This window comes from Globicephala melas, chromosome 19 (genome assembly GCF_963455315.2).
Source record: "Globicephala melas chromosome 19, mGloMel1.2, whole genome shotgun sequence".
NCBI classification, from domain to species: domain Eukaryota; kingdom Metazoa; phylum Chordata; class Mammalia; order Artiodactyla; family Delphinidae; genus Globicephala; species Globicephala melas.
In genome coordinates this window covers 46,399,955-46,971,452 of record NC_083332.1, presented here as the reverse complement: position 1 = coordinate 46,971,452, position 571,498 = coordinate 46,399,955, and the positions used below count along the sequence as shown (strand labels likewise).

Genomic DNA, 571,498 nt, shown 5'->3' with positions numbered 1-571,498 from the left:
TACCAATAATTCTTTCCACTGCCAAGAGCCTTAGTTATTTCTGTTCTGTAGGATATGCTATGCTCTTTGCCCTGTTTTTCCAAACAGACTTTTTCTTGTACACATCCTGTTCTTTATCCGCTGTATTGGGGGTACTGGGGGTAGATAACTTATCATTTAACCACAGGTCACTGAACCACAGGAGCTACCTCTAGATTTCAAGGAAAGAGATTTCACAGGATGTAGTTATATGAACCTTTGGGTTCTTTCCATTTGAGTTGCATGAACTTTGATGTGTTTTATGGGCATTCGGGAAAGTGTTTCTGCGGAAGATGGGCATGAATGGGTGTTGAGTGGGCACCCAAAGGGGTGGACTGTAGTTGACATTTGTCAGTTGCTACCGGGCATCCGTGTCCTCCTCTCCCACCTTAACAGCATCTAGATTTTCCTCTGGATAACTGCACCCCCATGCAGCCTATGGACTTTGTGGGCTGTTCCAGCCGTGAGCTCTAATGACTTGAGTCAGTCAGCTCCTTTCATTTCCCTGATTACAGTTGTTCCTTCAGGGGTGGACATAGTGTCCTGGGATGGTCCCATCAGGTATATTTCAGGAATCCTACTTGGAATGATGGTATGAAACACTCTCTACCACTGACATAAATGAGGGAACATGGGGCTCCAAACTTGGCCGGCAGGCATCCTACGACTCCAGGGGGAACAGGCTTTAGGACAAGGTCAACATTGTGGTTGACAGAGTGGAGGGGAAGAAGAGCTCTGGCCCTTCTTTATACTCTTGAGCACTTGAACCAACCAGCCACGTGGCCTGCCTTACCTCTGGACTGTTCCCGGTGAGCCAGTAAGGCCCCCTCACTGAAGCATGCTTGAGTTGACTTCCGTTGGGTGTAGGAAATACATACTTCCTCCACTCCATACTTCGTTTTGCCAAGCTCCATCATCTCAGATGTGGACTTGCTGAGCCTCTGTCCTAAGCTTCCAGGAGGGTGGTTTCCTTCACAGTAGGGTTTAGTGGCCTCAGCCAGGGCCTACACCTGAGACTCCTCTCTGTGCCCAGCTTCCCTCATATATTAAGTACATTCCTATGAAACACATGATCCTTGATTCTTTTGGAGCACTCAAGGCTCATTTGACTGTCTCTTGCCTCTTCCTCCACATTTAGCTCATTTCCCACCACTAGCCTTGCCCATTATGCCACAGTAATACTAAACGGCTCCGTCCAAACCCCATACAATTTTATATGCCTTTGCTGACACTGTTTTTTTTTTTCCTGCCAAGAATGCCCAATCCTCTCCACCTTCTTTGCTTCTCATCTATTTATCCTTTTAGACCTGTGTTCTCCAGTATGGTAGCCGCAAGTCACACATAGCTACCGAGTTCTTGAAATGTGGCTAGTGGAAGTGAAAAACTGAATTTTTAATTTTATGCTATTTAAATTAATTTAAATTAAAAAAGAATATATGGAACAATATAAAATATGTTTCTATTAAACACACCTTTATTGCTTTGATAGGACTACATTTTACTTTAACTGTTGAGAAGTTGGTGTCCAAATTGAGATGTTCTGTAACTATAAAATACACACTGGATTTCAAAGACTTTGTACAATAAAAAGAATGTAGGGCTTCCCCGGTGGCACAGTGGTTGAGAGTCCGCCTGCTGATGCAGGGGACATGGGTTCGTGCCCTGGGCCGGGAAGATCCCACATGCCGCGAGTGGCTGGGCCCTTGAGCCATGGCCGCTGAGCCTGCGCGTCCGGAGCCTGTGCTCCGCAACGGGGGAGGTCACAACAGTGAGAGGCCCGCGTACCGCAGGAAAAAAGAAAAAAAGAAAAAAAAAGAAAAAGAATGTAAAATATCTCGTTAATAATTTTTATATTGATTAGGTAGTGAAATAGCAATATCTTGGATATATTGGTTTTAATAATATATGTTAAGATGATTTTCTCCTGTATATTTTCACTTTTTAAATGTGGTTACTGGAAAATTTTAAATTACATACATGGCTGGTAGTATACTTCTACTGGGACAGCACTGGACTAGACCCTACCAGGTTTCGTCTTCTTGAGAAACCCTTCCCTAGTCACCCAGGCTAGGTGCAGTGGCTTCCTGGCTTCTCATGACACCCTCTTACATAGTACTTATGTCATTAACCAATACGGTCTCTTCATGTGTCTGTCTCCCTCCCATCTATCCCCAGACTATAAGTTTCTCAAGGGCAGGGACCATGTATTATTTTCCAGGGCCTGCACAGTGCCTGGCACATAGCAGGTACTCAGTAAATACTTGTGAAATAAATTAATGAGTGGCTAACCACATCAAGTTCATGATATCACAGGTATTTCAAAGTGAACTTTCACGTACAACTACTTTCTAGATTGATATGCTATCTTAGGGCTTCCTGTAGGTCCCGTCTTTTGGCTGAGTCTCTTGGTTACTGTGTGCAGTGCCCAACCTGGGGGGCTGTACAGAGCAGCCCTAGAGGCTAACCTTTCAGCCTTTCCTAGAACCCTGATCCTGAGAGGGTACCAGATGGGTGCAGAGCAGGAATGGGCAGACGAGGATGAGCTCCAAGAGGAATGGAGGGAAAAAAAGAGGAAGTGAGGAATGCAGGAAGCAAGCCTTGTCCCTCTGCCTTCTGTGGCAAAGTGAGCTGAGCATTGCTGCCAAGCAAACAGTGGTGTCGAAGGCCGGGGAGGAGAAGCAGGGCTGGCTGTGGTATGCCACTGGGTGGAGTTAAAATTTATAACAAGGGAGAGGCAACTGAAGAAAAGAAAGATTCTTTTAAAAATTCTGCTGAAGCCTAATTAGAAAAAAATTCCATTCCCTCATGCTAAGTTTTAAGAGACTTCCCTTTCAGAATTATTTTCAGTCTGGTGGTAACAGGCAGGAAGAGTGTCAGATGTTCACCAAGCTATAAAGCGGATACTCCCCACCCCCTAAACACAGAACCTGCCCATATTGCTTTTCTGACTTGGGTTATGAGGATACAGGATATGAAGTTGTCAAGGCATAGATCTTTCCAGATAGGAATGTCCCTTGTGGTAGATTGAAAACAGAATGGCTGAAGTATTTTGCAGCTGTTCCCACCAAAGAAGTGGAGTAGATTTTGCCAGGCCTTGAATCTGGGTTATACCCATGGGACATTAGACAGCCTGATGCAACCAGAGGCTTGAAAAGTGCTTGAACACTGAGGCTTGCCCTCTTTTGCTCTTTTTGGAACCCAGCCACCATGTGAAGAAGTCTAGGCTAACCTGCTAGATACTGGGGACATGTAGCTGGTTACCCCTGTGGATACCCCCTATATGCTAGACATGTATGTGACACCACCAGGGACCACCAGGCCTCAGAAAATCCTCCAGCTGACTGCACCATACAAGCAAAACTGGGCAAATCCAGCAGAAGAACTTCCCAGCTGAGCCCAGCCCAAATTGCCACCCCCCAGAATGGTGGGCTACTAAATGATTGTTGTTTGAGGCCTCTAAGTTTTGGGGTGTTCTTTCATGTGGCAAAAGCAAACTAATATATTCTGACAAAGAGGTGTGGAAATCCATAGAGAAATAGCCACCTTACTTACACCCTATTATAACAGAGTGATTCAGAGTACGGGCTTTGGAGACAGGCAGATGTGGTTCCAACACTCGCATGATGTGCTCTCGGGCCTCTTTGGTAAAAATGACAGTACCTACTTCATAGGGTTGTAATGAGAACTGTGTCACCCAGCGTGGCACATTGGAATTAAGATAATTTGGGGATAGTTTATAGAGGAACAATTGTATTTACAAAGGTGTGGTCAAGGTTCAGGGACCCACAAGGGAGAGTGCAGTGCCCTGGGGCCATGTTATCACCGCAGGTGTGAAGAGACAAGGAGGTGACCAAGAGCTGGAGACACAGCAGGCAGGATCAAGAGGGCCACCTGGCAGCAGCCATGACCTTGAGTTGAGAGACGAAGCTGCTCCGCAGTGACACGTCTGAGAAGGAGCTGGAGGAATAAAAACTCTGACCCACACTTTTTACTCCTTATTTCCTGCCAGTGTTCCTTGTTGGCCAAATCCAGCTGGGAGCCACTGGACATACAGATCAGCCTCCTGTGGCAAAAAGTAAGGTGACGAAGGAGGGAGAGTAGATCTGGGGCGAATAATGTGCATCAAAGAACTGAGCATGTACCTGACACCCAGTAATTATGATGAATTATCATTCATCTATAAACAAGGTCTGTAAGAGGCAGAAAAGGAAATAAGTATCTTTTGCTAGGGTGACCTAGAGAATGTTCATGGACAAGATATGCTTTGGAGGGATTGGGAAAATAATAACAAAATGATAAGAGCAAATATTTATTTGGAATTTACTATGTGCAGGTACCATTCTTTACACCTTATGTATGTTAATTTATTTAATCTTCATAACTATCTTATGGGGTAAGTACTATTATTATCCCTATTACACAGGTGAGAAATTGAGGCAGAGAGAAGTTAGATAACCCAACTGAGGTCACACAGCTAATAAGTAAGGGAGCCAGGATTTGAACCCATTTCAAAGGCAGTGTGGGGCGTGACTATTTTTTTTTTTTTTTAGGCACAGAGCTAGAAAACTCTTATAGAGGAAGTAGGATGTTATCCAGATGGAATAGAGTGCGGGGTTTCTGCCAGAGGATAGCAAGAGACAGTCTGGAGAGAGCGAGGTAAGGACCAGACTACTGGAGACCAGAATGATAGGCTGAGGAATTTGCCTTTATTCTGATGAGCAATGGGAAGCCACTGAGGATTTCTGAGAAGAGAAAGGCAATCACAGCAGAGTGCAAGGAAGATAAATCTTTGTGCGGCATGAAATTAACAAAGCAGGGAACAACGGGAAGCCAGGCAACCAGCTAGAAGATACTGCAGTAGTCCAAGCACCAGGAGATGAGGGCTTGAATAAGATGACAACATCGAGATGAAGGGCAGGATGTTGGAACTGCACGCAAGGGAAGGCTCAGCAGAACGAGGGGACTGAGGAGCTGGGTGTGTCAAGTGGTGGGGGTGCTGGAGAAAGAGAAACAGGACAGGAGGTTTGGGACCCAGGTGAAAGGGTCGTGATGGTATCAGATGGACCACTCAGCCACACTTAGTGTACAAGTTGAGAAAAAAGTGTACGTCATCCAGTCTTGTGTTTTTTCTAGTTATAACACAAATGCCATGAAGTTGTACCAACCCCTAATCAATTGCAAAATAACAACTGGTTTTGCAATATCAGCTCCTGGCAGATTCACTGGTGAGGCCGGAATAAGGATGGGGAGGAATTCAAGGACTGCCCCCTGTAGTGGTAAGAGACCAGGGTTGCAGGATATTGTGAGATTCGTTCTGGGGAAGCTGGAAGGATGCTTGGTTGCCCGGCGACAATGCTGTCCCCACGGCAGCCCAGGGTTTCCTGCAGTCCCAGATGTATCTTATTAAAAGGAAAGAGGTGGCATTTTCAATGTCCCAAGTCTTGGTAACTTGTTTATAAGTGGCACTTACAACATACAAGGGAATGGGGAAAGTGGGGAGAGGAAGAAAGTTCTCCTAGGGTCTCGAGCACATGAGGAGTTGATCTTGACTCTATGATTTCAGCTCGTCTAACAGACACGGTGTGCAGAGCCTCCTTGAAATCCACCTGAAATGAATTAGCCTAAAGTAAAAGTAGGTGTTTATCTCAAGTCTTTGCCTCGAATAGCTGACTACCTGTTGGAAGAAGGTTCTGATCGATGCAGACCAGAGCAGCCGTGCGTGAGCTGTTACACAGCGGTTAGTATTGATCAGAGCTAAAGGCTGCCGATAGGAATGTGGAGTGAACTGACAGGCAGAGAAGAGGGAAGGAGGAGGCAGTCTTCGCTGGTGGCAGCCGTACAGAGGAAAGCCGATAAAAAGTCAATTCCACTTAACTGAATGGCTGCTAACTAAATATTTTTGGGGCTACAGCCTTCCCAGGTAGCAGCTGGAGCATCTCTGTTCCAGAACTGAGATATCAAGCAAGAGCTGGGCATCGACAGGTGAGATCACAGGGCCCTGGTGATGGATGGGGGAAGAAGAGAGGCCCCCGAACAGAGGGATGGGTGGCCCTGGTCTTGACTGAGCTGACTGGGTGCACTGGAGGACAGCCACGGACCACGGAATGCTGCTGATGGGAAGGAAAGGGACAAGAGCCAGTCTGGGATTTGTGACACAGTCTCTGATTAATTAGTTCATTTAAAACCTTGATTCTTTTCTCTGCACTTAAGGAGTATTGAAACTAACTGCTGCAGAAAGAGAGAGTTGACCAAAGGCTGGTCCGTTCACAGAGAGAGGCAGAATGGTGCAATGCTGAGCTGCTAAGAGACTGGCTTTGGGAGATTCGGTGCTCACTGATAACTTGTTTTCTGAACTTGCACGTGCTCAGGATTGCGCTTCTCTTTCTTGAATTAGGTATGACTATGTAACTTGTTTGGGCCAATGAAATGTGTGTCCCTTCTGGGTGGACATTTAATTGCTAGTGAATAACTTTCCTGCTCTTCGCTTGCCACTGTGATCATAGGTGATTGTGTTCATATGGATAAGAGCAAACCCCCTGGAATGTTAAGCTAACACATGGATAGTTGTCCAAAACTGCACTGGATTTTGTGTGAGTGAGGAATGAACTTCGATTACGTCATGCTGCTGAACTTTTGGGCCTGTTTGTTACCCAGCATAACCAAACCCTTTCTGACTGGTACAGGGGGATTTTGGTTTTTAGAATCCTGTGTCTACCAGTTGCTAGTAGTTGTGTGATTTGGCCCATTGCTTAATCCACCCATATCTTGGACTATGTATATAAAGCATATAAAAATAGTAACAACAACAATAAAAATTATGATGTATTGAATGCTTACGAGGTATAAGCATGGCATAGGCTCTGCTTATATTAATTCGTGTAATTCTCAAAGCAGCCCTGCAGTAGGATCTATTATTATCCTCATTTTACAAATGTGGAACCCAAAGCTCAGAGAGGTTAAAAGACTTTCCCATGGTCACACAGCTTGTAAATGACAGGCTAGAATTCAAGCCTAGGCAGATCACTCCACAACACTTTTTCTTAACCATTTTCCTACCTACCATTTTCCTGGACCTCAGCTTAGTCGCTTAATATATAACAGGTCTCCCAGTATAGGCTCGGGAATAAATTTACCAGTTGGCTCACACTCAAGCATTCTGTATGGGAGGAGAAGAGAAAAATGTGGCTAGTATTTCTTTCGCTCTCTCACTAGTCTGTCTACACCATGCCTTCCCACAAGTCTCTGTGAGGTCTGAGCCTGTCTGGAATAACCTTCTCCATTTTTTCCCTCAATCTTGGGTTTTTCTAAGGCTCCAGATCAATTCCCTACTCATTCATGATACAAACAAAGAAACTCCTTATCAGTGGAAGAGACTGAATGGACTTCTGTCAAAGGATGCCATTCTGAGGAGTTTCTCATGTATAAAATGGGGGTAATAACCCCCATCTCACTGGGTTGTTATACCATTTTTTCATCTGTTTTTTAACATCATATTCTAGGTTCTAGACACTGTGTTATGTGATTTTATATGTGTGTGTTTGTACACACACACATAAAAGATCTATCTGTTTATCTATCTATCTACCTACCTATCTATCTATCTACTTACCTACCTACCTACTTAACGATCTATCTTTTAATCTTCACAGCAATCCTAGGAGATAGATAACATGTCCATTTTACAGATGAGAAAACTGAGGCTCAGAGAATTTAAATACTTTCCCAGAAGTCACTCAGCTAGAATGAAGGATGGGGAGCTAGTTCAAATTATAATCCCAAAGCCTGGTCTTTTTTCTGTTAAACTCTAGTACCTTTCTCCCTCTTGCGTAGTTAAAATAGAATAAGAAGTTAAGATTCTCTTAGAGTACAGGGCCTGGCACATAATAGCAACTCAAGAATTGGTAGCACGAATTACGGTTCATTCATAAACATTTATTTATTTATTTGTTATTTTACTTTCCTTTATTTTTTTGCTGTGTGGCTTGTGCAATCTTAGTTCCCTGACCAGGGATTGAACCCAGGCCATGGAAGTGAAAGCAATGAGTCCTAACCACTGGACCACCAGGGAACTCCACATAAACATTTATTGAGCAGCTTCTATGCACTAGGTAGTGTGCTCCAAGAAATTCCTAAAGGAATTTTTCAAGGAATTTGAAAACAAACATATGAGGAAATCATTTCTTGTCCCTACTGCCTTTCAAGACACTCTTGGGCTGCCCATAGCGCCAACTCCTTAGAAAGCACCAGAGGGGATCCCAGGCCAAACGAGTGATGGGATACAGGGAGTGGCAGCAGCCCTCATCATGCTGGTGTGCTTTCTGAGTGGGTCTGGGTCCATAACCTGCCTGCAGGCCATCCGGGTAGCTGTGTAGGGGTGCGTGGAGTCCCTGGAGAGCAGAGCAGTGCAGAGCAGCTAAGACCCTGCTGCCTGCTGGGCACCTGCCATTCAGCATCGCAGTCATGCCTCACAACAACCTTTGGGATGGCGATGAGAGTTGCCTCATGTCCAAAACAGGACCGAGTTTACCCACGACACCACCCTGCCCTTTCTTTTTTTTTTTGCGGTACGCGGGCCTCTCACTGTTGTGGCCTCTCCCGTTGCGGAGCACAGGCTCCGGACGCGCAGGCTCAGCGGCCATGGCTCACGGGCCCAGCCGCTCTATGGCATGTGGGATCTTCCCGGACCGGGGCACGAACCCGTGTCCCCTGCGTCGGCAGGCGGACTCTCAACCACTGCGCCACCAGGGAAGCCCTCACACTGCCCTTTCTTTATGACCTTAGGTGAGGAGAAAAGGATGGTGACGGAATTCTCTTTGATCATAGTTAGAATTTACCTGGATTGAAGTGTAGATTCCAGCCAGCCCCAGGGGGAGGAGAAAGAGTGCTCATATTTCATCAGCTGAACCACCATGAGATCCCCAGGAACAAGGGGCCTGACACTACATACCTCCTGCCTTTGTGCCGGGGATCATGCCAGGCTATCTCCTTATACCTTCCCCACATCCTCCCATCAATCACTGACCCCATATGATTGACGAGAAACTGTCTCAAAGAGGTTAAGCGGTGCCTAGGATTGGTCCTTATTTTCTCCGTGCCCTTATGACAACATTTAATAATTTTTCTGAGTAACTGGCCCTTCTAAGTACCTTAATTAGGGAGGTCATCTTTGCTCTCTGCTTGTCAAACGTTAGTTACTTGAGAAATGCCTTCCATTTATTGATATATCAATGTATTGGTGTGTGTGTGTGTGTGTGTGTGTGTGTGTGTGTTCATGTGTGCATGCGTGCCACCTCTATGCTTGGGTTCCTCTCAACCAATATTTTGGGTATATGCCGAGGGGAGTGTGCTCAAGCTATTTTGAGTTTCTGTACTTAACTCCTAGCAACTTTAATAAACTTCATTCCTTTAGGTAGTAGACTTAATATTTTAAGTATGGTTTTAATTACCATCCTTCTCATGTTGAAGGAAAAACTGGGAAAAGGTGGGGGGAAAATCTAACCTATGCGCATTGCCAGTGATTTCACTCTTTGTGAGAACGAAGGCCAGAATTCCAGAACAGAGAGGCTAGAGTCTCTCTAAATTGTTTCTTCAGGCATGGGCACATCATGCTTAAATCATTTTGAATTTCGCTGGGTTCTATTCTTCCAGCACAGGCTGTAAACATTTATCTTTGGGCTTTCCCAGAAATGTGTCTTATGGAAGGGATTAGCTGTTGCGCATTTAAAGTTCCGAAGGTGAACTCCTCTAACCTACCCCACGTAATTAAAGTGGAAAATTTCTGGTGGAGAGAAAAAAAAAACATCAGGGAAAATACCATGTTTGGGAAGAGAGCTGGACTCCTACGGTCTCAAGAGATGGCTCTGCATTCTCGGGCACTTAATTATAACCCATCTCGCTGGGCGCTCTAGTTCTTCCCTCTGCTCTGTCTTATCTCTGTGTTGAGATGATCAGCAGCTTGAGGGCGTGGCACTGGAGTGGGGAGAGCGGTTGGTTTTATGGTATAATATTTAAAAATGACTCAATTTTTAATGTGGAGTATACAAGGAAGAAAAGATCAAGTAACAAAACAGAGCAATAGTTTAATTTTTTCCGATAAATCCTGTCGGTATAAAACAAAATCAATGTGTGGAGCTGGGTTTGAAAACTCCAATAATACAGAAAAAACCAAAATGAACATGAAAACCCCCACTCTCCTCACCCGCGTTTGGTTCTGCTCTACAATAACTATCACCGTTAACATTTTCTTGTGATTCCTTCCTTCAATTTAAAAAATATATTCATCGGGGCTTCCCTGGTGGCGCAGTGGTTGAGAGTCTGCCTGCCGATGCAGGGGACACGGGTTCATGCCCCGGTCCGGGAGGATCCCACATGCCGCGGAGCGGCTGGGCCCCGTGAGCCATGGCCGCTGAGCCTGCGCGTCCGGAGCCTGTGCTCCGCAGCGGGAGAGGCCACAACAGTGAGAGACCCGCGTACCGAAAAAAAAAAAAAAAAAAATATATATATATATATATATATATATATATATATATATATACACATCATATAATTTTAGCAGCACCCAGAAAGCCCTCGTTTCTACCTATTGTCTGTCCTCTTTGCTATAATGGCTGATAGTTCATCATTACAGATTCACTGCTTTCCATGTGTATGCTTAAGGTACTTCGTTTTTTTAAATTTTATTTTTATATTTCATTTTATTTTTTTTTGCAGTACGCGGGTCTCTCACTGTTGTGGCCTCTCCCGTTGCGGAGCACAGGCTCTGGACGCGCAGGCTCAGCGGCCATGGCTCACGGGCCCAGCCGCTCTATGGCATGTGGGATCTTCCTGGACCGGGGCACAAACCCGTGTCCCCTGCATCGGCAGGCGGACTCTCAACCACTGCGCCACCAGGGAAGCCCTGGAGCAAAATTTGAACCAAGGAAGAGGCAGTCAGGTGCTCTGAGTGGAAGGCAGACTGCTCCTGGGCTAATCAACCTTGGTTTTACATGAAAAGAACCTGGGGTGCTTTAAGATGTTCAGAGTACTGAATCCCACCCACAGAGATTCTGGATGTCCTGGTGTAGGGTATGGTCTGAGCACCCCCTTGATTCTAATATGTAGCCAAGGATGAGAATTACTGGTCTGCTCAGAGTAGCTCTCGGTAAAAGCATCAGGTGTGGCAAATTTACTGTGGGGGTCCCTGTACTCCAACTTCTGTTTTCTCTGTCTCACTGTCTCCAGGACCCTTTCCTATATCTCATCCTGCTGGAACCTGCTTTCAAAGTGTTCCCCAACAAGGTATTAGTCGATAAAAACTTCAGGGTTTAGACCTTCCAGAAGTACATGCATTTTCATATGGGATACTTAAAGTCAAAATGACCTGGAGTAATCTAGCTATAGAGGGGTGAGAAGGTGGCTGAGATGCATTTGAGCCAACAGCTTTCTAGTCATCATCACTGTAGTAATAGTCAATACGTATTATGAGCAAAACACTGTTCTAAGTATTCTCTCTCCATATATAAATACATATCTTCACTCACTGAATCCTCCCAATAGCCTTATGAGACAGGTGGCTTACATTGGATAAACAAGACACAAGAGGGTTGAGTAATATATACAAGGTCCTACAGCCAAGAAATGGTAGAGCCAAGATTTGAACTCAGGAAGTCTGACTCCAGGTACCATCCTTTAACCACTCACTGCTCAAATGACCTCAATGGTCCCTACCAAGGGCAGAATGGAGTCTGAGGCCTAGTTTTGTTTCTCCAACAGGAGATGCTGGGGAGCTTCCCCTTATTTTTCCCTTTCAAAGTCCCTGAGGCAGTACCCTCTATGGGAGATTTTCATTGTTCCTAAATGTCGCCTTTCCTGTGAGAGGGTAATACTTCTCCTGCTTCGTCAACATCAGGCTTGGCCATGTGACTTGTTTTGGCCACCAATAAAATGTGAGAGGAAGTGATGTATGCTACTTCCGAGCAGAAGCCTTAAAAGTCATCATGTTGTTTCTTTTCTCCCTTCTAGCAGGATATTGTTTTGAAGCAAGGGAGGAGCTGCTCCTTCAGACCAGGACTCAGCATAAAGACAAAGTGGAGCAAAGATACAACCATGTAATTTAGATGAAATGGAGCAAGGCGAAACAGAGGGATTACTTTCATGTAATTTTGTACATGAAAAATGTATCTTCATTTTAAGTCACTAAGGCTTGGGGATTGTTTGTTTGTTAATGCAGCATTAACAAACATTGTTTGTTTGTTAATGCAGCATTACCTAGTAAAAACTGACTGATATACCTGCTGAATATCAATATTTTTAAGCTCAAGTGCCAGAAATGCTATAAGGATGATATCCTTAAATAAGCAATAAAATACATTATAATTTTTCCAAGAAATATTGCAAATAGGCTCAAAACAGATTTCCACCTTCCACGAATACTTTTTATGCATTGACCCATCCCCATCTCAGAATGCTAAGAGATCTGAAGCATTCGCCTAGCTCAGTACATCCAGAATTCATTCACCAGCCCAATACTTACAAAGAGAATCAGAAAGAAAGGATGAAGTAGATTGAGTTATTTTAGGTTTGAGGGCACTGGATAGCATGGGAGAGAAAAAGTGTCTATTTTCCTTTATAGATGGGAATTAGCGGCAAGACTTGATGAAACTGTCCCTTAGCTGAGACAGAGAATGAAAGAATCCTTAGTATAAATTCTGTGTTCCGTGCTTCAGAATCTGTTGCTCCTTTTAACTCCCAACTTCTTGCTTCGGTCTCATACAGTTTACAAACTTATGGCCCATGAGCTGAATGTGGCATGTTGAATCTTTTATTTGGTTTGTATGTTGTGTGGGTATTTATATCAGATTGATTGCCAACACTCAAAATTTGAGATATTTCAAGTAAAAAAATTGATATTTCCAGCTTCTCTTGAAAAATCAAAAATTCTGGTTACATTGGGCCTGGGAACCATTGGCTAGAGTTAAGCAGCAGCTGCCCTTAAGGCTGGGCGTGTTCTCCATAGTCCCCACCTCTCTTTATTGCCTTATACTATTCCCACTTCACTTATTTGTATTCTTTGCTTAATCCATGCAGCCACAGGAGTTTGCTTCTCTGGGGGTCAACTTCCTTCTTTTTCTTCTCTTCCCTTCTCTCCCCTTCCCTCCCCTCCTCTCCTTTTCTTTTTCTTTTCTTTTCTTTCTTACTTCTTCCACAGTAAGGAAGGAGATCTCTGGGAGCCCGTTTTTTGCCGCCCTGAGGACACTACTCTCTGCCTTGTTCTTAGAACCTGAAGTGACCCAAATTTGACAGTCCAGCTGTTTGGGTCCCAAAGAGAGTCACCTAAACTATCTAAGACCATTCTGGGGGTGGAGGGAATAGATGCTTCCCTCTGGAAATCCTGACTATGCTTATTCAATGGATTCTATAATATTTACTGATTTGCATACTTGTGTAGCTTGAAGGTCTTGAAGAAGCATAAACCTCCTGCCCACTAGATAATTCTGTTGCTTAACAAACCATAACAGCTCTGATTACATGCAGAATACTAGCAGTAAATGGTTTGAAAATGATTTTACTATTTTCTGTTATGGAAAACTCACTTGTAGGAACATTACGGAACTGTTTTGAAATATCTTTAGCCTTCCAAATGTAAAATCACTAGACTTTGCTATTTTAGCAATTCCACGTTTAAAATATCAGAGTTAATGAGACCTGCATCTGCTTTATTGACACCTACACTGGAGAAAGTCATCCAACACCGTATGGATGAAGTAGTCAGTGGGTGGGCATTTCCAATCCTCTGGCACGCCCTTTTCTTTTTCTGCACCAAATTTGTTGCTAGACCAACTTCTCACTGACTAAAACTTCACACCAAGGCTCAAGGATTATACACCTAGGACTAGGACTGTGCAGATTGTGGTATGGACTGTGGGCATCAAGATGTACACTGGGTTCCCAGTAATAAAGTCATTCTGAGAGCTCTCACGCCAGCACTCAGCTAGCAGTAACCGTCTCCTGCATGCCTTCTAAGGACATTAAGACTGGACATTTTATTTTGTTTCCGTTTTAGTTTATTTGAAGGTTTTATGATGTCTCAGTTGATTGACTTCCAAATAAACACGCTGCTTTTAAAAATGGCAAGTTGTTTTTATTTATTTCTTTTAGGTGCCCAGTGGCTTCAGGGTATATTAGGCAGCTTTGAATTATAATTAAAATAATAACTGTGGACCTAAAACAATAATAGACATTGAATTATGTGAACACCAAATTAGGATGTTCAGAAAATCTGTCTGAAGAAAACCAGGGTAAGCATGGAATTTTAAAAAGTTATCTTTGTGGCAATGTGACCAAAGGAAATTTCTAACAACAGCCTTGTTATTATTTTTTTGCCTTGTTTTGCCTTCCTACAAGGCTACTCAAATTTTTATTTTTTGTGTTTGCTGGACTTGGGGTGCGTGTAGGGGGTATCCAGTTCTTTCGGTGACCTTGTCATGATTTTACAGACAAGAGAAAATAATAAAACCTGCTTGTCATCTGAGAAAATCATTGTATTCTAATGATTTCTTGAAAATTTCTCAAGTCCACGGGCACAAGCAGTAGAAGCTGGCATTGTGCTTCACTGAATGCCAAATCCTCAGAGCGCTTCTGAGTTCCTCTAAGACACACACATCTGCCTTCCTCCATCTGTCATCTTAGCTCATCTTCCTCTCCCAACTGTTCTTAAATTAAATGACTACGTCTAAAGGGAGATTTTCTCGGGAAAGCTTATGAGAATTTGTCCAAAGGCAAATTAAAACATTGCAAGGTAATCACCCAACTCAACTCACTGCTTGGTGGGTCTCAGTGCCTTTTCTTACCCAAAGGAGTTCATCAACCTTTGGGCCCCATATGGAGGAAAGCAGGAAGAAAGGGAAGTCAAGGGAAAATGGAATCCACTGGCTGATGGTCAGAGCGTCAGGAAATGAAGAGTGTGGCAGACAGGGCTGTATCATGTGCAATGGATCCAAAGGCCAGGGCAAGAGGCACAGGAGGTAAGAAGTAAAAGCAAGCAAGCATCTAGTTCTAGACCCTCCTGGCATGACGCTTAATCTCAGGGGTATGAAAAGTCACCTTCTCTCACCCCCACGTCCCCAGAGATGAATGGATAAGAGTTCCTGCAATCATCACGGGCCACTAGGATTGACAGGACTCTTCAGCTTGGCTGGTCATGGCCCTTTTATTCCCTCGATGCTCCACGTGAATTCTTTCTTAACATTGGGTTGAAGGGGACAGCTTTCCCAGAAATTACAACTGTGGGAATTTATCCTAAGGAGACAACTGGAAAGATTCATCAAGCACAAGGATGTTCATTAGAGTATTGTTTAAGATAACATTACTATCCATCCGTAGGGGATTAGTTAAATGACTGACAGTACATCCAACACTGGAATGCAACACAGTCATTCAAAAGGAACATGCAAATCTGTAATGCACTGGTGTGTTATGTGTTTGGACAACATGTATAATATGATACCACTAACATAAAATAAGACAAATATATGTATATGTCTGAAGACCAGGCATCTGATAGGATGCCTTTCAGGTTAACAGTGTTTGCTTCTGGGTGGTAGAGTTTTGGGTGATCTTAATTTTCTTTCTGCTTTGATCAACTGCTTGCACTTTAAAAAGAGATTATATATATATTTTTATAATCAGAAAAAAGCTTAACGTTAGGTGTATATTTGAGAGAAAAAAAGAGAGCAGCCTTGGTTAATGGCATGTGAGTATCTGTGCTGCTCCGCTAGTGTCTCCCAACGCCCCCAAAAGTCACAAGGAACTGAATCCGGAGAAAGAGGTTTGGCTGGGTCATGATGGGAACAGAGAGTTGGCTGCCACAGTGACGCTCTAACTCTTTATTCCCAGGCTGCTACAGTCTAATCTGATCATCACTTCCATTGGAACTTTATGCTCCCCACTAAACACTCAAAGTGCTTCTTCAGATCAATGCTTTCAGTTCATCCTCAGGTGACCTCTGTAAGGCAGAAGTGGGCAAGGAACATGAAGTTTCCTAATCTGGGGACCTGAGCCACTAGTGCCTACGGGACTCGAGGGAAACCATGGCACTGTTGAGATCAGCGTTCTGGTCCTTGGTCTCTCCATTGAGTGCTTCTTTGCCTAACCCATAGTGCCTCACCTTTAGCAATGAAAGGTAAAATGTTTGAAAGAATCTTTTTAGTAACTCAGGAGATGGAACGGAAACTTTCTGCCCTTTTGTGCATTGAGATGTTCAAGAACTGGATTATATCTGATGAGAGTGCCAGTTGGGAGAAATGTTTTTGGACCTTGGAAGGCTATCAGCGGTCCTGATTCATTCTGATGTTGCAGAGGAGGCTTCCTCCTGGACGTTTGGAGCCTGGGATAACGGTCTTATCCTACTATGAACCACTGCAAACAAGGCAAGGGTTAACTTGCCTGGGTCTCAACCTTTTTGTACATAAAACAAAGGGGGAGAGTGGCATCAGTCTTACCTGCCCCTAGGCATTCTTTGAAGGATCAAGCGATGTAACAGATATGAACGTCCTCATCTCTTTGACTTCTCTCTGACCTTCTCTAGAAGAGTTGGTTGCCCCCACCCCTTGCCATGTTCTTGTAATAGACTACCAGTTATTCTATAGGTCTTGATATCTCTGCCTCCCCAGCAAGGCTCTGAAGAACAAAGTCAAGAATGATTCTGATTCAATACAACCCCATCCCAAGACCTAGCACAGCGCTTAGCACGCGGTAGTTTTCAATTAACGTTTGTTGACCAGGTGAGTGGTACGAAAGTTTGAAACGCTCCTCCAGTGGGAAGCATTAGAAATTGCCACTGTGAAACAGGTGGAACTGTCCTCTTACTGAACAACACACAATTTACTATCCATTTTTTTAAAAGCCCCACACCTTCTCTCCAAGACTGTTAGAGCACGTGGAATAACAATAACAACTCCTGACACGTGAGTGATGATTTGTGTCAGGCACCGCACGAAGCCCACTAGGTGAACTTCATCATCTCCTTCTACCGCCCGCACTTTAAGGTAGGTTCTGTTATCAGTTTTCCAGATAGTGATGCTGAAGCTCAGAGCATAGTTTGCTTGGAACCCAGAGAGAATCAGTCTGGAATCCATTTTCAAGCCCGAGCTCTTGACCACTTTTCCTTACTGTGTCTGAAACCAATTTGAACCAAAGATCAGGCTGGTTTAGTACCTGCTCATTTTCATTTTAACTTGGGATTTCTGTAGAGTTAGCCTCTTTCAAATGCTCTTGCAACCAGTCTGTATTCAGCAGGTAAAACTGAACAAGGCCACAGGGAAGGCTTAGACGGGCTGTGTTTCGTCCCCTTGCCTTCTGACAACAACAGTCCACCTTCAGAGCCTCAGCTCAAATGTGGTCCTTTCCTTTGTTCCTTAAATGTCCCCATTTTCTTTTACTTCCCTCTCAGTTTCCTCTTAACCAGCTGAGTGACAGAAACTCAATGCTGACCACTTCATTAGTCGACGACCTTGTCCCTCTGGCCTCCTGCCCCGCTGGCTCTCCTGGGCAGGTTGCCTTACGTCATAAGTCCTTGCTAAGGGTCAGGACCTTGGAGCCATCAGCACTGGGCATGTTGTTTTAATATATATCTAGAGAAATCAGGCCTGTCGGATCACATTAGGCCCTATTTGTGGATCGTACGCCAATCCCCACAGTGGAGATGAACTGTTACCTTTGAAATACAATCATGGCTGGTTAGCAGTGAGTACAGAGCATGGATTATATTCCATCAGGGAGGCCCTTCTAATCTGTCTCTCCCCTCATTGGCAGGGCTGCCCTTCTTCCTGTACAGAGAATATCCTCATAAACAGCAGTGTTGGAAAGGAGCAAGGCTAAGAGATACAGCATGTTTCTAAAACCAGATGTGTTAATGAGCACACGAGGGTCAGTGTGGTATGTGATAACTCAGTGTCGCGGGAGCCCAAGGTAAATGGGTGAGTTGTTGGTATGGCGCTAAAATTGCAAAGTTAGCAGCCACCATCGGTTGAGGGATTACCTTGTGGCAGGCATCGGGTTAAGCATTTTATATGCATTAGCCCGTTTGGTCCTCATAGAAACCTGGAGGTCAATACTACCATTAAACCCATTTTATGGATGAAGAAATTGAGGTTCAGAAAAGTCCAGTGCTTTGCCCAAATTCACAAAGCAATTAAGTGATGGGGGGTAGGGGGCAGATTCCAAAGCTGCTTCCAACCACAAGGCCACCATGATTTTGCCATGATAGTATGTGGTCTCTTTGGAGTGGGATTTTAGGTGGTGTTTCAAGAGAACCATAATGAAATTCCCCTTTCTATTTAGGGAGGGGCCCCAAATATCTCACTTGACCCAACAGAAGATTTGTTTTAAAACGGAGTCTGGGACTAAGCCAACCTCCCTTTTTTTTTCTTTCTTCTCTGGGATTGGTTTTAAACTCATTCCTACATCCCGTGGGAGTCTGGCTGGACAGATCCCTTGACAGGGGCTAGAAATAGCTCTCAAAGCCTATTTTTAAGGAAAATGTGATGTCAAAAAATGAGGCAGGAATGGACACCAAGAAGAGAAAAGAATACACCAGAATGGAGTTAAGGAGTGCTTAACCAGGAAATGCTCAGAGACAGGAAGAGTAGCAAGGCTGACAAAAAGATGAAAATTGGCAAAGATGCACTGGGGGGATGGAAGTGCTTTCCTACTTGGGCAGTGTATTTCTGTCATATTCCTGTGTTCTGCCCTTAGGAAGCTCAGCCAGGGAAGGTAAGTGCCATGGTTCTGCTACAAACCCACTTTTCTATCTAGAAAAACAGGGCCTGACAAAACACATGCAGAATCGCCTGCTTGCCTCTTTCCTGGAACCTCAAGGCACAATGCAGAGGTGTCTAGTAACACTGCAATTTCCTTTGAACTGTTTGGTTTTGTTTGGTACCGTTGTCTGGAAGGTTAGTCTTTTTGACTGCGTTAACTCACCTGGTATAACATTTTCTTTCACTGAGAATCAAGAAGGCTGGAACTCACCTCTCTGACTCGGGCAAAGCTGGACATCATCCAATCATGCGCGGCTAGACTTCTGGAGGCTGTAAACGATATCTTCCGAGCTAAGGAAGAGAAGAAAGAACAAAAACACTGTTGGGGAGACAACTGGTGAACGTTTGTAGGCCAACTGGTGAATGAGAGACAGGATGAACCCATCCTTGTTCACTTATTTTTCTTGGGTAAAATTTGCATTTAAGGGGGGCGTTTATTAAAGTCGCCCCCACCTAGGCCACTATCACCAGCAAATGTTCCAGCTACCTGTGTTCATTCCATGTTGACAGAGCTGGAGAAAAGCACATTCTTTAACTGGAAAAGGAGTCTTTACAAATGCAACTCAGGGCGGCCGACCTCAAGACAGCATCTGATATTAATTAGAAATTATACAATGCTCTAAGTTGAACTAAAGAAATTTTGGTAGAAGGATCAGACAAGAATGAGGAAAATCGAAAGTGAAATCCTGTGCTGATTGAAAGAGACTGCAGCTCCCGCATCTCTCACCAGCCACCACGTAACTACCTGTCTATCCCAGGGAAAGTGTTCCAATGGTGTTAACTACTGAACACTTGCCTCTCTTTCCATTCCCCTTTCCCTGTGTAGCTGCGGTGAGTTGGCTGCCGAGATGTAGCCCTGAACCTATCCATCAAGTCTAGGGAAGAGAGAGTTAGAAAGGCAAACATTATCTGGGATCAATATCTTTACAAATCCGAAGGAAACCCCAGCTCCCGAAGGGTTAAGCCAGGGAAGGAAAAGCCATCAGGCTGTTTAGTGAGTTAATGTCTTTATTGATGGGGGAGGCCTTTAAGTCCTAACAGGAAAAGTGGGGAAAGCGGCAGATTGTTTGGCCGGGGAGAAAGGAGGAGGGAAGAACATTATCTCTATATATGCACCATGCTCTCATTCCCCCTGCATTTAAACCCCTGAAATCCATGTAATGCACAAGACTTTCTGTAACCTTGAATACTATTCAGTACAAGGTGTTTTTCTTGCTCTTATCCCCCTCCCAAAGTGGAATCCACATCTTCCCCTAACAATTTTGCTATAATGCACATCTCAGACTAATGCTTGCATTGAAGAGCACGTCTTAATTTAACAACTGTGTTATAAAGCACATCTCAAGCTAACTTTCCTAGGATGATCCATATTTCAACCTAACTACCCTGGCATAACACTTCAATCTAATTCCCCTACTACAAAGTACATTGCAATCTAACACCCTCATATAAGGTACATCTCAGTCCATTATTTTGTATTTTGTAAGCCATATTTTGGTATGTCTTTTCCATTAAGGAGCAGAACTGTCTGGAGACAACAGCTATCCCTATGCTGAAAGCTTCCGTGGTTCTTACATCGTCCTTTGGTGACAGGCTGCTGATGGATATGCTTCTGAACTTTCACCTTTGCCATCTTGGGTTCAACTCTGGCTTGTTTCTGTACTTGAAGGCTTAAGCCTCCTGTTGGGAACAGGGGTGACCAGGGAGCCCTTCCTGGCCCTGATGGACCTTCTCTCATGCTAACCAGCAGGGCGGGCCACCTCAAATGATCAGAGTCTACCTCAGGAGAGGGACGTCTGAGGCCAATGTCAGGGTCAGGGGTCAGGGTGTAGCTGTTGGCTAACAGAGTGTGAGCTAACACTGTTGTCAAATTGCTGGGCTGAACGACAATGCCTGCCTCCTGCTGATGACCTTACCCCAGGGGAGGGGGCTATTGGCTTTATTGGAAATCTGCCAGTCTCAGAGGTGATGGAAGTGGCCGATCACGGCTAAAGACTGTTTGATTGTAGATGGAGAGCCAGTTCTGTGGTTGGTCCCCAACTGAAAGGTTTGCAGAGCTGCTTATTGATGGCTGAGTTTTCCACATATGATGGATTTCTCTTCTGTTTCACAAGCAGCTGTGTTACCGTTCAGTTGTGGAGGTGGGCTACAGTGGCTCGCAGACAAGGGATTTTCCGGAATCGAGAGCCATGACAGGCGATGCTGTCACTGACTTCTGGGACGGCACCAACCTCCTATTGCTGGTTGAATGGGTCTGATTGGTTCTTGAGAGGAAACCAATCCAGAATGAATTGACAATAGATGTAAGAGGTCCTTCTGTCCCACGGCATTTTGGTGAACATGAAAGAAGACGACGAACATGTGTTCTAGAAGACATTTAGTATTCCAACCATCAACATCTCAGCCTCAAATTTTCAATCTATCCCACGCAAGAGGAAGACATTAGATTTACCTACTGGTGGCATATAACCAAGCTAGTAGTGCCATTAAATATTTGAGGAAAAGGAGTTACTGAGGACTCCTGAAGTGTAGTATGAGTTCAAGAGAGACAAGTACAGGAGGCAGAGAACAAAGTTTAGAGATAAAAAATGATCTTTATAAAACACATATGGATCATGGAGGATCACCAGCTAATACAAACCCCCATTGCAGCCTGCTAAGATAGACAGCAAAAGACTAGAAAGCATAAATGGGAGGACAGCTTATTGAAATTGCAAGGTTATTCTCCTCTTGCGTGATACCTTGGGAAAACTCATATAGATATGGCAGCACGAGTCTTTAAGTCTCTAACAGAGATGGTAAAGCATGTGGGGGGAGCAAAGTGAGGTTATGAAGTGAACTTGAAGGGTTTTTCCTAGAGAAGAATCAACTGAGGGTGACTTATCAATAACCTTCCAGTCTATTACATGACAGGACAAGCAATGTGACTTTAATCCAGGTCAACATGGTATAATCGCATAGAGTGAGACTCTGGCTTGACTCTCGTTACTATTTTCACATCTTCAAGTCTCAGTTTTCTTCTTTGTTGAGGGGAATCCTGCTCTTCACCCTCCACAGTTACAAGGAGGATTAATTCAGGTGTAGAACCATTAGCAGAGTACCTGACACAAGTTCACATTCAATACATGTTAGTTTTCTTTCCCTTAAACTGTGGCATGGGCTTTCTGATAACGGGCATTAATAAATATGGGGAACTTGGACAATAAACCTTCCCCTTATGAGTTAGCAAGACAACCGGTATTTAGAAAGTTTAGGTTCACTTGACCACAGGAGGATGACCTAGATCAGAGGTTAGCAAATTATGGCCTACTGCCTACTTTTATAAATAAAGTTTTATTGGAACACAGCCATGCTCATTCATTTACACATTGTCCATGGCTGTTTTTGTACTACAGTAGTAGAACTGCGTTGTTGTAACAGAAATGGTGTAGCCTGCAAAGCCTAAAATATTTACCATCTGGCTCTTTACAGAAAATGTTTGCTGGCCCCAAACCTCTGACACTGGAACACTCTTTCTCCCTTTTGTACGAAAACAAAACGCCATGTTGAAATCCAATATGCCAAGCAGGTTCAAGCAGCAGATATTTCCCGAGGGAGCTAAACTCATCCCTGCTTGACACAAATACTTTATTGTTGGTGGAGCTTCTGAAGGTCCCAAGGTTCCATGGACCAGTTTGAAAACTACAGACTGGAAAAATCCCAGGATATTTTTTAGGGTCCTGGAAACTCAGTGATCTCTTCAGAGATTAGAGAATGGCATAGTAAAAATAATAATAATAATTTTTTAAACTAAATATGTGATGTTGGGCAGGTTACTTAACTTCTCTATGCCTCAACTTCCTCATTTAAAAAATGAGGAGGGCGTCCCTGGTGGCGCAGTGCTTAAGAATCCACCTGCCAATGCAGGGGACACGGGTTCAAGCCCAGGTCCAGGCAGATCCCACATGCCACGGAGCAGCTAAGTCCGTGCACCACAACTACTGAGCCTGCGCTCTAGAGCCCGCGAGCCACAACTACTGAAGTCTGCGTGCCTAGAGCCCGTGCTCTGCAAAAAGAGAAGCCACCGCAATGAGAAGCCTACGTACCCAACGATGAGTAGCCCCTGCTCGACGCAACTAAAGAAAGCCCGCACGCAGCAACAAAGACCCAACGCAACCAAATAAATTAACTAATTAATTAAAAAAAGGATATTTGCCTCACAATTTGTTGTCAGGATTAAATGAGATAATATATTTAAAGGACTTGAAATAGGGCCTGGCTCATAGCTAGTGGTCAGCAAATGTTAATTACTATTGCAATTGTTCTTAATATTGGGGGCCTTCATTTGCACCGTGGAGTCTATCTGCATATTGCTCTAAATAACCCTAGCGACATATTCTGCCTATTAGTTAATTCAGTTGTTCGCTCGCTCAACACGTATTTTGTGTGCTGAAGTCATCATCGGTAAATGAACTCCAGTCCGTCCAATGCCAGCTGCACTCCCAGTCTCCTCTTGCTCGGTCTCTTTTGGCAACTCACATTGGTATTTATTGCTCCACATCTTCAACGGAGTTCCACAGTGACACCACCACTCAAAACAACTTCCTACTCCTCCACCTCCGATGGCTCCACAATTAATTCTTCAACTAGCAGTTTGGTTTCAATGCCTACGAAGTAATTAGACCTTAAAGGCTCTTTACTGGGATTTTATCTTGTCAGCGAATGTGAAAGAAACAATAATTATTATTTAATATTTATCGAGTGTCTTCAGTGTGATATGTAGATTCACGGAGGTAACCTGCCTCATTGTTGAAGACGACAGCACAGTACAGTCAAGTGTGTCTTAGCAAGGAGTCGGACAGTTCTAGAGACCCGAAACAGGAGGCCTGAGTTCTCAAATCCTGCTGTTTGTCACGCTGCTCTATCAAGTGGCACATCCTGGGGGCTGAGAGCTTCCTAATTTGTTATCCCTGGGTGCATCCTCTAAAGTCTGATTCCAAAATGGTGAATTCCAGAGATGACATCCAGTGATTTCTGTACCAAGCAGAGGGAGCTCTTTGAGGGGGGAGGTAGGTTTTCCATCACTATCAAGAGAATAATGGAATGGACACAACTATGGATGCCATAGGATGAAGATTTGGGACTCTAACTTTATCCTTTATCCCCAGAGATTATGTCAGGGTGCCCAGACCGAAGTGCAGAGCTGCCTGCTGGGGTGGCAGGTGGACAATATCATCTACTGGCTGCTAAGGATGTCCTCCATGCAGCTGGGGGCTAGTGTGGTCCAGAGACCACCCTTACCAGAAGAGTGACCTTCAGCAAGTTGCTTGATCACCCTGAGCCTCAGTTTCTCCATCAGCAAATGGAAATAACAGTAGCTACCTCACAGGATTGCTTGGCAGATCAAATAAAATAAATATACAGTAACCGGTAGTTGCTGTAGTTATCATTAATATTATTATAATAGAAAAGAAATAGAACCCATAGATACTGTTTTGGGGCAGCTTACAGAATAGCATGGGTATAAACATAAAAACACAACTTGGAAAATATTAATATATTTATCTAATTAATGTAAATTAAAATATTATTTGAAAGCTAAAGGTATCAGGGTGACTCATGGACATGGTTTGCTCTCATGATTTGATGTACATCGATTGTAAACTCCTGAATGACAAGGGTTGCATCCAGTTATCTCTCTATCCCCAGCAATTTGTATCTGTTGAACTGAACTGAACTGGATTTCTTTGTAAGTTCAGTAGAATCCTACCAAAAATAATCACTGGAATGATTAAAGGGTGCACAGATGGGAGATGTGAGGGCCACTCAATTCAGTAAAGTACTAAAATCAACATCACTAAAACAAAAACAGAACCCAAACTCTTATAAAGAATGGGCAAAGAGAATGGAATATTATTTGGCAATAAAAAGGAATGAGGGGAGGACTTCCCGGTCACGCAGTGGTTAAGAATCCGTCTGCCAATGCAGGGGACAGGGATTCAAGCCCTGGTCTGGGAAGGTCCCACATGCCACGGAACAACTAAGCTCATGTGCCACAACTACTGAGCCTGTGCTCTAGAGCCCGTGAGCCGCAACTACCGAGCCCGCGTGTCAGAACTACTGAAGACCACGCGCCTAGAGCCTGTGCTCCACAGCAAGAGAAGCCACCGCAATGAGAAGCCCGCGCACCACAACGAAGAGTAGCCCCTGCTCTTCTCAACTAGAGAAAGCCCGCGTGCAGCAAGTGACCCAACATGGCCAAAAAAGAAAATAAATACATAAATTAATTTTTTTTAAAAAAAAGGAATGAGGGAATGCTACAATGCATGGATAAATCTTGAAAACATGCTAAATGAAAGAAGCCACTCACAAAAGACCACATATTGAATGATTCCATTTATATGAAACGTCCACAACATGAAAATTCAGAGAGACAGGAAGTAGATTAGTGGTTGACAAGGGCTGAGGGGGTTTGGAGAAAAAAGGGAGTATGAGTGACTGCCAGAGGGTGTGGGGGGCTCTCCTTGGTGTGGGGGTGATGAGAATGTTTTAAAATTGAATGTGACGATGGTGGCGCAACTTGTGAATATACCCCTAACCATTAAATTGTACACTTTGAGTGAATTGCTTGGTATGTAAATTGTATCTCAGTAAAGCTGTTAAGAAATTTTAAAAAGAATGGGCAAACATATTGAGATATCTTTGGAATACTGGAAATGTAGGTATATCCCCTAAGCTTATTCAATTATACATTTTAGGATCTAAAAGTTTACAGACAACGAAGTTTACAGACTTTTCAAGAGAGAACATAAAATACAAAACTCTTATTTTTGTTTAAGATGCATATAAAGTTCAGACACACACTATATATACTATTTTCTATGTATAATATATAGATATATGATCAGCTTATTAAGGTATAATTAATATATAAGAAATCATGAAATTCACCCACTTTAAGTATATGAATTTTTTTACAATAAAAAGAAGTATTTCATAAAAAGAGAAGCATACGCAGTAATATGTACATCCTAACGGGATTATTAAATCAATTTAATTTGCTCATTTTTGGTGTATCTATATTTTCTAAAATTTCTATAATGAGTTTATATTACTTTGGAAAGAGGTAAATGTTATTCAAATAAAGTATACAGCAAAAAGTGGTGAAGGGCATAGAGTCAGTTAACTGGGGCAGCCATCTTAGGGGGGAATGGAGGGTGTGTGGACTGGAAAGTTTTCTGGATGGGAAAGAAATGTCACATGTGGAATATGGCAAGTGGCTGATGTAACAGGGGGTCTTAAGAGGGATGAGCCTGGTGAAATGGTCAGAGGCTCGTTGGAAGAAGGCCTTGAAGAACTATGTGAAGGCTCTGAGTCTGGTATAATTGGTTCTGAGTGGTCAATTGAGTCCTAGAAGGTTATCCCAGCCACCCTACCTCCTGGCCCAAGTGACTGAGGGATACTGAAGGAAATCCACAAGAGACAGACTTTCTGGGGCTCAGGAACAGGAATGGGGTAGCTCCTTCTGAGCAAAGGTTTCCAATGTGTCGCGTTAGTACTGGTGATTTTGGAAGCTACAGTGATCAAAGGGACCGTGCCCTCTTTCTGGAATTGTTCCCCACACCGTGTCCCCATATAATCAAGAACAGGAATAGGAGCCGCAGCAATGTACAAGGTAGGCTAAAGGGGAAAGCTAAAAGCCAGGAGATCAGCCAAGAGTCTCAGGGCCCAGCAGGAATGGCAAATGGCTTTCAACATGTGTCCCAAATTGGATCCATAGCAGGTAGTTTTGTGATGAGAAGGATATAGCGCCTGCCTCCTGGCTCAGTGGAAAAGGATGTTGTGATTGATTAGTGATGTCTGCCTTGGGTATAGGAGTGGAAAGTGACAGTATCCATGCCATGTTTTTTTCCATCCCTGGAAGAGGGGTGCTTCTTGGATTCAGCCTAGCCTCATTTTATAAGTCCCCAAGAAATCAAAACAAGTCTTAAGTGTCGAGGTCTGACAAAATAGACTTGGAGGTCTAAACTGAATTCCTTTGAATTCCCATGAAAATATTCTAATCCCCATGTGCTCCTTGAATCAAATCCAGGAAGAATTTCCTTGCTAACACTGGTCTTGCCTGGGGCCTACCCAAAGCAATGTAAACTTTCTATATCCAGCGCTATACCAGTTAATAGGCTGAAGAATGCAAAAATGGAAAGGACGGGTAGGAAGGGGCTGGAATCTGTTAGTGAGTACCCTTTCTGTGAGTGATGGATGCAGGTTGCTACCTCGGAGAGACAGCCTTCTCTCACTCCAATGGGAGATATTTTTAGTACATCCTGGGCACGAAATAACTGTTCATATGTTCCGAGTGATGATGAATTCATTCAAACAACAAGTCAAGACCCTGGATATCACTCAACTCCAGTCAGTCATAACAGCTGACAAATATAAAATATAACACACACCCTGTTGGTCTTGCTTCTCCTTTTCTTCAATATGCATATTCAAGAATCTCATTTCATTCCTGGCTGTCAGAGACGGTGACAGTTGTAGGGGTTTTCTAGCTTTATCAAGGGAGATTATTTTTTAACCTAAATTATTTTCCATTGTAAACGTTTAAATCCATATTAAGTCCAGATTAATGCAGGAAGCAGCTTCAAAGGATGTTGACTGGGGGAAAAATAATAATAAATGAAACTGCGAAGGAGGGAACCCATCACAAGGAATATTTCCAGTCTAGAAAAGAAAGTTGTTTGGATTTAAAAGATATCTAAAGAAAATATGTTTCCCAAGGATTGCTGGTCTTTTTTATAAACACTGAAACTTTGTATACAAACTAGGGCCTAGAGTACTTTTTTTTTCATGACTGGAATTAATAATGCAGATAAACCCTAAATAAATCAGGATTAGTGTTAACCACATCTTGAGGTTTAGGATGTTATAGGAAAATGAAAAGAGAGGAAAAAACATTGGTCGCATTAAAAAAAAAACTGGGCTACTGGGTGAGGTGAAGGGGGCTGAGGGAGGGGACCTGGGAAATACAGAGAAGGGAGGACCAGCTGAGCTGAGCAACCAAAGACCCTCTAATCACCACAGCTCTGGAGATGTGTTCAAAGGCTCTTTCCTGACCGCAGGCTGTGCAAGATCACAACCGAAATGCAGTTGCCTGGAAGGGGGAGGGGTGTCTGGGAGTTTTGGATGGCGCTGCTATCAGGCTTTGTTAAGAGGAGGTCAGCTGGACCATCAGATTTCAGCATCTCCTCAGGAAGCAGGTTCCACTTTCTGGTTGTTAGGGAGTGATCGTTCCCCCTTCTCCCACACCCCGCTTGCCAAACCAGCAAGGAAATGAACAGATCAAGTGTGGCTGTTTGTTCCAACCTGGGAAAACAATCAGCACCACCGTTTCTCCCGGAGCTCTGAACTTGGGCATAGGGATCGTTTTTAGACAAATAACTGCACCTTGGGACGAATTTTAATGAAACCATTTAGATTTTTTGACGTTTCTGCCTTGGGGGGGGGGGTCACTGAAAATGACCCCGACCCATTGATTCCAGACTCTGCTCCCTCCTTTCCCTTACATGAGCCCTAAAGGCTGTAGATGTAGAAGACTGAGTCCTTTTCCTCTGGCCATCATTACAGGCTTCATTCCTAGTAAATACCTCTGAATTCTGGGTAAAGAAAGAAGTATTCTTGGGCTGCCCTGGTGGCGCAGTGGTTGAGAGTCCGCCTGCCGATGCAGGGGACACGGGTTCGTGCCCCGGTCCGGGAAGATCCCACATGCCGCGGAGCGGCTGGGCCTGTGAGCCATGGCTGCTGAGCCTGCGCGTCCGGAGCCTGTGCTCCGCAACGGGAGAGGGCACAACAGTGAGAGGCCCGCGTACCGCAAAAAAAAAAAAAAAGAAAAGAAAAAAGAAAGAAAGTACTCTTAACCCCAAATCACATGGTTGCAGAGATTTCAGCCTTCAATGAAGAGTTAGAATTGAGGCAGTCATTGCAAGAGTGGGAACCTGCTCCACACCTTTTGGCCCAAATTAACTCAGAATGGTCCAGCTTTCTCACTTCCCTTTGGCGCTGCTGCTGCGCTGTGGCCAGTTGGATTTCGTATCCACGTGACACGACTCCCTGCTGCGCCTGCTTCAGCCTGCCTCTCTTCGGTAAATGCACAGACCTCACTTTGGTCCTAATCTTCAAGCAACCAGGCTGTTCTGAGGTTTTTCAGAATTTGGGGAGTTTTGAGAGATCACGTCTCCCATCTGTTTCCTGTTCCGTTTTTCACCACTTCCTCTTCTCTCTCCTGCACCACGGACCGGGCACACACAGCCCCTGGACAGTCTCTCCATGTCTGTGAAATAACAAGAAGAGTCTGTACAGACGATTTTATTCTCCTCCAAGGTTTGCCATTCAATCTCCCCCAAGACACACTAAAATGGAAAGAAATGAATGACATGGGGGTGGGCGGCTCCTTTCTCAGCCCTGGATGTAGTTGTTACGTAATCTCTATGGTCATTTGCGGTGACTTCGCCGTAGGTTGAGTACAGAAAAAGCAAATACATTTTTCGGACCTCTTGATAGTTACCACGGTAATTTGAGATTTTGGTAAACAGGAATATGTTCTGGGGAAAAGCTGTAGGTCAGATACAAAACGTTCAACCTTCAGAAAACATTGTAATACTAAAGACAGGTGAAGAATGGAAGAAATATGGTTAGTGAAAGTCTTTTTAAAAAAAAAAAACTAAAAGGAAAGCTTGTGGAAATGAAGAAGGATGAATAGAATTCCAGCATAAAAGTAAAGAAGGACTTCCTTCTTCAGTCGGCACATATACCCTCAAAACAGTTCCACTTGCTCCAAAGCAAAAACAGCACACATTTAAGGGTAAATAATCCTTGGGCTTTAGGTTTTAGTGGTCAATACAAAGGATGTTATTCCTACATGAAACTGGGAGCATCTCCTAGACACAAGGACTCTGGTTTCCAAAGAGGAAGCTGGGTGAAAATAAAGTTTTTACCCTAATCTCTCAACCTTCCATGTAAACAGAACTGCCAGTGGTGACAAGATGCAGCCCATTTCAAATGGATGCCAGTGATAGAATGAAACACACACATATTTCAGATACATGTTGTTATGCCATCATACAGAGTATACATACGTACACAAACATTTCTTTATTTATTTGTAACTTTCTTTCCTGGAATGCAAAAGTCAGGTTCATTTTATGAACTACTTGATACGTAGGTGAGTAGATCCCACTTAAAGAAGTGATTTGGCTATACCTATTTACATTACATAAATTGGTACAGTCACCATGGAGAACAGTATGGGGGTTCCTTAAAAAATAGTATGGAGAATAGTATGGGGGTTCCTTAAAAAACTAACAATAGAATTACCATATGACCCAGCAATCCCACTCCTGGGCATATATCAGGAAAAGATGAAAACTCTAATTCAAAAAGATACATGCACCCCAATGTTCATAGCAGCATTATTTACAATTGCCAAGACATGGAAGCAACGTAAATGTCTACTGACAGATGAAGGGATAAAGAAGATGTGGTACGGGCTTCCCAGGTGGTGCACTGGTTAAGAATCCATCTGCCAATGCAGGGGACACGGGTTCGAGCCCTGGTCTGGGAAGATCCCACATGCCGCGGAGCAACTAAGCCTGTGCGCCACAACTACTGAGCCTGTGCTCTAGAGCCCATGACCCGAGCCACAACTACTGAAGCCCATGCGCCTAGAGCCTGTGCTCTGCAACAAGAGAAGCCACTGCAATGAGAAGCCCATGCACCACAACAAAGGGTAGCCCCCGCTTGCCACAACTAGAGAAAGCCTGCACGCAGCAAAAAAGACCCAACAGAGCCAAAATTTAATTCATTAATTCATTAATTATAAAAGATGTGGTACATATTAATATATACAACGGAATATTACTCAGCCATAAAAAGAATGAAATAATGCCATTTACAGCAACATGAATGGAACTAGAGATTATCATACTAAGTGAAGTAAGTCAGACAAGGACAAATATCATGATATCACTTATATGTGGAATCTAAAAAAATGATACAAATGAACTTATTTACAAAACAGAAATAGACTCACAGACATAGAAAACAAACATGGTTACCAAAGGGGAAAGAGTGGGGAGGGATAAATTAGGAGTTTGGGATTAGCAGATACAAACTACTGTATATAAAATAGATAAACAACAAGGACCTACTGTTAGCACAGGGAACTATATTCAGTATCTCGTAATAACCTACAATGGAAAGGAATAGATTTGTATATATTACATACCTATATCTGAATATATATATATACACATACATACCTATATCTGAATATATGTACATATATGAATATATACATATGTATCAGAATTACTTTTCTGTACACCTGAAACTAACACAATATTGTAAATCGACTATACTTCAGTAAAAAAATATGAAAAAAAAAGTGATTTGGGACACTAAAAGAAAACCATTTTTTCTTTTTCAAAGATGATCATTAGAGACAATGAACTAGATTGCAAAGCATACTGGAACAGATTTTCAGAGAACTGCTACCATGAGTCCATCATTATTTCAAGCTGCTATCTCCCCAGTTGGCAGGGCTCTCTTGAAGGAAGCCTTTGCTCAGGGCCCAGCCTTCCCAGCAGCTCTGTTTCTAAAGCATGGCCAGGAGTGCCTGACTCTAAAGTCTAGCCTTTCACAGGCAGGAGGACAAGTCATGGATAGGCCGCTTTAGAAGCCCCTAAGGTGCTGCAACACCCATTCCCTTTCCTCTCCCAACAGATGGTGCAGAAATAGCTCTAAGTTTGGGTTAATGGCACCTGCTAAGTCCTGGATTTCCCGTGCCAATTCTTACTTAAAATGCCCTCTGCCATTGTCAAAGCTTGCGTCAGCCGAGCTCTCAGACATGGACTTTTGTTCTGGAAAGGACAGCCTCTATGGCCAAATCAGACATCAGGGCTCATCACAGGTTAACTTCATTCTTGCTTGATGATAAATATGGAGAAATTGACCTGGGTGATTTAGGGAAGTTTAGTAAAGAAATGGCCAGTTAGCAATAGAAATTTTATCAGGAAGAGGTAACAATTATACCACTTTCCTGCTCTCTCTTAAAAAAGGAGTCAATTCACCATTCTTCAGCAGTAGTAGTTCATTATTTCCAGTTTCACATAATTGAAAATTAGAAAGTTCTTAAAGTTTGAACAGTGGTAATTAAATATGAATTGGATGTGACACTTGTAATTTTAAATGCTTGAATTCTGAGAGGAAAAACTGTGTAATGTTGTTGGCCAAATGGCCCTAGTCATTAAGATTCCTACGGCATTATTTAGTTAGTTGGCTTTTTATAACACCATGAGGTTTGCTGTGGGATGAAGAAGAAGCCACTGGCCTCACAAGGAGGAGAAGCATTTTAGAGAAGAACCCCGAGTGAGAGAAGCAGCCCCGAAGTTTCTACTAATAGTTCGCTTTAGCATTTCTGGACTCATTGAGATCAAGGAACTGAGAGATGAGTCGAGGAAAATGAACAGAAATAACTGTTTTTGTGAGGCCAATGGAAACCACGTTCAGATCCAGGAAAAGAAAAATGAGACAGGAAAGGGAGGGTCACATTTTTTAAGGAAATCATGCAGTATTTTAGTAATCTTTTGTTGATGAAAAAAATAGCGCATTAATTATGTCCTAAGAATGGGGCGTGGCTGGTCTTCGGTGTTTCCAAGGCTGAGCCTGCAGTCCAAGCATTTACCACTGGAATGGAAACTTGGGCTTCTCCTCTCTGACAGGGTCCTGGTCGTACACCGCCGAGCACCTCCGCAGAGGCAGAAATCTGTCCCACGCAGGAGTTCAGGAGAGAGGAGGCTATCTTACAAGACAAGTGATGACAGCCAAATAGTTTAGGGTCTTTATAAGACTGGTAGTGTTCGGCCAATGCAAAGTAATGAAATTGGATATGCCAACAAAGATATCTTTCTCTCTCCTTCCTCCTGTCTTTCTCACTTCCTCTCTTTCTTTCTTCCTTCCTTCTTTTCTTCCTTTCTTCCTTCCTTCATTCTTTTCTTCTCTCTCTCTCCTCCTTTTGAAGACTTTTTTCATCAGTAATATATATTTATTAATTTCTTTCACAGTAGTTCAAACATTCACGTTCAGACAAGTATAGTGTAAGCCCAACACCAACCCTTAGCCTTCCAGATCCTTTCGGCAGAATTAAGTAGAAAATTGCCACTTCCTTTAGAGGTGCAGGATATATTAGCCATACGTCGCTGTGGTAGTAAAAATGGTCACACACACACCCCCGCCCCACCTCCTTTTCCCTGTGCTCTTGAGCAGTGCCTCACAGGTGTGGTTTGGCTGTGTGGCTTTCTTTGACCAAAGGAACAATAGCAAATGTGACATAGCAGAGGCTTGAAAAATGCTTGTGCATTAGGGCTGGTTCTCTTGCTGCCCTTTGAAACCCTGAGGCCACCATGAGAAGAAGCCGGGCTAGCCTGTTGAAGGGTGAGAACACCACTTCAGTTGACAGTGAGCCTCCTGCCAGCCACGAGAGTGAGGCCATTCTCGTTTGTCCATTTCAGTGAAACCAGCTCCAACCAACTGCATTGTCTGGCCAACCCACAGAATTGTGGGAAATGGTTGACTGTTTGAAGCTACTAAATTTTGGGGTGGTTTGTCATATGGCAAAAGCCGTGTAACAAACGAAAACCAAGCTCGTTATGTTTCTCCTTAAAGCTCTATTATTAGACATCTGTCCTTAAATGTAAGGCATTCTTTGGATATACGATTGTTAACTGCTCCCCAATGCCAACCCTCCCTTTCAGGTTACGTATCTTATTAAGTTTTCCTGAGTTGTCATTGTGGTCATTTGTAAAGGTTGCTTCTAATGTGCTTGTGGACTCGTTTCACGGGAAGCACTGTTCCTTATCCTAGTGATGAGGGGCAAGGTCCTAAGGGTGAGAACTCCAACAGGGCTCAGCGCACGTGGTTTGCCACCCCTCCTCTTCCTTAGCCCACAGGCATTTTTCCTACTCTCTGAGGCTGGTTAAATCCTTACAGGCTCCGGACGCGCAGGCTCAGCGGCCGTGGCTCACGGGCCCAGCCGCTCCACAGCACGCGGGATCCTCCCGGACCGGGGCATGAACCCGTGTCCCCTGCATTGGCAGGCGGACTCTCAACCACTGCGCCACCAGGGAAGCCCCCTTACTTCTATCTTCATGTCCCTTATTATTGTTATGGTCACCTCACTCCCTAATGGGCTCCTTCAAGTTGGCACCTCTCTTACCACGAGTGCACAAAAGAAAGGATATTAATATTGCTTTTCCCTTCTAAGTAAAGTAGGTATTAAGTAAAATGGGAATTCTGTCATGGCATGCTTATTCTTTTGGGGGGACCGTGCTTGTTCTGGTGTGGGGGGCCAATCCTAGCCCCTCCAAATGGTTCTCTCATCCCTAGGCTCCCTCCTGTTCCAATCCCTTCTGGATTCTACCTCCATCGTGCTACTGCTCCATTATTTATGTGTCATTTCATTCCAAAAATGCTCCCAGTGACTTATTATCGGATTAACCCTTTCACAGCACTGACCTCAGAATGCCACTCTCTGTTCAAAAGTTCTAAGTGGGTACCCAGTCCCAGTCCCTTGGCCAAACCTTTAGGGCCTTCCAGAATTTGCCCTCACTCTACTTTACCAACTGGGCCTCTTGTTATTCCACGTATAAACACACTATAGCCAACTGCTCTGAGACAAGTCTCCCTCATTGTCTGTTCCAGATTCTTATGTCTTCCTCTTTACAGTCACTGTTACCTTTTAAGGTTAGGCCTGAGGGACCCCTCTCCTCCGTGACGTTCTCCACCACCGGGGCCGATCGAGCGGTTCAGCTCTTCTGAGCTCTTCCAGCTCTTTGAGTGTCCGTCACTCACCGGTTATTGATGACACCCAGTGTGTACAGTCAGTTATCATGCTTGTGTCTTCTAAGCCTTCCAGACTTGACTATGTGTTCCTTGCAGGAGACACTACATGTCTACGTATCCCCTGAAGTGCCTAGACAGTGCTATGCTTAAGGCTGCTGCTTAATATACAGCCAGAAATGCATTGGTTTCCAAACTTTGAGATCAGTATTTCACAAAGTGTTGCTCCTGCATTCTTGCACAGAGTAACTTTGGGTGCTTGTTAAATACTCCGTCTCCTGGGCTCCTCAGACCTATTGAATTTGCCTTTCTGGGCTAAGGCCCAGGAATCTGCATAGTCAACAAACTTCCCCAGGGGATTTTTATGTTCATAAAAATTTGAGGCTCCTCTTTTTTCTTTATTTTATTTTTTTTTGGCCATGCTCTGCAGCATGCAGGATCTTAGTTCCCCGACCAGGGATCTGACCCTGAAGTGGAAGTGCAGAGTCTCAACCACTGGACCACCAGGGAAGTCCCTGAGACTCCTTCTTTTACTGCAGGTCCTCAAGGGAGAAAATGCAATCCATATATGTACGGCCTGGTGGACCTCTAAACTTCTTTATGTAAAACTTAGGGATCCTGAGCTTATTTAAACTTCTAGATTCCAGAACTGAGATTTTCTGGGGGTGGTGTGCCCTTGGAGAGAAGGGATTGAAAAGGCATGATGATAAGATGATGATATGATTTATATTGGGCAAAATCGCATTGTTCTTATGACATAAACTACAGAAAACTGGAGCATGACCAAATCATCTTGGTTGGTGTGCTGTGCAAAAAACTGCTGAGCTATAAGGTTTGTGACTCTAGGACCTTATTTCTCCTATGTTCCTATGTCCAAGGTAATGTGCGGCACACAGCAGACCCTCAACACATAGTTCTTGACGTTGAGTAATTCTTATAACTAACTGGCATTTATAAATGAAGGTTATGTATATATGCCCTTGATAAGTTCACTTAAACACTGTGGATGACGGGAGTTCCCTGGTGGCTTAGTGTTTACGATTCTGTGCTTTCACTGCTGTGGCCCGGGTTCAATCCCTGGTCAGAGAACTGAGTTCCCAAAAGCCGCGTGTGGTGTGGCCAAAGAAAAAGAAAAGAAAAAAAACCACACTATGGATGTACGAACTTCACTAATAACTAAGCCATTTTTAAAGTGTATCCCTACAACTTGCCTGGCGGTCCAGTGGTTAAGACTCCACGCTTCCAATGCAGTGGCTGTGGGTTCAATTCCTGGTCGGGGAACTAAGATCCCACATGCCGTGTGGTGTGGCTGAAATATATATATTTTGGTGTCAAATGCTTAAACTATAAACTTCTAGTTCATATCAAGGGAAAAGACGGTATATACTACGGATTATTTTTTGATAAGGATAAGTTAATTTACTTTTTTTAAGGAAATGCCTTTAAAAAATTAACAGCTTTATTGAGATATAATTTATATACCATAAAACTTATCCTTTTAAAGTGTCCTCAGTATTTCACAGAGTTGTACAACAGTAACCACTGTCTATTTTTAGAACATTTTCATCATCCCCCAAAGAAGCTCCATTCCTATTAACAGTCACTCCTCACCCTTCTCTACTCTGCACACCGCCCTCCCACCAGCTCCTGGCAACCACCAATCTACTTTCTGTCTCTATGTATTTGACTGTTCTAGACACCTCATATAAATGGAATCATAAAATATGCGGTCTTTGTGACTTGCTTCTTTCATTTAGCATAATGTTGTCAAGGTTCATCCACGTTGGAGCATGTGTCAGTACTTCACTGCTTTTTGTGGCTGAATAATATTCCATTGAGTGGATGGACCACATTGTGTGTATCCATTCAACAGTGGATGGATGTTGGGGTCATTTCCACTCTTTGGCTATTATAAATAATGCTGCTCTGAACATCTGTGTGCAAGTTTCCATGTGGACATAGGTTTTCATTTCTCTTACGTATGTGCTTCATAGTGGAATTCCTTGGTCATATCTTTAAAGAATTATCTTTTATTTCTTTGACTTGACTGCTGCTACTACTGCTATTACTGGATGTTCATAATTACTGGACACTTATTGTGTCCTGAGCCCTATACTCAGTTCTTCATATACCTGTACTCATTTAATCCTCACAAAATTCCTGTTTCACAGAAGGAAACATTGAGGCTTAAAGAGGTTAAGCAACATACTCAAAGGCTCATAGATTTGAATTAGGTATCACTCTAAGCCCTGCTGCCCTAAACCACTATTGTACTTGCCCCTGGAGTGTCATATTTCCACAAATAAAAATATTTATTTTCAGATGAATCTAAGTGGGAAACAACAGTGAAGTTATTCTAAACTCAAGAATAATAATAAGAATTGCCTCTAAAGAATGTCTTTGAGTTCATTTGTAACTGTGTCCTTAGGAAAGACTCAGGCTACCCATGTTCCTGGCCTTCTACGGCATTACTTATGCACAGAGCTCAGATTCCAGGAACATGTGGTCTTCAGGTATTTTCCATAGGTTTTCCCTCAGGATTTGACAGTGATCAGTGGACAACGTTTCCCCTACATTCGTGTATTTGACGTGCAGATGGCCACCTCTCATTCTGTTAGGACTACGTGTCTTTTCTCCTGATTTAACTCTTCAGGGCATTTGGCCTGGCTTGGTTACCTAAGTTCATCTATTCACAAGAAATATATAATTTTCCCATGTGATAGTTTAATCTAACATGTATGTACTAAACCAGGTGCTGGGCTCAGAGAAGTGGGCAATAGGGCATTACAAACACCTAACAAAGACTCTTGTCCTTGAGTGATTCAAGTATACATATACAGTATTTATTCCTTTTCAAATTCTTGTTCCATTTAGGTTGTTATATAATGTTGAACAGGGTTTCCTGTGCTATACAGTAGGTCCTTGTTGGTTATCCTTTGATTAATTTTTACACCAACCTTTCCATTTTCTGAGTCTCCATGTCCTTAACTAACACCTGGCTGTGAGAGGTTGAGTCATGGGTTGACTATCAGTTTTGATGTAAGGTTGTACTTAAATGCTGCCAAGTGAAGTACAACCTGAAGACATAAATGTGCTCATCCCTCATCCCCTTGAGAGCTTGAACATCTTAGGTCTTTGAAGGCCCAGTTCATCTCAAACCAAAAACAGCTAGGGAGTAGTTGATACTCCTTAGAAAATCTGGAGTAGAGCCAACACTTACTGAGGGCTTGCCATGCGCCAAGCGCTCTCATTAACCTTTATGTGTTTAATCCTCACAGTGACCCCAAGAAGGAGGTACTATTATTCCCTATTATACAGATGAGGCAAATGAGTCATGAGGGTTAAGTTAACGTGCTTGAGGTCAGATAGCTAATAAATGGCAGAGCTGGGATTTGAACCCAGGCGGTCAGGCTTCGGGGCTTACTACGTTCTTATTCACTGTACTATAACATACCGCCACTCACCAACAAGCGTGGGGGTGTGTAATTTTGAATCATGCTCCAGAAGATAAACCAAAAACTGCTCTGCATAAACTTCAGGGAAAATGACCGTTCTCTTCAACAGGGCTACGGTCAGATTTAGAAAGCTGTGAGCACAGGCCTCAAAAGTTCCTAACAGGTTCTCATGCCTACAGGTATGTCCGAGGGAAGACAGGAAGCACAGGAGAAACGTATGGTCCGTGATGGAATTGCCTCAGCCTGGAGGCAAAGTGTGACAGCATCTCAGAGGAAAAATGGGGATAAGTTCTTATTTGGGAACCGAGGTGAGAAAAGGCGCAAGTGCAGAAAGGTTTCAATAGGCCTCCAAGAACGACTGCACAACTACGCCACAGCCCCTGCATTCTTCACTTACCACACTCAGCCCCGCTGAAATCAGCTACGTGCAACTCAGCCTGGCGCCCAGTCTAAACCCACATGCGTCCTGGCCTGGCTTTTGCTTCTTTCTGGAGTTGTTAGGGAAGAATCAGATATTGATAAAATAAAATGGCAGACTTGGGTCCACGGAAAATGCAATCAGACATGGTTAGAAAGCAGAACGCGCCCACCTCTCTCAGAGCAGTCTGGGTCAGTCCCGTTAATTTCAAGTCACTGGACTGGACTCAGTGAGTGGCAACCCACTAGAGTCTTTTCTCTCCACTCCTCATGACCAAAGTAAGAGCTCAGCTCTGGGGCAGGGCTTTGCATTTCATTACCTCTCTTGGGCAAATCTTATGAACTGAGCCCCCTAGACAGTAAGGTTTGAGAATAGAAAGAACTGCCTAAGATATCAAGGAAAAAGTGAAAGCCATTTAAGAGAACAGGACATTTCCCAACAATGACATGTACAGTAGAGTCGAAGGTAATTATATTTTGCACCAGATTGGGGATAATAAAGAAGAGTATAGTACAATTCAGAATGCCTGGAAGACATTAAGGCTGTGGGCCTGGTAACAGGCTTATGTAATTTAATGAGCAGAAATATAAGTTATAAAACAAGGAAGATAAACTAAGAAACAGGAATATTCCTGAAGGGCTTGGGATGGGCTTTTGAACGATGAGGTAGATATTGCCCCAAATAGAGGGCTGTATGGAGCCTGGTAAATTATTCTCACTCTTGTGCAGCAAATATCAAGGCTTTATCTCAACACTGCACTCAGTTTGAGCTACTTATTGTAAAATAAAAATGGACATATTAAAATGGTCAGAAGCCCACTCTAGAAGTCAGCACAACATGCAGATTTACAGGGATTCCAAAGTTATGAACAGCCTTGACTGTAGTCCTCCAAAAGGAAAAGATTCAGAGTCGGAGACAAATCAGAAGGTAGCTGGGAATGATTGTAATGACATTTTCCCCAGTGACAGTATAAAGTATAAAGAACTTGACCCTGGCAATGACTTGGAGAACATTTTTTGATACTTTAAAGAAGTTATATAAGGACAGAGCCACCAAGAAGGCAATCAACTCAGTGAAACCAATGAACAGAAAGATCTGGAACTGGGCAAGAGCTTTGGAGCAAATTCGCCAGGAGGGAAGCTGGAAGGTGGCCTGGTGCCCGACTTTTAGGGTTAATCTCCTGCATGCTCACTCCGATTTGGGGGAAACTCAAGGAGGATGTTTTCTCTTTCAAACATTTGAAAAAGCTATTTTCAGCTGTTTTTAGGAAGGGAGGAACAAGAGAATTCCTCTCTGAAACCACAAGAAACCTTCATGAATATGGCCAGAAATTGAAAGTAAATTTGTTATTATGCCGCTTACGTGATTCAGGCCTTTTCAGAGTCACCTGACGACCCTTCAGACAGGGAAAATCTGGACACAATAAAAGTCCCCTTAGAATGAAGTACCTCCGAATGTTGCCTACCTTAGTGTAACTGATGAAGCAATGCAACGCACAGCACTCCCATCATGGTTTTAGCATTTAAAATATAACACTGAATTAGATCAGTCTGAGAAATTAGCTCCAAACTATAGCCACAGTCGCTTGCCCATTGGAAGAATTTCTAGTAGCTGTTCTGTTCTCTGCCTTATAAAGACTCAGCTATGAGGGTCCAGGACTGCTGTAAGGGGAATGTTTTGTTGTTGTTCTTATTGCTAAATTGGGGAAAAGAAAAACTGGTTTTGTAACCGTACTGGCCTTATGAATTACCTGATAAACAACTCTGAGTAGTAAGATTGGAAATTCTCTTAAAAATTTTTGCACATTATTTGGTTACAGTCTCCATATGGCAAAAAAGGCGAGGAGAGAAAACCTTCCATTCCACGTCTCCACCCGCCCCCCCAACCACATATTTAATCCATGCGCTTATGTCAAACTTAATTACAGGACTTTTGGCATAAAATAACAGTCCACATCCTCAGAGAGAAGAACTTAAGCAGTTAATATGTGCGATTGAGCGAAATTGCTTTGCTGAATGTTTATGAGTAAAACCCAAGACCAGTGAAATGTGCTGATATTTTAACCCTTTCAATGCTGAACTTGTGCCAAGAGGCTGCGGAATTGGAAAAAAATACTAATTTCTCCTGAGCTGCTGTATATCGTATTTCCTGAAACTGAGAGCGTTAGGTAAGACAATTTTACGGCGCTTTCACAAATAGGTTTGTGGAAGAAAAACCAGAAAGCTAGAACAATGATGGAACTTGTCCTCATCTCAGGTAACTGCAGGAATTCAACAGAGGAGCACCAAGTTTAAACCCATGTCCATTTCTGCAGAAAATCTTCTAGAACATCACAGCTCCCTACAAGAGGCAATTATTTTTGCCTTCAGGTTTTTTCCAACCCCCTTGAAGCTTTTCAGACATTTCCCTTTTGCATTCATCCCCTGTTTAATGTGAATGGTTTTCAAATGTAGAGATTTTCCGACCCTAAAACCACTTTCTGTTTCCCACTGCCATCGTTGATGAAATACACTACCTCTGTTTAAACTTTCTTTTGTCTAAATCGTTCACGGTAAGACTTGCCTCTTTTAGACTAGAGAAACCTCTTAAAATAAAATCATCTGCTTAGTTTTCTTCTTTATCCAATGTCCTTTCTTAAGCCAGTGAGATTTGGAGCTACTTCTGACTTCATACTTCTTCTCATTACCTTTGTTTCAGAACACGGCCCTATTACCTACCACCTGCACAGTAAATGCCAGCCTTTTAACATTCTCTTTTCTGAAGCTTCTCTGCACTTAAATGTTCCGCAGAGCCTGAATTCTCTCCAAACCCAATTCCCCCACCCCTAAACTTTTTTTAAAAATTAATTAATTAATTTGTTTGTTTTTGTCTGTGTTGGGTCTTCGTTGCTGTGCGCAGGTTTCCTCTAGTTGCGGTGAACGTGGGCTACTCTTCATTGCGGTGCGCGGGCTTCTCATTGCGGTGGCTTCTTTTGTTGCGGAGCACGGGCTCTAGGCACGTGGGCTCAGTAGTTGTGGCTCGCGGGCTCTAGAGCGCAGGCTCAGTAGTTGTGGCGCATGGGCTTTGTTGCTCCGCAGCATGTGGGATCTTCCCGGGCTCGAACCCGTGTCCCCTGCATTGGCAGGTGCATTCTTAACCACTGAGCCACCAGGGAAGCCTCACACCCCTAGACTTTTAGGGGCGTAACCAACACATGTCCCAAGGATGACAGGATGCAACTGCATCATCTTTGCCTACAAAACATTCTGTGGGCTGCTAAAAGAGCTCCAGGTTTTAGCAATGCCGCCCACCATTTTGCCTCACACCTCCTCTCCCTCTAAAGCCTCTTTCTCATCCCACTTTCATGACTCCTTGGCGCATTTGTAGCTTTTCATTTCATTGGCTTGCATCTGTGCTTGCTATTTCAAAATGCCCCTGGAAGTGCATCTGCTGCCTTATCTGCTTCTCCAAACTTCATTTGGGTTATATTTTACACTTATTTTCAGAGCTCTTGTTTGGTTTGGCACATTAGAATCCCAGCCTTGAGATGGGTACAACAATGTTATGGTGTTGAAATTAGAGGATATTTGTGAAAGTACCTGGCACAGTGCCTGATCCATAGAAGACATCCTATAAAAGTTAATTCATGGGTTCATTGATTCCTTTGTTCGTTCATTGGATACTGAGCACTTAATGCATAAAACACTACATGGTAATAATACTTTGAATCATGCTAGCTGCTGGGGATTCAGATATGAGAGACCCTACATTTGCTAAAATAGTTCCAGAGAGGTGAATGCCATGCTCTGATTACTTTCTACATTTCAAGCCCTGCACTAGGAACTTCACACACAACTAACAACCTAGAAGTGAGAGATTATTACCTCTTGCATTATTTTTGATGCAGATTATCAATATGTAGGTTTGAAGGTCATACCTCCAGAACTCTTCTAGTCTCGAAGTGAAATATTTGAGTAATGCATAAAAGTGATGCCCAATATGGTGGAGACTCGTGGACTCTATATAAATGGACTTCTTTGCCTACTTCCTATTCATCATTCAGGTCCTAGATTAACGTTGCTTTATTAGGGGGGCTTTCCCTGACTCACCCAAATAGAAATTAGTCCTCCTTGTACTTTCTCCTACACTGTGCACTTTCCCTTTGTAGGTACTCACTACAATCTGTAGTTATGGATTTATTGCGGGATTATCCCTTTCGTGTCTGTCTCCCTCGGGACGCTGTAGGTAAGCTCCAGGAAGGCAGGGACCTTATCCCTTTTGTTCAATACTCTATACACAATCTCTAGCACAGTGCCTGGCATGTAGTAAGTGTTCAATAACATTTGGTGAGTGATTATTAATGTCATAATAACACTGATTACAAAAGTGCAGACAGTCCACGCACTGTTTATTTTTCACTTTGGAATCAGCCGCCTAACTTTTTGAGGCATCTTTCCCTTACTCGTGACTTCTATATGGCATATTATTGAACCATTTGGCGGCTCCAATGGCTGGCTGTGGAGAAGGGGACAGAAGCAGTTGGTTGCTTTTACCCCCAGGACAAAAGCTGATGGCAATGGGAGAAGAAAGGCTGAGCTAGGAAAGGTCAAATATCAGACAAGTCCGGGAGGTGGGGAAAGCTGGACTTGGGAAGAGAGTGACCTTGGTGTCTTCCTGTCCTTACTTCCCGTCTCCCCAGGAAGTGTCAGTCAGAGATTTTCAGGAAAGGGTGTTGTCATGGTAACCTGAATTGGCTCTTCCCCTCCTGGCTGTATGGGGACAAGTGCCCTCGTGTGCCCCGGCTGTCCCCATGCTGGGGGGAAGGCAGTCACTTTGAGGTTTCAGATGCATCATGGAAAATCCAGAGCAGACAAGGTCTGCCACGACAGACCCAACTGCAGCACGTGGCAAGGATTCAAGCCCAGGATGCAGTAGAGTCGGTTCTTGAACTAATTAAAATTTAATCCACTAACGCTATTTTCTCGACAATTTGGGAACCCTCTCTTGACTTTTGCAAGTTCCAAAGAGCCTCTAAAATAGAGGACGCTATATTTTTTGCACCTTTCTCTCTGTGTATTAGATTTCAGACCCAAAAGAGCACTTCGGAAAGAGGGACTCTAGATAAAGTAATCGTAGAATTTATTATCCAAACTGGGACAGCTTGGAGAGTGGAAAGCACTATTAATAATCGCACTGGGACAACAGCTATCAGCTGGGCTGTCCTGGGCAAAATGGGATGTGCGGTCAAGAAAACTCTAGGGTCAAGAACAGATTAAATGCATTCCCGGGGTTGAAAATCCTGGCAGTCAGGGCTATGTCTGTGTGACCCCCCGCCTCAGAGAGTGTCTGGTATACAGTAGGTGCTCAAACTTATTAATCGAATGAGTAGATCCGAAGTTGTCCTCGGTGTGCTTTCTGAACAGAAATTGATATGGGGTCCACGAACCTCGGTCAAATAGACCCAGCAGTGACACTACAAGGCGTGGTCTGTGCTCTCCCCAAAGTAGGCAGGTACCAATGCATAAGTAGATGTGTATTCTGTGTTTACCCATCCCTAACTGTTAGCAGTTAATTGCCTTCTGTTGACACACCCTGGGGGGAAATGGGAAGCAGTTCTCGACATCTGCATGTGTGCACTGTCTGCCTACTTACTTTGCTAACACGCATGCATGGGTCCCCATTTCCTAAAATCCATGCGACTGTGCCCTGATTTTATAATATATACGTAACGGGCGCCATACTTTGGGGTCTGCTCCGCAAAAATGGGCTTCTCAGGATTCCCTTCTGCGTCAGCCAGAGATGCCGGTCGGTCGCAGCCTGGGGCCTGCCCAGACTTGCTTGGCCACTCTTGTTCCCACCCCTCCTCCACCAGCCTGCCTGGTTCTTCAGGGAGAGTGCAATGGTCCACTGACCTCTGGGGAGCAAAAGGGCATGTTCAGCTTTCTTAAAGGTTATGGACACTCTGAATGACAGCAGAGCCCATGCTTCCAATGGCAAGGCCAGCAGTCCTGGAGAACAGGGGCGAGGCCTGGACGTGCCTCCTGGTCCGCTTTTAGCCTTGCCCTGGAACTGACCAGAATCGATGCCCTCCTTCCTCAAGGCCTGCCGAGCGCTTCGTCTTCTTCCCATGTCTTGGGAGAGATCCGTCTCCTCTGACAAACTCAAGATTCCAGGCCGAACTTTCCCATGCCACCGTCCCTCAAAATAGCCCAAGCTGAGCTGTATTTATAGCCGTGTGAGACTCTAATGGGCCAATTTGTTTGAATTTCCACTGCTTTTGTGTTGAACATACCCCTCACCCGTGGACGGTCTCTTTAGGCTTTTATTGATGGGGTGTGTTAGGGTAGAGGGGGCCATGTTCAAGATGGTAGCTGTATAGAGCACGGGGGCTGTTTTGCATATTTACTGTTCTTTCAAGCCAGTTTTTGGAGAGAGAGAAAGAGACAGAGAAAGAGGTTTCTGTAAGTAGCCCGGACAATGAGAACAAGCCCGGCTGTATGCCAAGCACGGGATCCCGGCCAAAACACATATCATTAGCTTGGACCAGCTATAAGCAAGGAAATGAGAAACATATGTTGGAGAGCAAGGTTAGGAGTGAGAGACTATGGGTCAGTGACAGTCACCCTAAAACTTTTCCCTTGTTCTTCAGCTGTGGCCTGGCGGTGTCAAATGTCATTTCGACTGCCTTGATTTCTCATGGTGGGGCTGCCTGAATTTTGTTTGGTTTGGTTTTTTTTTCTTCCTCCCCCTGCCGTTTCCTGATGGGAGTTCTTTTGGGGAGGGAAAAAGGCAGCAGGCGGGGAAGGGCTGGTGTGATAGTTTTTCTCAGTTCTGGGAAAATCACAACCTTGTTTCCCGTGATGCTCTTGGAAATTCCTCACTTTCTCTGAAATTACGGTGTCTCTCGGTTTGGGATTTGGACTCGGTTCGTGAGGGAAGAAAGAGGGGAGGGCTTTGAAAGCATTTCTTGCTGTTTCTTTCTTAAATATAATTAGACGTGCCTCATTACCTCACACTGAAGGACTTTTGTACTTTTTCCGAGCTGCGTTTCCTGAGATCTTCGATGGGCCGCGGCTTGTCGTATCCTCTGTCATTTTATCATCTTAGCAGCTATTTTTTCCCCCCCGACACGTCTGTCCTCTCCTCTGGCTCTCCCTGAGCTATCTGGACTTGATTTGCTGGTCTGGAGGCCACACCCGGGGAGTCTGATGGGGCCCCGTGCTGGGTGACAGGCCTGTATTCCTTCAGCCCTTCCTGGCTTCCCTGGCCTCCACCGCATTCGTTTTCCTTAAAGTTTTCCCCGGACAGTTTGCTAACAAGGCTGTGCTCTCTTCCATTCCAGGGTCAAGACCCCTGTTCTCTATAAAACCCAGATGAAGAACTGTATCACATGAAACTCAGAGGCGGTCTCTGGAGAACCAACTGTGGCTACTGTTCTGAAGCCAAGGACGGTTCCAGGCGGCCGCCTGGAAAACTCACCAGGCTCTGACGCCCAGTTTTGGCTACAGTCACAAGACAGCCATGGGTACGCCCCACCCATCCTGCTAAGGAACTGTCATGCAAGTGGGTGCGTGGGGCTGGTGCAGTGAGCTGGGGGGAAAGGGTCCCCCGTAAACCCTCCCGGCCATTCTTTCTAACACTTGGGGAATGGTGTTGCGGTGGAAACCATTTCAAGTAATTAAAACATTTGGTCCCTGTTTATCCTTTGCTTCCTTCTTCAGGCCTTGTTCTGAAAATAAACTTTGCTCTGAGTTTCCGGGCTCCTAAAATTCCCAAGTGTGTGAGTGGCCTTGGGCAGAGCTAATGATTGGCTTGAGGTTAGCTGGTCCTGCTTTCCCCAGGTGAGCTGTCTTCACATCTTAGTTTTCTCCTTCTTCTTTTTTTTTTTTTTTCCTCTCTCTCTCTTTTTCTGGGTAGCAGGTCTCTCTCCTCTGCATAGAGACAAGCCTTACTTGCTGACTGTTCCTGAGTGCTCAGCGGATCAGTGGTGTGTGTGTATGTGTGTGTCCATTTGACAAAAAAACAAGAGAGGAATTAGGGCGGCCAAACCACAACATGCAGGCAAAGGGTATTTAAGTCAGATTGACAGTGAGTCGGGATCCTGGTTAGGTGCCTGAAAATCTCCCAATTTCCAAGTCTCTCTTTCTCAGCTCTCTCTCCCTCTCTCAAATGTCAACACAGCAAGAACATGCCTCGAAGCTACGACTTCCCACCATCTCCTCTACCACCTGCCTGGCCCAACCACATCCATGCTTGCCTGGAACCCGAAGCCCTTCTAAATGGTCCCTCTGTTTCCTCTTTTGCCCTGTTTCAGTCCACTCATCAATGAACAGCCAGAGGGATCATTGGAAAACCCAAATCAGATGAATCCCATTGCCCTGCTGAGAACCCTACTGGGTGGGCCCTGCCCACTTCTCCAACTTGATACTGAGCCATCTCTCTTTGGTCCTTCATGCTCCAGACACGCTAGCCTCATTTTCCTCACCAATAAAGTAGGAACAACAACAATGTCTACTCAAAGGGTTGGGAGGAGTAAATGCTTTAACACACAAAGCACCTAAACCAGGGTCTGACTGTGACAGGGGCTCAGTAAATGGAAGTGCCGCTCCATTTACCTCTTTGAATTTGCCAAGAACGTCCCTGCTTTGAGGGCTTCACAGACACCCACCATTCATGTTTTTATATCTGTAAGGCTGTTTCTTTCTTAGCCTTCAGGTTTAAGTTTAAATGTCAACTCCCCTAGAGATCTTCTCTAACCAGTCTATTCAAATAGGTTCCCATCCTTTTAACCCCTCACCCTATTATTTTCTCCTGTAATAGCCTATTTGTTTCCCTCACACCACTTTTTCCCACTTGTCATTACATATTATTTGTTTACCTGTGGGCAGGGTTAGGTCTGTACATCCTGATCTAGGACAAGAAACATTTGCTGAATCAATGAGTAAAGGAATGAATCAAACTCCTAACATTTCCTCTTCTGATACCAGAGCCACCCTCAAGCCACCTTGTCTCCTGGGCCACACTCCTCTCCAATTCCTATATTTATTTATTTATTCTCTCATCCTTTTGCCAGTATTGACCCTGGGCTCTTGGCGACAGAAACTCTCTGAATCCTGCAGGGGCTGCCACATCCCTCCACCACCACTCCATTCTCTTCTCTTGCCTGTGGGCCAGTTTCTCCAATGAAAGGCTCACACTTTCATTTATATGTAAATAATAAATAATAGAATATGCAATGCCCAGAGTGAGTTCTATGACTAATAACTCCTCATCGGCCAAGTTAGAAGGGTTTGGGGATGAATTAACTCATCGTCTACCATTAGGAGATCAATGTCTATGCAATTACTCCATGAATACCCAAGATCAGGTATCTTACCGCCCCACCTGAAAGCCTAAAGTGATAGTAGGAAACGATAGTCCCCATTTTTGATCCTTCTCACCACTCATTATGGGTGTCCATTGTATTATATAGAAACTGTGTAACGTGAGCTAAGACGCAGTAACCTGACCTGTCCTCGTGAATCTCACTTTCTCTCTCATAGCCAAGAACACTAAGAGGAAAATGTCCTCGCCCAAAGTTTTTATTGTTTATTGACTGATAGCCTGTCCTTTTTGGTTGTTGTTCTTAAGCCTCCGTGCACTTTACTGATTACTTCTCTGGAAATCTTTTTACTTTACCATTCACCAGATAGCTGCCACCTTTGGGAAAGAAGGTGGCAGTGTGATGGAATGTAGGCTTGATACAAACTGAGCTTCCAGAAGAGTCTTCATATTGAAGCGCTGGTGCAGCCCCACCCTGCAACCTAATGCGCTACGAAGGCAATGATGTAATCATAAGAAATAGCACAAGGCTGCCATCAGAGGCATTCTTTTCATCCAACAGAATAAGCCTGAGGACAACTGTCTTCATCATTTCATTCCTGGCCCCACCTGCATTTGCACCATTGGTGTGACTCAGTCGTGGAAACACGTCTACCACCACATTTGAGAGACTCTGTTCCCTTAATGTGACCTGAAGGTGAAATCTGTATATCCCCCAGACTAAACTATTCAGTGATTTGAGTTGTTGAGAAAAGTCCAAATAGTTATTAATTCCCTTAAGAAGAAGAAAATAAAGATCTCTTCCATTATACGCAAAAGAGATTCCACTGGTTTATATTGTGTTGGCCGAAAAGTTCATTCGGTTTTTCCGTAACACCTTACAGAAAAGCCCGAATGAACTTTTTGGGCAACCCAACATATATGTTTGGATGGGTAGCAGATAAAATGATTTTACTGAAATGAATTTTCTAGAATTTCATAGTGGGAACTTTGGGAACGAAAAAGAATGCTGATGGTAAAGAGAAAGAAGAAAATGTTTCTTTAGTGTGATATATATCATTATAACGGCACCTTAAATTCAGAGATTACCTCTATTTGAAAGAATATGAAACATTATGTACACAGTATTGTAAACCTCAAGAATACAAGTATCCTTACTTTAAAGATGGGAAGAATGGATTCATAGATGAGTCTTCCCCCAGATACAGAACTTTGGAGGAAAGCCAACACGGCTATATTGCCATTCCAGAGCCCTCTGTGTTTCCACAGATCTCAGGCTAGACCAAACAATTTTTTTTTTTGGTATTAGACTTGAATCAAAGAGGCAGCCAGGTTGTAGTTAACTCAACAAATAAATGTTGATTAAGTGTCTACTATGTATAAAGAATACGAAAGGCACAGGCCTTGTTCTCAAGGAATTTGTAACTTAGTGAAGGAGACAGACGTATAAACTAAATGTAATATAAAGCACTATTAAATTAAAGCCCTGAGAAAGGAGTATTGGCAGCTAGCTGTGGAGACATCATAGGGATGGAGCTGCTCCGGTTGGGGGCTGCTTATAACAATCAGAAAGAGAAAGAGCCATTGGTAGAATCAGGCCACTTCCCTAGTAGGCACCAGGGAACCCTTCTGACTGGTGGAGATTTCCTCTTTGTTCTGAGCTGAAACCTACCTGTCTGTAGGTAGATATCTGTAGGTATCCACCATGTGCTTCTAGCTGTATCCTCTAAAGCAATGTAAATTATTGTAATCCCTCTCGTATGTACCTGCCCTCACAATTCTAAATCTGGATGACATTTCTCTCCCCTTTCCCAGCGTGCCTTCCTTCCCAAAGACTCCTTTGCCTTCTATTTCTGATTAAACGTACCAATTTCTTCAACTCTTTCACCTAGGGCATGATTCCCAAATCTTTCACTATCTGGGCATTCTTCTCTTTACACTTTCTACTTTATTCATGTCCATCCTTAAAATTGGCATTGAAAACTGAACACAGTACTTTAGATATGTGTTGACCAGTGGGTCGCTTTCTTCCCTTGTTATCCATCCATCCATCCATCCATCCATCCATCTATCCAAATGACACTTAAATAAGCTTCTGTGATAGGAGACACTGTTATAGTTACTACAGGGGATAAAAAGATGAAAAACTTCAATGAAAGTCAAGTCTAGTGAGATGATGACTGGAGGAAACCATATTCCTACCAACACAGCCTAAGCTTTCATTAGTACTTTGGCAGCCGTGGATCACACAGTTAGCATCTACTGAGTTTGTGGACCCCTAAATTTCTAACAAAGTCTCGCAAAACTTACTCTTAAACAGATTGCCCTTGTTCAGTGCATTGGCATTTGATTTTGGGAACTGAAGTTCAGAATGTTCCATTGATTCTGGCCTTTGAACTTTCAGCCCGTTATTTCAGTTTATTGAGATCTTTTGGGAATCTAGACCCTGTCCTCCAAACATCAAGCCTTTCCTTTTAGTTCTAGTCCACCTACGAACACCAGTAGCTTAGTCCGGAACCCTGGAGCATATCAAGCCAGCTTTGAATCCATCCAGCTCTATGACTAGCAAGGCCTCATTTCTTTATCTTGGCTATCAAGGAGATCATTTTTGGTCAAATGTGATATTGAAATCAAAATACAGTGGGCCCAAGGAATTTTTTTTTTTTTTTACCAATTTACTAGTATAAATACTAAATAAATAAATGCATTAATAAAAAGTAGAACTGAATACCAGGCCTTTTCCAACCCCATGTTTACAGAGCGATCAATCCACTAATGTGGAAATTGGCAGCTCCAGAAGGTTTGGGATAGAGGATCTCCCTGTTCAACTCAGAGATACTAAATCAGCGGATTAAGTCTCCAAACTGTCTCTGGGCCTAGAGAGGATAACAGTGTTCTTTATAAGCATCTTGAATTTCTACTTTAAAAATGAAATCCACTGGGTCCTATTAGTCTGTGGTTTGTCTGCTCTGGTTTTTGCAAACTTGAGATGGGCTTGCATCGTGATTGGTTACAATATTCTGCTCTTTGGAAGGGGGAACCCACTGACCCCTGACTGCAGCCGGTCATACAGAGAGTGTCAGAGGCGGACCAATTACCTAAGAGGATGGAGAAAAATCAAACAGAGGCCGGGCACAATGAGGGGAAAAAACACACAGCAGGCCCAGCTTTAGTTCCACTGCTTGAATTACCACTGTGTCAATAGAAGGTGATAAATCAAGGGAGATATTTACTGATTAAAATTACATACTCCTACGGGAAACTGTATAAACAGATTGAAGAACAAAGCCTTCAGGGACTGAGCTAGCTGAATCCATCCAGGCTTTGGCCAGTCGTTTCTGGCTCCAGCCAACTCTTGGACCCAGGGGTCATCGAGAGAGCAAGTTGCTCCATGAAATCAGACTTGCTATGCACAGATCCAAATATTTGTAGGGAAGATTTAAAGCCACGTTGGGAAGAGATTCAGGACCCAGATCCATTCACAAGGGATCCTCTTATTTCATTCTTCTTTTTTTTTTTTTGCTTTTACTCTCAAGTCTGGTCTAGACTCACTAGAAGGATCCAGATCACCTGGTCTCTGTGCCCTGCCTGCCAGCGGAGGTCATGAGGCCACAGATGCTGAAGGGACGGCATAGGAGTCATGAGTGGGCATGAAGCCCACTCCCACAGGGAGACTGGGGGTGGCAACTGTTGCTAATAAGCTTTTTTTTTTTTTTAACATTTATTTATTTATTTGGCTGCACCAGGTCTTAGTTGCAGCATGCGGGTTTTAGTTCCTTGACCAGGGATGGAACCTGGGCCCCCTGCATTAGGAGCATGGAGTCTTAACCACTGGACCACCAGGGAAGTCCCAGCCAATAAAATTTTTCTGCCAACCCACCCCATCCACCCTTTTGGGCATATTCATATTGGTGTTGCCAGGGCAACAAGAGCTCTGGTCTGCCATCCTGGTCTCCCCAGGCGCATTGCATGGTCAGTGTCATCCTGCTTCTTTATACGGGGATCTTCTTTAGTGAGAGAAGTGCTTATGGGAATGTCTGGAGCAATTTGTGTAAGGAGGGCCTAAAGCGAGGTTGCAGTTTCGTTTTCAGAGCCATCTCTTTATGCCAGCTCTTCCTGTGGGAGTGAGACCGTCACCCCAAACCCCTCTGTTCTGATGGGGGCAGCACAGGTTTCCACCTGATGGATGGGGAAGCCCTCAGGGGGCTGCTGAAATCACCACTGGCTGCGTTATCTATGAGCAGTGTCGGGGTGAAATTCTGCCCTACTAACCCAAGTTCCATTTCTTTCCTTTTGTGCCCTTGGCTGTGAATATGCAATTATCACTCAAAGGGAATTGGGCAAAACTGCTCTGGGATAAGTAGGCTTTGATGATTGGGGAGGAGGGAGGTGATCATCTATACGAGGTCAATATGTCACAGAAGTGTGTTGGAGGCATAATTCCTATTAGGGCCACCATGCATGGTTGGGTGTTTTGTGGGTTTTGTAAACGTGCCTGGCTGAGGGGACAATTGGGGGCTGAAACCAGCTGATGTTCTATCTGCCAAGCTGTCTCGCAGAGTGCCCGGACACAGGGCGGTGTCCAGATGGAAGGGCAGGTAAATTTATCTTCATACACGGGAAAAGTTGGTCCTTCAGGCATGCAGTCCATGGGCTTTTGTCTACCCAGTGTGGCCACCTTTTCCTAACTACAGCATTTAGGAGTTCATACTTTGCCTTTTAAAAGGCAGCGGGGGCTAATAAAACGCCTGTATAATTACCCTGGCTCACTCTCTTGTTCTTTCCCAACTGGGTTACTGTAAAGTGAGGTGAGCGCCCCTTCGTTTTTTTCCTCCCTGAAGGGATTTGTCAAGCATTCCCTGTCCGCGTGAACTCTATTCCTGGGGTGTCACTGAGCCCTTCTCTTTCTACCGGCCTCCAGAGATGGTTGGTGTTACAGCTCAGACATCACACACCGTTCTTAACTTCTGGAAAACTCTGAGACGTCCTTTTATTTTCTTTGAAAAGGAAGTTATGTTTATAGCCGCTGCGCTTGACTGCTCTGCCCCTTGGAGCCTCCTCTGAATGGTTTCCAGTGTGTTCGCTTATCTCCAAATGGAAGTACGTTTTGGAGATGGGGAGAAATTAATAACGATTTCCCAAGCTGAGGAGGTGAAGTCGGCTGTCGCAAGCCATGGGGGCGCTCTGATCTCGTTCTTCTGCTCGGCTTGAAGAAAAATCTCTCTTTGCCCTGGAATACCATGGCCTGGAGGCCTTTAAATTAAAAACAGTTGTGAAACTGGCAGCAATTTAGAACTTATGCCAGTGCATGAATCCGTAAAGAGCAGGGCCTCAGGGATGCAGGTCATGTGTCTATAAAGAGGCCTGCTTTGTATCCTTGGTTGTCACTAAGGCAAGCCTTTGGCCTACCACTTCTTTTCTCTCACAGGGGGAATGCTGGCTCCTTGGGGTTGTTTCCCACCCTTCCTTCTGACTTAACCTCCCGCCTGGTCCCCGTCCTGGGGTTCTAGGGTTTGCCCCGTGCATGGGGGTGCCGTCAGGGCCTGGTGTTTCTCAATGTCTCCCAGGTCAGGGACAGAAGCGTCCAGACAGTGGTTGATGCCTCCCAAGAACACAGGGTGACCAGGAGACAGCATGGCAAGGGCTAGAGAAGACAATGTAGCTACAGAGGAAGCCCCCGCGGACAACGTGAATCCAAGCCTGCAAAACCAAACACCGTTTTATGGAAGATATTTTTGTTAACTCCCAGAGAAGGTAGCGGAAATGCCAGACAATAAAATAGCAAGTTGAGGATGGGCCAGTAAAATCCCTCCTTAGTGTTTACGGCCTGACTGCTTTGAAGCCAGGAGGTGAGCTTGGTCAGAGGAAGGGGTGTGAGCCTCGAGGGTGGTGGACAGACAGAACCTTAACTCTTTTCCCCACAAAAATCTTCCCACTGACACTTTCTCTAGCATTTTGCCTCCTCCAGTGCGGTGTTCTTGTGCAGAGGGTCCCAGAACATCCTAAGTTATATGGCATCATTAATTAAAAAGTGAAATCCACCTATAAGGACAAAGAAGCCCAAGGACGCGATATCAGTTAATCCTATTTGGCAGAAAAAGAATTCACACTTAAATCTGAAAACATAATTATTTCCTTAAGTCACATTCAGAGTTGTATTCAGCAGGTTATGCTGACAGTCATTGACTGACTGTCTCATATGTGTGGTAGCAGGGAATAGTTTGGTGGGGTCAGACATTACATACAAAGATAAGGGATCTGCATTGTTTCTTGTAGAGAATTGATTTTCTTTTTTTTTTTTAACATCTTTTGCTTTACAATGGTGTGTTAGTTTCTGCTGTATAACAAAGTGACTCAGCTATACGTATACATATATCCCCATATATCCTCCCTCTTGTGTCTCCCTCCCACCCTCCCTATCCCACCCCTCTAGGTGGTCACAAAGCACTGAGCTGATCTCCCTGTGCTACGCGGCTGCAAAAATATGGAACGCTTCACGAATTTGCGTGTCATCCTTGCTTCAAGTAGCAGGGGCCATGATAAGCTTCTCTGTATCGTTGCAGTTTTAGTATACGTGCTGCCGAAGCGAGCAAGAGAATTGATGTTTTAAGGCAAAGGGATGCCTGAGCAGAGCTGTGCTTTAGAAGAGCCATAGTAGAATAATTTTGAAGATACAGGTAATAGCTAATGTCTCTTGAACACTTACTGTGTGCCAGAAACCGGGTTATTTTATTACATGCATTCTCTTCTTAAATCTCCATACAACCTATGAAGTAGGTACTACTCTTGTCCTCATTTTACAGCTAGGCAGCCTGAAGCTCAGGGAGGTCCAAGGTCACACAGCTTGCAAGTGGTGGAGCAAGGATGAGACCCAAGTCTCAACAACTGCAGAGCGCACACTCCTAACTACTATAGATCAGGCCTAGTGTGTACATTGCTCATTGCATCAAGTGTCCAGGAAAACTTGTTTCCTTCGTGTAGAAGAAGGGGCAAACCTCTAGATTTGGGATTTTGAGATACAGATATCAGGGGTGCCAGATTTAGCAAATAAAAATACAGAACGCTTAGTTAAATTTGAAAAGTAGCTGTAACAAGCTTTTGTAACTTATTAAAGGTAGCTGAATACAGGACATTTAAGGCACCCTGCATAAAGATGCAGGACAAAAGTCACTACATGCTGGACACGGCCTGTACACAGAGGACGCTTAGCAGCCCCACCAGGTGTGCACCCTGGGTCTGTCACGCCACTTCTCTGCCATCTTGGGCAAACCCACCTCTCTTCACCTCATTCTTCTCAGCTGAAAAATGTGGATAATAATATCTAAGTGAGATGATATAAAATGCCTGGTAGAGTGCCAGGCATAGAGTAGGTGCTCAGTAAATGCTTTGTTGGTGAACTGGGCAACTGCCTAGTTTCCAGAGAAAGTTTTTTTTTTTTTTTTTCCATTCAGAAGAACACTTAACTCTTACTGAGTATTTTATTCATCAAAGACTTGGCCTTTTCTTCATGAAAAATATATCTTTTAATGGGGGTCATTTCTTGATGTTTCGTGTAGCCTGTATTTAAAAACATTAGCCATTTCCTCTAATAGGAAAGTTGCTACACAAGTGAAAAAAAAAATAAGGCAACAGAAACAATGCCCATTATATTATCTTCAAGCCTTTATTATGTAGGTATTAAATTTGAACTCAGAGGTCGTCACACTCTGAAAGTGTTTCCATCTGGAGCGCTCCATTCTCCATTCTGTCGGTTCAATTAAGCCTGAGAATTTAAATTATCTCCCTAACTCTAAAAATATGTATAGATACTTCTGAAAGTGGAAACGATTCCAGGGCTTAGAAGAAATGCTGTGGAGTGAATGTGCTCACAGCTCTCAGGCCAGGAGGGTTGACCCTTCCAGATCTTTGAAAGGTTGTGGAAAGACCGTAAAAATCAAATCAAATCAAGTCAAAATAGACAGCCTTTCTCTCAAGAAGAGCGTTTGGAAAAGAGGTGGAGGGATGGAAGACTCGTGTGTGAAAAAAACATACACACTCAGTGGGAAACATGTTTGTCTAAAAACATTAAATTAAAAACTCTGAGTGACAGCATTTCTTCCTTTCTTTCTCTCATTTCCAGTTCATTCTTATCAGAATTCTGTCAGCTCTCAAACTGACATTTTCCTGTTCTGATCTTTCCTCAGATAGTAAAGAGGGATTTTTATTTTTTTTATTTTTTTATGGGGCTGATGCAAACAGCAGATCCATCTACAGAGAAACGTCAAGGACGGTTTGGAGTCCTAAACCCTGACCCTCCTGCCCTCTCCTAACTAGCTATTGACATTGAACTTAAAAAAAGCGGCAATGCTGAGATGAGATAATGCTTTAAAGTGGAAGAGAACAGGGCTACAGGGAGGAAGTGGGGGGGGGGGGGGTTGGCAAGTGAATTTGCTGCTGGACCAAGCGTCAAACTTCAGGCTTTGAAAAGTTCAGTTTTGCTTCAAGTATCCGGGAAAGAAAATGGGCCTCATCCTTGAGAACAGGTATGGGGTTAGAGAGTCTCTTTGGAGGAAACTCTTATTCCAGGAAGTGTAATGTGGTCCCGTTTTCAAGATCTTTGGGGTCGATGAGCTGTCACATTGTTTTTTTTTTTTTTTTTTTTTTAAATTTTATTTATTTCATTTATTTATTTTTGGCTGTGTTGGGTCTTTGTTGCTGCACGCGGGCTTTCTCTAGTTGCGGCGAGCGGGGGCTCTTCATTGTGGTACATGGGCTTCTCATTGCGGTGGCTTCCCTTGTTGTGGAGCACGGGCTCTAGGTGTGCAGGCTTCAGTAGTTGTGGCGCACAGCCTCAATAGTTGTGGCACGAGGGCTCAGTAGTTGTGGCGCACGGGCTTAGTTGCTCCGTGGCATGTGGGATCTTCCTGGACCAGGGCTCGAGCCTGTGTCCCCTGCATTGGCAGGCGGATTCTTAACCATTGCGTCACCAGGGAAGTCCTTGTCACACCGTTTTTGCACTGGACCCGTGAATGACTCCCTTTGCTCGTGTCCTGTAACAGAGTTGGGCTTTACAATGCACGCGTTTGGAATTTTTGATGTGAATATCTAAAGGGACTTTCTCCATCGTCTCAAAACGGAGAAGTAGAAAGAACACGGCTTGCATTCGATTCTGATCCCTTTGTTCTCTGGATTCTATTAGCTTTGGCTTCTGTTTACCCTCATTTAAAGAGTCTTCTTCCACCTGAAATTGTGAATGTGACCTGCTTCCTCCCTAGCTGGGAACAGAGATAAAAAGAGAAATGATTTCTCAGAAAAAACTTGACTGTGCTATTGTGAGCCATCTGTTCTTATTTTCCTATCACTGGGTCCTGAATGTTCTAGAATAAAGCCCTGGCATCTCTGAAAATGTTTCCTCCATTTCACCACTGGTTAGAAATGCGGTTCCGTGAACCCATGACCGACGCAGAATAAAATTTGTGAGAGAGAAGCTTGGATTCCTTGGGGGTAGGGTTTATTTCATTTTAAAATGAGTCCTGGTACACCTGGATTCTCTCTTCTCACCTTACGGCAATTTATTTACAGAGAGCCTGGTGCCTTGATACTTCCGAAAGGCAGGGTGTTACTCTGCTCACACAGAAAGAAGTGAGGAGTTCTCTAAATGTCTCCACTTTCTAGAAGCTGCTGGTGTCTTCTGGGCCGAGCCCTGGGGAATCCAAACCCTTTCCAGGCATGCCAAAGGCCAGCGAGCAGCACGGAGGACTCTAATCACATGATCATTGTTCACGGCCATGGGCAGACACCACTATCTCTGTCTCCTTTATGTTCATTGCTTGAGACACTTGAAATTAGGCCTGACACAGCGCTAACAAATGTACTACAGGGAATGAGCCTGCACTGGGCCCTAGGGAATGATCTAGAAGGCTTAATAGGTCTTTTCCATCTTTAATTTCCACAGTTCTAAATATGCTGGCTGCTTAGAAAGCAGTAGATTGATTTCCGGGCAGACCGGTTGGTTTTGAAAGCACTTAGTGGAGAGGATTTGGCTTTAGGTGGCCATACCCCTTGACCTTGACTTCAGTTTGGGCCTGGATTCTGAGAGCAGCCCTCAAGTAGCTCCTTTCACCTCCCTTCGGCGGAGAGCGAGTGGGCAAGGGGTGGTCCTAGGCTGCCCCCTGAGCTCATTAACCAGCCGCTATCATCCCTGTGCACTGGGGACTATGTCTTGTCTCTCCGGTTATGTATAAGCAGATCAGGGCACGGAAGCGGTGTTAGCTTGGCTCACCACTGCCGCACACCCCTCTGAAATAAGCCGAGCGTTCAGGTTGGATGGCCAGCCTTCCTTGGAGGAAGCCTTCTTGTGTCTTCTGAAGACGTGGTGAGTGCCACGATCACTCCTTGTCTAAGGTCAAGGGAACAAGTCTCACCTTAAAGAATGTATTGATAGCTTTCAAAGCGGGAAGCTGCTGAGATGCGCGGTAGCGTGACTTCATATCACGACGCAGCTGGTGGACTCATTTTGGAAGTGGCCGGTTGGGAGGGAAACTTGCTATTTTTCTTTTGGTAATTGTTCCCATTGGTTTACCCTACCCCCATCCTCACCATGACGCAAGGAAGCAATTACAGGCAATAAAACAGACACAGCTAAGTCTAGGGAGAGGGGAGGGCCCTCGGAGGTTCCAAATTTTCTTTGAGCTCACACACAGATTGCCTTTTTCTGGACACGGGAAATAGGAACAATCTCAGCTTTTCCATCCATAAGACAGGGATCTTAATTATTGCTTGCATCACAGGAAACGTTGTAAGGACTAACTAGCTAACATTTTTACCGTGATATGGAGATAAATATATATGAAGCGCACAGGATCTTTCATTATGGCTAAAAGTGCTCTTAAGAAGGAAACCCAGGCATTCACTCCCTTTGCATTTTCCATTTCAGGGTGAAATATACAGCTGGAAAAGCTACTTGTGACTGACAAAATGCTGGGACTAATCTCATGCTTTGAACTATTTCATCCAGAATTAAGGAGCCAGTTCCCAATTATTCCAACCTCAAGGTCACTCACTGAACCAGTACTTCAGGTAGAGGAGGATTACGTATGGGTGAGAGAAGAGAGGAGGCATGAGGACCACAGGGCAGAGGAAGGGAAGGGAGAAAGAGAAAGAACAGAGGAGTGAAGAGGGCTTGCATTACTTTTCTTGTAAAGTATCTGAATTTGAAATAATCATGGGTCAGGCTTGGTCATGCAGAAACGTGCCAACTCCTAGAGTCCTCCTCTTTGGTGTGCCACCCCCTACAGGAAGGAAGCAAATCCTGGAAAGGATCTTGCCTGCCTTGTGCCTGTCTGGTGGCTCTACCCAGCCTAGAGGTCACATTGAGAGGCATGGAAGAGGCAAGTACCTCTTCTTCCACCAGGCGTTTCATCAGGATTCTGTAAGCTTCAGATGTAACCCCTCTTAAAAATCTGAAAATGAAACGAGACACATTTCTGAGGTTGTCAGCAGGTAGATCCACTGGCTTGTGGTAAGTAATCTCTCTGGGAGGAAGTCTTGGCTCTGATGTCTGTGTTGAACGTTCCGTGGCTCCCCCCGGCCGCCCCAGCGCAGGTCTATTCTCTGGGCGAGGAGGTGGTGATGATATTGCTTCTAACGACCAGACTGAAGCGTAGCCTCAGGCTGTCTTGCAAAGCCCCCTCCAAACAGCCTCTAATTAATTTTTATCCTGCCATCCCAATGAGTCCCGGGAGTGCTGCAACCCAACCAAAAACCCTCATCAAGTCATTTGGAGAAAGCTTTGACGTAACACTTGCCGATTTCAGATCTCTGAAAGAGAAACTGTGGCAGAAGAAACCCCCAACCCTCCCCTACACTCCTCCACCCTACTTGTTTCTTTTCTTTTCTTGTTTTCTTTTCAGTTTCTCGTCTTTTCTTTTACAGTGGCCATAAGTCAGACCTTTCTCTGGCTCCCTCCAGCCCATAGTTCTTTCAGCGAGAACCCTTGAGATATACATTTCTCCTGCTGATGGAGGAGAAACCCTAATTCTCTGGGGCCTGGGGCTGGTTCTCCCTCTGGGCTGCCCCGGGGATCCCAGCCACCTTTGGAGGGGAGGCTTACAGCCTCTCTGGCTTGCAGGGCGGCCAGGTCTCCTCTGGGCTGCGAAAACAGTCTTCAGTAGACATAATGCTGGAAACTGAGGGAAGGTTCCACAAAGAGGAATTTTACCCACTGAGCACATTAAAGACACGGCCTTCTACCCTCCCCCTTTGGAAGCGCTGCTGGCGGCAGCTCGGTGGCGCTGGCCGGCTGTCCATGCCGGGGGTCTGTGCAAAACTCCCGAAGGCCCCTGTTCAGGTGGCCTGTTTCAGGGATCAGAGACAGAAGGGCCCCTTCCGCCCTGGCACCGGCACGTGAGCCTCACTTGTTGCCTTCTATCCGGCTCAGAGTCCTTCCCAATCACCTTCTCCCACCAGCCTTTCAAAGCCCTCCCGGCCCCTCTGTTCATTCAGGATGCTTCTCCTGGGAACTCGGAATGAATGAAAATTTAGGAAGAGCGGCTGTTTGAAATGATGCATTCAGAGGTGCTGAAACCCAAACCACCCGCCGTCTGGGCTTCCTGGGTTTTCAGGACAAAAAGGTTGAGTGACTGTTCCCTTCCTGAGGTCTCAACAGAGGACAGTGATCTGGTGCCAGCGGCTCTGGTGTTAATTTCATGATCCCTGGGTGCCAGAGAAATTTCCTCAGGACCCGCTTGACTCGACAGCCCCTGAGAAATGGGGCCATTGTTTCTAATGAGCTTCAGCAGTCTGACTCCTTTAAAAGAGTTAATCACAGAATCACAGGCCTAGAAAGGACTTCTCCGGCGGCTCCTCTGTGCCAGGTCCAAGTGGGTGAGAGCCGATCCTATTTTTGAAGATGCCCATGGAGCCCCACTCCAGTGACGAATCACTCGTAATTGTCCTCTTTAATTTTGACCCCATGCGCTAGTGTTTGAAACAGATTTCCGTCTGTGCAGTCCTCGGAAAAGGTAAAAAGCCTTGCTCATCATGCAAATGGGGCTGTCCATTTCCTACTCCTCTGCTCTTTCCTGCCTCCCTGGATGGTGGCATGGCCCAGCGGTGAAGAGCAAACACTGGGGAATCGGACATGCCTGGGTATGATGTCTGGGTTTTATAACTGACAAGCTGTGCTACTACGTCTCAGTTTCCCTGTGTGTGAAACTGAAGAAATAATAGTCACCTCACTGGGTTGTTTTCAGGATTAAATGAGATAGTGAAAGTCACGTGGTTGCCTTGGGTCAGGGTAGGGCTTACTCTGCGGCCACAGATAAAAAGGCTCCCACTGGAGCGGAGTTGAGTGCATGTGGATTCTTGCCTGTCTGGTTGTTCTGTTGAAGATGCCAAGGGATACCTATGGGCCAGGCAACAGAGAGCCATGGAAAGAGAACCGGACTGCGGGTCTGGAGACCTGGGCCCTAGACACCGCTCTGCTGTAGCTTAGGCCGTGACCACTCTGGGCCTCAGTTTTCCTGTCTGTGAGATGATCTCCACCTGTCTTCCTGGCAGGGCAGTGGGGAGGGGAGAGACGCGGCTATGGCTTGTCAACTGGAAAGTGGTCTTCAAACGTGAGGCGCTAAGGGCCCCGAAGGTGGATGACTGACTCCTCGGGCCCGTAGGCCTGCCTGCTGCCCTCGGAGGCCTCTCTGGCACCGAGCAGTGCCCTGGCATTTTGCTAGCCTTGCCCTGAATTGCTAGTGTCCTGGGAACCTGGAGGGGGATGAGGGAAGTTGAAGTTGATTTCCTTACTTCTTCGTGCTCACATTTCCTTAGACTCTCAGTCCTGTTTTGTTTTGAAAGGGACAGCCCCTGTCTGGGAGGACCCCTCAGTCAGGAGGCCGCATGCAGAGTGGCTAAGCATCGGTTAAGCCCAGGGGCTACAGGGCCAGACCCGGGCTCTGTCTTAACTCTGCCACTTTCCCAACTTGTGTCCATGGGCAAGCTGCCTACCTGTCTGTGTTTCAGCATTCTCCGCTATAAAATGGGGATAAGAGTAGTTTCCACCTGATAAGGTGAAATGACTACACAGAATGTGCTCACAACAGTGCTCTGGGACGTGGAAAACAGTAAATATTAACGGTATTATCATTAATTGAAATTTCCTAGTCCATGCAGTGATGAAGCCTGACCAGGAGATTCCTGACTCAGTCACGGAACACCTCACTCAGAGAAGACACTCAAGTCCAGTGGGTTCTTAAGCTGCTGGGGTAGGGGGGCACATGGCTTGTTGGAGGAAATGATAAATGTTGTGGACTCCCTCCGCAGAAAAGTTAATATGAGTCCCAAATTTCACATATGTTTTTCCGAGGATTTCAACACAACCAAACCACGGAATTACTGGGGTCCACAGACCCTCGGTTAGAAACTTCTGTTTTATCGCCTTCTTGTTTATGAGCTTATCAGGATTATCCAAGTATAGCTTTGTATGCAGTGAGGATGTTTATCTGATTCAAAAATTAAATTATGGGTAACATCAACTGGAGAACCAGAAAGAAAATAAAATGCATGATATAACTGAACTGGAGCTAGACTTTATACAATCTCTTTCTTGAGCAGTGTGCTTTTGACGTATGCTGTTGCAATTTTTGTCCAAGCCCGCACTGCTCTGAGAGAGCCTTGGAGACATTCTCTCTCTCCTTCTTTCCCACCCTTTGGCAGCTGCAAAGAGCCAAGGGTCACTGTGTTAAGAATTTCCAGTTCTGGAGAAATGGAACGTCAAAGTTGTGAACCTCTTAGTTAACAATGAAAGTTTCCTTATTTCAAGTGAGATAAAGAACTCTCTTATGTATGGTGTTTATAGGCTAGAGTTTGGAAGAACTTAAATTAAAAAACAAATAATAGCAAATACGTCCTTCGATATGATTATACCCTGGACGGCTCCGTTGTAATTTGCTAGGAATTAAGGGTTGGACCCACAAGAGTTTAATTTTCAGATTCAACAGAAGCATATTTCAAGTCTCCCCAAATACCTTCTTAAAAAACACCACTCTTGGCATGGTTTTGATTTATTTTTCTACTTCTGTACCATTGGCTTTGCAAAATTAATTTGCTGCATAGAAATATCTTAAATCACTTTCCCGCTAAACCATGGTTGCTGTAGGGGAAGAAAAGGGGGAATCCTCTGTTTTCACTATTAAGGCATGATAACCCACAGAAAGAAACTGACTGAAAGCTACACACAAAAATAAAAGTAATATCAACATTTTTCTTTCTTAGAGAAAGAAAGGCCTGATAAGGAAGAGAAATGCAAACTGCAAAATATATTTCAGTTTCTCCACAGATATGTACAGTGAAATGGGCTAGAGACAGAGCAAAAGGCTGGGTGAAAGTAACAGTCCAGAATAATATGAAATGCTGAAGAAAATACGAGACCATGACTGAACAGGGTGGGAGGGAAATGGTGGATGAAGAAGGGATGTATTTGGGTAAGACAGCTGCACAAATGGTGGGGGCAGGGAAGAGAAAGCCATAGTAATCACTAGTTACCTTCTTTGCACATGTATATCTTTCTATCTCCCCCATTGCCAGACACATGCCTCTGCATATTAGATACTCAATAAATAAAGAGAGACAAAGAGAACACGTAAAAAACCCAGAAGCTTTGAAATTAATTTTGACTTAGATGTGCACTTTATCCAGGCTATGAATTTACCATTATTATCAATTGCTATCTGTTTCCCTTGCAATACTGATTTTTTTTGGTGTGTGTATATGTTTGCGTGTATGTGGTTTAAATGCTGTTCACAGATCATCAATTGCTTGCATCCTAGCCTTCAGAAGCTCTACGCCAAATGAGATAACTAGAGTTTCCTACTTATGATGGTGGGGCGGGTAGCACTATCCTTAGGACTAAAATAGGAGTAAGTGGAATCGTATCACTATGAGGTTGGGGCCTCCTGTGGATCTGGGTCAGCAGTCTCCCATTCTGATTCTAGGGACTGTGGTACAGCCTGGTGATAACGTATCTGTAGATTATAGACAACTGCTTAAATTTCTTCTTTGGAGAATAGTTTCTGAATTGGGGATTGAAAACATAAAGAGATGAGAAGCAAAGGAAGAGAGAGATTAATGTTTTAGTCAACACTCAACAGAATATCAATCCTGCCAAGTAAAAAAGTATTGACATGGTTTGAGAGACTCAGGATTAAGCAGAACATCTGAAATGTCATACTGTGCAGCTATTGAATGAAAATGTTCTATATTTGGTTAATTGGCCTACACACCCCTTATAATTATCTCTAGCCCCAAATAATGGATTGATACACTTAGGTGGCCCTTAAAAAATGTCATTCACCAGAAAGAGGCTTAGAGAGGACTCTACCCCATTGTTTCAGTGGTGCTTGAAATAACTGCAAAGGGTCACACGTCATGAACGGTAGGCACTGAGCAACATTCCTTGCATAAACAGGGAGCCAAGAGCTCCTGGATGGTAGGCTCTCTGGAGAGCAATGGAGCCTGGACACTGGTATTAATATGGTGACCCCTAGTGTTTCATCGTGGTAGCACCACTTGGAATCATACCAGCACCCTGGCCTATGTGGGGCTTCTTCATAATCTTCCGATTGAGGGAGTTATTGCCCATCATAATTGTTTACGTCTTTAAAACCACCATGTTAAACAAAACCCTCTTCAACTTTAATGCATTTTCCTGCACAGTATCCATTTCCAACCCCTGCCGGATAGAGTTGTCTTGACATTGTTTTTTCTTAGAATGTGTGGCCTCCTGTCTAAGCATTGCAAAGATCAAGACATATCAATTCATTACTGTGGTTGCAGTGTCATAAACAGTGGATAATGGCATCAACGGATGAATTGTTGGAGGAGGTGGGTATTGCTCTGCTCATGGTGTGGAACATGGCCAGCAGGGATTTACTAGGAGTACAGCACGCAGTGGGCAGACGAGCAAGCTGGGTGTGGTGAGTGGCACAAGTACTTGTCTGTTGAATTTTTCACCTTGGCACTCTCATCCAGACATGGCAGAATATTATGGATACAAAGAAAGCAATCTGATTCTGTATGTTCATGTAAGGAGAAGAGGAAAGTCAAACAACCCAAGCTACCTACATTGCTTCCTTATTATTTATCAGAAAGTGTTTCTCTGGACCTGATTTGTACAGATTTCTATTAAATGTGATATATGTCTTCATTTCCCATGCTACATAATAATAGGTAGACACAGCCTGAAAATAAAAAATAATAATTAAAACTAGTTCAGGGGACGGGTGGGTAAAGGGTGAAGGGGATCGATCATGATGGATGGTAACTAGACTTACGGTGATCACCACTTTGGGGTATATACACATGTTGAATTATAATGCTGTATAACTGACATTTATATTAAAAAATTAGCTCATTAGTTATCAGGAAACATACCCGACATATCATAAATGGTCTGGGAATAGGCTGGCGGTTGGTTCACATCTCAATCCTTTTCACTCGATGGTTACTGCCCTGTTTCATCAGATATAAAAGATTCTGCTTGTCAGTGTTCCAAGTGTACTTGGGTGTCAGTAAAGGGAAAGGAGATAAGTAGAATATTTTATTTGGTGTTTTAAGACTCGAGTCACAATTCACCAAGACTACAAGTCTTTTAATTGTACAAACACTCATGGCTATTTTTTTCTCTTCCAGGCGGGTATCTTTTCAACTCCCATAGCTAGAGTGACACCAGCTGACCCAAAATAGAGCTTGAGGACCAGTGTTCATTGTTCCATTGATAAACAAAGGACAGAAGCTACATAAACATACACACACGCACACACACACACACACACACACACACAGACAGCAAAGGTAATCCTGTCATTTCAATCAGTTCCTGGGTAACATCTTCATGGTTCCCTTTTTCTTGATCTAGACCTTGGGATTCAGTTGGTGCCTGGCTCATCTTTCTCTACAGATAGCTTCATTTATATACCAGATGGATATGTAAGGAGCAAGGGGCATTATCACCTTGGAAAGGGCAGAGATAAAAGGGGACCTTCATCTGTCAGCAGGAGGGAAACACGTTCTCCCAAGCAAAGTTGACTGCATCGGATCCCTCCCACTACCTACTTCTTTGTGATACTCAAATATGCCACAATATCTTTTTTTATAAAAATCAGTTCTACCATCTCAAAACAAATCATCGATATCAAAAATATCAACATGATTTCCTTTCAAATTTAAAAAGAAAGAAAGAAAAAGAAGCAGCAGATTTAATTATCAGCTCAGGGACTCTTAACCATATGAATGTTCCTTAGACTACAGAGCTCCAGCCTCCAGGCCATGTGTATCCAGAGTCATCTGTGAATGGGTGGGAATCCTTGGGAACTGATGTTCAGATTCAACCACACCATCACATTCTTGGGAAACACTGCTAACGTCCAGTCAGAAAGGATGAGGATGTTTTGTGGAGGCAATATGGATGGTCCGTTATAGAATGCAGGAAATGGGGTACACTTGGGTATCCAGGGGACAGAAAAATTATGGTGGGGCAGACACACGAAATGATGATGAAAACGCCGTATTTATTGCTTAACTGCAATAATAAAATGCATGGTTGTCTAAAATAAAACCGTTGTACCAACAAGAAGTCCACAGTCCACTGCGTTTAGTGGCGTGTTGGAGTGACCCTCTTGCCATCTATGCCAATAGACTCTTGTTTCCAAGGAAGCCTGTTTTATAGATACACATCAGAACATCTTCTTTTACCTTTTGACAAAATGAAACTGTGTCCTTGGGAGTTTCCCACCCATTGCTCTCTTGGCTACTTCACTCCAGTACTATTTCATTACTTATTGATTTTTCAATGCCTCTCTGCATGGCTGTAATTTACACAAGTCCTTATGGCCCTTAGCAATTCTTAACACCTCAAGGTAAGATCACCGACTCCACTAGAGAGAGACAGTCGGCTACTGTCTTTTCTGGAATGAGGAAAAATTGGTGAAACACATCGCTAAAACAAGTACCTTTGGGAGGCCTTGGTGGATGAAAAGGTAGCTTCACAAGAGTTCAGATGCACAATGAGAGCATGAACAATGCTAACTCCAAAGTGAATGTTGTCACATTCTTGATGTGCTGCTGAATTCTATGCAAATTTTATTTCAGAAATGAGGTAAAGAGTGTTCTGTAGATTGGCAGTACTTAGTTAAAAGAAAAAAAAAGGTCTTTGAAATAACCCTAAAGTTGATAAATGTGTATCTATTATGATTTTTAAAAAAGAAGAATCACTGCTCTTGTCAATTTGTGAAACAGATGTTTGCCTTTTATTGTAATCAATGTTCCACATGGAGGAGATGGAAATGAAAGGACATGTGTGCATGATGGAAAAAATAGAATAGAATAATAAATAACTTTGTGAGAGGTTTTGTTTGAGTAAAACACACCAGTGTTAAAAAGAGAAATAAACAAAAAAAAATTGTATTTTTTTCCCGGACAGGTAGAACTTAGGCTCATAGTAATAAATCAGATCAAATTGGTAGAATTTCTAGTCCCACATTTGGACTTTATCATTTGGCTTTTTAAAAGTTTATAATTAAAACTTAATCAGCTATATTATTACATATTTCTAGGGAATACTTTTTATTTTACCTGTAAAATTCCTTCATGAATTTCTACTTCATATATTTAGAGTTATGGTGAGAATGTGATTATAAATTTCAAGGAAAAATTTAATATTATTAACTAATCATACAAAAAACGGTGTGATATATTTTCACCCAAATATAGAGTTGAATTCTCTCTTCGTTTCTTTTACAAAGTGATATTAAATAAAAACATCCCCTGAGGGAGTATATCTTAGACTGGTCTTGTAGGGAAGCCATCGTCTGAAAAAACCTGATAAGTGTCAGACCATTTACACAGCATCATGTACTTTACCTAGCTATGTGACCCGAAAGCCATTTCTAGATTGTTCCAAAACAATGAACTAATCAACCTAACCAATACATAGAATTATAGAATTTTTTTTTTTTTTTTAGCTTAAAGTGAGCTTAGGAATCAACTGGGTCAATTATAGTTTAATTTTTTGAAGTCAGTGAAAATACTCCGATCAAAGGAGCTATTTGGCATTTAAAGATTAAAAAACCCCAAATACTTGATGACATATTTTACTTTTCAATTGTCTATTGCCACTTACATTATTATTATTACTTTTTGGCTTTATGTCCTTCACTCGACTGTACCACCTGTTTTTCCAGTACACTAGAATTTACTGAGGCAATTGTAATGGACAATAGTTGTTGTTTGCTCTCTTCCCTTTCTGTTGGAACATGTACTCTAAATTTCTTTGCGGCGGGAGGTACCTTACTCTGTTCTCAGTCCATTTGGTTTGGGTAGGGCTGACCCAACCCCAGGTTCAGGGTTGACCCAAGCCTGGCAGTTGGATACCATACCACTGTCCACAATGATGGACCCAAGTTGAGACAATGAGAGCCCAATCCAGGACTTTGCTGGAGCCTTTGGCAGTGAGAGGCTCTCTCCCCTCGGAGTGGTAATGTTGGTAGATGTGAGCCTGGAGCTGCCAGGGACTACCACATGCAAATAGTCCCCCTGGAAATGAGGCAAACAGAACCTAGGTGGGTGTGGGAGCAGGGAGAGAAGGGAAGTGAGATCGATATTACTGTTTGAGCTGGTGAATTGGCTGATCCTGAAGCTACCTACCCCAGGCATTTTGGCATATGAAGTAATACATTCCTATTTTTACTTGAGCTAATGTGAGTTTAGTTCCAGTTAGTTTCAACCTAAAAAGCCTTATTAATTAGGGCAATTTTGTCTATGAACAATATGCATACTTCAAATGGATTTCTTTTTGCTCTGAAATAGGAACGTGTAGGCAGGTTCACTGAATTCAAAGGGGTTTAATGATTTTGTTGTCCATTTGAGAAGAAAATGTTGCTAAAACATCTTAGACTTGACCCTGCAAACTGCCTTGGTCTGAGAAAGACTCTTCTAGAGTAAGAGAAGAGTGTAAAAAAATCCTTAAAAATCATAAGAAAGAGGAAGATTTGCTACTTTTGCTTTGTTTTGTTTTAGGGAGTACTGAATTATACAAAATCTCCTCAAATGTACTGTGTTTCATTGACATCTACGACAGCAAACAAAGAGCTAGGTGCAAACTAGGCATTTTTGGGGCTAAATTTATTAGAAAAAAGTTCTGACAGTTATTAACGCTTACTATATATATTAAAAAAAGTGAAAGGCACTTATGGCATGCCAGTACTTCTGAGGAATTTAATGCAATCTAAAAATGATCAGGCTGTTCTCTGAAGACTGACAAAATTCCAAGAAAACACCAAGAACATAAATCAATGGGAAGAGCCTCCTTTTTCTGTGGTTCACATGATCATCTTTGAAAAAAAAATTTGAATGCAAAGATTTAAGCTCACTATTATTCATTCTACGGCTGCTGTAGCCCATCACTCACTCCTTACCTCAGGATGATGTGTAAGAACGCAAACCGTGTTAGAATACATAGACGTGGCCCAAATCTGGGAGAGACCCAATATTTCTGAGCCCTTGAAATTCTCTGGAGTAAGTACTGTTAAAAGAATGCCTTCAGGGACTTCCCTGGTGGCACAGTGCTTAAGACTCTGCATTCCCAATGCAGTGGGTCCAGGTTCGATCCCTGGTCAGGGAACTAGATCCCACATGCATGCCGCAAACTAAAAAAGATCCCGCATCTGCAACGAAGATCCCACGTGCCACAACTAAGACTTGGTGAGGCCAAATAAATTAATTAATTAAAAAAAAAAAGAATGCTTTCATTTTGAACCAACTATCTCTTAGGCATTTATTTCCTAACCATCTTTTTCTGATGCTGTTGGCTGAAATGGGAGGCCAGTCAAAAGCCACATGGAAGAGAGATCTGAAGAAAATATAAACATTACTCAGGGCAAATGGCTCAAAGAGTTTCTGTACTAAGGCAGCCCAGCCATATGGCCAAGTTGGCCCAGAATCAAAATCAAAGTCATAAGACCATTGGTATGGCAGGGGAGGGTGTTAGGGCTGCTGGAATCAGAATGACTATACTGTACCACTGAGAACTGGGCCAGCCACATGGTGCTGAGGGAGCCAGACAGGAATTCCACAGGAGGAAGGTGGGCTTTGCCCCATTTTACCTTTCCAGACTCACCTCTCTTCCAGCTATGCCACCTGTTGGCCTTCTTTCACGTTAATTTCCTTTTTGCATCTCTGTGCTTGTGATTATGCTGGTCCTTCTGTCTGGAATTGTTGCCTCCTTTGCTCCCCTCCTGCCCCGTTTAAAGACCTAACCATCCTGCCTACCTTACTCCGCTTTCGTTCCCAGCCCGCCTGCATGTTCTGAACTGCCTGGGGTGCCGTAAAGCTCCAGCCCTTTTCTTGCTTCCGTGTCTTGACCTAGCTTCTTTCTCTTTTTCTTTCTTCTTTTCTGTCCTCTTCTTGACCTCCTCAAACTATCGTTCAAAACTTGCCTCAAGCATCACCTCTTCCTGAAAGCTCTCCCTGATCTCTCATTCCAGTTCAGAAGGCTCTCCCCTGGGCTCTTCTAGCGCCTCCTAGAGCCTACTTTATGAGCACTTACTCCACTCTCCAATAGCCATTGGCCTACACCTGTATCTCTTCCGTGGAATGACCGAGACAGCTGAGATCATGCAGCCACTGACTTGGCGGTCCTATCACTTAGAGCCTGGTGCTTGGTGGGAAGGGCGGAGAGACGGTTGGAAGGAAGGAAGGATAACTGAACCCTTAATCCTTCCCATATCCTGCTGCACTTACACACATACATAATGTTAAAAAAATTCCCCCGTTTGACTTCCCTAATGAACAGGCCCCACCCTCTCCTTCAACAGAGTATAAGGTCTTTGAGGTGAGGATTCAAAGCTTCTTCATTTTTGTATCCCTCAAGATGCCTTGTCCACAGGGTGTGCACATTTGTTTCTGTTCCATAAACATTTATGGAAAGTTAAGTAGTATCACTAGGCCATAAAACTATGAATGCCATTCGGAAAAATCTCATACTGGACCAGAGAATCTTTCTAGCTTTGGACATTAAGAATGCTGATCCAGCAGACATAACTAGTCGGGTGGGATGGGAGCAGGGTAATACTTATATCAACAATACTAGCTGACACTTACTGAGCACTTACTATAGGACACGTGCTATTCTAAGAGCCTTATGTGTATAAAACCGCCACTCAATAATGCTCCATGGTACGTGAGCACGACCCCTGCTGGAAGCAGTGACAGCTGTGCGTCTGTAACTCGGGAGAGAGCTGGATCTGGCGAGCTTCAGCCTCGTCTATGAAAGCTGAGATTATGCGGATTGTCCCGAGAGTCAGCAGAGAGATTCATCAATTGCTCTCTGCCCACACTTGAGTATTTTAAGCCAAAATTATTTCAAATTCTGTTAAACTGTAATTTTGCAACTTGAATGGAAAAGATTCCTTTCTGAATTCCAAGATGTTTACAGTAAATAAACAGCAGGAAAGAAAGACAACCGTGGTGATGTTCTCTACTGTATAGTATCCTAATAATAATGAGTTACCACATAGCATCATAATAATAATGAGTGTAGATCCTGTACTAGGAGTTCTATACAGAGACAACCCCCACCCCTGGCAAGGCTGTGGTGTGGATTAATAACAGGAAGGAGTATAAATAGCTAGTCCCAGAAAACACTTAGACAGGGACCTGTTTCTACTCCAACACTACCAACAACCCCCGAAGGATAAGCATCAGTTCCCTCACTTTCAGAAAGATGACAGTGTTTCAAGAGATGGTAGGCAACTCCAAAGTCACACCATTAATAAACGGATGAGGACTTCCCTGGTGGTGCAGTGGTTAAGAATCCACCTGCCAATGCAGGCGACACAGGTTCGAGCCCTGGTGCAGGAAGATCCCACATGCCGCGGAGCAACTAAGCCCGTGAGCCACAACTACTGAGCCTGCGCTCTAGAGCCCACGAGCCACAACTACTGAAGCCCGTGCGCCTAGAGCCCGTGCTCTGCAATAAGAGAAGCCACCGCAATGAGAAGCCTGCGCCCTGCAACGAAGAGTAGCCCCCGCTCGCCGCAACTAGAGAAAGCCTGCACAGCAACCAAGACCCAACGCAGCCAAAAATAAATAAATAAAATAAATACTTTGAACCAATTTCTATTTAAAAATAAATAAATAAATAAATGGCTGAGTCAGAATGAGAATCTAGGTTTGAGTCTGTGTTAATCATTAACTTACAAGAGAGCTTAATCTTACTACTACTAAATTGTTTTATGACCCCTGGAAAGTGATTTCCTCTCCGCATTTATTGTGGGGGAAGAAATGAATAAATGGAGTAATGGATTTGGGCCTGGTAGAGATTCTGAGTCCTAGGACTCGAGGTGACCCTGATCAATGGTCTGGACCATACTCCCGACTTGAGGGCTGAGTCCCAGAATGTAGGTGTCTAATGAAATTTCAGAGGCCTTTCAAGAAAGGGTATATCTGACCCACCTTGTGATCTCACAGGGTTGTTACCAGGAATAACTAATAAAAAAGCCTAAGATGTGTCCAAGTGCCACAGTGACAGATGTGACTATACATAAATTAGTCTTGCAGAAAGCTACTTGCCTGGGGTCATCGTAAATTTCCGATGGTGCAACACAAGACTGATTGTATTTACTTTTGCTCTCTGTCAGGTAGAGAAGTGTGATAGGCCAGTAAAACAATTTAGTTGGCTGGTAAATTATCTGCAAGGCTGATTAAAAATAGGAAGCAAGCAATTGGTAAATTGTCAATGCACAGAAAAGAATACTCAATAACTAGATCCAGATATCAAATTAATTTAACACAGGGGCACCATTTCAGGAGGATGTTTCACTGAACATTGAACTCTTCTGATATTGTTTGGACTGAAATTACTCTGTGTGTGTGTGTGTGTGTGTGTGTGTGTATGTGAGAGAATGAAGCAGATGTGTAACACGGTGCTCATCTTGGCTCTCAATTCAAGATTAGGAAAGCAGTAAAGATAATACACAAGGGACAGCCATCCTTAGTGCTCATCATTCTAAAAGAGATCATTTGGTGGAAATTAGAAAGAAAACATCAGCCACGTAATAAATTACTCTGAGTATCCCAAGAATTGGAAGCTCCCTGCTATTGTTCCCTCTTCTCATAAATGATGTGCCTAGATTATACCATCACTCTAACATGATTACGTATGCAAATGATGCAGACAGTTATACAATTTACAATTTGGCTGAAATTGTTAGAGAACTGGCAAATGGACTTTGACAAATCACAATTTGAGGCTTTAAAAATGAACTTTTATCACAGAGCAAGAAAACAATGGATATTCAGCTGTGCTTATGTAAATTCTTCGAGCGACGTACAATAGAGACGCAACTGATGTATGCTCAACGACATTTAAAAACTAGCATCAACTCTTCCTTGTGGTTGGAAAATGGATGACTCAAAGATTGCTCTGGTCGAATAAAATATTGGATTAATAGGGAATTATCATCTATACCCCACATGGATTACCAATTTTAAAAGAATTAGACCACAACAAAATACATTTAATTTAATATTTCTTTGATGAGTCAGAGGCCACTTCGAGATCTTGCTCTGCCCTCAGGTCATCATTATGAACCACTATTGATACTGGTGAGGCCTGGGAGATAGTTAATAAAGAGATCTGGTCAACAGAACACAGGGAGTCTGCTGTTTTTAGACATTTATGTCAGGGTGTTTCCCTTTCAATTTTGATCCCTTTATATCCCTAGGGAAGCTTACAGTTCACTATTGCCTTTCCTGTCAAGGCCATAGCTTGGTTACATCATAAATAGGGTTTCTCAAGGTTTTTCATTCAAAGATTCTTATTGGCATCTGGAGTCCTCTCCTTTACTATCATATATTCAGTATTTTTTTCTATTAAATATATTTACAACAATTTTTCTCCCCAATCTCCTTCTTTCCTCCCTACATGTGGCCGCAACCTCAAAATACAAACAAACAGAACACTTAGAAAGGATCTATTTGTGCAGAATTATAAAAAGAGAACTAAACACCACCTTTGTCTTTAGATATGTTGATACACATCCACAGAGAAAGGATGTTCAGTCATTCAAGAGACTTCAAGCCAGAGGAAAGAGCCAGCAAGGTACTAGACGATATGCACTAGTTTCCCAGTTAAATAAGACCCATTTCAAGTTTACTCTTCTGTTACTGCCCTTTTTTGAAGTATAAATGATAGGGCCTCAAGTTAGACTGAAGTGGGGTTATTGACCAGTGCAGGGTCTAATGAGAAGGTTACTTGTGGTTTCAACATTTTATGTTTCTGGCCAGAGATATTTCTAACAGTGGCATTTGATTGGCATTAGTTCATTTGGTTAGCAAATAGGTAATAATGAATCCGAAAGAATGAATTCGGAATCCTGCAGACCAGTTGGCTTTGCCCATTTTCTAACTACAGACTAGGGATATGAAAGATTGATTCTAGCGCTAGTCAGCCATCTTGAAAATAAAAGCGACTCACTGAAGAGGCACAGTCGGTGGCCAGCAAAGAATATTTGGAAAACCAATTTCTACAGCATTAAAGATCAAAATCATGCAAATTAAAATAAGATAACATTTTTCCTGTTAAGTTCATTTGGAAAACATAGGAGAGCAGAGGGGAGAGGAGGGGAGGGGAGGAGGGGAGAGGGGAGGATGAGTAAGAGACAAAGGGAGAAAACCCAGTTGTGGCATGGATAAATAAAACAGCCACTCCAACATGGCAGATGGAAATGCAAATTAGCACAACTTTTTGGAAAACAGTTTGGCAATAAAGAGCCAAATGTATGTTCAAGCTTTTTGGCCCAGTAGTTCTACTTCTAGGAATCTAGCCTACAGAATTAGGGAAGCTGCCCTTTTCTTCTAGAACATTCTCTCTACTATGCCCTATGCTTTAACACTATTAGTGGCATACTTGTGTGAAGAGCCTCTGAGTTGAAATGGGATGATTCCATTTTTGAGAAATGAGGTGAAAAGACCTCCAGTAGAGAAAAAGATGTTCACAGCAGCCTTATGTGTGCTTGTGAAAAAGTGCAAACAATAGAAAAAATAATGGAATTGTTAATAACTCATGTTATATCCATATGATAAAATATTCTGTAAACCAACTATGACAAGTTTTCCACTGATACAAAAAATGTTCATCATATGAAAAAAAGAATATAAAACTGTGTAAACGATATGATATCAAGTGTGTAAAACATTATGTGTAAATACTGAAAAACACAAAAATCATAAGCATGATTATTTTGGGTGGTGACGTAGAGTACTTTAATTCTTTACAATTTTCTATATTTTCAAAGATTAAAAAAGTTAGCATGTTAATTTTTCTAATCAGAAAACATATTTACTTTTTTAAATGAAGAGATTAAAATAAAGTGGGAAATGTTTATATAATAGTGTTAAAAGTAGGATTCAAGATAGAAAAATACAGTACGTTCTTATTTAGGTAAAAATATGCCTAGAAAACTGAGTGAAAGTAATATGTTGGTAAGAAAGCTCCACAGGAAGCTACCTCTGGATGACGAATTATGAATGCCCATTCTAGTACTTTTCTGTACTTCTACTAGGTCATGTATTACTTTTATAATCAAAGTTAATGAATAAAATACTTAGAAAAGAAAAAGTTATTTTACAAAAGGAACCTGGATAAGAGCGTGCAGACAAAGCAGTGAACTCTTTTACCAGCATTGCCCAAACAACTCTGAAATGCCAAAGCAACTGTAACCCATCTGGTAGATTAATAATAATATCTTTTTACTAGTTTTACTACAGGAAATAACCATTTTTGTGGGCAAATAACAGTAACATGCTGGCAATTTCATATGATTCAACCCTGTATTAGGAACAGCACAACTGCTTACTTGTAAAGTTAATTACCAGAGTGTCTATTTTTATTTTTACTTCTGTCTGTTAGTATTGTTCAGAGAAAGCCCGAAATCTTATGAAGTAGCGATTCTCAAACTTTTTTGGTCTCAGGGCCTAATTACACTCTTAAAAATTATTAAGGATGCTAAAGAGCTTTTGTCTGTCTAGGTTATATCTATGGATATATTAGAGATTGAAAAAGAGAAATTTAAAAAATATGTTTTAATTCATGTAAAAAATAAAATAAGAAACGCATTATACATTAAGTAACATCTTTTTATAAAAATAATTATATTTCCCAAACCAAAATAATTTAATGAGAAGAGTGCCACTGTGTTACATTTTTGTAAATCTCTAATGTCTAGTTTAAGAGAAGACAGCTGGATTCTCAGATTTGCCTCTATATTTAATCTGCTGCAATATAATATGTTGTGTAGCCTCTGGAAAACTCCACTGTATACTTGTGAGAGAGTGAGAGTGAAAAATAATGTCTTTGCATTCATATGTAAATTATTTGACCTCAGAGACCACAGGAAACCCAGGGGTTCTCAGACCACACTTTGAGAAATGTTGCTTTAGAGCTATGATTCATGTCCTTTTCAGGGTCATGGTTCTTCCAAGAACCATGCATGTTCTCCCTTCTCCAAGAAAGGAGCATGCACACACATGTGCGCGCACACACACACACACACACACACACACAGTAGTTTGTAAACAACTTTGGGGATTCCCTAATACTCTGAAGTCTATGGGCACCCCAGATTAAGAATACTTGGCCTGGGGGCTTCCCTGGTGGCGCAGTGGTTGAGAGTCCGCCTGCCGATGCAGGGGACACGGGTCTGTGCCCCGGTCCGGGAAGATCCCACATGCCGCGGAGCGGCTGGGCCCGTGAGCCGTGGCCGCTGAGCCTGCGCGTCCGGAGCCTGTGCTCCGCAATGGGAGCGGCCACAGTGGTGAGAGGCCCGCGTACCGCGAAAAAAAAAAAAAAAAATACTTGGCCTGAAAGGAAGGTAAGAATTATTCCAGCTACTTTTGCTTTTTGCTTTTTAAATGCCCCGGTTCAGGACCATGCTCAGTTAAGTACGTGATAAATACTGTTTCACAAGAAGAAATAAAATTTTCTCAGTGAAGTTAGAGAAGTATCTAAAATCACCCAAAGACTGAATGAAATTAAATAGTAAACAGCTAGTGGATCTGGTTAGCTGTGCTCTAACAATGAATCAGCAAAATGCCTCCCCATACAAATGGGAAGAAATAACTGCAAACTCCATCTTTCACTGCCCCCCCCACCCGGCCCAACTTATCTTTTTCAAGAACTTAATTGGTTGCAATTCAAAGACACGTTGAAAAAAATATAAATATATATATTTGGGAAGGGGGGGTAAAAAAATCCATTAAAAATTTTAATTGCATTGAGTTGCTCATCAAGGGTGTGTGAATAATGCCAGGAAAAGATACTTTCCTGAAAATCAATAAGTTGAAAGTGCTGTTTTAGGGTTGCTGTAGTTGTTGCTTGTGTTTCAGAGTTCTTCCTGTTGACCTGAATTCAAAAACAAGGTATTGATTTATACAGTACCTTCCGTAAATAAATGTACATTCTTTTGGCTAACCCTAATAACCTGCAGCATGCAGAACGAGATTTCAGCTCAGCTCAGTGGACTTGAGCCCACAGTGTCACAATCCTTTCTAAGAGTCACGAAGCTACGCTTATGTGGGGTGTGCGGGAACAGCAGAGATGGCAGACAAGAGAGTTATGAAAAGAAGGAAGTGGTAGGAATATCTGGGCTTCTTTTTCAGAAAGATTTTTTTTCAAATATTTTTTTGGTTTCCTGAACGGTTAGGAAGCAAAGGTAACAAGACAATAGCCCTCCAGTGATTGAATGATGATTCACCCAATTCTTAGGGATCTACTCAGCTTTCCTCTTGTGAATGAATGATAAATACAAGCAGAAAGATATCTCTTTCGTTGACTGTTGGGTTCATTCTAGAGAAATAGAGGATGAAGCTTAGATTCGAAGTCCACATAAGGGCAGTCTTGAGGCTTGATTCTGGTCTGTCTCACAATGCCATTATTTATCAGCCAAAAATGTTGGTTGTTGGGGACCATATTGCATTAAAAAAGCAACAACCCAGTTTTCTTACTTTTTTATTATGTAAGTTTCAGATGTACAGCATTGTAATTTGACATCTGTCTACTCTACACAGTGATTACACAAATCTAGTTACCATTCATCACCATACATTTGCCCTCCTTCACTCATTTTTCCCAGCCCCCCATCCCCCTTGCCCTCTGGTAACCACTAATCTGATCTCTGTATCTGTAAGTTTATTTTTGTTTAATTTTCTTTGTTCATTTCTCTTGTTTAAGATTCCACATACAAGTGAAATCATACTGCATTTGTCTTTCTCCATTTGACCTATTTCACTTAGCATAATACCTTCAAGGTCCACCCATGTTGTTGCAAAGATCAGGACTTCTTTATGGCTGAGTAGTATTCTATTGTGTCTATACTTCATCTTCTTTACCCACTTATCCACTCATGGACACTTCGGTTGTTTCCATATCTTGGCTATTGTAAATAATGCTGCAGCGAACACAGGGGTACATATAATCTTTTCAAATCAGTGTATCTGTGTTCTTTGGATAAACAACCCAGTTTTCTTTAAAAATCTTTTTCTACCAATTGCAATTGACTTGCCCCTTGATGGGGCAGGTAAATATGAAAGCAAGCTTAAACAAGGGGTGGGAGAGTAGAGTTTCTGGGCGTTCAGCTTCTTTCTGGACTCTTCTTGAGGTTCAATGACACTTAAGGACAATATAGAAATGAGCAGAAATCAGACAGTAGGAGTCAAACTACAAAGAAGGGGACATTTCCCTGTATCTGTGATAAAGGCATCATGTTGGATGCAAGGAGGCTGCCTCATGAATGAACCACCTGGCGACCCCCCTTTAGTGCCCATAGAGCAGGATCTGGCAAAAGTCTATGCATTTAAATTTAAATTACAAAGAATCATTTTTTTAAACAATCAAGTTTTCTATTATTTTTCTCAATTATTATTATTTTGATTATATATATATATATAATTCCTTCCAAGCATGTTTTTCAGGCTACCATGATTCTCCCGTAGTGGTCCAGGGCAGCATTTTGTGAACAAGGCCCACTTAAGAATTGGGGAATTGGGGTGGTGAGGAAGGGGGCAGTAACTGGGTGGTGGGATCTGGGCCCGACATCTGGCTTCAATCAGAGAAGTTCTGTTTGATCTGCTTTTATATATTGAAGCTATGAGTTAGATTTTATTAGCAAAAGAAATCTGCTGCTAAAAACAATGACAGTGAAAGGTTGGAAGTCACTGGTCTGGGGAAACTATGTTTGGACTGAAATGGAACCTGAACGTTAATAATTCTTCCACAGGAATTCAACAGGTGACTTCTCTTTATAAAAAAACTTTCAAGTCATCCATGTTCATTATAGAAAAAGGATGGAGAAAACAGACAAAGGAACAAAAAGCCGCCTACAAGCCCATTATCCTGACAGCTGTACACATCTGGTGACTATTCTCTAAGCCTGTCTCTCTCCCTCTCTCTCTCTCTCTCTAGATCAATCTATCTATCTACCTCCTTTTTTAAAAAATGAAAATGAGATCAAACTCTACATCCTGTTTTGTCACTTGACTTTTTTTTACGTAATATATCACGAACATTTCTCTTCACCAGCAAATATACCTCTACGTCAAACCTTGTAAAGGCTCCCCAGATGTTAGCATATGGACTTTATCCACTTCGGTTATGCATCTAGTCTATCCAAGGCATTCGTTCTGATATTGTAAACAACCCTGCTGTGAACATCCTGAGAGCTATAGAGAGCAGAAGCTCCAGTCCGGTGTGCCACGGCACATGGCACATAGAGCAAATGGGCTCCAGTGTGGGCAGTATGGAGCCACTCAGCCCACTGGCTGCTCTGTCCCCACCCCTATGCCTGCGGCTATGAGCTACCTCCAGGGTTTACCTCAATATACTCTATAAATGGGCTTTTCTCTGTGACCCGCGACTCTAAAATTCTTAGAAAGCATCAAATAGAGAGTAGGAGTTACAAACAAGCCCTCTCCAGCCAAACTAGCTGGCCTTGAACCTCAGTGCCGCCACTGACGAGGTGGGGGGGATCTTGGGGAAGTGACTTTCTGTATCCCCCAATTCCCTCATTTCTTAAGTGGATGTAATGATAATACCGAGCTCATAGTTATTGTGTTATTGAAATAAGTTAATACATGTAAACACTTAGAACAATGTCAAACAGATGGAAAGCAATCAAAATGTCAATGAACCTTGTATATATACCTGCACACTTTGACTACTTCAAAGCTGGAATGTTTCTGATCAGAGAGACAGAATGTTACACTTGGGGTCTGGAAGCTCTAGTTCTCTGTACGGCCTAGGACAAAGCTTCCCAAGCAGTATGATGAGATGGCGATTTGTTTGCCCTCAAGACAGTACGGCAATGCCTGAGGGATCAGAGAGCCCCTGAGCTGGTAGCACCCAAGCTTTGACTGTCCCAGGGTGCTGAACAAATAGGATCATTTTTGTTGTGTGCAAAGACTCGAGAAAGGATGGGAAGCATGGCCACGAGCTTCATGTTTGTTTCCGAATTCACTGTAAGACACCCTGCCTCTGCTCTGCAAATTTTGCTTTCTCCCTCTTTTCTCTCAACTCTAAGGACCAATTATTTGACAAACAATCACACTTAACCAGACTCTCAGCCTGACCTGTGTGTGCAAGGAGAAAGAGACTGTTTTTCAATAGTAGTTTTCTGATGTAACTTCAATAGCATATTGCAATATAATATGATAATTACCACCTTTTAGAGAAAGGAAAACAAGTTAATAATCCTTTACCTACGTATCATGTGACTCTTTTGTTTTCTAATACTTGGCTAGTCTCTACACTTTGGGGACATTCAAGGGGTAAATACGTGATACTGAGAGTTGTATCCTGCTAAAACCTGAAGGTATATTTAAAACCTTGCTGACATTTTTGTGAGCAACCATTTTTCTGTCTTTAATTTTGGTCGCTCTTTCTCCTAGTCTTTAGGTTTCGAAGTTTATAGTCCTCTCCTTTGTGGGCCTGGGTCCCATTTTTCCTCTCGTTGAGCACAGATACGTGTATCAAATTCTGGCTGAAAACCAGCTGTCTTCTCGGCTTTCAGAAGATGGCTCTCCTATTCCTTCCATAAGCTCCTTTAGCCTTTGTTCTTTGGTCCAATCTGTAAGCCATCTGCATCCTTTATTATTAAGAACATATTTACTGAGATTTCACAACTGTTTAATAGATATGTATCTTATTACATGTTTGATACACCTCATTAAACATACTATTCAATTGGTATTTATTTAACATTCAGTAAACACTGAGACCCTTTAGCCTCGATGGGGGCGGCGGGGGGGAAGGGGGAGGACCCCAGCCCGGCATCAATGCTTTCCTTTGTCCTGTAGGAGCTGCTCCTGCCGCAGTCTAGTTCTTCATCTTTAACCCTTCAACACTCCAGCTCAAATGGACTTGGGCAAAGAATCAAAGTCAGCTTTGAAGCCGAAACTGCAGCTCGCAGCTCAAGCTACCACAGGGGCTACCAGTCTGGAAGCTGTCCACATTCCCCTGGTGCCCTCTCGACAGCAACGCTGACTGTGAGCTACGGGCTACCCTGTCTTTCCAGATCTGCAAGTGTGACTGTGATTTTTTTCAAAGTGACTTATGGTGTGGCCATCAATACAACTCAACAGGGGGAGGATGCCAAAAACCTCGCAGCTGCTCTCCCAAACCAGACCAGATGCATCGGGAGCCCTATGAAACGAACCAGAAGTAGATCAGGATGTTTTCTGAGTCCATCGGGCTGCTTTGGCCTTCACTTGCCTAATCTCCAAGACCCTTGGTTCCCGGCACAGACCTCTCCTCACATATCCCAGCTCCTTGAGTTCACTTCTCATACACTCAACATTCCTTAGTTGTTTTAGAAAAAAAAAAAAAAAAAAATACACCTGAGTACTGCATAGGGGGGCAGCCAAAGATAGAAAATGTGACCCAACACAAGAGTCTTTCTTGAAATGGAACTTTTCTGGCATGACTTTCTCATCCCTGCCAGCTTCACTTTCTGCTAAAGCAGAGCTTTAGACAAACATTACTCCATTTAAATATTTGAGGCTTTTTTTTTTTTTCAGGGTTTCCAGGACTCACATAGGAAGAAATTCAAAGAAGTTGCAGCAACTCCTCTGTGAGAAAAGTTTTCCTTTAAGAAGGCCACACGTCTTAGCCGAACAACTGACTACAAACTGTGGGACTGAAATGCTTTCTGAGGGGGGGGCGGGAGGCAATTTAGTTCTTAGGTCTTTGCCATAAATAACGGATTAAAAAGCTTAGCTGATGCTATAAATTAAAAATGTGAAACTAATTATACCAGCGCCATAAAAGCATAACAATCAATTCATAACCCAAGTATGGGATGTGACAGCATCTACTGTGTGCGACAGCTCAAGAGAAGCAGAGGGGACCCAGTAATCCTACAAGAATCTGTCCTCCAGTCCAGAACCACAGGCCCACTTCCATGTTGCAGAGTGAAACAGTAGTAGCTTTCTTGTTCTCTCTACCCGTTTTTCATGACAACAGTTTCATCCTTCTCTTCCCCGTCTCCACCCCTTCCATGCAGGCCCATTACTCAAAAGAAAGGCTCACCCATACCAACAAGCACAGCTGCAGTTTTGCCAATTCAAACCAGATGGGTCTGGAAGGCAGCTGCAGCGAGACTATAATTCAACCAGGAATTCCTAAATGTTTCAACCAAGCATTTAATCATGTTCTAGCTGGAGTTTTCTCCCTGTTCTGATTAGATGGGGGAGACCAACTTGGTTGGACTATGCAGGTTCAGAAAAGTTCCGTGTCGCTCAATGGATTGTTTCCTTCTGTTTCACATAGACCATACTCCACATAAGCTGCCTGTGGTCTCTCCATAGGTGCAGTGGAACGGATCACTGTTCACAGTTCTTCATGCCTTCTCTGTATCTGGATTGTACACCTACACCCTTTGCCTTGTGACTGTGAGGTCCCTTCCACTAAAAGTGGAGTGTATTTGCTCATTGAATTAGTGTGTGACTCAACCATGTGAATTTATCTGACTGATGGAATGTGAGTGTGTGTATGTGTGCGCGTGCGCACATGGGTGCTAGCCCTCGATTGAGGCCCAAGAGGCACTGCATTTTTCTGTTCCCACTCTTATGCTCTGTTGATGTGCTACAAGAACAATACGCCCTAGATAGTGACTGGTCTCAGAATGACAAAACACTCGGTGCATGTGTCTGACTTGAATGCATCTTACAACCTGGAGCCAAGCTCAGCTGATCCCAGACAAGCAGAGTGGAGACAAAGCTGACCTATAGACATACAAGGGAAACATAGATGTTTGCTGTTTTCAGACACTATGTTTTGGGAAAGGTTTGTAACACAGCAGTATAGTGGAAATAGCTGACTGATACACTGCCACCTGAGTTATCTTTCTAAAACTGCCATGTTATTATGTTAGCTTCTTGCTTCATGGCTCCTTGCCATGTATAGGGTAAATTCAAACTCTTTGCCATGGCACTCAGAGCCTCTCCCAATCCAGCTTTGGCCTGAGGGTCAGTCTTTCTGCAAAGCCTTCCCAAACTGAATTGGTTCCCCTCCTTTGGGTTTCCAGAGCCGTCCCATGATCTGCTACAACCATAGTCGCCACACTGGATATCACTAGTATTACATCTATGTCCCTGGAAAGACTGTGAAACTTCAGAGTCAAGAGTCAGTCTGTTCATCTTTGTAGTCTCAGCACTAGCTTATGGCAAACAAATTGAAATTTTACTTTTACTTAGTAATGATTACAGCCCGCCTGCCTTTGACAGAAAACATTGACAGACCATTTGCTTACAACAGACTCAAATGTCATCTGAACATTTTCTAAAAAGTAACTTCGACTCCACAGTTTCCTAGGTCAGGAGTCTAGGTTTACACAATGATCTGAGTTTCAGTAGGAGGTAGATAGTGGTGCAAATATCACTGAAGGTCATAAAGATATGTTCTGAAAGCAAGGCCATGGCCTACTTAAGTTCTCCCCTTGGGATTCCAGCCTGATCCTTGCTCTAATGTTGACCCATGGCCATTGCCCAAATAGAGGGAGCTGAAACCGGGCTGCAGTTTGATTTTCCCAGTTGATTTGGTTGCAGTTTTGACTGTAATAATGTTGCTGTTTTCCCCGGGCTGACTGTTGCAGATGAGTCAGATGGAGCAGGGCTGTAGCCCTGGGATAGATCGATGTTATCGATCCTCAAGGATCCATGTCATTTCCAGGGGATTTGCTAAAGAAGCTACTTATGTTCCTTTTTCATTTTCCCCGACTCATTACCAGCTGCTGCTTCCTTCATACAACTCAGCAACACCTGGAGGAGTGGAACACGACCGTCCAGTTGGGGTTCAGACACCTTCCTTCAAAATTAAACACAAGACAACATGCGACCCACCAAAACCTGAGCCACATGAGGAAGTCAGGTCACACTGGCCCACAGGGGTTTGATATTTTTTGTTTTGTTTTAAAAAGGGCAGCCTGGCCCTACACTAAGCAATTGATCCCCCAGCTTAACTTTTAAATTAAGACCATTGTAAATTTGGGAACTTGAGAGGACATAGAGAGGACACCCATAATACTTTGCAAATGTCAAGTGCCTCTTGGCGTTGGTTACTTTTCAGAGGTAGCTAGGTTACAATGTACCGTGGTAATGAAAAAACCCCGTCAGGCCCACTCTACAGGGTTTTAGTCAATATACATAATATTATTGGGCTTTGCAAGGATTAAAGGTTGTTTCTCTCACAGCCTCACAATAGGACTATTTTTCCTACTGAAGGCACAAAAGAAGCCTCCCTGTTTACAGAGGAGCCCAGGACATTTTGGGGCCCCAAAGCATCCTGACATCGCTTTATATACTTCCCCCTGCTGGTGGCTTTGTAGTTAACCTAAAAAAAAAAAATCCAATTTCTTTTAACCTATAGATGCCAGAACTTAAAAAAAAAGAACTGATTGGTGATTTATATTGTCCATGAGTCATTTCTAGAGTACAGAAGTGACTGTTGCCTCCAGTTTTATTCTGGGAGTGAAAGCTTTTATGTCACTCCATCCTCTCCACCAATTCTCATGTCTTTTCAATTATCCTATATTTAGTATAGTTTTGGAATCACTCATCCTGCAAAATGGGGTGCCCAGAACGGAGCATAATAAAAGGTGTGGCCTTACTGAGATTTATATACGTTAGGAGGCCAGAGACAGCTCACTAGAAAATTCTGTAATGTGTCATAACCATGACTAAATAAGAAAAAGGAAACTGCTCAGTATGCTTTGGCCCACTCGATTAAAAGGAATTCCAATCTGAAAACCTCACAACGGAGAGGCAGTGATTAACCTGTCCAAGGAAACTTTTTGGACAAGGATCACGGAGAATAATCCTGGGCTGGATCCAGGGCATTTCCCAACTAATACTTTTAAGCATCTCTACAACACCCAGAACCTTCTTAGAATTAGTTTGATTTTTTAAAAAATTGTGCTAAAAACACATAACATAAACTTTATCATTTTAACCTTCTACAGTGTACAGTCAGTGGCATTAAGTTATTCACAATGTTGTGCAACCATCACTACTAAGTCCAGCACTTTTTCACCATCACAAACAGAAACCCTGTACCTATTTGCAGTCACTCCCCATTCCCGCCTCACTCCAGCTCCTGGCAACCAAAAATCTGTTTTCTATCTATCTGTGGATTTGCCTATTCCGGATATTTCATATAAATGGAATCACCCAATACGTGGCCCTTCATGTCTGGCTTCTTCTACTTAGCATAACGTCATCAAGTTTCATTCATACTGTAGCTACAGCGGTCCCCAACCTTTTTGGCACTAGGGACCAGTTTCGTGGAAGGCAATTTTTCCATGGACGGGGTGGCGGGAGGGGGCTGGATGAGGCAGTAATGTGAGCGATGGGGAGAGACGGGGAGCGGCAGATGAAGCTTTGCTCGCTTGCCTGCCGTGGGGCCCGGTTCCTAACAGGTCCATGGCCCGGGGGTTGGGGGCCCCTGCTGTAGCATGTATCAGCACTTCACTATCTTTTCTGGTTGAATAATATTCCATCGTACAGATGTACCACATTCTGTTTATGCGTTCATCTGGTGATGGACATTTGGCTTCTTAGATCTGATTTTTGCTTCTCTTCGTGGTAACAGAAATTCAGAGAAACAACATACGGATCTACTGTTGTTGCAGTTGTTTTTAACAAGTCAGCTTGTTAACATTTTACTCTCAGTCACCCGTCAACATGTACTGGCACTAGAGGCACTCAGTCAAGACTGCTTGATGAGTTCATGTCCTTGAAAGAATTCTGCAAAATAATTAGTACAGGTGGTCTATGGATGTGTCAACCAGGAAGATATCAGGTGAAATCTGCTGGCTAGGGCAGAACAGGTACCCAAGATGTGCCCTGTTGGACTGTGAGACCATTTGTCTGAAGGATATTGTAATTTCCTGTCATTGTTTGGACAAATGGTTGGTGGTAAGAGATCCTGAACTAAAGGGAATGGCCCATAAGACAGAGAGTAGAGAGGGCTGTGCTGGCTTCTCCTGGACTGGCCCTATCCAGAGTTCAGGTGGATGAGAGCTTGAAGGCTGCCTTTCCTGGTCAGTAGGGTCTCAGGAAACCGGGTAAGAGTTCCTCTGCAAAACATATTTGGGGGAAAGCTATGTGAACTGTAAACCATAAAAAAAAAAAAAAAAAAAAAAGGAATGGGTTTCACTGACAAGTAAGTCTGAGAAATATGGTCAGAGGTTAGGTTAAAGGAAGTCAAATAGATCTCGGTGTACAGGTCTTGGCAGAGAGTTTTAATACACGCATGTGCATTCTGAAACCCCAAGAGGCCAGACGCAGTATGCAGTATTCTCTAAAATTCATTGACTGTGGAATCCCTGTGCACTGTAAAGGATGTGCGCTGTGCTCCGCCTGCCAAACTAAGGGTCTGTGGGGCTGTGTTCAGCCAGAGGACTTGCGTTCTTGTTTGTCTTCCAAGAAAGGTCTCCCTTTTCTAACCTTCCTAAGTGTGCTCTGTAGGTAGCAGAGTCCCTGAACCCTTTTTGGTAGAGCACTGGGGATGGATGTGTGTGTGTGTGTGTGTGTGTGTGTGTGTGTGTGTGTGTGTGTGTGTGTGTGTGTGTGTGTGTGTGTGTGTGTGTGTGTGTGTGTGTGAGGGAGATGTATGCAGGGAACAAACAATTCTAGGGAATTGCTGGGCATATCCTAAATAGGGCAAGGCTGTAGCCCTGGGAAAGACCAGTTACTAAGAACAAGGCAATTTCTGTAGACTGAATGCTTGTGTTCTCCACAAACTCACATGTTGAAACCTACCCCCAGTGATGATATTAGGAGATGGGGCCTTTGGGAGGTATCAGGTCATAAGAGTAGAGTCCTTATGAATGGGATTAGAGCCTTCATGAAAGAGATCTTGGAGACCTCACTTCTCCTTTCCACCATGTGAGAACACAGTGAGAAGAGGGCCAGCTATGAATAAGAAAGTTGGCCCTGACCAGACCCCAAATCTACTGGCACCTTGATCTGAGACTTTCCAGCCTCCAGAATTGAGAAAAATAAACTCCTGTCGTTTATAAGCCACTTAGTGTATGGTATTTCTCTTATAGCAGCCTGAACAGGGAAAGACAGTAATCCAAGGGTTGATGCCTAGAGCCACTTCACCTTGGAATTCATTAGGGATGAGCAGTCTCGGGAAGCATGGCAGAACCCTATTGTTGTAATTGAGCCCCTATCTCTGAGGTCCTAAACTTGATTTAATTCTGACCTCCCTGAAGACTGAACTTGAGGCTGTGCTTTCTTCTTTGGTCAGGAGGAAGGTCTTAGGAAGTCCAGGATGAACGTCTGGGAGACCAGAGGAAGGGAAGGAGCTGACAGAAAGCCCAAGGCTGAGGTACATCCTCTAAAAGCCCCAGAAGTCAGAGAGGAAGCCATCAGTGGGATGCACAGTCCAGAAAGTCTTCAGGGAAAAGTTGAGCTGGGCATTGAATCGGACACAGCTATTAACTCTCACCTCTGTGCTTCCTCCCCTCAGAGGTCATTGATGTTCAAAATGAAAAGAATATTGGAGCACTAAGGGATTATGAGATTCCTTTTGAATCAACTCGGGATGATTAACTTATTTTTTATATTGCCTAGTTTCATGTATTTATATTCGAATTCTCTGAAAACTGGTACTCCATGTGGGATAGTTCTAAGAAGATTTGACTAATCACAACATCCCAAACCATGGCCATGATCATAATGGAAAACAGGGTTTACTAGATAAACATGCTTCTAGGATTACAAAATTGGTGGCATTAAAGCCAAATGGCTCATAAATAAAAGTAATTCTGTACGTCAGGTTGCTGTCTATTTCTTGCCTTGTAATAAATATATATATACACATTGTATATCATGTGTTATTTTTTTCTGCCCATAAAAGATATGTGACCATTGTAGAAAATTTGGAAAAGAAAAAAACACAAAGAAAATAAAAACAACCACTGTAATACCTTTGTTCACGGTTACAATTTTGGTGTATACATTTTATACACCTTTATATATAAGTATGTATTTTATTTTTATAGATTGTTTACATATGACTATACATTTTATTTTAAAAATTTCATTTTAATAGATTTTAAAATAAAATTGGGATGTCTTATCTATGCTATTTTTAATTTAAAAAAAATCACTTATTAATGTATTATATATATTTTCCATGTCTTTAAATATCACTTCACAACATGGCTGCACAGTGTACCATTATATGGACAAGCTATATTTTATTTAATATACCCCCATTGTTGGATATTTAGGTTGCTTTAAATTCTTCTCTTATACATAACTCAGTGATGAACCTCTTTTTTCCCACATCTCTGATTGTTTCCCAGAAGCCTCTCACATCTTTTTCTTATACTTCTATAACACTATAAACCCTACAGTCATCACTGCTGGTTATAATTATTTTCCAAAGATGAACAAGATACTTACCAGGTGTGAATAATCTCTCCTCATGTGAATGTCATATACGAAGATCAGTAACACAAAATGGCATGTTGAAAATACTCGGCTTTAAAGTATTACTTCCCCATGGGACTTCCCTGGTGGCGCAGTGGTTAAGAATCCGCCTGCCAATGCAGGGCACATGGGTTCGAGCCCTGGTCCAGGAATATCTCATATGCCATGGAGCAACTAAGCCCGTGAGCCACAACTACTGAGCCCACGCTCTAGAGCCCACAAGCCACAACTACTGAACCTGCGTGCCTATAGCCTGTGCTCCACAACAAGAGAAGCCACGGCAATGAGAAGCCCACACACCAGCAAAGAGTAGCCCCTGCTCACTGCAACTAGAGAAAGCCCACGCGCAGCAACGAAGACCCAACACAGCCAAAAATAAATAAATAAATTTAAAGTATTACTTTCCCTTACAACATAAGAAAATGCAAAATAAAAAGTGGATTTAGCAGCACAATATGTATATAAAATACTCAGAAAATTTTCTTGTTCGAATCAGTCACATACTGAGCTTCTAGATCACTTCTCTGTGGTTCTGTCAAGTTTCTTGACATGGGACTTTCCCAGGACAGAGTCATGAGGAGCCGGCTGACCTCACCTAAGCAAGACGAGCCCAGTCAAAAAAGCAATATTCTTTTTTTTTTTTTTTTTTTTGCGGTACGCGGGCCTCTCACTGTTGTGGCCTCTCCCGTTGTGGAGCACAGGCTCTGGACGTGCAGGCTCAGCGGCCATGGCTCGCGGGCCCAGCTGCTCCGCGACATGTGGGATCTTCCCGGACCAGGGCACGAACCCGTGTCCCCTGCGTCAGCAGGCGGACTCTCAACCACTGCGCCACCAGGGAAGCCCAAAAAAGCAATATTCTTAAAGTGCTATTTCTAAGTACCTTGCACCATATCTCTAGGTGTGACCTGTGCAGAAAGAGCCTGTGCAGAACTGTGGCAAACAGAGTCTTATTTACAGGAAAAAGGACTCCATGTTGGCAGACTGATGAAAAGGCTGCACCAACCCCCTAGAATTGTTTGCTTAAAAGAGGTCTCTCAGGTGTCTTGCTTGATGTAAACCTGTGAGTGGAAGCTCAACTGTTTCACTCAAATAGACAAAAACAGCAAGGCACAGAAAACACAAAATCAAGACGGTGAGTTGCTTCACATGAGCATAACAACCTATGACTTCCAGAATCTTCTGCTTGAAAAATGAATAGTAGAGTGGCTGAATTGTAGAATTCTCAAACTTAGAGATATCCCTCAAAGCTTAAGCTGGCTTTCCTAAACTTCAGTCATTTGATTATCATCTTCATGATTCTGTCCTATTCCTACAACACCTCCACTGTGACTAAATATTTTTCTCTCAACGGACTCACAATTTTATTGAAAGAGATTTAGCCTCATCCTAAGAGACAATATGTATGAAATCATGAGATTACGTGCTTATTATATTTTTATAGGTACATAAATGTTAAAAAAAAATTGTTAGTATACCTCCAAACATGATTTTCCACATCCCACACGTGAGGACATACTGGTTTAAGGAAAGCTCTTTCAGGACAAATGCAGAAAGTGCGACTGTCTATAATAGAGAGTAAACATTTGAGACCTGTTTCTCTGAAACTCTTATAGACTATAAATGAAGCGAGTTTTAAGAAGATTTAAATAAATGTCTAGAGGTCAGAGCCACAATGAGCTGTTCAATTAGCGGTATTAAAGACACTAACTTGACTCTCTGACGGCAGATGGACCCATTAACACTGTCCAACGTCACATAATCCTAGAACAAACTAAATATTGGCCAACATGGTTCTCTGTTCTGACCCAAAGTTACATTCTTTGTCTCTGGGCTCACCTTTCTGTTTATGAAACTTCACTAACTAGCTGAACTGACAGTCACTCTCCATGCCTTCTGGAAATCCTGCTGACTGAGGCCCATGCACTCAGTGTGGTCCCAGGTAATAATCTACACCCTGGAGCACCTGAGCAGTCCTGGCCCCACCAGCTGAGCTATACCCTTCCTAAGAGTTAGTTGTGTTTGTCCCCAAGCCTCTTTATGGAGGTTGTTCTTGTTCATGAAATTCATAACTGAATTAAATAAAGTATAAACCAGAGATACATGCGTGCAAAAAGAGTTGTTTCTATGACAGCTAAACTAACTCTGTGAAAACATTCAGCTGAGTTGCTGAAAATTGCCGTGTGGGTAGGAGAAGTGTTAACTGAAGGATTCTGCACTCTAAGCGCCTCTTGGGTGCCTTAAATTCTCCCCTTACTTCAAAGATCGGAAGCTGTGGACAAGCAATATGGCGCTGGTTCACGCAAAAAGATGTATGTTGTTTTAAGTTTAAGATGCTTAAAGTACATGTGATCATATATACATTTATGTTTCCCTGCTTTAGACAAATTTTAAAATTAACCAACCAACTCCTGTTCCATTAGAGCCTTCCTAAGGGCATACACGACAGCTGTTCTCACTGCTGGGCCTGAAATACTGTACGTCGTACGTGTCTCAGCCTTGGCCTGTCTCATGAGATGTGAACTCTCCAAGGACAGGGCCTCTATCTTAACCATCTTTGCTGATTATATGTAGCTAAGGCCTTGCAGCTACTGATCAATATTCTTAGAACTGAATACAGTGTCTTTGTTCTCGTTAATTTGAATTCCTTCAAGTTGACTGTACTTCCCACCTTGATCCTGAGTCATTTTTCCTTATGGCCAAATAACTCAGTGCGCCTGAGCTGTCCAATCTTCCAGGATTGGCTAGTAGGGGGAAAGCAGAGGAGGGGACTTCTGGCAGCCTGAGAATGACTGAGGTATGGCTTGGCCAATTAAGTACTTCATACTAGAATATTCCATGAATGCTATAGGATGGTGAAGTAATTCATCACATATATTTAAAGTTGAATTTACTGATATTTTATGGTATTGGATATTATTTCTATTAACATTTTATGCTGAAATTACAGAATGATTCGTGAGTACTGAATTTTTGATTGCTTTTACACTTGCTGGGACACTATTAAACTTGATTTACGTTAATAGCACTGTAAAAAGATATTAACAATGAAATTTCCAAAAGCACTTAGCATCTCATAATTGGAGTTAAATGACAAAAAAAAATGAGGGGATAATAAAGTAAAGAGAAAAGGAGAGAGAAAGTTTTGACAATATTCTTTTTAACCTGTGGTTCTTAATAAGATTTTTGCAGGATTGTTTTAGGTTAGGAAAGAATCAAATCTCCGACCGAGAGAGATGATGCTGATTTATTGGAGGAGTTTTATAATACAGAAAAAAGACCTAGCTCCAGGTAGAGAGTACAGAATTTGCTACTTCTGGGAGAGAAAATTTCCTGATTTCCAGAATAAGGAGGACATTTCAATTAGCAACTTTTTCTTCTGTCTATGGTAACTAGAAGACATTCTAATTTTTTTTAATAAAAAAATTAATTTAGTCATGGCTGCTGAAATTAGGAGAGGTAGACATTTAAAACAAAGCCAAAACAATCATAATAATAACAATTAATATAACAAGTTTCTTTGAGCCCTCGTTACGTGTAGGTTCTATGCTAAGCAATTTAAATATACAATATCATTTAATCTTGACAGCATTCCTATACATTAAGCACTATTATCTCCACTTTACAGCTAAGGAAAGTGAGATTGAGAGAAGTTAAATGACTTTAACAAGTGGTGGTGCCAGGATTTGAACCCAGGAAGTCTGATTCCTGAGCAGGTCCTTAACCACTGCACTCTTGTGAGCGTAACTAAGTTATAAGCAGCTGGTTAGTGTCAAAGCCACATTCATTGGCTCTGGGTGCTTTTGCCTTCATGGGCTTCTTTCTCCCTGAAAAATTATTCAAACTTCTATTTTCTAATTGCATTGGCATTAGAATATATTAATACATATTAAAAATTTTTGGACCAAAAAATTCACCTTTTTGATGATTTTAAAAGAAATTAAAAGACTTTCGTGGCCCCCTCAAAGTGTGGTGGGCCCTAGGCACTGCGTCTACGGTTATCTCGCGAAGTCAGCCGTGGTTAGCATGACAAAAAAGCCAGGACTAGGACGTGAGATCATGGAATCTTATCTCAGATTACAGCCAAGTCCACAAAGCTATGGCGATGGAACGAATGGAAATAACATGAGAAGAGGAATGAGGAGGTTTTCATCTCCCTTTTTTCTTGGAGGACACATGGCTTGGGTCCTTGCCGGTTCTTTGAGGATGGCAACTTCGGAACTGATGAGGTCTTTATGGGCTTTACCTTAATCAATATACTACGGCTTAGTTAAAAAAAAAAAAAATGACAAAAAGAAAAACAAACTTGGATCCTTAATGGACAGTACTGCCTACAGATTAATAAATATTAGAGATGACCAGTGTTGTCAGAGACATGATCGACTGCTCTATTAGGATTCTGACCTGGGCCCCCATTTGGGAAGTGATTCCCTAGAAACACAGAAAAAATTCAGCCAAACCCCACAGTACTCATAGCAACAAACTATAGTTTCTGTCCCCAGTGCAAATGAGATTCATCCACTGACGTTTCTTCCCAACCCAGTCATGCTTCATGTTCTTAAGAGCTAATAAACTAGGGGTCACTCTGAGAAGGTGTTGACTCTCAAGTGTTGGCCCCAACTTGAATATATTCTGAACAAAAGTAATGAGGAAACCAGAAAAATCTATTTTTCGTTCCCAAACTGCTACTCGACTCCCAGCCTGGATACAAGAAAGATTCAAACATGTCTGACCACATTACCATGTAAGGGTTTAGTATCTGTTTTGCTTTATGATAAAAGTAATCTCAGGTTAGCTCTAGCTGAATTGGATCACTTTCATGAGGTCTCTCAGTGGTAGATTTAACAACCTGAATGAGATTTATGTGTAGACTTTATGTGAAATTCCCCTCTTTTAAAGCCATGGTAAGTAAGAAAAATGTACCAAGAATCCGGGATAAAATATCTTCCTTGTAGTTTTTAACACATTTAAAACTGTATGATTTTACTGACTTACTTTTTTAGTTGACAAGACTCTTTTAAACTAGAGAACAGATAACCAAGTACATAGCATGTACAGACTTCATTTGGAAACTGGGCATTAGTTACCTTAAAAATGATTGAGAATGTTAATCTGGGATTCTGTTAAGATCATAGCTAACAAAAGGCACAAAGTAAAAAGGTAGCTGATAAGCAAATGATAGATGATTGAATGGCTAGATACACGAATAGATTAATGAATAGATAGAAAAACAGACAGATGGATAATACAGATGAATGAATTAATAGAGACACAAATGGATAGACAAGTAGATGACAGATAATAGAAAGATATTCATAGATCAATACATGGTTAGAAAATGGATAGCTAGATGCACATGGATGAATAGATGACTGGGAAATAGAATAAATAGTTGATATATAAATGAATATAGAGAGATGAATGGAGAGATAGATGCTAGAGATTGATGAATGTAAGGATAAATTTGGAATGAAATTGTAGATAGATGCAAGGGTACAACGATATCACAGTTGTACCCAACTGGAATGGAATAACAATGAAGATAATGTCATTTCTCTCCATGGAGCTACTTTAAATAGTTTAACTCTTTTGGGGGAAGTATAGGCTGGAGGCAGGAAATTAGTCAGTGTCTAAGAGCTCTGAAGTTTCATAATAAATGTGTCAGTGATAGGGAGGAAATGCACAGGTGTTCCATGCTTTAGCCACTTCTGAATCCTCTGTAATGCTCGCTTGGCCTCTTTGATACACACTAGAACAATGGGAGATGCGCAGAGTGGAGGGTGCACAAGGCAGCCTTCGTGCATCCTTGGTGATACACAAAAGTCATCGCTTTTTGCCTCTTCTTTAATTCTGATATTCATATATACCTTTCCTGGTAGATCTACTCGGGAAGGCTTGGCGCTGTAATTAATCTACGTCACAGGAAGATGTACTATTGGCAGAATTTAAGAGTGCGTTTGAGCTGCTGTGATGAGTAGGGGCACCTCAGCCTGTGTGATATAAATTCCTCTGCTAATTGGATTGCTGGAGCTAATCAGAAGCCAGAAAGGGAATAAAAAAATCCGTCTTCCCGCTGCTGCTGCTGGCTGATAAAGCAGACCGCTCCTTTCAGGACGGGGGGTGCTGGAACTGAGTCCTCATGTGGAGGTCTTACTCTAGATGGCTATCTCAAAGGAGGTGCATCCCTTCTGTTGCCAGGCCAGGAGGAGACAGCTAGAGCAGTGAGAGAAGAGAGTAGAATGATCCCAAAGAGATTTTACTACCGAATCACAGAAACAGAGTAAGTGGGGGAGAGGTGAAAGGATAGGAAATCGAAGACGGGGGGACCATCCAATGGCCTGAGAGAGCTAGAAGCTTTTTCTGACATAAGGTGCTACTTCCTGGGACCCGTGAGCATGCCTGCCATCCACGTGGGGGCATAACTTCAGGAGGCCTCATCTCTGCAGCCAGGACTCCAAGCACTCAGGAGAAAGTCACTCAAAGCTTGCGTTTAGGTTGACACTCCTGTACCCACTTTTCTGAAGGTGAAAAAGCCAAGGGGAGGATGAATTCCATTCAATACTAGGGCAAGTGCAGTTCAGGAGACTCCGTTGAGCTGCTCAGGCTGTAGGGAAGAGGGGAAAAAAGACCAAGGTCTGAAATGTCTCGCCTGCTGGAAACATTCCATCTGCTCCCATACTTTCTAGGTTTTGGATGAGGCAGAAAAAGCAAGTTTGTGTTCAGCGTCCTGTGTACCTTTTCCACCAAAGATAAATAGTGCATTCCAGCTGGAAGAGTGACACGTGTATACCATACAGGGCACTGGTTAGACCTTGGTGGTCTTTATATCTTCTTTGCTTTACTAAGGCACTACCACTTCTCCATAGAGGAAAACGTATCCCTAATATTTGGTTCTACCAAGCTGAATTCCCTGCAGTTATCTTTCAATCCCTCTCTTCGCCTCTCCTCTATTCTTTTCTCTCTGTGATTACCACTTCTTTGCCGGTATTTCTTCTGGAGCCCTCTACATACGCTAAATCCTTAGCCATGATGAGTGCAGCGAGCTCCTCTTGCACACAACAAAGACTTCTATTTCTTTTTTTTTTTTTTTATCTTTTGGGCGACACGATAAAAAATAACCCTGTATTTATGCAAATTGCAAAGTAGCGTGTGATAATGAAAACAAAACAGTGCTGGCCCGCAGCCAAGGCATGGCACTGACGGGGGCTCCCGACCATTCGGCTCTTGATTCTTCGGGGGAAGCAGCTGTAGAGAAAGGGGAATACAGAACACCGGCGTCACCCGCGCACTCACACGCGCGCACCCTCGTTCGCACGCATTCCGGTACCGTCACCTCGGAGCCAGCCAGCCTTGGGATCCAAATCCAGTTCGGCTGCCTGCCGCCACCAGCACTTCAGCGTCGTCCCCCACAAGCCTCCCTGCCCCGTGCTCCTGATTCCCTTTCAGGAATTTACAAACATTTTCCACAGATCAATATCTGTATTGATTATTCATTGTGAGGGAGTCGTGTGTCTTTGGTGATCCGGCTCGCAGAGGTAGCAGCCAAAGCCTGCTGCAGGGGAAAGAAACAGCAGAAGGCGAGAGGGACCCAGCTCTTGCTGGGTCTGCGGCTGTCGGCAACACAGAAAGGAAGAGAAAAAGAGGAACGTGCTGGGAAACGAAGGAATGGATGAGGGTGGAGGAGAAAGAGGGAGCAACAGCAAGAAAAACCAAGCGCTGGCTGCACATCTGGTTGCAGGGCTCCTGGTGGCTTGGAGGAAAGCCCCATCTTGGGTCTGCTGTTCCGTGCATCCTGCCCTGGACTCCCTCTGCTCGGGGAGCCAGAAGTGACTCACAGTTTTGGTATCTCCTACGTAAGAGCTTTGGGGGGATTCCTTGGCTTGCTGACAGGAAAGGAAGAAAGCAGCAGCCGGGAGGTAAAACACGATTACTTCCAACCGCCTGGCGGAGGACATGCAGTCTCTTGGCTTGCCTGGAACAGCTCGCAGCTCTCTGATGGCACGCGGAGGGAGAGTAATTAAAAAGGCCAGCATCACTTACTAAGTGAGTAAATACAAAGCCGTTCCAAACGTGCTCTCCGGCTAATGAGAAGCTGTAATTTCTTAGACTTCAAGGCAAAACAAGACAGTGATGGGGCTCAGTGGACTGTGTGTTTGTGTGGAGATGGGGTGGGGGTGGGGGCGGGGGTGGAGATAAATCGACTAATTGTTGGCCATGTTTAAAAAAGGGATTACTGGAAAAGACAGTGAAATGATGACAGGAAAACATCTTGGACCAGAGCCAAAAAAAAAAAAAAAAAATCCGGTCAAATCAAGTCTGCAGCTCAGAGAAAACACCCATCACTCCTGTTGGAGGCTCCCACAGGAACTGCCCAGTGTTCCTCAGCCGACAATGGAATATTATGTGGGCACCAGGGAACAGAGCCAGGGATCACAAGAACATCCAGAGGAAAGAGCCATGGCATGCCAGGTGACACAGTTATGTCATACTTTGAGAAAACAAAACAAAACAAAATAATAAAGACCAACCTGTCCTTTTCTTTTAGTGGGAGCCCCTGCTTGCTCAAAATAGCTTCTGTCTATTGAAAGCAACCTCCAAGTGTGCCTTCTGGTAACAGGAGCTGCTGATTCTCTGTTTGTCACCAGGAAGCTGCTGCAATATTACAGAAAGATGCTGGGAAAAGGAGGTTGAGGAAATTCAGTTTTCCCTTGACCGGGCTTCTGGCAAAACATGCCAGGTGATTGTCTTTGACATCTGGACCATCATGTGGGAGTTAGTTTGGGATTCGTCTTCTGTTGTCACCCAGCTGTGACTTGGTGAGTCCAAAGCCAACCATGATGAATTAAGACTCTTAACACAGGGTTCCAAACACACACGACAAAGTGGGGACCCCAAAGAATAAAATGAGCTGGATCTTCCTTCTTTCTGGGCGTTCAGTTAACTGAGCTGTCTTGTTCCCCTACAGATGAGTGGAGTTGGGTTTTTTTGTTTTCTTGTTTTTTGTTAGGATTTCCAGGACTGGAAGGTCAACAGAAAGACATGCTCCTTCTCACAGGGGATTTACTCTTCATGTTGCTTCCTTATTTCAGACACCCCAGTACATTGCAAGTTTCCTGAGCAGGAGAAATATATCCTGCAGAAGTGTGCCTTGGAGACTCAAAGGAGGAGGAATTAAGCCAGTTGTGGATGGCTCGGGCATCTTAAACTGCATTTCTTCAGCATTCATAGAGACCTGTGTCTATAGGGTCTGTGTGTGTGTGTGTGTGTGTGTGTGTGTGTGTGTGTGTGTGTGCACGTGCACGCGTGTGTTTGCTTGCATGTATATGGCTCTGTGTCTGTGTGTCTCTCGCAGAGGGAGGAAGAGAGTGAAGTCGGAGCAGACGGAATGTTTGGGCATTTATGTAATTCATGCATTGAATGTTCAATGCTGCAAGGCAGACAGCCATCCATCCCTGGACTCTGCCACTCTGGAGGGCCTGTACAGACCTGATCTGAATGTTAAATGCAGAAGATGAAATTAGCATACTAACCAAGGATGTCAACCCCTCCTTGCAATCAGTAAATGGCCGTCTCCTCTCTTTAAAGCCGGCATCGCTACGCGCGAGCCACTTAACCATGTCCTCTGGCAGGTCCTTTTTTGTGTTTGTTTTTTTGTTTTTGTTTTTTGATGAAAGACTGGAAATTCATTAATGAGGAGGGAAGGAATGGCTTCAAGGGGCTGTAATGAAAACAAACGATCCTCTTTAAATCTCATGTCGGCCAAAGCTGGGGGTGGGGGTGGGTTGCTTTCTGTTCTGGCGCTGGAGAATAGGAAATTCCACAGCCAACAGACCCCTTGATGAGAGCGCAAGAATGCATTGCCTGGGAATTTCTTCTATGTGGCAAAGAACAGCCATGGCCAGTATGTCTGTGTTAATAAAACTTAGAATGAGCTTTATCTTCCGAACTGTAAAGTGTGGTCTACCAGATGTCTTTCCATGCCGTCACAGGTTATCAAAGTTTCTTGACCTTGTGAGGCTAGGGAGAGCCTTCTGGAATCTTTTGGCCAGTTGCCTCAGCTTTTGAAGTAATACAGATTTTTCTTTTGGGCTATGCTTTGGCCTTTCCCAAAGGAAGTAGTTGCTTTTATTTTAATCTCTATCATACAAAGAAGTACACAAAGGAAGAAATTTAACTTCCACTCCTGTAGAGCCCCATACTAAGGCAGACAGAATGCTGCCTAAGAGCTAAGAATCAGGCTCCACCCCAGGTATTTGGGCTTCCTTTTTCTTTATCTTAGCCACTGTATCATTAGAAACAAACTTCTCCCCTTCCATTGTGTTGTACTGGTTTGACTTTAAGCCAGGGGTCACACACTCTGAACTCTCCAGGGATCTGTGGGTACCAGCCTGAGGAGGCAATAGGGAGGAGTGGGGCTTGGGATGAACTTCAGACACAGCCACTCACTTTTATTTACGGGAATAAAGGCCCTGCCTTGTGCCGCCTGACCTTTCAATGTTCCAAGAGGTAATAGAAATTGGTATGTTTAAATATAAAAAATATCAATTTTGAAATATTGGCTCAAAGTGTTATTTTAAAAAAATTCTACAGGTCAAATAAAGCATATTTGTGGGGACAGCCTTGGCCTATAGCATGACAGTTTGCAGTCTTCATTTTAGTCTAAAATAACTACCACAGGTGTTTTTGTTAATTTTGTAATTTTTTAAACACTCAGTCTTTCTGTGAAATATTTTAATTAAAAAATATAGATATTAGCAACTGCATGGCAAATATCATGGGAGTGTGTGTTTTGTTGGACCAAGAGGGAAGTGCTAATTCAAAACAATCAGGCGGGGAAGGAAATAGATATCTGCATGGCCTGCTGGTCTGCTGGTCACTGGCATCTTAGCAGGCAGTGTCTAATGTTAGCTTTATCTAAGGTAGTGATTGAGCCACAAAGATTTTTCACAAAGGTTATAACTGGGAGGATTAACTATCTAGAAAGGAATACGTTTGAATATTTTTCATGTGTATCTCCATCAATTTTTAAGACAATTAGTGATTAGTAGTAATTTAACATCAAAAAAATTTAAAAACATTTTTCTTCTTATTTATCAACAGAACTCTTCATCGCAACTGAGTAGGAAAAAAAGATAGAAATCCCCAGGAAAGAGAGATCCTGCCTTTAGTTTGGAAGAAAGCTTTTCCACGGCACCTGAAATAACTTCAACAGGAAAAAGCACCTCAGCAAATGGTGAAGGGCAGCAAGAGAGCCCATCTCCTCACACAACCGTACAGGGCTTTCCAATTTCCAGGGTGCTCTTCACACATATTATCCTGTCTAATTCGCACTACAACCAGGCAAGATAGTTAGTATTTAGCTGATTTCATAGATGAGGATCCTAGGCTCAGAGAGGTGATGAAATTGCCTGAGGTTGAAAGCTACTAAGAGGCATTCACGGGTCCTCTGAGTCTTCATCTGATGCCATTTTATTATCTGTCATAGGTCTCATAAAAAAAAAATCCTCTTCAGAACCCCTGACCCAATGCTTCCCGTATTCTTGATCCCCTATCATTCCCCCACCTCACTCCCTCACTATGAGATTTGCATCTTGTAGTCTGTGTAATTTGTAGTCATGTGCAATTTGAAAATGCTCCCTGTACCCCGACAGCAATTAAGAACCACTGCTAAGTTCCAACTGGCAGTGGCAGGAACCCTCCTTAACTTTCCACTCTCTGCTATTTGCTCCTATCTCTTTCCTTCCCCTGAAAATCTAGTTTAGCCAAAGGCTCGTCTACATGTGCCACGTCTTTACTGCTTCACCCCCTTTTGCATCTCTACACAGAGCACTCTGTTTTCATTTCTACTTCCCCATTTAACTGCTCAGGTCATTAATGCCCAATTAAACTGTGCTTTCCTTCCTGGCATGGTTGGATTCCACTGACCACTCCCTCCTCCATGGCACTCTTATCCTCTGTCACTTCTGACACTATTCTATGCTAGATTTTCTCCTTCATTGATGGTGGTGTCACCTCAGACATCCTTCTTTTTAGTCCCTTAAATACTAGTGCTCCCAAAGAGGGTTTCTGTGGCTCTCTTCTAGTCTCAACTGTACATACTTAGCTTTGTGCAAGTGTAAGCCCCTGGCTTCAGTAGTCATATGAATCAGTCATCAAATTATAACCTCCAGCCCAAACCACTTTCCTGAACTCAGCCCCAGATATCTGGCTGTATGCTGACCTCTCCTTGGGTTGGTCCATGGCATCCCCGACTCAGTACACCCTGAACTGAATTCATCATCATTCCCAAATCTGTTCCTCCTCTGCATCCCTTTTCTCTCTCCCCCGGCCCCACCCCATTGTCAACTGCTCTTCAAGTTCTTTCAATTCTACTCTCCTAACTGCTTTCTAACCTCTCTCTTTCACTACATTCCTACTGCTCCTCTCTTGGCTTATTTCCCCAGTGGCTTTTCTAACACAGTGCATTCTCTGTACTACTTCTAATTAATCTAGAGAAAGTGCAAATGGGATTATTTTGCTGACTTCAGTGAAATCCTTCAGTGGATTCCACTTTCCTAATTTGGCCTTCAAGGCTCCTCATGATCTGGGTCTTTCCTCTCCCAAGCCTTCTCTCTTGAACCTCTTCCATCTCCTGCTCTATGCTCTAGGTCATTCAATACCTACCCATAGCTCTTTCATGCCTCTAGGGTTTCACATGGTGTTCCCGCCTCCTGGAATGTTCAACTCTACTTTTTTCATCTGGCCAATTCCTTCTTCACCTTCAAGACTCTGTTCCAGGAAGAAGCATTATCCACCCTCCCAAGTCTCTCACTTTGTGTCATGTGCTGCCACAAGCCCCCTACCCTGCCTCCCTCTCTCATGGCATTTACCCCAGTTTTACAACAGTGAGTTTCTCCTATTTGACTGTGAGACACTTAAAACCTGTATTCCCAGCACCCAGAACAGGTCCTGGTGTACACTGTGTGCTTAATAAATTAATATTACTATTTTTATTCTCAGTATCATAAATAATATTTTTTTAGCTGTACGATTACAGGTCCCCCAAATAATCAAACTGAGGGAAATACAGCAACCACTTCCCATAGTGAAAAAAGGATTTCCTATGGTGTAATTCTCACTTACATCAGTTTTTTGACTTTTGTCAGGTAAGAAATGAACACTGGGGTGGTCTTTAGGTGTTTGTGGATGTGGTAGAAACTTTGGAGTTAATTAGAAGCTCTGGCCAAAGCTGAACTTCCTTTGCAGAGTTCCTGGGAGGAAACACTAAATTAACAGTTCAAGGTTACTATTAGAAAAATAGCCTGTTTCCTTTAGGCTATACCTCCGAGAGCTTGTTCTCTTCCCTGCCATTTCTAAGATGTTTCCACTTTCCTTTTGACCTGGCTGCACCTGCCACCTTAACCCTGGTCTTTGCAACAAAGGTAATCTTACCTAACCCTAACCCAGAGGTCAGAGACTGCTAAACGCGTCTTTTGCATATCTTCCAGCAGCAGCACATTCTGGAGCACTCAATTAATACCGGTTGAGTTGAATGGTGAGAAAAGATGTGCACCACAGAAGGAGGAATGAGGATGGTTTTGTAAGCCCCCATCTCCCATGAAGCAGAAAATGGCATGAAATCACTAGTACCATAGCCTCCGGGCAGTCCCCAGAAATATCTCAAGACATCGCCAGGAATTCCTAAATTTGCAAAGACAGTTGGTTCTTATTATTCTTGGTACTTATGTTCTATAAAGTCACCAAAGAATTTGAATTAGCAAAAACTGAACCATTGCTCCTAGGGGAAATACGGGGTTAGGTTCCTTTGAGCTTCTGGTCACAGTATTTTTGTCAACTGGTCAATACATAACCTTGTTTTATGTGTGTTATTGTTTAAAGACACCTTATTTAATATGTATTGTTAAATCATTAGCATTGAACTCATGTTCAATAGCACTGAAACTCATGCCTGATTGAAGCTGATCTAGTACATGCGTTTTCTCTCTAAGGCACATCACAGCCTTTTTGAGCTTAAGAACACAAGTCAGCACTTCGGTACTCTGCTTGGAAGCCATTTTAAACAGTGAACCAAAAGCACAATAAGTGAAAAACAGGACACTGAATAGACAGTGAAAAGAACACTAGTTTACAGCAGAGTTGAAACAAGGTGGAGTGTTACCTCATTCAGCCTTAGCTGGGATGTGCATATTAGATGACTCAAAATTTTGCCTCTCTGTACATGTCCACCAATTACTATGAAAGTGCTGCAAGTATTGATTTAGGATTTACAAATAAATTTAAGTGAGTAGGTGAATTTGCAAATACAGAATCTGTGAATAATGCAATTGACTGTACTACTAATATATATTGATGAAACAGAAGAGTTTTGCTTATTTGCAAATAGAGATTAGGATGACCTTGTTCACAGCACAGTTCTGACTTTGGAGTCCATTCTTTAATTTGTGCAAAACTTCTTTCTGGCAAAGGGTCACCTCACCTTCACTTTCTTGGAACCCTTCATATAAGTAATTGCCACTTGCTAGAAGTTGTCTGATTGTTGCAGTTGGGGTGGTGCATTTTTCTCAAAGGAACAAAATTGGTTTGCTGTGATGAGATGCAAAGCCTGGGAGAGCATTTAAACTCTGTCACCAGCTAGGAGAAGTCTCCCACTGCCACCTCCCGATGTTTATTATGGCCTCAGCAAAATTAACATTGACTCATGTTAGGCATCTCTGTCCATATGAAGAGGATTTTACATGACTGTCTCTCTTTTTTTAAATTTTTATTATTTTATTTTTATTTATTTATTTTTGGCTGCACTGGGTCTTTGTTGCTGTGCGTGGGCTTTTCTCTAGTTGCCGCGAGTGGGGGCTACTCTTCGCTGCGGAGCGCGGGCTCTAGGCGTATGGGCTTCAGTGGCTGTGGCACAAGGGCTCAGTAGTTGTGGCTCGCGGGCTCTGGAGCACAGGCTCAATAGTTGTGGCACATGGGCTTAGTTGCTCTGTGGCATGTAGGATCTTCCTGGACCAGGGCTCGAAACCGTGTCCCCTGCATTGGCAGGCAGATTCTTAATCACTGCACCACCAGGGAAGTCCTTACATGACTGTCTTATAAAGCTATTCTTTTGAGCTAAATCTTGGCCTCTCTGGGTCATATCTTCACTTACATTTCATACTGCAAGCAACTGCTTAGAAATTTGTTTTTGCTGTTTTCTTATTGATCCCCATCTTGGTGCAAAGAATGGATGCAGAACTCTATGCTAAAACTATGCTACTCTTTCACACAAGCCAAAGACACAGACATGCATTTGAGAAGCCAGGAAAGGGGATAAATTAAGAATTCAGAGTATAAAGAAAAGAGAAGCATGGCAAAATTTCAGATAATGGGAGTGGTAAGAGAAGGGTCTGGAACTTCTTACTATGTCTTACAAGGAGTAAGTGTGGAGTCGGTTCCACAGCAGGATTGGAATCTCTGTTATTTATTATTATGATCCTAACAAGATTGGGTAATGGTGCTGAGAACTGTTCCCTCTTCTGTGAAGTAAAGAGCATGATACCAACCTTCAGAAGTGTCTGTGAGGATTAAATGAGGTCATGTATGTAAAGTGCTGAACTCAAAGTCCAGCAGAAAACACTATGAAAATAGAAGGTGGTAATTGTTGCTTTTGTTACAGTTTTCTAGCTTCCTAACTAACCATCTGCTCTGACCTCTGGGTAATGCATATTCATGGTGTCATAGAAGACTGGAGTTGAAAAACCTTTCTAGGTCAACCACCTCATTGTGTAGAGGAGAAAATCGGCTGAGTACGATTCAACCAGTAGAGCATCACATAGCTAGTTGGGACAGAATCAAAAGGAGAACCCAGCTCTCTGGAGCTCAGTTCACAACTATGCAGTCAAGTCCTGCGTGCCCAGATCTCCCTTCTAGAACTTCTTTCCACAACTATCAACTGTCTACCACACCCACCTTTCTCACCCCAATAGCCCAGAAACCATTGCTCTGTGGATTACTATCTTCTTTGGCAGAAAGTCTCAGTGCTTGCTGTGCATTAGCCAAGTAGAGTATTTTAGAGCAGGAACTATTGAGCAGGATTTCTTCATTTTTTTTTTTTACCACAAATATAAATAGTTATCAAGGAATAACATTCACTGCATATCAGTGTAAGACGGAGCAAAAAGGATCATAGACGCTACAGAGGAATGCTCTTTTTAAAAAGGATCAAGTATTTCTGCAGATCTACGCAGTAATTTGCAAGATGCTCTCTCGGAAAAGTCCACAGGGAAACGCTGCTGGATGTATAACCCCCAAAGCGTATAACTGATCATGCAATGATGGGACAAGAGAACTGTGCTGGACAAACTGTATGGGGCTGGTTAATTTCCACCAAGCCTGTCTTACTGAGTGGTGGCTCAAAGTGGGCTGTTCCAGGAGCCAGCAACCTTTCCATTGGTGTGGGGTGGGAGGTGAGACAGGGCAGTCCAGGGGAAGCCCTTGCAGGAACTGGCTGGCACCATGAAACGATGGGGATTTTGTGGCATTCAAGAGGGAAGTTGTATGCAGCAGGACAGCAGCATTAGCAAGACAAGGCATGATGTATGCATGAGTTTAAAGGTGAAGCTGCGGTCAGAGTGTGGAGTGTGTGGTCAAACGAGAGAGGGGTCTACTACTGTTGAGTTCAGCTAAGGGAGCTGGTGCCCCAAATAGCTACAGAAGCACCAAGCTGGAGTCAGCATCAGAGCACAGGCTGGGCCCACCTCTGCTCAGCTGAGTTGCGCTACCCAAGCAGGTAGCAAGATTTAGAAGTGGTGAGGCAGGCCTGGTGAGAATTGGTGGATCCTCACCTATTTCATCACCTAAGAGATAAATCTTTGCTACAAATTGCTGAGATTTATCCTTGAGCCAATAATAACATTCCTTAGTGGGTAGGGAAGGTCTGTGGGGCAGATCCTCCTATTTTTCCATGGCTGTGTCCCACTCAGTCTTATTCCTCACTCATTTGTGTTCCCATTCTACTCATATCCAATTGAACTGATGAGCCACAAAAGCTGATATAAGATGTAACTTCATCAGAATATCTTCCTTGCAAAAGATCTGGAACTGTATTTAATCTGCCAAGGTAATAGGTTTAAGTGAAACACAGCTGACATATCCGGTCCACAAAGCTATTATATTTGCATTTTATATTGAACATGCCTGTAATATTCTCTTTGGTAGATGGAATTGACATTTCCATATGATGGTAAATGCTACATGGTGAATAGCTTTCATCAGGGTTCTGCTTCAGCAATTCCATCATTCTATAGGCATAGAAAAAGATCACAATGGATACACAGAAGCATCTAACACAATGTGCTTTTCGGGTACAGTCTGTTCAGTGGTTTAATCTGGATTTATGCAACATCTCACTCATCCAGAATCCAACTGTTAGCAACTACCTTACTTATCTGGAACTAGTTAAAAAGAAAAGCCCTCTAGGAGCCAGAAAAGTTGCCGCTGAAGTGGCATGCACGGAAGCGCAGGATGTTAGAGTCCCTTAAGCACTCAGTCTCAGCTGGATGTGAAGCCCCCTCCCTTCAAGTACCAGGTTTGAATGCTACGCTCATGGCCAGGAGCTCTTAGAAGTAACTGCACCATGCAAGGCTGCCCTCCCTTGAAAGAAAGGGTGATGAGGAAGGGTATGGGCTCTTAGATCTTTTTCTGTGTGGGTCACTCATGAAGGCTACCTTGGATGTGTTGGTCCCTGTGGGGAATGGGAAGTGGTACCATTGGTCCAATAAAAGTTGGTGCTTCTGGATCTGCAATACTTCTTGGTTTCTGGGAACTCCCCATTATTAAGTTGCCTCTTCTTTAGAGGGTACATGAGAATATCTGAACTGATAAGTGAAGGACCCCAAAGAATACCGGGAAACATTGTCTGTCCATGAACAGAGCTTACAATTTTTTTTTTTTTTTTTTTTTTTTTGTGCGGCACGCGGGCCTCTCACTGTTGTGGCCTCTCTCGTTGTGGAGCACAGGCTCCAGACGCGCAGGCTCAGCGGCCATGGCTCACGGGCCCAGCCGCTCCGTGGCACGTGGGATCTTCCCGGACCGGGGCATGAACCCGTGTCCCCTGCATCGGCAGGCGGACTCTCAACCACTGCGCCACCAGGGAAGCCCTAGAGCTCTACAATTTAAGAGCAGTATCCCACAGGGATTCCCACACTTCTGGGATGGAGAGCTGTGGAAAGCTGTGCTGGGAATATTTTTGAGTGGTAGATGAAGGAATCTTCTAGAAAAGTATTCATCCCAAGGAGAGGGTCAGGCACATAAAGTTTGACTCAAGAATGACACGGTCATCAAAGGGGTGGGTAGATGACCCTATGATCTGGGACATGGGATACCTCCAACTGTGAAGATGAGCCTTCTCTCCTCCTTCTTGCAGGCCAAAGCCCGGGACACAGGGCTAAGTTCTGGTGACAAGTGAAAGGTTCAAGAATGACTTTCACACGACGCCTTTTTGAGTGATGGGACACGGTAGCTAGGAGCATTTGGGATCAAGGTGATTAAGTGTGGAATAAAAGTGAAGGAAAGGGATTCTCCGTTGGCAGTGTGGTTGTTTCCAGGTGATGGCAACGGCAAAGGGTAGAAATGGGAAGGTAGACCTGGGAAATTTCAACCTGAAGTAGGTCCGAGTGCTCATGGTCTTATCAGCTCCAGTTTCAGGAGGTTCCCCTAGTGACTGGCACAGTGATGTGGGACATCGCCAGCTTGGGCAGCAGGGAGAAACTGGCAGACAGCAATGCCACCAGCTTTGGGAATGACAGGAAATAGTACTTTTGCAGGGACAGCAGCCATGTGCCCTCATGACAGCCTGGACAGTGGCAGGACGAGGCACACCCATAAGGAGACATACGTGGCAGAGGACTCAGAGACCAGTGGAGGTTCAGAGGACTTATGTGAGCACATGTGGCATCCCCCTCCCTGGTTACTTCCCACCTGGGGGAAATTGTGAGTGAGTATGGAGGTCCTACAATTGTAGGTAGAGGTCAAAGCCACCCACATCAACATGACCCTTGGTCCACACTGGTGTGACCTGGAGTAACTGGTTAGCTCAGGGATCTATCCCTGGAAACCTTGGGAAGAAAGGATGGGTGTCAGGAGCACGACACTGTGGGTAGTCAAACGCTACTTGTGTGGACATGATAACCGATATAGAAGCTTCTGTCTCCACTTCCCCCGGAGCCAACAGCACTTGCCGCTTTGTTCCCTAATTGTTGATTTACTCATCTGTCTCCTGCGAGCTGTAAGCTCCTTGAGGGAAGGGAGTATATTTAATTCACCTTTAGATTCCTATTCTCAGCACTGTGTCAGGTAAGCAGCACGCACTTCACCAATGTTTGTTGGATGAATAGATAAATATGTGAATAGATCAAGAGATGTCACAAATGAAATGACCGTCTGAGATGAGGTTATGTCAATAAGCAAGGATGTGTTCAAGGCCATTGCAGAGAAAGAGGTGGAAGACCCCATTCAGAACTCTCCCGGGGCAGAGGCAAGTTCGGGGGAATAGGTACAGTCCAAAGCTGGCCCCTACATGGGCTCTTTCAGAACCTTCTGGATTACACCCTCCTGATTGTAGCCTTTAGTGATGATCTCAGTGTTCTAAAACAGGTCCCCAGAGCTCTGCAATGAGCAGGCAGGTGGTAGTCTCATACCCCAACTACTCTGAGGTCTTGAAAATTGAAAAAGTGAAAGGGTAAGAAGAGCAAGGTCCTGCAAGGTGAGAACTTAGGACAGATGAACTTGTCCTGCTTCTTTAGATCCGTGGACTTCAAGAGGGTTGGATCCTTGGGGTTGGAACATGATTGGAGATACTTCAGGCAGCTGAAGGCTGGCAGACACTGTGACTGTGGCACGGGGGTCACTCTCCTGTCTCCTCCAAGAGTATAGTGAGAAGGCCCACGTCCCTGTGAGCAGTCCTATGCTTCCCAGCCAAGGTTCTTGGTGATGGTCCTGGTAAGCAGGGCACCTTGGCCAGGGGGCCTTCCCAGGCTGACAGGTTGTCATTTGTCTCTTGATTCCAAGCCCCAGAGTTGTGACATTCAAAGAGAGAGCTGGTCCACAGTGGTCCATGGAGTGCCCAGAAGTAAAGCGCCCTGAATATGAGGCCCTGCTGGCAGCATCCAGTCCTCATTGGGGCCTGGCTCCCTCCTCGTGGCCAGGGTCTTGGAGGAAAGGGCATGGCCAGTGGTGGGCTCCTAAGTCAGAGGTGAATCTGTGTTCCCTAGCAGCATCTCCCCATCGAGGTTGGAGCTGTGAGCACAGGGCCGAGGACAAGAAGTCTGGAGGTAAATGCCTTGGAAATAGAGTCAGGGATGACTGGGTCCATATGGAACCAGCTGGGCCATTGCCACCCACTGAGCCCTGAGGTACATGGGGGTGGGCAGTGAGCAAGCTTTAGGAAGCAGCTTGATTACGACTTTTATGGAAGGGGGGGGGGTCTTTCCCATCTGAGCAGATCTCTTAATTAATCCACACTTACTGTTTTTTTAAAAAAATATTTTATTGAAGTATAGTTGATTTACAATGTTGTACTAATTATACATACTGTTAATACTACCTTATTTATGTAAGAGAGTGAGGGCAAGACCAAGTGAGCAAGAAAGACAGAGAGAGAGAGACAGAGACAGAGAGAATGAATGAGCACGTGGGCCATAACAACATCTTTCCTTTTAAATGCTTGTATTTAAAGCAACTCTATATATTATTCAGGCATGACATCCTTAAAATAAACAACAATTTGAGGTAAACTTTCCCTCTCTAGCAACTAACTTCAGTTCCTAGATAATTAATTTTTACACAAACTAGTAATTCTAAAATGGCTCCTTTGTTCTTGACTGGTTGAGAAACTGAGTGTTATAAATGTTTTGAAGATACAATATTTAGCGTTTTCAGAGTGGAAGATATATCCCTTTATGCTAAATTGATGTACATGCATATTTGTTTCAAGTATTCTAGGCACAAACTGTGTGCGTGTGCGTGTTATGTGTGTATATTTAATATACGTGTGTGTATGTGTGTTTTTGTGTGTGTGCGTACTATGTATATAATGTGTCTCTGTGTACATTTGTATGCGTGGAGTGTGTGTGTGTGTTTTTCATGGGTTGAGGGAGGCTATAATATGTATCAGTATTCTGTGCTGAGCATGCACTAGAATGAAGTATCAGCTTTTCTAGAAAAAGATGTTGCATTCCATCCTTATGTTGAAATGATGTTTTTTTTTTAAATTGAAAAAACACGTTTCTATTCCAAAAGACTGAGTAGGATGATACTTTAAAAATAATTCACCATTTAAATTTAAGACCCTGAAAAAAGTTGCATCCGTGGTCCAAATCTATTCTCTGGCCCAGAGCCCAAAGCATTTTCATTAGATTGAGAGTTGCATACAATTTCATTCACTTTAAGCTTTTGCTGCTCAGAATTCTGTTCTTCAGAGACAAGCTAACAAGTGTCGATGGCCATGTTGGCCTCAATAATAGGTCTCCTTTCTTTGAATGATCTATTTCAGTTGCATTATTACTGTTTAAAGATGGCCTTGTGCTTACAGACACATTTTCAGTGAACGTATGAAGAATGCTGATATTTCTTCTATGTGGTTTTGCCTCTACAGTCAGTAGCTTGTTTGGAGAAAAAGTCCTTAACTTATTTCTTTCAAGCCATTTGCAAAAGAGAGGCTACCTAAAGAATTCTCTTCTGTACCTGCTCCTCCTATTACTAAAGAAGATATTCAACGATACTAAGCTTTCCTTATGTTTTAAAAATTAATGAAAAAAATTTTGTGGCCTTTTCAATTAATAGTCCTGACATATTGGTAAGAAAAAGACAGACAGATAATCCACAGAAAAATGGGCAAAAGACTTGAAAAGGCACTTCACAAAAAAAGAAAGTGAAATGACCAATCAATGTTCAATTCACTGGAATTAAGGTAATGCAAATCAAAACCACAAGGAGAGAAAAGGTCCATAGCCACCAACTTCGCAAAAATTGAAGTCTGATAATAATAAGTGTTAGCGTGGGTGTAATAGAACCATGGAACACATACACTTCTGGTAGGAATGTCAGACACTACCTTGGAAAATGGTTTTGCATTAATTAGTAAAGCTGAAAAGATGCACATCCCTTGATCCAGCAAATCCCTTTCCATAACTTAAAGTAGTCGTTCTCAAAGTGTTGTCCCAGCCCTGGCTGGCAGTATCAGCATCACTTGGGAACCTGTTAGAAGTGTAAACTCTCAGATCCCACTCCACTTCCACTGAATCAGACACTCTGAGGGTGAGGCCCTGCCACCTGTGAACTCTCCGGGTGGTGGTGATGAGCTCTCAAGTACAAGAAGCACCACCTGAGAGAAATTCGTGACCATGTCTACAGGACACATAGAATGTTCAGAGCAGCAACCATGTAACCATCAACAAGGCTACTTTGCATTCTGTTTGGACAGTGAAATATTACAATGTAATGAAAATAAAATGAAGCCAGATGAAAATGAAAAAACACAAAACAAACAAACTAAAACACCCTGAAGAAAAGCAAAGAAACGATTGCCGTAAAATCCAGGAAAATGTCTACCTCTATTGGAGACGGAGGTTATGATCAAGAAGGAATTCACAGTGGGGACTGGGGTTTCTGAGGGGTGGGCAATATTCCATGCTTTGAACTGGGAGGTAATTTACATACTTGTTTGCTTTACGATTATACTTTAAACTGTATATATGTACTCTTCCAAATACATATTACATTTTACAACAAAAACAAATTATTGTGTCTACCAAAGTTTTTCATTGTTGCTATATCAAATCAAGTTTAATCAAATTATAGCCTGCCCAGCTTCATAACTCTGCTTTATTCTTCTTCCCACTATAGGAAGTTGTCTGACTTCAGACTATACTACAAAGCTACAGTAATCAAGACAATATGGTACTGGCACAAAAACAGAAACATAGATCAATGGAACAAGACAGAAAGCCCAGAGGTAAACCCATGCACCTATGGTCAACTAATCTATGACAAAGGAGGCAAGGATATACAATGGAGAAAAGACAGTCTCTTCAATAAGTGATGCTGGGAAAACTGGACAGCTACATGTAAAAGAATGAAATTAGAACACTCCCTAACACCATACACAAAAATAAACTCAGAATGGATTAGAGACCTAAATGTAAGACCGGATACTATAAAACTCTTAGAGGAAAACATAGGAAGAACACACTTTGACATACATCACAGCAAGATCTTTTTTGATCCACCTCCTAGAGTAATGGAAATAAAAACAAAACTAAACAAATGGAACCTAATGAAACTTCAAAGCTTTTGCACCTCAAAGGAAACCATAAACAAGACAAAAAGACAACCCTCAGAATGGGAGAAATTATTTGCAAATGAACCAACGGACAAAGGATTAATCTCCCAAATATATAAACAGCTCATGCAGCTCAATATTAAAAAAAAACCAAACAACCTAATCCAAAAATGGGCAGAAGACCTAAATAAACATTTCTCCAAAGAAGACATACAGATGGCCAAGAAGCACATGGAAAGCTGCTCAACATCACTAATTATTAGAGAAATGCAAATCAAAACTACGATGAGGTATCACCTCACACCAGTTAGAATGGACATCATCAGAAAATCTACAAACAACAAATGCTGGAGAGGGTGTGGAGAAAAGGGAACCCTCCTGCACTGTTGGTGGGAATGTCAATTGATACAGCCACTATGGAGAACAGTATGGAGGTTCCTGAAAAAACTAAAAATAGAATTACCATATGATCCAGCAATCTCACTACTGGGCAATATACTCAGAGAAAACCATAATTCAAAAAGACACATACACTCCAATGTTCATCGCAGCACTATTTACAATAGCCAGGTCATGGAAGCAACCGAAATGCCCATCGACAGACGAATGGATAAAGATGTGGTACATATATACAATGGAATATTACTCAGCCATAAAAAGGAACGATATTGGGTCATTTGTTGAGGCGTGGATGGATCTAGAGACTGTCATACAGAGTGAAGTAAGTCAGAAACAGAAAAAACAATATCGTATATTAATGCATATATGTGGAACCTAGAAAAATGGTACAGATGAACTGGTTTGCAGGGCAGAAATAGAGACACAGATGAGAACAAACGTATGGACACCAAGCAGGGAAAGCGGCGGGGGGTGGTGGTGGTGGTGTGATGAATTGGGCGATTGGGATTGGCATATATACACTGATGTGTATAAAATTGATGACTAATAAGAATCTGCTGTATAAAAAAAAAAAAAGAAAAAAAAAGAAGCTGTCTGTTCTATCACTACTTTTGCTCTTATTCTTTTTTTTTTGTTTTTTCCTGTCTTCCAACTGGGGAAAGACAACTAGGAACAGACTCTAAGATGATCATTTACATCAGCCAGAGTCACTGACCCTTCCTCTCCCTAAATATGTGGAAGAGTTCAAAAGCAACCAGGAAGTTGTAACAGTTCTCAGTGAGTGAGCTTGATGCCACCACATGACCCAAGGATCTGCTGTCACTTACGAGAGACTTTGTTGTTTATTTGCACTCCTCTTTGGTGATTGTTGCTAGACTGAATTAATGCAAGGTTAGGTGGGAAAAAAAGAACACATTGGTTCTTTTATGCATCATAATCCTAATATAGGAGCTAGTTGGCTCATTCTTCAGTGTTTAAAGCAGAAGATACTTTTCAAACAATTTTGAAGCTAATTTTTTCTTTTAACTAAGATAGGTGTCCTTTGTCCACAAGTCTGTGATGACTGCATTAATGTTCATTTACTCTTTCGTGTATGATATCATTCTTTCATTAGTAGTAATAAAGACTTCAGTACTAATGCATAAAAAATAGCTACTTATCATAGTATTATGTGCCAAGCATGGTGTTTATAAACAGTAGGTACTTAATGAACACCAAGCTGACATAAGCATCTCTGTCATATGGAAATACATTTCTCAGATAAAAATAGTATTATAAATTTTAGCTGTCTAGCTTTTTTGGTGTGTATATTGATTACTTTTTTATTATGTAAAATATATATAACATAAAATTTGCCATTTTAATCATTTTTAAGTGTATAATTCAGTGGCATTAATTACATTCACAATGTTATGCAACCACCTACCTCAACAGTTTTAACCCTCATTTTAATGTCTTTGTTTTTTAGAATCAACTTCTTTATTTCACACTGCTTTTTTAAAACTTCCTCTAAGATAGCCCTTTTTTCTTCCTACAGTTGGTCTTTTGCCATCTTTGCCAGGTCCTTGGTCTCATCTACAATCTGAGACATGTGTGTTACCTCACGTGTGATGAACCAGAGATTTTCTGTGTCAGCAGGACTTTCCTTCCTTCTTCAGTTCAACTTCCAGCTCTCTAGCTGGGGAAGCTGCTATGTTAAACTACAGACAGATAAAACTCAAAAAAAAAAAAAAAGTTCATTCTTACTAGGGAAAATGTAGGCTCTTGATTTCAGGATCCTTTGGGACCCATCATGGGTTATCTAAAGTACCAAAAATTATTAGCCTGATGTCTTAGTGGAAGTACTCAGGATATTAATTCACCAGTTGTGTATAATTCCCAAGTTAGTCTCTTGTGCCAAACAGTGAATAATTAAGCTGTAGATAACGTCATGCTGCAAGTGTGATAAAACAATAACGATGATGAAAATAACAACAGCTAACGCTGAGCACTGCTAGGTGACAAGTGTGGCTCTGAACCTCTTCTGTGCATTACCTCATTTAGTCACCATAATAATGCTATGGCAGACATACAATTATTAGCCTGTTTTATAGGTGAGGAAACCAAGCCTCAGGGAGATAAATTACATGTTCAAGATGACAGGATCTGAACCCAGGCAGAATGACCCCCGGAGCCTCACTCTTAGCCACACACCATGAGCCCTATTTAAGTGTAGAACCCAACAGAATGTTCTACTTTATGTCCTTTCTGGGAGGCTAGCTACTCCAGGTGAAAACACACAGGAATAAGTTAGAAACAAGAGTAAAACACACACACACGTCTTTATTTCTTTGGAGGTCAGTGAGGGGTAGGGAAATGAGCTTACAGAACTAGTTGGTTAGTAATCAGTTAGTAATAAGTACTAAAAAAAAAGATATGTAGAGAAAAAAACAAACAAAACAAGGCAGTTTAGTTGGGAGGAGATTACTTTTAGCTCCTGGGCAGGAAGGAGTCCAATACTCAATGTAGAGCCATCAAAGGTTTTTCAGCACAAACGGGACATAATGAGAGCTATGCTTTTAGGAAAATAAAATTGCCATTGTGACTATTACGGCCTGGAAGGAGAAAAGACTCAAGGTGGAAAGGCTGATTTAGAGGTGTCGATAGGACCACATGGACAGGCAGCGAGGGCTGGAGCTGAGCAGGGACTGTGGGCACAGAGAGGCTGGGAGAGACTCTGTGGAGGAAGGACAGACAGAGTAATGGATATGAAGGGCCAAGTTGATGCAAGATTCCAACCCGAATGACAGACAGAATGGAGTCTCATTAAGAGAAAGAGCAAAGCCCAGAGGAGAAGAGAATACAGGGGGGAAGTGCAGGCACAGAATTTGAAGCTCTGGCAAGATGTACAGGGACCGTGTCTGGGAATTTAAGCTTGAGAGGGAATTAGAGCTGGCGATGGAGAGACTCTGCAGAGCATGGAGTGCTAATCATGAAAATGGCAAAGAATGTGAAGGGAGAGAAGGTGGAGTCACAGCAAGAGTGATGAAGAGAGAATCTGGGGCAACATTAAGAGATAATAAGAAGAGAAGTCAGAAATGATGAGGTCAGAAAGACAGGAGGAGGCATGAGGGCAGCATGGCCTAGAAGCCAAGGGAAGAGAAAAAGTGGAGAATGAGGGGTGACAGACAAGGTGGAAGGGGAGACCCAAGGCAAGGCATTGGGTTCAACAATACAGACCTGTGAGGAAGCAGCTTCAACTGACTGGTGGGGAAGGAGAGGGGTCAGAGGATGTGTGTCTGGTCAGAAAGGGGAGGAAGCAGCAGGTACAGAAACATCTCTCAAGAGGTTTGATAATGAGGAAAGGAGAGCTGTACGAGGACAGCTCAAAGGGATAGAAGGATCAGGGGAAAGTTGAGTTTAGAACAAAGGAGCCAATGTTCATAGACCCAGGGGAAAAAGCCAGTGGAGTAATCAGTTTCTCATTATGTTTCTCTTCACCTCACAGATACATTGATCTCATCTTCATTGCCAAAAGCCACTTAAGAAGAAACAGTTCCCTTTCTTCCAGGTCAGCCAGTTCTATAACCACAACGTTTGTGAAATGCATAAATAAAGCCATGGGTGGAGGGACAAACAGAAAATTACAGATGTTCACTGACGAGAAAGCCCTCCATCCATCCATCCATCCATCCACCCATCCATCAACTCCTCCATCTATCCATCCATGGATGTTTGCTAAGCGTTTCCTAAGCGTCAGGAGCTGGACACCGAGTTATGAGGACACTGACATCAACACAGCAGCAGCAGCTACCACTCCTCTGCCTGGGCTCAGGTGCAATGAGGAACCAGAATATATAGTTGTGGGGACTTCTCTGGCGGCGCAGTGGTTAAGAATCCGCCTGCCAATGCAGGGGACACGGGTTCGAGCCCTGGTCCAGGAAGATCCCACATGCCGCGGAGCAACTAAGCCTGTGTGCCACAACTGCTGAGCCTGTGCTCTAGAGCCTGCAAGCCACAACTACTGAGCCTGAATGTCACGACTACTGAGCCCGCATGCCTAGAGCCGGTGCTCTGCAACAAGAGAAGCCACCACAATGAGAAGCCCGCGCACCGCAATGAAGAGTAGCCCCTGCTCGCCGCAACTAGAGAAAGTCAGCACACAGCAACGAAGACCCAACGCAGCCATAAATAAATAATTTTTTAACAAAAGGAAAAGAATATCTAGTTGTTTAGGGGACAAAAGGATATCCAGATTTGTCCTGTGATCATTTCCACACAGGCAGTAATTCAAACGGTAGCAACCTTATGCTCAATGGCCAGGATCATGCCTTTTTACGAGTCATTGTAAAGCAGCAAGTGCATTGACATATACTTCATAAACGCTAAATAATAACAAGTCAGTGAGCCTAGAAGTATTGGATTCAGTATTCGAGACATTAAACCCAAGTTATGCTGTTCTAGAAGCAAGGCAAACAAATAAATCAAACCCAAATCAAATAAAGCCCACCTCCATCCGCAGCCAGCAGTGGTGTTGTCTGGAACACTCTTTATGGGCCAGTGGTTCTCTCAGGAAGGGGTGCTTGTTAGTACTTTCCCTAACACATCACACACAACGTCTTGCCTGTGATTTGGGAGGAGAGTTTTACGTCTGACTCACAGCAGACAGCAGCGACACTGCGTTCTTAAACTCCAATTCCCTTTATTTGATGCCAGAAAATAGCATCTGCTGAAGCTCTAGAGAAGAGCAATGGTCACCCCACTGAGAAATTAGTCTGATCCTGGTGGGGAGTCTCTGTAGGCAGTATTGGGAGACCCTGTTTGTATGTCAAAGCCAGGATTTTGTTTTCCTTTAAGACATAAGTCTCTTTAGGGGTGCCTGTGATTCCTTGAGGATTTAGGCACACAACACAGAAAGCCTGAAATGGCACATACCCTGTATCGGCAACAGAATCAAACTATAGCACAGTCTGAATGCTTTTCTGATTCATGGTCCAGATCTCTGAGCACAGTCTGGTACTATCTCATGTGGGATCTCTGGACCGGTGCCTTCTCTCTAGGAGTCTGCCACCTTGGTTCCACATACAAACATGGCTCAACCCACATCCACTCAGTCATTTTACAGTGATGACACCCTTGGGAACAAGATGAACGGCGAAGCCTATCGCAAATGAGGAAGTGATGACCATGAAACCTCTGGGAGCGAGCGGACTGACAAGATCTTGTTTTAATAGAGTCTAGGAGCACATTCTATCCTTTTACCATCATCTCCTAAAGGATTTTACTCTCATTCAGTTGCAGCCAAGGTGAGGAGAGCCAAGAAGCCTACACAAGACACCTGGATCTGGCCAATGAACCACTGAGTGGAGGACTGTGCCAGAGGGAAGGTACAGAGTCAAGAAACAAAGGGTGAAACAGCCATCAGATGCTGCCCTTGTTAATGCTACTGCAAATACAAGACGATTCCAGCCAGTTTCTGCCTGGCTCAGAACTAGCTCATCACGTCTCCCAGAACTGAATGTACATGTGACCAGAATGATGCTTTCAATAGTTAGGGCAATGACTGTCGAACATTACTGTGCATCCAATACACCTCAAGAGTTTGTTAAAAAGACAGATTTCTGCTCTTCAGCCTCAAGATTCTCACTTGGTAGATCTGGAAGGGGCTTGGGAAGGTACATTTTTAGTAAACACTCCAGTGATAGAAGCAGAAGGATTGCCCGTCATATTTTGGAAGTAACTGCTTTAAATCAGTGCTTTTCAATCTCTACATGAGTACAATATTAAAGGGAAATACCTTCAGAATAATCCAGCCCAAATTTCTCATTTTGAAGATGAAGAAATTGAGGGATTAAGTAACTTTCTCAAGGTCACACAGCCAGTTATAAGTGGAAAGTTAAGACTAGAAGCAAAGTCTAGTCTTAGTGCCTTTTGTATTCACTATACTGTGTGGTTTGGTCACTTTCTTCTCCTTCGAGTCCTGTTGGACACATATGCACATAAGGAGAAACTAGAACATGTCTGGATTATTTCGGAAATTTTTAAACCTTTTGAACCAATTGGTGGAGAGCTTCAGGGATGCCAAAGCAAACATTAGAAAAAATGAGTTCAGAAAGAAGCGGTACTTACCCTCTCTAAAACTGACGATGAAGAAGATGACAGCAGGGATTCAAAGTCGTCCTCTGAGCAACCACAGTGTCTGGGTTCCCAAATCGGTGCCTAGGATAAAACGAAAGGAAAGAGTTGCGAGAAATTGTATGTAGTCCTGATGCTTCATCAGAAGAATAATAAGTGCTTTCCACAAGCTGTGCTAGAATCAAGTCAAATTTAAGTGTCATAATTACTCTCATCATCTTTCGGTCAATTCCTCACTTTACTTTGTGTGGCCATGATCAGCTGAAGCTGAAAAGTTGTGTATCTTAGCAAATTCCAGAGGTGTCCTGACAAGGACCATTGGAAGAATAGCCCAGAGTTGTTAGAGGACCCCTCTGAGATGGGCTACAAGGCTCTGAGAACTTCTGACTCATTTGTTTTTTGGTTCTTCTCTTTATATAAGAAAATAATAACTGAGCAGGTCCTCATTTCAAATGAATGGGAAATAGAGAAACCATGTCAAGAATAGTGACTAGATCTTCACGATTTAAGAGGTTGCACTCATTCATTAAAGGACTGATTGACTCATTCATTCAAAACATATTTATGAAGACCTTCTATATGCCCAGCCTTTGTTCTACTCAGTGACATATGAAGTTTTACCCAATGTGAAGCTGATTGGCTAGAAGGAGAGTAAATATCCATCACCAGTTACTCTAATAACTTAATAGAAAGATCACGGTCTAATAACTGTATATGTTTTAGAGGCAAAAACATTCAACTCCACTTGAGGCCTGGTTCAAGTCCTGGATGACCCTGGGCTAGAGCAGGGTTTCTCAGCCTCAACATTATTGAGATTTGGAGCTGAATAATTCTTTGTTGTGGGAGTAGGGGGAACTATCCTGTGCATTGGAGGATGTTTAGCAGCAAACATGGCCTCTACCAACTAGATGGCATTAGCATCTCCCCAACCCCATATCTGTGGCAGTGTCTCCGGACATTGCCGAATGTCTCCCAGGGGGCAGGGACTGTCCCTGGTTGAGAACCACACTGAATTACAGTAATAACTACTATTTTTGAGCACCTATTAGGGGCATTATGCTGGGGCTTTATATACATCATCACATTCAGGCTTGACACCAGCCTTTCAAAGCAAGCAATATCATTCCCATTTTACACATGGTGAAACTGAGGTCCAGAGATGTTAAGGAAACCACCTAATACTACACAACTGGTAAGTGTTGGAGGAGATTTGAACCCAGGATTATTTGACTTCAAGGCACATGTTTATTATTTCCTATTCTTTCTTTCCTATTGATATATTCTAACCAATCAGAAAAGTACACAGAATAATCTAATAAATACCTATGTACTATGCAACCCAATTTTACAATTTTTAATATTTTTTCATCTCTGCTTTATATTTATTTTTTGGCAATAAAATGTTACAAATACAGATGAATCTCCCTTTTGGACTTTTTTTTTTTTTTTTTGTGGTACGCGGGCCTCTCACTGTTGTGGCCTCTCTTGTTGCGGAGCACAGGCTCCAGACGCGCAGGCTCAGCGGCCATGGCTCACGGGCCCAGCCGCTCCGCGGCATGTGGGATTTTCCTGGACCGGGGCACGAACCCGTGTCCCCTGCATCGGCAGGTGGACTCTCAACCACTGTGCCACCAGGGAAGCCCCTCCCTTTTGGACTTTTTAATTCCTGTTCCTCTCACTTTCTTCCCCCAAATAACCGTTCTACTGAAGCCATATCCTCCCTCGGAAAGATTTTATACTTTCTTATATGTATGTGAGTATGTTCACCAACAATTACATAACACTCTAAAAAATACACAGAAAGGGTACACATTCTTCTGCAGTTTGCTTTCTTTAGTCAACATTTGTTTTTGAGCTTTTTCTACGTTGAAATTATAGGTCTAATTCTTTGTTTTTAATTATTGTATTGTAATAAACAGATGGTAATGGATCCAAGCATTCTTCTTTTGGTGGACATTTAGTTTGTCTCCCATTTTTCACTATCACAAGTCCCACTACTGGGAACACGGCTGTGTGTATGTGCGTGTCTGTGCACACACATGTGTGAGCCCTTCTCTAGGACATACAGCTGTAAGTGTAATCGCTGGCTTGAAGAATGTGCACATTCAATTTTGTTAAATATTACCAAATTGTTGTACAAAATGACTGTAGTAAATTATACTCCCTCCAAGGGATTATGAGAGCTTTCGTTTCTTTACATCTCTGCCAATGCTCAGTATTTTCAAACTTTATAATGTTTGCCAGTCTGACTGGGGTGAAATAAAATATAATTATTGTTTCAAAATCCTGTGTTCTTAACCACTAGTCTTACTGTCTACACTTCAGTTATGTAAACGGGAGAAAACACCTTTGCCTATTTCCTGGAGTAGTAATAAATTTTTCCGGTGCAATGTGTGAATGTATTTTGTAAATATCAAGTGCAACATTGCTAGTGGTAGGAGAGGATATTTATACAGTTTCTAGGGCAGGTAATTTGACAGAATCTATCAAAATTTCAAATCCACGTATATTTTCTTTTAACTTAAAAAATGATTTCAAAATTACAGAAAAGTTGTGAAATTAGTAAAAAGAATTCCAGATTGTCAAAATGTTCCCACTTTATCACATTTGCATGACAATTCTCAGCCTCCCTCTTCCTCTCTGTCCCTCCTCTCTCTCTTTCCTTCTGTGTATATACATACTTGTATCTAGATCTATATGCATCTATAGATATTTGTACCCACATACTACCTTTCCAATGACTTCTGAAAATTTTCTAAAAACAAAGACACTCTGTTATTTAACCATAGAAAAGCTGTCAAAGTCAGGAAATTAACATTGACATAATATTATTATCTAATCAACATATCTTATTTAAATTTCATCCACTGTCCTACGAATGTCCTTCATAGTAAAAGAAAAAAAATTTTTTTTCCTTTCTAGGCCCCAATTTAAAATTGTCATATCTCTTTAGCCTCCTTTAACATGGAGAAATTCTTCAGTCTTTTTCATCTTTTCAGGGTATTTTTGAAGAGTACTGGTCTGTTATTTTGTACAGTGCTCATTTTTGGTTCATCTGATATTTCCTCATGATTAGATACAAGGTATGCATTTTTGGCAAAATTCCCACAGAAGTGATATTGTGTCCTTCTCAGTACATCATATAAGTATACACTTGATGTCAGTTTGCTCTGTTACTGGTGATGCTATTTTTATCATTTGGTTATGGGGTTATCTGCCAGGTTACTGTTTTTTGCTTTGTAATTAATAAGTATCTTTTGAGGACATTATTTTGTGACTATGGAAATATCCTATTTATATCAGAATGGACTCATGGATTTAATAGGCCATATTGGTTACTATTATTATTTATTTTGATGACCAAATCGTTTCAGATACCCTTTTAAGCTGACTTCTGGGTCCTTTTGACATGTCTCCATTATTCTTTGAGCACTTCCTTACTTTCTGGAATAATAAAATGTTTCAGGTTCATCTCTTGTTTTCCAAGCTCCTGTCCTGGAACTGACTGTTTTCCAAGGAGTCCTGCTTCCTTTAAGTGGGGAATGGTATTTAGAAACCAAGATCTGGTTGCTAGGTGTACGCTTTGTTACTGCTGTCCCTTAGTTACTGCTACAACCTAGTGATTTCTCTTTCAGAGATCCCTGCAACAGATATACCCATACATTTGTTAAAAGATTTATATATAAAGTTATTAATTGTAGCACTATACAGTTGAGAAAAAGATGAGACAAAACCTAAAGGTCCATCAGTAGGGGACCACGAAAATTATTTACATCCCATATACTGGGATGGCATGTATCCATAAAAGACTGAGGAATTATTTCCAAAATACATTGTTGAGTTAAAAAAAATCAAAATATAAAACTGTGTGTCTGGTCAGCAACGGAAACCATCAACAAAACAAAAAGACAACCTATGGAACGGGAGAAAGTATTTGCAAACGATGTGATCAATAGGGGTTAATATCCAAAACATACAAACAGCTCATACAACTCAATATCATAAAAATAAACAACCCAATCAAAAAATTGGCAAATACCTAAATAGACATTTCTCCAAAGAAGACATACAGATGGCCAACAGGAACATGAAAAGATATTCGACATTGCTAATTATTAGAGAAATGCAGATCAAAACCACACTGAGGTATCACTTCACACTGGTCAGAATGGCCATCATCAAAAAGCCTACAGATAATGCATGCTGGAGTGAGTGTGGAAAAAAGGGAACTCTCTTACACTGGTGGTGGGAATGTAAATTGGTGATTCCCTATGTAAAACAGTATGAAGGTTCCTTGCAAAACTAAAAGTAGACCTACCATATGATCCAGAAATTTCACTCCTGGGCATATATGCAGAAAAGATGAAAACTCTAATTTGAAAACATACATGTATCCCACTGTTCATTTACCATAGCCAGGACACAGAAACAACCCAAGTGCTCATCAACAGATGATTGCTTTAAGAAGTCATGGTATATATGTATGTGTGTGTGTGTGTGTGTGTGTGTGTGTATACATACACATATACACACAATGGAATATTAGCCATAAAAAAGAATGAAATTTGCCATTTGCAGCAACACAGATGGACCTAGAGAATATCATACTAAGTGAAGTAAGTCAGACAAAGATAAATATTATATATTTGTATATATATGTATATATATCTGTATATGTATATGTGCTTGTTGATAAATGCATAAAACAGCTCTGAAAAACCATACAAGAAACAAAAACCATTTGATTGTTGATGGAGAGGGGAATTGGGCAACTTGGGGAAAAAGGCTTTTACCATAAACTTCCTTGTACCTTTTAAATTTGGGACTATATGAAGTATTAAAAAATAAAATACCATAAAAGATAAAATATAGTGTCATTTTACATAAAGTATTCATTAGTAACTCAAATATTGGAGAAGAAAATCCATTTTCTGGAACAATAGGATAGTTAAAAGCATAACTGCAATTTGATCACCAGCCCCTGGTATAAGTATGTAAAAACAACCTTATGATCCTTTTATACTTTAACTTCTCCATCTGTAATATGGGCATAATAATATATAGCCTATAAACCAGAGGAAATGAAATTGAAGCAGGAATAGAGAGTGAAACAGTCTGAAAACAAAAATTCCAGGCTACTGTGACTATTAATAATGACACCTTTTTACACTTATGTGAATTTAATAAATATTTGTGAAGAATGGATGGATGGATAGATGGATAAAATTATGAAAGAAGAAAGATGGGGGAAGAACTATGTTTAACCACTTTTAAAAGCACAGGAATACACTTAAGGAGCAGTCCTAATGTAGACAGATCATCTTTAATGCATTGTTGTCATTCAATACTTCGTGGAAGAACTGTGATACTCCAGGCAGGCAACAGAGGCTGGCAGATATGACCATGGGTTTTGGAGTCAGGGAACTCATGTTCATACTCTGGCTCTGCCTGTGATTTGGGGCAAGTTATTTAACTTCTTTCTGTCCCAGTTTCCTCTCCTGTAAAATGGGACTTCTAGGATCGTTGCAAGGTAATTCTATGTAAAACACTTAGAACCATGCTGACACATGGTAATCACTCAATAAATATAAGCTATAATTTGTTTTTAGTTCATTTTCATTTATTTTATTATTAAATGGTAAGAACATTTGTGAGATGTACTCTCTTAACAGATTTTAAATGTACAATATTGTTAACTTACAGACACAATGTTGTCCAGCAGGTCTCTACAACTTACTCATCCTGTACAACTGAAATTTTATGCTCATTGATTTGTCCCTCTCACCAGCCCCTGACAACCACTGTTCTGCTCTCTGCCTCTATGAGTTTACCTATTTCAGATACCTCAGATGAGTGGAATCAGCCAGTATTGTCCTTCTGTGACTGGCTTAGTTCACTTACATGTCCTCCAGGTTCACCCACATTGTCACATATTGCAGGATTTCCTTATTTTTTACAGCTGAATAAGAATTCCATTGGATGTACATACATACCACTTCATCCATTCACCCAACAATAGACATATGAGTTATTTTTTCATTTCTTGACTATTGGTGAATAGTGCTGCAAACAAGATGGGAACGCTAACATCTTTTTGAGATCCTGATTTCGATTCCTTTGGATAAATACCCAGAAGTGGGATTGCTGGATCATATGGTAAGTACTATTTTTAATTTTTTAGGAAGCTCTACATGGTTTTCCAAATGGGTCGCACCATTTTGCATTCCCACCAACAGTGAACAAGAGGTCCAATTTATCTACATCCTTGCCAACACTTGTTATCAAACTATAATTCTTACTATCATCAAATTGTAGACCTTGAAGGGTGCTCAGAGATAGTCTAATCCCTGTCTCTTATTTTCCAGATGATGAAACAGATAAAAGTAGGGCTTGAGGAGATAAAGTGGCTACCCAAGCGGGCACAGTCAACCAGAGCAGATTCAAACCTAGAACACTGGTGGTGGGATTGCTAGCTGTGGTATATTGTTAGTGGCCATAGATTCCTTGTAGCTCCTCCCATCAAGAGGACAAGTTGATTTCCGCACTCCTTGAATGTAGCGGAAAGGAGGCTGCGTGAGATATGAGTCTTGGCCTCAAGGAATCCCGCAGCTTCTGCTCTCACTCTTTTGGATGCTGCTGCCATGGGAAAAGGCTTGAGCTAATCTGTGGGAGGATGAGAGACCGCGTGGAGTGGAGGCGAGAAGTCCCAGTAAAGGTCCTTCTCGACCAACAAACTGGCCAACTGCTAGACACATGAGTGAGACCTCCTTTCCCCCATCCTCCCTACCCCCAGATCACAGAGCTCCAACACAAGCTCCAGTCAAGCCACTAGCAGACCACAGAAATCAACAGACTTGGTCCAGACCAGAAGAGCTGCCCTAGCTGTCTGGCCATCCCAGTCATCCCATGGAGCCACGAGCTAACTAATAAATGCTTGATGTGTTAAGCCACTAGGTAGTGGAGTGGCTTATTATACAGCAAAAAATAACTGATAACGAACCCAGCAACAGCCTCTCTTCAATGAGACCACATTTGGAATTCATTTCTAGGATGTCTGGGGTGACAACTCTTCACCTAGACTGACTCTCTCCCCCTGCCTATTTGTTGCCTGGTCCATGTCCCTCTGCTCCCAGGGACACCCCCTGACTCTGCCTGCAACCCTAGCAAGGGAAGGAAAATCCGTGTCCTTCAGAGCCACGGACCATAGTTCTGTAGTAACAGCATGAGCGAGCAGTCCAGGACGCAGGGAGCTGCTAGCTGCAGAGCCCTTCTGTTCCACCTCTTCCTTTACAGACTCCAGACCCCGGTTATGGGCCACACAGATACACTGTTGTCAGATTATTCCTATAGGATTGAAAGGGAGGGGCCTTGGCTGGCACTGGCTGGGGGGTGCTGGGCAACAGCAGAAGAACATCCTGTAAAAATGAGAACTAGGGAGTAATTTTCTTGAGTCACATGATTCCAAGTTTTCACTCACCATCCTCCTTTTCTCCTTCATTTCCCTTTTACTTGGCTTTTATTAATAGTTCCACATGCCCCCCACCTCCGCTCCCTCAAGGTGCTGTTTCCAGAAATAAATTAAGGGTTTCTGGGTTTCTGCTAAATTTCACGGCTGCATCTTTCACCCATTCCCCTTCCCACCAAGTTTAGGTATCTTCTCAATTTTCTCTTTTACAATTTTTCCTCCTAATTGCCCACGTGAAGATGAGCCTAGTGATACCAGGCTCCTGATTAAAGTCTCATGGTTCTCCAGATCAGAATCTTTGGATGTTCTGGCATCTCTTTATTACTAGGAGACCAAGTGCATATGGGCAAAGGGAGAACCTGTCTTTGGAGACAAGGGTAGAATCAGTTGGGGACCCGGAAATCAAGAGGGGAGTGAGACAGTCCTGGGACCTGGGATCCTTTGCTGCAGTGCTGCAATACTTGCATCTGGACAGACCTCTCCTTGAGCAACACAATATGAAGAAACTATATGGGATTAAAAATAACTATGTGAAAAAATTTAAAAAACAAAACAAAACTGCATGCATGCACAGTTGGGGCAAATTATGGACAAAAAGACACAAAAGACCAAAAAACTTCAACTGCCACTTCTGAAGAGCTGGGAACAAAGACAGGGTGTTGGGAGCAAAAGCAGGGTACTGAGCATGCCCCCCGCACTCAACACCACCAGATAGGTGGGCAAAACACCTAAGCCACCCCTCTGATGTGACCCCTGGACCCACCCCTACTCTCACCCCATATAAGGAACAAGTTTACCCCCTCTCAGGGAGCTAGCGAGCAAAGGAACATGTTTCTTGTTCTCGTTGCCCCCTGCTGCAGCAGGGGCCCCAGTAAAGCCTTGTCTGAATTTCTTGTTTGGCCTCTAGTCAATTTCTATTGATTGGGGAAGGCCAAGAACCCTGGTGGGTATCAGGAGGAGACGCCGAGGGCAGAAAGTGAGCTGGGGTCAGTGGGGCTTCTGTTTCCTTCTCACCAGGGCTCTGCTTCCCTCGCTCCTAGCTTGGTGCTTCACACAGCTTTCAGAATTCCATCAACTTTGAGACACACAATTGTCTTCTGTGAATGGCAAATTTCTTCATAGGACTCAGAATAGACTGAGATGCTTTGATCATGTAGGTTGGAGGAAAGTGGTTTTGACCACTCCCATCAGCCTGTGGGGTATTTGGTACTTTTAAGAGGTGCTTTAGAAGAGAGATGAGGAAATCTCTGTGTCATCACCCTGGAAACTCTGGTCCATTACCTCATCAGCCCTTCTGGAATTTCCCTGGTCAGTTTTCTGTCCCAAATGGAGATCAGCCACTTTATTGGAAGTTTCTGGGCATTTCTATAAAAATGCTTGCAAGTGATTTGTAGCATTTTGACTGGCAACATAAGTTAGTTCAGGTTCTAGTCCTAGTGGAAGTTAGAAGTTGATGTTTGCTGGCCAAAGCACAAATTGCTGAAGGGAAAATCAAGAGTTCCTAAGGACAGTGATGCAAATGTAAACAGCTTCTGGGTGTGGGTGTCATATGAGCTGCTTCAGTTTTTCAGCAGGAATTTCCCAAATCTGACCACTTTCTCAATTGCTAATAGAGACGGGAGAAAACATGGCAATCAAGTAGTCAATTTTGAAAGCAACCCGCTTACTCTTTACAGCAAAGGGAATGAAGTTTTTCGAGAGAAAGATCTAGCTGCTCTCCAATTTATCAAAATGTGACAGGGCAGTGATTACAAATGCAAATGTAACCTTTAGGTCCTATAGGCAAAGACAGTACTCAACAGCATTGAACTTTTGGACTGTTTCCAGGCTGCACCCAGTAGGCAGTTCAGACTGGGTTCTTTTCTGAATACCAGGGTTTTTATAACCTTATCATCACAAATTCTGCAATCTTTTTTTGTTTGTTTTGGTGGGAGGATGTATCTAATGTACATTTTAACAAATGACTATACATTTCCTTTTCTGAAGCAAACTTATATACAAGATAATATCTACACTTTTCCCTTTGAAATTCAAGAAACATATGAACAACTATGAGGTGCCAAGCATCACGAGAGCTGTTCTTACCTAGAATTTTCACAAGGCTTTCAGGATGAAGAACTATGCATCAATGTGTCCCCATTTTACAGATGCAAAGACAGACTCCAGGAACTATTCATGCCCTTTGTGACACTATGCTCCTCTGCTTCTAGTTGGAGAATGTCATCTTGGGTCCAGGGGCACAGGGTCTGGGGGGGTCGTCTTCCTAATCAGGAAACACATGGCTTCCATACGACCACACCTACCCAAACAGCTATGCAGCAGCTAGGTTTCAGTGGGGAGGATAATTCTGACTAGGTTTGGGAGAAGTGGAATTTGGTCATATAGAGTAGTCCTTAGTGATGACACCAGGCTCAGAGATCTATATTTACCTAGCATCCCAGCCTTGAAAATGGGACATTCACTAAAACATGGGTCATTCTCATACAACGCAGATAAGCCTAGATGACGTCAGATGGCGGCTTCACGGTTACAGGATGGCTTTTCCCTCCTGAGCCCTGACCACCTGCCCTGACACCTTTGCACTTGGCATCCCTTCTGCCTGCCAAAGATCTCTGTCAACAGGCTTGGTTCAGCCTGGGGCCCCTTGAGGGAGTGCTGGGCTAGACTCTTAAGATCAGACCTCGTCCACCCCAGTAGATGCTGAAAGAACTAGTATTGCTGTTTCCATTCATCTTTAAGGTGATAAGCAAATGTTCATTAAGTGAACTTTTTCCTCATTTTATTTTTTCCAGAGCATTATTTTTAACTATAGGAAAAGTAATTAAGAACCACAGGAAGTGTATTCATTTTTTCAATTCATGAAGTCCCCTCATCACCACCTCTGGGTGTATCTGTTGATAAAATTGGACGGTGATATTATCTCTTTAATTGACCTCCATTACTATACTTGGAAGATTTCAGAAGACTTGGTTTATTAGGTAAGTCCATTTCCATATGTCTATGGTGACTGCTGGGAAGACAAGAGGAGCATGAAGAAGTAGGATGTGCTCATATTTTTTTCCCACAATAAATGACACTGAAATCTGTCATTTTTCCTGGACTTGCATTTTTGAAGAAGTCTAGCGTATGAGTTAAACCTGGCCCGCAATTGGCTTTGCTTGGAGCAATCATTCCCTTACTGAGGACACTTCATATACTGCAGAGTTTGTGGGGGGAGATGCTTTGGAATTATTTCCCCATCTATCTCTATGTAAGTATAAAGAACAGCACTGAATGCAAGTGCTGACTGTATTGCAGGGGAGGAAGAAGGGTGTGCCCACTTACCCAACCAGAATTGTGCGGGATTCCAGGCTCACTTCCCCACACCCTACCCACAGGAGACTGACATTTAGACAAACGTGTTCTCAGCTACCGGCACAATGCCTGATGTGGGGTATGGCTCTGAATAGCTTTGGCATCTCTTTTGTCTTGCCTCATGCCCACATACTGGGGCTGCTTGTTCTCATCCAACAGCAATTAGTACCATGGTAAATGCCTTTTACCCTGTGCTAATTCAGAAGAATAAGTATGTCACACTGCCAAGAATTACAGCTAATCACAGAGGGCTCAGGGCACACCTGCCCTTTCATTAGGCTTTTGTTCTAAAACGAGGGGTTGGTGCCAACTTGAAACACTGCATTCTTCCCCTGGTTAGGGATAACCGTGGGGACCCAGGGGTACGTCTGGAGTGTGACTTGGTTGTCAGCCTTGAAGGCACGCTTCCTACAGAGGAGGACGGAGGGCAGCAGGGATCCCAGGCAGCTACCTATGGGGTGGCAGCCGCAACAGGGTCCAGAAACACTCCACGGACGTGCTGAAGCCCAGCTTGGAGCTGTGCCCAGTAGTGGAAACTGTTCAGAAACCACCATGGATGTGATACAGGGGGACAAAGGCCTGGACTGACTGCACTTTTGGGGTGAAAAGTTCTTTAGTTATTGCTTTCTTTTAGTCTCATATAACCTGGCACCTGTCCTTATTCTAAGAATGTACCCTTTTATCCTAATTTGGTTACTTAAAAAAAAAAATGTATCTATCGATCTACCTACCTACCTACGTACCATCTTACAAGTTAGTCTTCTTAATGTATAATTTACATTCAGGAGAATTCACCCTTTTAACCTATACAGTTCTATGAGTTTTGACAAATGTGAACAGTCACATAAACCATAATCATGATCAGGATACAGAACAGTTCTACCACCCCTAAAAATCCCTTCTTGCTCTTTTCTTGTCACTTCCCCTTTCTGGGCTCCAGACCAGACAACCACTGATGTTTTTTGGTCCCTATTATTCTGTTGTTGTTTTTTTTCCAGAAGGTAATATAAATTGGATAATTCAGAAAGGAGTTTTTTGTTAGTGGCTTCTTTCACTCAGCATCATGCTTTTGAGATTCATCTGTGTCATCCTGTGTATTAGTAGTTGGTTCCCTTTGATTGGTAAGTGGTATTCGACAGGTGCACCACAGTTGATGCTCCAGCATTAGCATGTTTTGGTTGTTTCCACTTTTTGCTTACTGTGAACAATGCTGCTATGAACATTCAGGTGCAAATCTTTGCGTGGGTATATATTTTTACTTCTCATGGCTAGATGTCTAGGGGTGGAATTGCTTGGTCCTTGGTCATATATTTAATTTTATAAGAAACTGCTCAAATATTTTCATGAACGGAGTTTGCATACCATTTTGCACTGCCGTCAGTGGTGGATGCAAGATGTAGTCGCCCCACTTCTCCGTCAGCACCAGGGATTTGCCATTTCTATAGGTATCTACAAGATCTCACTGTGATTTTTAAATTACATCTTTGTAATGATGCTGAGATTCATGTCGTAATTCATTTAAAAAATCACTTTGAATCCACTCTGCCCAAATTCTTGTTGAAGCAAGCCCTCATGCACCTCATTTTAGCAGAGATTTGTCAAATTCCTCCCAAGGACCTAAAAAATGTACAACCCAGGAAAGGCAAAACACAGCAATGCTCTTCGTTAAAGTTTCCAACACGCTGAGCTCATTTCGGGGCAGAAATTGAGCCTTTCCATTCCCCACAGCACCCAGCTCAGGGCCAAGCACACGCAGGTCCTTCAATAAATATTTGATGATTGACGCAGGCAGGATGGTGGCTCATGTTCCAAGCGGACATGACTAGGGTGTGCACATATGTGGTGGGAGATGTTAAAATCACACAGGGCTGATCGGTCACTTACTAAGAGTTTCTTATGTCCTGTGGAGTGTGTTAATGCTGGATGGAGATCAGTGTTCCTCTATCAGGCTGCTCATTAGAATCAGGTGGAGAGTTTATAAAAAGATGCCTAGGACCAGGCACAGACTGTCCTTGAAGATAGTGAGGCTAAAGCCCAGGCCTTTACGAGTGCCTGCTACCCCATGAGTGCTGGCAGGTGCTGGGAGTTACAGAGTGTGCTAGATGGGGAGGGAAGAAGACAGGCTGCAGTCAGGACACTGGCAGAAATCTCAGAAGCAAGGGACCTGTATCTCAGTAATTTGTAAGATTTCTGTCCTCATTTTAAAGAAATACTCAGCATGGAATTTTGTTGTTGATGATGATGGTGATTTTATGTTCTTTTTTTCCCAAGAAGTTCTCGTGAAATCTGATCTGTCCCACTGGGCTTCATCCAAGAGGCTGCGATTAAATTTTTCTAGGGTGTGGCCCAGGCATGGATGTTTTTAAGAGCTTGGCATTGAGTGGAATGTGTCCCAGAGTTGAGCTATGTGGCTACAACTGCATCCATTAATGACCAAGTCTAGGCTATAAGCCACGAGGAAAGATCCTGAGCACACGAGTGCTCTCATCATTCTAAGCAGAACCGCTTCAACCAAATGGGTGCTTTTGGTTTCCCTCTAAACCGGTCTTCTTGCTTTGAGTCCTTCCCTATTTCACTGTATTCCATACGTGATCTTCCTGTGCCACCTCCTTGGGTAGGTAGGTCATGCCCCTGTTCACTTCTTGGTGGCTTTTCCTGTCCTACTGGCTAAAGCCCGTACTGCTCTATAGCGCAGCAAGGCACAGTCAAGGGCAAACGGCAGATGTCTGGACCCACATTGTGGCCTGGCTTCTGAGTGAAAGAGAACTGGATCAGAACCCCACCTCTGCCAGTGACCAGCTTGGTGACTGTAAAATAGGAATGACAACAGGAACAGACACAAAGTTTTTTTTTTTTTTTTTTAAGTATAGTTGACTTAGTATACTTAAATTAGTATTATATAATTATAATAGTATTATACATTAGTTTATATTATATTATAATATATATGATATAATATTATAATTAGTATTATATTAGTTTTCAGGTGTACAACATAGCAATTCAATATTTTTATAGATTATATGCCATATAAAGTTATAACATATTGGCTATATTCCCTGTGGTACATATTACATCCTTATACCTTATTTATTTTATACCTAGTAGTTTGTACCTCTTAATCTCCTTCCCCTATCTTGCCCCTCCCCAATCCTCTCCCCACTGGTAACCACTAGTTTGTTTTCTGTATCTGTGAGTCTGTTTCTGTTTTGTTATAGTCATTCATTTGTTCCATTTTTTAGATTCCACAGATATGTGAACACATAATATTTGTGTCTGTCTGACTTATTTCACTTATTTCACTAAGCATAATACCCTCCAGGTCCATCCACATTGTTGCAAATGTCAAAATTTCATTCTGTCTCATGGTGAGTAATATTTCATTGTATACGTATATACCACATCTTCTTTATCCATTCATCTGTTGATAGCACTTAGGTTGCTTCCGTAACTTGGCTATTATAAGTAATGCTGCTATGAACATTGGGGTGCACATATCTTTCTGAATTAGTGTTTTTGCTTTCTTTGTATGTATACCCAAGGGTGGAATTGCTGGGTCATATGGCAGGTCTATTTTTAATTTTTTGAGGAAACGCCATACTGTTTTCCAGAGTGGCTGTCCCAATTTCCATTCCCACCAACTGTGTACTAGGATCCACTTCCCCACACCCTCACCAACACTTGTTATTTCTTGTCTTTTTGATGATGGCCATTCTGACAGGTACAGGTGGTATCTCACTGTGGTTTTGATTTGCGTTTCCCAGATGATTAGTGATGTTGAGCATCTTCTCAAGTGCATCTTGGCCATCAGTATATCTTCTTTCACAAAACTTTTTAAAAAAATTTTATTTATTTGTTTATTTATTTTTGGCTGTGTTGGGTCTTCGTTTCTGTGCGAGGGCTTCTCTAGTTGCGGCAAGTGGGGGCCACTCTTCATCGCGGTGCGCGGGCTTCTCACTATTGCGGCCTCTCTTGTTGCGGAGCACAGGCTCCAGACGCGCAGGCTCAGTAATTGTGGCTCACGGGCCTAGTTGCTCCGTGGCACGTGGGATCTTCTCAAACCAGGGCTTGAACGCATGTCCCCTGCATTGGCAGGCAGATTCTCAACCACTGCGCCACCAGGGAACCTCCTCACTAAACTTTTGAATGGGGATGACATGAGATGACTGTAAAGCACTTGACATGGGCCTGGTACACAGTAAGCACCTGAAAAAGGGTAGCATTCCATCCTGGCTCACTCAGACTTGGTTACGTTCTGGTCCGCCCAGCCCAGTCTCCCCTGACTCCGCTGCACTGCCTCCAGCCTCTGGCAACACCTGATGCCTCTCACCATTCATATCACTCTTGGGGGCATTTTCTCATCACCTGCTTCTCTTCCCAGTTACATGCTGAGTTCTTAAAGGGAAGAAAGGAAGTCTTATGCTTCCTCTCAGCCTCTGTAGGGGCAATTCCAAGACAATAATATCATCATCCACAACTATACTAATAGCGAACATTTACTGAATGCTTTGTGCCCAGAACTGCTAGGTGATTTACATACAGTACCTCATTTAATCCTCATAATGACCCCAGATCCAGGCACGATTACTGCCCTGTTTTACAGACAAGCAACTTGAACCTCAGGAAGGCTGAGGTCACACAGCTCCTGGAATAATATTCACCCCTGATGGAGTTTTCATCAATTGAAGCCAAAAATAAGAAAAAAGGAGCGCTAACTGTATTTATTTAAAGAACCGTCTTTTATTCTCAGATTATAGCTTCCATTGATTGACTGATTGATTGATTGATTGATTGTTAAATGCCTTTTTATTAATGGCACAGTAATGATAGTAGATTGTAGTAGATGTTTTTAAATGACTTTACATGGAAAAATAAAATATTGGGTAGCCTATATTTGTCTCTCCCATTATGTGGGTGAGACATTACTAGCCTGTGAAGTGAAGAAGTCTGAGAGCCATTACTCTAAAGAATAACTATGTATTAAAAGATACACAATATACATTTGTTAAATCAATGAATATCACACTTTATCTTCCAGTGCAAACGTGTTGCCAGTGGAAGGAAGGAAGAGAAAGAAAGTCCTTCAGCTTCTGATTTAATTTCTTCCACCAACAGTTATTGAGCATCTAATTTGCCCTAAACACTGTGCTGGAGTCTCAGGAAGGACACAAAACAAGTAAAATATAACCTCTGCCCTCACTGAGCTTAATGTCATTTCCAATAGTTAGTTTAGGAAAAGTAAAAAGAAGCATGTCTGCTAGAAATATCAATATTATCAATATATTACAAAAACATTCAATCAATATTTGTTACCTTTTTGAAACAATCCCACTAGACAGCGCATAATATTCCTGTTCTATGTAGTCCATCAGCCCCTGATGAGGCTACGCTAATAAGGGTGTCCTGACACTCATGTGGTCATAGTTTTGAGGTTCACATACTACAAGGAGGTAGTGCAGAGAACAGTAGATATAACGGTTGTGGACCACTTGAAATACATTTATTAAAATATGAAGACTATAAATGGCTTATAAACATACTATCTAAAAACCCCCGTTGGATATGAAAATTAAAAAGTCTACAAATAACAAATGCTGGAGAGGGGTGGAGAAAAGGGAACCCTCCTACACTGTTGGTGGGAATGTAAGTTGGTGCAGCCACTATGGAGAACAGTGTGGAGGTTCCTCAGAAAACTAAAACTAGATTTGCCATATGATCCAGCAATCCCACTCCTGGGAATATACCCAGACAAAACTATAATTCAAAAAGATACACGCACCCCTATGTTCATAGCAGCACTATTCACAATAGCCCAAACATGGAAGCAACCTAAATGTCCACTGACAGATGAATGGATAAAGAGTATGCGCTATATATAAACAATGGAATACTACTCAGCCATAAAAAAGAACAAAAGTGTGCCATTTGCAGCAACATGGTTGTAACTAGAGATTATCATACTAAGTGAAGTAAGTCAGAAAGAGAAAGACAAATACCATATAATAGCACTTATATGTGGAATCTGAAATACGGCACAAATGAACGTATCGGCAAAACAGAAACAGACACACAGACGTAGAGAACAGACTTGTGGTTGCCAAGGGGGAGGAGGGTGTGGGAGGGAAGGACTGGGAGTCTGGGATTAGCAGAGGTAAACTGTTATATATAGGATGGATAAACAACAAGGTCCTACTGTAGAGCACAGGGAACTATATTATCCTGTGATAAACCCTAATGGAAAAGAATATTCAAAAAAGAATGTCTATGTGTGTATAACTGAGTCACTTTGCTGTACAGCAGAGATTGGCACAGCATTGTAAATCAACTATACTTCAGTTAAAAAAAAGTATTTTATCACATGTTTAGAAAATCCAACACAAAAATAGGATGGCATAAAACAAAAATAGGTTTTTAGTCCTCTCAGCTGGTCAGTTCCATGTTCATGTTCAGAAGTAATTTTCCTGCATATATGATCAAAATGTATGTATAAAATATACATAATACAACATATATAATCCATCCACCTTTTCCTTTCTTTACTCAAAGGGCTCATTCTACACCACTCCCTCTTCACTTTGTATTTTTCACTTGACAGTATATCTTAGGGATGTTCAGATCTACTTCGTTTTTAAAGGCCATATAGCATTCCATCATGGGTTATATCATACCTCTTTTATCTAGTCTCCCATTTGCCAGATACAGTGTTTTTTTCTACTTAAAAATAATGCTTCGATGAGTGTCTCTACATATGTATTTTGGTGTACTTTTGAGGCATATTTGCAAATTCTGTGAGTAGAATACTGGATAAAAGAATACAAGTATTTAAATTTTTTATAGTTATTACCAAATTGTCCTCTAAATAGTTGCACAAATTTATATTCCTACAAAGAATGAGGGTACAATCCCCTGCCAGGAACTTGTTTTCCCAAAGTTTGCATTTTTGCCAATATGATAGTTTACTTTGATATCACAATGATGTTTTTACACTGCTTATTTTCATATTGGGGTGTTCCATTTTCTTTATTGGTTTGTATGTACTTAAATGCATCAATCTCTTCCTTGATGGCTTCTGGTTTTCATATTCTTGGAAAGTGTTCCCACTTCAGGATACTAAATTCACCTATGCTCTCTTGTATACCTTTTGTTGCTTTAAAGACTTTGATCCATTTGGAATTTATTGGGTTTGTTGATGTCACTTTATTGTTTTCCCCAAATGATTAGCCAATATTCCACATTATTCATTAATAATCTGTCTATTCTTTACTGACTTGATATACTCTCTTCATTTCATGTTTAGGACTACTTCTGCATTCTGTCTGGATTCTATCCATCTATTTCTTTAGCAACACCAAATTGCCTTAATTATTGTTACTTCTTAATCTGTTTTGATAATTTGTTAGGGATAATTGACTCTATTACTCTTCCCTACCCTTCTCTTTGAAATATCCTAGCCAGCATATGCTGTATATATAATGAAATATACTGTATATATATGCATATGTACAAACTGTATGTGTATATATATGTGTATGTATATGTACATGTATACATATTTTCACAGTAATTACCAGCATCATTTTCTTAATTTTCTCTACATTCCTCAAAGAAAATGACTCAAACGAAAGTGCTATAAGTATGATGTTTGCTGTATATTTTGATAGGTATCTTTTATTGGTTTAAGAAACATTTGTATGCCTAGGTTGCTAAGAATTTTTATGTTGAATATGAATTTATTTGATTAAATGATTTTGCTCTATCACATGGTACAATTCATTTCATTTGTTAATATGGTAGCTCACAAGACTTGATTTTCTGCGTTTGAACCACTTTGCATTCCTGAAATAACTCTTCTCCATTAATATGAATTTTTATATTTTATCTACTGCTGAATTTATTTTGCTAGCTTTCGTGTATTTGCTTGCTTATTTAGGACTCTTGCATCTAGATTCATAAATAAGTTTGGTTTCTAATTTTCTTTTCTTGTTTTGGTCCTGCAAGATTTGGTGATTATACTAGCCTCATAATACAAGTTGGGCAACATCCTTCTTTTTTCATTCTCTGAAATGGATTATTAGGGATTTTACAGTTCCCTAAGTCTTCTTTCTTTTAGTGTCTTCTGTGGTGAGAGATTTGATTATATATTCAAATTTTTAACTATTATTATCATTCCCTCTGGAGACAATGCACTGTACATTTTCTCTTGATAACTATATGTTTCTTCTAAGTTTCAAATTTATTGGCACAAAATTATGACTATTAAAATCTTTAATCTGTCTGTAGTTAAGTCCCTCTCCATGACTAGTATTTGCTTTTTTAAAACTTTTATTTATTTTCTTTGTCGATTTTGCCAGAGAAAGATTGTCTGTTTTCTCAGCTTTTCACAGAACCAATTTTTGGTCATGTTGCTCTGCACTGGTTTTGAACTATGGATTGCATGTCTCTTGTTTTGGAAATTATACTTATTTTTTAAACGTAAACTTAACTGTAGATTTTTATAACAAAATATATTTCTATCATGTTCCCGAGTATGGTAGAATACTTTACACACTTTATCCTTTAAAATCTTCCTTACTCCAGCTTGTCATTATTGTCTGATATTTTAATTAAAATACAAAAATTTTTAATAAATGTAAACAATTACATTTATCGGCATGTTTTACTTCTTCTTTTTTTCTTACTGATGTTTTTTGACTCCCTTCTAGCTTCTATTAATAGTTCTATTAGTGAAGTTCTGAGAGTGTTTAACTCCTAATCTATATACAACTAAAAAGAACTTTATTTTGCAATTAGTCTCAAAAAATAGTTTAGCTGAGTATTAAAGCATATGTTGGCAATTTTTTTAAGCATTCTGATTGTCTCTGGTATCTCTTGCTATTGCTGGGAAGTCTGTGCTCAATCTAATGCTCATTTCTTTTGAAAATAATTTGCCTTTCTCTCTAACAGCTTTAAATTTTTTTCTTACAATGTTTTATTACATTACAATTATTCTTAATTGTTTTATTACAATGTGTGGAATTATTTTTATTTAGCTTCCTTTAAATCTACAATGCATTAACATAAGAAATTACATTTTAAATTTTGGAATATCCAGCATAATTCTATTCTCTTTTTCTGAAATTCATAGTTAGACATATGTGGGTGCCTAAGATAGACAAGCTATCTTAGGAATTATTAATTGTGTGCGTTTGTGTGTATCAAGTGTAGAGATCATTTTCATAACAACTTCAAATTTTTGACTGCCAGGATTTCTAATTGGTTCTTTTTCATATTCAACAATTTTTGTTTTCTTTCTACCTATTTCTAGGTCATAGTTTCTCATTTGTTTTAAAAAAATAGTCTTCCATGTTCATCTTCAATGGATATAATTCTTGTTAATCTTTGAATATCTTAAACACACTAATTTAAATTCTTTGTCAGACTATGTCAGAATATTAATCTATAGAAAATTCATGCTCTAATTGTGCATTTTGTTTGCTATCTTTACTAACACTGGATTTCTTCACGTTGTTTGGAATTTTGGTCTGTAGGAAGAGGTTTTATTTTATTTATTTTTTTTGGTGGTGGTGGTTGTTTCTTTCTCTTTAAGCTCAGTCATTCCTTGTTTAGTTTTTTTTTTTAACTTATTTATTTAATTTATTTATTTTTGGCTGCATTGGGTCTTCATTGCTGCACACAGGCTTTCTCCAGTTGTTGCGAGCAGGGGCTTCTCTTTGTTGTTAGTTGTGGCGAGTGGGGGCTACTCTTCATTGTGGTGTGTTGGCTTCTCATTACAGTGTCTTCTCTTGTTGTGGAACATGGGCTCCAGGCAGGCGGGTTTCAGGAGTTGTGGCTCATGGGCTCTAGAGCACAAGCTCAGTAGTTGGGGCTCACGGGCTTAGTTGCTCCATGGCATGTGGGATCTTCCCGGACCAGGGCTCAAACCTGTGTCCCCTGCACTGGCAGGCAGATTCTTAACCACTGCACCACCAGGGAAGCCCCCTTGTTTAGTTTTATATATGTCTTTCTGCCCAGTCCTTGGATCATCAGCCCAGGACCAAGGCATTATTTTAATAGCACTTTGGGACTTTTGCCTCACTGCAATATTGGGAATAGCATAGGTCCAGTCACTGAAATTGCAGATAGCTTGGCTCCATTTCTCCAGAAGCTATGTCTTTATCCTTTTACTTCCCCATGTCTACAGTTCCCTATAAAGCTTTATCTCCAGGCAGTGGCAGTTAGCACTTTTACTTTTAAATTGTCTTCTTTTTGAAGCCTACCATAGACTCTGGATTCAAGCACAGAGGCTGCTAATTCCCCATCTTTCAAGAAGAACATTTAGCCTCTATTACCCCACAGATTGCCACTGTCTATTTCCAGTTGGAGAGTCTGGTGGATCCATGGCTTTAGCCCTGCTCATCACTTTTTATTTCTGTTCCAGTTTTGGTCCATGGGGAGATCTACTGTGCTTTTAAGTCCAGCTATATATTAATTTTTCTCTTTCTATATTTTATATGTTGGAGCAACGGAAGTGAGTCAATGTATGAATTTACCATGCCATCTTGATAGGAAATCCTCCCACGTGTGTGTGTATGTATGTATGTATGTATGTATGTATGTATATATGTATCTCTCCCTCCTCTTAGGTTTTTAAAGGGAGAGTCTCAGAATTTACAAGCATAACTATTATTCGATGAAGTCTCAGGTGGTTATGATTGATGGGTACTCAGGGACAAGTTCACATGTCATCTCTTACTGGGAAATCCTGTGGAGGTTTATTTCTACATCTAGAAAGTACAACTTGTTAAACATCCCATGCATAATCCAGGCTTTCACTATACGTTTTTGCTTAGTAATGTAGTGAGACCTTTGGAGGATATGATCTACAGATAATGTCACTTGTTCTATACCTAACCCTAAAGTCAGCTGCAATAAAGAGTGATGGGTGGGGACAGGGGAAGGATAGTATTGGAGATTTATTAGATGATAAAGCATCCATGCCCCATTTTTATGCTCTTTTCCCCCTAACACAGCAGACTGTGTAATATGTATTCTCTAATCTAGTTGGTTGTGCTGTTTGATTTAGGAAACCAGGCATTGGCATGGTAATTGTTTTTCAATGGCTGTATTTCTTACAGTATTATTACTTACATGGTGCAGGTTTGCATAATATTGAAATCAATAAACTGTAAGGGAATTATACCCCTCCTTTATTCCTTTGGTTCTTAAATGTGAAATCATCTTGCCACACTTCTGTTGTGGTTATTTCCTTATTTTTTTAAAAAGTAGATGGTACTTTTAGTTTCTCACAGGGGAACTACTAAAGACAAATGTCAAATTTTCCCAGAGTGTGGGAACCTATTGTTTACATGAGAGGAAAGCAGGTTTTTGGGGATGGCACAGACATTCCATCATATGGGCAAAATCAAGGTTATTTTCAGAAACTGAGAAGTCAGTCTTTAGGACTATTCTCTATCATTCTCCTTTCCATCTTCCAAGGTTTAGGAGGAATGTCTGATGATTAGAACAGGTCAGATATGTACAAAATACCAAGCTTAAAGGAACTATTCTACAGAAACTGAGAAATTGGTGAAATTACACAATGTATTTTTGGGCATCCTGAATTGTTTTCATTAAACATACTGGTATGATCCTTGAGTGATCATGCCTCAGACTTTTTGGCATTTCTCAAAAGGACTTGCTAAGGGCTTGACAAATATTTGTTGACTTAAGAAACACTGTTGGTACAATCTCAGCATTTTAATCATGCTAAATCTCAGGGCCGACAAACTGCATGTTGATGTCCTTGTTTTCTGTCTAATGAAAATATTTAATTTTCATAATAAACTGAAAGTCACCCCAGATTGCCTTAATACCAACCTTGCCTAAGATGACAAATCATTCCCAAGGGCAGCACTGTGGCTCCAGAGTCCCAGAGCAAGGCCACTCTCTGTGGCTTTCAAGTCTCGGTGGCATCCTATTTGTCTTTCCTTCTTTCATTCTTTTTATTTATTTTATTTTTGGCTGCATTGTGTCTTCATTGCTACACACGGGCTTTCTCTAGTTGTGGTGAGTGGGGGCTACTCTTTGTTGCGGTGCGCGGGCTTCTCATTGTGGTGGCATCTCTTGTTGTGGAGCACGGGCTCTAGGCACATGGGCTTCAGTAGCTGTGGCACGTGGGCTCAGTAGTTGTGGCTTGCGGGCTCAGTAGTTGTGGTGCACGGGCTTAGTCACTCTGCGGCATGTGGGATCTTCCCGGACCAGGGCTCGAACCTGTGTCCTCTGCATTGGCCGGCGGATTCTTAACCACTGCATAGCCAGGGAAGCCCCTATTTGTCTTTCTTATTGGGCACATGGAACCTTTATTAAAATCCAAAAGTATGATTATGTTTTCCTTAGGTTCCACCATTTATAAAGGAGAATAACTCTCAAAACTGTAGGATGAATTAAATTTTCACGGCTTTATTCACTTTGTAGCTGTCACCCAATGAAAGCACTTCTGTCTGGAGGCCACCAACGTGCTTCATAAAAGCTGGGAAAGCAATCACTGAGCCTTTTCTGCTTCACTCTACTTTAAATTCGTCTTCCATGCTTACTTTGAAAAGAGAGACGTGTCTTTCAATTTTTGTGTCCAGAAGAAAACATTCTCGGGTGCTGTTTTCTTTTCTATTAATTTGATAAATGATTATTTAAATACAATGAATACATTTCTCAAACTGAATCATGATAAAAATATATGTCTTGATATCCTGCTCAGTTAGAATAAGGTGTTGGTTGTTGTTGGTGGTGGAAATCTCGTGCTAAGCAACTTTGTCATTACCGTGTTGTAATCACGGTCTCAGACAGTCAAAAGAGTAAGTCGATCTCAGCATTCTTTTTTGGGGGAGGGTAAATCTTCATACTGATGGAGGAAGAAAGCTGTGATTGCTTGTTCAGAGGACACTTCCAAGATTTTTTACCTCTCTTCTATTTTTTCCTACCACTAAGTGGGGAGGGGGAGACAATCCCACACCTCTTAGTTGATTATAATACAATTTCTTTTGCAGTTTTACCATCCCTGTCTATACATCCCATTTATAATCTTTACACATTTAAGACACTAGTCATCTTACCTTACAGATTTTTTTTTTGTTTTGCTCACTTTATAGTTAATTCACGTTGCACAAATGTTAAAGTAGGACAGAAGTTGTAACCCCAATGAACCAGTCAAAGGTATTGAAAAACCTTCAAGGAGTTTTCAGAGAACTAAGTCCCAGATAGTAATCATGTTCTTGTTACCAGACATCAAAAAGATGCATATATCTGCCATAAATAAGCCCAGTGGGTATACTTTATCCTACTTGGAGTCAGCACTATACAATGTATTTATAGTTTATCACATATTAGTGATCTGAAAGTGATATACTATGTTATAGTTACAAGGAGGAAAAGGAAGGGTTCATATTCAATAAAGCATGTGTCTTTTACACTGAGAAAATATTTTAAGACAAAGATGATGAGGAGCCCAGTGGAAATTACTGTTGAACTCTAAGGTATCAGTAATGAATGATTCCTTGTTGCTACATTTCTCATAGTCTTATACAACATAATAAAGGCAGCCAGACCTTTTCATTCATGTGGTTTTTGGATCTTCTCAACAATGGCATTATTCCTTGTAGTTAGAAACTTGGCAGGCCCTGGAAGCTATTTCTCATGCTCAAGGCATGAGGACATATAGCTACAGCTTAAAGGAGGTTGCATGAAATATTAACCCCACTCTTCTTAGAACAGAGTCCTGCAGCTGACCCAAAGAAGCAATCACCAGATCCACAAATAAGATACTACAACTAACTTAAAAGTATCTAAGATGCTCCTGTAATGTGCTCTTAACAACTATGCATGCTAGGAAGGCTTGTGGAACACACTCATCAGACAATATAAATAGTAAGGCACTGGGGCGTTGGAGGGGCACCCTACCTGATTAAGTGGTCTGATTTGGGGCCAGACTTGGAGACAACCAAATGAGAACCCATGGGACTCCCAACACAATGATGCCTCAAAGAAATTCAGCAGATATGCCAAAATGAAGCATGAAAAAGCCTAACTGCAATTCTACAGAAAAATTTTGAAGTCCATAGATTGTGTCTCTTCTATTTTTCTAGATATACACTTACAAACTAGGTAAACTTATCCTTTGTACTTTTTTCCCATTCTGGAGTCACAATTTCTTTTCCCCATAATGAGTAGACATCATTTCATGTCTCTGTCAATGAGCATTGCTTTGGTCAAGTCAAAGGCTGTTGGATTCCCATCCCATACACTTGCTGGTGACTTGCATTTTAGGTTTTAGAAAAAGTCCATTTCTCTTTGTTTTCAAGGTTCAAAATTTGAACCAGGATACAGCTCAGGGTTTGTAGTTCTCTACCAGTCTGTAATTAATTCACTTTTTATTCTCAGTGCTGTTATTTCTCATTTTAGGGAATTCTTTTGACTACTCTATCTTTGAAATAATTTTCATTTGTGGGTTCTCTACTTCATGAACATTAATTATCTTTATGTTGGATCACTTTTGAACTGCCCTCATATTAACTACATTTTCTCTGCACTCTCCATGATTAATTTAAGCATTTTCTTTAAATCAGAATTTTATTTTAGCTAGTCATATTTTAGTCTTGGCTATTTTAATTTACCTATGAGTTCTATAATAGGGTTTTTGTCCTCAATCTCTTTAACTTTTCAGTCTCCCTTTCCTCCTTGTTTTATGATCTTTGATCTCCTTTAAAACAACTATGTTTGTATTACATTCTTTAAAAACATGATACAATTACCAAGAATTGTCTTCCTTTCCTTGGCATATGTTTTCCTCCAGATGAAGTCCTTCATTTGTCTTTTTAATGCTCAGTTTCATTCATTCAATATTGATTTATTGAGTATCTACTGTGTGTCAGGCACTATTCTTGATGCTAGTGAGATAACCATTGGAGAAACCAAGTTCCCTGTCCTCATGTCATATCCATGAGTTCAGGGAAATTCTTTACCAATGTTATTCTCATCCTTTCTTTGGTATTGTTTTCCTGAGGACATTCTACCTATTTTATGACAATGAGGTATAAGGTCCTGGCATGGGATGAGTGAAGAGACAAAAGGCTGATGACCACCCAGCAAAGGGACTGAAAAGAGCTATGAGTGATTCTATTTGCACTGAGCCCCATCCCCTTCACTTACAAATATTTCAAGACCAAGGGAAAAGGGTCACTTGGGTCACTTTCAGGCACAGCCCATTTTTAGTTGCCAATGTGAAAAGAGTTAAAGTTTGGAACCTGAGACTGGCTCCTCCCTGTAGCTCTCTAGGCCTGGTCCTGGGGTGACTACCAATGAATGGGGTGCCCAGAGAATAAGAGAACATGGGCATCCACCAGTGAAAGTTCCCTAAAGGAACAAGAGGTCAGAGGTGCAGACTGTAATGACATCTGCTGACTTAGTATTTCTTCTGCTGCCTTATTTCTATTTTATGGAGTAGACTTTAAGCATTTAACTGTTGGCTTATTTTCCTAGGTCACTAAAATACTTTTTAAATACATATTTTATTTTTACTAAGAAGCAGTTTTTATTCATTGCAGAAACAAATGCAGATAGGCAAAGAGAAGAAAAGAAAAATGGTATCAAATTCCCCCTCCAAATCACACTCCCTGACTTCAGACTATACCACAAAGTTACAGTCATCAAAACAGTACATTACTGGCATGAAAACAGACACATAGTCAATGGAACAGGATAGAAAGCCCAGAAATAAACCCATGCAATTATGGTCAACTAATCGATGACAGAGGAGGCAAGAATATACAATGGAGAAAAGACAGCCTCCTCAATAAATGGTGCTGGGAAAACTGGACAGCTACATGTAAAAGAATGAAATTAGAACATTCTCTAGCACCATACACAACAATAAACTCAAAATGGATTAAAGATCTAAATGTAAGACCAGATACTATAAAACTCCTAGAGGAAAACATAGGCAGAACACCCTTTGACATAAATCACAGCAATATTTTTTTGGATTCCTCTCCTAGAGTAATGGAAATAAAAACAAAAATAAACAAACGGGACCTAATTAAGCTTAAAAGCTTTTACACAGCAAAGAAAACCATAAATAAAATGAAAAGACAACCTATGGAATGGGAGAAAATATCTGCAAATGGTGCGACTGACAAGGGATAAATTTCCAAAATATACAAACAGCTCATACAGTTCAATATCAAAAAGCAACCACCCCCCCAGAAAAATGGGCAGAAGATCTAAATAGACATTTCTCCAAAGAAGACATACAGATGAAAAGACAACATACTGAAAAGGAGGAAATATTTACAAATTGTATGACTAATAGGGGATTAATGTCTAACATATATAAATAGCTCATACAACTCAACATCAAAAAACAACCTGATTTAAAAATGGGCAGAAGAACTGAATAGACATTTTTCCAAAGAGGAAATGCAAGTGGCCAACAGGCACATGAGAAGATGCTCAGCCTCACCAACCATCAGGTAAATTCAAATCCAAACCACAATAAGATATCACCTCACACCTGTCAGAATGGCCATCATGAAAAAGTTTACAAATAACAAATCTTGGTGAGGATGTGGAGAAAGGGAACCCCTGTACACTGTTGGTGGGAGTGTAAATTGGTGCAGCGGCTATGGAAAACAGTATGGAGGTTTCTCAAAAAACTAAAAATAGAACTACCATATGATCCAGCAATCCCACTCCTTGGTATATGTCTGAAAAAAACAAAACCACTGCTTTGAAAAGATACATGCACCCCAATGTCCACAGCAGTGTTATTTACAATTGCCAAGACATGGAAACAACCTAAAATGTCCATCAGCAGATGAATGGATAAAGAAGATGTGGCATATATATATATATACACATACACACACACACACACATACATACAATGGAGCACTACTCAGCCATAAAAAACAAAACTTTGCCATTTGCAGCAACATGGATGGACTTGGAGGGCATTATGCTAAGTGAGATAAGTCAGACAGAGAAAGATAAATACTGTATGATATTGCTTATATGTGGAATCAAAAAAATACAACAAACTAGTGAATACAACATAAAAGAAACAGACTCAGATATAGAAGACAAACTAGTGGTTACCAGTCGGGAGGAGTGGAGGGGCCATATAGGGGTCAGGGGGAGTAAGAGGTACAAACTACTGGGTATAAGATAGGTTCAGGGATGTACTGTATGACATGGGGAATATAGCCAATATTTTGTAATAACTGTATATGGAAAGTAACCTTTAAAATTATATAAAAGTTAACTGCCCCAAACTCCCCAAAGCCCTTTGAGGTGTATTTTTCTAAATATTTTCTGTAAATTGAATATATATTGAATATTAATATATATTAAATGTATAATTATATATGATTATTTAATGAAAACATTAAATATACATATATAATCTTATATAATTATACATTTGGGCTCATGTTGAATATTTAGTACTCTGCAGCCTTCAATAAATAACACATGATGGCAGTATCATTGTAATAGAATACAAAATCCTCTTAAATTTGTGTTTTGTAACCTGCTTTTTTGCATTAGCTAATATATCATGAAACTTTTCCAAGATTCCTAAATGGTTTTTCTGTAATGGTTGCATAGTATTCCACCGCACAGATGTAGCATCATTTATTTAAAGAATCTCTCATTGTTGGAAATTCATTTTGCTTCTTTATTTTCCAGGATTATCAACAACACTAGAATGAATAGCCTTTCATTTAAATATATGCATCTACTCTTTTTTTCCAGTATGCACTTTGCAGTAGAATTCTTCTTTATAAATATACTTTAACTTATCTGGGCGCTTGTCTCATTTCTGTGTTGGAAATTTGGCTGCAACACTTGACAAATTCTTGTCGCTTTTGCTAGTTGGGTTGGTTGGGTGGGAGGAGAAGGGAGGTAGAGTGGAAAAGCATGTGAGGTTCACTGTTTACCCATCACCCCTGGATTAGGATTAGGATATTGATGCCCTGTGAGCAGCACCTCCAAGGAGATGAGACCCACGGAGCTACCGGAGGAGCTTAAGGGATCCAGTGGGGACAAACTGTGAGAGCCAGGGATCCCAGTGTGCCCATTTCTACCTAACACTAGGAGAGCTCCATTAAACCATTCAGTACTAAAACTGGCCCTGAAAAAAATCCAAAGGGTGTCTCCAGCTGACAAAGGGCACAAAATGCATGGTCTGGGTTGACATTTAGCCCTTAACACACCATGACAGCGTAAGGCTCTATGGGGTATGTCAGAACAGGGGATCTGACAAAACTCTCCCCTCTCGTGCCGTCTGTGACTGCCTCATGTAATAACATTACAGAAACCTTTGCATGAAGACCATAAAATGCTTATTTTTTTGACATATGAAGCCTGAGCTGGTCAAGTCCATCAGGGAAATGTATATTGAGATGGGTGGAGCTTTCCCATCTTATTCATATTTATACTTTTTACTTAAGCCCCCTGCTATTTTCCTGAGAGTCTAGGATACAGCAGCCTCCTGGGAAATAAGTATTGTAAAGTTGGCAGGTAGAAGGGGTTTTTGGCTGTTGTTCTTCAAACATATTACACGTATTTTTACATTATTAAAAACACACGCACACGCATAACACCATTTCCCCAGAAGCCTCTTCGGCTGACTAGTGTCAAGCCCAGTGATTTATAAGATTGTTAGCATATATTATATTTTAAAACACATATTGCTTTTGTAAAATGTGCATTTATTATACATTTTGGAATTCATAGTATGTGCTGGAAGAGCTGCCTCTGCCTGGCTGGATCTCAGACACTCTGTCACGCACACGTCTTTCTGGAAGGGACTGCCATACAAATGCTTCAGCTGAGCCAACCAGTTCTCCCCTTCATAGCTCCCGTGGTCAGTCTGTCTGTCTGTCTGTCTCTCATGTACTCACACGCCATGCTTTCTCCTCCTCCTCCTCCCGTATGTCACGCCCGTACAAATAAATAATATAAACAGCAGTGGAACAATAGCCCCAGAGGAGTGCTCTGTTAAGAATAAACCTGATTTTCAAAGCTGCACGAAAGTCATCAGGCGAAGTAACGTCATGAAAAGCATCGATTCAGAGCTCTATAGACTGGGCCACTGCAAATCAGGGAAGTGACTCTGGGAACCCCTGTGGAGGACATTCCTCAGATGTACCAAGCTGTGACATGAAGGACAAAAGCTGAATCTGAAAAAGTCTGTGGCTGGTGTATGGGTGGAGGGGTCCAAACCTGGATCACCTTGATAAGCCTGTGTGTGTGTGAGCGTGTGAGCATATGTGTGCGTGAGGGCGTGAATGTGTGTCAGTACATGAGTATGTGGGTGTAGGTGTGTGTGTGTGTACGAGTGTGTGTGAGCGTGTGTTGCTATAGGTGTGTGTGTGAGTGTGTGTGTGTGAAGGGGTGTGTGTGTGAAAGTGTATGTCTGTGTATCTGTATGTGTGTGTGAGTGTGTGGGTGTAGGGGTGTGTGCGTGTGTGAAATTGTGTGTGTCTCTGTGTGTGTGTGTCCACGCACCAGCACCAGGCTTATTCAAACCCCGGAAAAACAAACACCCGTATTTATGGTGAGCCTCGCTCTGAGGAGCCTTGCTGCTCCTCCCGGGTTCTGCCCTCTCTTGCACAGGCCTGAGAATATTCCACTGAGCATCTGGGCCAGGCAGAGATGGACTGCCTGTGCCCCCATTAATGCTCTGACCCTGCACATTTGCTCTTGGCCATTCAATCTCAGCGGGGAGCCACAGAGGAGGACGGGGGTCTGGCTCTTTATCAGCCTGGCTGCCCGCATCTCCTGCCTGCCACTCCATGGAGGGAGGCGGGGGAGAAGGGCAACCACGGGGCTGGGGCCAGGGGAGACAGAAAAGGGGCCTGAGAGCATCCAGAATCATTTCCCAAATGCAAGTCCAGCAGGGGAAATCAGGGCTCCCAGCCCCAGGCAGAAGCCAAACTCAGCATCCCTCCATGTGATTCTGTTTCTCCATCCTGGCCTATTAGCAGAGAAAGGAAAAATGAGCCCAGGTGCCGAGACCCCCTCGCTGATGCACACAGCCAGCTCTTTAATGACAAAACAGAGGGACAGAATCCCAGAGATCTGCTCCTTCATTGAGAGCTGAAGATGCCTTTCTTCACCTACAGAAAATGAGAACCGGCCTGAAAAAACACAAAGGCTCTGGGTCCTGGAGGCTCTGTCACTCGGTCCTATTTAAAGCTGCTAGCCAGATGTGCCTAGTTAGCTACTCCGCCTGCTGTCCACAGCAGAGACAGATTCCTTCAGCCTTCGTGTTATCAAGCCCCCGTATTCGGTCACCCGCTGACTCAGTTTCCCCGCGGACATCTGGGTCCGCTTCATCTGAGGCTTGCATCTGAGCAGCTGCCGGCGCCGCAGCCGCGCACAAAAGGAGGCTCCCGGAACCGAGATTATGTCCTCAGTGCATTACTGGCACATGCGGTTTGTGTATCTTCGGTAAATAAGCGTCCGTTTTCACATGGATTATTTAGATTTTCTGATGAAACTGCAGAAATGTCAATGCGGGGTGTCAGCCACCAATTGGAGCGTGGCTCCGTGACCCCTCTCTCCTCCAGGTCGACTGCTATTATCTTCAAGGGGGAAAAAAACCCTCCTTGTCTCGTTATACCTTTTTTATGATCTGGGATGCCGCTAATAACGACTTTGTGTTACATAAAACAGATCCACTAATGTCACCAAGTCCCCAAAGTACTGAATCAACCGTGCTCCTCCAAAAAGAAAGGTGGACAGGGATGAGGTGAAGGCGGGGCTTCGCAGGGGCTCCTTTGCCTGAGCGCTGGCCGTGCCTGTTTGCAGTGGGGTATTTAAAGGGCCATGTGGCCCAGGAGGAGGAAGGTGTTGCCTCTGGCCAAGCGCCCCTCCAAAGGGAACAAACAGAGCGTGGGGTTTCAGGTGGTGATTTAAAGGTCCTCTAACCCTACTACGTTTGCGCACCTACTCCAGCTGTACACAGCGAAGGGCAGGAGGCCCCCTCATCAGCCATGGTGCCACACTTTTGGTGGGAATGTAAGTGGGTGACTCAAAACAACATCTTCAGGGGAAACGTGGGGGGAAGGATAAATCAGGAGCTTGGGATGAACACACACAAACTACTATATGTAAGACAGATAACAAACAAGGACCTACTGTACAGCACTGGGAACTCTACCCAATATTCTGTGATAACCTAAATGAGAAAAGAATCTGAAAAAGAATGGATATATATAGATATATAACTGAATCACTTTGCTGTACACCTGAAACTAACACAACATTGCAAATCAACTATACTCCAACAAAATATTAAAAAAAAAAACCCCAAAAAACAAGTAAAAAAAGATATTCCAGCATAAACTAAGATTTTTTTTGTGTGACTAACCAAGAGAAATAAAACAGAATTAAAAAGAGAAAGAAAACAAACAAACACAACAAAACAACATCTTCAGGGAACGCAGCTGTTTGTTTTCAAGGTGGAGGAAAGAGCCACCCAGCTTCACACTCCCCGTGATGTGCCCGAGACGCTCATCTCGGATAAGGAGGGGAGGTGGCACATGACAGGATTCTCACAGCTCACACGCCTGCTTTCTATTCCGCACCAAGGTCCCAGCTGTGGGAAGAAAGCGCCCTCCCCAGGCCTCCAGCCACCCGCACTGGAGGAGCCGCCTCTCTCCTTCCCCACGTGCTCTAGAGTTGCCCCGCCAAGCCAGGGTGGCCAGTGTCAGCCCTAGGGGCCGATGGGGGCAAAAGAGGCAATGAGACTCTCACTCTCCATTCTGGGGAAGGCCGGGGGAGGCGGGGGGAAGGAAAGGACGAAGGAGGCGAATCAAGTTATGGACATAAACCAGGAATAAGCGTTTATGTGACGGAGAGGGGCGCTGCAGACGGCCTTGCCAGGCGGGACGTGCACACCGGGCCTCCTGCGCAAAGTTACTGAGGATGCCTTGGGGTGGCCCCTTCTTTGGAGCAGGACGGCTGCAGGATGCTCAGAAAGTTGTTTCTGAGCATCGGTTATAGTATGAAGATTACAAAGGAGACGCTATAGGTATTAATTAGAGTATAAATCACACACACTCATATGCACAGATATATTTATGTATGAATGAAGAATATAAGGTCATTTCTGTAAATCACCAGGGTTCCATGGGTATTTATTTAGTGCCTACTGTATGCCAGGCACTGTGCTAGGCCCAGGGGACTCAAGGATGAGCACAAAGAGACCCTGTGCCCATCCTCATGGAGAGGACAGTTTAGTGAAGGAGACAGCCTCTAACTAAACGATGACATGAATGTAAAGTTGCAGTGTTTAGCACATGACGGGGAGACAGAACCTCATCTGAGTGGCCAGGAAAGGCTTCTTTCTCTAAAGAAATGTGGCGAAGCTGAGATATGACAAACGAGTCAGCATGAAGCAGCTGACAACACATTCCAGGCCGAGGGCGGGGGCCCGTGCAAAGGCCTCATGGTGGGCAGGAACCCGAGGAACACAATGGGGTGAGGATGTCCTGGGCTCCCCATCGGCTAGAAATGTCCACAACCTGGAATGGAAGCTGAGAGCTGGTGCCTGGAGGAAAGCCTTCTGCAGCGCTAAGTAAAACCCAACTGTTAAGGAAGGTTTCCAGAAGGAACAGAAGATGACAGGGAGAAAGGGCAGAAAGGAGCCCCAGCTGGGCCTCGGCTCAGGAAGCAGGACTAAAGGTGAGGCTGGGTCTTTTCTATCATGTTACACGTCACAATAATGGTGCTTCAGCTTTCATGGGGGACCTGCCCCATCGCTCTAGGGCGCCCCTTTCAGGGTGGGTAGAGGAGGAAGGAGCAACAGAAGGGCTTCACAGAGCCACCGACCTCTTGGCCTCTGTTTTCCCAAGTTCATGGTCCTGTGGCTTAGCTGTGTGCTTGGGAGGAGAGTTAAGAAGTCTTAGTTAGTGGAAGAAAATCCTAGTCAAAGAAACCTCATGTACGAGCAAATGGGAACCCCAAACGTGAAAAGCAAGAAGAGGAAACATGGCATTTGGGAATGGCCACACGGGAGTCTCTGACCTGGGGTGAATGACTTCCCCAGCCGACTGAGAGAGTCTGGAAGATGTAAAACCATGAGAAAGATGCTCCAGGAGATCAGGATGTTCTCTGCTGCCACCACACACCAAACCCAACCAAACCCCACAGCACAAACGTGCGGTTTATTGAACCGAAGCCCAGCTGCTCTCCAGGGCCCTGCAGGGCTGTCCCATCCTCCTGATGGTGCCCAAGCCTGCGCTCCCTGTGTTCAGGCCCCACGCCTGCTCTGTGTATGTCTACCTGCACTGGGCCCTCTCCCTTCCGCTCCCCACTGATCTCACAAGCTGCCCAGCGTAAGTGTGGCTCAGGACCACCATGAAAGGGCAGCTAAGGGACTGCAGGCTGGAATAAGAGAGACTCGCACCTCAGAACGGGGCGAGCTTCCTGACACAGGGCAGAGGGGTTTGGGCAGCTGCCAGCGAAAGCAAGCTTTCTGAGTTTTCTGGGAGTTGAATTTTCTCCTGAATGAAGGTTTATTGGCTCCTTGCTGCTTATGAGATTATACCTCAGTCCTCCAGGGATATGTGTGAGGGATCATGTAAATCCTGCATTCTGGCAGAAAGAGAAAAACACTAATTTTTACATTAGTGACATCTCAACACGGAGTTGTTCGGGAGAGCATCTGCTCGCCCCTGATTCGAAAGCCTGCACTGTGGGTGGCATCTGCTCTTCCCTCACGCTTTCTCTCAAACGGACAGGACAGCTGCCCTAAGAGGGCGGAGCACCTGCTGAGCAGGTGTGTTGACCTTGAAGGAACAGGCAGGTGCCTTTAACCATTTGCGTTCTGGAACCAGAATCCATCAAGAGCCACGATGGCTATTTCAAGAAAGCCTGACGTGCTTTTGTGAGAGGGTTCTCATCCTTGCACATGAGGGCTCTCTATGACCCTATCAAGGTCAACTGGGTTGGAGCTGACTCTCAGCGTCCCACGTACTCCGGGAAGAACTTCTGGGTGCGAGTCATTTGTCGAGCTCCTCGCTTTTAGCTTTGTTTGATGTATTACCTGCATTTGCAGACGAGGTCTTGATAGTGTCCTATGAACCTCCCCTCGGAGGAGCAGAGGGCATGCTCAGAACTGCAGTTACTAAGCACGGATGTAAGAGAGGTCCTGAGATGCTGCTTAAGACCCATGGTTAAGTTCAAACATGTTTTTTATCTTACAGATAGAAAATAAAACAAATGTAAACATTGCCCACTGCCATTTGTAAATCTAGAAGGAGAAAGAATTTTATTATCAACAGCGGAGACAAGTGGAATCCGGGCAGGGTACTAACCTTAGCTCTGATTAGTGTACATTACTGAGTACAGCCCAGGGTGTGACCTTTGGGTACAGACATTTTTTGAGGGAGATGTTAAGATGTCTTGGATCTGCAGTGATGGGATTCAGAGCCTCCACAGAGGTTCCACCCTTTCCCTCCTCCAGGGTGACGGGGTATTGCAGCTTCCGAAGCTTTAATTTCCAGCCCAAATCTAGAATGCTTTGGCATTTGTGAGTTACATATATGCCCGGCTTCACTTTAATAGGCTAAAATAAAAAGTCAAAATATTTAAATTCTGGAGGGACCAGGGCAATAATTTAAGAAGGGATCACCTTTTATGACCATTAGCTTCTTCCAAGTCTTTCTGAAGCATCTAAGAGGAATTGCCTGGTTCTTGATGCCTTCTAGAACATCTGTGTGTGTCTGTGTGTGTCTGTGTGGCGTACAAATAAGAAGAGGCTGGGTCACCAGCCTGATGGGTCACCAGGGAGAGCCTGAGGCTGTGGGTGGGGCTGGCCACCTGAGCTCAGATAGGTTTGATCCCAAGACATATCAGTCATCTTTGTCCGTGCATGAATTGAAAACAGAAGGCATTCCTCAGGCTGGAAGCAGGGACATTTTGGTATGCTCAACAGGGGACCTGAATTTTTAACAAGGCAGACATAATAATCTGCTGAGAATTTTAGAAGAAGCTGGCACAACACAGCTGGGATGCAGGGATGGTGTGCCACTGAAGCATGTGGCCTCCAGAGAGAGAGGTCATTCTAACTACCTTGGAACAAAAGGGGAGAGACTCCTATCTTTGCCTAAGGGTAGTATCAGCCCTAGAAACCAGCTGGTGTATGTGTCATAGGCAAACCTACAGAGAGGAAGAATACACGTTTGGGGCAGAGACAGGAATCATAGGTAGGTGTGATAAACCATCATCCAAGGTTAGAATCTTGGAGGGAGAATTCTTGGGCAATACCAGAAGTCACATTTGGCAAGAAGTTTGGGAAACAGGTTTGAAAGAGACTCTAAATCCCACTAGATCTGGAACCAGCCACAGCACCCTTAATTAAGCATCCAACACCAATAGGGCAAAGACGGATCTTTTCTAGGAGGAGACCACTAAAGTTTCCAGAAAGGGGATTATAAATTTAAATGAAATCCAGGAATAACTATAAATAGTACCTTTAAGACTTTGCTGTCTGTAATGTCCCTAGAGTTTAATTAATTATATTCTATTCTACCCTATTTTCTGCTATTGGTACATGAAGGCAATAGTGAGAAGCTCCCCTAGGATTTGGGAATGAGGGAAATGAGTTAAAGGAATGTGGATTTTAAAGGTTAACTCTTTGTGAGAAGTCATCTTAAAGAGACAGACTGACACACAGGCCAGCATGACCATGCCTATTGGATGTTCCAACATAGGTGATGGAAGAGAATGTTCATCTGAAGCCGGCCTGGTCGGCCACAGCAGCACAGAGCAAGGTGATTCATGGAGACAACACTGGCAATGCCTAGTAAAAACCATTCACTGGAGCTGCAGCAGCTTGGGAGTCGTATTGGCAAAGCCAGTGTGGATATAGATTCAGTGAGTGTTGGCCAACAGCCTTCAAGTATTTGGGCTCATTGTCATTGGCAAGACCGTCCTTATACATTTGTTTAATCTGTCTTACTTTGATCAGATTCAATGCTCACTAGAAAGCCTTTGGATTATTCCTTGGCTTTCTGAGCAGACATGCCTATAAGAACAAAGCTCAGCATGACAACTCTGCACATTCTGGTCTCTGGGACAGTTATTTCTCACTGCAAATTAATACACTTCCATTTTGATTATGATTTGGGTTCCCACGTACTCTTATTTTTAGTGACAGAAAGAGCTGGTCATGTTGGGATACTTATTACAATGGGTTTTATTTTTGTAAATTTGTAAATTGCCCTTGTTTTACTTTACAAATTTGTTTAAGGGAGTTTGTCCCTGAGAGGAGGAAGGCTCATTCCTGGAATGTGGGGAGCATCAGTTTCCTAGCCTATAAGCTTGAGAACCACATCCTGGAAGGTGAGAACATCACGCAGGTGATGGATGTCACACCACAAGCCTCAGAGCCCTTCCCTGGATAAGCAGACCCTCCTCTACAATGCTGACATGCTGATGATCCTTGTGTCTTCTACAAATACCAGCAAGAATTCTTAAAACTAGAAAGTAGAGGTTGGGTCCTGTGCTTATCTTGGAGACGGTAGAATACAGGGGGAAGTCACTAAGTAGTACGCTGATTTGCAGCAGGCCTGGGAGCAAGGAACCCAAACAGAAGAGCTCTGCTAGCCATGGAGGAGCGCAAGTTTGGATCGCTCTGGTTTCCTCTGTGGCTGGACATTAGTCTTAAGATCCACAGCCATGCTCTTCCACAATGGCTAACTCTGGATTGTCTAGGGATTGAGTCAGGTGGGGGACGACTTAAAATCTCTGCTTCCCTCCCTTCCTGTGTCCACTTTCCTCACTCATAGCATCTAGGCTAAAGAAGGATTGAGGAATTGACAGAAAACAACTCGCCTGTGTCTGGGTATTTGCTGTCAACCAGAGGGAGAAGTTTGGAGAAAGTATCTAAATAAAGGTATGAATTTTCCTTTAGAAAATTAAATTGTGCACTTATTAAACCTTCCTCAGTGGCTCTTCAGAATTAAGCTCTGACTGTACAGCTGGGTTTCAGCACATTTCTGAATTCCCACCACCTTTCTGTATGCTGTCTGCAATTCTCGCACTTTCTGAATTCCCACCATCTTTCTGTATGCTGTCTGCAATTCTCGCACTTTCTGAATTCCCACCACCTTTCTGTACGCTGTCTGCAATTCTCGCAGGGGAATGTGCAGCATTCTTAGGGATGCCCATTTTCCATTTCCAGAACTGGGCAACAGTATTTAGGAGGTCAGCAAGTCCATCTGCTTTTCGGTTAATGACATGGACGAGAGGCTGTTGGGTAGTGGCCGGGGTCGGCGGGGGGTTCACTGAGAGCCAGGGAGGAGGCTGGGCCTTGGTTGGGCAGGGGCTGGATAACAAGGTGGTGGCTGCCCTTTCACACCTGCCAAGGGACTGGGACAGCAAGGGGTTGTCGGGAGGGAGGAGATGCACAGGCAAGAAGGGTGGGGGACAGAGGAAGGCAGAAGCCCTGGCTGAACTTTGCCCACTAGGGACCCCCTGGGCAGGAGGCAGCTTTCTCCAAACATGCTCCCCTCAGTACCTTCCCCCGGTCCTAATGCACCTACAACAGGAATGGCGTCCCAGCCACCCTTAGCCCGATTGGGGTCCTATGGTGCAGCCATAGTTCATGCATTATCCTCAGAGAGGCTCACAGTTCTAGCCCTTTCATTTTACAGTCCCCTCTGTCTATGCGGGTTTCAAACCACAGTACCCTGACCTTTGTACAATCTGTTGGGAAATAACTCAGGCAGTTGGTTAATATCACTAGCTAAATGCTTATGAAATTTCATTTTAAGAGACATAACTGAAAAAGCATAAAAATGTCCAAATTCTCTCATTTAAAAACATCACTACAAGACAAGACCTTGTATGATAATATGTAAGTGCAATGTTACAACTAAATTATGAAGATCGCAGAAATAAAGTCCAGGAAGGAAGAATGATGTGCCTTCCATATCCTCGATGTGGGAAATCAACACAAAACAGCCATTTTCAGGCTCGGCAAATATATCCGAGGATAGACAGTACCGTTGTAATGTGAAGATAATATATACCAGCACAATTAGAAAATTACTCTCTTTGAGCGTGTTCAGAATTGACTTGTGCATTAAAGGTTCTAACAAATTTACCAGACAACAATTCTGTTAATGGTTTTCTTCTTGCTTGCTCTATTCTCAGTCCCTTATTCAGAAAGATGTATAAATAAAATCCATGCCCTGGCTCGGTCATCCAAGATAAACTGTTATGTACTGGACCTTGGTTATGGGTAGATTCTTTGCCTTGATTTGCCTGGGACTATATACTATTACTAATACTACTGGCTATGATAATGATGATAGACACCTACTGAACACCTACCATGGGCCATGCACAATTCAAAATGTTTTGTATGCATCAACTCATTTACTTTAGAACAGCCAAGTGAAACAGAAATGATTATTGTCCATTTTTTAGATATGGAAACTGAGGTTAAGAAAGGTCAAGCAATTGCCTAAGGTCACTAAGCTATCAAGGAGTGGAGTCAGGATGCAAACCCGAGTCTCAAAGCCCACGTGTTTGGTGGTGTAGGTACAGGTGCGAGAGCAAACCGGCTTGAGTGTTGAGAGGCACTGTCATTCCCCAGACGACTGGTAACCTTGTCCTCTTACAGGGACAAAGTAGGCCTACTGTACTACCAATATGTACACCTCCAACAGATACACAATCCCTGTTTTTGCCCTTACTTATAATGTGGCTTAAGTAGGTAGAGCCAGGTAAATGAAAGATAAACCATTACAGGTGTAAGTAAGCCGAATCCTTCCACGTGCAACCCGCTTTCTTCAGCGTGCAGGAGCCAAATAGGACCGCTGTGGCTCTGGTGCCACGTGGGCTTCTCATTTGAAGAGAGAAACAAGAGGCAGTAGAGGGAGAATGCGTATGGGCTTTGGAGCCGGGCGGACCAGATTCAAAACCCGTTCTTTTATTATGTGATTTTGGGCAAGTTACAGAACCTCTCTGAGCCTCTGTTCTTTCCTTAGAAAAGTGTCTGTGTGGTAACAACCTTACCTGGTAGGGTTGTTTGGCAGAATAAGTAAGATGAGATAGGACTTAGCAAAATGCCTGGCACATAGTGAGAATTTAAAGAATATTAGACTTTATTTACGTTATGTTCTACTCCTTCAGTCGACGATTTTAGGACAGACTGTTGCTGTTGATTGTTATAGAGGGCAATTAGGTAGACAGCTCACAGGGTATAGTTTAGACTTCTGGGCCTTACAATGTGATTGACATGGCCAGCTGGGACGCCGTTCACTGTGAAGGTCAGTGGATACCAGCCAGGCTCTAGGCAAAATCAGTCGCCAGGTTTCTACTGAGGATCATTACTCTGAGAGGGTGGGGCGGGCAAGGGAGATGTAGTAAGTGGGGGAGAAAGCAACACGCGGTGAGCACCTGCCATGAGCCAGGGACACAGAGAAAATTTGTTTCGTTACTTTGCAAGGACGGCTGAAGTAAGACAAGGTCTCTACACTGCGGAGCCTTGAGCCTGGCTGGAACTACTTCGGTTCACAAATGCACAAAAATGAAAACCATGTGTATTTTTTAATATCTCAAACTAACTTACGGAGTATTACAAGAAGATCAAGATCCAGAAAAGGGTGCTATTTCTTCTTGAGGTCAGAAAATCTCCAAAGGGACTAATTTCCTCTCTAAATATAAATTATGATTATTATTATTTTACATGCTGGGTCCCTTAGCGGGCCCCTAGGGTCATGTATAGCATCTGGACCCAAATACTCCAGTCCTTTGACAAGCTGGTATGAGCTATACACGTTTGAAATATATGTCCTCTAATTTATCTTTCCAACCAGAAAATGAAACAAGTTGCAGCATCAGAAGGTTGCGGTTTAATCCCTTGAAGAGAAAAGGTGTTTTCCAGAGACATTTGGCTCGGAGTTCCTAACAGGAAGAGGTAACGAAACAACAGAATCTCCATCTCCAGCCACCTCCTGACTAGGCAGTTCTACCTCGAACATCAAAGCTGCCGAATTAAAATTTAATTTGAATTTAAAATCCCTGACAGGGACCAACACTGGGGAAGCAGGGGTTAACCATGGAGATAATGAGGCCACTGCTGCCACCGCTGATTCTGTTGACAGTATTGTATCACCTAATGAATGTGGCGATATAAATCTCGATGAGAGGCAGGCTGGAGTCTCGGGCAAGGTAATGCTAATGAGCAGGTGCAGGAGCCCATGCTGCAGATGAAGAAGAAAACCAATAAAATGCCTCGGCCCAGAAGGGGCAGCTGAGGCTGGGCCCGGCAAAGGTTGACCACTTGGCCCTGTTCACGCAGGTTGCCCCAGATTCCACCGGGCACATTCTAGGGCCTCGCAGGTTCGCAGAAGCTGATGGAAGACAAGGAAAGGTGATGGGGGGCATTCTGGGCTTCTAAGCTAGCTCTCCCCAGGCCCAGCCGAGAACAGAATTACGACAGTCCCCAACGACAACTGGGTGGTCTCGTCATCTCTCTCCCTCTTTTCGGTGGCAGGAAGAAAACAGATTTTCCAAATCTTAATGATTCATGTCATCATCTGAAGTTCCCGCTTCATTTTGACTAGGTTTCATGCTACCATGAGTCACTCTGCCTTTTTCAGAGTTTGGTGTGATTCCTTTGCTATCGTCCCTTCCCAAATATGTTCCGAGGGCCACTTGATAAAACACAGGACTCCTCAAAAAGCGCCCACGTAGAAAACAAAGACTCCGGAGGCCGTTATGGAGGTGAGATCTGATGTTCCGCACCTCGGGACTCCACCTGGAGAGCTCCAGGGAACAGAGGTAACCCTGGTGTGGCCTCCACTCAGCTCCGGGCCCCAGGCTACAGAGGCTCTAACAGCTCTAAAAGCTACAGACCAATGGTCCAGGCTCCCAGGTCAGGAGTATGAGAGGTTGGGAAGAGTCTAATACAACCACGCAGGAGCAGAATACGATTCTTACGTGGAGAAATGAACCCCAAAGCTTGAGCATCTGGTAAGATGCAACTGCACTGCCCTGGGCAGTGCCAGACTGGTGGGCCTTCCTCCAATCCTAGAACCCAGGAAATCGATTTCTGATTGCAAAAACATCTGGACACATGCCTTAACACTTGACAGCATCACGAAGAGGCCCCCTATCTTTATCCAGGAGTCTCAAGTTTGGTTGTGCCTAAGACTCATCAGGATAACTTTTCAAAATTTAGATTCTTGGCCTCATCTTCAGAAAGGTTGGTTTAGGAGGACTTGGGTGAGTGTGGCCTGGACAGAAAAGCATTTTTGTCTTCTTTTCCTCTTCTTTTAAAATTCCCTAGAGGTGACTATAATCTACTATTGATATGTCTTGTGTAAAAGTGAGAAAAAAATCGGAAATCATACTTTTTCATAGCTTAGACCAGAGTTTTTCAACCTTGGCTGTACAGGCATTGCGGACTGGATCATCCTTTGTAGTGGGGGCCGTCCTGTGTATTGTGGGGTGTTTAGCAGCAACCCTGGCCTCGACACTAAATGCCAGTAGCTTGCCTAGTCATGACAATCAAAAATGTCTCCAGCCCTCTGGACAGGGAGAGAAGGTACAAAATCGCCCCGCGTTGAGCACCACTGGCTTAGTCGACCTAGTGGCCTTGAAGTCTGGGCATTTTAAAGGTCTAGGTACTGAGGGACCGAGAAAAGTCATCGCCAAATCCCTGATGGCTTAATTGCAATGAGCCAGTCTTTCACTTTGTGATTATAATCCCTGGAAAGAAATCTTATTCCAGCCTTTTGTTGTCATTACAAGAAGCACTCTTTTAAGATGAGTGGTGACTCTGAAGAGAATCCTGCAATTTGCAACGATCTTTCTCAGAGCTTCAGTTTGCAGGGCAGGAGCATTCTTTAGCCACGCCAGCAATTTGCATAGAAGCAATGATGAAACAAAACCTGTACCACAAGGATGGACACAGTCCACACCCTTCACGAACTCCCACAGGGACCACATGTGCACCGACCACACGTGTGGGCACCCCCTTCTCATTACAGATGACGCTGACCAGAACATTAAAAATGTTCTTTTATTAACAAAGGGAGAGTTGAGATTAAAGGAGCAGGAAGATGAAAATCTTTCAAGATTCCTATTTGCGGAGAAAAGTTCCCTTTTCCTTTCTTCTTCCCCTTTCTCTCCTCTCCCTCTTATTTCTCCCATTTCCCTCTTTCTCTTTCGTCTTTCTTTTTGTTCTCTCCTTTCTCCTGTCTCTTTCTCTCTCAGCCCCTCCACCCCTTCTCCTTCTCCTCTCTCTCTCATTTTATTCGATTGGCTTGCCGGGCAACCTTACAGAAACTTCTCTCAAGAGCAGGCCTATTGAGCCTCGCTCTCAAATTGCCCCCAGAGCCCACTGGATATTCCTTCAGATGTCTAACAAGCGTTGAACACAACTGAGGTTTAGAGAGACACAGAAATCAATACTGCGGCTTCCACCAGTCACGCTGAGGGATTAGTTGTCCCAAGGAAAAGCACAGACAGTTGAATAAGAGAATCATGACTCCGAATACCCTAACAGGTTTATGAACTAGAAAGCAGCCTCTGGCCTTGATAACCTCCAGTTGGCCTGGAGAAAAAGGAGACTGTGAAAACATTCACTTAGCTTTCTCCCCTTTTGTATTAATGAGGTCAAGCGTTGGACCTCAGGGGGTCAACAGTGGTACTCAGAGGAACGACTGTTTAGGCCAGTGGGCAAGGATGACCATCTGAGCAGTGGCAACTCAGAGGCTCGGGCGTCCTCCCAGATTTGGCAAAGTCAGTGGTCACATCCCTCAGGACAGAGTGTGTAAGGAGGCTAGGTGTAGAAGCCAAGTAGAAAAATAAGAGTGCCTTGTATTATCTGCTGTGAGCAGTCAGCATTAAACAGTGGCAGGAGCTTATAGTTTAAAATCACGGGTGGGATACGGGAGGTCAACAGAGTATGCAAATGAATTACGGGGAGCTTCAAAACGGACAGGATTCTGCAGGAGCAAAAAGCAACGGATAAATTTTAATATTTAGTTTCTCTACTTTGATAAGAATGTAACTCGAGGAGGCTCATCTCAGTGAGTTTAAAAGCCTTCATTCCCCCACCTCCTACAGTTCACATTCAAGAGGCCAAACTTATCAACCAAATGGATACCCTGACCGTCTTACATCTATGGGACGCCTGGTTGGGAGGAATGTTTAAAAACAGGTGGAGTCAAAGATCTAAATGGTTTCAGTTTTAACAAAGAGAGAAAGAGTCACTTTTCAATTGGACCTCCAGGCTTGAGTGAAGTGAAGAATTAAGGTTATTATCCGTATAATTCAAACCCAAACCTACCTTTCTGTGAATTTATAGGACAATTTAGGTCCTAGCTGAATAATTCAGAAAAAGATGATCACCTCAATTATTCAGACGGCCATCTCATCCCCTTATATAGTCCATCTCTCTAACTCAGATATGGAAAGTTGACAGCAATTAAATCTCTCAACCAAGCCGCCCACAGGAGGCCATAGATTTGGACTACAAATGTGGTACCCCCGAAACATGGGTAGCAATGGACCCAGATAAACAAATTCATGCTGAAGACACTTGTCATAAATCGGTAAGTGGTGTTCACCCATCTGACTGAGGTTCCAAAACCCTAGACCCAGGAAAAGGCTTGGAGGTCGTCTCCCCAAGGCCAGCATTCTCTAGGCCCTGTGAGGAGGTCACTGATTTGGGGCAAGAGGACTCAGCACCCTTCTCTGGCTGTGCCCTCCCTTTCCCCCCAACGGCTTGCCATCAGTCTTGGCCCCTTTGAGTTTGCAGAAGAGCCTCATTTCTGGTCTGTGTCTGAGTGGAAGGCATGGAGCAGGAAATTTGTGCACCCGAGGCTGGTCAGCCGGCAGCGTGGGGAATGACACCATATACGTTGACGTGCGGCTGATGGAGAGCCTGTGAGATACCTGATGAAGTCAGCAGGGGTCAAGGGGAAAGCAGTCCCTCTCAGGGATGGCTCTGGGACAACGGGGAGCTCATACTGGCTGGCCTGGCTTTGGCTGTTTCTGTCTGGGTGGCACCTGCAGGTCCCCGCGAGTCTCTGAGTGTTCATGTGCACGTGGCTTTATGTGTACAGACACAGCGTGTCTGCGTGTCCAGGCTGGTGGGTCCAGCTCTCCTTTGTGTGAGCATGAATCCACCTGGTCCCAACCCTCCTCCTCTCCCTGCACGTTAACCTAAAATATGAGTGTCTGCTCTGGTCTTGCCTAGGCCGGCTGCCCCTACGTCCACAGCCTCCCTGCCCCCTTCCTCCAGCCCTCTTATCTAAAGCAGCGCGTCACTGCAATTTTATGGTCAACATTACAGACTCAAGCCCTCCTTTGAACCAATCAAGCTGCACTGAATATATTAAGGGAAACCAGGCTTTCTGGAAGGAGCCTGAGTCCTGAGCCACACTGCCTGACCTCTCTAAGAGCAGCCCCCATAAATCTGCCTCACGTGATGGGAGATGGGCTTTTCAGGATCTCTCAGGGTGCTTTGAGGTAGCACTTCTATGAACTCCTTGCCACAATAAATAATGCTACCTGCAATATGTCTTTGGGAGTGTGTCAGCAGCTGCTGTCCTGCCATGAATTTTTATTCTTGTGCCGTCTGGAAGATAGATTCCAGATTCAGCATTTCCCCGCACTTAGTGTCAGATCTCTTTACCCCCTTGCCCCAGCAGAATGACAGAGACCACAAATAAAATAAAAAAAAAATAATTAAAAAAAAACCAGCCTAGGAAAAATGGCCCAAGACCAGAGGGAAAGAGCCACGCTCACCACACTACAGCAGACAGCCACCCATGTGACGGCACCGACTCGGTGAGCGGAAAGGGGGAAAAAGCCGGTAACTCAAGTCCTCAGAAAGGAAGCAGTTCACCAAGGGTGGCTGGAGAAAGGGGGTTCCTACAAGGTAAAGCTGCTGGGTGAGCGGAAAGCCCATTTGGGGTCCATAAACCATTATAAGGGAAAGCAATAGAAATCTGTTTTCAAACCTCAGTTAGATAGTCATCGTACTGGTCAGATTCTAGGCAACTGGCCCATGAAGAGAGAGCAAGGGATTCGAAATAGCATGGTGATGACAACAAACATGAGTTGCTGCGGTTTGAAAGCTAAAGATGAGGAAGAAAGATGCTACCGTAGCTTCGGAATAACAATAAGTTAATTCCCAAATTTCACCGACTTGCATGTTTCTGCTGATCTAGACGTGAGCATCCCCATGGCTGGGTACGTTTCACTAGTTATCATCTCTGCAACTTGAGATCTCCTGGCCGCACTGAAGTCAAAACTCAGCACTCTGACGCCCAAGCATTTCCCCTTCTTTGAAATGTTCCAAGTCCCAGGAAGCTTCTGCATTACTAACGTGCCAGCCATATCTATTACGGTGGGGGAGAACCCAGGAAAGGAAGAAAGCTTTGATGTGCTAACCTCTCACAATGGCAGGTTATTTCGTTTTATAGGCTGCTTCCTTTTCAGAGAGGGTAAAATTCAGTTGGTGTCCTGGCGGGAATAACACGCAGACCTAGCTTCTGCATACACAGAGGTCCACACAAGCCCGGTCTGATGACTGAACCCGCGTCATCGGCCGACTTCTAGACCAGAGTCTTGTCAAGTGTGAAGTGCGTCAGCATCACCTGGAGATCTCAAAATGCAGATTTTAGTTCTGTAAGTTTGGGTCGGGGCCTGAGAGTCTGTATTTCTCATGAGTTCGCAGGTGCTGCTGACGCTGCTGCACCGTAGGCTGGAGAACAAGGGTTTAGGTTACAGCAACTTCCCCTGTAACCAGTTCTGCTCGCCTTCCCCAAACTGTCCATGTGGGCTCCAAACCCAGGAGAGATCGCTCTGTTCCTTTGTTCCTGTCTAGTTTGCTCTTGGTTCACCGTATACATATATACATTTTTTTTTAAATAAAAAATGTCAAAATAGAGTTTCAAAAACTGTGGAAGTATTAACACATTAACACTTCTGATTCCTCAAAATGGAATGTATCATTTCCTCTGGAGATAGTGACGAGATGCCATATCTGAGACTCTTCTGTGAGTGAAAGACCTGGGCCAATTGACTTTCTGGACCCAGCACTTATAAGCTGCTAGGCCTCACCCGAGGGGAATCTCATTGTTTACGCACAACCTCAGCCTTGAGTTGTGGCCTCCTAAGTACCCTGAGTCAGTGCCATGTTCTCGTCTCTAGCCACCCGTGGCAGTATGGTCAGTTTCCTGGCTTGGTCGGTACTGAGAGAAGGGTGTGGAGTTAGATGGGGACTACATGGAAACCTTTGCTGATCAAGTTACCGATGGCCAACTGGTAAATGGGGCCATGGGTTCATGTAACATACCCCAGTTCCCCTCAAATACAACAAGAGCAGCAAGGTTACAAAACTGTCAGCCTAAAATAGAGGTGGCCAACAAGGTCATTGCCAAATTCACTTTTTGATGAGAAATTAAAGTTTCTTGGGGTTAATATAGTCTTTGAAGTAATAAATGTGGAAGCTTCTCTTCTATCCCAACATGTTCAAATAAAGTGGCTGAGAATATAGCAGTCCCTGCCAGTCAAATCAATCTGAGGCCAAAGATGATCACTCATTTGTAAACTGGGCTTTCTGCCTGCTGAATACCTTTCAAAAACAGAAGCTCTCTCCTAATTGCCTGGGTTGACCTATATTTAGAAACCTGAAATGTGCTGATGGAGTGGAGAAGCCAGAAAAACGCTGGAGTTAATCACTAAATCAATCTGGGCTGACCCTGAGAAGACACGGAGCACCAAAGGTTGTTGGTTCAGGAGATCTTGGAGGCTAGACTTAAAAGAATTCTCTTGTTTCTCCTAAACTGGAAAACTGGCTTCTTCCTGCAAAAACATATTCACAGAGTAGGATTTGGTTTCTTCTAGGACAGCCCTTTGAATCCCTCATGCCAGTAACCAAGTCAAGGTTAACTTCATTTTGTTTTGGGGTCCTCTCTGGGCTCCCCTCTGACCGCCAATGGCAGTGGGTACCACAGATGGACAGACCACAGTCATCTGCTCATTCTCAAGAGAAACCTAGCTACAAGATCCTTCTTTTCTTCCATTCTCACCTTGGCCGTCTCTCCTCCTCTTATGGCATCTTTTTGGTTTCTGACTGTTCTGGGTTGTCAAAATTCATAGTTTAAATTTTTCCTTAAATGTTTCTACTCATAATGCAATGATGATAATTTCCTGAAGGTTCAGAATTGGAAAAATCAGGGAAACGACAAGAAGTATTACACATTATTTTTAGTACAAGTGAACAGTGGGATGACGTTTGGATATGGGTACCAGGTACCTAGGAAGTTAGTAATTACCTCCATAGGAACATTGAACAGAAAGTTTAGGAAGCTCCTTGATTCTGGAGAGCCAGCTCTCATTTCTACAACCTAGGCTAGATGGTGGCTTGACTTTGAATGCTGAAGGATATAAACAGCTAAGGCAGGACGGAGTACCTAGAACCATTTACAGATAGTTACCAATCATTTGACTCCTGCAGAAAATACTCGTCAGATACGTGAGTGATGGAAAAATGTGGTACATTCTTTGAGATTTAGGTTTGGATGCCCAGCTAGTTAACTTTAAGGTTAAATTAAGATATCTGAATGACACACACGTATATTTTAAATTCTTGCATTGAACTTTGTAGAGCTAAGCTAGGAAATGAGGAAGTTAAGTAATGATGGAGCAGAACAAATTATACATTTATCATCAGCTATTTATTGAATATTTATAGACTCATTTCTGAGAAGATATGCAAGCATAAGACATCTGTACCTTCAGGAAATTTATATTCTAATTGTTGGGATGGGACTAAGTTACTAAAACAATTAGAAGTACATAAATATGTAAGTTAAGTGCCGAAGGATATGACATGATATTATATGACGCGATCACATAATAAAGATAAGAGTTTAGAGAAGTAGGATATCAATGAGAGATTTAGAACCCAAGAAAGGCTTCCTGTGGTTAGTGTTTGTGTAGGAAGCAGGATGGGTCTTCCAAGGAATTGGAACAACATCTGGAAGCCATGAAGTCCAGCGTGTGCTCAGGGGACAGCACGGAGACTGGTCCTGTGCAGCACAAGTGGCCCGTCAGGGGATTGTGGGAAATCAGGGTTGATGGTCTGGGAAGGGACACTTGATTATGGAAATGAAGACACTGAAAGTTATCTTTAAACAGAGGAGTATTATAATGGGAACATATTTTGGCAAACTAGGGAAGGTGCCCCAAACCCTCAAACATATGGTCACAGGAACCTGGGAACTAACACACCCTAAGAGAAGAGGGAGCTAGGCTCCTTGAACATGATGCAGTAAGAAAACAGTACTTTATAAAGGGACAAGATGATTGTGAGTATAGCAACTGTCTCCTGGCCCTGTCCACAGCAGGTCTGTGACGTACGAGGATCAGGAAAGCTGTAAGCGAAAAAATAGATAAAACTCACCTAGAGAGCTGTTTTGCTAAAATTCTATAAAACTTCAGGGAGCCTAAACAGTGTTGTTGTTGTTGTTTTTAAAGAGACAATGGTGAAACTATGGCGGGGGTGGTGGTAGAATGGAAGCATTCTACCCTGGCAGTAAGAATTTTTTTATGGACATTATTAGCACATGATAGTAATAAAAAGCAGACCAATTTCTAGTTGGTTTTAGTATTGTTTTTAAAAGCTCTACTGACAATGCATTCCCTTACTCTTGGCGATTAGGGTAGACTGTTCCCACTGTCCCCTTCCCCCTGTACGCAACTAAAGAGACAGACACGTAGTTCTCTAGGGGGGCAATTTTACCCCCCTACCCAAGAGAAATTTAACAATGTCTGAAGACATTTTTGGTTGTTACAACTGGGGGTAGGGGTGGTGTGTTCCTGGCATCTAGTGGGTAGAGGCCAGGGACACTGCTAAACATCCAACAAGGCACAGGACAGCCCTCCCACCACAGAGAATGATCCAGCCCCGAATGTCAGCGGTGCTGAGGTTGAGAAGCCTTGATATCAACAAAGATGCCCACTGAAGCATTAATTATAACAGCAACATCTTGGAAATGATCTTCATTTCCAACCCTAAAGGAACGGTTAAGCGTATTATGGAACATCCATATGTCCATAGCATGTACTTTACAGTCAAGTTTTCAAACATAATTTAATGATGTAGGAAATTATCCCAAGTATACTGTTAAATAGAAAAACAGGAATCCAAACCTTATTCACTATGCTGTCCTGACATTGTAATAACAACAAACGTACCCTCGCATGTACCGTACACACAAACGACGTAAGAAACAGGACTGGGAAGAAGTCACCAAAATGCCAATGATAGTTATCTCCAGATGACAAGAAATAAATGATATTTCTTACCATCTAAAAAAAAATAACAGTTGTTCTATCAAAACATCTCAATAGTTTGAAACACAGGCCAAGCTTAAGAAGATGAAACGTAACTAGACTGTGAGATATTTACACGTACGTTCAGAGCTCCAAGCGTCAAAGGCAGGAGGACGATGACCAGTCCATGTACGAAGGGTGCGAGTCAATCCAAGCTCAAAATAAGACAAAATAGGCTAGATGGGGCTGCTAAAAGAGCCACTGCAAGCCTAGGGTACCTTAATAAATGAAGACTGTACCAGAATGAAGTAGCTAGCAGTCCACTGTGGGGCAAGAGTGCCCATATGGAGTGCTGAATGCACTCCATGTACATACTTAAGGGTGACCACCGGAGACCTGGAGTAGGTCCAGATGAGAGCAATCAATAAATATAGTGAGGGGTTTGAGAATTGTGTTATGTGACAAAAGGGTGAAAGAGCTAGAGATGTTTAGTCTGATGACAAAAACACTTAGGAGAGAAGTGAGTGCTGTCTTCAAATATTTGGCGGGCTGTCATATGGGAGAGGGACAAACATTCTCTGCCTGAGCGTGGACCACAGAGATGGCACTAATTGCTGATATGAACTGATAACTTATCTTCTTTCATATAATTTCCAAACGAAAAGAAAAAATTCTTCTAAATCTAGGAGTTGTTCAAAAATGGGGCAGCTAACTTGGGACGTCATATGGTCCCCATCACTGTCTTAACGGCAGTGTGACAGGGTTGCTATAGAATGGATGGGGAGCTGAGAAAATGACAGAGGAGGGTGGCTACTAATGCGCTCCTGATGCCGAGTGCTTGATGCACGAACACATGCATAGCAGCCACTTTCACTGAGTGCTTTCGGTGAGCCAGGCGCCAGGAATGGCGCTGAGGGCTTCACATGCTCTAACTTGCTCGTTACAACCACTGAGCAAGGAAGATACTATTATATATCAACCCCATTTCCCAGATGAGAAAATGCAGATTGGGGGAAGTGGAGGACCTTGCCCAAGTCAACAGCTAATAAATGTGTCAGATTCTATGCTAATGCTAATAATAGTAAAACTCATCACTATCCTAATAACTGTAGTGGCAAACACTTGTGTAATACTCACTATGCATCAGACATAGTTCACCCCCATTTTATAGATGAACCTTGGGGAGGTTGGGGATCTTGTCAGATACTGTAGTAATGCTAACCATAGTAATATTCACCACTGTCATCATAATAACTGCAGCTGCAAACACTTGTGCAGTGCTTGCTACAGATCACAGTTCCAAGTACTGTCCTTCTATAACGTCATTTAATGCCACAACCCTACGAGATATTTCCTCCTTTTATTCCTCATTTTACGATGCAGAAATGTTGGCTTGGGGATGTTGAAGACACTGCTTGAGGTCACACAGTTCATAAGTGGAAGAGCTGGGGTTTGAAACCTGGTATGTCAGACTCCATAATGGTATCAATAACGGTGGTACTAATCCTCTCTGTCATTGTTGTCCTCACTGCCACAGAGGTGATGGGACAGATACTTATGTAACGCTTAACTGTGTGTCAGGCAAAACACAACAGCCCTATGGGGTAGTGTGATGGTTAATTTTATATGTCAACTTGGAGGGTGATTTTGGATGAGATTAACATTCACATCGGTGGACTTTGAAGAAGAAGATTGCCCTCCAAATGTGTGTGGGCTTCACCTAATCAGGTGAAGGCCCAAATAGAACAAAAACACTGGCCTTGCCAAGCAAGAGGGGGTTCTCCAGCAGACTGCCTTGGACTTTATCTACACCACTGGCTCTCCTAGGTATCCACCCACTGGCCTTTGGACTAGATCTGCGCTCTCAGCTCTCCTGGCTCTCGAGCCTGCTGGCCCACACTGCAGACTTTGGACTCATCAACCTCCATAGTCATGTGAGAAAACTCCTTATAATAAACCCCCTCCCCCCACCCTGTCTCCATATATAGCATACCTTGTTTTATCACATTTCACTTTATTGTGCTTTGCAGATACTGTGGGTTTTGTTTGTTTGTTACAAATTGGAAGTTTGTGGCAACCCTGTGCCAAGCAAGATTATTGGCACATTTTTCCAACAGCATTTATTCCCTTCATGTCTCTGTCACAATTGGTAATTCTCACAATAGTTCCAACTCTTTCATTATTGTTATATTTGTTATGGTGATCTGTAATCAGTGATCTTTGATATGACTATTGTAATTGCTTTGGTGCTCCAAGAACTTCATCAATATAAGGTGGCGAACTTAATCGACAAATGCTGTATGTGTTTTGAATGCTCTACCAACTGGCCTTTCCCCCATCCCTCTCCCTCACCTCAGGTGTCTGTACTCCCTGAGACACAACAATATTGAAATTAGGCCAACTAATAACCCTACAATAGCCTCTAAGTGGAAGGAAGAGTCCACCGATGCAGCAAACGTCACTGCTGGCTTATTTTAAGAAACCACAACCACCCCAGCCCTCAGCAGCCATCACCGGGATCGGTCAACAGCCGTCAACAGTGAGGTAAGACGCTCCACCGGCAACGAGATTGTGACTCACAGACAGCTCAGACGATGGTTAGCACTCTTTAGCAACAAAGGATTTTTAAATTAAGGTATGCATTTTGTCTTTTTAGACATAATACTCTTGCACACTTATCTACAGCATAGTGTAAACATAACTTTTATATGCATTGTGAAACCAAAACATCTGTCTGACGTGCTTTATTGAAATACTTGCTTTACTGCAGTGGTCTGGAACTGAACCCGCAATGTCTCCAAAGTCTGCCTCCATATATATATATATATATATATATATATACACATACACATATATATATACACATACATACATACAGACATATCCTATTGGTTCTGTTTCTCTGGAGAACCCTGACTAATACAGGTACGTATACTTGTTGTCGCCATTTTATACAATCAGAAAACTGAGACCGGGAGACATCAAATGATTTTCTCAAAGCCACACAACTGATAAATGGCCAAACCAGCATGGAAACTCTGACGGCCTCCATATATAGTCTGAGACCCTACGTGAAGTTCTTTGGAGCTCTTTGCTCTCTCAACTGCTGTATGTTTTACTGACTAGATGATGTGAAATCAAGAGATGCACAGAGGTAACCTCTGAAATCAGGAAAAGCAGCTGGCTGGAGAGAAAGGACACCACCTCTGGGCTCCTTCCTCTACCAAATGGCTGGTTTATTCCTACCAAGCAGGCCCTATCACTTTAGGACATTTCTCAATATTTGACAGATCCAAGGGGAGAAGACCCAATGCTTTTTCTTCCTCCTATTATCATTCAATTCAATGGAAAAATAATTTACTGAACATTTTTCACTTTTCTCATGAAATTTCTTCTCGGTTTCTCCTAACTGGTGAAAAAGCAGAAGAGCATGTGTTGTTATTTTTCCAAAGGTTTTTAAGTCTTCCCTGACTTCAGTGATTCCTGTGATAAGGTTTCCACCTTTTGGTTTACTACACCCTTCCCTGAGAGGAAAATCTTCCCGATAGTCTCAGTTTAAATCTCACGTTTGCCGGATTCCTGTTAATACCAGTATCTCTTTGGATCATCCAAAGTGCATTCTCTTTTGGTGGCTCATCTTTCACATAATTTCCAAACAAAAAGACAATACAGACAAAAGCAGCACAAAAACATGCCGTGAGACCAGGTATTGAAAAAAAAAAAAAAGGCACTGAAACAGACCCAAATAGAAATACAATGGTTTTATTATATGAGCCTTCAGCAGTAAAAAAGAAAGAAAAAAGCAAGGTTAGCAAAAGAGGGAAGGGAAGCAAAATGAGTAACAAATGCAAAGTGCCTAAGGAAATGGTGTTTCCTTTGTCTGCATCAACATATGCTCAAAGAACATTTCCCTATGAGGATGTCATTGCCCGCTCACTTCCCATTTACAGTTACACGGAAGAGAAGTTTTTTTAAAGCCATTTGCAGCCCCCCTGGGAGTTGCCAGAGGAAGGTGTTGCTGCTGAAGTAGGAGATGCTAAGCCTAAAAGTCAAAATACGGAAGATACAGCTTTGTCCACTGTCCACGGCCCCTGCCCAGACTGTCCCTGCCCAGCATGCCTCAGTGAGGGTCCTGCACAGCCCCTCACACTGGCCAGTCCACTGGGAGAGAGTCTTGGAGGACCGTCTCTTCTTTTCTTGGCTGTTTCATGATAAAGAAGGTGGATGCCAAAAGGAAAGCAAATTCAAGAGCTTCTAGTCTACCCAAAACCCAAGGTGTTCTATCCGAGAAAGCAGGTTTCCCTAAGGTTTCCGTTGTGAACCTATGTGCCATCACCTGCCATAACTCTGAGCATCAGTGAGCATCATCGAGGGAAGCCAAACTGAACCTGGACAAAAGGCAGGGTCTTAAGCAATAAACCTGAAAGCGACTGGACACTGGGCTGTTTATATAGGCACATGCTGCCTCTCCTTCTTGCAATCCCAGCCCCTCTGGCCCTCCTTCTCCACATCTGCACCTCCACTCTGCATCCCAACATCCTTACTGTCCACCCCCCTTGAGTGTCACCACCTGCTGTCCCCAACCCACCATGACTCACTCTTTCTCTGGCCTCACATGGCTTGTGTAATCTCTACCATTCAGCCCAATACTCAGTAGACGCTGTTTGGGGTTCTTTTTAAATGGTTTCGTGTACGTAAGGTCTTTTCTACCAAATAACGGTCCACATGCCTTGAAGGAGAGTACCTTATCATATATCTGGTGGAGAGACCCCACCCTCACTAGATCTAGTACTTTGGTGACCTTGATAACTTCTTGCTGATAAACTGCTTAATTTATATAACCTCCAGGTCTGCACTTCCCAAACAGTGCTATGTGCTGGTCTCCACATTCACGCTGCATTTCCAACCAGTACATACAAACATATAAGGTGTAATCTTGCGTAACAGTTATGATGTGGGTGCAGAAAAGGAGTGGTCATTGCTAAAGATTCTTCTTTTGTTTTTTGGACTAGAGGAGGGAAAAGCTTGCAGGGAATTCCATGGTTGATTTTGGTATCGGGCTCTCGGCCCCTTTATCAGAAGAGCACACACATTTTGCTCCATCAATGAGAATCTTTGACACAGAAAAAGGAATCCTGAGACTAGCCAGGCCTCTTTTTAATAAACAAAGGAGTGGTGAGATGAGCAGGTTCAGGGTGATGGGAAGAGGTGATACTGAATTTCATTTCTCATCTGTATGTTAGGGAATGAAGGGTACTCTTGGGGGGACGGGGAGCGGCTGGAAACAACAGCCAATCATAACATTGATAGAGAATCTGATTGTTTAACTACTGCCGAGGTTCAGTAAGATCCCAAGGTGAGATTTCCAGGTTTCAGGGTTGCTTTTCCTTTAAACAGAAGCTGAGGAGGGAAGGGGCAGGTATTGTTCCGGCTTCAGCATTGCTTTCTTTCTACTTGCACCTGCCCGTGCTACCTGGCAGAGCCGTGGCTGTTGCAGAGTCCCCTCCCCCCGCCAAGTTTATTTATTGTGGCCATTTTATCAGCTAGTGGCTCAAAACACTCCACTCAAATATTCATCATTTAGCTCTCTGGGTAAATCGTATTTAATCAGCATAGGAGAGAAAATAGCATAATTATAGATGCTGGATGCCATTACACTCAGAAGAAATTAAACCCTGTCTCAAGCCGACCAGCGGTTGCTGGGATTGCATCACCACTGGGGTTATGGAGAGGTTAGTGGCCATTCGGGGCCAGCGGTACCTCGTAGGATGCCTGACCCAGATGAGCCATAGGGAGACACACCCGTGAGCACACACATTCGCGGCATCCAAAACTCATCAAACGGCAGCCAATAAATTAATCTTTTATTGTTCTGAGAATGTGATAAATGAGAGGGTAATAAAGCAAGGTTCATGCATGGAGATGTAGGGAAGGTAAATAAATAGGTCCAGAGAATTACAGTCCTAAAAGCTGATAGAAGGAATTCCCCTTTCCAACCTTCTCCAGGGGACGTCCTGCCAATAGCCAGAGTGATATTAACAATGAAAGAAAAGGAGGAAAGGAACCTTTTCAGTGAAGCAAAAGCATCCATTTGGGGCATGTGAGTCCTTACAGGAAATCCTCCCACCCATGGAAGATGTAAAAGAAAAGGCCAAACCAGAAATCCCATTAGCCCCGATCCCAGCCATAAGGAGATTTGACTTTTCTCACATGTAAACGTTTCCATGTCCGTATTGCTAATGGGGTGTTTTTTGGGGGGAAATGGATAAAGGGGAAAGTTGTTAAAAAACAAGAAAAGCCAACAAACCCCAGCCATAATACAGCATCAGAGCCCTACCTGCTTTCTGCCTGCTGAAAAGGCTGGAACCTTGGGGTCAGCTTCCTTCCAGCCATGCACGCCCGGCCTCTTTCCACACCAATCCAGGGCCACCCACGCTTGTCCAAGTTACAGAGTAAGAGTCACCCTTTAATCTCGTGACAGGGCTTTCTCTCCCCTGGACCTAAACCCTGGATCAGCAGGCCTGTCCACTGTGGAGTGTTGTTTGTAAAAGTTCAAAAACGTCCAAAGACGTAATTAGGCTTTACTTATTACTACTGTGTGACTGTTTTTGCGTTTTCCTCCCCTTATTCTTTTTTCTTGTGGCTAATAATTCTTCTGAGGTTTGGATAAGCAATCAGGGGGAAGGAGATCTCCTTCCAGGCCATCCTGCTGCCGACAATTAAGAAACCTCAAAGTAATTTTTGAAAATGTCAGCGTCTCATTTAGCAAAAGGATAAATAATAAATGAAGCGTAATCACTGTCCTGTGCTGGTGGTACAGCTTCGCGGTGTCATTAGTAAACTAACGGTATAATATCTTTGTGTCACAGTTTAATTAGATCTTGTAATTAGTTTCAGCAATGGATTGCATAGAGTCAGGCCCCCTGAGCTAAACAAAAGGTAATAGAACTTTCAGCACCCCTGCATAAATCAATTATGAAAGTATCCTGCGTTTTTGAAGCTTGTTTGCTGTAATTTTATGCACAAAGCTGAACTGGTCCTTCTTGCCCGTGGAGGGCAGTTCACCCCACCCCAGCCTTGCCCGCAGCTGAGCCTGCAGTCAGGCCCACACGCAGCCAAACTGCCGTGCATTTGTCAGGACACACGCAGCAGTAAATGCCACAGAAGGGGTGAGGCGCGCAAGGGGAGGGAGTTGCAGAGGGCGGGGGGGGGGGGCAGGGGATGCATGAGGACCGGAGCAGGTAATAGATGTACCATGAGCAAGAGAGCGGGGGATAAAATGGGAAAAGATGTGAGACCCTGGAAGAATGATTCTTATGCTTCCCTGAACAAAGATGAGAAGGTTAGGAGCATCAAAGGCCAAGCAACGTTGATGAATATCGGCAGGCGGACACGACACACATCCCTTTATCGTTTGTCCTTTCAACATCCCTGCTCTCCCCACACGGTTGGAATTGGAACCGGCACAGGTTACTTGGCAATAGGGAATGGGGAAGGAGAATCCACATCTTTAATTGCGTCTAATTCGGGTCCTACCAAGCTCAGAAACGGTAAAGGGCTTCCGAGCATAGTTGAGGGCTTAGCTGTGGTCACCAGGCCTGTTCGGGAGAGTCACGGAGTCCCTGCTGGGGGAAGCTAAGAAGAAACTCAGGGGCGGGGGGTTGGTTAAGTCCAAATGCCACCAATACGTGTGATCATCCCCTTTTTGATCAAACTGTAAGGCATGGCAGAGAGTGGGGGTGGGGTCCACATTCAAAGTCCTCATCAACTCGTCTTTGAAAGTAAGTCTAGTGTCACACTGGCTTTTCTGTTTATACAACAATTTACAGGTTTAAACGAAACCCTGCTTGAAAAAGCAGACTGAATCTTTCTATTGTGAGCACTTCAGCAAATTTAACAAAAGAAAGAGCCCAGGCGAGGAAGAGAGAGAGAGAGAGAGAGCACGCGCGCGCGCGCGCGCATGCAAAGGGAGCTGGGGGGGGAAGGTCCAGTCCTTAGACTGGTGTGCTGCAATCTGGCTGGTTGCTATGGTGACGTGATGGCTTGTTCACATGGCAACATACCTTAGGTCCACTATTAAAATGATGAGAGTGAACTCGGTTGCATTAAGGAGAGCACGCTGTATGCTAAAGTGAGTATCTCCAGAGAGAGCTGGACAGAGACTAGCAACCAGTACAAATGAGGGAGAAAAGGAGGAGGAGTTAAAGGTCTGGAAGCGGAAAAAAACTGCAGGGACACAATAACTATGAAAAGAACGATCCTCAGCTCTGTGTCTAAATTGAGGGCCTGAGATTCAGAACATGCACAATGAGGTTTTTTTGATATGGAATCCATTGTCCAAATTGGCCCATCAGGCTAATCACCCCTCATTTAAAAAAACACATTCCAAATGAACCTGGCTGTACCTTGGCTCCAGAAAACATCAACAGTGTACTAACCCAAACCCACGAACTGCTGCAATGATGCACAGCCCAGCTACTGCCGCTTAAATAAAACACTCTGATAACGACGAGAGTGGCATGTTACGCGGCATTTATTTATTGAATATAAAATGCCCACTGACAGCCACAGATCCACATCACGTCACATCAGAGCTGGTAGGCAGCGTTCCCTTTGGAAATCTGGTTTCACGTTTCCTTTAACGTTGTGACAATATTCCCCCCCTGCTGACGTCGAGAGGGTGGTGATAATGCTGTGGATGTTATCCCAACACCCCTTTCTACCCACCCGTGCTTGACTTGTCTGCTTTCAGCAAGCACTGCTGTGGCATACGTAAGACAGCCAGGAATTACGGGGCCATATAATCCCACTGTAGCCTCCTAGTGCTGTCGTAAACCATCTGTGGGATGCCCGAGCCCCCGAAATTCCTGCTCCCCTCATTCATTCCGCCCCCTCTTCCCACCTCCCTGTGCCTGGCTGGGCTTTATTTGTAAATCTCATTACCATAATGTGAAGTGAAGGTTGGAGATCCGACACAGCTGAAGACCAGCTTGGCGTTGTCATACTTTCTGATGACAACTGTCTTAGAGTCAGAGCGTTCAGTGCTACATGTCAGATACTGACTTGGTCCCTACTTTATGCCAATGCTCTAGATGCCTGGGTGCCAGCAGAGGGGATCTGGGCCCCAGGAGCTTTTGTCCTGGCAGAAAAGACGGGGCATGGAGCTCCGACACTAGCCAGCGGGGCTAGTACCAGGGCAGAGCGCAGAGCCAAACGCCACTCATAAATTTCCTTCTTTCCACTTGAAACACCAAATTTCTCCTGAGTCTTACGCCGCAGAACATCGCTGTCTAATATTTTCCGGGGTTCTATAACAGGAAGCTTTGGCTTCCTTGTAAGTCTATATAAGCCCAGTGTGGAGTCGGGGCAGCTCAGGGTTTACTGGACTTTGTAGTAGAGACTTGCTTTGTCACTGGCAAGCTCAGTTTTCTGATCTGAAAAGTGGAAGCGCAACAGTACCTGATCTCTTGGATTGCCAGGAGGATTAGATGAGGTAATAGTTGTAGATGGATGTGCTCCATCCAGGGCACAGACATTTTATTAATTATTATCATTCCCTGTTGACCTAGTGCCCTTTCCACTGTTACTTTAGCAACAGAGAAAAGCATAATTTTCAGATGATAAGCTCTTGAACAATAGGCCGATGGCTTTTCTACCTTTTTTTTTTTTTTTTGCAAGAGTCCAGTGCAGAACACAGGTTGGACATATTTGTTCCAGATCCTTCTTCCCTAGACGCCCCCACAGAGGCAGGCCTGGCAGGCAGCTCAACTTGCCTTCCTTCCTCTAGACACCTTTCCTTCTGTTTTGCATTTTGACTACTGACAAAATAGCAGATTTGTCCTTCTCCCCCAAATGGTGGGCAAGCATCTCCCGAAGAGCATGGCAAACTGCACACAGGAAAACAAGAGAGAAAGACAGGGGGAAACCTTCTGGTGTCTGTCAGTGTTCCATGACAGCTGCACTCCTGTTCCCTCCTGAGGACCAAAATAACTACAAAGTGTACGAAATCGTTATGGACATAAAAATCCCAGAGGTAGAGGCTGAGAATAAAACTCGTGACTTCCCCACCAAAAGGCATCAAAGTCCAGCTCTCACAGTTCATCTGCTTCCCTCCGCTCTGCACAGGCAGACCCAACTTTGCTCAGGACGCAGGCAGCACTGGCCATGGGCACACAGCTCGGAGTGGGAGGGACGCTGGTGACCTGCCGGTGGACCAACCTGGGATGCATAGTAAAGATGTGGAGGTGGAGGGGGAGCCCAGACAGATGAGATCAGTCAGGAAGCACTGAAAAGAAAGAAGCCATCTGCTTTTTGCAGCTTATGATATACTTTTCACACATTTAATGGTGAGGCAGCTAGGGTTAAAGAAACTTTCCCATTTAAATGTGCCACAGCAGAATAATAAGGTTATGCAGTATGTCCTGATATATGGTCCCATCAGGTAGCAAGGTGATAGGAGGATGCTGTGATACTGGAATTTGAACAGGAAATTTGGGAAGGGACGTCCTGTGGCCACCACAGAGCAAGCCCAGGGGTGTGGCATGGCTTCCTGTCGTGGAGACAGAGTCACTCTTGGCTCCCAATCTTCTCCAACAGCTCTGGACTTGGGAAGTGTTTTTGAGGAAGAACTACAACAGAAAATAGTGAACTCCTCATGTGCCCTGGGAGCTGTACTGGGGGCTCCAACTATGCAGCATCTGGTGATACAGATCATTATAAGGCCTGTCTCCACACTCATTCATTCTCTACTGAACACCTACAAATGCTTACAGAATCTCATGAAGTGCATTTCAAAGAAAGTGCATACTAAGGAGTATGAAAAAGTTTCTACCTCTAAGGAGTTAATAATTTAGCTGGAAAATAAGATGTGAAAAGTAACAGGTTATTTAAAAGAATAAGGTTAGAAATGGCCTAGTTCATATATATATGTATAACTGAATCACTTTGCTGCATAGCAGAAATAGAAACACAACACTGTAAATCAACTATACTTCAATAAAAAAAAAAGGAATGGCCTAGTTCAGGGGGTTGGTAAACTACAACCTGTGGGGCCAAAATGGACTGTCACCTGTGTTTGTAAATAGAGTTTTATTGAAACACAGCCATGTCCTTTCATTTATATCCTGTGTACAGATGCTTTCTCCCTACAATGGCAGAGGTGAGGAGTTGCAAGAGAGACTCTATGACCTGCCTAAAATATTCACCATCTGGTCCTTTACCAAAAGATCTGCCAACCCTTGGTCTAGATGGTCCGGGTTCAGGAGAGTGATCATGGTGGCTGGGATGAACTATGAAAGGATGAATGGAAAGCATGGCCCTTCACAGGGCCTGTTGGGACCTGGATAACTTGAAAAGGGTGGGAAAGGCACTCTTGGTGGCGGGAACAGCAAGGGCAAAGACACAGAAGAAAAAGGCAGCATTGTTGGTGGAGGGACAGAGGAAGAGCCATCTGGTCAGAGTGGCCGGTTTCGTTTCAGAGCAGTCAGCAGGAAGAGTGGTCAGAGAGGAAGGAGGCACGTCAGCAGAACGTGTAATTCCCAAAGCCAAGGAGGAGGTGTGTTTGCAAGAAGTGAGGGAGTAGGAGAAGTAAAGAGGACCCAGGCTATCATTTACAAGAATAAGAGTATGGAAGGTAGAGGAATAAAAGGAAAACAAAGAACAGGAAGTGGGGAGTATGGACCTCCTGCCTGGGAAGTTTGAGCAAGAAATGAAGGAGATAAAGGTTGTTAATCTGAGCAATGCAAAGTTGAGTGCAGGACTTTCCAGGTTAGGGGAGACTGTGTGTGTCTTACAGAAAAAGAGAAAGCAACATATAGGAAGGGACTGAGGAGCTAGGGAGTTGGGAAATAAGGAGCGTGGAGAAGGAGAGATCTGAGAGGGGTCAGGAAGCTCACCAATGCTCCTGGATAGTGTCCCTCACCATGTGAAGAACCTGAGCTGAGAGCAGTGATGGGCTGGTCTGGGGTTAAGTGGAGGAGCAAGTGAATACAATATCTGTTCAAGAGCTACAAGGGCTCCCTGAAGTGGTGCAGCCTTCCTCCGTGGGAGGCTGTGTCCACCTCACTGATGACTTCCCATGGTACGGGTCTGTGTCTTGGGTCCAAGTGTGCTGTAGAGGTGATTCAGGTTGATATTGAACCAGGAGAAAGTCTAATGGATGGGGACATCTGTAACATGAGTGAGAAGGGGCAGGAGTGGCTGACAAAGGCATTTGGATTGGGCAGGGAGCCAAGGATAGCCAGACTGGACCTAATGAACCAGGTAGGCAGGAGGCCACTAATACTCAAGGCAGCAATTGAGTCAGAGGGATTTTGAAATTCACTGAGGGATCAGGACTTGACATTACTGAATTGTTTCTTTTCTTGAAGCATCAAAGTCATTCTTGGAGGGCAAGAGTCTTAGCCCATTTTTTAATTATCCTGGATAAGCTGACAGTGGTCATTTTTTTTGTTGTGGTCTTGTGGGATTGATCTTTGAGTGTGGTATGCATTACTACCATTCACTAGTATCCATTCTCCTACATGTCTGGACAATTGAAGGGTTGTGATTCCCACTTACCTTAAAGTAAGGCATGATCATGTGACACGATTTGGCCAATGAAATGAGAATAGATGTGACTCATATCCCTTCTTGGCTGGATCATTTAATTTCCAGTGTGAGATACTCTAGAACTCTCTAACGCTGTTGTGGCAATCATGGAAGAGGCCTTGTGTTGACATGGTAGAAGCATGGATTTCTAAGAATGGAGAACAATAGCCCTGGATCCTCAGGAGAGTTTGAGTGAGGGAGATGTTATGAGTCTAATTGTGTTGCTGAAATTCATTTGTTGAAGCCCTAAGCCTATTCAGAATGTGACTGTATTTGGAGATAGGGCCTTTAAAGAGGTGATTAAGTTAAAATGAGGCCATTAAGGTGAGCGTTAATCCAATACGACTGGTCCTTAAAAGAAAAGGAAATGTGGACAGAAAGAGATGCAAGGGATGCACACAGAGGAAAGACCATGGGAGGATACGGTGCGAAGGTGGTCACCCACAAGCCAAGGAGAGAGGCCTCAGGAGAAACCAAACCTGCAGACACGCTGATCTTTGACTTCCAGCCTCCAGAACTGTAAGAAAGTAAATTTCTGTTGTTTAAGCCACCCAGTCTGTGGTAGTTTGTTATGGCAGCCCTAGTAAAATAATACAGGAGACAGACCTTTTTTTTCTGTTAGACCACTGAGAAGTTGGGGTTGCCTGTTACCACAGCATGGCCTAACTCAGCCTAATTAATACAGTGGGATACTTCAGGTTGAGTGGCAGAAACAGGTCCTCTGAGGAGATGATATTTAATTCTAGAACTGAATGGCAAGCAGGAGCTAACTGAGGGAGAGTCTAGAAGAACATTTCAGGCAGAAGGAAAAGAGATAGTACAACCTCAGTTTCCTTGTGGCAGGGAAGAGAGGTAAAAGATGAGGTAGGGGCCAAAGGCAGATCACATAGAGGTCAAAGCCTAGGTTAGGGAGTCTGGACTCAATTATACACACTACAGGGAAACTTTACGTGATTTTAAGCAAAGAAGTGATACGCTCTAATTTAGTTTTGTTTTAAGAAGATCATTCAGAATTCTGTGTGGAGAATAAGCTACAGGAAGGAGGAATTTTGTAGTAGTTCAGGCATGAGATATGATTGTGCCTTAACCTAGGATGAAGAGAAACAAATGGGTTTGGGCATTTTGATTCCAGCAGCTTCTTCTTTGGGTAGCTACAGATGTTGGAACCACAGTGTACTGACAATTTCATACTTCCATTCACAGTATTTATCATGAGAAGATGGACAAATTTGGGGCAGAAGAAAGAATAGGTCAATTTTGTGAGAAGATCATGGTTGGAAAAAGTTATATGGTAGTTTCCATAAAGGAAACAGAATAAGTCAAGAGGGCCTAGGAGCTTTCTCATAGCATACTGGAGAGGGAAAGAAGAGAATGTAATGATAAATGTGGGCGGAAGGGAACTGTCCTGATTCTACGATGGGTGTGACATCACTACTACCCGCAGTAGGAGAGGCCATTGGTAGGAGGTGTAGAAATGGGTGAAGCTTCAGTTGAACTCTGTGATTTCAGAGCCTCTGATGGGAATTAGAGAATCGGGAGCAGGTACCCACAAAGACTGGAAGGGTTTCCAGGCTCTGGGTGTGGAGCACAGGCTTGAGAAAACAATCATGCATCCTGTAGTTCTGAGTCCCAGTTTTGCGATAGCCCAGAGTGCTTCCAATTATCTCAAGGGATGCAACATTTACCCTTCTCTTGATCACTTTTATTCTAAAAATCAAAATCGGACAGGCATAAAATTAAACAATTAAAAACCTTACATGTGCATAGTGCCTTTAGAATTTGCAAATCCCTTTCATGTACATTAGGTCTCATTTGACTCTTTTACAACCTCTCTGACTTCCTGGTGGAAAATGGATTCTAGGAAGGAAGAAGGAAAAGAGGGGACTCTGGAGGAGTCTAGGCAAGAGGCAATATGGTAGTTTAGTCTAGGATGGAGACATGAGGATGGAGAAAAGGGGACAGTTAATTTGAGGTTAGTTCCCTCAAACTAATTTGTAAGTTTAATAAACACCCAGGGGGATCTACTGTGGCCCAGATGTGGCAGTAGGGTTTGGGTGCTTAGAGGTGCTAAGATTTGGTGTGGGAGGTGCTGAGGCAGATGTGGAAACAAACAATTATGGCCCAATATGATAATGACCCTAGCTGAAGCACGAAATAAAAGCCCTGAGATCTGGGGGCAAATCTGTTAATTCTGCCTGGGGAATTCAGAGAAGCCTTCCATAGGGGAGTGGGACATGTGAGTAAGGCCTGGGAGGATGAGAAGAGATTTTCCTGCAAGAAAGGCAGGAGGGCACACCACGGGGAGGGAGCGGCATACAGAGAGGTGCCGGTATGCTGCAATTAGGGAGTTTGGTCTAACACTACAAAAGCACAGGAGCGATGCTGCTGAAGAGGGGAGTGGAGACCATATTGCAAAAGCTTCATGTGATTATGCTAAGAAGTTGGTGTTTGATTCTCAAGCATTGGGGGTGCCAGTGGAGGTTCAAAGCCTAGGAGAGGCATGGTCATTTTACCAGTGGGGAGACAGAAGCTGAGAGGCTGAGTGACATGCCTGTGGTCTCCAGGTCAGCGATGGGGGGAGCAGCAGGACGGCAGAGATCACCTCATTCCTGGCTCAGAGCTCTTCTTGTTTTTCACATTCAGCTCATTAAAATCTCGTTGCGTTTTTACAATGTGTGGCCATTTCTTCTCCAAGCAAATTTACGTGATTAAAATTTCACAAAATCCAGGATATTGGGACTAGCCAATATTGACACTTTATATTTCCTAACATGGGAAAATCACAAAGAATAATATCTCATATCGTACGCAAGAGCCATTCAAGAATTTGGGAATCCGGAAGGGATCTAAATGGCAGGACCAAAGGAAACTGATTTGTATACATAAAGCCTGAAGTTCAACAACAGGCTGATGTCCAAGAGTCAGCAAGTTAACGAACCCATTCTGAGCTGACAGTCCAGCTTTCAGTGCAGTGGGTGGTGTGTGCATCTGAGTTTTGAAACCGAAGCAGTAAAAGAAATCCCCAGTTCTGATACATGTTAAATGTGGACGAACCTTGAGAACATCATGCCAAGTGAAAAAGAAGCCAGTCTTGAAGGCCCACATATTGTATGATTCTATTTATATGAAATGTCCAGGAGAGGTAAGTCTATGGAGGCAGAAAGTAGATTCGTGGTTGCCAAGGGTTGAGGGGAGGGAAGGATGGGGAGCGACTACAAAGGGTTGTGAGGTTTCATTTTGGGTGATGAAAATATTCTCCACTTAGATTGTGGTAATGATTGCACAGCTCTGTAAATATACTAAACATTCCTGAAATACATATGTTAAATGGCTGAATTTTATGGTATATGAATTCTATCTCCACAAAGTCATTAAAAAGAAACTGAAGACGCTGTAGTCCTCATTTGGGTCTTTAGCACACTGGTTAACTTATTAAACACCTAACACCAACATACCTGGGAGGGAAAGCATTTGATTCCTTTGTCAAACTCATCAAACTCTGTATCTTGACATCTTAAGCTCTTCTCAATGTATATTTGTGGTTCTAAAGAACGACAGTGGGACTTAAACATTCATAGGGAAAGAAGAAGTCCCACTCCTGAGAAAACCACATCTCACAAAGCCTCTTTGAACAGTTTTGTGTAAATAACACAAAAGAGAACATTTGGTTAAAAAAGAAGGCTGGGCCAACAGTCACGAGTCCAATACTCAAGCTATTTTTGGTTTTCATTTGTTGGCATAGCAGTTTTCTGATAAGCCTTTCGGCTTACTTGTTCTTGAATTCTGTGTATGCCCTACTTCCTCGTATCCACTTGGAACAAGGGGAAGCAATCCGTGGACGTGAAGCTGATTTTAAGACTCAAGTGAACTGTTTTCTACTGCTCTGTTCCACCCGCCACTGCAATGACTGCTGCCCAATGTCTCAATTACTCCATGAGACCGGCTATGGTGACTGATTTCCTAACCCCATTCCCACCCCTCACAGAGTCAGTGCTCACCAGACAGGCCTCTTCTGTCTCCTCCTCAACTTCCCCAGTAGACCTGGGCCCACAGTTTTGAAAACCCTGATAATCCATGGTTGGATCGAACCACAGGTCCCTCTTCCAATGGCAGCCATTTTTACTAATACGCTTTCTTCCAACCGTGGCGCCTGGCAGATGAGTTAATGGTGCTCCAATGAGAACCGCCATTGGACTTCCCCATTCTGAAGACCCCGAGGAGAAGAACAAGATTCAGCAAGTGTCTTGCTTTATTACTCAAGAATTCTGCCTTTATGTCAAGCTTAGACCTGGCAGGCTGGTGTGTCAAATGTTGACTTGCCCTGAATCTTTGTGACTGATTACTATTGAAATCTCACATGCTGTCTATGTGCGGTTTAACTGAACTTTGTGCACCATGGACAGGCTTCCTTCTGTCATTTGCCCCTGGGGGCCTCTTAGGGCCCTGACCATCTTGCTGGCATGGAATGTCCAATCCTCCATGGATTTATAAAATCTCAGAGAACGTACCATACAAGGACAGAGTGAGTATAGACACCAGCATGTACCTTCCTCTCCTGGTCGTCAACCTTTCAGCTCAGAATGAGGGCGGAACACCAGCCAGAACGCTGAGCCTGTTTTACAATTTTCATATCCCTTTCTTTTAAGGCAGAGTGCCTCAGGGTCTTTTTAACAATGGTGTCTTAATAAATTATTTAAAAAAGAAAATAGAGCCCCAGGTCCATCTGTAGTGCATATTATTACCAATTGAAGGTACCAGATCTTTGATGGGGAGCAGAGGAGTAGAAACTGGAGAGGTGGTGGTTGCATAGTAATCTATTTTAAAGGTCTTCTTTAAGGCCTTACTGGTATATGCAGGTAAATCTAGTCAATTACAGGAAACAGGTCCTCTCTGTATTTGGCCAGTAAAACAGCAACACGACATGACCCCGTTCTGCTAAACATTAATAGCAGCCATCATTTCTGAGAGTCTAAAGTGTGTGTTATGGATCTGGTGTGGATTAACTCAATCTTCACAAGATATTGATGAGGTAGGTATTATTCTTAGCCCTGTTTCAGAGATGGGGCAAGGAGATTCAGAGAAATCCTGTTGCCTAAGACCACATAACTAGACATGAACTAAGCTGGGATGAGAGTCCAGAAGCATCTGAATCCTGAGTCCTCATTCAGCCTAAATTATTGTATCCTGCCTCCCAATGAAATATACAGGCAAACCAAATACAATGAAGGTGGAAGTACGAGGAAACTTGCAACAGAATTAAAGATAAGTGCTCAGAAGAGTACAACTGGGGTTACTGCTGCAACAGCTATTCCTTATGAGAATATTCCATTTGTTTCCTTATTGGAATAGACTAATAAAGGGTAGGCTGAAAGCAAACGTGAGCCGGCAGATACTTCATCTTTCTGATCTATGCAAAGCCCATCCCAAGTGGACAGTGTGAATCCATGCTGTTTTTCCCTGCTCCTCCTCAGCAAATTAGCACACTGATGGACCACTCTGGCCTCCTGATATTTGCAAAGGTGCATTAGCTTGTTCCTTTCCTCCAGGACTGCTGGTAACATTCAGACTTTCCTACCCACCTCTCACTGCATCCCTCCTTCTTGAAATCCACCGCATCATGAGTCTGCAAGCAAGCGTATGGTTAAAACAAAACCTTTTCAAAGGGCGGAAGAGGAGGTTTTGCTCTGCTGTTTTGATTTCTAAATTTAAGGGTAATGAACTAGATTCACCTCAGGTGTTTCACTGCGGATTCCACGATTCCTCGTGCTTTTAGCAAGTGGTTGTGCTTCACGCGGGGGGATGTCAAGGATTTTAGGTGGCGTGGGTGGTGTGGATGAAGTACCTTCCCTCCCTTTCCACCCTCTTGCTTATGTCGACTACATTTTCGAGTCTCGCTCAATGACGGAGTTGTTTCTTAGCGTCTTGTGCGCTTAGCCATTTCATTAAAGCAGTCCATGTTGAATTCATGTCCAGATGCCTTGACCGGTGGAGCCAGGTCCTCACTGGCATGCCAGCTGCTCAGACAGGAACACGGCCCTTGCATACACCGCTCAGGAGAGGAGGCAGGGATTCATTAGCCTGCGATACTGCTCCAGCAGCCACACGCACGTATGGCATGTGGTTGGTGGCGCATAAGCAAGCCAGGCCACGTTAAAAACCCTACAGATAGTCGGAGATAAAAATTAATGACTTTTGCTTTGTGTAATCCTGCATGCATTGGTGGGAGAGGGAGGGGGCTGGGATTAATGGGCACATCTAAGTAGGCACCGAGGAACAAAGGCTTTCCCGGCCTTGTTTACATATCGAACGATGCAAAACACAAGCGACAAGACATGGGAGAGGCGAGTGTGAATTTTCAGCACGAGTGAGTTGAAAGACTGCTTGCAGTTTATTATGGATCCCAAATTTCCATATTCATTATTCCAAAACAAACGTCCTCCGTGGGCTCTTGTGGGGCTGGCTAGAGCAGTTGTTATTATTCATCTTTCACTGGGGCTGAGGTTGTCAATGATTAGGGCTGGGCTGTGCTCACTCTTCATGGCATGTCACAGCTACTCGGGGATATAATGCAAACCTTTGACAAGCCTGGAGGAATGTAACAGGGATCAAGTAGGGTCATCCTAAGCAGCCGCTCGAAGAACAGGGCAGGAAGGGGAGAGAGAGAGGAGAGAGGCTTGAGCCACCTACTGATGGGCAAGAGAAACAGCCCAGGGGGTCCAGGTAGCAGCTGATGACCAGAAAGGAAAGGAAGAAAGCAAAGTGGAAGCAGTGAATCGACTGGATTTCATAATTAGTCTGGGCAGGTTGAGTGATACAGTTATTGGGGTGTTGTCATCCGGGCTTCGGTGAATATAGATATTAAAGAGGGGATTGATTATGGGTGTGAAGGGTAGAGTATGTTCATTAGTAGATAATGCAAAATGGAGTCAAGCAATGCCTGTGTGTGTTAGGAGAGAGTCTATTACACGGACTATCACGTGAGGGAATGTGATGGAGATAAATGTCAGGGTTTGGTAGTCAGGAACTGCCTTGGTTGTTATTTAAGGGCTTTCTTTAAGACACAGACGGCCTGGCTGAATCTTGAAAAGAGGCTGGAGAGGGGAAGAGCTTGCAGGCTCATGGGTAAATGTGGATAAGTTTAGAAGGTAACGGTCACTGAATAAAGGGGTGGCAAGGGTGCTTGGTAGAGGAGAGGATGGGTCATTATTAAATCGTTATGATTGTGATTTGGCAAAGAGGAAGGAGAGAACTAAAAGACAGATACAAGACAACAGGCTTAAGACACCATGGTTCACCCCGTTGTCTGGTTTTGTCCCTTCTGAAAGGAAGAGCGTCAAACCATACTCATTTGTGCTTCCTCCTTTCTCTTCACTTTGGTCTTATTCTGATGAATCTTATACTTCTCTTTTTCTTGCTGATCACAGATGATCTGAGTTATCCTTGATGGGAAAGCCATGGGGAGCATTTGTAGAAAGGGCATCCCAGGAGCAGAACACATGCAAGAGAGATGATTGCAAAGAACGTGCTCAGCATCCTCCAGTGTGACAAGAGGATGCTTTGAGCTGAGCCATCCCCGGCCTTTTGCCTGGAGTCCTTTGTTCTCCTGTTGCCACAGAATAAAACCACACTATCTAGCCTGTACAGAGGGCGCATCCACCACTTCAGTCTCACGAGTGTCATGATCTACCCACGAGATGTGCTTATAGGAGTAATTCTCCAACTTGCATCAGTGGTGGGAATACCTAGAAGTCTTGGCACTTTGTGTGGAAGAACATGGACTGTTGACACAGTGTGTTAGAATTAACAAATATGCCCTGTAAATGTCTGCTGCATTTATAGTGATCTGACACTGAGGCTATGAAGGGAAGACGTCAAAATGCAAGAACAATATGGGAAGGGAGATTTTAAATCATGACATTTCTATTTAATAACTTGTATCTGGGAGTTGGGCAAAGACTGACGTAACTAAGTCTCAGCAGCAGTGCCCTTGATCTGGAAGAGAGAAACCAGGGCCATATGGGAGTGGAGTTGGTGAATCAGTGGTTAAAAGTACCACATCGTACAGCAGAAGAAAAAAAAGGCAGGAGTAAGCAATGAAACCTGAAATTCCCTTACCCGTGTGCAACTCTTTGCCTTACAGTAAGCAGCTTAGGACAAGATGCATTTTATGGGACCTGAGCAGTCAAAAATGTATATTGATTTTCACAAATTCATTCCCAAAGAAGGGCTGCCGGGGAGATATTTCCAGTAGCTAGTATCCTGAAGAAGTCGGCTATGTAATAAAGTCAGATGATACAAATGGAATTTGGGGAAAATTGGAGCTATTAAATAAGTAGAAAGTCATTTTCAGCCTATAGGGGTTATATACAGGAACTGTATATGGGCAGAAAGAAACTATACAACCAACTCTTTATCTACTATCAAAGGATAGGAAAGAGCCCACACTTGTTCATGAGTGATTAAGTCATTTAGATAATATTGTAGAGCCCTAAGGCTGCCCTTTCTTCCCATGAGGACGAACCAGGACACTTGGCTTGTCCGTTCTCACTGGCTGCAAATGATCTGGAGTATCTGAAGTCAAGAGGATTGTACGCCCTCCCAGTCATGCTGGCCTCTAGTTAAACGAACACCCAGAGAAAAATTTACTAACTTTTTTGGCCTCTTTCAGCTTCATTTACCCAACAAACCTTCTCTGAAGTTTTCTCGAAACCTTTATTTGTTTAGGAGGAGAAACTAAATCCTTTGCTGGTGTTTAAGAATATTAACTCTACAGGATATGTAATAGACCATGCGACCAGCAAACTCTTGTTTTGACCTGGGACTAATCAAAACCACACACAAAGGTGATGAGGCAGTGGTGTCGAGCGTGTAGCAACCTCTTTCCACGAAGGGCTCTCAGAGCCCTCGAGATAGTCAATGAAGAATATGTTCTATGCAGCAGGAGTGGTCGCAAAGGTTTTCACAATTTCCAAAAGGAAAACTGAGGCATAGTGAAGGTCAGTGATTCTCCGGAGGCCAAATTCACAACAAATCTAGAAATAAATCCACGGTTTCTATCTTGTAGCTTCTTCCTTTCTTCCTCTCTTCCTTCCTTTCTCGCTCCCTTCCTCCCTCGCTCTCTCCCTCCCTCCCTCCATATTTGTTTGCTACATATTTTTAGAGGATAAAGGGATTAGGTATACGTGCATGGTACCTACTGGTGTCCTAATCATGGTCTTATTTTTGGACTATTCATTTGAAGGTAGGGTATAGGATGAGTTGAGAAGAGCAATAACGAAGGTGTATGTGTGGGAGAGTAGTCAAAGGTATTTGGGTTTTCCGGGGGTAACAAGGGCCCTGAACCGGGGATGGAAAAGGAGAGGATGGATGAGAGAGCTGCTTAAAACAGAAACAGTAATACTTGGATGTGGGATGAGAGAGATCAGGAGGTCAAAGAAGATATTGATGAATCTTCTTTCTTACAAGAAAGAAGGTAAACCAGAGGAGGGGCAGGTTAAGGACAGGTTGCTAACTTCCACCTTCTATCTTGTGAGTTTAAGGTCCTGACTCCCACGTAGGTAGAAATGTTTAGTAGGTGAAGCCTCCAATAAATTAAGTCTGGAGGTGCTGATCTGAGGATGGAGGATGAACACAGAAATGAACAGGGGGAAATGGCCAGGATGAAACCAGAGAGAGTTCTCTGGTGTTCTGAAGGTAGAAGGGGGAAGCAGAGCCAGGCTAACACGAAAGGCAGCAGACGCAAGAGAGGGTTCTAAGAAAGCAGGGGGGCCAGGGAGAGGATCGGCTTCATGGCTCCCTCTGTGCTGAGGAGAAACCACCCGGGATAAGAAGGGAGAAGAGGCTGTTGAATTTGTTGACCGGTGGGAGGGACAGAGGACAGACCGCAGGGGGTTACGTAGTGAGGGGATGGTGAGGGCGGAAAGACAGAAAGGGCAAAAAACTCATTAACAATCCCAAATGCGGAGGGCAAACAGAATAATACACTCAAAGGCAAGGATGAAATACAGTCTTGCCTCTAGGAGACCACTTCAGTTCTTGGTACTGAAGGCGGTGGGACTTGGCATCCTCACTGCTGTCAACTTCCTGTCCCCTTCAGCCCCGAGGGTGGCAGACAGCCCATTGTTTGGCCTGCTCCTCAAAGGACCGCCGGCCGAGTGGCCACTCACAGTTGCTTTCCTTTGTGCTCGGAGAGATTAGAAACAAGTTGCTTCAAACTCAAGAGGCTGTGAGACAGAAGCAAGGGGCAAGTGGAAAGGTTTGAGTTGCCGCCAAGTTTGAATCTGGCCTCTCCTCCTCTCGGTCCTGTGATCTTCCATTAAATTGGATAAGGGGATCCCTTCTCCTGCCTTTCTTTCTCATTCCTTTCTGGAAGATGAATGCTTTCTGAATCTGCTTGACATAAGAACCCTCTTTGTTCCACCCTAATGTTGATGGCTTGTTTTGTTCTTGAGTTTGGCGGCTTCTCACAAAGGAATGAAAAAAAACATTCCCTGAAACTAAACTGAACTCTCTATTCACAGTAAAGTTTAAAACATTTAAAGGTAAATTCAATTAGCAAATGTGGAATCAATTATTATGTGACAAAACCATGGTTTTAAACATCCCAAATGTGATTATTTTTCAGGAAGACCAAGAAATATATCACGTGTTTCATTTTCCTAGGTTAACAAGGTAAATTTAAGTAAGAAAAGTGTGCCAAACTATCGCAGGGATAACAGTAATAATAATAATATTTATGGAGTGTTACGTACCGAGGAGCCAGTTTCAGTTGCAGAATATTTTGTGACCATCGCTAACTTTACAGTTAAACTGATCAAAACAAACTCAACTACAATTCTGACAGTTATTCCTACTGCTGGTTGCCAATGAAGCCTCATGATCAGGGTATTGATTGCATTTGTTCTGACTAAATTTCATGCCCTTATGATAATGTCCCCAAATAGACCAAAGGTTTGGCCGTTTGAGTCTCCCAGTAGCTGAGCTCAATGTCATGTGCTTTTGCAAATGTCTTAAAATGTTTGCAGGGAGATCAGCTCGGTGCTTTGTGACCACCTAGAGGGGTGGGATAGGGAGGGTGGGACGGAGACGCAAAAGGGAGGGGATATGGGGATATACGTATGCATATAGCTGATTCACTCTGTTATACAGCAGAAACTAACACACCATTGTAAAGCAGTTATACTCCAATAAAGATGTTAAAAAAAAATGTTTGGACCTCATTTCTACCGACAGTGCACTGCGGACCCCTTTTCTTCCAACTCAGTGGCCGCTGCTGCCTCCAGCCATGGGCAGCCGTGTACGCACTCTGAGTTGTTTTAACACCTGGAGATGGCTCTACACTGGTCCACACCCTTACACACAGGAGTCCCATGGGGCCCACCTATGCACATTTGCAGGGGATGTTGGAGGTCTTGGCAGGCGGTGGGAGAGAGTTGCGGAACTAACCCTATTTACCTACTAAGCACTCAGGACTGTAGTTACCTCATGGGCATCAGTTATCTCATTTAACCCTCTTAACAAGTCTAGGTCTAAACCTCTCACCCACTACAGTCAAATCCACTTTTCACCATCTTGCTGATGGCATCTCCTCCACTCTCAAGGGTCATCAGCCCTCAACAAATATATAATGGCCACAACTTCAAATTTCATTCTTGTCATGCCTCTCCTCTCCTGTACCCCAGACCTCCACTGTCCCGTCTCTGTCACTCACGGAAAGATGAGGCAGGCCCATAGGGTTTCCTGTCTGACTACCCTCTTTCCACCACCTAAGTGAGATCCCAAGAATGAGGCGTAATTCAGAACTTTCCCTTAAAAGACCATAATGCTTCATACCTTCATGCTTTACACCCCCGTTTACTTCAGTTTACCTATAAGTCTGAGACTTCAAATCATCCAGATATTCCCAGATGCTTGCTCCCCATGGCTGTGTGTTCCTAACCTGACTCAATCTTCTGTCCATCCCGAAACCCCTCAAATCCTTATGCCACATTCTCTGGAACTCATGGTCTGTGGTTACCCAAATCCCCTATCACCTGAACCTCTCTCTCCTCTAAATGTTTCCTTTACCATTTGGCATCAGGATCCTCTAGAGGTCACTGCTTCCCCTGCAGTCCCCTTAAGTGGTGACTTTTTTCCTTCCACATCCCCTATAACATAGAGCCAGGAGGTTGATGGATGTCTTCATCGCCCCTCACCACTGTTCCCAGGCTACTTTTATTTTCTCCTCCAAAACCTCCTCTGAGGCACGTGCCAATGCGCTGTACCATCCAACAGCCCTACTCGTCACACTCAACAGCCCTACTCATCACACCCAACAGCCCTACTCATCACACCCACGGATCACTTTGCACCTGCTGATTCGCTGAGTCTTTTCATGCCTGGCTCCCTGTCTTTGTTCCCATCACTCCCTGGCATTATTCTTAATGACTTCCATATCCACATAGACATTCCTTCCAATACGTTGGCCGATCAGTTGCTTGATTGGTTCACTTCTAATGCTCATTTCCTCTATCCCACTTATGTCACCACTGTCATGTCATACCCTAGACCTTGTCATTACCAGCAACTTCATCACTTCTAAAAATCTCTTTGAAGCATCCCACTCCTTTTCACCTTCTGTCTTCCCACCTCACTCTTTCTAGTATTCCAACTTCAACAAATCTTCAACCCCTTTTGGGGGGCTCCCAAGCCCTTTTCTATGCCCATCATCTGCCTCATGTTTCACTTCCCTTGTTACTCACTTTAGATTCCAAGGTTTATAACTAAAACTCTTCTCTTGTGCATACCCTCAGCCTTCTTGCAAACCTTGTATCTTCCACTGTCCTTGCTTGTCAAGACCCTAACTCTGTTAACCTAAAATTACAAAAAAAAAAAAAAATCCTTACCTGCAGAAGAACAGCAGAATGTGTTGAAGGAGACAACACAGCCAGGTTGACTGACCTGACTTAAAATGTATGAATGTCACACAGACCTCAGCACTACCCAGCAATCCCACTATACTTTGCTAATCAGTTCCCGCACCCAGCCTCCAAAATGATGGCTTCATACTCTCTCCTCTCTCTTTGAGCTTCTGGCAACCCCTCTTCCATCCTAACTCTCAGCTTGCCTCTAATTTCACTAAGACTATAGAAACCATAAGAACTTCCTCATTCTTCTATTGCCAAATCTATGAATTTTGCACTTCCATCTTTTGTTCTGGGTCCCCCATTAAATGGACAAAAGGTACAAGCTCCTATTCAACTCAATGTCCCCACTTGTACGTTCCATCCCACCCCCTCTCCCCTACTGACTAATCACTATATTATTTGGATCATTATTTTCAGCAGACAAACATTCTATAAGGTGTCCCTTCTTTAACAGCAGCCCTTCTTAGACTCCACATCCACTCTCCCCCGACAAATATCATTCTGTTTTCCAGTTCCTCTCTACTGCAAATATCTAGAGAGTGGTCTCTATTTTCTGTTTCCATGTCTTATTGTCCATTCTCTCCTCAAGTTTTTTCTTCCCCACCACACCACAGAAACCATCTGGCAAGGTCACCAACATTTCCATGTTGCTAATTTTCTCATCAGTTCTCTGTCCTCGTCTTATGTGACCTCTTAGCAGCACTGACATAGCTGGTCATCTCCTCTTCTGGGAAACGTTTCTTTCCCATGGCTTCCTGGTAACCACAGTCTTCTGTTTCTCCTCTTACTGGCCCCTCCCTCCCCTCCAAGTTTCCTTTTCTGGTTCTTTCTTCTCTTTGTTACCTGTAAAAACTGACCATCACAGAACCCAGTCATCAAGCATCTCCTTTTCTCTGTACTCTACTCCCTAAGTGTTTCATTAGGGTCAGGGGTTTAAATGTGTCTGTATACTGGTGACTCCCAAATTTAGACCTCCAGCCTCAGCTTCTCCTTTGTGCTCCAGGCTCCTATACCCCACTGCCTGCTCAGTCTCTCTACTCTGATGTCTTCTGGGCATAGAAAACTTACCAAACCTAAATCAGAAACCTTGATTCTCAGTGCAAATTCTGCTCCTTCCTTGGACTTAGAAATGGCAGTCAGCCTTTCTTCCCCCTTTCCGTGACACCCTGTGTCTAATTCCTTGGCACCTTCTGTTGGCTCTAATGTCAAAGTTTTTCTGGAACCTGACCACTTCTCACCACCACCACCACATCAGTTCTCTTCCTTTCTTGTCCTCTTACAGTCAATTTTCCACATAGGAGCCAGATAAACTTTAGAAGGTCACCTCTCCAAATTCAAAACCCAGCACGCTCAAAATATCAAACTTCTTGCCAAGACACTCTCTTCCTGTATCCCTCTATTACACATTCTACTGGTTTCCCCAATTCTCTATTCACTCCAGAGGTCCTGGCCTTAGAGCAGACCCTCAAATGTTTCGGGCTTGTACCTGCCTCAATACCTGTATACTTGCTGTTCTTTCTCCCTGGGACTCCCTTCCCCCAGGTCTGCCCAGGGTCTCCCCCACCCCATGACATCATTCAGATCTCTGCTCTAATGTTATCTTCTCTACCAGTCCTTCCCTGATTATCCTTTTGGAAAATACATTTTCTTACCCTTCCCAGTTCTTTTACCTTAAATAATGTTTCCTTATAGTGCTTATCACTCTCTTCCATTACATCATAAATCAATTGATTTATCTATTCATTGCCTGTCTCTTTGCATTAGACACATGTGCCTGTCTTGTCCTCTGCTATGTCTCCAGCTCTTGGAACATTGCTCAGCTCACAGTTGATGCTCAATAAATACTTGTGGAATGAATGAACGAATGAATGAATGAATAGATGGAGGTCCCTGGGAACCTCCCAGTTCTCCTGAGTTGCACCAGAGAGACTTTTGGTCAGCCTTTCCTCCCTTGCCTTTACTTTGATTCAGTCACAATCTCTGGTACCATTTCCATTTCTGGAATGGCTTTCATGTCCATCCTTTCTATTTGCTATCACATCCATGCTCCAGGCCCTCATTTATTCTCTAGTTCCTAGAGCCCCTAAGTGGTCTTCTTACCCAAGTCTCCCCTGTCTCCAGCCCGCCATGCATGCTACTGCCAGAATTATCCTTCTGAAACATGACTGTGTTCTCAGAGCTTCCCCAACTAGGAGGCTGGGCATGTCATAGGAACTTAAAATATTTTATAACTAAATAATTAGATGAATCTCACTGAATAAAGATCAAATTCTTCACTTAACACTCAAAATCCCATAAAACTTGGCTTCCCATAGAGGATCTCTTAATTCCTCCAGATAAGTCTACTAATTCTACTAGATCTGCAACCAGTCTACAGTACCCCAGCATCTGATGTATTAGGAGTCAATCACATGCACTTGCCAATAAATGACTGGTTTGACCTACTTGCACATTCCATACGGCCCAATTCGTTATATGTTTCTTCCTCTGTGATTTTGCTTAAGCCATTCTAAATGCCAGATTTTCTTCCTGGGCTATCCAACTTATTCTTCAGAGTCCAATTTAAGTCTCGTCTCTTCCAAAGAGACCCCAGAATGGATAGTTTCTCTGCTGCACTCCCACAGCATTTTGCAACTTTTCTTTTCTTTTTTTTTTGCATGTTCTCAGTTGCCCTGTAATGACATTGTTTTGCCTACATTGTCTCCTCCAGTCGTGAGTAAACTCTTGGAGGGCAGGATCTTGTCTTGTTTTTCTTTGAGTCTTTCACAGGTTCTACTGCAATGCTTTTCACAGAGCAGTTGTTCACCAGATATTTATTGAATGGACTCAAAATGTTTAATTGTCCCAACCTTGTATTCTACCTTAAAACAGTGGAGAAATAGGTTTACGAAGTCTACAACTATTTCTCTTTTTTTGTTAAACAACCACTTCTTAAGCATAAATGTATTTTTCAGTTAGACACTGCGCTATTACACCAAGGAGAGAAAATTCGTTTGGGGTCGGGGTGGGGGACCCTTGTGAGATATATTAACTCCTCAACGACAAAGAATAAGTGGTGTATGATGATCTTCCTCCTGGCCTGTCTAACACCTTTGAGACACGAGCTGACCTACAAGGGCTTATGACTTTGGATATTCCACGGATAAAGCTTCTGTTCTGAGCATCAGCAGCTCCCCATTTTCTCTAAACAATAGGTGAAAGAAGGGAAGCAGCTGATACTTCCACTGATGATGATGATGACAAAACGATAATGGCATTTACATGATTCTGCAGTGCTTGACAAACTCAGCAAATTACTTGTAAAGTCGGCAGGCAGGGCTGTCAATGAGAGTCACCTCTGGGCTGGAAAGCAGCAGCCACATTTGCATGAAAGGAGAGAGCTCATAGCACCTGACAACTCAGAGGGAGGTGTACAGAGAGAGCCCTGCGTTCACAGGAACTCACAGAGGAAACGGGCTTAAGTTACAGTAGGGAAGACTGAAGCGTAGATATAAGAAAGGACTTCTGGAGGGCAAGGGCCTTAGCAAAAGAACAGGTGCCCAGAGGAGGTTATCAAACTTCTTCATAATAAATTAAACAGCATGGTGTTGGCACCTGAATAAACAGACAGACCACTGGAATAAAGCAGAAAGTCTGGAAAGAGACCCAAGCATATGTGAAAATTTAGTATAACCTGAATATAAAGGTGGCATCAAAAATCACTTGGGCGCAAATGATCTTTTTAATAAGTGGTGCTAGGACACGTGGGCAGCCAGTTAAACTTAGTAAAGTTAGACCTATACCTGCAGCCACGCACAAGAATATATTCTGAAATGGATCAGAGAGCTGTAAGAAAAAATGAATCTTACAAGTACTGAAAGAAAACATGGGTGAATTCCTGGGTACCGAGAAAGGATTTCTAACCCGAATCAATATCCAGAGATAGTAAGACAAGTGATTGATAAATTTGATTACATAAAAATATTTGCAAAAGTCTGCATGGAAAAATGCAATAAGCAAAGTCAAAAAGACAATGAAAAATGGGGGAAAACGTTTGTAATATGTATCACAGGTAAAAGGTTAATTTCTTTCCCATATACAAAGCCATCTTAAAAATCGAGAGGAAAAAGATATAAAACCCAATAGGAAAATGGGCAAAGGACATGAATAGAGAGTTTGAAACAAATGAATACAAATAGCCTTTAACAATAAGAAAAAATGTTCGACTTCACACATAAGTGAAATGCAAATTAAAACTACATTGAGGGCTTCCCTGGTGGCGTAGTGGTTAAGAATCTGCCTGTCAATGCAGGGGACACGGGTTCGAGCCCTGGTCTGGGAAGATCTCACATGCTGTGGAGCAACTAGGCCCGTGTGCCACAACTACTGACCCTGTGCGTCTGGAGCCTGTGCTCCGCGACAAGAGAGGCCGCGAGAGTGAGAGGCCCGCACACCACAATGAAGAGGGGCCCCCACGCTTGCCGCAACTAGAGAAAGCCCTCGCACAGAAATGAAGACCCAACACAGCCAAAAATTAATTAATTAATAATTAAAAAAAAAAACTACATTGAAAAAGTCTGGCAGTTCCTCAAACAAGTAAACATAACGATGCCATGTGACCTAAGCAATTCCATTCCTACATACATATACCCAAGAGAAATAAAAACATATGCTCACACAACGCACGAACGTTTGTAGCATGTTTATTCTTTTTTTTTTTTTTTGCGGTATGCAGGCCTCTCACTGCTGTGGCCTCTCCCGTTGCGGAGCACAGGCTCCGGACGCGCAGGCTCAGTGGCCATGGCTCACGGGCCCAGCCGCTCCGCGGCATGCGGGATCCTCCCGGACCGGGGCACGAACCCATGTCCCCTGCATCGGCAGGTGGACTCTCTACCACTGTGTCACCAGGGAAGCCCAGGTTTATTCTTAATGGTCAACTGGGGGAAACAACCCAAGTTCCACCAGCGAATGAATGGATAAACAAAATGGAATATTATTTGACAATATAATGGAATATTATTTGGTCACAAAAAGAAATGAAATACTGATAAATGCCGTGACATAGATGGATCTTGAAAACATGCTAAATGAAAGAAGCCAGTCACAAAGGCCACATACTGTATGACACCACTTACACGAAATGTCCAAAACAGGCAATTCTATGGACAGGAAGTAGATTAATTGTTACTTAGGGTTGGGGGAAGAGCAAGCTAGGATGGTGATAGCTGAAGGGTACTGGGTTTCTCAAACTGTGGTGATGGTTGCAGGTATCTGTGAATATACTAAAATCCATTGAATTGTGCACTTTAAGTGGGTAAACTGTATGGTATGTGAATAATCTCTCAATAAAGTTGCTTTTGAAAATGATGTTGAAAAATTTGCCACCTATCAGACTGGTAAATCTTAGAAAGCTTGAAACATATTGCTGGTGAGCTGTGGGACAACAGGCATCCTCATGACTTGTTAGAGGGAATACAAATTGGCACAGCAGTTAAGGAGCGAGATTTGCAATATCTAACACAACTATATATCTGTATACCTAGTGACCCAGGAGTCTCACTTCTAAGAATTTACCCTGACGATACCTGTCCAATTCTATGAAAACACACACATACAAACTTACATCTTGAAGCATTGTTTGTAATTGCAAGATACTGGAAACAATCTAAATGCCCACAAATAGATGACTGGTTGGAGATTCTGTGATACAGTCACACAGTGCAGTATTATTCAGTAAAAAACAAGTAAGGAAGAACTCTACAAGTTGATGGGGAGTGATTTCCAGAATGCATTGATAAGGGGGAAAAGCAAAGTGGAAAAGATCACTTACAGTAGGCTCTTTTTTTTATGGGAAAGAAGAGGAACTAAACTGTACATATATTTACTTATTTTAGCAAAAAGAGACATTGGGAAGAAAATCAGAAATGGAGATCGGGTCCCTGCATGGGGTGGGTGGGCACAGGGAGAAAGGGTTAGGAGGGGCAGTGACTCTGCTCTGAATACGCTTCCTTATTTAGTTTTGACTTTTATAATCATATTCATTTTTTTATATACTCAAAAACATCTACGTGGATGGGGAGAAAGCCCCGAACAGAATCAAACTGTGTTTCCAATGAATAGCATAACCACAATGAATGAAGGCTGAAGGGACAATTATTCCAAGTAACTTTTGAAGACAGTGTTTTTCTATGTACCCTCCGTCTAAAGACAAAAAGAAGTGTTGACTCTAGTTAGTAGTTTTGCTTTGCACAATGGTATGCATGAACACTTCGAAAACTACTTTCTATGTATACTAGGAATGAGCAAAGATTAAATACGTTGAGAAAAATGGGAGCTAGATGTCTCACTATTGGAGAAGTAGGTTTTTCTTTATCCAGAAATACGAAAGAGGAAATACAAAATGATGCAGGACTCGAATTGAAAGTATCAGTATATTTCAAAAATAGACATAGATCCTAGCTCTGTCCACTGAGAGGACCTAGAAATAATGACATCCTAATAGCCCTGATGCCCAGACCTTGGTTTTAAATTCTGTTCTCCACTAACAGGATTCAGGACCCCTTTGAGAGACGGCTGATTCTAGAGCAGGTAAGGTACAAAATGAGCCTGAGTATCTTGTTCCAGAAAGTGCTCAAAAAATGAAGACATCTCAAAGGGCAGGGAGACTCTCTCACTGTCCACCTCTGGGACAACATGAATGTGAAAATAAATAGTGATGGTAATGAATCACAACCCACTGGGTAATGCAGAACAACCCATGAATTCATACTGATATAAATGAGTAAATAAATAAGTAGATAATGTGGGGTAGGGAAGGCTCTCCATCACGGTATAGGATTGGACTAAGAAATGTAGAAAAATGGTGGCATTAGAAAAATCACCATTTGGCAAATATCACAGTAACACATGATCCAGGCAAGAATCATCAAGGGATGCTAGAACTAGTGGGTGAAGGTGTGATGAGGACTGGATACTTACAAATCTCGAAGTACCTTCCTGTAAATTTCTTATTAATCACAAAGGGGAAAAGAGCAACCCTAGAGTGGAGAAACCTGACACACACCACCCTGGCCACGTAATCGAAGAACACATCACCAATAATGGCACCAACCCGGCACTGTATCCCTCTGGCTAGATGCAGAGAGGAAGACACAACGTTACTTCTGGGGTGTTTCTGCCAAAAATTCATCACTGAGATCTAATCACGAGGAAACATCAGACAAACGCAAATCGAGTAAGCTTCTACAAAATAAATGGCCTGTACTCTTCAAAAATGTCAAGGTTAAAGAAAGAAAAAGAACACGTAAAGATAAAGAATGACTGAGGAACTGCTCTAGTTCAAAACAAACTAAAGAGATGTGACGACTAAAGGCACTGTGTGTTCCTGGGTAAAGCACATTGTTGGAAGAACGGACAGAATTTGAATTTGGATTGTGGATTAGTTGATGATACTGTATAAATGTTCAATTTCTTGGTTTAGATAATTGTACTATGATTATGTAAAACGATGGCCTCATTTTTTTGGAAATAGACACTGAGGTATTTGGGGGTGAAGGGGTACAATGTCAGCTACTTATTCTCAAATGATTGAGAAAAATTTTATATATATATATATATATATATATATATATATATATATATATATATGCCACATCTCAATTTAAATATTTCCATGGGAACCAGGGAGCTATGGAGATACCCTTGGTCCCTTGGATCTTTGTTTTGCAACCTGGACCAACTTGCTATGTATTCCCTGTCTTGTCCATGGAACTACCAGCCCCACTCTTAGCTTAGAGGGTATGAATGTGATCTGTTTGGGAAAAAAATCCTGTTCCCAGTTAACAGCATTTTTTTAATAGCTCTGGATTTAAATCCTTTTATTTTTAAAAAATATTATTCAATTAGACCCAGCTATTTTCAAATATGACGGTAATCTGTGAGTGAGAAGTCCCCAAAGCTGCTCTGAAGCTGCCACATCCTTCAGCGGCTCCAGCTTGGGGCCCTGCCACCCTTCAGGACACAGATGTGCTGCCATCTCAGCTGTGAATGGGATTTGGAACATCTTGGCTCTAAGCTGTGAAACTGAGCCATAAAGAAACCAGGATTCTTGGAACTTCCCTGGTGGTGCAGTGTTTAAGAATCCGCCTGCCAATGGAGGGGACATGGGTTCGATCCCTGGTCCCAGAAGATCCCACATGCCACGGAGCAACTAAGCCCATGCGCCACAACTATTGAGCCTGCGCTCTAGCCCGGGAGCCACAACTACTGAGGACCGTGCTCTGCAACAAGAGAAGCTGTCGCAATGAGAAGGCCACACACCACAACCAAGAGTGGCCCCCGCTCGCCACAACTAGAGAAAAGCCCACGCACAGCAACGAAGACCCAACACAGCCAATAAATAAATGAATAAATGAAAGCAACAGCAACAGTAAACACCAGGATTCTCTACTGAGCCATTTCTGTGCTCTGTTTTATTTCTTGGAGATGTCTCCCAGGCCAGGATGAAAGTGCAGCACCTCTGTCTTAAATCCTCTCCTTATGTTCTTTCCCTGAAGGCTCAGGGACACTGCAGCACAGAGTGGGTGTGCTGATCTGATCGATTCACCTCCCGGCTGCCTTTGACCTTTCCCAGCCTTCAGGTGAACACTTGTCCCTCACAGGCCACTGACACCTTTGAAAACTTCACACACCTATGACCCTCTGGATTCTCCGGCCATGTCCTGCCCTGCCCTGCCCCCACTGTCTGCTCAGGCACCCAGTGTCTGGGGGAGCACCGAAGAGGACAGGCAACTTCCGCTTACTCAGCCAACCCTTGAGATCTGAGGCAGAGAGGAGCCACTGATTGGCTGAGACAGCTATGGCAAGTGACAAAGCCATGGAACGGGGCACCCTGGGTTATCCTGACCTTCAGATGCTAGAAGCAGGGACCACAGCCCTAGCCAAAGAGACCCACGGCTTAAAGGGCCCAAGGTGGAGATAGGGGCCTCTTTTCCTCCCCATACCACAAAGTTAAACATTTACTATTGCCATAACAATAATAATAAATAAAATAATGATAATAATTTTGTTTATGGTTGATGATGATGATTGCAATTAACTCTTGTGCTCATAAACCGTAAGGAGGTATGATCCCTCCCATTTTACAGGGGAGAAAACCAGAAGCTCAAAGGGGTGAAATAACCAGCACAAAGTCACAGCAAAAACAGTTTCAAATCCGCGTCTCTGTGACACCAGACTCATGTAGACAGACCCACTCAGATAAATGTCTGCTCTTTAAAATGACTGCAGAGTCCAAGTTTACCAGTTAAGCACCCAATTCATGTCATCACGAACAAGCTTCTTGCATCCGATTCTACTTCCTGACGTGGCAAGTCTCACAACTGCAATCATTCCTTTCACCTGGAGCAAACGCAACTCCAAGCGAATCACCTCCTTTCCTTGACTTCACTCACTTCCTTTCTCTGGGCCTCGATGCCCAGGGTTGGGTATCCCTGCAACCCACGATAGCATCCTCAGCCTCACTGTAGAATAGCTCAGTGCACATCAGTACACCGGCATCTGCCCCATGTGGGAGCACTGACGATTCAGCCTGTTCCTCACACGTAACCTCCCTGGCCAGGGGATGTTTCTGTGCCGTCCTCACTCTTCTCAGAGGTAGGTACCAGCATCCAGGTACACCGGGGCTCAACAGAGGGAAAGTTATCGGCAGGCTCAACTCGGAGCTATCGTCTGTGTTTAAGGATGGCTGCTGTGGTAAAACGTTTGCTCTGAGCTCTACACTCTCTGTTTACCTGTTACAGTAGTTCATTTCATCTGTTTTGCAGAAATATTTACTAAGGGTGAAAGGTGGAGCGGGGCAGCTGTGGCTGCCTCCGCTGCAACCATATGTTTTATTTACCACCAGGACTCTGTGGTGCAGACAGCTCGAAGAGGATTCAATTAGACTCTGTAGATTAGAGTCCCCAACACTACAAAACTCCTAAGCCCTTGTGTGCTAAGCACGAACTCTGGCTTCCATTGGGTTTTAAGCTGATATTTTGCACACTCAGAAAAGAGTGAAAACTTTTGATATTTAAATATTTTCTTAAAGAGCTGGAAGAATGTCCAGACTGTTCCTTGGGCAGTGCGCTGGTTAAGAGGCGGAGAAAACAGCAGCTTCACAAATACCGTTCAAAGGATCAGTGTGGCCGGCTTCATTCTCACTATAAACAAGGCCTCTCCATCGCTGTTTACTAATCTCCTTGAACTTGGGCAGGCAGCCTGCTCACAAGGAAACTGCCCCCAACCTGCCAAAGCCAAGGCTGATTTTCTGCTGGTGGTCAAGGCAGACCCCACGTAATTACATCCCAAGCACGCGGCTACTCCAAATTTACTTGAAGTTGGTTAGAAAATTGGTCCTCAGGAGAAGCTCGGTTCTGTCCCATTCTTCCATGTGACCGGGAGCAGCTCAGGAAGTCTTCCTGCGAAGCAGTGTCAGTCACCTTTCTGGAAGGGTCCTTCACCCTCAGGGTGTGTCATCCCCCCCCCCCCCCCGCGGCCCCAGCCCCCAACCCCAGCCTCTATCCTCTTCAGACCCTGAAAGAATTCGGTTCAATTTAGCCTTCTCATTGATCTTTAAAGTTTCACTATCAGACACTTTCCACTTGAAGGCACGTTTGATGTTTCCACGGGCATTTCTACTGATGGGCTTCACCCAGAGAGCTTTGTCGTTGACTTTGAGAGTCTGGTGTTCAGAGGATGGACTGATCTTCGCAGGTGTTATTTTCTGCACAGAGCGCAATTAGCCACACAAGCCAAATTGGCACAAGCGATGCACTCATATCTCTTCTCACTGAATCCTAGGTGATCGCTGAGAGGCTCTTGTGGGGCCCACATTCCCGGTGAAGGATGCGAAAATGCCCTTGTGGATGATGACCAGCCCTTACCAAGCCAGGCGTGGAGCACAGCCCTGCAGAGTTAGCCAGCAGCGGTCCAGGGAATTCTCATTTGCGGGAAGTGAAGCTGATGTGCTTATGTAGGGAATCAGACATTTTCTTGTGGCAATAAAATTGGTTCAGTGGAGAAGCAATGGCTTCATAAAAAAGCAGTGGGAAAATATACTTTCCAAAGAATCTGGAGCAAGATTGGGGATGGTTCCATGATCCTGTCTGGTGGTCTACAGGATTCTGCATTTCTTGGCCTTCCTTTTGGAGGCATCAGTAATACAGATCAAAGCAGAACGGCTTCCCAGGGAGTATTTAAAATATTTTTCCACCCAGGGATCCCCTAAGGGAGTTCTCGGGGATCCCTGGTGCCTCTACACCTTTGTTCTGCAAGCAATGGTGCTGAAAATCTTAAAATTTGGAAAGGATGCAGGGGAAGGACTTGGGAGGCTCAACTGTCATCACTGCCAGCAACGCTTACTTGGAATTCCTCCAGATGCTCTTTACACAGCCTTCCCCGTCTCTCTCCCTGGAGTCATACTGGAATCCCGATGCCTTGCTGGAGGACTAACTGGCCAGAAGAATTACCTCAAGCCAAGCGCACAATCACCATCATTAGACAGGATCTGTGAGATCTTGTGCAGTGGTTAGTGCTGTCCTGTAGGAGGCGTGACTAGCAGCCGTGTTAATAAAAGGTGATTGCATCATATCTTTCACCCACAGGATCCCTTTTAATTTTCACAATTATTTCAAGAGATAAGGAGCACAGATGTTATCAATCAGGTTTTGTATGTGAGCAAGCTTGGGCAGAGAGCGAGTTTATCTATCTTCCTCCATCTCTCCTCGCCCCCTCCCTTCCTCTCTTTTTCTTCCTCCCTCCCTCCCTCCCTAGCTGCCTCTCTCTCCCTTTCTCCCACCTCCTCTCCCTTCCCTTCCCCTCTCCTCACATTTCAGTGGATCTTCGAGAGAGCTCAGACCTGATCTCTATCAGTGGCTTCTGCCTTCCCAGCTGCTCATCTCAAAAAACAAGTTGCCTTTTTCGACACAGAAAAGTCTCCTTTCTTTTAAGCAAAACAGAAGGGGCTGCCGAGTCTCCATCAGCCCAGATTCCAATTATCAGGGACCTATAGCAAGCTGCACTGATATCACATCTGATTTATTCAAACCCTTTCCCCCGATGATTACCTTTTCCATTCGGGACAAGGATATCTGCTCTCTCTGGGTAAGGGAGCAGCCTGATTATAGCTTCATTAGAAAATGGTGCCACTCGCTCTTGCAGTCTAACTGGTTGACAGGGTTTGGGGTACAGAAATGTAAATCACTGACAGTGTGCGTGGCCCTACTTCTATCACACTGAAATCCTCACCTGTCAAAGCGAATGGATATGTGGAGCAGTTAATTCCACGTGTCATTAAAAGAACCATGATTGCGGCAATAAGTCTTTCTTGGAGGAGTATGTGGGATTCCCTGGGCTTCTCGGTGTCTTCTTGACACTACACAGCTTTAGGTGTGGTGCAGCTACTGCAGTTCCAGGTAGCAAAGACTCAACCAGGAGAGTTGGCCCCAGGTGGGACTTCTCAAGCTTCCCATGGGGACCCCCTTCAGTAATCATTTCTCCTGCATCCTCACCCTTCCATCAATGGCTGCAATGCTCCAGAGGGCTGGAAGCAGCTGCTGTCCTCAGTCCTGGTGGCCGGGTGACACTCCTGCTCAAGGGACGTTGGCTGGCGAGCAAGCTTGAGACTTTTCAAGCCAAGGAAAGTGTCTCAAGAAGAATTCCTCTGGAGAGAATCGGTGTGTTTGAAGGGAAGTTTGCGTACACCCTGGGTTTGTGTTCTGCTTCCTGGAACGTGAATCACAGGCTTGCCAACTATGAACTCCTAAGCACACAGCTCCCCTGGATCCCAACCCATTTGCAGGTCCAACCAGTGACCTGAAAAATACAGGTGTCAGCATCGGATGACCTTCCTCACGTAGGAAAGGGAAGTGACACTGGTGGCATTAAGCATTAACTGTCCGAGAATACATAAGGATGGCAAGTTAAACAATAATCACTAGGTAACCAACTCAGACAGATAGAAAGAGAGGGGAAAAAACCCAAGAGTAGCTATCTTTAAAGAGAACAAGCAGATCTGAGTAATCCAATTTAGGGGAGATAAGAGCCTGCTGCTACTACTGTCCTTTAACTGGACAAACGCCTTCGTTCAAGTGTCAACCCCAATCCAGAAGAGGTCACCGCACTGGGCCTGTTGCCTAATATACTCCTGAATTGGCTGAGTGGCTTTCCGAACAAACACACTGGTCCAACAGAATTGATTTTCAACAGGCCGTATTGGTCCCTAACGTAATTATCCAGCAGTGAGTCAGTTCATGGCAGCCCCTGCATTTAAACGCTGCCGGTCAGCCTGGACAGGGCCCGGGCCGGCACTGAGATGCCTTCTCCAAACGCCGCTTGGGAAACGTTCTTTTTCCCGGCTACCTTTCTCCCATCTTCCTAAATAATTGCACGAGCGATGGGGATTTCGTGCGGTTCCCTCTTAAGTGTTCATCGTCTTGCTCCTGTTGACGGGGAGCTGCAGAGACACTGGTCTCATGTGCCATGAATATCAAGTCCTGGCTGTTTGATAGGTGAATTCAGTTTACTGTAAAGAATCAAACGGAATCCTTTTAAATCACTACCATGCTTAACCTCTTCCCTCCTCTGAAGGCTTCTTGGCAACAGAATGCCAGTTACCTCTGTGGTCCAGCCAGCGAGGGGTAGGTCCTTTGGGGTGATTTCCCAGCACAGCACACTTCCCCAAAAGGCTCACTCAAGTCACACTAGGCCCAGGCCCCAGGTGGTCAAACAGAGCATGACCTTTGAACTTCCAATTGAATGTTACAACTTCTAAATCTCAGTGGGTTCCCAAAGCCGGGAGGCCTGCTACATGAGGTATGATAACATTTATACTTCTGTCAGGATACTGAAATAAAATACTTTCTCCCTGGCTGCAGGCATAGTGGCAAGGCCGAAAGACCACAATTCTTTCCACTCATCACCTCCTCATCTTTGAGAAATGTATATATTCTCCCAGCCTGGAGAATCTCCACACTGGTAATATCTTACACACATCTCTTTAGTTCACGCCTCTGGTTCACAGAGAGGGCAGGAATGGGGTCCAAGGCAGCCTTGGGCACCTGGCACCTGGTGCACTGCATTGTCGAGAGTAGCAATCAGCAACTGTTTGTGGAGTCTCATTTAAGTCGTTTGCAATGACAAATCAATCAATCGCTGTGTGAACTTGGGCAACAGCTTAACCTCTCTGTGCCTGTGTTTCCTCAGTGATGGGGGTGATAACAGTACCTGCTACATCAGGTTGTCATAAGAATAAACTGAGTTCATGTTTGTCAAGTTTTGGAACCGAGCTTGGCACATATAAAAGCATTAAGAAAAGGACATGGTCGGCTACTTAGGGGGCAGTACAGGAGAATACAGTAGAATCGGCCTGCCTGAATCTTTTCTTCATATGGGACCTCATCTACTGTGAAATCCACAGCCCGCTAATCAATTAGAAGTGCTACCCAGCCCACTCTCCCTAAATTGGCTTGGTTCAGGGCAAGAGTCCCCAACCTGTGTTTGTGCCTGAGCTAGGCTGTTTTCCCAGGAGCTGTGTGGTCTGGGGCACAGCACGGCACAGAAAAGATATCCCCACCTGCCCCAACCTTATTCTGGGGGCAATCCACACAGGCTGTGGTAAGGAGATCGTGGTGGCAATGGCCATCAGGGAAATGGATCATCTAAGTTCTCAAGAAACACTGCTGAATCACAGTTGACCTGCTGGGAGCCTCTGCCCTGGCAAATGGTAAGGCACGGTTAGAAACGGTCGGAGAGAGACAAGAAAAACATTCATTTGCTTCAGACCTTGAAACCACCCACAAGCTCATCTCACCAAAGGCGTTCATTCTGGTTTTCACTTACATCTGAGCTCCTCTGGCCAGAGTAGAACTGTGAAAACCAAAGCTGGGACCTGAAACCATCTACTGTCTCCCTCAGGACGAACCAGCATCCAGCTTGGCTCAGGTGACCTGATTGAAATTAACCCTGACTGCATTATTTCTGGGGGAGCCCAAACTAACTTCTAAGTGTTATTAGTAATAATGATAATATACCCAGACACTATTTATACGAGTTCATTTAATCTGACATGTCACATTGTTGTCATTTCTTAAGGGGAAACTGAGGCACAGAGAACTTAAAAAGTATGGTCAGGACCACAGAATTATCACCTTGAGCCAGCTCATGGCCACTCACCCATCCTGCCCATCTGCAGTGGGGAAAGTGGACAGTGAAGCTGCAGTTTTCAGAATAATATTAATGCTGGTAGGTACAGACCACATTTGCAGGGAAAAATGAAAGGTGGGGGAGAAAACGAGGCAGCAGGAGAAAGGGAGGAAGAAAAGAGGTTGGGGATGAGGGTGGGAGGAGACAGGAAAAAGGGAAATACATTATTAATATTTAAGATTATTATTTGTATTTACCAAATAAAGAGTTTTTTCTATCATCATAGGTTACGTTTAGAGAGAACATAAAATGTGCCAGGTACCACGTTGTCTGAAATGCTTCCCATTCTGTTCTTTCATCTAATATTCATAACAAAACAATCAGTTAGTACTTTGAGACTCATTCATAGAGAAGGAAACTAAGACTCAGAGAGGTTCTAACTCCGTAGATAGAGAGCAGAAATCTCACCAGAGCAAGGCTGTCGGATTTAGCAAATAAAGAAGATATACAGATTGCCAACAAACACATGAAAGGATGCTCAACGTCACTAATCATTAGAGAAATGCAAATCAAAACTACAATGAGGTGTTACCTCACACCGGTCAGAATGGCCATCATCAAAAAATCTACAAACAATAAATGCTAGAGAGGGTGTGGAGAAAAGGGAACCCTCTTGCACTGTTGGTGGGAATGTGAATTGGTACAGCCACTATGGAGAACAGTATGGAGGTTCCTTAAAAAACTAAAAATAGAACTACCATATGACCCAGCAATCCCACTACTGGGGATATACCCTGAGAAAACCTTAATTCAAAAAGAGTCATGTACCACAATGTTCACTGCAGCTCTATTTACGATAGCCGGGACATGGAAGCAACCTAAGTGTCCATCGACAGATGAATGGATAAAGAAGATGTGGCACATATATACAATGGAATATTACTCAGCCATGAAAAGAAATGAAACTGAGTTATTTGTAGTGAGGTGGATGGACCTAGACTGTGTCATACAGAGTGAAGTAAGTCACAAAGACAAAAACAAATACCGTATGCTAACACATATATGTGGAATCTAAAAAAAAAAAAAGGTTCTGAAGAACCTAGGGGCAGGACAAGAATAAAGACACAGACGTAGAGAATGGACTTGAGGACACAGGGAGGGGGAAGGGTAAGCTGGGACGTAGTGAGAGAGTGGCATGGACATATATACACTACCAAACGTAAAATAGCTAGCTAGTGGGAAGCAGCCACGTAGCACAGGGAGGTCAGCTCGGTGCTTTGTGACCACCTAGAGGGGTGGGATAGGGAGGGTGGGAGGGAGACGCAAGAGGGAGGTGATATGGGGATATATGTATACATATAGCTGATTCACTTTGTTATACAGCAGAAACTAACACACCATTGTAAAGCAATTCTACTCCAATAAAGATGTTAAGAAAAAAAATAAAGTAAAATGAAAGCACCCCCCAAAAAATAATCCAGAACAGCCCATTACATTTGAATTTCAAAGAAACACCAAATCACTGGGTACGTACTTATACTGAAAGCAACAAATAATTTAGGGCATACATATACTAAAAAAATTATCCGTTTGTCTGAAATTCCCATTGAACTGGGCATGCTGTGTTTTATCTGGCAACCCGAAGCAGAGGTATTATTAGGTTGTCTCATCTTTATAGTTTCAAGCTGGAATAAATTTTTCATTTAACGTCCCAACTGTATTCATCCGGTCAGATTCTTAGGGCATCTATATAGGTGGCAACAGGATCCAAATTCCTGACTGGCTTCAGGTGCAAATTTCAAGTGCATCCGTAGAAACTTGGGGGTGCACAGGGCTCAGCTCTGTGCTTTGGGGTGTGCCTACATGGGGCCTTCATGTCATGGGGTCTCCTTTCCACACCCTGGTCACTTGCAGACTTCTGCCCTGACTTGCTGACCACATGCATCCCACCTCCTGCCCAGCCAGCATCTGCTTGCCTTTTCTGCCCCAAACAAGATGCCAAGGCTTTCTTCACTTCAAGTGTGCACAGCTGCCTGGCAGATAGACAGCAGCGGCGTCTACCCTTCCTCCTGCCTGTCCTTCCCTAAAGTACTCCCAAATAGGGTCAGGCTCTGGCTGTATTTTTCAGTCTTTAATTAGCAGATTCCAATTCATCACCCTGAGTATCTCCTGGCATCAGCCCCGAGATCCCCTCCTCTCGCCTGGTGAATCGGTCTTCATTTAAAACCCTCTCTCTTAGCCCTAAATGGAAATCAATTCTGCAAGTTTAGCAAATAGTTAATTACTCCACAAAGGGGATTGATTGGCCTTTGATCACCAGAAAGCTCTGCAGTGCTATTAGTCTCTTTCATCTGTGATTAAACCACAGAGAGAAAGAAACAAAAACTAAATTAGGCTTCTCCTGTTATCCTACAAATATTTAATGACGGGCTAATCTCCTAGAGGTGTGTTCAGGGAATACCCGTTCCATCAGGAGCCGGCTTCCATTCAACCTTGAACCCAGATTCCATCTTTGTGGAGAGCAAGGCAAAGAACTTTAGAGAGGAACAGAGCTGGGCTCAAAGAAACCCTTTGTAGGATTCACTCTTGTCTGCCTTTTCTTCTCTCCTCTTCTTATGTATGTTTTAATGCAGATAAAAATTTTCCCGGTGGACTCCCGGCATGAATAACAATAATAAAAAGGAAACCTGGCTTAAAAAATTCCATATGGGTTTTGCTAACTCTCTGACCAGAACCAGATAATGTCCCACTGATTTGCAGATGACGAAGAGCCCTTCTCCCAAGTAACAGACTCCTTCACTTGGTGCAGAAAAGGTGCATATAGCGGAGTGTTCTCAGGTGACCTCTTCCTAAACAGGGATGCAGAGTAACAAGGCAGGAGCTGGGGTGCTCTGCACCATCCCGTAGCCTACACCAACGTGTACAGAGAATGACACTCTAAAATGACACTTTCCATACAGTTGATAAATAGTTCTAAAAAGCACAGAAGGAAACTGAGGCACAGGAGGGAGGAAAGAGCAAGGACATTGGAGTCAGGCAGAACTGAGTTCAAATGCTTCTCCGCTTAACATCTGAGGGAGCTGAGGCAAGCTGTTTAACATCTCTGAATCTGTTCAAAGGGGATATACAGGGCCTTAGTGCTGATCAACTGCAGAGATCACAAAGGCACCAAGGACAGCGCCTGACACACACTAGGGGTGTTGGATGATATGTCCGCTCCCCTCTCTCTCTTACGTCAGGGGTTCTGCAGCTGGTTACCCAGAGAGCCGAGCCTGGAGGCACTGTCCTCCCCAAGTCCAGTGATTTTTCTCCCCTGCCTTCACGTCGCCCCTCCAGCAATCATTCTGGTCCACAGTCGCCATTCTGTTTAGAATCTACCCTAGAGACCCACATTCCTGAAATAACATCAAGGCGCCAGAACCAAAGAAGAGATTATGACCAAGAATAGATAGAACCAAGGAATCAATCAGTTTTTCCTTGAATGGGCCCTTTCTGAATGGTGGATTCCCCCCAACACCCCACGCCCCCCACCCACAATCATATAAGTTAATCTGGTCTCCAGAAGCAAATCACGAGATAGTGTCTGAATGGTTGTTCTTCAGTCTGGTATTTTTGGCTTGATAGAGACAGGCAGTATATACTTTTTATTACCCTCATTTGTTCTTCCTGCATTCTCAGGTACATGCCCAGAGGTCGCTCTGGGGTTTTCTTCTTCATAATTTTATCAGACAAACCCTGCTAATTGGGCTGACCCAGGGCAAGATGCTGATGTTGGCTAAGTCAGTATCACCCTTTCCACCTTTCTCCTCAACTTGCCTCCATGCTGACGTGAGGCCCTTCACTGCAGTGACACATTCCTTGTTCTACAGTCAAAAGACCAATGGACTCAGCACCAATGACCTGGTGGGAACCCCAGCTCTGACATTTACAAGCTGAATGACCTTGGATAACTCAGTGGCAACGCTAACCAATTTAATTAACATTTGTTGAGTACCTTCGTATGTCAAGGGCTGAGCTAGCCTATCTGTGAGGATGAACTAGACTAATTATATAAAGTATTTTAGCTGTTATTATTGCATTAGATCTTCTTATGTCCCACTCATGTCCTCTCGACACTCACCCTACACATGAAAGCTACCTGCTGCAAACACTGGTGACCCTCTCCTGGGGAGCTTTCTTTTCTGGCCATGGGTGTCCACCAGATCTGTGCTGGGGCCTGCCAGAGAGCTGACAGGGTGGGTGGGAAGTGGTCAAGCAGTGATGGATGGGGTTCCTCACCCCTTGGGTAGGACAACTCTGAGTGTCCGTCCTGCAGCGTCTCTTGGAGTGGCCCTGTGGGGTGAAGTCCCCGTCGTTGTCCACAGTGGAAATGTCCTTGATAACAACCTTCTTATGGGCTCCTTTCCCTTCCCAACCCCCCTACTAGTATTTCCTGGAATCACCTCCCAAGCAGACAATTTCTCAAAATTTTATCCCTGGTTCTCTTTCTGTGAAAATCCAAACTAGGACAAGAAATAGGAATGGAAAAGCAATGGTAATGTCTTCTGGAAGTGGCCTGGAGCATCTCAGATGGCAAATCAGAAGAGTAGAGGGAAGGCCAGAGCCTTCTAGAATGCTAGAGAGAGACAGAGAGACAGACAGCAGACAGACCACCATGGAGGCCCACACATGGAGAACACACACAGCCCAATCCCAGGTGAGGTACCTTAACACCAGGTGGTTCTGCCAGGAAATGAGAGGGTTACTCTCAAAGACTCCCTTTCCCTCACATTCTAAAAGGAGCCTGAGAATGATTGCTCCACCCAGGACCAGCAGCCAGAAGGGTGGAAGGAATCAGGTCTCATCTGGCAGGAACTTTTTACTACCTTGGAATTTGAACAGTCATTGGCCTGGGCAGCGGACTGAGTCAATTCTTCATCTGAACAATACCTCAAACACATCACATCTCTTCCTCTCCATCTGTCACAGCCTCCTGCCTGCTGTCTTCTTCCACTCTAGTCTTCCTTGACACATTCTCCATTCGCATATCCCACTCCTTGAAACCCTTCAGGGACTTCTCATTGCTCTCAGGAGAAGGAGGAAGATTCCGAACCTGCCCCCAGGCCTGTCCTAGCTTCATCGCAGGGGTCTTTCCCCCTCCCCCTTTCCTCCAGTCTCATGGAGCTTCTTGCTCTTCCTTGAAAAAACTCAGCTCCTTCCAGGGCCTCCCACGATCTCTTCCCTCTGTCTGGCTACCCCACCCCATGCATCTTGGTCAACTCTTATTCATCCATCAGTGGCCAGCTTAAATGCCTTTCAGGGAGGCCTCCCCTAATTGCTTTCTGTGGATTTGTGGTAGGGGACTTCTCAAATGGCCCTTAGTGATCTCCACCTGGTATTCACACCTCTGGGTGGTCCCCTCCCCCTGAGTGTGGGGCTGGACCTAGTGACTCGCTCTAGTGAACAGGGCAAATGTGATGGGGCGTCACTGCCAGGATGAGGTTACAAAGACTGCACTCCTGTCTTGCTTGTGTTCTCCCTGGCTCTCGGGCTTGTCCCCCAGCACGCTCTGATGAAGCAAATCAGCCTGTTGTGCACTGCATTGTGGAGAGGCTACGTGGCAAGGCACTGAGGGCAGCCTCTGGCTGTGAGCCCACAAGGAAGTGAATCTTGCAACAGCCTGGTGTGTGAACTTAAAGATGACCCTTCCCCAGTCAAGCCTTGAGATAACTGACGCTTTGACTGTGGGTTTGTGAGGGACCCAGAGCTAGAGACACCAGCTAAGCTGTGCCAGGAATCCTGACCCATAGAAGCTAAGATGATAAGTGTTTCAGGCCACTGGGTTTTGTGGGAATTTGCATGCAGCAATAGAGAAACGAACCCAGATGAGCTCTTATCATTATATGCAGTCACTCCGTAGAGTCAATGACAGTACAGGATTTTGGGAACAGTTTCACAACAGTATTGATTGTAAAACAACTCTGTGTTTAGCTATGGGAGGCCTAGTGGCTAAGAGCACCTGCCCTGATTGGGATACTGGGATTGAAATTCCAGCTCCATCGCTTGCCACCTCAATGACCTGGTGCCAGTTATGTGACCCCTGGGTTTCAGTTCTTCTGCAAAATGGAGATAACAATGAGTCACCTTATAACGTGGCTGTGAGGATTAAACAAGGTAACACTTGTAAATTGCTTAGGACACTACCTGGTACTAGTAAGCGCTTAATAAATGCTATCTCTTATTATTCTTACAAAGATTTTAGGAGAAGGTATGCTATAATTTTTGAGGATCTTGCTTTCTGCCTCAGGAGATGCCGCAGCTCACGAAGGAAAACAACACAAGGTAATAGACAATTCAGTGCTAAATCGTGCTCTTGAGACTTGAAAAACTGAGAGAGTTTAGAGGAGGTAAAGAAAAAAATGGGCTGGACTCTTCTGGACTGTTTCTCTGTGAAGCTGTGATAAGGCACGAGTAGGGAATTGCAGGAGGGAGCTCTGGCATGAGCACAGAACCAGAATTCAGAGCCAAATGGGAGACCAGGGGAGTGTGGACCTTGGCTATGGAGTGGAGGATGAATACTGGGAAGAAAATGACATGCAGAAACATGTCCAATGGGGGCAGGCATTAGACCGGATCCTGCAGGGTGAGGGAAAGCTTTGTGGCTGAGGACTGGAGGGTCTAAAGGGAAAAACCTGGAGGCTGAGAGGCCTTATAATACTAATGGCTGAGTTAAGGAGAAGGTGGACACCAGAGGCTGCCTGGCTGTGTGCCGTGTGCTAGGGACATTCGGAAGCACCCAGGTCATGGAAGAAGGGATGGAGGCTTGGGATGAGGGGCCATGACTGCCAGGCTGACAAGGGCCTGTGATAGTGTGGCTCATCCGGAGCTGTGTTCTTTCTGGATTGAAGCGGACATCTCTGAGAGTGGCTCCCCCCACCCACAAGCCACTGAAGCCCTGAGGCATGAGTGCTTGCAGGTTGGTGCGTGTTTAAGGTCAAGAGAACATTGATTTCTGCCCTGAGTTGTGGTGGAAGCTGCTAATTTGATAAGACAGAGCATTAAAGATTCAGTGTGGATGGGTATTGATCATGGGGCAGGTCTTGTTAGAAGGGATTTTTTTAATCATCAAACAACTATTGGTAGAAAACTAAATAAGGATCACCCACCAGAACCTACCTTCTTTGAGGGGCTATAAACTTGAGTAAGATATCATGGAGGGATTGAGCACACAGCTTTGAAGTCAGACAGATGGCGGCTGAAATCCTGGGTTTACCAGTTGTTAGCTGCATGGCTCTGGGTAAGTTACTCAATTTCTCTGTGCCTCAGGGTCCCGATAGCTACAATGAGAGGTAGTATCTACAGCATGAAGTTGTTTGGAGAATTAAGTGGGGCACAAATGATGATGATGATGAAGAAGAACAACACACAACAGATAATCTTACTTGGGCCAATGAACTAATTTCATCCTCACAACTATAATGAGGAAACAGAAGCTTACACAGTGTGCAGCTGGCCTTTGAAGCCAGGTAGGCTATGTCCAGAGCTGGCACTGTCAACCCCTGAGAATATGGCTTTAATTTATGTCCAGCGGTGTCTGGTGTACAGGTGCTGAATAAATGCTGAATAACTTACAGCCATATATGTTGATGGTGGACTTAGAATGCCAAGCTCTCCCCGTTTACTAAATCTTTGCAAGCTGCTGGAATTAGTTTTTCCATTTCCCTAATGGGATAGTTCATGTAATAATGCTAAAGAAAGTAACAGAGTATCATGAGGCTCTAACCACCTCTCACACAAAAATCCTCCAAACTAACAAAAAATGGGATAAAGGAGGGAAGAAGAGAAAGGAAGAGACAATGGAAAAGCAAGTATAAGAGCAAATGAGTAAAGATGGGTAATTTTGGAATTTTGAGTGTGAGATCTGGGAAAGCTCATCAAAGCTGGGAAAGTGTCATCAGCTGCCACATCCCATGCCTGAGCCTCGTCCCCAGGAGAACTGTGTGGTCTAGAATAACTGAAGGACTATGGTAGACGGTTACATGGGTGGTCTCCAGTGAACCACACCTCCTGGGATTCCCGCCCTTGTTTGCTCCTCCCACAATGCTTCTGTTGATGTCATGTGACGTGCTTTGGCCAATGGGACATTAGCAAGTAGAGGTTTGATGTGTGCTGTCACTTGGGCTTGTCCCCTTAGAAGCCGGCACTTAGCTATCCTGTAAAGAAGCTTGGGCTTGAGTGAAGAGAGATTGCACACAGAGACCCTGGAGCTCCAGCCCAGCTCACTGCTATCACACATGGAGGAGAATTGCCTGGCTGGAATCATGAGAAATAATACATGGCTGAGGCTTTAAGCCAGTAAGTCTTGAGGTGGCTGGTTCTGTAAAAGTTGGATAACAAAAGTGACTTTCCTTATTTTTCTCTTTCAAATTTAATGTTTAATTACATAAGATATGTAAGAATCCATTCTTTAAAAAAAAAATAGAATACTACAGGTAAATCTGAAGTTCTGTTTGATTACCACCCCCAATCCTGGTGTCCTTCCTCCTTTGTAAAGGTAAGCAAATTAGGGGCTTGGTGTCCATCCATGAAAAAAAAATTTGTTTGAACTTTTACATACACAGATACATACTCATAGATAGTTTATTGGGTTTTGAGACTACTTTCCACTGCAACTTTGGGACGGAACTGAAGTGACCACCTTTATTTATTTGAAGATGAGGGTGACAGTTCTCCTCCATAACACATGGCAACAGCTTGGCCAACAGGATGGATTCTCCCCTTAAACACTGACTCTGAAAAACAAATCAACTTGCCTCTAACCATGTTGCCCACTGCTCTGTATCTGTACTTATAACAACCTAAATCAAAGTGTGGAGTCCCTTTCTAAACATCCTGAGAGAAGGATGTGCTCCCAGAGGGATTTGGTGGGCAACTTTCATTTTCCATATCCTCATGGAGGGGAAATAAATCCCTCCCAGACAACTTATTCCAATGTGACTGGGAGAATTACGGCAGCCAAAATGGTTTGGCTTCTTCCCACCTTGCCTTCCTTGCTTCCCTAGGATCTTTGTTCCCCACCACATTCCCTACCTAAGGAAGATTTGCATGCTAGGAGCGGCATCAGCAGAAGCTCAGAACTCTGAGAGCTCTGTGTTTTGCCAGGTTGCAAATAGGAGGCAGGAGCCACTGCAGTTCCCTACTGTTAACCACTTTGGAATCTCCCCATCCTTGGGGAGCTGAGGTCAGGTATGCTGCCTGGTTGGCTATGGAACAGAGTCAGGGGACCAGAGGAACAGTCAAAAGCGTCTCTATCTAATTCACACCTTGGCACCAGCTCGAGGAGGCTGGTGCATCCAATTTCGAGAAGGAGTGTCTATGGGGTGTTAGGCCTCACCAGACACACACGGCACACTTCACAGAGTGTTCTGAAAGATCGTTGAGTACTCTACAAATGAGCCACAAAGAAGCATCCAGAACCACAGACGAATCGCGTAACAGTTCAGTACCTGGAATACGTCCTAGGTATGCAAGATTGTGCAGGACAGATGGAGCCCTTGACCAGCAGCCAGTGGTAGTATTCACATGAGTTGACAGTGATGAAGCTGTCTTTGGCTCCTGGAGGAACAACAACATCACCCTAGTGTGGGCTTAGGGGGAAGGCAGACAGGCTCTCAGAGCAAGGAATCCACAACAGTTAACGAAGAGTTGTCAGCGCTGCATCTCTTTAAGTATCATGCTTAGTTTATATGCAGGTGAGAACTAATAAAATAATATAAAAAGACGTAAAAATGTTTGGGTGAATATGCTGTGTTGGTCCAAAAGAGTTGAAAGCAGGAACTCAAAGAGACATTAGTACACCCGTGTTCTCAGCAGCGTTATTCAAACAGCCGAAAGGGGGGAGCAACCCAAGTGTCCATCAGTGGATGAAAGGATAAGTAAAATGTGGTCTATACACACAATGGAATATTATTCAGTCTTTAAAATGAAGGAAATTCTGCCAAATGCTACAACAGGGATGGATTGGACATTACGCTAAGTGCAATAAGCCAGCCATAAAAAAGACAAATACAGTATGATTCTACTTATATGAGTAACTTATAAGAGACATAGAGACAGAAAGTAGAATGATGCTTGACAGGGGTAGGGCAGGGAGGGGAGAATGGAGGGTTATTGTTTAACGGGTATAGTTTCAGTTTTACAAGATAAAAGGAGTTCTGGAAATGGTTGGTGGCTATGGTTACACAACATTATGAATGTATTTAACACCACTGAACTGTACACTTAAAAATGGTTAAGATGATGAATTGTATGTTATGTGTTTTTTACACATAAATAAATTATATGTTGTGGTAGATTTAAAAAATGATGACGATACTTTATAACTCACTCCATCAAGAGGTTGAATCTATTTCTCCAGCACTGGGACCTGGGCTGGCCTTCTGCCTTTCTTGGACCAAAAGAATGCAGGAGAAGTCACACTGTGTGAGTTCTAGTGGCTAGACCTTAGGAGACTCTCCTCTCAAGTTCTTGGAACCCTGAGACTTTCCGTGCGAACAAGTCTCAGCTAGCCTGCTGGAGGATGAGGCCATGTGGAATAGAACCGAGGCACTCTAGCTGACACTCAGCCAGCCCCTAGCCAATCTAGCAGCTCACTGTAGGTGCTCAGATGAGTCCCAGCCAAGATCAGTTGAGCCTGACCAGGTCAGTAGTATTGCCCAGAGGAGCCCAGATCAAATTGCTGACCCACAGAGTCATGAATTAAATAAATGGTGGTTGTTTGGGGGTGGTTTCTTATGTAGCAAAAGCCAACTGTAACATACCTTAAACACTGCTCCAAATCCTACTGACTTGCTTAGCCAACATGTTTTCAATACTTTAAGATCTATGAAGACAGACACTGTGAACTGTCTTTCCTCCCATTGCATCTTCATTGCCTGCCCCTGTGCGTAGCACAGAGTAGACACTTAATAAATATTTGTTGAGAAAAGAATAGTGTGAAATAGACTCATTTTGCTGGCACCTCAAAATGTTTTTTCTAAATGAGGCAGGGAATAACGATAAATACAAGGTAAATAAATAAAGTACACATAAAAGCTCAATTAGGCTATGCCTTAATTATCCAGTATGCTTAATTAACGGGGCATGGGTTGGTGAATTTTAAAGCATCTGCAGGCTCCTTCCACTCACCCGTCAACAAATATTTATTTAGTACATAATTTGTGCTACGTACTAGGCTAGCCCCTAGGATACAATGGGTAAGCAAGACGGATAGCATCCCTGGCCTCACAGAGCCATGGAAATGTATACCATTAATTCTGTGTAACACAGAAAATAACTAATTTCATTTTATAGCTGTAGGTAGAAATCACAAATAGGGCTATGGGTAGATATATGCATAACAAAATATACGTCATGTGATCCTGGTACAAGATGTTTTCTTTCTTGTAACTTGATTTTTTTGGCTTGTTTTTTCCTATTCATTTAAATAATATAATCTATTCATCCATTCAACAAGTATTCATTGAGTAGTAGTGGGCACATATAAGATGAACGAGACAAAAGTACTCTCTGACCTCATAGAGCTTTCAGTCTGGTCAAGGAGGCTCTAGGTATAATTATATGTATAATTATGCTAATAAACAAGTAATTACAAATTAGCCAAGCATCACAAGGGAAAAGCACAGGGAGCTCTCCTAGGGGAGCACGATCTAGTCTGGGTAAGGCATAGCTGGGGACCTGCCGGGCATAGCAAACAGCCTGGCATAACATCATCCCGACTTGGGCTGGTGTGTTGTAGGACATTCTTTTTCTGTGTGGTTTTAAAGATTTGGAACTGAGCTTCAAGGCATTTATGGACTTGAACTGTTAACCTGTGAGTGCTCCAGGTCTGTGAGGATTTACCTGCCTCTTTCCTCCATCTCACAGCTGCCACTGGGTGAGCATTTTTTTCATTTTCGGAGTCTCATTGACAAAGCCTAGACCTCGGGACTGCGTATGTATGCGTGAGTCCCAGCCGAGATCGGCTGAGCCTGACCCAGGCCCTCAGAACTGCCCAGATGTGCCCAGACCAAAAAGAGACCCTGGCTTGTTCCCTAAGCCCCACTGATGGTGAGTGAGACGCTGAAACCTGTCTCTGCTGTCTTTCCACCTGTAGAAGGAGGACGTGTATCTCCTCAACCTCTCCCATCCTTTCTCATTATCAGCCCTCCTTTGCTGGGTGCCCACAGAGCAGAGGGCAAGCCGAGCGGGTGCTTTCAGCCCCTCACAAGTGTGTGGCAACGACCCCTGAGCTGATGTCTGTGAGGCGCCACCCGCTCCAAGGGGAGAGGCACTCTCCAGAAGGAACATGAGGGATCGTAATTACTGCGCCTCCGTGGAGAGGCCACGGGTGCTTGGCATGGTGCCACCACCCTCCCTGGAGACAGCTGCTGCCTGGCTGTACATGCAGCCCCAAACACAGACTTTTCTGCTTCACATAGAGATTGCCCTGGGCTGCAGCAGGCGCTGCCTGTTCGCCAGCCCAGCCTGTGATGAGCAGGGACGCAGATGAGGGCTGGTGCCCACAGCTCGGAGCTATTAGTCAATGTTTATTTATTCAACAAATATTTATTGAGTGTTTACCCTGAGCCAAGCATGATGCTAAACATTGCTGGGGTACGAAGGTTTATAAGAGAGGAGAGAAACCATTTATAAAACATTAGCTATGGGGCTCTATACCAGGCCAAATATCTCATTAATCCTTTTACAGATGAAGAAACTAGTGTCTAGCAACATATGTGGGATCACAGAGTTAGTAAATGGCAGAGCTGAAACTTGATTCAATGTCAGCCCAATTCTAAATACTGTGGTCTTTCCAGTACACTGTTCTGCTTCAGGAACTTACCAAGACTCCCAACATCTCCACCTCTGCAGAGACCGAAATCCTTAAACAAGGCACAGAGCCACATCAGCCCTCTGGCCCCCAGCTTACGGGAATGTACAGTCCTCACAGAAATTTACATCCTCCCCCTTCCTACCCTGGACTCATCTTATGAAGCAATGTCTTTTCTCAGTCTAATGCTTGGTGGAAATTCCCAGGTGCAGATGGGAGGAAAGAGTATTCCAGGTGGAGGAACCAGCACATGCAAATTCGCGGTGGCAAGAGAGATTTATCTAGATGAGGCAGACCTGGGCATGCTCAGTGAAATGGAAGAACAAAAGGTACTAGAGATAAAAAGGAAGAACCGGTGGTGGCAGGATGGGATAGAGGCAAGCATAGATGCAAGTATATTTAAACCAAGTAAAAGAAAATGACGACAACCGTGATACTCCAAAAGAATGGAAAAGCTTCGGCAACTTGAGTGGGGAATGGGAAACACTGGTGGCAAATTATTTGCGGAAATGTCAGTTAAAATAGCAAAAAACTGGAAACCAATGTAGAATCCACCCATAAGAGAGCATTTTAGAAAATTCTGAGACAGCTACTGGACAAGACGTTTTGTAGCCATTAAAAATGAACATTATGAAGATTCTGCAGCAATGTGGAAAAGAACTTATAATAACACAGTGGGAAACAAGACTATAGAAAATAAAATCCTACCCTGTTTTGACCCCCAAGTAGAACAAGTGACAGAAAGAGATGGATGGAAAGAGAAAGACGTTGGATTTAGAGCTTGTTCTGAGACAAGAAAGAAATTCCACGGCAGTGCTTCTAAAGGACAATCCACAGATTTCACAAATCACTTGATATTGCTTTGAAAATCTGTGTGTGTGTACTGCACATGTGAATTCTTTTCCGGGATGAGGTGAGGGCTTCAAGATTTCATTATTTCTCAGAGGGCTCTATGACCATGTCAGGACCACAGAGTACAGTTCAAATCACTGTATCACAAACTGTCTTCTATTTTAGTTGGGATTCTAAAGTTCTCTGAGACAGCTAAAAAGGGTTCTTCTCTAATATCTTCTCCCAACATTCTGAGGACCTAGTCTGGGAGCTCACATCATGACTGATTTGCCTGTGGGAGCCAGGCCTTCCCTTGCTGGGTTCAACACTGAGAAAGTGTGTGTACACACATCTGCACTCTCTTTCTCTCTCACCCAGTGAATGATTTTCATCCAGCCTCCCAGGTTTCGAGAAGCCCATCAGGGAACTCTTCTAAAGAGCAAAGAGATTTCTTTCAAGTGACCTCACATGGCTTTACACAATATCAAATTCCCTCACAATGGAGAGTGGCATGGACATATATACACTACCAAATGTAAAATATATAGCTAGTGGGAAGCAGCCGCATAGCACAGGGAGATCAGCTCGGAGGGACCACCTAGAGGGGTGGGATAGGGAGGGTGGGAGGGAGACGCAAGAGGGAGGGGATATGGGAACATATGCATACGTATAACTGATTCATTTTGTTATACAGCACAAACTAACACACCATTGTAAAGCAATTATACTCCAATAAAGATGTTAAAAAAAAATTCCCTCACAATGAATGGTTATTGGGAGAATCGAACTCCATGGCTTTGGAGCCAAGTCTGAGACATATAAGACAGAGAGTGATCCCATTAGACTGCTGAAGCAAGACGGCGAACTTCCCAGAAGGCCACACGCCCCTTAGACCAAGCCGGCGCATTTCATGGCACAAAGGAGGAAGAACAGTGTGCAATAAAGAAAAATGGCTGCTTAGAAAAACAAATGTTTTACAGCTTTTGAATAATTCAAAACTATGGTACATTTGACGGGATCATGTCTCCAAGCCAATAAATAAGGTCATTAAAACATTCTGGTATTCCTCTGATGCCACTCACGTTCCTTCATTCACTACGTGTTTACTGACCACCTTCCTTATGCCTGACCCTCCTCCCACCTTCTCAGTGAGGAGCATGAAGGACCGTGGGAGTGGAAAGGATGAAAGGAGCTTATGGCCAGCCCATCCTGGGTTTGAATCCTCCACCACCAAACGAATTGGTTCTGTCCACTGAGCCCCCACTTTCCTCATCTGTAAAATGGGAGCACTACTTATCATGCAGGTTGTATGAGAACTCTGTGGATGGATGTACGTGTAGCACCAAGCACAGGATACAGGCACAGAGTAGGTATACTCTGGTGGGTATACGTGGAGGAGATAATTAAAGAAGGTCTTAATGCCACATCCCCTATCTACCGCACAGGTTGTTGGGTGGATCAAATGAGCCTATGAACTATGGAAGAAATGCTAAAAGAAAAACCCTGTGAAATGTTATAGAGCTACTATTACTCTGAGTAAGTCTCTGGCCTATGCTTTTTTCTCACGTGGGTATGAAGCTGCCTGGCTTCTCCCAAAGGTCAGAGCCTTCTCCATTTTACTGATGGTGTTTTCTTGTCTCCAAAGAGCATGTGAGTCAGTTGCTCTGGTGAGCTTTTTTCGAGGCTCTAGCTGAGCTTGGGATGAGCTTTACCATGCTAAGGGTCAATGTGTCCCCAGACAGAACAGTATTTTAATTCAACAGCATTCAGCAGTTATTAAACTATGATAAATGCTAAAGTGGGAAAGATTACACTTAGACATTAAGAGTGTCACTTGAATCACTTAAAAATATTATAATGTACGGCTAATTGCACCTTGACTATATTATCCAGTGCTATGAAAACGCTTCAGATCCTTAAGTAAGGTACCATTTAAATACCTATTTCGGTATGTAAAGGATAACATTCTTGAGTGCAAAGGTTGTTAAAGGCCCCAATATTCGTTGAGTACCTATTATGTGCTGGGTACTTTGTCCATATTAATTCATTTAATGGTCAAAGAAATTCTCTGAAGTAATTATTATCACCTCCATTTTACGGGTTGAAAAACTGCAATTCAGAGATGTCAAGTATCTTGCCTAAGGTCACACAGCTGATAAACAGCAGAGCTAAGATTTGAGTCCAGAATTCACCATCATCATAGACATACATAATCATATTCTACATGACTTCTGTTTTTATATTTAACCCCTTTGTGCCCAGTTTCCTCACTTATACACTGGTGACAATAATTACACTAAGTTGTTGTGAGGATTAAGTGAAATGATTTATGAAAAACTCATAACACTGTGCTCAGTAAATGGAAGTACTACAATACATTGCTATTATTCTCTCCCAGGTGGTCATCCTAGCACACTTAAGCTAAGGACTCTAGAGCTGGGGTTCACTTTGGAAATAATCCCTACTCCCCAGCATGGATTTAGCACAGTTGAAACAACACCGTTGAAGCTATAATGGCCTACGTGGCAAAACTGGCTGTATGATTTGCGTGGCCCAGTGCAGAATGAAAATGTGTTGCCTTTGTTAAAAAAAATTATTAAGAATTTCCAGATGGCAGCAGCAGAGCTTTAAACCAAGCAGGGGTCTCCTCAGTGTCAGATCCTGTGTACCCACGCTGGTCACAGCCCACGAAAACAGTACTAGAGGCGGGAGTGTCAGATCCTGTGTACCCACGCTGGTCACAGCCCACGAAAACAGTACTAGAGGCGGGAGTGTCAGATCCTGTGTACCCACGCTGGTCACAGCCCACGAAAACAGTACTAGAGGCAGGAGTCCAGGCTGCCTTGGCTACTTAACACCTCTGTGGCCCTGAGCAAACCACTGGGAAGTTTCAAGTTTCCCTCTGATTTCTCAGCAATAAAATGGAGACCATTCTTGCCTCAAGGTTGTAGGGGGAAATCAAACGAGATGATGGGTGAAAAAGTCCTGGCTTAACGACAAAGCACCTTGCTGGTAGTTCTCAATCCTGACCATGCAGCAGAACCACCTGTGAACCTGTTAGAAATGCGGAGGCTAGCTGTTCTTGAAGGTTCAGGCCCAGGAGCTCTGGTCTGTGCATCTGTATTATGAACAAGCTCCAGGCGATTCGGAAGCACAGCCAGGATCAAGCAGCAAGGCACTACCAAGCAAAAGATATTATCGAGTACAGAAATATTTGGCTTAATTACCGAGATTTGGGTGTTCCTTACTTGGCTTTAAGATGACAGTCAAGGCACATCTGAAGCTCTAAATTGCTTGAAACTCACCCTGTGAAATCGTTTCAATATATCACTTGGTCAGTCTGTCAGTGATATGGCTCTAGGACACACAAAAGATTCCTTTTATGCCACTAGGCAAGGAATTATTCCTCACTTGAAACTGTAACTTCAAGGCCAAAGTTTTCACACTGAGCACCCCCTGAACTTTCTGGCTTCTGGTTGCCACATAACCAGAAAAGAGCAGCGCCAGTGAGAACAGATATGCAACAGCAGCCTTTCTTTGGAAATACTTCAAATCCAGGCAGAAGACTGACTGTATGGTGATAGCTTTCATGCCACCTGGCACATGTCACTGTAACTCAGCTGCATTCTCACCTGGGTGTCTGTTTCGGGGAAGGACAGAATGGCTACACGTGACAAGTCACACGCATCCTCTCATCAAAGCCATCTGATTTTTCTTTAACAAACTGTGTTCTGCCCGAGCGGGACTATTAATTAAGGTTCTATTATATGGGCAGGCAGGTTGGGGGTAGTTAAAAGCTGCAGGGGAGTGGTGACAAAACAAAGCTGGTGCATGTGTGCCGCCATTAACGGGGTGTTAATTGGGTGGTACACAAACATAAATAGGAAGCTCAGAGGTGCCTGGAGTGGTTACCTGGCATCCAGTAAAGGCCACGGGCTAACCCCATAATATGATGCAGGCTCAACTCAAATTTCCCAGCTGAAATCCCCCCACTACCCCAGCATATTTATGCTGGGTCTATCGGTGTGATTACCAGGAAATTAGGGTCACCTGGGAGGGGCTTCCACTCAGGGCAGCCATGCACTGAATGCTGCCCTGGTCCAGTCAAGGGGCCATGTTGGGCTGTGATGGAGACCGCTGGCTTCTTTGCTCCTGGTAGTGACTGCTCTGAAACTCAACTCTCTGTGCCTCACCAGCCACAGGAAAGTCTAAGTTATTCTCTTTCTCTTCGTCCAGCCATCTGAGACTTAATGGGTCTTTCCCTATTTTCTGGACAGTCAGTGGTGGGTGCATGGGTGGCTGGCTACCCAGAGCTGCAAGATGCCTAGGAAGGACGAGAGGAAGAAAGCTCTTTGGGATAATGCTCTATGCACTGAAATCCTTTTGGAAAGCCAAGCTTTTTCCTCTTACACATCATTGTTGAATTGTAGACTGCTACATCTACAAGGGTTCTGCAAGTCAGCCATTCCAACTCCCAACTTTATGGGTGAAGAAACCAAAGCCCAGAGGAGATATATGAGTTGCCGAAGGTCACATAATAAGAAGTACCATCTGCCTGCAGAAACCAGTGCACTTTTCCACAACCCTGCCTGCCCATCCTGTTTGCTGTAGCAGGCACTAGTGAGGCCCATAGCTTCTCCTGAACAGTAGTTGTCCTTTCTCATGCTTCCTTTAAATATGGTTTCTCCATCCTCACGCTGAGCCCATTTTCCATACCTGGCTCCAGTTCCTGGATTACTACTGTCTGGTTTGGGGCTCTGAAGTCCATGTCACTGGCAAATAGCTCAAAGTTTCTCTCACTGAACTTCATGCCCTTTCCCTCCCATTCAAGGTCTCAGCCCAGCCCCTCTGGGTGAGCAGTTAAGATTTTCAGTGGTTACGAGCCCCCTTCCTGGATCTCGTCACTCTTTTTCAAGCCTAAACATCAGTGCCGCGTTCACATGCACATGTCACACAAATTTTTCTAGTCTTTACACTTCTAACATAGCTTCTATTTCCAAGAAGTCAAAGGGCTTTTCAGAGTCCATAAAAGTCTATGTACACAATGGCATTTTATACTCAGCAGTCTTCCCTGGGACTTTTTCATTTTCTGCAGGTGATCCTGAGTTGAGAAATGACTTCTAAATCCTGCCTACTCTCGGGGCTGATTAAAGTCGAGAAGTCCCTGTAGTCTACCCACCAGTACTTTTGTGAAGATTTTGCATAACTACTGAAAATAGTGTAAAAGATCATGTCTGTGATCTATTAAACAAGATTTTTTTAAAAGAGAGATAAAGGGTTTAAAAGGAACACATGGAACAGAAATGGCTGAGTTCTGCTTATTATATGTTAGAAATTATGAGAATAACACACTTATTGCTAATTAAGCAAGTCACTTAACATGAAGCACTTGCCAGAAGACATATTTGAATTCCTCCAAATTCAAATACAGAACTAACGGGTAAATAATTTATGTTCAAGAAATTATTTGCAAGACTTTATTTAAACTGGAATTTAGTGAAAGTAATTCAGAGATTTTATTCCTTGCATCAGGTCATAGATTTGTTGTTTAATTAGAAAGACAACTTGCTCCTTTAGGTAGAAGGAAAAGGGAATGTAAAATGCAGAGATGCCTGCGCAGAATGATCTGGTCAAAACGGTTCAAGGAAGACTGCTGCTTCGGATGACTACAGTTACACAGGAGAGTAGCACAGAATTTCCAGAGGAATCAAACTCAGGGGCTTAGAGGTATTTCTTTAGTAGGAACAACACAAAACAAAAATAGTAATGAAACCCTCAAAAACCTCACACCCGTCCCTAACACACACAAACTCAGTGACACCTACATCTGAAATATACACCCTCACATGCAGACACCTTCACACACACCTCTTCCTGGCTAAAATAAATAGTAGTGCCAATCCCACCCCTAATGACAAAACACGTCCCCGGTGCTGTCAAATTGCTTTCACAGAGTTTAATGACTTGAGCATCCAGAGACGGACCTGTAGTTGCCGCCTGTCCTGAGGCTTCTAACTTTTCCAGTGTGAAGAATTAGAGACACTCGGGCCTGGGGACTTAAATTTGTGGAGCCGGGAGGTTTTCAAAGTCTCCTGATCCGTTTTCTTTAATTTAAGAGACAGAAATTGTCAGATTGCTTTTCAGCTTCCGTTTCTCACCAGTCGGGGGGCTATTCGTTCCATGGACCCTTGGCTTAGCTACGTTGTCTTTCATGAAGCACAGGTCTCCGGGCAGGAACTTTGGGTGGATGGATTAGAGTCCAACACACTCCACCCCCTCCACCCCCAGTGACCCAGGAGCCATAGAGGTCCCTGCTTGGCACTGTCCTGTTAGTACTGTCCTGTCCAAGACAGATTCCTCCAGGGGTGACCCCCAAGAGTCTTAGGGGACCAGGATGTGGAAACAGCACAGGATTCTGTCCTTTTTACCTCTCTGTGCAGTTCCTGTTATAGCCAGACAATCAAGCCACTGCCAGTCCAGAGCTGATGACAAAACTAAAGCAAAAAGTACAGGTTCTGCTAAGGATGGGTACACAAGACTATCTGTGTTCAAAGAACAAAATGAAGCAGTACATGATGAAATTCTCCTTCTATGCCTCAGGCCAGGCCTCTGAGTACTTCTTTGGTCTAGAAATTTACAAAGAGAGCTTCACAAACTCCCATCTCTGTCATTACTACAATATACGATTTCCCTATACACTACACTACGGTGTAACTGAAAACTTTAAGCTAAACGCTTGTCTATCAATGATTGTGTAAACTTCGGACTACAATGACTTACAAAGCTATTGAAAGAAGTTATGCGGCTGAAATAAACTCTACACTATATTATTGTACATGAGATTGACGGGATCTGCAAAATCAAAGCTGTGCAGTACATGTGCTCTTGGGATGAAACAGGAATGGAATGCAGCATGCACAGTGTAAGCTGGAATACGGCAGGCTACCAGATCCTCCAGCCCTTCTGCCGGTCCATCAGAATCACCTTTGTCAGCAGAAGCAAGGAAATCAGTTCATGGAGAAGAGAAGGGAGCCCACAACGGGGCAAAATGGGAAGCATGAGAAGGTGGGGTAGGGTATTCTTAAAGAATGGGATGTTTTGAACTATATATATATATATATATATATATATATATATATATATATATATATATATATATAACATAATATATGAAATTATGTCTTTTAAAAAACTTTCTGTTATGAAAAAGAAAAACCTCCACGTATCTATCACTTAGCCTCAGCAGTGATCAGCTCACAGCGAATTTGGGTTATCTGTCACTCCCACTCTTCCCCACCTTGTTATTTGGAAGCAGATCTCAGACATAGCATTTCATCTGTAAGTATTTCAGTACGCATCTCTAAATATTTTGAGATAATGAGATATTTTAAAAACTAACCATAATACCATTATCACACCTAAAAATATTTCCTTAACATTTTCAAATATCCAGTCAGTGTTCAAATTTCCCTCAGTGTCCTGCACACTTTACCTCTTAAAAGTTTGAATTGGGATCCCATAAGGCCCATACCATGCGATTGGCTGATAGGTTCCTTAAGTCTCTTTAATCGGGAGGTTCCCTTTCAAACTCTTGGTCCTTGGAAGTTTTTTTTTTTTTTTTTTTTTTTTTTTTGGCTGCGTCGGGTCTTCATTGCTGCGCACAGGCTTTCTCTAGTTGCAGCGAGCGGGGGCTACTCTTCGTTGCAGTGTGCCGGCTTCTCATTGCGGCGGCTTCTCTTGTTGCGAAGCACAGGCTTTAGGGCACGCGGGCTCAGTAGTTGTGGCTTGTGGGCTCTAGAGCGCAGGCTCAGTAGTTGTGGCTCACGGGCTTAGTTGTTCCGCGGCATGTGGGATCTTCCCGGACCAGGGCTCGAACCCATGTCCCCTGCATTGGCAGGTGGATTCTTAACCACTGCGCCACCAGCGAAGGCTCTTTGGAAGTTTTTTATTGTTGTCGTTGAAGAAATTGGGTCATGTGGCGTCAAGAGTTTCAAACAGTCTGGTTTTTGCTGATTGCCTTCTCATGGTGGTGTTTACATTTTATTCACGTAGTGGTGAAATTCAGTGTGGTTATTATTATAATTGATAATACACTGTGTTATCTTTGGCCAGTGGGCATTTCTTCCATCAGCTCTTCCATAGAATTTTTCAGCCGTGCCAATGAGGCTTTCATCACCTGTGTGTTAAACTTTAATTCATTTCATTTCCATGGAATCATTTATTAGTTCTTCTGAAAAGACACAACCATTGAGGATTTCTTGATGTTTGCTGCCTGAGTAGCAATGTTACACCTCTTTCACTGTTGGCCTGAGTCGATGTGGAAGTCTGCATTCCCAGTGTTTGCAACGGCAGTGACTGTATGAGGTGATTTGCACTTTCTGGAAAATTCAGTTGAGAGGCTGATGGAACATGGGAGTTGAGGGAGGAATAAGCACCTCCTCTGTACCTAGGTGCATATGTGGAAGACACAGTGGGGACCGAGGGGACGCAGAAATTTCAATTCAGTGTTCTGCTCAGCAACTGATTTATTTTCCTTGATGGTTATACAAGTAGTCTGAGAGGAGAGGGGTTGTTCCATAACCTGAGACTTTTTACTAAGCTGCCAATATATGGGATAAGAAGTTCTTACTAGTGACCTTTAATACCCGGGGCTTTGTAGATTGGTAAAGTAACTCCACTGTTTTCCAGAAACTTTTCCACTACCACCTTACTTTCAATTACTCCAACAGTTTCCCTGTTTTAACTTTGTCCCTCTACCCAGATCTGTTCTTCACATAGCAGCCAGAGTCAGGGGAATTAGACCTACCATGGACCGAGACTTACTATAAAGATACAGTGATTAAGACAGAGTGGTATCAGCATAGAGATGGACAAATAGACCAGTGGAACAGAACACAGAGCCCAGAAACAGACTTAGATGCTTGCTTTAGGACAGAGTTGGTACTGGAGACCAACAGGAAATGATGAACACACTGTCTCATGACCATCTTTCCATCTCAACTGCTCTTCATAGACAACATTTTAAATAGCTGCAGGGTATTCCATAGACCCCATATCTTGTTATGAAAGAGTTTTACTGAACTTTCAGATGTTTAATGATACAGTCTGATTTCTAAGCCATGGAGGAGTAGAGGTGTTAAGCTCTAATAGAGGATATGGTGGCATTACTCAGTGCCAGTCTGGTAAAGTTGGTGAAATGGCCATTACTGGGCATTCAGGAACGTTTTTGCTTTCTGCCTTTATCACCCCACAGCCCTAATCTCAGCACAGGCTGGGGCTGTATTGTGGGCTGGTGGACTCTGGAGAAGGGAGAAGCAGTATATGGAGCAAAACAGAATAGATGCCAAGTTCCATCTTTGTTCCTTACAGCTTGTGATTCCGTAAGCCAGCATGATACCTAAGTTTCTTCATCTGCATACCAGGAACAGTCATATATTCCCTAGGATGACTGTGAGGATTTAAGAAAGATAAATGTGTGTAGAGTACGCAATGTGCCTGCTGCACAGACTCAATATATGGAAGTTACTGTTAATACAAGCAGAAAGGAAGAGTATCCAGCTGGTCATTTCTGTCTTCAGATGAAGCAAGAAGTTGGGTCAAAATGAGCAAAAATTAAATCAGGCATGTTCAGGGCAAAAAGGGACAAAAGGCTAGGATCTTGTTTGGGGACTATTGCTAAAGCACTTATCCTACTCAGTAGGGCACTAATTTCAGTGCCATTTTGTGGTGGGGGGGAACTAGTATGGAAAGAGCAGAGTGCATGTGCAGTGCTTACTTCTGACTAAAGGTAGCATCCACTGTTACTGAGACTCACTGGAAACCACTGGAGGTGTCAGAGTCTAAAAACACAACTATTGTGGGAACTTCTGAAGAAATGCAAAAGTGAGAGCTACGTTATTTGGTTCTACCATGAAGAGATGAGACAGGAGAGTTGAAATGGAAAGTATAGGTAAAGAGTAATCGGGCAAAACAGAAAGCAAATATAGCAATATTGTTATTAGAAAAGGTAGAATTTAAGGTTGAAGGTACAGAACAGAGGGAAGAGTGACAGGATAATGTTAAAAAGCCCAGTGAGTAAAGGAGATACAATATCCATAAACCTGTATGCACCATACAATATAACAGCAAAACACATAAAGAAAAAAAGCTACTAAACATATAAGAAGATGTTAATTAAAATGAATAAGAGTTGGAGATATCTATACACATCTCTCAGAACTGGATATATCTAGGAGACAAAAATTAAGAACAGAGGGAATTTAATATTTTAAAAAACTTGGTAGAATAAAGTGCTAAAGTTAACATTATCTGAGGAACTAGTGAATGCACTGAGGCAAGAAAAGGAAATCATTGGTATCAATATTGAGAAAAATAGATAAAGCTATCTCTTTTGTGCTGATATGTTTGAATAGCTAGAAAATCCAAGATACTCTAATGAAACACTAGTCAAATAAATAAGATAATTTAGTAAAGACAGTGAAGATAACAACACAAAAATCAATAGCTTCACTCTCTACTAGCAATAAGCACCTGGAAATGAGAATGGGAAAAAAAATTACAGTAAAGATTCTTTCAAAAACATAAAAATACATAGGGACAAATTTAACATAAAAGGAACTTGGACGTAGGCGATCTTTTCCTGTGGCAGCTATGCCCTCTCCAGTGCTGTCTGAATTTCAGCCTTGGGTTCTGGGGTCCCACCTGCTCCCAAGTTCTTTGTTCCATCCTTGCATTCTTTCCTTCAGTCCTAGAAATAGTAGGTATTTCCTGCGTTTGCTATTTCTGTATCCCTTAGAGTCTTTTTTTAACCCTTTTAGAAGTTAACCACCTTTTTACTAGTTAATAAGACTTTATATAAAATTTCCATGTTCAAATTACTGGCCTGGTTTCTGTCTCTTACCAGACCTTGACTAATACAGATCTATATGAATAAAATTATAAAATCTTATTCGAAGAGCCCAAACAAGAACTGAAAGGATAGAAAGGTATTTTCTTAGATAAGAAGACTTAATATTTTAAAAGTATCCATTCTTCCCAAAATACATATCTAAATTTAATGTAATTCTAGTTAGAATTCCAACAAAGTTTTTATTTTTTTGGAACTGGATAAAAATATCTTAAATTCTAATGGAAGGGTAATCACATGAGACCAGCCAAGAGAAGCACGAAAGATAAGAATCGTGAGGAGGGATACGCCTTGCCAGATAGAATGTTTCAGTAATCACATCTAAGTGGCAGAAAGACAGACGAAGAGACCAGTGGAACAGAATGGAAAAATCCAGGAGACGAGCCTAGGACACATTAGAATTTCACATATGACAAAGACAGAATTTTATTTCAGAGGCAGAGCGTTGTTTATTTAACAAGTCATGCTGCCATAAATGGCTAGCCATCTAGAGCAGAGGTGGTCAAGATTTTCCTATAAAGAGCCAGTTAGTAGATACTTTAGGCTTTTGTGGGCATTACGGTCTTTGCCACAAGGATGCAGTTCTGCATTATATTGCAAGAGCAGCCATAGACTGTAGGTAAATGAGTGGCCATGATTATGTTCCAATAAAACTTTATTTACAAACACAGACAGCTGGCTTATGGACCATAGTTTGTCAGTGGTCTAGAGGAAAATGAAAGTAGCCTCCCTGTCTCTGACCAAATACAAAAATAAATTCCAATGGAGTAAAGACTTAAATGTAAAATATAAACCATGAAAACCACTTAGAAGAAAAATCCAGGTGGACTACAGTCCCGTTAAGAAGGACGTCCACCTTAATCAAGCCAAGAAACCCAGAAGACATAAAGAAAAGCTGAACATATGTGACTATATAAAATCTTTATAAGGCAAAAGATGCCATCAACAAAGTCTAAAGACAAAACAACAGATTTGAGAAAAATGTTTGCATCACAGATGACTGATATCTCTAATCTACAAAGAGCTCTTAACCAATCTGCAAAAAAAAAAAAAAAAAAAAAAAAAAACAATAGAAAAACGGGCAAAGGGTATGAATTTTAGTTTAAGGGCAGTTGGAAGCCCTTGAAGATTTGAGCAAGGGAGTGATATGATTTAGGCTTTAAAAAGATGACTCAGGCTGCTCTGTGAAAAATGGACTGTGGGGGGCAAGGGGTAACCATGGAACCAGGAAGGCCAGCTGGGATGTTTCTGCAGAGTCTCCAGAGAAGGCTTCACAGATGTTCAATAAACATGGGCTGGTGTTTGATGAAAACATCTATGCCATGCCCACTATGGCATCTAGGCCAAGGGTTCCTGAGCTGACCTCCTGATCCTTTCTTTGAGAGAAGGCGAGGTTCAGGATGTGGTATGACAAGTTTAAGTTTTGTGATGTAAGCAAGAGTGCGTCGCTGGTGGTTTGAACCCAAGAGCTTACTCTGTCCAGGGTAAACCCTGAGAGAATCCTGCCACTGGCCCACGTGCTTTGGTCCAACCGTCCTTCTTGGCTCTGCTTATGGGGAGTGGGAAGCGGCAAGAAGGTTGCTGCAGCCTTGAGGAATTGCTGAATTCTTGCCCTGATGAGGCCGGGCACGGGAGGAAGGGGACGAGTCTGAGAAGAAAGGGGGAACGCTGACAAACACGGGGAGGGACAGGGCATGTGGCTGCAGCCTCTGGATGGGGGAAGGCTGCACCGACCAATTTCTTCTCTTCTTCTGAGGTTTGGGGATTCAACAACTGGGCTGCGAGTCGTTTCTTCCTTGTGTGAAGCCAAGAGTTTTCAACGGGTAAGTGGTCAGAGTAAAGTACCCACTTGCTTCTCCTCAGGTAGGAAGTGGGTTCCAGCCACCCAGCAAGCAGCAGGACCACAGCTGGAATGACAGCACAAAGGAGAGTTTGCCTCCCCCTGCCCGAGGCGAAAATCTGAGGCCGCACAGCAGAGGTGGGCCTGGAGCTGGAAACTCAGGCTCTGCGCAGAGCCTCTGCTTTTTCAAATGTAAAATAAAAAATGTCCTGGATCGGAGGGCTCTCTCGAGAGAAAAGAAAGAAAGCATGCAGACGTCAGCTGCTGGGGAGAGGCAGCGGAGCTGATGTTTGGTGCCAAGGGAGGAGAATAGCATTTCCGCAGAGGGACCCTGCGGCCTGCGACATAGCTCTGTGCGGCTTATCTTTGCGAGGCCTCTCTGTTGCCTGCAATCCGCTGTGGAGCTGGCAGAGGAACGTGGATCCAAAGGAACTGGGGGCTGGGGGTGGACCCTGTTAGCTCTCCAGCAAACCTGAACCTCACAGCTGCATCTGGACAAGCTGAGGACGTTCTGTTCTCCAGGACTGAGCCGGTATCTATTGCCCCAAGGAGATGGGCACAAAGGGCCCCGCTTGCCAAACATACTGGTCTTTGACAAAACAGCAATGCCCGGCACCGTGCACAAGGCTCAGTTCTGCACACTGGGAAGAGCGTGTGCCCTCTGGAGAGCACCCTCACGCCAAAGGCATTCAGGAAATTCTGATCCTTTTGAGATCACTCTGGCATTGCCGAAACGCCTCTCAAAGAAGGGAGGCTCAACACACACACTTTGAAGAAGCAAATGAATGAATGAGCAGATTATTTTTGAGTCAGGTTCTGATGATCCATCTGCATATGTAAACCTAGACCCAAAGCAGAGGGGGGAACCAGGAGACTTCCGTCCCTGACATCATGTCTGATCTTTTAGACCAGGGATCGGCAAACTACAGCCCCTGGGCCAAATCTGGCCTGCAGCCTGTTTTTGTAAATATAGGTTTGTTGGAACTCATGGTTACCAAGGGGTAAGGGGGGGAGGGATAAATTGGGAGACTGGGATTGACATATACACACTACTATATATAAAATAGATAACTATTAAGGACCTACTGTATAGCACAGGGAACCCTACTCAATACTCTGTAATGGCCTATACGGGTAAAGAATGTAAAAAAGAGTGGATATATGTATATGTAAAACTGATTCACTTTGCTGTACACCTGAAACTAACACAATATTGTAAATCAACTATATTCCAATATAAACTTTTAAAAGAAGGAAAAAAAAAGGTTTATTGGAATATAGCCACAATCAAAGGAAGTCTTGGGCATCCATGTTTCCTGCTTCATTGGCTTCACTTACTGATACAAGCCTAGCGGCATTCACCAAAGGAAAGGGCTGAAGCGTTCCCCTTAGTTGAGCCACGTGTTTGTGGGCCGCCAGAAAGCTAGACAGACCCTGCAATGGACATTCATTGCCTTTTGGCCCTCAGCATCCATTCACCCCTTTCCCGATGGCAGCCATTTTCAGATCTATGTCTCTTCCCACGTCTGTTCACATGGTTCCAGTGGGGCTCACTCCGGGGGTACAGCACCTGATCCAGGCTTCATAACATCAACATATTGCATTTCTCCTGGGCCACTGTGATTGGTTGAGGGATGGGCATGTTACCCAGTGGGTTACCATGTGACTTTTGCAGGGATTTCTGTGAAAAAGATGTTCCCTCTTTTGCAGAGCATCTGTAGTGAGAGAATTAGGATCTGGGTTACTGTAGCCATTTTTTGACGCTGAGAGGAAACTCCTCCAAGGAAAGGAGCTTGTATGACGGAGACTGCTCCAAGTGACAGGGGGAGAGAAGAAACTTGGTGACCTGGCTTAAGTCCCTAGTCAAACTCTACCTCTGACCTGGCTACCTATCCAAGGAGATCTTCCCACGAGCCTCTCAGTTAGATGGGTCCATACATCCCTTTGGCTCCTGCCATTTGGGGTTGGGGTATCTGTGCCTTGCAATTGAAAAAAAAGAGTCCTGATGGGAAAAGTTGCTAAAACTTTCCTTTCTGTTGTGTTTAGACACCTGGGTCCCTGTGCACTCTGGCCACACGTGGAGGCTTCGCTTTGGACTCCTGCACGTTGGAACACATTTTGGCACCTCTTCAGAAGACCGTGTGAAAAACAGCCGCCCAGTTGCTACTGCTTATTGACCCTGGAAGTCTCAGTCTCTCCAACTGCAACTAGCTAATGTCGCAACATCCCCTCAGTTTCCAGAAGAAAGATCCTAGGCAAAGGGCTCAGGAATCCTGCCTTAAATCAACTGAGCAAAGTACTACCAAAGGGCAGGTCATCCCAGGCAAAACCATACCAGGTAATGTTTTCTTTAGTACCATTCCATGGTCTTGTAGCATCTTCTCAACCTTAAATTAACCAATATTCTCTCTCTCTTTCTCTTTTTTTACTCTCTTATCAAAATGGCTTTCAGTTAGTAAACAAACTGGTAAGGGTCTTATTTGACAACATACAGTAATCAGCTATACAAGTTTTCAGATCAGAAAGATGAATTTGAGGGACTTCCCTGGTGGCGCAGTGGTTAAGAATCTGCCTGCCAATGCAGGGAACATGAGTTCGAGCCCTGGTCTGGGAAGATCGCACATGCCACGGAGCAACTAAGCCCGTGTGCCACAACTACTGAGCCTGCGCTCTAAAGCCCAAGCCACAACTACTGAGCCCGTGCGCCACAACTACTGAGCCCGTGCACCACAACTATGGAAGTCCGTACACCTAGAGCCCGTGCTCTGCAACAAAGAGAAGCCACCACAATGAGAAGCCGCACACCACAACGAAGAGTAGCCTCCTCTCGCCTCAACTAGAGAAAAGCCCGCCCGCGAGCAGCAACGAAGACCCAACCCAGCCAAAACTAAATAAATACATAAATAAATTTATTTAAAAAAGAAAAGAAAAGAAAAGAAAGATGAATTTGAATCCCAGGCCTGCCACTTACTAGATGTGTTAGTATGGATAAGAAGTTTAAATTCTCTGAATCCCACTTTCCTTATTTTTAATACATTGACCTTGCTGGGTTATCACAGGGAGATGAGCTAGTGAATACAGTGGTTAGTTGTCAGAAAATTACCACATAGCAAAAATAACACTACAGTCATAATATTAATACTGTTTTAGCTCCTCAGAGGTAATTGCAGTTTTGAAGGGAATGAGTCTTTCTTTAACCCAACATTAAGAATTCTAATGTTAGAATTTCGGTCACAGCAACAGGGCTGTTCCAGGTTATGTCTGAAGGCAGCCACTTAATGAAGGTACACAGGAGCTCTGCATAGTCCTTAGGCAACAAAAATCAGAAATATAGGCCATAAGTGAGTATGTCAAATGAGGGACTCCAGAGATTGGAGTGACCCTTGGGTGACACTCAGGTCTAAAACATCTAGTTCTTGGACATCGTTATTATCACTGAATTGTGATGGGCAACCCTGGGATTGGTTTAGGGTGGGACAGCCATGAGCCTCTTACCAGGCTTTCCTTCTGCTTAGTCAAAAATGGCATCATCCAGTGAGTAACTTTGTAAGTAAACATAAGCTAGGTATACCCTCAGAGTTTTCCAGTAGCTTAGAGAAAGGGCCCAGTGGCAAGAAGCAGTTCTTTCATTGTGAGAGCAGTCATCCCAGGATTCTTTCTTAAATGATGAAAAGGGGGGTACTTCAGGCAGTCAGCACATCCTGGTATTTCCATTCCATCTAACAGCGTATCACACGAGGTTGTGTGAGCCCAGTTCCCTTGGTGTACTAATAACCCCTGGTATGTGCATTACTTGAGCAAATGACAAGGTCCTGAAGTTAAAACTCAAGAACACTGAGTGTGGTACCCACTGGATCTGTGCCATGCGAGCAAATCCTCATCATTTCCCACTTTGGAAATTTCGCATTTCATTCCGCAACGTGAATTTCACAACTTCACGGTAATATAGATTAACATTTAGAAAAAAATAACAAATAGTATTCTGCTTGGGAGAAAAATCAGACATTAGGCTTCTGATAAAAGAGGAGTAATGCTGAAGACTTCAGGATAACATATTATCTTGGAGAATAAAAAGTCATTTATTGTTTTCATTTCCCAAGTCTGTGGGAAGAATTATTTAAAGATTATTTTCATAACTTTGAGTGCAATTAATTTCTATAAAACCCATGGAAATTTTTCCTATTTTCAATGATTTTTCCCTCCATCTTTTCCCCTAAGAGCCCTTGAATCAGACAAAATTTTTCTTTTTAATTAAAAAAAAATTGAATGGATGTGCCTCATGAGGGCTAGCAGTATTTAAAAGAACTGGTGATAATTTATTCAGGTCCATATATACAGTAATATAATATCTCTTCACACACGTTGCACAGAAACACCATGCAAACACCCACTGCTCTTCAGTGTGGTACCATTCCTTGCTGGAACACACAGGAAACTTCCATATATCAGAGATCACTTATGACAGCCCTGTCTTCTGTGTAAAAGGTCATCTCCCCACAGAAGAATAGCTCTCCTAGTTAAAGGGATACCAATTTTTAAGCACTCTGCCAAGCCGAAGACAGAGTGAATGAGTGAGAGAGGGAGATGTCAGATTTCAAATGCAGGGCACGCTCATTGCGCTCTCGGGTGCTGAGCTGGTAGGAGGGGGAGAGAAACCTCTATTTAGAGATGACTGAAAAAAAATCAGTGCTGCACAGTGCACTTCAGAGGGAACGGGGGAGGCTGTCCTTTCCCTCTTCAGATGTGACAAGATGGCCGCCGTGGAAACACAAGGCAACAGCAAATGGCGGCGAGATGCTTCCCGGATGCTGAGGGGATGTACCTGTATGTCTAAGCCTGTGTGTGTGTGTGTGTGTGTGTGTGTGTGTGTGTGTGTGTGTGTGTGTGTGTGTGTGTGTGTGTGTGTGTGTGTGTGTGTGTGTGTGTGTGTGCGCGCGCGCGCGCGCGCGCGCGCGCGCGCGCGCGCGCAGGGGGTGTCACCTCGGCTAGGAGGCTTTTAAAGTTATGTGGGGAAAAGGGGTGTAGTTAGAGGGAAGGGGCGGTCCTGAGGAACAGCAAAGGGTAATGATCTGGGAAAAGCAACCCTCCAGGAAAGTATGTTGACTCCAAGAAATAGAATTTGCAGTGTTTTAACCATCTTGAACTCTAACAAAGCCAGATGATCAAGGACCGCTAAATGCCCTAGTCTCTGCAAATGCTCACCAGCTGCTTAAAAATCTCTTGTTTAAAATGACTCTGAGACTACCCCAGATAAATGGGCAGGGGTGTGGGGGCACAGGCAGGGTCACCCCTGAGCTAACGTGCCAAGCAGGCAATGCCGATCTCTGCCCTCCTCCATCTTCTCCCTCTCCCTCTCCCTCTCTCTCTCTCTCTGTCTCGGCACGTTCGCTCCCTGCCAACCTTCCTTTCAGGGGTTGAGGACTTCCTTGCCATTCCTGGTTGCACCAGGCACCAATCTAGCTCAACTTCCCCATTTCAAGGCCTATATGATAACCAGCTGGTCTGATAAACCATTCTGGGTAACTGTATTTTTGTTCCTTCAGGACAGAGTAACGTCCAGTTAGGCCTTTTCCTTCACAAGGCAGATGCCCAAAGCAAAGAGAGTGAGGCGGAAGGAATTTCAGACACTGTGTACAGCTCCCCCGGGGCACCTCTGGGCTGGAGCCTCTACGTTGCCGTGACAGAGCTCTGGTCTGCACAGACCACGGCCAGCGCGTCTTAGAGCCTTTATTGCTCTCTGTACAGATGTGTGTTCTGTCTCTTTCTCTCCTCACCACTGCCCAAACCACACTCACATAACTACGCATCCCCACACACAAAGATAGACATACGTGTGCTGTACATGAGTGTGACACTCGCAAGCACGCTGGTGGTATTAGCATAGCCTTTCTGTTCCTTGGGCTTCTCAGCACTGTCTCAGCCATCGGCCAACTAAGGCTCATGGGCCGAATCTGGCCCACTGTTTTTTTTTTTTTTGTCAGTGAAGATGTATTGGAACACAGACACGCTCATTCGTTTGTGTATGGACTATTTTGTGCATTGATTTTTGCACTATATCAGGGCTGAGTCGTCATGACAGATTATGTGGTCCACAAAGTCTAAAGTATTTACTCTCTGCCTCTTTAAGAAAAAGCTTGCTGGCCTCTAAAGGAGCACCGACTTACGTCTAAAAAACCTGTTTTAAAAAAAACTGCCCAAAGGTCTCTCCCTCCACGCTTAGACTCACAGAATGCTATGATAGTAAGGCATACTTTAGATTATTAGTCCTGCCTAAAGCCTAGTGTGTGACTCTCCTCTGGAGTATCTGGGGACATCCCATCTCTCTCGACACTTTTAGTAAAAGGAAACACACAGTTGCTCACAGGGAAGCCTGTGATGTTTCCCAACAGCTCTGTGGGAAGACTCTTTTGTATCTAGAGTGAAAATCCGATTTCCTGTAATTTCCACCCATTGGTTCTCATTCTGCCCTTTGCGGCGGCCAGTCAGGAAACGGGGACAATCCCCTTTATAAGACAACACATCAAGTATGTGGGACAACGCACATCCTTACCTCTGTAATTTGCTTCTCCAGATTAAATGTCTCCAGTCCCTGTATTGTTCCTTGTATGCTGTAAGCTCCCTGTCCCTTCTGTGTGCTCCTGGATACCAGGGTCCTTTCACGCTTAGAAGGCTATGAGGACACCGGGCTCCTCGTCAAGTGGGGCGTTCATTTCTGGTTACCATAGTTCTGACTGTTCACCAGAGGAGCTTCTAGAGGGCAGAAAGCAGAGGGTGGTCGCTCGCTTTCTGGAGTCCCAGGCACAGGGTGGTGCCCTGGTCTGATCGGGCCCCGTGGTGCCCTCTGAGAATGGTCACACGAAGCCTTTGTGCTTGTGCAGAAGGCCTAGCAGGGAGTCCACCAGAAAGCTGGTTCTAGAGAATGGTATATTTTGAATTAACTACTCAACGAATCATAAAACGGGACTGTCAGATTCATTATGGGAAAGACTGTGCTGAATATAATGCTTTAAGTACGTGTTGTGTCTGCTGGGGATACAACTGGTATCAGTGGCTTAAGGGGCTCTCAGGAAATTTCCGTGAAACCGTAACAAAGGAACAGCCAGCGTTTGGTGAGAACAATGGAGGACGGACCCTTTCCCTTGCATCGATGAAAGGAGATCTTTCTTATTATTTGATAATTTGCCACTCCAAATACCCACTTCCCCCCTGGTGTACCATGTCAGATCTACTAAGAGTGAGGAAAAAAAAAAAAAAGGGAAAAAAAACCCATTAAACAACCCCCCAAAAAGAGGGCTCGATGAGGTCTCATTCCGTGGTAATGAGCTCCAATTTAACACGATCATTATTTCTGACATTAAAGGCCTGAAAATAGTGTCACATGCCCAGAAGCTATTTTTTTGTACCCGCTAATCCCAGAAATAAGAAGCTGCCATTAGGAACAGTGAGTCAGGGGCTGTAAAAGGGTTTTAAGATAGGAACGTGGCAACAGCCTGACTGGAACATAGGAAGCACAGCTTACACAGCGCCCTTAGCCACCTGTGGGCGCTCCCCACCACCTGGCCGATCTGCCAAAGGTTGTGCCTTGACTGTTCACTGAGGAAGTAGGCCACAGGCTTGGTGTCAGATGGAGTCTGGATTTGAGACCTGGCTCTGCTATTTGTGTTAAAACCATATGACTTTGGAAAATTTTGCTTAAGTTCTCCATGTTTCCATTTCGCTAAATTGCAAAATGGAACTAATAATGATATTTACTATGGGATGGGAATTAACTGAACTAGGATGCAGAAAACAGAGAGGCTCCAGCATACCACAGAGGAGAAAGGAGGAGACTCCAGGATGATGGGAAGGGACATCCAGAGGCAACAGGTGGGCTCCAGACTTACAGATCAACTACTTATAGATCAACTACTCAACTACTCTGACCTAGGAGCAGGTCAGAGAGCTCTGGGAGAACTTCAATAAGAAGATGAAATTGATAGAACATCCAATATATTTGAATATATTGAGAGGAGAGGTATACAATTGGTAGAGAGTTTATAGTCATGACCATGATCACTACATAGAAAACAAAGCAAAAATAAGACCACTGAAAACAGAGTTATACCAGAAAAGAGGAGTAATCATAGTACACTACACGGCCCAGCTAGGCTGAAAATTGATCTAATAAAAATTCAATACTGGGAGGATGGGAATTCTATGCGGTTTTCTTGAAGAGGGATTAAAAGAGAGCTAGGTCCTCATTTTCCATACTAGGAAGTCAATGGATACTGTCTAGAAGTAAAAATCAAGAAATAGGAATAAAAAAATATAAATTTTGAGATGTGGAGTTAAATTCCTAAGAAATCGGTTAAAAGAATTGAGACAGTTTTTCTCTGGGCAGTAGGAAGTGGGTAAGATACTTTCAGGGAACATTGTGTATTTTTTTTTAAGGCTGGTAGGACTATATGAATCTAAAAGTTATGTGTATGAGTAACTTTTGTAAAATTAAATCTAAAAAAATAAAATTCAGATGGAAATGTGTCCCACCAATTGATTTCATCACCAGTTCCTCTAGATTTATTAGAATTCAGTCCAGAATTAGCAGTTACTCTTGCCTTTTTCAACCTTCTAATAGCTGAAATGTTGAACAAAGGAAGTCAAGAATGTTTCCCGCAGTAAGTGTGTTTTTAACAGAAGGAGATACTTAGCAAATGTGGGGAGAGTTGACAAACTCTGAGAATGGTGCATTTTGCATATGTGAAGTTCACACCATGGATAACAAAGCATGAGACAAGTGATCTGACTGGGTGGTCTGAAGTGTAGTCCCATAAGGACATCACTTCTACTTCTTTCTCTGTTATCCAAATGTACACATTCTCTACCACATTTTAACCTACTGGCTCCAGGGTCGCCCACTTTACCGTTCGGTTTTCGAGATCTCATAGAGTCTCACCACACCTGCATTGAACTTTCAAGTTCACGTTGTTTCTTAGTCACATAAGGTACACTGGCATACAGATAACCGGGGGCATAAATGCTACCTGATTATGGTTCCTGTATTTTTTCTTTAAAATATCAGAAAACTTCTATTATCCTTTTAGTGTCTTTTCATAATCTCCTACCATATGTAACTTTAAAAATATACTTTGCTGCATACTTTTTCCTACCATCCCTCCAACTTAAGCTTAACATTTCCTTGATGAAATCAGCATGTCACTTAATATATTCTTGTCAGTCCCAATAGCCTGATGATTGGTTCTAATGATCTCCCCCATGATTGCTGACAGCATCTCACCATACTTGATACCATTTCCTGATCCTCCTTTCTCCACACAAACTTTACACCCAGCACTACCAATGTGGCCAGCTGTTCACATGCCAATTCCTTGGCTACCAAAGTGATGATCTTGAATTTGAAGCAGAGATGAACACATACCTAAAGTAATTGGTGCTATTCACAAGTTTAAAGTCACTAGAGATGAAATCTGGTTTCTACTGGAAGTATGCATTCATTCTCACATGAATATTCCTTTTAATACTGGTGCTATTTCCCATCTCCAGCCACAATGAATAAACCAAAGGAAGTTGGGAACCGATTTTTGGAAAGAGAGGACAATGATACCTGTAGGAAAACATAGTCTCTTGGGAACCACCACAATATCCAGTGTATCAAAGAGCTGTTGCAAAGGAAAGTGCTAGAAAATATGGGATTGTTAATTAAGAACAAGAACTCTTCAGTAATTTTCTATCTCTATGCCACCAATACCCGCAATGTCCTATTTAATATTTCAAACAATGTTCTACACAGAGATAGATGGATACAAACATGCTTATAATGGTCCACAAAACCCTGTTGAAATCATCAAAAATGGCATGATAAATAATTGTCTATATTTTATATTGACTGAGGCTTTTACATGATCCCAGAGCAAATCAAACTTTGAACCCTTTAGATAACACTTTAGATAACACTTCCAGAAGCACTTCTGTGCGTCAAACGCTGATCTGAGCATCTTATATTCATTATCTAATGCCATCCTCTTATTAACCCATTTGACAGATCAGGAAACTAAGTCCCAGAAAAGTAAAGACATTCCCCTAGGATTTTAAAGCTAAAGCTTGGCAGAGCTAGAACTTGAACTCAGATCTGGTCTCAAAGACCATGGTCTTCCCCACTAGGGCAGTGGTTCTCAATGATGGTGGTTTTACCCCCAGGTGACATTTAGCGATGTCTGGAGCATTTTTAGTTGTCACACCTGGGGGTACAGGTGCTCGTGGCATCTAGTGGGTAGAGGCCAGGGATGCCACTAAACATCTTACAAGGCATAGGATAGCCCTGACAGCAAAGAATCGGGTGTCCAACGCCAACAGGGTCAAGGCTGAGAAACCCTGCGTGATGTTATGCGTGTTTTTCTTTAAGAAATTCTGAGTTGTCCATTGCCTTCTTCTCAGCACCTAGAATAGTGCCAGGCACATAGTCACTGTTCATGGTTTCGTAACTATTACCAAATGGATTATTTTTCTGAAATTATTAAAGCCTGCCGCTGTATCACTACATAAAGTACACCGACTACTTTTCTTTCATAAGTAATTACGTGACTAATATTTTTAAAAGGCCGGAAGACTGGACTTCACCGCAGATACTCAGAACAGGGGTCCTAATACACAAAACTCACTAGAGAAGAGTAGAGAAATCCTTCTAATAAACCCCAGTTTTCCACCTTAAGTGCAGACACACAAGACATCTACAGATTTGTTCCCACACGTTGTGCAGGGTTTCCCAGCTGTCCCATAGGTCTTTGTTAAATATGCTGATAAGTGCATCTCAGGTGGAGTGAGACTTTTAACAAGGCTTAGAAGAAAACAATGGCTTCCTATAAAATTCCCGCTTTTCTCCTTTGTTCTTTTGTAATCATCACCCTACCTGGAATAAATAGGACAGGGCCTTAGAGGAATGCAGTATTCCGCTGAAGCTGGGGGAAGGCGGCTGAGGGGGTCTAAGAAAACAATAGGGAGTTAGAAGAAAATGAGAAGGACACACTATTCTCTATTAGCCTCCCAGCGGGCCTCTTTCTCCATTCCTTTCTAGTCTGTATGAAGGGTATAGGCTTAGGGGGAGGAGAGGATGGAGATTTTGGTCAATCCCACGGTTTACCGCTGGATGCTTTCCATGACGCAAGAGTGCCATACAGCATCAAACTGCAGAAGGCTGTATTTTACCTTCCTAACCTCCTTTTGCAGCTTTGATAGTTTCCAGGGGCACTTGAAATGTTTACTTTCTACACTAGAAACACTAGGAGACTCTTTTGTTTTCATCTATTCATTCTTCGCATACCAGGTGTCCTGGATATGTGGATGGGCTACATCTCCTAATCTTGGAGGTAGGTAGGTGTGGTCACGTGGCTGAGTCTCACCAGCGGCAGGAGAACGGAAGAGATGTGAGCCACGTCTGTACCTAGACTTTAAGACAGTGGGTATGTTGCCTCCTCCCCGACCCCTTCTTCCCACTGCATGGACTTGTGGGGACCCAGCTTTTGCTTGCACAGGTGGTGGTGGTCTCCTCGGAGAGAGCAACACGAAGGAAGGACCCAAACAGCTCTCTTATGTGCAAGCAATGAACTTTGCCCTTTCGCTGCCACCTTGGAGCCTCTCTGTCCTTGCCTTTGTCGTGTATGCCTAACACCGGTCTCTGCCCCCATGGAAGTTACACTCTAGACAGACAGACATACTGAAGGTCATCAGGGAAGTTCTCTTTGAGGAGATGGCATTTATGATGAGACCTCAATGATAAGGAGAGTGAGCTATGCAAAGATCTGGGGACTCAGGCAGATGGAAAGCTGAACGCAAAGGCAGCAGCTAACTTGCTGTGTCTGAGGAACAGAAGAGAGGGTAATGTGGCTGAAGTGAGTGACTGGCAGTGCGGGGTGAGGGTGCAGAGGAGGCAGAGTGAGGGTGAGGAGTCTGGAGGAGACTCTTGGGGTGATACAAAGCCACTGCAGTGTCTTAAGCTATCGGCTGTGGTGCAGAAAACAGATTGCAAGGGTCAAGAAGAGAATGGAGAGGAATAGTGAAGACATAACTGCAGTGGTTCAGTGAGCAATGGAGGTGGTTTGGATCAAGATGTTAGTGGTGGGCTTGGCAGAAAGGGCTGCATTCAGGATGTGCTTTGGAGAGAGAGTCAATAGGCTTGGCTGATAGATTGGATGTGGAGGGTGAAGGAGAGTGGGCAGCCGTGCCATTGATCGAATTGGGCAAGACTGGGGGAGACAATTGTGGGAGGAGGACATCAAGACACCTGTTATAAAAGTGTTAAGTTTGCAATACTCGTTGGAGGTTGAAGTGAAGAGTCTAGGGTTCCAGGAAGATGATATAGGGAGAACTCAGCAGTTAGATGGAATTTAAAGTCATGAGCCTAGACGTGTCCTCCTAGGGAAAGGGGGTGGAGAGAGAAGAGAAGGGGTCTAGGAAAAAGTAGAACTGTCCTAGCAGACATTAAGCACTTCTCCACTAATCTCTGGGGTAATAACGCATCTGCTTTCTAGGGGAAGGAAGAAGGCCATGCCACTGTCAGTAACTCCAGTTAGCATCAGGGCAGTCCTTTTCAGCGGGGTGCTGGGGCTAGCCCGTCGGCTCTTGAGAACTGGTGGTTAAATTTCGGGGAATGGTGCGAGCCAGTTGTACACCACACCCATTACTGTGGGAGTCACAGTGGGAGCATTTATACCACAGACATCAGCAAATACTCCAAAGTGAGGCTTTTTAGAAAATCTGAGAGTCAGCTTATCAGCACAGCACTGATCCCTTTCCACTGTGCGAGGAGGCGGGGGTAGTACTCAACCTCATCAGAGGAGTGGGATGGGGTCCCCAACGCCATCTGTACACAGGTAGAGGACCTCATCCCTACGGGAGCTGAACCATGTGGCACGTAACTTACAGCGCACAGTGGCACAGCTGCATCAACCGGGACCTCCTGTGACATCCCGACCTCTATCCAGTGTTCCTCCTCTGCCACCACAAGATGATGGTGAGTGCTAGTGGGTCTTTTTAAAAAATTAATTAATTAATTAATTAATTTTTGGCTGCGCTCGGTCTTCGTTGCGGTGCGTGGGCTTCTCATTGCGGTGGCTTCTCTTGTTGCAGAGCATGGGCTCTAGATGCGTGGGCTTCAGTAGTTGCGGCACGCAGGCTCAGTAGTTGTGGCTCGTGGGCTCTAGAGCGCAGGCTCAGCAGTTGTAGCGCACGGGCTTTGTTGCTCCGCGACATGTGGGATCTTCCCGGACCAGGGCTCAAACCTGTGTCCCCTGCATTGGCAGGCGGATTCTTAACCACTACGCCACCAGAGAAGCCCTGCTAGTGGGTCTTAAGTGGCCCTAGGAAAAACTCAAAAGAAAGGTTTGGCATCTGAGTATACAGCTTTGTGTGGAACGAGTTCTTAGAAAGGTAAGAGACTACTGTTTCTACTAAACAGTAGTTGAAAAAAAATGGGGACTTGGGGAGTTTCTTTCTTTGGGGGGGATCAGTGGAAACATCGAGGTGGACACATGGCCGATGGCAAGAAGGCAGAGGGAACTCCAGTCTCTTAGACTTCGGGAACATTTCATCAGCCCTGCCCCAAGTTTCTGGGCACACAGCACCCCTTTTCCTTAGGAAATACAGCATGTTTGCTCTTCGTAACCTTTCTCTTTCTTTTTCCTCCACTCAATGTTGGTATTGTCTGTACCACTCCTATTTCATCAGCTCCAAGATGCGTTTTCACGAAGGTGCAAATGGGTTGATTAGTTTATTCAGGACTATTGACAGGCTGCGGGCACTGGAGCATGCAGCCAATCTCCCTGCACGCTCGAGCGGGCCACAGTTACCTCGACGGCCTCCAACAGCAATCTAGTGCTGGTTTGAACTGGTGCTCGGGGCTTGAGAGATGTGTCGAGAGACGTGTCATTCCAGCATCACTCTGATTATGACTTTCTGAAGACGTAGCTGTCTGGATATAACGGGGCCATGGAAAGTGCACAGAAGGAGGAAGAAAGATAGCAGAGAGCATGCCCATGGAGGCTGTGCTAGGGGAGAACAAAACAGAGCTCTTGCATTATCTGCTGTGCACGACCGGGACACACACATGCATGCAAAACCCATGGGCCTTCCTAAGTGAGGCTTTCATTTAGAAATGAATTCACTGAATCAGAGAATGTTGAGTCTGTAAGGAATCACAAAAGCCATCAAATCCAAAGCTTTGTTTTTTCTTTTTTTTTTCTGATTGGCAAACTAAGGCCCAGAGAAGTTAAGTGATTTCCCTGAGGCCACACAGCTAATCAGAGTAGAAGTGAGTCTCTGTCTTTCTTAATTTCAATTCCCAAGCCCTATTCCCCATAAGCAAGCTGCCAAGTCTAAGTAAATATCTAAAACCTCGACTCCACTGTGTGTGTGTGTGTGTGTGTGTGTGTGTGTGTGTGTGCGCGCGCGCGCATGCTTGTGTGTAGAGCTGCTGGTGAGTGACAGGAGTTTGCAGGGGTATTCTCTCCTTGCTTCATGTTTTCACATCTCCCACAAGACAGGAATTAAAAGGAAGGAATAGCTGAACTGTTCCCTCAGGCAAGTAGATCTGCACAAAAACAAAGAGTCAGAAGCTCCGAGGGGTCAGCCTGGCTTCCTTCTCTCAGAAGCATCAAGGGCTACTTTTTCATCTCGACCACGTTCCAGTCTTGCATAATCTATAATAATGTGATTCCAAATGCATTTTAGCAAATGCAAGACGGAATGGGACTAGCTCAGCTCCTACCAAACACATGATCTGCAAAACCCATAAGGACCGGCCCTGGAAAGTTCACAAAGAGAAGAAAAGACAGCCACCCCGTTCCATCTGGGGAAAGGTGCTTCCGACTTGGGGGCTCGTGGTCATTTTTGTGGCTGTTCTTGAAAAAGAGATGGCACCGTGGAGTGGGAGGTTCACCTTTTGCTCTTCTGTTTAATTGCTGCAAAAGCCATTTATTACCTTGTGTTCTTCCCCAGAGGGAACATTATCCTCCACAGCAACAAGGCCCGGCTATGTCTGGCTCGTCTAACCACCCAGAAATGAACCCGTCACCTCCACATGATTCTGGGGCAGCTCTATCACCACGTCCGTCAGCCTCCAGTTCAGGAAGACCCTCGTGAAAGGATGAAGGGCAGAAACTGAGATTTCTTTCCTTCTTTGAATTTTGCATAAAAATCCCTCCCAGCCCACAATGAGAAAACATCCATCATCTGTCTTTCTCCGGGAATGTTGGAGGCCATCCCGAGCTAGTTCACTGTCCTGTTCCTCTGTACACAGGCAGAGCTGTTGAAATTGCGTTCCATTAGAAAAATATGTTTGTTTCCAAATTCCTCCGGTGGCTGTGTCAAATGAAAGTGCTTTGTCATTTTTAATGCCCGGTGTTCCCTCTCTCCCCATTGCCTCCAGTCACAATCCAGCCAATAAAAACCACAGGTATTTTGGCTTTAAAAAACACCCAGAAAGCCCAGGGGATGGTCGGAACCCTCCGGGGTCCCCTTGCAGGCCAGGCTCTCTGTGTGTTACACAAGGCAAAAGTGACTGCAGGAGAAGTTCTTTCCGTTCCCCTGGCATCTCCTTGGACCTTGGGCAGCAGCTGGACAGACACACAGAGACAGTGGAGTGGATGAGCTCTAGGTCCTAGATCCTGTCCTAAAGTGGGGGGAGGAAGCTCTGGCCAATCTCTCTTGCTGGCTGGCTCTGAGCTCAAGGCAACTAACAGAGGTAGACGCTATTTGTAAATGGGAAAGGGGCAGTAAAAATTCAAGTTGTTATTATTTCTAAAATGTCTCCAGCCTACAGGTTGTCGGACACCTATCATTCTATTTAATAACTGGGTAATTGTTCCTCATGCTGGAGGGAACAAAAGTCTCTCTTTTGAAATGTTTGTATGTCTGTGTGGAGGCTTCCACACATGCACATAGAACCCTGTGATAACAAAGTTTTGACCCCATGACCAGGACTGGCCTGTGGACTCAGAGTATCAACAGCACTGACGTAGAGGTAATAACTGTCTGGCTATCTTACTCAGGATGGCTCAAACTCCAAAACTACGAAACTTCTCACTCCTAGTAAGAGTTTGTAAATCTGACATTTTAACAGTTCGTGTTATTTAAGCAGGAGTAGGTCTTTATACCAAGCCTCTAAGCTAACTAATCGATCGGTAACTAAGACGGAGGACACGGAACACCAGTAGGAGTTACACAAGGCACCACCCAAAAATAAACTAGGAAGCTACCCTGAGGTATGATGGAGGGAGGGGAAGCTTTGGGGCCAGCTGTAGTATAAAAAGGAGGTAAAGAAATTCAAGAAAAGCAATTCTCAGTCTGTATTCCTCATGACAGTAGATTAAGGAGACATAAGGACAGATGAAACCCGGCTGGATCAAAGAACAGGAAGTTTGCAAAGGCTGTGGCACAGAGTGTGCACATGCACGCACACGTGTTTGTGTGTATATCCGAGTGTATGTGTGGATGTGTGTGTGCACGCATACGGTCCACATGGTGGGCAGGCTGACTGGAGTTGAGGAAGGAAGGGCAGAAAAAAGGTTGAGGGAGCATTTTCAGAAAAGGGGTCTCATTTATATCCTTGGCTGTAATTGGTTTGTTTGTGTAGAGCAGAAAGAAGGGGGCAGCGGGGGGAACATGACGGAGTGAAACACTGCGGCTGCGATTCCCTTGCCTCATGAGCTGGAGAGAAACTGTTAGTCACCAAGACTGGTCCCGCAGGGGTTCGTTAAGTGACTGGCCCTCCACAATATCCTGTCATTTCCAACCTGGATGCGTCAACATTAGCTGGCTTTACGGTATGCGATTTTGTGTTTGCGAGGGTGTGCAGGGGCGTAGGAGTGTCTGCTGGCTGCGTTTGTGTACGTGTCTGTGCCTTTTTTTAGGGACACAGTTAAGTTTCCGTGGGAATTAGAACCGTGAAGGCCACATGCAATTAAAAAAAAGGCAAAAAGCAAAAGGTGCTTTCTTACTGGAAACACAAATTTGCTTTGACACTTTAAAAGTACCGTGGAGATGAACAATAGGGAAACCAAGAAAGGGTCTGAACTGGCCGGGCGGAGGCCGCTGGGGAACTGAAAGGAAGCCAGTGGCGAACACGTCCAAATGGTAACTTCTTAAACCGCCTCTGAAAGGGAGAGCTCGCAGCATTTATCTCCAGATTGTGAGGCTGTCAGCTCTGGGAGGGGGGCCCAGAACTAGAGTTACAGGAAGTGTGAGGCAGGGATGAAGGGTGAATAGCCAAAAGAACGGGCTGCCTAAGACGTCTTGGCGCTGGTGGCATGCACAGTTACTGCTGCTTTCACTGTGGTTCTTGGGATGTTCTTTTCCAGCCAAAGATGGAAGAAAAACTCCTGTGAGGAGTATTAAGGAAGTAGCAGTCCCTTTGGGGACCCCACAGTTCAGATCTTCGAAAAGCACTAAGAAAAGGGAAAAACAGAAAGGCTTCCTGCGCCGGGGGACCTCTCAGGATTCAGTCTCAGAAGTGCTCTGCCAGGCAGTAGCAGCCAAAACGCCAGTGTCAAGGGCTGGGGAAAAGCTAAGGCCATCTGGGGGTAGCCCCAACCCCTCCTACCCTCCCCCACCAACTCTCTCAGCTTGACCCTGGACAAAGCCAGATTTTAGTCTCTGGACAGAGTGTCCTCCATCAGGTGCAAAAGAAGGCTTGACTTCAGTCTATATTCTGTGGCTTACAACTGTTTCCCAGAGCTCACCATCAAAACGTTAAGACCTGCAGGTCGTGAAAGGAGCCCTCCTTTAGTTCTTTCCCTGCTTCCTAAAACATGTGTCTGCCACGTCTGCAGACGAGCAAAAATTCTTCAGATCTCCTAGGATGAATCTTGGCTCAAACTTAGCATTGTGGGCCCAAATCCTCCATCATTAGCAAATCATAAGTAGGAGGGGCCGCAAAGCAACTACTAGATCACATTACCTAAGTGTTTGCAAATTACAGGGCTAATTACAGGCACTGCTGGTGGTGGTGGTATTGTTAAGAGCTACCAGCCATCGGGTGCTTACAGTTTATACATACTATTTCATTTTCATCATCATAATAACTGTGTAAGAGAGTAAGTTAGGACTATTATCCCCCACCACCACACCCATTTTTTCCCCAGCTTTATCGAGACATAATTGACATACAGTATAAGTTTAAGGTGTATGTTGTGTTGACTTGACACGTAATATGTATCACAAAATGATTACTACCTAGGGACATCTAACACCTCCATCACATCACATAATTACCATTTCTTTTTTTGCGATAAGAACACTTAAGATCTACTCTCTGAGCAACTATTACCTCCATTTTACACACAAGGAAACTAAGTCACTGAGTCCAGCAATGGCCCATCTAGCCCGGGAGCATCTGAGCCACAACCACTGCTTGTTCCACCACTCCAAGTCCTAACTGTTGCCATTTCGTGAGTGTCTCCCAGGTGCATGCCCACCCTAAACACTTTGCATACATTATCGAACTACCTCACTTGGTCCTTGGAGCCACAAGTCAAGGCAAGCAGACACTGCCCAATGCCCAAGCAGTTAGAAGCTGGCTGCTCTCACCGAGTTGCATCATCCTCAGGCCATCAGAAATGGTCCAGGGTGGCAAAGAAATCACTCATGGGCATGAATGTGGTCATTACAGATGGCCGTGATGGCCGTGAAGTGCGACTCCTGCACTTCCAGGGTGATAGGAGCCTCTAGATACCTCAGGAAGGAAACTTTCAACCCTCATCTTTCTTCCCATCCATGCTGTCCTCAGCATTAGTGGCCAAACAGATAGAAAATAAGGAAAGACGCTTAGAGCAATGTTCACTTTGCTGTTAACAGAAGGCAAATGGAGTTTCCTGATTTTTTTTAACTTTAGGGAGCCAGCATTGAAATGAAAGCCAATGTTTTGATTCAAATATTCTATTTTTCTATGTCTACCAGGAAGGATGAGGCTTAACTGTACTCTTTTATGTAATCCGGGATGATTTTTTAAAAAATAAAGCAACATAAAATAAAAAAGAAGACTGGGGTGCTCTCCAAATAGAACCCAGCTCTAATGAGGGGATTTTGGAGTTGTTTATATAGCACATCTCTTTATCTGTATACAGCAAAGAACCTCTCTAGCTATTTTCAGTGGATTGATCTCATCAAGCAGCAGATTTATTAAAAAGAAATACAGATAGAGGGAAACAGGCCATTGTAATTACACATTAGTATTTTTTTTAAGAAAATAAAAACTGACTCCAAGTTTTTTAGTCATTGAAATGGGCCCTGCACATCATGTATGTGATGTAATGACAGCTTCAGACTGGGGATGCTTTTGATGCATTATTAACCATAAAAAAGACATTAAATACCAGACTTGAATGCCATGGGGATGCATATTTCACTAGGAATTAGTTTTCAATGTATGCTTTAAGTTTATTTTGGTAAACAGATGACTGGAGGCTGTCAGAGCTGGGGTGAGATTTATGTTCATTGGGAATCTTCTTGAAAGGAGAGGAAATGACTGGGACCTGTTGCACACCGACAGCCAAATGTAAATCTTTTCTTGGCTCCAGGGGAGGTTGGAGAGTGCCACACAAACAATTCCCCCTGGGAATGTGCTTTCCAAGAGGCATCCAGTGTGGATGCTCTCAGGGGCATACGACCCTGGGGAGGGGGTGGAGGGGACGCACATTCCTTGTCCTCTAGGAGGTGGCAGCGGAGCAAAAACATCTGGACGGGAAAGCTGGCCCCAGGATGCGCCGTCAGATGGCTTGCCGAGCGCCAGCCTCAAAAAGCACCCTGAATGAATTCCTCCCTCTCGGAATCAACCCTGTATAGTTACCAAGAGCTGGTTCTTTCTGTACCGACACATTGCTAGTGATTTTGGTTTGGGAGACAGAACTTCTTGGCCATGTGAATTCTCTGATCCTTGGTACATGATGGAGGTACCACTGTACACATCCTCAAAACCCATCCTTGGGGTCTCTGCAGTCAGAGGAGCTCGCACAGAATTACAGTCAAAGCAGGCCCAGCTGCAACCCTGCTGGACCTGAAGGGTAGCTGCAGATGAGCACAGAAAATAGTGTCTACACGTAGGGTCTCTTCCTGCCTTTTTTGCTGCTTGATATTTAAGAAGTCTCGTCCTAAAGACATATCCATTTTGGCAGATATCGATAGCTTAATATAGCTCCTCCAGGCTCATACGTTCATGTAGAATGCAATAAATTCTGCTGAACACTTGTTACAGAGACACTTAACTCCAGATCCAGAGCCAAGTGCGCACACCTAGCCCGTATGCACCTGTTAAATCCTTTCCTCTTCACATCCTGCCCGTGCCTGAAAAACTCTGAGTGTCCGGCAGATGTTACCACACGTCTAGGGCTGTAGGGTGGTCTCTATCAGGTCAACGACCCATGATTTGCACTAATAGGACATTAGTGGCGTGAAGAATGCCTGAAAAATAACAGCGAATGGCTTGGGAATGTATTTTCTTTTCATAGCCTTATCTTCTTGAACTTTTTCTGGGACTGGCTTATGTTATCTGATGACATTCCGGTTCCCGAATAAGGCACTGATCTAGCCTGTGCATTTGTCTTTCAGTTTCTTCTGGTAACAGTTAATTGGATCGTGGTCTTTGGTGGTGCTTTCTCCAAGCGTGGTTGATTCTAAGGCAGTGTCCTCAATGGAGGGCAACTCTGTCCTGCAGCAGGTGTCTGGCGATGTTTTAGGCACAACTTGGGGGTGCTCCTGACATCCAGTGGGTAGGGGCCGGGGACGCTGCTAAACATCCGACAACGCACAGGACAGCTCCCACCACAGAGAATGATCCAGCCCCGAACGTCAGCGGTGCTGAGGTTAGAAACCCTGGTCTAAGGGACTGCAAAGGCAGTTCACTTGTTTGGTGACTAGAAACACTGGGATTATAGTTCAGCTGTGAACCATTCAAAATTGGTTGCGTTTCAAAATGAGAGAAGGGTCCAACTGCTGATTTTTCTCCTGAAAGGTGATTTGCACCTTGCATCCTGTGTTAAATGGCCGATGCTATAATGATGTCATCATCACTCTGAGACCCACAGAGTGTGGCAGAGGACACAACGGGAGTCCAAGTAGGTGTCAATTATACTCATTCTATGGTTGAAGAAATGGAGGCATAGACCAGTTCAATGACTTGCCAGGGGTCACTGCATGAAGGAGTGGCAGGGTCAGGAAGAAGCCCCCAACCTTTCCATCTTCAGTCTCCCATCGCCTGGTCTGGTGTTAGCACCAGGAGGCCATGCCAAACACAGGCACTCCCTCCCTCCTTTTCTCTCCTGTATATAGAGATATAGTAAAATGCAGGTTAAGTTGTCTTTAATCTTTAATTCATACACAAGGACGTGCTGTACGGAGTGAAATAAAGAGTAAACTCCAGAGGCAGCAAGTTCTGTAGGTTTGACCAGATCTTCCTTTTCAAAGACAGACAGCCTGGGGAATCGCACGGATGGCCTTCCGTTGCCCTCTTAGATTCTTTTTATGGCAAAATGCTCGCTTTTATCAATTCCTACCCCAACCTCTGATTCCCACAGGCTAGGGGAAAGCAAAGAGCAGTTGAGGAAAGCGCGCCTACCCTTTCCTCTGACGGAAATGGGAGGCTTGGGTCGCTGGGGAGGCAGCCAAGGATGGGAGTGGGAAGGTCCTCGGGGGTGGGAGGGCGGGGGGAGAAGGACTGCTTGTGGAAACCTGTGGAGCAGGTTTTTCTGCTTGGGTGGAGGGATTTGGCCTGGGACCTGAGAGGCTGTTGTTCATTCCAAGCTCCCTGTAGGCATTTCTGCATTAAGTGATATCAGAGCAGACCCAGAGGAAAGCGAAGGCTACTGTAGCATCCGCCATCAAAATGTCTATGCGGAGGCAACGGTCTTGGAGCGGAGGTGACTAGAGAGGGTGCACTCAGGAGGAAGAAAGCACCCAGGACCAGCCTGAGTCCCTGTCAGTGTCTTGAGGACAGACGAGGGGGTTTGGATGCCAATAGCTCTAAGCAGCAGCAGATGCAGCTGCTACTGGTTCCTCACTGACACATCTGCCCTTCCTTTTCATCCCCAGTGAGTCCAGCCAAGAACTAACGGCAAGTCAGAATCCCAGCAGGCAGCAGTGCTGTGGCTGGAACCTCAGGGCTGGGAGTGCTCACTCCTTTGGGAATGAGAGGAACACAAGCCGGGCAGAGCTTTGGAAATCCAGTTTCCAACGAGCTGATCTTGGTGCCCTTCAGGCTTTAAGTCAGGGCAGCAGTGGCCTTGACATTCCCATTGGGTGGCCCACAGGATCAGGCTTGTGGCCTAGATGCTGCCATGTGTCGTTGTCTGAAAAACGGCTCAGTCCCTGCTCAGAAATGGAGACAGGTGTGACCTCACACGGGGCCCACGTGCTGTCCAGACTGTCCCTGGGCAAGGGCCACATGCTGCATCAAATTCCAGCCGAGACAACCAGAGTGGGCCTCATCCGCCTGACCGGAGCAGAATTTATAGACACAAGCCCTAGGGGTTCCCCCAAAAGGTTGGCTCTCTCCCCATTCATTTCAACCTGGCTTTGTGCAAGGGATTCCCGCTGTTCCTTTAAATAGCTCTTCCCCTGCATTCAGTACAGGGATTCGTTCATTTGGTCAAAGCCAGCTACAATAAAATGAAAATGTTAACTCATCGCCTAGATGAATATTTCACCCCGAATGAGTAGTTTCTTTGCTAAAAAAGCAACTCATTAAGTACCTTTTTGTTTATAGTGCCAAGCTTGGCAATGCAGACAGCAAGACAGGGAACATGCTTTGCCCTTTAAAAGCTTCTTGTTCCCTGGAGAGACCAGAGATGTATCTGAGGATGGAGAAGACACGGCGGGGCTGAATCATTAATGCTGGATACAGCCAAAGACAAGAAAAAATAGTTACATTCGGTCTGGGGACAACTACGACCTGGATACGGTGGTAGGAAATCTGGACTCATGGAACACACTTGTACCTCTCACTTTAAGGAGCAGTTTCTCCAGTTTGTACCTACAGTACAGGTGGGTGCTGACCCATCTTCTGCGCCTGGACTGGTGTGATCTTCAGGGACAAAAGCTGGTGGGTAGAGGAAGAACCAAACGGGAAAGGCCGCATCCTCTGACGATGCTAATGGTACTACTAAGAAAGAATGATCGCAATGGCTACCAGCCGTTGAGTGCAAAATTGTGTGCTATGCACAGGTGTGATCTCATCTCGTTCCTATAACAACCCATGGGGTAGGTACATTTTTGGTGATGTGGACACTAAAGCATAGAGAGTATAAGGGACTTGCTCAGTCTCTCAGCGGCAGCTCTAGAATTAGAATCTCACACCTAAAAGGCAAGATGCCATGCTTTTGATTTCCAGCTGTCCACCACGCAGATAAGCACAGAGCTCTGCTGTGTGGGATGGGTATGGCTGCTCTCTTTAATGGCGCTGCCCGTGGCACTGAGGTCTTCAGAATACACTGTTGATGGCCACCAGCAAACAGGTTTCATGCTGATAGGATGCTATCAAAGGGTGAACAGACTATAGCCAGAGAACTTCTGGCCCCTGCACTCTGGGTGAGGGACCCGAGGGGCTACTGCAGGAAGACTAAGAATTTTAAAGACAGAGTCCGGTGATATAGATTCTGCAGAGAATGGGAATGGCCAAGTGCTAGAGTTGACTGTGGAGCTGCTGACATGAGTTTCCATCTAAAAGCATCCCAGTCCTTGGTCAAAAACTACCTGTTTTCTGAGTTATTTTACCCTGGGTTTTAGAGGTGTTAGCAATTATATTTAATAGAGATTGGTGCATTATTGTAAAAATTTTATCAGAAATTGGCACTCGCCCATCGAAAGATGTTCATAAGCTATTCCCCGAAGTGTGATTTTTCAAGTGTGTTGTTGAACAGAAATCTTTTTTCTGTGGGAACACATCTCTGAAATTTTAATGTCCATCAAATGGGAATATATGATTCTACTTACAAAAATTCTATTTATAATTCTTCTTTTTTTTTTTTTCAGGACCACATCAAGTGAAATACGACTGTGTACAGGAAAGATTTCATGGGTGGGACCCATAAGTGTGTAGGTACGTGTGTGTGTGTGTGTTCGTTAAAATTTTTGTAAATTAACTGTTAACATATAAAATTCAGGGACTAGTACATAAAAAGTGAGATTGATGGGTTCTCTTGAAAAAGTTGTCTATTTTGAACCCAGGGCAAGCACTTGACTGGAGCTGCGTGGAAGCTGCTCCCTTTAGATGGAGCATGTACACTGCAGGTCGCCGCAGACCCCACCTTCTTACTCCTGATCGGCAGCAGGCATTTCCACAGCCCGCCCAGCGCCCTGGGCTTTAAGTTTGTGGCCTCTAGTCAATATCATAGCGGTTGCCTCCATGTGTGAAATAAGTCTTTCCTTGGTTTCTTTGTTAATATACTTAGTTTCTCCTGTGGTGAAAACTAAAGGAAGAACGATCAAAAACCCCTGAAACAGGCATAGGCAGGCAGCCTTCAAAAGACTTTCTAATAGAAGTAAATGTCAGAGAATGTACTTATCCCATAAAGTCTCAGGCATGTACTCGGCTCGCGTTGTACCCATCACACAAGAAGGACCATCGCTGACCAGAAGCCCTAGCTCAGTTATCCCAGCCGCTTTCCTTCTGTTTTCCTCCTTCCCTCCCCTCCTCCCTCCTTCCCCTCCATCATCCACAGCTGCTGGAGACTGTGCCCCTGATCCCATTCCACCCCTGCCTCATACTTTGCCTCAGGGCAAGGTCTGTAGTGTTAAGACTGGCAATGGCCTGAGAGAAGCCGCGGCTGAACCCCTGGGGCTGCTATTAGTACCAGACTTTAGACACATTACAAGTTAAATAGGCTTTTGTGGGCTGGGAGACAACCACCGCGCACAATACTGTTTCTAAGGAAAAGTTTAACCCAGGTTCCAAACAACAGACTGACAAATGAACTTCTGCAATATAGCCCATTAGTAAATTTGGTGCTTCTATATTCTAGAAAATAACTGGGGCTTCCCACCTGGAACTTCAGCTTTCTTAGGGCAAGACCCGTGTCTCTCTGTGCTGCTCTATTGAAAAGCAATCATACAGATGCACTCATGGCTCTTAAGAGGAGTGCTCATCTCACCAAATATTAGCTGAGGGCCCACTGTGTGCAAGGAGCAGTGCTAGGTATTGAAAACAAAAAAACAATAAAATGCTACCTCGCGGAAGTTTACAGTTCAGTGTGTGAGGGGCGGTGAGGGTGGAGTGAGGTAGAAAAGAGGCCAACAAAACAACGTGAATACTAGGTAACTATGATGGTTGTAAGAGAATGCCAAGGAGCTCAGAGAATAGCAGGGCTCGAGATAGTCTCATCAAGGAGGTGGTCTGAAATGAAAATGAAAAACTAGGTAGTATTTCAAGAGGTCTTTGCACAAATGATGTGGGATTCCCCAGGCATTCCAGACAGAGGAAGCAACACAGAAAGCAGCATGGGAAGGAGAAATTTCTAAGTGCCCTCAGGAAACTGAAGGAGGCTGGTTGGTGTGGAGTGTAGCCAATACAGATGGGGGAGATTAGGCTGGTGGGAGAGTTGGGGCCATGTCTGAGGAGGCCTTGGGCACCGAGCTGAGAGCATGACTCAGCTGACTGACACATGGGCATTGCCGACTAAAAACTGGCGCCCGCCATCTGCCTCTACAAGGATCACTAGCCGCTGCAGCTGCTGACCTTCAACACACCCTGAAAGGAGTTCGGGGTGAAGATCAGGAATGAGGCACTCTGTGCTCTGGGGAAAACTGGCAGAACAGGCCTTCAGACAGATATTGTCAGGAGAAGATTTTACGAGCCCAAATTCTTGCATCTCCTCATGTCTAGAAAAGCACTAAAATCATTAACGGTGACATGTGCTCCTCGTGACTTGCAGCAAGCCCCTGTCAAAATATGTGCCTGATTGCACGAATCCCCCTTCACTAAAATCTTATGGATACCGGGCTTCCCTGGTGGCGCAGTGGTTGACAGTCCGCCTGCCGATGCAGGGGACGCGGGTTCGTGCCCCGGTCCGGGAGGATCCCACATGCCGCGGAACGGCTGGGCCCGTGAGCCATGGCCGCTGAGCCTGCGCGTCCGGAGCCTGTGCTCCGCGACGGGAGAGGCCACAACAGTGAGAGCCCCGCGTACCGGAAAAAACAAAAAAATATCTTATGGATACTGACCTCTCCCCTCTCCCGATCCCTAACTCTGGAGCAGTTCCTCAGAGCTGTCTGAGAGGCTGTCTCCCCAGCTATAGTCCTCATTTTGCCCCAAATAAAACTTAACTCACAACTCTCGAGTTGTGCATTTTTTTTTCAGTCGACAGTATGTAAGGCCCAGGCATGATGGATTGGAAAGCAGCAAAACCAGATGTAGAAAGACTCTTTGAAAAGCTACCGGCAATTAGCAAAATGTATCCAGTAGCTTTACTGGGGAGAGGAGGAGCATCAATGGGATTGGCAAATGAAAAGGTTACACGTGAGAATATTCACGGTTTGGGGAAATCTCAACAACTCACTTAGATATTGATAATGATGATGTTAATTCCTGTATCATGTATATAACAGTATTATTCTGATATAGATTCTAATATTCTGATATATGATTCTAATCTCATTCATTCACTCATTCACTGAACAAGTATTTGAGCGCCTATAGGGCATGTTATACATTTGATTCACACACGAGTAACTAGTCCAAAGTCAAATACGGAAAAGATAGAAAACAAACGTCTAGGATGATTTACCCAAATTAAATGCTCTGTATATTATCAGTGTTTCTCAAACTATGTTCATTTGATAATTACATGGAAGATGCTATAAGAAAGAAAAGAAATATTCATAAGTCTAATGTTTCATGGCCTTCTTGGTAAGTCCCAACACCCATTCAAAGTATCAAAGGCTCTGCTAAGTTCTATAGTTCAAAACAGAAAGCAAACTGCTTAACCTTTACAGTTCAAATTTTGACCACAGAATCTTTTTATTGAATAGTATCTATTAACTTTCCAAAAATGCATTTTGATAATTGTTACAAAGTGTTATATGGATATAAGGTATAGACCCCTATGTGCAATTATTCCTGTGAGATCACCTCCCACCTACAACCATCACCTCAAAGGTAAATGAAAGGGACCATAGCTCAGGATGCAACTCACACAGAGATATTTTCTATAATCAACCATTTATTCATATAACAGGGGTTCACTGAGCACTGACCGTATGCCAGACACCATGCTTGGCATTCAAGATACAGCAATGACTGACAGATATGTGTCCCTGTCTAGTAACAGAGTAAACTCATAGTTTAATCAATAACACAGAAACTCCACAGTAATCTGTGACAAATTGGCTACTCATTCTCCCACCCTCACTTTCCCTGTGATCTTCCAAATTATTTTTACTGAAAGAAATTTTATAGTAAAATTTCAAAAGTTCCTTATTAAAAATGGGAAATTAAGGGATACGATCTCAAACCAATGCACTCCTCTATTTGCTAGCAGTTCTGACAAGAGACTAGTTGGGAAAAGGAATTTAACAAGCGCTGGCACAAATAAAAAGAGTAGGGGACTAAACTGGATTCTCCTTATCTCTGGAGTCTTCTCTCTCTGTAACAGAGACCACTGCCCATGATCAACTCCTGGGTTTCTTGTCCCATTCGGTATTCACAGTTAACTCTGGGAGCCAACCCTCCCATTTATAGTCACAAATGTTTCTCCCTCAGTCTTTGTATTTTTAAATGATGTCTGATGTATCTAAAAGATAGGCAGAATACACTGCACTCTTTAACTGCATACTTAAAATATCAGTACAAATTGGCTATGGGCTGGAAATCAGAGAAACAGACTTAGCTTATAAGATATTAAGAGAATTTTTTAGTCTTGATGTCTGGACGTTTTGTGAGCTTTACAAAGAGGATAAGAGTAAAACTTCAGCTCTTAAACTATCCAGCTAAAAACTATACTTTATATCCAGTGTAATTCTGCAACCATTCAGCCTTAAGTGGATATTAAGCCTGAGGCAAAGTAATGAAACCGACAGTGGAAACACACACTATGAATTCTTCAATCTGAGGAGAAAGGGCTGATTCATCTGTTTCAAGGGCCAGGCAGAGATAAAAGACCTCATCCCAAATGGGGCTGCCTTCTTCCCAAACCTTAGCATCCCCTCCAATGTGCTTCTCGGTGCGGAAAGTATTATTAATGTCAGTATCACTAGTGCTTGTAAAAGATTCATGGACCATTTCTCCCCCTTCTCCTTGAATCCCCTGTCTGTAGCTGTTGCCACCCTGCGCTCGTCTTACTGTTGAGCCGTTTGGTGATACCAGCTGTACATTCTGTCACAACTGACCTCCTGTCACAGAACTGTAGCATTTGAGAGCTAGAAGGGGCTTAGAGATGGCATTTTGAGAACAGAAAACTGAAGCTCAAAGAAAGAACAGTGACTTGTTTCAAGTCACATGGTGAGCTTGGACCAGAACCTTTCTGGGCTCTTTTATCCCATTTTGTCTTTTTTGTCCTCTTTTTTCTTTCTATTAAAAAAAGTATCTATAGGGCCCTATTTAAGGACCAGAGCATGAGGCTAGGCCAAATCCTACAAGGTGAGGACAAAAATTCTGTGGAGAGTCACACGTAGAAGGCATGAGAGAAGTAGGAAATTGCCATTAGGACACCACAGTGGCCATTGTTGCAGGCAAAGTCTACGCTTCCATGGATGTTAAAACTAACAGACAAAAGTTTGAGGAGAAGCAGGACGTGTGCATAGTCGCAAGGTATTTCCTCCAAGAGATTTATTAATCATAAAGGGAAAAATAGTGACTCTATGGTAGGAAAACTCAGCAAGCACCATCTTAACCAAGCGACTGAAGTTATTAATAAGACAGGGGAGCATCGTGTGCCCCCTGATGTGACACACAGAGAAGAGCACATCACCCCTGGGTTACCTTAGGCAAAATTATGTCCTCATTCTGATCATGAGAAAACATCAGACACACAGCAGTAGAAGGATGGTCTATGAAATAATTGGCCAGTACTTTACCAAAGTGTCAAAGTCACGAAAGACAAGGGAAGACTGAGGACCTGCATAGGTTGGAACAGATGAAAGAGAATGACAAGTAAAGGCAATGTAGGATCCTGAATTTGATCCTGGACCAGAAAAGAACATTAGTGGAAAAACGGGTGAAAACCAAAAAAGACGGCAGTTTAGTTGATAACACTGTACTGATATTAACTTCTTAGTTTTGATAACTGTACTATGGTTACATATGATGTTAACATTAGGGGAAGCTGGGTGAAGAGTATATGGAAACTCAGAACTATTTCTAGAGCTTTTCCATTATGTCTAAAATGATTTCAACATAAATTTTTAAAAAAGAGAGGAAAGTAAAGGCTAGGGGAGGCAGGGAGAGGAAAGGGAGTGGGTAATGTAGAGATGTAGCACAGCACCTGACTATTACTTCTAGAACCTTCTACAACCTGAGGCCACTGAGAATTTGCCATTTTCCTCTTGGGTTAATGTGAACTTGTATGCTGTTATAGCCATAACATATACAAGTTAAACGTCTGAGCACAGGCCCCTGGGTGTGGAAGGGATTAAAGAAGATTCTGACAGCCTCATCAGCTGCAGTTGGTGGCCAGCAGAGCAGGCAGGGATATCAAGTGCCTTTAGGGATGGCTGGTGTCTGAGACCAGCCACCCTAAAGACTTCACTCCCAGAGGCTCACCTGGCTGAATCGCCTGAAAAGGGGAATCGCATTATCACAGGGTAGGATGGGAAGGGAGCACCCAGCCAGGGGTTGGGGTGGGGGAGAGGACACCTTTGTCCTGGGTGTTTACCACACTATGTATATATGTTAATGACAGTGAAATGTGTTCTTGGAAATGTTCTGTTCATTTGTAGATGTATCACTGCAGAGTGTGTGTATGAGAAAGAGACATGCCAGATCCCAAAGAAAATAGCCGAGTCCTGCATCCCATTATATATACAAAGCAGAAGGGGTGGGAATGTGGTTTTGTTGGTATTTCCAAATGCAAAACAGGTCTCCCTTCTCCTCTGTTTGGTTGTTGCTATTTTCCAACAGAATGAAAATGCTGGCACTCAAGACATGTTGCCAGAAACTTGCTTAGCAAAACACTTCAATTCCTTTGTATAGAAAAGGAGCATTTCTTCCAATGGGTGCTTTTCTGTGTTCTCCCTGATTCCCGTGGTAATAACAGCTACATTTGGCTCCAGATCTGTGGACGTGGTAGAGAAAGGCACCTCCAGATTCCAGATCCTAAAATCTCATGGAACATTAACATGAACATCAAACTGACGTTACCAATTTAAGGGATTTAAACACTTAGCTTTAGAATAAACAAAACCCAGTGGCAAGGTTTGGACAACTTCAGCTGCATTCAACAATACAACCCAGATGTTGGGTAATGCAAACCTCATAAATGTATGCTTTCCATTGCATTCTTCATGTGAAAAATCTAAGTGGGATGGACTGGGTAATGAAGGAAAGCAGAACTGATAATTATTGGGTGGCTTTTATGGGGCAGATTCTATGGCAGGTGCTTTATAAAGTCAGCCTCATTTAAGATTTGCAGTGAGGTAACTATTATTATTTCCATCTATAGAGAGGGCATGAGACTCAGAAATCTGCACTTCGCCTGGCTAACCCAGTTGGTGAGTGGCAAAGTCAGGATTTCACCTGTGTGGGTGTGACTTTAAAACCTTTGCTGTTTCTAAGTCAATGCTGACTACGCATAACACTCCCTTGCTTAAAACCGTCCAATTTCTCACATTGCCACCAGGTCAGCTAGCATTTTAGCCAACTTTTGAGGATGGTAGTGGCACCTGCCCTCCTTTCTGGCCCTGTATTCTGCCCATAAAGCTAAAAGCAAGTTACCCAAGGCTGAGGCATTCTCGCAAAGACACATGGTTTCCTCGGCCTCCCACACCTGCCAGCATCTACTCGCTTCTTCATTCCCAGGTCTGCCAGCTGCTCCTTGCCCATGAAGGTGTTGATACCCTGTATTCACTGATACTCTGTGCTCAGAGCTTAATACCTGCTTGCCAAATGAATGAATGAATGGATGGATGAGAGAGAACAGGATGTTTCAAATACATATTTTTAACATTTTGTATAACATCCTATGTAAGTGCTACAAATGTTACAATTCTTTGTGAATAATTTACTAAAGCAGTATTCCTAAAGATCCATATTAGATCATATTCAATTGTTTTATTTCAGTGCTTCTCAGCCAGGGTGATTTTGGTCCCCTTACCCAGGGAACATCTGACACTGTCTGGAAACATTTTGGTTGTCACAGCTGGGGGCAGAGGGGTGCTACTGGCATCTAGTGGGTGGACCCCAGGGATGCTGCTAAACAACCTGCGACGCACAGGACAGTCTCCTCACCCCTAACAAAGATGTCAATAGTGCCCAAGGTTGAGAAGGCCTGTTTTGTTTTACTTAATCGCATGTGCTTGAAAACAATCCGACAACGCTTGCTTGTTCTGCTCTGCTTTAGTACAGATCTAGGGCTGGCCAGACTGACTTCCGTTGCCTCAATTTGTTTGAATGCCCAAGGAATGCTGAAATTTTCCTGGGGGTATGTTTCTGGAAAGGTCAGAAGCACTTTGGTTGTCTTCATACTTTTGCTCCGTAGCAATGTTTTTGCACATTCGCTGACTATCAGCTGGTGGTTGTCTACAATTCAAACTACGTAATGAATCCAGTGCATAAATTATTTACCCAGATTTAATTCCAGAGACTGTTATCTTTGTATTTTCTCCTTTGCCAGCTAATCTGGCTCACTGCATTGGAATTTTGGTCATGCCCATTCTCCCTCCTCACTAAATTATCTCCGTAACATAGTATAAACAGAACAAGCTTGTGTGTGATACGCTTAACTGTTAATTTACCTAATTAAGCTAATTCAATTAAATCATTTACATCTTTTTGGTATCATGCCAGTTGATACCACTGCAGAAGTGGGATGTTTTAGAAGATGACTGTTCAGCAAATGAAAGGGGAAAAAAAATAATGGAACACAAAATTAAACAGTAGTCCAAATCCCCTGGCTTGAACATACTGAAAAAATGCTGCTTTCACGGGGTCCCGTGATTAGCTCTTTTGCTTAAATCAATTTTCTGTAGAAATTGGTATTCTAACATAGTGATCATAATTCATTGTGTAAGAGATATTTTAAACAGTATTTATATGTTCACATATTTGGTGTGTTTAAGTAATGTGTGTTCGTTCCCACATTAGGGTGCGATTAGTAAAATGTTTTGCAGTGTTAGCAAGACATGAACCAAGCAGATTCTTTTGAACAAACCTGCAAAATAATTTTGCTAAATTACACAAATATCTTTAGGATGCATACATATTTCATTTACAGTCACCATCCAAACATCCCTGTCGCAGTGATAAATCAGCAAAAGTAAATGCGAAACGTTTTATGCCAATAAAAATCAACAGAAAAAAAAGACAAGAAAAAAAAAAAAAGACAAGAAATTCTAGGCAGGAGAGTCCAAACAAATTGTCATCTTCATAGATCTACCGTAAATCCCGCCGCCCCCCCCCACTTTGGATTTGACTGACATAAAATTCACATTTGGGTGGGGCTCTAGATACCCCAGGTTTGTTAATAGATGGGCCACCATAGTTTTATCTGTCCAAGGCCTCAGCTGGGCAGGGGAGGGACACCGGGCAGGATCTGGCCTCCTCTCTAGGAGCACACACACCCAGGGCGAGACTTGAGGCAATGCTCTGCCTTGACTTATTCTAGGTAAGTAAAGCTCTAGGTTCAGTAGAACTTCAGAAAAGCCACACATGACACCAACCCAGCTTCCTTCAACATGAATAATCTCCTGAGTCCACCAGGAAAACCAGTGAGATCCTGGGACTAATTACAGATGTGCAGTAAGACCCACCCTGCTGTTTCCTCGTCAGAAAAGTACATTTCTTCTCCCATGCTGCAGGGGCAAACAGGGAATGCATTTTGTTTCCTGGAAGCCCTTGCTTTCCACCTACTTCTACTTCAAATCCAAAGATCTTTTTTTCTCTATTTAGGAAGCACAAGGAAATAATTTATGGAAATAAAAGTGTTTTAAGAAGATGGCTTTTTTTCTATCGGGAGAAGAGCTCTGCAGAGGTTTTTCCTCTGCTTGACCCTCGAATGGGGCCACTTGTCTTTACAAAGAGTAACAACTCCAGCGTACCGCAAACTTTCCGACAGTAGAGTTTTGGAGGTTGGCAACCAGATTTCTGATGCTAACCTTCCCCCCACTGCTCATGCTAAACTCATTCCCCTTTAGTAAATACTAGTTCCCTGAAAGCAGGGGTCACACCATCTATCCCTCCTCATTGCCCTGGCGTAGTAACTGGCACAGAGAAAACACAGGAATTATTTATTCCATAGTTACCAAAGAGTAAAGAGACCATTCCCCAATTCAAGTTCATAGTTCCACCCAAAGCAACTTTCCCTTTGAACTTCACAGTAGGTCTGCGGTGCTGTGAACGTTCCAGGCATCAGGCTTAGGTCTGATCTTACTGCGTGGTGCATCGAATTGCCAAAGCACATCCACAGTGTCTACCTAATACTCTTGAGTCTGTCCTCTACATCTTCCCTCTGTTTCTCAGTAGTCAGACTCCTAACTCCCTCTACCTTCCCTGTCATTCCCAATCACCAATGAATACCATGGATGGAAGGAAAATCATAAAAACTGACATTCCTCCTGTATTAGTTGGCCACGGCTGCCATAGCAAAGTGGCATAGACTGGATGGCGTAAACAACAGAAATTTTCTCATAGTTCTGGAGCCTAGAAGTCCAAGATCATATTAGCGGGGTTCGTTTCTACTAAGGCCTCTCTCCCTGGCTTGCAGATGGCCATCTTCTCCCTGTGTCATCACGTGGTCCTCCTTCTGTGCACATCCCTGGGTCCTAACATCCTCTGACCAGTCTGGGCTGTTTTGGGCATCCCATTCACGTGTCAGTGATTGGGTTAGGTCTGGTCACGTGAACCAAATCTGACCTAAGTGAGAGGAAAGAACTTCTGCTGGGGGCTTCCACGAAAAGGTTTGCTATTAAGAGACCTAGAAATCAAAGTTTTGTTTTTTTTTTTTTTTACCTCTGGACCATATTGGGTCTCAGTGTGACAACTGGAATTTCTGTGCCCAGATGGTGCTTGAGGGGACTTGAAGTAAGGGCAAGCTAACATAAGGACGGCATTATTCAGGAGAGATTGGAAAAGTTCACCGATGACATCTTTGAACCATGGACTCTACCCATCAGAGAGCTCCGCTGCTACTGCTAAACTTGTGAGGTGAGACCATACTTTTTATTATTGAAGCCAATTAGACATAGATTTTTACCACTTTCATCCAAAAACATCCCAACTAATAGAATGGATTCAGGCCACTTACTAGTCATTCACTAGTCACTCAGTGTCTCAGTTTCCTTATTTGTAAATAGAGATGATAGTGCGTACCCCCCCAGAATTACGTATAACTCGAGTGTCAGTCATGGAAAGCACTCAACACACTGCTTCGCACACACAAGATGCTCAATAAACACTTTCCCTCTTTGGGGGCCTCTGGTACCTTAGACATTGTTCTTCTTGTACTTCTCACACATGTGCTCATAAGCAGAGTGGCCCAACAATCCGAGCTGTCGATATTTTTGTGCACAGAATTACAATCAAATTCGCCAAGGCGGCTCGCTATTTCAAGGAACTCGCTAACCAGCTTGGCTGTCAAGTAGTGTGGACTATTGGCCAAGAGTCAGTCATCTTTTTTCTTTAGCCAATGTATACAATTCTATAAGCATCTCCCTTTCCTGAAATTGTGTCACTGGGGTGGACTTTCTTATCTGGAGCTTTCTTAACCAGGACACATCGATGGTGGTCTCATAATTGGGGTTTCAAGACCGTGTCCTGCCTGTCCCCACCCTCTCCCATCCTTGGTTTCTCTCACTGTCCTGTCCCTCTTCCCACCTTGCCTGCCTGCCCCATAGCACCTAACACAGTGCTTCCCAGTGGTAATTATCAACAAGTGCTTAGTGAACAAATGCTTTGCTGTAGGGATCATTGGAACAAAGGGTAAGGAGGGCTGGTGATGGGAGGATGGACAAGGAGAAGCTGAGGAAGCCTATCTCTGGGAACTGCACTGTGTGGCATTCGTCCCCGTGCTCAGTGCTGGGTCGGACTGTGGCTCGGGAATGCACACCCACGCTGGGGCCACTTGGAGGTGCCCGGAAGGACCAGCCTGGACAGAACGTTTATATGTAAATATATATGTACCTGACACACCTAGCAATCTACTAACTGCTTAATCTGTGCCAGGCACAATGCCCCAAGTTTTATGATGTCATACAATCACCACAATTCTAAGGGTATGAAGCCCATTTTATAGATGGAGACACTGAGGATGCAAAAGGAAAAGTGACTTGCCCAAGGTCCTACAGCTGATGTGTAAAAAAGCTAAAACCCAAATCAGAGCCCACGTGTTTATGACGAGTAGTCAAAGGGTTTAAGAGGTGTCCCGTGGTCAGGATATGCTGGAGGACCCAAGGGCATGACAGAATCAGGTCATCCTGGTAGATACTCTCTAGTGTGTGATACAGCAAAAGACGCATTAGAGGAGGAGGTATCATCACTGCTCCCAGCACGGCCCTGAGTAAATCAGAGGGACCCTGGCTCAGCTTACCCATCTGAAAAATTAGCATGTGACTATCTGCCGTATCTTCTCTTGAGATCACTGTAAAAATCAGATGGGCAAAAAGCTATCAAAGTACTTCAAACAGCATCAACAGTCTCCAGTACCAGATAAAAAAACCACACCTCGTTCATTCTTGGCGTTTGTTAGCTGCTCCGTAAATGTTTGAGAAATGAAGCCAAGCAAAACAGAACCTACTTCTCTACCTTTTAAGAAAATATTTCTGCTTCTCATCTGTCAGCTGTGATTCTCTTTTTTCTTCCTTCTCTCTTTATTTTGTTTCCCGTCCCCTCCTTGATTCCAACCAATCCATAGCGTTCACCCCTGCTCCCCGGCTGGCCACACCTCAAGGGGCACTAACTGGCTAGTCCCAGCTGGTGTGCACTGGGCCGCCCGCAAGCTGTGGGCAGCCTGGCTGTGATGGCCAGAGGTGAGCTGGTGACAAACAGGCTCTCCGTCCCTATGACCTGGTAGGGCCAACTGATCACCGGGAAACGCTCTTTCTGCATATGTATGGCCCAGAGCCGCCCGACCTGCCATTAGAGGCAAAAAGCCCAAAGCTTTGGGAGAGGATGTTTTTTTTTCTTTGGGCAAACTAGAGAAACATGAAGCCCAAGTGAGGTAGAGTCTGAGATAGACAGAGAAAGGAATGCAGGAGGGAAAAAGAAAAGTCAAAAACTAAAATGGAGTATGAAGGGTGATAAATGGCCTTGGCTGGACAGTGGCTGTCCTGTCTGGCCTTACGAAATCACATTAAGGGGGACTCGTAAAGAATCTGGGTCAGAATTACGAAAACCATTCTTATAAAAAAAGAGTTTGAATGGAGTCTGCAGCCAGAAGCTTCCATGAATGTCTTCAAATCATATCCATAGGATGTGTGTGTGTGTGTGTGTGTGTGTGTGTGTGTGTGTGTAAGAGTGAGAGCCATTCATGGGCACCTGTACTGATGAAGAAATATGTGTGTGGGGGGATGTTTGCAGGAAAAAAAATATATGACTCCGCTGCATGAGCTGCGTATAAACCAACACACTCTTGGGAGACACTCATTATATCTGTTTTTATCACAAAATGTAAATGTGAGGAAAGAGGTCACAAAGCACTCAACAGATACCCCTTGAAGATTCTCTCCGTTTCCTCAAAAAGCACCAGAATCTGCTGCAAGTGAAATCTCAGAGAAATCCAAGGCAGCGCCTTTCTCTTCCCCGCATCCTTCCCACATGCATAAAGACGTCAGCGTGTTGATTATTCCGATTAGACTTTTAGTGTAATTTACGGGGTCCAGCCATTGTGCGTGGGTGTCTGGCCTGTACTCGCTGCCCTGACGACGCCATTTTTAAGGTGTCAGCTCGGCCATGATTCATGGCCGATGCTAGTGACATTGCCGCTGACCTGAAAGAGTTAGGCAGCAATATTTAATTAAAGAAGAAAAAAAAAAGAACCAGCCTAAGGAAAGTCGAGGGCAAAATCTAAAAGAACCAAATTCATCTCTGGGAAGATCAGCATCTCAAAACGGGGAAGAGGCACCGAGAGTCCAACATATCTTCATTTATCCATGGCGCTGCTTGTCTACCTGTCATTCGGAGTGGTGAGGTCATCCTTAATGAGGGAGACAACTGCTTAGACCCCATGCGCCATCATTCCACCGGCTCCCATTCCACGTGTCTTCCGGGATTCCCTGGAAGGTGGGGTCATCACTTTTAGCCCTTGCTACACAGGGACCAGCCTGCCCGCTGTCCAGCCTGCTGGCCACAGAAGCATTTGGGCTCCAGCTCCCTGCTTTTCCCAGTTTGCAAAAGGCCATACTCAGTTCTAAGCTCCCAGGCCCAGGATGCTGTACAAACTTCAGGGTGAAATGGACACTGTGGAAACTGTGTTCCGCTTGTTGGGGGCGTAAATCCAGCACACACACCCCCAAAACCAGAGCCACATACTAGCATTGGGAACGAGGACCTCCCCAGGCTTTGTGTAGCAGTTTAAGTGGGAGAGCAATTATCCCTTAAAACACATACTCCCACATACGTAGACACACACATCCACACGCCTTAGCTGGGAAGCCTAATAAGCCAGTCCGCTTTCCAGAAGTGGAAAGACAGAATTTTGCATTAATGGGAAGGCTGCAGTGAGCGGAGGTTTGAGAACTAGGCCTGGCCTTTGTCCAGGCCTGTGGGAGCCAGGCTATTGTCTGCCAGGCTCCCCTGCCCCAGTGACCCCAGGGTCGGGGGCACACATGCCGGCCTTGAACTCTCCGTCTGTCTCCCCCACCATATTAATTACTATTCCCTTTGGTCAGGCTAAGAAAACAGCCTCAACTGCATTAGTGCTAATTAAGAAGAGTGAGCTCGCCATCCTGGCAGCCTTCCTCAGTCCGTTCAGGCCGGGAATGGGCCCTGACAATCTTATTACTGGACATCAAAACGCCTCCCTCCTCCCTCCTGACCCGGTGAACACGCCACACCCTCCCTCCAACCCCCAACAGTGAATTCGCCTCTTCCATTACGAATGCATCTGCCCCCAGCAACCAGTGACAGCCCGGGTCACTCAGACACACAGGGCACGGGAACAGCTATGTTTCCTTAAGCCAAGGGGAGTTAGCAGAGCAAATGGGGGTCACGTCCATCTCTGACTCCATCTGTTGCCTCTTCCTCATGCACCCACCATAAATAAATTAATAGACAGACAGTCAGACAGATTGAAGAGATGTGGATCACTTCACGTCATCATCTCCTATACCTCCCGTACTCTCTGTTTAAACCCACAAGGTTATCCCTGGCTCAGGAAGAGAATCCAATGCTCTGGAAGCATGTGGGCCCTCCTGCAAGGCTCTGAAGACAGGCATTGGTTATTTAAGCTGTCCTCTACGCGTGTCCCCTCTGCATCCTCAAGGCCCCTGTCAACTGCGCTGGCCCGCATATCCAGTCACCATCGGCTCCAATCCATCCTCCACAAGGCCGCCAGAGTTACATTCTAAAGGACATGTGAGTATGCCACTTGCCTGGTTTACAGAACCCCCATTTGATCCCTCTGTCTGCAGAAGGATCTCCTTAGCATGGATTACGGGCCCTTGACAACCTGGACACCGCCTTCTTTCCTTTCTCATCTCTTGTCAGTCACCCAACACTGGGGTGGCAATTTCCCCCAGTCACCCTCCACGGGGGTAGCAGTTATCCCAATCACTGCCCGACAGAGGTAGCAAACACGGAAGCTTGTATGGTCCGGGAGGAGAGAATACATGTCCAAAGCAAGTGCTATAGGAGAGTGCAGCTAATGGGAGAGTCCAGCCTCCCCCCACCACACCTACTACCAAAGGGACAGAAGGGGCAGCTACTACTCACCTCCTATTGATTGCTGTTGTTTGGAAATAAAGACATGCAGATTCCTGCCCACAAGCCCCCCCTCACAAAAAGACTATATATATAATTTAAATGTGAAATTGGCCAGATTTCAAATGTCCATAACTAATTACAATTAGAGTGCCAAAAAAAATACCACGTTGGCCCACACCCGCCATTGAGAACTCTGCTCCCCAGTCTAGCCTGCTACCCACAGTTCCCTGAATAAACCGAGCATCCTCACCCCTCTGAGCTTTGCTCCTGACTCTGCCTTGTCAGTCTTGTGTAATCGGTGAGCATCTTCTGATCCACTATCAACCTAACTCAGCACCAGGCTGCCATCGGCTGTCACGGCTCAGGGTTGCCAGGTGTCCCAAGATGCCTAGTACAATTTGAATTTCAGCCAACAAAGAATAATTTTAGAGTATAAGTATATCCTAAATATTGCATGGGACATACTCTTCACACTAAAAAGTATTCACCGTTTGTCTAAAATTTCAATTTAACTGGGTGTCCTTTATTTTATCTGCTAAATCTGGCAACCCCACTCTGGCTACAGGGTATCCACCCTTCACTCTTGCCAGGCGATCACTGTTCTAGGTGCCAGGGATACAGCAGGAGACAAAATGGACCAAAAAACCAAAACCAAAACCAAAACATCCTTTTCCACTTGTAGCTTATGTTCTTCAGGGAGAATCAAGGGTTTCACCTTCTATTCCAACGTCGATTTGGCTCAAGAGTTAAACCAGGGGTGTCAGGCTCTACCACCCCATCACTTACCAAGGTGTTATCATGTCCGTCTCACAAATGGGGAGATTGGGCCTATGATGCAGTTTCATTTGAACATGTGAAGTGACATATATGGGTGTTGTCCTAGGACAATGTCTGCCAGAAGTAACAAGTGACACCTGGTATTAACCTTTAATTGTTTACATTTTTATGTCCCCCTTAGTCCAAAAAATGTCCCTCCAAGGAAGGGATGATGCAGTAATTATCTTTGTATTTCCAGTTCCCAGCATGCTGATACGTGATAGGGACTCAAGGGGCCAGTTTAGCAGGTCACAGGGATGGCTGCTTTAGAGAATGATAAGGCATGGATTTTGAGGGTCTACACACAAGCAAAGACAAATGGAAATTTGAAGCAAGTTTCCTGATAAAGAAGGCCAAACACCTCATTGCAGAGAAAGCGTGGGTTTCCTTTTAACATGAATGATGCAATTTGCATATTACCCCCAAGTGGATATTAATAGAAAATTGACTTCACCTTCCCTTTACAGGTGTTCTCTAAGGCAGCCTCCCTCTAGGGACCTTGTTACAGAGGTACCCTTAAAAATAAAATACCTTAATATTTATGGCAGCCTAGGCTTGTTTTTTTTTGGTAAACATTTCCTGATTATAAAAGTAATTTGTAAAATAGAGAAAAGTTACAAAAAGCCCCAAACTCACCCACAATACCACCCTCAAAAGTAGCCTCCATCAACATTGGTGTATTCTTCCATCCTTTTCATTACATACGTGTATACACTTCTCCCCTTCGGTTATATGCCTATACATATATACAATGATTTGGGATCCTATTTTATGTAACTTTTATATCCTGTTTCTTTCATTTCACAGTCTTCAGAAACATTCATATTCTTAGAAAAGCGAGGACTTTACAAACCTCATAATATTCCATATATATAAAATCCATAAATGTTTTATTATTTATAAATCCAATTACTTATTGTTAGATTTTGTTAATCCCAGTTTTTTTAAATTATTTAAAATAATGGTGTGATAAGTATCTTTTATATACAATTCCATGATTTAGTTCCTTGGGAGAGAAAATCCTAGAAGTTTGGTCAAGGAGAGACCCTTTAAGATACTTGAAATGGATAAAGCACCTGACCTCTAAGAATCCTTACAACCCAGTGTGAGGAGACACCCAACAGCCTTGATAAGACAAGCTGGGACCTTCAATGGTGTCCTTGGAGATGGTTCTCCACATAGGGAGAAGTGACTAGACCTTGGGATCCTAACCTCATCTCCAAGATTTTGCCCCTTTGGCAAGGGGAAGGTTGATGTTTGATTTTTATGAACGCAGCTGCTTGGTTTCCTTACACCGAGAGATTGTGAAGAACTGCTGAGCTGATAATGGGTTACCTTCAGTGTTTGTCATTAAAATCAAAATGTATCTCTGCCTAGGTTTGGATGAAGATTCCTATCTAAACGCAATAAAATAGAGTTTGATGGTCTTTAAGCTTTTAAAAATCTCAGGATCCTTTCTTTAAAGCAAGCTGATGCTAGGGATAGCAAATGCATGGTTAATGTGCATTACTCTGCAGTCCTGACGATTACAGCTCTCTTTTTCGAAGATCGTGGACTTGGCCTTAGGGTCCTCATCATAGCAATTTAGGTAGCCCCTATTGGTTGCCTGAAGTTGGCACATAACTCCATTTTATAGTCTGGAGGCAGAAGTACACAACATAAAACAAATCAATTGGAGCTAGACTGTTTATGAAGGGGTGAGGAATCCACAGCCCTAGCCACTTCTTTCCCTCAGAAAAGACTTTTTTGAGTTCTATTCAATGGTCACTGGTCCGGTCTGTCTGTGCCAATCCCTCTGAATTCTAGCATCTCAAGATTCTTGCACCCTGTTATTCACACAACGAGAGATCACTTTTCAAACAAAAGACCCCATTTGACACTTGGTTTGCCTTCTTTGCCATATGATTCCTGTTCACTGGATTGAGGTGTGAACAAAAGATGAGGGAGGACCACGACTGCCTTCACAACGCGATCAGCAACAGGGACTGAGCAGCAGAAATGGATTTGTGATACTAAGACTGTCCTGGATGGAATCATTCTTCGGAATTTTTCCAGTTTGGGCTGTAAGAGGCTACAGGAAGCTATGGCCAATCATAGCTCCCCCCATCCGACCTTATGAGAAACAGTCATAAATCATCTAATTAAAAATGCAGATCATTGTTGTACCAACAATACTGATGTAGAGGACGATCACCCCAGTAGTGATGGCTGAGACAAGAGTCCTGCAGAGACTCACACCTGGGCAAGCTATCAGGAAGGAGAGACTTGGGGGCCCTGCCACTGTCCTACAAGCCCTGTCGTGTTTCGGGGTCCCTCTCCTTGTGGCTGGAGAGAAGGACCAGGCAGGGCCGCTTCTTCATCTCAAGGGTCTCCATGGAGTGGAGCATCTAGGCAGGTCGGGGCCACTGCCATGGAGCTGCCACTGGATATTACTATCATTCCAGACGGCAGCATGTCCCCTGAAGAGAGAGATTTCAAACCCCACAAGCTCAGCCCTCCATCCCCTTGTTCTCCCAGTCTTATAAAAATAGAGGGAACACATGTTCCCATTAGTTACTTGCTAGAGGGTTGCTGTGGGGTATATGCAAGCAGCCTGTACACTGGAACCAAATTTGAATATCATTTGCATCTTTCAGGTAGGCAATGAATACTGCATCAAACACACGGGCACAGCCCCCCTCCTCTCCTCCGCAGCAAGGCACCGAGTGAGGCGGACCAGATGACATTTCCTGGGAACAAGACCTCTCATCTGTATGTTTTCACATCTGCTTGATCAGGCCCCTCCCTTGACCGAGGCCCACACCAGCTGGAGAGGCATTCTGAGAGGCTTTTAATTAAACTTCTGCTTGCCAAGAGTGGCTTGCATATGCACAGGAGGGCCGGCACTCCTGGGGGAGCCATAAAGGCAGCCACTTCTGCCTCTGTGTGTCCTTAAGTCTCTGAGGTCATGGAGCAGAAGTGCGCCCCGGGCTGGCAACCCCTATCAGAAGGGCATCCCTGCTGCAGAGCCGAGGGGCATGGTGCTGCCTTGCCTGACTGGTGGAGTCCTAGCTCCCTTGGTAACTGGCGGGCCCCCAGGACAGCAGCGTTCAGGGTAGAAGCCAGAGAAGACAGGGCTGCATGGGGGTTAAGTCACAGCACAGGCAGAAGCAGAAAGAATGAAAAAGCCTCCAGACCCCACAGGTGGCTTAGTTATTGACCTGCACTTCCCTTTTGGGAGGGAGTGGGCTCCAAGAGCAGGCGGCGTTCTTTGTGGCTCTGACCTGCCTCGACCTGACCTTTGCAACTCTATCAGGACTAGTGGTCAGTACTTATCAACTGTCAATAAACCGCCAAAACACACACTTTAATTCAGAATACGGGGAGGCCCATCTATTTGCTGATCGATCTTGGCCTTGCAAGTTGACAAAATGCAGAGTCCCTTGTCTTCTTATCATAATATTGAAAATATGCACTGCGACAAATGGAGTGATCTACACCTCTTGTGCCCCACTCCTGGGGCCCTCGGTAAATACAGGACGATTGATTGCGATGAAAGGTGAATGGGAGGGCCGTGCGTTCCTCTACAGAAAACAATGCCACGGAACCGTGGGCAAGAGGACTAAATAGTCCATCTCATTAAATTATCTACTAAAACCCTATGGAAACAGGGCAAGGCTACCCTGCCCCAGTAATCTGGGTAATTTAAAATCAATCTGCATGTGTTTGAATAATTGAGGAAAAAACAGATTTGGGGGCTTCATGAGCTATTTTAATAGATACTTTGAGTCACTGGATTCTGGCCGGTTCCTTTCCACATGACCTTATGCTGTGTTGTCTGTAGTTTTATAATTTCTGCCTCTGCACCCCAGAAGATAATAATATGGTATTAGAGGTGGTCTGATCACATAATTGGGGCTGATATCAAGAAGCAGAGCAGGTGTCTGGGAGTACTGGGCTGGCCTTCTGTTGCCCAGTTACTGGGGCAGTGGCGGAGATGCAAGGTCAATGACTTCAGCATTCCCTCCCTAAGGGACCATGTGCCTCAGGTGACCACTCAAACTGGCCAAACAACGAGTATGGCTGACACTTTCTGGTAAATTGGCAGCTTGGCTATTTAAATCATCTGTAAGTTGCAGGTAAGAATCATACTTATTTCTTAGAGTTGTGATGGGAATTAAATGAGTGGGATCTGTGAAAGGCTTATAAGAGTCCTGCAGGGAGAAGACTCAATACATGGTTGGCTAGTACTAGGGCGGTCATTTACGTTACTACGATCACAGGATCATCCTCCTTATTACGTTGGTTGGCCACATGACACACAGTCAAGTTCCTGGTGCCCGGGGTGGAATTTGTGGTTTTCTTTGTCACAGCTGCATGAAGTCCTGTGGGGTTTCTCAGCCTCAGTACTACTGATATTTCGGACCAGATCATTCTCTGGCGGAAGAGGGGAGCTGTCTTGTACACTGTAGCATTTGTGTCCTCTACCCGATAGATGCCGGCAGCACTCCCTTCCCCACAGGTGTGACAGCCAAAAATGCCTCCAGGCACTGTCAAATGTCCCTGAAAGGCAAAACTGCCCTAGATGAGAACCACCGAGGTAAAGTCACAGTCATGAGCTGTGTCCACCAGGCCCGCACACCCACGGCTGTCACAGAACCTCAGCCTCTGCTCAAGTCTCCTGTCGCTAGGTTGGTTCTCACAGGTGCTCACAAATAAGCGGCTGCAGCTACCGCAGGGATCTATCATCTGCCTCGTGGGCTGTTCCAGCCCATCGGTCTGCGCTGGCCCTGCAGACCCTGAGGGCACCTCCCAGCACCCACGTTCACACCAGGTGTATCTGCTGTTGCTCCCCAAATGGGTGGTGAGTCCTCCCACGGCCCAGCGTTCTGGGCAATGACTACCCCCCGCCGCTGCTGCTGTGGCTCTCAGGGTCCCGAGTGCTGGCTCACTGTGTCCTCTAAGGACATCAATGCCATGAAGCCCAGTGATATCCTGGCTGAGGTGGGGGAATGGCTCCCTCCTGCTTGTTTTCACGCTCCGGTAGATGGACGTCTACGTGATCTAACCATCTTTCAGGAGATGGCACAGTGCTTCGCTGAAAACAAGTCTTTAGGTTCATACGAGAGCTTTGGGGAGGCTGGCCCAAAGCACACATCCAAGTGTTCCGGGCTCTCCTGAGTTCTAAAACGTGCTATTCCGTACCCCCCGGACCCCAGCTCACACTTCCCCACCCCAGATGCCTTATAATCATTCAAGCTGGTCCAGCTTCTCTTAGATTGCAGCTTCCTCAGTCTCTTGGCCTGCAATCTACCAGTTGCCTGATATGATCAACTGCATAAGAATCATGTGGCTTCTCACAAATTGTAGAAACTTAATTTTGAAGTAATACCTCATTTTGCAGGTGAAAAAACTTAGGGCCAGAGAGATTAAATGACAGGTTCAAGGTCACACAATTTACCAGTAACAAAAGCAAGAACAAGACAGTTCCCTTCCTGGAGACCATCTTTAACTTGCAAACTACAAAAAGTGTTGTAGAAATTAATACATTAATTTTAGGAAAGGGATTTTGCACAATAGTGCCTTTATATCTGATATGGTATTGAGGGGTGTATGAACGTGGTGAGAAATTGAAGCTTATACCTGCAAGCACCGAATCATTGTGTTCACTTTAAATGTTTTAATGAAATATTTCTAAAATATATTAAGTAAGAATATATGAAAGATTTTTACCTAATCAGGAATCACATGTGTACGTTGTGTCATACTTTTTTTTTTTTTTCTGTAGAAGGCTCCCCCCACCATTATTTTGAGTTTTTTATTTTGTTCTAAATAGTCAATATTGCTGGATGTAATTTCTGAATAAATGAGATAGTCTGGTATTAGTATTTCACCAACAAGTCTGTGCTTACCAGTTTTTAGATAAAATTGTTCCTAAGTGGGAAGGAGTAATCAGAAGAAAGTCAAATCTATTTCCTGGCTATGCTCTACTTGCAATTTTTACCCACTAAGCATTAATGCCTGTTAATTTTTCAAATATTTGCAAACCAAAGTGGTCCTTGCAAATCCTTCCGTAGTCTTTCTTAATATTATGCTTCTTTCTTAAACCAATGGGCACCCAAGAAAGCTGAAACTAAGGGCAATATTCTCTTTCAACGTAGATGTACAACTTTTTATCTGGTTTCCTTTTCTTGAGTTAGATGATCTAACAGAACTTGATTTGAATGACAAGTGGTATGGGATTGCCCTAAACCTAAGAAATGACAAACACAGGTCCATCAATTTTATGTCTGAGGCAGGGGAATGTCAAAAGAGTATTTGCCTAATTTTCCGGTCCTAGTTTATCACTCCCATGCCTGCAACTCTCAGCTCCAGATAATTCCAGCTCATCAAGAAAAAGTATAGAATAAGGCTTGATGACATTATCACAAAGTCAGATTAACAACAAATAGGGGGAAACAAAAATTGGATCTTCCCTGGTAAAGGTGTTTTCCCTGCAGAAGGGTAGATGCTGATAAAGCGGTCCCTAGGGTAAGTCCATCAATCATTATGAACTCATAATGGCTCAAAGGCAGTCTTGGCCATTTGAACAAAGCCACAAAAATCATGAGAAGAGGGTCTGAAGCAGATTAAAATGAACGTAAGTAGATGAAAGAAATAATCATCCAAATGTATTTTAAGTTCTAGTGGATTAGTAATATTCTATGTTGATAGGAAAAATAATAATATCAAATGCAAATCATATTATTCATCTGTGCATTGCCTCTGGGTTGTATTAAAAAAATTCCTGGATTATAAAGTAGAAAAATAATAATGCATTAATGATCACCCTTAATTATGATTACTACATTTGTGTTAAATTAGCAATTTCAGAAACTCAAATTCTTTCCATATTTCCAGTTCCCTCTGGAAAGTTTGAAAATAAAATGTACTGCAGCACATTTGTTGTACTGGAGCAACAACTGCAGCACAAACGTCCTCTTCATGGAAACTTCCTACCTGCCTAGGGCGTGATGGTGTTTTCCACTCCAGAGGAAATCAGAGTCACAAAGAGCAAAGGAAGTGGCAGCCAGAATCAGAGACAAAGGTGACAGAGGCTCAGAGCACAGAAGCCCAGTGGCCGTGCTGGCTGAGGACAGTGCAAATCTGTGAGCACCAGAATGCCAAAAAGGAAGGGATGGGGATTTGGACAAGAAAAGCACACCTGTTTTATACCATCATAGGCTATAACCTGTGAAGCTTTTGCCCTCCTCTCAAAACCGAAGGAAATGAACGGAATCCAGCTTTCACATCCTTGGCAAAGTCTCCGAGGGTCTAGCATCAGCAGTAGAGGTGGGGTAAGAAATCTATCTGCCTCCTTACTTGCTAGAAAGTTTGAAAAGTCAGTCAGCAGAAGGGCACTGCTGACCAGGCTCCTCGGTTCAACAGACTGCCTGATGATTATACGCGGTTTGGAATATTAAAAGGGTCAGCTGGGAGATGAATTAGTGGCTCTGTTTCTCATGCCGGCTTCGTTCCTCTCACTCGGCCACCCTTGAGCTCGGCGCGCTATTGCAACTGACCTTCATCTTGAGACGGTGAGTATTAGGAATTTATGGGTGATAGAATCCTCAAACCTGGTGCTTTTGGACTTTTTGCTTCTGCCAGACTGCAACTAAATGCAAAATGCATAGGTATGAAGGAGGAAGACCACTCAGCTACTTCCTAGTACTACATTACTTCAATCCCTGTGTGACGTACAGAAAGCGAGCTTCAATTATACAATTAGACTGAATATCACTTTCCCCATTAGTGTTTATTTTTGTCACCAGTCATGTTGCTTACTGGAAAATGAAGGCCATTAGTCTATGTGGCTCATCTGTCCTTCCCCCTCTGAAGACATTTTGCTGATCTGCTTTGATTTCTTTTTAGCAGCTGCTGATTCTTCTCTTTAAGGATACTCCTTGGAGTTTGAGGGGCTCAGAGGTATGTGGATTGCTGAAATTGGACTTACGTGGCATATTTACCTTGAAAAGCTGAGGTTTGTATAAAGAGGCCCCTGGCAGCTGGCTGTCAGTGGGGCAGGAAGAGGAAAGAAAAATCCAAAGGGGAGGATGAGGCTTCAGAGAGAGGCTAACTCCTGGACACGGGGTTGAAGGAGAGGAACAAGAATGGTAGTTAGCAGCCCAATGCATTCCTCAGTGCGTGGGATCTAAGTGAGAGGACACTGATGGATATGCTGCACAATCAGAGGGATAATCACAGACTGTTTACTGAACTGCCAAACTGCCTGGCAGCAGCCCATCTGACCATCCAATGAGCTTCCCAGCAACGCAAATCAGAAAGTCAGTAAGACACCACCAGTTTCCAAATTCTATCTCATCGCACATAAACCGAAAGTCTCAACGATCAATAACATGTTACTGAATTACAATCAGAGTTCAGTGTAGCAACACCTCGATGAGCAAGTGTGTCCAAGAGGCATCTGAGTCAAAAAGTGAATTCCAAAATTTTCAAATGGGATAAGGAGATCAGATCGTAATCTGGCGAGCAATGTCTTCAAGACAGCATGTCTTGAAGTACAGGAGAGAAAAAGTGAAGACGACAGAGAAAGACTGCAGTCGAACTTTTCAAAAGATGGTCCAGAGTTCAGTACCAATTAACTATTCCTGTTTCTCTACCCCCACGATGGAACATTTCCAGCATCTCTGAGTTTGTGTTAATTGGCCTCAACTTCATTTCCGACTGACTGAGAGTTGAATTTCTAAAGCTACTGTTGATCGATGGTTGGGCCCCTACCTACCTTAGCAATGGTTCCAAGGAGATCCATGAGGCTAATTCACTAACCACTATTTTGGTAGCAGACGCACATCTTCAGGACCTAAGGGAACTATCAAGGTTGGCCTTCCAAATTGTTTTGCAAAAAATCATCAGTTTCTCAAAATCTGCTTAGCTGAACAAATGATCACTGATCCCATGTGTACAGACGCCACCACTCTACTTCTCCTGTCATCTCCTTCCCTCTATTGCTCTCATATTAGTAGATTAAAAGATCAGAAGTGCCAGCTTTTAGCAAATAGATTCATCTTTAGTCACAAACAGATTTCCATAGAATGAACACAAAGTTATTAGAGGAGAGGGATAAGTACATTACATATATTTTAAGCTTGCTGTCTGATTTCTGTTAGGCATGCCCTGATTTCTTTTAAGCACTGGGAACACGTTCACTTTCCAGTTTATATGGGGGATCTTATGTAACTAGAGTGCCATTTAGAGGATTACTAATTTACTAAATGGTACCCTGGTGCCCTGAAAGAGTTAATTCTCTTCCAAGAGATAAGCAATTTATTTTCTATTTAGCAGCAGGATAAGGCCCACTGCTTACAAATGACTATGAGCCCCTCAGAGAGAGAGAGAGCTATATAAATACAGGGTATAATAATCATAATTAATATAATATAATGTCAATCCACGGTATTATTTTTATACATGCCCCTTCCTAACCTTTGTCTAGAAAGACCAGATCAACATTGTGAGAGTCCTGTCACTTTTGCATACATCTCTGGAAAGCCAGATGCCAAGAGATATGCCAACTTCTCTAGTAAATAGTTCATTTAACCAATCAATCAAGAAATGTTCCTCAAACACCGTAACTAAACAGAAAGCATAGTCCAGAATCTGCCCACCCAAAGCTTCCGATTTAGTTGGCGTGATAACGATTCGTGAGCAAACACCTAGCCAGAAGGGATCACGCATGAATAGGAAGATCACGAAAGTCCGGTGCAGAGGAGAGAGAAACCAGCCATACTGTAAACCAGCTTCCACTGACCACCTGGCAGTGGGAGTCAGTGACGATGCTTATCTTTACCTTGGTTCCAATTCCAGCTCTGCCATTTACTTGCTGTGTAATTTTGATCAAGTTACTTAACCTCTCTGAGTTCCAGGGTCTTGAAAAACCACTGACTTGAAATATGGGGAGGATTAAGTAAAGTTACATCTGCAAAAATACTTTATCAACTTTGATAAGCCATACAAACACAAATACAAAAGTTTTCTAACATATGTACTTTTTTAAAAATGGAAATGATGGAAGGCAGCCATCTTCTGTGCACGAAAACTTGCTCGACAGCTAGTCTTGGGATTCACAATGTTTTCTTTCCTAACAGGGCTCCGTGTCTCATGGATGGGGCCTGGGTAGGGCAGCAAAGAAATGACAGTTCTCAGTGAAGATACATCTTTAGGAAGCTGAAGAGATGGGGGACGGCTATGTTCTAAAGATGACTAGAAGGAAAAGAAAGGTTAGTGAGCCTAGACAGGTCGTCCCAGAGAAGGCAAAGGGAAAGGAGAGAGGATGGAAGGGAAAGGACGTCTGTATTAGTTTTGCTAGGGCTGCTGTACAAAGACGCCTGAGATCAAGGTGTTGGCAGGTTGCTTTCCACTGAGGCCTCTCTCCTGGGCTCATCGATGGTCATCTCCTCCCTGTGTCTTTAGATAGTCTTCCCTCTGTACATGTCTGTGTCCAAATTTCTTCTTCTTATAAGGACACCAGTCATCTGGGATTAGGGCCCATCCCAATGATCTCACTTTAACTTAATTACTATTTTAAACACCCTATCTCCAAATACAGTCACATTCTGTGGTGTTCGGCCTTACGACTTCACCGTATGAATTTTGGGAGGGACACAATTCAACCCATAACACATGTAAGTTTATAGACGAATTTGCAACTTTACTTGATGTGACAATGAAACATAAAGAGTGGTAGAGACAAATGTACAAGTATATGGAGCAGCCCAAGTGATTAGGGACGTAACTGTAGAGTCTGGGGAAGGAGGAGTTGGGTGAAGCAAATGGTTTTGTGGATGTAAGTTACTGAGATGTGCTTCTGCATGTACATTTTCTTAAAACAATAGCCATTCTCCCTTCAGAGAATAATCAGAACTTCTGGACATTATAATAATTTTCACTCTGGCCTGGACATTTCACATAAATCTTTCACAAAAGGTGGTAGTTTCTTCTCTAAAAGACTTTGGAAGTGGGCACTCCACAAGCTCACTTAGAGATCTGCTCTGATGATTTATCTACTCTGCCTAACAAGAAGTTATTTCTTATGTCTGACCAAAAATCTCCTGCTAATGGAGGCCACAGTTCAGCATTTCAAGGCCCCATGACATTGGTGAGTTCATGCTCACATTCCCTGCTAATCTATTTTTCAGTCTATCTTAGTCTGTCTCTCCCCCCTCTCTCTTTCTCCCTCTATGAATATGGAGAATGATTACTCAGAAATACCCACAGAAATTCCACCATATACTGAGCAGCTGAGTTACTCCTTGGCTTTCTCTTATTTTAGCCAAAGAAATATCAAACATTCCCACCTCCCCCACCTGATATTCTAGATTGTTTTTTTATCAGTAAACATGAGACAGAAAACTCAAAACATTTTAAATAATGAGTTCTAGTATGGGTAATTTTGTCAAGTACCATGAAGCAAGTAACCTGGTGTTCCTTATAACATGAACATACATACAATTTCCAGTCCCTTAGGTTGGACTTCTGAAGTACACTTGCTTTCCAAAAATATATACGCTTTATACACAAAATAGCTGATTGGAATTCCCTAACTTCACTGTATTTTAAATGATTTTTTTCTCTCTACCTTAATGAATGAGCTTGGAGATCTTTTTAGCATTGTGCTCTTAGACTGACTTTAAATCATGACTTTTTAAACCACTCAGTTAGATAGTTCACACAGAGGGAAAGGGTTGGATTTATGGGACTCCATTCCAATATATGACATGTACAGCTGTCAAAAGTCATAAAAGCCCCTTCTAAAACTAAAATCAGTAAGACATCTTTATAAAAGGGATTATTTGAAAGTAGGATTGTGGGAGAGTGAGGTTTATGCAGTGGCCTCCATAAGAACTGTGATCTCTTCCCCGTGTGTCAGATCGGAACTGGTAGGGATGCAACCCAGCGACACTCTAAATGCTCCCAATTAAAGAGTCCATATAACACCCATGCAACACACAACTTTGTACACACTTATTTTGTGTGTATTACCGCACCTATACTCACCTCTTATAAGATATATATATATATATGAAAAGATGTGTATATAATGAATATAATTTATGTGTCTACATATATATCATTCTCTTTGTGTATATATATATACACATACACACGTATATGAAGTATGTGTGTATATATATATATATAATTTTAAAAAGTGCCCATGGTTTTTCTAGCTTTATTGACTAAAATAACTCCCTGTCACCTTTTTTTTAGGCCTCCCAAGATATTTCCCCTGATTTTATCTATAAGTGCATCCATTAAATTTGAAGAGATATCATAACTATATAAACTAGAAGGACCACTGCCCAAGATCTATACTTGGTATCAAGTAGGAGACCACTCAAGTGGTATTACCATTTAAGCAGCCCTGAGACAATCCTCCTTCCCCATCTTGTTTTACCCAAATACCAAGATTCCTGAAATTCACAATCACACAGTATGCCCTGGCCATCTTCCCTTGGATTTTACCATTTCAGGGTATGATATCTCAACTTCCAACTTCTAGAGCCTGCATCTTATTGAGATCTTTCTTTGACCACCTGGGCCTGTTGCACTACCTGGGTGTGGGGTATGCAGGAAGTGAATGGGAATTAGGACCCCAGGGAACAGTCTCAACCAATGAATGACAGGAATTAGTGTGTGAATACACCAGCTCCTTCTTCCCTTGGGTGGATAACTGTGAAGTGTGTTCTAAACTCTTCCCTGAGTTTTGCCAGTGAAATTAAGCTCCAGTTGCCCAAAATGGCAACTTGCATGCTCTTTATTAGCATCTTTTCCTTCCTTGCTTTTTCCCCCCTACACTTCTACCAGTTCCTGAGATCACCTTACAAACAAATTACTTTTACTTAAGATTTGGCTCAGGGTCTATTTCTGAGAGAACCCAAATGAAGATACACAGTCATTCCTTTGGTATAGCACCGATATCTCTAAGATGGCTTCTGTTAAAATGGAGAATCTTAGATTCTCCATTCTCCAAGATAGTAGGATGAATTCAGATAATAGAATCTGCTTGCTCTGATACCTAACAAAAGGAATGAAAAGTAGTGAAAAATCAAGATGTTCACCAGCAACAGACAAAGAAAATGGTAAAAGCTCAAGCCATAAACTTCAAAAAATATCAGGTGGGGAAGAGGAGGAAAATTATTTTGACATGTCTCAAAGCTGCTTCTGACTTTACCGAGAGCCCCAGAATGCACTGGAAGAAATAGAGAAAATATCTAGAATTTTCCCTGAACACCTCACAGTGTGAAGAGAAACAAACTGAAGGTGTACAAAGGCATCCTGTTTTGAGTCAGGAAAGTAAATTTTTTCTTCTAGTTTTAATGAGATATAATTGACAGACAGCACTGTACAAGTTTAAGGTGTACAGCATGATGATCTGACTTACATACGTCATGAAATGATTATGACAATATAGAGATGATTTTTTGGGGGTCAAAATTAGTAAACTTTATTTAAACTTCAAAATAGAAGAAATAGAAAAAGAATTTTTTTCCTTGTGATGAGAATCTTAGGACTTACTCTCTTAACTTTTATATATAATATATAGCAGTGTTAATTATATTTATCATGTTGTACATTACATCCCTTAGTACTTATTTATCTTATGGAAAGATAAATTTGTACTTTTTGACTGCCTTTGTCCAATTCCCCTTTCCCTCACCCCCTTGCCTCACCACAAATCTAACCTCTTTTTCTATGAGTTTGTTTGTTTGTTTTTGAAATATAATTGACCTACAATATTATTTTATTGCTGGTGCACAACACAGTGATTCAATATTTCTACACATTTCAGAATGATCACCACGATAGGTCTAGTTACCATCTGTCACCATAGAAAGATATTACATAATTATTGACTATGTTCCCCACACTGTACATTTCATACCCATGACTCATTTATTTTGTAACTGAAAGTTTGTACCTCTGAATCTCCCTCACCTATTGCTCTCATCTACTTCACTCCTCCTCTCTGACAACTACCTGTTTGTTCTCTGTATCTATGACTCCATTAGGAAAGTAATTTCAAGAACAGAAGCCCTCAATCTCAATACAGAAGCCTACTACTAAAAGACTTCACAGTGTTATTAGGGGCAGGAAAAACTCAAAATTTTGGAGGGAGGCTCTAGGGCAATAAGATACATTCCCAACTAGGTGACGTGAACCCTGATGAAGGACATTTAACAAAACCTCAGGAGAAGGAGCAGAGCCCCTGCTTCTCTGAGACAAAGCCTATCAGAATACTACCTCCTTCAAGGCACTCATGACATAGACAACAGGAAAGAACAAGTTACACTGTTGCTGAGAGGAAAGACAGGTCTCAGATCAAGTAGAAAGGGCAATCAGAAGTAATTTACCCAACAGCTATCAGCACAAGGAGAAGATCTCCATAGGGCTTCACATACTAACTGAGTAAGAATAAGACAAATAAGAGGATGAATGAATGAGTGAATAACATGAAGGGACTTGCACTCTCAATAATGGCAAACCAGTCCTTTTAGACTAGACCTTCTACTGAAAACAACTTCCTATGCTGGATAAAAGACTGAAAAACAGCTTAAAAGCACTAAGAGTCGAGAGATCAAGGAGGTGGCCAAACAAAAAAAGACTTCCTGGAGCAGGAGAGGCCCTCTTTACCCCACGGGCATTTGTCAACGAGAATATTTGTCAAGTCTGCAAATTTGAATTTTGGTTTTGACAGCCTTGCTGTATATGAGGTGGGACAAATATCGACATGCCCAGACCTCGTATAGGGTTAAGACTCTAATGAGACCTCCCCACATTAAGCCAGGATCTTAAAAGATTTCACATTAATGATGAGGAAAAGAATGTTAAAAAGGAAATAAGACATGCAAATGAGAGATGGGACATCCATCTGGAAGAGAATACAACCAAAGGAAAAATAAAATTTCTTTTTGAGTACTTCATGTGCTATAGAATAGCTTAATGTGGCACAAACTTACTAAGATAGTTGCTAAATGGTAAGCTATTAAAATAACATAATGGTATTAAAAAAAGAGACTGTGGAGATTAGGAGGCAAATTGAGGATCAAAACATCATTATATAATTAATAAATAAGTGAGTTCATGTAGAATAGAATAGACATGACTGAAAATAGAATTAGTGGCACAGGGGAAAGCCTTGAGAAAATCTCAGCAAATGAAAAGGAAAAGAGAAAGAATAAGGAAAATAATAGATAAAGAATAACCAATGCCCTTGAAGCAGAGAATACAACAGATGGGAAAAAATCAGATACATAAGGGAAAAAAATGTCTTAAAAGAGGAAGAAATAGATTTATCGAGCTGAGGGTATAGTACATTCTAGGAAAAACTAATACAAATTGGTTGATGCTGAAAATATCCTGGTTTAGTTGTTGAGTTCAAAGGATAAAACAAAAAGTTTTTAGTAATTCAGGTAGAAAAATCAAGTTCTCTATAAACAGAAAATTTAGATGAGCCTCAGAATTCCCCACAGCATTTAATCCCAGAAGACAAGGAAGCAACATTCACAAGGTTCTAAAGAAAAAGGTATATCTGTACTTTCTCAAAGTATATCTATACGCTCTATAGAATATCATACCCAGTCAAGCTGATGTTCAGATGTACCCACAACTTTGAGACATTCTCAAATGTGAAGGAACTCAGAGTATGGAATCCATAAGCCCACCTACCAATGAAACAAAATACGAATGACAACTTTATGATTAAAGAACAGTACTCAGTGCCAAGAGACAATGAAGAAGTTCAGGAGGTTCTGAGGGAAAGAAAGGATGATCTGAAAATTCTATAGCCAGCTAAAGTGTCCTTTCGATTACTCATTTATTCTTGTTTATTTATTTTTATTTTATTTTCTATGCCTTTGTACTGCACCTTGAGTATAAAGACAACATACATTCTCAAGCATGCAAGAACTTAGAATATGGTATCTAAATATCTTCTAAAAGTCTACTTAAAGATAAAATTTATCCAATTAAAAGAGAAATCAAAACAAAAAAAAAGAATGGAGAACACAGATCTAAGAACTTGAGTTGAGCACTGAACCAGTATCTGAATACAGAAGTATAAAAATACGACAAAATTAATGTGGTGGTTATGGTTCAGAACAAATTGACAAATGTTAAAAACTATGACAAAGTAAAGCAATAACCAATAAATACAGGAAGCAGAGGAAGGAAATTGGGTGGCTGTATGCTAATTTTCTCATCTTTAAAGCAGGGAGTCAACCAATACTTTACAACACTGAAACATGAAATTAAACAATAATGGATCTAGACAATAATTTTTCCTAATCTTTTTTCTTAACTATAGACTGATCACTTAAGAACAATATTCTAGTGAAAAATATTCTTTCCCAGAGGATCAGAAATTCCTTCAGTTTCTCTTTTATAATTTTTTTTCTGTTAAATTCTAATATAACAAAGTCTAGTACCATTACATTTAATACTTGTTATTATATCACACATGATCCCTTTTTTTTACATCTGTTTTTCTCAGTCTCTTTGAACCGTTCATTCTCTGTCTCTGTCTCTCTCACTCTTCTCTCTTTTCTTTTATATATACATGGTTAACAAATGCTTGGGAAAATGTTCACCAAATGTGAAAGATGACTATTTTTGAGCAGTGAAATTTTTAGTGAAATTGTGCTTTCTTCTTTGTACTTTACCATTTTTAATTTTATGAAGTAATATGTATAATTTTTATAAAAACACTAGTCATTATTTATTTTATAAAAGAAAAATATGGGTATCTAACACCTTGTTGTAAATGTATTTATGATTTTCTACATTGCAGAAAAGGAAAGTAGAAGCTGGGAGATGCTAAGAGCCCAGATTGGAAACTTAGGGCATAAAGAAAGGGGAAGAAAATTATTAGAAGCATCACATCATCTTTAATTTTTTCATATTTTTGCGCATGGTTTCAAATTAAAGAAACTGTCATTTTAACTTTACTACATTGTTAATTCTGCTATTTTCTTTAGAAGATTTAGCTTCTTAGGAAGCGGATGCCCCTCTTCTTTTAATGGTACCAGATCCCTAATTCTGACTCTCTCAGAAATTTTAATCCTCAAGGTTTTCTGAGTATGTCAAAGGAGGACTGACCAGTGCCTGCCCACATTTGCAGATTAATAGCTTCTGCCTTTCGTAAATTGGAAACTCTTTCCCTCATCCCTCTTATGGTGGGAGTCTCTCTCTCTTAATGGTACTATGATTCCCATTTCTGCATCTTTCTTATTAATGCAGTCTATAAAGCATTTCTCTTTTTCTTGGCTGTTTCAGCCTTCTGTTGAGTTTCAAGAGTATTAAATTTAATACTTATCTGAGGCAACAGAGCAAAGACTCTACCTTCAACTAATGGGAACGCTGATCCTTAATACAGAAGACACACCTTGGTAGGAAACAATAGGTGTTATGTATGTTGCGTGTAACATTAAGTCATGGAATTCTCATAAGATCACAGAGAAGACACTTAACCAATTATGTTGCCACAGTGAGTAAGATGAGACCAGGAAAGAGTTGGCAGCGTCTGACTTAGGGATCTGAATGGGATCCTTCAAAACATGATCCACACTTTCAGCATTAAAATTCTAGATCCAGTAAGGATACATTATACCTTGATAAGTGGAAGGAGGCAGACCAGATCCATCACAAAACACCTTAGACCAAAGGACAACTAGGAGTTGCGAACCTCTATTATGCTATTCTTTACACTGCTTGTTACCTGAATTCAGTTGGCTGTTAGTTGCACCAAGTAATTAAAATTCCCCCCACCCTCAAGTATTTTTGCAAAATCCGTGGGTTCTCTAAAGTCCAGTACCTGATGGCATCTAGTCACTGCATTAAATATCCTGCTAATAATGAGCAGCATCCCTATTTCTAATTACAAAATGAATATATAGAAGCATTCTTATTCAAGGAAGCATCTGTAATTTTGTTATTAATGAACAATTAACTTAGTTGACAGAATGAGCCACGTACAGTCTGGATGTTTTAAGAATATTCTAAATTATTTTTACTCTTTGGCTAAGATTTTGATTCCCTCCATATGTCTCTGTTAACTAAGAAATGATCTCAGAGAGAAGATCCATTATTTTTGGTCATAAAAGCAAGTTTTAAGAAGATTATAACTTTAAAACAGACCTAAATCCAGGAGAAAATGACACACATATATATAACATTTATATAGATAGTGACATATATAAATATATAAATTATAACATATATTCTATATTATAAAATGACAATTAAAACACTAATATATATTATAATTATATATATATCATATGGGAAGACATTTTGATCATATTTTAGGAGAGAACTCTTTCATATGACAAATCCAACATCTTCCTGTTAAAAGCCCAACTCTCTGCTAGAAAAATATCAAAACTTTCATTTAAGTTGCCATGGGGCAAACAGTGTTACGTACAATTCAGAATCATTTGGAGAGATGCGGGTGTGTGCCCACTATATTTAACTTTCAAAACACAGTGGGTAGAACGAGCTCAACACTACACAAAGAGCTCAGAGTTTCTGGAATAAACACGTGGGAATCAGGGTTGGTGCAAGAGGTAGAAAAAGGAACTGAAGATTACAAAATTCAGTCACATTTCAAAATTTTCTGCTACAATAATTCACTTTATGTGGAATTAATGTGGTTGATGGAACGTTTGTGCTGTAATTTACTTATAATTAACATTTTATGGTGAACAGATTTCACCATCTCCTTCATGCTGTGAACTCTAAGCCATAGGTCAAAAATAGAGATGAAACAGATAAGCGCAAAATATTCTCACTGAAATATTAATGAGATTTTAATTTACTGCTTTAAAAGCACATCTTTCATCAACGTCTGTATATAAAAATCACAATTTTATTTTAATTTTTTAATCACATTAAAAACATAATGAACTCTTCTAGCTGGCAGAAAGACAGCATGCATGCAGGCAATCCTAGGTAGGTAAAACATTTTTCCAGCTTCTTCAGGTGCCAGAAATATTGTCACATGAAGAGAGGAGCTGAAGCCAACAGAGCCAAGAATTCCTTTTCAGTTAACCAGTCCTGAGCCCTAAACGCTATGGAGCAGAAATGGGGTGTCCCCACTGCACCTTCTCCATATTCTTGACCCAGAGAATTTGTGAGCATAATGAAATCATTGTTTCACACTGTTGATAAATGGAACCTCCTAAGATGCTTTAATATGCTGGTCTGCCTTTGCCACTATCTCAGATACCTGTCACCTTTATTCTAGAGAGAAAGATCCAGACAGAACCTTATTCAACCAGTAACTATTTTACAGACGATAGAAAGATGGTGGGATCTTTGAAGTAAACTCAACAGACTTAATAAAACTACTAGTAAAACCAGATGACAATCCAAAGGAAATAAATATCTCATGAGGATTTTATATGTGTTCTTTGAATCCCTAAACACAGTAATGAGACCATTAGACCTAACAAATTCTACCAAATTAGACCTACCAGTCTCTCCAGGAATTTTGCTCACGGTAGTTGGCAAATACTGAGGTTCTTTCTTCTCACTTTCGCACTAAATCCCTCAAAAGAGCTGCTTCCACATGTCTCAATTTCTCACTTTCTATTCATTCCTCAACCGAACAAAGCCTTCACAATGACTGTTTCCTTTTCCAAGTTGCAAGGTCACCCCCCTAAAACAGGGTGTGTGGCTAAGGAAAAGGAGTGAGAAGCAACTAGAAACACTTAGAAGAAAGATATACCTGGTTGCATAAGGAACATCCTATCTTTTCAGCTATAAATCTTCTATAATGTTATGCAAATATTCAAGACACTTCCATCATTTATGATAACAGTGTTGGAAGAGCTAGGATATTAGAGCATAAAGCAGTAAAAAACAAAACAAAAACCAACCAAACAACAACAAAAACGGCGATAGAAAACTAACCTGGGCCTTGATTTATCTTTGCCAAGGTCAGACCAAATGAGAATGAGACCTTTCATGCCAAGAACATACTACTTATGTTTTTCCAATGATTTACAAATGGAAGCTTATCATTACAAATTCCGACTCGACTGTCTTTTTTTAAAACCATTATAGCATTGTTTGGTGTCCATCGCAGATGGGGTAGCTCATAAAGTTAAAGCATGACCTCTTGATAGGAACCAAGATTTGCACAGGCCTGGTTTTCCTATCAGCCAATACTTGCTTTTGGAAGAAAGCCAAATGTATTTAGCCCATAAAAAATAGCACCTCTGACCTGAGAGGTCCAAATACTTCCAAGGAACCTTACGTTTGTATTCTTAGAAGAGAATTTCTTGAGAGAATGGAAAAGATAACTCTTCCAATTCATTCACATATCACAGGGACATGCAAACTACGGTGTGGAAAATACAGACGCAGGTGGCTACATAAGTGGACTGTACACTCCATGTTGCTTCTGTTGCCCATAACAACTCGACAAAAATCCCATGGAAAGAAAAGTGACACTGAGAAGAGACCCAGGACATCTATGAGGAAACCAGTAAAACCTCACAATTCAATAAAGACATTTCATTCCCCTTACTTTCTAAAAAGCTCCAAGTCATTCAAAGCACTCTTAGAGTTTCAGATGAAAAGGTGAATACTATGAGCACTGTACATCAGCTACAAACAGCTGCTAAAACTGTGTCAGGAGAAAATACACATGTAATTTTCTTCTTCTTGTTTTTTTAATATTGCTTTTTTTTTTTTTTTTTTTGCCCTCAAAGGTTTGTTTGTTAAGAAGCAGGTACCAATTTATTTTTACAGAGGGAATCTGTTTGATGTGGGGAGGAGTGAGGAGGCTGGAGAAATCCTTTAACCTGCATTGGGAGGGCTCCCAGCATTACTTTCACTTGTGGTACATGCCCCTTCACAAACCACATTGCATTGCTGACTTTTTCCTTCATCAGAATTCTTAGAATCTGAAGCAGAAGTATCACTTACCTGGGAAAAATTGCTCGTCAGACTTCTCCAGTCCAGGAAACCATAGTTGCTGTCTTTGAACAGTCCAGGAAAGATCAGGGCACTAGAGGGGAGCTCTCCCTCTGAAGGAGGAAGGGGAAGAGGGACGCAGATCCTTCTCAAGAGTCAGGAGCCTTTCACCTCTTTTGCTGGGACGTCCTGCAGCCTTCCATAAGATCATTTCCCTGAGAATCTGACAGGGTCGTGAGACAGGGACACTTTATAATTGGTCCTTGTTTCCCTTTTCAAGTTCCTGGAAAGAAAAGAAACAAAAAAGAGCTTTCTCAATTTGTCAAGTTCTTAAAGTAGCTGGAGACTGGGATTAATTTCCAAATTGAAGAACTTCATTCCCTCCTTCCCTCCCCTATCCTTCCTTCCTTATCTTCGGCAGCATGGGAAAGCCTGTGTGGTTATATGGATTGCTTTCCGTACTTCATAAAACAAAAAGATAAGGACAAACCAAAGCATCATAGGGACTACATCCTCTAGAAAACATCCACAACAATTCAATCTCCTTGTTACTCTCTTGACACAGAACACTTACTGCTAAAGACTGTGAAAATGTAGGACAATATGTTCTCATAGAAAAAGACCACAGCCAGTTCTGGTGGAAAGCAGGTGCCACTCAAAAGTCAGAAATTTTCATCTCTTCTGTTTTGTTCTAAAAGTAACTACCTTGACATCAAAATGAAAATTACAACCTTGAAATGAATGAAGAGCTGCTCCAAGGCCTAGAGAATGGGATCCAGATGTCATTTTACCTTCTATCTGGATACAAAGATTAAATCAAGCTGCACTGGATAATTTATTTAACAAAGAATTACTAAGCATCAACTACTGAAAACCATATGCATACACTTTCAGTACTGATAATTCTCTGCCTACCTCCCCTTCAAATTTTGTCATTATCTTCTAGGCAAAAGCACGTGAATGGTCAAAGGGTTACCTCATAAGTTTTCTTCAGCGTGGGTAATGAGGGATCCTGGGCTCTAGGATCAGACAGACTAGAGAGAACACTCAGGAAGAAGGGAATCCACTGATCCCTTTGAGTTAGAAATGGAGGGGGACCACCACATACAGAGCGTGGCTGAACCTTGTGTTTCTGAGTAGACTGGAAGGCTCACTCCTCTCCCTTTCCTCCACCCTCCCCTAATAGCCAATATAGTCCTCTTCCAATTTTGGAAGATTTTAATTGAGGAAATGACTGTTTTCTTCCATGGGATAGCACTTGCCTTGAAACCCGCCTGGTAAGTCAAGAGGTAACAATAGAGACCCCAGTGGGAGTGGAAATCCTGGGCATCAAAAATGGAGAAAATGAGGTCTGGCCTTTCCTTTCAGGAAATGTTTCTCCCACCAGTGGCAGCCCTGAAGCACCTGGCTTTGATTGCACTGTGGGAGCTGGAACCGTTTCTTTCCATGTGGATCTGCTACTTATTAGCAGAATGACCTTGGGCAAGCTACTTAACCTTTCTGAACCTCACTCAGTCACCTATAAAATGAGAAAGTAATACCTGCTTCATGGTGATGCCTAAATGAGATAACATACAGAAAGTTCTAAAGAGGCAGCTTAGCTTAGGAATCTGGTTACAGTATCCTTCTATAGTATCCTTGTGAATCTGGTTATAGTATCCTTCTATCCTGGCTCCTCCTGGGGAGACTCTGACACAGGTTAAAGAAGGGGGCCCTTAAATTCAGTTGTTTAGAAGTGTCTTCTGTTACTTCCTATGGGCTGGTTTCACAACCCCTACCCACAATCGTTACATATTCTGGTAATGGCTGTTGGTTTTCATTTTTCTGTCCCCTCTTTAGTCAACTAAAAAAAAAAAAAAATCTAGGGCTCCCCTGGTGGCGCAGTGGTTGAGAGTCCGCCTGCCGATGCAGGGGACACGGGTTCGTGCCCCGGTCCGGGAAGATCCCACATGCCGCGGAGCGGCTGGGCCCGTGAGCCATGGCCGCTGAGCCTGCGCGTCCGGAACCTGTGCTCCACAACGGGAGAGGCCACGGCAGTGAGAGGCCCGCGTACCGCAAAAAAAAAAAAAAAAAAAAAAGAGAGAGAGAAAGAAGTGGAATCATGAGGAAAAAAAGGAGGCTGGAAAGAGGAAATAAGATTTCTTTAAGGATAGATTTTTTTTTTTTTTTTGCGGTACACGGGCTTCTCACTGTTGTGGCCTCTCCCGTTGCGGAGCACAGGCTCGGGACGCGCAGGCTCAGCGGCCATGGCTCACGGGCCCAGCCGCTCCACGGCATGTGCGATCTTCCCGGACCGGGGCACGAACCCGTGTCCCCTGCATCGGCAGGCGGACTCTCAACCACTGCCCCACCAGGGAAGCCCCCCCTTCTTTCTTTTTGTCTCTTCCTTTTAGACAGACATGCTCAGCCCCTCAGTGCTGCCTAAGACACGCAGGTAGAATTCTTATACCTGAACTTGGAGCTTCCCCTCTGACATTCGTGTCACCTCCCTCTCTCTACTCCACCTTACCTCCTCCTGTCCCTGACCCTCAATCTTTATCTCCTTTTCTTACGCTTTTGTATGATAATTTTCCTTCTTGGTAAAAACACAACATGATTTCCAATTACCGGCTCTGTAAAAATCTCTCTTTTTTCCTGCTTTAAATAATTAAGGAGCCAACGTAACTGAAACATGTCAATAAGGCTTCATATTTGTAGCAACTGAAACCTGCCTTCAATGACAGGGAGAATAAATATCCTAGTCTGTAGTATTCCAAAGGACTTGCCCAAGAAGCTCATTTGCCTAGTTACCAGAAGTAATCAAACAAACTCATCCATCTGCTTTTGTAGCACTTCTGCTCTTTCTGTCACACTTCGCTACCGTTGATGGATATCAGTAAGATAGAGGATAAGAGACACCTATTTGAGATATACTGAGTAATTCCTTCAAACAACATTACGGAAAACAAACACAAAAAGTTAATTTTATTTCTAATGTGGAAAAGTTTGTGGTCACTGGATCCACTGAGCTCCTAGCTGTTTTATTTTTTTAATTAAACTTCTTTTGGAGATAATTGTTAATTCATGTGCATTTGAGGAAATAACAGAGATCCCAGGTACCCTTTACCTAGTTTCCTCCAATGATACCATCTTCCAGAACTACAGTACCCCATTACAACTAGGCTATGACATCGATAGAGTCAACATAGAACATCTGCATCCCCACAGGGATCTCTCCAATTGCCCTTTTATAGCCACACCCACTTCCTTCCAGTCCCCACTCTCTCCTTAATACTTGGCAACCATTAACCTGTTACCCATTTCTACATTTTTTTTTTTCAGTTTGAGAATGTTATATAATGAAATTACACAGTATGTAACCTTTTGGGCTTGGCTTTTTCTACTCGGCATAATTCTCTGCTGATCCACCCAGGTTGTTGTGTATATCAATGGTTTGCTCCTTTTCTATTGCTGAATGATATTCCATAGTATGGATGTACCACCTTTGTTTAACCATTCACCCATTGAAGGACATCTGGGTTGTTTCCAGTTTTTACTGTTACAAATAAAGTTGTTACATACATTCATGTACAGGTTTTTGTGTGACATATGTTTTCATTTCTCTGGTATAAATTTCTAGGAGTACAATTGTTGGGTTGTATAATTGCATGTTTAGTTTTTAAGTTTTTAAGAAACTCCCAAACTGTTTCCTAGAGCAGTTGTATCATTTTACGTTCCCACCAGCAATGCATGAGGGATTTGATTTCTCTGTACCCCTGCCAGCATTTGGTGTTGTCACTACTTTTTACTTTATCCAATTTAATATATGTGTAACGTTATCTCATTGTTGCTTTAATTTATATTTCCCACGTAGCTCATGATGTTGAATCTTTCCATGTGCTTATTTTCCATTTGCATACTGTCTTTGGTGAAATGTCTCTTCGTGTCTTTTGCCATTTTCTAATTAGATTGTTGGTTTTTTTACTGTTGAGTTTTAATTTTTAACATAGTTCAGAAACTTGTCCTTTGTTGGATACAAGGTTTGTAAATATTTTCCCCCAGTCTACAACTTATCTTTTTCATTGTCCTAGAAAGACCTTTCACAGATCAAAAGTTTTCAACTTTGTTGAACCAATTTATTAAGTTCTCCTTAAATGGATTGGGCTTTTGGTGTCAAGTCTAGGAAATCTTTGCCTAGACCTAGATCCTGAAGATTCTCCGATTTTTTTCCTAAAAATTGTATCATTCTATGATTTACATTAACTCTGTGATCCACTTTGAGTTAATTTTTGTATTCAGTGTGAACTTAGGTTGAAGTTCATGTTTGTTTGCTGATGGGTATCCAACTGCACCAGCGACATTTGCGGGAAGGCTATCTTTCCTTCACTGAGTTGCTTTTATATCTTTGTCAAAAATCATTTAGACATATTTGTGTGGGTCTATTTCTGGGCTCTCTATTTTGCCCACTGATCTGTGTGGCAACACCATATTGATTACTGCGGCCGTGTGAGAAGGCTTTAGATTGGGTAGATTGATTTCCTCCCATTTCATTCTTCTTTTTCAAAATGGTTTTAGCTATTCTAGTTCCTCTGAATTTCCATATAAATTTTTAAATAATCTTGCCTAAATTGACAAAAAACATCTTGCTGGGATTTTGACAGGAATTACGTTGAACCTATGTATCAATTCAAGGAAAATTGATATCTTTACTATGTTGAGTGTTCCAAACCACAAACATAGTATTTTCTCTCCATTTATTTAGAGTGTCTTTGAGTTTTCTCATCAGCATTTTGTAATTTTCAACATACAAATCCTACATGTTCTGTTAGATTTATACCTAAGTATTCATTTTTTAAAAGCTATTATAAACGGCATTGTATTTTTAATTTTGGTTTTCATGTGTTCAGTGCTAGTATATAAGGATGTAGTTGATTTTTGTATGTTTATCTTGTGTTCTGTGACTTTGCTGAACTCGCTTATTTATTCTAAGGGATTTGGTTTTTTTATTTATTTATAGTAGAGTCCTTGGGATTTTCTATGTTGACAATCATGTCTTCTGCAAATTAAGAAAATTCTATTTATTCCTTTCCAATCAGTGAGCCTTTTGTTTCCTTTTTTGATGTTATTGCACTAACTAGAACTTCTATCAACATGTTGAATAAGAGTGGTGAGAGTGGGCATCCTTGTCTTTCTCCTAATCTTCGGGGAAAAGCATTCAGTCTTTCATCCTTAAGTATAATATTAGCTGTAGGTTTTTTTGTAGACACCTTTTATAAAGTTGAATAAGTTTCTCTCTATTCCTATTTTTCTGAGAGTTTTTATCTGAATGGGTATTAAATTTTGTTAGTTATTTCTGCATCAATTGATATGATCATGTGATTTTCCTTCTTTAGCCTGTTGATATGATGGAATATGTTATATGATTTCTGAATATTTAACCAGCTTTGCATGCCTGAAATAAACCCTGCTTGGTCACAGTATATAATTCTTTCTATATATTATGAAATTCTATTGGCTAATATTTTATTAAAGATTTTACAACTATGTTCATGAGGGATATTTGTCTGTAGTTCTCCTTTTTTGTACTGTCTAAATCTGGTCTTGGTATTGGGGTAACATTAACTTCATAAAATGAATTGGGAGGTATTTTCTCCTTTTTGGATGAAATTGTGTAGAATTGGTGTCAATACTCTAACCATTTGGTAGAATTCACCAGTGAAACAATGGGGTCAGTGAGTTCTCTCTTTTTCTCCAACTCTCTTTCCAGATCTTACTTCCCCAGCTCCTTCCACAACTGTGCAAGGTTCTGATGTCTATAGTAAATTCCTTATTCCATAATACTCATAGTGTCTGCTTCTGTGATTAAATTCTGACTGACATCAAATAGCAAATAGCCATTTGCTATTAAACTGAAATAATAATAATAGTTAATAGTTACTGAGTGCTTAGAACATGCCAAGCAACTGCCATGCACTTTACATTTGTTATTTAATGTAAACAACCCCATAAGGAAGGTTATACTATCATCCCAATTTTGCAGAAAAGGAAATGGAAGAACAGAGAAGTTAGGTAAGTGTGAACAACACACAGTAAGGATCAGAGGCAGGATAGAAGTCAAACTCTCAGCCATGATGCTCTGTTGAAGTTCTTGCTCTTGGCAACTTATTTTTCTTCCAGAAGGACCAGGGCGTATGGTGCTGATAGAAAGCATATATTTAAGTCTCAGCTATATCCATCACTTCCAGTATAACCGGTGCATTTAATTTTGTTGGTTTTCCCTTTACACCCACATCTTTTCCTTTTTTCTTCTTTCCTCTGCCCATTGAGGATTCTTCCCCTGAACTTTTTCTCCATCTAAATGCCCCCTCACCTCCCTAACACCTTTCACATAGTTGGAAAGTAAGCAATACTAACTGATGTGCCTCCTTCCAGATTCACTGGCCCCCATATAAGTAAAGCACAGGCAGGAGAACAAGGGCAAGGACTGGCTGGGGAAGTGGTAGGATGGCCGGTGCAGCACGCTCCACAGAAGGCGTGTGCATTAGAGCAAGAACCAGTAGGAACGTGTGGGGCTGGCAGACGTAAACCTGCTTAAAAAGCGGAAGAAAATGGTGTACAGGGACTCTGAGAAACCACCTCTCTTGTTCTGGCTTTTTTTTTTTTTTTTGCTCACTTTGTGGTCATTCCATTTATTTATTAAAATGTCTACCATGCCTTTAAAAACAGTATTAATGCATCAAAATAAACAGTACTTTGGATGCAGAAATGAACGCTTAAGCAGATGCAGCCAAGATCCATTCCATTCAATGTGTGTGTGTGTGTGTGTGTGTGTGTGTGTGTATGTTGTTTTCTTTTTGTCTTTTCCCTGAGTGCCTTTGCTTGGTAAAAGCCATCAAATATCCTAGGGAATTATTACTAATTTTTTGAACAGCCCTGAAGAATTAAAGGGAGAGAGTAAGAGAGAAGGAATAAGAGGAAGAGAGAGAAAAAGAGAGAGAGAGGTTAAGCTCAAAGGCAGAGAGAGCGAAATGGACCAGATTATACAAAATTAAAAAGCAAATACGAGCAGACAATTTGTGCCGAGTGATTGCAAGCAATTACAGTCCGGCTTTTCTGGAGGGAAGATGGGGGAGGGGGTTATTTCAGCCTAACAGGAGACTTTATTCATTCCTGATCAGCTTCTCCTACCATTCTCTCTTTTATTCTTGGATATCAATCTTAAAAAAATCAGCTTTCAGATGTTCCATGTCCACCCCTGCAAATCCACCCCTGGGCAGACAGTGAGAGTTTAAGCTTCCAATCGGTCCTTTCTATAGCCCTGAAAACCAATTTGTTCATAAAGAATAAAATAAGGGTGGGGTGGGGAGAGGGCAAAACACAACAAGAGCATGTGTTTCTTTTAGAGGAGAGCTTCAATTTTACTATAATTGTCTAAAGACGGAGCTGCTTTGATCTGAAGAATTATTATTGTGCCTCAAATGCCGGCTGCTAATGTCACAGCTGTGCTGGGGCTCGGTCACGCCAAGGGGCTTGGGGACCAACTTAGTCCCTGACCTGCCTCTGGGTCCCTCTCTCCTTATCTTTCCTTTGTCCACATGGGAAAGTTTGCTTTCCCGGTGCGTCCCTCCACTGCTCCGTTGGCTTTCTTCAGGATCCTGGGGAGGCAGGGAGGTGACGGCGGTGACATAACAAGGGGCCACTGAGGTGGGGCAGGAGTGGCAGCTCTTGCCTTCCGGCAGCGGCAGGCAGAGCTGGACATGAACATGTCCAGGAGGGCGGGCATGGTCACTCGGCCAGAGAACCGGCTGCTCTTGGTCTCCCCACGCAGGCAAGAGCAGCTCGGAAGAGGGCCCCGGCGCTTGTGAGAGACACGTTCACTGCGTTTCCCTGGTTTCACTTCTCTGGGTTAATAGTTATTTTCCCTCTCTCCAGCTTAGGTTGCACTGAAGCAAAGGGCAGCTCAAGAAGTAGAAGTAAACAATTTTCTTTCTTTCAGAAGAATGGCTAAAAACTATATTTAGGGTCTGAGAGCTAAGCCATCCTCAGCACTCATGCTTCCCTTCCCGGGGCTAAAGGAAAGGCCCAGAGGGCCTGTGCTCCCCCCTCACTCCCCATGCGGGCCGGGCAGGATGGGCTCAGGGCTCCTCGGGTCCGCTCCTCGCCTCGCTTGCTCCCATCTCGGAAGCGGCGGTGCCTGCCTCCACCAAAGGCCTCTGAGGTGTCCCTGGAGACTGGAGCCCTGGTGGGTCCTCCTCATCTGTTCCTTTTCTGGCTCCCGCTGCCTACAGCACCATCCAGACTCCTGGCTTGACACTCAGGCTCTGCAGAGAAGCTGCCCGCAGACCCTCCTGCTGCTACTTCCCTGCTCAGTCCTGCCGCCTCAAGTGACGAGCCTCACCTTTGTTCCAGATGCTCCAGCAAATTCTCGCCTCTGGGCCTTTGCTTATGCCTTTCGCCCTGCCTGGAATACAGTCCCTCTCTTCTCTCCCCTTTCCTGAGTCCTCGCCCCTTTCTTGGCTCCTTTTCCAGCCCAAAGCACAGCTGAGATGGGTAAGAAAATTACTGCCAATGGACTAAGAAACCAAACTTCAGGGACAGAGCTACCGAAAGGGCCTGTGTTATAGTCTAGGGGGTCCATGACAATAAGGGGAGGACAGCCTGGGAGGGACAGACCCACCTTCTGGCCTCCAAGCCAGTGTGTCGCACACTGGAGGAATGCATAGAGCCCTTTCAAAGAAAATGTAGTAAAACATAAGAACGTTTGTGAGCACTTAGGGTCTGAAGATGCAGTTGGAAAAACACTGCCTAGAGAAACAAAAACATAGCAACATGAAAATATAAACATAACGGTAGCTCAATGGAGTGTTAGGTCCAAATTCCCCACAAAAATCATTCTTTCCAACCTGAGCTTCCTTGATACAAAAAATACTTGTAGGAGACTTGTATTAGCTGTGTAAGCATGGGTCAGTTACTTAACTTCTCTGAGCCTTGGTTTCCTCACCCATAATGGGAAGAGAAGTAAAAGTACCTACCTCGAAGTGTGGCTAGAGGGATAAAATGAGGTGGTAACACACGGCGAAGTGCTTACATGATCCTTGACACACTGTCAGTTCTCAATCAGCAGCAGCTGTTATCAAACAGATCCCTCTAGGTATTTCACATGTTTCGTTTCTAAACAAATTCAGGGATCTAACCCTGAATTCCTCACTCCTTCTTCAGCTCCAGGAGATCTCATGTCCTGGGGTTTCCAGAGAGTGGGAGAGAGGACGCTCAGGAGACTGAGGCTTTGAGGAAGGCTGAGTTGCAGCCCCAGGAAGCACAAGAAAGGAGGCACAGAGCAAAACATGAAGTGTGAGCGAAGGGGAGGTGAACTGGTTTTCTAGAATGACGTGGGTAGGACCTGACAGGTACAGAACACCTGGACAGCCGCCTTAGGTATGGACAAAGGGAGGCAGGCTTCACTGCAGAGCTTATGGAGGAAGTTCTAGTTGAAGAGAAGAATGGAGAAGAGTCCGGCTAAAGAGGAATGATCTTTGTACCTTATTAAGCCATGGGGTAAACGTCAGCAGTCAGGCAAGGAGGGAGAGAGCTACAGGGCTCAAGGAAATCTAGAGGACCGGCTCAGCGCAACTTTAGGAACAGAGAGTGAGGAGGCAGATCTCTCTAGAAGGACAACACAGCTCTGTCTGACTTTGGGATCTACTTCCATTATCTGCCCAGTAACTTCAGGTGCTGGAAGAGGAAAGAGGAACCCTATGCAGATCTGTAAGTCATAATTTTTGGCCCTGAACCCCCTGCTCTCCTTCCTTGCAGGGAAATGGGCTTGAACAAAAACAGAGAAGAAGTTGTAAAAATGAACAAAATTTAGGTAGCAGAGCCATATTCAACAGGAAGGGTACAGATGCCTGCAACTTACTTTGAAATCAGTTACCAAAAAAGGATAGACTGATGGATGGGCAGAGGGAAGAATAGATGGACAGACTGTGATAAAGCAAATATGTTCCAACATTCACAGCTGAATGTGGATGGTGAGTGTATGGGTGTTTACAGTAAAAGTTTTTTTCAGTTTTTTTTATGTCTTAGCAAATATTTGTAATAAAAAAAATTGGGAAAATTCAGGCAAGACCACCCAAAATAACCAACCCGTATCCTTACGGCCCCAAGACGAATTGTCCCCAAAGAGCAGTTGGCAGAATAGTGAGAAGGGCAAAAGGGTAGATTTGCTTCAGCTCTCCTCCCTTGCCTGTCAGCTCCCTGGTGCTGTCCACACACCTTTCCCAAGGCTGGACAACCTGCTAAGAATGTTGCTTGTAAAGATTTAAGCTACGAGCCCAACCTGTGGAATCTGTATTTTATCCGAACTTTCCTGACGAGTGATACAAGTCTGCAACGTTCAAAGAAATAAATCTTCAGAAGTGGAATTTGGCCAGTGGAGAAGAAGCTTTAGGTGATACATCAGCTGGGATTAGGTCTGGTTGCAAGTGTCAGGTCAAAACAATTGTCACTTAAACAGGATGGAAGTTCATTTCATATTCACATAAATGAAGTCCAAATGGAATTTGCTCAAGACTCGGTACCTCAAACATCTGAAGAACTCTGGTCCTTCCAACTCAACTGCTCCACCACCCCTAAGCAATGGTTCCCCTCTTCATGGTCCAAGATGGCTGCACCTTTATTCCAAGCACAGGATGAAGGAAGGAATAAAGAAGGAACACAACAGCATGCACGAGCTGTCTCTCAAGGCAGGTTCATGGAAATTGACATGGAAACTTAGTCACATTTTTATGTTTAGCTTCAAGGGAGACTGGGAAATGTAGTCCTTATTCTCAGCAACAGTGTGCCCAGTAGAGAATTTATCTTACTATTAAAGAAAGGAGAAAGGATTTGGGGGGGACAATTAATAGTCTCTCAAAGGTGGAGACAATGTCCCATCACAAATCCATAGTTTCTGACTTACTCTGCCTTCGCATAGGGTAGCTCTGACCTTATCCGTTGACTTCCATGATAATGGTCTGGCCTGCTCACATCATGAAGAGGAGAAGGAAATAAGAAAATAGGTGATAAGTGCTTTAGAATTTAATAAACAGTGTAAGGTAGGTATTAGCATCATCAGGTTAGAGATAAGAAATGGACCCTCCCTAAATGCCGAAGACTAGTAGGGTCCTTGTCTTTAGAGGCTGCTGTTAGAGTGAATGAGGATTTAGAGCAGGCTCCTCAGCCCCTCCCACCAACTAGCCCCTCCCACCACCTAGCCCCTCTATCTCCGTCAGATAACCGAAACCTTGAGAAGCACAGAGGCTGCCTGAGAGCAGAGACGCCTTAAACAGGTGTTCTCACCCGAAGGGGAAAAGAATCAGCAAGGAGTGCAGTGCAGGGAGGCAGCAGGAAAATGTTGGGCCAAGCAAGGCTTGCCAAGGATCCTTGAGTGGTTGGATGCTCCAGGAGGAGGACAGGGGCGCGCATGGAGGGGAGGGAAAGAGTGCTGGCAAAGGGAGGCATCCGGGTTGATGCGGATCACCTGTATGCAGTATGCATCTGGCAGTCCTGAATCTACTCCAAGGACTAGGATGTGAGTTCTCAAAGTTCTCAAAACGTTTTAAGTTGATCTAGTGCCACAGTCTCCCTGATCAGAAGTTCTCGAAGTTGACTGCCTGTTAAAATCACTGGGGGCTTCTGAAAACATGCTGATGCCTGGTTCCAACCTCCAAGATTCTGATTTTATTAGTCTGGGGTAAAGCCTGGGCCTTGGGATTTTTCAGACCTTCCAACAAGATTCTAATGTGCAGCAGATTTGGAGAATTACCAGAGGCTACAGCGGTGGTCCTGAAACTTAAATGTGCATATCCATCACCTTGGGATTATGTGAAAATTCCAACTTCTTATTCACGAGGTTCAGCATGGGGGCTGAGACTCCGCATTTTAATAATTTTCCAGGTGATGCCGATGCTGCCTGTCTTTGGGGCACACTTGACTTTGAATAGCAGGCTTGACACTTGCATTTCCCCTACAGATAATGTGCCCCTTTGTTATCTTCAAGGGGGCATTGTCTACTTATGCAAGGCTGTCTGGAGGCCAGAGGAGGCCTGGCCCCTGTAACAGGAGGCTCCCGATAGGACTGCAGGCCTGCTCCTGGCTTCTGGGTCAATATCTGCCTTTGCATTTAGCGTGTCACCCACTAAGCTGAGGATCTAGAATGGCCCATCCTGGACACAGCAGACAGCAGGCACCTGGTTCTCAAAACAGCTCTTATTAATATTAATAATTAATGCTTAGCGCTAATGAGTAACCAATTACTAATAGCAATAATGACATGGAGAAAAGTGATAGCCCTACATGGTACAATCCCCTCTGCTCCCCCTACCCCAAATTATAGTTCTAAATGAGCTTCCAGAATCTTGTTTTGACAGGTACAACCTCACACACATTCACTTAATAAGACAGCTCTATGGAGTGAAATTCCACTTTCAATGGATGCATTTTCAGCGTGGCACACAGGAAATTAAATGTGAAAGTGTCATTAATATGGAAGTTGTGAGTTTAATTCCCTACACAGGGTGCTGCCAAACTGAGACTGTTTATCTATTTCTCATCATGGCTACGTGTTTCTTACGGGATCCAGTGAATTCCTTAGAACTCAAAGTCTTTTGTCTCCTTTTTTGGGTGTACATATAATTGTAGCTTCAAATTCCATCCTCAAAGACACGTATTCTCAGAAGCCAAAGAAGCTAACGTGAGCACACCACCAGGCAGAACACGACTCCACAGTGTGGCTCGTGATCACTGAAGAGGGCATTCAGGACTGAGTCAGGACATAGAATTTTTGTGTATCGTTTCCTTAAATATTTCTTCTTAGAGGAAGTAGTGTAGCACCTAATGTCTAATATCTATTAAGGAATTCATTGAAGAAAAACTGATAACAAGATATGTTACCATAGTCAGCGACTAACTACGCCACGTAGGAGTCTTGACTGCTCTCAGGATGTGTAACTGGCACTGCTTTTGGAGCTGTTCTTACAAAGTGGCAAGTGTAGCACAGGTGCATCTTGCTGGGGCTGATTTCGACCAGTGGGGAAGCTACAAGTCCCAGTCACAGGTAAAGAGATGGGCCAAGGCAGGCTATTCATACCCTACATTTGTTACTCGTGGGCAAGAGAGACCTCCACTTCAGGACTGTCTGTCTTTCTAAACCTCACCTGTCCTCAGGTCTACCCCTTACCGCAGGTCCAGCTGACTTGGGTGATGGTGGCAAAAGGAGATCCTGGGGAACCCTCCAGGTTCTGATACCCTTGGGGACTAGGTTAGAGGGAACTACAGGAAAAGCATTTTACTAGCCATCTCCCTTGATAGGAGCGCACTTAAGGGAGACTCAAATGTCTCTGTTCCTCTGGGTGGAGAAGAGCAGAGTTAAGAACTTGCCTGAATCTTTACAGTTAGTCTTAGCCTAGGAAAGACCCTGAAGGAAGCTGAGACAGCTGAGAGCATCTGGCACGTTAAGCATGTGAGCTAGCCCTCTTCATGGGGATAAATCACCTACGCACCCTCTGATTCTGACAATGTGATGCCCAGCTAGTCCAGTGGCCTAAGCATTGCAGAACCTCCTCTTGCCTCTCCACACACGCATGTCTGGGGATGGTTCAGACATTCACCGGCACAACCTGTCATTCCTCATAGTAGTCTTTTGGTTTCGATTTAAAGACCTACTGAACATTAGAGCCAAAAGAGATTTAAACCAGCTTTTAACCCAATTTCCTCATTTCACAGATGAGAAAACACCTAGAGAGGATTACCCACAGCCAGCTGGAAGAGGAGCCCAGGTTTTCTGACCCCTAGTTCACGATTCTATTTTTTAAATCCCCCAAAATGGTAAATTTAAAGACTCACAGAAATACTTCTTGGGTCATCTTGCCTGTGGTGGTACAATGTGAAGACACACTTAGCTGGTTTATAGGCTACTGTCGACAGCAAGGGTTCCGATGGAGCCACAATACTTCTAGTTTGCGGCTAGACGCTCTGCCACCAATGGGAGAAACAGCATACTGAGTTTTGGACAGATCGTAATTGCCTGAGTCAGGAGGGTATTCCGAAAGTAAGGGGTGTGCTAATTATTCTATTTTTCTTTTCTGCAGACCCCCTCACCATCCTCCATCTTCTCCACCTGGCTCTGTGTCCCAGGAGACTAACTTCTACAGACTGTATCACCTGGATTCACTTTTCCTATAGCTCACAGTTGCATTTGAGCAACGGGAAGGCCCAGAAGGAGGTCAGAGGTCAAGGTATTGGCTATTCTGGCTCCCTCCCGGCCTCACCATGGTTTTGGCCGTGTCCACATCCCTCTGCCTGTGGGCACAGCTCTCTCACAGCCCTAGCTCTCACAAGGGATGAGTTTTCTGTTCCTCCTTTTGCCATTTCATTCTTCTGAGGTGTTTCATCATCCTTTGTCAGTTCCCTTTACCTTGTCACATCCATGACCAGTCTCACTATCAAGCTCTCTTCATTACATTAGCATGTTGGATGTGCTGTCTTTTCCCTGCCAGTGGTCATCGCTGTGGGTTGGGGCAGTCCTTAACCGTCTTGGGCACCCCTGGGTGGAACTGTATCAGATAAGAGCAGCCTGTATTAGCTGACTTGTGTATGGGGTCACTTCCATTTGAATAGAGAGGCAGGGCAAAAGTAAGGAAGCTAATAGCGGTTGTCGAAATCCGCCTGCCACTTGAGATTCTCTTGGTCTACGTTAGAGCAGCCCGCTCACGTTAAATGAACCCACAGTAGAATCACAGGTTCCACTTCCAGTGCCACACGGATTTATTCTGTGGAACTGGGCAGGTCCCTGCTTCCATCGCTCCAACTTGGTCACGTGCCCACTAAATATAAAGTGTCACTGTCTGCAACGTCCAAACCCTACCAACTCATGGCAAGCTGTCTTAAATGCTAAAACAAACACAAATTGAACGGGTTTTCCCATCTGTTTCTTTAACAAAAGGGAGCTTAAGCCCATAGGGAAACTGCGTGGGTCAGGGAAACATCAAATGAACACTTCTGAGTAAAAACAAATGTTTCTGAAGATCTCTAGATATTTTAAACATAGCACTCCATTGGCCAGGCCAACTCCCCTCCGACGCCTGCACAAGATCCCGATGACAGCATTATTTGCTTGAATTGGATTTGTTTCTGTGCCCAGAAACAACACACAAGGAACCTGGAACAGGAAACGGCTACTGGGTCCTAAAAGTTTTTCCAGGACACTGTCTGAGACCAGACAGGAATGAAACAACAGTTGGAAAGCACACCAAGGGAGCAAAGAGAATCGTTCTTCGGGATCTGCATTATTGCTCTCATTTTACTATTAAAAATACCAAGAGCAAAGAGCAGTGGCTTGCACTCTGACCTAAAACCCTGCCAGGGGAGACAGCATTTCCAGGGAGGGAGAAGAGAAAACAGAGGAGAAGCAGCAGGAGGAATTTTTATTCAAGAACCTCAATCATCACCCCTGATGTCTCCTCTCAGCAGATGCTCCTTCCGGGTCCCCTACGGGCCTCCTACATGCCTCCTCTCCAGCAGGCAGCTTCTGTGCCCACCTCTGGAACTGGGAATGATTCACACCTCTGAGCTTTACCTTATTCCGTTCCTCATCTGTGCCTAACGTGCTTGGCACATAGTAAGAATTCAGCAAATGCTTCTTGGTTGATTGAGTTAAAGGATTAATGAATGACTGAGTGAATGAGTAAGAGATGAATCAGTGAACGGAAGAATCAACAATTGACAGCACTACCTCTCTAGCTGATGAATTATTTCTTTCAAAAAGGGCGATGTGTACTTACCACTAGAAGGACCCTATATCATGATGTCATGGGGTCATTTTCAGAGATTCACTACTGTTCCTTCCCCAATACCCACCCTCACCCCCAGCAGTACACCAGCATCCCTGGGAGGGACTTCCTCTTGAGCAGTATGCCTCACCATGGCTCCCTTGGGGCTCCCCAATCTCCCTTCCTGCCCCTGTCCTTCCTTCTCCCTGGGCTTCCATGGTCTTCCTTCCTGTTCCTGCCGCTGCTCTCGGATTCTTTGATACATTTGATCTCATCTTGCTTTCTTCAGTTTTTATTCCCATTACGGAGGAGGCCACACGTTTATTAACCAAACAAGGATGTTTTTCAAAGCAAAAGGAAGTGCTAGGAATAATTTAAACTTTGTAATTTATCAATAAAATATCAGCTTATTTACCAATACATTGATTTTATTCATATTGGTGGAATGATAAAATAGCTTTATTTAAAACCTATTTTCAAAAATGAAATTATTTCTATAAAAAAATAACACATATCTGTGTTCATTAAAGCAAAATAAAAATAATTTCTTTTGTTCACTCTATTATCTGAATATTAAACAATATCATTAGCAGAATAATGGTGCTTGGCATATCTTCATATATTTTAATGTACTTTTAGTCATATTTATTTTTAATACTATGGTGTCATGGTATTTTCATAAAGAGTGTTTTTTAAAACATGGATTTATTTTTTAATCTTTTTGTTTCATAAAGTCGCATATAATCTTCTTTGAAGTGGCATTTTTAAAGCTTTTTGAAGTATTACACGCTGAAAAGTACTGAAGTTGCATTTTATTGTTAATAATTTTGAAACTGTAGACACCCTCAATTGAATCTTCTCTGTAGATCATAATATTATTTTTAATTGAGAAAAACATTCCTGTAAGTTCAGAGCAAATCCTACTAGCATATATTCCAACCCTCTATTTTTCATATAAAAATGTGTAAATACTTTAGCCCAAATATTTTCTCAGATATTGTGTTTTTACCTCCCAAGTATTTATCTCCCACAGATATTTTTTCAGGGAAAAAGTATTCAAATTAATTTTCTCTGATTCCAAATCATAAGCCTTTTAGTTTCTTTCCATCCACCAAGAATATAACTTTATACAATTAAAAATGGAAGTGTCACCAAAGAGTCTTCCAATAGATCAAGATATTCCAAAGAGCAATTATAATTTTGAAAATGAAATCTATAATTTTCGAGTTCTCAACATTTAATTTGTTCATGGTTTTTTCTTTCTGTTCTAGGGATAAATTTCATTGTCTTCCTGTTTGCAAGCATCATTTTCAACAACTGCAATTGGTTGAATGCTTTAAAATGAAGTTTTTTGAATATTCCATTCTTACTTAAAGTTATCCAATTGATGTTGAATAAAATGCAACCAAAATTTACAAATTTGTTTATAAAAGAAGGTCAATACCGTTACAAAACATGTAGGTTGATTTACAGAGTAGTTCTTCAAAGGTGCAAAATCTTTTAAAAACCCTATTGATGATGGGCAGTGAAGAAAAAGCACATACTGCCACAGTGAAGTATTTCTTAATTATTTTAATTGCTCTAACATTGCAGCTTAGTGGGAGGAAATTATGAATTATATGAGCACCAAAACAAATTCAAAGCCTATTCCTGTCTCATACGTATCTTAATTTTGTGACAACACTGCTTTTACCATGAAGACGTGCATCACCAAAATTCGAATATGTATTATCACTACAAAAACTAATCATTTTGGGCTTCCCTGGTGGCGCAGTGGTTGAGAGTCCGCCTGCCGATGCAGGGGACACGGGTTCGTGCCCCGGTCCGGGAAGATCCCACATGCCGCGGAGCGGCTGGGCCCGTGAGCCATGGCCGCTGAGCCTGCGCGTCCCGAGCCTGTGCTCCGCAACGGGAGAGGCCACAACAGTGAGAGGCCCGCGTACCGGAAAACAAAAACAACAAAAAAAACTAATCATTTTATCTTCAAGGTTAAACTAAAAAGGTCATTTCTAAAAGTGTTACACTAGTTAATACTAGTGTTACACTAGTATTAACAAGAGCAGAGCAGATATTTCACCTTCTTCAGAATGAAATTCCAGAAACTTTATTTTGACTTCCTGAACTGAAAGTGAATATTTGAACTAATTATTAGAATTAACTGATTTTCTTTGTGAAGTATCTAATAGCACTAATAAAATTGATACCACTGAACTATTTGCAGTAGAGTCAACATATTAACTCTGAACACTTCATGTTTTGCACATGTATGAGGAGAGTTGGAATAAAAAATGAGTGAAATTTAGTGAAAAAACAGTCAATTGATATAAAATCATGCTTTACAGAGGAATCTGTAAGCCCACCTTTTGAAGATTCATATCTGAATTCATCATCTACAAGAGAGTCTTCTTAAAATAACCGATTTTAAACATTAGATGCTGATGTTTTGTTAGCAAATTTTGTCCTCTTATTTTTTTTTTATGTGGTTATTTACCACAATGGATGGTAAATGTTGTTAAACATTTTGTGTAAGTTACATGTTCATCAACTTTCCCAAGAAACAGAAACCCGGTAATTAATTTTTCATTAAACATGTACTTTTTTTTTTTTTTAGCTCACTGCAGCCATAAGGGTTTATTTCAAAATAAAAAAGTTACCAAGTAATGAAATAAATAAGTTGTGGATTTAAATTACAATAAATGACAAAACTCCTATTGCAAGAGCATTCTACGTTTTACGGCAGAACTGCTGAGATTGTTTCCTGCCTGGAACCAGTATTTTCCTATACACCTACAGGAACTGTTCCACAGTTCACACACACGCTGCCAACAGACATCCTAGACGCTTGTTGCGCCCTGAGGGCCCCAGCACTGGCCACAACACAGGTAGCAAGTAGGGGTGGCAATATCAGCCACTTCTCACCACCACCACAGACCCCGAGGAGGTACTGAAGCCCAGTGCACCATCAGCAAGTACCCCGCATACTGCACTTGAGAAAGTGGCATCAATTATCTTGTCCCTAGAACAAATTGGGAAAGAGATGGGTCATCCCTGGTAATCTTTCAGCCTTAACCACAAGTTAAAATGAGAACTCTGTTCACTGAACTTGCATCTCACACATAGCTGGATGAGACCTTGGCAGGAGCCAGCAGAACGAAGTGGAGGTCCATCAGCCCTCTTGGATTATTTTAATGCAACAATTAATTATGACACTTTGTTTAAAAAATAGTAATAAAAGTAAAATCCGGAACAAATAGTAAACTGCACAAATGCTGAGACAACGGGACCAGTCAGACACCAGGAATCCCTTGGGCAAAGGGGGATTTTTTTAGGACTCTTGGGTTTTATTTTTCACTGCAGCAAATCTCTACATTTCTTACTCTTTTCTCTGCTAAGTGTTTTTCTGTGCACCTGTCCATCCGTTAGGACTCCTAGCTCTTTCATAAAACAAAAAAGCCAGGTGCAAATATCTGATAAGGTATGGATGCAAGATGACTGCAAATCTCATGGAGGTAATGGTCATGGCCTCACATCCAGGAGAAACCCACACCCCCTCATCTGTTGGAAAAGGCTGTGCTAGAGCCCGCTCAGTGCCTATGCCATGTCCCTGCTACCCTTCTTCTTTACGAGTGAGATGAACTTGAAGAGGGGAGCCACCTACTAAGAATGGAGGATCAGAAAAATAAAAGGATCGCCGGGTGCTGATGACTACGGAGCCTCCACAGCTATGAACTGCCAACCTCCAGAGCCACAGGAATGCAATTCCTGACTTACATAAACACCCATGGGTACAGTTCCTACTTCCAGCTCCAGGCTCCCCTGTCTCCTCCAGTCCACCCTTTGTGCCCCAATTCCTTTGCCAGAAGAGTCTTTTCAACAGTTTCCAAACTCATACCTCTCATCCTTCATACAAGCCGTTGCCTTAACTGAGATGCCCTTTCCAGCCTCGACACCCAGCCACTTCGGCTGGAAATAAGCATAGTCATCACCTCCTCCAGGAAGCCTCTCCAGGCTGAGCTCCCAGGACATCCCATGCTTGCGCCTTCACAATGCTCCATCATCACCAGTTACCTTGCCTGTCTCCTTCAACCTATGACCAACCTAGGGAGGGGATGGGTGCTTTCCACATTTGTCATCACGTGCCACCATACTTGGTATAGAGCGGCACATCCCATGTGAAATGAATGAATGCTGAAACTCACCAAAAAAAGGGAGGGTCCCCCAAAGACCACTGGGCCTCGAAAGGCAGAGGTCACAAAATGGCAGTTACTCATTCTCCATCAATAGGATCAGACTCATTATCCTATTACACTTCCTCAGGGACCTGGGGGGATGAGGGGACACGCCTATTAGTAACCCCAGTTTACAGCTGGGCAAATGGAGGCGTGGAGAGGTTAAAAGCCCCAGGTCCACCCAGGAGCTGGTGAGACCTGTGACTGGCAGTCAAGGCAAGGCTGTCCATGTGTACCTGATGCCGGTCTGTCCTCCAAGCCCCACTACCTCCAAGGCCTCGTCAGTTCTTTTTTTTTTTTTTTTTAAGTAGAATCCAAAAAGTCCTTTCTCCAGATTAAGTCATCCTGGCTTCAAATATCTAAAGCAGCTATTTTTTTTTTCCTTCAGCATTTGAAATGTTTTTGTTTTTGGTTTTGGTTTTTTTTGCGGTACGCGGGCCTCTCACTGTTGCGGCCTCTCCCGTTGCGGAGCACAGGCTCCGGACGCACAGGCTCAGCGGCCATGGCTCACGGGCCCAGCCGCTCCGTGGCATGTGGGATCTTCCCGGACCGGGGCACGAATCCGTGTCCCCTGCATCGGCAGGCGGACTCCCAACCACTGCGCCACCAGGGAAGCCCTGAAATGTTTTTAAGGGTTTATTTCAAACACCCTTTTCTTTGAACTGATTGTTCAGAACTTTCATTTCACTTTGTCAGTGTTTTTTGTAGTCAACTCTGATTTCTAAAAGGTTTTTATTTCTTCTCTATTAGCGGCCACCACCTGCTTACTGTTTGGACGGAGTTCGCTGTATTTTCTTCGCTTTCATCTATTGAAATGGCTGAGCGGGACCTTAGGTAATAGACACTTGTTTCCCCTTTTCCCCTGAACCTCCCCTATTTTTAACTCCTCCTGTCACTGCTAAGGCTGAGGAAAAGGGTGGGAAATTCCTGGGGTGTTGATACATCTACGGGAGTCCCTCCGCCTTCCTCCCCAGGCACGGAGACGTAGTGGCAGGCAGAAGAGGGCAGAATCGTGCCTGGAATGCTGCACATGCCCTGGCTGTATCTGAGACTGCCTGGCCATCCTGCTTGGTCTTCTGGGAATGAATGGGTGTCTTTCTTTATTGTAATGGTGACCCGTTGGCTGTAACAGCAATGTGTGTCACTGGCCACTGCTGAGGCCCCACCTTGATGGCCACTAGCTTGTCCCATTTGGGAATAATCTGCACACACTGACCCTTACGGGAGCAGCCTCGCATATAAATATATAAATATTTTACCAGTCCATCCTGCCCTTGGGGTATCAAGTTTAATGAACTGAATATCCTCCATTAATCACCCAGCAGAATGTTATTTACTTCTAGTGAGAGGGTAGGTGGCCAGCTGCAAAGACGGGGTAAGGGCTCTGTCTGCACAATACTTCCCTAAGCCATGTCATCCCAAATCTTTAAGAAAAAAGTCTCAAATCCAGTAGGTATGCAAGCTGAGTCGACACCTCGCTCCCCTGCCCTCTTCTCTCCCCCTGCCACATTTCAGATACCAACTTTCTCCCCTACCTTCTGTCACTTTTAAAATAACTCATTCTCCCCCCATATCTGCCCAATCCTGGAAATGCATGGCTGTGAGGTATTTCAGGCCAGTGCGGGAGAACAAGGTGCTTCTTTTTTGTTGTTTTGTTTTTGCGGTACACGGGGCTCTCACTGTTGTGGGCTCTCACTGTTGTGGCCTCTCCCATTGCGGAGTACAGGCTCCGGACGCGCAGGCTCAGCGGCCACGGCTCACGGGCCCAGCCGCTCCACGGCATGTGGGATCTTCTCGGACCGGGGCACGAATCCGTGTCCCCCGCACCGGCAGGCGGACTCTCAACCACTGCGCCACCAGGGAAGCCCACGAGGTGCTTCTTGAGTGCTTCTGCCACCACCAAGGTCAAGTATGTTGTAAGTGACACTGAGAAAATGTAGCTGAGGTGGGTACAGTACCAGAGGCCCTTTGACATCTCTGAATATGCTTTGTAGATAATATCTGTCACCCAGCTTAGAGCTCTGACAGCCACTCAATGCAAGTGTGTGGAGCTGGGAATGAAGGAAGGGGTGGGAGGAGGGAAGGAAGTGGGGCCTGGTGTTGGTAGGCAGGAGGCGGGCTTGGGGAGGTAACACAGAGGCGCCCAGGCTGAGAAGGTCTTTTCCATCCTCAGGTATCCCATCCACTACTCCGACAGACACAGACAAAGGCAAGGTTTGGAAGCTGATGTCTCCCTTGATTCTTACGGGGAACAGTGATATCCTATCCATGTGACCCTACTGACATCTAAGGGGCTGGGGGGAGCTGCCATCCCAGCACAGAAAATGCTACAACTTACTGAGGCTCTGACATGCATTCTGCCCTTTGTCTCTGTTCTTTTGCAGGGCTGACCCTGCCTCACCCACTCCCCACTCCCCACTAGACAGGCAGGCTCCTCCCTGCACATGGCCAGCCTTGCAGAGCATCCTGCCTTAGGCCAGAGGTCTATCAAAGCCTCTCCCAGGCTGTGCACTACTTCAGCCCAACACTAATTAGTAAGGCAATCCCGCAAAGAGTGAAGCTGTCTGCCACCTCCCTTCACTCATAGTGATTTATGTTCAATTTGTACAAATAGAGAAAATGAGATTTCAAATTTCAATACCATTTCTGCTATGAGGTGATTAAAAGAGAGAGAGGTATCGCCTTCCACTGTATAGAATATTGATCCTAGTGCCAGTTTCCTTTGCAATAACCATTAGCTCAGTATTATTTGCAAACCTCTAATGTGAACCTGGAGATGTAATTTACATTTGTGCCTCACTTATTTGCTTTAACAAAACAACACAAAAGCTTTGGGCCTTTCAATCTATCCATATTGTCAATAAAATTAGCAGCTTGAAGGGGGAAAAATTATATTCAAAACCATAACTTCCCATTAACTACCGCAAGACACAACACATTGTTCCAAAGGAAAGAGCATGTCATGGTAAAGCCCCCTTCTTCTTGTCTCCTCCCTCTCCCCCAGTCCCTTTGTGGGGCTAAGATTCAATAAGAAAACTTAAAAGTGAGGCATCCCCTCCTCTTAATGCGGATCAGCCTGGGTACTCGGGGCTGGCCGTGCACGTCAGAGCCCTCGGAGCGCGTCCCCGGAAGAGCGCGTTCCCAGTACCCAGCGCCCGCACGCGCCTTGCCCAGAGGTCCAGGCCCGGCTGCCACGACAAATGCGCACACAGAGACACGTACGGGGCCGCCGCTGACCCTCCGAGGGGCTTCCACAAAGAGAGAGGGGAGCTGGGGCGGGGGCTGGAGGGGATGGAAGAAAGAAGAGGAGGAGGGAATCATGAATAAAAGCGCAGGGCTGTGTTAGCGCAATTCAAGTGGCAGTCCCGTCAGCCTCCGACTCTTAACAAATAGGCCACGCAGCTCTGCTCTCTCATTTCTTGTCTCTGCAAATCCGTCAGCTGCCTACCACTGCCTACCAGACCCTGGAAGACAGAACAAGAAAAAGGGAGGGGGGGGAGCTAATGACCCATAATTGCCATTATAGTGGGAGAGGGGCCAGGCAGCTGTTTTACATTCCTGGTATGTATAGTATGCAAATATCGACAAAGGCTCGACACAGTTTCGCTATTGTGGATCCGGAGGGTAACCAAATTAGCCTTTGGCAGCCATGGTAATTGGGAGGTGCTGTTCCCATTAGGAGTCCTGCAAATTATGATGAAAAATGGACCGAGGGCTTTGTCACAAATAATAATGCCAAGAAGAAAAGAGCAGGCGGCTGTCTTTTCTTTTCTCCTCACCCCCGCCACTCCTCACCCTCTGCCTTTATTTTACTTTTTTTAAAAAAAATTTCTGCATTGTGTTAATACCTCTCCGTTTAGTACTAAGAAAACAGTCTGAAATACCCCACTAGACAGTGCCCAGACTTGGTTGCAAGAATGTCAAGTTTGCAAGGGGGAAGAATATGGGTCACGTAAAGGAGCTCCTTTTCTGTGCTGGAGCCCAGGGTCTGCAGGTAAGAGAGGTACAGATGTCCTGGGCCGATGCTGTGGTCTAGAGCCCTGGGTGATGAGAGAGGCTTTGGAACTGATGGGTTGGAGAAAAATGCTCTCTCCAAGGAGTATCCTCTCCTTAGTCCAGTGGTCCAGAGAACTTTCTGGATCATATCTGGGCTTTCTCCTCCATCTCACTCCCAAAGAGTCTAAAGTTTTGGCTGCCTCAAGGTCCTAACAATTTAGGTACTAGCCTGCAAATCTCCAGTTAGGATGCATTAAGTCCCAAACTCAGGCAGAAAAGGTTTTGCCCTGGGCATTCCCTTGAGACAGCCTAATTCCATGTCTCCAGGAGCTGGGTGCCTTGACCAGATTGGCCACCGGAATATCCGATGACGCTAGGATGAGCTCACCCACCTGTGTGGCATGGGTGAATGAAGGGGACAGCCAACACTGTGTTCCAAAAGCTCCAATGTGAAGGCCCACACTTCCAAAAGCTCTCTCTCCTTTAAAGCATCAACTTCCGATTTCCCTTGTTTTAGCCTCTGTTTATTCTGCGGGAGGAGTGCCTTCCATGAAAAGGCCTCTCCGGACATATAGTGTCTTTCATTTACATTCCTCCAGGGGCATAGGAACATTACAAGCATTGCTTTGGCACTTTATTTTCATTTTACATTTCATAAAAATGTTCAATGTTGAAACGTGGAAAGGAGTAGGAACCTACCACTTGGATAACTGGAAAGATATAGCCACATGCACACCTTTAAAACCAGACAGCACTTCCCACAAGGAAAAAAAAATGGAATTTTTATGAGGTTTGAAGTATCCTCAGAGACACAGCTACAAAAGAATCCTGCCAATTTTGTCCTCCAAAGGGTAAAGAAAGAACTAATGGCTAGCTTTGCGCATTTGGAAAATTAACAAAAACATGAGAAAGACTAAAAATAGATGAGGTCATAGCAAAGTCAAACAGAGGGTTGAAAAATGAGTTAGAGGAAATGACAAACTGCTTGTACAATGTCACTGCAGATGGGACCAACGGGTGATCTAGGGAATGGCTGAGTGAAGAAGTAGGGACCCCCGAGATGCCGGATCCTGCTGTCCTGTACTGTTCAAACCCATTCAGTAGACAGGAGACAAGTAGACCCGTGTTTCTCTGCAGCCTCCCTCCCAACCCCACTCCTGGCTAGTTGTAAATGAAGAACTCTCCACTGTTGGGTACGATCTAGGTTTCAAATCTCTTTGGAGGGAAACTTGAGAGTGTATGTGTGTGGGGGAACCTCTTTACATTTACAAATTTTTTTAAGAAAAAAGTGGTTTTGGTGAAAATGCCCTTCCTTTTTGTGATTGTGTTTAGGCCTTTGTTCTGGTTCTGCCCCTTGACGTGGCTGACAAGTCCTGCAGCCTCCAGGCTCCCGGTTGCCCTCCAATATGATTTCTTTCTCCTCCCTCCTCAGAAATCCAACCACACTAAACATGTGTCAGTGTCTTAAACCCAACGTGCCTTCTCTCACCTCTTACTGCCACACAAATACTGCCTCTGCCCATCGGGATGTCTCTGTCCACTGCTCCACTCTGTCACACAAGCACCTGCAGGTTGTACACAGCGACATGTGTGTGTATGTGCAGGCGCGCGCGCGCGCGCACGCACACACACACACACACACACACACCCGCCTCAGGCTGACTCATCTGAATCCTCTTCCTCAGCTCTCTGCTTAGATGCTGCTTCCTCTGGCAGCCTCCACTGACCTCCCAAGTCTGGGGCAAGCCCCCTCTCACAGTGCCCAGGGCTAGAACATATTACAAAGTTCCCTAACAGATCGCTTTTCCAAGGCTGTGAGCTCCACGTCAGCAGCGTTGTTCACCATGTGCCTATGGTACCGAGCACGGCGCCTGGCACATAGTAGTGGAGCTATAAACATGTGTTGAATCAATGCCATCTGATTATCCAAAAGCTTAACTGAGGGCTTAAAGTGCCACTTGCTAACATTTCTCCACCATCCTGTTTTTGCATCTGGAAAAACGCATTTTGCGTTGCCAGGAAAGTCTATCCATTCTAGAACCCCAGCAAGCCCCCAACATAAAGGTAGACTCGTGTGTCTTCCAAATACCAAATTAACTCGAAGGTGCTTGTTGACCTCATGGGTTTTGTCATGCAGTTTTCACTCTAGCCCAGAACATTCCTAGCTTCCAGCTGAAACTAGGGCCTCTCTTCTCTATTTTTTTCTCTTCAGAAATGGAATTCATTTTTATCTGCGAATGTTGCAAAGAGTCAGTCCTTCAATGTGCTGTGCTCTGCTCGGCTCTGCACACTTCAGGATCTCAGGCTTTCCCCATACCCCGGAACAAGACCACTTCAACCCTTACAGGGAATTCACAAACCCTGAGGCAAATTCCTTTCACCATGAGCCCAATTCAAGGCAGGCTACTGAGTATTTATATCTTAGCAATATATGTGTTAGGGCCTAAGACCTACTTGGAAAAAATAAGGCTTATGGGATGACAGCAATAGCAAAAATGAAATAATGGGAAATGGGACTAGAGATTGGAGTTTGGTAGAAGAATAGTGTTCCTTAAGCAGAAATAGCTTATTACTTAGAAAGAGCGAAGTTTTGACCTTGAGGAAATGGGAAGAGACAGTGAATAGGAATGGTGGCTAGAGTAGAGGATTCCTGAAGAGGGTTATAAAAAGATAATTTTAGAAAAGAGCCACATTGGTGAGAACCTTGAAAATCAAATTAAGGATTTTAGTCGCTGGTGGGCAGTTTGGGTTTGGTGTTGTAGGGCAGAGTCACTCAAATGTCTTCTGAACCAATTCCAGGATGACTTTTATTACAGTCTGTTATAGCAATGGCCCAATGAATCACATCCTTGTGTATCCACATGACTATGTAGACCCTCTCACACTGACTCTGGGCTTGATCATGTGACTTGCTTTGGCAAATGGGACTTTAGCAAATGTGATGCAAGCAGAAGTTTTGAAAAGTGTTCACACATTGGAGTTTGTCTTATCTTACTGCTTGCTGGGAGTCCTTCTAGCACCAAATGAAAAAAAGCCTCTGCTAGTCTCCTTGAGGGTGAGAGACCAAATGGCGTGAAAAAAGTCTAGGCTAGCCTCCTTGAGGGTGAGAGACCAAATGGAGAGAGAGGTCCAGCTGTTCTAGTTGATCCAGCTGAGGTCCCAGACATGTAAGTGAGCTTAGCCAACACTATGCGGGGCAGAAATGAGCTGCCTCAGCTGAGCCCAGCCCAAATGGTCCACCTACAGAAGAGTCGGCTACTATATCATTTTTGTCTTAAGCTTCTAATTTTGGGGGTGTTTTGTTACTCAGCAGTAGATAACTGATACAAGGTCCTCAAGAGAGGAGTCTAGAAGAGCTTGAGAGAACAGAGCCGCTCTTTTGAGAACTGATATAAGAGCTGCAAACACTTTAGGAAAGCTGAAAGAATGGGGCCATCCTTTAGGGCTGCCTGCTCAGGGTTGTAACAATACCATGGCAGACTGAGGACAGCAGCCATGAGGGTGGCAAAGGAAGGAGAGACAGCCCACTATCGTGGTGATCAGAAAAGCAACATGGCCCAGCAATGGTTGGAGTGGGGTTAAGGAAAGGCCAAAAGGATGGAAAGAATAAAAGAGCCCACATCAGCAGGGATCTCATGGCCAAATGGCAGGTCACAGCAAGGTCAGCCCACACTGGAAGAGCCACAGGGATAACAGAGTAGAAGTTAATATTGACATGGATGGATATAGCAGGCGAATCTCAGTGGCTACCTCCTAGGATCCTGCTGGGGCAAGAAAACAAGGAGGAGAGGAGTGGTATTTTGACTCTACTGGGAAAAAAGTTTCACTGATCAAGTTTTCCCCATTCTAGGCAGTTGGCTATGATTTAGGAAAGCATGGGATGCCCAGAGAATAAAGCTGCATGACTGGGTATACAAAACCCAGCAAAATTGTCTGTCAGCCTAGACATTATTTTTGTTTTTATTTCCATCACCCCATCCACTACTGAAGTTGATGTCTAATTATATACCCAGCTGTTAGGGGCCAAGACAGAATGGTGACCAAGAGTATCTGTTCTAGAACCAAATGCCAGCTTAAACACCTACTGGCTGATGACCTTGGGCAACTTATTTAACATCAGTTTCCTGACTGTAAAACGGAAATAATAGTAGTTTCTATCTCACTTGGTTTTTGTGATGATTAAATAAAATTATACATTCAAAGTATTTAGCACAGTATCCAGTACATTATATTGTCATTATTTTCAACAGTTATTTGGTCCTCCATATCTTCTCAAGGTTCTAATTCATTTGGATCATCCAGAAATACTTCATCATTTGAATACCATCAAAACCTTCTCTGATACCTAAAATATATTAATTAGGGAAGATGCCCTCTTGATCACAGCATTTGAAACTGGTAAGAAGACAAGGAAGTTCTGTACTTTCCTAATGTTTGGGATTATAATGTATTCCTGATGAAAATCTGTATGTACATTCTACTGTATTTGATCTTTATTTCTATCCCATCTGGCAAGTTCTCATTAAGATATGATTTAAGAACTGAAAGTTCATTAAAAAGATCATTCTGTGACAAAGTGAGATGAGCTATGTAGAAGTGATTCCATAGCTTCTCCAGATCATCCCATTTAGGGCTTTTTTTCCAATTGAATCCAGCATAATTCATAAAAGCACTGAGATCTGCCTTTTAAAGCCCTGGAATAATTCAACAATTAACATTACACACTCTTGTTACCTGATGGATGCACTGGACCCAAATTGCAACAAATACCACTATTAGTCACTTTCTTCTACAACTTTCTTACTTTAAGCAGCATTAGCTTAGGAATCTTCTTCTAAATTCAGTTCTAAGGGCAAATATTCACAGATAATCTCTGACTTGAATATAATTTCCCCTTACTTTCTTAAAAATACAACTATGGGGAAAAGTACTTCATGAAAAGGACCAAAGTTTTAATTCAGAATGCTTAAAACATCTTTTCTCAGATTTTTTTTTCAACTGAATAAAACAAAAGCTCATAGTAATTGCAATATTATTAGCATTCTTTTAAGAGCAGGGATCAGTCATGGAAATCTTGTGTTCGACAATGTCAAAATTTGTCTAAACTGCACTCTAATAAAATCACAAAATGATAACAGCATCTCTATTGATGCTATATAAATATGAGAAAACATCATATCAAGTGTAAAAACATGAGATGCACCATTTATGTAATTGTTATAAATTTCTGTTGTACAACCAATTCCCACAAAATTCCACTGCAGTCATTCAAACACTTGTGGAAGAGTATCTTAAAACCTTTACATTTTGCACCTTAAAATTAACTTATCAAAAACACCATCGGCCAAGATGCTAACAATTTTATCAAGAATTCCACTGCAGCTCAGAATGGAGGAATAACATCAGTTGCTTCATCTAGTGAGATATAAAGTTCAAGAATCATCACACTAACTCTAGTACTTCCACAAACACTTTTTCCAAAAATAGTTTTTCTTTTTTTTTGCGGTACGCGGGCCTCTCACTGTTGTGGCCTCTCCCGTTGCGGAGCACAGGCTCTGGACACGCAGGCTCAGCGGCCATGGCTCACGGGCCCAGCCGCATGTGGGATCTTCCCGGACCGGGGCACGAACCCGTGTCCCCTGCATCGGCAGGCGGACTCTCAACCACTGCGCCACCAGGGAAGCCCATAATTTTTCATATTTTTATAACACAGAGTTGTGAAGTTTTGCCCAATTCTTGTTGTAAAACTTTTTAAGTGGGTAGGGAAAACCCCACAGGTGATTCCTTTATCGTTCACACTAGTGAAAATTTTACTGTGACTCAAGTAATGTGGAAATTAGTTTCAAAGTACACATGATACATCTGAAATCAAGACTGAATTGGTACGTTGCATAATCCCACCTTTCACTGACACAAGCTCCATTTAACAGAATCATGCTGTGTTAAAAAAAAAAACAAAAAACAACTCCATTGAAACTGGGAAACTTCAGAAGTGACAGCTAACTGATGTCTCTCTTACTGAATATATAATATGTCAGATTTCTCAATGTGACTAACATTTATCTTACTATTCTATTAGGTACAGTTTTTATATGTGGTTGCCATGTTTCTATAAAGTGGATATACATTTCATAAAACCTCATTAAAATTTTCTTGCACCTCCTACCTTCTATGCTAATAGGATTTCTGTAAGCCAGGGTAAAGCTCAGCTCTGCTATGGTAACAAATAAACCTCCAAGCCTTAGTGTCTTGACATATCATATCCATACAAAGTTACATATGGTTCAGGCAGCCCTCTTCCATCTTGAAGCTAAGTCATCTGGAATATGGCTTCTGACGCTATTGTGTCAGGGCAAGAGGGATGGAAAAAGACACCTGGCTTTTATCTATTTCAGCCTAAAAGTGATACATGTCAATTTCTCTCTCCCAACTCATTGAATGAACTAGTTGCCTGATTCTAACTCAACTGTCTGAGAAATATGTAAACACATGGGTAGTTGGTGAGCACCAACTGTCTTTGACACAGGTACTCAAATAAAACTGTATAATTAAGTGATTTTGAATATGCCTCAAAAGGTTTCAAACTATAGGCAAGTGACTGGTGCTAAAGCATTTAGAAATGTTCAGTATTCTGACCAGCTCATGTCAGAGTAATTTTTCATTCTGTGTGCAATTACAAGAGTAGCACTGAGTCCCACTGACTGGAAAAGTAGCACAGGTATACACAGTATGTATAAAGAAGTTATACACATATATGTGTACAGACACGTGTGGGGGGGTGTGTGCGTATCATGATGCGCATGCTTATAGAGAGTCACATGGACTAGAAAGAAAGCTGTATCGTCTACCTCAGTGGTTTGCACATTTAGAAGTGTCCAGAGACATTTTTGGTTGCCACAGCTGGAGGGTGAGGAGTTGCTACTGGCATCTAGTGGGTAAAGTCCAGGGATGCTGCCAAAATCCTACAACGCACAAGACAGCCACTCACAGCCATGAATTACCTGACCCAAACTGCCAATGGCGCCGAGTTGAGAAACTCTTGTCTACCAGTCGGTCCATGAAATGCCAAATGCCCGATGTGCCCATTGAGTGCTTGTGAACAAAGCAGCCAGAGACAATTACTTGTTTTCGGCCTTGTACTCCTGCTTCCTTGGCCCCTTCGTTGCTGGTTCCCAGGTCTGTATATCTAACTTTAATCTCTCCCAAAGGCCGTATGTCCAACTACTATTAGTTATGTTTATCTGGATGTTCAACCATCTCCTTACACGAAACCTGTTCAAAATGAAATTCATCGCCATCTCCTGCTTCAGACACCAACCCTCTTTCCACCTTCTCTAATGTCACTGACCATCTACCCTTCCAGTCACCCAAGCTGGGTACCTTAGGCGCAATTCCCAACTCCTCCACCTTCACAATTCCACATGCTTCCCAAGCCCGAGGAGAGCTCCGAGGAGACTACTGAACCTGACTCTCCCCTCACACTCCCTTGCCACTTGTACACTGTACATCTTCTTGTACGCTCGCTGTTATTCTCATAGAGTAATAATATTATTATTCCCCTTGCTGGTCTCTAACACCAGTCTCTCTCCACCCTGGCCCACCTTCCACATTGCCACCACGGAAGCTGCATGGGAGAGGAGAGTGAGTGAAAGATCTGGGATCAGATACGCCTAAATTTGAAACCATATCTTCCTCCACAGTATGGGGGATGTACCTTAACCTCTCTAAGCCACACATGTAAAATGGCACTAAATCCTCTCCCTTATAAAATGGTTGTGAGGATTAAATGATACAATATATAGAGATTCTCGCAGCACAATTCCTGGCCACATATATAGGTGTTCAATACGTTTCACCATTATTTGCTCTTATTATTATACCGCTTTAAAAATCACTTTTAAAATTAAATTATTTCAATTTGTAAGGATTAAGCTTTCACTGCCAAATGCCTTAAGCCTTCAGTAATCTGCTTCTAGACAACTGTTGTGAAGCTGTAAACTCTACTTGGTCACCAGCCATGTCTGTATTGTGTCCCACTGTAACGACAATGGGACACAATACAGACATTGTACACACTAAACAAATGAATAAAAAATAAATGAAATATTAAATATACATATAATAATCTAAATACATAATAGTGAGTGAAATAACAAATATTTCTTCTCTATCTAAACCAGGATTATTCTTTCAAATTTTAAGGGCTTCTTGCTCGAATACAATCCTTCTTGAAATATACCCATAGCTGCTTCTCTCCCTGCGATAACCTCTTCTCTCTGTTGTGTTCTAACTTTGAGCCTTTCTTTGGAGTCACCTATTGTTTTGCAGCTGTTAGCCTCATCTGCTTCTAATAGACTCTACATTCCTGTCTTGCCAGGATCTTATCTGGGTCACCATTATCAATATTGCCCCCTCCCCAATACACACATATGTGCACACAGATTCATGCACCTCAGTTGAACTGACAGATTCATCTCACTTATTCTTTTTTCCAGAAACTTCCATGGCTACAAGTCCAACCCATCCCTCCACTTGCACATCCCACCTGGTAAATTCTATCGCATAATATTCCAAGGGAAAGCTTCGTGTCACAGAAAAGCAGCATTCCCACTCTCCAGGTGACTGGAGAAAACAAAAACTTACACCCCAAAGGAGTGAGAACCAGTTAGGCAATAACAGATTGGGGCAGAAACAAGTGAGGGCTTCCGGCACAGCTGGCGACTTAATCAGGGCTGGGCTGGCCCACTGCGCTTGGGAAGAACAGGCTCTCGTGGTCCTCACCCCCGGCCACACCACACACCAGCCCTGACCTCCAGGGTCAGTGCTGTTCATTCTTCCCAAGGCCTTTGCCCATTTCTACCCAGGTAATTTCCTGGCTACTGAGAAGACAATTAACTCAAAAGCCATTGTTCCTGGATTCCTGGCAGCCTGATGGGCAGATGTACACGCAGCTGACCCTTGACCAGCTGAGATTTCTGTGATCTGAATTCAGTCATCTCCCATGTCATCTGACACTCAATCTCCCAGACCTCAGAGCCACTGGAAGGGAGGATAAAAAGCCAAATTAATGAAGGTTGTATCAAGTGCACCCTGGACTGAAGTGTCCATGTGGCTTTTGAAATTGCCTTGCTTCCTGCCCAGAATGCCTTATTTCTTTCCACCTTGGGCTGTTCTTCTGGAAACCTCCAGACTTGCTGCCTCACCCATAGGTCTGCGTGCCTTCCTCCTGGGTTTCCCTTAGGGCTTCCTTAAACTGGCAGCCAAAGAGTCACTTCCCGGTAGGTGCAGTTGGCACGCCTGCAAGTGTACTTAAACTCTGTGTCTGATCAAGTTATGTGTATTGGATCTGAAACCAGTTAGTCAATTCGTTCAGGTCCCTAAGTGGCGATTTGTGGTAATGTCTACATCAATATGAACAGAGAGGTTTGCTAGCTGGCTTATGTAAAGCAAATGGCTACAGGAAAGAGGGGGTGCCTCCAGTCTTCTCTCTACTAAGGAAGATATGGCTGGAAAGGAAAGGAAAGCGAATGGAAACAAAAGTGGCCATCTATACGTGCATAAACGTATCGGTGACGGTGAGGTCCGTTTTCTGGGTTGAATCAATTTACCTCTTCAACCCATCCCATGTTTCTTTCTCCCCAGTGGCTGTTTTAGTTGATGCTTACATGTCATCATGAGTATTATAATCATTCTGTACACAGCAAACCCCCAGATCCAGCGCCAATCTGTGTTTTTAAGAGGGAAACTGGGGCGCCAATATAAGCTCTACTTGGAGACAGAGGAACAACTGAAAACAGAAAAAAAAAATGTGTGTTGTGTTCCACCTCTCTCCACGTTTCTCTTTTGTACAAACAGTTTCTGCATTGGCCTGGGCGGGGGAGGAAACAGCCAATCTAAGAGGGAATTTATTTAGTGTGTGTCTGCATATTGGCTGTATCTCTTTACCACTGCAAAATACGTTGTTTCTAATAATTGCGATGGATTGATACTTAGGACTGGCTGGCAGAATTCCTTTAGCATGTTAAAATACTACCTTTTATTCCTTGGTCTAATGCATAAGCTGATATTTCGGTTGGTTTTCAAATGTAATAAACAAACTTGAAAAGCAAATACCCCTAAAGGAAAGGAAGATGCTGTGTCTAAGGCTGGGCTCCCTTTGAAATCACTGCCCTCTACCAGCCAAGGGAACCACTCACTCAGCAGCCTTGCTCTTCAGCTCTGGTACCTTCACACCTTCTAGGAGTCTGATATGAAGGGAAGAAATCTGTGCCCATAAAACACGCTGAAATCTGTGTGGCAAAAATGCTTCTGCTAAAATGGAGCAGCAGAAATCCACCTTGCTCTGGTCTGCTAAGCTAGGCAGGAAACTGGATTTCATGACTCAAGCCTCAGCAGTGCCTCCCTGAGTTCCATCTCTGTCTTCACCTGCCGATGGGAAATTTGGTCCCAGTTTTGCCCTTGCAATTCCTCCTCAATACACTGGCCCCTAAGATCCCTCTGGAAGGTTTGACCCCGAAGAGACATTAAGGCTCAGAAGCTTACACCACCACCTAGGATCCAGCAACATTCCGCAGGGCCTTGACACGGCAAGAGAACAGGTTGAATGGCTTAGCAGCCAAGTGGCTAAATGCAGACTGAATATTGGATTTCCTTCCCCCTAATCAATGCACATTTCTGGAAGAAGTGGCCTTAACTCGCGGGTCACATGAATTTTTACTTCATTTTGTTTTCTTGCATTTTAATTCCCATTCTTTCTTATTGCTAGTTATATCACTTTTCATTGTGGCCGTGCTGCCGAAATGGACAGCACGATTTATGCGGCCTTAACATAAATATGATGCTAGACAGAAAGAGAACGACGTATTAGTTTAGAATTTGCAGACTCTCACACGGGGAGCGCACATCGCTGATTTATGAAACTGCGATCGCTTGTAAATCTAAAGTAAGGCGCTGCATCTGTAAGCTCCCAGAGAGCAAGAAACAGAGCCCCTTAGCACAGCCTCCAGCTGGCAGTCCCCAGGCCCTGAAAACAAAGGCACTAAATGTGCAGCCTTTCCCTTTCCTTAGAAACGCATCCTAAATGTAGTTCTACACTGAAGTGGTAGGAAGGGTTTCTCCTCATCAGTTAATGAGGGATGGGAAAGGGGGTGCGCTGGTCATTGGCCTCTTTGCTCCCAAATCCAAACCCTCCCTTCCTGCTCCATATTCCAGAGCGCAGTCCTGTGTAAACTCCATTTCCCAAGAGCTCCCTTGCCATGGCTTCTGGTTGGGGTCAGCCGAAGGGAGGCTTTGGCAGGAGCCCGGAGGTTGGGAGCAAGGGAGAAGCCAGGTATTTCTGCAACTTCCCCTCTCCCGTTGCCTCCGCCTTGAGTGGCCCCAGTGGAAGTTGCTGCTTCTCTGCCAGACAGCCCTCTTGTGATTCTCGTTCCTTCAGATGCTCCAGGTCCCTGGGCTCTGTACCACCATCTCCTCTCTTTGTTCCTCTAGGCTAGGGTTAGTAACAGCTTCCTGCTAGTGCTAATCTCTGGGTTGCCTCTCCATGTCCTTCCAGCACCTTTCAATCTAGATCCCATATTGAATTCCCTGTATCAACAACGTTGGCTCTCTTTTCCTGGCTGGGACCTGACTGATTCAGGGGGGAAAGCTTGGAGACTGGACCACCAACTCCCGGTGGTCAGCGTGCACACACGGAGCAAGATACAAATCTGCTTCACCCCATCTTCAGCCACTTGAAGACTGTCTGACAAATTCACTGCAGCCACATTTATTACACAGTCCTTTTATTTCCTCTTCCCCATGGAGAAAGCAAGCCTCAACTGTGGACCTCAATAAATGCAACTTGAAACTCTCTGGGAATCGAGGCAGCAGCACTGCAAACAGTGGGACTGAAGGTTGAAACACCCCAAAGGATACAGTTAGAAACAGGGAGGGGACCTTCAACAGCACTGGGGAGAAAAAGATTATCAGAAATATAAGGTGATACCTTACAAAATGTATGACTCCTTTGGAAAACAAAAAATGGCAATGTAGCCAGACCTTAAACTGTTAAATCCCAATTTAACTTCAAAACCCCAGCCTAATAACCCCTCCAACTCCAAACTAACCATCCTGGTGGCTAAGCTAAAATAATATGACAACTTGGCTGTACAGTGTTTTGCAACCATCTGTCTGCAAACTATAAATGCCTGTTTGGTTATACTTGTGCACAATATTAACAACGTGACTGCTTATACTTTTAAGTGCTTCATATAAATACTGAGTGGTGAGTTTTTCCCTTCTGCATGCTGCTTTCTAAATGTTTTTATTGCCTTTTAAATGCGTAACAGAAATGGGGACTCCGCCACCAGCACTGACCAAATTTTGAAGACCGTCAATGAAAGAGAGAAACTCAAAATGCACAAAGTCATCGTTTTAAAATTAATTTAGGTGGTTAGAGTTTGGAACAGTATTGGCCTTTCGTGGAGGGACTGGCTGGGGGCATGAGGGAGCTTTCTGGACGCTGGACATGTTTGACATATTGATGTGGGTTTGGTTACATGAGTATGTATATATGTAAAAATAAACCTGTGAGCTGTACACTCAAGATCTGCACTCTCTATTGTAAGTATGCACACATCAAAAGAAAAGTGAAAATAGTCACTTTCTGAAAGATTTGCAACTTGAACCCCTGAACAGTTGAAGAAGGGATTCCTTTACAGAAAAGATGATGGCTACACCATCTTTTTAAAGGATGGGCACTTTCATGCAATGTGGTAGTCATGGTAGACCCGCAAACTAGCTCAAGGAATAACTGCTGGGTGAGTGGGTACCGAGCACATCAGACCATGTCTCTCAGGTTTCAGGGCTGTCTGGCAATGCCTGGAGTTGCCTCCAGGGCACCACACTGAAGGTCTTACTGGGAATGGGTCTTAGGTATGGAGACTCTGTGAGGGATATTTCCATGCACGAAGTTTACTGAGGAACCTGCGTGGGACAATACCACCCTTGTTGGGGTGAAGGAAGGACTGGGTCGAGGAAGAAGTCAAACTGTGATGCAGATAAAACCAAAGCCTTAGAGGAGCGGGAGCTCCAGAATGGGATGCGGTCTGCCTCTGAGGAAGGGGGTTTATTAACCTGGCGCAGCTACCAGAGAGAGGACTCTGTTGAGAGCTGCCCAATATTTCCAACAGCCAGGGGAATTGATGCTTCTCTTTCAAACTGGGGGATGGATCCGGATGGTGCAGAAAGATTCCACTACAGGGTGGAGTCAAGAAGGAAGGAGCAGGTACCACTTTTCACCCCTAAGAGTAACCCACCTACCCCCAAAATATGTGCTGTGTGCTTATGAGAGCAGGGGACTGGCAAAACCACAGAACTAGTTCATTTCAATAAGGACTTCACTTGGCATCCTAGGTAGGAGGATACGAAGCCTGCAAATAGCAGGTAGCTAAAGAGAACTGCATGGCCTGCGGGAGAAACTCAGAGGCACCTTCCCAGTCCTCGTGCCCATGACCTCCTCTGTTGGGTCACAGCCAACAGAGCTGCAGGCTCACCCACGCGTGGGCGTTCCTGGGCTCTGCCATGCTAGAGAGAGGGGCTCTAGTTTGGGAAGATGGTAACAAGCTGCCACTTTGCATTCGGCAGTTCCCTCTCTGAACAGGTGGCAACTGACTGACAGGCCTTCTCCGAAGTGGAGGAGGACATCTGTGTTTTTCACGCTGTGGAATACTGGATCTTTCCAAGTCACACATTTGGGAAAACAGCTGAACTGCCTTCTAAGTCCCTCATGTTATGGTACAAATATCCACCTAATGAGAAAACACGAGAGAGGCACAGCTTTACGCTAGAACCAACTAAACCAAGTCTGCAAACATCCAGACAGGAACTTGACGAGTGGAGACTATAGATATTTTAAGAGGTGATCTCAGCAATTAAAAGAAAATATGGAAACAGGAAAAATATACAACGGTCACAAAAATCTACACTAAAATTGTTCCATGTTTCGTCTCTCCTAAACACACCCCCCACACACACACCTCTCACGAGTTAAGACTCTGGAATGGACCTGCCTTCAGCATGAAATAAGCTGTTCTTTTCTTAAGCTATCCCAGCAACTCACAAGAAGAAATTGTATCACTTACGAGCTCCTTCATTCTGGAACCTTTAACCAGCAGTCTCCCTCCTCCCTCTCTGAACTGTGTTGTGAGTGCTTATGACTTATAGGTCACTGTTGATAATCAAAGCCATTGCTGGATTGAAAATGACAATCAGATCGGGCATCTAAATGAAACAGGAGTGTGCGTCTCTTTCGAAGAATCCATTACACCGAAAGAATTTTGCTGAAGACACCAAGACATTTATTGAGAACACCTCAGAGCAGGGCTCAAACTGTGAACAAAATGGAAAATGTCTCAAAAGAGCTCTCAAAATTAATTAGAAAAATTAAAAGAAACCTAAAAGAAAAGCAGCTGTGAGGGGAAGATGGAAGTTCAGAGAGGGAGCCTGTGCCCGTGTTTGGAAGCCATGCCTGGCCTGACAGACCATATCTAACCTCTCTCCCTTAGGAAGAAGAGGAGCCACTGCAAGTGCTTTTCTTATGCCTCAGGGAAGAGGTTCTACAAAGAAAAGGTCCGGTTGCTGTTATGTAGGATTTTTTTAAACAAAGAGCCATTTGTTTACTCTGATAAACTGTGCTTCCCACAACCAGTGGGTTATCTCTTTTTCTGTTTCTTTCCACTAGGAGGTAAACCCACTGAAAAGTGGTTGAAGATACAGCATTAAAAGTCACTGATCGGGCAAAAAAAGGCCATAGATCAAGAAACCTATGGTTATTCCACTTTGAATATAAATGGGAACTTCTAAAGGGCCTTTAAGGAAAGCAGGCTGGAAAATGCACTTTTCTTGGTTTTCTTTTTCTTTTTTTAATTTATTTATTTCTTTATTTTATTCTTGGCTGCATTGGGTCTTCGTTGCTGTGTGCGGGCTTTCTCTAGTTGTGGCGAGCAGGGCCTACTCTTCATTGCGGTGCGCGGGCTTCTCATTGCGGTGGCTTCTCTTTGTTGCAGAGCACAGGCTCTAGGCGCATGTGCTTCAGTAGTTGTGGCTCACGGGCTCTACAGTGCAGGCTCAGTAGTTGTGGCTCACGGGCTTAGTTGCTCCGCGGCATGTGGGATCTCCCCAGAGCAGGGCTCGAACCTGTGTCCCCTCCATTGGCAGCCGGATTCTCAACCACTGCGCCACTAGGGAAGTCCTTCTTGGTTTTCTTTGATAAAGCCTTGTGTCCAATGCCAACAAGATCTGCAAGGTACTGCAGACTCAAGGAGCCTGGCATATTTAATGGTTAAAGGCTGAGAAACCTAGGGGCCCCACCATGCCCATGTTCCCTTTTTGAAGGGGTCATCCTGCCTCATTTATAACTGACCACAGTTAAAAGGGTCAAAGATGGGCCACTGATCCCAAGACAATAATAGATATTGGGGCAGTGGCCTATGAAATGGCCTGGCCTAAGAAGCTGCAGGGATTCAAAGCACTCAGACCCTTACTCATGGGGAGTGTAGAAATCAGACCTATCAAGAGGTAGGTGGTGCAGAAGATGAGAACCTCACAGAAAGAAGGCAGAAACCTTGGGGGAGGTGAGTAGAGACAGGAGAAACTGAAGCAGAGAAAGAGATGAGCAGATCTCTTGAACCCCCAAGTCTGAGATGGATTTGCTAGAGTAGAAGCAATGGGCAACATCTGCTGAGAGACAGGATGCCCTAGTAACCCCATGAGATGAAGAATATTAGATCTGCTGAGCCACCAGAGGGTTTAAACACCAGAGTTACTGAATGTCCCTACGTGACGTTCCAGTTCTTTGTGATCTTTAGGTGCATGCTCAGGAAATGGTTTCCTTTCCTTCTCATTTCTCTGAGTATTATTAAAATGGACTCTCTTAGTTTAGGTAAGCTCAGATCGTCTTTGCTTCTTATAACCCCAAAGCACTTCCCTGATACACTAGCGTAATAGTGTTCAACACGATGGCAAACAGTGTTCATAATGCCTCACTACGCGGCTCCACGGACTGGGATGATCAAGCCCATTGTGCCGTTTACTCAGAACTGTTGGTCCCCTTTCCTGCTTTCTCAGGAGAGGCTCTAATCAGAGCTAGATGATGCGCACCTAAATGGGAGTCAGCATTCACACCACAGGAACATGGCCTGCGGATATTCACAGTTTCAGCTGGGAGGTAGCCATGGTGATGAACTAGAGGTGTTATTCTCTATATCCGTACTTAGCTGTCTGCATGCCTCACGTTCCAGGATCTGTATGTCATGGTCACTTAGGTAAACAGCATTAGCAGCCCAGGGTAAATCTACAGGTAGCTTTGTCTCTGGGAATGTCTGAGATCGTGGACACATTGACAACCATAGGCTTCCTTTCACTTCAAGTCGTAACTGTTCACAGGTACAGGACCTCCCTGAGATACATCTTGTGGCTTAACATGAGACCTGTTTGCAAAAGGCACTGACTGCCCATGTCCACTCCTGGTGGTGGCTCCACAGTGTCACCTACTTCAAGAGATTGACAGCCGCACATCCATTCTCCTCCAGGCTCCAACCTGACTCGTGTGACTTCTGATTACCAACGTGTCAATTACAGGCCATGTTACGATTTAACTGGATGAACCCTTTCCTGAATGGGGGAGTGGGAAAAAAGGAACGGGGAGTTGCCCTTGAAGAGCAGAGTGACTGAATGCATATTTGCATGAAACACGTTACAGAGAAAGATGGGGGATGCGTCCTCCATTCAGGGAAATTCAATCAACAGAATTGGCCCAATTTCAGACTAAAGTCAACGATGCACAATCGGCATTTTTTAAATGATATTTTTGACCTGTTTCTTCCAAAAAGGAAACTAAGAATTCCTGAAGGAATGAACTGGGGTTTATGCACCTTAGAGGAAGAAACAAGGGTGAGAGTTGTTCATTTCTTCATTTTTAAAAATTACTGTTCTGCTCGGGAAATTGCTCTTTATTCTAAAAACAACAACAAAAGGTAGAGGGGGTGCAAAAAATGGGAAAATATACTTGTTGTCTGAGTCAATGACAGGATTGAGAAGAGTCTGATTAATAAACAGAAATGGAAAAATGTTACAGCTTTCTTATAAACCATATTCCAACCAATTCTCTCCTTTTTTTCCCCTCTCTCTCACTCCTTTTCAAATATCTCCCCTCACCCACTCCCAGCTTTGGGAAGAAAGTATTATTCTAATCTTAATGTTTTCTTTTAATAGGTGTGGAATAAACGGTGACAGAATGATAAACCAAAGGAGGACAGAAACAAGTGAACTCAAATCAGAGAATTCACATCAGCTTTTTGGAAAGCGGGAAAAACAAAAGTAACCATCTCAAACCGCAACCCCTTTACTCTCCCCGAACTGCCTTTTCTTTATTTGCTCCTGCGCAAAAGTCTACCTAGGTTTCAAAACCAATTTCTCCTTTTTCCTAGAACCAACCAAATACTGAATGTGTACAAAAACATGGTAGCTTAAGAAAAAAAAAAAAAAAGATAATTATCAGAGGGAAGGAGGAGGAAGGACAGAGAAAGAAAATAAAGAGATATGACACAAGGGAAATGGGCCAAATGAAGACAAAGCAACGCACTTAACCCACCTGGAGAGCGAATCGGACCAGCAAGGCCCTGTCAGCCAATCACCTGGTCCTGCTGCGGGGAGGAGAGTCCGCATGGGTTCATTTGGCCGAGGAGTGGGTTTCATAAACCTTACGGTGTCGCTATGAAAGCTATCAGGATCTTCCCACGTTTCCTGTCATTCCGTGGAGATTGGCTGCTGGAGTGTTGCGGGGGGGAGTCGGGGGGTGGAGGTGGAGGGGGAAGAGGGAGGTTGGGGAGTTGAAGGGGAAACTGGCTCGGGTGGCAGAATCACATAGGAATTTATTTTAAGTGCATATACAAAACGAAATGAGAAAAAAAAAAAACTGTATTCCTGTTGGGTCATGTGAGGGAGCCACTGGCAAAGATAATAATATACGAGGGGGGAGAGAGAGAGAGGAAGAGAGAGAGAGAGAGAGAGAGGCAAAAGGCTTTCTATTATTCGGGACACTGGTGAAGCACACTGAGGCAGCTGGAAGATTAAATTAAGTATTATATCTGCTGACCCTATTGCCATGGTTACCGGACAGCGGAAAATATTAATCAACCCAAGCCTTTTCAGATGAATGTGCTTGAAAAAATACAATAAATATAAATATATATGTACATCCTCCCTGCTCTGCTGTCTAAATGCAGGATGCCAGCCAGTACACCACCTGATAGTGGAGATAAATTTTTTTAAAAGTCTCACCTCTTGAAGAAGGCTTATGTCAGTTATGGTAGGCAGGGTATGGACCACTCAGTCACTTTCTCTTTGACTGGTTTCTTCCCTCACCCCCCTTTCAGTGATGGACTCTAACATCTGGCTTGATTGCAAAGTGAAGGGGCAACCTGTCTCCTTATTCCTAGGGAGCCCATTCACTAAACAGGCACCCTTGTGCATTAACCAAAGCTGAAGCACACTGAAGGGGGAAAAAAGGCAAAAAATACATGTAAATAAAACCAGAAGCCCTCGAAGTCGAGATAAGAACGGAGAGAGTCCAGTCTGTTTGGCTGTGAGTCTAAAGTAGCCTTGAAGCTTCACTTCTTTTTATCTTTGCGGTACGCGGGCCTCTCACTGCTGTGGCCTCTCCCGTCGCGGAGCACAGGCTCCGGACGCGCAAGCCCAGCGGCCATGGCTCACGTGCGCAGCCGCTCCGCGGCACGTGGGATCCTCCCGGACCGGGGCACGAACCCATGTTCCCGACATCGGCAGGTGGACTCTCAACCACTGCGCCACCAGGGGAGCCCAAAGCTTCACTTCTTGTTCAGGCTGTAACGCTTAGTAGCTGCACCTGGTCATCTCTAAATCCTAGATTTTGTTTCCACTTTACCCCCAGCAGCTGACATTGTGAGACTCTCCTGCCTGCCTTTAAATGTACTGCCACTGTTCCCACGATGGAAAGCTTGAGGAACTGCAGAGCAGAACCAAGGAGCACGGCTGCATTAACACTAATGCACTCATTGGAGAAGAATCTCCCCCTTTGGATGCACAAGGATTGACTGGAACTCAGATTTGATCTGAGATGCCAAGACTTTTAATAGTAAGTGTATCTATCTTTCTGTGAAAAACTACTCGTTGCAAAACCTCCAAGGTGCCACTTTGCCTGGACCTGTCCCATATATTTAGGGATGCCTGAGAAATCTACTGGACAAGTTCTCTCCTATTTTCTGTCTCACCTCTCTCTACACACCCCACACCCTCCTAACTCTGTTCCCCGTAAAATAAATAACATATTATGGACGTGTAGACTTGGTGTCCAGATTCCCTTCTCCTGTTGAATACTCACATTCTTAGGTTCACATAGTCTTAAGGAAATGCTCTGAAGTTTAACACAGACCCGCTAAAAGAATGTCCATGCATCTTAGCCAGAATTATCTTACGCTATGACACCAAAGCAGGTCTCTGTGTCAGGCCTGGCTCCGACACCCCCCTCACTGGAAGCCACGGGGGTTCAGATGGCTTTTCTCCTAGTTAAGCCTTCACCACATGTAGCCCTGACCAAGACCAATCAGGCTTCTCCTTCTGCGGAGGTGCAATTTTACACAGTAGGTGACATTAACTCGGTAGCTGAGTCCCCACGTGCAGCCACGGCAACCACAGGGTCCCAGAAGCTGATAGGAGGCAGCGGGTTGTATGATCCTGTAAATCATCTCCCCATAGGAACGGCAAGATCACACACTTAATATGCATGCGGCCTCAGAGAGCCCTCTTCTTGGCTGAACCAAGGCGATAATATGCATTTTGTGTCCAGAAATCCATTCTAAACTGTGCCATGCGGACTGCTCAGCATTTCCTAAAGGGTTCTGACCTGGCCTCTTCTACGGACCTACACATGGAGTACTTCACCCTTCGCATCTAGGTTCTCCAGCTTTATATCCACACTCTTGAGACAGATTCAACACCCTTCTCACTTTCAGCAAACCTTTTGTTCTAATATCGGCCTACAGCTTTTTTTCCCTTTAGAGGGCAACACGATTTGGGTGTTTCCTTTTCAGGGGAAAAGAGTGAAATTGTATCAGTAAAGAGGGTAGGGGAATAAAATAGAAAAAGAAAGTGGTGTAGAGGGTCCAGAATGGTACCTTACACACAGCAGATCCCAGGTTTATGGGCCGAAGGTCATATTCCTTTCAGTTCAATACAAAATACCTCTCACCCTGCAGTGACTCCTAGAACTTTTTAAACCAGACAGTCCATTGCATACCCTAGCATCAGACACACTAGAAAGAGGAGTCGATTCAGTGGCAGAGGATAAGCATGAAATTCAGCTCTGCTGCTTTCTACTTGTGAGACTACAGGCAAGTTTCTAACCTGTCTAATCCTCAGCCCCAACAATAAAATGGAATAATTACAATAAGTTTAAAAAGCTTGTGATCAGATTAGTACTTAGACATAATAGATGTTCAACAAATGTCAGGACCAAGACAGGGAGGCAAGGGTAACATATGCGGTCCTTCTGCAAATGCTTAAAGATGATAATTTGGTTTTTGATATAGAGTGACTTTCCCCGAATGCCCCTGGATACTATTAGCTAACCAGACCCATCACAATCCACATGGCACCCTAAGGATATCTTATCAAGGCTCGCAGAGGGGTTAGTAAACGCATTCTGCCTCTAATATGCTGAATTATTTTGCCTAGGCCTCAAGTCTTCCATCTGTGAAATGGGTAAGAATAGGCCATGTGGAAACATTAAGCTTTAGTTTAATTCTCAGTGCTTTGGAGTAAATGCCTACATTTTACGGAGAGAAGTTAGATCAGTTAGCGAGGGCTATTTTTTGTTCTTCTTCAAACATCTTTAAAAGGGGGGGGAGGGGAAGCATGTTGCAGGGAAAAAGACCTGAGTAAAGTACTGCAGACTACTCCACGCAGGTGAAAGGGTATTACACGTCAAGCATAGACACGCAGCTCCTCAAGACTGTCACTACACATATGTGAGCTAGGCAGAGCAGAGCATAAGAACAAAGCTTTCATTTTATCACATGGAACCAGTTAAGGGAAACAGTGTGAGCTGAACTTTGGACAACCTTGAATCATACTCAATTTATTCTCCATCGTCCAAAAAGTCATCATCAAAAACAGGCAAAACACAGTCCGGAAAGAATATAGTGCACACTGGAAAGATACAGATGCAATGGTACCTTATCGTCCGGACATGAATGAAAACTGTGGCTTAGTGAGACTTAGGCCTTAAATGGCAAAAATAGAAGCAGTGTGTCTCTCTCCTCCTTTGTCAGAGGAGGCTGTGTGGCTTGGACGCTTCTCCCAAAATAAGAAGTGGGCTGAAAGTCTGTGATGTCTTTTGAATAAATCTGGGGAAAAGACACCCCAGTGCCAAATGTGCAAAGACTCAAATACGAACACTCAAGGCACCTTTTCGACTCTTTGACGGACAGTGCCAACGTGTCAAATCAATTGCAAGTGCAGTCTCATGGAGAAATACATGCTCACATACAGCTGACAAGAATTAACTAGACATTTTCAAGGTCTCTTCTCTGGCATAGCTACTTTGCTCTCGACCTTGATTCTCATGGGTACAAGTTGGTCGCAATGGTAGCTACTAGAATGGAGTGTTTTCATATTTAGGCTTTGTCAATTCTGTCCCTTCTTTTTAAAATGCCCTTCCTCCTCCCCTAGCTGAAGAACACCTACGTATCCATTAAAAACTAGATTACTCTGGTTTTGTAAACGACATGATAGCTCCCCGACCAGGGATTGAACCCGTGCCCCCTGCAGTGGAAGCACAGAGTCTTAACTAACCACTGGACCACCAGGGAAGTCCCCAGCAGCCAGTCTTTTCAACACCCATTTAAAGTAGGAGTTGCCCTGCATAGTCCTGCATGCTCTGGGCTCTGACTACCTCTCCCACTTCATTTCTTTCCACTCCCACCTCAGTCTAGACAGTCTTGCTTTCTTTCCCTTTCTCAAGTGTGCCCAATGCATTTCTTAGACATCTTTGTGCTAGTTGACCCCACTCCCTGGAGCGCTGTTTTCTGTGAGCTTCGTATAGCTGGTTCCTTCTTGCCATTCTGATATTGGCTCTAATATCACCTTTTCTAAGAAGACATTCTATTTTTTTTTTTTTTGTGGTACGCGGGCCTCTCACTGTTGTGGCCTCTCCCGTTGAGGAGCACAGGCTCACGGGCCCAGCCGCTCCGCAGCATGTGGGATCTTCGCGGACTGGGGCACGAACCTGTGTCCCCTGCATTGGCAGGTGGACTCTCAACCACTGCGCCACCAGGGAAGCCCCTAAGAAGACATTCTTTATCAACAATTCTAAAGTCACTAGCCACTTGCTGTCAGTTAGTCCTATTTTAATTCTTCTCATAGCATTTAGCACTGTCTGACATGTACCTTGTTTGTTTGTTCATTATCCGTTTTCCTCCACTAGAGCATAAGCTCCATGAGAACAAGGACTGAGTTTGTTGTGTTTGCCACTATACCCCCAGCAGCTAGACAAGTAAATGGTTAATAAATTTGTGGTGAATGAATGCCCCAACCTGAATGCCACGTAATTCATCACTTGTATTCTGTCTTCCCATAGTGTTTCATACAGACCACAATTATAACATCAATCATATGGGATTCTGTTTATGTGGGGCCCAACTAAATCTGAAGGCTGGAGACTCTGTTTTGTTCCCTTTGGATGATTTACTCTGAAATTAGGAAAATCACCCAGAGTCACCATGTACTGCTGTGCAGGTGATGTACTGGGCAGCTCCCAGGGGAGCAATCTGCATTATGATGATGCGAATGGCAGCCCATGCAGTTGGGCAGTAGCCAAGCTGAGCAAATGTAGATGGCAACTCAGATTTCTCTTTGTCAGGGAGAGAAATCAGGATGACTTCACCTCTTCCTCTAGGAGCAAATTCAGGACCCAGGGTACTTACCCTGGCCAACTTCTCCCTCAGTCAATACCTGAGAGTTTGGGAAGGCCCTTACAGGTAGACCTCAGTGGGATTTTGTACAGGGCAACTCACATGCACCACTTCACATCTTCTCTGCCGCCATCTAGTCCATCAATTAGTGTAATGTCCAGTTATGCACAAACATCTTTGACCAGCACTTTTGCCTTGGGAGGTGTGTCATAACTTTGGCTTTTGCCTTACGTTTCCCTGACGTTGTAAAATGAGATACCTGGAGGAGCTTACTCAACATTCAGGTATGGCCACCTCAAAATTGGCCAACTGAGGATGGAAGTTAATGGAAAGTTTCTTCAACCTTTTATAACTCAGGTAGACAACTCTGAGACTCATCTCAAAAAATTCCTCAGAAGCTCCAGGTGGCATTAAGCACCATTGCTTCTAGCAGCGGCCAACTCGACAATCACCTTATACTGGCTTTCCCATATTCCATGTATCTTTCCTACAGTCCACTTATTTCTACTCCTTCAGGTCACTTTCAAATAACCCTCCTGGTCTTCCTTCTGGGGAGCCCAGGCCGATGCAGTTGTTGTGAGGAGTGGTGATAACACTGACATGCAGTAGCATCGCAACTGCTGATATTCTCACCTGTGGTACATTGGCAGGGGGGCAAGCAGAAGGCAAACCATGAGATTGGGTGGTATCAGTGACATTTGCATGGCCTTGAGAAATGGTTGTTACAAATATAATGGAGTATTTGACTTTCGTTAACTGTTTTGGAAACCTTCAAAAAAAAAAAAAAATAAACTCAGGTTAAACCACTATCAATCCAGGGCAGCTATGAAACCCAGGGGTCTCTATGGCAGCATTTCAACACCCTCATCTTACACGGTGGTCACATGGCAGACCAAGCTGAAAATCAGATCAAAGATAACATTTTGAGGATAGAAGAACTACAAAGGAGATTAAGTACATAGACTCGACAGCTCTCCTATGCCAAAATCAGGGCTCTGATAGAAAAATAGTTGAACCTTGAAACCTGAAGTGCAGTAATTCTGGTGGATGACCCTAAGGACCTTGAATTACTGGACTCTCCTGAAGCTCTCAGGTTGGCAGAGGCAGCCCCATCCCCTTTGCTGGAAGAGAGTAGTCTCCCCTCACCTAGACTCGCCTGCAAAGAGCTCACCTGAGGCAGCTTCTTTTTAAGATCATGCTTCTGGTCCTCAGGATTCACTCTCACCACCCCTTACTGCCTACAGCCTGACGACCAGGTATAGATCTCAGGAGGACTCAAGTGGGGAAATAAAGTACCTGTTCCAGGATGAAACAGCTTACACACTGAAGGAACAGTAGGACGTGGCAAATATAGTGGAATATGGAACATTCATGACAATGGATCTGAAGGATGTTGGAACAGGAGGGTTGGAAAATAAAGCAGAGAAGAGAAGAATTTAATGAAATAAGAAGACTCTATCGTGATCTGGTGAAGATACCGGGAGCCAGTCACTGCTTGCTGGGGTTAGTTCCTAAAAGCTTGGGAATGGTCATGGCCTATAGCAAATGGGGTAGAGAAGTACGGCTGCCTTGGCAGTGTATTTGGGAAAGGGTCAGTAGGGTCAAGAGGTAGTAATGTTAGAATAGATTTATTATCTAAGACTTCAGAACCCACTACTTGACTATGTTGCCTGGGAAGGCCCCAGAGAACACTCGCTTCACTGAGTCAGTAAGGAATACACTAGTGAGATGGGCACTGACATCTCTCATTGGTGGCTGTCCCCTATAGGTCAGGATGGACAAAAGGAAATGCCATCATAGAACAGAGTTCTCCAAGTCGATGAGTATGAAAGATTCAGAGGTCAGAAAGTGGTACTTAACCATTCAAGGCAGGCTGGTGATAATTATTGTAATGGGCAGCAAAGTTGAGCTGGCCATCAGAGATCAGTGAAGATGCCTAAAAATCATGTTGTCCTGCTGGGTAAGGTAGCTGGACAGCTCTTTAAAAAGCAGTCCCTGGTGTGCACCTGAGCCCTAATAGTGTCTGAGAGTCTGATGACGGGACACTAAGTCACTATGTGACTGGAGCTGCCCTTCATGAGCTGGGTATTAACAGGTTCACTGAGTCATGAGGTTGGACAGGCACTGCATGTTCCATCATACAATGGAATTGGTAGGTATTTTTAGGGTCAGGACTGGCAAGGCCCAGAGTTACATGAACAGGTGGCCGAGGTCCCCATGTCAACTAAATCTGTTGCCCTGACACCACCTTCAACCCACACCATTTGCCTCATGGTAGGGGGATTCCCCTATGACTAGCTGATGGAGGAGGAAAGACCTTGGGATTGGTTCATAGATACACTGGCACAGTGTGTTGGTGTGTACTGTAAACGATCTGATAGCCTCACTATCAGAGGGTGGCCCACAAGACAGTCGTGACGGGTCATGCTCTCATAAGGCAGAGCACTGAGTAGCACACCTGGTCATCGATTTGGGGTGAACTTGAAATGTCTGAGAGAAGATATACAAAGACTCGTGAGCATTGGCAAAACCCTGGTTAGTCAGGAGCTTGGAAGGAGCAAGATTGGAATACTGACAACAAGGAGATTTAAGAAAGGAACATACAGATATACCCATGAGGGGGAGCACACAGCATGTGTACCTTACGCTCGTGCCCACCGAAGGGGAGGCAATGAATAAGCAGGAGGGTTCGCCCTGCAGAATATCAGCCATTTTCTACCCTCAGATATGCCAGCTTCTGCAGAGTCAGGACAGGTTGACTTGGAAGGGAAGGTTTCACAGAGGAAGTGATATTTTACCCATAACAAAGGATGAATCTGTATTTGGTAAGTGACTACTATTACTACTCTTACTACTAGAACTGGCTACCATCTGTTGATGGTATGTGATGGGCCAAATACCACGCTAAGCCTTTTATGCTTATTTTCAAATTTATTCTTCACAATGAATGACGTCCTACTATTACCAATTACCATTTTATATATGAATTGAATATACTGAAATATTATTTTTATTATTATTATTCTATACTTCCACTAAGGATACTAGCAACATTGGTTAAGAGCAAACTTTGCACCTGTCATCTCATTTAATCATCAATAACCCTGTGAGACAGGTGTGATTGTCGCTGTTTTGCAAGTGATGAAATGAAGCTCAAAGAAGCTGAACGTCTATCTGCTTTAGTAACCAAGGTCTCCCGGATCTAAGACTACCTTCTGCCTAAGTACTAGATGCCACTCTTATCCCTGCCTGGAGGTCAGAGATGAAAGGTTGGTGAGGGTGGGCCACCGGGCTTGATCAAATTGTTATGAGCGAATGAATGAGCTGAGCTGAACTGCCAATGTTCCTGATCTGTCTTAGGAAGGTTGCTGTCTCTGCTTTCCTCTCCCTGCCTTTCCTTTCTCTCTCTCCCCCACACATGTGATGATGGACAAAATATGATGACAATTGAACTGGTCTTAGTCATCTTTACCATCTTGATATTGTATTCCAATTTCCTTTTTTTTTCTCATAAACCAAAAGGACTCGTGTTTTGAAAAAATAAAGAAAGAAAAATAAAGAGAACTCTAGCACATTCATTGCAAGGTATGTATCCCAAGTGTTTCCAGAGGCTTTTCCATGCTGCTTCCCAGAAGGCTTCGAATCTGATACGGGCCAGGAAATCTGCTTTCTGAAGGCCCCCTTTCCACGCCTTTATCTACATAAATTTCATTGACCTAAATCGGATTTGTGTATGTAGAAGGGCAGCACAATTGAGGCTTGGCAAGTCCTATCGTCTTTTTGTTAAGCTTCCCAGGCTGCCAATTACCAATTCTGTGCGCTCTGGGATGTACAGGACAAAGCACATTAAATTGGAACAGAATGTACTGGCTAATGATAACCCAGTCAAATATGTAAAGAGATTCCTGGGTAACAAAGATGAAGTGGACGTCTGAAGCCAATAAGATAGGGCTAAACTAGGATGGAGAGGCCAAAGGAAGGGAGAGGAGAAGAGAGGGGAGGAGAAGGCAGGGGAGGGGAGGGTGGAGGAGAGAGTGAGTACAGTGAGGACAAATATGAGAATCTGAGGATATAGTTTCTTTAGAAGTATGTAATGGAGAAGACGCTGGAAAATAATCCCTTGAAATGATTTATGGCTAGGGGAATCTGGGACCATTTAAAAATCTGTCATGGAGGAATCTGGGACTCTACATGGGAGACATTTCTTTGAGCTGTATCTATGTCTAACTATTTTGATCATCTGACCAGCTGTTTAAACGGAATGATTGTGTGGCTGGACTGATGGGCTAAATCAGTCAAACAAGCCCATCTGGAAGATGATGTAGAGTCAGTCAAAACACTGCATTCTCTGTGCAAATGCAAACACATTGTTTCCAGTGGTCATTTGCCATTCATGGGATATAACCTGGAGCTAAGTAATCCTGATGATATAAATTTACATTCAGAGACAGAAAGCAGGAGAAAACATGTCAGCACCTCTATTGCGAACTCTTCACGATCATCTTTACACACTGACCCATGGGGTCTTTCAATGCCACGACCTATATGAACACATTTTGAAACATTAAACAAGTCGCACAAAACCCTAATACTAGGTACAATCACTGCTAGAGAAGATAACAGCATTAAATCACCTTGTGCAGCTGAGGCTGTACAGAGGAAGCTATGCAGCATGGTCGCCTTTGTAATCATGGCTGAGGTCCACAGAACTGCATGTTTAGAAAGGAAAATGTGTGTGTGTGTATGTGTGTGTGTACACAAATGCATATATAACCGACAATACACAAGAGATACACACACTCACACACCTGCAAAAAAATATTCAAATACCCAAAGTGTATTCTCTTTACACTGCATGCAAATTTCAGTGTTTGAATGTTCTAACACATGACACGTAGCTGCCATAGGGTAGTGATTAGAAATTTCAAACGCCACCTCTTTGCAGGTAATGTTCAGCATACCTCCAGCTCAGCAGTTTCTCTGTTCAAAGTACCTGTAGACCACTAGGCATTTTCATTTGAAAATTGTACCTTGGAGCCAATATATCCAAAAATAAAACCATCACCTTCTCCCCAAAACAATTCCTCCTTCCTCCACTACCCCCGATTTTCATCACATGAACTCTAACGGGGCAAGGGGCTTTGTCTGATTTGCTCACAACTCTATTCCCAAGGCCCAGAGCAGAGTCTGGCACACAGGAGGTGCTCAGTAAACTCGTGTTGAATGATTTGAGTGGATGGACAGATGGACAGAGCACTGATATCACTATCGTCCCCACCTTGGCGTTCATCTCTGATACGTTCCTTTCCAGTAACCCACCGAGCCCTGTCACAGCTTTTGTCACACTGCTTCTCTGCATTTGTTTACTTCACTGGGTTGATAGTGGATCAAATGAGATCCAGCACAGGAAGATGCTTGATAAACTCTACAACACCACACTCATTTAAGGTAATTATTCCTTTCAATTCTGTGTGCCAGCATTCCAGTTGAGATCTTCATCATCTCACAACAAACTTGACAAGCTGACTTGGGCTGTTTTCTTTCAGAGTTTCCCTTCATATCATCCCCATATTTCCGTGAAAGTAACACCCCCTAAAGCTCTGTGGTGACTATGTCATTCCAACGTCTAACACCTTCAATAAGCAGCTCTCTGTGGCCTGTAAAATTCCAAAGCAATTGAGACCATCAGTATTTGCCTACCTCTGCCCCTCACTCATCTCCTCTGCTCTAAAAGTACTTATCATCTCATGCTCCTCTAACAGGCATGGCCATCTCTGCCTTCACAATGTCTGTCTTTACATTCATCAGTAAAATTCATGGGTGAACAAATGTACAGATGAATGTTCCTTCTCATCTATTTTTAGCAAATCTCATCCACCTTTCAAATGCCACGTCTAACTCTATAGCCTTCTCCCGACTGCGTGAGTTTAGGTTAGTTATCTTAGTACGTGAGGCAAGAAATCTAAGGGTATATGGTTTATTTGAGAAGAACAAGGAAAATCAGCAAGGGAGTGGACAGCTGTGGGGAAAATACTGCAAATGGTACAAAACATACACCTTAGACCTATCTTACCAGTGAGGTAAAGGAGCTGGGGTATTTATACAACTCCTAAAAGTTACTGGTTGAGGACCACTGTAGAGGAGGAAGAATGATAATTCCCAATGACGTCCATCTATCACAACTGCAGAAGAAGCCCTCAGTACAGAGATGTAGATCCTGAAATGCTTTAGGTTTAAGCAGCGCTGTCCAATAGAAATGTAATGTGAATCCCAAATGCAGCCTGCACATGTAAATTTTAAGTTTTCTAGTAGCCACATTTTAAAAGGTCAAAAGAAACAGGCAAAATTCACTTCAATAATATATTTTTATTCAACCTATTACCCCAAATATTATCATTTTAACATGCAATTGACATAAACAATTTACGGAGATATTTTACATGTTTTTGTAATAACTATTTGAAAGCTGGCATGCATTTTATACATAGAGCATATCTCAGTGAGAACCAGCCACATTTCATGTGCTTAACAGCCACATGTGGCCAGTGGTTGCCGTTATTGGACAGCATGGCTTAAGGTATATGGGCAGGCCACTTAGACTGTCTGCTACACTGATCATTTCTAGTCACCGAGATCATCTTTCAATTGACTATTTAAAGTACTGATCTAAGACTCAGCATACATTGTTTATAAATGCTATTTACTTTTTCATGTGGTTGGTTCTTATTTCTCCGAAGAAAGAAGTATACTTCTAGGATTTACTTGTGATACTTCCCCATTCGTTCCTTTTTTTTTTTTTCTACATCTTTACTGGAGTATAATTGCTTTACAATGGTGTGTTAGTTTCTGCTTTATAACAAAGTGAATCAGTTATACATATACATATGTTCTCGTATCTCTTCCCTCTTGCGTCTCCCTCCCTCCCACCCTCCCTATCCCACCCCTCTAGGTGGTCACAAAGCACCAAGCTGATCTCCCTGTGCTATGCGGCTGCTTCCCACTAGCTAGCTATTTTACGTTTGGTAGTGTATATATGTCCATGCCACTCTCTCGTTTTGTCACAGCTTACCCTTTCCCTCCCCATATCCTCAAGTCCATTCTCTAGTAGGTCTGTGTCTTTATTCCTGTCGTTCCTTTTTTATTGCCTTGTTCAGTTACTTTTTGCCAAATGATTGATTCTTAGAAGTCACCTTATCCACAGGTCCCTAATCTTTTGTGAGGAGAAATCACTGTAAATTTCCCATTCAGGGGAGTGAGGGGAGATGTGCTGACACCAGCCTCAGCAGAGAGGGACAGTTAGAGGGGCTAGATTTAGTCAACCACTTAACAGAGACAAGAATTTTAAAGACCTCCACAGAGGGAGATACAGCAAACTCTTCCAATAACAAACTCGAATGTCTAACAGACTTTGCCACGTGAAAAAAATTTCCATCTGTCTAACCTAAATTAATCTTAAGCTGTTTTTTTTAGGGAAAAACTCTATTGCCTGCCTTCACTTCTGAGTCCAAAGAGGTCTCTGAAAAGCATAGGATGCACACTTGGTGACCACTTTGCCATTGAAAGGTTAACATGTCTTCCCAGCTAAAGAGAACAGTGGCCATGATGTCACAGAGCAAAAAGCACCAAGATTTGTGGCATGAAAGAGGCAAAGCAACAAAGGCAAGGGGATTGTGCAAAGTCCAGTAAAGTCTCAAAGGCACTAAGTGGTGTTCATTGTCTGCTAATGGAAAATGTGAATTTCCCAAGTCTCTTTTAAGTAAGCAGAAAGGTATAAACATTTCAAACCCATCAACCTCTTAGGAAAAAAGAGGCAACCTGCTGAATTCCAGAGGATTCAGAGTGACCCATCCTTCTTGATCTTAAGCCTAAAAAATTTTCCAGTATCTCTAACAATTATTTGTGACAAACAGGCAAACCACCAGTAAATTAGAAGATTAAAAGTTTCCATTGGAAAAAAAGATACTTCCTTCATTATTGGTTATTATAATTGGGTTTATAGACCCATTTCTTTCCCTCTTCATTTATCTAAGATTAAATGTACATTTAAACAGTCTCTTTTTAAGATTTTCTATAAATTTTCTCTTTCTTTCTTTTTTATTTTTTATTTTTTTTTTTGTGGTACGCAGGCCTCTCACTGTTGTGGGCTCTCCTGTTGCGGAGCACAGGCTCCGGACACGCAGGCTCAGCGGCCATGGCTCACGGGCCTAGCCGCTCCGCGGCATGTGAGATCTTCCCGGACCGGGGCACGAACCCGTGTCCCCTGCATCAGCAGGCGGACTCTCAACCACTGCGCCACCAGGGAAGCCCAATTTTGTCTTTCTTGAATCCTTTTTTCTGTATTTCTCTAAAATCTTACTTATTTTAAAATTATTACTTGCCTTTCTTTTAATAATTGTTTCTTCCTTCTTAACTCCTTTCCATTCCTCTCTTCTTTGGGCCTATTATTCATTCTCATTCATAAAGTGTCCTACTTTCAAAATCATGTACCACTGAGCTCGTACCTCGGTCAACTGAAATTTGTTTCCTTTCCTTTTTCTACCTTCCAAGTGAGATCACCTTTCTCTGTCCCCAGTTCTTCCTGGTCACCTGTCACCTGTCTAACTCTTGCTGTTCTCATTTCACCAGAGTCTCTCTTCCTGGGGACTTTAGTGGTTGAGGGGTTCAGAAAGCAGCCCCAACAATTCCCTGTCCTCCTTCTAGAGGAGGGTGAGGTGGTACCCCTACACCTAGGTCTACTTTTTGTACCAGGAGTTACTTGCCACTAACAAATGATTTGAGTAATAAACCATACTCAGATATTTAAGTAGTACTGCTCACAGACTACTAGGAATTAAGGCTATTTCATTTTCAAAGCAAAACCTTCTAGGAAAAGACGCAGGTTTATTAGGAGTGGCCTTGGAGTGAAACAAAAAATCCTGATGCCTTTCTTTAGAAAGTAAAATTATGGTACTTCAGGTATCACGCAAATTACATATTTAAAGATAAAAGAAAGGATGGAAACTGCCGCCATTTGGGGTTAGTTTACATAGACTCATTGTATACTTGATTTAATTTCATGCCAGACACTTTTTCACAAACTCAAGTCTGGGAGGGAAGAGTGAGATTTTCTCTTAGATAAGGAACCTATTTTAAAAGTGCTGCTTTATAGGAGACAAGCCACAGACCAGGAGAAAATATTTGGAAAAGACACATCTGATAAAGGACTATTAACCAAAATATACAAAGAACTCTTAAAACTCAACAGTAAGACAACAAACAATTTGATTAAAAAATGGGCCAAAAACCTTAACAGACACCTCGTGAAAGAATATATACAGATGGCAAATACGAATATGAAAAGACGCTCCACATCTTATGTCATCAGGGAAATTTAAATAAAAACAATGCAAGGCTGTTACATACCTATTAGAATGGCCAAAATCCAGAACACTGATAACACCAAATGCTGTCAAGGATGTGGAGCAACAGGAAGTCTAATTCATTGCTGGTGAGACTACAGACGGTATGGCCACCTTGGAAGACACTTTGGTGTTTTCTTACAAAACAAAACATATTCTTACCATATGACCCAGCAATCCCACTCCTTTGTGTTTATCCAGATGAGCTGGAAACTTATGTTCACACAAAAACCTATACACGGATGTTTACAGCAGGCTGATTCATAGTTGCAAAAACTTGGAAACTACCAAAATGTCCTTCAGTAGATGAATGGCTAAACTGGTACATCCAGACAATGAAATATTATTTAGCACTAAAAAGAAACAAGTTATCAAGCCATGAAAAGACACTGAGGAACCTTAGACGCATATTATTAAGTGAAAAAAATCAATCTGAAAATCTACATTCTGTGTGATTCCAACTACATGACATTCTGGAAAAGGCCAACCTATGGAGACAGTAAAAATCTCAGCTGTGGCCAGGGGAGGGGGCCAGAGATAAATAAGCAGAGCACAAAAGATTTTTAGAGCAGTAAAAGTACTGTGTATAACATTATAATGATGGATAAATGTCATTATACATGTGTCCAAACCCACTGAATGTATCACACCAAGAGTGAACCCTTAGGTAAACTATGAACTTTCTGTGATTATTATGTGTCCATGTAGGTTCATCCTTGATTAAAAAATGTCCGACCTGGTGAGTGATGTTGATAACTGGGGAGGATGTGCCTATGTGGGGACAAGGAACATATGGAAAATTTTTGTAACTTCCTTTCAATTTTACTGTAAAAATTGCTCTAAAAAATAAAGTCTTTTGGGCTTCCCTGGTGGCGTAGTGGTTGAGAATCTGCCTACCAATGCAGGGACACGGGTTCGAGCCCCGGTCTGGGAAGATCCCACATGCCGCGGAGCAACTGGGCCCGTGAGCCACAACTACTGAGCCTGCGCGTCTGGAGCCTGTGCTCTGCAACAAGAGAGGCCGCGATAGTGAGAGGCACGCGCGCCGTGATGAAGAGTAGCCCCCGTTTGCCTCAACTGGAGAAAGCCCTTGCATAGAAACGAAGACCCAACACAGCCAAAAATAAATTAATTAATTAATTAATTAAGCCACAACTACTGAGCCTGCGCGTCTGGAGCCTGTGCTCCGCAACAAGAGAGGCCGCGATAGTGAGAGGCACGCGCGCCGTGATGAAGAGTAGCCCCCGTTTGCCTCAACTGGAGAAAGCCCTTGCACAGAAACGAAGACCCAACACAGCCAAAAATAAATAAATAAATTAATTAATCAATTAAAATAATTTTTTAAATAAAGTCTTTTTTAAAAGTGTTCCTTCAAATCCCACTTTAAAAAAGATTAATGGAATATTATCGTGTCTTTCGACAATTATTACATTTTATGATTATGTCTAATCCCCAAGGTTCCATTTTTCTGAAACTTTCCATAAATTGCCCCACATTCTATGAATTAGAGTTGGAATTATATAATCTTTTGTCTTCATCTAGGATGAAAACTAAAATTATAAAGGCATAACTGAACAAACCTGTCTGAAATTTTTCTAAATTCATGTGTTAAGCAAAGACTGACCATGGGCTTTCACTTCAGGAGACAGATTTTTGGAAAATATCTTGTAAAATAGTGGTTTCGGTAAATTTCAGCTCATAAATATTCGTTTTCTTCTTTCTTTGGGTTTAGAAGAGCAGGTGAGCTGCCTTTCAAGGTGCCCACCCAGCTTCCTCACCTTCCAGCCCCTTCTGCTCTGGAAGTTTACTGTCTCCGTTCATTCCTTCCACAAACATCTGATGTCTAGCAAGTGTATGAAGTAGAAGTGAAACTGGTGTTTACTGGAGGAATAAACTGGGTCATCTATGGAGTTAAGTGCAAATTTAGACAAAATCAGTTCAGTTTAACAAATATTTATTTAGCATATACTATTTACCCTAAAAAAGTTAACAATGCCTATGAAGACACAGATTCTGCCATAGACGAGTCCATAAAATAGTATAGGGAAGAGAAGGACAGAGACTATATACTGGAGTGATACTGATAACACGTGGGAGATAACAGGCTCTGTATTAAGGTTAAAGGGACCAGAAAAACTATCACAAAATACAATACACAAAATAATTTTTAAACCCTTAAAAATTTCAGATTACTACCAGATATAGCACTTCATAAGATGATAATGCAATAAAACAAACAAATCCCAAATAGCTCCCTGCTTTTCAAAGCAGTTAGGGAATCTCAGCCTTCAATGATCAAACCTAAATTAGGTCTCCTTGTTGGTTGGTTGGTTGTATACCGTATAGATTAGAGAGCAGATGCTAGAGCAGCTCTGTCACTTTCTACTTGAGGAATCTCACCAATCAAATACAAAAATTAGTATCTACCTTAAAGGGTTGTTGTAAAGAGTTCAGAACAGAGTTTGGTACATAACCAAGCTAGATGAAGGTGAACTGCCATTAATGATAGTAATAATCATTTGTTCCACTAAGTTAGTGGGTCCCTAACTCTGAACTTATCAGAACAGCACTGGTCAACTTTTGCTTAAATGAACAGATGGATCCTATAGACAGGTTGGGGGAGGAGTGATATCTCTGGCTCACACTGAACGCCATATTTGTTCTATTACAAGCCCCCACATCACTCCTCTCTCCGCTGATGACTCATGGAAGCCACTGTGAGAAAATGTAGTAAAAGTAGACAAAGGGAGAAATCTGGGAAAACTCTAAACATAGGTTTTCCTGTTAGTTGGGATCCTGCTCAAAAAGGTGAACTCACACTTAGAATCTTGGGTCTGCCATGGTAGTATTTTTCCCGTAATAAAGATTTCACAAGGCTTGATGAAAATGCCAAGTTCCTTTCCCTTTGACTAAAATTATAGCAAGTTTGCATGGAAGCCTTGGTTATCCAATGATTCACAGAAGTTCTGACTGTCAGTTATATAGGTCTGCACTTACTGAATACAGGAAGAAGAATTCATGATCACTCAATCAACAAAGTTCAGTATCAGAGTATGAATGTTCATTGTTTTTAAGCATAACAAATATAGACGACTTCCTGTGAAATGATTTGGGAATATTGACAATTTGGAAAAAAAAATTTAAGCCTCTAAACAAACAAAGACCCCTGAAAGCTATTTAGCAAATAACATAGTACCTGCCCGGTACAATGAGATCTCTTACCACTCAGATTTAAGCACTAACGCTAGTGGTTTCTGAACTTGTGACCACAGGCGCCCTCTCTGGATGTGCACACTCTGCTAACAGCATCTGAGGTACCACCTCAGGGGCAGGGTTGGTGCTGTCTTCCCAGTGAGATGTGGCCCTGTCCCATAGGCAGAGTTCACTGACATAACTTCACGCTCCACACCCATGGCATCTTCTCACACTCCCAGATGGCATCATCAGCCTGCATATGGCCACTCACCCTGGATGCTTGGCATGTTTCACTGCAATTTATGTGGTGCTGGGGGGCGGGGGGAAGAAAACTCAGTTTTTTTCATGTGTATATTCTGAAGGAAAGGATGACAAAGAAAACAAGACAGGAGATGGATGAAGTTCTCTCTTTCACCCCTTCCAAAGTTTCTTCTCCTTGACTTTGCCTTACCTCTTACATGTTCCTCACAAAGAAGACATTCCTGTCCTGAAGAAACTCTACCCTTTATCAAAACAAGCACACAAACCTATAATATTTAGATGGAGCAATTAAGACCTCCGTCATTGAAAATACAGAAGCATAGATGGTTAAATGGAAGTCTAGCCAACTCATGGATGCTACAAAAGGGGATGACGGATGGAGTTAGAGAACTTAGGTAAAAGAGCAAAGGGAACTTTCACAATCTCCATCATTTCAGTTTGCAAACTCTTCAGGTAAATAGTATCACTAGAATTACATATTAGAAAAATGACATCCTGGCAGTTCTGCTTGTGCCAGGAGCCACGGTGAGTAGTTGACATGAGTGTCTGAGCGAGGCAAGGACAGAAGGCTGAGTGTGAACTTGGATTTGAATTACGTGGGTTTTTATCTGATATCTAATTCCTTCCACAAACCAATTCCAGCCACATTACAGGCACCTACCATGTCCAAGGCACACAGGCAACCCTGATCATGTTTTTCATTCTTTACACAAACACATTCTGTTCCTATGACTTGGCTTTCTCTCACACAAAGTGATAGCAGTCCTCTAGCATTAGAGAGATGTCATTCTGGGAAGAACCACAGAGATTAGCAAGTCCAACCCCTTCATTTAAGATTTATACTCTGATGCCCCCAGAGAAGGGATGCCTCTTGCAAAGTTGATGCTTGAGTGAGTGGTGACATCGGGATGGGAGTGAAGCATCTGACTTTCAGTTTTGAGCCCTTTCCATTAGCATATATGTGTGTAATGAAAACAGGGAGACAGAGGGGTAAGAATCACTTCCATGGCAGTTTGTTTTGTCCCATTTCCCTAAGAGCTGAAGAACCAGCTTGACTCATATGTTTCGATCATGGGCTGGATGGATTAATCCCATCACTCAGTAAATCTTTTTTTTTTCCTTTGGTGCTTAGATTTGTAAGCCACTACTTGTTGTGGTAAAGAATCCCAGGATAAAAATGATGCAGACTTTGCCTTCCATGAGTTCCCCTCTTAAAGGGCAAACGTCTTAATATGACTCTTGTTAGGATCGGCATGTGTGTGGTCAGCTTGCATTCTATTAACCTGCCTTTATTCACACGTGTGTTGTCAGAAGTCTTCCTTTTCCACATTTGTACACAGTCTTTCTTCAGATGGGCTGAGGACAGAATGAATATGTGTCCTATTTCACAGAGGGCCAGTGTGCTTGAGCAATTAGACAGAAGCTCTCCTCTTCGCCCCCCCTTCTGCCAACCACTCCATATAATAAGGTCACATAAGGACCCTCCCCAAGTTTGAGAGTGAGCTGTGACCTGCAGAAGCTCTCAGACCACACAGACCCCAGGAAAAAGAATTTTTCCCGTGTATGGAAGGCATTGTCCAATAACGATAAACAGACCCAGGCGCCAAGCCAGGAGCCAGTGAAAGGAAGGAATCACAATTTAGCTTTTACAAACACTTAACTCTCTCCCCACCTCTGGAGGTCCCTGCTGCTGATTTTTCTTCTTTGAAGTTTTAGCACATACATTTAGTGATAACTAGTAAATATCTTTAGACAAGAAAAAACTCAGGACAAATCAAATCTATGCCATTGTATTTATAAAGTTTCACACACAAAATCTAGTCATTGTAGCTTGAGCCATGCAAAGGTATACTATTTATTTGCTGAATTTTATTAACTAACGGGAAAATTCTCCCTCTCAATCCTTTTGGATACCCAACTGGTGGTGTAGTAAAACAATGAAAAAGACTTTCTCATGGGAAAAGAGCTCTTAAGGTTCACTTATTTAGTTTCTTGAAGAAGAAACAGAAAAAGCGAAGGGGGTGCCCAGATTCTGAGGGGATGTATAAGGCTTAGGTACAGATTTCAGGTACAGATAACATTTATCTTGGTACAAGGGTATGATTTTGAGCTGCACACCAACACACCCCAAGACGCCACTACTTCTAAATACACCACTGTAAAAGCTAAAAGGATGCAAGTCCCTATCCTTGCGTCTCCCCCTCAGGACCGGCAGCCAATATCTCCCTGACCTCCTCAAAAGACCCAGAAAGGGTTCAGGCTTAATCATTTGTATACAATACACCCTTTACAGCCTTTTAATATTTCCAGTAATTTTCCTCTTATGAGTTTGGTGCTAACATAATTCTCAAGACACTTCCCTTTGCAGCCTTACATCAGCAGAGGCGAAAGCAGTGTGCTCAGGGACAAAGCAGGGTACAGCCAGACACACAATTTCCCCCATGCTTTTGGCTCTTGGGGGCCTTAATGACAAAGCTTTTAACTTTGTGCAATCCCTGCCTCTGAAACAAAGACGGGATTAAAAGAAGGCGGGGGTGGGGGGGAAATAACATAAAGATGGAGATGTACAGGAGGCCAGCTTGGTCCCTGTCCGGCACACAATCCATTCCCGGCCAGGAAAATGATTGCTGCACAATGGCCGGTATGGCCAACCCAGGGCAGCTGTGAGATATAAATTGTCAGCAATGACCATAAGCACTCAGAGAAACAATTTAATTCCTCACTTCCGCCATCATGGGCTGATATATTCTTTCAAGGTCATTACCCAAGGCTAGAAGGGTCGCTTGATTAACGAGTGACAGGCCCAATGAGGGGCAGTGTGCTCAAGCAAGGCCTTATATTAATTAGACAGAAGCTCGGGAAAATAAATGTTATGGAGAAAGGAGGGGCCCCGTCTTTGGCATAAGCTGTGACCTCGTCACCCGTACCCCTTTCACCCCACAAAAGATAACACCCTGACCTTGATCCTTAATGCTATACTTTAGCTTTGTTTTAAACCCTATAAAATACAAAACATAAACCATGCTTTGTTTCATATTCAAAATGACCCAGGCCCTGGCCTCCAGTTCCGACACTGCCTTTGTCTAACCCTTTCTCACTTAGTTATTCTAATTTATTGGTTAATTCTGAGCAGGGATGGAGAGAACTGCTTGCTTTGAACTTCACATCTCAGAAGCAGCTGAAGCCATGTTGATCGGAGCCAAGGGAAGCAGGAGAATGATGATACTTCAGTGTTTTAAGCCCGGTGGCTAATAATCTAGCAATTGCTCTTTAATAAAATGTCATTATCTTGCTTCAGGAGTTAAGGAGATTCGGCAGTAACAGTGGGCTTTCAGGGCAAATGACCATTTGAAGCAAAAGGGGCTTAAAAATACCCTCTGCTCGTCGTCCACTACACTGTATCTCTTTGATTATGTCTATCCTGAAAGCCTCGCTTTAAGAGACACAAAGGAATAAACTCCTAGGGGACTTCAGTCAATTCAAAGCATTCATTTCCAACACAAGGGACAACTGGTTTCAGAACGAAGTTTCAGCTTCACCAAAACCATCAGGAAGGATTTTTCCTTCCTCCACCCCACACTCAACATTTTGATCACTGATCCCACTGGGAAAGCCGTCTTGCCCTCTCAGAGGGTCCCAGCCTGAGGTGTTCACTGTGAGTGCAGACCACGTTTGTTTGATTTCCCAGAAATCCATTGCCATCTACTGAAGTGAGCTTGGGCAGTGAAGGTAAGAGGCTGAGGTGCCACTCAGGATGTGAGGTGTCGTTGGCAGAACTTTCCAGCAAGAAACCACATCCACCTCTGTATTCCGTCAAAATGGAGAAAATAGGGTTCACTTTTGAGGCAGGCTGCTTCTGTGATCTCTTATTTGGCACCACCTTGTGACCCAACACTGCATGTTCAGACAGGTAAGAGGCAGCTGGCAGATGGTCCTCTGTGACCTTCGGGGACCCACCACGGTCAACAGCATCTGAGGTGGTCCCCAAGGATCCCCGCCTCCTGGTATTCAGGCCTTACGCCATCCTCTCCCCATAGGTGTGGTAGGACCTACTGACTCACTTCTATCAAGGAGACCATAGCAAATGTGATGGGCTGTCTCTTCTGAGGTTAGGGGACGAAAAGACTGTGACTTCCGTCTTGCTTGCTCGCTCCCACTCTCTCTTGGAGCCTTCAGTCGGAAGGAAGCAAGCTGCCATATGTGAGCTGCCATGTGGAAACAAAGGCCAGGAGTTGACTGCTCCGGCCGACAGCCAGTGAGAACCTGAGATCTGTCAACAGCCGCGTGAGTGAGCTTGGAACGAACCCTCCCCAGTTGAGCTTAGAGGTGCCGGCAGCCCTAGATGACCCCTTGATCACAGCCCTACTACAGACTTTGAGACGGAGGCAGCCAGCTGAACTGCACACAAACTCCTGACCCAGGGAAACGGAGATAATAAATGTTCGTCGTGTGAAGCTGCTAAATGTTAGGGTAATTTGTTGTAGCAACAGATAACTAATACACCTGCTAATTCCACAGATGCTACTGTGTACTGCCCAAGGTCGTGCAGAACAATTCAACTGCTGCTTTAGATCCCTTTTCTCTAAAACGGGAGTAGTCTCCCAGAGAGGCTTTAGACGTGCATTAAATACTCACAAGGATTTTGTTCTGTTGTTGGGATGTTGTTGTTGGGATGCGTCATCAGCACGTTATGAGTAATCGATGTACACTACATTATCAGATTTATCAGTCGTGTGGAAGATGTAGCGTTATCAGGCATGCTTCTTGCACTCTATTCTACATCTCTGAGCTATCTGTCCTTGATGGATATCAGCAGAGGTACTAGCCAATAGATTTGCAAAGACAACTTATGCACTTATTTATTTATCCATTTCTCCAACCATCCATCCTCTATCCATTCTTTCAACAAATATTTATTGAGTGCGCATGAGCGCTGTAAGAGATAGAAAAACGTATTCAATATGGTTTATATCTTCAAGGAGTTTACAACCCAGCGAGGAAGACAGTGTGTGGACGCTAATTATTGGGGTCTCAAGTAGAATGTGCTAAGTTTCATGAGAACAGAAAAGCATGGAAGAGATTCAGAGTGGGGAGACTTCAGGTCTGGCTGGGGCGGCTCGAAGAAGGACCTGGTATACACACTAGCTGTAAGGAATGTGCTGTGAGTTCTTGTTCTTGAAGTATGGATGATGTGTTGGTCATAGCCTCTCATTCAGTCTCGCTTTGACCAATTCATCCATTTGAAGTGCAGTATCAGAATAGAGTTATGGTCTGCAGCCAGAGAGCCAAGGTAACTGGCACCCTGGGAATCACATCCAGGACCTCAGCTTCATTACACCAGCTACATTATAATGATACATGACTGAACATCAACCTCCTGGATATAGGACAGGCATCTGGCTGTCCAACCTTCTGAATTGAGAACAGCATGTAATGAATCCCCAGTTCCTTAGCATGTTTAACAATTAATAAGCTAGGGTTTCCTTGAGGACAGCAGAGAATAAAATACGAGCATAGCAAGGAAGAGGTCACACAGCATGAATGCATTGTATGAAAACAGTATGTATGGTGAGTCTTGAAGTGGTGGGGGTGAATACTTTGAAAATAGAGTAAAATATATTGGGGGTCTAAATTATCCAGACATTGTTCAGTTCTGTATTTCATTCTGCTGTTTAGATCCCCTCTACGTAGATAGTAATTTTGCCCATTGGACAGAGAAGCTGCTAAAAGAAAAGCTGCCCTAGTCAAAAGATTTGCTATTAATTTCATGTATGCTCATAAAAAAGCCTATTTGGTACCAAGGAACAGGATTAATAAAAAATATTCCGGCCCTTCTAGAGAAGTCAAATCAGCAGGTTTCACTCCTGTGATGTGTTCAACCAGCCTCCTACGGAGAGAAACGGCGTGGCACCCACCCACATGGGGAGGGATGCTGGCAGCTCCCCAGCAGCATCGCTCTCCGTGGTGCTGTCTGGCCCCTGCCTTCTCCCAGTCTGCAGAGGTCAGCTGGCAGTCTTGGCAAAGCTGCTCTCCAGCTCCTGCCCAGTACCCAGGTGACAGATGAGAAAGTCCCCATCAGAATCTGCAGAAAAATTCCAGAACAAAGCAGACTTCTGAGGAAGCCAATGGCACCGTAACTTTATGCCTTTGCCTAGATAGTAATTCAGGGGAAAATGATTTTCACGCTCAAAAATTCCGATTTCCAGTGCTGGAAATAATTGTGTCATTTGGAATTGTTGCTGTTACATCCCAAGTGATGCACCTGCTTCTTAGTGCGTTAATTAGGCGATCTTAGGCTATGTGATGACACACAGCAACTGCAGCAACTGGGCAACAGAAACTTCTTAGAGAATAATTCCCTTCATATCCAAGATTCAGCTCTATGAGGACTTTTTTGGCGGGGAGGGGGGAATGGAATGACTGCCTCGTATTTGGCAACCGAAATGTACTGCTTGCATTCCAGATTAATTCCCTTCCCTAACACTTCAGATGTGACCAGAACTTCCAGAGATGCATTTCCATGGCTGCAAATCTGCTTCCCTTATCCCAGAACTTAGGACATAGCTTGTCTTATGTGCATACCAAACTGCCAAAATGATGCCAATGCTACTGGAGCGTGGAACACTTTTTGAAGAGTGAAGTTCTAAATTACGATTTTAACTCTATCAACATTCTTACATTTTTCTGGAAGTTCTTCATTGATTATAATAAGCTCACTATGGCTTCTGAAATGCCATTGTTTACATATTTTGCTGTCTATGCACTTCAATGAGTGTTCACTTATTTATATTATTTTTACATTATGATCTTTAGGAGGTCGGATCTGTATTTTGTTCATCTCCATAGCCCCAGTGTCTGGCACAAAAAATGTTTGACACCAGGTGTGGATTTGAGCTGAATTCTGTCCCGTGGTGAAAGCTAAACATCCATCCAGTCCCCAGCTGGGATGGTTCTGTATGGGAGAAACATGCCAACGTACTGAGAACCTAAAAGCTGTCTTAAAGCTGTTGATTAACAAGAGAGATGAGTTACAATTATTTTTGGTCAAAGATGCCCAATAGCTTTTTCTTCCAAACCACCATTATTTGTTGGGAAACTTACAAATAGCATGGATTTTAAAAGACTCAAGATACCTTGCTTTTCCTAATGGGAATCTGTGTTTCAGGTAGAATAGGTTTGGGGCTCAGGCCTCACATGGCCCTGGCTATCCTTCTCTGCCCTGCAGTTCTGCTTAGCAGATACTCACTGCCCAATATGTCTAGACTGGTTTCTTGCTACCTTCCAGGTCAGCATCTCCTACTATTTAAATGCTTTTGGAAACCTTTTAGTAACAACTTTTCTTTCAAAAAACACTAATCCAGACCTTACTTTACTACCTTTCTTATCTGAGAATTTTTATGTAGGATTTGTTTTGTCTTTTTAATCAGAGCTGTTATTTTTGATGGCTCTGAGTTGTGGATTTGCTATATCCCATTACTAGAAAGCTCTTATTTTAGTAGCCATTATAAGAAGTAGAATCACAGTCATTTTTAAGTTAACTCTGAAGTATATCTTGTGGTGTTTAAGAGGATGGATTCAGGAGCCCAACTGTCGGATTCAAATCCTGACTCTGCCACTTACTAGCTGTGTAACCTTATATAAGTAACTTAACCTCTCTGAGCCTAGGTTCCCTCATGTAATGGAAAAATAATCATTGTACCCATATTATGACCATCAATCTCAAGTGGACCTTTTATGCTGGCTGCTGATCACTTTGTATTTTTATACTTCTTTTACCATTTTATTCTCCAAAGGATGACTGGGACATTTTCTCCTTTCATCTCAAACCGTCAATGCCTTCTTCCCCATCCTCATTCTCAGCTGAGGACCTTGCTTCCTACTTTATTAAGAAAAGTGAAGTCACCAGAAGTGAATTTCCAGAAATTCCTAAGTACCACATCCACCCACCAACCAGCATCTGCACTTTCATATTCTGCCATCCTGTTAAGGTGGATAAACTACTCACTCTCTTATCTAAAGTCAATCCCTTCACTTCATACTAGAACCTAGCCCTCCTACCTACTGAAGGATATCTCTCCAGTTAGTCTCCCTTCCTCTCTTGTATCATCAATTTTTCTCTCTCTTTGGGTCATCATCCTCATTGTCTTGGTGACCATGTCCAGTTTCATGGTTTAAATACCATCTATGTCCCAAGGACTCCTGCATTAGCATCTCTAGCCCAGACTTCTCTTGCAAACTCCAAACTTTAATATCCAATGGGTTACTCAACATTTTCACTTAGATTTTTAATATCCATTTGAAAATCAACTCAGCTAAACTATTTTTCTCCTCTAAATCTGCCCACTGCCTGGTGGTAACTGTTACCTTAGTTGATGGCAACTTCATCCTCCCGATTGCTCAAGACAAAAGCGCTACAGTCATCCTTGAATTCTCTCTCTCATATTATATATCTAAACCATCTGGACATCTTCTCATCCCTACCTCCAAAATGCACACCGAATCTGACCTCCAGTCACTTCTTTTCACCCCCATGGCTGCTGGTCAGAGACGATGACATCACTCACCCAGATTACAGCAGTAAGCTGTCTTCTTCTGCCCTCTGTTCTCAACACAGAAGCCAGAGTGGTCCTTTTGAAACCTGGGTGAGGTCATGTTCTTCCTGTGCTCAAGATCCCAAAATGGTTCCCCTTTCATTCAAGGTCAAAGCCAAAGTCCTTCCAAAGGCCTACAAGGTGATCTACATCCCACCTCCCTTACCTCGCTAACTACCTACTTCTCTTCCTCTTGCTCATTAGGGTCCAGCCACACTGATCTCCTTGATGTTTCTTTGGCACACCAAGCATGTGTCCACCTTAGGGCCTTGCCACTTGCAGCTCCTCTGCTTGGAACACTCTTCCCCAAAATATCCTCAAAGGCAACTCTCTCACCTCCTTCAAGTCCTTGCAGAAATATCGTTTCATGGAGCTCTATTCTAACCACCCCATTCCTGCCCCCATCCCCAGACCTTTCAGTTCCCCTCCCCCTGCTCTATCTTTGGTTTATTTCATGGCACACATCCCCTCTACTGTACTCTGTAATGTGTAACTTTAATATGTGTAATATTTGTTTGTCTGCCCCAGACAGAATGTAAACAATGAGGATCTCTGTTTCCTCACCGATGTCTCTTATGTGCATAGAACAGAACCTGGCATATTGCAGGTGCTCAATAAATATTTGTTGAATTAAAATGAATTGAGTTTGAATGATAGGTGTTATGAAGATCATATAAGCTCATATGTGTAAAGAGCCTTAAAACAGTGCTCAGAATGTTAGCTAGCATCACCATCATTATCATCATCATCACAGTTGACAACCAATAATGACGTCTAAATGTTCCTCGAGTTATTTTGTAGCAGAAAGTATGAAAATAAATGAGTAAGAACTAGGATATTCACTTTGTACAAAAGGAAAGCCTTTAGATTTTGGTGGGTGAAGTCCAGTTTACAGGGATTCTCATAATGGTCCCGTTCCCCTGACTCATCCATGAGGTAGAATGCTGTCACCATTCATTTTACAGAGAAAGGGACCCAGGCCCAATAGCCACCTGGAGTGGATTATATTTATTTATCAGTGGTGTACTGATAAATATTTAACAATCAGCTCTACAGGAAACAACAATAACAATAACAACACCACCCTGATTTGTAGTGTTTGCCAATTTCCATGGTGTAAATACTCCCACCACAGCTGATTTCAAGCTCCCAACACTTCACTGAATGGAAAGTTCAGAAAAGATGTATAGTAGCATACCATTATAGAGGAATTCTATCATATAATACAACAGCCATAAATAACCTTGGGAGCATAAACAGTAAAATGTAATAAAGTGATAATTTTTGAGGAATTATTACATTTTAAATTATTTAATTGTAAGTTTAAATAATCTACTCTTCAATAATGGTTGTATTGAACAGCAGCAGCACACCACTGGTGAGACCAGAATGGACATCTGGCCCCAAGAAGGGTCAGTCAGAGTCTCTTCCCCAGAGACTCAGGGAATCAGAGCTGAGAGAGCTGGTCCTTTACATTGCTGGAATATAACTTAGGAATTGTGAACAGCCATTTTTCATCTCCTGTGAGGAGAGGTTAGGAAGAAAAGGTAGTCTGCTGAAAGAATAAAGATCTGCAAAGAGAACGAGGGATAAGAGACCAAGAGAACATTCTCCCTGGGGTGCTGGTCACCTCCCAGTTCCTAGATCCAGCTGTTCCTGATATTGGCCCTTGGGTTCTAAGAGATGTCCCTCTCTATTTAAAAGAAATTCCCCGTCATTGGGCAAGCTGCAGGTGGCTTCCAATACTTGCTAACAACTGTCCTAAGGACATATTACGCTTCTGTTTGGGATTAGTAATTCGGGGTTGGCTGGAGTTACACCAATTCAGTCAGTAACACTAACTACTTTATGCTTATCAGCAGGTATAGATATTTTTAAACAGAAAAATGAATGATTACATAATGTGTGCATTTCTGTACGCTGAAAAATTTTTTTAAAAATATGAAGTTTAGAGCAGGAAACAATAAAACAGGTTCTCTGAGCGGGAAATTGTAAGAGCTACAGCCTCAGTTTATACTGGCTAGCATTACCCAAAAGCTTGTCATTTCCCAACTTCAGACATTCTTGTACCACTTTTATGATTCCCGCCATTACTGTGTTTCATCAAAGTCAATGTACTGCAGAAAAGAAATGCGATTCATTCCATCTACGTAAAGTGCAACCTCATTTAATTGCAGCCTCAGCCAAAGTACTTATAAAATTGGGGATTTAATGTGTTAATTATATTTTAATATATTTAAGAATAAAAACACTATTAAGAAACGCTGCTGTGCCACCTAAAGTGGTACCCAGGACACACACGGGAAGCATCACAGGTGAAGCCAGAGTCTCTAAACTGTCTCTGTTCTCATGTGGCTTTCTTTTTCCTTTTTATGAATTCCATTTTTTTTTATACAGCGGGTTCTTACTAGTTATCTATTTTATGCATATTAGTGTATATATGTCGATCCCAATCTCCCAATTCATCCCACCACCACCACCACCCCACTCCCGCTGCTTTCTCCCTTTAGTATCCATACATTTGTTCTCTACATCTGTTGTCTCAATTTCTGCCTTGCAAACCAATTCATCTGTACCATTTTTCTAGATTCCACATATATGTGTTGATATACGATATTTGTTTTCCTCTTTCTGACTTACTTCACTCTGTATGACAGTCTCTAGGCCCACCCACGTCTCTACAAATGACCCAGTTTTGTTCCTTTTTATGGCTGAGTAATATTCCATTGTATATATGTGCCACATCTTCTTTACCCATTCATCTGTCGATGGACACTTAGGTTGCTTCCATGTTCTAGCTATTGTAAATAGAGCCGCAATGAACATTGTGGTACATGACTCTTTTTGAATTATGGTTTTCTCAGGGTATATGCCCAGTAGTGGGATTGCTGGGTCTTATGATAGTCCTATTTTTAGTTTTTTAAGGAACCTCCATACTGTTCTCCATAGTGGCTGTATCAATTTACATTCCCACCAATAGTGCAAGAGGGTTCCCTTTTCTCCACACCCTCTCCAGCATTTATTGTTTGTAGATTTTTTGAGGATGGTCATTCTTACTGGTGTGAGGTGATACCTCATTGTACTTTTGATTTGCATTTCTCTAATGATTAGTGATGTTGAGCATCCTTTCATGTGTCTGTTGGCTATCTGTATACCTTCTTTGGAGAAATGTCTATTTAGGTCTTCTGCCTATTTTTGGAATGGGTTGTTTGTTTTCTTGATATTGAGCTTCATAAGCTGCTTGTATATATTAGAGATTAATCCTTTGTCAGTTGCTTTGTTTGCAAATATTTTCTCTCATTCTGAGGGTTGTCTTTTCGTCTCGTTTATGTTTTCCTTTGCTGTGCAAAAGATTTTAAGTTTCATTAGGTCCCATTTGTTCATTTTTGTTTTCATTTCCAGTCTAGGAGGTGGGTCAAAAAAGATCTTGCTGTGATTTATGTCATAGAGTGTTCTGCCTATGTTTTCCTGTAAGAGTTTGATAGTTTCTGGCCTTACATTTAGGTCTTTAATCCATTCTGAGTTTATTTTTGTGTATGGTGTTAGGGAGGGTTCTAAGCTCATTCTTTTACATGTAGCTATCCAGTTTTCCCAGCAGCACTTATTGAAGAGGCTGTCTTTTCTCCATCGTATATTCTTGCCTCCATTAGCAAAGATAAGGTGACCATATGTTTGTGGATTTATCTCTAGGCTTCCTATCCTGTTCCACCGATTTATATTTCTGTTTTTGTGACAGTACCATACTGTCTTGATTACTGTAGCTTTGTAGTACAGTCTGAAGTCAGGGAGCCTGATTCCTCCAGCTCTGTTTTTCTTTCTCAAGATTGCTTTGGCTAGTCAGGGTCTTTTGTGTTTCCATACAAATTGTGAAATTTTTTGTTCTAGTTCTGTGAAAAATGCCATTGGTAGTTTGAGAGGGATTGCACTGAATCTGTAGATTGCTTTGGGTAGTATAGTCATTTTCACAATGTTGATTCTTCCAATGCAAGAACATGGTATATGTCTCCATCTGTTTGTATCATCTTTAATTTCTTTGATCAGTGTCTTATAGTTTTCTGCATACAGGTCTTTTGTCTCCTTAGATAGATTTATTCCTAGGTATTTTGTTCTTTTTCTTGCAATGGTAAATGGGAGTGTGTCCTTAATTTCTCTTTCAGATTTTTCATCATTAGTGTATAGGAATGCAAGAGATTTCTGTGCATTAATTTTGTATCCTGCTACTTTACCAAAATCATTGATTAGCTCTAGTAGTTTTCTGGTAGCATCTTTGGGATTCTCTATGTACAGTATCATGTCATCTGCAAACAGTGACAGTTTTACTTCTTCTTTTCCAATTTGCATTCCTTTTATTTCTTTTTCTTCTCTGATTGCTGTGGTTAAGACTTCCAAAACTATGTTGAATAACAGTGGTGAGAGTGGGCAATCTTGTCTTGTTATTTTTTACAGATTTTTTCCTGTAATTGGTATCTAGTCTCATAGTGTTGTGGTCTGAAAAGATCCTTCATACAATTTCAGTTTTCTTAAATTTTCCAAGGCTTGATTTGTGACCCAAGATATGATCTATCCTGGAGAATGTTCCATGAGCACTTGAAAAGAAAGTGCATTCTGTTGTTTTCAGGCGGAATGTCCTATAAACATCAATTAAGTCCATCTTGTTCAATGTAGCATTTAAAGCTTGTGTTTCCTTATTTATTTTCATTTTCAATGATCTGTCCATTGGTGAAAGTGGTCTACTATGATTGTGTTACTGTCAATTTCCCCTTTTATGGCTGTTAGCATTTGCCTTAAGTATGGAGGTGCTCCTATATTGGGTGCATAAATATTTACAATTGTTATATCTTCTTCTTGGATTGATCCCTTGATCATTATGTAGTGTCCCTCTTTGTCTCTTGTAATAGTCTTAATTTTAAAGTCTATTTTGTCTGATATGAGAATTGCTACTCCAACTTTCTTTTGATTTCCAATTGCATGGAATATCTTTTTCCATCCCCTCACATTCAGTCTGTATGTGTCCCTAGGTCTAAAGTGGGTCTCCTGTAGGCACCATATATATGGGTCTTGTTTTTGTATCCTTTCAGCCAATCTATGTCCTTTGGTTGGAGCATTTAATCCATTTACATTTTAGGTAATTATCAATATGTATGTTCCTATTACCTTTTTTACATTGTTTTGGGTTTGTTATTGTAGGGCTTTTCCTTCTCTTGTGTTTCCTGTCTAGAGAAGTTCCTTTAGCATTTGTTGTAAAGCTGGTTTGGTGGTGGTGAATTCTCTTAGCTTTTGCTTGTCTGTAAAGGTTTTAATTTCTCCATCAAATCTGAATGAGATCCTTGCTGGGTTGAAAATCTTGGCTGTAGGTTTTTCCCTTCCATCACTTTAAATATGTCCTGCCACTCCCTTCTGGCTTGCAGAGTTTCTGCTGAGAAATCAGCTGTTAATCTTATGGGGATTCCCTTGTATGTTATTTGTTGCTTTTCCCTTACTGCTTTTCATATTTTTTTCTTTGTATTTAATTTTTGATAGTTTGATTAATATGTGTCTTGGCATGTTTCTCCTTGGATTTATCCTGTATGGGACTCTCTGCGCTTCCTGGACTTGATTGACTATTTCCTTTCCCATATTAGGGAAGTTTTCAACTATGATCTCTTCAAGAATTTTCTCAGTACGTTTCTTTTTCTCTTCTTCCTCTGGGACCCCTAAATTTGAATGTTGGTGCATTTAATGTTGCCCCAGAGGTCTCTGAGACCGTCCTCAATTCTCTTCATTCTTTTTTCTTTATTCTGCTCTGCAGTAGTTATTTCCACTATTTTATCTTCCAGGTCACTTATCCATTCTTCTGCCTCAGTTAATCTGCTATTGATTCCTTCCAGAGAATTTTAATTTCATTTATTGTGTTGTTCATCATTGTTTGTTTGCTTTTTAGTTCTTCTAGGTCCTTGTTAAACATTTCTTGTATTTTCTCCATTCTATTTCCAAGATTTTGGATCATCTTTACTATCATTACTCTGAATTCTTTTTCAGGTAGACTGCCTATTTCCTCTTCATTTGTTTGTTCTGGTGGGTTTTTACCTTGCTCTTTCATCTGCTGTGTGTTTCTCTGTCTTCTCACTTCGCTTAACTTACTGTGTTTGGGGTCTCCCTTTTGACTGCAGGTTCGTAGTTCCCATTGTGTTTGGTGTCTGCCCTCAGTGGGTAAGGTTGGTTCAGTGGGTTGTGTAGGCTTCCTGGTGGAGGGGACTGGTGGCTGTGTTCTGGTGGATGAGACTGGATCTTGTCTTTCTGGTGGGCAGGACCATGTCCAGTGGTGTGTTTTGGGGTGTCTGTGACCTTATTATGATTTTAGGCAGCCTCTCTGTTAATGGGTGGGGTTGTGTTCCTGTCTTGCTAGTTGTTTGGTATGGGGTATCCAGCACTGGAGCTTGCTGGTCTTTGAGTGGAGCTTGGTCTTAGCATTGAAACGAAGATCTCTGGGAGAGCTTTTGCCGTCTGATATTATGTGGGGCCAGGAGGTCACTGGTGGTCCAATGTCCTGAACTCGGCTCTCCCATCTAAGAGGCTCAGGTCTGACACCTGGCCAGGGCACTAAGACCCTGTCAGCCACATGGCTCAGAAGAAAAGGGAGAAAAAGTAAAGAAAGAAAAAATAAAATAAAATAATTAAATTTAAAAATTAAAAATAAGAAAGTAATAAAGAAAGGAAAAAGAAAGAAAGGAGAGAGCAACGAAACCAATTAACAAATCTACCAATGACAACAAGCGCTAAAAACTATACTAAAAAAAAACAAACGGACAGACAGAACCCTAGGACAAATGGTAAAAGCAAAGCTATACAGACTAAATCACACAAAGAAGCATACACATACACACTCACATAAGGAGAAAAAGGAAAAGAAAAAAATATATATATATATAAAGGAAGAGAGCAACCGTATCAATAAACAAATCTACCAATGATAATAGACTCTAAATACTAAACTAAGATAAACATAAAACCAGAAACAAATTAGATGCAGAAAGCAAACCGCAAGTCTACAGTTGCTCCCAAAGTCTACCACCTCAATTTTGGGATGATTTGTTGTCTATTCAGGTATTCCGCAGGTGCAGGGTACATCAAATTGATTGTGGAGATTTAATCCGTTGCTCCTCAGAGAAATTTCCCTTTGTCTTCTTTGTGCGCACAGCTCCTGGGGTTCAGCTTTGGATTTGGACCCGCCTTTGTGTGTAGGTCGCCTGAGGGCGTCTGTTCTTCGCTCAGACAGGACGGGGTTAAAGTAGCAGCTGATTAGGGGGCTCCAGTTCACTCAGGCCGGGGGGAGAGAGGGGTACGGAATGCAGGGCGAGCCTGTGGCAGCAGAAGTTGGCGTGATGTTGCACCAGCCTGAGGCGCACCGTGTATTCTCCCGGGGAAGTTGTTCCTGGATCACGGGACCCTGGCAGTGGAGGGCTGCACAGGCTCTCAGGAGGGGAGGTGTGGATAGTGACCTGTGCTCGCACACAGGCTTCTTGCTGGCTGCAGCGGCAGCCTTAGCGTTTCATGCCCGTCTCTGGTGTCCGCACTGATAGTCACGGCTCGTGCCCATCTCTGAAGCTCATTTAGGTGGTTCTCTGAATTCCCTCTCCTTGCGCACCCTGAAAGAATGGTCTCTTGCCTCTTAGGCAGTTCCAGACTTTTTCCCGGACTCCCTCCCAGCTAGCTGTGGCGCAGTAGCCCCTGCAGGCTGTGTTCACGCAGCTAACCCCAGTCCTCTCCCTGGGATCTGACCTCCAAAGCCCCGCAAGTGTCTTTTCAAATTATGGTTTTCCCTGGGTATATGCCCAGTCATGTGACTTTTTTCTAGACACTTCTGCATTGCCCACAAGACTCTGGATTTGTCTGAGGACGACATTTCAAGGCTCAAGGACTTGAGGAACTGATCTCCTGTGATTAAAATGAAAGCAATGCATGGTAGGCGCACATTTAACTAAGGGAATCTGTGTTTTATTATTTGGGAAGATGTATTTGCATAGGTTAATTCAATGACATTCTTTATTTTAAAAAAGGAAAGAAACTCACGTGGTGAGCATCCATCCACCAGTCCCACCTTTCAAGTTCATGTTAATTTGCCTTAGTTTTTATCTGACCTGAGCATCCAAAAGATACCAGCAGTAAGTTATCTATCTCATCACATGCTGGGTGAATAAGGGACCTGACTCAGTTACGACCAATTGAATTTACTCACTCATCACGGAGTTCCCAAGGCCTGAGTAGACGTGATGTTGCAGCTGATATTTGTCTTCCAAACTTCAGCTGCTCATGGCTCAAAGTTCAGCATCACTGATATTACTTTCATCCCTAAGATAAGAAAGCTAGTGGGTTTTTCCTTGTGTTTTGATTCCAGCTCTAAAATCACTCCTTAATGATTAACAGGGGTTCCTCTGAGACCTGCAAACACAGAGGCTACCATCATGCTGAATGGGAAAGCAACGTCTGAGACCAACCAGTCCAAGCCCCTCTCCACACTGGAGCAGCTCAAGTCCCTTCAGGAAACGCATGCAATAATGGTGGCGTATAAATCAGCCTTCTCTTACACATTACCAGAAAAAAACTGACATGTGGTGAAGGGACCAAAGCTGGCTTTAGTGAAATCTTATGTACTTTCAAGCCACAAGTAGTACAGTTGATCCTTGGACAACAGGCGTTTGAACTGTGAGCATCCACTTCTATGTGGATTTTTTGCGGTTAGTTGAACCTGCGAACACAGAACCGTGGATATGGAGGCCCTGCAGATATGGGGGTCCTACTGTAGAGTTATGCGATGTTTTACTGTTTGGGCATTGGAGCCAGAACCCCCATGTTGTTCAAGAGTCAACCGTATATTCAATCTGTACAAAGGAAGAATGTGGGACTTGCTGATGCGGTCCTGAAAGGCCACACTTTAACTTCTCTCCCTGCCTTCATCCTTCACATATGAGGCTCACTGCTTTACAAGTTGTCTGGAATGATGACTAGTCATTTCTACATTCTTTGTTTTTGACCAAGTAAACTGTGAGAATAAAAGAGGTGGAGGAGCCAAGTGATCACATGCGAGCATTCCGAGGGTTGAACACGAGCAGTGCATTACCACCCGGCATATGTATGTGTCATGTCAATCACTGTTGTATCACTGTTCTAGTTTTTATTTTTTCACTACCCAGACCAAAATAAAAAATGGGAAAGCATTCATGCCACTGCTTTCAGCATTTCATCTTGTGCCCTCTTCTGTTTCCTTCGTTGTAAAAGGTTTGGGAAAAAAATTCACTAAGGAGTATTGTAATAAAATTTAACAAAAGGTCCACAAAAAAGTAGCAAGTCACCCTGCACTTGAGCATGAAATCCAAACCCCAGCTCTGAAGGTATACCAACAAGAAATGCGTATGGGCTGCATTCCAGAAACCAAACCGCAGTATTTATTTCTAAAATCACATCTTTCTGAAAAAGTCATATAAATATTCTCTCCTTCCCAAGGAAACAATCCCACTTCCCATCAAATCAAGGATCAGAGGAGAAGTCCAGACAGAAGACGAAACACACAGTGTCACCATCTCCTACATAAGTGGTCCTGTTCCGCACACAGCCCCTAATTCCTCACTCCTGGCACATGTCCATCTGCTACCACAGCAGAGACCTGACAATTTAGAAATTTAGAATCACCGTGTTGGCTATCCTGACATCCCACATGGGAGCAGTTGGAGAAAAATGAACAGGTAGGTCTGCCCTTCCTAGTCAGTGAACAAACTCGCAGCAACAGCAGCACCTCCCTCCACCATGTTTTCAATAACTGGGCTAACCTGGATAGACATGCACTGTGAGCCTCACACAGCGCACAGTGGTTACTTCAATGAACCAATGTAATGACATCCTTTGAGTCCAAAGTCACAGAGACATCTTACTCGAAGAAACACCACTGGTAACAGGTGAGGCAGAGGCATAGGCAATGAGGTCTGCCCAAGAAGGTACGATCTAACAAGGAAGACTGTGTGTGTGTGTGTGTGTGTGTGTGTGTGTGTGTGTGTGTGTGTGTGTGTGTGTGTGTGTGTGTGTGTGTGTGTGTGTGTGTGTGTGGAGGGGGAGGGGGTGTGACCACATCTAATTTCAATTTCCCACTGAAAAAAGATGCCAATAACCTATGTTATCAGACAAGGGTTTTTTTTTTTTTTTGTCTTTGAAAACTGAGAGAGTTGAATAAGTGTACCCGTGGGTTTCCAAGTGTTTCTTCCATGACTGGGTGGCCCTGTAGACAGGTATGTCATACACCTCTCTCTGCATTCAAGCTAGGGTGCAAATGGGTCTGTGAATGCCTGGAATTCTATTCTGCGCTGTTATTGGGTGAAGCTGATTTTGCGTCCTCCCTTACGTGCCCTCACCTCTTCCTGCAAGCCCCCCACATCCCCGATCATTTCCAAACTCTCTTGTTGCTACGGCTGCTTCTCTTCTTCTTTTTTCTTTTCCTTCTTCTTCTTGTTTTTTTAAATAAGGGCTCTGGCCTTGCACTGCTGTTTATCACCTAAGGCAAACTCTCTCTCTCACTCTTTTTCCCTCTCTGTTTCTTTAAATCTCTAAACCACAAAGCAGCATGCGAGCAGCACCATGGGTCAAGATATCAAAAGAGGGAACTTTTATAGGTTTCCTCGATAACATGGACAGTAAAAGAAGACGGAACACAAGCAGCATTACTGACCTTATTTGATGCTGTGCAGTAAAGAGAGACAGTTCTTCTGCCGTCTGCCCACGTGGGTCCAGGCATCTGTGTGAGAAGAGGAGAGCTTGGGATCAACACTTGGTCTGGGTTTTCCTACACTCTTAGGCCAAAGCTTTCCATGTGTTTTCAGCAAATAATACCCAAATAAACAGAAGGTTACTGAATATATTAAACTCACTGCGGAAAGAAACTGCTTTTTGATGCCCGGCATATACAGACACTGTTTTTCTCTGCACACTCACATGTATGAATAGAAGTAGGAACTCACAGACTACGCAAGGGATGTCCATGCTATGAGAGCAGAAGTCTGTATTCTGAATATTACAGATGTTAATCAGCTCTGCCTAGGCAGCTACAAGCTACAGACTTACATTAGGGTGAGTTTTTTGGAGCTCATTGCCATAGTCTGTAAGGCAGACACATTGTATTTAAAGAAAATGCGTTTTTCTTTGGTGTGACACGACTACTGGCTTTCGCACGTTATGGGCCCAAGAGGACAACGGCTTCAATGGCCCTCGGGAATAACTGCTTCCACAGCCATTTGGGCTAATTGGACTCCTAGAGGAGTACAAATGAAATAGAAAAAAAAAAATACTTTGCAGGTGGAACTCTTTTTTTTTGGTTGTTTTTTTAATAGTTGAGGTCTCTTTTTTAATCTACTTTCAGGGAAACCATGTTTTCTCTCATAAGAAGAAATCCCATAAAGGAGATTAGCCCTTTTTGCTTCAAGAGCCCAAAGATCGCAACCCTACCTTTTTGTTTCCCCCACATTTTCTACGAGGATAGTCTTAGCCTCTTAACTTCCTACCTTAACTTCCTACCTTATCATTTCACCATTGGTTAAAGGGGTAAAAGAAGAATAGCTATTTTCTCCTCTGGAGAAAATTCCATTCCCTGACTCCCAAAAGAAGTCACATACATACCCCTTCCCTTTTCTTTTCTAAATATCTGTGAACCACGTGCTCTCTCTTCCCACTTCAGAAACAAGAGCAATCTGAGGATCATCCTATCAACCATCACTTTCACTGTTTTCTAGATCAAATACTGTGATTGTTGATAAACATATGCCTTGACTGCAACCCAGACCAGGAGCACCATATTGGAGGGTTTCCAGAATTAGCTGCGTGAAGACGCCAGCACCACGCTCACTGTCTGAGGTCGCTGCAGACGCCGGTGTGAGCCGGGCTGAGCCTGTGCACACACGAAGGCGTGGGCATGCACTGCTTTGTTTATGCCTCATACATGTAGGGAATTTTGAATCCAGGCAAATGAGAGAGATGCTCTTTCGGAATAGGCATTGGCAGTCATCTCAAAGACCACATTTCCTCTGCTCCTCCCAAAAATCACAGCACTGGCCCCTGCCCACAAGGCAGGAGTTATCCAAAAGCATCAGGTCAGCCTGACCTTCACTCTATCCACCCTTCTGCGTCCTGAAACATGTTCTCATCTTTTGAATATTTATATTGGGCCCAGCAAACTTATGTAAGATTTGACATGTCCCCCACCTGGCACAAAGTATTGAAAACATGCAGACAGAAATACATAAATAGAAATTAAACTCTTCTGTTTACTTGGCAGACTAAATTAAGGCTAGGAAAATACCCGCTGACCTCCCAGCTGAGAGCAAGTGTGAGGACCCTGTATGCTGAAACTGAGGCCTGGGCCAACCCCTTCTCCTCACATGGGACACTCTCCCTGAGCATGAATGGCAATGAAGATACAAAAGTGTATTTCCCCTGACTCACTCTGCCTCCCTCCCAGCCCTGGGCCCCTGTTGTCCTGTTGGCTGGTTATTTTAACTTAATGTGGTGACATCACAGGCTCCCGAGTGAGATCAAGGACTGAGCATGGACGCAGGATACATTCCCCACCTCCTCCCTGCACACTTTCCAGGGACCAGATCGAATGCATGTGAAGGCTCAGTGTTCACTGCTGGACCACAAGGTCCAGGCCTGTGTGGGGTGTGGCCGCACACCTCTGATGCAGCCTGGGCAGGACTGGGCTACGACACAAGGCCTGCCAGGTGATGATGACTGCGTGGCCCCAGCCTGTGTACAAGGGGGTTGGCAATTTTTATCCAGAGTCCTCATTTTTATACAACTGAGCTGAACGGGCATACACAGGCCTATGGTCACCTCTTCAATCGGTGGAGTTTGTATGTTGAGACTGCATGAGATGGCTTTTGACAGAGTGGGGCACCTGCACACAGTATAACACTTCACATTTCTGTGTCATAAGCTAGACTCCAAAATATTCAAATACATCCTTTTATAATTACGTATTTTCTAAGCGACTGGAAGTCATTGCTATCCTCACTTGTTTGCAGAAAATACCTGGGTTTAAGAGGAATCTTGACTGCCAGACTTAGCAAGTTAAAAAAACCAAAGGTGCCCTGTTAAATTTGAATTTCAGGTAAACAATGAGTAAATTTTTGGTATAATATTTGAGACATACTTATATAAAAAATTATTCATTATCTGAAGTTCAAATTAACTGTCGTCCCATATTTTCTCTGGGACCCCAACCCTGCAGAGTTCGTGTGTGTGCCTGTGGAGATGGCGGGACAGTGAGAAGGGGGTAGTGCAATGTAATTTTCACCCTTTTGTGTAAATTGGGGGGGAAATGCATCCTTGATCCCTGACTCGTTGCTTGGATAGAAATACAGCCACTGGGAAGATCAGCTGGGCTTCGTAGTTTCCAGCCATGTATTTCCAGGTGCCCAGGGATCTCTGAGGGGAGAAGGTTCCAGATGCGATACTGACATCACATTAGGAGGAAGCTCAGCTTGGGCAGGTATGTTTTTCAACATGGCGCTAGCAGAGCACAGGTGATGAACAGTCCTCTGCTGAGGTTCATGACTTCATTAGAATATTTCCCATCATAATGGAATAGGTAACAATACCTGGCTATTAAATACAAGCCTATCCCTCAGGATGACCAGATTATCACTTGAATTTAAAATCTTTCTGAATTTTTAATAGTGCATAACAAATATGATTATTTATGCAGTTTCTTCCAGTGCTCGGCTTGCAGGACTACAGTTATTTGGAACGCCTTCAGTTTCGATGGGAGGGATTAAATCGAGCTGCGCTGTTCCTTGTTATTTCCTGTATTTCCCAATTTCTGTAAAATATTTAGCCAACAGGTTCCCTCTTTTCTTTGTGACCTGGATGAAGCCCGTCCAAAATCCTTTGGGGTCCTTGGCAGGGCCCAGCTCTGCATTCTTGAGAAACCCCTGGTAATTAGCAGCGGGGAGATGCACGGAGCTGTGGTGTAAAGGGAGCAGCTGAGAATCCATAAAGCTGGCTGATGAGAAAGTCAAGTGGAGGCCTGCCTGGCTGAAACCTCTTCAATAGATCTGTAGTCTGGACTTGAACCCTGCCCTCTCACCTTGGGGTCTGATATTTCTTTCTTTTCCCCCTGCCCCCACCTTTCTCTTCTCCTCCCAGCTTCTCTATCAAGGAGTGATTGACTGTGAATAAAAATGTGAGTGACCCCCATCTAGCCACCCCACTTCCCTGAAAAGGCGGGGGGAGAAGGAGAGGGGGAGGGGGGGAGAGAGAGAGAGAGAGAGAGAGAAAAACCAGAGAGAAGAGGGAAGGGGGAGAGAGGGACATACAGGGGAAAGGAGGGTCCCCGACTTCCTCACAGGTAATTAAAGGGACTGCTTTCAAGGTTGCATGGGCAAAAGACAATTCGGCCCTAATGAAGCATCGATCGACTGGCACTAAGGTAGAAAGGAGCTGACATTCATTCAAAGGTCCCTTTAACTGATGTAAGACACTGCACCGGGAATGATTCGTTCTCTGCTGTCATTGCCTAGGACCCAGGAAAGAAAAAACAAAGGGGGGGAGTTTGTTTTAAATTTATTTCTGCATTGCCACAAATGTGTGTCGAGCTTTGTTTTCTTTTTCTTTTTTTTCTTGTAAAAGATATAATGCATCAGGGCACATTCTATTTGGTTGTAGAGAGGGGGACCTCCCCGCCTCCCAGAGTAAATTTTCTTCATCAGTCACGTTTAAAAGCCCACCGATCAGGCCCGCTGGTCCGGGATTCATGAGGTCAGTGATGGCAAAGCAAGGACTTCTGGGGTAGGTAGCGACATCGCTGTCTGTTTGCAAACCCAAACCCACTTGCCTCCGAGGATTTGGCCACTGTCTACTTTGTGCTGGTGTTTGCTATTTTATGGCAAAAACAGAAACCTCGGTTGCGGGGGAGGGCCGGGGAGGGGGTCGATGAGGCTGTGTGGTGAGGACTGAGTGAGAAAAGGGCTGAAGATGCTGCCTGGGATGAGTCTTCGGCAATACAGGCACCGAGATGGGCTTTGCACGTTGGGAACAAAAGCCAGGCAGAGCCCCAGGTAAAGGTGTGGGAGAGCAGCCAGCCCAGCCTCACCTCCCAGCCCACCTGGGGTTCGGCTGTCTGGGCGCTTTCTCCGGGCTGGACGTGTCCTGGACGTGGCTGCCGGTTTTCCTCACTAAGCTCTAAAAAATGTTTGCATTTGGAGAACATCTCGATGATGATAAACGGAGGGGAAAATGCTAGTTGTACCAAGTAAATTGGGGTGGATGACAGGGGAGGAGAGGTAGTATCGATTCCCAAACAAGTTGAGTGTTACCTGAAGAAGCTTTGCCCACAGTCCACAGCTCTGCTGGGTCTTACAAGAGGCCCCGCGATCAACAATAGCAGGTCCCTTCAGAGCAAGAAACACAAAGAGAATTTGCTCTGGTTCAGTCCCCACGGTGAGGCCCTTCGGAAGCTGAAGAGAATCACTTTTTTTTCCCCTGCTCAAAATAAGGGGGAGAAAAGAATTCTCTTGTACACACTCCCGTATAGACATGCAGAGTACAATGAAGAGAAGAAAAGGGGTCCTCTGACAGGACATTTCAAATCACTGGCTCTTTTTCACATTTTTTCTTTCTTTTCTTTCTTTCTTCCTTTCTCTTTCTTTCTTCTTTCTTTCTCTTCCTTCCTTCCTTCCTCTCCTTTTTTTCTTCAAAGAACTTATTGTTTAGTGATTTTGCTCTTCATTCTGGTTTGGTTTTGGAGGGAGGGGTGGCAGGATCTATTATTTAACTTGATAAAACAGCATTAGCACACCGCCTCACTGCCTCCCTCCCTCGGCGTCTCTCTTCTATTTATTCATTTGTGTTTACATTTCTAAGACATCCCTTTAGCTGAGGGAGGACACTTCCCACATATTGCAGTATTGGCCATTAATGCAAAAGGATAATTTATTGGTTGCACAGCCTCTGAAGTTGAATTTTTAAGAGAAAAAGCAGAGCCCAGTTTCCTTGGGTTTGCTGCATTCATATGTATTTGGTTGGTACCTTTCTCTCCTTTATCTTTGAAACAGTTTGTAACATTCTGTTTATCAATTTGATGCACTTTCATCATGGCTTTCATTTTATTTATTTTTTTAAGCCAAAGAACAGGTCAGGAAACAGAGGCAGAAATTGCCTGGAACATCTGCTGAAATAATAATAAAAAAAAGTCCCCCCCCCCAAAATGGCTACACTGTAGCCCAGCAGATCCTATCTGCATTAATTTGGCCGAACAACAAGATATTGCAGGGGACAAACTCTGAATAAAGCAGTTCCGAGTTCCCAGAATTGGCACAGCTCAGCCTAAACAATGGCTGCTTCCTATTCACCTTAACCCAGCTTTTCAAAAGAACATCCCCAGAAACACAAAGCATCAGCGGGAAATGGCAATTTTATGAATCCTAATCAATCAAAGGGCTTATTAACTCAATGTGAAGCCAGATTAAAATCTTTAATTATAAATCGTGCTAAAAGGAAAAACAAAATGTACTTATGGTACATTGAAAATTCCGGATATTAACATAGTTGCTATTATCTCTCGCAATATTAAATTCCCCCTCCCTCTCCCCCCAACAACCTCACCTTTTTCTATTACTAAAGAACAGGGCTACAGGACCCAAATCATTTTTCCCCTCGATTTATTAAAATGTATTCTTTTTCTCCCCCTGTGCACTCAATAGGTTGCTGGGAAGCTGCGTTGGTGGTTGTAGGAAGGGGTACGAGAAATCCCATTACCAAGCCCCAGGCGCCTAGGGTTTCAGTGTGATGCTGGGGGTAGTTTGGGAAGTCGTTTATTAGGAGGGCAGGGTTGGTGTTATAGGGTTGGTAGGTTTTTGGGTTTTGTTTTTGTTTTTTTTTTCTTTTCTCTATGTAGGGGTCTGGGGGAGGACAGCAATCAGATGTGGAGCATTTTCGCTAATGAAAGCGGCATGCAGGTCTGTGCTAGTAGGATTGAATGGCAGGAGTAGAGATCGCCAGCTCCAGGAAGGGCCCTCACTTGAAGTCGCATCACAGTGTGAGAAGAGGGTCCGGGTGCTGCTGCTGCTGCTGCTTCTCCTTCCTTTTTTTTTTTTTTTTTTTTTTTTTATCAGGCAGACATTTGGGAAATGACCACAGCAAATTTAATCACAGTTGGGGGGGGAGGGGGGAGGGAGGTAGAGCAGAGACTGTGATTCACATGTTTTATTTATTTGTTCAGAGTCACGGCCATCCTATTGTGTGTCCCTCATTCTGTCATTTCAGGCCCCTCGGACCCACCCCCTACCCCTGCCCCCATTGTTAATGTAAGAGGCAGAGAATATAACCACATTTTATATAATAACATATCCAACACTGCAAAAGCAGAAACCTCATCTTGAGAGGGGTCCTTTTCTTATATTGAAATGATAAAAAAAAAAAAAGAAAAAGGAAAAAAAATCTTTCTGTCCTAATGACAATGTTGGATAGAGAGATTTGTTCTTTGTGTAAAAAATTCAGTGATCTTCATAGCGAGGGTACATGCCCCCATTTCCTCCCCTCCTGTACGTGGGCTATTGTACTATTCTATTTTTATATTTACAGAACAAGTCCTATGTTACCAAATTGGCTTTAAATTAAAAATAGAAAGAATGAAAGGAAAAAAGAAAAAAAAAAACTATGCAATGTCTTATGTACAATCAAAGCTAATAAAAAGGAAGTAATGCCCTGGTTTAAATTAAATCCTACTTCATTCCTTTTATTCAAAGTTCAGACTTTCTTCCCCTCAGCCCCTCTCCCGAAATATTCCTTTCTTTGGCTTTATTCCTTTAGTTCCAGGGACAAGAAGCCCTCATTCCAAAATGAGGTCTCTTAAGATTCCTGTCACTTTCCTTCCTAACCCTAGAACCCGGTTTTAGCCAGGGACAGAAGGTGGGAGCAGAGAGTGGGTGAGAAAGGGAAGAAATAGCTCTTGCTGACGACCTTGATAGAGAATAGGGTTTGATTTTCATAATACAAGGTTGACTTTGTGCTCTTTTAATCTGAAAGCTAGCTCTAAACTGCCCTATTTAAACCTGAATCAAGAAAGGGACTTGTCACAGATGGATACTAACCAAGTCTGCCCTGGTGGCATGTACTGGCTCCTGGCTCTGCGCTTCCCTCGGGCATTTGTGATCATGCCACACCATATTCTTGCAGCTACTACTATTTCTAAAGTGCAATAAAAATCTGATTTTCCTGATTACTTTGGAATTTCTAAACACAGATAGTGTTACTTTAAAATCATTTACGAACAGCTTTATATGCTTTGAGCAAATATATACCCAAATGCTACTTTAGCCTCTGAAAACTTGCAGCCTCTTATTTTGGTGGCCAACCCTGTAACCACACCTGCCCGCTCCTTGCGGTAAACAGAGGAGTCTGATTTTTCTTTGGCTAAGATGTAAATTTTTGTTTAGGTCCATCCCTCCTTGATTTTTCTGCCTTTGCCGACTGATACTTTTGTAGTTATCTAACTGTACAAACATAGCTGGAGGACAAAGAGTGAGTAAAAGGTCCTAAATCAGTTTTCATGGCTAAAGTGCACACGGAATCCATTTTGGCAAAAAACACTCAAATTCTCAGAATTCCTCTAAATCCTTAAATGCCACACGGCTGTGATATTCCTTTGAAGACTGAGCATTGGACCTAATAAACGAATACTAGAGGCACAGATCTCGTCTTTAGTTCTTGCAACAGCTTTTCACTAAATTCAGAAAAGATCTTTTGTGCTTAACTGGGTTTTCATTTCATTGCTTTTAAATTTGTTAAGCTTGACTTTTGACACTTTGGGTGTTTAGCCTTTTTCTTTTTTTAAGTGCAATTATATAATAAATATTTGTGCTTCTCCAAAGGAAGACAATCTGTTGTTAAAACTAGTATACAATTTTTTGTTATGAATAACCCACATAAATATGTACATTTTCTAAACATCACCTTTAAGCAACTAATAGTGTAAACTATTTTGAAATAACACACTGAAACATTATATACACAATATATTTACTCCACTAGAAGGTGTAAACAGAATAGAGAAAAGAAAAATTAATAAAGCCAAGAAGGGAAGATAACTTACATAAATAGTTATGTAAATAAAATGTTCTCCTGAATTGCTATTTAAACAAATTAGACTTCAAATGATAAAAAGCACTAGTAAATTATAAGTCTGTATCAAAGATAAAACTATCTGACTCTTTTCCCACTAATTTACATTCCCAGTTTGCTTAAGCAAATGAAAAAAATATGAGTGGAGACAGATTTCATCAGCCAAAAAATTAAAATAGGTATTTGTCTTAAAAAATTGTATATGGAATTTTAGTTACTTCTCAGAAATTACAAAAGGGACATTTAGAACCTGTTCAAATGGTGATACTCTGAAATGCAATTTTCTTCTGATATACTTTTTTCCTTTTAAATATTCAGAAGTAATCATATTCTTACATGAGTGCATAAGTCTAGCTCTAATAGAATTTTTTTTCCTTTTCTGCCAAAAGTAAAATGATTTAAAAAATATTTCACAAAGAAATATTACATTAAAGCCCATATGAAAAATGGAAATAATTCCTTAACATTTTAGTTCACTTGTTTCAAGTATTCCAAAATATTTTTTAAAAACATTTAAAGTATTTATATATATATATATATATTTTTTTTTTTTTATGTACAGCACAATTCTTACTTGGGCACTATTACAGATTTGTAATTTTTTTTTTATGTCATGAAGAAAACAACAGTCATGATAGCAAGAAAATATGTACATTTTTCTGTCTTCTTTGGTTTTGTTTCAAATCCAAGTAAATAGGAATGAAAAAAAATTGGTTTAAATGGTTATTTTAGAACACTGCGGGGAATCTTCTTTTTAAAAGTATTTCAAGGCTTTTCTAAAGATTTCTCACATCAGTATTATGTTTTTGGTTTCCTTTTGAAAAATACATTGCTTTTAAAAGAAGCTTATAATTTAAATTTATTTCCTATGCATATGGTTTTGTCAAAATCCCAGTCCAAACACAGAAAATGCCCTGTGTCTCCTTAACACCTCCAAAGCTAATGTTTATAGGCCAGCTTAAATCTGAGAAGAAAATATCCTCCACAACTCCAGGCTTTTTTTTTTTTTTTCTTCTTCTTCTTCTGGATCAGTCGAGCTCTACATTTGATACACAGACTGATTTTTTTTCCCCCCCATCAAAATTACATGAGAAGCAAAAAGCTGGAATCTAAGACTCTCGACAAACTGGGCGGTTCTCCTCACTCCTCCTGTCTTTTCTCAGTGTCAGACTCTATGTTTAGATAAAACAATTTATCTTTATCATTTTCAAGCTGGTCAGACGGGCTGGGGGTGGGAGGTGCCAAGAGGTGGAGGGGTGAGGGAAAGGTGATTGTTTCACTTGTTGTCAGAGGGCATTGATCAGCCCTGCTGTCTGCTGGTCTCGGAGGTGAGGCCATGTCCCCCAGGAGCACTTCGGGGCTGGGCCATGTCAGTGAAAAGCTGTATTGAGTCATGACCCAAATGACGGCTTATTGAGGGAAACGGGTATTGGCGTCCAAATCATTCTGAGACACCCTCAGTAACACTTAAACCAGTCCGCTCCGTTAATGTCAGGTCACGGGGGACACATTTAGCCCCCTCTGCTGACCATTAGGCCCTTTGATGGAGTGGACGATAAACTTGACGGGACAAGCTGGACCCCACTCTTGAGCCTGCCTCTGCTGACAGCAGGCCCAGGACAGAGCCGCCTTTTGGAGTAGCAACGGGTCCCTGTGGTCAGGTCCCCTAGGGATTCTGTCCCTTTTATACCAAACAGGATAAAATATACCTAAAACTAGTTTTAATGTTACGGCGTCAAAGGGAGAAAAACTAGCACCTTGATTTGTCACCAAATTTTTCAACAATGAGGTCAGACACAAATTGTGGATAAAGTGGTCAGGCTTTACCATTTTGTAATTTTTATTTCTTGTTTTGATTTTTCTTTTTCTTCTAAGCACCGCTGATAGAGTGCAGGTATTTTGAAATCCATTTGTTATACCTTCTGCGGCAAAGAACAAAAAGAATTCCTTATTGTTTCCCAGGGAAGTAGAGAAGAATTCAACAAAAATTCACTCCAGTGTGATCACAACGTTTGCAAGGCAGTGCTCTGGAAGGGAATTATTTTATTTTGTATTGCCGAACATCAAATGCATTTTGTGGGGCAGGACAGTGGGAAGTTAAAGATAATTGCATTTCCCATCGATGGCAGCATTCGCCTAAAACAAACTTCAGCTTGAAAATGAACCGAAAGCACAAACTAACAAAACCCAGGTCTTTGTTAACATTCAAAGGGTGAATTAATAATCATTATTGCTACTATTTAAACAAATTATACCTAAATCTTCTGTTACACGAGAGATTGCTACTGTTTACTTTTTCTGCTTTCCCACCACAAAAGCAGCCTCTGGTTTGACAGAGCAGATTTTCTGGTATTACAATGCTTTTTGCCTAGTTTTAACACCTTGTCTGGATTCCTCTTGAGAATTAACTGATACTACATTAGAAGGGAAAATGAGAGGGCATTTTTCAGCCGGCCCCCCCATTAAAAACTGAATCCAACAGAAACAACCCTCTATTCTTCCAACAGCACTAGTCAGTGCTACACAATTAGCAAAAAAAAAAGTTAGTACAAATGGGCTAATAATTTGACCAAATTATGCATCTGTTTTGTCTTAAAAGTAGAAATCTAATTAACAAGATAATCTATTTACTGAACTATTAACTACCCTCTGATAAATAAGGAAGCAGCTGTGGGACACGTTTTAACAGAGTGTGGGAGGTGGAGTTCTCATCCACTTCGAATTATCTAAACCTGAGAGACTTTTCCAGAGTTCATAGGCTTTGTCTCTTCATACAGTCTGGAATCCTTAGAGCTTGCTAAAATTCAGAATTATTTCTTCTAAAAGAAGTCAGTTTTTCAAACCATGTAGATTATACCTCATTTTCATATCCATTTCAGTACGGTTTCATTCCAGAGAAATTGGATAAATTAAAACACACCCACACCCCGCTTTATCATATCCTGTTCCTGAAGCTTAAAAGTAAGATTTTTGTGGATTTGGAAACTTCAAATGATTTAAGCAGTTTTATATCTTGGTATGCTGTTTAGACAAGGAGTTACAGTAACTCATTTTCTCTCAATGTACAATTGATATTGTGTGTACAATGTATATAATAGCTGCACAGCTATCATCAACATTTGCTAACTCCATCTTGATGTTTTATGTTGAAAGGATATAAATAATCCCATTACAGATAAGTCTGTGAGTATGTCTGTGACTGAGTGTGTGTGTGTGTGTGTATGTGTGTGTAGGGGGGGCTGGGGAGAGAGAGAGAGATAGCACGTGGTCATACATCTTTTACTCATCTCATCCAAAGAGACTTCTAACTAGAGCCCTAACTCAAGAAATAAGTTGCATTGATCTGGTATTTATAATGGGGCAATGTTGAGTTTTTAGTGGGACGAGATACCAAAGGGAAATTATTCCATCATTGCCAGTAAGCTTCTCTCTCCACCCTGTTTTCGGTAATTTTTCCCACCTCTTCCTTTCAATTTGCAAAGCCAAGAAAGTGCGCAATTAAGAGAAATATATCTATTATGCCCTATACATGTTTTTAGCACCTAATAAGTATACCACTAGTAATTGAAAAATTAGCCATGAAATCCGTATTGACTAGCGTTCTGCCATTTCATTCAGAAATCACTCTGTCCTGATCCAAATGTAAATTTCCGAGGCAGAAGCTTAAAAAACCTAAGACATGGACACCACTAAATTAATTAAATCAGCTTGACTTTTAAAACAATTAGCATCTGCAACACCACATTTACACTTTTATTTTATCACAGCAATTAAAATTCCAACTGAAAAATCAGTAGAGTTGGGGTGGGTTCTGCACAACTCCAAAGTCTTAGATATTTTTCTGAGAACTAGAAGACAGAATTTTCTCTGAACTCTGTTCTCTGCGGACCTGAGCATAAACGAGAGCAGAAAGGCATTTTGTCCAGTAGCATCTTACATACCTGTGTGTCATGCTGTGTTTATATTCCTTTTTATGTATTTAAAAACAAAATTGTCCTGCTCTAGACTGATCTTTCAACCTACAAGTTTCTGGAAAAATAACACACCAGTCAACATGCACATCTGAAGGCGGCTAATTCCGAATTTAACTCTCTTTTCTTGTGACCTAAGTCATCTTCTCATGATACCACTTGTGTTCACAAGCCTGAGTATTCCCAGGAAACTTTATTCTTCAAGCACCCTTTGTCACATGTCGCCATGCTCTGCTAACTGCCCTAATCACATCACCTGTGAATCTGACCCCCAAGGGTGACAGCTGCAGCATGTTCCACTCTCTCATCATCCCTATGAAAAATCAAATATGGAAATTTTACCCCCATAACATAATACTGCCAAACATTTTAAATTGATACCTGAAAAAGAAGTTTTGTACCTTCTTTTTTCTCAAAGATGGCTAAAGTATTCCTTAGTTGTATCTTTTATTTAAGTTTTGGATTGCACTTAAATCTCAACACATTTTGAACTGAGCTCCACTCTCTGTGCTGTATGTCACTAGAGGCCACTAGAGGTCACAACAAGGTCACTGGCTATTCTCTGAAAACATCACACAGTATACAAATATACCTATTTCAGCATTTTAACATCGTCATCAGACACTCTAGCCCCCATGACCAAATAATTACAGCAAACAAGCCCCTTCCCCACCTAAAGGTGACCAACGAGTTCACACCAGGACTCTGGCCTGTCCTTTGAAATAGCTCTTGGTCCCTATGATGAAAGTGATGGAACTCTGATATATCAGAGCCATTTCCAAACCAACTAGTCACCCCCATGTCACTTGCAATCACTTCTTTCTATTTATTTGGCAGTTATTAGACTAATCTATCCTACATAGACTAGTCATATTAATCAGTTTATGATGACCTGAAGGCCACCCAATGTCCAAAGCAACTTGAGGGCAAGATGGTGACAGGCTGTGCAGCAGAACAGAGGATCCCTCCTGACTAGATGTCAGAGGACCCCAGGTTCATCACCGACTACAGGGTGGGGAGGGAGGGACTCTTGCTGCTTCTAGGGGCAGGCCTGGGGCTCCTCCCACGTAGAAGGTCTAGTGGGGGAACGAGATTTTCTCTTTCTATACACCTTCATCATCCGGCCACTGAAATGCTTAATGCGGGCTTTCAGAAGAACTAGGGCAGGTGATCAGAAAAAGTGATAAATGGGGGCCTGCATTTCACACAGTTATTTATAACAAACTAAATCTGAACTACTGCACTGGGAGTTGGAGTACAAGGGGGGAAAATGTATGCAGGCAACAGGGAGTTAAGTAAATAATTTTTTTCTTTTCTTTGTCGATGTGTTTAGTTCTCTTCCTGCCAAGATTCATCTCTCTCTGCTATCTTGTGAGAGACACATATGGTGCAGTGAAATTGCCATCCAAGAAAGCATGTCCCAGCCTGTTGAGACATCATCAAATAAGATTAAAGCAAAGTAAAAATAAAAAGATAGAACAATTTTTTTTCTTTTCCTTGTACAGAGAACATCTGATGAAAGCGACTGAGGTACTTGAATTGCTTCTAAAGGTTTTGCAGCCATTTCTTTACTTTGGATGGTTAAGAAAAAGCCAGGGATAACACGACAATATCTTCTTTAAGTTAGTGGGGAAAAAATGTGCTTCATAATAAACCAGATGTATATGAATAAAATACAATATTGCCTTCGGCACTTCTGTTGTAAATAGCACTGAAACATGCTGTAGACAGACTTCAGTCTCCGCTTTTGCTCCTTCTCTCTGAATTCTATGGATTAAAATTTTATGTTTATACTCCAATAAAGATCCATTAAAAAAAAACAACTTTGTGTGGTGGCATCAAATAAAACTTCTAGTTTTTAATGTTAGTTATTATATCCAGATTCTTTTTATGGCACAGGATTGCTAACTTCTTGCTTTTCAGACCTCAGTATAGAAAGGACTGAGTTTCATCTTCACCCAACTGGTGGTCAGATTTCCCTCCTATTGCTGACACTTGGGAGACATGGGATGTGCAGGTAACTAACTACTCAACCTAACTGGCACACTCTGGACCAGACTGTGAGGGACAGTGCTTGCCTATGACAGTGTGGGCACCCCTATTCTCATAAGCTGTGCACATGACGCTTAATGTAAAATACGCCAGGAAAGTATAACGCGCCTGCCCTTCACCAGAGTGTCCCTGGTTCCTGGCAATACCCGGATGGTGCACTTATGAATTGGCTAGATTAATATCATAGCCACCTCCAAAAGGCAGCATCTTTTCTACCCATATTCCTCCTAAGTGACAATAATATCAACTTCCTTCCCTGTTCGCTTTTACTTTAAGAACCTGCTGGCTCTGGGCAAATTTATGATGGGGATAGGAAGAGGGGAAATCCACAGGCTACTCTCTTAAGTCTCTCTTCCAGAACATGCAAAGGATCTCTTATTTTTCAGGGGCTTACTTCCCCTTCCCTCCCAGAGTGGGATTTCAGGAAGTACTGTAAATACTTTAAAGGATGCGGTTCAGAGGTAAACAATACCATGATTCACATCAGAGGTGGGGTCCAAAGCCAGGCTTTGAAATTAAAATATATTTTTTTAAGTGTCTGGAGAGGAAGGGTAGCAGGCAGTGAAAGACAAGAATGTCCCTTTTTTCATGCAGATACACTGTTCTCTGTGATATGAAATCAGTTTGCATTCTGGAAGCAGAAATGAGGAAGCAGTCTATGCATTTGTTTGCAAACTGTCCTAGGTAAGGAGCCATAGGTTTACAAGATCTCGTTTCCGATGCGTGGCCTTAATTGGACCTCTGGAAAGCAACAATGCATCAGTAGAAGAGATTATCACTGGCCTTAATAAGCTGTTGTTGGCTTTCATGACAGCCACAGCCTAAAACGGGGCACATGGAGCCCAGAGACAATCTCACCAATTGCCTGAAGCAAGGATTAAAGAAACAAGGATCCGAAGCAGAGAAAGAAAGAAGTGGGGAGGGGGGCAGCGCAAGAAACAGGGGCTAATGTAAAATCGTTTCCATATTAACCTTCTTCCCTTCTGACAATGGTCAAGTTCTGATTCAAAATACAAATTATCTCCAATTACTTCAAAAGAGGCAGTCAGAGAGCTGTCATTTAACCTTCACCATCTGTTTGCCTCAAAAGAAAGCTGTACAGCCTGCCACGCTGACCTCAACTTTTCCTCTGAGCCCTGGACAGGCACCAAAGACGGGGCCTTATTGTTCTCCAGAGAGAAACCTATTGGGGTTTTACTGGGAGGAAGCGGGAGGTGGTTAGGAAGGAGGAAAGAGAGAAAGGAAAGATGATATTGATGGACCAGAGGAAGGAGCTCTGAGAGGTGACTCAATACAAGCTGGGTTGATGTCTCATGTTGAGTGGGTGGCCTTACCCACCCTCTGGACGCTGCTTACTGAATATCCTCTGCTGGAGGATTTGTTTTAAAACAAGACTGGCTCTAAGAAGGTCTCAGGGGCTTCCCTGGTGGCGCAGTGGTTGAGAGTCCGCCTGCTGATGCAGGGGACACGGGTTCATGCCCCGGTCCGGGAGGATCCCACATGCCGCGGAGCGGCTGGGCCCGTGAGCCATGGCCACTGAGCCTGCGCGTCCGGAACCTGTGCTCTGCAACGGGAGAGGCCACAACAGTGAGAGGCCCGTGTACCACACACAAAAAAAATAATAATAAATAAATAAATTAAAATAAGAAGGTCTCAGTGAACCGAGACAGATGATGATTCAAGGATGGGCAGGACGAGTTAGGGCCCATGGCATGGTCGACCCTGATGCCTGGTCAGCTGTAGCGGGAGGCAAACTATTAGGAACACAAATGTGATGGGGTTGCCCAGAAGGTAGAGAGTACCCAGGGAATAAAGGTTTCTTGACACAGTCAAAGAAGCAAGACTTGAAGGCAGAGAGAAATGGAGCTTTGGGAAAATAAAAATCTGTTAGTACTGTACTGTCTGATAGACAATTGGTAGGCTGGAAAAAAGTTTTTAAATGAAAAAATAAAAAACTTACCCACTATACAAAACCCCCAAAATCACAGCATTCAGGATGGCCAGGTGGAGACCAAAGCCATTCTGGAGTCTCTCAGTGGAGACATGTCAGTCTGTATCAAAGCAATTGTAACTAAGAAAACCAAATTTAACTACTCAAAGTGGCTCTCATCGGGCACGAGGTAAGGGCATGGAGAACACCCGTTTTAGATGTCCCAGAACAAGGTCAAAAGGACCCGGAGGAAGAAAAGCTTCCCAACAGGCCATAGTGAAACAATAGATGAAAATTTCTAAATGCCTTGTGTTTTATGGGAGAGTTCTAATGTTTCTACCCAGGTACATTATATTATTTCCACTACCTCTGATCTTTACTTTCCATTTTAAAGCCCACTGAATAACAGGTTTCTTCAACAGGGAAAGAAAGAAAACAGACCCCCTATAAACGAGGACAACTTTGCCTCATAAATGGTTTGTGTGTTCAGAGAGCAAAGGCACCTGGAATTTTCTAAAGGAAAGCACCTGGAATTTTCTAAAGGAAAGCACTTCCAAATACTAGCGCCATGTGTGGGTAGGGCAATTCCTTCTCTTGTCAAACAGTATTGAAGCTCGAGATTTTTACCACGATGCCTGGAGTAACTGCCGGGGCCACTTATCTCTCGTTGCCAAAGCAGATGGGGACAAGCTGATCAAATAGAGAAAGCTGCGGTGTTCTCAGTGTCAGGAAGGCAGTGGTGGGTGTGAGGACGTGCTGGTGGCCGTCCAGAGGACACAGTGGTGTGCGAGACCACTGTGAAGGGGTGAAACTAAAACCACTGAGTATGGGCTCTCCATTCACAGCCCCCTCCCAATACACAAAGAGAACTCCTTTATTTCTATTTTCCTCTTCTACCTTCTCTGCCCCCTGCCATCCCCCCAACCCATTTCCAAATATAAGTCAAGGCCTTCATTGGCAGGTCACTGTTAGATGCTGAATCTAACTGCAGGAAATAGCCCTGTGACACTGGGCCATGATGGAATTACCCTCATTCAGATCTCTCTCAGGTCTGTGCATCCTTCCAAGTTCAACTTACGAGACAGCGGGCCACCTGAGTTGTCAGAAGAGTGAACGATGGAAATGAAGATACACATGCTTTTCTAAGGTCTAGACGCTGCACCTAAGTAGCTGTGTCTGACGGGCATCTTCCCTCCCCTTCATACTTCCTTGCTGGCCAGTGCAAATGCTCCATGATTGAAACAAATATAGAATTTTAAAGAAAACGTGGCAGAACTTCTTGGAATAAAAAGGCCTTTGGCAGATTCTGGCTCTCCCCAGCCCTCCTGTCCTCCACCAACCCCTTCATGGGAAGGGATGCAGGGACAGTGAGAAAATTGTTCAGAAGAAGCATCTGTATGTGATTAATTGACAAGCTGGAGTGTTTGCAAACTTGTCAGGGCTGAGCCCACGATAAAGTCCTGTGAGCAGGTTTGTGTTCGAGAAGGGAGCCGGCTGTTACATTTCATAAGACAAATATTATCTGTTCCTCTTCCAGGATGCCTGTTATTAAAAGCTGGATTTAATAGAAGAATTAAAGGGCTTGCTGCATTTGACATTTCATCCACTGAAGACCTGGGGGTGGGGGTGGAAAACCCAGTACTATGCTGATCCAAAGCTTATCTGTCAAATTTTCCCCTGTTTGGCTTTTCCTTCTTTTCTATTGACTGGTTTTTGCACCAAATGTTAAGTAAGTCAGAAGATGTTGATGATTTCCCAATTACAGAAATCTTTTCATAGCCTATTCCAGGGACCACAGATATGCAAAAGATTTTCAGTTTATTATCGCTAGGTAAATATCACACTAAAAAACAAGCTCCTCTTCCTCCCCGTCGCCCACACACACAGGTAGCAGAGGAAACAAACACGGAGCCCATTGTTACACGTGTCGGTGCTTAGTGCTTGGAAATGGTTGCAAAGTCCTTTAAAAAAATCAATGCTATTTTATCATAAAGACACTGACGGGGATGATTTTTTTAAATGCTTTTTGGATGCCAAGATTCCCACTGATTTCCTGCTTGTTCTCTACATTTATGGCTCTGTAGTTCTATTCTTATGTTACCCCATCGAGTCAGTACTTCATAAAGCATGAATCATCATCGCTACCAACTCAATTGCCAGGAGAGTGTTGGGAGTGGGTCCGGGTCAGAATGACAAAATCCCCGTGGAATTCTGAGGTGCTAAGGAGTAGCCCTGGATGGGGATTCAGAAGGAGTCTCCAAACTCTACTTGGATCAAAAGCACATGGTACATACAGACACTACCTGTAATTTAAAAATAAGGTCCCATAACCAGGAGATGGAGAAGTGATGTGTCTGTGATATGGCCTCTGAAATTTCACTTGTGTCACTGTTTCTACTTCATGGTTCACTGGCTCAGAGACAGGCCAAGTTCAGATACTCCATGAGACTGGGAGGTGTTACTCTGTTCCTTGTTTAAACTACAGATATCTTGGAAGGTTTGATTAAACAGGCAAAATAGTATGAAATCATCAGAGAAGATGAATAAACACAATCTAAATCTTTCCCTAATTTTCCCTGGTAATTTCCCTAAAGTTACCAGATAAAATACAGGATGCATTATATATAGCTAATATAATAAAATATTTAGTATATTTGGTATAAAATATTTAGTGTAAGTATGTCCAAATATGGGACATACTTACACTAAAAAAAGTAATTGTTATTTACCTGAAATTCAAATTAATTTCGGTGTTCTGTGTTTCTATTTGCTAAATCTGACAACCCCCTACTAAATTGGAAACAATTTGATTTTCAGAGGCAGGAGACTGGAGTTCTAGAAGTTTCTACTGACAGCAGACTGAAGGCAACATGTTTCATTTTCCATAAATGTACAGATGTGAACTGTGTAATAAAATCATTCTTCATGAAACATCTGAATTTTAGATTTTCTTAATTTAAAAAAGTAGTTTTACCACTTTTATTGTATACACAATTACCTAAATCAACAAAAATATAAGAACTCTAAGTGAAAGGCCTTAGAAAAGATATGTAGCTGGGAGACCTTCAACATGGCAGAGGAGTAAGACGTGGAGATCACCTTCCTCCCCAAAAATACATCAGAAATACATTTACATGGGAACAACTCCTACAGAACACCTACTGAATGCTGGCAGAAGACCTCAGACCTCCCAAAAGGCAAGAAACTCCCCATGTACCTGGGTAGTGCAAAAGAAAAAATAAAAAACAGAGACAAAAGAATAGGGACGGGACCTGGACCAGTGAGAGGGAGCTGTGAAGGAAGAAAAGTTTCCACACACTAGGAAGCCCCTTCACTGGCAGAGATGGGGGGTGGGCGGGGAGGAAGCTTCGGAGCCATGGAGGAGAGCACAGGAAGAGGGGTACAGAGGGCAAAGCAGAGAGATTCCTGCACAGAGGATCGGTGCTGACCAGCACTCACCAGCCTGAGAGGCTTGTCTGCTCACCCACTGGGGTGGATGGGGGCTGGGAGCTGAGGCTCCAGCTTCAGAGGTCAGACCCCAGGGAGAGGACTGGGGTTGGCTGCATGAACACAGCCTGTAGGGGGCTAGCGTGCCACACCTAGCCGGGAGGGAGTCTGGGAAAAAGTCTGGAACTGCCTAAGAGGCAAGAGACCACTGTTTCGGGGTGCATGAGGAGAGGGGATTCCTTCCCTGTCTGCCCACAGAAGGCAGAGCACTGCCTAAATGAGCTCCAGAGATGGGCGTGAGCCACGGCTATCAGCTTGGACCACAGAGACGGGCATGAGATGCTAAGGCTGCTGCTGCAGCCACCAAGAAGCCTTTGTGCCAGCACAGGTCACTATCCACACCTCCCCTCCCAGGAGCCTGTGCAGCCAGCCACTGCCAGGGTCCCATGATCTAGGGACAACTACCCCGGGAGAACACCCGGCGCACCTCAGGCTGTTGCAACATCATGTCAGCCTCTGCTGCTGCAGGCTTGCCCCTCATTCAGTACCCCTCCCTCCCTTCCCCTGGCCCGAGTGAGCCAGAGCCCCCGAGTCCACCACTCCTTTAACCCTGTCCTGTCTGAGCAAAGAACAGATGCCAGAGGGCGACCTACATGCAGAGGCTGGGCCAAATCCAAAGCTGAACCCCAAGAGCTGTGCGAACAAAGAAGAGAAAGGGAAATCTCTCCCAGCAGCCTCAGGGGCAGCAGATTAAATCTCCACAATCAATCTGATGTACCCTGCATCTCTGGAATACCTGAATAGACAACAAATCATCCCAAAATTGAGGCGGTGGACTTTGGGAGCAACTGTAGACTTGGGGTTTGCTTTCTGCATCTAATTTGTTTCTGGTTTTATGTTTATCTTAGTTTAGTATTTAGAGGTTATTACCATTGGTAGATTTGTTTATTGATTTGGTCGCTCTCTTCCTTGTATTTTTTATCTATAGATATATATATTTTTTTCCTTTTTGTCTTTTAGTGAGTGTGTATGTGTATGCTTCTTTGTGTGATTGTTTCTGTATTGCTTTGCTTTTCCCATTTATCCTGGGTTCTACCTGTCTTTTTTTTTTTTTTTTAAAGTATAGTTTCTAGTGCTTGTTATCATTGCTGGATTTGTTTGATGGTTTGGTTGCTCTCTTCTTTCATTCCTTTTTTATGACATTTTAATTTTTATTTTTTTTTAACTTTATTTTATTTTATTCTTTCTTTCTTTTTTTCCCTTCCCTTTTCTTCTGAGCCGTGTGGCTGACAGGGTCTTGGTGCTCCGGCCAGGTGTCAGGCCTGTGCCTCTGAGGTGGGAGAGCCGAGTTCAAGACACTGGTCCACCAGAGACCTCCCAGCTCCCAATAATATCAAATGGCAAAAGCTCTCTCAGAGATCTCAATCTCAACGCTAAGACCCAGCTCCACTCAACGACCAGCAAGCTACAGTGCTGGACACCCTATGCCAAACAACTACCAAGACAGGAACACAACCCCACGCATTAGCAGAGTGGCTGCCTAAAATCATAGTAAGGTCAAAGACAACCCAATACAAACCACAAGACGCGGTCCTGCCCACCAGAAAGACAAGATCAAGCCTCATCCACCAGAACATAGGCACCAGTCCCCTGGTGTAGCATTCCACCAGGAATGCTACACAACACACTAAACTAACCTTAGCCACTGGGAACAGACACCAAAAACAATGGTAACTACGAACATGCAGCCTGCAAAAAGGAGGCCCCAAACGCAGTAAGTTAAGCAAAGTGAGCAGACAGAGAAACACACAGCAGATGAAAGAGCAAGGTAAAAACCCACCAGAACAAACAAATGAAGAGGAAATAGGCAGTCTACCTGAAAAAGAATTCAGAGTAATGATAGTTAATATGATCCAAAATCTTGGAAATGAAATGGAAAAATACAAGAAATGTTTAACAAGGACCTTGAAGAACTAAAGAGCAAACAAACAATGATGAACAACACAATAAATGAAATTAAAAATTCTCTAGGAGGAATCAATAGCAGAATAACTGAGGCAGAAAAATGGATAAGTGACCTGGAAGATAAAATAGTGGAAATAACTACTGCAGAGCAGAATAAAGAAAAAAGAATGAAGAGAATGAGGACAGTCTAGGAGACCACTGGGACAACATTAAATGCACCAATATTCGAATTATAGGGGTCCCAGAAGAAGAAGAGAAAAAGAAAGGGACTGAGAAAATATTTGAAGAGATCATAGTTGAAAACTTCTCTAATATGGGAAAGGAAATAGTCAATAAAGTCCAGGAAGCACAGAAAGTCTCATACAGGATACATCCAAAGAGAAACACACCAAGACACATATTAATCAAACTATCAAAAATTAAATGCAAAGGAAAAATATGAAAAGCAGTAAGGGAAAAGCAACAAATAACATACAAGGGAATCCCCATAAGGTTAACAGCTGATCGTTCAGCAGAATCTCTTCAAGCCAGAGGGAGTGGCAGGGCATATTTAAAGTGATGAAAGGGAAAAACCGACAATCAAGATTACTCAACCCAGCAAGGATCTCATTCAGAATCAACGGAGAAATTAAAACCTTTACAGACAAGCAAAAGCTAAGAGAATTCAGCACCACCAAACCAGCTTTACAACAAATGCTAAAGGAACTTCTCTAGGCAGGAAACACAAGAGAAGGAAAAGACCTACAATGACAAACCGAAATCAATTAAGAAAATGGTAATAGGAACATGCATATTGATAATTACCTTAAATGTATATGGATCAAATGCTCCAACCAAAAGACAGAGACTGGCTGAATGGATACAAAAACAAGACCCGTATATATGGTGCCTACAAGAGACCCACTTTAGACCTAGGGACACATACAGACTGAAAGTAAGGGGATGGAAAAAGTATTCCATGCGAATGGAAATCAGAAGAAAGCTGGAGTAGCAATTCTTATATCAGACAAAATAGACTTTAAAATAAAGACTATTACAAGAGACAAAGAAGGACACTACATAATGATCAAGGGATCAATCCAAGAAGATATAATAATTGTAAATATTTATGCACCCAACATAGGAGCACCTCAATACATAAGGCAAATGCTAACAGCCATAAAAGGGGAAATTGACAATAACACAATCATAGTAGGGGACTTTAACACCCCACTTTCACCAATGGACAGACCATCCAAAATGAAAATAAATAAGGAAATACAAGCTTTAAATGATACATTAAACAAGATGGACTTAATTGATATTTATAGGACATTCCATCCAAAAACAACAGAATACACTTTGTTCTCAAGCGCTCATGGAACATTCTCCAGGATAGATCATATCTTGCGTCACAAATCAAGCCTTGGTAAATTTAAGAAAATTGAAATTGTATCAAGGATCTTTTCCGACCACAACGCTATGAGACTAGATATCAATTACAGGAACAAATCTGTAAAAAATGCAAACACATGGAGGCTAAACAATACACTACAAAATAACCAAGAGATCACTGAAGAAATCAAAGAGGAAATCAAAATATACCTAGAAACAAATGACAATGAAAACAAAACGACCCAAAACCTATGGGATGCAGCAAAAGCAGATCTAACAGGGAAGTTTATAGCAATACAATCCTACCTCAATAAACAAGAAACATCTCAGGTAAACAACCTAACCTTACACCTAAAGCAATTAGATAAAGAAGAACAAAAAAATCCCAAAGTTAGCAGAAGGAAAGAAATCATAAAGATCAGATCAGAAACAAATGAAAAAGAAATGAAGGAAACAACAGCAAAGATCAATAAAACTAAAAGCTGGGTCTTTGAGAAGATAAACAAAATTGATAAACCATTAGCCAAACTCATCAAGAAAAAAAGGGAGAAGACTCAAATCAGTAGAATTAGAAATGAAAAAGGAGAAGTAACAACTGACACTACAGAAATACAAAGGATCATGTGAGATTACTACAAGCAATTATATGTCAATAAAATGGACAACTTGGAAGAAATGGACAAATTCTTAGAAAAGCACAACCTTCTGAGACTCAACCAGGAAGAAACAGAAAATATAAACAGACCAATCACAAGCACTGAAATTGAAACTATGATTAAAAATCTTCCAACAAACAAAAGCCCAGGACAGATGGCTTCACAGGTGAATTCTATCAAACATTTAGAGAAAAGCAAACACCTATCCTTCTCAAATGCTTCCAAAATATAGCAGAGGGAGGAACACTCCCAAACTCATTCTACGAGGCCACCATCATCCTGATACCAAAACCAGTCAAAGATGTCACCAAGAAAGAAAACTACAGGCCAATATCACTGATGAATATAGATGCAAAAATCCTTAACAAAATACTAGCAAACAGAATCCAACAGCACATTAAAAGGATCATACACCATGATCAAGTGTGGTTTATCCCAGGAATGCAAGGATTCTTCAATATACGCAAGTCAATCAATGTGATAAGCCATATTAACAAACTGAAGGATAAAAATCATATGATCATCTCAATAGATGCAGAAAAAGCTTTCAACAAAATTCAACACCCATTTATGATAAAAACCCTCCAGAAAATAGGCAGAGAGGGAACTTACCTCAACATAATAAAGGCCATATATGAAAAATCCACAGCCAGCATCGCTCTCAGTGGTAAAAAACTGAAACCATTTCCTCTAAGATCAGGACAAGGTTGTCCACTCTCACCGCTACTATTCAACATAGTTTTGGAAGTTTTAGCCAGAGCAATCAAAGAAAAATAAATAAAAGGAATCCAAATTGGAAAAGAAGAAGTAAAACTGTCACTGTTTGCAGATGACAAGATACTGTACATAGAGAATCCTAAAGATGCTACCAGAAAACTACTAGAGCTAATCAATGATTTTGGTAAAGTAGCAGGATACAAAATTAATGCACAGAAATCTCTTGCATTCCTATACACTAATGATGAAAAATCTGAAAGAGAAATTAAAGACACACTCCCATTTACCATTGGAAGAAAAAGAACAAAATACCTAGGAATAAATCTATCTAAGGAGACAAAAGACCTGTATGCAGAAAACTGTAAGTCACTGATCAAAGAAATTAAAGATGATACAAACAGATGGAGACATATACCATGTTCTTGCATTGGAAGAATCAACATTGTGAAAATGACTATACTACCTAAAGCAATCAACAGATTCAATGCAATCACTATCAAACTATCAATGGCATTTTTCACCGAACTAGAACAAAAAAATTCACAATTTGTATGGAAACACAAAAGACCCTGAATAGCCAAAGCAATCTTGAGAAAGGAAAATGGAACTGGAGGAATCAGGCTCCCTGACTTCAGACTATACTACAAAACTACAGTAATCAAGACAGTATGGTATTGGCATAAAAACAGAAATATAGATCAATGGAACAGGATAGAAAGCCCAGAGATAAACCCACTCACATATAGTCACCTTATTTTTGATAAAGGAGACAAGAATATACAATGGAGAAAAGACAGCCTCTTCAATAAGTGGTGCTGGAAAAACAGGACAGCTACATGTAAAAGAATGAAATTAGAACACTCCTTAACACCATACACAAAAATAAACTCAAAATGGATTAAAGACCTAAATGTAAGGCCAGATGCTATAAAACTCTTAGAGGAAAACATAGGCAGAACACTCTATGACATAAATCACAGCAAGATCTTTTTTGACCCACTTCCTAGAGAAATGGAAATAAAAGCAAAAATAAACAAATGGGACCTAATGAAACTTCAAAGCTTTTGCACAGCAAAGCAAACCATAAACAAGACGAAAAGTCAACCCTCAGAATGGGAGAAAATATTTGCAAATGAAGTAACTGACAAAGGATTAATCTCCAAAATTTACAAGCAGCTCATGCAGCTCAATATCAAAAAAATAAACAACTCAGTGCAAAAATGGGCAGAAGACCTAAATAGACATTTCTCCAAAGAAGATATACAGATTGTCAACAAACACATGAAAGCTCAATATCACTCATCATTAAAGAAATGCAAATCAAAACTCTAATGAGGTATCACCTCACACTGATCAGAATGTCCATCCTCAAAAAATCTACAAACAATAAATGCTAGAGAGGGTGTGGAGAAAAGGGAACCCTCTTGCACTGTTGGTGGGAATGTAAATTGATACAGCCACTATGGAGAACAGTATGGAGGTTCCTTAAAAAACTAAAAATAGAACTATCATACGACCCAGCAATCCCACTACTGGGCATATACCCTGAGAAAACCATAATTCAAAAAGAGTCATGTACCACAATGTTCATTGCAGCTCTATTTACAATAGCCAGGACACGGAAGCAAACTAAGTGTCCATCGACAGATGAATGGCTAAAGAAGATGTGGAACATATATACAATGGAATAGTACTCAGCCATAAAAAAATAGAAATTGAGTTATTTGTAGTGAGGTGGGTGGCCCTAGAGACTATTATACAGAGTGAAGTAAGTCAGAAAGAGAAAAGCAAATACTGTATGCTAACGCATATGTATGGAATCTAAAAAAAAAAGGTTCTGAAGAACCTAGGGGCAGGACAGGAGTAAAGACAGAGATGTAGAGAATGGACTTGGGGACATGAGGAGTGGGAAGGGTAAGCTGGGACAAAGTGAGGGAGTAGCATGGACATATATACACTACCAAATGTAAAACAGATAGCTAGTGGGAAGCAGCCTCATAGCACAGGGAGATCAGCTCAGTGCTTTGTGACCACCTAGAGGGTTGGGATTGGGGGGTGAGAGGGAGACACAAGAGGGAGGAGATATGGGGATATATGTATATATATACATATATATATGGGGATATATGTATATATATACATACTCCATACTGTTCTCCATAGTGGCTGATTCACTTTGTTATGAAGCAGAAACTAACACACCATTGTAAAGAAATTATACTCCAAAGATGTTAAAAAAAAAATCTCTATCCTGTTTTTTATCTTTGTTTTCCCTTTGGATTAGAAATAAATATTTCTCATGTTTCTGCTTCAAAAAACAAAGATATATAGAAAACAAATGTTAAATCCTTGCATATCACAATTAATTAGCTCAAACCCCTAAAAATAGTTGGTTACTTTAGTTTAGAAATGCTCCATCATAGTTTGTCACAGTCCATATTTACAAACTTAGTGCAAAGGTAACAGAAACCTAAAATTTCTCCTAACCAGGTCAAATTGTCACAAACTTGGAATTTATCAAATTCAAAATTATTAGGGTTTATTGTTCTTATATTTCACTCAAGACAACTAATTTTCCCTCAGTGATTGCTTTCTCCTTTCCCTTCAGATTAGAACAAAATCTCATTACCTAAAGTAAGCTTATTCTTGAAAAGGAAACAAAAATACTGAGTTCCAGGATACTAATTCTAATCAAAAGTTGATTTAAATTGTTCCAGGCTCTCCCAGTGTATTTGATCCATCCCGGTGGGCTTTGGGATGCCTGAGCTGGTCTGTGTGGGCCTCCTCTGTACCCTGGAGCATGTCTGTACTTCAACTTTGAGAAACAAAAATAAGGCTCCTGATGTCCCCGGGGCCCCCACCTGTTGCCTTATTAACTCTGCTTGGGAAGAAAGTGCCCATATGAATGAATGAATGAATATTGAACAAGTAAAAGAGCAAAATACAAATCTATACAGCCACTCTTCTGATAAGAGTTGACCTATGTGCAAACATACAGATGGGATACGATCATGAATGTCCTCTTTCAAAGACAGTCCAGCAAATTTATCTACTGAGGCAGAATGTTCCAGAAATGGGGAATCTATTTTGGATCTGAATATTTCATAGTATCTACCAGGTTAGCATCTGTCTTAGGAATATCTCTGTCAAAGTAGTTGCTAAAATATTCTAGGGTGAAGGCCGTTCCCTGCATTTCCGAATTGCAAAGTGCCAGGACAGGATGCATCTCAGAAGAGGCAGTGAGAAGCATCTTTGCTCACTTGTCTCAGCAGAAAGGACAGGGAAGATGTCTTCCTTTTCAAAGATGGCTTTAAAATGACAACGAAAGGGTCAAAAAACAAACAAAATTATATATATTTTTTTCTTTTTGTTTTTTAAGTACAGGCAAATCCAATGCTTCTGTGTTTTTAAAAGCCTTTCTCCAAAACTGGTCCTATTTATTAGTGGTGAAATACAAACCATGTTATCAGAAATCTTAAGGAAATAGATTGCTGTTAAGTGATACTTCAGAATCCAACCCCTAGCAAAGCTACTGCGCCATTACAGGAAGATAAGGAGAAAATGCTTGCCTCCATTAAAGAAGACCTTCGCCTGAAACACCGTAAACCGTTCAGTCACAGTTCTAAGCCAGTGATTCAAAATATCGCTGGAAATTTTCAGTTAACCAGCGGTACCCACAGTCTTTACAAACGAAGGCAAAGACCAAGACTTGGTTGTTGGAGGGGATGTTAAAGAGGGTGATTAGCCTCTAAATGTGCAGTCTTAAAGGTCCAATTTTCACATGCATTAATGTCACATGTGATAATCTACAGTATTAGGGGCTGTGATTGGTTGCTGCCTGGCTCCCTGTTGAGTAAAACAGCAATAATCTAAGTATAATATCACCCCCTAGCCGCCTCTCACCATCCATCCTGCTGTCCCCCACTCCTGGCCACAGAAAGCAGTTGGGTGTCACCAAAAATATGTCATGTATGCAGGCTTCAGTTCTTAGTCTGTTTTGTTTTTGAGTCCTGAGTTTGTTTTTTTAAAGAGTGAAAAAAAATTTTTTTTTATTTTTTCTGTCCTCAAAGAGCTTATAGTCCAGGTGGGAACACAAAATACCCATGAGGGAAATGGCATAACACAGTGTCAGACGAAGACCCCTAAATTAAATCCTCAAGTGACTCAAAGCATTTCTCTTTATAGTAAAAAAGCAGGTGGATGAGATTCTTCAAAGATGGCTTCCATTATAGTCTAAAACAGGATACATACTAGAGATAGGTCAAGGGCAAAGTCTAACAGATTATATTCATAAGCTAGGGCATGGTTTTGTCACTCAGTCATGGACGGAACTAGGGTGAGTCAAGCATGTACTTCTCACCTGGTCACAAGTCTAGAAGACCTTTGACCTCTGGGTTCAACCTGCCCTCATCCTGAGTCCATGAAATATTAACCTGGCAATGCGTCATGATCCCTGTCCTCATTCTCCACAACAGCCCAGCTTCCCTGGACCAAGGGCTTGGTGCCTACAGGGCTAACTGAGCCCAGCCTCCTCCCTGGACAGCAATGCACTTCCCTCCTGCAGTGGCAGCAATGAGCTCACCCTGTACCTTGGTTTACATGGAGTTCCTTTCCAAGATGAGAGCTCTACCTCATCTCCACTATTGCCCATCCTTGGTTTCATCCCTTAAAGATGGGACTCACTCCCTCTACCCTCAAGTTACATTGAGTGTTCCACCACTTGAAGATGTGAGTGTCAACATCATTACATTGGATTACAGTGATTGCCACTATCCCAAGACCCCGGCTCCTATACTCCCTCCTTCCTACCCATCTGGCGTCATCATCACTCCAACTAATTCAAACTCAACACAAACAAGGGCATGGATCAGACCCAACATACCAGTCTACTCTACGATCAGGCCCTCTAGCCAGCCCCTGGCATTAGACCTTCAACTGGGTCCGTTTTCTACCTAACCCATTCTTAATCCCCATATTACAGAATCATACTGCTAAGGTGGCTCTTGGTGGTCAAGCCTGCTCAGGATATAAGAATTAGTCAGCAGTTTCTCCAGCACCCTCTCATGGTATTAAATACTGGTAGCTAAGCAATGTATTTAACTTTGGAGTTCTTTGTTCTCTTAGAAGAAAAAAAAAACCAACACTGAAATTGATGGGTTTGGGGATACCTCTCAGTTGCCATGCCTTTGGAATAGTAGGAAAACATCTACTGTCTAACATTTGTATCTGGTAATAATTGTATGGAGTAGTGAGGGTCACAGAGAGTTTATTCAATTTTACTCTTTGTTTTCACATTGATGGCATTAGGAAGAAAACTTCAATGAATCCTTCAGTGACCTCTGGCCCATTTTGTAATGCAGGACTCTAAAATTCAAGAGCTGAAGCTTGGATACAAGGTGGTGCTAAGGGGTAAAAAATGAACTATGGGTCCTTTTCCCTAAAGAATACCTCAAATACTTAAGGTTTGCAGGGCACCTAATAATTTCCAAATTATTTTCATACTCATTATCTCATCTAGACCTGAGAACTCAGAGAAGGATGAGTTAGCCCCACTTTTCACAGATGAGGAAAATAAAGTCTGTCTGGGTTAAATGACTTGTCCAAGGTCAGCCAGACCAGTCTAGGTGGTAGACTTCCAAGTGTAGATTTAGTGATCTTCTTTGCTACACAGGTTAGTTCCTCTTCTTGTAAACACATTCTCCAAGTCGGCTGCCATCAACATCTGCCAAGCTGGGGCATTCTGAAAGCATGATGCAACCTATGGTACGTGTCTAACGTGCACTGCTGCATCGGGGAAAGGTGGGTACTTGAATCTGCGTTCTCAGGGCTCTTTGGCCAAATTCTAGGGCATAAGAGTGACAAAAAAATTTTTTTAGGTCCCTTGGAGAAAAGACCATTTATGGGAATATCTAGATTTGTATCCCTTTGGGTAGAAGACCTTTTTTGGAAGCTTCCTGCTCAATCCAGAGCCTGACAACTGTGGACCAGGGCTAGCCTGAGATTCCCAGGACACTTCATTGAAACAGTCTTTTTACTCCCTCCTAATACTAGCTGAAGATATGTTTCGACATGTCAGATAGCCCTGGGTACTCTTATGCTGTAAAACTGTGTGCCACACAAGTGAGACCAAGAGGCCTTTGTAGATGGCAAATGCAAATCAGATTTATCTCCTGTTAGGATTAAAATACCCCAAATGGGTGCTGTATTTCTGGGTGCATTAGTCTCTAGGGGCTGCCCTGAAATTAACACAAACTCGGTGGCTTAAGACAATAGCAATCTATTGTCTCTCAGTTCTGGAAGCCACGAGTCTGAGATCAAGGTGTTGGCAGGGCTAGTACTTCTGGAGGCTTTGAGAGAGAATCTGTCCTGTGCCTATCTTCTAGTTTCTGGTGGCTCCAGCAATCCTTAACACTCCTTGGCTGGAAGACTCAACACTCCCTTTTCTACCTCTGTCTTCACATGGCTTCCCCCTGTATCTCTCTGTGTGTCATATCTCTCCTTTTTCTTATAAGAACACTAATGACTGGGTTTAGCATCCACCCTAAACTCAGGATAATTTCATCTCAAGATCCTTAACTAATTACATCTGCAAAGACCATATTTCCAAATAAGGTCACGTTCTGAGGCTCTGGGTCGACATGAATTTTGGAGGGACACTATTCAACCCACTATACTGGGTAATCCATTCCAAACACCCACAGATTTTCTTCCTTTGAACTAATTCTCCATGTCAAGCTGAAGCCCAAGTTCTCTTGCCCTGAACTTAAAGAAGTTGGATAACCATTAGCCACTCTCATCCCTACAAGATTTCCTCATTTACTTTCCTTAGAACACTCTGTAGTGCTTCCTCTACTAGGATAAAACGAGCCAACTTCAGGTGCATTTTCTGTAAACAAAGCATCCTGTTGGCCAAGGTCAAAGTCCAGTGTCCTCTCTTTCTTCAGATTCCACAGTACCTATTTAACCAGCACGGGGAAATGGAGAATATTTTTAAAGTTGGAGGGGACATTTACAGGCTTCATGCATTTGTTTCATTTCCATTCCAAGGCAGGATTTGCTTGTGTATCTTCTGGCCTAAGCAGCCCCTTAATTAAGACATGACTCACAACTCATTTTCATGGCAATAGGCCGCAATGTTATATACCTTAGAATATTTCAGTAATGAGCCTTACTGAACAGAGCAAACTCTTTGTTTCAGTGAGAAATGCTAATTGAAGGAATTTTTTTTTCCCAAAAGGACACTGAATAGAAACCAATGTACTAAGCAAAATGTAGATGATGCCTCCCTTTTATCTGCCATTTCTTCTAACAGAAAACAAAACACAATCTCAACCAAACCAACAGTTCTGGCAGGAAAAAGAAAAAAAAAAAAAGCCTCAATATTTATATTCTCCAACAAAGTGGGTAAGGAAGGAAGAAAGGTGAATGCTACAAATACCATTCAAAACACCAGTTCAAGTTTCTTTCAGCAGCTGGAAGAAAATGTCTCAGCAGCCCCCTCCCTTTAAATTTTTTTAGTTACCAAATTCCTTTATGTTTCTTTTCTTACAAAAGTGACTTTATAGGTCATTAAACAACTATTAGACGCACAAGTGAGCAAAACCCAAAGCATGGACCTTTTTCCTTTGATTTTTTTCCCAGTTTTTGAGAGTTCGGGTATGTTTGTTAATGCCTTTGTGGGCATTTAAATAGTCTATCCATTTGTAACACCCCCTAAATAAGCCAGCTCAAGGAAACCTGCCTTGCATTAGCACACCTGCTGGGCCAAAACATGAACACGTATTACCCCAAATGGGACACCTCATTTGCCAAACAGATTCAGACTTCAAATTACCTGCTTCTTTGGATTGCTACACCTGGTTTTCATCAACCTGCATGGAACTCGATTTTCTACTTTCTCTCTTCCTCCCTGGGTTGGACAGGAAAGGAAAAGGCAAAGAAACAGAGAAGAGAGGGAAGTCTCGGGTAAGGACGGGTAAGTCCTATTACCAAGGTCATCACCGGACCCAGGCATGGTGTAGCCCTCTCTAGTCACCAGAACAGGCTGGTGTCAGGGTGTAAGGTCCCCTTCTCCTGCAAATGTCTTTGGTAGTGAAATCTATCAAAGGAATCTCAAAACAAATTACATGGTAAATTAGCGTCTCAGTTCTGGCCTAGTCTCCCTGCCCCACTGTTCGCTCCATGGGTGAGCTGCTGGCGAAAGCCTGCCAGATAAGCAGATTACAGAATGTCATGTGCCTCAGGCCGCTCCGCTCCATGGCCAAACTTTTCCAGCCCAGGCAGTTCATCTGATTCACACGGGTCACAGGCTGCTTCAATTAATGGCCCCCTAATGACTCAAGTGTGTTCCCTAATGTGGAAGGGTAAGTGGATAGGAGTCAGGCCAGGGACTTGAAGCATACTGGTCCCTTCCCACCCTCTACCTTGAATGCTCTGCCCCAAGATGACTTACATAAGAAAAGAGGAAGTGGGCTTGGAAAGAATATAGAATTCCTTTCGGATAGAAACCTTTTATGTCACTTTCCTATTGGTACCAACGCGATTCTGAGTCTTCAGTGGTCTGTGGGTCCTAGGGTAGCGAATAACAAGCCCCGATATGAAAACAGAATACAGAAAACAAATTAGCATTTTGAAAATAAAAAGCCTGGCTTTTAATCCTATTAAGATTGTGGCGTTTGTTTTTCTCCCCCTCCCCTAAAAACTCTGAAAGAGATACACCAATGTTCCATTACCATAAATGCTGAAATCAGCATTTCCTTTGAAAGAAGTTGTTAATATTTGGAAATGGTCGGATTCCCAATCCAAGCTTTGATTGTTATTCTATACTAGCCAGCAAGTGCCAAGGTCACGGGGAGATTCACCTGCAGACTGAGCTAAATGAATCCACTTGGCCACAATGCATGTATAATTTAACATTCTCCTCTTGCGTACTTCCATGCATTCCTAAAAAATATTACAATAGCAAATTGGTTTCAAAATCATGCATTATGTATCCTGAAATTAGGCCTGCCAGTGAAACCTGTATATACAAACATGTACACTCCCAGGCAGGGCCGGAAGAACACACAAATGCTGTTGATGCCAGGAAGAAGCTTGAGAAGAACGGTTAATTCTAGAAGGAATCCACTGTCACTTCTTTTATTATCTTAATCTGTGCATTTGGAAAGAAAAACAACAAACTGATCATTTTCAGTTAGAAACCTAATTACCCATTTTCCTTGTAGTGTCTCCTCTCTGAGAAGGTGGGGTGTGCTACTGGAGGGAGGCATCTGGTGTCCTAAAAATAGGCTTGCCAGGCAGTTTTTATAAGCTTTACTTAAAAAACAAATATTCCTTGAATATTTAAAAGTCTTCTTTTCCTGTGATCTGACACTTTGCAAGCAGACGTTTTACGGGAACTGGACTTTAACAAAGCTTCTTTGAAACATTAGAGATGAAGATATCAAAAACGTCCTTACAAATTTGTGTTAAGAAACACACTTGCTCGGCTGTAAGCTTTCATCACTGAGCTATCCAAAAAAAGTTAACATATTCAGGAAGCTCCTTAGGATTCCCATCACAAATGCAACCCCATACAATGTTTCCCTAATAGATGCTTGCTTCTGCCCTGCAACTTTCATCTGAAGTTAAATACACATTGATTTAGCATCTTTTACAACATAGGTATGGTTTACTCATGCACAATATGCATGTTTCTTAAGATGCCTATATATGAATCATTCAGATTAAAGTGCTTTTCTGACTCCTTCATTTTTTTTCTATTTTAAACATTTATATCATACTGAAAAAAGTTCAAACTCACAAATTACATTAGTGAATTCTAAGGCAAGATTTCTCCCCCAAAAAAGTGCGTTCCATGATACAGAAAGCATTTGATCTTAAAAACATGAGAAAGAAATTTAGCAGAGTTTTCTCCTTGAAAAGTTTCTTAGGCATGAACTTGATCTCTCCATATTAAAAGAAAAAATCTAGTTTATTTCAGTAGGGGATTTGTTTTTCATTAACTTGCAAGCTAAACGTCACTGGTATGTTTCTATTGGTCTACTAACTTGCTGAATAAAACAACAAAATTCCTAAGAGAACCACTTATAAATCTCCTTAAATTAAAATCAGTCTAATTTTTATTATAAAACAGTCATCATGATAGGCTTTGTATTTTAAAGGCAATGCCCAGATCTAAAAAGTTTAATTCCCTGACAAGAGCTTCTAATAAAGATAAATCATGGGTAAAATTAGATCCTGTACCTTCCCTTCTCAAGAAAAAAAACAAAAATACAAAAAGAAACCAAAAAATATATATATATATATGTGTGTGTGTATATATATGTGTGTGTGTATATATATATATATATATACACACACACATATATATACACACACACACATATATATACACACAAACACTATGTTAAGGAACATTTCTCCCTAATTTCGTTTCGAGGTAGTGATATGACTAGACATATAGCTTTTCTACAGTGAAATTATAAGGAATAATTTTTTTCTCTAATCTAATCAATAAGATCTGAAAATGGGAAATAGTAACAGCATAATTTCTGATTTCTTTTGTATTGTAATTTAGGTTGACATATTAAAGCTCTGCTTTTCAGAAGAACAATCAAGAAATTATTGATAGAAATTAAATATTACTGACAATTGAAAATGCATTTTTATTCTCATTTGCTACATCTAAAAATACCACTCCCACCTCCCATTAAAGATAATCTAAGCTGAGATAGTATAAAAGTAAAAATGAACCAAAAAAGCTTGGTCCTTTTCTGCTAAACTAAAAGGTGATTTACATAAGTAATAAGCAAATTCCAGAGTATCTATATATGTGTACGTGTGTGTGTGTGTGTGTGTGTGTGTGTGTGTGTGTATGAAAATCCTCTAAAAATGCCTCAAATTGTAATCTGCAGGCTAAATGGTTAAACTCTCTCTGGGTTCGTTGGCTGCAGAGCTATAGCCTTCATTTTAGCTGTGGGCTATTTTAAGCTGAATACAAACTGCTTTTTTATTTGTTATTAAAGGCAGTTCACATCTTACACCATCTTGTGTATATTAGTGTACAGGCCGACGTACACAATTAAGAGAAGTATTAAAATAAAAATGGAAAAATAAAAAGCCTTCAGTAATAATTAAATTTCATTCCCATAACACTACAAGAAACAGTTATTTAGCCAACTTTTCTAATACTGATATGAAAATCCTAAGTGATAATTTCATGGCACAAATAAAAATGTGTTACAAACTCCTCTTTGGTTTTTGTGACAACAGTGTTTCAAATTGGGCTTTAAAAGGTGTTCTAATAACCACGATATATTTTTATGATGAATTGTAAATATATAAATTCATAGATGATAAAATACATAAACTCATATGTTCAAAATTATATCAGTGAAAAGGACTAAAATTTGTCCTTTTAGTAATTTGTAAATAAAAAAATTTGTCCTTTTTGAAATTTGTAAATAAAATTACAAATAAGAGGCCCAAAAATTCTAAGGAAGAGCATCAGAAGTCAATGCTTTCTGATTCATCTTAAGCAGAACAGTTTTAAAACAGGCCTCTCTAAACAGCTACCTAAGCAGGATTTGAGGAGAATAATTCCCTAATGCCACTTAAAAAGAGAAAAGTCGATGGGAAGCATCAAAAGGGTTTTGAATGTAAATATTCTTAAAGCAACTTTTTCCTGAATTGGCAGCCCAGAGAGTCAAACAGATAGCATGACGATAAGGTAGACACAGTCAAAATTCTTGGGTTGGTCTGGGGCTGTTTTATGTAAGAGTGTGCCAGGAATTCCAGTTCTTCAAGAGTCAAGGCCTGAATTCAGCAGCCTCCAGTTCTGTCCCCGACCTGGCCAACTGCCAGAAAATGACACACTTCCAAGGACAAAGTAAGAACGGTTTTTCCCTGCTCCCTAGACCCAAGCTGCTGGCTTCAGAGTGAAAACTCCTAGGAGCCTTAAACTTGGCCACTTTTAGCAGGTCAAAGACAGAGAGGGGGAAGGAGAAGACGACATAAAGCTGTCTTGAGCCTCCCCTCTCTGTCGGCCTAATGTTGCTTGGTCCACAGAACAATCGCAACAATAAAATGCAGTGTATCCTGGGGTCCTCTCTGAAAGAATAAAACTGGTAGCCTGTCTGTCACGCTGAATACTGAACCAGAAGCTTACACCGTGGGGTTCGGTGCCTTGAGCCTGGCTGCATTCACAGGCGAGGCAGACAGATGCACGGCCTTTGACAAAGCCAAGAGATGGGCATTTCAAAAATAAAATCCTCTCCCAATTACAGGGAACCCTTCCTCCCTGAGACCCCACAGCACTCTATCAACCTAAATTGGAGTCCTGTCTACCGAGCTGCCTTCAAGGCAGCCACTCCAGTATAAATTGGATCAAAGGCTCTCAGATTAATTCCGGGAAACCTATATTCATCTTTGTATATCTTTATTACAAAACTAGCCACAAGACTGGTCTACAATTTTCATTACCAGAACGGCTTTCAGAGCTGGATTACACCATGGTTTATCCCTCTGTGACCCCAAACCATCTTGTTAGCCCCATTATTGTATATTCATGCAACACACCTGAGCCCAAGATAATAAGAGAGTTATAGTGAATGAGGGGAGGGGTGTGTTTTGTTGCGTTTGATGCATGGCTCCTCTGCAAGAATACTGAACCTACAGCAGGCACCCCCTCAATTTCATGCCTCACTCCCGCACTCCCTTTTGTGCCCTAACACCTAAGACCCCACAACTCTCCCCAATTTGAAGGGAAGAGAAGGCGTGTCTAGACTTCTTGGTGAAGGCCAAACTTCATTTCTAAAATGGGTGTGAGGGGTAGCTGTATCCTTCCTGGGCTGGTCTGGGTTATGGAAGGCAGGCCCCACACCCTCTGAAGCCATGGTACAGAGGACCCCTGGACCTTCACGGAAAAAGAGCAGGATTTTGGCTCCCAAAAGGAGGGTGAGACTTTCGTGTCCATGAACTAGAAGGTGGGAAAGAGGGTGGTCAACACTCTTGGCTGTAGCTCTATTTGACGAATAACGTTTGTCTCACTGAAGTGTTGTTTGCAGAATGCAGCCTCCCGCTGGCAGGTATCAAATAAGGTTAACTTGACAATGATGATTATAATCTAACTACTAGATTATTTTAATATCTACTGATATTATAGATAACCATAATATTTCTAACAATTATGTTAGAATTAAATGGTTTATTTTCCATCAGCTTAGTTGTTTTTCTCTCTCTCACTCTCTCTGTATGTGTGTGTGTGTATATATACACACACACACACATAGGTATATATATACACACACATAATTATATATAGACAAGACATACACATGTATGTTTACACACATAGGTATATAGATACCCACATATATTTATAATCATATATATACTCACAAACACACATGTATATATTATAATACATAACTACATAGCGTACCATTTTATATTTACATATACACATATGGGCGTGCACACACACACAATTAGCTGTAGCTCTCTAGGCTCTTTCTCACACAGCCTATAGTCTTCCTCTGTTGAGCAGTACCTACAGTGACTCTCCAGCCTGCTCCCTTCCTCTTTCCCTACTCCCCTTCCCCTTCCTCCCTTCTTTTCTCTCTTTCTTCCTCCCTTTCTTCTGAAATAATGCCAGTTTGGTTCTTAAGACAGGAAGAAGAACCCGGAAGAATAATCCATTATTTATATATTCCAGGGAAACTAGAAGATCTCTATTTTCTTATTCCATTCACTCACGGTGAGGCTAAAGTACAATGAGACTGATTTCATATGTGGATGCAAAAAAGAAATAGTCTTACTGTTTTATGGTCATGTTTTGGTTCCTCTTTAAAAAGATCACCTTTTTATTTCTCATTGCTTAGAGAAATGTTGTAACAGCTTTATCCAGATAGGTGACTATGTACCTTGTTCTTTGGACCTTAGATCCTCTCAGGAAGTGGACCTTAAACTTACCTGGTTATCAGATCATCCTGGTCTTGCTACTCAAATTGGGGCAGGCACACCATGCATCCAGAAGCTTGCTGGACTCACAGCATCTCAGGCCCCACCCAACACCTACTGAATCAGAGTCTGATTTTCAACAGATCCCCAAGTTGTTTGCATGTGCTTTAAACTTTGGAAGCTCTGGCCTTAGGGACTTTTAATTACTGATTTCTGGACCCTACTTCAGATCCACTAAATCAAGAAACCAGGAACTTATATATTATAAAATTCTGCAGATGAGTCTGATAACCAGCCAGACTGAAGATCCACTAAATTAAGATTTGACTGTATGTCTTCTGACAGCTACATTGACAAAGGGAAATGGATGTCCTCAAACAGGGGTTTTATTTCTGTCATCCCTCTGCTCAGTTTCTTCAGTGGGTCTCCGTCACCTCTGCTTTTGGCGTCTCGGTGTGAGATTCAGAGTCCTTCATCAGGAGACCATTTCCCTAAGTGGTCTTTCATCTCCTCTACCCACTTCATTCTCCTGCCCCGACCAAGCTAAATAATCACCCCCTACCCTGATTTCTCATGACTTCTCCTCTGTCCCTTAGGAGAGTTCTCTCTGCCTTAGTGCATTCATATCTGCCGTCTCCTTCAAAGTGCCTCTGAAGACCCACAGCCTCCTGGTTGTCTTGCCCACTGCCCATACCCTAGTTAGCACTCTCCTTTGTTCTACTTGTCTTCCATCTTCATGTGTTTAATTTTAAAGTCACCACTTTGTACTTGTTATAGACTGATGTTTGTGTCCTCCCCAGTCTCTCAATGTTATGGTATTAGGAGATGGGGTCTTCGGGAGATAATTACAATTAGATGAAGTCATGAGGATGGAGCCCTCATGAATGGGATTAGTGCTCTTATAAAACTCACAAGAGAGCTTGCTTTCCCTCTGCTCTCTGCCTTGTGAGAATACAAGGACAGGTTGGAAGTGGACTCCCACCAGAATCCAACCATGCCGGTACCATAATCTTGGACCTCCCAGCCTCCAGAACTGTAAGAAATACATTTCTGTTGTTTATAAGCTACCCAGTCTCTGGTACTTTGTTATAGCAGCCTGAGCAGACTTAGTGTTCATTAACACTTTCCTTTAAAAATGTTCCTCATGAAATTTTGCATGAATTTTTAAAACTAAGCCATAAGTTCATATAGTTATACTTCTTTACAGATTCCCCTTCTCCATGCTCCAGGTCACTGTTACCTGTTATTGTGTTCTGCCCACTACATAACACATTATGGGTTAACCAATTTTCAGAACCCTCCCTCCTTCATGGTACAAGTGAAAGAAGAATAAAACTTCAAAAGCATCCAGGATTCCAGCTAATTTGTCCCAAAAGGAACCTAGGGGAAGCAGAACATTCCCAGAAGTATTTAAAAACCAGTGGTTCATTCTCAGAAGCTGCAGAAGGGGTTGCCAGCTGAGACCTTCAGTAATCTCCCTGCTCTGGGCACATGATGATTTGGGCTCCGTTTTATTGTTTCTTCCGTATGCTGATTGGTTTTGATTCATTATACAACACAGAGTCCATGAAAAAACTCATTTTTCAAGTTAACAGGCGCATGATGAAATTAAAGTTTTGTAAATTTGCAGGTGGGAAAAACATCAACCTGGAACCAATATAAGAGATCTTGAGTAAGAGAAATATACATAAGAGGGCAACATACTGAGACTTGCCTTGTTTGAGGATGTGGATATTTGCTATTAACATGGAAGGCTTGGCAAGGGGAAATCCGTGCTCCTCCTTCCATCTCTATGCGTACCAGTTTCCCCTGGAGCTTTTCTTGTCTTGCCCTTTATCTGGATGAGGGCCTGACTCTGGTTCTTGTCATATCTCACTCTTGCCGTGGGGCCCTCGGGTTCAGTAGACAGAGAGCTGCATGACCCAGGGCCATGTGAGTGTATCCCACTGGACATGCTGCATGCCATTCAATTCCTCTAAGCCCTGACCAGCTCAGACCCCGATGATTGTGTTCCTTTCCTGTACCCAGGGTAAAATATGGCAGGCTTTACCATGCGAGATATGCACACAAAACATATTTTCAGGATGAATGGAAGCCAAACCCCTTCTTCCTCCTTTATCCACTTCTTTTTGTCTTTTTCTCTTCTGCCTCTTTATTTTTACCTGATACTTTTCTTGACCATTTCCCTCAATTTTTAAAATTCTGAAATGTCCACTGAAATGATCACAACACCCATTGGGAGGAAAACACACCACAGCACTATTTTTTTTTGAAGCTTTGCTAAAAAACAATCCCCTTTTAAGCAGTGGCAGCCAGAACTCCGTAATCTGTACATACAATTTAATCCTTTAAAGAATCAGCAGGGCCCATATCAATCAAGAGCCTTCATCAACTTGTAAAAACAATATTTTGATTCAATCAGATTCAAAGCCCTGAAATTCTCAGCTAATTAATGCAGGGTCACTCAGGGGCTGTGCAATGGTGGCTGGAACAACGGTCAAATATTTACCCTTGGCACACACACGTTTGCATCACCCAAGGATTTGAACGATGGGCAAGAATAGATAATGCACCTACGGCTGCAGAAGGTTTCATCTGGCGCAAGTATCTGGATAAATAATTATTACGAAGGGAGGAAAGAAGAGAAATGATTCTTCCATCGTCATAGATGCACATAGGGAAGTAAAAGTCTGTTAAAGGTAAATGGACAGGGACCCTCCAATATCCTGCTAACCATTCTGTTTTAATATTCCATAGGTCCCAAGCAGAGAGGTGTTTTGTACAGTCCTTCCTCTAACATGCAAAATAAATGACAGGTTTACAATTTCCTAAGAAAGCAGATTCAATACATGGGATCTTTTGTTAGGTCTAGATTCCAATAAATATGCTTTGGTTTGCACCTTCAGACATTTTGAGACTTTGTGTATTTTAGGGGAAGAGGGCTATGGGAGCATATGCAAAATCATATTGTTTATGTTTATTTCTAAGTGTCACTGCCAAGCATGTTAACACCTTATGCACACATAAAAACACACGATTTACTTATACAAATGCAGAAGGAGAAAGCAGGATGCCTCGTTACTGATAAAAAGTAATAATTTGGATTTCTTCTCTTAAATCATGGATGATAGGTAATCAATCGGAAATGAAGTTCATGCAGACACTGTATCTTTGGCCCCTACCTTTCTTCTTTCTTTACTTTTGGCCTCTCCTCTAAACTCTTTAAAAGTTGTTCATGGTGATTCTTGTTGTGATATTTTACTATATAGTTTTGCAAGATGTTATCACTGGGAGATACTGACTATGGAGTATATGACATATCTCTGTATTATTTCTTATAACTGCATGTCAATCCAAAATTATCTCAAAATTAAAAGTTTAATTTAAAAACTCATATATTGAATAGTTGTACGATAGATACAGAATTGAGTAGGCTTTTTCTTATGTTGTTATTTAAACATTTCCACTCATGTGCCTGCCCCCTTACCCTCACTTCCCAACCTTCAAAAAAAATTCTACAAAAAGCAGAGAGGAAGAAACTGTTCACAGCAGCCTTCTCTTTCCTTAAGACTGAGGCACTATGGGCTGTACTTCTGCTTTAAAAGTCCTAAATTTATCTTCAAGGGGGCTAAAAGAGACAATATGTGCCTTTTAGAAAAAATTAATTGTTAAATGATGGTCAGCCATGGATCTCCTTATATCCTCCACATTTTTATAGTTATCACCCTATGAATTTTAATATTAGAGTGAAGTTTAGAAAAATTATTTGCCAGGAGAAAATATGGTAGTTTCAAACACGTTCCAGATCAAATATCAAACCTCTTCCAAATTAGGCCGCGGTGGTCATTTCAGGGACTCCTGGTAACATACGTATAGTGAACTTGCCCATTGCTGAGCTTCTGATTGACATGAATCACTGCATCCAATATGATTGTTGAGCAATCAGCCTTGATCACTGCGATAGACCAGATGGATGCTGTGGCTTTGCTCAAGCTCAGCATTTCACAAATACAACGAAGCTTGGATTCATAGGATGCTGCCAAGGTTATTTTTTAAAACACTCAAGCTGGTCTACCTGGGGCTACTTGATAGAACATTTGGACTAAATTAAATAGGCACTTCTGTCAGACAACTGATTTGATTTTTTCCCCACTGTATTAACTGGTTATTTTGATTTTCTATAGACATTTAAAAGACTTACAGAATTATAGACTCAAAGAACTTTAGCGCCGAAAGGGTCCTTAGAGATGACACAGTCTATAGTTCCCCCCAAAGTTTCATAGGTGTTAAATGAAAAAAAAAATCAAGGATAAGACTATTTTCACAAGAGCTCATGCAGCTCAATATCAAAAAAACAAACAACTCAATCCAAAAATGGGCAGAAGACCTAAATAGACATTTCTCCAAAGAAGATATACAGATTGCCAACGAACACATGAAAGGATGCTCAACGTCACTGATCATTAGAGAAATGCAAATCAAAACTACAATGAGGTATCACCTCACACCAGTAAGAATGGCCATCATCAAAAAATCTACAAACAATAAATGCTGGACAGGGTGTGGAGAAGAGGGAACACTCTTGCACTGTTGGTGGGAATGTACATTGATACAGCCACTATGGAGAACAGTACGGAGGTTCCTTAAAAAACTAAAAATAGAACTACCATACGACCCAGCAATCCCACTACTCGACATATACCCTGAGAAAACCATAATTCAAAAAGAGTCATGTACCACAATGTTCACTGCAGCACTATTTACAATAGCCAGGACATGGAAGCAACCTAAATGCCCATCGACAGATGAATGGATAAAAAAGATGTGGCACATGTATACAATGGAATACTACTCAGCCATACGAATAAACGAAATTGAGTTATTTGTAGTGAGGTGGATGGACCTAGAGTCTGCCATACAGAGTGAAGTAAGTCAGAAAGAGAAAAACAAATACCATATGCTAACACATATATATGGAATCTAAAAAAAAAAAAAAAAAGGTTATGAAGAACCTAGGGGCAGGACAGGAATAGAGACGCAGATGTGGAGAATGGACTTGAGGACATGGGGAGGGGGAAGGGTAAGCTGAGATGAAGTGAGAGAGTGGCATGGACTTATATATAATACCAAATGTAAAATAGATAGCTAGTAGGAAGCAGCTGCATAGCACAGGGAGATCAGCTCAGTGCTTTGTGACCACCTAGGGGGGTGGGATAGGGAGGGTGGGAGGGAGACGCAAGAGGGAGGGGATATGGGGATATATGTATACATATAGCTGATTCACTTTGTTATACAGCAGAGACTAACAAAACATTGTAAAGCTGTTATACTCCAATAAAGATGTTTTTTAAAAAAGGTAAGGGTATTTTCATTAAATATATTTGGGAAACGCTGAGCTAAATAGTTCAGTTGTTTGATTGGCTCCTTATGTGTTATGACTCTAAAAGACAAGAATGTAATATGCAGGTTCTTTCAAGCTTACAGTCAACATGGAATCTTCTTTTTCCTTTATTGCCCCAGACCAGAATTCCAATTAACAAGTTTTGAAAAAATATGATGTACTACAAACTATTTTATAGATAGGAAAATGGACACTTGAAGTAATTTGCCTTATTTAAAATGCTTCTTTTATATGGAGTTAAAATCAGGTTCGAAGCCTTTAAATTCCCATTCTAGTTATTTTGGCTTAACCAAAATGCATTTACTTTCATTTGTATTATGAAAAATGTCAGACATATTCAAAAGTAGAGAAAATAGACAATATCCTCCATATTCCCATTATCCAGATACAATAATTTTCTAGGTTTTTCTTTACCTCTTCTTCATATGTATATTATATACATATAAAATGTATAATTTATATATAAGCATATATGAAAATATATATAACATTCTTGGATAATGTTACAAGGGATTAAATGAAATCATGCTGTCCTTATCATTATGAAGTACTAATTATTTCATTAGGGTCTGTAAATTGTGATTATCTAATTTTATAATATTTTCGCTATGTGTTAGTTGAAATTCTTCTATAAAAAACAAGTTTCCCTCATTAACTGGGACTATTTATTACCCAGACATACAACCCATATAGGAAAGACAGGATAAATGCTTACTTATTTCTTTCCTTTTAGTTGCCAATTTTCAGAGTAAAGACACATGTACCCCAATGCTCATTGCAGTACTATTTACAACAGACAGGACATGGAAGCAACCTAAATGTCCATCAACAGATGAATCAATAAAGAAGATGTGGTACATACATACAATGGAATATTACTCAGCCATAAAAAGGAATGAAATTGGGTCATTTGTAGAGATGTGGATGGACCCAGAGTCTGTCATACAGAGTGAAGTAAGACAGAAAGAGAAAAACAAATATCGTATATTAACATATATATGTGGAATCTAGAAAAATGGTACAGATGAACCAATTTGCAAGGCAGGAATAGAGATGGAGACATAGAAAATGGATGTGTGGACACAGTAGGGGAAGGGGGGTGGGATGAACTGGGAGATTAGGATTGACATAGACACACTACCATGTATAAAATAGAGAGCTAGTGGGAACCTGCTGTATAGCACAAGGAACTCAGCTTGGTGCTCTGTGATGACCTAGTTGGGTGGGATGGGGGAGGGTGGGAGGGGGATCCAAGAGGGAAGGGATACGTGTATACGTATAGTTGATTCACTTCATTGTACAGCAGAAACTGACACAGCACGGTAAAGCAACTATACACCGATTAAAAAAAAAAGACGCAATATCAAGAGAACTTCAGAGAAGAGTGGGTGTAGGGGCATTAGGAAAGATTTTTCTGGAGGAATTTACATCACAGCATAGTCTTAAAGGATAAGGGATGGGGAGCTTTGCATAGATGTAAGAGAGATCATGGTGTTTTCAGATACTGCAATTTGTTCTTTATTACTGCATCAGAAAATAAAAGTGGAAATGAGAAAAAGAGTTAATACTAATGGTATCCAATTAGTGCTGGTGGTTGCTTTTATTTTTTCTTTCCCCCGTCTCTTCTTTCTCCCTCTCTCTTCATTTGAGTGTCACTAGACTCAATGTGTTTCAACCAATTTCATCCCTTATTCTTTTGATTCTCACAGTGTCCCATTTCTTGCAAACAGGAGCCCATTCATGTTTATTCTTGTGTCCTTGGACATGATCCTTTAATTTTTTGTATCTTCTTTACTTGCCGGCACAATAAGATATCTTGTTATGAACTTATATATCTCCTGCCACAGATTGGAACCAGCCAACTCTTTAAGAAGCCCTAGTTTCTTTAAGTGGGGAATGGTATTTAGAAACCATAATTTGGACACTGTGAATGTTCATAACTTTTGGGTTACCATTATTTTCAGGTCTGTTAAGTGGACAGGTCTAAAAAATACCCATCTTGCCTTTTGAAGAAAATGTTCTTAGCAGAAAGCTATCAAAAAATAGCCAGACAATTGGCCTTCTCCAAGTATTTTCAAGAGAAGGGAATTTTACATTATAATTCAGGTACAAGCCTACCAATATCAAGAATAAAGTAATGGCATTAATGAGTGGTTCACCTTTGTTTATGTGAGTGATGTTATATGGAATATAGTAATTCCTTCTCAAGTCCTATCTACATTAACATTTCAACTACAGCAGTTGGGAACTAAGCTCAATAAATAGTATAGTTCTGCCTCCTCTGTTCAGATCCGAAATCAGACTTGTCATTTGAAGGAACAAAAAAGATGTCCATAAATGGACCCCTATTACATTAAAATAAGTCCCAGGGATTAAGCTTGAAGTGTTTAAATGTAAGCAGTAACTTTTTAAAGTATTATAGTTAAATAATTATTTATTTTATTACAGCAGTGTAAAGGGTTAATGTTTGCATTACCATACATGTCACTAGTTGATCATAAAACTTGGAACAAATTTTCCATTTAAAATAGTGAACTGGGTACATACATATACTTCCCCTTCCTTTCAAGTTCCCTCTGAAATAACTGAAACACTGTTTTTCAAGTGAATAATGGCATGATTATACTACAAGACAAAATATGGATTAAGACAAGGACTAGAAAATGGAATGAAGAAAGCAAATGGAGTCCCAGCCTGTTGGAGAATTCAGAGTAAGAAAAACCATAGTACAAAACCCTAGAGGCAAAAATATGTTTTAAAGGAGTTCTGGAGAAGTTTCAAGAAATAAACAATACAAAGATTGAGCCATATTGAAATGGGAACATGTGAATATGTGCTTTACGTTAGCTTTCGCTCACCTTCCATGAGGTTGTGTCTAATCTTCATAAATCCAAAGTTATGATGTACTTATTTCTACAAAACCCCAAATGGACACACATCTCAGTCCTGCAAACTTCCAACATTCTTCACAGTTAAGACACAGGAAGATAGGAAATTAAGTCTAAATCTAATGATAACTAATAGTTATCCAGATTTCCCATCTGGACCTAACTCTTGCCTTAGAGGGATATCAGATGACACATAGCAGGAGAGCTTAAACAGCCATATAAAATCCACATGCTAAGATTTGGGGATTAGTTCCAGGTACTAACAATGTTGTGAAGCTTCAATCACTATTGTACTGCTTTGTCTTATATAAATTGTAGCATTTGCTTAATCCAGATATTAAAGACTATGTGATTCATTTCTTGTGCTAGTCTTAGGACATGGGGGAATTACAACTTCAGGGTTGTGGGGAGTGCCTACAAACCACCGGTTTCCCCGGGGAACTCTGATATGGTCTTGAAAAATGCTTCTGAAAATCTTAACGTGTACTGACATATCTGGGCTAATGAAGCCCCTTTCCTTCTCATCTACTGCCATACCTGCATACTCCTTTCCCTACAAAGAGTGAGCCTGTAATACCTGTTCCAACAAAAAGCCCTCGCATTTGAATCAAAACTACAAAATCTGAATAAAATATAGCAGGTCTTAAAATTGACAACTAATCTTACAAGAAGAAGGAAATTCTCAGGTACCAGGAAGAAAGAGTGGGTTGCAAACATGAGAAGTAAACATTTGAGCTATCATTGTGAATAGTGGGGTGGGGACAAAGGCATGTGTTTCAGATTTAGGACTCCAGTGATTTGGGACTTAATGGCCAGGTAGAGACAGAAAATACGACTGTATGCATTGTGTGCTGGGAAGTTATTTCAGTTAATTTGGAATCCTCACAGGGCTCATCCTCCGTAAAAGTTAGGCTAGTAAGAAATTTTGCCATCCTAACCGAGGAGATAACAATGAAATTTAAATACCTGAGATTTGGGTAGGAAAAACAGTTGTACTTTTATAGGAAGGCCAAATCCCAGAAATTAATGCAGTACAAAATCCTTTTGGACAGACAAGACCCAATCCAGGTGACAAATGCCTCCGCCGAAGATTAAACTCACAATCCAGATTTACAAATTATACCATGAAAAAAACCTGCCTATCACGAGAATCAACAAAACCCATAAAACGGAATATTAAGACTCTCTAGAACTTCTACTAGAATCTTAAAGATTCTAATCGGATTCAGATAGAGACTGTGATATGAGTGTATATAAAATTATTAAAACCACAGAAAAGAATTAAAAAGCATAGGAAAAGAATTACTCATTATGCAAAATGAACAGGGAGATTGAAAGTAAATTAAATAGAACTTTTTTAAATAAAAAAAAAATGTACTTAGTCACCAAAATCTAAAAACTCAAAGAGCAAGCTAAAGCAGATTGGAAATAAATAAATGAAGATAGAGTTAGTGAACCGGCAGATATATCTGAAGAATTTATCCAGAGTGTAGTACAGAGAAATTAAAATATGGAAAATGTAAAAAAGTGGTTAAGAGAAATGACATTTAGAGAGAGGCGTTCTAACATACATCTAACTGGAGTCCCAAGAAAAGAAGAGAGAATGGGTAGAAGATACACTAGAAATAATGGCAGAAAATTTACCATAAGTAATGGAAGTCAGATTTCCTAGAGCTTACTAAAACCCAAGCAGGACAAATGACAATAAATCTCTATCTAGACACATCACTGTAAAATTGTGGAATAGCAAAAAAAACAAAAAAAAAAAACAAACAAAAAAACCCCCAATATATATATAGAGAGAGCACACGAGCAAAGCATATAGTTTACCTTTAGAGGAGGAACAGATTGACAACTGACTGCTGAAACAATGTTTCAGAAACAATGAAAATGAGAAGCCCCCAGAATGAAATCCTCAATGTATTAAGAAAAAATAACTGTAAATACAGACTTCTACAAGCAGTGGGACAATCACTGATGAAGATTTTAATTCATTTCTCTCTGTTATTGATAGGTGAAGCAGACAGAAGGTCAGCAAGGGTACGGAAGATCTGAAAAACACAAAACTAAAACTGACCTAATGGAAATATTATGCTTTACCACATGAAACAGCTAGTATTAGATGAGTTAAAAATTATATGATTGGTAAAAATTGATATAGAGTATATTTCCTACTGTCTCTTTAGAATTTATAAGAAAGCTCTTTAATTTTCTTTTTTTAAAAAACATCTTTATTGGAGTATAATTGCTTTACAATGGTGTGTTAGCTTCTGCTGTATAACAAAGTGAATCAGCTATACATATACATATATCCCCATACCCCCTCCCTCTTGCGCCTCCCTCCCACCCCTCTAGGTGGTCACAAAGCACGAAGCTGATCTCCCTGTGCTATGAGGCTGCTTCCCACTAGCTATCTATTTTACATTTGGTAGTGTATATATGTCCATGCCACTCTCTCACTTCGTCCCAGCTTACCCTTCCCCCTCCCCATGTCCTCAAGTCCATTCTATTGGGCTGTTTTTGCTATTGGTTATTTTTCCTCCTATGTAAACATTATGATATTGTCAAAATAATTCTAAATATTTTTTTTAAATATATAAATTTAAACAGGCACAGTATCATTGAAGTAGGTTGCAACAACAATTTTGCCTTTGGAGATGGCTCTGTTAGTTAAAGAGCTATTTGCTGGTGGTTTAGAAATTTTATTCTAGGGACCTGAGTCTCAAAGGCCTTGGGGAGACCCAACTCTGGTTTGAAAGGTCAATTCCAAGCCAGGGCAGAAGCTAATTCACAAATCATAATCTGAGGTCTATGACAGTTTCTAAACACTTGACTGCAATAGGAAAGGTTAAAAAAAAAAAAAAAAAGGAAAGGAAAGTGAGTACACCAGCTGACAAATAATAAACCACGACATGTGGAGGTACACCTACCACTCACCATCACAGAGCCATGTTTAGAGTGAGTCATAAGCTGTATGATGATTGCAAATGACCTGAACAATGGTTGGATGTTGACGAAGCTTCCAAACAAGCACCAAAACCACAACTATACTACCAAATGCTTCTTATGACTGCAAGTCATAATTTATCCTTCTTTTTAAAACTTGAGTTAGGCAATAGCAGCAGCATTATATAATCAAAAAACTGAAATTATGAACAAAACTATGGCCTTAAAGCAACCCACACTGGTTACCAGACATATTCCCAAACTTTGCACGTTCCACTGCACTCATCACTAACTGCCATAACACAGGTAATTGAACTGGGCTCTGACATCTAGCTGCATCCAATATTCTCACTGGACTGTTGTCCAGTGTGCTACCACCTTTATCAGGATTTGGAGTGCCTCCCCATAAACAAAACATTCCCAATGGAGAAGCAATCATCAGAGGATCTGAATAATTTATACAGTCTAAAAGTGCCAAATTTTATAAAAATGAAATTTTCATTTAATATTTCACTCAGAGAAAAACTATCAATGCTGATCGTATATATTTTAAATAAAGCATACTTTTCAAAAATGCAGAGTTCTCATTTTGACCTTCAAAAATAGCAATTTCATGTAGTATAATTTAAATATAGAGAACATTGCACCAACCAGCTACAGAATAGAATACCTATTCTATTCAAACACATGTGGAACATTTTTAAAGATGGTGCATATATTGGGTGATGAATGGTAAAGCAAATCTCAGCAAATTTCAAAGGATTGAAACGATGAACTACAGTATACCACTACAGCAAACACTGGTATGTTCTCTGACCATATGCATTTAACCTAGAAATCAGTAGCATAAAGATAACTAGTGAAACCCCTATGAGTTCAGAATTTAGAAAAACTTTGTAAAAAAGAAAACTCATAGGTAAAGGAAAAAAATCATAATAGAAATTAGCAAATATTTACAATTGAATAACAAAGAAAACACTACAAAAACTAACTTTCAAGCTTATAGACTGCAGGTAAAACTGTATATAGAAGAAAAGAGATCACTTTAAATGTTTACCTTAGAAAGGAAGAAAGACTAAATATTAGTGCAACAGGAATCTATCTTCAGAAAACAGAAATGCAAGAGCAAAATATATCAAAAATGCTTAGAAGAGTTTTTGATCTAACTACCACTGTCCAGGAATACAGGAGTTAGAGGAACATGTTAACCAGTGTCATGGACACACAATCAGCAAAATTCAGACTGTAGAAAACTCTACATAACAAATGACCTGTTTTCTCTTCAATGAACTGCTAGAGGAGGGGAAAGAGGAAGTGAGGATATGGGGGAAACATATAGAGTACAAAGACTTAGGGATTGGCTCATAAAAAAATTGATTTTTGAAAAAAGAATAAAAATGATTTTTATGATGCAATTTGGGAACTCTGAACCGTGACCAGATATTTAATTAAGAAAATATTAAATTTTTAGATATGATAGTGGTATAATTGTGTTATGTCAACTTTTTTCATATTTTTAAGTGAAAAAAATGAAGGTAGAATAAAGCATATATATTTTGCTACCATTTACCTAAGAAGGGAGATATAATATATAAGTGAACATATAAATGTGTGTGTGTGTGTGTGTGTGTGTGTGTAAAACAACAGAAGAATAAGTAAAAAAAAAAAAAAAAGGTAATGGCTACCTGTAGGGAAGGGGGAATAGAGTAGACAGTAACGTTAGCTATGAATATATTTTGTATTTTGTATTTGACTTTGGAATCTGGTAAAAGTATAAAACAACATTAAATTTTAAATGCAACCCTTAAATATTGAAATTAAAATGAAACAGCGTTACCTAACAGTGTAACTTCTTCTCAAAGAAGAAATATCCTAAGTGTCTCTAAAACACAGTAAGTTGACAGTAAAATCATACTGCCCTAGAATCTTAATACTCTAAAAAATGTTAAACTGTTTTCAATAATCTTATCATTGGTGGTAGTGTTGGTACTTTTATGCTGAGACTTTTCTATGCATATTGTGAGATAATGAAATTAAGTAACTATATTGGCACAGGGATTTTTGGTGTGGGAGAAACTATATGCAGATATAAGTTTGATGAAGATAAGCAAAAACATGTAGCCCTGAATTTGAGTTGGAAGTATCAGTATGAACTCATGATAATAATAATTTTTAAACATGTTCTAACATTGTCTATTGAAAACTCTTAAAAACCATGACCAACATTTTATCAACGAGCAGATCTAACATTGAGATTGCGGTCTCTAATTATTTCCAGCTAAGAGGAACCAGTGCTCCTTGAAAAAATAATTGATTACCAGTCTAAGACAGATTGTACAAGATGACCATGGAACATCGTGTCATGCCAGAAGGCAGGGTGTCAATGATGGCAAGGACTATATCATAAGGACACAGGAACCAATTTAAAGAGCTTCCCACTGGCACGAATGGGACATCATGTGTGGCAACAGTAATAGTAACTTCAACACGTCAAAATACACGAACATATTTAAATCTATGAGTTCATAATAATACTTTTAATGGCATTGGTTATCATTAGAGTATTCTGGAAAGCCAACTCATTATTTTGAAGACTGGTAAATAAAAAGAAAGAACCAAGTTACATCCCTTATTTCCTATATTAACTTTACTTCTAACCAAATATTTGCTGGTAAGAAGTTATCTTGCTCTAAGAAATGTTCTGGCTAATAAACAGAAGGCAAACAATAGAATATTGCCATTGAGTAACCACTAATGAATTAATGGATCCAAGCAATAATCATCAATAGCTGTAATATCACAACAAAGAAAAATCAGACATTGTATGTCTTCTGATATAAGTATAACTAACCCCTTAGAGCATTTTTGGAAAAAAAAAATCAAGTCAGTATCTATAGTAAGCCTAACTTATAGTAGATCTAGCTATAATTTTACATGAAATACAGGAACAGAACAAATTAAATGACAACAGGGGGATGCAAAGAGCAAAATTCAAATTGTGGATAAATCTACAAGACAAATGATTTGGTTGCTTTAATCAGCCAACTTATGTATAAAATAACACAAAGTAAAAATTAAGAAGTAAAAGAGAAAGTTAAGGTATCTGTAGATTAAAAAAAAACATAAGATACATATCAATGAATGAAATGTATGAAATTGAAACTTGATTCAAGGAAATGGTAAAATAAAAAGAGACAATTAGGAAAATAAACACTGACTAGATATTTGATGTTATTAAGGAATCACTGTTAATAATTGTTAGATATGAAAATGTTTTTCTATCTATATTTGGCAATGAAGTCCTTAGCTTTTATAGATATATTCATATAGTTGAAAATGAAAAGATATGAATAGATGTTTCTTTAAATAAATATTTTCTTTAAACAGCATTGGGGAGGTAGTGGGAGGGATACACAGGAAATAAGGTATCAAGAATTGACAGTTGCTCAAGCTCGATGATGGCTACCTTAAGGTTCATTGTACTATTTCTTGTACTTTTACATATATATTTCAAATTTTCCAAAATAAGATCCAACAAGTTAAAGAAAAAACACCTTTCCATATCATTTAGAGATATATAATAAATTATTTATGGGGAAAATGGCATGCTCCTGGGATTATGACATAAAAATAATCTAAGGGCAGGGGAAATGTGGCTAGGGGCATATATGAAACAAGGCTGATCATATACCAATAATTACTGAAGTTAAATGATGAGTACCTGACAGTTCATTTTACTATTCTACCTAGTTTGTGTATGCTTGAAATTTTCCACAGTGAATGTTCTGCTTTTTTTAAAAAAAGAGAAAAGTAGAAAGCAGAAAACTAAAAATAAAAGCATAAGTAAATAGAACTTGAAAATAAATAAGCAGTGGAATCAATCAACAAAATCCCAATTTTAAATTTCTGAAATAATTAGTAAAACTGACAGATCAAGAAAAAATAGAAAATATAAAAAAGAATATTAGTAATAAAAATGAAGATTACTTACAGATGTTAGAGATATGAAATAGAATAACCAGACGATATAATGCATAACTTTATATCAATAAATTCAAAAATTTAGATAAAATTGAAAAATTCCTGGATAAATACAACTATCAAAAGTGGCCCAAAAAGAAAAGGAAAACCTAAATATCCAGATAAACATAAAAAGAAAAAACTGAATCATTAATCAAAAATCCTCCCACAAAGAAAAGTGCTTCCATGGCTTCACTGATGAGTTTTACCAGGTAATCAGGGAACAAATAATTTTAATATACAAGCAATTCTAAAATACAGAAAAAAAGGGAACAGTCCCCAATTAATTTGATGAGGTTAGCAAAACTGGATGCCAAACCCTGACAAGGACATTATGAGAAAGGAAAATTACATCACTCAAAAAAACAGATGTGAAATTCTAACTGAAGTATTATCAAACCAAATCCAGCAATATATAAAAATGATAATATATCATGCCCAAGTAGGATTTATCCCAGAAATGAAAAGTTTATTTAACATTAGAAAATTAATGACTATAAGTCACTACATTAACAGATTAAAGAGAAAAATGATATGATTTACTCAATAGATACAAAAAAGCATGTGATGAAATTCAACATCTATTCAATATAAAAACTTTTAGCAAAATAGGAACAGAATTAAATACCCTTTGCCTGATAAAGGGTATTTACCTCTGGCAAGCATCTTATTAATGGTGAAATATTGAAAGTCTTCTATTTGAAACTGGGAATAAGAAAGGATGCCCACTCTCACTACTCCTATTCAACATTGTACTGAAGGTCACAGCTAGTGCAAGAGGAGAAATAAAAGGTATGACTGGAGTTGCTACAATAAAGTTACTCAAACAGATATGATTGTAAAGGTAAAAAATTAAAATGAAATCTGAAGATAAATTATTAAAAGAGTTTAGCAATGTTATTCTGAATCAACACACAATAAACAATTGCATTTTTATATAATTCAACTAAAATTATTCAATTAAATTTTTAAAAGATACTATTTACAATAGCATAAAAACAAAATGTGCCTAATAATACATCTAAGCATTTACTGGAATAATTTTAAAAGATCTAAATAAATAGAGAACCATGCCACATTCAAAGATGGAAGGGCTCAACAGTGAAAAAATAGTCAATTCCCTCCCAGTGGATCTATAGATTCCAGGTGATATCAATGAAAGTCCCAATAAAACAACTGAATCAGTAATCAGAAGTCCTCCCAGGGAGAAAGCTAAGTGCTTCCCACAAAAGACAACCAACAGGGGTTTTATTACTGGAAACTTACGACTGAAAGTGATTCCCCAGAGGGAGAAAGATCAGGCAGATCCCTTTGTCACACCACATTCAAAAGGGATTTCCAGGGGGTATTAAGAAGTGCAGAGTGAAAGGTAAAAGTATAAGCTAAAAGAAGGAAAAAAATGAGAAAATCGTCATCATGTTGGAAGGAGGTGGGGAAAGAAATTATAAAGCATAAGTATTAATGAGTACGACAATGTCAAAATTATGGATTTCTAATAAATAAAAGCTATTTGTAATGTCTAAAACCAATACAGGTTTAACATAAAAAATAAGCAATGAACAAATCAGCAATGAGAAAATGATAGGAAACCAGTGAGGAAAAAAAAATAGATGAAGACTATGACTAGGTAATACAAGGAGGAAAGAAGTCTGAATGTTTATAAATGTATGAAGATAATATCTTACTAGTAATAGGTGAAATGTATTTGAAAATAACAGTGAGACACCACATTAAACCAATCAGACTGGCATACATTAGAAAATGGAATAATACCAAGCATTAGCAAAGATAGGAATTTTCTCACACTGCTGCTGGGTACATAAAATGACAGAATCCTTCTGAACAGCTTCCCAGGAGTTCTTATTGCCACTTAGTATCCTTATACCTTAAGTATGACTCAGCAATTCCGTTTCTTTTCAATACCCCAGAGAAGCTCTTGCACAGGTCTCCAAGGGAACATGTGTGAGCATGTTTGTCTTAGAGGTGCTTATACTAGCAGACTTCCTCAGGATGCTTTCATTGCAAGCATCAATGGAGCTCATTATCTCCCCTTCCCCACACATAAGTAACTTCTCCATCAGTGTTCCTTTCAGTCAATAACATCACCATCATCCCTGTTACCCAAGCTCTACACTGCTTGCATGACATTAGTCATCTGTCATTTATCCCACCGCCCTCCTCTTCCAGATCACCACATCCCAAGGGCCAGATGATGGCCTCCAAAGTCTGCCAGCAACAGGCACCAAGAACTACTTGGCTGCTCAATCCAATGGACACTGTTCAGTGGTCATCTTACTTGACCTTTCAGCTGCATTCAGAAGAACCAACAATTCCCTTCTTAAAATATAATCCTTCCTTGGGTTCCATGACCCATTCTTTTCTGGCTTTCATCCTGCTTTGCTGGCAGCATCCCTTGGTCCCCTTTGCCCGCCCATTTCTTCACTGCTCATGCTCCCATGGTTTGGGCTAGGCCCTCTTGTATTTCGACTCTATTCACACTTATGCTGATGGCTTTGACACAGTTATCTGAGCCCAGATATTCTTACACAAATTTATACCTCTTTACTGGATATCTCTACCTAAGTATCTCCTAAGAGCCTCAAATTCACTAACTGAACTCACCATCTCTCTTCCCCACACCTACCCTTCAGCTGGCCTCTAACTCATTGAATCATTCACTCAGTTGTCTATGCCTGAGGTCATCTGTGGCTCCTTTCTCTTCCTTAACTCTATCCTCAACTCCTATCACTCTGGAGTCCAGTAGATTCTACCTCCCAAATAGCTCTCAGATCAGTCTTCTCTGTTTTCACCGCCACTGCACTGGGCCAGACCACCATTTTCTCTCCCCCTGACCACCACTTTCTAATCTCTTCTCCACAAAACAACCCTTGCAAGGCTTTCTAAAATGCAGCTCTGGCTATGTCATCGCCTTCAGGACGGCATTTCAACTTGCTTCTGCCTCTCTCTCTAGCTTCATTTCTGACCTCCTCCCCCACCTCTGCCCACGCTGTGTTGACCATCTCCACACCAACCTTCCTCCTGTGGGGGACTTCTTTTAGCTTCCCCTGATGGCCTTAGCCTCTGGGCCTTCCAACATGTTGCCCACACTCTGAGTGCCCACTTTGCCACCTGTGCTCCCATCTCAGCTGTAACATCAATCTCTTTTAAAAGCTTTCCATGGCCTGAATAAGTGTTTATCCTATATGTGTTCATGGCACCCATCATAGCATGTTTCATCCTAATACTCAATTTCTACTATCTAAGTTCTCTGTCTTCTTTACTGGACAGAAAGCTTCTAGTGGGTAGGAAGGACAAATATAACTCACCATCTAATTCTCAGATTCAGTATACTCCTCAGAGTTCAGTATTCAATAAATATGTGTTGCATAAAAGAAGAAATGAATAAATGCATCCTCTGCACTTCTGCCGTATTTACTTTACTTAAAACACAAAGCACGGGCTTCCCTGGTGGCGCAGTGGTTAAGAATCCGCCTGCCAATGCAGGAGACACCGGTTTGAGCCCTGGCTCGGGAAGATCCCACATGCCACGGAGCAACTAAGCTCATGTGCCACAACTACTGAGCCTGTGCTCTAGATCCTGCGAGCCGCAACTACTGAAGCCCATACACCTAGAGCCTGTGCTCCACAGCAAGAGAAGCCACTGCAATGGGAAGCCCACACACCACAACAAAGAGTAGCCCCCGCTCACCACAACTAGAGAAAGCCCGCATGCAGCAACGAAGACCCAACACAGCCAAAAATAAAAATAAAATTAAAAAAAAAAAAAAAACACAAAGCACAATCTATCACCTCCCTTTAAAAAAAATCAGTGACTCTGTACTGCATGATAAGCAAAGTTCACATGCATTAGGCAGGCATTCATGATACATCATCTTCTCCAGATTACTTTTCTGGATATCGCTGATTATCACGTGTTCTATTTTCCAGCCCACCTGAATAACTCATATGTGTACATATTCCTCTGACTCTCACCTCTCTGCCTTAGCTCATGCTCTTTCCCAAACTCTCTCCGTACATTATCTCCACATGTCTCAGTCCTACTTACCATTCAAAACCCAACAACCACGCCACCTCTTCCATGGAGCTTTCCCTGATCCTGCCCTCTAGAAATTGTCTCCTCTTCCTCTGGATTTCCACAGCATTTGATCTGTATATTTCTTATGAGCCTTATCACTTAGTACCTATAGAATATATATTTGTATTTCTCTTTTCCTACTCTGGATGGCAAACAACTTGAGAGCAATAAATGTATCTTTTTGAAAATCTATGTGTTCTGGGTTGAATAGTGTCCTCCCCAAATTCATGTCCACCCAGAACTTCAGAATTTGAACTCACCAGGAAATAGGGTCTTTGAAGATATAATTATCTTAAGTTAAGATGAGGACATATTGGCTAAGGGTGGGCTCTAGAGCCAATGGCTGTTGTCCTTACAGAAAGGCCAAGTGAAGACGGAGGCAGAGATTAGAGTGATGCGTCCATGAGTCAAGGATTGCCAGCAACCACCAGGAACCAGGAACTAGACATGGAACAGATTTTCCCCTAGGGCTTTCAGATGGAGCATGGCCCTGATTGACACCTTGATTTCAGACTTCTAGCCTCCAGAAATGTAAGAAAATAAAGTTCTATTGTTTTAAGTCACTCAGTTTATGGTAATTTGTTACAACAATTCTAGGAAAGGAATACACTGTGTATTTGTTAGAGTTTAGTAGAGCCCTTGAGTGCTAAGTTTAGTAACTGTTGCATGAATAAGTGAATGGCTGTTGAGGCCTGCATCGCCTGGCTCTGGGACATATCATCACTGTTACCGTAGGCATTTGGCATGGCTCCCAAACATGTCTTCATGAGGACGTGCAGAAAGGATGAACTACTTCAAACGTTGATTCAATATGAGGGAGAGGATCAAGGGCTCCTGATAGGCTGCTAGGGTACCCTCGGCTCAGAAATGGAGGTCAGGATAGATAAGGAAAGGCAGGTCCCTAAGACAGATGCAAGGCTTCTCTGTAGGAACAAGTCCCAGGGCACTTCAGGAAGCTCAAAGACTTGTATCTACTTTTGCTTTCTCTGCAGTTTTCTCTCCATCCAATGCCTTCCTCAGGACAAACTCTTCTGACCCAGATAGGTCAAGTGACACCACCTTTCATCCATAAATTGCAGTTCATGTCTGTGCTCTTTCACTGGCCAAGAATAGGACCTAAAATCACAATGGGACACTAGAACACCTTTCTTGGTGATACAGTTCTTAAAATACTGCCTTAAAGAGTGGGTTTCTCCATACCTTCTTCGTTCTTACAGAGGAGGACACATTTGTTCCCTGTGACCTTTTTTTTTTTTTTTCCGGTACGCGGGCCTCTCACTGTTGTACCCTCTCCCGTTGCGGAGCACAGGCTCCGGATGCGCAGGCTCAGTGGCCATGGCTCACGGGCCCAGCCGCTCCGCGGCATGTGGGATTTTCCCGGACCGGGGCACGAACCCGCGTCCCCTGCATTGGCAGGCGGACTCTCAACCACTCTGCCACCAGGGAAGCCCTCTCTGTGACCTTTAAAGTCTGATGTCATATGTAATATCCCACCTTCTTGCTTTGGGCACTTGGCAGACTCTCACCACATGTCAGCTATCTCTCCATTACCCATGTGGGTATCAGACAAAGAAAAGCCACAGGTTGAATGTCAGCCACCCAACCTGCCTTTGAGAAGTCTCTTCCTTTTGTTCATACAGATGTCCTCTGGGACGCAGAATCATGTTACAATCTATCCAAGAAAAGCCAATTTGAAGCCAAGACCAGCTATATAATTGGCAGGGTCCAGTGTAAAATGAAAATGTGGGGCCCTTTGTTCGAAAACAATTAAAATCTCAAGGCAGTGACAGTAGAGCATTAAACCAGGATCAGGGCCCTTCCGAGCAAAGGACCTGTGTGACTGCATAGGTCACACACCCATGAGTGTGAACCTGTCTGCAGTTGAAAACCAGACACTACATTTCATGAGCAAAAGCTAACAGCATTTGGATTGTCAACTGCTTTGGATTCTCTCCTTGGCTGCTTCCTTCACTAGGACAGGTCATCAAATATGATGGCAGCTGATTGAGAACTACTATATAAATGGTTTACACAATGGATAATGAATTCAAGACTAAAATGTCATTAAAAAAAAAAAAAAAAATCCACTGGTAAATACACTTCCCCCGGGTATAATGAGGCTTTCTTTTGGGACAAAGACAGATGAATTTTTATCTTGTGAGTTTTGAGCCTGTTGAAGTCAGTTGGCTGCTCCTGTTTGGGAAGTTTTATGCTCAGATTTTGCTGCAAATGTTAGCTCTTCCCTCCTAGTTTTTCCCACCCACCCCATCCCCAACGTTACTGGGGTAACTTCGGCAGGGCTGGAGTTGCTGGATAATGGAGTCAATATGTATATATTGATCATCTTACTTGTGCATAGAAAGATCCCAATACTGTGTAAGGGAATTGTGAGACCTTCTTTGTATAAGTGTAGGATGCCTTGCCCATTCAACTGGACCACCCTCCAAAGCTGGATAAGACTGTATTAACCATATTAGACCAAAGGCCAGAGAGAGAGATCTGAAGTGGGCTAGTTCTGAAGAAGCAACATCATCTCTGGGCAGAAACTGTGCAAGGCCTCACAAGAGATGGAACCTGGAATGTGACCCAGAAATATGAAGGCAGCTGACCTATTCTTCCCTGACCCATTGTCCCTTTCCCATATTACCATGGTTGCCATGTCTTCTGGCTTAGCGTATACACCATAGTCTCTCTTCTAGTAGCATCGTGGATCTTTGAAATCTACACCACTTAGCTTGTCCTTGCCAGCACATGCTTAGCCTCCCAGCCCCACTTTGCCCCTTCAAGGTGAGTAGGCACATAACCAGAATCTGGCTCATCATGGAGCACCACTGCTCTGGACCACTGGGTTGGAACCCAGTCTAACTCCAGAATAGCAAGCTATATTTAACACATAAAAAAACTGCCCTGCCCAGAGTTGGTGGTCAGTAACTATTTGAGGAAAACCTCAACACAATGAGTAATAGCCTTTTCTCCAGAAAATGTTTAGTACTTTACTAGAAATATGTGTTTCCGTTCTGTTTTTAAGTCTTAGAAAACTCAGTTCATTTCTTGACACTTAAGCATACGCTGGCTTGTGACATCTAAAAAGTTTTCTTGACAATTAAAAAGTTTTCTTGCAATTATTTAACAATTATTTGACACTCTGTTTTAACTTATCATGTGTTTATTTTTACTTTTTTTCCTCAATTAAAATAAAACTCGTTGAGGGCAAAGAACAGGTTTATGATTTTGTGTATCTCCCAAAGTAACCCAACAGAACAGGCATTTAATAGATACTTGCTTTAATTTCTGGTTCTGCAGCATCTTGCCACTCTTTCTTTAATTTTGTCATTTTCGCCACATTTACCCTACCAGATATGCCTTGACATATACAGCATTTGAAAATGTATACTTAATATTTTAAAGAGTGATACTATCTTGAAAATAATGTTAAGTGAATGGAAAGCAAGTTAATGAAATAGATGCTTAATATCACATGTTATAACACAGAATTAAGAATACTGGAACAAAAACACCTATGGGAAGTGAAAGCATAACCTGGTCAGAAACAAAATAATCAACTTCAGGAGAGAGGGAGTGGAATGGGATTAGGGGGCTGTGACTTCTTATTTCATAATAAAGAAAAGAAAACCAGGAAAAAATCATTTGAAGCAACTGTGGCAAAATGCTAACATTTTAAAATCTGGGTGGTGGGTTTGATTATGTAAAATATTTTATTCTAAAACAATGTTTTACTTGTTTCAATTTGGGAAGCTTCAAAAGTCTGGTCACAGAGAGAAATCTACCTCTTGCAACGCCCAGGCTGCATTTTGGTTATACATTTAAATACGACAAAACCAGGAGCTTCCAATTTTAAATGAGATGTGATGAGTTAGACACAAAGAAGCAAACACCTTCCAAGCGGAGGGAAGCGAACCAAAGCCTTTTGGGGACTGCCCTAATCTTCTATCCCATACCCCAGGAAGCCTTTAAGAAGAACTATATACATTTATTTAAATCTTTCATGCAAGAGCACAACCTCCATGAATTTCTAATTATGATCGCTTCCACTTGGTGCCCTTTACTCTCCTTGGTAATATGATTTTAAAATATTATGATCTGATGGCCTTAAGACATCATGCAAGTCAAAAAAAAAAAGAGATGAACACCCCCGCCAATGGGCAAAAGCATGAACCAACAGATAACCCTCAAAGGTAATACAACCGGTTAATAAGCCTATGAAAAATATAATCAAAACATCAAGGTGTTCTTTAAACAATTAAGTTGGCAAAGACTGAAAGTAAATGAATTCTCACCATCCGAAAGTTGGTGAGAATGTGCTCTCACAGAGAGCTGAAAAGAATATAAGTTGATACGAACTTTCTAAGATCTTGAAAAGGGTTTTACCCCTTGAACTAGTAGCCCCATCTCCAAAGATTCCTCCTAAAAATTCATCACAACATGAATTATTATAACAAATGAATAAACTAAAACAAGTTATGTGGCTAATATAGAAGAATGAATACAGAAATTATTATATAATTATGGTACGAACTATTACATCATCAACATACTCATTAAAAATGCTCAGGGAAAAAATCATACTGCACCATTAATTAAAATAAATAGCAGAACAGAAATAAGATACAGTATAATCTCAACATTGTTTAAAATTATATGATACCTATAAACAGAAAATAAAAACTAACACTAAATGCACTGAAATAGTACCTGTGGGTGGCTCTGGGTAGAAGGATTGTGGATTGTTCAGATTTTTTAAAATATTTTCCAAGTTTTCTATATTGGGTTATATCTTATAACTCAGGAAAGGAACATCAAATAAACACTATCTTTAAAGGAAAAAGAGAAGTAACTATTGCCTAAAAAAACATCTACCTAGGCCTAGATTTCAAATCTAATTCGTTGGGAACACAGGTGACCTAGTCAAATATGCTTTAGTTTTGCAAGTTGCCTTTTTAAACTTTCCCATGATCACAAGTCTCTGGGTTCTCTCCACTTCTTGCTAAGCAGGGCAGGAAGTGTTTGACCCATGCCTATTACCATGCCAGTGTTGGCTACCACGTGGAAACAATTTCTAAAATCTATCCTAGGATAGATGGAGGCAGAAGAACATCGTTTTCTCACCAATGCATTTCATATCCCTTTTTGCATCCAATTCACTTCATGTGTTTATTTGGACGCACCCCTGCTGTAGACTGCTGAGCCTGGAGTAACAGTTTTACCCTCTTGTGACAGCCTAAGAAGGCCGTACTCTGCTTTAATGGCTGTTCTGGCTCTGCTCTGACTAAAATGATGACCCAGGCCTGAGAGTTTCATCTTCAGAATGGCAGAGGTGGTCATTCAAACAGCCTAACCTTCGAGATGCTCTTAAAGTGGAACCCGTGTTTCTTCAGCCAACAATGCCCCTTCTACTGTCTTTATTTAAATAGAGTCATAGCTGCAAACGAGCTAAAAAGGAACTCACTGAATTGCCTCATCATGGAGGGAGGGGTAGGGAATTAAACATGATATACATTTTCCCTTTATTCTAGGATGTAACAATGTGAAAGAAAACTCTGTCACTGGGGTCCCTAGGTTTGACTGAAACAAATTTTACGCTGGAAATCAGACACTAAAGTTAAAGCAGCTAGATCTTTTCCATTTCCACTGCATCCCCGTTTCTAACTTTAACCCCAAATCAAGGCAGATTCCAGGCATAACTGGCATACTTGGGTTTGTCTGGATGAATTAAATGGTCACATAGTACTCGCCAAATTTCTACATGCATAGAGCCCCATACCTGGTGTGCCAAATACATAACGGAAAAAAAAGAGCTGGTATTTGCTTACAGAGTCAGTCATCTAATTGGGGAGGGGGTGGTTTGGGTAGGATACGGAGAAGGCTAGAGAGGATGGTGTAGGACTCAGCAAACATTTTCTTAAAGGGCCAGAGTAAATATTTTAAGGCCAAGAGGGAAAATGTAGGCTATTATGTAAGTACTTACAAAAACCATTTAAAATGTAGTCATTTTAAAATGTAAAAATTATTCTCTCTCAGGGCCATTAAAAAAAAACTAAAAAAAACAGGCTGGTCTTGGCCCTTGGGTCTACCTGGCTAGGACAGGAGGTAGAATCCCTGGCTAAGAGCAAGGGAGCCGCAGTTTCAATTCTTTCCACGTGATTTTAATGTAAATCATTTTTTCTTCAACAAAACGGGAAAAGTACTAGGTATCCTTGATTATCTAACACGATTGTTGTCAAAGATCCAATGAGGAAATAAATGTGAAAGAACTATGATAAATTAAAAATTTCTAAACCAACACAAAGTACTATCATTGTAAACACTGCTTGTAGAGGAACTTACAACCAAGTTCCATCAAGAAAAATCTAACATTAGTCATCTCAACTAGGAATGGCCACAGAGGATTAAAGTGTATGTGGAATACTCTGACCTAAAGAATGAGAGAAGGGTGCATTTCATAAAGATGATACTGGGGAAACAGCACTGCAATCCCCACCTGCAATGAGGAATAGAGACAGGCAAAATGTACGAAAGTTGGCTTTAAGCCTCAGAAAACTTTTTGCCCATGAATCCTGCATATTCCCCCTATTTTCCTGTGCCCTTTTTCTTGCAGCTGGCTCCATGTTCTAACTGGATCTAAAGCAGAAGGCTTCACAAAGCTTCCCAACATGGCAACACAGTGTGTACAGGGATTTCTAAATTGTGCTTGGCCTAATAATACTTGCACACAGTAGGCACTAAATCCATGTGTGTGGAATTTAATTCAGCTAACACTCTCTGCTTTGAAGGAACATTACAAAGACGGACCAGATGAGATCACTTATTTGTTCAGTTTTCAGAGATACTGAAAGGTGGAAAACAACAACAATAATACTGCTTTTCATTCTGATGAAATTGAAAAAAATTTCTCCAGAGCAAAGCATGTGTTAATGCCAATAGTCCAAAACAGGTGGCAACAAAATTTTTCAAATGAAACATTTTCTTCTGACTTTTTCTGTAGTTGAAATGACACGATAATAACTAATAATTAATTACATGGCAATGACCCTCCAGTAGATTCATGCCTGATATTGAAAAGGATGAGATACTCATATGTCTGTCAACTTCGTTCCATAAGCAGAGTTCTTACTTTACAGCTTCTGGTTCCAGATTCAATAAACATTAAAAGGTATTTTGCCAAAACAAAAACAACAACAAAAACCCTTTTACATCAAAATTTTTTACTGGAGAATCATGCCATTTTTCTTGCTTCTAGTTACTGGTTCAGTAGAAGTTGCCTTTTTGTTATGTAATTATATTCAATGTTTAATTATTTCCCAAAAAGTGTAAAATAATCTTTTAAAAAAGAAGATATTCTTATCAAACTCTCAATACTCATATTAAAGCAATTGCTTTAAATGTCAAAAAAAAAAGCTTTAAATGAACAAAATGGAGAGTTCAGCCATGAAAACTACTGACTGAACATACACATAACTGGATTTATCATTAGTATTTCTTAATTACTCTTTCTTATCCCTTAGGTTGCATCTCCCATTTATTTTCTCCTTAGCATTTGCAGATGCCCAAATTTCATAAATTGCAGGAATAGCCACCTTACTTTCAATTATCCATAAACTTCACATCAACCTGATGTTTTCCTCCTCTCTAAATTGGCACAAATCCCTCTGTTTCCAGTCTGGATATGCGCAAGCTGCAAGTTTCATTCTGGAAGAAACGCAGACATTTGGAATCACTCTGGTAAAATTTCTGACTTAACGTCATCTCAGAAGTGAGAAGACATGCAAAGACACCTGATTTGCTCATCGTCATCATCCCTCCACCATTTGATTTCTGCATCATACAACCAATTTATTCATCATAACCACCTACAGAATGTGCATGTATCGCTTGCAGTGTTTATTCCCTGCCTGTGGAAAATAAATGATCAAGACAAATTCAAATATTTGACACTTCCTCCATTTCAAAAAATAAAAGGATCAATTTTAAGCCCTTCATTATTGTCCCTATGAGGAGCAGAAGGGAAATTGAATGTGTTGCCAACAATGAAAAGGAGTTTTCCTTCAGAACGCCCTGATTTAAATACAGAGTATGAGCAGACGCAATTGGAAGCACCCACATTAATATTTTTAAATGAAAACTTAAAAAAGATTCAGATTGTGGATTTGACCCTCAACCATTGGCAGGTGGGAAAATCATAGGTAGCCTGATAGGAGAGGGAAGGAAGGGAGGGAGGAAGGGAGGGCAGGAGGGAGGGAGGAAGGAGAGAGGGAAAAGGGAGGAAAAAGGATGGGAAAGACAGGAAAAGAGGGAGGGAGGGAGGAGAGGGGAGAGTTTGAGAAACCTTAACGGCATTGTTACCTACTTCAGGAATATAAAAAAGATAGGGGTATGTACACTCATTGAAGAAAACTTTCTAGAGATGCCAGATAAGAATGGCTACATCCAAAAATTCAAATCCAATCAAGCCAAATCCTACTGTCATTCTAGCCACTGCATAAAAAGAAGAGACACTATTCTTAAATTATTTAGATTGTGAAAACCCCAGAGTCATTACTTCAGCTGATTATTCTGAAATGTGTACATATGTATTTAAAGTTTGTAAATATGTAAATATATAAGTGTGGTGGAGGGTGGAGGGTGGTATGGTCAGACTCCTGGCTTTTGACACTCTGGAGCAGAGCAGAGGTGGCCAGGGGGGCGTGTCCCTCATCCCTCACCATCATTGCAGCCAGGCCTGGAAAGGTCCCACCCCACTGCATGAGGGAAACGTGAGGGAAACAAAAGCAGGGTTTCAATTTTTCTTAGGGAGCCCTGCACTCTGGATTTTTCCAGTGCCCACATTTAATAGCCTTAACTATAGAGGGAAGAAAACATTCAGGGATTAATGGGAAATGGTGGGGGGCTGGACATGATGGATTCATTTTCACTGTAGAATGAAAATCTGATGCACCCACTCACAAAAGGAGATGATTCCACACCTCCATCATTGTATCCTCTTTCTGGGCGCTGTGTGCCCCTTCTTCTGCACACGCGTGTAAATGTAGAGCGCAGAAAGGCATGTATGTGTGGGAGCTGTCACCATACAGAAACACTGCGCATTTGCGCCCCTCTGCTTCAGCCCTTTCTCGCTCTGAAAATGCTTCCCTTTGCTGGGGATAAAAGCACTCAAAGCACCTTTCTGTTGTTGTTTACCCACAGGAAAAACAGTCTGTTAACTAAAATACCACACTGAAGGATTAAACCTGTTAGCACGGGATTTACAAAATTGTTTTTCTTCTAATGTTCCTGAATTTATAACACAACCAAATTAATACAATTAAGTTAAACAATACTTTGGTCAAGAAACAGGATAAATACAATCTCCCAGTTTTAAAAAAAAAATCAGACTGGGAGAGACAAAGGGAATTATTAAATATATTAGCAGGAAACAAATACATTTATTTTCTCAACACCAGTTTACAGTTGTATTTATTTGGTTAGAAAAAACTTGGCTTAGATAATCATATTCTGAATTCAGAGGGCCGTTAAAAGCCGGGAGGTTGGGGAGCTGAGCGACTGTATTTCAGGGCTCAGGACGACCACCACCGCAGCCGCCGACGAGATAAAGATCCTGAGACAACCTTTCTCTGGCAACTGATGTAGTCTTTGTCAGCCGCTGCTGGAACCTCAACTCAAGCTGAAACAGCTGAAATATCAACTCAAGCTGTCACCCTTGTGCTACGTCTCATAAATCCAGATTAAACCTTTCTGTTCGTTTGCCGGTTTGGCTTTGTTTTGGGAAGTCAGGAGGGGGGAGGAAGGTTAGAAAAACAGTTTTGGTTTTCGAGTGTTCGATTCCTGTCCAGAAGCTCCTGGATGAGCAGGACAGTCGTTTCGTCATTCAACAAACCTTTTGGAGGCATGGGCTGTGCTGGGAGGGGTAATTCACAGAGCGGGGGTGGCGGGGAAGGAGTCCCTGACTTGCGGGGGTTTGTAGTCTACCCTGAAATGGACCTGACTGCAAAATGCTTTTGTCTTGAGCATTGTGGATGTTTGGGGGAAGAACAAGCTATTTCCTATCAAATTGTACATGGCAGAACACAATATTCATTAAAACTATCTTGCCTTTGAGTTATCTATCTTTTCCATACAAAATATAAATTTGCACGAAAAATATTAAATAAAAGAATATTTTTTAAAAATTAAATAAAATTGAACAAGATGAAACCTGACTTCTGAAACATAAGGTGAGATATAGGCAACCACATACATAACTGGTCTGTGATTGAAAGGTAAAACACCTCCTAAAATTACCAGGTAAAAGTCTGATTAGAAGTTTCTGGCAATTGTGTGCAAACAAAGTCAGGATTCTCAGTTAGACTTCATTTAAATTGTCATTCTAATATCGTATTTTGTTTAATGAGCCTGTATATTTTGTTCTTTAACGTTTAAAATCAATTTAATAATTTATGGTGGTTTCTGCATCCTCTACCACACACTTTTATTGTTTTGAAAAAGGCAAAATATTATCCTGAAAACGTAAATGGTTTTCTTTCTAAATATTTTAAACTCTCCTAGAGAACATACACTCTCAAATGCATACATATATATGTATAACTTCTCACGAGGTTATGACAGGTTTTCTATCTTTTCATGCCATCTTTGGGCTTTATAATGCACTGTAAAATAATTCTGTTAACTATGCTGAAAGACAGTAATTGTATGTAACATGCTTTTATTTCTTTCATTTATAAACCGAGCTGGATTTAGGTTTGTAAATATTTGAAGCAAGTAACATTAATCAGAAACTGAGCACAGTGCAGAATTTTTAGAAGCGAAAGGCAATTAAAAACTGCATATACATAAAAAAGTTATTTGGGGAGAAATTCCTACTTAGGCTTTTTTGACACTTGCAATGATTTTTTTAAAGGGCAACATGGTGTTTTAAAATTTTAATTTAGTTAAAGAAAACTCAACCCCAAAAAGCCGCTCTATTGCATGGAAACCTCACGAGGCAAGCTTCAGTCCTGAGCAAACAAAAGCAGCTGCATTTATAAACCCTTGAAAAAAGGGTTTATAATGCAAACGCTGCTGTGACCTTAACTCCAGAGGTGCAAACAGGCGGCTGTAATAGGAAAATTATGCATTAAAACAGAATGGGTTCAAAGAATGTTTTAAGATTTCTATCTGATCATGTTTGGTAGTTTTTCCAGTTTCAAATATAAATGAACTTATGCAACTGAATGAGAAGGAAGCTTCTGTTTCCTTAAACACCTAAAATGGGTGAATTGTATGAAATGTAAAATATATCTCAATAAAGCTGTTTTAAAACAAAACAAAACCATGGATTTCTATCAGGGGCCAAAAGGAGTTTGAGACGGTGTGAGGGGCATCTTGCCACTGAACAGTAAATAAGGACTGCTTGCAGACTAGGGATTTCCAACCGACAGACTAACTCACAAAATAGTTCTAGCATTTGGAAATGTGAAGTGAAATGAGCTGCGTTCTGAAAGCACAGAAATGCACACTTTACACACGGTACAACAATTTGCTTTTAATATAACTAAAAAATAACATTCATTTTGGAGTTATTTTCTAAAGCTCTTAAATGAAATGTAAGAACAGTGTACCTAAATCTTAAAAAAAGGAAGACAAAAGAAAGGAAGGAAGAGAGGGAGGAATAAAGAAGTATTGCAAAAAAGAGAAAATGCAAAGAATGACAGTGAACAAAAAAAAGGAAGGAATATTCAATAAAATGAAAAAAAGGGAAATAAAGATTTAAGATAGTTAAAGACCAGAGAAGATGAGGGTACATTTCCAATGAAATTTCTAATATTTTAATACTCTAAGAGAACAAAATTGCCAGAGTAGAGAATTCTCTAAGATAAAAGACTAGTAAAATATCAAATAGATTGTTTAACTCTTAGAATTTGGAAAACACATGAAGGAGAAAATGAATCTTTATTTATATTACTGGAAATTAAAATCTCGTTCAGAAGATGAATGTTGGTATACTGTTATATGGAAAACCAGATCTAAATTTCATAAATGTCTGTAGGTCAAAACAATCTCAGGAGAATCTGCTATAGCTGCATCTTCATTTGGGGAAGATGAGGCTCATAACTAAGGAATTCCTTTCCCTAAGCTCTGATTCACCCAGGGCTTCCACTCAGAACCTTTCTTAATGTTCAAAGGAGAGATAATATCTGCATTAAAGAATAATAAAGAGGACCACCTAGAGGGGTGGGATAGGGAGGGTGGGAGGGAGACACAAGAGAGAAGAGATATGGGGATATATGTATATGTATAGCTGATTCACTTTGTTATAAAGCAGAAACTAACACACCATTGTAAAGCAATTATACTCCAATAAAGATGTTAAAAAAAAACCCCAAAACTACACATATTCGGGGCTTCCCTGGTGGCGCAGTGGTTGAGAATCTGCCTGCCAATGCAGGGGACATGGGTTCGAGGCCTGGTCTGGGAAGATCCCACAAGCTGCGGAGCAACTGGGGCCGTGATCCACAACTACTGAGCCTGCGCATCTGGAGCCTGTGCTCCGCAACAAGAGAGGCCACAACAGAGAGAAGCCCGCGCACTGCGATGAAGAGTGGCCCCCGCTCACCGCAACTAGAGAAAGCCCTTGCACAGAAACGAAGACCCAACACAGCCAAAAATAAATAAATAAATAAATTAATTAATTAATTAAAAAAAAGAAGTTTACTTACTGGATCCAGTGGAAGCAACACAAAAACTACACATATTCAAAAAAGTATAGACATTTACCTTTAGAATATTTTAGCTATCTTTAACAAACAAAATCTAGTAATGAAGATATGAAAAAAAGAATAATAAACAGGACTTCCCTGGTGGTGCAGTGGTTAAGAATCCGCCTGCCAATACAGGGGACACGGGTTCTAGCCCTGGTCTGGGAAGACCCCACATGCCGCAGAGCAACTAAGCCTGTGCGCCACAACTACTGAGCCTGCGCTCTAGAGCCCACGAGCCACAATCACTGAGCCCACATGCCTAGAGCCCGTGCTCCGCAACAAGAGAAGCCAACGCAATGAGAAGCCCGCGCACCGCAACAAAGAGTAGCCCCCACTTGCCGCAACTAGAAAGACCGCACTTAGCAATGAAGACCCAACACGCCCAAAAATAAATTAATTAAAAAAATAAAAGTCTCTAATCCAGCTGTGCTTATTGTTTTAAAAAAAGAAAAGAATAATAAAGAGATGCCAGTGCCTTATCATTTTCATTGACATAAGGAAAATCTGTGTTTTTTATTTTTGCTTTTGTTCTTTGGAAGTGAGGCAGGATTCTGAAATTCACAATGATCCTGGTGCAGGAGCAATACAAAGCAGTGCAACTGGTGGGAAAACAGGTGGAAGGTTCTACAAGCGGGATGGCTCTTTGGGGGTCAAAGGCAACTCTTAATGTATGTTAGAGTAAAGTTGGCATAAATTGCCCAGGTACAGGCATGGTGAGACGTGGGTCCTCTCTAAAAATAACCTTTCAGGGCCACATGATGCTCCCTGGGGCTCCTGAATGGGCAGTGGTAGCTCCTTTGAAATGTTTCTGTAGAGCCCATTTTTGGAGATTTTGTGCTCTGTGGAACAGGGCGTGGTATTCAGGATTGGTGTCTGCATTCGTCCATCTTGTGAGCAGTTTTGTGTAAATAACCCTAGGCCCATTAATCTCCCAGAAGCAGTGTAGGACCAAGTTGTCCATCGCTGAGGCAGGAGGTAAGGTGTGGCCACAACACTGGTATATATAATAAAATCAGCCTCTGAGATCTGGACCCTAACCCCTTTGACACCCTCAGCACACTGCTGTTTTCTATTAGAACTTTTCTTCAGGTCCAAAGATCAGGCTATACAATGGGCTTTCTTCTACCTCTATCTCACACTGCCTGAATGAATAAGTAAATTTTAAGGTTTATGTAATATCCTTAGTAATATCTATGTCTGGAAAGAAAGGATTAAACCTACTCTCTGACAAAAGAAAGGAAGAGCATGGGTGTGAAAAGAGGGAAGATACACAGCAACACGTACCCTCTGCACATCCGTGCTGTGCATGGAGCAGCAAATTCAGGCTGGTAATGAGTCATCTGTCTAGTCAGGACCACATCTGACTGGCCATCCAGCCATTTTAAAAAATAAAAGGCGGGGTCTACATGCACCACGGAAAGTCAACTCAGATTATGTATGTCAGAAGTAGACAGACTTCTGGCTCTGAAACAGACCCTCTTATTTTGAACATACCATTTCTTTTATTATGTTGGCTTTTTGAAAGATGCAAACACCGTCTGGTCCTCCTTTTCTGTCCTTTTTTCTTGAGTAAAAGCTTAAAATAAAAAGTAGAAAGATTCTACAGGTAACTTACATCTAAGAGAAAAGCTAACACTGAGAAGGAATGCACATTTTCACTTCTATTGCTTCCTCAGGGAAGACCTTAAAGGATCTTATTTCCCAGCTCTTTTTGCTTGAGGCTGGAACCTTGACTCTACAGCCCTGCCTCAACTGTGTGAATGGGAAGTGAGCCTGCTGTGTTTTAACAATGGAAATTGCTTTGAGTAGGATAGCTTTTTTTCTTTCAATGTGATCCTCACTTGGAATAAACCTAACTAAATAACTTATTCAAGGGGGCAAAGTTATTAAACCCAAACAAAAAAAACCTCTGACACAACTAGGGGCACAGTGTGGGAGCTGAATCTAGAGGAAGGGTGGAGGAAGGGAAGGAATGGTGTGAATGGAATGTGTGTCTCAAGACCACTGCTGAAGAGGCACCAGGACAAAGTGGCCCGGGAGGATGCCTGTGACAGGGCTTGGTCAGGGACCATGAGAAGGAATTCCGGCTCTCATGAGGACAGGAAAAACACAGGTCTGTGGAAGGATTCTGTCAAAAAAGAAGCATTTCTGAACCCAAAATATAAACTAGTCCCTCACAACATCGGTACCTGTATCAACAGGGCTGGTAACAGGGGATGGGAGTTGCCTTCAAATCTATAAACCAGCAAAGTCCTTCTACAAAAGACTGGGGATCCAGCAATCTGTTTTCGGATCCAAGACAATGGATATCATGGCTAGCTACTTACAATTACATGCCATTTACAGGGTTCCTCCAAATCACAAAATGAATTGAGTTTGGAAGAGATAAATAAAACACGGTGTTAAAAATCTAAATATTCAACAGATGATTCACATCATCTCAGAGCCAAATCCAGGATCTCTGCTGCTTTTGCAGAGACAAGATTTTATGCTGCTTGGATTGAGCACAAGAAGTATAGAGACAGAACTGGGACTGACATTTGCAGAAACACCCTGCAAGCATGTAGATACAAATAAAAGACACAGCAGAACAAATTATAGCCATTCACTCCAGCTACAGTTCTACAATCTCCAGGCCGCATGGTACCTCTATAATGCATTTTAAACTAGAAATATTGAAAATGTGAAGCTTAAAGTGGGCCGCAGGAAGAGATTCATGTGGTTTCATACCAGGATGGTTCAGGGAAGACATAAAAGCTACATGAAATTTTAAATGCAATTATTTTAGATTAGAATATTTGGATTGAAAGATCTGGAGGGTATTGTTTTTGATAAGACAGTCCCACCTGACAAGAGCTGTCACCACTCTGGGGCTCTCTGTTGTCAACTAAAGATGAAAGGCCATCAGGAAGAATTAACTTCAGCTTTTAAACAGTTTGAAAATGTCAGAGAGGTCAGAGAAGATATGTTTCTTTATATTGCATATTTACACAATGAGCTTTCGGGTTACAATGTGTTTCTACTTTCCATTCAAGTTAGTCTAAAATCATGGTAACTGAGCACAGGCTAATGACAGCTGACAAGGAAACACCATGATTGGCTGAGGTCTGTGTCAATCACAGCTGTTTCAGGTGTAGGCAGAGCATACTGGATCTTCTAATAGCAGTAATTGGCAACTATGGAAATAACCCTGCTAGGTCTCCTTTCGTATTTTCCATAGTCATTTATTTGGTTTCCAGTTACATGGAAGCCAATTTAAAAGCTTTTATACCTCGTACCTCACTAGTGGACCTATTGTTCCTATGTTCTCCTGGGGAAGCTCAATAGCCACTGCAAAATTCAATACACACACACACACACACACACACACACACACACACACACACACACACACACACACGGCATCTCAACACTATATGTAAATATTGGTTTGTTCAAAAAAAACGAGAGAGAGAGAGAGAAGAAAACTTATACATGTTATTTATTATGATCACCTTAGTAAATTCTTTTGACACATCTGATTTAATATTATGAGGAAGTTCAGTTTCATTTTAAACAACATGAGGCCTGAAGGTGATTTTGCATTTCTAACGTGCATTCCTCCTTCTAAAGAGGAAAGTGATAAGTTAAAGCAAGTTCAAGTACTATTGTAGCAAGCTAATTCCCTTTTTCCACATGCAATTCAGAGAGAAAGGTCAAGTCAGCTGTCACTTCTCTCTAACTGATGCTCAGAGTCTGTGTGCACTGAGCATGATGTATTTAAAAGAAGCCAAGCACTCAGCCATTTTCTGCATCAACTGTATTCATCATAAACCCTCCATCTTGAGCCAAAATGAAAGATTAGGTACAGATGAGTTTGTAAACAGCAAATATGCAGAGAAGTTCTTTCTGCTCAAAACCAAACACCTCTTTCCCCACCATTTTGAAATGGAAGTAACCCTTGCAACTGGGAGAAAGGGGCCCTAACCATCAGCTGTAATTTATATGATGGGCTGCTCATAATGTGGGAATCTCACTGCTGACCATTCGGGCAGCTGGCTCCTCATCAAACACTAACAGTGAGGCGAGGAAAACAGCAAAGGGCGAATAAAAGGCACCGAATATTGTAGACAAACGCAGATTTGAATTCTTCTAGGAGAAGTTGCTGAAATACACACTGGGGACCGTGCAGGTAAATGTGGTATATACATGCATGCAATATAGTTATTTGTATTCTAAATCAATCATCCTTGATCATTTTATAGAGACAACATATTTAAAACATGTGAGAAACAATGCCAAGAGAACTGACCATCTACTTCAATGCTTTTAACTAAGAAGATAAATTTGTACAATTTACTTAACAGAGATTTATATGTGAGGTGGAGATGCCTGAAAAATTGTTTCTTTATTAAAATTTCTAGAAAAATAGATACAATCATCTGAGCTATTATTAGTCAAATGTATTGTCTTTGTTAGAACTGTTCTTACAGTAGAAAATCACTGATGAAACCTTATTTATAGGAAATCAACTTATAAAACAATGTACCACAGGGAGGACTCTAAAAATGTTACACTGCTTAAAAAAAAAAAAGTCTCATTCAAATCATTAGGACTGACATGTTTTCTGAGTAGGAGAATGACAGCGCCTTCCTTCAGCTACCCGGATGCTATCCCTTCCATTCATACAGGCTCACTTGGGTGTCTTAAATAATGTCCTTGTCATTTCTCCTTGACTCCCAAGGCGGTGCTGCCCGTGAACTTCTCCTGGCTGTGCACATTGGCCTACAAGGCAATTGAACCACTTCTTTCTAAGTCATTAACTAATCTTCAGGTACTGTCAAATCACTCATAACAGAAAATCCATGCAACCCACAGGGTCTCCTTTTGCCTGGCAAATGAATTTGTTACAAGTGGACACTAGCAGTGCTGGGTCTGGTGTCTAGACCTCAGTCAATAATGATCATCATTATAGTATTCCACATTTAGGGCAGTTCCTCAGAGTTGAGTTATCTGAGAACCTCAGACTGTTAGAGGCAAGATCACCATCACTGTCCACTGGTGCTCTTAAATGCCTACTGGTGATTCTCCACCAAATTAAATCCTACAACATCCTGGGATTAAAAAATTCTATCAAGTCACAAACACAAAGATAGAGAAGATACAGGGGATCCTCTACTATGACTCAAGCACTTTGCCAGGTTCTTTACATTTTTTTAATTTTCTTTTTTAATCATAAGCCTATAGGGTAGAGAATTACCATCATTCTCCATTTACAGATGGTGATACTGAAGCTCAGAGAACTTCAGTAACTCACCCCAAGTTCCACAGCTCATAATGAGAAAGTCCATAATCAAAATTGGGTCTCTTCCTTCTCACATGAGGATTAAAGAACTGAGAAGCACTTTTTAAAGACATATGTAGATTTCAAACCATGAAGAGATGACTGCAATTCAAACTCTCCTATTTTATACCTGAAACAGAATCCTCTTGATGGAAACAGTTTTGAATTTTTAAAATGGCAAAATGAGCTCTGCTAAATCTCTGAAGGTGAAGCAGGACTCCCAAAACTAAGTTTGGTCCCAAAGATGCCAGGTGGACCCACTATACCTTTGATGCCAATTGATTCAATCCTGGATCCCACTCGTTTTCTGTTGCTTTCCCTCAGTAGTTCAGAAGATGACATTTTCTGAACCAGAATAATGGCTTAGGATGTGACTCAAGGCATGAGACTGATGGGACTATGACCTGTCACAGCTGACTACCATGGATAAGTTAGAGGATGCTTATGGGGGGGGTGTGGGGGGGAAGAGCATATTTTAAATCACTAGTGTCCTAGGCTATGAAGACACTGACCAGCTTCATATCAATGGATGTTTAATATGAGAAGCTAAGAAAAATTAAATATAAAACCTCTCTTATGAGAAGGTTCAAGACAAGGACACCTTCAAAATTCTACCCAAAGCTATACAAAAATTAATAAAAATGAGCAGCATGGGGAAAATAAAACTATAGGTCTGCAAAGCTCTTGGCATTTCTATCAATAGTTTTGCCTTTTTTGAACTTAAATAGTCAGTGTTCTTTTAATGGCTCATGATGAATACCCTACAAAATTTATAGAGTTCTCTGTTACCCTTTCCAAATCTATTTCCACGTCTTTCTTATTCCAGCTTCAGCTGCAGACTGCAGGATATTCCCACCTCCTGCCTCACCTATCCCTTGCCAGGAATGCTCTACACCATTTTCTGCTGACCAAACCCAACTCCCACCCACAAAACTGTCACTGTTTCCCACACACTGTCTCTCTGAGCACCCGCAATAGTCTCTAGCCCATCCCTCAAATTTCTTTTTTTTAACATCTTTATTGGAGTATAATTGCTTTACAATGGTGTGTTAGTTTCTGCTTTATAACAAAGTGAATCAGTTATGCATATACATATATCCCCATATCTCTTCCCTCTTGCATCGCCCTTGCCCCCACCCTCCCTATCCCACCCCTCTAGGTGGTCACAAAGCACTGAGCTGATCTCCCTGTGCTATGCGGCTGCTTCCCACTAGCTATCTATTTTACATTTGGTAATGTGCCACTCTCTCACTTTGTCCCAGCTTACACTTCCCCCTCCCCATGTCCTTAAGTCCATTCTCTAGTAGGTCTACGTCTTTATTCCCATCTTGTCCCTAGGTTCTTCATGACCTTTTTTTTTTTTTTTTTTTTTTAGATTCCATATATATGTGTTAGCATACGGTATTTGTTTTTCTCTTTCTGACTTACTTCGTTCTGTATGACAGACTCTAGGTCCATCCACCTCACTACAAATAACTCAATTTTGTTTCTTTTTATGGCTGAGTAATATTCCATTGTATATATGTGCCACATCTTCTTTATCCATTCATCTGTCAATGGACACTTAGGTTGCTTCCATGTCCTGGCTATTGTAAACAGAGCTGCAATGAACACTGTGGTACATGACTCTTTTTGAATTATGGTTTTCTCAGGGTATATGCCCAGTAGTGGGATTGCTGGGTCGTATGGTAGTTCTATTTTCAGTTTTTTAAGGAACCTCCATACTGTTCTCCACAGTGGCTGTATCAATTTACATTCCCACCAACAGTGCAAGAGGGTTCCCTTTTCTCCACACCCTCTCCAGCATTTATTGTTTGTAGATTTTTTGATGATGGCCATTCTGACTGGCCACACCTCAATTTTTAAATCATGTAATGCTCTATCAACCTTACTGTTGGTTGTTTCTCTGACTACATGTAAGAGCATGGCTATACTTCTTCTGTACCTCCAAAATACCTAGCACACTGGTAGGCTTCAATAAGTACTTAATATTTATCCAACTGATTAATTTAACCCACAGACTGTCCTTGAAATCCTAGAGCTACAATTGCATTCAATGAATGGGGGGCACCCAGGATACTGGCAGGGGTAGAAGAAGAATGTTTTATTTTGGTTGCATCCTAAGAACAAAAGCACAAGTGTAATAGCATACATCTGTTTCTTGGGTTGAGATTTATAAATGGAAGCATTGATTTCAAATGTCAAAGAAACATAAATATTGCTCTTAGGGCAATAAATGCAAAACAAAACTGAAAGGCTTTGACGACATTTCCACTGGGTGGCTGTCACTCACCAACCCCAACCTTTTTCACAAAACTTTCGTTTGATTTAAAGTAATCACGAAGCTCCATGAGCCATCAGAGGTGGAGTTGTGGGAGATGTTAGCAACAACATCTCAATAGTTAGGACAGACTAACAATTTCTAAACATTTTCTTTGAATAAACAGTCTCAGGTTTGAAAGAATATTAACACATAGCATTTTACTACTAGAGTTGATGCAATTTAAGATGGAGTGTATAGGTTTGCTCAACTTTCTGCAGGGTTGCCTTTCCTTCCCAGGTTCATCACTGATCCCTTTCCCCTCACTGAAGGCAATGCCTTAGGGACCAAAGTTAGATGAGTTGCATCTTTATTTATTAATTGCTCTTTATTCAAATTTGGGCAATATATTCAAAGACTACTATTCAAGAGATTCTAAAATTGGCCAGAGAATTAAGAGTCAACATTTTAAAAGAGCTCGTCATTCAGAATTAGTAGATGGCTAGAAGGTGGTTGAACAGAGAAGAACTGGACTGGATCTCTAAGTGAGGAACAAGTCAGCAGGAATCCTGGCTATAGACCATTTGATGACCTTAAGAAAACTGTTACATTGCCCTGCACTTTGGTCTTCTTGGGAAAAATAAGGATCACAGTATCTGTCCTGTAGGGTGGTTGTGATTACTAAATGTATTAATGAATTTCAGTTGTTTGGCACCAAGGACAATGATTAAATGAGGAAGGTAAATTGAAAAGAAGTTAGAAAGGAAATCCTACTCTCGTATGGTCCATAAGTCTCCACCATTTTGTTCTGAGTCATTACCCCTTATATTTCCTTCAGGAGTACTGACCTCTTATTATCTCCTTTTTGTGGCATTGGCTACTATTCTTCCCCATTTAGAGTTGCCAAACTGCCATATTTCCAGGTCTTGACAAAGCACTGCTGGATAAAACAAATATTTCATTAACAATCTGTTCCCAGGTGCTACAAATGTTCCACCTGAAATGAAAGTAGAAATTCATATGGTCTTCCCCTCCAGCAGTCTCATTCTCCAGCAAAATAGAGGTTTAATTAAGGTCAAACCTCCCAAGCCGTAGCAGAGGATGAATTTAGGTCAGTTGAAACAGTTATTCTAGTTAATTTGATCTAAATGGTTGTGTTTTGGGGGGAGAGAAGGAAAACCCTTTTAGAAAAAGGAGGCTCCTGAATGGTAGAGAATGGGGAAGAATAGCAATCGTCAAAGTCTGAGTCATATAAAGCTGCATACTTCTTAGGAAAATAATTTCTGAGATACATATTTATATATATATATCTGCATATATATATACATATATATATGCAATTCTCAACTCCAAGTTATCTACAATAACAAACTGTTTGCACATTTTTGGTAAAGCCAAGACACAGAGGGTCTTGCCCAGCTTGAAGACCCCAGAATCTTCAACTACAAATGAACTATTCCACTAAACAACTTAAGCGTCTCAAAGAAAAAATAATATACAAACCACAGAGCCAGACATAACACAAGATAGGAGAATTTTAAATGTCATCAGAGCCAAGCACTGCTTTGGTAAATTCTAATGAAGAAGAATTCTACATCAAAGGGAAAATGGAGAGATGAGTATACACCCTCCCCCCTGGGAGTTACACTCTTGCTTATTATTCTTCATTTTCCCTTTGTTTCTGCTTCAAGCTCTCCTATTCGTACTGCATGCTCACCTGTCTTACACATTCCCTCAACAGGACTCTACAGTTGGAGATGTAACTATTGCTCTATTCCTCGCACATGCTGCTTCTGCTTACCAGAACTCTGTTCATAAACTGGGACGCCAAGAAAAGTAACATTCTATTTTAGAACAGATCCAGGTTTTGTGGGGTCTGAAGCTTATAGAATTTGGAGAATTCTCTGAAAGGAAGGAATACGGAGTAAATTTCTGACATTAATATTTACTTAAAATGAGAAAATAAATCACAACAAAGAGCTGGCTCTCACCATTCAGATCCCTCTTTTCTGAGATTTTTTTCCCTGATGACACCTGGCTTTCCCCCTCCCATCCCAGAACCCTCTGCACGTCCCAGCAGCTCCCAAGACACTAAAGGTACCTCTCAAGTGAGGGACCCTGGAGCTTCAGGCTCATGCACATCAGTGTAAATCCTCTCTGCACTAATTTCCCTAAAATAAACACAAGAAACGTGACCATCTATCCCCATTTTGCTTTCAGTCCCTGGCAGACATATTTTACACCTAAAGATAACGTCCGTTGTTCATGCTCAGGTACCTGCTGATGATCTGGGTTGTTTTCTCCCTATTCAAAAAGTGAGACAGTAGATTGTGAAACAAGTTGCCTAATTGTAAAATTCAGAAGAGCACATTACATTTTTAAAGTACAACGTATTTTTCCATCTAATTTGAAACTGTGAATGTTAAACTTAAAGACTTTTTCCAGCTTCTGTTAGTGACAGACAGGGCTCCCCAAGGGATGGCTGCCTTCAAAGACAGGTAAATGAGGGCCCATATAAAACAGCCAAGTATTGATGTTGTAGTAAAATTCCAGAAAAATACATTGGCAGACAAGTAAATTTGTCACTAATAATTTAATGTAATTTCCCTAAAATGGAGGTAATAGGTACTCAGGGAATACACCTCCAGGGTTTACATCAAATGTGCATGTGGAAAATCGTGAAATAATATTTTTTTAAAATGTAGATGCTTTGTCTGACATGTTGGTTTATGAGGAAAATTATTCTTCCAAAATGAAAATGTGGAGGGGAAAATATAACCTCCCCAATGCACGTATCCTTTCGCTCCCAAACCTTTCCTGGTGGTGGCAGTTCAGAAGCAGTGACTGACTGGAAGCTGCAAACATTTGTTTGCATTTTATTTCCCCCTTAAAATGATGTACTACAATTACCAAATATTAATGAACCAATCATGTTGCAAATAGTATTTCCTGTGTCACTCTGAGTTATAGAATCTAATATTGGGCTCATTTGAAACATTCCAAAGTTGCATATTTTTTTCCCCTTTGCAAAGTGACAGCTCAAATTGTGTTTAGTTGCATCCGTCCAACCATGAGCAAATCAAGTATAAAAATTTCATTCTGTCTAAGTGTTAATGCAATTTTTTAAGCTCATATCCTGGGATGGCTCACTTTGCACTATGCTGGATGATATTAGATGCTGCTTAAACACTATTATCAATTATATTACATGGTGCCAGAAAATTTTAAAATAGCACTTGTTTGGGACTCAAGTCATGAAGTTTCAAGAAAGGAAAAATACAAAGCAGAAAAAAAAATTCTTTAGCTTTTTCAAATGCTCCAATGTTTATGTTTTATATTACGAATAGGCTGATTTCCAGCTATAAATCTGAATTTCATTGCCATTATTGTGAGTTTAATATGAAAAAAGACCTGCAGTTCACTAAGGCAATAAGGAGAGACGCAGCTGTCATAAGCCTAGCTGCCGGATGGAGCAACCAGAGACCCAAGTCAGGGGCAGGAGGGAGGAAAAGGAAAGGCTGCAAGAGAGAAAAGCAGCCCTAAGGTAGTGCCGTCAAAATTATGAATTAATATAAAAGTCAAAATTATAGAATGTCCATCATTTTTCTATAGAATATTGACAGAGTGAAATGAATTTAGCAGATAATAAAGAATCTAACCCCCAGAAAAAAAAAAGGGGAGGGGGGAAGAAAGAAAGCAGTCAAATATGCCGGCTTCAGAATCATATTTCATCAAATGTCTGCGCTTAATACAACTGCCAGGGAAAAGCCTGATCCAATTTTGTAGGAGGTCACCGTCAGAAGTCCCCGGCTGTTAATGTGCCTCAGCATTCCCTGATTTCTTACTCCAGGTAGTGAGGCCAAATATTGCCTTTTGCTCAAAGACATTTCTTCTTTCCCTAGATCCAATCTCACACACACTTACACATGCAGGACAGGTGTGACTGCCATAATGAATGCTAATGGAGAAAGTTGCCAAATAATGTCGATTATGGCCCCATTTTCATGAGCCCAGAGCATGGAAGAATTTCATCTTTCCTCTATTACCGCATTTCCAGGGGCTGTTCTGCACTCTGGCATACACAAAAAAGTGATCTTTATTTTAGGTGTCTGAGAAAAATATCTTTGGATTCTGAAGCTATTTAAATGTACTATATATGTGGAGCTATGAAAAACATGTGCAATGCTTTTATTTACTTAACTCAGCCATGACTAGATCTGTACTACTTGGGTTTGTAAATCAGGCTTGCAAAGTCTGCTAAATATTTAAAGTGCTGCAGTTTGTACAAAGCTGGTTATATTTTCTGCTAATTCGGAATAAAAACAAAGATTCACCAATGGGAAGCCCCCCATCTCACAGTAAGGTTACAGCTCACACCTGCCTAGTGCAATGTGTCTACATTTCATGAAGTTTAAATATAATAAATCAACATGAATTCTCTTTCAAGTTCAGGATTCCGGATGCCTTTCCTGATTGAGGATCCATGAGAGAATTAATGAAGACCTAATTCTCCAAGGCATCCACTGTATGTAATGAATTAACCTCTTACTTCTGCATCTAGAATATACTACTCATGTACCAATTTTGGAAGATTGAGAAAATAGCCTCTCAAATCATTTTCTCTGTTTTTGCAGTTCAGATGAGGAACCCTGGTTGAAAAAGGCTGTAGGCTTTGCTACTTAAAGTACAGTCTGCAGGTCAGTGACATTCACATCACTTAGGGAGCTTATTCAAATATAGATTCTGATTTAGTAGGCACAGGCTGGGACCCAAGACTCTGCATTTCTTTTTCTTTTCTTATTTTTTAACAACTTTATTGGAGTATAATTGCTTTACAATGGTGTATTATTTTCTGCTTTATAACAAAGTGAATCAGCTATACATACACATATATCCCCATATCTTCTCCCTCTTGCTTCTCCCTCCCACCCTCTCTATCCCACCCTCTAGATGGTCACAAAGCACCGAGCTGATCTCCCTGTGCTATGCAACTGCTTCCCACTAGCTATCTATTTTACATTTGGTAGTGTATATACGTCATGCTACTCTCTCACTTCGTCCCACCTTATCCTTCCCCCTCCCCATGTCAAGTCCATTCTCTACGTCTGCATCTTTATTCCTGTCCTACCCCTAGGTTCTTCAGAACCATGTTTTTTTTTTTTTTTTTTTTTAGATTCCATATATGTGTGTTAGCATATGGCATTTGTTTTTCTCTTTCTGATTTACTTCACTCTGTATGACACACTCTAGGTCCATCCACCTCACTACAAAAAACTCAATTTCGTTTCTTTTTATGGCTGAGTAATATTCCATTGTATACATGTGCCACATCTTCTTTATCCATTTATCTGTCAATGGACACTTAGGTTGCTTCCATGTCCTGGCTATTGTAAACAGAGCTGCAGTGAACATTGTGGTACATGACTCTTTTTGAATTATGGTTTTCTCAGGGTATATGCCCAGTAGTGGGATTGCTGGATCATATGGTAGTTCTATTTTCAGTTTTTTAAGGAACCTCCATACTGTTCTCCATAGTGGCTGTATCAATTTACATTCCCACCAACAGTGCAAGAGGGTTCCCTTTTCTCCACACCCTCTCCAGCATTTATTATTTGTAGATTTTTTGATGATGGCCATTCTTACTGGTGTGAGGTGATACCTCATTGTAGTTCTGATTTGCATTTCTCTAATGATTAATGATGTTGAGCATTCTTTCATGCGTTTGTTGGCAATCTGTATATCTTCTTTGGAGAAATGTCTATTTAGGTCTTCTGCCCATTTTTGGATTGGGTTGTTTGATTTTTTGATATTGAGCTGCATGAGTTGCTGGTCAATTAGGACTCTGCATTTCTAACAAGCCCCCAAGTGATGCTAGTGGTCTTGAAAGCATTGACTAGTAAGGCTCTAAAAACTCCCCTTCTCAAGTCAGCTCTACCCACCACCAGTCCCTCCCATCAGGAAACTAGCACAAGCCTCTTAGATAGCCTCATCCACCAGAGGGCAGACAGCAGAAGCAAGAAGAACTACAATCCTGCAGCCTGTGGAACAAACACCACATTCACAGAAAGATAGACAAGATGAAAAGGCAGAGGGCTATGTACCAGGTGAAGGAACAAGATAAAACCCCAGAAAAACAAGTAAATGAAGTGGAGATAGGCAACCTTCCAGAAAAAGAATTCAGAATAATGATAATGAAGATGATCCATGACCTCAGAAAAAGAATGGAGGCGAAGACTGAGAAGATACAAGAAATGTTTAACAAAGACCTAGAAGAATTAAAGAACAAACAAACAGAGATGAACAATACAATAACTGAAATGAAAACTACACTCAAAGGAGTCAATAGCAGAATAGCTGAGGCAGAAGAACGGATAAGTGACCTGGAAGACAGAATGGTGGAATTCACTGCTGCGGAAAAGAATAAAGAAAAAACAATGAAAAGAAATGAAGACAGCCTAAGAGACCTCTGGGACAACATTAAACGCAACAACATTCGCATTATAGGGGTCCCAGAAGAAGAGAGAGAGAAAGGACCAGAGAAAATATTTGCAGAGATAATAGTCAAAAACTTCCCTAACATGGGAAACGAAAGAGCCACCCAAGTCCAGGAAGCACAGAGAGTCCCATACAGGATAAACCCATGGAGAAACATACCGAGACACATAGTAATCAAACTGGAAAAAATTAAAGACAAAGAATAATTACTGAAAGCAGCAAGGGAAAAACGACAAATAACATACAAGGGAACTCCCATAAGGTTAACAGCTGATTTCTCAGCAGAAACTCTGTAAGACAGACGAGAGTGGCATGATATACTTAAAGTGATGAAAGGGAAGAACCTACAATCAAGATTACTCTACCCAGCAAGGATCTCATTCAGATTCGATGGATAAATTAAAACCTTTACAGACAAGCAAAAGCTGAGAGAATTCAGCACCACCAAACCAGCTCTACAACAAATGCTAAAGGAACTTCTCTAAGTGGGAAACACAAGAGAAGAAAAGGACCTACAAAAACAAACCCAAAACAATTAAGAAAATGGTCATAAGAACATACATATCGATAATTACCTTAAACGTGAATGGATTAAATGCTCCAACCAAAAGACACAGGCTTGCTGAATGGATACAAAAACAAGACCCATACATATGCTGTCTACAAGAGACCCACTTCAGACCTAGGGACACATACAGACTGAAAGTGAGGGGATGGAAAAAGCATTCCATGCAAATGGAAATCAAAAGAAAGCTGGAGTAGCAATGCTCATATCACATAAAATAGACTTTAAAATAAAGAATGTTACAAAAGACAAGGAAGGACACTATATAATGATCAAGGGATCAATCCAAGAAGAAGATATAATAATTATAAATACATATGCACCCAACAAAGGAGCACCTCAATACATAAGGCAACTGCTAACAGCTATAAAAGAGGAAATCGACAGTAACACAGTAATAGTGGCGGACTTTAACACCTCACTTACACCAATGGACAGATCATCCAAAATGAAAATGAATAAGGAAACAGAAGCTTTAAGTGACACAATAGACCAGATAGATTTAATTGATATTTATAGGACATTCCATCCAAAAACAGCAGATTACACTTTCTTTTCAAGTGCGCACGGAACATTTTCCAGGATAGATCACATCTTGGGTCACAAATCAAGCCTCAGTAAATTTAAGAATACTGGAATCATATCAAGCACCTTTTCTGACCACAACGCTATGAGATTAGAAATTAATTACAGGGGAAAAAATCGTACAAAACACAAACACATGGAGGCTAAACAATACATTACTAAATAACGAAGAGATCACTGGAAAAAATCAAAGAGGAAATCAAAAAATACCTAGAGACAAATGACAATGAAAACACAATGATCCAAAACCTACAGGACACAGCAAAAGCAGTTCCAAAAGGGCAGTTTATAGCTATACAAGCCTACCTCAAGAAACAAGAAAAATCTCAAAAAAACCAATCTAACATTACACCTAAAGGAACTAGAGAAAGAAGAACAAACAAAACCCAAAGTTAGCAGAAGGAAAGAAATCGTAAAGGTCAGATCAGAAATAAATGAAATAGAAACAAAGAAAACAATAGCAAAGAACAATGGTCCAAAACCTATGGGATGCAGCAAAAGCAGATCTAAGACGGAAGTTTATAGCTATACAAGCCTACCTCAAGAAACAAGAAAAATTTCAAATAAGCAATCTAACCTTACACCTAAAGGAACTAGAGAAAGAAGGACAAACAAAACCCAAAATTAGTAGAAGGAAAGAAATGATAAAGATCAGAGCAGAAATAAGTGAAATAGAAACAAAGAAGACAATAGCAAAGATCAATAAAACTAAAAGCTGGTTCTTTGAGAAGATAAACAAAATTGATAAACCATTAGCCAGACTCATCAAGAAAAAGAGGAAGAGGACTCAAATCAGTAAAATTAGAAATGAAAACGGAGAAGTTACAACAGACACGGCAGAAATACAAAGCATCCTAAGAGACTACTACAAGCAACTCTATGCCAATAAAATGGACAACTTGGAAGAAATAGACAAATTCTTAGAAAGGTATAACCTTCTAAGACGGAACCAAGAAGAAATAGAAAATATGAACAGACCAATCACAAGTCATGAAATTGAAACTGTGATTAAAAATCTTCCAACAATCAGAAGTTCAGGACCAGATGGCTTCACAGGTGAATTCTATCAAACATTTAGAGAAGCGCTAACACCCATCCTTCTCAAACTCTTCCAAAAAATTGCAGAGGAAGGAACACTCTCAAACTCATTCTATGAGGTCACTATCACCCTGATACCAAAACCAGACAAAGATACTACAAAAAAAGAAAATTACAGACCAATATCACTGATGAATATAGATGCAAAAATCCTCAACAAAATACTAGCAAACAGAATTCAACAACACATTAAAAGGATCATACACCATGATCAAGTGGGATTTATCCCAGGGATGCAAGGATTCTTCAATATACGCAAATCAATCAATGTGATACACCATATTAACAAATTGAAGAATAAAAACCATATGATCATCTCAACAGATGCAGAAGAAGCTTTTGACAAAATTCAATACCCATTTACGATAAAAACTCTCCAGAGAGTGGGCATACAGGGAACCTACCTCAACATAATAAAGGCCATATATGACAAACCCACAACAAACACCATTCTCAATCGAGAAAAAATGAAAGCATTTCCTCTAAGATCAGGAACAAGACAAGGATGTCCACTCTCACCAGTATTATTCAATATAGTTTTGGAAGTCCTAGCCATGGCAGTCAGAGAAGAAAAATAAATTAGAGGAATACAAATTGGAAAAGAAGAAGTAAAACTGTCACTGTTTGCAGATGACATGGTACTATACATAGGGAATCCTAAAGATGCCGCCAGAAAACTACTAGAGCTAATCAATGAATGTGGTAAAATTGCAGGATACAAAATTAATGCACAGAAATCTCTTGCATTCCTATACACTAATGATGAAAAATCTGAAAGAGAAATTAAGGACACACTCCCATTTACCATTGCAACAAAAAGAATAAAATACCTAGGAATAAACCTACCTAGGGAGACAAAAGACCTGTATGCAGAAAACTATAAGACACTGATGAAAGAAATTAACGATACCAACAGATGGAGAGATATACCAATGTTCTTGTATTGGAAGAATCAATACTGTGAAAATGACTATACTACCCAAAGCAATCTACAGATTCAATGCAATCCCTATCAAATTACCAATGGCATTTTTTACGGAACTGGAACAAAAAATCTTAACATTTGTATGGAGACACGAAAGACCCCGAATAGCCAAAGCAGTGTTGAGGGAAAAAAAACGGAGCTGAAGGAATCAGATTCCCTGACTTCAGACTATACTACAAAGCTACAGTAATCAAGACAATATGGTACTGGCACAAAAACAGAAACATAGATCAATGGAACAAGATAGAAAGCCCAGAGATAAACCCATGCACCTATGGTCAACTAATCTATGACAAAGGAGGCAAGGATATACAATGGAGAAAAGACGGTGTCTTCAATAAGTGGTGCTGGGAAAACTGGACGGCTACATGTAAAAGAATGAAATTGGAACACTCCCTAACACCATACACAAAAAATAAACTCAAAATGGATTAGAGACGTAAATGTAAGACCAGACACTATCAAACTCTTAGAGGAAAACAAAGGAAGAACACTCTTTGACATAAATCACAGCAAGATCTTTTTTGACCTACCTCCTAGAGTAATGGAAATAAAAACAAAAATAAACAAATGGGACCTAATTAAACTTCAAAGCTTTTGCACCGAAAAGGAAACCATAAACATGACAAAAAGACAACCCTCAGAATGGGAGAAAATATTTGCAAATGAAGCAACAGACAAAGGATTAATCTCCAAAATATATAAGTAGCTCATGCAGCTTAATATTAAAAAAAAAAACAACCCAATCCAAAAATGGGCAGAAGACCTAAATAGACATTTCTCCAAAGAAGACATACATATGGCCAAGAAGCACACGAAAAACTGCTCAACATCACTAATTATTAGAGAAATGCAAATCAAAACTACAATGAGGTATCACCTCACACCAGTTAGAATGGGAATCATTAGAAAATCTACAAACAACAAATGCTGGAGAGGGTGTGGAGAAAAGGGAACCCTCTTGCACTGTTGGTGGGAATGTACACTGATACAGCCACTATGGAGAACAGTATGGAGGTTCCTGAAAAAACTAAGAATAGAACTACCATATGATCCAGCAATACCACTACTGGGCATATACCCAGAGAAAACCATAATTCAAAAAGACACATGCACCCCAATGTTCATTGCAGCACTATTTACAATAGTCAGGTCATGGAAGCAACCTAAATGCCCATCGACAGATGAATGGATAAAGAAGATGTGGTACATATATACAATGGAATATTACTCAGCCATAAAAAGGAATGAAATTGGGTCATTTGTTAAGACATGGTTGGATCTAGAGAGTGTCATACAGAGTGAAGTACGTCAGAAAGAGAAAAACAAATATCATATATTAACGCATATATGTGGAACCTAGAAAAATGGTACAGATGAACCGGTTTGCAGGGCAGAAAATGAGACACAGATGTAGAGAACAAACGTATGGACACCAAGTGGGGAAAGCGGCGGGGGGTGGTGGTGGTGGTGTGATGAATTGGGAGATTGGGATTGACATGTATACACTGATGTGTATAAAATTGATCACTAATAAGAACCTGCAGTATTAAAAAAAAAAAAAACTCCCCTTCTCCATGAAATAAATCTGAAATGACATTAGTATGAGACTAAATAGTGTATTTGACATGTCATATAACAAATTTGTTGCTTTTCACTTCGTGTTGGGCAGGGATACCTGTATACCTCCTACATCCAGGTTAGAAGCAGGGGAGTGAGAATCATCAACCAAAACAAAGCCATAAAAGAAAATCCCATGGTTTTGGTTTCCTTGAACCCATTTGTACCCCCAAACAGAAGACTTCTATCTTTAAATGCACATTTACACAGAGAATTTGTACCCATATATTCCAGTCTAAAACCAGGATATATATTCTGATTTACAAATCTATTTATATGAAAAAGTTTGCAAAGATGTGAAAATTAAATTACATTCAGACATTAATTTGATGAATGGCCTTCATCGAAAAGAATTAAGTGACATGAAATGAGAACCACTTACAAAATCTAGACTATGTGATCACCAGCAAATGGTCTACTGCACTTTGCTGGCCGTATTCTTTTTCTCTGGAATGTCATCCCTTTCCCCAACCCTGCAAACATCTTCTTACCTTTAGTGTCCATTTCAAGCCTTCCACCTGCTTGGAAGACTCTGCAGCCTTCCTGTCCGTCACTTACTTTACACTCCTCTAAACCATGGTGACACTCATATTTGGGACACTACACCTTTACATGAAACTGTTACTTGTTTTTGTTTTGTTTTTTTCCAGTTGTTTCATCTAACTTGTAAAATCTCCCTCAATGTACAGTCCAGTGAATATTTAGTTAGAACCTATTTTGTGCCAGGCTCTGTGTTTGGTGTAGGGGATAAACGGATAGAGAGGGACTTTATCATCTACTTCTGATGCAGCCATAAAGATCTTTGTTCCCTATGTCAAAAAATTCATCATCATATTCTAGAGAAGACAGACATTAAGACAAAAATAATAAACTGTTATGATTATAAAACTGAAGCATAGGGCTTCCCTGGTGGCGCAGTGGTTGAGAGTCCGCCTGCCAATGCAGGGGTCGTGGGTTCGTGCCCCGGTCCGGGAAGATCCCACATGCCGCAGAGCGGCTGGGCCCGTGAGCCATGGCCACTGAGCCTGCGCGTCTGGAGCCTGTGCTCCGCAGCGGGAGAGGCCACAACAGTGAGAGGCCCGTGTAACCGTAAAAAAAAACCAAACAAAAAAAAACAACCAAAAACAAAAAACTGAAGCATATACACAGTTTTGAAGGAGATTGTGGATTTTGTCAAGGGGAAGAACATTAAGCAGAAGAGATTTCCCGAAAGGGTAAGAGGCAAGACATATACAAAGACACAGATGTAGACAATAGCAAGGTGAATGCAGAAGCTCCTAACAGTTTACATTTGCTCGAATTTGAAGACAGACAGAAGGAAGAGCAAACAAAAATAAAGGCCCATATCATGAAGGGACCTTTATGCTAAGGAAAGGTATAATTAGATGTGTACTTCAGCAAGATCGATCTGTTGATAAAGTGAAGGAGAATATCATGAACTCCTTAGCATCCTTTTCAAGCTGGAAAGTTTGCGGTACAGAGATAGGTGCAGAGATAGGTTTTGAGGTCAAAACCTTACTGATCAGCTTGTTAAGAGAAACCTGACTTTTGATTCATATGACTTAAAGCTCCTTTGTTTTGGTTTTGGCGGCACCGCAGCATCTTTGTTCCCCCACCAGGGATTAAACCCCAGCCTCGGAGCGAAAGTGCCAAGTCCTAACCACTGGATTGCCAGGGAATTCCCAAAGCTCCTTTGAATGAAGAATATTGCAAACATCTGCAGTGGTGTCGTTCTCAACCATTTGTTCATATTAATGATCACATCTGGGAAAGACTTGACATACTTTAAGAAAACAGCAGTTAGCGAGAAGGATATTGAGAGGTGATGGAAAGCAGCAGAATAAGATAAGGGCCTAGTGCAAGTTGTCTCCTGAATTATGTGTTTCTTGAGGTCAAGGAATTTTATCTTGCTGATATTGGTATCCAGCGCCTAGCATAGTGCCTAGAAATGCAGAATATGTATTTAAATCATTCTACTGAATAACTATCCAGGATGTCTACCTCCAACCCATTACTCCTTTTATCACATGTCTGGGAATAAGGAAAGCAATTTATAAACTTTCTTCATTAACAAACATAACACAGTGTGTTATAATCTTTTAAAAATCAATGTTACTCCAATTTTCCCCCAAAATAATTTTTTAAAATTCTTCTCTCAAACAGCTATTAAAAAATTAGATGATTTCTAGGGTTCAAATTTATTATGGATCTATTCATTTAGAGAAAAAGCATCCATTTGTAAAGTATCTGTATTTTTCAGGCTTGGAAAGATAGTCTGCTGAAAAGGGCTCTGGCCCAAATGAGCTTCTATCTGATCCTAAACAAGATTCTTCCACCAGAAAACAAGGAGTCCAGGGGGATATAGGAGGCGAGTTGTATCATGCGAAGCCTGAGAAGCTGAATTTTCTCAATTCCAGAAACCCTCTTGTGCTCCTTACAGTACCATTTTCTAAGCCTGCCTTGCTTGTAGTAGATACTCAATAAATTAACACTTGATTTCACTAAATGTATAGCTTCAGAGAGCTTTTGCATCTATTTCAATTGTTCTGAATCACACTGACAAACCTATGAATTTCTTCTTGACTGGTCAGTCTTCCTATTTCGGGTGCATTTCTGTCTCTTAAATCATCTAAATTTTAAAATGAAAAGCAGTAAGCATTTAGAACCAAATCTCTTTGAATGTACTCCCAGCCCTGGCTGAGACATGTAGGGTCCTGTCCCTGCCACCAGGGGCCTTGTGCAGGACCCAGCCCCGTAGGTATAGGAATGTCCATGCACCAATTAAGCTCTTCGAAAGAAGGGGTGTGTGACTGTATAAATCCTGATCCAGGAGGACAATGAATCTGCAATGTACATACAGCCCCATACCTGCTGTCATACACTGTAATAAACCTCTGCCGGTGTTCCTGTGATAAAGTTGATCCCAAAGGATGGAGAGCAGTGATGGCAAATATAAATCTGGACCAACAGCCAGCCATTCCCCCATGCCAGTGTACCATATGTGTGTGTACACAAGCAGGGCCACTGCTGCGTAAATACTGCAAGTGGCGCCATTCATCTCTTGCTGCATATTCTGTTTGCATATATGCTCTGTATGAGGCCTGGAACTTCATACAGTATTCAGGACTGAGAGTGCCCAGCCGTTGTTCAGAGTAAGTAAGCAGGGGGGAGGTGGTCTGACTAGCAGATTCAGAGATTTTATTTTCCTTCTTTCTTGGGGAAAAAAAATCAGCTTCTTAAAATTGCAATGCTGGTGCTTACGATTCATATTACAAGCAGGGCAACCTCTACACCCAAATCGAAATTTCATTTATGATATTGTGGACTTAATATGAATAAAGGCCTAGTGTTTTCCAAAGTGCCAAAGAAAGATGCACCCGCCACAGGACTAACCACGGGAGGGAACCAGAAGATGGAGGCTGGGTGAGGATAATAAAAGACAAAAGCAAACTCAAATGCCATAAATTGATATGAAGAGAAAAAGAAATGAAAAGGAAAAAAAAAAAAACCCATTGTGTGTCCATCTCCCAAGCACAAGTGATGGACATAAAGAGATGAATTTAAGGCATACCTAAATTCCTGCCACTTTCCTCTTCCAGTTTGGAAATCCTACTAGTTAGAAAGAGGAACAGGATAACTAAAAAGGCACAGACAACAGGACAGTTTGCATACTAAATTCGAGGCATGCCGGGTGGTTTGAACAGATAGTTTCTTTCAACCACACAAGAAAGAGGTAATGGAGAGAACGGTACAGGTTTAAGCAGGCTCTTGATGTAAATGAAAATAAAAACCACAAAAACTTTTATATCTTTGTAGCATTTGGCTAATGAGTCACTAAACCATCCCCAGCACATCCATCATTTCTATTGCAGAGACTCAACCGCTCTCTCTCTAATTGGTCTAGACAGGTGTCATGGTATTTCAGCACAGTGAAAAAAATTCCAGAGGTTTTCTTCAGTGAGACTGAAAGGTAGGCACTTCGGAAAATGTTAGTCTAATTTCAACCTTCTTTGAAACAGTTTACATTTAGCAAGAAAATCAAGACAAATGAAAGCCTCCAGATTTAATTCCACCTCCAAAAAAGCCCTTTGTGTGGCCAAAAGGGAAGCTGAAATTAATTTGATTGTGTGGAGGGGGTGATCCATCTCTCGCTAGGAAAAGGCTTTATCTGGGTACCTCACTTCTGTATTGGTTTTCTATAGCAAGCGAAATTAAATACATAATGTTTCAAACATCAACTTCACCTTGCCATAAAGTGACTAAAGACAGTTTTTTGTTATCAAATGATTTTAAGTACTACTCAGTATCTCTCAGGGTACTGGGTTCCACCAAACCCCAAACTTTTGAATGGAAAGGGAGAGAGAGAGCAAACTGGGAAAAGACCAAATCTAATGAATGGACCTGCCACCAGATTTTAACCAGGAGCAACTGCTCATTAACGATGCTTTAAAGTCATATTTCAACAAAGTTGTGGCATAAGTGAACACCAGCCAGGAAACAGAAGGTTCAGCTAGTGCCTCACTGTTAACTCGTAAACTTACAGAGGAATAAGCCAGAACAATCTAAGTTAAGGAAAGAATGACAGGCTCAGCTTAATTTCCTGGTTGTTATCAGGAAGAATCACAATCTTGGTGCTATTTAAATATATTCTTAAAAATCTAATTTCTTTGGGAGAAGAGGGTGGCTATTCAATAAAAAAAATTGCCTAGAGAGAGGTGACCTGAGTTTCGCCTCTGTCTTCCTTTATTTGTTTTAATCCTGTACTCAGATCCTAGTGTCAATCCACTAGGCTTTTCTAACTTAAAACTGAGGTGGCACATCCTGGTGTCAGAGCTTTCTCTGAGAATAAGTTTCAACACGGAGCAGGGGTGAGGAACCAGGAAAGGTGATTTCTGAGGTGGATGAAATGAGGCATCACCATTCGAGTTGTGGAGGATGCCAAAGAGAAACTTGGAGTTGGGTCTTGAGTCAGGTATGAATTTTTGGTGTGAATTTCACCTACCAACCTGAATGTTTAAAATGTAAAAGCTTTTTGAAACCAACATGGCCCACAGATACTACTAAATGTTATCTGGGAATATTAATTCATCCTCTGGATATGTTAAAAATTTATAATTTAACAGCTCAGGATGTAGCATTCAGAGCTTCAGAGTTCAAGAAAAAAAATCCTATAAAGCCAAGGAAATTCCAGCTTCAAACCAATTGGTTGTATAACTTAAAACATGTAATCTCCATGTATCTGTCATCTATTTCATTTGTCATCTAGTTAGAGATCATTTCTCTCTATCTACAAATAAACCACAAATCTATGCACAGAATTTGGTTAGGTAGTTCAATAAGTTGTTGTCTCTGGGTTGGAAGAAGCATGCTGTTAATTTTTTTCTTGTGTTTACATTTTGTGTTTTTCTGTAATAGAAATGTTTTACATCTCTAAATAGAAATATGGTTTATTTCACATAAAGCAAGTAAGCAATTTTCCTTAAAGTTATTTGAGACAAAGAAATACAAAGGAGATAAGAGAAGGTGGGGAGAAAGAAAATGACCCAGGATAGGTTCCAAAAGGGTCATAAAATGTTTTCACTAAGGTAGCTGCATGCACAATATGAATATGATGGTCATTTCTTTATTTAACAAACATATTCTACCAATTCTGTATTCGTGAAGGGTCAGAACTGGGTGTGGAGTTAGAAAAAAGATTAAGAAATGGTTCTTGCCTTTAAAGTGTTCACATTTGATTAAAAGAGAATATACACAGGCATGTAAAACCTCACTCTTGCCCTATTAACACCTAAAAATTAGGCACACAGGTAGATGCCTCTCTTTATAAAGCTATACAAAAGACATTAGTAGAAAATCATGTTATGTGGACTCTGAACATAGAAAGGTGTTATGAGCATAAAAGTAATGGTTGAAGTTAACAAAAGATTGATAGCTTTGTTGTACTTTAATTCCTATGTTTCAAAAAACATTTTAAACAAAAGTAAAGACAGTAAAAAAATGTTTTCCATAAATATGTCTGAAAGGTTGATTCCTTAATATATACAGGATACAGAAATTGACAAGGAAAAGCCAAAGGCCAATTTTAAAAGGGACAGACAATTCACATTAGAGGAACTATAAGTGGCCAAATAACATGAAATGTGTTCAAATTCATAACTAACCATGAAAATACTAATTAAATGAACAATGCAATTTTGTTTTGTCATGTCACATTAGTAAATATTTAAGAAATGCTAGTGCAGTAAAGGTACGGAGATGCATGCAAGAATGATAAAACCACACTTGGAAAGGACACACCTCCGAAGGAAAGTGAGGCAAATGTGATGGGAGCTTCACAGCTATTTGTAACTTTGATTTCTTTAATTGGTGGTGGGTACATAGGTTTGATTCCATTATTCCCCTTAATTTTTTCCTATACCTGAAGCAGTTCATTTAACAAAGGGGAAAAGATACATAATATTGCTCAATGCTGGTGGCTGTCACAGTAGCATGGATTGACCTGGCCTTTATTCAAAGCATTGGCCACATGCATCAAGGGCCTTAAAAAATGCCTTTTGACTCTGTAACTCCATTACTAAGAATCTACCCTTGGAAAAAAGCCAGGACAAAAACAATGGACTAAGGGTAGTGATGTTTATCAAAGAATTATTTCTAATAGTAAAATATTTAAAATAACCTTAAATGTACAATAAAAGAGCAATAATAAAATAAGTATAACACATCTAGGAGAGGATATTATGCAGTGATCAAAATATTCTTGACATTTTTATAATATATAGAAATGATAAAAATATGTTATGCGATTGAAGCAGGATGCAAAGATCTATCTATGTATATGTACACGTACATGTATATGTATACACATACACACACTGTATGATGTCAATAGTATAAAAAGGAAATGTACATGTTACACAAAACTAGGAAATTATCATGCTGCACCAGTGAACTAAAATCAAACACTATTATTTTCTTCTATCCTAAAAAGAGACTAATTCTATTCCTTTCCTTCAGAGATGTTTTTACTTCAAAGTGGCTCATGTGAAGAGTTGGCTGAAATTTAAGAAGTCAGTCTAGGGTCATTTTGTACTAGGGAAAAATACAGTCATGGAGAAGGTAACTCAGCTGGTTATTATATTTATATATATTTAATTATAAAAGTCATAATTTCATTAACACTAATATTTAAAATATTAATAGTTTAATATTTAAAGAAAACATTGGTATCTTTTTCTGGATCTTTTTTACAGATATGATTTTTACAAACAGAGATAGAGCATTCATAGCATTTTGCATCAGAGAGCTATTTAACCCCTCTTGCATGTATGCATCTTACAAGAGAGTAGGGCACACAGAATTTTCTTGAGGACAATGAACACAAACAGTGCAGGTGCAAGCTGCTCTTTGAATATCAATGGACAAGCTTCCTAGAAGAAGCGAGCCCTTCTGAGTCACTGAGGACAGCATTGAATGACAAAGAAGGTAGAGAAGAAGAAACAGGAGAAGGGCTGCTTTCTCCTTTCTAAAATCTTGGAACACTTATTCTAGGCTTTAAGGTATGTTTAATGATCTCATTAAAGATCAGTTTAACCATAAAAGTAATAATTTCAGGTGATGGGTGGAGGTGGAAGAGGTGGAGGAGAAAACTCCAATTTGCAAACTATAGTGTTTTATTCCTGTGTAATCTCATCAAATTTTTCTCACTAAAAAGAAATTTTGGCCAACGTCTTGATGTAGTATGATTATAAAGAGAAGGTAGGGAACACCAAGAAGTTTTACTAATAAAAAAATAGGCATATATTGTACTCCAGCAAAGTGCTACCTAATTCACTGATAAGCCTTCTTTCCAGAGCCAGTAGAAGCCACTGGATGAGTGAATTGTCTAGCTATTTAGCAGCCACTCAACTTTCTGCCAGAGGTGCAGAGAGGTGCATGCTACTCAGGTTCTCAGTCCAGAAAGTGGTCTTTTCTCACACAGTGCCCCCCACATTCTCTCTGTCTCTCTCTCTCAGTCTCTGTCTCTCTCTCTCTCACACACACATACATGCACATCAATACAAGTATGACCCAGTGTTCTATTAAATTGTGTACAGGGAGCTGATGTCCTAGGCTTGTGATGAGCTTGCAATGGTAGGTTGGAAGTGAAATGACCTTTACTCTTCTCTTATCTCAAAAGAATAGTCACTCCTTTCCCTCCTTCCTCCTTTCCAAAGCTACCCTCTCATTCTGTGACCTGGATAGTCCCCTACTGACCACTGACCATCCTACCACTCCCACGACTATCCATATCCACCAACTATCCCCCTTTTCCTTTGTCTTCAACTATTTTTCCCCTCTGTCAACAATCTTTATCTCTTCCTTTGACTCTTTTTCCTGCTGAAGCTATTAGCCTATTTCCTTTACCATGAAACTACTTTAAATAGTTGTTTATATTGGCATTTCCATTTTGTGGATATGTATTCTCCAGATCCTCTTGTAATTTGGCTTCTGCCAAATGTATGGCACTCAATCTCTTCTCAATAGGGTTAGTAATTTCCTCTTATAGTCACCAGTGACGTAAGACTAATGAAATTGAGTAGTTTATTTTCACTCCTCATCCATTTGATCTTTCTTTATCATTTTTATACACTTTCCATGAATGAGCTTATCTGTTTCCATAATTTCACATCTACTCTCATAATTTCTCAGATATAATAACAAAAATCCTGACTAGATCTCTTTAATTAGCTTAATAGATCCTATTCGATATTCTCAGACCACTCAAACTCACTATCTTCAAAACTAAATTTATTATAATAAACTCTAAGAGAATATATCCTCAACATAATAAAGGATATCTATCGGAAACTAACACATAACATCAAACTTGGTAGTGAAACTCTGAAAACAAAAATAAGACAAGGTTGCCAGGTTTTATTAATAGTAACATTCAACCTTGTTTTGGAAGTTCCAGACCAAGCAATAAGATAAGAAAAGTAATTAGTTAAGTATGTATATTGGAAAGGAAGAGGCAAAAGTATCACTGCTTTCTAATGATATAATTGTCACCTGACAAATTTAAGAGCATCAACTGAAAAACTTTGAAAACTAAACCCCTTCAACAAGGTGGCAAATTGTAAAATTCAGTTAGTTAAAAGAAACAATAGTTTCCTTATATGTCAGCAATAATCAATTAGAAAAAACAATGGTAACATGCCAATCACTATGGGAATTAGGTGATAAATTATTAGAAATATATTTAATAAGAATTGCATGTTACCTATATAGTGGAAACTGCAACACTGTTACATAAATGGGACATAAAGCAAGGTTTAAATAGATACAGAGACAAAATCATGTTTGTAGCTAGATGGAAAGCCACACAACCATAAAGCTATTAACTTCAGCTATATTAATCTATAAATGTGACACAATTACACTAAAAATCCGTAAGGTTCTTTGGGGTGGGGTAGAATTTAATAAAATGATTCTAAAGCTCATCTGAAAAAAATAAAAAACAGGAGATTAGCTTTAGATATCAGGAAAAACAATTAACAAGGAGAGGTTTCTCTTGCCTCTTATTAAATGCATACAGCTACAGTAATTAAAACAATAAGGCTCTGGTTTGAAATAGGTAGATCAATGGAACAAAATAACACGGGAAAAAATATACTAGAATATATTTTTTAAATTTGTATACTTTAATGTGGCATTTCAAATCAATAGGAAAAGTAGCCAGTACAAAGTAAATACATGGAGATCAGAAGCTATTTGAGGGGGAAATGAAGTTAAGGCCCTATCTTTTGTCTTTACAAATATATGTTGAAGCAAGAAAGACAGGTTGAAGCAAGTGTGTGTGTATGTGTGTGTGTGTTAAAGCTGAGTGGTGGGTGCATGGATATCTATTTTATAATTTTTTGAATGTTTAAACTATATCTTGATTTAGAATGAAAAAATAGAGGATTCCATCAAGCCAGAGATTCATAGATTAGTCTAACAAAGATGTAAAACCTATACATTAAAAGATACTATATAAACAAACTGAAAAATAACTTATGCATACTACATGAAAGACAAAAATCTGCAATATATAAAGAGTGCTTAAACACAGTAAAAATGGTGAACAGCCTAATAGAATATATGATGAGAAGTGGCTTGGGCAATATGGTAAAAGACTGTTAATGAAAGACTCAGAAAACATGTGAAATGATTTTCAGCTTCTTTGGTAAACAGAGGCTTGAAAATAAAACAATAATATGTCACTTTTTTCAGTCAAATTGATGAATATTTTTTAACCATTTAGAATTCCCACTGTCAGGTAGAATACGGGTAAAACAACCGTCTCATACACTATTGTTTTGAGTGTAAGCTTATACGGTGCAGCCTGAGGGCAGTGTAGCAGTACCCTTCAAGAGTTATAAAATGATCACACCCTTAGAGAATTTTATTCTATGGAAATAATCATGAATGTGAAGTAAAACTATATGTATAAGGATGCTCAATGACAGTTTAATATTTCCCAAACTGGAAATTAATAAGGGGATTAATTTGATTCTAGGCAAGTAACTGGTTTAACCTGATATTTATTTATTAGAAGTTCTGATTGTTTTGCATAGGGCAGATTGTCAAGAAGCAAGAGTGGTAAATAGAAAATGTGAATAAAGATTATTTAAGTTAAAAAAAGAGGCAAGAATGGAATCAGACCAATTAGGCATTAAAAATTACAAATATCTTATTTAATAGGTTGGTTTTTACTTGTGATTTTTCAGTATCTAGATATATAGTATGAGGGCTTTCATTTGTACTCTTCCCCTAGGTCCTTCCAATGACTTCACATGGATGCAAGTCCTTTCAAGGTTTCTATTTTGCATGTTAGCATCTAGCACACCTTAAACATAATATACCTTTAATAAACATCTGTTAAATAAATTACTATATCTCTATAATAGCATCTGCTGTATTATGTTTTATCTGGCTAAATGTCTGTCTTTCTCAGTAAACTGTCCGTCTCTGAAAGTAGGGGTCATTCATCTCTACACCCATATCACAAAGCACAGTGCCAGATACATAAGAAGTAATCAACAAATGTTTGTTGAATGAATGAAAGAAGTAGGAATCTGATTAATTTCTCTTAATATGGACTCTTTTTATCTATATTCCAAAACACGTGTCTAAAAATGAAGGCATCTAAAAGTAGGTCTTGGGGTATGGGCTTTAACTTTGATGAGAGCTACAGAGACTTCATTGGGTCCTGTTGAAAAGAGAAGATGAAAGCAAAAGGAAAAAAGAAGGAAAAGAGGTATATTAGCGATCTGTTAGATTTCTAGGCACTCAAGTAGGTGTTCGTGTGATCTGTCCAATAGAAGCCATGCAGAAAAAATACAAGTAAAGGTCCTTTGGCAAGTAAGTATAGGGGAAACATTCTTCCACTTCTTTGTTTGTTTGTCTTTTTAACATCTTTACTGGAGTATAACTGCTTTACGGTGGTGTGTTAGTTTCTGCTTTATAACAAAGTGAATCAGCTATACATAAACATATATCCCCATATCTCATGCCTCTTGCATCTCCCTACCATCCTCCTTATCCCACCCCTCTAGGTGGACACAAGGCACCGAGCTGATCTCCCTGTGCTATGTGGTTGCTTCCCACTAGCTACCTATTTCATATTTGGTAGTGTATATATGTCCATGCCACTCTATCACTTTGTCCCAGCTTACACTTACCCCTCCCCGTGTCCTCAAGTCCATTCTCTATGTCTGCATTTCTATTCCTGTCCTGTCCCTACGTTCTTCAGGACCTTTCTTTTTTTTTTTTTTTCTAAGATGCCATATACATGTGTTAGCATACGGTATTTGTTTTTCTCTTTCTGACTTACTTCACTCTGTATGATAGTCTCTATGTCCATACACCTCATTACAATTAACTCAATTTCATTTCCTTTTATGGCTGAGTAATAGTCCATTGTATATATGTGCCACATCTTCTTTATCCATTCATCTGTCAATGGACACTTAGGTTGCTTCCATGTCCTGGCTATTGTAAATAGAGCTGAAATGAACATTGTGGTACATGACTCTTTTTGAATTATGGTTTTCTCAGGGTATATGCCCAGTAGTGGGATTGCTGGGTCATATGGTAGTTCTATTTTTAGATTTATAAGGAACCTCCATACTGTTCTCCATAGTGGCTGTATCAATTTACATTCCCACCAACAGTGCAAGAGGGTTCCCTTTTCTCCACACCCTCTCCAGCATTTCTTGTTTGTAGATTTTTTGAGGATGGCCATTCTGACTGGTGTGAGGTGATACCTCATTGTAGTTTTGATTTGCATTTCTCTAATGATTAGTGACGTTGAGCATTCTTTCATGTGTTTATTGGCAATCTGTATACCTTCTTTGAAGAAACGTCTACTTAGATCTTCTGCCCATTTTTGGATTGGGTTGTTTGTTTTTTTGATATTGAGCTGCATGAGCTGCCTGTATATCTTGGAGATTAATCCTCTGTCAGTTGCTTCATTTGCAAATATTTTCTCCCATTCTGAGGGTTGTCTTTTTGTCTTGCTTATGGTCTCCTTTGCTGTGCAAAAGTTTTTAAGTTTCATTAGGTCCCATTTGTTTATTTTTGTTTTTATTTCCATTACTCTATGAGGTGGGTCAAAAACGATCTTGCTGTGATATATGTCATCGAGTGTTCTACCTATGTTTTCCTCTAAGAGTTTTATAGTGTCTGGCCTTACATTTAGGTCTTTAATCCATTTTGAGTTTATTTTTGTGTATGGTGTTGGGAGTGTTCCAATTTCATTCTTTTACATGTAGCTGTCCGGTTTTCCCAGCACCACTTATTGAAGAGGCTGTCTTTTCTCCACTGCATATGCTTGCCTCCTTTATCAAGGTGACCATATGTGTGTGGGTTTATCTCTGGGCTTTCTATCCTGTTCCATTAATCTATATTTCTGTTTTTGTGCTAGTACCATACTACCTTGATTACTGTAGCTTTGTAGTATAATCTGAAGTCAGGGAGCCTGATTCCTCTAGCTCTGTTTTTATTTCTCAAGGTTGCTTTGGCTATTCGGGGTCTTTTGTGTTTCCATACAAATTGTGAAATTTTTTGTTCCAGTTCTGTTAAAAATGCCAGCAGTAGTTTGATAGGGATTGCACTGAATCTGTAGATTGCTTTGGGTAGTACAGTCATTTTCACAATGTTGATTCCTCCAATCCAAGAACATGGTATATCTCTCCATCTGTTTGTAACATCTTTAATTTCTTTCATCAGTGTCTTATAGTTTTCTGCATACAGGTCGTTTGTCTCCTTAGGTAGGTTTATTCCTAGGTATTTTATTGTTTTTGTTGCAATGGTAAATGGGAGTGTCTCCTTAATTTCTCTTTCAGATTTTTCATCATTAATATAGGAATAGAATGATTTTCCATTATATAGTATAGTATAGGAATGCAAGAGATTTCTGTGCATTAATTTTATATCCTGCTTCTTTACTAAATTCATTGATTAGCTCTAGTAGTTTTCTGGTAGCATCTTTGGGATTCTCTATGTATAGTGTCATGTCATCTGCAAACAGTGACAGTTTTACTACTTCTTTTCCGATGTGGATTCCTTTTTTTTTTTTTTTTTTTCTTCTCTGATTGCTGTGGCTAAAACTTCCAAACTGTGTTGAATAATAGTGGTGAGAGTGGGAAACCCTGTCTTGTTATTTTTTACAGATTTTTTTCCTGTAATTGATATCTAGTCTCATAGCATTGTGCTCGGAAAAGATACTTGATATAATTTCAATTTTCTTAAATATACCTAGGCTTGATTTGTGATCCAAGATATGATCTGTCCTGGGGAATGTTCCATGAACACTTGAAAAGCAAGTGTATTCTGTTGTTTTTGGAAGGAATGTCCTATAAATATCAATTAAGTCCATCTTGTTTTATGTATCATTTAAAGCTAGTGTTTCCTTATTTATGTTCATTTTGAATGACCTGTCCACTGGTGAAAGAGGACTACTATGATTGTGTTACTGTCTATTTCCCCTTTTATGGCTGTTAGTATTTGCCTTATGTATTGAGGTGCTCCTATGTTGGGTGCATAAATATTTACAATTGTTATATCTTCTTCTTGGATTGATCCATTGATTATTATGTAGTGTCCTTCTTTGTCTCTTGTAATAGTCTTTATTTTAAAGTCTATTTTGTCTGATATGAGAATTGCTACTCCAGCTTTCTTTTGATTTCCATTTGCATGGAATATCTTTTTCCATTCCCTCACTTTCAGTCTGTACATGTTCCTAGGTCTGAAGTGGGTCTCTTGTAGACAGCATATATATGGGTCTTGTTTTTGTATCCATTCAGCCAGTCTATGTCTTTTGGTTGGAGCATTTGATCCATTTACATTTAAGGTAATTATCGATATGTATGTTCCTATTACCATTTTCTTAATTGACTTGTGTTTGTTATTGTAGGTCTTTTCCTTCTCTTGTGTTTCCTGTCTAGAGAAGTTCCTTTAAGACTTGTTGTAAAGCTGGTTTGGTGGTGCTGAATTCTCTTAGCTTTTACTTGTCTGTAAAGGTTTTAATTTCTCCGTTGAATCTGAATGAGATGCTTGCTGGGTAGAGTAATCTTGGTTGTAGGTTTTTCCCTTTCATCACTTTAAATATGTCCTGCCACTCCCTTCTGCCTTGCAGAGTTTCTGCTGAAAGATCAGCTGTTAACCTTATGGGGATTCCCTTGTATGTTATTTGTTGCTTTTCCCTCACTCCTTTTAATATCTTTTCTTTGTATTTAATTTTTGATAGTTTGATTAATATGTGCCTTGGCATGTTTCTCCTTGGGTTTATCCTGTGTGGGACTCTCTGTGCTTCCTGGACTTGACTGACTGTTTCCTTTCCCATATTAGGGTAGTTTTCAACTATGAGCTCTTCAAATATTTTCTCAGTCCATTTCTTTTTCTCTTCTTCTTCTGGGACCCCTATAATTCGAATGCTGGTGCATTTAATATTGTCCCAGAGGTCTCTGACACTGTCCTCAATTCTTTTCATTCTTTTTTCTTTATTCTGCTCTGCAGTAGTTATTTCCACTATTTTATCTTCCAGGTCACTTATCCATGCTTCTGACTCAGTTATTCTACTTTTGATTCCTTCTAGAGAATTTTTAATTTCATTTATTGTGTTGTTCATCATTGTTTTTTTGCTCTTTAGTTCTTCTAGGTCGTTGTTAAACATTTCTTGCATTTTCTCCATTCTATTTCCAGGATTTGGGATCCTCCTTAGTACCATTACTCTGAATTCTTTTTCAGGTAGACTGCCTATTTCCTCTTCATTTGTTTGGTCTGGTGGGTCTTTAAGTTGCTCCTTCATCTGCTGTGTATTTCTCTGTCTTCTTATTTTGCTTAACTTACTGTGTTTGAGGTCTCCTTTCTGCAGGCTGCAGGTTCATAGTTCCCATTATTTTTGCTGTATGCCCCCAGTGGGTAAGGTTGGTTCAGTGGGTTGTGTAGGCTTCTTGGTGGAGGGGACTGGTGTCTGTGTTCTGGTGGATGAGGCTGGATCTTGTCTTTATGGTGGGCAGGACAGTGTCTGGTGGTGTGTTTTGCGGTGCCTGTGCACTTAGTATGATTTTAGGCAGCCTCTCTGCTAATGGGTGGGATTGTGTTCCTGTCTTGCTAGTTGTTTAGCATAGGGTGTCCAGCATTGTAGTTTGCTGGTCACTGAAGGGAGCTGGGTCTTAGCGTTGAGATGGATGTCTCTGGGAGAGCTTGTACCATTTAATATTACTTGGGGCCGGGAGCTCTTTGGTGGACCAATGTCCTGAACTCTGCTCTCCCACCTCAGACTCTGTCAGCCACCCAGATGGTCTTCCTAAAGCTGGGCCGCCATCAGCAGCCTAACCAATGGAATATTCAAATTGGAAATGTTGCTTTAGCACTGGGTGCTAGAGGAGATATCCATTGCTCCATACCAGAAATAAAAAAGGATGGACAGCTCACTCAGTCTGGCCTCCCCATATCATATTCAATCATTCTTCCAGATGACAGGCTTTAAAATACTTGATAGCAGCCATCATGCCCCCTCTGTCTTCTTTTCTCTGGGCTAAGTTTCCCTTGATTCTCTAAACTGGGGTTTTTATGAATCTGAAGTGGCTTCTCTACTGTCTCTTTCCCTTTCTGCCAAATGAAGCAGAAGACTCTGTGGCTTTAGATCAGGGCAGTACTCCTCAACATTTTCGAGATCATCAAAAATGGGGGAAGTATGAGAAATTGTCACAGCCAAGAGGAGCCTATGGAGACATGAAGACTAAATGTAATGCTGTATCCTTGGCTTCCCGCAGCTGCCTGGGCCCGCGTCCCCAGCAAGAAGCTTCTACATCTTTTAATCCTCTTACCCCTCCTTTTTCATATCTAAGATCCTACTACAGAACATCTTAGAACCTCTATCTGTAGCCTAATTAAGTTCACAGTAACATTTCTTCTACAGTCCTGGATGAATCTGCAAATACTAGCTCCCCTCCTTAGATATATTGCACTAATGTATTTTCTTCTTGATTTTTTCATTGTTGTTTATGCAGGAAAAGTCACTAATATGTTTTGGAGAAGATAAACCCATTTGCCCACAAATAGAAAAGTCCAAAGCAAGAATCTCTAAACCATGGGTTAACAGTAGCCCCATGAGACTCAAGAGTCACTGAAGAGTTCTTTACTGGCATGTTCTTGAGAGCAGAGTGGTTTAATCATATCTTTTCATAAAGGTTAATATTAAAAGAGAAACATCCTATGTTGCTGGGTTGTGTTTAGAGTCAGTGGTAAGGTCAGAATGAGAAATGAGGAATTTTCTCTTCTCTTAAAGCGGAAGTTTCCCTGTACAAATCCAATGGCATTAAAAGCAGTTCTAAAGGCAAAGCCTCATAGACTTTCAGTTAAACATGATAGATTGAACCTGTGTTTATCTCTGCTTCCTCACCCAATCCTACCAAAATAATGAGAATAAAAAATGGAATAATAATAATCAAAGAATAAGAAGTCATAAATTTACAAGGAAAAGGAAAAAGGGAAAGAAGATGATAGTGGATGAGAAATGTCAACAAATCTTTGGAAGAAAGCAAGTCATGGGAAGAATAATAATTGCCTTAGCAGAGCAGATGAAGCTGAAATAAGTTTCTCTAGAGGGATGAGAAGAAAGCTGACTCCCCTTGCAGAATCCTAAAAAGGCTAAAAATAGGAGGATTGGTTGAAAGTTTGCAGAAGGAGCATTTTGAGCTCTCTGTTCCCTCCTTCATTCTGCAGAACCAGGAGACAACTCCTGCTTCATTTCTGCAAAAGATGGAAGGTTTATTTTAGGGTGCATTTAAGCTGAAGTGGCTCTAGACTTGGGAACAAAACTGGAGCACTGAGTAAAAGTTTGCAAGATGAACAGTGTTGCCCGAGCCTATATCCCCTGCCAGGCTTCTAGATATCTTCCAGCCAGGATTATATCCTTCAGGCAAGAAATGAGAGTTTCTAGAGAAACTGAACAGTACTCAAAAAGAAATCTACCACTTGGGGGTCTCCTAATAAAAATGTTCGTTCCCTGCCCGCACCCTACAGTAGACAAGCCCAGCCAATCAATTTTAATGCCTCACTCTTGAACTGAAGAAGTCAAAGAACACAATACACTTGGGGAAATGGAATGACAGGGACTGAAGTGAACTGCTAAAAAAAGAACTTTGAGGAAACAGAAACAATGTAGGGAGCCAAAGAAAACCTTCAAGAAGAAATAATATCTTCAAAAAGAGAAAAGAAGGTAGTGTATCTATGAAACAAAAACCAGAATGTTATACAGATATGAACAATTAAAAACCATGAATTTTTTAAAAATCCAATTGAATGGCAGAAAGCTAAAACTGAGGCAATTTCCCTGAAAGTATAATGAAAAGACAACAGAAGAAGAAAGGTAAGAATGTTAAACAATACATCCAGGAGTGTCTAACTTCTGGTTAACAGAAGTCTCTAAAAGAGAAAAAAGGTAAAAAATTATCAGAGAAATATTTCAGAAAAATTTCTCAGAACTAAGAGCACAAAACCTTCAGATTACGAGGTTCCAACCAGGTGCCCTGCTCAGTGAATGCAAATAGATCCATGTGAAGGCATATCTTTGTGAAATCACAAAATGTTGCAAACATAGAGAAGATTTTAGATGTTTCCAGAAGGGGAAAAGCGGGTCATAAAAAGCAACAGGAACCAGAATGGCATCCATCTTCTCAGCACCAATACTGGAAGCTAGAAGACAACAGGACAGTACCTTAAACAATCTGGATAAAATTATTTTAAAACTAGAATTTTATACCCAAAGTATCAATCAAGTTTTAGGGTAGAATAAAGATGTTTTCAGATATGTAAGTTTTCAAAATATCTACCTCTCAATACATGTTTTCTGAGAAAGCTACCAGAGAAGTGCCCAAACAAAATGAAGGAATAAACTGAGAAAGAAGGTATAAAATCCAGGAAAAGTGACCAAAAACAGCAAAGAGGGAAATGGTTATTCTCAAGGTGACAACAAGAGATTGAGAACAAAAGAAAATGGACTCCAAGCAGGCCTAGAATGCCCATGCTGGACTGGAAGTACGTAGGACTCCTGAAAAATGCAACGAACATATGAACTGACTGGTCTGAAAGGATGGAAGATTTAATTGGAAAGGTGTTAGAGCATATGGAGAGAATCACTGAGAAAATTAAGAAAATTAAGCAAGTGAAAAAAAATACTGTCTAAGAAAGTAATATAACTATAGAACATATTGTACTCAGCATAAAGATAAAAAACTGAATACTGATTTAGGGAGAATGGCAGAGGGGAAATGGGATGATGCATATGAAAGCTGAATCCTCATCTGCTAAAACAGAAGCCCATAGATTAGGACTAAAATGGATATATTAAGGAATAGTAGCATTATTTAGAAGCATATAAACACTAGAGGAGATAAGTAAATGAATGGAAAGTAGTTCCCTTTGGGTACTAAGATTAGGGGTGGGAGGTGGATTAGGGAATTGTTATTTGGATTTTAAACTTTTGGTATTATTTGACTTTTTAAAACTATATGCATGTATTACTCTACAAAAATAAAAATTAATAGACAGAAGTCAGTCTCTGATAACTGGTCTCTCTGCAAAGTCCCCAGATGTAAATGAAGCAGATAAAACTAGCTCTGGGCTGGGATGGAGAGGGCTAGCCCACACCCTCCCCTCCAAGTCTTCTCCAGAGAACAGATTTCGGGCAGTTACTGAGAACCTATCCATCTAATTTGTTCCTCCTTATCCAGGCAGCTGTGTAAGGAGGGAAGGTGGTCCTTGGGCCTGGATGGCCACAGTTCACAGTGATTCATGAACTCAGGGTAATTTCAAGTTTCTCATGCAAGCAGCTGTGATGCCCAAAGAAACTCTAATCTCTTTTACTTTATCAGATGGTTCATCAGACTATACCCAGCCCATGCGTTGTCCTTAGCCTTCAGCTCTGCTCTAAGACTTTGCAAGAATATACACAGAGCCCCTCTTTGTACCTTTTCTGGTTTCCCACTTCCTCCCAGTTCACACCCCTAACTCTGTAGTGTTGCTCTCCTTACCATCTAGAATGCACACATGCCCCCTTTTAATCTATGACACATCGATACGTTCACTGACTCAATGGAAAGAAGACATGTCTGTAGAAAGGTGCCTGAGTACATGATCAGTGGATACACTCCTCTACATAGAGAGCAATTTTGTAGTGTATGTGTCCAAAGATACACACCTCCGTTTACACCCACACAAAGTATTTATATACACCAAAATATTAAATGGCATATAAAAACATAATACACACACCATTCCTATGTTCCTTTATGTGTCAATATATTATATAAATACCACACACATTCTGCCCCATAACCTAAATTAAGTGCAGCACACATTTGCGTACTTCCACATAGGCAACCCAGAATAGAACAGCCTGAACAGACGCTGTTTTTCCTTCCTGATAAACGGGCATGAAATAACAGGCTGACATCTGCCTCTGCAGGTCATTCAAGTTGGCCTGCTGCACGTCAGAATTCAAACTGCTCCATCCATCAACGGCAGACCCAAAATTAACATAGCTTGGAAATTCTGCGGCAAGACAGTAACAGCCCAATTCAAAGTCTGACCTTCGAGGAATGGTGGGGTACGACGGAAAATTATTTCATGCCCTGCACCAAAGCCAACAATACAATTTGAAGAGATTTTCAGTTATACTAATTTTAAAGAAAAATCCCCCAGTGTAGAAGTTTAACTCTCAGGGTCATGTAAAAGGAGCACTAAGCATAGAGATTTTGATATCTAAAGGCTCTGCCAGCACCCTTTCTGAAAGAACTAAAAACATTATTTTAAACAAAACAGTTCAAAGACATTTGCACGGTAGCATGTACTAAAAGTCTTTATCAATAAGTGAGGAAATCACCAAGAGATTTAGTTCTTCATAGAATTTTTTGGAAATGGCTATTAGTTAAAATAAAACTATAAATGAGATCAGTCCTTCAAGATTACAAATAAAAACGAATCCTTTTCTGGAGATATTAAATGAATCCTTTTCTGGAGATATTCTTAAGATATTCGGTGACAATTCTCAATTGTCACAAAATTTATGTGGAGAGATTTTATAACCAGTAACCAAAGATGACCACCAATTTAACAAATGAACCAGACTCTGATGCATAAAATGATTTTACCTACTGCTTTCATTGTGATGCTAAACACAATTTTTTTTCTCTTTATATATATATATATATATTTTAATTAATTATTTATTTATTTTTGGTTGCATTTCTGTGCACGGGCTTTCTCTAGTTGTGGTGAGTGGGGGCTACTCTTCATTGTGGTGCAAGGATTTCTCATTGTGGTAGTTTCTCTTGTTGCGGAGCACGGGCTCTAGGCGCACGGGCTTCAGTAGTTGTGGCACGTGGGCTCAGTAGTTGTGGTTCGCGGGCTCTAGAGTGCAGGCTCAGTAGTTGTGCTGCACAGGCTTAGTTGCTCCGTGGCATGTGGGGTCTTCCTGGACCAGGGATCGAACCCATGTCCCCTGCATTGGCAGGCGGATTCTTAACCACTGTGCCACCAGGGAAGTCCCTAAACCCAATTTTTTTACATTTGTAGCCAACGACATATAGGACTGTGCTTTAAATCCACATTCCATTAAGGTGAAGTTACACTTTTCTCCCTGCTGAAGACTGTTTCAAAATTCAAACTGAAAAGTTGTCCTAGTGCTCCTTCCCAGAAATCCCAGTGTTTGCATTAACATGGGTCCAGGCTAAAGTTGAGGGAATGTTTCATAACTTTGTTAACAGAATGCTTGGAGTCCCAAAGTCCCATCTCCCTGCTGCATCTCTTCATCACCTTTTTTCTCTCTAACTCTTTGCCCACAGCACGCTTAAATCTCCCCTAAAACAAAACCCCTCCTTGGTTCTACCCCTCTCTTGAACTGTGCTCCACCTCCCTTTCTCTCTTTGCCTTCACACTTCTCGAAAGGATCAACAAATTTGTCTCCCTCCGAATCTTCAACTCAATATTGTTTTGTTATCTGGCTTCCAACCACATCATCACACTGAAAACAACAGTCTCCTAATGGCCAGATCCAATGCGTTGTCTTTAGGCCTAAGGCTAATTGGCCTTTCTATAGGTTGGACCACAGGCCTAATCCACCCATCACTTCTTTCCTAAACCCCACCCACAAATAACATTCCTATTCTGCTTGATCCTTGATATGGGTGACTCAGGGTACTTGAAAGCAGATGTTTGTGCAATTGTATACTGATAATTTTCAAAACCTAAGTGAATCAGATGCTTTCCTAGGAAAAAATATAAATTTTCAAATTGGCTCAAAAATAAATGAAACAAAAAAAATCGAATATATGATAACCATATAAGAAATGGAAAATGTTGTGAAAGATCTGCACCCCCAAATGCCTCAGACTCAGCCTGTTTTATCATTGAGCTCGTTCCAGGGGTACCATATAATTTATAGCCCAAACTGGGACACTGTTGAGAGTGAAAGACAATGTTATTAATAATTAAGCTGGGACAGTATAAGAAACAGAAGTGTTTCAGGCAAATTAGGACAAATGACTACACTGTTTAACCAACTTTCAAAGGATAAATAATTCTAAAGTTATAGAAACTCCATCATAGTTTACAAAAAGATTAAAGGTTTTCTAGTCCACAGTCAAGAAAAGCAGAAAAGAAAAAAGAAGGAAGAAAGAAATTCTCGGCCTACTGACACATGTTCCTAAAACAACAAAACATGTATATCATACATACTGCTAAAGGGCACTTACAAATTAAAAAGGAGCAAAAAAGACAATAGAAAAATGGTCAAAAGAAACAAACAGAAAATAAATATAAATCAACCATAAACATGAAAAATATGCTCAAACCCATTAGTAATGACTGAAATAAATTAAAAATAATGTGATACTTTATATTTTATCCCATCTGATTAAAAACTGTTAATCATAATGTGTCAATTATGTCTCAATAAAGCTGGAAAATATAATATTAATATTTAATATCAAAAAGTGTGATCTGTCGTACATTCTTAGTGAGAATGTAAATTGGTCCTACCTTTTGGAGGACAATCTGGCAGTTGATTATCAAAATTCTGTAAGTGCATATCTCTGATATAAAATTTTCCCTAGTGGGCTTCCCTGGTGGCGCAGTGGTTGAGAGTCCACCTGCCTATGCAGGGGACACGGGTTCGTGCCCCGGTCCGAGGAGATCCCACATGCCGCGGAGCGGCTGGGCCCGTGAGCCATGGCCGCTGAGCTTACGCGTCCGGAAGCTGTGCTCCGCAACGGGAGAGGCCACAGCAGTGAGAGGCCCGCGTACCGCGAAAAAAAAAAAAAAAAATTTTCCCTAGTAGGAATGTGTACTACAAGAACATTTGGTCAAACGCACCAAGATATATGTATGAGGGTGTCCTCTGCCACACTGTTTCAATCAAAACACGTAACTGGAAACCACCTAAAATGTTAATTTTTCAGGGAATGAAAAAGTGTCAGAGAAGTTTAATGACTTGTTATAAATTGGGTATATAGGACTAGAAAAAAATTGTACATAAACAAGGACTTAAAACACCACAGAGTAGTTCAGTAATATAAATGAGAATATTATAGTTTGACTTGTCTCACTGTTGGATAATTTCCATTCTAAGGTTTCCACAGTCGTTTATAATCCTTTGATTAGAAACATACTAACCTCTTTGCACCAATCAGCCCTTGTCCTCCAAAATCACTTCCACCCTTGGGATGGCTACCTTTGCCCTTTTCTAATTTTCAAATGTTTAATAGAAATAAAGACTAATTCTCCAGGGCTTTTAAGTGATATATTAAAAAGTCCCCTACATGCAAATATCTTTATATTTGGACATTACGGTTATCATTTTCAATGTCGTATGCTTTGAAAGAACTACTATACTAAGAAGAAAAAGGTCAACAGGAACAAAATGTCACAATCGCCTCTAACCACATGGGACAATAATTTCTACGTTAACCACCTCTCTGCTTCGGAGAGAACAAATGTTCTCTCTTTACAATGATGTTCCATAGGTGAGTAATGATTTGCTGCACAATATTAGAAAATAGGAAAATATTATACTCTTTTTTTTTCAATGTGAAGCTTGCAATATCTTAGAAAAGCCTTCTGGCCTGATTTCCTGTTGCTTTCCAGCTTTGATCTCAATCTATACTGTTCCCTACTCAACATGTAATCATCATTAAGGCACATGATACCATGCAGCCAAAATCTAGCTACAAAACAATGTGCATGGCATGGTTCCCTTCTAGAATATAAATGTAAATACAGAGTGTGTGTATATATGCATAGAGAGTTTGGAAGGTTTTCCAAGAAATTGTCTTTGACTAGATATGACTACAGCTATCCTCCATTTTCTTGGTTTTGCTGATTTATATTCTACAATATTCTCTAATAAATATGTGCAAGTTTTTACTAAGAACCTTAATAAAACTTGTTTTTATTCTATCTATGGACTTTAACAGTTACAGAGAGTTTGGGTGAGTAAATACGGTACAATTCAGAGCTAGTTAGACTCTTTACAACATCTCTGGAACATAAATAACCTTTCCTAATGGTTAGTACTCAAATTTCTGAGGCCAGAGGCAGAAATCTGGGCAAACCCCAGGAACACCAGCCCATGCCTACATGGGCTGTGTGTAGAAATAGTTCATAAGAAACCAAAGGTCAAAGCAGAGGACAGTAGGAATAATTTTGAATCTGGCCAGAAGAGTATGTTTGAATAAAAGCACACGTTGTGATTCAAACAGATCTGGGTTTGAGTCATAGCTCTATCACTTAAAAAAAAAAAAAGGTAGTGTGAGCAACTTACTTATCTTTGCCTCAGTTAACTCATCTTTAAAATGAGGAAAATAATGGTAACCACACCTTGTGAGCAGTGATGAGTCCCATCAAGTTGGCATTGGGATCTTAAAATGACAGGCTCTGATCATATATCTTCTGTCTTTGGCTCCAGACTTTCTCCCAAAGTTAAAGAACAGGGTTTTTTATTCACAACCTGAATTGTAGTTTAAAGTAAGAGTCTCTTTTAAAAAATCAAGCTTGAAACTTTACTTTCTGAAAATATGGCAGGTTAGACTATTTGGATCAGTCCTCCCATCAAAAATAATCACAAATGATGTTGGACATTTTTTTGAAGTAACTTCTTAAGACTATCAAAGATCTGATAAGGTAGTAAAAAATTTAGTTCAAAATATCAAAGAAAGCAGAACCCAAAGAGGGAAGCAGAACACTACAATTCCTTTTGCCCTAAGGGCATTTTCCAAACAAGCAAACTTCTCCAAATTTAACTGGATTCCCAAAAGCTCACATCCTCAGAAAAGAGTAAGCCAGAAGTAAACCCACCCAACCAACCTTCACTCTCAGGTGACCGAATTAAAGTTGCCTGGGCAACATCATAGTAAAACTATAAACCACCAAAGGTAATTGGTAAAGATCTGAAAAGGAGCCATTAAAAATAAATTAAAAGACAAATTATAATCAATGGAGCAATAATTAGATAAACATCTGACACCTCAATAGCAACACTGGAAGCCGAAAGACAGTAGAATTCTTCATTATAGTAAAAGAAAATACTTGTAAAACTAGAACTCCATACTCAGAGAAAATATCCTTTTAGGGTTTTGGGGCATACTACTGGGAGACAGGAGGGAGCTCCACTGAAAACTTGGTTTGGGTGTTGAGACTAATCACATACACACACACACACACACACACACACACACACACACACACACACACATATACATCCACTCACATCAAGAGGGTATGAAAAGATTATTACTTATATAATTAAAGCTTTCTGGGGAGAACGGGGCAGATCTCTCAAGATGCTCTAAAATTGCTTAGGGCAAGAAAGGGAGACTGACTTGGAGCTCTCATTGTGGTTAAGGGATAGACCCAGGGTGAGGGCTCCGGGACATTGGAAGAGGTTTGTGTAGTTTGAATCTATCTCTGGTGACAAAGGAGAGAGCACCTTGACTTTCTTATCAGCTTACCAAGGTGTCGGACAGAGAGGAAGAAGGAGAGGGTGAGGCTTAATAGCCATTAACAGTCAAACATCAATAAAATGGAGTCACACTCCTTATTATAAAGAGTGAGTGGGAAATAAAAACATTTTTTAAACACAAAAAACCTAAGGTTTGTAACCAGAATATCTTCACTAAAGGAAAATGATAATTCAGGAGGAGGTAGAATTAATCCCAAGAGAAAGATCTGAGATATGAGACAAAAATATAAAAAAGAGCTAAATGTATGGATTCACTTTAAAATGGATAACATTTATAAAAAATTTTATAACACATGCACAACAAAATTATTTAATTCAGAAAGAAAGTAGATGAAGTTAAGGTGTTCAAAGACCTTTCTTTTCTCTGCGGAAGGAGCAAAGATATTGATTAATTTCAGATTTTGATAAGTATACACGCTGTAATTTCTAGGAAACATTAATAAAAGAATAAAAACAGAGTGTACAACTTCCCAACTAGTACAAGAAATAATTACAACAAAAAATAATCTAAAAGATGGCAGAAAAGGGGAAAAATAAGCATATAACTTGAAACACAAAATACATAAAACAGGATGGCAAATTTAAACACAAATTTAACAATGACTACATTAAGTGTAAATGTAAATACGCTAACAACTCCAATTAAAAAATGAAGGTTGTCAGACTGAATAAAAACAAAATCAACTTATGTGATGATTATAAAAGACATATCTAAAAAATAAGGATACAAGAAGTTGATGCTAGGAAGACAGAAAAAGATAGAACATGGGCCTATCAAAAACCCAAAGAGATATAGCTATATTAAAAAAACTATAAATTTTAAGACAAAAAGCATTGATACAGAATGTCACTAATTAGACTTAGTCATGCTTTTCTTGCTAATAATTAGATGGACAGAAAAATCAATAAGGATACAGAATATTTAAACATGATTAACAAAATAAAACCAAAGATGACCTTTACTATAGGTCACCATACCCACTATACGCAAAAAACATAGAAGGTATTTTTTCTAAACACACATGGAACATTTACAAAAATTCGTCATAAATCAAGTCACAGAAAGCTTCTATGAACTGAAATCATAAAGATCATTTTCTCTGACCACACCTTAATTAAAACAGAAATCGTTAAACAAAATAAAACCAGAAGATCTCCCATAAGCTTGGAAATTAAAAAAAGAAATTTCAAAATAATTCATGGCTCAACAAAGAAATATAAGGGAAATTAGTTAACATTTTGAAATGCATGATAATAAAAAATACTACCTATCAAAACTTGTAGGATATAGCTAAAGCAGTCTAACTTTATACGTGAATGTAAATTCACTTATAAAAATTATGAAATTTAGAAAAATTATAAAATGTAATGATTAATTATTCATTTCTGAATATATAAAAATAGCAATAAAGCAAAAAAGAAGTTAAAATGGAAAGAATAATAAATATATAAATTGGATTTATTAAAATAGAATAAATATGGATCAAAAAAACAAAAGTTGCTTCTTTGAGAAGAATAATAAAATTGCAAAATGTTCAGTAATACATGTAAAGGAAATGAATAAGGCACTAAGGAAAGCAATATTAGGAATGATATAGGGCATGATTGCAGATGCTGTGATCATTAAAATAAAAAGAAAATGTCATGAAAAACTTTATCTCAATACATTTAAATGTTTAAACTAAATACAAAAACTTACAATAACAAATTTGGCTAGATAGTTTACAACTATTGAGAAAACTGAGCCAGTATTCCGAAATTTTCCCACAAATAAAAATTAGTCCCAGATAGCTTCACCAGTGAATTCCATCATACACTGAAGAGTAAATCAAAAACAAAACAATCTTACACAAACTATAATTGCAAAAATTGAAACAATGGAAATCTTTCCGAATTATTTTTATGAGTCCAATTTTACCTTGATACCAACCCCTAGTGGTGACAATAAACCCTAAATCGTGACAACCCCTAAAATGACAATATTATAGGTCAGTCTCACTCATTGAACACAAATACATAAAAGTCTTAAAAAATTATTACCTAACCAATTCTAGCAATATGCAAAAAAATAATGTCATGATTAACTTTGCTTTATACAAGGAACATAAGGTTAATTTAAGACTAGTAAATCAATTCACATATTTAACTATATTGACAGATTAAAGGAGAACATTTATATAATCATTTTGAAGATGCAAAAACAAAAGATAAAACATAACAACCCATTTATGTTTAAAAAAATTAGCAATCTAGGAACTAAAAAGATTTTTTAAAAATAACGTATAGGTTATCTATTCTATATGTGGAAATTTTCATATTTAATATTGAAATGCTGAACATTTTCCCCCTTGAGATCAGAAGAAATATGAGGGTATTCATTATCACTTCTACTTAGCATTATACTAGAGATCACAGCCAACACAATAAGGCAAGAAAAAGAAATAAAACATATAAGGATTAGAAAGAAGGAAACTAAACAGTCATCACTGTACTCATTGCACATGGAGAAAATCCAAAATAATCTAATGATAGACTATTAGAATTAATACTGACTCTAGCAAGTTTCCTGATACAAAACTGATATGAAAAATCAATTGTACTTCTAAATGTCAGCAATAGTATGTTAGAAAATAAAATAATAAGATAATTATAATTACATTAAAAATGTTGATTGTACTTCCCTGGTGGTCTAGTGGTTAAGGCTCCACGCTTCCACTGCAGGGGGCATGGGTTTGATCCCTGGTCAGGGAACTAAGATTCCACATGCCATGCAGCGTGGCCAAAAAACATAAATAATGTTGAATAACTAGGAATAAATTTGACAAAATTTTATTTCAAAATCTAATATATGAAGAGATGCACAATCTAATTAATAATCATGGCTTTGCAAATAAAAACTGCAAAGTGATACCATTACCACTAAATTGTCTAAAGTTTAAAAGTCTGTCATTACCAAGTACTGTGAACTCTGTTGAGTAACAGGAACTCTAAAACACTTCTGGTGAGACTGTAAATTGAAAAAAATCACTTTGAAAAATGATTTGACATTTAACAGTCAAGGTGAAGACGTCATATCCAGTGGCCCATTATTTCTCCTCATAGGAATATATGTTCTAGAGAAATTATTGCACATTTGCACCAAAATACGTATATAAGAATGTTTATAGCAGTATTTTTTCTAATATCTCAAACTGGCAGCAAACCAAATGTCCATCAAGTATAGAACAGATAGTATAGCATACAAACACTACTATATTTAAAATAGATAAACAATAAGGACCTAATGTATAGCACAGGGAGCTTTACTCAATATTCTGTAATAACCTATATGGGTAAAGAATCTGAAAAAGAATGATTATATGTATATGTATAACTGAATCACTTTGCTGTACACCTGAAACTAACACAACATTGTAAATCAACTATACTCCAATAAAATTAAATAAATAAAATAAAATAAAGAATAGAACAGATAAATAAATTTTGCTATAATTAGGGAATAATATGCAATGAGGGAAATGAATAAACTATATCTATGCAATTGTTCAAATCGGGTTTGGTAATTTGTGGCTTCAAAAGAGGCCTGTTTTTGTGAATAAAATTATTCTGGAATACAACCATCCTTATTCATTTACATATAGTCCATGACTGCTTTCATAGCTTTACAAAGCAAAGCTAAGTAGCTGCGACAGAAATCATATGGCTCTTAAAACCAGAAGTTTTTAATATCTGGTCTTTTACAGAATAAGAAGCCTACCCTTGTCTTAAATGAATCTTGTAAGCACAATGCTGACCAAAAAAACAAGTAACAAAGAATATATACCAAGTTATTCCATTTATATAAAGTTAAGAAACTGGCAAAAGTAAATTATAATGCTTAGGGATACATACATATATGATAAAATTATAAAGCAACTTAAGGAAATGATTATCTCAAAAACCATATGTGAGGAGGTTGGCGAGGACACTAAAAGGGCCTTCCAGAGAGCTGACAGTGACCTGTTCCTTAATCTGGGTGGTAGATACATAGGTATTCAGTAAACCAAATACATATATGTTTAAAATGGTTTTCTCAAAGTATGCTAAAATTTACACTAAGAAAAACAAAGTGAAAAACAAAAAAGTACTGCTGTCATTATCTAGTTTTCAAAACAAAATAAAGTAAAATATTCTAAATATATTCAAATTTAAATGTGAAAGGCTTAGTACCATACACATTTTTTAAAATAACAATTGACTCAAGCTCTGATTACACCTTTCTCATTCTTCCTAAATTTCAACATGATTTATATCAAAATGTTAAAAACAGCCAATATAAAGGAAGTATTTGCACAGGTTCACTCACAAAATAAATTACTATTTCTATTGTAATAGAAATGCAAGTCCTGTATAGAATGTCAATATGCATAGCATATTAGCTAGAGTGTTAATCTAGAAATTTCACTCCAGCCAAAATATCTTTATGCAAATAATAGTTCTCTTTTTCAAAAGTAATCAGATTTTTTTCTTTGTTTATTACATTTAAGATATAAACATACAGATACAAGTCCTAATATTTTCTGTCACAGCTTTATTGAGCTAAAATTCATATATCATATAATTCACTTATTTAAAATGTACAATTCAGGGGATTAAATATACTCACAGAGTTATGCAATAATCAATTTTTATCATCCCCAAAAGAAACTTAGTTACCCTTTAACTATCACCCCCAAATATCCTATTTCCCCCCTCCTCCAGCTATAGGCAACTTCTAATCTACTTTCTGTCTATATGTACTTGCCTATTCTGAAATTTTATATGAATAGAATCATATAATATGTGATCTTTTGTGTCTGGCTTTTTTCACTTAGAATAATGTTTACAAGTTTCATCCATGTTGTAGCATGTATCAGTACTTCATTCCTTTTCATGACCAAATAATACTCCATTGTATGGATACACCACCTCTTGTTTATTCACTCATCAGTCAGTGGCCGCTGGGTTGTTTCCACCTTTTGGCTATTATGAATAATGTTGCTATGATGATTTGTGTACACGTTTTTGTGTGGACATGTTTTATTTCTCTTGGATATATACCAATGAATGAAATTAGTCCTAATATTTTAATATTTGATTTGTGCCTGACTACAACAAACTATATAATTCAGAAGTCAAATTACAGCATTTATCATTTCTAGGGAATAGGTTTTGTGAAATTTTTATTTAGTTTTCTAAAGTTGATCACCACATTAATGAGAAGTACATATAACTTTTAATATAATACTACAATTAACATCACTTTATGCTTCAACCACTACAATTAAGTACGTTCAACTACAACATATGAATATCAAAAAATACTAGTCTTTTAAACTCATGGAAAGTTTCTTAAAATACTTCTCATACATTGAGAATTTTCCAGGCTAAAATGAAAATTATTCTAATTTTCTTTATTTAAAAATCTTTTATATGACTTATCATCAAGCATATATATTCAGAATCCAACTGAAAGAGTCCAAATACATTTACCATTTTTAATGACACTGAATCTTCTGCAATTTAGAACAACTTCTCTTAAAGTAGGCTAAAACAAATTGACAATTTGAAAATTTAGTACAAGACAATTAAACACTAAAAAAAAAGTGTTCCATGAAACTACATCTTTGTTCAAGATTTATCTATTTGCATAACTGTAATAACCAAAACTTTGAATTCTGGCATTATAATTATGATTTTAAAAGAAAAAAATAAATGGAGAATTCAGTATTTACCACTAATTCTTTAGCTCAGTCAGGTAGCACTAACTGTCCTGAAAACACACAAAGATCCTCAGATAGCTAACCAAAAGGAAATGAAGGAATTTTGAGCCTCTTTACTGCCTCCAAAAATACGAAGTGCTAAAAATCCCAAGGAAAAGGAAAGTAACAATAACTAGAAAGAAAGGGAATCAGGAGAGTAAAGGTGATTAAGAATTAAGGAGAGTTAAGGAGAAAAAGACAGAGAGAGAAAGAAAAATAGAAGAAAAGAGGCAAAAACAACAAAAGGATGGTTTGGTTGGATTTCAATGATGATAAGAAAGTCTGCCCAGATATGCATGGTTCCCACAGATGCACCTTGGCTGGATCTGCAGCTAAGAGGCAAAAATCCAGAATAGTGATATGGCAAAACAAAAATCTGAAAATCATATTCAGCCAATCAGCCCCAATGACAGGACTGAATTCACACACACGCCCGAGCAACGTTTCTGCAGCCAAATATGGATGGATGTGTGAAACAAGCCAGTGTGCTGCTGGAGGACTCAGGGAGGAGAGGGGCTCTGAAGCGGCTTCTAAGAAAATCAGCATCCTTCAGTCTAATTAAAACCTACTTTTATTTCATTTGTATACGGGTGTCAGGTTCGATTAGAGGCCACATACAATTTGGCTCTGAGAAGAATGGTGGCTTTCTTTCATGAAGAAAAACAGGGGGAGAGGAGTAATGCTTAAATGTTATCATCGGAGGTTCTGAAGGCAGCATGCCTACCCACAAGGTCATTAATGTCCCTGGGGAGGGGGCTAAAGGGTCTGCTGTCAGCTATGGAAGGATTTCAGGCTCCTCTGATACAGAAATACAGTATCCTTAGTTAACTGGATACACAAATTCATTAGGCAAGCAAAGAATGGCAAATTTTACCCTCGGTTTGCAGTTCCATGGCCCAGCGGGAGAAGAATGTAACCATATTCCTCTGTGGTTCCTGTTTATCTGTGTACACTCATCTGGGTGTGTATCACATAACACGCCTTCTTATTGTAGGCAGTTCCAAAATACTTAATGCGAGCTTCCTTATTAGCAGCAACCACTTGTCTGTTGAAGCTTAAGAAAGCCATTTAATAAAAATAAAGCCACCTAAATGAACATGGATTGAAAAAAAATTTAGATTGATGGAGCTAGGTTGGTCACTGTAATTACGGAAGGTGTATCATTTCCTAAGCTCTCTTTGCATTAAGTGTATGCCACACATTTATCAGACATAATTAGCACTTTAGGTGACAATGATTTGATTTCTTCCCTTGTAATAAAAGCTCCCTGTGTTGGCATATACATTCAGAATGGGAAATTGAACACTGTTGCTGTTTATTCCCCTGAGGCAAAATTTAGGACAAACTGGGGAAAATATGAAGAGGGCTTACAGAACAGCCCTTTGTGAATTTTGCAAACAGAAAAAGAAAACAGTTCAATAAAAGCTTTTAAGGATCACAGTCAAATGCATGCTTTTTGAAAGCAAAGGATATCTATGGAACATTTCTCCACTTTCAAAGTCAGCATTTAACTTTCCTTTAGATCTGAACAAACCCACACTAAATTGATTCATAGGCACAACTGAAAAACTGGACACATTTAAATTACTGTGTCCAAATCAGAAAAGTGTTTGTGCTGCCATCTCTGAGGGGACAGAAGAAAACTGTTTCAAAAATTATTTCAAATAAACATCTCTTATTTCCACTTCTATTGCCACAACTAAGAATCATGTTAATTCACTCTTCTATAGATTAAAATGTTTACATAAAGGTTGTGAATTTTTTTATAAGGGAAAAAGGAGATATGCAAGCTGCTGAGGTATTGTATACGGCACATAAATGATGCTACATCCTCTTGAAATCTGTAGCCCCACAAAAAATACTATGAAAACATGCTTTTGCATTTAAATCTTCTTGCAAAACCATTTTCTTTTCTTTTTCATCAAAAACAAAATGTGACAGTTGGGTTAGTTGATTCCTTTGATTGCATAAATTAATCAGAAATGTAGTCACTGCTAATGCTTGATAAAATAAATATTTCCAAAGTAAATAAATCTAATGTTATTAAGCAGCTTAATGCAAGCATTCCCACTTAGACTGAACTTGCTGAGTTTTTGCTTAATTCTAAGGTTTGTTCTACTAGGATGCCGATATACAGATAGATGCCTATCTGTTAGAGCATGACTTATCTATCAGCCTCTCTTCCAATGATTCTAAGATCTCACAGTACTGTGGAAGTAAAGAGTGTGTGAGAGACACTCTAACTGCACACATCACCCCTTTCCCTAGGGATCTTTATTTTACATTTTCTTAAACTTACATGGATCTCTTACTGACCTAAATAAAAATAGTTTTAAAGGAATGTTTCTGGGATTTATGCAAGTTCTTATTCAAGAAGTGTGTAACTAATAAACCAGAAACACAATGAAATCCTCTGAAATTTTAGTATGGAAAAATTAGTAGGTTGTGGCATAAACACATTTTGCTTATACTGTAAAAAAATAATAGAAAAAAAGGTAACTGTTTAGAGCTTTTCAGAGTTAACTTATTATAATTTAGAAATACGTAAGCATGATGGGAGTTCAACATTTTTGTAGGCATCATAGTTTTCTAAGTATAGGTGTGAATAAAGGATGTGTGAGGCATTAGTAATGGTTTCAGAAAATAATTTCTCTTAGCTAATTTTTAACTTGAGCTCAGTGGAGGTTAAGGCCATACAAAGAAGTACTATTTATGTATTCTCCCTGATAGTGATATATTATTTTGTTTTCTCAACATAAGAGAGGTTTAGTTTAGAAACTCAAATCTGATTTTTGCAGGTTTGCACCTGTAGCTTACGGTTTTCTGAGTATAGGCACGAGGGACTGGAAATAAAAAGAAAGGAATGAATCATAAGAGAACTCATGTTACCAGGCAAGGCTGGGCTTAATAGAATATGGCTGTAGGTGATGGCCAATATTCACTCTCTGATCCCAAATTCTTACATGAAAAAGTCATATTAAACTCTCCAAATTACAAGGTGATATAATCACCTGTTACAGAATTAATACTTGTTAAAACCAACTAGTTACTAAACAGGTTTACAACCAGTTATTGTTAGCACTTTTGTTCCAATGCAAAGCCTTTTCCTGGATTTTTTGTTTTTGCATTTTACATATAATGTTATTTTATAATCAGTGCCACGAAATTTTCCCCCTCTCATGTGAAAATATTAAACAGCCATGACCTATGATCATGAAGTCCTCTATTATTTCTCTTTAGGTAGGTATCTTTTACCATTATAATAATGCATGCACATGTATACATATATGCAATATCAGAAAGCACTTTTGATTTTTCTCCTATACTCCCCTAGGATGATGTAGGGAACCCATGTCAAAAACCCTCACTTTAGAACAATAAAAAAATAAACCAGCCACAGCCTTCCTGAGGCTGGCCAACTCTAGCATAAGTAATTCAAGAGCCTGAGAGATGCCAGATAAATTTGATTACTATAAAAGATGGGAATATGTTTCTTTCCTTTGAGAATTCACAAAAAGGGGTCAAAAACAAAGCAATGCTGAAAGTGAACAATTTCATTTCGCCTGCAATTCAAGGTGACAATTCAAAGGCAATTTGCAGGAACATTTTATCACAATTTTATAGACCCTCATTTCCTGCACACATCACAATCTTTAATTTCTGAAAGAGGAAAGCAAGAAAAGGGAGAGTGGGGGGCTGGGGAGGGAGAGGGTGAGGAGGCTGAGACCAATCATGAGGGGCTTTTTCTTCCTCTTCTTTAAGATATAAATGCAGATATTTATAAAGCAGTGAGAGATTTGTAAATCTTTCTTCAAAGCTGAACCTACCGCTGGGATTGTGATTTGCTAAAAGCTACTATAGGCATACTCCAAAACTCAGCAGGGTCATCCCTCCTCTTCCAAAAGAATTTTTTAAAAAATAAAAGAAGCAAAGGTTCGGGGTTTGGGGGAGCAATTCTGATTAGTAGCATCTCAACAGACATAAGAGTTTGAGAAAACTGTTTTCATTTTACATCTTCTCCTTGAATCATATATATAGATTTTTTTTTCCGTTTCAAATACACAAAGAGAAAATTTAAAACTCAATACTTTGCTTCTCATGCTGTGGTCTCCTTGACTCTCCTTGATGCTGTTTGGAAATGGCAGGTCATTTCTCAAAGACAAGTTGCTCAGTGGTCCTTTGGAAGGTCACAATCCAAGGACAAATGCCACAGGCACCAAACCAAAGGGTACTTTGACCACTGGTACTCCCTGCCCACAGGTCTCATCTGGTGTAATGAAAGGTATGGTTCGTTAGTTAGGAGCACGAAGATCTGATTTCCAGTTTCAATCTTGCCAATAACCTCATGTGTGATCTCAGAGGAAAGCCACAAATTCTCTCTAGTGATAATAAATAAAAAGCCTACTGGCTTCCCAGGGTGGGAAGGATAGCAGAAAACAAGGGGAAATTATTTTGCTCATTTTGAATACTGATGCATCCCCAAGACCCAGAAAGTGTCTGGGACAGAAAAGGGGCTGAGGAAATATTTGTTAACAAAAGAATGAATGGAGTTTGCAAAGCATGGTCATGAAAATCAGAGTAAAACTATAATAGTGGATTCTAAGGTGAAATCAATGATGAATAGTGCTATGAACCTGTTGCCTCTAAGAGGGCACTGGGCTGGCTTCAGGATGTGGCAGGCATTTTTTTCTCATTGGGGAAATTAACCTCTGCTGGCTGTAACCACCTCCCATCCCAACCTCACACCCTTACATACTTATCATTTGGACTCAAAGGACTCAAAAGGCTGCAGACCTTAGTGGGACTGCAGAGAGCATGGCCTGTTAGGAAATGTGACATAGTGAGTTTTCGTTTTTCTCTAAATAAATATGGTGTTTTCAGAGAGAACTGGATAGAAAACAATCTTTACGTTGGGAAGGGAAAACAGATAAAAAAGAAAAAATATAGGAGAAAAAGAAAATCCTTTTGTAAGTCACTGCTTTCCAAACAGAACCAGGCACTGCTGCCAGGAAGGAGGGAACATAACTTTGCCAAATGGTATTGGTGACCTTCTTCTGCATATCTGACACCCTTGTTTTCTGGGGAAAAGTCTTGGGATGCCCTGGAACTGTTCAATGCTGACCTAAATTCCCATTAAGAGCAAAGAGCTAAAGTTAATGGAGGAACTAAGCTTCTAACAATTGCATCAATATCTAATACAAAAATCCAACATGGTTTAATTTTACAGTTAAAGCTCTATATACAGCACAGTCCTCTATACAGTACATAAGTTCCATGTAATGGCTACATATTTATATCCTTTCAGAAACCTAATTATTAAAATGCTAGTCCCTGATTCAGTGATTGCAACTGGTTAAAAAAAATCAATCAATCAATCAATCAGTATCCACAAATAGCCAGAGATCTATACTGAAAGTTGCACTCCCATAGGATTTGCCATCTTGGACTTCCCATCCTCAGGAATAATCATATTCATTTACATAGGAAGAGACCACCTAGCTACATACTAGGTGCTACTCATATATCAACCACAGTGAGACATGGCACATACTGTACGGAACACTCATTTGAAGGAGCTGCCACCTGGTTACATCCAGCCGAAAACAAAACAAACAAACAAAAATATGCAAATATACAGACCATATATCAAAGAGGAAATTTTAACAAAGCATTCAGATACGCCCCAAACAAAAATAATAGTAAGGAAAAGCAAAATTTTTGCCATTACAAATAATATTTTTCAGACAGATGATACAAACTATTTCCAAAGGTACTTAATTTAAAATGTAGACTGGTATAAGCTCGTGGTCAGTAGCACAATTATGGCCCATTAGGGATGGCAGGTGCCCTTCATTTATTCAATAACTATTTTGCTATTGCCTCCTGTCAGCTGAGGATACAACAGTGAGTAAGAGAAGCAGGGTCCCACAGAGCTTATAGTCTAACGTAGGAGATGAATAAGTAAGTAATTAAATATAGGGTGACACGTGTTATGAAAGGGAACATAACTGGTGCTTGGGACCACTGACGAGATGATCTCTCAGATCATGATTGTACTCCCTCACTTTTGAAAAGAGAAGCTGAGATCCAGAAACAGGTCATTAAGGTGACACAGAGAGATTGTTCTAGTAAAGTGAAGGATTTGGAAGTGGGAATGTGACCCAGCAAAAAGGATAAATTTCAGAAAATCTATTTACTAAGAGGAGCCACCCTAAATCCATTCTATTTATTTATTTTTTTATACATCTTTTTTGCAGTATAATTGCTTCACAATGCTGTGTTAGTTTCTGTTGTACAACAAAGTGAATCAGCCGTATGCATACATATATCCTCATATTCCCTCCCTCTTGAGCCTCCCTCCCACCCTCCCTACCCCACCCCTCTAGGTCTTCGCAAAGCACTGACCTGATCTCCCTGTGCTATGCTGCTGCTATCCCCTAGCTATCTATTTTACGTTTGGTAGTGTATATATGTTGATACTACTCTCCCGCTTTGCCCCAGCTTCCCCCTCTTGCCCCCGTGTCCTCAAGTCCATTCTCTGTGTCTACATCTTTATTTCTGCCCTGCTACTAGGTTCATCAGTACCATTTATTTTTTTGATTCCATATATATGCATTAGCATACAGTATTTGTTTTTCTCTTTCTGACTTACTTCACTCTGTAGGACAGACTCTAGGTCCATCCACCTCACTACAAAAAACTCAATTTCGTTTCTTTCTATGGCTAGGTAATATTCCATTGTATATATGTGCCACATCTTCTTTATCCATTCATCTGTCGATGGACACTTAGGTTGCTTCCATGTCCTGGCTATTGTAAATAGTGCTGCAATGAATATTGTGGTACATGTCTCTCTTTGAATTATGGTTTTCTCAGGGTATATGCCCAGTAGTGGGATTGCTGGGTCATATGGTAGTTCTATTTTTAGTTTTTTAAGGAACTTCCACACTATACAAATAACATGTTAAACCATAGACAAATAGAGGGATGGTTTGGTATAGCTGAAGAACAAATGATTTTTTACTGTACCACATAGCAAGTTTTGTGATTTTTCTTCAATAACCTTTAAGCAGCCTGAGTGGAAGTTTGGAGACAGTGGACTAGGGAGTTTATTCATATCTGGAAAAGTGTATGTGCAGATTGGTTTAAAGGGTTCAAATCTCCACATCTTATAAGGTCTGTAGATCTGTTACTCACACAGCAAAGAAGTTACATGGGATTCCATCATGTCATAAACATGTCTCAAAAGAGTCACCTATTCATATATGAAATAGCCAGTCCTTCTAAAGTAGTTCCTCTTTATTTACATATAAAATGCTTGTGTTTCAAAGGGAGCTACAATCATCAATTTTAGGTCTTTGAGCATCTCCACCAAAATCCTAAGGGAGTTTTAAACATTTCTTCAAAGGATGATGGAAGTTTATAAACAAAACCTCTTAAGATGGAGAAGATGCTACCGTGTGAAATATTGAGAATTGTACCACAGGGTACCAATGCAAGGTCATAATGTCAGATCTGTGAACATCAGATGGCTGGCCACTTCTTTTTTTAAGTAAGGCTTATTGAAGTATAATTAACATGAATAAAATCCACCCACTTTAGTATACAGTTTTATGAGTTTTGCCAAATGCATAGTCAGGTAACCACCACTAATCCCAGGATACTGAAAAGTTCCATCACTCCCCCAGAACACCCTTATACATTTAGTCAATGCTTCCCCTAAGCCCCAGTCCTTGGCAATCACCAATCTGTTATCTTTCCCTAAAGTTTCACCTTTTTCAGAATGCAATGCAAATGGAATCAGTAGCATGGAGATTTTTGAATCTGACTTCTTTCACTTAGCATAATGCATTTGAGATTTATCCATGCTGTTCATTCCTTTTTATTGCTGATTAGTATTCCTTCATATGGATATACCACTGCTTAGCTGAAGGACATCTGTACTGTTTCCAACTTTGGGTGATTATGAATGAAGCAACTGTAAACTTTCACAGACAAGTTTTGATGTGACTGTAAGTTTTTATTTCTCTTGGGCAAATCCCTAGGAGTAGGTTTTCTGGGTCATATGGTACATGTATATTTAACTTTATAAAAAGCTGCTAGAGTACCTTCCAAAGTGGCTAGACTAGTTTGCACTCATCCAGCCTGTATGACAGTTTGGTCCCTTATTTAACATAAGGAGCTAAAGAACTGCTAAGCAAGATGAGTTAAAGGTATTTAAGAAAATACTGGGCCCTGATATTTGGACCTATAAGAATATTCTTTAATTATATCAATAGGAAGGATACTAACTGGTAAAAGAAAGATTAGGACTAAATTTAGTTCCACATAATATGGACTGAACCAACACTTAATCTCATCAATGATTCTTTAGATGAGAATCTATTTTAGAAGTCACGAAAGCTATTACACTCAAGTTGTGTTGCTATTGAATGGTAGCATTGCCTTAGCCAGCACTACTCATTACCTCCTCTCCCACTCACTTTCACTTCCCTTGTTCAAATCTCAGGTTGCCAGAAGAGTCGTTCAAATTACCACCATCTCTTAAAGCATTCTGGTCAATAATTACCAATCCCTTCTCTGAATTTCTACAGCCCTTGTAAGTTCTCATAATTTATAACTTCATTATATATCCCATGGTTTGTGTTGATTAGTAGCATGTATGTTATTTTTCTTCCTTGAGAATCATGAGCTTCCTATATTAGGGCTGCCAACAGAGATTAATTCATCAAAGTTAGATATACCCTCTAAGCCAGTATAGGTCTATGTATGCCAGACTATTCTGTGGTGCAAGTATCCATCATGTTCAAGGTCAAATGTACTAGCTACTATAAATAGCCAGGAAGACAAAGAAATGTACAACTCCAGAGTTAATTCACATCCACCTGGGTCGTCCATGCACATAAGTCAAGATGCTTATGTTTAAATTTTCCAATGTGGATGTGACTACTAAATTCAACGGGAGAAACCTCCACTTGACCTCCAGATAACCATCTAAAGGGAATTAGAAGATGCCACAACACATTGCCTGCTGGTCCTCCGACCAACAAAGAAGCTCCGGGAAAGGTCGCCCGTTTTAACAAGAGGTATCCATCCAAAGAAGCCAACTACTTAAAGAGGGTTATGGGAGACTAATAGGGAGAAATAATTCCATGGATTGACAGTCATGCAAAAATGTTCATGTGAAGACCTGAATGCTAAGAAATTAAAGAACTTGCCCACACATTTTGTCTGCTTTTCATCTTTACTAGGCCCAGAAAAAGACATATGTTAACTACTTTCACTTTAGTTTCAACTGAGCTTGCTTCCTCAGATGCCAACTCAGTGCTACAGAGACCCTGGAAGCATTATTGGGAAATGCCATAGCCGAACCCCAAACAGCTTTGCTGGAGTCTTTTTTTAAATCTCAGAAAATCACCTTTTATACCTTTATTTAAAACTGTGATCTTGAGCTAAGCTGTTGTACTTGACTGTGTCCCTTTAACCTAGGGAACTTGCTGCCAAAAAATGTTATTGAGGCCAACAGCTTAATAAGTTTTATAGAAGATTAAATATTTATATGAATAAAAATAGCACCTCCAGCAACACCAGGAAGGATAAAATTACAAGGGCTATGAAATCTTCATGCTTCAGGGCATAAATCGCTTACCAGCTGGACGAGGCGGTTTTCCTCACGAACAACTCTGCACTGCTAAATATCTCTGCCTGAGAAGCATCGCAACACTGACTACTTTTTGGACCAAAGAGTAAACCAGAAGGACCATTGAACTGTTGGTATGCACCCAGCTCAAGGTTACAGGATTTAGGAAGTGGACATGATGCCATACCAATATAAAATACGAAAACAATGATGCGAGAGGCCAGAAGTCCCTTCAAACTGAATGGGTATAAGATGGAATAAAATTATGAAAGGTGAAAGGACTCAAGAAGGGAAAGATTTCCTTATTTTGATGGCCATTATAGAATCGCTACAGTAAAGAATTTAGGACCCCGGGTCTTAAAACAAGTTAAGAAAAAGGTGGAAAGCAGGTAATCAGTAACTGCTTAGGCTAAATCTTTTCTTTCTTTAATATTCTCCCCAGTGTAGAAAGAGAACATGAAGATTATCAATAAGACTTTATTCTTCTAAAATTGATAGAGCCAAGGCCAACATTTGACTAGACAGGAAAACAACAGGGGAAATGAAATAAGGAGAAAAGTGAGGAGAGTAACAAAATATGTGCACCAAAGTTTAGATGCCAGATTTTACTTCCCCCAGGACCAACTATACAATGGCATGGGAGGCGGGACTAGCATTTACTGAAGAAAAAGAGTAGTCAATATTTTAATGAGGAAGTCTTAGAAAGCAATTGCATGAAACACACTCCGATGTCACAGGGGAGCTTTTTAAGTTAAGCCAACTAGTTCCAAATTACTACTTTTCTCAGCTTTCCTTTAAGGGAAGTTTAGACTTACTTAAAAAAAAAAATACAACTGTGGCATTTAGTCTTAAATATCATAAAATAGCTGTAATATTCACCTCTATAAATACTTGCATTAACCTATATACAGCTCTCTTATTATATATATAGAAAAAGAATGTGTGACATGCCATTCTTCAGTTAAATGGCCCATTTAACAATGTCTTCCTTCTGCTTTTTTCAAAGACAGAAATACTAGGTGAATAAAATTGATACTATCCAAGAATGGGGGACAGATTTGGGTGGGTGGGGGAATGCATGATAGGGAATATGGGTAATCAAAGCAAATGAAAAGTGATAATAGTTTAAGGACAGAATCATGTACATAAGACAGGTTTGGGTGGCAAACAAAATCTATTAGGAAAACACTACCATATAATTTCTATTGTGGCACTCCTAGGAGGAGATCCATCTAAGAATCTAATTTTATCAAGAGCTAGGAAAAGAGAAAGGAACAAGGACATCCTGGAAATAGGGTGAATGTGGTAAACCTAAGAGATAAATAAGAGACCTAAAATATCACCAGTATCTCAGAAATTAATATTCATGCTTAAATGAAATCAAATGATTCTAAGTGTATAAGACTTCTATTTCAACATTTCTGAACTTCAGGGTATCCAATAGGACTATTTACTTCAACAACACATATTAAAACAGTATTTCCAATATTCTCATGAGTGCAATCATTAACATTTTATGTCTGACAAATATTTAAGTATTTTATGCTCTTAAATTGGCCAAATTTTACCTACTTTTCAAAACTCAGTACCAATATCAAATCATAGAGATAAGAGCAGAAATTAGTAAAATAGAAAAGAAACATTATTGAAAATGATCAACAAAGCCATAAGTTATTATTTTTGAAAAGAATTATAAAATTGATAAACACATGATAAGATAGAATAATTTAAAAAGGGAGAAGGTACAAATGATCAATACTAAGATTCTATGGACATTAAAATGAACCTAAGAAAGATCTTATAATTATTTACACTTCACATTTTTATACATTTATATTTATATACTTTCATGAAGTATGTGTATATCCAAAAGAAATTGTTACACATAAAAATGAGAAGAAATATACCCAAATATTCAAAGCGACATTATGTTTATTAGACAAAAACATTGTTTTTAATTTAATTAAGAGATTTTTAAAAACATGATGCATTTCCACAAAAGGCCTACTGTACAGCAATGGAAATGAATAAAACACATTTACATGGAGCAACGTAAATGAATCTTAGAAACACAATATTGGGTGAAAATTTGTCACTGGCATCAGTCTATATTCTGTGTGATAACAATTTTTATAACGTTCCCAAATTTTAAAAATCTAAGCAATATATTGTTCAATTCAACATACATATTAAATAAAACTGTTTTTTGAAAGGCAAGGGAGTAGAGACCCCAATATTTAGAATAGTGGTTATTTCTTGGTGGGAGGATGTAGGATAAGACTAGGGAAAGTCCAAGAGGTAGATGCCATGGCCCTGCTTGTGTTCCTCTTCTTAACCTGAGTCCTAAGTTTATTGGCATTCATTTCATTACTATACTTTATAACATACATATATTATATATTTCATTTTGTATGTATAAAATATTATTAATGAAAGTGGTTGCAAAAAATCACAAAACCTGCACATAAACAGAGCAGACAGGAAAAGAGTTCATATTCCTCCTACTGTCAAAAATGACCCCTCCCACTCCCATTGCAGCAAGTAAGAAACACCTCAGCGCCTGCAGACCTAGGAGATCAGAAGACTAGCAGCTGTCTCTACACCAGGCAAGAGTTGCTTGATGAGGAGCCAGAATATTTTCCCACAAAAATCTATCCACTAACCCACCTGCCATCTAACCACAGACACTACAGAAAGGAAGAAAAAAAGAGAATGGGGGAGGGGGAGCAGTGTAACAACTCCCTGGGAAATACCATCCTCAAAACTGAAGTACTGGGACTCCCCTGGTGGTGCAGTGGTTAAAAATCCATCTGCCAGTGCAGGGGACACGAGTTCGAGCCCTGGTCCGGGAAGATCCCACATGCTGTGGAGCAACTAAGACTGTTCACCACAACTACTGAGCCTGTGCTCTAGAGCTCCCAAGCCACAATTACTGAGCCTGCATACCACAACTACTGAAGCCCGTGCGCCTAGAGCCCATGCTCTACAACAAGAGAAGCCACCGCAATGAGAAGCCCATGCATCACAACAATGAGTAGCCCCCGCTCGCTGCAACTAGAGAAAGCCAGCATGCAGCAACAAAGACCCAGCACAGCCAAAAATGAACAAATAAATAAATTAAAAAAGAAAAAACCTGAAGTTTGGGCAGAAGAGGGAGAACAGGAGTGCATGCCAGGAATTTGAGTTTATGTATTCCATTTGAACAGAGATCTAGGCTTTCACGGATTAGCTCTCTAAATGATACTCCCTAAAAACTGGGAATTGGACTAGGAGGTATGTACATTACTACAGCTTCCATATGTAGATCCAAGAAGGAAATCTGACCACCACACAAGAAGACAGACATAAGAGCAAATCCCCAAGTCTGTTGACAAATACCAAACAGAGCATCTACAATAAGACTAATGCAGAGAGAGAATTAAAAACATCCCACAAACTCAGAGAAAGATCATTGCCTCTGAAAAATATGATACTTGAGGAAATAGACCTCATTGTGGAAGGTACAGAAAACTATAAGGAAAAATATGAAACAGTAACAGAATAAAAAAAGATGAATTCAGTAAGAAGAGACTATATGTAACCAAAAATGCATTGACAGAATGCGAATCTACATTAAAGGCAGTAAATACAAGAATGTTAATGCAGAAAGAGCACAGTGTAACGTTTCAGAGGGACAACAAATCAAACACACAGTCTAAGGTTAGATTAAGTACCAATTTAATTGGCCAAAAGAGCAATAGAGTCAGGAATAGATAGATATGTTTCAGCATGAATACCTTTTGTTTCCAGAGTCCCTAATAGGAGTACAGTGAATTGTAAAGATGGCCTAAAATACGCCCACTCCCTGCATCCAGGCCATTGCAATATGACATGAAAGTTCTTCTAATTAAGAACTAGAGTTCATTTCTCTACCCCTTGAATTTGAACTAGTCGTGACTTTCTTTGGTCAATGGAATCTTAGCAAAGTATGCCATCAGAGGCTTGAAAAGTGCTTATGCATTGGGGTTTTCCCATGCTTGCTGCTTTAGGAACTCTCATACTTGTGGCTCTAACACCAGACACATGTGTGAGGCCATCATGATCACCTGCAATTGACCCACCAGCTGACTACAGTGACATGAGTGTGCATGTGTGAGACTTACAGAACTGCCCAGCTGAGCCTAGCCCAAAGAGAAGCACAAGCTAATAAACGACCCTGTTTTAAGTCACTAAATTTGGAGGTGGTTTGTTATGCAGCAAAGGCTGACACAGAAGTAGTCAGTTGTCAGTGATATGCACTGGCCAAGAAGGAGCCTTTGGATCTGAGTTCAGTCTTAGCTTACCTCCTCTTCCTTACTCTTGGATTTAATTATCAATTGGGAAGAACTTGAACTAGTTATGCGTTAATAGGGAATGTTTCAGACTTATGAGACTTTGCTGATCATCAAGCTAAAGACAGTTCCATTAAAGCCATATCTTCATAAGAAGGCAGGGGAAGGAAACAAGGGAAGTAAAGTCAATGCTCAAGTAACCTTGAAGTAGAACCTTCAGCTTTATGGTTTCCTGGAAAGTCTATTTCACAAAACATCCCTAAAAGCAGAGGAAAAAATAAGATTAAAATTATCAGAGAGGAAAATGTACAATGAACGTCAGAGATGGGGGCTTATCATTCATTCATTTACCTATCCATTAAATATATATATATATATTTATTTATTTATTTATTTATATGTTACACATATACATACACAGAATGTCTAGAATGTGCCAGGCTCTGGACCTATACACCTAGGTACAGAACAGTGAACAAAACTGCTATGGCTCCTGCCTTCATAGAACTTACTGTTTCAACATCTAGATTACTGGGGTTCTTGAGAAGATCATCATACATGTGACAAACCTAATAATTTAAGCTATAATAGATGAAAATGCTCATCCACTGAAAAAATTCCAGTGGATAAAGATGAAAAGGTCGATTATTATCAAGGCAAACCCATACTTGGATGCATCCTGTCAAAATTTTTGAGTTACAAGAATAAAGTCTCACAAACATCCAGGCATAGAAAAACAACAAGAGACACACACACCAATGATTCATACATATATAAAAAAAAAAAATCAGCCTTGCTTCAGACTTTTCCTTTGATGTGGAAATCAATATAACAAAATTACAGAAAGTTGAAAGGAAATGGTGCAACTCAAGAAATGTACACCTAAACAAAGAATTAAAACATATCCTCACAAATCTATGATTTCAGAAAACATACCAACCATGCATCCTTCTTGAAAGATTATCTAAAGCCATACTGAAACTCACTGAAGGAGTAATAAAAATTAGGAGCTCAAAAAGAAGAAAGAAGGTATAATGATCTACCACTATTTAGGAATAGTGAAACCAGTTAAATATAGAAATAACAAAAGAATTATAGCACATCTATTTTAAAAGCTAAATATAAATTTTTAAATATTGCTCTTGAAGAATAAGGCATATGCTGTAAGAATAATGATTTTTTTAAAATAACACTTCTTCTAAAACCTGAGATTGTAGAAACAAAGTCCAAAATACAGGGCTGTGAAAGAGCAGTGGTATGCCTGTTGGAATGGGAAGGGTGGTAAATTCTTCCATTTAACTAGAAGATGTAAAAATGTTATTTGCCCTTAAATTTCACAGAGATATATAAATTAAAGGAAGCTTTGGAGAAACTTAAATGAAAATAGAATTTAATAGCAAACATATACTCTATTCCACATTAACAAAGAATGGTATAGTCTATGTGCTCAAAGAAAGAGAAGAATGGGGAAAAAAAGCACTCAAAGAATTGAAAAGAAAACATAATGAAAGAAGTGAAGTTAATACATTATTTATAACAATATTTGTAAATGCCTTAACCTTCTCTGTGAGAAGACAAAAAGTAGAAACCTGAGCCACAAAGTAAAATCCAGTTACATACTTATTACAAGAGATAAACCTAAGACAAATGAGTACAAAAAGGATGAGTAAAAAAATTGACAGAGCTGTTAAAGAGGTACACATTTTAAGAAAACAGAGGTTTTAATATTAATATTAGATAAAGAAAATTCAAGGCAAAACACATTAGATGTTCAGTGAGATTTTATATTAAGGCAGTAAAATTCAACACAAATATACAATGTTTATGTGTCAAATAATACTGCTCTGTCAGAATGCAAACATCTCTATAAATAAGAGTTAAAGAATAACAAGTTAATAAAGGATTTTAACATCCCTCACAACTGCTCAAAGAAGATCAAAGAAGACAAAAAATGAACTCTGATGTAGAAGAGCTTGATAATATAATTAGTAAGATTAAATTCTCTGCTCTAGATAAAATAACTTTCATCTCCAGTGTCCATGGACTCCTTCCCAAAGATAATCATACATACTATTCTATAAGGACAATGTCAATAAAATTCAAGTAGAAGTCATAGCAGGTGTATTTCAGAGACAAATAAAACTAGAAATTAATAATAACAGATAAAATCTTAAAATTCAACCACTTTAAAATTAAAAATTACTCTTTTGAAAGAATTTTGGATCATAAAAGATATAAAAATACTTCAGGTTATCAAACAACGAATGAAATTGGTTTTTACTAAATTATTTATTAAATTTAAATACACTTAAATTATTTTAAAAAATGAATGAATACAACATATCAAAAGTCATATGATAGAGCTAAAGTGAAAACCATGGGAAAATTAATAGTTTTAAATATTTTGAATAGTAAACATGAATTGAACATGCAACTTAAGAAGCTAGTAATAAAATAGAAAAACTGTGGAAATAGTAAGTAAACTCAATAGCTGGTTCTTCAAACCAACTCTGGCAAAGCTAATAAGAAAATGATATCTCATATAAAGAATGAGAAAAGTGATTTAATAATAGATTGATAGGATTATTTTTAAAAATTATAACATAATCTTTTATATGCATCTATAATAACAAATTTAACCTCCAGATGAATTGATATTTCAATAGGAAAATATAAATTACCAAAGTTGATTCAGTAAGAGAAAGAAAACAACCGAAACTTAAAATAACCTTGAGAGGAAATTAGAGGTTTCAAAGAACTTATCCCCCCAAATAAGACAGATGAAGACATTAATTCTATTACATCTAAAGAAGAGTGGGGGTTACCTCCATGCTATTTAAACTCCTGCAGAGCATGGTGTGGGTGGGGAGGAGGGCTAGGGAGATGGAACCTTTTTTATTAATATTATGAAACCCTCATTCAAAAAATTAACAAAAATGGCACAAAAAGAGAACTTTATAGATATAACTTAAGCATTATATGCAGAAACCCTAAATAAAATTTCATCGTGACCTAATTAGGGATGCTTATTTCTGGTATCCTAGAGTGAATCCATGTTAGAAAATCTACCAATAACTGTAGACACACAGTATCTTCTCCAGTGGAATGTCTCGGTATTACAGAGATGCCATTTCTACTCCAATCACTTATAAATATAACCTGATCGTCATCAAACTCCAACATGAACAACAAGTACAATAGCCAAGAACATTTTGAAAGGGAAGAGCAGAGGTATATATACCTCATATATATATACGAATATATACCAAAATTGATGAAATCTCATAAACACTGTAGTACCTATACAGACGATTGTTTGTATTAACAAAATTAGAAACAACCTAAATATCCACTGTTCAATAAGAATGGGTAACACTTCCTTGTGCTACACTCATGTAACTAAATAGTATGCAGTGATGAAGTTACACTGCAGAAGAGCACAGAAAGATATTCAAGCCTTATTGGTAATGGGGGAAAATATTCACAAATAAGACAACATAATTTTTTTAAAGAATGCAATCTAATCCAGGGGATAAAAGCCTTAAAAGATAATAGTAAATGTAAACAAAGGATATTTTCCATAATGAGATTAAATGATAACTAATTTTACTATGTGGACCCTTTGATATTTCACAGATTTTTCAAAACAAGTATACTGCTATGATTTTCATAAAATATTAGTTTTTAAAGGTCAAATCCTCTCAAATCTAGTATTTTATTAATTTAAATATACTTATACATGACTGAAATTCATTTGAAATATATATAAAGGAAATTGGTGCTCTGTGCCAATGGTAAGCATCTGGATACGACTCACCAAAAAAATGACTATATGTCTGAAGGAAATATTAAAACAAACAGCCCAGCACTGCAGTGACTGCATAGAACTGTATATATTTGCTCTGTGCACTGGACAGGAATTTTTCATTTCATACATCATTTACAACCTGCTGCAGTGATTCTGCAAAATCAGTCCATACCATTAGCACACACAAAGAGAAACACCCAATGTTCTCACTGTTGGAAAATTCAAGTGTTTTGGGCTCCAATGTGCACAAATGTCTGTATTCCATCTAAGCAGATGTTGCTCTAATAACCAGGATGAGGACATCAGATGACCAGGTAGGGATCAAATATCCACGGTCAAACACATTGACTTTTTAAAATCTATAGTCCAAGCTTGGCTTATGCTTATAGATATACTTAATTTTTAAAACTATTGAAATAAATGAAAACAAAAGGTGAAAGTCATAAGCAAATTCCTCCAGAGGGGTGTATTTTTTTAATGGGAACTAGTTCTGATTTCTAAAATATTTTATCAAGGCATTTGATACCAACCATCTGGTTTACTCAACACTTCATCAAATGAATACCTGATGTACTCACCTAAGTCCCTGCTCTTCCTTAACAGTGTCTCTATTTTCCAATCACAGGATGGAGGAGTATATTTCCAAAGCAATACAAAATCTTGCCTTGTATACTTCAGGTCAGAGAGAGAGAGGTTTTGCTAGAAAATGAAATGCTCCCAGGGTCAGAAGCATTGTGGCATAGGAATGGCAAATGTCAACTTGCTTCTGCTTCCAACATGCCTTGACACTGAAACTCTCTTTCTTTCCCCTTCTTTTTCCCTATTTAAGAAAATCCAAACCATAATTTTTCTGGTGAGTGCATTTGCCATGTCCTCAAGTCTAGCTACAGCCATGGAAATGAATTCCAAACAACATCCTATTTCACTACTCTATGGATTTTCATCATTGTGCTTCATTCATTTCTAAAACAATGCGGGATCCACAGTTACACCCATTCTCAAAAAGGAATGCATCTATGAGCCATACACATGACATTCACCAAGACCAGCCATAACTAACCATGGAAATTGCCAAAGCTCACAACTTAAAATGACAAGACCTTCCTCAGAAATTGCCAATTGTCCCTACCTACATACCAATAGAATCTTCAGCAACTGGATTCATTTTCTCAGGACCAAAAGTTACGTAGTTGGTGAGTAAATCGTAGTGTGCATAGGGCATAAAGACACTCATAGCAAAAGTCAAATTCATGCAGGAAAATCAGAAATAAAATGTATAAGAGTTTGGGAACTAAAGCCATTAAAATTTAAGTTACTCAATTTTATGTCACACATATTCCAAATCATCATGTCTAAGAAATCAAACAGGAGAACACCCTCCCAGCTGAAATCAACCTTCAACTACTTTGAATAAACAAAGCACTCTGAAAAAAGATTCCATGGGCATCCCAATTGGGATGTGTGTACATACCAAGGGAAGAGTCCTTCTTTGATGTATTCTTTTGTTCACAGAAGAATTCAAGAAATCCAGAAGTCTGTAACTATAAAAAAAAGAAAGTTTGCTTTAAGGAAAAGATCTAGAAAGTAGCAATTTAAATGATCAAGGAGAATTGAGAGTTTTAATATGTATGTTTGGATGAAAATGAGGTATTCTGAGTAGGAAGCTGATTAAAATCTGCAAACTATGGAGGTCATGGCCAAAATGAACATTGACTGCTTCATCACATCACAGAATGGAAGTACTGTTTCCAAAGGAAAAGAAAGCCTGTGAAGTATTATTCATCACCCTTCCCTCCCAAAAAAGAGGTAGAAGGTAATAATAGAAATTCATTTCACATTAAATAGTAAATTATTAATGATGGATACATTTTAATTTATTAGTAGTTTAAGCACTTATTTAGGAAAAGATTTTCTCACAGGTCTCCATCTGGTAAAAGTGCAAAGTAAATGACAGCAAATTTCTTCTGCAAAAATAATTAGAGATGATTTCTAAGTTGAGGATGGAACTCAGTGGTAGAAGTATATTATGTAAATTGACCTAATCATAATACAAATATTTAATGTACAAACAGCCAATCTAAAACTGTATCCTGGAACTTCCCTGGAGGCCAGGGGTTAAGAATCTGCCTGCCAATGCAGGGGACACGGGTTCTATCCCTGGTCCGGAAGATCCCACATGCCGTGGAGCAACTATGCCCATGCGCCACAACTACTGAGCCTGTGTTCTAGAGCCTGTGAGCCACAACTACTGAGCCCATGTGGCTGAAGCCCGAACACCCAGAGCCCGTGCTCCACAACAAGAGAAGCCACCGCAATGAGAAGCCCGCACACCGCAATGAAGTGTAGCCCCCACTCGCCGCAACTAGAGGAGGCCCGCGCACAGCAACGAAGACCCAACACAGCCAAAAATAAAAATTAATTAATTAATTTTTTAAAATAAAAATGTATCCTTTTTTGCAAAAGACCTGAATTTAAGTGAACTTTAGCCTCATTTGTGTTTCTGTGTGGGGCAAAATACCTTAGATACTGTGTGGAAACTATCATGGTTCATATATTGTCACCAGCATCATGTAAAAAGGATGACATAAGTAAAATATATGTATGCAAAGACTGAGTGCCAAGGAAGAATAAAAAGTCCAGAAATCCAGCAAGAATAGCAGAAGCAGAAAGTTACTACAAAGGTTCTGGTTATTCTACACGTTAGACCAGAAGTACACTATCGTTTGGTGGATTTCTGGTTTTACGGGAGAGAGTAACCTATTGTTTATTATTTACTTTTAAGTAGAGGAATGGAAGTTGAGATGGTCAAACCTGGTAGAAAATGGTTGTATAAATATATTGCCATTATTCCCAGACTAAAATGGATATGTAAATTAGGAGGGCATGGGAGGGGGAAGCATTTTAGTTGGACACAGTTGTTTCAGAAGAGCAATAATAACTGATCCAATTACTGGTTACTCTCAAAACAGATTTAAGAATCATTGTCCAAATCAAGATTAAAATGTCTCGCCAAATGAGCGAAGCAGGGCTAAAGTACATTTTATTTTATTGATTGATTGATTAATTGGCCTCACTGAGCAGCTTGTGGGATCTTACCTCCCCAACCAGGGATTGAACCCGGGCCCAGGGAATGAAAGCGCCAAGTCCTAACCACTGGACCACCAGGGAATTCCCAGGACTAAAGTACATTTTACAAGTAAAACACAAATCTTAAAAGGATTGTTTCATTAAAATTATAGTTACTGAAAACATGGGGAGATTAAGGTTAGGAAGGATGGGGCTGACCAAAAATGGGCAAAGAGAGAGCCCAGAGTTAGAGCATGAAATTTAATTCAGAACAGGCAGGAGTCTGGAGCAAGCCAAGCCCAGGGCTCTGGTTATTGTTTCCAAGACATTATAAAGATAAACATGCTTTGTGGAATATTATTCAACTTTAAAAAAAGAAGTAAATCCTGCCATTTGTGACAATATACATGAACTTGGAGGACATTATGCTAAGTTGAAGAAGCCAGCTACGCCAGGACAAATACTACATGATTCCTTTCCTATGGGGTATATAACATAGTCAAACTCATAGAACAGAGAACAGAATGGTGGTTGCCAGGAGCTGAGAGAGGGGAAATGGGAAATTGTTTTTCAATGGGCATAAAGTTTCCATTATGCAAAATGAATAAATTTTAGAGATCTGCTCTATAACATAGTACCTATAGTTACTAATAGAGTATTGGTATCAAGAGGATAGATTTCATGTTAAATGTTCTTACCAAAAAAACAAACAAACAAAAAAACAATAAAACTACCAAAAAGGAAATAATTGAGGGTAATTGATATGTTTAGTACCTTGGTTGTGGTGATATTATCAAAGGAGTATGCATATGCCCAAACTCATCAAGATATACACATTAAGTGTATGCAATTTTTTGTATATCAAAAATACCTCAATAAGCTTTAAAAAAAAGAAGAGAAAATACCTTGCTAAGTGCTAAGCCTATTTAATATTATCTAATGTGGGAGTTCTCAGACAGGAGGTATCCTATGATAGGTACCTCATCCAGAATATTAAGTTCTCCAGACTTAATATTCCATTCTTCCCTCTGTGTTTAAATTGTATTCAAAATTAAGATTTTTACTCATAAGGTATCCAGGAATGTTGTTTTGAAGAAAAATTGCTCAAAATGCAGATATCCTTTAGAAGAAAATCCAAAACTACTTCATTTGAAAAGGTCATAAAGAAATTCATCATCTACACAGTACATAATTCATATATTATACACTGATTTAAAAGATAAATAACAAGTACATGATTTTTGGAAACAGACTATACTCTAGATACTTTCAACATTTTTATTCTCACAGGTATCTTTTATTATAATTTTGCAAGTACATAAATGGTGTTTATTAAAATGTTGTTTCACCTTGAAACCATCAATGATGTACATTATGGGTGAATTCATGATTACCACTAGACTTGAGAAATACTAAGAATAGCTCAAAGCATATAGTCACTGCCCTCTCATTCTTCTAGAGGTTGAGCAGAGGGAACAGCAGTGTGTATAAATGTGTGTCTATGTGTGCGACAAGGTGGTAACCACCGGTAAGCAAAATCTAGTCAGAGACGTAAGCCACTGTATAATCTTTTGAAAATATGTAGATACAATCTGATTTAATAAAGTAAACATGTGATTTTATTTTCTTAAGTGACTTAGATTATATTCATATTCTCCCAAATTCCCTGGGTAATTTTACAAACCTCTACTAAAGCCAAAACCTAAAAATGACTACAGAGCTAGCTATGCCACATGTTTCAGGGATTGGAAGGGACACATCTCCCTTTGCAGCAAAAAGAGAGCAGCAAGGCATTAAGCCTTAGAGTGTCTAGAGTAGGAGCTGGCGAACTTTTCCTGGAAAGGGCCAGATAGTAAATATTTTCTTCTTTGTGGGCCATGTGATCTGTGCCAGAGGTACTCAACCCTGCCCTTATATCAGGACAACAACAGCTGTGTTCCAACAGAATTTATTTACAAAAACAGGAGGCAGACTGGATTTGGCCCACGGGCTGTACTTTGCCAACCACCGTTCTTGAGGTTCACTATTAGTAGTGATTATTTCTACTTTGACAAGGCTTATATACATGCAGGCATGTGTGATGACATGAATTTTAAGAAAGAATGAGGATATAAGAACAAAAGGAAAATAAGGATAGGAAAATAAGATGAAGGCCCAAATAGTTACTAAATAGCTCTCATCATCCTAGAAGCCAAAGCAAAGGAGTGATATGCATGCTGTGTGGTATAAGCAGAAAAATGGCTCTTCAAAGATGTCCATATCATTCTCCCCAGACACTATGAATGCATTAGATTACATGGCAAGGGGGATTTAAGGTTGCAGATGGAATTAAGGTGGAATGGAATTGCTAATCAGCGGACCTTAAAATAAGGAAATTATCCTGGATCATCTGGATAGGACCTCTGTAGTCACAAGGGTCCTTTAAGTGTGGAAGAGGAAGATAGAAGATCAGGAATCAGACAGAGAATTGGAATCATGACAAAAGACTAGACTGGCTGTTGCTGGCTTTGAAGATGAATGGGGGCCATGAGCCAAGGAATGTGGGCAGTCTCTAGGAGCTGGAAAAGGCAAGAAAATGAACTCTCCCTTAGAGCCTCCAGAAGGAGCAGAGCTCTGCCAACACCTTGACTTTAGCCCAGTGAGACCCATCTCCAGAGACTTCTAACCTTCAGAACTGTAACGTAATAAATATATATTGTTTTAATCTACCAGTTTCATGGTTGTGTTATTTAATAATGTAGATTACATACATAAGGAGTTACCCACAATGAATGCAATGGCAAGTTCCCTGTATCTTTTTTTCTGAAACAACCCTTAAGTAGGCTGATGGCATAATAGCAAATCACAGCACGACTAACGCTCTTCTACAAGGAGCCAACACTATATGACATATGTCATTCTCTAAAAGTCTGGATTAATGTGAGGATCAAACTTAGATTATCTAGAGCAACATTCTTTGAAGTGTGGGATGTTATTACGTTTCAGGAGAAAGAAATCTGTATTCACAGATGTGTAGGAAAAGATAGCTTAAACAAGATTAAACAGTTTCCTTTATGTCAAATTTCTCTGAACCTTTAATATGCTTATGTGAATCTCCAAGAGGATAATGATATATTCAAACCATTCTAGCTATGAATATTTTTCCTCTTCCAGGATTATCACGGGTGGAGTGTCATTCAGAATTCATTTTGGAAACTGTGACCTACAGCAATAGACAAACCCAACCAACTCTTGGGGAATTTTAGCATGCTGCCTAGGTATTAAGGAAACTATGCCTTATGCACTTAACTGGTCTCTAGAGCTGCCCAGTGTGATCGATGAACAAAGGTCTTGACCTGTCATCCAGGCTGCAAACATCTGGATGGAGCCTTCCCTCTGTTTAGGATGAGGGCTTCCCCTCAGCAGGGTATGTCTCATGTCCTGACTCACTGTACCAAGCATAAAAGTGGATATTCCTGTACTTGTAGGACACCCACTAGAGTAACTATTAAATTTATAGCACTTATTTCTGAATTCAAAACCATTTCTTTAGGAGAGTCCCAAAGTCTACGGCCTTAGCACAAAGGAAAGGAACATAGTACAGTCAATTTGTTTGAGGTATCTTAGTCTAGGTCCACACTACTGTCTATTCATCACCCTTACCAGAATAGAGCTTCTATATACACCTTCAGGGAGGGGGAGCTTAATTTTTAGCATCCCTATTTAGAGGGGGAAAAAAGAGATGTTACAAGAGACATACTATACCTTTTCCTTTAAGTTATATATTTTTTATTTTAATGAGCTTCCAAACTTCTGGATCTTCTACTACTAGATAAATTGTGTTGTTAAATGCTGAGAATTGGAAGCTAAGACAAGCTACAAAGTGGTCCCATAGTGTATTTTCTCTTCATGTACAATAGAAAGAGAAGTACCATCATTAGCATCCTCTAAAGATTCAGAAAATATTAATATTAAAGTCCACTATTCTGTTAGGCCCCAACATCTCCACAATAACTGTAGTTTTGTCTTTAAGCAATGCATTTTTTTTTCGATTTAAAACCCCAAATCCAGTTTAACACAAATCAACCCATTTAAAATGATCCAAGAAATGTGTGCCAAATGATAAATGCTGGTTGTTCCAAGACATAATCAATTAAATCTAGATGTGCAAATTTAGGAGAAGTTCTCTTAGTAATATTGCATTTCTTCCAATTCAAAATATCAAAATAAGATCTATTTACATGAAAACGTTAAGATTTTCCATGTCAGTATTATGCACATTGCAGTGATTTCATATGCTGTGGGGACAGGACAATTTTAGGAAGCCCTCAAATTTCTAAATTCACTCAAGACATCCCAGGGGAGCAGCCACAGGCTCCCAGAGGTTGACTTCCTGGGGTCACTGATTTTGCAGCATGGCTGAGCTGTAAGGTCAAGGTAAGGGGCCATGAGGGGGCACACAGCAGACATATTTTCTGACCTAACAAGTGAGCGAACAGGCCAGGCACCATGCAGATGCTTCGTTGGCTGTGGTAGAAATTAGGCTTGTGTTCCTATCTTCTTCTCACTGCTCCCCGACTTGCTCAGTATCTAACCAGCTTTCTTGGACATGGGGCTAAGAAGGTGGGGATTCAGAGAGAAATGGCTAGGCACAGCATGGCAACTTCTTGAGAAGACAGTATTGGGAATTCCGTGCCATAAGTCAGATAGAATACATGAAATTTCTGAGAGTTCCCTGGGATTTTTAAATTTCTGTAAGAAACTGTGGAAAACACGACTATGAAGTTTTGTTAGCAAAGCTTACCCAGCCCTGGAGACATGCAGTATTTAAGAAGCATAAACAAGGTTTTTATATCCACGCAACAGTCCCAAGCTAGATTTGCAGACTCAGATCTGTTTGCATTTTAGCATTCATGTGCAGGGCATGTGCATTAAGGTTTCAGCAATCACCAACTAACACTATGTGGTCACCTAGTAACCTGCCTGAAGCACCTCCATAAGAAGACATCAATTCTGTGCCAGATATAACTCTGAGCTGCAAACCCCTCAAAAGATTTTTAAGGACTTGTTTCACACCTTGGAAACATGAAATTACTACTGTCTTCCACACTGTTGTAACTGTTTGCAAAGACAGCCAAAATGATTCTACCCATCCCATTACAATGTATACCCCTTTTCAATATGACTCTTGTAGCATTTTTTATTCCTCTAATCAAGAAGCAGTTATTATTTCTGCACCCCTTGAATCTGGGCTTGGTCATGTGACTTTCCTGGCCAATGGGATATTTACGAATGTGATACATGCTGAGTCTTGAAAAGCACTTGTTCATTGGGACATTTCCTATTTTGGCTGCCATGATGTGAATAAGCCCCAGCTAGATACTAGAGACATGCCGTCCAGCTGAAAGCTAGTACCAGCACCAGACATGTGAGTGAGGCTATCTTAGACCATCTGCACCCACTCTGGGGGTGCATCCAGCCCCAGGTGGGACCAGCAGTACTGCCCAGCAGACCCAGGCCGAATCACTGACTTAAAGATTGGTGAGAAAATTAAGTGATTATTGTTTTAAGCCTCTACGGTATGGGGTGGTTTATTACTCATCAATAGATTACTAACACTAATAGACCCATTTTTCCCCATGTATCAGACTGAACATTGTAGAAAGAAAAGCATAGAAGAAACTGTTGTCCATAAGCAATTAAAGGTTTCTCTTATGTTCATCAGCATAGGTTATGTGGGGTCTCTCAGTTATGCGGGGTCTCTCAGTTATCAAACACCAATTAGAGTGGGTTCTTGCTGCTGCTACTGTTCTTGCTATGTAGCTTAGACATCAAAACAGGAGTCCTCTAAAAATGGTCCCGGTGGTATTACCTATTTTCTAGGAACTAGCTTAGAAAAATCTGTTAAATCATTAAGCCTCAAGAAACTCCATCATCTTCTTCCACAACTGAATAAAAAAGCCCAAGACTTTGTTAAAAGCCAAGTACTATAGAACTTCTATCAAAATATTGACTGAAGGGGCCAAATGAGTTTAAATATTACTACCCATGAAAGAGTATTTTTTTAATTGAAGTATAGTTGATTTACAATATTGTGTTAGTTTCAAGTGTGCAGCAAAGTGATTCAGTTTTTAATATGTGGATTTGCTTATATGTAGAATCTAAAAATAAATGATGCAAATGAACTTATATATAAAACATAAATAGACCCACAGACACAGAAAAAAAAAATATATGGTTACCACAGGGGAAAGGGGGAGAGGGATAAATTAGGAGTTTGGGATTAACATATACACATTACTATATATAAAATAGATAAACAACAGGACCTACTGCATACCACAGGGAACTATATTCAACATTTTGTAATAATATGAAAGAGCAATGATACCTCCAATCTTGAAGGTACAAAAGATAGGACTACAAGCTTTCAAATAAGACAGATATGAATTCAAATCCTGGCTCTACCATTTAATAGCTAGAAAACTTGAGTAATAACAATAGTTATAATAGCTAACATTTATTAAGTGTTCATTATGTACCAAATACTACACCTAACAGTCATTATCACGTAATCCTTATAATAACTCTATAGGATAGCTTTTATTAATATTCCCATTTTTACAATGAGGCTTGGAAAGATTAAACGACTTCCCAAGAAATGTACCTGGTATGTGGTGGGGCCTGGATTTGAACCCAGGAATTATGATTCCAGAGAGTATCTTCTTTACCATTTTGACATACTTTCTCGCAAGTTATGTAATCAAGTCACTCACTCTTCATTAACTTTTCATCTACTGAGTTAGGGATTCATCGATTCAGTCATTCTAAAAATATTTAAGGAGCATCTCTTACATGCAAGGGATCTGAAGTGCTGGGGAATCAATGGTAATGTGGTCCCTGCCTTAATAGGTTTTCTGGTTTCGTGGGTAAAAGAGACTCTGATCAAATAACGCAGGCTCTTCTTATATCAGCATACTCTGCGCTCTATTTTTAGACCAACCTTTTTCTACTGAAGATCCATGTCACTCCTTTGTCTGAAATCCTTCTCCAGGATTCTGGTGGTTTCAAAATATGTCCACAACTTATTTAACATTCCTCCCTTCACGAAGTAAAACTTAATTCTCCTAAGTGTGGGATGGACTTATTGACTCACTTCTAATGAATAGAATGTGGTGGAAGTGACAGTATGTATGGTAGATATGGGTGGGGGACAGGAGGGAGCAACTATCCTAAAACTTGAAGAGTTTCATTTTTTAAGACGTTACTAGAGATCAGTGCAATCTTCAAATGGGAAACTACAGAGGCGACCTGGTGGATCAAGCTGGGAGTTGCATTACATCCCTTTTATATGAATGAATCCAGCCAGATCCCAAGTAAACTCGGCTTCTATATCATCTCTTAATTATGGCACTTCTAGGGTGTTCAGAGGAGAAGGAAAGGAATTAAAGGAAGATTTAAAGGAGGTAAATAGTTTTAAAGGATCAGGAGATTTCAACACAGTTATGAAGGTCCCTCCTCTCCCTCTCTCTCTCTCTCTCTCTCCCCCCCTATACACACACACACACACACACACACACACACACACACACACATATATATATATATACCCCCACACACACAGTGTGAGACATCATGCAGCTTTATTTACTCTTGAAATCATTACACCAGAATTATAGACTGACATGGGTAATGGCTGAACCATAAGCAAATTGGGAAGTACAGAAATGTCTCACCCAATCTCTGTATATTTTTAATTGCAAGAATTACTCTTCCCAGGGAAAAAGTAATTACTGCCATTCCTCAGTTGAATTACAGTGCCATATCTCTGTCCAAGTGCAAATACTTTCGGATCTATACGTTAGAGTTTGCAATGGAACACTTTACACACCTGACTTTAAGGGGGAATGAGAATAAGACTAGGTAATTTTGTAGTGAGAATTTCAATGAAAATATGCCATTTCATTTGCAGAGCATCAGCACTTAATTGTCTAATTATTCCTGGCATGAAAGAAATGAAGTTAACATACAATCGAGGCAGAAAGGCAAGTAGAATGAGCTCCGCGTGAAAAAATGTTTTGAATTGTATAAACAGTTTTGAACTATACCGTTTTATTTTGGCTGGCAAACAATAAGATTCTTAACATGTGAAATTAGACCCATTGAAAAAACTAAAAGAGTATTGCAGATGAATGCCAAGTTGTTCAGCAAGAAATCACAAAAAATTTGGCAAGAGTTACAATTCACTTGAGGGCTCCACAGGTCTCAGATAGTAAAGTTAGCAGTAACTACTCAGCAATCAGGAAAGATGAGAAGGACTTCTACAAGGACAGAGAGGCCTTGAGTTCTATCAGCTTATAATAAATAGCATTTCAAAAGTAGCACTTTTCAGAGCTAATATATAAATATTTTAAGTGGTGAAGCATAGGTGTGGGCTATTTTTTCCTCTACCACGTCCAGAAAATCTGCACATACACATCAAATTCTGCATCTGGGGAATCTGTTTTATTGTGATGTTTGCATTTTTAAACAATGTGCCTGACCTATTTGGAGGTTAATATAACTAAATGGAGCCTATTTGCTGTTTATTATTTATAGAATATTCACTTCAGATTAGGGCTTCTCAAGACATTTGTGTTTTAGCTGTATCATGAAGAGTTCCTGGAGAGCTCCCAACACCGTAGCAGGCAAGAAAATGACAAGTGAGAATATAGACCAACCTATACCCTCCACTATGAAGGCTAAGATGAAAGTCAAGCTCTTTCCTCCCTGTAAAGGCCACACTGGCCTCTGTCTAATAAGCACAAACTTGGGCTCTTAGAGTCACATAAAGGACAGCCCTGCAAGTCAGTACAAAAGGCTCTTCAGTTCAGAGGATCCCAACTACAATATACAAAATAAAATGCCTGTCTTCCATTTATGAGAAGATTTTCTTAGAATTCCTTTGCTTATCTTACACCTACTAAAGGAAGCAACCAGAGAGTTTGCATGGCTCATGACTGATTACAAAACACCTAGATATGGCTCCCAAGATGAGAAGAAATAAGAGAAAATTATAAATAAATTAGTATTAAAGTGAGTTCTGCCATCAACCCTGTCTATCTTGTGGGCTAATTCTGGACAAGGTGACGGCTCTAATTCTGCAGACTCAAATAACCATGAACATTTTTTTTAATACATGGGTTTGCAGGTTCTTTTGGTTTTGAAGGGATAAATTCTGAGAGCAAGAACGGCCCCTCTGAGCAGCTTTCCAGGTTGTTGTGCTGGGAATATGAACATCTCTCAATGGAAATCAACCCAAGCGTCTACTGCATTTCTCCTTTTATCATTATGATAATGAATGCTGGAAGCTTTCCAAAATACAAAGCCAACTTGACAGTGACAAATATGAAGCAAAAGGCCACAGATGATTAGGCCATTTACTGACCAGTGGAAAAAAACAGCCATGATTGACCCACGAGTTAGAAAAGCCAAGTATTTCAGTCAGCTGAGGAAGTTCAGGTCCATGGCATAGCCAGCAACCACAAGAGGGGAGGGTGACTTGTTCAGAAAAACAACTCTGCCTTATTACTGCTATTTACACATGTGATTACAAAAGAGTCATAGATGTCTGCCCTTTCAGGGCTGGCAAGAGAATGAGATGAAATAACCTTTGTAAAGCACTTAATACAGTACACTGCCTGGGTCACAGCAGGTGCTCAATAAATGCCTGATTCCCCTTCCCTGCCCTGATTCTATGATACTCATTTGTCTCCGCATCCCCACTGCCTTCTATTCTGCTCACCTGCTCATTCCCAAGCTCTCCAGGAAGAAATCAATCAGACAAGGGGTCAGAGGAACAAAGTAAACATACAGGAGCAGTAAAGGAGAGGAAGTAAGGGATTTGGAAACTCTATTATGCTAAGAGATAACTCAAACTTGGTCTGGCTGTAGTTTATGTTCTCCCAAAAGCAGACCTTGAGACAAAGATAATAATTCAAGTAGTGTATTTGGGAAGTTATCTAGGGATAAACCAGTACTCATGAGACATAGAAGGGTAGGAGGTCAACAAGGGTGCATTATTGAGTTAGTGGGCAATTGGATCTTAAACCCACCAGGGGTCTGGGAGATAATGTATTACATGCCCCAGAGTTATTCTAACCAAGGAAAGACGTGGGGTATATCCACCAAACCGTCATTTGTCATTGGTTGGTGGTTGCCTCTGGCGGCATCAACTCTGGCAATTTTGGCTTGCCCTAGATGCTGGCCAAGGTGGCCATGCAACCAGAAAAACGATCCTCTGGCAGAGTCACAGCTGCTTCCGAGTCGAGGTAAGTGCCCATAGGGTATAGGTGGGGCCAATCAAGCTCTGCCATAGCAACTAATTTGACTTTCAACTTGTAAAAGAGGTTGAAATAAGGAGTAGCATCTTGAGATTCTTTCTGAAGTTAACGCTGTGACACTTGCCACTTCCATGGTGGCTGTTGGGATTGATGTTAGATGAGGCAACAGTAAAATGAGTCAAAAATTCTGATTAAAGAGTCATTGATAAAAGATATGCTAAGCTATCTATAACTCTTATCAACTATCCAACCTGGAAAATTCCTCATACAATTCGATTAAGACAAACCAACAGGAACTGGATGTAGTATACTGCTCAGCTCTAAATTCATTGCTTCCCTTTGTGTGGGTTTGTGTGTAATGTCAGCCTTATCAAAACCATCAGGTCGGTGAGCATAGTAAATAGAGGTCTGATTTATTCTCTAGCCACTTTCCTTCTCCCACAGCAATCCCACAGAAAAGTCCTTCCTTAATTTCCATATGTCCATTTGACTTGTAGTTTTCATATCTTCAATATTTCCAGAGACTTCTGGAAATAATGAAGACTATTTAAACTAGGTTGTAAGGTAGGAATAAAGTGTTGATAAACTCCAAGCTTAAATTGTACAGTAATCAATAGTGACCATTATATCTAGCATATAGCAATTAATTCTAATAGCAGCAATTTTCCTATGGACCACCAAAAAGGGACACAACAGTTGACGAAGAAAAGAAAGGAGAAAAGAAAAACAGGTAGAAGAAAAGGAGGGTTTAATTACTTATAAAAATTTTGTTGGAGAAATAAGGAATGGAAAAAATCTATCTTAATTGAATTCTCTTAGGAAAAACAATTCTAAGATCACTTATTTCTGGTATTGCAAGACAGAATTATTCTGTGGGGTTAGAAAAATGTCTATTTCTGAATTTAACTTTTTCATTTAAACACTAAGAAATGATCAGGAAAGTAGAGATTATGTAAACGTCATGAGGTACGGAGGTGTTAGAAGCTTTGGAAATTGTTGATTTTCTTCACAATTTCAGGTATATTTGAACAGAAAAGAACCATTGTTTCAAAACACAAATGCAAAATGCTTTGCTTAGCACATACAGTCAGCCCTCCATGTCCTCGATTCTGCATTTACAGGTTCCCCATCCACAGATTCAACCAACTGCAGATCAAATACATCCAGGGGAAAAAGAATTCCACAAAGTTCCAAAAAGCGAAACTTGAATTTGCCACACACCAGCAACTATTTACACAGCATTCAGAATGTACTAGGTATTGTAAGTAATCTAGAGAAGATTTAAAGTATCTGAGAACATACTTTAAAGTGCATAGGCTATAAGCAAATACTATGTCATTTTATATAAGCAACTTGAGCATTCACGGATTTTGGTATCCGAGGAAGGGTCCTGGAACCAATCCCCTGAAGAAACTGATGGATGACTATATAAACATTAAACTGTCACCCAACTATTAAAATATCCTCCCATTTACTTATATTTTATATAAATAATTTGACATTGTTCCCAAGTGGCCAAATACCTGAGAATGGAATTCAAGGTGAGTAATCACCATGTCCCCAAGTCACGGAGGTGGAAGGACTGTGAGAAAGTTCCTGTTATGTTTCATATGCCAAAGAATGAAGACTTTGTCTTAAACTCTATGATGGATTCACATTCCTAACCTGGATATATGCTAAATCCCAGCTTTTAAATTTTCCAACTTTATTTTTCTACCTTGCAAACATACTAACTGTCTTCCTGAAAATCTTTCATCATTTTTCTTCTGTGTTATTAAAAAACAAAAACAATAATTTCAAGTCACTTAAGACTCCATAAACAAATGTAGATGTGGTTATATGCATGCCTTAGTATACACACATATAATTCCATGCTGTACTTCCTGAGATGACCTAGAAGCAATGACACTATAGCAGTAGTGAGCACACTTGGGATCTAGATCTTGATATCTAAATACCACTATCCAACAAAAGGGACCAGGGCTTCTTAAATCCAAGAGGAGTATGGAATATCTTGTGGTGCCAGAGAGTAAGACAGTCCTAAAATAAGATTGGGGTATGTTAAGAGAACATGAAAGCCAACCTGAAAGAGCTCCCAATGGCCAAAACTGGAATAATTTGAGCAAAAAAAAAAAAAAAAAAAAAAAATTAACAGTAGTATTGGGTTATAATCTATAGAATAAAATAAATATCCATGGCTTCATTTTGATATAAATAAATAAATGAATAAATAAAAAATAGTGGAGAAAGGACAGCTCTTATTTTCAGAAGAATTCCAATTATTCAATGTGGAAAAAATAAGGAAAACAGAAAATCTCCATTAGAACACCACAGTAACAGCTGTTGCAGGTAAGATCCATTGACGGATGCTAAAATTAGTACGTGAAAAGTTGAGGGAAAAAAAAAAAAAGGATATTTGGATAATCTCAAGGCAGCTCCCTCAAGATATTTATCTTACTATCACCAAGGGAAAAATAGTAACTTTGCAGTGAAGAAAGCCAGCAGTTACCATCTTAACCAAGTAACCAAAGTTAACATCATCAGTAATGACATATCAATGTCACATATCCCATGATATGGTGTACTGAGAAGGGTGCATCACCTCTGTGGTATTCTTGCCAAAACTGTACAACCTAAACCTAATGATGATAAAACACCAGAAAACCTCAGATTGAGGGACATTCTATGAAATACCTAACCAGTACCCTTCAAAACTGCCAAAGTCATGAAAGTCAAAGAAAGACTGAGGAACTGTCACAGATTGGAGGAGTCTAGAGAGACATGACAACTAAATACAGTGTGTGGTCCTCAACTGGGTCCTGGAACAGAAAGAGGACACGAGTTGAAAAACCAGTGAAATCCAAATAAAGTGTTAATTTTAGTTAAATATATTCTATGACAATTATTTCTTCGTTTCAACAGCGGTATCAAGGTTATGCAAGATGTTAACATTAGGAGAGTCTGAGTGACGGGTATATGGGAAATTTCTCTCCTGTTTTGCAACTTTTCTTTAAGTCTAAAATTACTTGAAAAAAAAAAGTAAAAGAAAAGAAAGACATGAGAATTGAATATAAAATGACAGATTAACATATTTCACATGAATAAAAGGGCTATGTTTTGTGGATTGTCTGCTGTATCAGTCACTTCCCCTAGTGGTTTCTGTTTCTTTACTGGCTTCACTTTCAAAAGCTTTTCATATGTAGGTCAAAATTTAGATTGCCAAGTTTTTATTACAGGCCTTTAATAGAATATTTTTGTCAACATCTGTCTAGTGAAAACGGTCATGCTCTATAATTATAAGTAAACAGACATACCAGCTAGAATGTATTACGTATTTACTATATGCCAAACCCTGTAAGTGCTTTGTTGTATTAGCTCATTTAACATGCTCAACAACCCCATGAGGCAGATCCTATTATTATTCCTATTCAGTCACTTGCCCAAGGTCATGCCACTTTCCTGTACTTTTAATCACCACTGGGCTTTGCCTGTAGAGCAATGTCAGGGCTACCATACCACGTCAATCCTGCCTCAAGTTTGAAAAACAGAGAAAGACCACAGGATTAGAAACTTCAGGTTAAAATCCTGAAAGACTATTCAGAAGGGCATCATTACAAAGCATGTATTGAAAATTAAAAAGCATTTCTCTCTTCTGTAAAGTTAGTGTTTTTTGAGGGTTCTGTTCTCCCTAAAAGTTTCATCTCAAAGCCTGCCATATATGTTTAAGAAGTAAAAAAGACAATACTTATGTGATCAGAGACAAGTAGGTTCTTGCAAGACATTATGATCTTTCATATAACCATGTCTTTAGGTAATTCCTCAAGTGCACAGTCTTTACTCAATGAATGGCAACGATTTCTGCTGTTAAATAAGATATCTAAAGAATATTTAGAATATACATTGTTTTCTTAATACACCTGAAGTCTATTATGTAAATACACAGTGCATTTTTTGAAACACAGATTATTTACCAAGTAGATTAGAGGTTCAGTGAAGAAGCTATTACAGACTATTGGATAAACAGATATTTAGACCATTTTCAACCAATTACTTAAAACACATGCCATTAAAAGTTTATTAGCATGATTATTTTTACGGAACCATCACCAAAATCATTAAAGCAATCAAGGTTCTATGGAGACAATTAAAATACAGCAATAAGTGAACAATATGAACTGTAATAAATTCAAGTATCACACAACAAATGCAAGATGTACTTTTATTTTTTTCATACTTCAACTGTTTAATCTCTCAGCTCAAAACACTAATTGAATTGGCCTTCTCATGAGCCAAACCTTCCATCACAACTAGTTTTGTAAAAATCACCGACTTCATACTGCTTGTGAAAGTCTTTTTTAGCAAAGGACTCTACTCTTTTACTTTTAAACCTGCCCTCACTTTTTCATTTTACAATAGAAGAATGATTCATATTCTGCAGCCTCCCTTTTGGTTTGTGTGTATCTGTCCCATAGATCAGATCTCCTATCTCACCCACGGGAGATGCAGAATTGTAGATAGAAAGAAAAATAACACACAAATACAGGAGTACCACCTTTGTGGACATAAGCCTCCACGATAAAGGAACAAAAGAAAATCACCTATTAGTCCAAAATAAGTAAATCAGGGTTTTTAAAAACGTTGTTACTTCATCAATTTGAATAACTTTTAAGCAAACTGGCAAATGTTTCCAAATGTAACTGTGAACTTGAAAATCAGAAACAAAGATTTTTAATTATATTTTCAAAGTCTTCAAAAATTGTCTGGATATAAAATTCAAAATTCCCAGGCCATGTTTTATCCTGAAAAGAAAATGATAGTTAAATTAGAAATCCTTGAAAAATAGGATTGATAATGAAAATACCCACAGAAGGCAGGCTGCAATTGTTCCGCCACTGTAATACAATCTATTCCAGAATAATTTTTCTTTTTATTATTTCATTAAGTTGTATCTCACTAAAGTTTCTCTTAGAATCTCTCGGCAGCACCGAATTTTTCATTGAGAAAACGATAAATCACTGGCCTAAATTACAATTTAATTATAAATGCCTTTGCCTTCTAATGCTGCCTAGGACCTTTTACCCTGCTACATAATTCTAAAAAATGACCCCTGTCATAATTTCCTTCACTAGAATAATATGGGGAGATCTAATCCTGAATCCTGCTGTCTTATAATTTAATATAAGAGGTAATTATTATTCAAAAGATAATGTTGCAGATATTGAAAATACTCTGAAGTTTGAGTCTAAAAAAAAAAAAGGAAGTCTTAGGTATGTGGGTGCTTTCTATCACTGTACCTATCAAGAGAAGCAAGAAGAAAGAAGCAAAGGGTTTTTAATAAAAAAAAAAAATTACAATCTATATACAGCTGGTGTTTTGTATTGTGTGAAACACATTTATATAGTCTTCAAACCATTTTTAGAAATGAAACGCCTCACTTCCAAAGTCAAGGAAGCAGAGAGAGCATTGTGGCTGTGAGCAACGATGTCTTTAAGTTCCGAGTCTGCTTTAGTGTTGGGGTAATAAAAATCGCACCCTCTTACCACAGTCACAGTAGGAGGATTTGGGTGGGGAAGGGCTGCAAAAAAAACGAGAAAGGAGGATGAACGGAAGTGGCCAAGTAAAAATGTCCTGAAGCAGGACGCTAGGACGTACCACAGAGAAGGGGCTTCTTGGGGACACTTTGTTGGCAGCATCACAGAGCCTGGATGGGATACATACAAAAAACAACTTGGCCTCCCCAGCAATATTTCAAAACTGTGCTGAATGGTGGGGTTTTCCCTCTCCTAGAATTCACAAAATGGTAAACCAATAGAAAAGAACAGGTAACAGTAGGTGTACTGAACCCTCCTCAAAATTGACCTGCTCTTTAACCTCCAATAGTAGGAACATAAACTGCATTCAGTTGATGCCCAAGAAATCACAACCTTCCCACCTGTGTAGGTACTGGCCCCTGCACAATGCACTTCAACAGAGCAGGTGAAAAGTCAGTTGTATCGGTGGGAGATTCTTTCTATGATGTGACCTGAAAAGATGGGACAGCACAGAATTCATGGGGCAGATCCCATGGATGAAATTAAGTGGCATTTTAGTGGAAAACTGAATCACATGTTCTACTACCTTTTCACACAAAAAAAGAGGCAAGATGAAGGGTTTTATTAAATTACAAATGTCCTCGAGGTCATATATCTAAGTGCTTAGTCCTCTGTGTCTACCTGTATGAAATAAAGAGGTCCCTCTTTCACTTTGTTTCTCCCCCTAAAAAAATTCAAAATATGATGAAATGAACCATCATAACTATCTAATGACATGGATAGAATTATGTGAGGCAATGTTCGGATTATTTGGTAGAGGAGGTGGAGGTAGTGATGCTGGCGATGGTGCAAAAGGATAAAGAGCTAAGGGTAGGGCTTCCCTGGTGGCGCAGTGGTTGAGAGTCCGCCTGCCGATGCAGGGGACACGGGTTCGTGCCCCGGTCCGGGAAGATCCCACATGCCGCGGAGTGGCTGGGCCCGTGAGCCATGGCCACTGAGCCTGCGTGTCCGGAGCCTGTGCTCCGCAATGGTAGAGGCCACAACAGTGAGAGCCCCACATATCGCAAAAAAAAAAAAAGAAAGAAAAGAAAAAAAGAGCTAAGGGTAAACAGAATACAAAAGAACGACTCAGATGAAATGCTAAGTCTTGCCTACCAATTCCAGACTAGTCAGCAAACCTCTATACAGCTCAGCAAACGTCAGACTAAACAGTACACAGGGCTTTACTGCCCTTTTGTTTTGTTTTGTTCTGTTCTTGCTTTGGGAGTTCATTTAAGATGTAATAAATTGAAAAGGTGCTTCCTCCCACCCCCGTCCCTCCATAAATCTCAGGACATTGCAATGACTTATGCCTCATTATGGACAGAAAGAAAGGGCTTCCCTAGGCAGGGACATCCTCTACTACCATTAAAGCAATCATTAAAAATAACAACCCACCTAAGGAAGAAAAAGAGTCTTTTTTTTTTAAGATATATATTAATTAGCCAATAAGATAAAACTAGGTTCTGTGGGTTCAAATAGGAATTGAAATCTAGAAAGCAGAAAAACTGATGTGGGCAGGGAAGGGGGAAGCTTATAGAAAGAAGGTCTATAATTTCCAATAGCAGTAGCAGAGAGAGCCATGAAACGGTATCCATAACGAACTAGTAATAAAGAAGTGTGAGAAGACTGGTGGACTGTGGCTACCTGCATCATTTCATGAGGACAAAAGATTTAAGAGTCCTAAGAGGTTCAGGGCAGACATTGGAGTGGACTGACATTCCAATAACTAAACAAAAGTACATTAAGGTGGACACACAGGTAGATGGACAGGAAAGCACCGAAAGGCAATCTTCAGGTTTAAGATGCACTAAAAATTTTCTGCTTCACTGTGGTAAGTTTTCAAAGGACCCCAGCTGAAAGAGGGCAGAGTGAGTGAGTCAAGAGTAGGAAAATAAAAAGCAAGATGAAAACCGAACATTAGGTGACCCTACCAAACAAGCCAATTCTATCTTCACTGGCTAATTCTGATCACTTCCTCCTATGTTTAAAAGTACTCAGTGGGATTAAGATCATGCCACAAAGTGATAAAATGTGAAGTGAGCAAATATCTATAAATATCTATAGCAAATATCTATGAAATGTGAAGTGAGCACAAGCAAATGTGTCTCCTACTAGCAGTCACAAAGAAAAACAAACCCTGTTGGTGCTAATCCCCAGTGGGTCATCCACAGAGCATGTCCTCCACATGCCAGGGTGCTGCCGCCCACTAGGTCACAGGCAACTGTTGACCTACCTTTTCATTTACCCTCATCAGAAAGAGGAACCATTGTTGTCATTTGCCTTGGTTTTGGTTGCCCCAGAAGCATACCTTGAAACAAGGATTTCCTTTCAAATAGTTTATTTTAAAAGTGATCCAAGAATTATTGGGAAGGAAGTGGAATGGTGAGACAGAGAGGGCAAAGCAGCCAAAAACGATATGTCATCAAGCAAGTTACCAATGAGAAACTGGACTTGAATCCTGCTGGGGAACTCGGCCCGTGTAGATCTGTACCTCAGAGCTGTCCCATCTGAAGGGTAAAGGAGCTTGAGTATTTTTTTACCATCTCAGTAATGTGCTGGAAAATCTTTAACAACAAGTTCTCCAGCAGGAGTGAGAGTGGGGTTGACTGATCCCTGATTTGCAACATTTGCCAGTTTCCATGGTGTAAATTCTCCCATCGTGGTTGATTTCTAGCTACCAACATAATATCATTGAACATGGAGCTGGGAAAAGAACCACAGCAGTCACTGCTATATATACATAGCACTGCCGACTTCTAGATACAAGACAAGAGCAGGGGAATTGTAAAATGCAGTAAAATAATTAGGAAGTAATGGTTGATTACCTATACTTTTAATATAATTTACTTAATTGTAAGTGTATGTAATTTAATTTTTAGTAACAGCTATGTTTGTTTAACAACTGACTCACAAAATTCCAGAAAATTTAGCCATCGGGTCTTGCAAGCCCGTGTGAGGCAAATGCAACCCACCATCGCACAAATTGCCCTCAGTCATTGGCTGAAGGATGCACTTAGCGGGGATTCATACCCCTCATGCTTCCAGTCTGGGGTGTGGGCAGCAAAGTGGACCCCAGAGGCCAGACAGAGCAGATGCTAGCAGATGGACACTGGACCACACTCTTCACTGAGCTGTCCTGCCTTGTGATCTAAAACTGAGTGTGTCCTAAACAATTCCGTTCACTTTCCTCTCCCCATTCCACAAATCATGAACCATCCTGCTGTCCCCGTTTTTGTTGAGGAACTGTTCTTCCCCTAGAAATCCTGCCTCAGACCCTCAAGTTCCAACTCTCTCTTGAACCCATATCCAACCAGCTGTCCTGTACATTCAGCCCCCCAAAAAGGTTCTTCTCAACTGCTTGTCATGTTTCCTTTGACAGTAAAATGGTCCAGACCCAAGTCATATCTCACGGAGACTCTTCCAAATGCCTTCTAAGTGGACTCACAGCTTCCAGTCTCTTCTGGTCCCAAGGCACCTAGAAATCACTTTTGTAGTAATCTTTCCTGCATGCCTTAAAGAGCACTACCATAGCTACAAAGGAAAGACCTTTAAAGAGTATAAAAGTCCCCCTGTAGTTTAGCCTAGTCTCCCATTGTAGTCCTACTCCACCCATTCTCCTTCATAACCTAGAAGATCTGAAAAACTAAACTGCTTGCTGGCCCCAGAATACAAGCCTTGTCATACCACCTTTATGGTGCTCATTCTGACTGTTTTAGTTACTTGTCTTCTGCTATTCTCACTTTACTAGTTTCTTTTGCCCCTGGGCACCTAGCACAGTACATTGTACATACTAGGAGTTTAAAATTTGTTGAATTAATATGTTGTGTCCATTCCAATCCAAATAAGCTGGATAAGACTGAACTGGGGGTTGAAAACCTAATTCAGCAACCAATATACTTTATTATACAATTCACCGTGTACTGAATTAACTAGATTTTTTTAAAAAAATTTAATTCAACTTATTTGAAGGTGTCAAGCTGATTTTTTAAAAACCCTTTTCTGCCCAACTGTCTTGGTATTTGTCTTTTCCTCATGACTTGAGCTATAACTACTCTATCCAGAGTGACCCCTTTGCTCAGAGCCGGTGGGAAACGTGTCTGCCCACACTCTGGAGAGATGACGGTGAACTGACTTAGAAAGAAGCCTTTGGAATATTCTATAGTAGTTAAAGTGCTAGACATATCAACCTGAAGACATCTTAAAGAAACTACCAAATTCAGGAGAGTGGTTAATTCCTGGGGGCAGGGAAGGGCAAAAGAGAGAAATGCGTCAGGGAGTGGCACACAAAAGGCTTCAAGTGGACTCAAAACGTTTCGTAGGTTGGAAAAAGTGGTCTGAAACAAATGTGGCAAAATGTTCAGATCTGACAAAGCTGGTGGTTGAAACAGCTATGAGTCTCTATACTTTTATCTGTACACGTGAAATATTTCATAATTTTTTCTTAAAGTATTTACTTGTACTGGAAGAGTTCCCAAATGGTTTTACATGAGATTTGTAACTTAACAAAGGACTCTTGAGTGGCGTTGAGTCAGGCACAGAAAAAGTAGAATGACTGTTCGAATAACTGCAGTTTCCATTTTATCAATACTTTTTGACCTTTCTACCAAACTAAATTGATTACAATCATCTACTTTTGGTTGATTACTCAATTTTAGCTTTAACTAAATCACTCACCTCTCAACTAAGTACATGCAGCTGACTGAAAGCAACAAAACCCCATTGAATTGGAAGGTTGACAACACAAACCCCAGATGATGCTGCATATCACAGGTTCATTAAAGGAAATGTGTCACTCCAGGAACAATTACTGGGTCATTTGTTCATCTGGCTCACGGTCTCGTCCCAAGAATGTTCTAATTCATCTCTTCTAAGTAGTAGAATTCCTATCAAAACTGCTGTCGTATACTATTCCCTTGGTAAAACAGTAGCACCTCCCTCCATGGGGTTGTTTTTAGGATTGAATGAGTTAATACATTAAGCACTGAAATCAGAGGACCATCGTGCACACTGCTATTATTATTATTAATTATCTGTAAAACAGTAATGACAATGTGATCACCTTAAATGAGACTTAAGCTCAAAGTCCATAACAGCAGCTGATTTTCATTTCCAGATCTATCTTTTTAGATTTCTGGTCTTTTACCCATAAAACTGCAATAATTACCAAAACCAAAACCCCATCCACCACTAGTGTCCAGCACAGAACTAGGGGAAAGACTGCCAACAGTTCAGATTTTACTTCCTGCCCTAAAATGAAAGAAACATGGGAAAAGATAGCAGTGAGTTGCCGGCCTCTGGACCCATAAGGAATGTAAAGAGAGCCCCTGTGTCTCCCTTCCTACCCAGCCTCTCTGTGGCCTTCCAGAGAGATCCAGGCTGGGTCTGCATCTCATCCTCTGGCAGCCCCAGGCCCCAGCCCGCTCTGTCCTGCTCAGTAACCAGGCATCAAACAAGAGTAATTGACAGCTTCTCTCCTCCAGCCTCCCTCTCGGAGCAGCAGTTTCCCCAGGAGCCACCTCGTACAACCTCAAACACTTTATTACTGGTCAATTTGGGTTTCCTGCCCACTTTAAGTGGCAGTGCTGAGGGTCTGCAACTCTCTCTAGCCCTCATTGATCAATATTAACAGTCACTTTCACAGCATTTCCCTGCTACTCAGCAAGGCCGGGGACTGGCTGTAAATTACCACACAGCCTGGTCATTATACTGAAAGAAATGCTGTAATCCAAAAGTTAAGGCTAATTGTGAAAATAATTTCTGTCAGCCTCCTCAGTACTCGAATCAAAAAAGGCAAGAGAACCCAGAGCTTGTCCATTTGGGGTTTGTTTGTTTAGCCAGAGTGTTCAACTGTATTCAACCCCACAGATCCACCCTCTATCTGGTATTTTTTATGAAGATGGGTCCAATGACTTCAAACACCCCACCCAGGCAAACCCCCAGTTCTCCAGAGAGGTGGGGGAAGGAAAGCCATCGTATAAAGTTGAAATCTTAGGTTTACAGTCGATGCATTATAGGTATAAGAAAAAAAAGGTCAGGATTTAACAATTATTGGCTGAGGTTCACATAGTAATATTTGTTTATGAGGTAAAATTTAACAAGAAACAAACAGCAAGTGTTGTTTATAAGCAAATGTGAGCCCTTTAAAGGCATAGCGAAGCTTTGTAAACGCAAATCTCCGAACCTGGCAAAGCACTGAATGGAAATTCCCTGATGCTGGCAGCTGACTCACATGTTGAAGGTGACAGAGCAGAAAGGCCACCAGGAACCGGCCTGCTGAAGTGGGGGGTGCGGAAATACACTGCTGAGGGGTTTTCGAGGCACACTGCTGGGCTGGGAAAAGACTGGGCCCTGGATGTGGAAGCAAGACTGGCACGTGAGTCCAGCAGAGAGAGCGAGAGAAAGAGGGAGGGAGAAAATAAAAGGCTGACGGAAAGGAGTCGTAATTATTTTCAGACCCAAGCGGGCCTTTCTCCTCCAAAGACGGATGAGGTGTGTCACCTAGAGCCACCTCAGGCAGGCTGTTTTTCCACTGCCTTAGAAGTGCTGCCACAGAAGGCTCGGGAGAGACCCCTCACTTCAGCTGGATGGAAGAAATAACAACAAATCTATAGAAGGGGCGCTCAGGCAGCTGCCACGTGGCAGGGGCATCCCCTGCAGACCTGGCCTGGGCCACACCCTCTGGGAGACCCTGCGCTCAAACAGCCGGAAAGGGAGTGGAGGGGAGCAGAGGGAAGGCAGGAACCTGCCAAACACTTAAAATACTAGAGTTATTCAAAAAAACATTCTGCTTACTCTCTTTATACACAAGCGCCATGGCAGAATGAAGAGCAGTCAGAACTGGTTCTAGAAAACCCAGGGTTCACCCTGCGAGGTACCACTCGTGGTGGCTCCTGAGCCACCACACCATGCCTCGTGGTTTAAAGTCCGAGCTGCCCTACTGCCTCAGGGGTCAAAGGCTACCCTCCTTCTGGCCTCTCCTCTGTGGGTCATCAGGAAGAGTCTCACCTCAAACCCAGAGCCCTGATATCTCCTGCCCTCCACCACCCCCTGCCCAAGTTGCAGTCTGAAATTAACTTTCTTGGGCCCAATCTTCTACCTGCCTGGGTACGTAGCACATGCCCTGCCCAGCTGCCCAATCTGAGCGTGAGAATCTGGTGGCCAGTTGGGAACAGCTGGATGCTGGTGGCCAGCTGGCTTCCCCAAAGGCCCTGCCCTCCCGATCACACCCTTCTCATGGAAGAGAAGGAAACCAGGTCAGGACTGAGAATCAGAGTCAGTGTTCCCCAAACTTTACTTCATCTCCCCAGGAGTTTTTTCCCTTTGTTTTCAACCTAAGAGGGAAGAAGTGATCTTGGCTGCTAAGAAAAAATACAACATAAAGGACACCCCCTCATTCACAGCCCATCAATAGGCAGGAGCTTTCCCCCACGAAAGGGAGATTAGGGGCCACTGATGCCAGCTCGCGGGACTCCTGCACAGCGGACGTGCACGGCTGGCTGGCTGCTCCCTGGGCTCCACGGTGGTTCAGAGCCCGCGACTCCGCTCCTGGGCAGGGACTGGCCCACCAGCCTGGTGATCAGCCTGGCTGATCTCCCCGCTCCAGGACCCGGAGGGGAATTAGACACCAGACGCCCCATGCTCTCTTTTGTTTAGGAAAAAGGAGAGAAAGAGAGAGAGTGAAAAATAAAATCCTCAGTCGTTTAGTACAAGTCATTTTACATGCTGGGATAATGAAGTATAAAAATGCCTTCAAAGAACTGATTTCCTACTTTTAACTCACTGCCAGCCAAGCTCTTTGTGAGGCCTCTCTGGAACATGCATTCCCCTCCCACTCAAACAAAAGAGCTGCGAATTCATTAAACTATTTAATTATGCCTTTTTATTTTTCTCCATTAGCAAGTCCTACCAGCACAAAGTAAATAAAGCTACCGTGGTCTTTCCCCTGCAGACACACTGACTGTTTTTATTCTTTATTCAGTTTACAATATAAAGGGCTATTTTTCCCCCTCCTCTTATTCTTGGCGAGTTTCCTGGTACAAACCCTGTAAATAGAAGCACCCAACTGTACATGCAATGCATGAAGCTAGCGCAGGAGCATTCAGCATTGCAAGCACATAGCCTAGACAGCTTTCAAAGTACCCGCAGCCAAAGGCAGCCAAACAGCACTTTACAGCCAGGCGCGGAAAAAAATATTAGTGGTTTTTTTTTTTTTTATACTCTAGTAAATTTGCTTTTTACATCTATTTCTTTTCAGAAGGGCTTGTTATTGAGCTCACTGTCCACAAATTCCATTGATCTCAGGCTGTGACTCAATCCATACGCTCACGCTTTGACACCAGCACAGCAAGCAAGCGATACAAATCCTGTTCAGGCTACAAACTTATTGATTTTATAGATTTCCCCCAAAGTTGTGATAATGATATATCATTGTTAAATTTGGTAGAACAAACTGCTTTCCCAATCTGTCAATGCGAGCATGAAAACCAATTCACAGCCTTGTTTAGAAGGCTTTCCCATCAGAAGAATAAGTTCAACCAAAGGAAGCAGACCACCGATACCTGACCTCTAGCACCAGCTTGATGTATGATTCCTTCCTCGCTGCCCTTTTCCGACCCATAGCCCACTGGGCTGCCAGACTCATGCTTACCAGTTACAATTATCCACAGTGATCCCTCCCCAGGATGCTCAGTATTAATTATTAACAGCTGGGAGCATGCTGCTTGGGCGACCCACATCAGTACGTTTTAAAAGACAATTTGGGTAATTTTAATATGCTATTCAGATGCACTTGGATCCATTAGGATCCTGGGATTATTGACTTTAATAGGTCAGAAATTCTTTTTCTGCTCTCTCCCCCTCACTTTTGGGAGTCAAGGCAGCTGCTTCCAGCAGGGGGCAGACATCAGACAACATTTCCTTTGAAAGGATACACCTTCCTGTCTAAGCTGTGATGGGTTACGTGGCACCTAACTCTCAGCTCATGTCCTAGGTATGGGCTAGATCTTGAGTTTTACCAACCTGGTAGGATTTCATTAGCTTTACTTCTCCCCAGGGTGTTTGTGACTCTTTTTCTCAAATCATGTCCCCAAGTGTCCATCCATTCAAGTACCCTCTGGATGACCCCACCTTCTGACTCACCTTCTGCCTGTGCATTCAAACGTTTTATCATGTGGAGATGTCTGCCTAACTCATGTCAACACACGTGTTAGCCTTCTATTCCCAACTGCTCCATCAACAGGAATACATTTTCAACCATTATAGGGTTATCTCCTTGGGTCATGATGATTGGGATTATTTTGGATGTTTCCAATGTGTCTACTTCCCTTATTTCTAAATCTTTAGTACTTCTGTAGTCTCCTTTTTTCCCCTTGTCTCACCATCTGCCCTTTCCTGCTTTTTACTTTCTTACTTGCGGACTCCCATGGGCTCCTCTCATACCCCAACCCGTTAGCCCTCTTACCACTAACGTAAACAAAACAACAAAACCATCGAAAACTCTGCCAGTCTTATCCCCTCAGATAAAATCCAGGTCCCCTTCTCTCTCTCAGAACCTATCATTGCCTTCAAATAGTGCCTTCTGTTTCTCTGCTGCCTCTCTCCCCAACAAAATTGCAACTACCTCTTATTTAAGGAGTGTCAACCCCCAATCTATAATACCTGCTTGTCTTAAACTGGATGACACGGGAAATGTGGTCTTGTCAGATCATTTGTCAGATAAAATTCCAACTACTTGTATCTCCAACTTTTATTTTCCCCTCATATACGTTGTCAGTTCCAACATGGGCTGAAACCTAGGTTTCCTAGAGTCTCGTGTTCTATAGGAAACTGACTTTAATAAATAGGATCCAAGACCAAATGAGATCAAGCATGCTGGTACCATATAACCATGGACAGACCTACTTGGCCTTTTCATTCAAGTACACCCAGGCCTAAGCTTGCTTATCTTCTTTAGGCTAATAATAATGTACATCTTCATGACTTTAATTTTGGCAATGGATTTTCATACAACTTTCTCACAACCTGTGACAGAGCATAAGGAGGCATCACCTTCCTCATTTCAGAGATGAAGACACCAGGACTGAAATGCATTATAGGTCAAGTTAGTAAGTAGCAAAGCTGTTCTTTAAACCTAAGACTTCTGGGCTCTGAATTCAGTGGTCTTTCCAACAGAGCACATTTCCTCTCGATGTTAGTTATGTTAACAACAATCTTTGCATTCTAGGTACACCACTTCCTCAACCCGACACATCAACTGAAAAATTATTTTATTGACATCTTTTGCTATTTTTAATAGCAACTGTCTCATGACATGTCTAATTAATTTTAGGGTCCTCCTGCTAGGAAATAAGGTTAATATAGCAGTGGGCTGCGAGAATCATCATTATGGAAGTGGCTCCCATTTCCTTCTGCAGTTCAGGAGTAGAGTGGGGTGGGATGGGCAGGAGTCATAACATTATAGAAAAAAACAGTCCCTAAAGGAACTTGTAATACATTATCTTTTCAAAGATCACTAAGATGAGAGATTTGTAAAGCGAAGAAAATTTCAAAACAGCCCACACATACGAAATTGTTTATAGTCATAGATCCAGTATGGAATTCCCAAAGTCCTTACAAGACAGTTTCCAGAAAAGCAACAGAACAATAAGTCCTCAGTCAGGAAATCAACAATTAAGTAGGCTGGCTATTCTCTTTAATCCATCCATTGCAACTTCCAAAGGGTTTATTGGGGTAACTCGACTACGGGGTTTCCCACATTGGAAGGGCAGATAGAAGGATGCACCTTCCCGAGAGAAGAAGCAGACAGTTAAATTTTTACGATGAATAAGTTCCCCGCTCCCCCAGAAGTCTTACTCTGAACACACACACACACACACACACACACACACACACACACAGACAGACCAAACCGCCCTCCTGTTCATAATTGCACTGGTCCAAGTGTGCGGAGCCTTCACACAGAATGATGGCTTCCCCTGTCTGCTGCATTTGTTCGGCTCCTTTGGGAGGAGCAATTTACAGAAAGCATTATCGATTTTTGCCATAATAGGTACAGAGATGCCTCACTGTCCCTACTCAGCTGGCTCGCTCTCCGCATCACAACTGTCAGGCCAGTTTGTGAAGCTCCATCATTATTTTTTTTTTCAAGTAAATCCATCACAAGCTCAGGGTGGGGGGAGGGGAGGGAAGTGATGAAAATAAAATTATTTTCACCTTGCCATACGAAAGAATGTTCATGTCCTTCGCTGGAAATGAGTGCAAGCACCATAGACTGGCAGAAAAATAAAAGGAGGGAAAGGAAATTTGCAATACCAGAAAGAAAACCAGATGAAAGACAAGGAAATCAAGTTGGGACCTATTTGAAATATTTTTAATGCAGTTATACCTGGGTTCCAGCTCCCTGTCATCCTCCTCAGGGGGCCTAAAACACGTGCAGGCATTGTCTTTAGTGTGGAATAAAGGGAAAGCAGACACGGATTCATTTGTTTATTTGATTATCTACTTGTGTGCATCACGGAATGGAATCCGCCTTAAAATTCCCTTCTCAATAGACCACTGGCCTTTACCAGTGACCACCAGTTCCCACTCTACTTTGTTCCTTTGTGCCAGAAGTTTCCTGATCCCCCCCCACCTCCACCCCACCCCCCAGCCCTCCCTCGCTGTTCACTGGAGGCCTCCACCATTTGGTTACTGATCAGCATGTGAATGGCAATACTTCTTACTTGAAATATTTTTTAAAATGAGAAAGAGTCTCTTAGAAATCACATGGAAAATAAACAGAGGGGGAAACTACACTCAATATGTTACTGATGCTCAAACAAGCCTTTTGATATTCATGATCCGCCTTGATTGGTCATTGGTACCCTCTTCAAGCAGGTCTCCAGGCTCGGCGAGGAAGGTCAGAGCTTATCTTCCTTCATCTGAGGGTACGGGCTCTCCTGTCCCCCAAATTCCTAAACACAGCCTTGTTGGAGGCTCGGAAGATTTAACCCAAGAACTGGCTCTGGATCTCATTCCCAGATCCTCAGTTCATTAGCCATGAAAAGTGATAGCCACTTAAGATTTTTATGAGACGTTGTTCCAAAGATGGACCACAGAAAACTGCACAATTACACAGCACTTTGCATACAGCCCGCCAGCCTCTGGCTCAGACCTAAGTAGCTCAACAGCCATCAAACTGCAGAACGCAAAGTGGCCAGTTTGCTCTTGGTAAAAGGTGAGGATGTGGTGACGTTTTGTTCCAAGTGGTGCTTTCTTGAAAGGACACACTTATTCTGATACAAATCCAACAGCTAACCGAGTATCCTTTCTACCCGCCCCCCCCACAGCCGCAACCTCTCCACCCTACAGCTACAAGAACAGACCCTTAAAAGCACGCAGGTCCCTCCCTTTCTCAGAGCTCCTATTTGGCAGGAACATTTGCAGACAGAGAAGTTGAGAGGGACTGAGGTCCAGCTGAAAGAGGCAGACCTGCGATCCATTTGGACACTAGCCTTCTGGGGCTGGACGTGAACTGAATCATTTTGAAAACAAAACCCAGTCCTCCTCTATCAGATCATATAGAAAACACATTGAAATCAGGGCAAGAAATGGGATTAGTCCCATAAAACCTGTAATTCTGACTGCAGCTGCCTGATTCTTTGTCACCCTTAACACTATATACTCAACTGTGATGCAACATGGCAGTGCTCACCAGATTCAAAAATTCTGTGTAGCAAGAAGGAGAAACAAGAATCTTGGTGATTTTGAACTTTCACTTCTAAATTGTATTTCGAGACTCCCATCGGAACATGGGGTCTAAGTGATGCTATTCAAGCCCTGCTACCTATCCCACCCAGAGGAAGATTAACTATGAGACCCTGGGAGAGACCATGGCAAAGATGCGTACGGTTTGCAAAACTTGCAAACTCTTACAAGATATGCTAGGTAGTAAGTTAAGGCTACTGTCTCTTTTCACGTTGATGTTTTTACACTTCCTCTCACATCAGGTGGCACTCAAGTGGCCACCGGCATTTTGTGGATCTGGTTACATTTAGTTTGGCTTTAGAGAAGTATACTTATTTGAGGTTCACAGTCACGTCCATGAACACCTAAGTCATTGCTAGCCAACTCAACATAGAAAAATTCCAGAAACACCCTGCTCCCAAAAGAGTAGCTAATGTTCCTGGCACAGAGACACATACAACTACACCAAGAATGACTGGATGATGACCTACTATAGTCTTGTATGAGGCAGAACCTACTGTATTAAGGGTGTTACACACATGATTTCATTTAACTTTTACAACAATAGACATTTGCTGTTTCTTTCACTGTTGTTTCCCCAATGACTAGAACAGTGCCTGGTACATAGTAGCTGTGTAATAAATATCTGGGAAATGGATAAATAACCCATAGAATAATGGGCAAGAACATTAAAATAAGATTCACAAAGAAAAAATATAATGGACCAAGAAATGCTAATAATCAATGAAATAGAAAGATAATATTTTCTATTAACACATAGACAAAGTTTTGTTTCATTTTTTTAGATTTTATTATTTTTTATTTTTTTTAAAGTCTTTATTGAATTTGTTACAACATTGCTTCTGTTTTATGTTTTGGTCTTTGGCCACAAGGCATGTGGGATCTTAGCTCCCCAACCAGGGATCGAACCTGCACCCCCTGCATTGGAAGGTGAAGTCTTAACCACTGGACAGCCAGGAAAGTCCCTGTTTGTTTCATTTTTAATGACAAATGCTAGTGTGAAAAAGAAGTTCAGATAGGGGTTACATGGGCGTAACCTGGTACAACCTCTCTGTGTAACCATCTGGCCATATTTATTACACTTTTAAAAATATTCATAGTCTTTAACCACAAATTTCAGTGTTTGGGAATTAATCCTAAACATCAGAATATTATGTATAAAAGTTAGGTATGAAGATTTTAATCACAATATTATTTAAAAGAGAGAAAAATAATATATAATCTAAATGTCCATTTTGGTGGTTAGACATAATGGTGACATAAAAGTTGGTCCATTCACATGATAAAATGTCATAGAGCTGTTTAAAATCATGCTTTTAAAGTAGCATCTTATGACATAGGAAAATACACTAGTTATATTTGTACAATTTTGTGATGTCTATAAGACTACACCTATGCATTGAAAAAAACTGTAGGAGACTACACACACAGAAATATAAAGAGGGGTTATCTCTGTGTTAGTAGGGCTGTATTTTCTCAGTGGTCCTGAAGATGCATGCAAGGAGACGCTCTTTGGTTCTCGTGCCATACACCCAATCTCTAAGAGAACAAAATCTTGATTCTGGAAAATGTGCATGGGCCAAGAGAATTTACTACTAGCTGGCCTTGAATAATGTCACTAGTGAATTACCCAATTTTGATGGTTCATCCATTTATTTACTCATTCAATAGCTAGTAAACACTTCCCATATGCTTAGGGCTCAAATAGATACTGAGCCTATAGCTGTTAACAAATGAACAAGATCCCTGCCCTCATGGAACTTACATGCTAATTTAACAACAGACAGTAAACAAGTAGCATTCACATTCTGCTCAAAGATAATGATTCAAAGAAACCAAGGACGATGATGTCATATTCAGTTGGTTGACAGTGCCTTGGAGCACTGTTCATTGGACACATGAAAAATGTAGTGTGAATTAAAAAGTTCCAACTGTCATAATTCAATTTCAAGCTATCTGGGACACCAACACCATTTTCTTAAAATTAAGCTTGACTTTATGAACCAAGAAGTCCTCTCACACTTGGCTCCAATTCATAGGCAGCAAAATTAAACTTCTTTCAAATGCACACGTTCTTTTCTCTCATCTCCCATTCAGAGAAGTTAGTTCAAAGTGCAGTAGACAGAGTATGCCATGAAATACAATAACATGAAAAGCAGATATGTCCAAATCTCCAGAAAAGTACATTTTTTTCTAAGGAGGAACTAAATTGTAAAGGTGAACCAAGTGGTAGGCAGATTCTGAATGGTGATATAAACCATGACACATTTAATGAAATTGCCTCCAATAACCTGGATAAGAATGACTCACAAAGAAGATTTGCAACATTTCTGTGCAAATTGGATCTAAAGCAAGGACAGTCTATATCTCTCTGGAAAGGGTATATTTTAAAATGTTTTTAAATCTGTTCAAATAATACGAGAAGATGCAACCAGATATTAAGAGAGCTTGGCATTTCTCATCTCTTTCTAAGCTGAACAGTTGAATCGTATGGTTCTAGAATTTCCAACTGTCTCAGTATTGAACTCATGGATACTCACGTGGCTGCCTGACACCTATGTGGTTGTAAAGCTAAACGCTGAAGCCAGATGACATGGCTAAATTGTTCTCCCTTCCACTGATGACACCAGAACTTGTCATTCGTTTTACCAAAGTGGCTCAATGTTGCTTCACACTGATTATCTAATAGCACCCATTATGAGGAACACAGCCCCGGCCAGCCACAAAATCATCTTCCACTGTTGATTCCCTGGACAGTTCACAAATGGTTTAGACTGGGAATACAGATGAAATGAACTTGTGTTTACGTATAAGAAGGTTACTAGAGATCCAGGGAAGTACAAAAAGAAAAACAAGCAAAATAAGATATTCAGAAGGTAGGTTCTACAGCTATAAAGATATTCATTCCGAGTGCTCTATGGAAAGTTCAGAGTGAGAGGTAATATGAATGTATAACCATCAACATTAAATTGTGCCACAAAACATAATGCTACTAAGCCATTAAAAAACGTTGCTGATTGGTGAGTAAAGAAAAATGTTCACAACGTATTATTGAAGTGAAAACACAGACAATGACACAACACAGACAGTAGGATTCCAAACAAATATACAATTAGAAAAAATATAAGAAAGGTATACACCAAAATTTTTACAGTGGTCATCTCACAGAAGTAGAAGTGGGGCAATCGTAATTTTCTTATTTTTGTATTATTTTGTAATAAAAAAGACATATTTCTCCTTTATGTGACTTAAATAATTATAGACCTAATTGGTCACTGGATAAAACCCAAGAGCACTCCAGTGGTGTAAGTAGTTGAATAGGTGGGACAGTAGTATTAACAGGTGGGATAGTTTTGGCAATGGTCTGTAGGTCACCACTGGTTTGTGATGAAGTGTTCACTAGAAAATTAGGAAAGAATGGATAATTTCATGATATTTTTCATAGAAATAAAATTATTCACCTGAAAGGCTATTATTAAGTCTGAGATTGTTTCCTTCCTACTCTTTTGGGGGATGGGGTGGGAATTAATGTCCTTTCTTTTATGAAACATGTTGGTGATAGTAAATAGTAACAGTGTCTGCTTAATACCCTTTCATAGCAAAATAAAAGGCTGACAACTCCTGTGTCAGCTTCCAAAGCTTAACACTTTTGCTAGTTCTAACAATTCAAATGTGGGGACTAATTATTTCTAAATGGAGCATTTCTATTTATACACATTTTATCAGAACAAGATTTACAAACCTATTGTCCTTAGGCAGAGTATACCCTGTAGATGAATTTTGTTTACTTAAAATTGGGAAATTTCTCATAAACATCCCTTTACTGGGCTCACAGTTCCACAGAGCACAAGATGCTGTAGTTGAGGACTCACTGTTTCTTTGGTGGGCTTGGAGTCCCCCAGTTTGCTGCAGAGAGCTTCCTGGCTCACTTTGACCACTTTTGGTATCTGCCTGGTCCTTGTAGGCATTTGAATCTGCTACCCTTTTAGGAAACACACTAATGGCCTGTTTTCAAGAGAGGACATTAGGGGATTATGGAAGCCACATTCTGTTTAGTAGGATTGGAGAAAACCTAGCCCCGGTTCTTCTGCATAGCAACATCTTGGATTGTGGTCCAAGAGCTTGGCATCACTGATCAAAATTCTAGCAGTGGCCTTTCAGCTGTAGCCAGTAGCCATGGCCGGAAAGCAAATCAAATACAAAAAATAACCCTCAAACATTCCTTGTATTCCTCCCCCCACCCCTGCCCCCACCGTCCCCTGGGGGGACGCCTTATTTAAATATTTTCTTGCCTTGGCTTTCTCCTTCACAATCACTCATACCATAAAAATAAAGCAAGAAACACCAAGAATTTTAAACACCTCAGTCTGTAATGGGATTAGAGCATCTGTAAGGTGTAAAAAATTATTTCATTGTTTCCTATAAACTGGCTCCTTCCTCACCAGAAAGAGCCTCAGTCAAGATGTAGAAAGCAACTTTTTAAACAGCGTGTATTAAATCTGACAAACATCTGGTCAATCAAATTTACAGCAATACACAGGGTCTAATAAAGGTTTATTTCTTCTTGAAGAACAAATTTAAAGATTTTTTTTAAAAAGCTTTTATATATAAAAAGAAAACTAGACCTGCATTTTTGGCCCAGACTGATTTCAAATGCTCTGTGCTTTGCCAAGCCCAGCCACTAGGGCTCTGTTTCCTAGAGGCAGCAGCAAAGGAGACATGTGCTGAGGCTTGCAGGCCAACAGCACTCCTGCATCACAAAGGAAAGTACTCAGTGTGGCCCAGGAAGTGCTAAGTTTGAAGCTGACTGCGGTCCTCAGTGGGACAGGGGCCAAGGTGGCGATAGGGAGCCCCAAGCAAGCCAGGATCATCCATCTATCAACACCATTTCTCAGCGTTGCTACCTCCTTGTACATGTGCGTGTTGAGGCTGGGGGATCAGGGAATGGGTTTGGAGCACAGAGTAAGAGAAGGGAATGGAGAAGGACGGAGGAGCTACCTAAGCCCCTCCCTTTGTTCCCTTCTCTAATTCTCTCAAACCAGCAGCTCTTAGGAACAAGGTCAGGACATGATTTAAGCTACTTAGAAGAAGGCATGGGCAGTGGTGCTGAGAATAAAACTGAGCTCGCCCTTCAAACCATGAGTGATTGGGGTTAAAGAGTAGGACACCCACTCAGACACCATACCTCTCAGTGCCTGCCACACCCTTGTACCATATGCTCACCAATACTCTGCAGTAGCTCCATTAGCCATAGCATAATGGGGATGATATTTTGAAAATATGAAACTATTTAATTTTTTCCCCTTAGGTGGATTCCTCTCACCATCCATTAAATAAATGTATTTCATTGTTTCAGGGGAAGAGTGGATAGGTAAAAGCACCCCTTGATGGAGCTAAGCCTGGGGCACCCAAATCAATTAGCCACAGAGGAGAGTAAGTGTTGCAGATGACAAAGAGAAAGCGAGTAACAGATCAGATACAAGTACCCTGAATTCCCCTTTGGGGTCAAAACTCCAGAGAAAAATCGGGAGTGAAGAGTGATAGAAAACTTCATATAGTGTTACTGCCAAAGCACTGTTTAGAAATGGTTGAAGGAGGTATTTAAAAAGATGGAGTAATACTCTGTAATGGCCTATATGGGAAAAGAATCTTAAAAACAGTGGATATATGTGTATGTATAACTGATTCACTTTACTGTACACCTGAAACTAACACAAAATTGTAAATCAACTCTACTCCAATAAAAAATTGTTTTAAATTTTAATTTATTAATTAATTAAAAAGATGGACTAGAAGGAACTTTTCAACCTCAGCAATTTAGGCCAAATACTTCTTTGTTGTGAAGGTTGTCCTTTGCATTATAGAATGTTTAACAGAATTCTCGGCCACTACCTACAATGCCAGGCAGTCCATGCCCGCCTCCCCAGTGGGACAACCAAAAATATCTACAGACATTGCCAGTGTCCTCTATCGAAGGGACAAAATCACTCCCTGCTGAGAACAATGGGACTTGAGGTAGCACCCTAGCTCTCAGAGCCTGTGCAAGTATCAGGCAATATAGGAGCACCAGATGCCTTGAAAGGAGTGGACAAGTAATTAGTGAGAGAACTGGTAGACCGGAAGATACCACACATGGAGGGGACCAGAGGCAATGGCGAGGCCAAAGCAGACCAACTAGACCCAACTAAACTTCAGTAGGCACAAGCACTGAATGTGAGGAGCCCACCCAGGCCACCCTTGCCGTAGAGGAGACCGAAGTATAGCACACGTACCGAGGACCCTCTCCTGTCGGCTGCCATTGAGAAGACATAATTCTTCCCAGTACACAGAGGCTACCGGAACAAAAGAGGTGTATCAGATTAGATGATTCACAAAGAGAGAAACAACCCTCCTGGAAGGATGACTGAATCGTACATTAACCCAGTATGTACCCTAAACAGAATGAATATGACCTAGAGACTGTTGTCAAGGACTGTGGCACGTCAAGAATAAGATGAGACCACTTATAATCAGAATCATAGCAAGTGTCCAGGACCCTCTACACTTTGTTCCAGATTTTCTTATGCTCCCATTCAGTTTCTGGGTTTCAGCCCCTGACTGTGGCTAGTAGCTCTACTTTTGACCTTCAACCTTAGGATCTGCTTTTCTCTCTCTTCCAGCCTTCGATTTCACTGTTTATCAAAGAATCATGGAAACCTCTAATGTGGAAACTCCCTAGGACATAATACAGTGTCTGGTGTTCCAGTTGAACCATCCCCTTGACGGTCAAGGAAGAATCCCATTGCTACAGACTTTTCTGGATTCACAGCAGAAGAGCTAATAAGTAAACCTTCTAGAGCTGTACTGCCCAATATTAGCCACTAGCAGCATGTAGCTATTCAAATTTAAATTATTTAAAATTAGATAAAGTTAGAAATTAGAGCTCTCCAGTCACTATCATGGACAGAATTATGTCTCCCCAGTTCATATGTTTAAGTTGTAACCCTCAAAATCTGAGAATGTGACTATATTTGGAGATGAGATCTTTAAAGAGGTAATTAAGTTAAAATGAGGTCTTTAGGGTGGGTCTTAATTCCATCTAACTGGTGTCCTTATAAGAAGAGGAAATTAACACACACAGAGATATACCAGGGATGTGTGTGCACAAAGAAAAGACCATATGAGGACACACAGCAAAAAGGCAGCTATTTGCAAGCCAAGGAGAGAGGCCTTGGAATGAAATCAACCCTACCAACACCTTGATCTCAGATTTATAGCCTTCAGAACTGAGAGAAAGTAAATTTCTGTTGTGTAAGCCACCCAGTCTGTGGTATTTTGTTATAGCAGCCCTAGCAAACTAGTATAGTCACACTGGCCATATCTCAATAGCTGCATGGAACTAGCAAGAAGTTCTACAGGAGAGCACCACTCTACAGCTAATGGCAGCTGAAATAAAAAGAAAATAAACCTTGATGTGGCCCACGATTCAACCTCATACGCGATAACTCTTGTGATTTATTGGCAGTCGTGTTGTCTAATTAACGTGTCTCTTCTTTTTGCCTCTTACATTCAGTTAGAGCTCAAATAGTCAAGCAGAGAACTTGGGACTCTGTAGCTCCTTCCTCTGGCTCGTGACAGTTTTCACTCTATATGTAACAAGAACCCTGTATCTCTGCTTGCGTATCACAGTGGTAATACCCACCATCACACACACATACATACTTTACCTTAAGGCTAAGAAGAGCTAATAATCCTCCCTACCCCCAACACACAGACACTCAAACACCCACAGAGTTACAACTGTACTTAATTCTCGAAACCACATAAACCATGTGTACCAGAAGCTACTGGTGCTTTCCCTGGATCCCCTCAGGCCATCCCAGAGGTAATCAGCAGAAAGTTCCCATACACATAGCTTCCTGCTCTCTCTAGCCAAGGTGGTGGGTTCAGGACAGAAGAGAGGCATGAAGTGCTAAGAAACTGACGCTCAGTAATGACCTTCAAATAACAAGAGGCAGAAGTTACAGATAAAGAGCTTTCTTGTCCCTCAAGAGTCTCACTATCAAGGATGGTCTATGTAGCCTCTGACGACCCCCAAAAGCATGAAGCTCCAGTTGCCCACAGTACTGACCTACTTTACCACATCCCTCGTGGGCTGCCCTCCCTTCCCCCACTCCCGCCCAGCACACCTGGGACCATTTTCTGTTTGGGGTGGGTTAACCCCAACTAAGACATCATGAAAGACTTGGCACAATCTTGACAAACACAAAGGATAGGAACTGAAATTTACACACAAATTTTAAATGTTTTTGACACCTGTAGACTGAAGATCTGAGGGTAGATTTTTTTTTTTTTTTTTTTTTTTAACCATAGACACTGTTGGGTCCCTCTACTCAAGAAAGAAAAACATCTAGAATTGCTTCTACAGTATAATCTACAGGCTGCCCTGACCAAGTGTCTCACCTGGCCCCTTTCAGGATAACCAGAGAAATAGAAATAGGGTAATTTCTCAAGACTAAACTGGACAGATCAGTATCAATGCACAGAAGACTGATTCTTCTGCACGATTAACAGAGAAGGCTGCCGTGGAACAAACTGCTATTTTTCTGACTCTCTACAACAAAATGTTGAAAACCTTGATGAGCACTGAAAGAACCCTTCTCTGGTGATAAATGCAGAGGAGAGAATGCTCAGTAAGGAAATGAGAATAAGAGGTAAATTTGCTGGCACTATCGCACAGTTCCATTCATGATTCTGCTACAGCTCAAATTATATTACAACAAAAATGACTCTATCATTAATTGTGTAATACCCTCCCTCTTACCAAAAAAAAAAGTGTGAGTCTCAGTGGACAGTTTACTTATGTCACATAAATATCTAGTGCCTGACGCATAAGAAAGCCAACAGTTGCTTTTAAGAGGTTTGACTCCTGGAAGCTAAGGAGAGTGGGCAAGTACCCAAAGACATCCAAATTCCATATGGTTTCTGCCTCTCTCTGAAAGTTGGCATCCGGTTCCCAATTGTGCTCTTCCCAAGAAGCCCACTCCATGCACAACTCAAAGGAACTTAAGCCTCATTCATGCTAATGAGTCTCTTTATTGGTCCAGCAAAATGGAAAGAACTTTGAAAGCTTGATATTTCCAGCTACATTTTGTTTGAAACAGAGAAACCAAGCATCAGGTAGTAGGAAGCTCAGGGACAAACCTCCATGGCCACCATTTTTGTCCCATGAGAGCAAAACAGGCAGAGGAATTCCAAGAAATAAGACACAAAGCTGCAAGCTCTACGCAAGACTCAATGGAGGCCCTGGACTCTCTCCATAGGTGTCGCTGTGGTCCTGTCCAGGGCTTAGCGGAACATTGCCTATCTTTGAGAGGAAAGGCAGCTAGGAAAGAAGAGTGAGTACTTGAAAATTAATGATGTCAGTCTGTCTTCATATATCAAGCTAATTTGAAAGGGCTTTAATTTTCTTAAAGGATAAAAAAAGGTTTCTTTGCTAGATTAAACTTGCAATTGTCATTCATATATTGTTTATAAGGTAGTCATCTCTTCGCTCTGTATTTTTTTGTTTTTGATTTTGTATACTAGTTAGCAGTGAAGACTTGTCTGCGTGTATCAGAAGGAATAAAGAGAGAAACGTCCTTAACTGTCAGTTTTAATAAGAGGAGTCAACATGCCTCTATTCAGGTTAAATATTGTCCTGTCACATTTCAATAGAGTCAACAGATTTTTTTAAAAGAAAAGTCAAAAGCACTGTGTATGCAAAAAACCCTCCCTGTCATAGAATGTCAAAGCCCTTCTTTATCTGGGGGAGGGGCGTGGAGGTAGGACAGAAAAATCTTTTGTAAAATGTGAAAAATTACCTCTCATAATTGGTGCTGACATAAAAAAGGGTTGTTTTTTTTTTTTTGTTAGAAAAACAAAGAAAATCTCTAATTTAATAATCACCTGCAAAGTGTTATTGTGATGGGAACAAAAAACACACAATCAAAGTCATCTTTTTTAAGTAACTATAGTGTTTTTAGGCAATCACTGCGCTTTACAGCAGCTCATACACATAAACCAACGATGTTCAGAGTGGAGAAAAGCTGCTCCAAACTCCTCAAGGAAAGTTTCTGAAATAACCAGGCTACAATAAGAAAATGTAAATGGGGCATTATGTTCAAAATAAAGCCAAACAAGAGTCTTTAACCCAAACCACGTTCCTCTAAGAAGGAATCATTTAGGCGTAAGTTGCAAGAGAAAAGCCATTCTTCATAGGAGGCCTAAAGGGTTAAAGATACACATTTTGGATTGATGCACTAGAGAGAACTGGGCCTACGTTGAGTAGATAACAATTCGTAAAATAAAGTAGCAGAATAAAGTCATTTTTCTGTTTCAATTGCCTGTTGATTTGTTAAAAATGTGAACTCTAGCTGGGGTTTTCAGGATTTGATATGTTTTTTATTTGCTGCAAACACTATAATTTTAGAAATTATTCTAACTCTGAATGAAACTATTTCCATTTAATAACCATCTCTACCAAATAGGTCAGTGTGAGTAATATGTGCAGCTTTCTAGACTAAGAATATTCAGAATAATCTCAAGTTTGATAATACCAGACCAAACGGGATCCACTCTCCTAAAAACAGCAAAGAAGGCTGACTCACAATTTCAACATTTACTTATGGTTTCACTGCGGCCTAGTGTTTCCTTGAAATGGTCTCCTTACCAACCAAGGAAGATCAGAGTTGAAAAAAATCTACATCAAGTCCTTTAAATTAGAAATAAAATAAACACACAAGCAAACACTTTGCCTTTGAGTAGGGTGACCATATTTTCTGATTTGCCCAGGACAATCCCAGGTTACTGTTATCCTGGTGTCCCATTTGTTTTAGCACTTGTTTTAGATTTTGCTCTTATTAATGAAGCATCATTAGTCACAACTGCATTAAAAAATAATCCAAGATGGATCTAGTAGATCTGCACTTTGTACTTCCAACTTCTGCCATAGTATTGTTTACTTGTGGATGAAATGTATGTGTAGTAATAGAATTCTCACATTAGCACATGGCTAAATCTGAGAGATGACCACTGTTAGCCCATATCTCTTTCCTAGACACTTTCCAGGGGCAATTCATTCCTCTCTTTCAAGGACAACTTGCAGAGTAATCGCTGATAAAATAAGCACTTAGGAAGATCTAACTCCTCTGGTTTATGATGGTGGTGAGAGAAATATTTGTCACTACTGCCTTTGCTGGATTCTTAAATGCCATAACCCATGCCTGTAAGATGTACAAAGGTGGTGAGGTCAGCAAGAAAATTAGAAAATTATAGCAGTCTTGTCATGGATACTGTAAGAGTAGTCTGTCTGTGTGCTTTTACTATTGGGTTATCTCCTTCAGTGTATGGTGAGAACCTACAATAACATATTTATTTATTTATGTAAATATTTGACAATACTTTTTTATTTTGCAATAAACTCTAGCCATCAGTGAGCTCAAAGCCACAAAAAATACATATTTAAAGAAAACTTAAATTCTGAATTTCTACTGCTTAAAAAGCTGGTGTGAGCTTATAACTTGCATGACATATGTGTTAACATTTACCATCCACCATGGAGAGATCATAGTGGTATCACTGACTACAAGAAAAGCAAAAAATGTAAATCTGCTAAAGAAGTATTGTATTCTACTAAAAAAGTTAGTAGTTATTCAAAGAAAACTATACCAAAAAAATTATGATTTAATATGTAAAGCTATAGAAGGTTCAATTGCACACCACTCTATCAACCATGACTTTTCATTTAGATCAAATGACTCTTTTTTTAATTTCACTTATATGAGATTTTAGTTGAAATAGATGCTAAAATTTACATTTTATATAGTCAAAATACATTAACTGAAGTACAAAGATTTTTTGACTAAGCTGAAGTAAAATTAACTTTTTAAAAAGACGTTACCATGACTGTATGATTTTTCTTTCTTTGCTGCTCATCATTATTATTATTTTTTTTATCAATTGGATTTTAGATTTGAAATTTTGAAGAATCACCTTAAAAATCAAGCTATTTGGCCTCTTTTCTGGCTGGAACCATGGAGGGTGCAGAAGAGAAGAAAAAGAAGGTTCCTGCTATGCCAGAAACCCTTAAGGGAAAGCAAAAGAATTTTTCAGAGCTTAAGATCAAGCACCTAAGAAAGAAGTTTGCCCAAAAGATGCTTCGAAAGGCAAGGAGGAAGCTTATCTATGAAAAAGCTAAGCATTGTCACAAGGGATACAGGCAGATGTACAGAATTCAGATTCGAATGGCTAGGATGGCAAGAAAAGCTGGAAACTTCCATGTACCCATGGAACCCAAACTGGCATTTGTCATCAGGATCAGAGGTATCAATGGTGTGAGCCCAAAGGTCTGTAAGGTGTTGCAGCTTCTTCGCCTTTGTCAGGTCTTCAACGGCACCTTTGTGAAGCTCAACAAGGCTTCAATTAACATGCTCAGAATTGTGGAGCCATACATTACAGGGGATACCCAAACCTGAAGTCAGTAAATGAGTCTATCTACAAGCGTGGTTATGGCAAAAGCAACAAGAAGCGAATTGCCCTGACAGATGCGTTCATTGTTCGATCTCTTGGTAACTATGGCATCATCCGCACGGAGGATCTGATTCATCAGATCTATGCTATTGAGAAGTGTTTCAAAGAAGCAAACAACTTCTCTGGCCCTTCAAATTGTCTTCTCCACGAGGTGGAATGAAGAAAAGACCACCTATTTTGTAGAAGGTGGAGATGCTGGCAACAGGGAAAACTAGATCAACAGGCTTATTAGAAGGATGAACTAAGGTATCTGCCGTGATTTTGTAATCTGGTCAGTTAATAAAACAGTGACTGCCTTTAAATTGAAAAAAAATTGACCTATTTGTTCTACAATGGTATTAATTATGTAAATAAATGAGTCCTCTAAATTTTGGTTGCATTTTGTTCAAAATCACTTTGAAAACCTTAATCAAGTAGTCAACAAATGAATACCAAAAAAATACAGCATGAAGAATTCAGTGAATGACAATTACTGGAAACAAAATTTGTATATAAGAACACATTAAATTTATCCCCAAAAAAGCATGAAGGAAATTTAAACATATTAAATGATGAGAGCACAAATAATGTACAACATTTTATTTTAAAATTCTATAAACATGCTTTAGAATATCTCAAACTGTGCAAAGCATATTTTGATCGAGAGCGTCTTTAAAAATCATATAACTTTATGTTTTTAGTGATGTAAAATGAAATTGAGAAAGTCTATGATTTTGAGGCATCTTAATTTGGCGAAACATTCAAAAGATTACAAAAAGACAGATAATTTGATGAGTTTTACCTTACCAATTTTTTATCACAAAAAGTTTCCCTGAATTAAAGCAATTAGATAATACCTGTATAAATATTTTGGTTGAAATATATACGCACTTCAGTGTGACAAAAAAACCTGAAGCTATATTCCAGTTAGTAAAATTTTTCTCTGAGATTATCAGAAACTTCAGCGTTTGTAGAGAGAGTAATTTTCCATGTATAAGTATCATGGCTTACAAGGATTAGTAAATTAAATGTAACAAGTTTCAAACAAAAAAATGCTACTTTGAAAGTTGAACAGTGACACTTTGCTATTTACCAATAGATAAGGTTCCTGAAAAGGTGCCTTCTCCAGAGTGTGAGGTCTCCATTACATTTCTGTGTGCCCAGAGACGTTCCCTTTTGAGTTATGTCATTGAGTGACTTTGTGCTGTGTCACCTTAACTAAGCAAGAACTATGGTTGCTTTCCAGCATCCCCTTCCTTGCAGTTTCGAGTTAGCATCACCCACAAATGACATTTTGTGCAATATTTGGAAGGCAGAAGCCCAGCATTTTCTTTTTCTTAATGCTCTAAACATTGGTGCATCTGGTTGGGTACCAGGCAAAATGACAGCTCATACACTAGCTCACCCAGGTGATGTGTAGCAGCTCTTGGACCCACAGTTCCTCCAGCTCCTGCCGGATCTGCTCCTTCAACTTCTCACTCCTTGACCAAGTGCATGCACAGTTCCTCGGTGAAGGGTACCATCTTCTCTCTCCAGTCATCCAGTCTCTTTGAGATTGGAAGTGGAATCCCTATCTGTCTCTGACCAGTTTCTGCTCATGGATTCAGTTATTCTCATGAGTTTCTAGTTCATTCTCATTCCTGTCCATTTCAAGCTTTTTTGTTTTTTCCAACTGGTGGTCAGACTGACCAATGGCAACTTCAGTTCCAACACTGGATGCTGAGGCAAGAGTCTACAAGGACCAATGCATCAGCCCCCACAATTGTGTAAGGTCTAAACCCCATAATAAATCCCTCGTTCTAATCACTCAAGATGGTTTGCTACTCTGATTGAACCTTGACACATCATCCCAATTCTTCAAAACCAGGTAGTTCCTTAAATTTTATAAGCCACCTGCCAGATACAAACACTGAACTTCATAGCCACTTCAATGTTTATGAAATTACTTTCAAATGATATCTGGCAAACTGAAATAAAAATGACTGAAGGGGTGCTTCCCTGGTGGCGCAGTGGTTGAGAGTCCGCCTGCCGATGCAGGGGACACGGGTTTGTGCCCCGGTCCGGGAAGATCCCACATGCCGCGGAGTGGCTGGGCCCGTGAGCCATGGCCGCTGAGCCTGCGCGTCCGGAGCCTGTGCTCCGCAACGGTAGAGGCCACAACAGTGAGAGGCCCGCGTACCGAAGGAAAAAAAGAAAAAAATGACTGAAGGAAACACAGAAAGGAAAACCAGAAAATGCACTGCTTTTTTCCTTCAAAAAGAGGAAAGTTCATTCCTCCACGGAGAATAAAGCCCAAAGGGAGGGGTCGCTGGCTCCCTTGCAGGGATCTAATCAGATACCAATGAATTCCTCCTTATGAGAACATGTCACTGCATTTCACCTTTGCACATTTTATCAGGCACTCCATTCATTTAGTGGTGTATCCTGGCAAAACTGGAAGACATGTGGTCATCTTGAGTAGGTACTAGACCCAAACAGTGGTGTTACTGCAGATCTTAAAGAATAATGTAAGTTAGGAGTTTTAAGAGATCTGGTATTTGTGGCAATGTACGCTTTATTCATTGTCAGCTCTGCCGGATCCCTACACCATGGGGGATAAAGAGAAGGGTGGGCAGGAGCCCGAAGATGGCGATGCAGCCAGCTGTGTTCTGGGTTTTTTTTCTGTGGTATCCATGAGTCCATTTTGGATAATGGATAAATTTGTATGGCAAATACAAAACCAAACAAGGAAAACAATTTAACCTGGTCCTCAAGTTCTTTCTTCTTTATAGTCATCCCAAAGGGGATTAAGACAAACATCCCAATTCTCAGTTGCCTTAAAGTTGTTTAAGAAAATGTCTGGGCATTTTACCAGCATGAGGAGTAACATCAAGGCAATTTATAAAAAGATTAATAATTAAAAATCTTTCCCCAGAAAACGAATACCATACAAAAGCTATTCAAAACTTCAAAGGGTCCATGCAGGCCGCATATATTTAGCCCATTTGAGTTATTTCAATTTACTTTAGGAAAAGAGAAAAAAAAAATCCCACAAAGCTGACATTATATAGTAAAGTTTCACGGATACGGGAGCTATTTCATCATTTTGTGTGTTCCCCTGGCTTTTCTAAGGTCTCTTTTTCCTGTGGTTTTGTTCTTGTGCTGCTCGTTAGCACCTCCCCCAAAGAGGGGGCAGGAGCAGAGAAAAAGAGATAACACGCAAATCAGACAATTTTATCAGTCAACCTGTCAACAAGTTGAATATACTGAGAACCCAGGAGGTGCAGAGGCACTTTTTAGTAGCTCTGATAAAAGGTCTGGTGGGGGAGGAGGTCAAAACTAATGACAACATTGAGTTTTTTGGATTATCAAGGGATTTTTATTGATTTGTGCCCTCCACATCTCCATTAGTGCAGATAATCAAAAGTGGGGCAAAAATAATTAAGCATCTATAGAACTCTCTTAAAGGAGACACTTAAAAATTTATCGCTTTTATCCCCACAAGTTTGGGGACCTGTTGGGCAATTCAAATAGAAAACAAATTAATTTCCTTTACTCTGGCTAGTTTTTTAAAATCACACTGTAAGGAAAAATAAAATTCATCACAGCAGGTTCCCTAGCTCCCCAACAACCTCCTTTCAGCCTGATTCCAGAGAGGCAGGACCCATGGAGAGGATACACCTGAGTGAAACAAGAAGCAAGATCACTGCCGCCAAAATGAGCTGAAGCCTGACAATGAAGGATTGAGTTTGCCACAGATCCACCAAAATTAACAGTGTGTGCTCTGCACATTGACGTGGATTTCCAATGAACTCTGCTGTCTGCACAGAGACACAAAACTCTCCATCATGTCATGAGGCCATTCAACACATGAAGTTTGCTGAATGAAAAAGAAACAAGTAGGTGTTTTCTCTCTCTCTCTCTCTCAAGGGCATCTTAAAATTATTTTAAGCCTCAAGTTCCAAGGCAGAAGGAAAGATGATGTTTCGTGGTGAACAGCACCAGCAGTAATGCAAAACCCTTGGGATGTTTGCTCAAATATGCCATGGTTGGTTCTGGCATTCTGGAAAGTTCACCAGGCTCTTTACTGCTGTATGGACCCGTTTGGACCTGTTTGCACTCAAAGTCATTCACCCCTCTTCCCTGCATCTGTGTTTCCCAGGCTCCCAGGACAGCTGGCTTCCTGCTGGGGCTCAGCTGATAGGAGGCACTAGTGGGAGATTGCATGATGGAAGGAAAGAAAAATCAGAGTATTTCTCCCTCTCTTCCTCAGGTTGTACCTCCAGAAGCTTCCTCATCTCTCTGGCTCTAGCTCCCACCAGACAGGCCTGTTGTGGTTCTAACTACCATAATCCCCAAACAGCACATCTCCCTGTCCCTTGGCCAAGAAATGGTAGCGACTTCCTGGTGTTGCTAATCTTTACCTTGACTCACTGTTTTCTCAGCCTCTCTAGCACCTGCGCAACTGAATCTCTGAATCAAATTTGCTTCCTTTTGGAATCCTCCTACACTGTTGGTGGGAATGTAAGTTGGTGCAACCACTATCGAAAACAGCATGGAGGTTCCTCAAAAAACTAAAAATAGAGTGGCCATATGATCCAGCAATCCCACTCCTGGGCATATATCCAGACAAAACTCTAATTCAAAAAGACACACGCAGCCCAATGCTCATAGCAGCACTATTCACTATAGCCAAGACATGGAAAAAACCTGAATGTCCATTGACAGATGAATGGATAAAGAAGACGTGGTATATAATGGAATATTACTCAGCCATAAAAAAGAATGAAATAATGCCATTTGCAGCAACATGGATGAAACTAGAGATTATCATACCAAGTGAAGTAAGTCAGAAAGAGAAAGACGAATACCGTATATCACTTATATGTGGAATCTAAAATGACACAAACGAACATACCTACAAAACAGATGCACAGGCTTAAAGAACAGACTGGTGGTTGCCAAGGGGGAAGGCCGGTGGGGGAGGGAAGGATTAGGAGTTTGGGATTAGCAGATGCAAACTATTATATATAGACGGGATAAACAACAAGGTCCTACTGTATAGCACAGGGATCTATATTCGGTATCCTGTGATAAACCATAATGGAAATAATATTAAAAAAGAATGTGTGTATATATATGTAGAACTGAATCACCTTGCTGTACAGCAAAAATGAACACAGCATTGTAAATCAACTATCCTTCATTAAAAAAATTGCTTCTTTTAAATACCAAAGTGGTACTCACTTTCCTAGTTGGACCCTGAATGACACACTGGGTCAGGGCATTTTAGAGATTATTTTCTATCTTGACAGACAACTCAGTAGCTAGAATCCACTCTTTCATAATCTCATCTTCTGTTAGAATAGGGTTTCTCAACTTCAGCACAGCTGACTCTTCCAGCTAAACGATTCTCTGTTGTAAGGGGCTGTCCCACGCATTACAGGTTATTTAGCCAGGGCCTCTATCCAGTAGATGCCAATAGCACCTCCCCAGTCATAATAACCACAAATGCTCCTAGGCATTGCAAAATGTCCCCGGGGAGGGAAAAGTATCTCCCCCAGTTGAGAACTGATGCTGTAGGAGATAAGATGGCCAGAGTTCTGTGCACACACCTTTGTTGCTCCCCGCCCCCCCACACCTAGTCAGCGAATGGGGGCTTAAGGGCATAGAAGGAAGGACCTCTGATTAGTGGGGCCCTTGGTGGCCTTTCCTCATCATTACCATGGATTCTTAAGAGGGTGGGAGCAAGGGTACCACAGTCCCCCAGTTATCTTGAGCTGTGTTGACTCTGAAGACAAAAGAACCAGTTACCTTTCTCACTGAGGAAGATGCTGACCCAGGCTGGGCTGTGGCTATAAGGCCAGGGATTCTCACTCTCTCTCTTCCTTTAGGAAATTTAGAAAATATGGAGACTGGAGCCTGCAGGTATGTGCTCTTCTCCACATTCCATGAACTCTCACGTGTGCACTTTCCACTCTGCATTTTTAAGTCCAAACCAGCCAACTGCGCGTGCTCAGCCGTGTTACACTTCTTGGGGAGCATCAGCGTTTCCTCCTCCCAGTCCATTCCCTTTCAGGAAAAGCTCAGAAGGTACAGCCGACACCTTCCACGCAGCGTAGTACCAGCCTGGTTCCTTGCAGCCTGTAATTTAATTAAATGTCACCCCTCCCCCAGGTATTATATTTCAAATGCAAATAACTTGGTAATGTAATATTGTGGCTGAGACTTTAAACTCAAGGAAATCAAGAAAATCAAGTTATGGTCGCTCTTAGAATTAACATTCCTCTACACATTCTTTGGGCCCTGGGCTTGCTTTGTGTTGCTAACTACCATCAAACACACACTGAAGTGACTGAATATTCATTCACTCAGCAGGCTGGGGAACTCTGGTCTCTAAAGGTTGATATTCTCCCCATTAAAATAAATGGCCCTTAAACTGGACTTCTGACGCTAGAGTAGGGGCTGTTGCTCAGAGCTATGAGTGACAGATGGGGGAGTTTTATTCTAGCCCAGATCCATTGCTGGTTAATTGTTCTGTGTCTTTCTTTGGCCCTTAACTTCACAAATCACACGAAAAAAGTGCCATTCACCTCCTTCAGCAAGATGCTATTCATAACAACATGGTAATCGTTTTACTGTGCTTTCAATGCCTTCAAAAAAAGCAAACCACATATGAATGCAAAATACTTTAAAGTTTACTTTAGACATTACATAACGTATTTCTGTTGGTGTTCTCCAGGCTGAGGTGCAGTGAGATGGTACTTGATGGTCAAAGAATCACCACACCCCAGAATCTCAGCCCACAATCAATCACTAAAAAAGCAGCCTTGGCCTTCAACTGTGTCCCTCATTAAGGAATACAAAGGGGCCAAGAAGTCAAACCACTGGGAAAAAAGAAGCCTTCCCTGGAAGGACCCCTGAAATTACCTCCTGGTGTACATGACTGATTATGAGATGGCCACAGTATCTATGTGGTTAGGACTTTGAACAAATTTTTTTTAAGTAAGAACTTAAAAGGTGTTTCCATTGTACTAGTTTGTAAAATGTTCTTATAGGTAGGGTGTGAAAAGGCAAATATGGGCCACCTCCTTATCAGGTTAAGAAGTCATCACATGAAGAAATACCAGCTTTATAAAAATATCCACTTCACAAGTCAAATGGGGTTGTTATTCATACCAAAGTGGCCATTAGGGAAACACTGAGACTTGAGTTCTCTTGAGTTTCTGAATCCTGGAAGTCCATGTGCCTTCGGAAGCCCCTCTTCCTCCATGCCTCAGAAGTAAGTCAAAAACTTCTCTCATAGATAGATAGAGTCTCCACAGCCTCCTCCTTCCATGCTATGTGCGTGTTTACATGCTATGTCCAGATGCACTCAACTGCATCAGAGCCAACTCTGAGCAGCTTTGCGCAGTGGGCTGTTTTGTTTCTCACCATAGCCCTAGATGCACCGGTGAGCACCAGGGAAACTTGACACCTGAGCTTCATCAAACAGGAGACAAAACGCCATTGTTTCCAGGACTATTGCATTTATTTACTTATCTCTGTATTTATTTACATCTTTCTTTATTCTTAAGAGAGACTCATACTTGCTTCACAATTACAGAAAATAACACAAGGCAACCTAAGTGAGAAACTGGGAAGGAGGGGGAAGAAAGAAAAACACAAGGGGTATAATAGACCCAGAAATGGATGAATGCAAAATGGCACTGAGTCTTATATACTTCTGAACAGACCACCAATTTGCTTCTAAGACTTTCTGGCAACAATGCCAAAAAGGGAAAATTTAATCACGTATGAAGTCCCCAACGTCCACAAAATTAAAACAGAGCAGGAGAAGACAAGCAATTCTTGATGCTGAGATTAAGTGGGTCCCCATTCAGCAAGTATGCATCACCAATACCATGATGGTCAATCCATAACCCACTCAAATTTCCAAAGCATCAACCTAGAGCACCAATTCATTATTTAAATCTTTGAAGAAGAAAGCAGCCTTCCTAGGGCCTTCTTCCTACTGAGGTTACAAGCCACTGTTAAATATGCATATGGAACACAAACATATTCCTTGCCAACATACTTTCTCCAGTTCACTAATTTTAAACACTAATAAAAATAGTGTCTTAATGGAATGTCTCTAAAAGCACAGAATAGCTCCTGAATTATGTACAAAACAATGTTTCAAGAGGGTATACTCAGGGTATGATTATTGTTTCCATGGCTTCCATTAGATTCTCATGTGTCTACCACCCAAAAAGGCTAAGAACATTTCCACCACCAGCACTCGACAACTGGTTGAGCTCAGGACTTCCATGAGACCAAGGAAAAAATATTCCATATTATGTCATTTTGATCCTTCAGTGACACACAAAAATCACAAGGACTTTTTGGAGGGGTGGGAGTGAATAGGGTCAATCTGGTTTGTGACTATCTGAAATGTCAGTCCTAGGGAATATATACAGCAGCTCCTTGTCAACATTTAGAACAAGGCTTACCATGTCAAGCAAGTCACCACTGTGGTCACCATTAATGGGGCAGAGTCAAGATTCTTCCTACAGAGCCAGGAATGAGCTCTGAGCAGACCCCGGTACCCCATCTCTCCTTGTCTAGTGGATGCTTATTATCATGAGAATCATGATCATAAAAGTGACAAAGCAAAACCCCTAAGTGCACTCCCAATCAGGAAGCTGGCAGGCTCATTTTTTAAATTACAAATAAGAATTTTTTTCTTATTTTTTGTCATCAATTTTTTAATAAAGAAACATATGTCATAGCAAATGAGAGTCCTGGCGTCTCTGCAGAGTCTCATCTTCCAGAAGAAATCACAGGTAACAATTCAGTGCCTATATACACAGAATGGTTTTCGTGTGTGTGTGTGTGTGTGTGTGTGTGTGTGTGTATGTGTGTGTGTGTGTCATTTTTACTTACTTAATTCTTATATAAATGAGATCATGCTCTAAATACTGTACTACAACTTTCTTTTTTCCACTAAATGATATATCTTTGGTCTCTTTTAGGTCAGTTCTTCTAAACAGACCTGGCTGCCACATATGCTTGCAAATGGTGTGTACTGTACATGCAGTCAGTCAGTCTGTTTCACTCTTTGATCATTTCATAGCAGTCCATTGCAAAGACACAGTCTGCCATTGACATAATCAAATTCCTACTTTGCAATATGTCTGTCTGAATGTCCATCTTTGTTATTACAACCTACAATAGACTATACTTATATATATATATATATAGTACCCTTGTGAAAGCATTTCTGTTAGATACATGCATTTTTTATGTAACAGTATTTCCAAATTTCCCTAAAAATCAAAAAGCTCTACTGATTTATGTTACCAAATAAGAATTTAAGAGAATACTTATTTCCCTGTTCCCTAGCCAATACTGGCAATTATCTATACTTTTAATATATGGAAATCCGATAGCTAAAAAGTTTTATTGAATTTTTATTAGAAAACACACATGCACATATAACTCCCATATATGATAAACACAGGAGCCACTGTATTCCTAATCAGAATGACTATAAATCCTTGAGTATAACCAAAGTCTTGTTAATACAATGGAGTATTACACTCACCATTACTATTACACACTGTTACCTGGAATGAAATGATCGGCAGTCATGAGAAGCTATCAGCTCCACTGCAAACAGCTGCACTAACTGTGTGCACACAACTCCAGGGGGCACCATTCATGCACACTATGCTGTACATGAATGGGGGTATAGCATGCACAACCATACATGGTAACCTTATGAGAAGCTGCTTCATTGAGAATCCAGAATGACATCCCTCTTAAAGCTCAAAGTGAAAACTCAGTTTTCTCTTAGTTCTACAGAGCCAGCTCCACCACAGACCCAACAAATCAAGCCATGTTGCATGTGATGTCAGCTCAGCAAAAAGTTAGGCAAATTAATCCTTGTAAGACACTATTCATTAGTATCTAAAAGATCTTTGTCCCATGTGTTCACCCAAAGGGCATAACATTAAAATGGCATGATCTCTTATGACGTACAAAACGAGTTATTAATTTGCACTCATTATCTAAAGATGTTTGCCAGTAGCCTTTGGATACGTCTCGGGTATGCACATATGGCGCTTGACAGAGAAGATCTGGGGAGTTGTCAATGACTACAGGTGACACCATTTAATCTGAACAACTCATATAGATGGAGATTACTCAGGGCTTCAGACACAATTATTCAGCTGGCAAAACAGACAGGCTAAAAGTGGCGCTTTCAATTATCTATTTCAGTAAACATTCTCGCCTACCTCACCGTGGCATTTCTGAAGTGCTCTCTTTTAGGCTAGATCATGTGCATGGTCTAGACAGGTATAATAGTGTGGTGTCTCCTATGAGAGTGACTAACCAAAGAACGAATGTACATTCATTTTCCTCATTTTGTTTTACTACACATAGTTGGTTGGCATCTATACTGGCCCTGTTTTTTGGAGGTTTTGGTGTTCTGCATCAATCTGGATGGCTCCCTTGTCTCATTACCACCTTGATTCACAAAGCAAAACCCATCTGCTTCAAGATCAGTCTATATTTCTGATAGTTCTTGCATTCTGAATATTACTATTTCTTTTCTTAAATTTCCTTCTGTTATTTGTGACAGAATATTTGGTATTGACTCATAAAATAGTGTTGCAGAAACCCAGTTTTTCGAGGACTGCCCTAAACAGACTGGATTAAATCTTGCAATTAGCCCACAATCTGCATCTCGCAGCAGGAAATTCACTGTCGCAACTGCAACTTCAGTGGACTCAGTAGAATAAGCTATTGTTGAAGTAATTCCTGTAAAAGGTCATATATTTAAACCCTTCAATTTTTTTGACAACCTCTCAGAAATGAGTGATATAGTTGCTCCAGTGTCCAAAAAAGCAATAATATCCATACCACTTTTCTTTATAGGCAGGGCGGAATATTATTACCCCATTCATCACAGACTATTCTGGTTATAAAGTGTGTTTCTTGAGATTTGAGAGACCTTTTTCTTTCACTGTCTTGAAAAAGCTGAAGGTCTCCTGAGCTGGGTGTCAGTCCTGGTAGTTGTCTTGTAATATGTTAACTTCTTCAATGTCTCCTCAACAATAGTGACGTTTATCAATTTCCAACAAATTCCATCCTCTTACGAGCAGAGAATGAGGAGGCTAGTTTAAGATTCCCACTTCTTTTCAATCAGGAGTCACTCCATGGTCCAACTAGAAGCAGTGGATGGATTTATGTTTCAAACACAAAGGCCATCCCAGGCTAGGAGTTAAGGTACATATGTGTAGAAGAGGCAGAAGATAATAGGTAGAAGGGAAGCCCGGTGATGGACTAGACTATGAAAATCTCCCCTGAAGGCATTACAACTCAACTTCACAAAACAGTGTGGTCCAAACCAAGCAAATGTACACCCTCTGGCTGCCATTTTGAAGTGACTTCTTAAAAGCTTTTACAATGAACGTACCCCATGGAGTCCAGAGTTTTCAAAGCACAGTAGAGTTTCTTCCCAATGCCTAAGTTTCTGTCTTCTTGCCAACTCTGACCCAACAACATTGGTTTAACTCAAGTTACTGATGTACTTTGATGATGTCTCTGGTGTCCCAACAATTTAGTGTTGGCCTAAGAGTGGGGCAGTTGGAAAAGGCTTCTCTTGCCTCTTAGGTTACTCAGATCCAAACCAAAAATTTAGTCGGGACGTGTTTATGACCATGTTCCTTATTTTCATTCAACCTTTTGGCACAGACTTCTCATACTTTCTGAGTGAATGTTGCTTGTGGAAATTGGGAGTCTACCCCTGCCAACCTATTCAATTTCAAATTCCCTCTATTTAGTTTTCCTTAGGTAGGGCAGGAGGAAGGGAGGTGGGGGGAAGGGAAATGAGGGCTGAGGTGAGAAGAGAGAGACTGGGAGAACCCAAATCAAGCATGTCATTTGATTACTGCGTCAATCCCGCTGCTGTTGCTCTACAGTCTAATAAACTTTAGTGGCCCAGAGTTACCTAGCTGAACACTCTGTTACTCTTACCATTATCTAGGGGAGGATTTGTCAGATTCCTAAATTGTTCTATCACTGAACAGGGAAAGGCAGGCAGAAAAAAAAGAAACTTCAGACTTCCTTTGTCTCTTATTTATGATTTTTGTTATAAATCTCTTTCTTATATACAGAACAAAAGCAGGCTTGATAGCACTTAGTTTTAAACCATTCTCAGATATGATATGTAAGTATGGCACCTGGGTAGTCTCCTGACAGAATACTAAATACAGAGTTATCTTTTAGGGCCAGTGGATTAGAAAAGTCTTTCCAGAAAGCACATGGCTTATTTCTAGCCCCCTGAGACTTACATCCTAGGTTAAGTGGGGTTTCACTGATGAGACTATTTCCTGTACTGGGGGTCAATTTTCTTAAAATATTAAGGCAATGGAGAGGCAGCCATCTAGATAGTGGTACACCATATTGAAACTAAGCAAATTATCCAGCACTCTGAATCATTCCACAGGCAAGATAACAAATGCTCTGAAATGATCATTTTTGTAAAAACAAAACAGACCAAAATCTCTCATATATCTAATTAACCAGAGCCTAAACTTACCTACTATTAAAAGATGAGGTTTTTTTAACTGCCAAAGTACATACTTTTCAAAACAAGGGCTGTGTTTCAGATTAACTTTCAGTGAATTCTAAAATTGAATTTAAAATATTTTTATCAATCTTTTCAAAGTCACAAAAATAGAGCGACAAACAGAAAGCGAATGAGTATATGTGGGTAGATCC

At 41.7% G+C, this 571,498-nt stretch overlaps 2 long non-coding RNA genes and 2 pseudogenes across 3 annotated transcripts; 2 read left to right on the top strand and 2 right to left on the bottom strand.

The window, feature by feature from the left end:
• Positions 1–54,339: 54,339 nt before the first annotated feature.
• On the bottom strand, positions 54,340–54,454 carry LOC115857056 (U6 spliceosomal RNA; annotated as a pseudogene).
• Positions 54,455–96,147: 41,693 nt separating this feature from the next.
• On the top strand, positions 96,148–112,224 carry LOC132593938 (uncharacterized). Of its 2 annotated transcripts, none has more exons than XR_009560048.1 (3): positions 96,148–96,920; positions 97,105–97,693; positions 111,756–112,224. It is a non-coding gene; the product is annotated as an uncharacterized lncRNA (long non-coding RNA). The 2 variants fall into 2 exon arrangements; XR_009560047.1 differs by lacking the exon at positions 111,756–112,224 and adding an exon at positions 99,978–102,007.
• A 6,474-nt stretch (positions 112,225–118,698) lies between these two features.
• On the bottom strand, positions 118,699–375,947 carry LOC132593891 (uncharacterized). Its single transcript, XR_009559881.1, has 3 exons — positions 375,901–375,947; positions 296,780–297,050; positions 118,699–118,788 (listed from the first exon to the last, which is right to left on the bottom strand). It is a non-coding gene; the product is annotated as an uncharacterized lncRNA (long non-coding RNA).
• A 182,326-nt stretch (positions 375,948–558,273) lies between these two features.
• On the top strand, positions 558,274–559,014 carry LOC115857005 (large ribosomal subunit protein uL30 pseudogene; annotated as a pseudogene).
• Positions 559,015–571,498: the final 12,484 nt, after the last annotated feature.